Here is a 438327-nt window from a genome sequence, read left to right on the forward strand (position 1 = left end):
CGACCCTTCCTTCCTCCCTTTCCTCCTTCCTTCCTTCTTTCTTTCTCTTTCTTCTCTCTCTCTCTTTTGTTCTTTCTTTTAAAGGCTGAATATCATTTCATTGGGTGTATATACCATGTACACTTGAATCGACCACACATTTTGGTTATTGTGAATAATGCTGCTCTGAAAATGGATATACAGTTATGTCTTCGAGACCCTGCTTTCAATTCTTTTGGGTGTATCCCCAGAAGTGAAATTTCTGGTGTTACTGTTGTTTTTAAATGAATAAATGATTTAAAAACTTTCCTGAAGTTTTAGTTTCAAACAAAATAATCAGTAACACAATTATATTATACTGATATAACACACTTATGGTGTTTTTTTTTTTCCTTAGGGGAGTCCTCAATAGTTTTTTCTTTTTTTTTTTTTTAGGGCCGCACCCGAAGCATATGGAGGTTCCCAGGCTAGGGGTCTAATCAGAGCTGTAGCCGCTGGCCTACACCACAGCCACAGCAATGTGGGATCCAAGCTGCGTCTGCAACCTACACCACAGCTCACGGCAATGCCGGATTCTTAACCCACTGAGTGAGGCCAGGGATTGAACCCACAACCTCATGGTTCCTAGTCGGATTTGTTAGCCACTGAGCCACGACAGGAACTCCATGGGGAGTCCTCAGTAGTTTTTAAGAGTATGGAGAGGTTCCTGAGGTCCCTGAATGTTCGGTATCCACTTTGCAAATAGAGGACTAGAGCCTTTTGTTCACATACAGTGATCAGCCGAGATGGCTAGGGGCTACATTGCCCCTGTAGTGAAGAGAGCACCTGTTCCTACCAAATCTGTATTTTCCAGCATGGAGCACACGTTTTCAGTGTGTGGGCATCTAGTTGAGCCCACTGCCAGAACCTCGCGCACATAGACCATGTGGCAGCTAATCGCCTCTATAACCCCAGTTGTATGTGAGAGCTGCTCACCCAGGGTGGCGGCGGAGGCTATGAGAGCTGTGGCCTGGCTGGGAAGATAATTAGGAGGTGAACATTGACTGGATCAGGTCACCCTTTGAGGTGGGTGTCGAGGGTGACCTCCGGGTTTCTGGCTTGCACAACTGGGTGGGGGTGCTGAGGAGGCCCAGGTGTGGTGGGGAAGTTGATGAGGCCAGTTTGGTCCAGTGGTGTGACGCATGCAGGTGGAGACAGCCTCCAGGGAGTTGGTTACAAGGAGCCTGGAGGGAGGTGTGAGCTGGAGTTAGAAACCCGAGGGTTATTTGCTGATGTTTCCTCTTCAGCTAGGTCGCAGCGTTAGGAGGTCAGGAGCAAGGGTGGATGCTGGCTCCTGAGGCATGCATGCCCTGGCACTCGGTAAATGCTTGGAGGCCAGGTGGGTCTCAATCCTCCTGAGACAACAACAACCCACCTCTCCAGACACTCCTTCCCCAGCAGCCAGCGAGGTCTCAGGCAGGGCTGCTACTAGGAAGGATACCATCAGCCTCAGACACAGGGTGACAGCAAAGGGCTGGTGAGGGGGCAGCCAGATGCCAAGAGGCCATGTCACCTGCCATCGTGAAACCCACTTACACCAAAGGATGCTGGTGGACCAGGTGTAATCTTTCTCCAATGTCCTGGCCTTTAAAAAGCTCCTTCGTGGAGCTGGGGCCCAGAGACAACCTCCCAAACCAAGCAACCAAACACAAACCAGCGGAGAAGGTAACCAAGGTCCCGGCCCCTCCCCTCAAATGAGGTCCTAGCCTGGAGCAATGCTATTTCCTTTCTCAAACTAGAGCTGCCATCCTACACTTCAGTGGGAAAAGGGGCCTGATGCCTCGCTGAACTGCCCTGGAGGGAACCTGGGGCAAAAGGAAAAATCAGTAATACTGGTCCCGCCTTTATGAAAAATTGGATATTTTGTCCTTAATGGATTTTTTTTTCATTTTTTTCTTTTTAGGAAGCTCCAAGGCTATGGCTTGAATTGGAGCGGCAGCTGCCGGCCTACACCACAGCCACAGCAACACAGGATCCGAGCCTCATCTGCCACCAACACCACAGCTCAGGGCAACGCCTGATCCTTAACCCACTGAGTGGGGCCAGGGATAGAACCTGCGTCCCTATGGATATCAATTGGGTTCATAACCTACTGAGCCACAGTGGGAACTCCCTGTTCTTCATGGATTTTCACATTAATTTTTTTTGTGACTTTACTTATCTCTCTTTTTTCTTGGCTGTGCTCATGGCATATGGAACCCATGCCACAACAATGACCAGAGCCACAGCAGTGACTGTGTTGGATCCTTAACATACTAGGCCACCAGGGAACTCTGATTTTTCATGTTAATTTTGACATTTAAAAAATATTGCATTAGAGTGTTACCTGTATTATTAGTTTTGGGGGGCAGCTCCTTATATTTCACACCTGAGGGGGGTATTTCTCTTGTCTCACCCTAATCCTGGCCCTGAAAAAGCCTCAGAGAAATGCCCAGTGCCTCACACCGACCCAGACCATGAGCCGCTGTACACAGGTGAGTGCTGACATCACGGCCTCTTGAACACGGCATCCAGATTGCAGGTCAGATGTCCCAGCCTTGGGCAGCCTTAGCACTGCCCTGCTTGATTGTGCTTGTGGTCCTTGTCACCCTGCCCTGGCTATTTAAAAAAAATTGTCCACTGCCTACTGCCCACCAGAATGGAAGTCTCATGAGGGCAGGGACCTCGACTTACTTGTTTATTACGAAGTTGGCAGTGCCCAAGATGATCTGAAATAAAGAAAGAGCTCTACACATAGTTCATGAAGGAACGAACAGCTAATGGCTATCAAGCACTGGCCACGGGCGAATCACCTCACGTGTAGCAGCTTGTAGCTGCTCACAGGTGTCAGCAAACTTCATTGCTGTTCGGTGTCTGAAGCAAACAGAAAAGCAGTTACAGAGGCTGCTGGCTGCAGGTCCCAGGAAGTTCTGCAACTGGGTCTCATTTCCCAGCAGGGCCTCATGCTTGTGAGTGAGGGGTGGGTCCTGGGCTCCCCCACTGATGGGTGATTGTGAGGAGGCGTCTGGGGTGGACCCAAGGCGCCTTCTCTGGGGGCAATGCTCAGACTCTTCCTCCTCCGTGCACATCTGCTCATCTTCCTCTGTCCTCCCCCGAGGCTTGGGGTGGTGGCCTTGCCTGGCTCTGGCCCTGGGGCTGCCCTCCTCTTTGGGAATCCTTTCCCCACCCCCCAGCTTCCTCTGGCTTACTTTTCTCCATCGTCCCTCCACTGCTTTGCCCAACAAGACGCATGCTTTTTCCTGAGCCAGCATATCCATTCACGCTTCTGGGCTTCTGCTGGTTCCCCTGCCCAGCCTGGCAAATCATCCTTCCTTATCTTGCAGCCTCTCATATCTCAGTGGAGCTTTTTTCAAACCCCTCCCCTCCGCCACTATAGTGTCCTTTTCTCCTTGGTGTCCCCAAGGCACTTCCTGCACATCCTGTGACAGTGCAGCTCCAGTGGTCTGTGGCTCTAGAAACTTAAAGATGGCTGCACAGTCTTGGCACCTCTTCCCATCGAGAGGAGGAACTGGATCGCCTTCCGCTGGAGACCAGGCTGGCCTTGGTGATGTGCTTGACCAAGAGAATGCTGTGGGTGGGAATTCTGGGGCTAGGGCAGAAGAAGCCTTGCAGCTTCTGCCTGAGTCTCTTGGAAGGCTGCTTTTTGGAAACAGCTGCCACACTGCGAGAAGCTCAAGCCACGTGGAGAGGCCATGCAGGGATGCTCCAGTCGACAGCCCCAGCCCAGCTCCCAGCTGACATCAGCTTCCAGCCACATGAGAGCACCGTCTTGGAGCCTTACAAATGACTCCATCCCAGGTTGCTTTATGACTGCCACCTCACAAGGGACCCCGAGTAAGAACCATCCGCTGAGCCCAGTCAACACACTGTGAAAGATTCGTTTGAGCCGTTAAGTTGTGGAGTGATTTGTTTCTGCTGCAATAGAAAACAGCCACAGTCTTCCTCATCGGACTCTGAGTTCCCCCAAAGCGGGGACGGTGCCCTTATCACTCCAAATCTTTGGTCTGAGCCCAGGGGCTGATGAGGCTCATCAAACATCCTTTGAATGCATAAATGAAACCCAGCAAAATGCCACTGTTCACCCTGAGATAGAATAGATTTATTAGCAAGAGGTAATCAGGAAACATATATTTTTACAAAAATGGAAATCTCTTTTTTTTTTTTCCAAACAAGCTGTAAGTTGAAATATTGTAGGACTTGAAAGAGAATTCTCATACCACTAGGTATTGCTTACAGCAAAAGTTGTCTGTTTGTCGGAGTGGAGCATGCCTGCCACTTCAGAGTTAACCTGTGTTTTCTATCCTGTACAATGTAAAAAATAGATGGTAATATTCACAGAATAAGCACTACAGTACTATATTCCTGCTAGAAGGCATTTAGACAGGACTACAGTATATGCAATAAAAACACTTGGTTATTGATTTCCTAATTCTACAGTGTGGGACTACTGTCACAAGGCATACAGACTTGGAGCATCTCAACGTAAGCTTGTAGGGACCGTTAGGCGGATCAAAGAGGAAAAGTGACATCTTTTGTGTGTTCCCGACTTGCAGTGAATGCTGGGCGGCGGTCGGCAGAAGTAGACGTGACTTTGTGTGTGAGTCTCTTTTTTTTCCTCAGGAGGGGTCCGGGGCCTCGTCCAGTGTTATTGAGACTGCTAGTCATGCTACCTGGTATTATTCCTAGAGCGAGGAGGAGCGACGTGGTGCCCGAACGAGGTGGCGGCGTTGGTGTCGCGGGGCGTGGTTCTCAGCGGTCAGGGCTCCCTTCCCTCCGGGTCACTGGGAGACGCGGAGTTTTGAGACCTGTGATTTCGGCTGAAAAAGCTGCTTTGGAAATTGGCATCACCATCAGCGGGAAGATTGGTCGGTGACTGGACTTCAGGGTATGGTCCCCTCCCACCCCCACCCCCTGCCTCCCTCCCACCCCCCACCCAGTTAGAACAACTACATGGAACATGCCGGAGGATGGTGAGTGGCCAACTCAACCCAGCGCCCTGGGCTGGGGACGGACAGAAGCAGGACTGGTGCCTAAGGTTCGTCAATGCACGGGTTCTGTTGTCCCTTCCGAGAAGAGGGAGGGGCTGGGAAGGACAGACCTAGAGTAGAGTCTGTTGAAAAGAAACCAGGCACTGCGGGAGACCAGGGGTGGGAGGTGGGGGTGGGGGTGGGCCAAGTCTTAAACGCTGCAGAAATTCATATTCTGGTTCTACAGGAATCTAAGAACGAGAACGGATTCGTATTCTTGGAGAAGCACATACTAAAGAAGAAAATCCAGAGAAACCAAACGAATATATACAATATCATAGAGCACGTGTCCGTGGGAGCGGCTGGGGCTGGGCTGGGTACAGCTTCAGGTGGGGAGTTTTGGTTCTATTCGGAGAGAAGACTCGTAGAGGCTTTCTTCATCCATTACAAAAGACTGGTCCAGTAAATACTGGGTTACCTGAGAAAAGGAAAGGAAAAGATGAAAAGGAATGGCAGGGCTATGGGACCTCCATAATACTATGCGGATGGCGGGTATCCCCCGGGAACCTGGTGCTGTCGTGGAGGTGAGTGGCATCAGGCTCGCAGATGAGGGAAACATGCATCAAGCAGTGTTGTGTCTTTTATTATTTTTCTTAATATTTTAATATTATCCTTTTTTTTTTCTTTTTCTTTTTGGGGCCACACCTGCAATTCATCTTCCTGGGCTAGGGGGTTGAATCAGAGTTATAGCTAAAGAACTACGCCACAGTTACAGCAACGCCAGATCCGAGCTGTGTCTGTGACCTACACCAGCAGCTCCTGGCAACACCAGATACTTAACCCACTGAACGAGGCCAGGGATCCAAGCCTCATCCTCACGGATACTAATTGAGTTCTTAACCAGATGAGCCATAATGCAACTCCGGTATTATCTTAGTATTTGTCTTCACAGGAATATGAAATCACATCTGATCAAAATTACTCTTGACCACCATTGCTTTGGTTGTATGTTAAATGAAATATTTTGGGCTCATATTAAGAAATCATCTCTATCTATAAACCTAAAATGTCAGTTGTAAGGAGCTCCCTGGTAGCCTAGCAGTTAAGGATCCAGTGTTGTCACTGCTGCAGCTTGGGTCATTGCTGTTGGGCAAGTTCAGTCCCTGGCCTGAGAATGCCCACATGCCGTGGGCAAGGCTAAAAAAAAAAAATGTCAACTGTAGAATCTGGGTGGTGGATGTATAGGGGTTCACAATTGCAATATTTCTGTATGTTGGAAAAATGTACTTAAACATCAGGATTACACAGCACTGAGAGATACTCACCCAAGAGAAGCGAGTGGAAACTGAGGCCATGTAAGTAAAGAGCCTCCTTTTTTTAAAAAAAAATATAATGATTTTTATTTTTTTTTCATTATAGCTGGTTTACAGTGTTCTGTCAATTTTCTACTGTACAGCAAGGTGACCCAGTTACACATACATGTGTAGATTCTTTGAGGCTCACTCCAGGGCAGAGTCTTAGGAAAATTAGAAGATTCACTGTGTGGATTACACTATTCTTGTTCCTCCTCCCTCCCCACTTCACTTTGCATTGCTCCCAAGAGTGTTGCTGGGTTCCTGCACATTAAATATGCCATGAAAGATCAGAGCCCAAAGCTCACAGGCAGACCCCAGGCCCCATGCCACCCCTTCATTCTTCCCACCCCTGCTTCAGAAAGAATCTTTCCAGGAGTTCTTGCTATGGCACAGTGGGTTAAGAATGCAACTATAAGAGCTCCCATTGTGGCGCAACAGGATCAGCAGCATCTTGGAAGCACTGGGACGTGGGTTCAACCCCTGGCCTAGCACAGTGGGTAAAGGATCTGGCATTGCCATACCTGTGGCTTAGTTCAAGGCTGCGGCTCTGATCTGATCTCTGAGTGAAAGCTCTATACGCCGGGGTGGGGGGTGGAGGAAGAAGAATCCAACTACAGTGGCTCTGGTGGCTGCAGAGGCTCAGGTTGAATCCCTGGCCTGGCGCAGTGGGTTAAAGGATCCAGTGTTGCCGCAGCTGTGGCTCAGATTCTACCCCTGGCCCAGGAACTTCCATATGCTGTGGGTATGGCCAAAAAAAACCCCCAAAACTTTCCGAGGCTCATTGACGTGTCAGTTGTTTGGAACCAAAGGTTCCCCCCCCCACCCCCCAGCCCTGCACACCACCTCCAATAGAAACCCAGTGCAGAGAAGGAAAAAAAAATTTCTTACTACATATTTAGCTGACGGCTGCTTGAGAAAAATCAGTCTTGGTTGCGTGATAATTACCCCTCCGCTACAGCGAAGGACAGAACTGCCTGTCTAGGGTGCTGATCATGAGTCACAGATGAAATGATTACAATCTCTGATTAGTGGCTCCCATGCAGCACCTCTAGGGAGACAGCCTCAGATATCACAGTCAAGATTCATTCACATCCACTGAGAAAGATGTGGTGATCTCACAGACGTGTGAGACAGACGAGGCCTTTTTCTCTAGCTAGTAGCTTTCGGTGAGCAGCCCTTTCTCGACTATAACATTTCCACCCTCCCAGACACTCCGGGATATGGCAGACTGGTTAGTTAGTTTCCTCTGAGATAAGTATGCTCTAGACCAATTTCCATAGAAAGTTGTTCTGCTTCAGTAGGAGATTGGCAGCAAATACCACCACAGCAAAGCTATTAAGGAAGGAGTCTGAAGCGCAGTAACATTTACTTGTATTGTGCCTTGGAGCTGAAGGGCAAGTTTAAGAAGGGACCCAAGGCCTAATACAGCGCCTGGCATGCAGTAGGTGCTCAATAAATACTCATTGAATGAGAGAATGAATGAACCACAAGGAAAAAGTGGCACGATAGGTTAGGACCCTGATTTTTCTTCACTATTGTGTTGTCAGCTATAAAAGAGATTGTGAGCTCACAGAACATGGCTGGGGAACAGATTCTTAAAGGGAACATCTATCATTAAGGAAAGTAGGAGGGAAAACTCATAAGAGTCCGGCTTCCTGGTGTGTTCGGGGATCTGTCTGGAGCTGGATATTTTTTGTGAACTGCAAACGAGAAGGTTAAAAGCCTGGATGGAATGTCAGTGCATCTCTGGGCAGAGAAAACAGTCACAGGATTCAGAGTAATCGGAGTCTGGATTAGCAAATGTCAGTTATTTTATCTGTAAAATGGGGCTTGGAGTTCCCGTCGTGGCTCAGTGGAAACGAATGTGACTAGGAACCATGAGGTTGCAGGTTCGATCCCTGGCCTCACTCAGTGGGTTAAGGATCCAGCATTGCTGTGAGCTGTGGTGTAGGTTGCAGACGCAGCTCGGATCTGGCGATGCCGTAGCTGTGGTGCAGACTGGCAGCTGTAGCTCCAATTAGACTGCTAGCCTGGGAACCTCCATATGCCATGGGTGCGGCCCTAAAAAGACAAAAAAAAAAAAAAAAATGTGGCTAACGGCACAGGGTTTGAAGAGTGAAATGAGACTAACATGCCAACCACCCTCCATACACCCCCAGCATCTTTTAAAAATGCAAATTGATCCAGTTCTGTAAGCTCCTTTCAGGGCTTCTCACTGCCCTTAGGACAAGCTTCTAGATCCTTCTAGAAGCCCATAGTCCCATTTGGTTCAGGCTGGTCTGATGCTACTCACAGCCGCCACTTGGGGTCTCTGCACTTCTCAGAGGGGCCCTCCCACCTCACGAACGCCTGCCCCCAACTACCTGACCAGGATACCTCCTCCTAAGGTCTTTGCCCAGCCGAGGCTCTCCGGGCCCCAACAGACGCAGGCCCCTAGACCCATGCTCTCAGCCCTCTCTGATTCCTGGATGTGTAAGGCGTTTTTTCCCAGCCTTGTCGGTAGCAGCAAAAGACTGAAACAACCTAACTGTCCATCGATACAGAGGACTGAATAAATACATGAATTTTTCTACAGCCGCAAGTAAGAATGAGGGTGATTCTGCATCAATCAGAATGACCTCCGAGGTATGTCATTAAGGGAAAAAGAAGGATGCTGAGCGCCGTATAGTATGCTATATTATGATTAAAAAAGAGTTTTGCTGTGTTTGCATACACACAAAAAAATGGGTGATGTGGTGGCTTTGGGAGGGGAAGTTGGTGGCCCAGGGACTTTACGCTGTGTGCCCTATCTGTGAATTTTTCTTTCTTTCTTTCTTTTTTTTTTTTTTTTTTTTTTTGCTTTTTAAGGCCACACCTGCAGCCTATGGAGGTTCCCAAGCTAGGGGTCAAATCAGAGCTGCAGCTGCCGGCCTATGCCACAGTACAGCAATGCTGAATCCGAGCTATGTCTGTGACCTACATCCCAGCTCACGGCAACACCAGATCCTGAACCCACTGAGTGAGGCCACAGATCAAACCTGCGTCATCATGGATACTAGTCAGGCTCATTTCCGTTAAGCTGCAAGGGGAACTCCTCTATCTGTGAATTTTGAAACTAGCAAGTGTTTCAAAAAGGGGTGATAAACACTGCCTCTCTTGCCTCGGGGGAGACCAGACATGACCATAAACCATTCCACGGCGGGTCAGTCAGACAGGAACTGTAAGATGAGCACAAGTCCAGTTTTAAAGAGGGAGAACTCCTGGCTGGTCAGGAGACAGGGGGTGGGAGAGCAGGGCCCAGGGAGTTCAGGGAGGTGGCGTGGCTGGGTGCAGAGGGAAAAAGGAAGGAAGAAAGGCCGAGTAACCAGAGCACTGGGGAAACAGCAGAAGGGACTGCGAATGCTGCTGGCTTACCTTTGCTTGGTGCTCTATTTTGTAGGCTGTTTGTTGAAACTGGCGAATCTCTCTGATAATATGGGATATCTGTGGGAAAGAAGGAGGGTTTATATATTTATTTTTAATTTTAAAAATTATTATTATTATTTTTTTGGCTGTGCCTGTGGCATGGGGAAGTTCCTGGGCCAGGGATTGAATCTGCTGCATAGCAGTGACACAGGCTAGTGCAGTGATGATGCTGGATCCTTAACCCACTGAGCCACAGGGAATAAAAAGGAGAGTTTTAGAAGACAGCTTGCTCTCTTAGTATGAGCGTCCCCCACCCCGGGGGGGAACAGAAGGGGCCACGAGGGCTGTCAGTCTCTCTGCCTCCTGGGAGATTCCACTGAGGAGGTGTGGTTTTCTTTAAACAAGCAATATACTTCCAAGGTTGATACTTGTCAAGAATCTATAGGTTACAAGTGATAAAATAGAGTATCTGTCCTTTTCTGACTTGCTTTACTAAGCACAATACTCTCTAGGTCCATCCACATTATTGCAAATGGTAGAATTTCATTTTTTTATTTATTTACTGAAGTATAGTTGACACACAATATTACTAAGTTACAGGCATACAATATACTGATTCATAATTTTTAAAGGTTATACTCCATCTATAGTTATTATAAAATATTCGCTCTAGTCTCTGTGTTTGTACAACATATGCTTGTAGCTTATTTTATACATAATAGTTTGTGCCTCTTAGAATTTCATTCTATTTTATGGCTGAATAATATTCCAGTGTGTGGAATATATATATATATATATATATATATATTTCACAATTTTTTTTTAAGCCCACAGCTGTGGCACATGGAAGTTCCCAGGCTAGGGGCTGAATTGGAGCTTCAGCTGCTGGCCTAAGCCACAGCCATAGCAACACCAGATCTGAGCCATGTCTGCGACCTACACCACAGCTCACAGCAACGCTGGGTCCTTAACCCACTAAGTGAGGCCAGGGATCGAACCAGCATCCTCATGGATACTAGTTGGGTTCTTAACCCACTGAGCCACAAAGGGAACTCCCTATCACATCTTCCTTATCCTTTCATAGAATCTATTAAAATACTGAATCACTATGCCATAAACTGCCTGTTAGACAAAACCTTAGGAGGAAGCCCATGACACAGAGCTGATCCAGGTAAAGGTTCTCTGGTTGGAAGGAGAGGGGAGGAGGATGCCCAGTAACCAGGCTCCCTGCTTGAAGGGATCCTCCTCTTCCCTCCCAAGTCCTAGATATCTCTGGGGAAATCAGAAACCAATTTGCCTAGGAGGCGCTGCAGAAATGCTTCTGCTTCAGCCACATGAAGCAAGTGCTTACACGAACACCAACAGTCAGGATGCGAATCAAGAGCGGGCTTTGGAGTCAGACAGACTTGGGCCCCAGACCCAGCTCTGTCCTTTACTTAGGAGCGACCTTGGCTGAGTGACTCCAAGTTTCAGCCTGCTCTCTGTAAGGCGGAGAGATAACAGGAGCACCCACCCCTCAGACTGCAGGCAAATGCAGGTAAAGCTGGCGCAGGGCCCGCCGAATGCTAACTGCTCCTTAAAGGGAGTGACCCTCCTTAAGGAGAAGCCGGGTTCAGGCCCCCATGCACACGCCCTATTGGTCAGGCTGGGACTAGCTGGCAGAGCTCTGTTGGGTCTGGGGCTTGGGTCTGGGTTTTGATGCCTGAGGGCAACGCACCATTCTCATCTTGGAGAAGTTGACCAGGCCGTCCTCCGTGTAGTTGGGCGTCCCCTCTTCGATGAAGGCCAGGTCGGTGAGGTACATCCCCAGGTAAGGGACACACGGTGGGTCACAACTTCGAAGCAAATGGCATTAACAGACATTTTTCACTTAAAAACTTGAGCCTCTACCAAGAAAGAACACCCCACATGCAGCTCCTGCTTTGCTGGAGGAAAAGGGATTTCTTCTTCTTTTTTCAATTTTTTGTCTTTTTAGGGTTGCACCCACGGCATATGGAAGTTCCCAGGCGAGGGGTCGAATTGGAGCTCCTCCACAGCCACACCAGATCCGAGCCACGTCTGTGACCTACACCACAGCTCACGGCAACACCGGATCCTTAACCTATTGAGCAAGGCCAGGGATCGAACCTGCATCCTCATGGATCCTAGTGGGGTTTGTTAACTGCTGAGCCATGAAGGGAACTCTAAAAAGGGATTTTTAATCACCAAGACTAGTAGCAGCTCTTGGGCCTCTGATTGCCAGCTGGGTGTGAGGGTCAGTTCCCTGGGGTGCTGGGGGTGACATGGTGGTGGCTGGGGCCTGGGGCTTCCCCATCAATCACCCCCTCCACCCCTAGCCAGAAGGCCCTCCCCTACCTGTCTGCTTCCCTCCCAGATGGGGTCCCGGGGCTCAGCGGCTGGCCCCTCACAGCCCACCTTTCCAGTATGTGTCTCCACTGAAACTATCCCAATCCCACCCTAGAATCACCTCCCTGGGGGTGGGGTTCAGCCCCCACACCCATTCTTGCCACTCACCACCAGCCACCCCACCCAGCCCTCCCATCTCTTTCTCTCCCCGAGCCCTCTCTGCCTTGACTTGGTGCCCACAGGGATCTCCGCCCACTCAAGCTCTGGGCTGCCGGCGCAGGAAATCCTTGCCCTCTGAGATTTCTGTCCCGGGTGTGGCTTCTGGGCGGGGGGTTGGGTGACAGCTCCCACGACCGATGACTCTTGGGGACGGCCTTTTTGGGAGATAGGATCTGAGGCGATGGGCCAGGCCTCTCTGATCTGTGGCTCAGAAGCAGGGGCTCTTGTTAATTTCTTCATGACTTGTTCTGGTTCTTCTGGGTGGGAGAGCTGGGAAAGGGGGGGAGCAATTCTGGGATGGAGCGGCCACTGTACCCTGGCAGAGCTCCATAGAGTGCCTTCAGGAAACGCCTTGCACAGTGCTCCGCAGCCGCCTCTCAGCTCAGCACACGGATGCACGCATTACAGATGACTTTCATTTCTAGCCATCTCACCTCTGGCTCCTTGTGGCCATCCTGCCACTCCAGAGGCAGGTGAGCAGGAAGATGGGAGAGCACGAATAAAAACCTGGCCTCTGTTCCTCGCCTGCTTGCTGTGTGACCCTGGGCCAGTTCTTTCCCTCTCTGATCCTCAGGTTCCTCTCCTTCAAAAGAACCAGTGCTAGCTAAGATGACTCTAGGTGATCTGGGAGTTGATTTTAGGTGCTGCCCAGACACCTTAAATAAACTGACTTATGTGATAAGAAACATTAGACTTTCACTTTCCTCTCTAGTGCTCAAGGAGAGAGCTCATTTGGTGATAGCATGGCTTTGACACTTTCTAACACTTGCTACTCTCCTCCCCCACTTTTTTTGTTTCTTTTGCTTTTTCAGGGCCACACCCACGGCATATGGAGGTTCCCAGGCTAGGGGTCTAATCGGAGCTGTAGCCACCAGCCTACACCACAGCCACAGCAACGCCAGATCCGAGCCATGTCTGCGACCTACACCACAGCTCACAGCAACATTGGATCTTAACCCGCTGAGTGAGGCTAGGGATTGAACCTGCAACCTCAAGGTTTCCAGTCGGATTCGTTTCCGCTGTACCATGACGGAACTCCTCTTTTTCCTTTTTGAACAAATAGTAACAGGTCTCACTCAGGATCAGAGTGTTGGTAAACATCAAGATCTGGACATAATTCAATAACATCTTTTTGTTTTCACTGTATTTATTTTTTATGGTGACTTTGTGTATTTATGGCACATAAGCTTGTCTCCCACTTGCTGTTGTCATAAAGAGTGTTCCTCATTTGAATTTATTTTGGGGATATAGTGAATTAATTTAAAGGAGGCTGTTAGGTAAATGCAAATACAGCTGACACATGTGTATGGCAAAATCTTGAAGGAGGTGGATCCTTGGAGTTTGGGAAAGAGTGGACAGGAGAAATGTTTTCTGAATGTAGGCCTTGACTCTTTCGTGAGTATTGAAATCAATTTAGTGGGTGTCGACCAGATTTTTAAAAATTAAAAAAAGAATAGAATAGAAAATATGAGTTCACTGAATGGACTAAAATTGCTTTGTGATATTTTTGTTCCTGTTATGCAGAGATGCATTTGTATACAAGGTCATACTGTCAAATATAATTTTTTTTTTTACTGTGATTTCTGAAAAAAACAAAAGCAAGAATCACGTTGGTCACTGGCAGAGCTCTCCTGGCCATTATAATCCATGATTATTCCATGCCTGGCTTTTCATTCCTTTCCGTCCAACTCCAAGTCTGAAGCACAGGCTTGTGGGTCTGATGGACAAAGAGTTCAAAGTTCTGAGAGCTCGCTCTGCAGCTGGAAGGCTAAGGCAGGGCACCCTGTTCTCCCCGCCCTTGATGGTAACCAGATAGCCTGGCGAGCTCAAAGGACCTCTTATCTCGGGGTGGAAGGGTAAGCGGGGGCCAAGTGACTGCATCTTGACTGAGTAATTAAAGGGTGCAGGATGTTTCTGAACACCTCACAGGATCTCTGACCACCTAGAGCAGTGAAAAAAACCAGGGGGTCCTCCAGTCACTGAGCTGGATTTCCCTGAGGGATTTAATGGGGCTCATGACCCAGTTGCGAAAAGGTGATGGACACTAATTTAAAGTCACTTGTAAGTGGCACCATCAGCTCCAGTACCAAACTCTGTCCCTGTTTACCACCTTCATGGCAAGGGGCCCTGAAGGAGGAGCCCAGGGAACAGCCTTCCTAATTCAGTCGTGTACACATGCACACGCACACACCCATCTAAAATCCAGAGCCATGTAGGTAAATGTATGGGGTTGTCAGAGTGGCCAGCATGGGGGTGGTGGGGGTGGGTATGGGGTAGGGAGGGCTGGTGGAGGGCCCCCAAAGGGCAGCAGTGGGTGGGGACAGACTCACACTGGGCATCTTAGTGAAAAGGGAGGCATGGCAGGGGGTTTCGTGCAGGCAAACACCCAACATCTGGCCGGCTCTGAATTTCCCATGCAAGCGTTTGGCCCCTGACAGGTGGGGTCCAGCCTTGCCCTGGATCGGGGCTTAGCCAACAAAACTGATATGGGGGTGGCTTCCTCTTTTGGCAGAGCCCTCACATGCCGGATCTGACATTTTAGGGAGCAAAGTCCCTGTCCCCACTCTAAAAGCTGCTTCTGGTTTTCTGGGCAGTGCCTAGACATGACATGCCAATGTCTGGTGACACCTGGCATCTGGAGCTTGTCTGTGGTTGTTTGGGGCCCCCAAACTTGATGTTTCTCTCTACCAAGAAATTCCTGATGATGACAAGGGGGTTATAGCAGAAGTCCAGATGCAGCTGCCTGATGGGCTCTCTGCCAAACCCCCAGGAAACGGGCAGTCACCGTTCTCTGGCCTGCCCCTGCTCTGGGATGGGCTGCTCCCTCTCACATGCCTCCGCTGTGTGGGCTGGCGTCCCTGGGGTCAAGATCTGCAGTTCTAGCACGTGGTGCAGGGACATTTTTTTTTTTTTGCCATGGGTCAGGAGTGGGGTGGGGCTCAGAGTCCATCCTTGCTTTTTGCCACCTGGACACTAACTGCTCTGTTGGCTCCCTAGCAGAAGACTGGGCTTTGCTCTGTGGTCACAGGCAGAAAATAAAGATGCAAACAGGTATTTAGTCTTGCTGGAGCCCCTGAAACTCTGGAACCCCAGGACTTTGGATCCATCATATCCATGCAGATAGATGGAGGTCCCCGTCCTTTGGAGGGTGCACGGGGACGGCCTGCTGGTCAGTTGGCAGACCCGCTTCCATCCTCAACTTAGGGGAGCAGAGGGGAAGGGCTTTTACGGCAGTGCCTGGTTCCTGCGTTCCTCCCGCGGGCTTCCTGTTCAAGCTGAGGACAAAGGTATCGATAAGCAAGTGGGTGTTGGGTTAAGATTAGACTGGCAGGCAAAACCGGAACTGACCCCACAACAGCTGGTGACAAATTGTACTGCCAAATGTAGCTCTCAGCCAAGTGTTGCTGCGTGGAGCTGTGGGAAGGTTCTGGTCAGTGGGCGGCTGACAGGAAGGACAGTCTCGTGGGCTTCAGCAGCAGGGTGTGGTTTGGGGAATGGGACGAGGAAGGGGTGCACACAGCAACTGTTGTAGGTGGGCCAGGGGATATTTAAGAGAGTGGCTGGGGACTAGGATTTTGGGGTGCAGTGGCTGGTAAAGGTAATCAGACCATTTGCCATCCTGTGTGCTGGCCCAAGGCTGAATTTTTTTATTTCTTTGGTCTTTTTAGGGCCACACCAGTGGCATATGGAGGTCCCTGGGCTAGGGGTCGCGAGGCCGTAGCCGCTGGCCTACGCCACAGCCACTGTAACACCAGATCCGAGCCACATCTGCGACCTACACCACAGCTCACGGCAATGCTGGATCCTCAACCCACTAAGCAAGGCCACAGATCGAACCTGTGTCCTCATGGATCCTAGTCAGGTTCTTAACCTGCTGAGCCACAGGGGGTACTCCCAAGGCTGAATGTTTTGATGACAGGCTAAAAAGGATGCCCAGAACATCTGAGCAGGTCTGAGGACCCACATGGTGAGGCCTATCATGGGCTCCTAGTCTGGACGGGTCATCAGCTGTGCCCACAGACCCCTACCTCTCTCCCTCGGACCCCTGTGCCCTGTCTGGTGAGACGACCCCCAGGCTTTAACCAACACTGCCCTATGCGTAAACCTTAGTGCCTCCAGAGAAAGGGTACAGCTTGTCCTTCCTCTGCCTGGCCTGGCCTGCCTCCCCGTAAGGCAGGAACCTGCTTTGCATAAAGATCTTAGTGCCCAGGACGCCCGAAGGCCACCTCCGCCCCATGAGCAGGGTGCAGAGGCATCTGGGAGAGGCACTTACACAGGCCCACGGGTAACCCGAAAGAGGGAAGACAGTCAGGATGGGGACTCAGACAGAATGGGGGACCACGGAGGCAGAGGAGGCGGCGGCGGCGGTGGACGAGGAAGCCATGTGAAGGAGGCAGATGGAGCAGCGCCCTGGGGGCGGACGGACAGGCTGGTGAATGCATGGGGGCAGCACCCCGCAAGCACAGTCCACAGGGGCTCTGGGGAGCCCAGGCGGAGGACAGACGGCCGGACAGCACAGATGGGTGGAACAACTGTCTGAGGACACAAATAAAGTGGAGATGGTCAAGGCAATGGCACACGGAGCTGGGACAAGGGACAGACCAAGTACAGCAGGAAGAACACGAGAAAGGCAGACGAGGCTGGCAGGGCAGGTGTGTGGGGTGTCAGAGCCACTGTGAAGGCTGAAGGTGCTGATGGGGCCCATCCCCAGGTACTGGGGTGTGTGTGGCATATATGGGCAGTGACCGTGTGGTCCCTTGAGAAATGGAGGGGAGTCTCTCAGGGGTCTCTGCAAGGCCCAGCAAGTAGCCAGTTAGGCAGACAGAGAGAGAGGGCCAGCCCAATGGGGCACGGGTTCAGGTGCCCAAGGGGAACACAGCGGCAGAGATTCGTGCAGAAACCCCAAGAGCACGTGTGATGAGAGTGACAGTAGACCCATGTTTCATGTAAGTGTGTGGCCACAGTGTGTCCCAGCGGGCTGAGTCACTGCGGCCCTGGGAGAGCTGGCCTGGACCCTCCATGGAAGGCAGCCTCAGGCAAACCCCGAGCACTGGCCTTGGAGGCCAGCCTGGGCCGAGGCCCGGCTCTGTCACCACGGCCACAAGTCCTCGGGCCAGTCACTAGCTCCTTGGTTTCCTGGTCTGGAGAACTATTATGGGAGAATCTGTTTTACAAGGGTGATTCTCACCTGGGGGTGATTTTGCCTCCCAGAGGACATCTGGCAACATATGAAGACGTTCTTGGTTGTCATAAGGTGGGGTGGGGACACGGCTGTCTCGTGGATAGAGGCCAGGGATGCTACTAAACATCCTACTGTGCACAGGACAGCCCTCCCAACAAAGAAGGGTCCTGGTCTAAATGACAAGAAGGCGGCAGTGGATAAAGCCCACCTCACAGGCCATGGTGATGGGGCTGCTTGCCCTGTGGCTAGGCAAGCCACTGGCTTGGCAAATTGTAAGGTACAAATTATCAGTGAAACTGTATTTCTTTTTTTCTTCTTCTTCTTCTTTTTTTTTTTTTTTTTTTTGTCTTTTTGCCATTTCTTGGGCTGCTCCCACGGCATATGGAGGTTCCCAAGCTAGGGATCGAATCCGAGCTACAGCTGCCTGCCTACACCGGAGCCACAGCAACGTGGGATGCAAGTTGCGTCTGCAACCTACACCACAGCTCACGGCAATGCTGGCTTCTTAACCCACGGAGCAAGGCCAGGGATCGAACTTGCAACGTCATGGTTCCTGCTCGGATTCGTTAACCACTGAACCACGACGGGAACTCTGAAACTGTATTTCTTTGATGCCAAGAGGCCATTGTCTGTAAAATGCACTCCTGATGACGAATTATCCAGTATGAAAAGGAAGCACAGTCACATGAAATAAACCTAGGGGCTTTAAAACTTATTCTGATGTCAGAGATATTAAAATGTAAAAAAAAAGTACATTTTAGAATCAAGGAACCTGGTACCACTATTATCATCCTCACTACCTCTCTCAAGGCTATTCCCGTGCCTCTGCTAGGAAATACACCCCAACACCTTCTGGGAGACAATGGAGGAGGAAGCTGAAGCACCCTGGGGGCCTGGGATGTGTAGGGGTTGGCCTTGTGCGCAGACAGGTGGACAGACAGACAGACCTCCTGCTCCAGCCAGATGTGGCACATGAATGCCCTTGCCAAGCGGTTCTACAATTTAAAAAATAACAGTGACAAAATGACATACACTTACTTTTTCAGAGCTTCTCTCAGATTCTTAAATCTGCCCTCTGATGACACAAGCTTTTGGAGCTTATCAATCAAAGCTTTTGTCTAGAAGGAATGAGAAGCATTTACTAGCATACAGCACACGTCAAGGCCTGCGGCTCTGGCCCACACTCCGGCACTTTGCTCGGCCACAAGAGGGGGCAGGTGGATTCAGGGACATCTTGGGTCTGGGGACTTGATCCTAAACTCCCGAGGACTTAGACACGTATCTGTGTTCTGAGGGCCTGAGCGCACATACACATCTTTCAGAAACACGGGAGTGGGGCCAGGAAGGTGCATGTGTTAGGATCCTGAGACCTGGGTGGTTGGAAAGGACTGGGTGGGTTAACTCCGAGGAGCCAGACCCTGAACAGGGCATGGCCGAAGTTTCATGAGCATGATCTTGCTCATAAACTGTACCCAAGGGATGTGACCGGATTCTCATACCTTCATTTTCACAGGTCAGGAGCACCACCCACATTTAAGAATCAAGGAAAAAAAAAAAAAAAAGATGGCAAAGGAGCTGATCATCAGAAAAGAGGCTTTGATGGAGAAGAGGAAACCCGGTAGCACAGGGTCCCAGCTGCTAAATGACCAAGCCAGGCCCTGCCCACACCCTAAGCCAGAGCAACTCTGGTGGCTCTGGGGGACCAAGTGTGTGCCCTGGAGCATGTCTGGGGTTGGGCCTGGCTTTGTGCTGCTTCTGCATGAACTGGGGAAACTCCTTCACCTCTGAGGTCCTTGGTGCCCTCATGTCTAAAAACATGAGATGCCTAGTGACCGCCTTTCTGGCTCTGGTCCTCAAAATCCAGAACGTGGTGGAGGGGCTGGGCCGGAAACCAGACATATGCTATATGACCAGACGGGCTAGGCAGCCTGGAGGGGACCCTGGCCCAGAACACCCCTCATCTTTGGGTCTGATTTTTATCTGAGAAACCTGCCCACGGAAAAATGACAATCTAAGTCTTCATTCTGAGGGAAGAATAGATCAGCGTGTGCCCTTCAAGGAGAAAGGATGGCAGAGCAGACCGTTCAGACTGGTCCCTCGCAATCAGGAGAAGTGCAGTCGCTTGGTTTGGACTGACCATGCTCAGAGCAAAAGTGTCTTCCAGATCTGCTGAAAGAGGCACCTGCCAGTATGGAACAAGCCACCCAGAGCCAGTTGATTCTGCTTTCACTTGAAATGCCTGTTCTCAGACTCCTGGCAAAGCCTAGATGCCCAGGACACCCTCTACTGCATGCTCTCAGCTTCCCTCCTGCAGTTAACCTCTTCCCAGAGCTGTATACCCTTGCTTCCTCTTCTTTCCCACCCTCCTGGAGGGAAAGCAGACACAGCCTGAGGCCAGATGAGGGGGCTAAGCATCCACAGCCCACAGGCAAGTTACCACTCCATTCACTTTGCTAGGCCTCAGCTTTCACATCTGGAAAATGGGAGGGTAGGTCCAAGCGTTTCTTAAGGGCAATGCAGATACTGCAGAATTGTGGGTGACATCAAAGCTAGACAGCCCCATAGTTCTAGGTGAGGTAGCACCACACTTAGAAGCCATGAAAATGTACAGAGGATATTCTGATGTGTGGGGTTTTTGCATACACCTGGGGCTGCTTTGCGGCCCCTGGGCACCCTTGGCGCTCCCTTGAGGCATGTGTCTGCTCCTCTTTGGGCTGTGCTCTGTCCAAGAAGGAGAGCTTTGTGTCTCAGAAGGCCACTGGATGTCCCCTGCTGCTGTTTAGAAAGTGTGTTCCGACCTGAAGCAGATCAAGCATCTTCTGAAGGAGCTTCCAGCCTTGAGGTTCAGGGGGATTCCAGGCCCCTGGGACCTTGAGCATTTTGGGTGGAGTATGGACTCCAGTGGGCAGAAATCCAGGGGCATTTGAAATATGTCTCTGAACCCAGAGATCAAGCAAGGAACCTGCCTTGGAGGTAGTGTCAGGAACAAAGATGGTTACATAAGGCCTCTTAAATACAACCCCTTCCTGTTCACCAAACCGAAGACTTCTGGGTAGCCAAGGCTGTTCCTTCCAAAGAGGCTAAAAAGTATTGTGAGTCAAAGAGAGGCTTAAGTCTCTACTAAAATGCAACCATCCAGGGAGAGTAAACAGATGAAACCACATGAGTCATCTGCACCGACTGATGGAGGAGCAGCGTCTGATCCTTTCTGAGGGCAAGTTTTATTTTCAAAGACGATGGCAAGAGAGGCTGGAAGAAGAAAGGGGAGAGACCAGAAGACCCACGCTAATCCTGACTCCTTGACTCTTGCCAAGGCCACAGTGGACTTGGACACAGGATTTCTGCTTTGGGCCAGCACGTTTAAGGGAAGGATAAAACAAAACAAAAAACTAGCTGTGGAGGCTACCTTTTAGGTCCTCAAAGAAGTTAGGCCATTCTGACTCATGGGATACTTGCCAAGAGAGAATGAACCAGCCATGGCTGGTGCTGCCCAGACGATGGCCATGGCCACCTGGAAGCTCCCAGAGCCAGGCACTATGCAGACGTACAATCACAGCACAAAGTGAAGGGCTGGGAGAAGGCGGCAGGTCCAGTCTGCCAGAGAGGGCACTGGCCTAGATGTGTTTTCAGAGGCATCTTTGATATTTGGACCAGGCTGGCTGGCCGTAGGTGTTGAAGGCAGACCAGATCATACATACACATTGACCTCTACCTGCCCTCATTCTGCCCTCTCCTAAGAGAACAGAAGACTTCAGGATGGTCAATGCCGTCCCCTTCCAACTCCACGACCAGGGTGACGCAGGAGAATGAAGTCAAGAAATGCCTGAACCCTCAGTGGGGTGAGAAAATAGAGCCTGGTCCAAGAGCCTCTGGAAAAGATGACATCACTCCAACAGAATGAGGCAGGAGGAAAAAGATGTTCACTTGGAATGGGTCCCTTTGCCTTTGCCAACAGCCGCGACTGAAGGCCTCAGAAGGCCAATTGGCCTAGATGACACAGAGGTTCTGCAGCAGCCTTGCTCAAGCCCTGACTTCAGGAGTTCATGATATCATGTGCCACATGTGGCCAGATATGCCTGCTGCCCTGAGCTCTTGCACGTCCAGCCTCTGTTCTTTCCAGGAGCCCCCTAACAAGAGAGGCATCTTCCAGTTTTTATCCTGACCCTGGCGTCTCTGTGTGCTAAGAAGCAAGAGGCTCAGCATCATTAGATGGGAGGGGCACTCTGCAGTCCTGATGTAATCTGGAGCTGAGGCGACTGGATGAAGAAGGAAGGGTAGCAGAGAGGTCGAAGGGCCATCCTGCGTTTGGCTGCTTATCTAAGTAGGAGGGATTTCCGGACCTGCCACCTGCCTGGGGGTAGAATCATGACCTCATCGATATGAGGACAGTGGTGAAGAGCAGGTGACACAGAGAACTATGAGTGGGACAGAGTACGCACATCCAGAGTGGTCCAGATGAGATAGGCCCCTGGGAGATCTTGGGCCCCACAGAGCCCCCCAGCTCTAGGACCACAGACACTATGACCAACTTATTGGCGCTTTTGGAGGCTCACTCTGTCCCTTGGTGGTGCCTGTCCAGCTTCCTGCACACATGCAGGCCACGGTTGGGGCATTCAGTGCCCCCAAGAAGTGTCCCAAGTGTCCCACTGTGCCCTCCTTTCAGGATAGCTGCCCCCTCAAGACCGCAAGGCAAGGAGCTTTATTCCTGAGGAAAAATCCACCTTAGGGTTTTTCCGAATCATGTTCTGAATGAATAAAGATCAACCCATATTTAAGATCACCAACCATCCAATGGGTCACAGTGACAAGTTAATTCTTTGGGGGCCAGAAGGGCTCGTGAACTGAGCCCTGGGAAGGGACTTGCAAGATCATCTGGCCATCATCTCAGTAACCTGCAGAGCTGGACTAAGCTCCCCAAGAAGCCACCACTCTTTTGTCCCAACTCAAGGAGAGTAGTGATAGGACCAACAATTACTGTCACACATCCCATTTGGGGGTACTGACTATTCAAGTGGGAATTACAGTCCTCCAAGGTCCTAGTAACATCACATCTGAGGGCCTGATCTACCTGGTCCCAGGTGAAAGAGAAGTGGTTCTCTGTTCTACCTGGGAGTGTTGGTCCTCACCCTGTCCCTCATCCACCTATGGATAGTGGTCCTCTGGGCTCCCTGCCCCAGCCCCAGCTCAACCCGTCCGGCAATGGTGCCAGCTTCCTGCCCGCACCTGCTTAGATACTTTGAGCCACGTCTTTTTCAGTCGGAAGATTGCACTCCGGTTCATGGACGAGGTGATCTCCAGAACAGCATTGTAGTTGTGTAAGCAGCGGCATATGTCCGCCACAGCCACCCACTTCTCAATGGCGCTCACCCTCGCGTTGATGTCCTCATTGCGGATGATTTCGGAAGCAATCAGGTTGCTGATCTATAAGCCCACGCCATAAGACAAGAAAAAGTAAAAAGAATAAGTATCATAAAGATAATAATTGCAGATGAGAGGATTTCCTGTTTGAAAATTCCTAAAAGAATGAATTGGAAAAATACTGGAATAACCAACAGAGCTCATAAGGGTAGCTGGTTAAAGACTCAATATACAAAACGTTTCTAAAATATATGTTAGCAATTCCAATTAGAAAATAAAGTGAAAAAGATATGATCTTCAAAATGCCAGTGGGATTTTGAAGGTAATATCTGTAAATTACCTGGTGACTTTAAACAGAACTATGCAGGATACTACATGAAAAATCATGTTATCAAAGGTTATGAAAGAACTGATTAATGAAGAAAAAGATTAGACTCACATATGGGAATGTAAATATGTCATTTTTCAAAACTAATACAAAAATTTAATGCAATCACATAAAACAAACCATGAGAGCTATCTTGAGAACCTGACAAAATGATTCCAAAGTTTATCTGGGAGAATAGAGAGTTAAGAAGAGCCAAGCTCTGAGGGACTCTCCCATTATACACCTAAAGCTTTGTACAGGACACACACTTTGGGGCATCTCTGGCCTCACATAAAGTAGAAGAGGTCAGAGCTCCTGCTGTGGTGCCACAGGCGGGATCGGCAGCATCTTGGGAGCGTGCTGGGACTTGGGTTTGATTCCCTGCCCAGCACAGTGGGTTAAGGATTCAACACTGCTGCAGCTACGGCTTAGTTTGAGGTTGTGGCTTGGGAGTCCATATGTTGCGGAGTGGTCAAAAAAAAAAAAAAAAAAAAAAGAAAAAATGTAGACGAGGTCTCCAAGGGCTTCTCTACTCCTGCCTCCACAGCAAACAATCACATACACACAAACTAAACGTGGACTGGACCTGCAGCAGCCAGAGAGTGGGAAGCCGGGGCTAAAACATCAGGGAACAGGAACTGCAAGGCAGTGGGGAGGCAGGAAACAGTGGACCTCCCTGTACATTTCTTTGCAATTTCCTGTGAATCTATAATTACTTCAAAATAAAAAGTACAAGAAAGATGACTTGTTATTTAAAAAATAAAGGTGATAAAAGGACATTTAGGAGTTCCTGTTGTGGCTCAGCAGTAATGAAGTCGACTAGTGTCCATGAGGATGTGGGTTTGATCCCTGGCCTCGATCAGTGGGTTAAGGATCCAGTGTTGCCATGAGCTGTGGTGTAGGTCACAGATGTAGCTTGGATCTGGTGTTGCTGTGGCTGTAGTGTAGGCCGGCAGCTGCAGTTCTGATTTGACCCCTAGCCCGGGAACTTCCATATGCCATGGGTGGGGCCCTAAAAAGAAACAAAACAAAACAAAACAAAAACTATTTAAGAATGGAAAACTACAGAAGAAAATCAAGAAGGAATGATGACACAAAATAGCACACATAGTACAACCCTTAACTAAACTGAAGTAGCATTTTTTCCATAAAGAAATCACTGAATTCAAAACAGGTTTACATACATTATACAATTTTTTAAAAAGGCACAGATTGGTCAAATCATCCAGAGAACAGAGAAAAAAGGAATACCTGCCAATTTATTCTACGAAGCCAGTATAATCTTGATACTCAAACCAGACATAGACAATACAAGAAGGAAAAATGACACATCCATTTGTTTAACATGACATGAACGTATTAGGTTTGTCCCTAGAATGCAAGGATGATTGAATATTAGAGAAAATCTATAACTGTCACTCATCACAACAGATTTAAAGGATAAAAACCATATGACCATCTCAATAGACGCAGAAAAAATTTGATAAAATGCAATACGCATTTATGGTAAAAAGCCATTATTAATAAACAAGGAATAAGAAAAAGAACTTTTCCTTGATAAAGAACCAAACATTATCCTAAGGGGAAATATTAGAAGCATTCTATTTAAAACCAGGAACAAGACTGACCAACACCATTTCTGTTAAACTCTGTCCTAGAGGGTCCGGTCTAGAGGCATCCAGGGTGCAAGGACATGTACCTGAGGGTGAGTGGTACCCCAACTATGTCCCCTGAGCACCTTACTCACCTCACCCTAGTTCTAGACCTGACATTGGAGATCTTAGCCCGTACCATTCAATAAGACAAAGGCAACATACCTAGGAAATAGCAAAAAACAAACCAAAACAAACACCCCCCCAAAAAAAATACCCCAAAGACAGAAAAACTACAACACTGTATCAAGGAAAGATTAAGAATCACAGTTTCAGGCCATGATTATCATCATCACAGAGGCACACAGTCTGTGTACCTGGTCAAAAAGAGGTAGATTTGAACAGAGATTGCCGAATGCCAGGCAGTGATGTGGGCAGCCCTCCGGAGGCAGATTGCGTGGGTTCAAAGCAAGGCTCTCCTGCTGATTATTGCAGAGGAAACTGAGCCTCCATTTCTTCATTCATAACAGAAAATAAAATAAAAATGAGAATAACAGGATTAAATGAGATGCTGCTTATGAAATCCTTAGAGTAGTGCCTGGCACGTGGTCAACATTCAATAAATGCTTAAATGCTCCCTTCACATTCTTGCCTTTTACTTTCTTGAGCCCTGGGCACACAAGGAGGCAGCGGGAGGGAGAGGGATGGTTTTTTGCTGCCTGGGGCTGTGATTGGATTTGTGGGTAAGGTGTGGTCAGATTCAGGTCTCACCGTTTCCTGGGGTCTCGCCTGCCTCCATCACTTCCTCTCCTGCTACACCTGCTGCTCTGTGCTCACTAGGGGGCTCTTCCCCTGAGCTGCAATACCTGGCTCCTTCCTGTTTCCTCCAGGCTGCTGAGGACCCTCCCAGGATGGGGGGGGGGGTTGCTGGGGAGCCTGCTCCTGCCTGTGGTTGATGTGATGTGATCTTGACCAGGCAGTCAGGACAAGTGGAATCACGTGCTCCCATTCCAGCCATCAAAGGCTCTTGTGTTCATGATTAAACCCAGAGGAATGAAGACGCTGAGTGTAAATGCCCTCAAGGCTATCACGAGGCTGGAAGTGGGCGGGATCCTGTGGTTGCAGGGGTTGGAGCTCAGGCAAAAGTGGGGAAGTTGCAAGGAGAGATATTTTTCCTTGGGTGGCAGAGGAAGGCCACGAGCCACCAGACACGGTCAGGAGATCTTAGGCCTCTGCCCTTAAGAGTATAAGTTTCTTTCTTTCTTTTTCTTGTCTTTTTAGGGCCGCACCTAAAAAGGCATATGGAGGTTCCTAGGCTAGGGCATATGGAGGTTCCTAGGCTAGGGCATATGGAGGTTCCTAGGCTAGGGCATATGGAGGTTCCCAGGTTAGTGGTCGAATTGGACCTGCAGCTGCTGGCCTACACCACAGCCACAGCAACACAGGATCTGAGCCAAATCTTCAACCTACACCACAGCTTACTGCAGCATCAGATCCCAACCCACTGAGTGAGGAAAGGGACTGAACCTGAGCCCTCTTGGATACTAGTTGGGTTTGTCACCGCTGAGCCACGACAGGAATTCCTATCAGTTTCTTTATACCTAAAGTATGATGGAGTTCCTGTCTTGACTCAGTAGAGTATGCAGGTTCGATTCCCGGCCTTGCTCAGTGGTTAAGAATCCAGCATTGCCCTGAGCTGGGATGTAGGTCGCAAATGTGGCTTATATCCTGTGTTGCTGTAGCTGTGGTGTAGGCCGGCAGCTGCAGCTCCTGTTTGATTCCTAGCCTGGGAACCTCCATATGCCATGGGTGTGGCCCTAAAAAAGCAAATAAATAAATAAATAAATAAAAAGTGTGATAACAGCTTGCAACTTTTACCGTCAGGGTGAGATTTCAATGAAATCATGCATAGAGATTACAGGGCTAAAAAAGGGCTCAGGCGAACAGTCCTTTCTGGGAGTCCTGCCCAAGAGAAACCCGCAAAGAAAGGCACTGCCCCTCCCCCTCCCCCACCCCCATACTCACATCGTTGAAATGCTTGGTGGTTTTCATGATGTAAGGGGTCCTTTCGTTCTTTTCCAGTTTCATCCAGCCTTGTCCAAAGAACTCCCTGCAGGAAGTAAGGGAGAAACCCAGGGTAGCTGAGGTTAGGTTTGCCTTGCTGATTTCTTTGAGTTCTTTGCTTTGCTTTTCTTTTTTTTGGCTGTGTCCGCAGCATGCAAAAGTTCCTGGGCCAAGGACTGAACCCACACCACAGTAGGGACAGCACTGGATCCTTAACTGCTAGGCCATAAGGGAACTCTGAGTTCTTTGCTTTTGGAAGTTGTCGTTTCTGAGCGAGTGACTTTCTGCAGAGCCCTGAAGAGGACAGGACCCTGGATCAAGTCTAGTCCTGCTCTGCAGCGGATGAGTGGCTTCAGGTAAAGCCCCTGACAGCTCATGGCCTCCGTTTCCTCATTTGTGAAACAGGAATCACGAGAGTACTTTCCTCACAGGGTTCTGCGAGAGGCTGAACTAAGGTACGGTACGGTGGGCACATCAGGTCTTGTTCTGGATCTTGTGTCTGATGGGGAGAACTTACCTTTCCCAGTCACCTTGCATAAGCTGGTCTGTGGAAGCGGGAGGACAGAAGGCCACAAAAAAGGGCCAGAAAGGAGGATAAAGGAGCCTGCCAGCCAAGCCAGCAGTGGGTTCTGGTAATGGTGAGTTCATGGGAAACCAGACCATCCAGGCCTCCAGGAGAGGCTCCCTATTTGACCTTGACTGTGAGGGTGACCTTTGCAGAGGTCCTTGGGCAGGAGGGAGCTGATGAAGAATAACTACTGTCGGAGTTCCTGTAGTGTCTCAGCAGGTTAAGAACCCAACATGGTATCCGTGAGGATGCAGGTTCAATCCCTGGTCTCGCTCAGTGTGTTAAGGATCTGGCGTTGCTATGAGCTGCGGTGTAGGCCGGCAGCCACAGCTCTGATTTGACCCCTAGCCTGGGAACCTCCATATACTGGGGATGTGGCCCCCAAAAGAAACACAAACAAACAAACAAAAAAATAGAATACTGTTGGAGTTCCCTTGTGGTGCAATAGGTTAAGGATATGACTTTGTCACTGCGGCAGTTTGGGTGGCTGCTGTGGCGCTGGTTTGATCCCTGGCCCGGGAACTTTCACATACTGCAGACGTGGCTAAAACAAAACAAACAAACAAAAAACTAACAAAAAACCCCAAACTAGAATAACTACTGTCTCTGCATCCGGGAGATGTGGCAGGTTTCTAAGATGCCAACACTCTCCGTCTAGGTGGGGTGGCCCCTGTGTTGGTGAGGGCCTCTGTGCTGCCGGGTGGCTCTGTCTTTCTGGAAAGCAGAGATCAAAAACCCTACAATGATTCTTGACCTCAGACCCAGTGATTCCCACTTTGGGAAATTATTCTAGGACAACTGTCAGGAGTCCAGACACATATTTAGTTATAAGGAGACTTACCCCAGCTTTATTATTATTATTATTATTATTATTGTCTTTTTGCCTTTTCTTGGGCCGCACCCATGGCATATGGAGGTTCCCAGGCTAGGGGTCCAATCGGAGCTGTAGCCACCGGCCTATGCCAGAGCCACAGCAATGCCAGATCCAAGCTGTGTCTGCAACCTACACCACAGCTCACGCAATGCTGGATCCTTAACCAGCTGAGCAAGGCCAGGGATCAAACCCGCAACCTCATGGTTCCTAGTCGGATTCGTTAACCACTGAGCCACGACGGAAACTCCCACCTTGGCTTTAAATATAAAAGTAAAAACTGGAAACAACCCCATGGCTTAGGGCGCTGCCAGGGAATACTGTGCGGTTATTAAAATGGGGTTTACAGATACGATTTGGTATATGATTAAATGAATAAAAGGTGGCACAAAATTATGTAAGAAGTATAGGTACAACGAACACCTGGGGGTGACTGACTATAGGCCAGAGCTGATAACAACCAGGCCATGGGGCTTTTTCAAAGCCCAGAGCTGCCCCCAAGTCTGCCCCTGCACAGACACCAACACACTCATGTGTGTGTACATTTGCTCACAGGCACACGAGTACACCTGCATGAACACATAACTCCTTTTCCAGAACTGCAGAAAAGGAGTGCCAAGTTAGAGATGCTTCTGAAAAAGTGTGTGTGTGTGTGTGTGTGTGTGTGTGTGCATGCAGCTGGTGGTAAGGAAGGAACGTGGGGACGGGAAGGGACAGGAATCCTCCCTCCTCCCTGCCGGCACATGCATTTTTGTTTCAAGCTGTGGAGAGTCAATCCCTGTGGCTCTAGAAATCTACTGCGCATGCTTCAGGGACAAAGATGCAGCCTAAGACGGTGCTTGAGGAGGAGGTGGGGGAGGTCTGGCGCCCGCACCCACTCACTCATAAGGGATCTTCTTGAAGACGAGGTGGTCCAGCAGGGTCAGCTGCTCCGCGATCTCCAGGGCAGAGTGGTTTTCAAAGGGCTCGGCCTTCACGCCTTCAGCCTGAAGGGAGCAAGGTCCCGGTTAGGCCCAGGAGGGACACCTCCTGGCTTTTTGGCCACTTCTCAGAGGGAACCTCCATCCCGATTCCGGTAAGTGGTTGGGTGGGACGTGACGGGGAGGCTCTCCTGGAGGCCTGACAACCGGAGGGGAGGACGGGCAGAAGGGGCTGGGTGCCACTGTTTGTTGTGCTCCGTGTGTGTGCGGGTCTGTGCTGTACCTCAGGATGGCCCGTTGGGCCCTTGCTCACCCCCAACACATGAAGAGACATTCAGAGGTTCGCGATGCTCCCCAGGCACCCTGCTAGAAACTGGCCGATGGGATGGACGCCCAGGCCGTCTGACTCCAGGCTGTGACGTCTCTCCCTTCGGGTTCTGTCTGGGTCCATGGCTGTCTGCATAAAGTTTCCTTTTTTTTGGGTCTTTTTGCCATTTCTGGGCCGCTCCCGTGGCACAAGGAGGTTCCCAGGCTAGGGGTCTAATCGGAGCTGTAGCTGCCGGCAACTACATGGTTCCTAGTTGGATTCATTAGCCACTGAGCCATGATAGGAACTCCTATAAAGTTTCCTTTTAAACTTCCTTAGCAGATAGGGGCCCACAGGTGTGATTACCTCCCGGGACAGGGCTCCTGTCCCATGCCCACAGGACAGCTGCCTGGCTGAGCCCCTGGAAGCTGCACTGATCTTGAGGAAAGCGGGGGCCGCCCCATGTCAGGAACCAGCTGTCCTTCCTCCACGGGGACTCTCTCTCCTACTTCCTCAGCCTGCACTGCCAGGTCCTCGAGGGACACCGCAGACAGAAAGGCCAGGAAACAGTCCCTCACTTCAGATGAGTTCCAGACCCGGGACTCAGACAAGGACAGAGGGTAGCAGAATGGAGGGAAGAGCTCCTACTGAAGCCTCTGTGAGATGTGTGTGTGTGTGTGTGTGGGGTGTTTATACTGTGTATGTGTGTGCTCTGTATATGTGTGTGTGTGGTGTACCTGCGTGAGTGGTATGTGTATACATGTGACGTGTATGTGTGTGATGTGTATGTGCGTGCGGTGTGTATGTGTGGTATGTCTATATGTGTGATGTGTGGTGTCCGTGTGTGTGGTGTGTGTGGCATCTGTGTACACGTGTGGTGTGTGTGTGGTGTGTGTGATGTGCGTGCGTGTGTGTGATGCATATGTGTGTGTGAGTGTGTGTGTGTGTATGGTGTGTGTATGTGTGTGGCATCTGTGTACGTGTGTGGTGTATGCGATGTGTGCCTGGCATGTGTATGTGTGTGTAAGGTATGTGTATGTGTGTGACATCTGTGTGTGTGGGTGGTGTGTGTATGTGTGTGGCACGTGTGTGTGTGTATGTGTGGTATGTGATGTGTGTATGTGTGTGGTGTGCATGTGTGGTGTGTGTGTGTGGTGCGTGTGCATGGTGTGATGTGTATGTGTGTGGCATCCATGTGTGTGGTGTGTGTGTGTGGTGAGGGTCCATGCCTTCCCCCTGACAGAGTTGCCCTGGGCAGGAATGGTCTGCACAGGAGCCTGATGCAGGGGCGCAGTGCGGGGGACACAATGTGATCAGGAAATGACAAACCGTCAGGGAGGCAGTGGGGACGTGGGGATGAAAGAAGCAGGTGCCACCTGGGATGCCATGTTACAGGGTAAGGACCCTCGTGGAGAGGAGCCCCCAGACTCTGAAGCAGGTGCGGCAGGTGGGCAGCTCAACCCCCTCCTGAAGGCCCAGGACGGCTGAACTGTCAGGACCCAAGGCCCTGGCCCGGCCTGGCGAGAGGATGGCTGAGTGGGCACCGAGCGGCCGAGAGGCCTGCGGGAGGAGCAGGGCTGTGCAAGCAGTGGGCCATTCCCATGCTCCCTTTTGGGGTGGCCTCAGAAAGGGGCTGACTGTGAAAGCAGAGGCCAGACAGACCAATTTCTCCACGTTTCACAGGGCCTGCGAAAGAAGAAGCCCTCCTGCTCTCTGTTGAGGCCCCAGGACCTCCTCCAAACTGGCTGTGCCCTGCATTGGCTCTCTGGGCTCTGGGAGGCAGGTCAGCGCCAGGGCAGCTCGACAGCCCTTTGTTCTGGGAGCGCCTCAGGCTGCTCTTGAAGGGTAAACATTTCAGTCGGACTCTTCCAGGGAAACAAGGGCAGAGGGCAGCTACTCCCCTGAACTTCCCTGCCTGGGGGGCACTTGGGGGTCCCCAGACCAGCCTTGCAGAGCTGTTCTTAGGGGCGAGGGCACAGGCAGGGTGCCAGTTGCCCCACGGTGGCCCCACCCATCCCCAGGGCCAGGAGAAGCAGCCAGCAGCCAGGAGGGGAGACGGGAGGGAAGCGTGGGCTCAGAGCCCAGTGTCCTAAGGCCACACACTGGCTACTCTGAACAGACTGGAGGCCACTCAGCCAGTCTGAGAAGGGAGCCAGTATGCCCCCACCCCGCTGCATAATCTCCACTTCTGGGGAGCTCAAAGCTGGCCTGGCACTTCCTTGGCTGCAGTGATGGATGGCAGGGGCCCAGGGCTCTGGGGCTGACTTGTGGTGGTGGCAGCATGTTGCCAACCTGGAAAATAGTGGGCTCAGCCAGGCCCTGGAAGCACACAGACCATCGTCCCCTTCCACTGAATGGAACGCCACCAGGAGTTCTGCCTGGGGACCCTCATGTCTGGGCAAGTGACTGACTGCATCCTGGCTGTCAGGTGAGGCGCGTGCTGTGCAGAACGAGCTCTTGCTTTGCGGTCAGCCAGACCTTACTCCAACACACCAGCCCCCCGACTCACATGACCTTAGGTGGGGTCCTTGACCTTCTCCTGCCTCAGAGGCCCCATCTGGAAGATGGGATCATGATATAAACTTGCAGCACTTTCTTTTTAGGGATACACCTGCGGCATATGGAAGTTCCCAGGCCAGGGGTCGAATAGGAGCTATAGCTGACTGCCCACACCATAAACTTGCAGCACCTTTTTTTTTTTTTTTTTTTTTTTGGTCTTTCTAGGGCTGCACCCGTGGCATATGGAGGTTCCCAGGCTAGGGGTCCAATTGGAGCTGAGCTACACCACAGCCACAGCAACGCCAGATCTATGCTGAGTCTGTGACCTACACCAGAGCTCACAGCAATGTGGGATCCTTAATCCACTGAGCAAAGCCAGGGATCGAAACTGTGTCCTCATGGATCCTAGTCAGATTAGCTTCCACTGGGCCAGAATGGGAACTCCAGCACTCATATAAGAGTACCTCGCGTCTTTAAGAGCTTTGCACAGCACCAGTGCACAGGGGCGGCCCATCCACCACAGGCCTGACTTCTCACCCTCCTCCTTCCAGGGACCGTGTGATCAGAGGGAGGGGTGGGGCCAAGGAGGGATGGGAGGCAGAGGCTGAAGAAAAGGGAGGTGGTGGCGGCAAGGGTTGACTCTTCCCCCCCACCCCCCCGCCCCGCCACCCCAAACAAGGTGTGTTGAAGTCCTGCCCCCGTTTCCTGTGACTGCGACCTTATTTGGAAATAAGCTCTTTACAGCCATCCTCAGGTAAGAGGAGGCCGTGAGTGTGGGCCCTAATCCAGTAACTGGTGTCTTTACAGGAAGTCTGGACACAGGGACAGACACGCACAGAGGGAAGAGGACGCAGAGAAGAAGATGGTCCTGTGATGAGGGAGGCAGGGGCTGGAGAGTCACTGCCACAAGCCCCGGACCCTCAGGGCTACCAGACCCTGGAAGAGGCATGGAGGGCTCCTCCCCCAAAGCCTTGGATGGAGTGTGGCCCCTTCGACCCCTTAATTCAGACATCTGGCCTCCAGAACTATGAGACAATAAACTTCTATGGTTTTAAGTCACCCAGCCTGGGGAACTTTGTCAGGGCAGCCCTAAGAAACCGCTGGACTGGGTTCCATGAAGGGTTAGGGGTGGGGGGTCCTGGGAGCCAGGAGGCCAGGGCAGGACAGGCTTGGCCAGCGAGCCAGACGGCAGGCCCAGCTCACCAGCTGTGTGATCTCCTCCAGCGTGATCTGGTTGTCGCCTGGGTCATCCTGGGTCAGAGTCCTAGGGGATGAGAAGGCGTGATGAGCCCAGTGCAGTCTGTACCCCCACCTCACCTCTGGAGCAGCCCCTGCCCTTGAGTGCAAGCCCCCCCCAGCTCTCAGTGCTCTCTGCCTCTCTGTCTGTGCTCTGCCATTTGCTTAGCCAGGGGTCGCCTTTCTTGTCACCAACTTCTTTTTTTTTTTGTCTTTTGTCTCTTCAGGGCCGTACCTGCGGCATATGGAGGTTCCCAGGCTAGGGGTCAAATCAGAGTTACAGTTGCTGGCCTACGCCACAGCCACAGCCACACCAAATGCGAGCCAATTCTGTGACCTACACCACAGCTCATGGCAATGATGGATCCTGAACCCACTGAGCAAAGCCACGGATCGAACTGGCAACCTCATGGTTGTTAGTGGGATTCGTTTCTGCTGAACCATGACAGGAACTCCTCTTGTCACTGACTTCTTGATGGGCTGTCTGTAGGGATTCAGCTCCCTGACCCTCCTGGCTGGGTGAGGTCTCCTCCGGGGCCTCCCTCAGCCCCCCTCTCCCTGTGTTGGCCCCACCTCTGCTAGATCCGCTGGGAGCCCCTGAGGGCATGGGGACATTCAGCTTGTCCCTGGAGCTCTGGTCCCTAGAGCTCTTGCATGTCTGTGGGATGATGGGATGAATGAGGGAAGGAGCTTCGGGCCTGGGGGGCCAGAGAGGGCAGGATGTGCTGGGGGGCCTTCCAGATGGGAGGGACAGGAGGCAGTGGAGGGTAGCCGTGTGGTGGCCAAAGGCCCAGAGGTGGCTGGGAGGAGTAGAGTGGGCCCTGAGTAGTGATGGGGAATGAGGCTGGACTCTCGGAGTCAGGTTTAGGGGCTGTGCCCTCATTGTGACAGCTATCGTGAATCCTGGGGATGAGCCTGAGAGCCAAGTGGGGCTGGGCGGGGGGCAGTCAGGAGCCTGTGGGACCTCCCTCTGGGGAAGCAGTGGCTCAGCGGGATCTCACCTGCAGTGCCATGGCTGGAGCTCGGTGGGTCTGCCATCTGCACCAGGGCTGCCCAACTGCGCAGCCTGCTCTCTCCTCTGCCCCCAGCAGCATTCAGAACTAGCGCCCTGACCGGGGGTGACTTTGGTCAATGGTCTCAGGGACCTGGCACGCCCCTACAGGCCTCCGGGGAAGAGGAGGGGGGACTGGAGGACCTGGTAGCTGACTGCACGAGTGTGTATGTGTGCATGTGTGTGTGCGTGTGCGTGTGCGCGCGCATGCTCGTGCTCCTGCACATATGTATGCACGAGGGGGGTACTGAAGGGAGGGAGGCCTGGAAGAGATTCTAGAACATGAGCCTGTGGGACAATGAGGCCTGCAGCACGGGCCTCGGAAAGCAAAGCGGATGGTCTGGTTGGAGGAAAGCTGAGACCGGGTTGTAGGCAGGAAGTGGCCAAAAGTCTGGATCGGAGACCATGACCCTGGGGGCAGCGAGGGACAACTAGAGCCGGGCAAGAAGCAGGGCCTGACCTTGAGCCTGTACACCCAGGCAGGGCTGGGAGGGCAGCCTGAGTCAGCTGGGTGAGTGTGGTGGTGGACGGGGGGCCTGCATCCCACATTCCCCGAGAGATTTTGAGAAGTGCCAGCGTGATCTCATGGCAGCCTCATCACAGCCCTTGAAGTGGGTATTATTCACCCATTCTACAGAGGAGGAAAACGAGGCTCAGAGAAGGACCTCGCCCAAGGGCACACAGCGAGTCATGGCTGAGCCAGCAGGGCCTGGACAAGGGGCCACCTGACCCCTGACCTCCGCCAGGAGAGGCAGTCAGGGTAGGATGAAAAAGGAAAGGTTTGGGGACAATTTAATTCAATTCAGAGACATTCTCTGAGCACCCAGAAACAAGGGCCAGTCCATGCTGCTCAACAGAACCCTCTACAAGGATGGGAATGCCCTTTACCTGTGTGGCCCAATAGGAAGCCACTAGCTACCTGTGGCTCATGTGACTGAGGAACTGAATTTTTTTTGTTTTTTTTCAAGAGAGGATTTTTTTAAAAGTTTAAATTGACTTACAATGACTTACAATGTTTTGCCAATTTCTGCTGTACAGCAAAGTGACACACACACACACACACACACACACACACACACATTCCTTGCTTACTTTACCTTGCATCCTGGTCTATCCTAAGATACTGGTTACCGTTCCCTGTGCTATACAGTGACAGTTCCTTGCTTATCCATTTAAAATGTAATAGTTGGCATCTACTAACCCCAAACTCCTAGTCCATCCCACTCCCTCCTGAATTTTAAATTTTACCTAATTTTAATTAATTACAATTTAACACCCATATGTTACTAGTGGCTACCATATGGGATGGTGTGGGCTAGATACGTGCTGTCTGTGGGCAAGGATGGGGAGGCAGGCACCCTTCTTGCCTCAAGGAGCTCAAGGTCTGAGGGGGCAGGGAGATGGAGACATATGGACAGCCCACTCCGAGGTGGCTGTAGAGGGGTGTCTGGCCCCCCTGAAGCCCGGGGCTCTGAGATTCTCTGTACACCTGCCTGGGGTGGTCCTTCAGCCTGGGAAGGGCCCTTCTCACCTCCCTGGCTCTGGCCAGCCGTCTGCAGGCAGGGTAAGGTCCCTGTCCCAGCGGGCCGCCCTCAGCCCTTACCTGATGATGTTGGCCGCAGCCTTCCGCTCCTGGGTCAGTAGCTCTGGGTCGTGCATGACCTCCTCCAGGAAGCTGATCACCTTGCATTTGAGCTCGTCGTTGGTCTCAAAGTCCTGCAGGGAAGAGGGGAGGGTGGCTCTGGCTACTAGGTTCGAGCTGCCCTGTGGTAGTCCCGGCCCGGCCAGAGGAGGAGGCTGCAGGTTTGACTTCCGCCCCTGTCGGGCTGCCTGCCTCATTTCCCTCTTCACTGGCTGTGTGGCAGGGTGCCAGGGCAGCCCGCAGACCCCAAGGTAAAAGGCATTGGGCAAGATCAAGGACCAGCCCTTGACAGCTGCCCCCTGGGCCAGGCCCTGGGAGGTAGCTCTGCTGCACTCAGAGGTGAGAGCCAGAGGCCCCCTGTCCCCTCGAATGTCCTAGGTCATCTTGCCGGGGATCTGAGCAGGTCCTCCTGACCTGCCGGTTCCCGGGGTGCAGGGCCTCGGGTCCCCAGCAGCCCGCTCGGGGAGGCTCCCACCCACCTGAGAATGCTTGGAGACCCAGTGGCGGAGCACGTTCAGGACGCGATTGGTGGCCGCTCTGCGGATCACAAACTCCTTGTCTCCGTTCCTCTGGTCGGGTGGAAACCCTGGCGGCACACATGGCAGAGGAGAGAGAGGGTACGTGAGAATAAGAAACAGCGCTGGCCTCTAGAGGGGATTCCACTCCAGATGTGGGCAAGCTGGGCTGCCCCACACAGCTGCTGGTAGGAGGGCTCTGGACAGGGCATGAGGGCATATGTGACCCCAGCCCAGGTCCTGACAAGTAAGACTGGATGTCACGGCTTCTTTATGGGCACAGTCCATACTTGCCCACCGCCACCAGGAGCTGCATCCTTCAGGGGCTGCTGGGGAACCCTGGCAGCCTCTCCAGACAGGGCCACGCTGGACCAGAGCTCTCTGGGGCCCCTGCTGTGCAGGACCAATGCTGTGGAAGTGGGGGCTGGGGGTGGGCGGCCTTCCACGGGCCATGGACTTGACTCTGAGCAGGTCTGCCAAGTAGCAGAGAGGGGTAGATGGGGAGGAAGAGGCCTCCAGACAGGAGGCTCAGCGCTGGCCAAGGCCTGGGGCAACAGACACTTAACACCCGAAGGGGAACAAGTTCCAGAGGCCATGCCATTGCTGCTGTGCTGAGGGGCTGACCTCAGTGGGCCATGTATCTGCGCTGTACCAGAGCCCCGTACCTGCACTGGCTAAGGACATCCTCCGATACTTCTCCTTGTTTGGGGTGCCCTCGTTGGCGCCCGCAGTCGCTATGGCAAAGGCGGACGCTGCTGACAGGGCACTGCGGTTATTGTCCAGCTCGCGACAGGAGGTCATGACGACTCCATTATTGTAGGAAAAGAGCGGGAACTCTGTGGGGAGCACAGAACCACTCCTTAGCCTTTTCTGGTCCAGCCCTGGGCTGTCAGGAAACCAGGGGTCTGAGGCTAGAGTGGTCTCAAGCGGGGCAGGCTGTGTTTGCTGCACCCGGGGCTTGCCGGGTAGCGGCGGCGGTGGGGCCTGTTCCCCTGCTGAAGTCCCCTGGGAGGAGGAGGAGTCCCCAGGGTGCCTCGGAGTGGGGAAAGGTCATGTCTCCCTCTGCTTCTCCTGCTGGGATGGGACAGTCCCGCCACCCTCCTGCTTCCAGAGAGGTCTCCAACCGCCCTTTGCATCACTCTGCAGTTCCAAACCCTTTACATGAGAGGTAAAGCATAGACTGCTTGAGGACAGCATCTCGAGTTTTCTCATCTTTTTCTATTTGTTTGGAATGAACACATAGCCTGCCCAATGTCTGGCATCGGTAACTCATACTGACGGGCTCCCTGGCATGGTGAGGTGGAGAAGAGAGTCCTCCCCCGCCCTTTATTAGCTGTGTGACCTTGGGTAAGTTACCTAACCTCTCTGAGTAATCTTTGGATAATAGGGATAGTAATACCTACTTCAAAAGGTGCATAAAAAGATTAAAAGAGTTAACATGGATGAAAGTATTTAGTATTGTGTAAAAGCTATATGCCATAGAATATCAATGCTATTAATGATAATTAATTACTTTTCAGCAGTAATGATAGTAGACTCTCAGTCCAGAAACATTTAGCTTCATCTTGTAAATCTCTGGACAGCAATCTATTCTCAGGACAAAGTAACAGTACTTAAGCTGTGAGGAGCACATAATTTATTTTGAAAACACATGGAGTTTCCGTCGTGGCACAGTGGTTAACGAATCCGACTAGGAACCATGATGTTGCAGGTTCGGTCCCTGCCCTTGCTCAGTGGGTTTAGGATCTGGCATTGCCATGAGTTGTGGTGTAGGTCACAGACACAGCTTTGATCTGGCGTTGCTGTGGTTGTGGTGTAGGTAGGCAGGCAGCTGTAGCTCTGATTAGAGCCCTAGCCTGGGAACCTCCATATGCCGGGGGAAGCGGCCCTAGAAAAGGCAAAAAGACAAAAAAAAAAAACAAAAAAGAAAACACAAAGCTCATTTCTGTGATCTGACTCTCTGTGAGCTCTGCGTCTGCGCATCTGAGACGCTGTAGCAGGCCTGCAGGGTGTCTGGGCAGTTTCCCTCTGCAGGGGGGTGACCCTGTGACTCACTGGGTCTCCTTGGAGGGCCTGGGTAATTGGGGAGTTTGGGGTTCAGGCTGCACCTGGTAGGCAGGAGCAGAGGCTGGAGGGGCTCCTGTGAGCTCCTGCCTCACCCTTGGGTAAGTCAGAACCCCCCGTGTGAAGGGAGGTGCTTTATGGGAACCAGAGACCCACAGCTCCCCGAGGACACTCCAGGGTCATGAGTCTGAGACCTGGATGGGCATTGCCACAACCTCGCAGAGCTCTTCCCTTAGATGAAAAACGGGGCGTTCCCGTCGTGGTGCAGTGGTAACAAACCCAACTAGTAGCTGTAAGGACACGGGTTTGATCCCTGGCCTTGCTCAGTGGGTTAAGGATCTGGCGTTGCTGTGGCTGTGGTGTAGGCCGGCAACTACAGCTCCGATTCGACTCCTAGCCTGGGAACTTCCATCTGCCACGGGTGCGGCCCTCAAAAGCCAAAAAAAAAAAAAGAAAAAGAAAAAGAAATAAAGAAAAACGGGACTGATCTGGCCCCTCCCCAAGGTGTCAGATGATTTGAGGGCCCAGCACAGAGCCTGACGGGCAGCAGCATCAGCTCAGGAAACACCTTCTGATTTCAGATCATCCCTGAATGGGACCGGGTGCTGGGCCTTCCAGCTCACCTGCAGTGGGCGGGTTATGCAGTCTTGTCTGAGGTCAGGGGAGTGATTGTGCTGGGCCGAAGAGCAGGATTTACCCAGTGGCGCTGCAGCCCCGAGTCGCCCCCAGGTGATGAAGCGCAGTTAAGTTTCTGCACTCAGGAGTCACTCAAAAAAAGAAGGCATGACACCCATTGGCCTTGCCTCAGCCTGACCTGCCACCCAGTCACTGCCTGGCTCTCACACACCCTTGGTTTGTAGTTTCAGGCTGGAGAATGGTACGTACCTGAGGAGTTTTTGCTTTTGACCGATTTTGGTGTGGTCGGAGACTTGGTTGGTGAAGTCTCGGCGTCACCATCGTCACTCTGGTTTTGGTCGTTATCTGACTCTTCCCTCATGGAGATTTCTGAGCCTGGGAGAAAAGACGAAGATCATTTTCTGCTTCTCAAATAGTTACTGATTTTTCAATTCAGGTCGAGAATTGAACGGAGCAACACAGAGTAAGTGTGGGATATACCTGCAGAAGGAAGTTGAACAGATTTAATTTGCCATGGGCCCCATCAGACCCTCCAAATGCTAATGGGCTTTAGGAAACGACAGCCTGCATTGCTGTGGCTGTGGTGCAGGCTGGCAGCTGTAGCTCTGATGTGACCCCCAGCCTGGGAACTTCCAAGACGGCTTTTGCTCTACCAGGACTCCTCAAACGCTAATGGACACACGTGGGGATCTTGCTGGAAGGCAGATTCTGATTTAGAGGTCTAGGGCGGGGCCTGAAAGTCTGCATTTCTTTAAATTTTTTTTTTTTTTCTTTTTTAGGGCCACATGTGCAGCAGATAGAAGTTCCCAGGCTAGGGGTCACATCGGAGCTGCAGCTGCTGGCCTACACCACAGCCACAGCAACGCCAGATCCGAGCTGTCTCTGCGATCTACATGATAGCTCACGGCAGCACCAGATCCCTAACACACTAAGCGAGGCCGGGGGTTGAACTGGCAACCTCATGGATACTAGTCGGGTTCTTAACCTGCTGAGCCACAATAGGAACTCTGGAATCTGCATTTCTAACAAGCTTCCACGTGATGAACCTGTGGCTGGGCCCATGGGCCATACTTTGAGTAGCAAGGTACCAATCCACTCCCCACTTTTTTGGTGTGTGTGCGTTTGTCTGCGTGTGAAACATCTTGGTCGGGGGTGACCATCTGCCCTGGTCTGCCCAAGAAAGTCCCATATTATACCTGTTGCCCCATGCTCCTGGTCACTATTAACACTGTCTTTGCTTTCAGCAAGTGCCCCTAATCTTGGGAGACTCATAGTTTACATACTTTGGGGAAAGCTGGTAAATTATATTAAAAGTCCAGCTCAGGAGATTCTGTTGTGGCGCAGTGGAAACAAATCCGACTAGGAACCATGAGGTTGTGGGTTCGATCCCTGGCCTCGTTCAGTGGGTTAAGGATCCGGCATTGCTGTGAGCTGTGGTGTGGGATGCAGACATGGCTTGGATTCCACATTGCATGGCTGTGGCGTAGGTCAGCAGCTGTAGCTCCGATTCGACCCCTAGCCTGGGAACCTCCATATGCTGTGGGTGGGACCCTAAAAAGCAAAAAATAAAAAATAACAAAAAATAAATAAAAGTCCAGCTCTGGCATGGTGAGGTCTTGGTTGAAAACGCTTTGCTTCTCGGGTCCTTAGTTTCCCCATAGAGAAGAAGTAGAGTTACACTTGACCTTTTGGAGACCTCCAAAGAAATGTATAGGTCTCCTCTTTAGAAAAGAATGTGCGCACTTGTGCACACACACCCACACTCTTTCTCACAATTTGGTGCACAATTACACGGGTTCAGGCCCCCCGGATCACGAAGCTCGGTATGAGATGACTTCCCAGAAAGGTCTTGCATCACTTTTTACTGCGCTCCACGCTTGGATTCACCGTAGGCTGCATCAAGTGGAAATACGTGCCCCTCACTGCTGCCCCTCCAGGGATTCTGTCCTTTGCTTCTGTGGGATGGCCTTGGGGCTCTCTGGCTGGCTGTTACCTGGGTTACTGATCTTCAGGTGTATGTGTCACCTGTTTATTGACTGTGCCACAGTAAACGGCACTTTGGTACTGGAGGGTCCTGGGGCTCTACCCCTCCTCGACTGTGCCCTCCTGGAAGGGCCCCTGCCCTCCCTCTCCTCAACTCAGAGCAGAGAAATCCTGACCGTCTTCAAAATTCTTTCAAAGCCTCCTCCTCAAAACCTGGGGATTCCAACCAGCCCAGGGCTGCCTGTGTGTGTGTGTGTGTGTGTGTATGTGCACATGCACACGTGTGCTAACCAAGACAGGGCTTGTGGCACCTGGGATGTAGGCTGACCTAAATGAGGACAGAACCAGACACCCTTCCACACAAACGCTGCTCAAGAACAGTCAGGGCTCCGAGAGAGGGAGGGCCCAGCCTGCCAGGCATCACCTCCAGCCATTGCCCCCATCCAACATCCTCAACACCTGCATCCTCAAAGGCGTGTGAGCATCCAGCTGTTCCCTGAACACACAATGCTTTTCCTTGCCCCCGTCCCTCCCTCGTCTTGCCCACTCCATTCTCTTTGTCTAGAGTGTCCTCTCGTTCTCCTGGTGAAAATCTAGATCTAATGGGTTCTCGAGGAAGCCTTCTCTGACTCTCCCGATGGTGTCCCCACACCTCCCTGGAGCATCCCTCTAGCACAGCAGGTGTCAGGTGCCTGGTCCTGCTCTTCAGGGGTGCTGGGAATCCCTGGGGGGCAAGAACTAGGTCTGAGGCCCTCTTCTCTCCCAAGCCCTGACCAGGGCTGGGCCCAGGACATGCCCACCTCCTTGGACAAATACAAGGAGGCAGGAGGCAGCTGTCGTCAGGGGATTGCGGAGCTGGATGATGGGAGAGACACTTATCCCACTTCTCTGGAATCTTTGCTGTCATTCTGCAGCCTGGGCTCCCAAATTCAGCTGCTTCTCCCCGATCCAGGCTCTGCTCTTTCTCCCTGATCAGGCGGGGACCCTCAGCCCGCCCCTCCTGTCCCAGGGCAGCCTTGCAGGGCTGGGCCGGCCTCCGTGGGCCGGTGAGCCAAGGGGGCGGCTCGGCCCTGGCATCCACTCACTCTGCTTGCTGAGAGCTGAGGGTTCTTCAGGCTTCTCAGCGGTCGTATCGCCCTCATCTGGAATCTTGCTGGCAAAGCTGCTGGACACGTAGAGCTTGCTGGTGTCCAGGGTGGCCTTGCTGAAAGGCGACATGGCCGAGTACATGCTGGTGTAGCCATTGGAGTTGCAGCTGAGGGCGGCCAGGTCCAGGGCCTTGCCGCCTGTGATGATGGGGATATTCAGGGAGAGCTTCCGCCGGCGGCTGGGTGACGACGTCTTGGTGATGGACAGGGGTGGCGGCGAGGAGAACTTGCGGGTGGCTCGTGGGGACTTGGGGGGGTCCCCGTACAGGAGCTTGTTGTTCTGGCCGCTGGCGAACAAGAGCTCCAGTGACCTGTGGGAGGGCAGGGAGTGAAAACAAATGGTCAGCAGGGGCCTGACTGCCTGCCCAGGCCTGGCCCCCCACCCCCGGCCCTGGTGGGGCTCAGAGGGCCAGCGCGGCTCCCTCATTCTCATGATCCCTGACACCCAGGCCGACCCTCTGAGCAGGTGGGTTTGAGAGGAGGCCAGGCCAAAAGGCCCGTGTGGTTAAATGGCTGCAGCCAGGTGTCTATAGACCCAGGTGTCCCGCTTTGGGAGGGGACATGGGCTTTGGTGGCACAGTGCCTGACGCTCCCTCTTCGGCCTCCCTCTGGTCGGCAGCAGAGAAACCTGACCTGCGCGTGCCTCTGAGAAACCTCTCTAGGTGCCCCCAACAGGCCTGCTGTCACCCACACCCTCTGACCTCAGACTCACCCAGGTCCTGGGAGTTTATGGACAAGGGAGCTGAGCTCGGAGACAGGAAATGACTCATCTGGCACCTCCTGACTCTAAACCCATGTCCTTTCTATTTCACTCGGGTGCTTGATTGGCCTCGGTGGATACTTGGGGGCAGGAAGCTGAGGCGGGGGGGTCTCCCAGCAGTCCCAGCCATTCTTCTTTTCATCCTCAGACAGGGCCCACACCTCAGGGCCAGGGTGGAAAAAGGGGATGGTACATAATAGTACCAACAGTTGCCCACAGCATGGAATATGTTAATCCCGGGAGAGACTGTATCATTTTTTTTGTCTTTTCTAGGGCCGCACCCTTGGCATATGGAGGTTCCCAGGCTAGGGGTTGAATTGGAGCTGTAGCCACTAGCCTACACCACAGCCACATCAATGCCAGATCCAAGCCATGTCTGCGACCCACACCATAGCTCACGGCAATGCCGGATCCTTAACGCACTGAGCAAGGCCAGGGATCAAACCTGCCACCTCATGGTTCCTAGTCGGATTCGTTAACCACTGAGCCATGATGGGAACTCCAGACCGTATCATTTAATCCTCACCATTGCCCTGGGAGGAAGGTATTCTTATTTCCATGTCACAGATGGAACGCCGAAGCTCAGGGAGGTGAAGGGATTCGGCCCAGGTGACAGGGCTGCACTGGGATCAGAACCTGCGTCTTTCCACTGACAGGCTGTGCCTGCTGGGTGGAATCCTAGGAGGTTCCCAGGTTCCTAGGAATGTGAGGGTCCCTGGGGAACGGTCTCCAGTGGTTTTCAGGCTTGAATCCATCCTGGATAGGGTGGTTCGTCCTGCTGTCTCAGGGCCCCGGAAAGCTGGCTGCTGAGGTTAAGCAGGTGAACCTTGAGCACTGGGGGGTGGGGGTAGGGGTGGGGAGGAAGCAGGGAGGAACTGGGGGAGGGGACAGAGGAGACACAGGGGGCAGCTGGCCTGCTCTGGCAGCAGAGGTGTGGGGCCAGCGGAGGAACAGTTAGAGTTGCTAGGCTTCCTAACCCCTCCTTGTGTCCTGGGCTTGCACTCAGGACTGGCTTGGCCTCCCAGCGGCCCTGGGGAGTTGCTATAACTCTGAGGCTCTGCTCTAGGCAGCCCCAGAGGGGACGCCCTGGCCCCAGTCTTGCCGGGGCGGGTGTTGGGGGAGCACTCAGGGGTGCTCAGAGGCTTACTGCAGCACCCACAGCTGAGGTCCAGGCAGAAAAGGAAAGCACCTGTTGGCCCCCACATTTCCTGGCAGGTCCCTCCCAGAGCAGTGAGGTCCATGGGGATCCCTGAACTTGACCTACCCCTGGGGAGCCTTAGGTAGATCCTTCATGACTCTGTTGGGTGGGGGTTAATAACTACCTTTCTGATGCAGCTCAAGCTGCAGGCAGGGCCTTGCTGGGTCTAAGCCCGCTGCCCCGATGCCTTGTTGATGCTACTCTTGGCTGGGTAACCATTTGGTGACATGGGGGTAAAGGCTTTTGTTCACTAAGATTCTGGGTCCCCACGAGGACACACTGATGTTCTGAGGCTGACCCTGTCAGACTGTGCCTGCCATTAGAATCCTCACCTGCAGGGACCCTGGGTTCACAGGGACCCTACCAGGCCCCTCAAAGCCAGGCTGGGCTGAGGGTGGGCAGCTGCATATGCTGATTAAAGCAAGGTCGTGAGCAGGCCAGTGGGAAAGGAATGCAAAGCCCACTTCCACCCTGCCTGCCGCCCAGACGCAGACGGGGGTGGCTAAAAGTGGGCTTAACAAGATCCAGGCCCTGGGTTCAAGTCCCCGCTTAACTATAGACTTCCAGGGGGCCCTGGGGCAGGTCTCTTGGCCTTTTTGGGTCCCAGCTGACCCTCCGCAGGGCTGAGCTGTGAGAGGTAGATGGAAAAGAGAGCCTTGAAGCTAAGGCGAAGGTGGCCTGACCTCCATAGGCTGAACACCCTTCCACCTTGCAGAGAGCAGGCCTGATTCCTGGGTGCGCCCTCCCAGCCCCCACACCCCCGCCCCGAGCTCAGGTTCCAGCCTCTTCCCAACCACGCGTCCCTCCCAGGCCCGGGAGGAGGAGGCCTGCCCACCTGGCGGGGATGGCGCTGATGGGCTTCCTGTAGATGGTGATGAGCTTGTCCAGGACCACGACGGCCGTGGTGAAGACGCGGTAGGAGTGCAGGAAGGTGTTGAGGAAGTCGATGCTCAGGAAGCGCAGGTCCGTGAGCCTCTCCAGCAGCCGCTCCACGCTGGCGTACCGGATCTGCAGGACTTTGCAGGAGTTCATGGTTTTGCTGAAGCGAATGTCCACGTCATCACAATACAAGGAGGCGTCGGACCTGGGGAAGCAGGAAGGACCAAGAAGGGACTGGGTTCCTGAAGTTGTCAGAGTCCATGGCTGTGAGCTCCCTGAGGGCTGGACCACCACCCACCCATCACTGTCTCCCCAACACGCCCACAGCCACGGACCAATGCCCCGGATGGCTTATGATGGGAACCAGAGAAGCTTTGTAAGACCGACAGGGAGGAAGAATGGGCTGCGACTTCTTTTTCCCAATGATACTTGAAGACCTGACATTATAAGACTCCTAGAAATACTGGATAAAATAGAATGAACTTAAAAATGACGGGTTGCCAAGTTCATAACATACGTCATCTGTTCACACAAAAACACGGGCACAAATGTTCACAGCAGCATTATTCACTATCACCAAAAAGTGGAAACAACCCAAATGTCCATCAATTGACGAAAGGATAAACAAAATGTGGCACAGCCAGACAGCGGAATATCATCCAGTCATAAAAAAGGATGAAATACTGAGATATGCTACAGCATGAATGAGCTCTGAGGATAAGCTAAGGGAAAGAAACCAGTCACAAAAGTTCAAGTATTGTATGACTTCATTTTTTTTTTTTTGGCTGTGCCTGAAGCATATGAAAGTTCCTGGGCCAGGGATTGAACCTGCGCCAAAGCAGTGACCCAAACCACTGCTGTGACAATGTTGGATCCTCCTTAACCTACTGTACTACAGGGAACTCCTGTAAGATTTCATTTATATGAAATGTCCAGAACAGCTGAATCCATAGACATAGAAAGTAGACGGGAGGTTGCCAGCGGTGGGGAGAGGGGGGAGTTGGAACTGACTGTTAATATGTATGGAGTTTCTTTTTGGGGTGATGGAAATATTCTGGAATTAGTGGTGACAGTTGCACTACACAGTGAATACCCTAAAAATACACTGAAGTGTATACTCTACAATGGTGAGTTTTACGTTATGTGAATTGTACCTCAATAAAAGATAGCTAAAAGATAAAAGGAAAGTTCCCAGGAACCAAAAGTGAAGGGAAATTTGGAAACCAGCTGATGATTTAGCTGCTTTTAGGGCACGCTGCTGCTCTTGGGAACCAAGTGCTTTGGGTTTCAAAAGAGAATAATGGAGTTCCCATTGTGGCTCAGTGGAAACGAATGTGACCAGCATCCATGAGGACACAGGTTCGATTCCTGGCCTTGATCAGTGGGTCAGGGATCTGGTGTTGCCGTGACCTGTGGTGTATGTCGCAGATGCAACTCGGATCTGGCATTGCTGTGGCTGTGGCGTAGGCCGGCGGCTACAGCTCTGATTGGACCCCTAGCCCGAGAACTTCCATAGGCTGCAGGTGTGGCCCTAAAAAGCAAAACGAACAAACAAGAAAGAGAAGCCAAGGCCTGGGTCTGTGGGTGGAGGGAGTTGTCATGAGACCCCCATGCTGGTACCCTTGAAGGGCTCAGTGAAAGGAGGCCTAGAAAAATCTACCCACCAGGAAAAGGAGATTACGTTTTTTTCCCTGTCTTATCCCAGGCTGTACGTGTGACAGCGGGGGAGCAGGGAGAGTACAAAGCGCCCCCCCCCCCGAGAATGTATCATTTGCTTGTCCAGTGGTTTTGGAGACACACACATACGTATACCTTTGTGGCCTGTGAAGCCCAAAGAGTATAAAAGTGTGGTCATAGGATGTAACACTCCTAGGGTAACTGGTGGAAACAAAGGCAAAATCTTTCTGGAAAGGGCTTCTGTCAACCAGGCTCTACAAGACATTTTTAGATAAACCCCTACCCACTGGAAATGAACTTCCTAATCCAAAATGAAAAACTACAAGTGGAGTTCCCTTGTGGCTCAGTGGGTTAAGGACCTGGCATTGTCACTGCAGTGGCCCAGGTTGCTGCTGTGGTGCAGGTTCAGTCCATGGTCTGGTAACTTCCACATGCTGTAGACATAAAAAACAAACAAACAAACAAACAAAACAAAAATCCTGAAAAACCAAAACAAAAAGCCACAAGTGTTAACAGATGCAACAAATAGCTCAATTAAATCCCCAAGGGTCTAAATTTTTTTCTAATTCTAAAAATCCAGGGAGCTCCCATTGTGGCTCAGAAGTAATGTAGCTGACTATCATCTGTGAGGACAAAGTTTCGCTCCCTGGCCTCACTTAGTGGGTTAAAGATCTGGCGTTACTATGAGCTGTGATGTAGGGTGAAGATTCGGTTTGGATCCTGTGTTGCTGTGGCTGTGGTGTAGGCCAGCGGCTACAGCTCCGATTCAACCCCTAGCCTGGGAACCTCCGTAAGCTGCAAGTGTGGCCCTAAAAAGAAAAAAACCAAACCAAACCAAACCAAAGTTTTGTTCCTAGCTCCCTCTCCTGCCAGCAATCTGCTGATACCTGTCCTCCCTTAGTTAAAAAGAGCTACAAAGGATGAAACTGGTTGTGCAGTGGTCATGCGTTATGAACCTCCGGCCCCTGGGCCAAAAGGTGGGGTGGATTTCTCAGGGGTTTATTTAACCTTCTCAGCATCTGTAGGGGGAGGTCATCTGTCCTTGACCTCACCTTGGCTGCTTATTAAAGCATGAGGGTCAATCGTTAGCTAGCAGTACAAACTAGAAGTAAACTGCTGGCAGGTGTCCTGGCTTGCATCTATCAAAGTTCTGATTTTTGCACGGGGTAGGAATATGACCCAAGCCAGAGCAATTGGAGTCCTCTTCCAGGACCTTCCAAATTGGATCTGGTAGCAGCAAGTCTTGTTCCGCTCAGGCTGCCAACACATGAGGACAGGGCTGAGCTGTGTCTAAAGGCACACTCAGCACAGTGGGCTGAGGACCTGAGGCTAAGCTGGGTCTAAAGGCCCACAGATCTATTTTGTTTCGGCTACAGGGAGCTTGACCTCCATACCCTCTACTGGGTGTGATGGGAACCAGTGGCCCTGAAAGCTGCTGCAACCACTGGCGCCCTCTGGTGGTTAGACCACAGGACATGTGTTTTATTGTCTCACAGGGGAGGATTTTTAAAAAATGAATAATAGTTGATTTACAATGTTATGTTAGTTTCAGGGGTACAGCAAAGTAATTCAGTTATACATACAAATATATATGATTTTTCAGACTCTTCTCCATTACAGGTTATTACAAGATATTGAGTATAGTTCCCTGTGCAAAAGCAGGAAGGGCCGTGTTGATTACTTTATTAGTATACATATGTTAATCCCAAACTTCTAATTTATCCCTCCTCCTTCTCCCCTTTGGTAACTGTAAGTTTGTTTTCTATGTCTGGGAGTCTATTTCTGTTTTGTAAATAAGTTCATCTGTATCACTTTTTTTTATTTTGTCTTTTTAGGGCCGCATCCGAGGCACATGGAGGTTCCCAGGCTAGGAGTTGAATTAGAGCTGTAGCTGCCAGCCTACACCACAGCCACAGTGAAGAGGGATCTGAGCCGCGTCTGTGGCCTACACCACAGCTCAAGGCAATGCCGGATCCTTAACCCGTTGAGCAAGGCCAGGTATCGAACCCACTTCCTCATGGATACTTTTGTTTGTTAACCACTGAGGCATGACAGGAACTCCCACTTTTTTTTTTTTTAAAGATTCTACATATTCGTGATATCATATATTTGTCTTTCTCTGACTTATTTAGTATGATAATCTCTAGGTCCATCCATGTTGCTGCAAATGGCATTATTTCATTCTTCATGGCTGAGTAGTATTCCAGTGTGTGTGTGTGTGTGTGTGTGTGTGTGTGTGTGTGTGTGTGTGTGTGTGTGTGTGTACATATCATGTCGTTTTCTTTTTTTCTTTTTGGCTGCTCCTGCAGCATGTGGAAGTTCCCTGGGCCAGGGATCAAACCCTCGGCAGAGTAGCAACTCAAGTCATAGTAGTGGCAATGCCGGGTCCTTAACGTGCTGTGCCACAAAGGAACTCCGATACCAAATCTTCTTTATCCATTCCTCTGTCAACGGACATTTACGCTGCTTCCATCATAGGGGGATTCTAACACGACTCCCTTGAGCAACTGAGCTTTTCACTTTCTGAATGTTGTGAATCTTTTTTGTTGTTGTTTTTTAGGGCCACACTTGTAGCATATGGAGGTTCCAAGGCTAGGGGTCCAATCAGCTGCCAGCCTACACCACAGCCATAACAACTCGGGATCCAAGCCCAGTCTGTGACCTACACCACAGCTCATGGCAACATCGGATCCTTAACCCACTGAGCGGGGCCAGGGATTGAACTTGCAACCTCATGGTTCCTAGTTGGATTTGTTTCCGATGCACCACAAAGGGAACTCTGAATGTTGCGAATCTTTTTTTTTTTTTTTTTTTTTTTGTCTTTTGTCTTTTTGTTGTTGTTGTTGCTATTTCTTGGGCCGCTCCCGCGGCATATGGAGGTTCCCAGGCTAGGGGTTGAATCGGAGCTGTAGCAACTGGCCTACGCCAGAGCCACAGCAACGCGGGATCCGAGCCGCGTCTGCAACCTACACCACAGCTCACGGCAACGCCGGACCGTTAACCCACTGAGCAAGGGCAGGGACCGAACCTGCAACCTCATGGTTCCTAGTCGGATTCGTTAACCACTGTGCCACGATGGGAACTCCGGATGTTGCGAATCTTTTAAATCACATTTCCCTTTTTGTTTTGAGTGCTGGGAGGCTTGGAATCAAGTCTGTGCTCACTTTGAGCAAGTTTTCAGCAAGTGCAGTTAACCTCACTTGGGCCTCATTCTATTTTTCCTTTTTATTTGCCCTTATTCTTTTTTTTTTTCTTTTTTTTTTTTTTGGCTTTTTGCCTTTTCTAGGGCTGCTCCCAAGGCATATGGAGGTTCCTAGGCTAGGCGTCGAATTGGAGCTGTAGACGCTGGCCTACGCCAGAGCCACAGCAGCGTGGGATCCAAGCCGCACCTGCAACCTACACCGCAGCTAACGGCAACGCCGGATCCTTAACCCACTGAGCAAGGCCAGGGATGGAACCTGCAACCTCATGGTTCCGAGTCAGATTCGTTAACTACTGTGCCACGATGGGAACTCCCTATTTGCCCTTATTCTTGACACACTGATAACTGTGTTTTACCTAGTTGTTTTTACATGTATTTAGTAGGCAGCCTTAAATCTCTTTTTGTGTTCTGGTGGGATATGATTAGAAGAAATACATGAACAAAGAAATACATGCTATTACTAAAAGGATAAGCTTGGGAATCCTATGATCATGAGCTAACAGGAAAAAAATCTAAATAAATATGAATTCAGCCCATTATGTCTGTCATGGCAAGAGCAGGTTTAGCATCTGTGGGGTAGCAGGAAGAACACAAGGACTGGGATTGGAATATATGGGTTCAAAAGACACCTGCAATCCCGGACAAGGTACTTATCCTCCAGGACTCAGTTTCTTCATTGTAGGGTAGAAATAACAAGTCTTACCTCAAAAGACTTTTGCAGAATAAATGACCTGAGGGACCTAGAATACTGGCTGGCATTCAGCAGGCAGTAAATAAATGCAAGTTCTGAAGTGAATGGCTCTTTAGAGGGTGCCTCTCACCTCAGAGTACAGACAGGGCTCAGAGGAGGTGAGCAGACTGGATACGCCCTGTCTTTCACGCTGTCCTTAAAGGACTGACCTCAGACTCCTGCCATCTCTCTGGCCCCACCATTCCTTCTGTGGGTGGGTCGCCGTATTATTTTTAAAAATATAATTGTGCTATAAAGAATAAGAGAAACAATCAAGGAGGACAAAGGAGCAAAGAGATTGTGAGACACGGCGGGCATAGTTTTATAAACTAAGTAGAGTGCGCATGTGCTGAATGCAGGGAGGAGGGATGGAGGAACCAAGGCGGAACTAAGTATCCACAAGGCACCAAATATCCCAGCTATGCTTAATATTCATGAGGCACAGGGGACACTCAACATTCATGTCCACTGGCGACATCCATTCTGACCCTCTACTCTGTCCCAGAAATATAGATAAACCTGTACCTGTACCTGTAGCTCTCCTTTTTAAATTTACTTCCACTGTGGCATGGGGAGGATCCCAGGCGAAGAGTCGAATCAGAGCTGTAGCCGCTGGCCTATACCACAGCCACAGCCACAGCCATGCCAGATCCAAGCCGCAAATGGGACTTATACCACAGCTCACGGCAACGCCGGATCCTTAACCCACTGAGGGAGGTCAGGGATCAAACCCACATCCTCATGGATCCTAGTCAGGTTCTTAACCCACTGAGCCATGACGGGCACTCCCTAAACCTAGCTCTTCTTCAGTCTAACTGGTGAGCTGCTGCTGTGGCCAATGTACCTGCCCCATCTCAGACAGAGCCAGCATGTGGCCTGGATCTGCTTGATCAAGCGTTACCTCTGGTCCTGTAGCTGCTCCATCAGCAGGGAAGGCTGATGGGGCAGAGAGTGAGGCAGGAATGACCACTATGTAACCAGTCTGGGTAACTACATGTAACATGTGCTAATTCACTATCCCATCTCTTTCCCCTGGATTTTAAGTGTTTACAATTAATTCACTAGACTATGTAGTTAAGCATCTTAATTGGGTCTGTGAGCTTTCTGTCCCAAGACCTCTGGCATAGTCTGTCTGGTTGTGAACTTGGAGCCCACAATTGTAGCAGCGTTATTTCCCATAGGATACACCACTCTGCCAACCCCGCAGCTCCATGGAGCTTGTGGTTCCCCAAATGCACCATGTGCTTTCCTGCCTCTGTGCCTTTGCTCATGCTGTTCCCTCCTCCCAGAATCCCCTTCCCCCTCCACCATACTGCAACTCTGCTCGGAGGCCAGTTCTGATGTCCCCTTCTCTGGGATGTCTTCTCCAGCTCTGCCAGGTGAACGAGTCATTCCTTTTCTGAATCCTTGGCACATCATACGAATTTCCATTTTAGAGCACTCGCTAGCATTTTATGACTTCTTTCCGTGTCTCTTTCTCTCACTAAGCAGTGAACTCCCCGAGGACAGAGGCCACATCTGCTCATCTCTGCTCCCCAGTGCCCTCACAGGAGGACGCTGCCCATGGCTTCTGTCAGGAAGGCCAGGCTTAGTTGGGGGACCAGCAGGTCCTCAGAGTTGTCACTTTAATCTGGATATTCCATTCCCTTTGTCACCAACATAGTTTGAAATGTTTTCCTTTCTTCTTTCATGGGGGAGTTTATTTTGGTTTCCTCTGCTCTCTTTTACTTCCTAGATATCGCTCTGCAGAAAAGGAACAGGTACCCATTCTGCATTGAACTATAATTCTACGTGTGATTTTTTTACTGATCACGGAAAATACCATCTCCCACTTACTGGTGACAAACCCAAGCTCAGAAACATGAAGTGACTTGTCCATCTGACCACAGTCACACATAGATCAGCAGCTGGGGACCAGGGCTGGTGCCTTCTAGTCCAGATCCTCCTTAGGTTTTCTGTGGCTGTTGTTTGATTTTGGTGGCACCCATGGCATATGAAAGTTCCCAGGCCAGGGATTGGACCTGCATCACAGCAGCGACCAGAGCTGCTGCAGTGACAACGTCAGATCCTTAACCTTCTGTACCACAAGGGAACTCCCCAGAGTTCCTTTTGGACTCCCGCACCTTAGCTCTTCAATCATGTAGTCATGAGGTGGGGTGGGGATAATTTCTCACAAATGCACCCAGATGCTTCAAAGACCTGATGTACATGAAACTGCCTCGGCTAGCTCCTTGCTCCTGGCAGGCCGCAGTTTCACCAAACATTTGCTTCATCAGGCCTGCCATCCAAACAGGGTATGGGGGGACCCTTCACACCCTTGCTACACAGGGGTCTGCAGCTCCCCAGAGTGTGCACTTCAAGTAGCAGCGGGTTCCGGATGTTTGCTCTGGGCAGCACCACCCGCCTCGGTGGAGGAGCCGGGTCTTGGTGTGTGCCGGGTGTGCAGAGCAGGCTGGGAATTCAGAGATTCGGATGGAGGCCAGGGAACCAGCAGGCCACCCCGTGGGCACAGGGGGAGGAGGGTCAGGCAAGCAGATGCTGGGAAGAAGCATGCCTCGTGCAAGTCAGGAGGTCAGAGAGCTGCTCTCAGCAGGATGCCAGCCCCTTCTCCCCTTGTGTGTATCTCAGTCAAACAAGGTGGCCCTGGGGACACATTTTGGAAGTGTTCTTGTTTCGTAATTAGGAAAAGAAAAAGAGTTATTTTAAAAAATAGTGCATAAAATGCCACTCCTGATGTTCTTGTTTAAACAGCCTAATGCAAAAATCCACATTTTCAAGACAAACAGCAATGAAAACAAAGCCGTCTTCCAAATAGACATTAACTCAAAACATACAAGCACTCACAAAACACCCCTGAAGATGAAACTCAGCATCTTCTGAGCTCTCTGCTGTCACCATGTAGCCCAGAGCACTTACTTGATCATCTGCGGCACAGTGACCTTGGAATTTTCCTCAAACGCGTTCATCATGAGCCCGTTGCACCGGATGTTATCCACGCACTGGAATCAGAGAGAGGACCCCCGGTCAGAGGCCCAGTCTCCATCCTGGGACTGAGTGTGGCGGTCACGTGCCCCGGCCTGACCCAGAGTCCTCAACCTCAAGGGCGTCGTCCAGGCAACGGTGGGGTCAATGCAGAGCATATGCTAAAATGTAGGTTCCCAGGCCTCACACCAGAGACTTGGATACGGTAGGTCTTCCGGGGGCTCAGGGGAGCCCAGGAATCTGGAGTTTTAAGAATCACTTGTGGATATGTGCGTTTTCTCCATCAGAACCCTGCAGTAGCCCCCGGGCTCCCAACCACTTAGGCAAGAAGGGACCACGTGCTTTCAGGGACAGGTGATGTGGCTCACCTGGCTGATGTCACTGGTCCAGGCCGCCTTCTCCTGCCTGGATGAGGCCACGAGGATGACTGTGAAGGGCGGGGAGTCCTTGGGCTCCACCCCGATCTTAAAATCCAAGTGGTCAATGTCTTGGCCGGATCCTTTGGCTTCCAGTTGCAAAACACAGAGTGAGCAGAATCAGTGGGGGCCTTTCTTGGGTTGGAAAACAATTGAACAGCTACCCTGTCTTACCCACAAGTGAAGGCACAGCATTGGTAGGGCCCTGGGCCACTTGCTAGCTGCAGAATGTTTTCTTCCCCCTAAGGTGAGGAATCTCCACTTCAAAGATGGAGAAACTAAGACGTGGAATGCAGAGAACCTTACAACCATACAGGGACAGCTCTGATTCTGAGTCGGAAGAGCTTTTAGGGAACTGAGACCCCCCCATCATGCCAGTGGGGGGCTGAGGTTTCCCCAGGGAGGACTTTCGTAAGGACCCCCCCCCGCCCGCCTGACCCTAGCAATGCACCTGCTAAGCAAGGTCTAGAACTGGCTTCCCAGCTGGGCCCCCCTGCTGCTCCAAGGTAATACAGGGGTCAGAAGGGCTGGGCTGGACATTGAGCTCAGTTGAGAGCTCCCTGAAGCCAAAGTCAATTCTAGGTAGTTTTATTACTGCTCTTAACCTGAAGAGTTCCTTGAGCTCTATTTATTTGTTTTGTTTTGTTTTGTTTTTTAGGCCTGCACCCATGACATATGGAGGTTCCCAGGCTAGGGGTCCAGTGGGAGCTGTAGCCGCTGGCCTACACCACAGCCATAGCAACTCCAGATCTGAGCCGTGTCTTCGACTGACACCACAGCTCACCGCAACACTGGATCCTTAACACACTGAGCAGGGTCAGGGATCGAACTCGCATCCTCATGGATACTAGCCAGGTTTGTGAACCACTGAGCCACAACGGGAACTCTGAACTCTATCATTTGAAACAACTAAGATCACAGTTCAGGGATCTCTTCCAATGCAGCCGTGACACTGGGGGTGCACTGGATGGGGTGAAATGCTGTGGAGTGTCTGCTTCAGCTCTGGTCTCTGCTTGCTGGCTGTGTAACCTTGGGGTGGTGCCCTTCCCTCTCTGGGCTTCAGATGTCCTCCTATAGAAGTTCAGTGGGTTGTAGTGGCTGAGATTCCCCCACCTTTCCGGTGCTGACACCTGAGAATTTCAGGATTCCTTGCTGGGCACAGGAGCTCTGGGTGGTGACTTAGGGATGGGATGGTGATGGCTCCTCAGAAATGGGGTGTCTGTGTGCTCAGTGGGGGACATGTGGAGGCACCTTCCTTGACCTTGGAGGGAAAAGGGCTTTGGGGCCTGACAATGCCACTTGAGTCCTGACCAGCTGTAGCCAAGATTGAAGAAGGTGGGCTGGTAAGAGCTGTAGATAAATTGCTGCAGTTTTATTTCTGCCTTGGGGAGTCGCTTAGCTTGGCCGTCGGTGGAGGGGCCTGAAGGGTGCAGGGCTGACCAGAGGGCATGTGTGTGTGGACTAGGCCCCTAGACCCCAGCAAATCCCAAGCCCAAGCCTAAGCGATGCCATCACAAAGATCTGCGGCCTTTCAGCTACAGCTCACCCTGCCTGGGGAAGGGCAAAGATGGGGTCCAAGCTGGCATACCCCCAGAGTAGGGCATCCAGAGCCTTGGCTGGGGAACCAGTGAATGGGGGAGACGAGGGCCAACTTTGGTCCAGTCAAGAGACAGTAGTGGCCCCATCCATTAACCTGAAATAAAGACCCCAATTCTCCAATGCTGTGCCCCCCCCCAGGGAGAGGAATCTCATGGACCCCCCCACCCCTCGCCACACACCCAGGCTTGCCAGCATCTGGGGGCTGCCCTCCCCCCACCTCCCCATCCAACCCCCTCTGGTTTGTGGAGGCCCCACTCCCATGCCCCCCTCTCCTGAAGTCTTGCCTCCCATCCCGGCCACTACAACCCCACTGCAGGGTGGTGGCACATGTGTTCCTGCACACCCCACCCTTTTCCAGGAGGACAGGATGGTCCCAGCACCTCCCTGGCTTCCTCCTTGCACCCAGTGAGCCGCTGGCCACGTGGAGCACAGATGCATGAACTAGGGGTGATCACTGAGATGCTGTGACCCCTGAACCCAGTGGTGCCAATACATCCAGGGACCCGAGGAGCTTGGAAGGAACCAGGAAGGCGAGTGCAGGCCATCACCTGTGGGGCCAGGGAGCTCCTGCTCTAAAGACCCAAGCCCAGGAGTTCCCGTGGTGGCTCAGTGGAAATGAATCTGAGCAGCATCCATGAGAATGCAGGTTCGATCCTTGGCTTCTCCGCTCAGTGGTTAAGGATCCGGCGTTGCCGTGGGCTGTGGTGTCGGTCACAGACGTGACTTGGATCCCACATTGCTGTGGCTGTGGCACAGGCTGGCAGCTGTAGCTCCAATTCGACCCCTAGCCTGGGAACCTCCAAATGCTGCAGCTGTGGCCCTAAAAAGCAAAAGAAAAAAGAAAAAAAAAAAAAAAAAAAAGAGACCCAAGCCCAGCCTCTCCCAGTCCAGGACTATGGCCACTGAATTTCAGCGTTCTCCCTTTGGGGTGAGTGTGCATATATGTGCGAGCACACACAGGCTCGAGTGTGACCATCACACCTACCTTCTTCCTCCGTGCTTTCTGGGTCCTCCAACAAGGTGCAGTCAATGAGGGATATGACTCCATTCTGCAAAAGAGCAGAGGTCACCTTGACTCAAGGCGGGAGAGGTGCTAGCTTCAGAGTTCCAGAATACCGGGGTGGGGAGGGACTTTAGAAGTGAGCACCCAGGAGTTCCCGTGGTGGTGCAGCAGAAATGACTCCAACTAGGAACCACGAGGTTGCAGGTTTGATCTCTGGCCTCGCTCAGTGGGTTAAGGATCCGGCGTTGCCGTGAGCTGTGGTGTAGTTCACAGACATGGCTCAGGTCTGGTGTTGCTGTGACTCTGGTGTAGACCAGCAGCTACAGCTCTGATTTGACCCCTAGCCTGGGAACCTCCATATGCTGCGCATGTGGCCCCCAAATGACAAAAAGACAAAAAAAAGAAGTGAGCACCCATGTAACCCACACGTTTGTGTACATTACATGCCAAGTGCGCATCTTGGTATTTAAGCTGAAGAACTTTATCCTCACATAAGAAACCCAGTGAGGGAGTTCCCGTCGTGGTGCAGCAGAAACAAATCCGACTAGAAACCATGAGGTTGCCAGTTCCATCTCTGGCCTCGCTCAGTAGGTAAAGGATCTAGCATTGCTGTGAGCTGTCGTGTAGGTGGCAGACATGGCTCGGATCTGGCGTGGCTGTGGCTGTGGCGTGAGCTGGTGGCTACAGCTCCGATTGGACCCCAAGTCTGGGAATCTCCATATGCCGAAGGTGTGGCCCTAAAAAGGACAGAAAGACAAAAAGAAAAAAAAAAAAAGAAAAAAAAAGAAGAAGAAGCCCAGCGAAGTGCTTCAAATGGGATTGGCTTGGAGATGCCTTCTCCCAGTGAAGGTCAAGGTCAGGCTGGGGGCGGACAGGTCAGAACCTGGCTTGCATGGCCTCTTCTTGTCCTACGGCAACTCTGAGGCAGCCCCTAGTTTGCAGAGGTTTGAAATCCCTCATTCTAGGCTAAACCTCACGTTAGCAAGAGGAAAACAGGCCAACTTTATGGACCCATCTCAAGTATCGTTATTCTGATTTGATAGGTTTAGAAATGAAATCAGAGTTAAGTGTCCCGCCCAAGGTCACCCGGTGGGTTAGCAGTGGAATCTGGAGAGAGCTCAAGGTCAGTTGCTGGCTTTTAATTGTTAGGAAAATCTGGAGAGCCTCCTTGCCTGCCTGCTTGCATCTCTCACAAGTGTCCTACCTTAATAAATCTATTTCTTGCCTATCAAAAAAAAAAGGAAAATCTGGAAAAATGCCCGCTATCCTTGAGCATGTGAGCATCACTTGGGTGTGAGACCCCTTGATATTACTGTGAGAAATAAAAGTAGCCACAACTGTGCTGATTGTAAAGTACACCCACAAATTCTTGGACACCCCGCCCTTCAAAAAGTGAAGGCACTACTTCTGCCTCTTGCGCGTGGGCTGAACTTAGCGACTTGCTTCTCATTAAGAAATTAAAGCAGAAGTGACGGGGTGCAGCTTGGGGGCTGCAGCCTCCTACTTGCTCTCTTATTGTCTCTTGGACCACTTGTGCTGGGGCAAGCTGACTTCCATGTCAGAGGAGAGGGCTACAGATGAGGGGCTGAAGCCTCCAGCCAACAGCCATGCGAGGGAGCCAAGTTGGAAAAGGTGTTCCTGCCCCGTCGAGCCCTCGGACGACTGCAGCCCCAGCCGCCCTTGACCACAACGTCTTAAGAGACCCTGGCCACGCAGGTCCACGCAGCTAAGCTGTCCCGACTTCCTGACCTAGAGAAACTGTGAGACAACAAATGTTTATTTTAAGCCACTGCCTTTGGGGGTAATTTGTTACACAGCAACAGATAAATAATATAAAAACTGACAATAACAGAAACCTGGCCAGGTGGCTACTCTATCTGTGAAAATATCTACAGGGCTGGCTGCCACCTGGGAGGAAGAGGGTGACAGGGGAAAGCATCAGAGTGGGTCCCCGAGGGAAGGTTACTTCCTTTCCTCTTGTGTGTGGGCTGATGAGTCCAGAAGGCTGTGGTCAAGGAGGCGGCTGGGGCTGCAGGGATCTGAGTTCTGCTTCTGGTTTGGCTCTTTGGAGGGCTTGGGTGAGCATCCCTCACCCGACCCCTCCTCACCCCTGCCCCAGGTCTTGCTGGGCCTTAACCTGCACGGTGATGTCACTTGGGTTTGATAATCTCAAAAGCCCCATCTAGCACTCTTATTTTACATCCAAAAAACTTCCCATGGTAGTTTCAGACCTTGTGGGTTTGCGGCATGCCCTTCTCAGGAGGCTGTCAGGCATTCTATTTCCAATTGCGAATGGGAAGTGGCTTGAATTTTAGCTTTGGTTTAAGGACACAGACTCTGCGGCCAGGCTGCCTGGCATCAAATCCCCTCTCTGCCACTTGCTGGCTCTTTCTAGAAATCTCAGTTCCCCTTATTGCTACAAAAGGGAAAGTCACAGGATCCACCTCAGTGGCTTGTCCTAGGTCCAGAGTGCTCATCAAGCAAAGGCTTGCGATCATTAGCACAAGTTCACACTACATCATTCAGAGTGTTAACGACAGTTACTTACTGAGCATTTACTATGTACCTGGCATGGGCTCGTGTGCTTTGCAACCACTTCCTCACTTAATCCTTACCGCACTCTTGTCAGGTAGATATTTTCACTCCCATTTTGCAGACTAGTAAACTGAGGCTTGAGGAGGTCACTACCACGTGGCAGGGCTAGAACTTGAGTAGCTCTTGGATTCCATGTTCTTCCCCAGGATCTAAGAGACTTTTAAAACTCAAACAAATAGGAGTTTCCGTCGTGGCTCAGTGGTTAACGAATCTGACTAGGAACCATGAGGTTGCGGGTTCCATCCCTGGCTTTGCTCAGTGGGTTAAGGACCCAGCGTTGCCGGCTGTGGTGTAGGTCGCAGACACAGCTTGGATCCCACGTTGCTGTGGCTGTGGTGTAGGCTGGCAGCTACAGCTCCGATTCGACCCCTAGCCTGGGAACCTCCATATGCCGCGGGAGTGTCCCTAGAAAAGGCAAAAAAAAACAAAAACCAAAAACCCCTCAAACAAATAAACCCACCAGCCTCCAAAACAAAATAAGATAAAACTAAGAAACATAAATCATGGGATATGTGCTTTCAGACTAAAAAGCTGACTGAAAGTCTCCAGTTCGACCCGCCCCTATTGACTCCTCCCAACCCCTGCACCTGCTGGGGGAACCAGGCCCCCTACATCCAAGCCTGGACAGAGATCTTCCCAGCAAAAACTCCAGACCTAATAAATAATGAAGGCATTCCTTGATAGATAATTTGGTTGAAATGGGAGTATTCAACATTTGTAAATTAATTTCCCCTTGTGCAGCCAACCAACTAATTTGTCGACATGTTAACATAAGCAGTATATTCCCCGAAGCCAGGGCTTGATCTATTAGCTCTGCAGGATATGACAGGCCAGGCTTCCAGGGTCTGGAAGAATGGTTTCCCTGATGCTTCAGCTTAATTAAGGGCACCTTCTGGACCCTTCCAGGCCACGGCGAGTTGGGATTTGAGATCTGCCTAAGCGAGCATCCATGGGGATGGACATACTGCTGGGGAGACCGGAGCTTGCAGAAGCAAGAACTCCCAATTATCCAGAGCAGACTAACAGCCATCCGCCTGCCTCCGCACCGCCTCTGGTGAGGACGCTCAACCCTGCTTCGCAGATGAGGAAGTGCAGTGTAGACGGGGTGGGAGGTTTCTAGGGTCATACAAGGTAGGAGACAGAGGCTAGACCAGATCCTGAGCTCAGAGCAGCACCATAAGCCATGCGCCCTGGTGGGGAGCAGCAGATATAGCCTGGGGTCCCTTGGGCTGGGGGAGTGAGCACCTGAAGGTGTCAAGAGGGGGCCTGTCTGAGCTTTTTTGGGCAGGAAATGAGATACAGGCTCTGGGTGCTGCTCTGCCTGCAGCCAGGGGCGACCATCCTTCATCAGCCCGTCATACACACACACATGGGCCTTTTCCGGGCTTGTCTGGACCCCCTGGCTCCTCCACCCCGAGACCCAGTTGTGTGGGTGCCTTTAGGCGTCTTCATACCCATTTCCCATGATTTCACTAGGAGAAAGTCAATGGCCTCATTCCAAGCCTCCAGCCAGACCAGGGGGTGCACATGTACACTCATGTCTCTGACACCCCTGCCCACCATCTGGGCCCACGGTCAGGGTCAGCCAGGACCCCTGTGGTCAAGGGCAGTGTCTACCATGATCCCCTGGGCCTCCAGCCTCAATAGCTCCACCCCTGCTATCCTTACCTTGGTCAGGTGAAGCTTCCCGCCAGAGCCTCTGGTACAGATGATCAGATGCTTAGAAAACAGGAAGCACTGCCGCTCACCCTCTTTCTTTAGGGACAGAGAACCCAGGCGACCCCGGGTGATCTTGCCCTTTTCGGACATGGGCACCTGGATGAGGGAACCTGTGGACAGAGGATAGAGACCCTGGGTGCGTCTCCCAGAATGACCCTCCACTCTGACCCGGCTCTGAGGTTGCACATGGGCTTGCGATGCCAGCGGCTGTGGCAGTGGGACAAGCCCATCCTAGCTCTTGGTACAAACACACACCTTGGACACTCCCTCCAGGCCCTCCTTGGAGCTGGATGGTGGGGGTCGGGGGGTGGAGGATGAACAGAGAAGCTCCAAGCAGGACCCCTGGACCTCCCAGCTGGGGTCAGGGCCTTGGACATCAAAGGAATCCTAAAGGACACAGTCTGTAGAGTGAGAATGCAGGACCGGGTTGGGGTCCGGGTGTGGCAGGAGGCCGAACAAGTGGGGAGCCGGCTCTGATCCATGGAGATTAACAAGATACCCTGGACGCCTGCTGCCTGAGCCACTGCAGGCATGACCAATCAATCTCAGCATGCTTCGCTGTAGAGCCCAGAGAGAGTTGCCCAATCCCCAACACAGTGCCCTAGGAAGCTACTACTTGGCAGGGCAGGTGCCTAGGATGACCTCATCTGCTGTCCTTACTCTGGACCCCCATCCCCAAAACATGCACTCTAGGCCTCCTTCCCCCACTGACTCCAGGAGCTTCTCACTGTCCCCAGGACTCAGGCATCCAAGGCCCTCAGTGGTTCAGCTTCAGCACATCTCCTCTCTTGACCTGTCTCCCCCCTTCTCTGCCCCAAACCTAGGTCAAGGTCAGTTTACCTCTGGCTCCCCGAATGCTGCTCACTCCTTGGCCTGGAAAGCCCTCGCTTCAACCCATCACCCTGCAACCCTGCAAAACTGCTACTTCTCCTTCAAGACTCGACTCCGGTGCTGCCTCTTCGGGAAGTCCTCCCTGACTTTCCCCAGGAGGCTCTGGGCCACCACTCTGCCTCCTGGCCATGTCCATCGCTGCCTGGAATCCTTGCCTGTATCCTGACTCCTTCTTCCCTGCACAGTCAGCTTCTGGCAGGCAGGCCAGGGTCTATTCCCTGGGCATCCCTGGAGCCACGAGTTGACCGGGCATGAATGGGGCGGGATGCACAGTCGACTAAGTGATAAAGGGCCTGATGGGTCCCCCTGTCTGGTCCTCAGGTCCAGCCCACTCCCTGGGAAGGGAGGAACTGCTTTGACTCAGGATGATGGAGCAGATTCCTGGTCTGGGTGGGGGGGACACTGCCCACCCTAGGAGAGGTCGTTCTTGGGGCCACCTCCAGCTTGGGCACAGCACAGCTCAAGGGGAGCTGGGAGACAGTCTAAGCTGGCTCCAGGCTCAGCAGGTCCCAGGGTGGGCCTGGGGGAAGGACACAGGGCCACAGGCAGGGGCTCAGAGCAAACTCCAAGCTGAGGATCCTCAGGCTAAGGGCAGCAGAGCCCAGAGGCAGCTGCACAGGGCAGCAGGAGGTGTGGTAAGTTTCACCTTGTCAGAGACTCCCAGGACTAGAGAGAAGGCAGGCAGGAGATCCATCCTGCAGTGGAGTCACCGCTGGGGCACATGACCAGAAAGAAGCTGAGTTTCCCACAGGAGGTAGGATCTGAATGAGGTGACCTTAAAGGCATCGCAGCTCTAACATCCCTGAGTTGGAAGTCAGTTCTCTGGGCCACAGGGAACCTCTACAAGGCCCTCTCAACAAGGCTGTGCCTCTCAACATGGTCCCTGAGGCCCAAAGGTGAGGGAGATCCACTCACAAGAACCACTGCGATCACGGCCTCCCCCACGAGGCCAAGGATGCCGAGCAAAGGACAGAGAGGTGCACCCACGCAAGTCACTCTCGGATGCTGAAAATGCTGGTGATTCGTGGGCCGGTCGCAATCTGTCTCCATCCTCCGCCCCCTACTCTCTCCCCCCAAGTGAGGGAGAGGGAGGCAGTCCGTGTTTACTAGGACGTACAGTAGACAAACCAAGGCCATCTGGGAGGAATCATGTTTGCATCTGGAAACAGGGAAACTGTGAAAACCAATAATATCTGCATTTACATGTATAGATGCTGACACCTACATATAGCTGTCACACCCCCCCGGCGGTCCCGGAATACTCTGCCATCGCGCTGGCAGGTTTGGGCATGAGGCAGCCAAACCAAAGGGGGGGTGTCCCCAAGGCCCACCTGGCGGGGGGTCGGGGGTGGGGGTGGGGCGCAGAGGCCATACCTTGTCTGACGAAGGTCTGGCTGGTGTCCAGGAGGATCTCACATCCTTCGATGATCATGCGCTCAATGGCCAGGTTTTTTCGGATGTTCTCTGTTTCGCTTACTTCATCATGCATTATCCTGTGGGGACAGGAAAGGACAGTCAGAGACGGGCTGCCTCCATCCCCCAGACTAGACCTAGGAAGAAAGCCTGGCACCCAGGATTCCCAGATGGAGCTTGTGGCCATGAAGCGGGAGAGCGCGGACACCTAGGGAGTGCCCGCTGTGGGTGTGCACGTTACAGGCATGATCTGTTTATCCTCTGACAGTCCAAGGAGGCAGAGAAAGGAAATGGAGGCTGACAGCTGGGAAGCACGTCTGTCTGGTGTAGAAGTCTGAATCGGAGTTCCCTGCTGATGCAGGGGTTTAGGGATCTGGCATTGTCGCTGCTGTGGCTTGGGCTGCAGCTGTGGTGCAGGTTCGATCCCTGGCCTGGGAACTTCTACATGCCCCACAGACATGGCCAAAAAAAAAAAAGAAAAAAAAGTCTGAACATGCATGCACCCACATGTTCACTACAGCACTATTCACAATAGCCAAGACATGGAAACAACCCAAATGTCCATTGACAGATGACTGGATTAGGAAGATGTGGTATATATACACAATGGAATATTACTCAGCCATTAAAAAGAACAAACTAATGCCATTTGCAGCAACATGGATGGAACCAGTGACTCTCAAATTCAGTGAAGTAAGTCAGAAAGAGAAGGACAAATACAGTATACTATCACTTATATCTGGACTCTAATACACAGCACAAATGAACCTTTCCACAGAAAAGAAAATCATGGACATGGAGAATAGACTTGTGGTTGCCAAGGGGGAGAGGGAGGGAGTGGGATGGATTGGGAGCTTGGGGCTAATAGATGCAAACTATTGCCTTTGCAATGGATTAGCAATGAGATCCTGCTGTATAGCACTGAGAATTATGTCTAGTCACTTATGACAGAGCATGATAATGGGAGAAAACAGAATGTATACATGTATGTGTAACTGGGTTGCCATGCTGTACAGTAGAAAAAAAAGTTGTATTGGGGACATAACAATAAAAAAATTTTTTTAAAAGTCTGAACAACATGGAAGAGGGAGAACAGGATTCGGAGGAGACATCCTTTGTTCATTATCTTGCCCCTCATCCCACTACTGGCCTTATTTCCATCCACAGAATAAGCACGTTCATTCCAGCCTCAGGGAAATTTCTCCTAGCTGTTTCTTCCCTCTGAACACTCTTTATATGGTTGTTTCCTTAATATTTGGGTTCTGGAATAGTTTGTTTATTTATTTTTAGTTTTGATTTTTATTTTTAAAGTAAGTTCTGCATGTTAAAAGCTTATTTTTAATTAACAAGTTTACAAGGCTTGTTTTTATTGAAATAGTTTATTTTTGAAGTGCCTGACAATCCGGCTGGCTCAGGGAAAGAGTGACTTCGCTTTTCTTCCATAGGCTCTGGCACAACTGGCAGAGAAGCAGAACACAGCTTGCCCCTTCATCTGAGAACACAGACAACTCCTTCTGGTCCCTGTTCGGGCTGCTGTAACACCCGTTCTCTCCAGCAGGTGGCACTATTTAACTGCTTTGAAAAAACAGCGTTGCTGCAGAAAAGGTAGGTGCAAGGTGCCAACTTTGCTATGACCCTTGATGGGTTTCTAGGAGTCTTAGAAGAGTAGCAATTTTGGGAGGGAGGGGGTCAAGAAAAAGTACCTCACCTACTCGAAGGAAAGCACAAAGCCTCTTTATTTGCTGATGCTTGAAATTCCACAGTTAAGACCACTAGAAGGGCTGATTTATATGCATGCGGCTTACAAAGTTCTCCCACAGACATTATCCAATTTAAACCCTACAACAATGAGAGATGACACTTGGTGGAGCTGGGGCTGTGATGCGTGGAGTCAGCATGATGTTGAACAAATTACTCAACCCCTCTAATCCTCAGTTTCTGCATCTGCAGACTGCTGGGGTGTGGATGGAAAATAATGTATTTCAAGGGCTGTCCTCATGCCTCACATGGGGCAGGTGCTTGAATAAAGGATAGTGGTCACTGTTGCATAATCACGGCTGCAAAAGCGTTATGGCAAAAAAGCGGGTACATTGTAATCCTTTTTTTCCTGGTTACCAGATGAGGTCTTGGCCTTAGGAGCCTTGGCCCCCACCGCCCTCCCCCAGTAGTGCTCTTCTCAGAAGCCCAGGCTTTAGACTCTTCTAGAAAAGACACAGGACAGGGAGGCACCTTTCTGGCATATGTCGTTCTGTGGAAAGGGATTCCTGTTTGGAAGTGGCCAAAGACAACCAGAAGCCATCTCTCATCATGAGGGGGGGGATTTTGCTCAAGAGGCTAGATTTGCTAGAAAATAAAGGAGTGGTTCTAAGATCGCAAAAGTAGTTTTGCCGTGAGACATGTGTAAACCTCAGCTGCTCAGGGTAAGTGGCAGCCCCAGGCTGAGGTTTGAGGGGACCTATGTGGCACATGCAGAGCAGGGAGCTGGGGGATTCTGGGGAGGCAGCATGGGTTTCCAGGGACCACAGCTCCTGGGGTAACCAGAAGTGAGGACCTGGGTTATTAGGGAGCCCAGGAATTAGGGGTTCAGGGGACAAAGTGGGGAAAAGGCCGGGGTTAAGAGAAAGTCAGCCCCAAGTGGCACAGCGTTTCTGAGCAAAGCCAGAAAGGGGATGCTTATCTGCCTGCTTCCTGTCCAGCTGGAGCTTTGCTCAGACCCCAGGGGAGGGCGCAGGAGGAGGAAAGGCCACTGTCACACGATGAGAAAAAGCTCTTCTGTGCTGTTAGGGCTGGATTTGGGGCCAGGTGCAGGTGACCAGGTGGGACAAAGGAAGAGCCCTGATTCTGTCCGGTCCTTCCTCTGCCCCGCTGGGAGCCGTGGCCTCACTGGCTGCCCCTCATTGCCTTGGAAAGCTGTTTCGGGCTCTGAGTAGCCAGCAGGGCCCCGGGCAGGGCTGGATCCCATACCCTGCAGACCAGTCCTCCTTTGCAGCTCCTGGCAGCCCATCTCTGAGCACAAGGACCCTCCTCATCAACTGGCCTCCACGATGGAGACCCCAGGGCTTGGCCCTTGGTTCGTATCTCATTCCTGCCTAAACTTACTCCCTTGGTGATCTCCCTAGTCTGGTGACTTGAAATACCATCTCTGAGCTGACAGTCAGTCTCGCCTCTCTAAACTCTGGACTCAAACACCAACTCCCTTCTTGTCATCTCCACTGCCATTGTCCCTCTCAGGTTCAACATGTCCCCAGTAAAGTTCCAGCGAAGGGAGCAAGGCTTCCCCTCCACATCTGCCTGTCCTGCAGGTTCTCCATCCTGCTTAAAGGCAATGCTATCCTTCTGGCTGCTCAGCCAAAATCTCCAGAATCACCCTTGACCCAATCCTCTCTCTCTCTCCCCGTATCTCATCCATCAGAAATTCCTGCAGGTACCGTCTTCAGAACACACCAGAGTCTGTACCTCCTCGTGACCAGGGCCACACCTGGTGTAGCCAAGTCACCTGATGCCTGGGGCGTTGGCAGTGCCTCCTGCCCGGTCCCTCTGCTCCTGCCCGTGAGGAAGAAGTTCCCTGGGTTTGGGGGACTGAAGTGTGGCGGGGGAGGCTGTGGCCTCTGACATTGGACCAGCCATGGCCTGTGCACCGACTGACACTGCCTGCTGGACCCCCTGGGGCTCCTAAAGCCACAGGTTTTGACATAGCAACACTGGAAAACCAAGGAAATGGGCAGAGAGTGCCTGGGCAGATCTATCCTGGGAGATGGGCCCATTGAGTGTCCAGTGCCCTTCCCTGGACCCCATCTGTGCCAGGGACAGCACAGCACCCAAGGCATCTCACCCGGTACCCACTTGGGCTTGAGCTGTAAGCCCCTCAGGCTGCTCCTGGGGACCGTGATTCCAGGTGAAACGGGCTGTGGGACCCCATCCCTCAGAATCCCAACCAGAACACAAGCCTTTACCGTAATTTGAGGCTGAGCAAACTCCGGCGTGGGAGGGGGGACACACCCTTATCCTGGGCCTGGCGTGGGGCACCCAAAGCCAGCTCACCTGGACAGTTCCTCCAGTTTGGACTTGGCGTAGTCCAGGCTGTTGCGCTCCACATGCTCATGAGGGGTGTGGGCCAGGAGCTCGTGCAGCGTCAGGATGTACCTGGGGATCTGCAGCGGGGAGAGACAGGGGCCACGGACAGAGGCAGGAGTGAAGGACAGAGAGAGAGACAGGCAGAGAGAGACAGTGATGAAGCAAGAAAGAGGCCCAGAGACAGAGCAGGGGGTGTGTGGGGAGAGAGAGAGGGGTGGGGAGGGCAGAAAATGAGGCTCTCAGCTCCGGGCTTCCGGAAGGACACCCACTGCTCATCTGAACAGACTCTTGCAGGTTCTCAGTTCCTGGGTCTTGTCTAGAATGAGCGCTTAGAGCTTGAGGTTCTGCCCAGCAAGAGGCAGAGCTGGGATTTGGACTCCGGATCCACCAGCCAGAGTTGAGGGCTAGCTTTAACCCCATTTTCCAGGCAGGGCCATGGTCCTCATCATCGTGGCACCCCTGGGTCTTGTGTGCCTAGCACCTGCTCACCCACAGCGCCCCCGCCCCGTCCCCGCCCCGGGCATGCGCCCTGGCAGTCGGAGCCCGGCGCCACCTGGAACATGGGGTAGGTGAGGAAGGTCTCCAGCGTCCTCTCCTCGCAGTCGGGCTTGGCCTCGTAGTGCTTCAGCAGCTTGTCAAAGTCGCGGTTCTGTTTGCAGTGGGCAAGGATCTGCAGGCTGTACTGGTGGTTGCGGACAAACTCCTGGTAGATGTTGAGCATGGGCAGCAGGATGTCGAACAGGTCGGCTGGAAGGAGGCGGGGCTCAGCAGACGGCGGGGGCGGGGCCAGCCTCAAAGCCCCGCCCCAGAGAGATCCCTGCCTTTGGAACCCAGTCTGACATTACTGCCGTCTCTTGGGGCAGATGAGGTGGCCCCAAGCACTGGGACCACATCAGGATCACAAATCACTGAGATGGGGACCCTGTCTAGTCTGACGCCTGTATACTGGAGGGTCAGAGAGAGGAGGTGAAGAGGATACTGCGGGGTGCCCCCTGGACCTCCTCCAGGACCCAGGCCCTTGTCCCACAGCTGCCATCAGTGCTGGTGACTCCAGCTGGGTCCTCCCAGGCCAGGAACTGCTCTCAGCTGGAGGAAGCTGCCTTGCACAAGCTGGGCCCAATGATGGGTCCAGGTGGGGGTGTAAGGGCCAGCCCCTGCCTCAATGGGGGACATCCCAGAAGGGTCACCTCAGGCCCAGGGCTTCCAGCCAAATGGCTGAGGCCTCCGTGGTAACTGCATTGCAGTCCACTCCCCCGCAACCCCGGTGCCCTGGTTCTGCCACGCTGTCTTGCTGAGGGCTCCCCCAGAGGCCTCCCTCCCAGTGTCCCATCTGTGACTGTGATCCCCTGAGGTCACAAGGTGAGTCAGTGGCTGGCCTGGAACCGGGTTTCCCGACTCCCCCATTCCAGGGCTTTCTGCCACGTGTCATGCCCTCCTGTGTCTCTGTCCCTTCACCTGTTCATCCTTTTGTCCATCTGTTCCCGTCTTTCTAGACCTCTCAGGATCTGCAGCCCTGGCTCAGTGAAGTGGATTCTCTGCTGGCCTATGTCTCAGCCTCCTGGACATCTAATATCCTGCCTTTCCAGCTCCCGAGAGCCCGAACCTGCCCTTCAGTACTTGCAGGGATGGGATGGACCCATTGAAGCCTCTGCTTACAAACCCCAGGAAAGAAGAAAGACAGGTTTTCCTTGCGAACTCTAAGTGGGAGCTCTCATATAGGGGATCTAATTGCCCAATGGACAGCACTGTCAACAGAGTGACTATTTTTCCAGGGCTGCTTCTTGATTTTATCCTGGAGAAAATGGGGGTTTCTGACTTGAGAAAAATCAAAATAGCCCTGCTCCCCCTGGAAGCCTCCTGGCCCATGGGCAGGGAGTCCCCGCAGCCTCAGCTGTCCCTTCACCTCCCTGAGCCTGATCCCTCAACTCCATAGAAGAAGTGACACCAATACTCACCTTGCCCTATGGAATTAAGTGAAAAGAAGATGATACCTAGTGTGGGAGGTACCCTGGACATCATTCATGGAGGTGAGGGCTTGGAGAGCGACAAGGCAAGGTGTCTGGAGCTGGAGTTTATGCCCATTGTTTCAGTAGTTCTACTTTTGGACACCTATCTCAGGGAAACGCTCTCCAATTTGGAGACCACTCCATGTGCAGAGGTGGTTATTTCTAATAGCAAAAAAGTGGAATAAGTTTAAGAGCCAACAAAGGGCAATGGTGGCAGGATCATGGGGCACTGGAGCATTATGCAGCCATCAAAAAGCACGCTTTCAGTTTGAGAAAACACTTAGGCAATAATGTTAAGCAAAAAAAAAAAAAAACACAGCAAGATTCAGATTCTATATTCAGCATGTTTGCAATTATGTAAAATGGGAAAAAAAAAACCCTGAGATCTACGCATAGAAAAAAAAATTGGAAGGAAACAAATCTGAGTGTTTACAGTAGTTATCTTTGGGAAGCAGAACGATGGTTGGTATTTTTAAACCTCTCCTACTTTTCTGGATTCTCGAAATTTCTCAAATGGGTACATATATACATTATTTTTAAAAGGGAAAAGCAGATAAGCAACTAAAAATACATCGCTTCCTCCTAGAAACATAGCTTTTGCCAACTTCTCTTTCCTCTTCTGCTCCCTCCGAGGGGTCCTGTGAGTTTTTAAGGGGCCACGCTGTCACACTCTGGAAGGACAAATGGGCTGCCAGCCAGGAGGGGTGGCCCCTGCAGAGGGACTTCTCAAGTGGGGCTGGGGACCTCTGCCAGGACTGCTACTCACCCAGGACCAGAGTGGGCCAGCTGGAGATGCGGGCCTTCAGACCTTGGTAAAAGATCTGGTGCAAAAACATGATGGTCTCACTGAAAGAGAAAGCACAGCCTAAGCTCTGGCTGAGGGAGGTCCTGTCCCTCCAGGTGTCCCTTCCCCCAGGTCCAGGGGAGCTGAGGGCCCCATGGGAGGACTAGAGCAGCAAGCCTTCTCAGGTGAGACCAGGCATGCAGATCTCATCAGTGGGATGGACTATAAAATTTGTGGGGCCCAATGCAAAAGGAATCCACGGACCCCTTGCTAACAAATGATTAAAAATTTCAGGATGGTGAAGTTCCCATCATGGCTCAGTGGTGGAGTTCCCATCATGGCTCAGTGGTTAATGAACCTGACTGGTGTGCATGAGGATGCAAGTTCGATCCCTGGCCTCGCTCAGTGGGTTAAGGACCCGGCGTTGCTGTGGCTGTGGTGTAGGCCGGCGGCTACAGCTCCGATTTGACCGCTGGCCTGGGAGCCTCCATATGCCCTGGGTGTGGCCCTAAAAAGACAAAAAAGAAAAAGAAAGAAAAAAGAAAGAATTGCAGGATGGTGACAGCACAGGCTCTGCTAAGCATGCAGTCAAAGGCCGGTGGCAGAGGCGGGCTGCCAGCCTCCCTTGCCCCCTCAAGTCCTCACCAGCGGGGGAGTGCCTTGAGGTGTCCTGGAGGAACTCAGGACTCTGGAGAACATTCCAGAGGAAAAACCACTGATGATGTGAGAAGAGGTAGGGTTTGAGACCCACACAGAATGGGGCCCCACTCTGCCTCTTCTCCCTGCCCAGCTCTGTGACCTTGAGCAAGATGCTTGACATCTCTGAACCACAGGTCCTTCTGTGTAAGACATGGAGGTGAAATGAGGTATCTGCTGAAAGTATTATGTGTCCACTGGTGTATAGTAGATACTCGGCAAATGCTAGCTCTCCATCATCCCTTTTTTGGGGGAAAGGGTAGAAAAACAAGATAAGGAATTCCTGTTGTGACTCAGCAGGTTCAGGACCAATGTTGTCTCTGTGAGGATGTGGCTTCAATCCCTGGCCTGGATCAGGGGGCTAAGGATCCGGTGTTGCCATGGCTGTGGCTGTGGCCTCAGCTGCAGCTCTGCCATCTGTTGGGGCAGGGGGTGGTGGGGGAAGGAAACTCAGAGTCTCTGGAGTGCTGCTTTGGCGCATACCTTCTCACTGGGTCCTGCTGCACCCGGCCTCACTGCTCCCCAAGCAACTGGCCCCAGACCAGGTGTGAACAGAGAGAGAGAGAGAGGCCAGCTTCTGCTGCTTCCTACAGCAGGCCCTTCTCCCTGCCCTCCCAGCAGTTTCTGCCCCACTCCTGTGCCCCTGCCCATCACCTGGGCTCCTATACCTTGGAGACCCCTAGCCTGGGAACCTCCATATGCTGCAGGTACAGCTCTAAAAAAAAGCAAAGAAAAAAAAAAGTACTATAAACTGGGCAAATTTCACTTGTAATCTTATTACTCAGAAACTACCACTGTTACCCATCTAGTAAGAAAAAATGATCTCATTTTGACTTGATTTGCTTAAAAAAATTATTGTTTGTGGGTTGGTTGAACATTTTTCCTTTGTACTGGCTGCCTGAATTTCTTCTTTGGGGAACTGTCAACTCATGTCCACTTACTATTTTCTCTTTTATTAGTTTTATTTATTTTAATTTTTAAAATGTTTTGATTTATTTATATGATCTAGTGAATTTCTTATTCTGCAAAATTCTTTTTTTCATTGAGTTTTATAATTTTGGACCTGTCCACATTAATTCATTTAGCTATGCATTGTTCCTTAATTTTGTTGGTGCTAAAGACCTATGTGAATTTGAATACATTGTGTCTGATCCCCAAACCACAGACTGGGATTTGATCGCTGCCAATGAATAAGTCTAAGTACAGAGGCGGCATTCTCTGAACTGGAGGCAGGTACCAATGATTCCACACAAAGTGGCATGAGATCATTTGAGCTTCTTTTATTAATTTCAAACGACACTCTACATTAGGCATACCATCTAACATATACACTGCAGACAGTTTTCTCAGCTATTTGCCCGCCAATTTTGTGTCTGGTGTTTTTTGAAGCTTTTCCATCACACCCTATGAAATGGCACTGTTTTCATTCTGTCCCCCCCGCCCCACCCTGGACATCATGCCTTTTCCCACTCTTAGACTGCCTATATATATTTTTTATTATCTCATTTTTACTTATAAATACTTAACGAGTTTACTTTGGAGTAGAATTGAATAAAGAATATAAATGAAATCCTTCCTTCAGTTTGGTTAGCCAATTGCCCAATTTTATTTATCAACTACTCCAGCTATCTATGTTGTTAATACATACAAATAGATAACTAACAAGGACCTACTGCATAGTGCAGGGCGGTCTACTCAATGTTCTGTAATAACCTATATAGGAAAAAAGAATGGATCTGTGTCTCTGTATGGCTGATTCACTGTGCTGTCCACCTGAAAGGAACACAGCATTGTAAATCAACTATACTCCAACAAAATAAAAAAAAAATACTCCAGCTATTTTTACTGCTTTGCTAGGCTGCCTTTTATTGTTACTAAAATTTTTTTTTTTTTTTTTGGTCTTTTTGTCTTTTCTAGGGCTGCATTCGCGGCATATGGAGGTTCCCAGCCTAGGGGTCTAATCAGAGCTGTAGCCACCAGCCTACACCACAGCCACAGCAACTCGGGATCTGAGCCACATCTGCGACCCACACCACAGCCCTCGACAACACCGGATCCTTAACCCACTGAACGAGGCCAGGGATCAAACCTGCAACCTCATGGTTCCTAGTCGGATTTGTTTCTGGGAACTCCCTATTGTTACTAAATTCGCATACACACCCAACTCTGCTTCTGGACTTTATATTTTACTTTAATTATCTATTGGCTTATTCTGGCAATGGTCTTCATTACTTTTAATAGATTTATAAACATTTATAATATATGTTAATTAGTGTAGGAAACATCTCTTTCATTGTCCTTTTTTTCAGAACATTATTATCTATTTACATGTATTTATTCCTTCAGTGGAACTTTAAAATCACTTTGCTAGGCTGCACTTTGATTGGAATTATATTAAATTTATAGCATGTTCTGGGTGAAAATGACATGGAATCTTGCCATACAGAATACTGGCCCACTTTCTTTTTTTGTACAGCCTGCAAACTTAGAAGGATTTTTATATTTTAAATGGTTGAAAAAAATGAGAATATTTTATGGTATGTAAACATTATATGAGATTCCCATTTTAGTGTCCATAAATAAAGGTTTATGGGAACCTAGCCACACCCATTCATTTATATTTTAGTTTTGACAGAGACCCTCTGGCCCACAAGGTCTAAAGTATTTACTATCTGGGAGTTCCCATTGTGGCTCAGCGGTAACAAACCTGACTAGTATCCATGAGGATGTGGGTTTGATCCTTGGCCTCACTCAGTGGGTTAGGGATCCAGTGTTGCTGTGGTTTAGGTCCCAGACACAGCTCAGATCTGGTGCTGCTGTGGCTGTGGCATAGGCCAGCAGCTGTAGCTCCAATTCGACCCCTAGCCTGGGAATCTCCATGTGCTGAGGGTGCAGCCCTAAAAAGATTAAATAAATAAAAAAATAAATAAAATATTTATTATTTGGCCCTTGACAGAAGTTTGCTGATCCCTACTATATGTGGATGTTGTCCCTGAATTTTGCAGTGCACAGCCGGTGCAACTGTATTTTTTTTTTTTTTTTTTTTTTTTTTTTGTCTTTTTGCTATTTCTTTGGGCCGCTTCCGTGGCATATGGAGGTTCCCAGGCTAGGGGTCTAATCAGAGCTGTAGCCGCTGGCCTACACCAGAGCCACAGCAATGCGGGATCCGAGCCGCGTCTGCAACCTACACCACAGCTCACGGCAACGCCGGATCCTTAACCCACTGAGCATGGGCAGGGATTGAACCCGCAACCTCATGGTTCCTGGTCGGATTCGTTAACCACTGAGCCATGACGGGAACTCCGGTGCAACTGTATTCTATGGCCCTGTTCCTCCCCACAACACATTTATAGTCCAGCAGGGGACCTAGACCCCAAAGAAATCATTGTTTCTGTATGATGAAGGCTACAAAAAGGGACAGCATGGGGGCCCTGGGAACATGTAATCAGAAACATAAGCCAGCTCTGACAAGGGGTGTGTGGGAGGAGGTCAGGGACATGTCATCCAAGGAAAGACATGAAGAAAAAGAAGGAGATGGCTGTCAGAAGGAAAGTAGAAAGGACAGCTGGGTGGGAAGAATGTTCTAGGGAGAAGTGACCTGTCTGCTTAGGAAATGCTCATGTTGCCTGGTTCCCTCCATGAGCCCAAAAAGGAGTGTGACTTGCCCAAAGCCAAGACAGGTAGACAGGGCTCAGCCAGCAAAGGGCAGAACCAGAACCTCGTCAGTCCTGCCTCACCCTCTGCCTGTCTCTCCTCACTCCCCAGCCCATGCAGACATGACGAACTGATGGCAGCATGCTTCCCAACTGAGGAGCCTCCTCATCCTTCTCAACCCAGGACTCCAGGCAGCCACTGCCAATCAATCAGAGCCGGCATCAAGATGTGAACCATCTGCCACCTGGGCGGGATGCCTCTCATCACAGCGCGATGCCTGTGGTTCCCAGCACATGTCGTGGGCATGGCTTTTATTCAAGGGAAATAGTCCACGTCTACACACTCCTTATCTTGGATAAACAAAACCTGCTGCAGATGTTTCGTTCAAAGATCTTTCTTCTCGCTCTATTTGAGAAGCACACAATCCACCCCCTCCCCAGCTCTGCAACATCCTCTGAGAATCTGCCAACCTGGAGAGAGGCCTCCCTCTTCTTAAGGATTTCTTTTAATGAGCTCCAGCAAATGAAATCACCAGATTAGCCTCAGGTTTCTGATGTGGCTGTGTATTTCAGCCTCAAAGCAAATCTAAGGGAAAGCGACGTGCAGAAATGCCTTCTAACGAGGGGGCTGGCAGTCTCTGGCCTTGGCTTGTGATACACAGACCTCTGCACTGCGGGAGGAGCGGGGAGACCCAGGAGGTTCATGTCCTGGGTCCTGCCTCCACAGCACTTACACTGTAAGAGGGAAGGCTGGGCTCACATACAATGGAAAGTTCTCTAATGGTGCAGGAGTGGGAGGGAGCACCTGCCAAGAGCTGTGCCGTAATGGCCCACACTCTGGAAGCCAGGATGGGGGGACAGTGGAGAATGGCCCATTACCTGGGTTAAAATCACAATCCACCTGAACCCTGAGCACATTCTGTCACCTCTCTAAGCTCCAAGCTCTGCTGCCAGCTTCATGGAGCATCTCTGAGGATTGGAAATCACACAGGCCAAGTGCTTAGAGAGAGTCTGGCACAAAGCAGGCCCCACAAGGCACTATCCTAACATGGCGAGTGTACTCCAAAACATTCAGCCATGCAAAGCGCTGTGTGGGGTTGCTATAAGGTTAATGAGGAAGAACTTCAGCTGTTCTTTGTGCTCACAAAAAACAGAGCAGTGAAGACGGCGAAGCTTATACTGTCTTACATACCTAGTGGATCATATAGTGAAGTGTGAATGACTATAACACAATCATTTTCTAGTTTTTTCCTACCCTACCATGCACCACAGGGAAAGGTAAGAATTCCAGCTCACTTCCAAAGGAGAACAGGGGCTAGGGTGGAGGAGAAAAGCCAGTCACATCAGATCTGCATCCATTGATATGATCACTGGTTTTTTTAATACAGTAAGAAGATATAGTAAAACATATTTGATGAGTTTCCGATATTGAACCAACCTTGCATTCCTAGGGTAAGTTCTACTTGGTCATGATGTATTATCCTTTTTATATATTTCTAGATTCAATTTGATAATATTTTGCATCTATGGTCATGAGTGATATTGGTCTGTAGTTTCCTTTTCTCACAATGATTTTTTCTGGTTTTGGTATTAGAGTAAGGCTGGTCTCATAGAATGAATTGGGAAGTGTTTCCTCCACATTAGATTTGAATTCAGTTTCTCACAGGATGCATCACAGTGGAGCTTTACTGTGGTGATAACGTCTAACTCTTATGAGCCCTGGGAGCTATGCTGGGCTCTGTGCTAGATGCTTTACATGGACTTTCATTTGCTCCTCCAACACCTAGAAGAGGCGGGTCCCAATCCTAGGTCAGTGTTTCCAATGACGGCTGGATTCCATCTTCTGGAGGCCTTAAGGATTGATCAGGATTGCTATCTTGACCAGGATCAATGGACTGCTAAGTTGGGCAATGGCCAACGTTAGGTCCAACATAGAAAAGGAGAAATAAGACTCACAGAGGCCTGGAGGGCCAACCAGTATAGGAGGGGACTTTCCTCCTGTTTATTCTTAGTTAAAGGCATCTAACCTGATCCAGGCAGTTGTTAAAAGATAAAAATATAAAATCATGTTGTGATTTTTTTTTCAAACAACTTTTGAACACAGTCTATGAGTTTGTGTGAATACTCTTTTTTTTTTTTTTTGGCTCCACCCATGGCATGTGGAAGTTCCTGGCCCAGAGACAGAACCTGAGCAACAGTGGTATCCTGATCTTCAGCAATGCTAGATCTTTAACCCACTGCACCACAGGGGAACTTCTTGTTGTGAATACTCTTAACTAAAGATTCCAGGCTAAAACAATTCCATTAAAGATCAATGCATTATAACAAAATTATGCAGAGATTAAACAAATATAAAAAGATACCTTTATCTCTTAGTGGTTATGATAAATGGTCACTAAAAGTTTGCAATTGTGGCCTAAATGTAAGAAAAGCACAAGCAACACAGAGTTATAACAATGCTTCTGGAAGTGTCTTTCAAGTAAGGGGCCACGACCAATATAGGCAGTCCCCTGCAGTCATCTAAAGCTTCCCCTTTCGTTGTGGTCTGGGAGTTGCTGTAGCAGCAGCAGCACCTACAAACTTGTTGGAAACACAATCCCTGTGCTCTACCCAGATCTACAGATTGAGAAACTCGGGTGGGGCCCAGCACTCATGTTTGAGGATCTGTGACTCTAGCTGAACTGACCAGGGTTTATTCAGGAAGAAATAAGTTCTTCACGTTTTGCAGTCAAATTCCAGGTCACTGAGTTTCAAAGACCCAATTGTAGTTTCTGGAGGAAATCTTATTTGATTTCACAAGACAATGATACCTATTTTCTTTATTTTAGTAAATAAAAAGCACTTATTTAATGTTTAAAAATTCTGTCCAACATGTATACTAAAAAGCAACTCTGGAGTTCCCATTGTGGCTCAGTGGAAATGAATCTGACTAGTAACCATGAGGATGCAGGTCTGACCCTGGCCTCACTAAGTGGGTTGGGGAATCCGGTGTTGCTGTAAGCTGTGGTGTAGGTCAAAGATGTGGCTTGGATCCCCAGTTGCTGTGGCTGTGGTGTAGGCTGGCGGCTGTAGCTATGATTCCACCCCTAGCCCCTAGCCTGGGAACTTCCATATGCTGCAAGTACAGCTCTAAAAAGAAAGAAAAAAAAAAAAAAAAAGCAACTCTGGTCCCTGCTGTGGAACAGGTTTGATCCTATGCTGAGGGCATAGCCCCCCACACTCTCCAAAAAACCAACCTTGTAAGGTCCAGTGACTCCACTTCTAGAAGGTCTTATGAGGCCAAAAGCAACTCCCCTCCTCCTGCCTACACCCTCAACGCCTTGTCCTGCCACCATGTCCCCATGTTCTGATGCCTCATCCACATCCATGGTGTCAGCTTGGTCCTTCTCCCAGTGACTTTCAGCCTCTCCAGCTGAAGCTCTTAGCATCAGACCCAGGTCTGACCCATTCTACTGCCTCTCCCATCTCCTCCCAGGCATCCCGCAGGCCCCTAAACTCGCCTCAGCACGCTGGCGGGCAAAGAAGGAGAGCAGGCACAGGGAAGGTGACCCTGGGTCCCGAACACCCCTGCAGAGGGCCTAGATGAGGGCTGGCTGGAATCAGTAACAGGACTGAATGATGAACTTTTTTTTTTTTTTTTTTTTTTTTTTTTTTTTTTTTTAATGCAGTAGAATGAACAAGTTGGGCACAGAGTGATTGACTTTAATTCCTAGAGGTGAATCGTTTGTAAACGGCACTCGGTTGACAGGTTCCCACATTTGTTGCTTTTATCTAGTTTACTCAATTTCATTGCCTACCCAAAAGCGCATTAAACCATTTCCTAAGAATATCGTTTTAAAAAGAGGTTGACAGCAGAAGGGCAGCCATCAGCCCAGCCTTCTGAGGTTTGCAAACTCCATACTAAGGCCCAGAGTCACCATGTGGGAAAAGTAACTGCTTTCATAAAGTACGTGGGTAGCCTAGTATGTGGGTACAGAGCAGAGCTTTAAGGAGCCTAAGAGTTCTAAACATTTGGACCTGGCCTCTAGATGGTTAAGACCGTATCAAGGTAGAAGAATGGAGCACTTTGGTTTTTTGTAGCTTGATTTCTTTCTTTCATTTTAGGGCTTCACCCATGGCATGTGGAGGTTCCCAGGCTAGGGATCTAATCAGAGGGCCTACACCACAGCCACAGCAATGCCAGATCCAAGCCGCATCTGTGACCTATACCACAGCTCACAGCAATGCCAGATCCTTAACCCACGGAGCAAGGCCAGGGATCGAACCCTCAACCTCTTGGTTCCTAGTCAGATTCCTTAACCACTGAGCCATGACGGGAACTCCTGATTTCTAACCCTTAAACATTTAAACCGCAGTTGCTCAACCTTGTGACTATTGCTATTTTTGGTGGAATAATTCTTTGCTGTGGAGGACTGCTTTGTGCACTGCAGGAAGTTTAGCAGCATCCCTGACTACTAACTACCTTCCACCCCAAGTTTTGACCATCAAAATTGTCTCCCAACATTGCCCTAGTTGAGCCACTAGGTTATTTTTTACTTTTTGGCCATTGTGTGCAGCGGCTTGATGTGGGATCTTAGTTCCCAGACCAGGAATTGAACCGGGGTCGCATAGGTGCAAGTGCCAAATTCTAACCATTGGACCACCAGGGAACCCCTTTGGAACCACTAGTTCTGACATATACCATGTGGGTCTCTATTTGTATTCCTCTTGTAATTGTCAGGGCCCTGGCTTCTAGCCATGGGACCTTGGGCAACTTCCTTCCTCTCTGGGCCTCGGTTTCCTCATCTGTGCTTGGTGGGAACGAGATGAGGGCTCGTGTCCAAGTTTGGCTCAGGGCTGGCTCGTCTCCCTCTCCCACCTTGGCCAACAGCCCCGAGGTTCTACCTGTTCAGGAAGATGCTGCTGACATCGTCGTGCGTGATGGGCGGCTTCTTGGAGCTGGCAGCCATGCGCAGCGGGCGCAGGAAGTTGTTGACCAGGATGTGCAGCTGCTGCACGTACTCGGCCTCGGCCTCCAGCATGCTGAACACCACCTGGTTCCTTTTCCGCATGCTGTCGGCGTGCGGCGACCGGATGTAGTCCTGGATGATGGTCTTCCACTTGCGCCGGCACAGCCAGCCCCGCAGGAAGCTCTGCACCTGGGCGCCAAGAACAGCGGGGGAGTCCCTGTTAGTCTGGGCCTCTCCTGTCCTTCCAGGCTGTGAGTGCAGGGATCGAGGCTTTGCCATCCCTCATGCTGGGCGTGTAGGGAAAAGAGCTTAAGGATCAGGCCCGGCGTTGCTGCCTGCAAGATGCAGGGTGAGTCCTTTGGTCCCTCAGCCAGTTTTCCATCTGTGCTGGGGGGTTAGTGAAATGATGGCTGGACTCAGAGTGTGGTCCACGGACCGGCAGCATCAGCATCTCCCGAGTGCTTGCTGGAAATGCAAATCCCCAGGCCCCTCCCCAGACCTTGGCATTTAAACGCCGTCCCCCAGGTTGCTCTGGAAGCACCCTCTGAAGAAGGAAAAGTGTGGCCTGAGTTTGCAATACAGGAGGTGGCTTGAGGATAGAGGGTTGCCAGGCTCAAAATGCTTCTTGTCTAATGACTGGCCCGAAAGCCCAGAAGTTTCAATTAAAGCTCATCTGGATAGAGGGCGATTATCAAATTGAACAGAACATGGAAAATTAGTTAATCTCATGCTTGGGCCTCATCAGCGCCTGCCTGGAGCCTCTCCTCTGCCTCCGTGGGGAAATGAATGCAGATACTTGACTCGCTATCTTGGAGTCAGGCTGCTTGGCATGGCCTCGCTTTGGCAAGAACTTGGGAAGAGCTTTGATTCACAGACACAGAGAACTGTGTTAAGACATGCACGCTTCCAACTGAGATGCCACCCAGCTCCTTGCCATCCCGGCCCCTGAGCTGTGTGTAAGCTCAGGGAGGGGCACAGGGCACCAGGAACAAGGGTGCTGGCTGGTGCTGGGGTGGGCACACCCTGGGGCCAACTGCCAAGGTGCTCATCAAAATATTTTCAGCTGTAAAGGGCACTGGCCATGAACAGCAGGTGCAGACCTGCAGCCGGGGGAGAGCTCGCCTCAGCCCCCAGAACTCTCTTTGAAGACAGGAAGCTTTTCTGGATGAAGGAGGGACTTGCTCTGAGGCCCCAGGAGGGTGAAAATAGAAGAAGGGAAATGGATTTCAGCTGGGGCTTCACAAAATGTCCCGTAAGCCCAGTAAGAAGGAGGGCCAGCTCATCCCTGCCTGGGTGGGACTGGGTCAGGACCTGTGTGGCACTGCTGGCAAATCCTAATGCCAGTGGGGGCCTGGCAGGTCCTATAGGTCATGAAGCCGGCTGGATGGGCCCTAAGGGGGCAGCACCTTGCCTGGGGCCAACAGTCACTATATGTGGGAGGTTGGCCTGGGGCTGCGAGATGTTCTGCTTTTCCAGGAGATGGTGTTCTCAGTGACAGAGGATGTGCATCCTGGAGCTTGGTGGCCAGGGACTGACTATCACTCTGCAAATACTCAGCTGTGTGACCTCGGCAAGTCACTTGGCCTTTCTGTGCCTCAGCTCCCCCGGAAGTGAAATGCAGATAATAATAAAACCTCACAGGGCATTTCGCTAGGGATGGATTCATCTGCATAAAGCTCCTAGAATAGTGTCTGGCACATAGAAAGTGTGTAATGAATGTTAGCTATTTCTATTTTTGAGAAACCAGAAATACAGATTTTTTATGTGAAATGTTTAGCTTTTAAAGCAGTGGCAACAAATTAAAACGGGAAGAAAAAAAAAAAAAACCACTGAGTGGGCTAAAAGCCCCAAACATGCTGGTAGGCTGAACTTGGCCTGTGGGATGCCAGTTTGCAGCTTCTGGTTTGGATGGCAGTAGGGTCCTTTTATACTCTCAGCAAGTAGGATGTTTCCGGTTTCGCTTGTTTTTCTTAGGGTCAGTCAGGTTCCTCTGCTTCAAGTCTGGCAAAAGCTGCAAACAAAGACCCTACTCTCCCCTTCCACATCCCCTCCCACAGTGCTGGGCAGGATCCTGGTCACTGGGCAGCTTTCTGGTACCTTCTAAGATGTCCATCCCTTTTGGACTCTAATAGAGTAAAACCAGGAGGGCAACTATGAGGTCTGGCAGTGGCCAGTTCCCATGCTGTGATCTGCTGGGGACTGAAGGGGGCAGTCATGAGATGAAATGTTGGTACCACAGTGGCTTGGGGGAGGTGGGCATTCGAGGTTGTGACAGTGGAGAAATGGCCTGGGGACTCCCCGAGACTGCCCGGGGTTGTGAGGACAGCTGTGAGCTGCAGGTGCACAGCCTGGGTTCGAGCCTTGACTCTATCCACTCCTTCCTCTCTTGGAGCCTTAGTTTACCCCTCTGTCAAATGGGGATGAACCACCCCACCGCACAGAGACAACCAGGAGAGACAGCTGGATGGGATACCGGTCAAGGGTAAGGGACTGTTGGTTCTGCCTTTGGAGCAGAGGTGGGAATGGCATGCTCGGGGGTGGTGGGATAGCCGGTGGACACTGCAGACCCTGGGGGATGCCAGGAGGTGCTCTAAAGAGGACTGGGGCAGCTTTGCCAGCCCCAAGGGACGTACAGACCTTCTTAATTTTCTTGATGTCACTGTCTTCATCATTGGGGGTGACAGGCTGGGTGGACTGGATGCGCTCATTGTCCTTGAGCAGGGACGCGATCTGCAACAGAAAACAGTCAGCTGCTGAGAGGGGCCCGGCTGGATGGGGAGGCCCCTCTCGCTTTGGCCGCCGGCAGGCTCAGGGTGGTGACCAAGCGCCCTGCTACGCCCTCCCTGAAGGCCAGAGGTACTGCAGTTTGGGGCCCTTGCTGTGTGTGGGGTCATGAGCCAGATGTCTGGACCGGGAGCCTGTACTCCTGGGTCCAGGGCAGCTGGGCTTTGACTCTGAGGACCCCGGGGGAGGCCCTCTCTGGGCTCCAGGCTACTCTTGTAATCTGGGAGATATGGGCCACATCTGTGAGTCTCTTGCTACTCCCTAATCCATCGGTTTCTTTGTTTTCCAATTTTTATTGTGGTAAAATCCACATAACAGAAAATTTATGATTTTAACTAGCTTTTTTTCACAGTCACACCTGTGGCGTAGGGAGGTTCCCAGGCTCGGGGTTGAACTAGAGATGCAGCTGCTGGTCTACACCATAGCTACAGCCACAGCAACGCCAGATGCAAGGTGCATCTGTGACCCACGCCACAGCTTGCAGAATCGCAGGATCCTTAACCTCCTGAGGGAGGCCAGGGATCAAACCCGCATCCTCAGAGAGACAACGCTGGGTGCTTACCCTGCTGAGCCTCCCGTTTTAACCAGTTTTAAGTGTACAGTTTAGTGGCAACAAGTACACTCACAGTGCTATGCAACCATCACCATCTTCCATCTCTAGAACTTTCTCATCTTCCCAAACAGAAACTCCGTATCCATTAAATAAGAACGCCCCATGTCCCCCTCCTCTCAGCCCCCGACACCCGTCATTCTCCTTTCTGTCTCTATGAATCTAACTCCTCTAAAGCACCTCATCTAAGTGGAATCAGACAGTATCTGTCTTTCTGCAGCTGGCCTTCTTCACCAGCACAATGTCCTCAAGCTTCATCCCTGTCATAGCAGATGTCAGGTGTCAGAATTTCCTTCTTCTTCTTCTTTTTTTTTTTTTTTTTGTCTTTTCAGGGCGGCACCCATGGCATATGGAGGTTCCCAGGCTGGGGGTTGAATCAGGAGCTGTAGCTGCCAGCCTAAGCCACAACCACAGCCACGCCAGATCTGAGCCACGTCTGCGACGTACACCACAGCTCACGGCAATGCTAGATCCTTCACCCACTCAGTGAGGCCAGGGATTGAATCTGCATCCTCATGGATCCTAGTCAGATTCGTTTCTGCTGCGCCACAATAGGAACTCCCAGAATTTCCTTCCTTTTGAAGTCTGAGTAGTATCCATTGTGTGTACAGACCCTTGTTTGCTATCCATTCGTCTGTTGATGGACACTTGCGTAGTCCCTTTATTTTTTTTCCAACAAATCTGGGACCTTACCCCAGTAGGACTTTGGATGAAAGCACTGCTGGCCTGGCTGTCTCCCTCCCCCACCCCGGGGCATCCCTAAAACACATCCCTGACTTGAAGCCCTCTTTGGAGCCCAACCTGGAAACTGCTGGCCTAGGAAAATGCATCAGCCCTTGAAACGAAGGTTAGAGCTGATCTAACCTTCCATTTGCCAGATTTGGGACTCAGAGGTTGGTTCTGCTGCAAGAACTAAACCAACGGGGTGGCAGCCAGGAGAAGGCTCAGGACCAGTGGCACATCCTCCTGGGCGGGGACTGCTTCCCCCTGAGGGAGCCTCTGCTGGGTGCCCTCCAGCAGGGCTCCACTGTGCTGTAGGCTTTCCCGCCAAAATGCTGGCTGGCCTCTTTACTCTCCTATCTTGGCTCTGAGCTCTGTGGGCAAAGGATCTAGATGTTCCATTGATTCCCACGCTCCCAGTGCCTAGCGCAGGGCTGGGCACGCAACGTATATTTCTTGGCTACATATAAGTACATCAAAAAAAGAATCAGAGCAACAGCAGCAACAAAACTCTCAACCACAGGAAAACACTGCAGTCACCAAGCCCCACACGTCTAAAGATAGCAGCTCAGGGGACTCCACAAACACTGCCACAAAGCCCCGGCTCCTCTTTAGAGCACGTGGCTTTGTCCCCTCAAGGCCACTTGCTGAACCGCAGAATGAATGGGCTCTCACAATGGAGCGAATTGAGCACTTTGAAAGCAAAATGGAACAGTTACCGGCTCTCCACTCCCTGGTTGCTAAAATTACCCTGGCCTATGCTTGAAGAGCAGCTGAAAATATCTTACTGAGAAATATTCGGCGCCGACTTGGGCTTTTCTTTTTTCTCTCCTCCACTGTCCCCCCCAACACACTTTTCTTTCCATTCTCTGAGAACATCTGCACATTGAAATAAAAGCTGAGTCTTTGATCTGTACTCTAAAGGGCTAAGGGACACACACACGCATAGACGCACACGCACACATGCACACACACGCACAGGCGGGCTCCTGCAGAGCTCAGAGATGCAGGAATGCCCAGTCAATGTCCATCTTTGGCCTGTTATTATCACCTCCTTGCCAGCCTGCTTTCTTTGCCAGTTTGGGGTTTTGCACATGGAACCTCTTATTTTCTTTAGGATGGCAATGTGTGTGTGTAGTCTGTATTTAAAACTGATGGCGTGAAGTTCCAGTTGTGGCTTTGTGGTAACGAACCTGGCTAGTATCCTTGAGGATGAGGGTTTGATCCCTGGCCTCGATCAGTGGGTTAAGGATCTGGCATTGCTGTGAGCTTTGGTGTAGGTCCCAGATGAGGCTCAGATCTGGTGTTGCTGTGGCTGTGTTGTCAGCCCGCAGCAACAGCTCCGATTAGACCCCTAGCCTGGGAATGTCCCTATGCTGTGGGTTCGGCCCTAAAAAGAAAAAGGGAAAAAACAAAACCTGATGGTGCTTGAGAGAGAGGCATTCCAGGACATCTACTCAGCAGGGACCAGTACAAAAAATAGATGCAATTAGGTCAGGCGCTATGCTGCACACACAGACAACACCGGCAGTCTTGGAGTCTTTGTTTAAGGATCAGGCTGAGAGGCAAAGCTCTGGAGGGCTGTGAGCCTGGGGACCCTGCAGGAGTCTGGGCTATGGCCCATCCCTGCCAGGAGCTAGTGTCCAGTGAGTCATGGATGCAGCCTTTCTTTTACCCTGGCCGATCTCTTTTGGAGATAGATTTACTTTGGACCCTGGTTTGCTTGGTTGATGTCCAGGGCCTATTTGGTTGACTCTTGTCAACGAAGGCCATGGATGGTGGGGACTTTGGCTCGTGCCTGAACTCCCAGGCTAGAGTCCAGCTCTGGCTGTCTGACCTGGCCCAATGCCAGGTGTCTCCACCAGCTTCCGCCCACTCACCACCCATGGTCTGGCCTCCTTGACCCATCTGAAGACCCCGCCTGCCACACCCTTTGAGACACTGTGCATCAGCTTCTGCCCCATCCCTCTCCTTTCGCTGGAGACAGTTTTTTTAATCCAGGATGCATTTAGTCAGTGCAGTAATTGGAGTTAATTTTTTTTCTTTTTGTCAGCCTCCAAGGTTTTACTAAAGATCTCTGTAGCTCTTCTTTCAAACAACTATCACACAACTGAGTTCTTTCTTCTTTCTTCCCAATTCCTTCTGGCCTCTTCCAGGCCCAGCAGGTGCCCATCTCTGTCTCCCTTTGTGCCAATACTACCAGCATGTCTCAATGGGGTCTCCGGACACTGGTGAGACACAGGTGGAGGGAAATCAGATCCCTTGGCCGGGAGGAGCTTCTAGCCTAGGAAGGGAGTCGGACACCCATGTAGGTAACTTAAAATCTGACAAGACAAGGCCAGAAGAGAAGTGTGCACCTACTACAACAGGAGGGTCTCACCATGAAAGTGGGCAAGGGCTGCCCAGAAGAGGTTTTGTAGGATGAATAGGAGCCCAACAGGTGGGCTATGGGATAGAGGGAATTCAAGCAGGTGGATGGGGTGAACAAAGCACAGGTATGACAGGGTATTATGTGCTAGGGCGGCAGGGGTGGGGATGGCAGGAGGAGAGAGGGTGAGTCCTGGGGCGGGGAGCCGGGGCAGGGCTGCACGGGGAAGAAGTCACGCTGCCCTTCCTACTTCTTCCAGAGCAGTCCCCTCACTGTCCTATTTTATGCAGTGGGTATTGTGTCAATTTGTCTGCAAAACTGATTCCATGCCTAAATTTTTATTTTAAGCCCTGAACTAAAGATCTCTTCTGTTTCTTCCAGAATCAGCCTTCCAGGATTCTGAGTGCTTCCATGCCAATAAAATATTACGACTATCTCTAAACTCCTCACCTGCCCTTAGGGCCTGTCTTTGCTCTCCGAATTTACTTTCAGTCATAAAGGGGACAAAAGTAGCTCTTGATACAATGAAATAGTGCCGAACTGAGCATTCTAGAAGTGGGCAGGGGGCTTCTTATAGGCAGACATCCCCTTTGTTTTAGATGGTCCTTAGAGCTTTTTAGTTATGAGAGACAAAGGCAGATAGGGTTGTTTTGCTGGGAGAGAAGAGACTAAGGCATAAGTGGATAGTGATGCTTAGTAAAGTTTGCTGCAGACTTTTTTTGCCCCTTTCTTGGCCGACCCAAGGTGTATGGAGCTCTCGGGCCAAGGATCAGATCTAAGCCTCAGTTTCGATCTAAGCCACAGCTGCAGCAATGCTGGATCCCTAATCCACTCTGCCGGGCCAGCGACTGAACCTGTGTCCCAGCAATCCCAAGACACCGCCGATCCTGTTGTGCCACAGCAGGAACTCTTGCAGACTTGTGTTTGAACATGATCTCCTGTAACCTCCAGGAAGAGATGGCTATAGGTGGGGGCTACAGGGTTTGTATTAGAAGCAGGATGTGTGGCTCGTGCAGACTCAGAAGGGATCAGGGCTTGGTTTAAGGCTCCGTTGCTGCTGCTTTGAGATCTTTAAGGACACTGCATGTTCATTTTGCATCAGGCCCTGCTAATTAGATAGCTGGTCCTGAAAACAGATGTGGATGATGGTATATTCCTAAATACTTAATGACCAGCTCTCCGAAAGAAAAATTTTGACTGCTAGCACTTGCCAATTTCCATGGTGTAAACATTCCTACCTCCGCCCATTTTAAGCTACCAAAGGTTGAATAATCAGCTTGCAAAATTCTTGCCAACTTAAGGCCTGGCTCCTGCATGGGATTATGAGCCCACTCCAGCACATCATGGATGCAGGGTGAAGGTCTTGGTAGATAAAGAGATCATGAATGTTGGAGTTTCCATCGTGGCTCAGTGGTAACAAACCTGACTAGGATCCATGAGGAACAGGTTCGATCCCTGGCCTCGCCCAGTGGGTTAAGGATCTGGCATTGCCATGAGCTGTGATGTAGAGCTCCTAGGCCAGGGCTCAGATCCCACATTGCTGTAGCTGTGGTGAAGGCCAGCGGCTATAGCTCCAATTCAACCTCTAGCCTGGGAACCTCCATTCACTGCAAGTGCGGCCCTCAAAAGATCAAAAAAAAAAAAAAAAAAAAAAAGGAATCCTGCTGCATAGCACAGTGAACTATATCTAGTCACTTGTGATAGAATATGATGGAGGATAATGTGAGGAAAAGAATATGTCTATATATGTATGACTGGGTCATTTTTGCTATACAGTAGAAATTGACAGAACACTGTAAATGAACTATAACAGAAAAAGAAAAAATCATTTAAAAAAGAAAAAAGGAGAGAGACCACGAATGACACCACCGCCACCAAAATGGCAAGTGGGAGTGTGAGGAGAGAAGGTCAGCGGGAAACCCTTGTAGCAGGAAAGGCTGAGTGACCTGAGGGCAGAGGCGTTTCTATTCATTTTTAAGCTCTTCTCTGTTTTAGTCGTGGAACCCTCTCTCTATTATACACAACCTTTTTGGAAAACTCTGTTACATACGATAGCCTCTGTCATGGGACTTGAGAACCGAAGGAAGAGCCACAGTTGGTAGTCACGAGGATTTCTGTGGATACTCTGGTTCTCCTTCTCCTACATGGCATGATGGTATTTCCCCGTGCTTGAAGACAGGCATGGTCACGTGACTTGCTTTGCCCAATGAAAGATGAGTAGAGGCGCCATGTCATTTGTCTCCTTCCTTTCCTCTGCAACTGGTGAATCTCCTGAGAGTGGGGGCCCCGTCAATCTGTGTCCCTGACTCTTGAGTGGGAAAGCAATCTGTGGTTTCCAGCCACTAAGATTTTGGGGTTGTTTGTTATTGCAGCATCATGTAGCACATCCTGACAGATATATGTAGTGACTGCCAAGGAGCAAAGAGCAGTAATGACTAAGTAAAGACAGCTGCTATAGGAGTTCCCATCGTGGCTCAAAGGTAATGAACCCGACCAGGATCCATGAGGATGTGGGTTTGATCCCTGGCCTCGCTCAGTGGGTTAAGGATCCGGCATTGCCGTGAGCTGTGGTGTAGATTGCAAACACAGCTTGGATCCCATGTTGCTGTAGCTGTGGTGTAGGCTGGCAGCTATAGCTCTGATTCAATCCCTAACCTGGGAACTTCCATGTGCTGCAGGTGTGGCCCTAAAAAGCAAAGCAAAACAAAACAAAACAAAAAACAAAAAACCTGCTGTGGGTAGTGAGGCAGTAAATCCGGAGAGTAGAATGTAAAAGCAAGAGGTGGCCAGGAAAAGGTAAGACCCCTGGGAATCCTCAGGAACAATGGAGATGAGGGCTTGAGGATTTTATTTGGTGATTGGAGGAAAGGTGGACCATGAAAGCCTTGGGCTGCAGTTATTCCCTGACACACACCCTTTGTAAGGCCTGTCTCTCAGCAGGGAAGGAGTAAGCTGTGGGGCACCCCCAGGCCAAGGATCTGGAGCCTGGAGATCCAAGCTTGAGCCTGGATCAGTGCTAGAAGTGACCTTGGAGCGACCTTGGATAAGTCCCTTCTTCTTCTAGGGACTGCAGATCCCTCCCAGCTCAGACATTCTGAGCCCTTCTGTCTTTGTCACTGGGATCACTCATCACTTACTTGGCTTTTCAGTGCCTCCTGCCTACCTGGCAGCCTGCTTTCTGGGAAACAGGCTCTGTTTCCACCTTCCTGGAGTCCATCCACAGCAAACAGGTGCCCTCTGCCCCGCAGGGTGTGAATGTGTGTGTGTTGGGGGGTGGTGCGTGTAGAGCCAGAAAGCTTTACCAATTTGGCCTTTCTTTCAAAGTCTTTTAAAAAAATCTTTTGCCCTGGAGGGCAATGCACTCAGTTGGAAGCATTGCTCCAAATTTGCACCAAATGGGTCGCTCCTGCCACTCACACACACACACACACACACACACACACACACGTGGGAGCACAAACATGTGCAGAGCAGTCAATCACAAGTGATCTGCTTTCTGCTCCCTAGCACCAAAGGGAGTTCCACCTTTTGCACCCACCCTTTCTACAGCCTGCAAACCCTTGAAACTCTTTAAGGCTGTATGCACCATGAGTCCACACCTGTGGCTAAAAAATAACTTACTTCCTGTTGGGGTTCACACTGCAAGCTCTATTACAGCGCCAGCCACACTCTACCACAATCAGACGCCACGGACAGAAGTGTCCGTATCCCTAGCGTCTACCACAGAGCCAGTGTCTGTTCATTCGTCAAGCCCTTATCGCTTACCTACCATATGCCAGGCAAAGGGAGTGACAAAGGGCTCACCCTGCTCTCAGGGAGTTCCCACCAAGCCGGTGGGGGACAGTCGTGCTCTGCTGTTCCACACTCAGTGTGGGCAGGTGGTGGGAGCCAGGGGCAGGCAGCACCATTCAGGGTGGGCCCAGGAGTCCCCAGGAAGAGGCATTTGAGCCTTGGTTTCACTAGGCCAGGATGGAAGGGTGGGGTGACAGAGCATTCCAAACAGGAGACCAGCATGTGCAAAGGCCAAGGGGTGCACAGCTCACTGCTCTGGAGCGCTAGCTGGAGCCCCAAGTGACTGGAGGGGAGGAAGCTGGCGAAGAGGATGAGGCGGTGGTCAGATGATGAAGGTGTTTAGTGCACGAGTATGTGATTGAATGAGCAACTCCTGGACACCTCTGATCATGAAGCTAGTAACCTAGTCCTGGGGCCAGAGCGCTTCCCTGGCCCCTGACAGGGGCTCTGCCTGCATTCAGGGATAGATCCCAGAATGAACCAGGTGCTTCAGAGATGGGACGAGCCCCCAGCCCAGGAGCATGTGGGGAGAGCAGAGTGGGGCAACTGTCAAGCCCACAGGCAGACCTGCATTCCATCCCAGCTCTGACAACCTCCCAGGTGAGCAAGCTTGGGCAAGTGACCTGAGCTCTCTGAGCCTGGTCCCTCGTTCGAACCTATCAGGGTGGTTGTGGGAAGCAGGTGCAAGATGCCTGGTGCGGGGCTAGGGGAAGTGTGCTGAATCTGCAACGAAGTTCTGAGCTGACATGACCATGACTTCAGAACTCGCAGCGGTGTGACAAGGTGGAAGGGCTGACTGGATCTTCGAGCATTCCAGGCAGAGCTGGCTTCGCGGGTGTGTGATGAGGTCCTATGTTCAGAGGGTCAGGTGCTTGAGGCTTCAAGCCCAGCAGTTACCATTTTGAAATTCTCCAGAATCTTCTCTCTGAATTTGTGTTTGGTAAGTGACATCTGATGGGACCACGGGGTGCACCCCAGCGGCTTAGAGACTGGGTTCCTGTGTGTTCCTGTCTCCCTGCCTCCCTGGGATGGGTTCCCAGCTGCCTACTCCCCATACCTTGGGACCCTGGGTCCCAGACCTCTGCGATTCTCTGTCTGGGAGGCAATGGGTCAAGTCAGCCCCACAGACTCGCCTCTCCCCCTTCCCCTCTGCCCTCTGCAGGGCCTTGTGAAGGGACAGAGAGGGTGGCTCTCACATGCACCCCTAGTGTCTCAGGGCAGGGCAAGGAGTCGGAGGTCCCGCCCCGGGCTGGCAGTGCATTAGGTGGGTGACTCGGCAGGCCCCTTGCCCACCTGAGTCTAGGTATGGAGTGTATCATGGAGCAGAGTCTAGGGGAACTGGAGGTTGAAGTTGGGGGTTCCTGTGCCCTATGTGTGGGGGTGGGGGTGTGTGGGAAGGGGAAACTGACTTCCCCCACCTTGGCTGGGACCTTGATTTTCACCCTGCATTGAGCCCTGCAAATTAAGTAGCTGACTCTGATGGCAGCAATCTGTGTTGTCATCTTCCCCTCCTCAGCTCAGAGTCACAGTCCTTGTGTGATGTGGCCAGATGGTTCTGAGCAGCCTGGTGACATGAGGGGGGTGAGAGGAGATCAGATCATTGTGCGGTGGTGTGGACAATGCGTGAGGTGCATCTAAGAGCTGAGAGTCAGCGCTTCCTGAACTTTAATGTAAATGAGAATCGCCTGGGATGTTGCTAAAGGGCAGGTGCTGATTGTGGAGATCTGGGTGGGGCCCTTGATTCTGCATTTCTAACAGGCTGCTGTTTCATGGACCGCACTTTGAATAGTGAAGTTCTAGAAGGCTTAACATAGCAACAGCTCAGCATCCAGAAGGCCACGACAGGCAGAGTGAAGGGACCATCACACAGAGAGAAAACTGCCTTGGACCTGACCAAGCCCACACTCTAAAGACCCCTCTGCCACCCTCTGGACTTGCCCCCACCTCCTCAGTCCATGTGGTTGTCAGCAGAGTAACTAGGAACTTGCTCATAATAATTTCACTTTGATCCTCACAACTAGGTAGAGAAAGCCTGTTTGTTTTTTTTTTTTTTGAGGGGGGTCACACCTGTGGCATGTAGAAGTTCCCAGGCTAGGGGGTCTAATCGGAGCTACAGCTGCTAGCCTACACCGCAGCCACAGCCACACAGGATCAGAGCCACATCTGTGACCTACACCACAGCTCACAGCAACACTGATCCTTAAACCACTGAGCGAGGCCAGGGATTGAACCCACATCCTCATGGATTTGTTTCCGCTGAGCCACAATGGGAGCTCCCAGTAAGCCTGTTTTACAGATGGAGGTGCAGAGAGGCTGGGGGCACTTGCTCTGGCTTGCAGCAGTTAAGTAGCAGAGGTAGGTTTTGAACTCAGATCTAACCAGAGGACCTTCCTGCTCTGCCAGCATCACTGATTTTAAGTCTGGAGGCTGGCAAAGCTGTGGCTGGGAGCTGGTCCCTCCTGCCCATCATATGGCTCCCCGATCATGTGGAAACCCAGGTCTGAGGCCTGGGCCCCCGGCCAGCCTCCTCCATGCCCCTGACCAGCTGTCACCTCTGCCTTCAGCCGCTCAATCTCGATCTCCCCATCCTCGATCTGCTGTCGTAGCTGCTTGGCCACCGTCTTCTCGGTCTCCACGATCTGCAGCAGGTGCAGGTACTTCTGCATCAGTGCCTCATGCTCTGTGGCCAGGGTCCGGTAGCTGTGGACAGATGGACACAGCAGGTAAGAGGCTGCCTCCTTGACTCCTAGAGATCCAACCAGAAGTGGGGCTCTCTAGCAGCTGCCCTCAGGAGAAGATCTTGACTTCCAGGCATGTGCCCAAAGCCTTGACCTGGCTGCTGTGTTGCTACTGATCCCTCTGGCCCCTTCCCCAGCTCCTATCTCACACTCTGACCTCTGCTTCCTGGAACTGGTCCTGTTCTAATCCTGCCTCACCCTCTCAGCTCTCTGGGCTTTTGTGCAGAGAGATCTTCTGTCTGAAAAATGCCTCCTCCCTCCTGCTCTAGCTGGGCTTGCTCCATCCTCTTTCCCAGGCTAGCTCTGGGTCCAGCTGAAAGGCCGTCTCTAAGCAGCTTTCCCTGACCCTCCCCGAAGACTGTGTGGGGTGTTCCTGTAGGACCTAGGGTGCTACTGCCATAGCACTGGCCAGAGTGACAGCAGGTGTCCAGTTACTTGCTTCCCCAGGGAATCCTGCCTTCTCTGAGGGCAGGGGCCACGCCTGTGCTTCCTCCTGTCTCCCCAGGGCCTGGCACAGTGAACATCTGTTTTGTCTTTGTTTTTTGTCTTTTTAGGGCCGTAACTGTAGCTTATGGAGGTTCCCAGGCTGGGGTCGAATTGAAGCTATAGCTGCTGGCATAGCAACAGCAATGCCATAGCACAGCCATAGCAACACCAGATCTGAGCCGCGTCTGCGACCCACACCACAGCTCATGGCAATGCCGGATCCTTAACCCACCGAGTGAGGCCAGGGATAGAACCTGCATCCTCATGAATACTAGTGGGGTTTGTTACTGCTGAGCCACAACAGGAACTCCATGAACACTTGTTGTGTAGATGCAACCGAGTGGATGGATGACACAGAGGAGGGTCAGGCACATACGTTTCACTGCCTGGGGGACATCTGAAGAATCTTTCCAGGATACCTGGGGGCCAAATCGTGCGCCTCAGACAATTACCATTGTAGGGTTCAGAAGAGGGGCCAGCAACAAGGACCTGTAATCAGGGAAGACTTCCTGGAAGAAGAACCTCAAATCTCTATCCCTAGAATTGGAACCGAGGTCTTCTGACTTCAAAGTCAGTGCTCTAAGCACCTGCCCATCCAAGAGCAGCCTTGGATGGAAGGCCTGTGTTGGGGGTAATTAGCAGTGGGGCTGGATGGTTAGATGGGGCCAGATCAGAGAGCACCCCAGAAGATAAGCAGAAGGTAGAAATGAACATGCCTCACATTTGCATTTGTGTGGAAGGACGTGTCTCAGGTTTGCAGAGCATCACAACTAGGTGGAGGGCAGGAAGGGGGGCTTGGAGGATTAGCCAGGCCAAGGGTTCGAATGACTAGCCCAAGGTCACAGACCCTGAAGGTGGAGCTGGGTTCCCTACTTTCCAGGCCACGTGTCTCCCTGACATCCACAGTACCAGCAGGACCATCTGAAGGTGTCAGAGCTGGGGAGAAATCTGTTTCTATAAAGGGGGTCCAGTTGCAGAGGGCAGAGAGGCTCTGCAAGGGGACCTCTGGAATTGCTGCCATGGTGCAGTGGGTTAAGAATCAGACTGCAGCGTCTCGGGATGCTGCAGAGGCATGTTTGATCCCTGGTCTGGTGCAGTGGGTTAAAGGATCTAGTTTTGCTGCAGTTTCGGCTGAGAGGCAGTCCTTGGTCCTGGAATTTCCTTATGACATGGGAGTGGCCATAAAAAAGGGAACCCCAGCATTCCAGGGGGAGGTGCCCACCTGAGCAGGGTGGGTGGGGAGCAGAGGTGAAGGGCAGGCACAGATTTGGAGGGAAGGTTTATGGGGCTCTGGGAACGTCTGCAAAGAAGTCTGGGGACTGAAGTCTGCCGTCCTCCTTCTTCCTGGGCCCATTTTCCTCCTCCCCTTTTGTTTCAGTCCAGGACCACCTCATAAGCCCAGGACCACCTCATAAGCCCAGGACCACCTCATAAGCGTCCCTTCGACCCCTCTCTGCCGGAATCCTCAGCTTCCTCCTCGCCCCTGCCCCTGTCTTCCTCTGCACCCCCCTCTCAGCCGTGGACAGCTCCCTGTTTCCCATCCTCCAACCCAGTGAGGCCCTGAAACATTGCGTGTGTCCCTGCCAGCTGCCCGCCTGCCCCAGAGCTTTGCCCTCTCCAGCCTCATTCCTCACCACCCATCTCATCCTCCGCAGGTCATCGTGTTCCTCCTTTGCAGCCTGTATATATGCACGATGCTGTCCCGTCACTTCCTGCCCATCCGCCCTCATCCCACTTCACGGGCAGCGACCCTGCTGGGACCCCATCTGCCTGGCTCAGCCCCAGCTCCCAACCCACCAGCGGAGGGACCTTGGATAGGTCACTGCGCTTCTCTGTGCCTCAGTTTGCTCATCCACACAATGGGGACAAGGACAGTCCCCACCCAGAGAGTTGCCACGAGGATTACATTTGTGGGCATGCATGCTGTGTACCAAGCAGCTGTGGTGACTATCCCCCTTCCTTCTCAGAGGGCAGAGGCCTCCTCATTCCTAGTTGCTGACCCTTCCTCAGGATTTCTGTGTGTCAGACTCAGCCTTTCTCTCTGGATTAGCAATGGCCCCACTGGCTCTTTCTCCCCGGTATATAAAAAGCCTCAGGCCACTTCCCACTTAGGATGAGGCCAAGCCCTCCCTCTGCCGTGCCCTCCCTCGAGCTCCACCTTCAAACAGGTTTGTTGGAAGAGCAACCGCACACATCGTGCCCAGCCCTTGGCAGCCTGGCGTTTGACCCCAGCATCCACGGGAACTGGGGGGCTCTCTGAGGTCACCAGCTATCTCCCACTGGCCACATTGAGGGGACACGTTTCAGTCTGGAATATATGTATTTTTTTTCTTTTTTTTTAAATTGTATTTAATTTAATTAATTAATTAATTAATTAATTTTGGTCCTTTTTAGGGCTGCACCTGCGGCAATGGAGGTTCCCAGGCCAGGGGTCCAATCAGAGCTGTTGCTGCCAGTCTGCACCAGAGCCACAGCAACACCAGATCCAAGCCGCATCTGCGAGCTACACCACAGCCCACAGCAACGCCGGACTGTTAACCCACTGAGCAAGGCCAGGGATCGAACCCGAAACCTCATGGTTCCTAGTGGGATTCGTTTCTGCTGCTCCATGATGGGAACTCCTCAGTCTGGAATCTACTGACATTGACCTTCCAGGTACCCTGGCTGTAGCTAGTCAGTGGGCTGCCAGGTTAGGGACGTGGGCTTTCGTTACGGACTCAGGAACCGTGTCACACAAATTTTTTAAGTCTCTGTGATCCTCATGGCAAAATGGGACAATGGGACAATGGGACATGGAACATGGCAAAATGGGACAATGGGACAATGGGACATGGAACATGGCAAAATGGGACAATGACAGCTTCTCTTCACACCCCCAGGAGCCGAGGGTGGGAAACAGCTTTTCTGTATGGAAGAGGCTGGGTAGCACGGAGGTTGGCAGTGGAGACAGCCTGGTCCCCTGACGGTGTTACAGACGGAGGCTCGCCCCAGCTGTGCCCGGAAGGTGGAAGGGGAGGTGGGGCTGAGCTGGGGGCAGCCCAGCAGGGGGACAGCAGGAGCAAAGGGTTGGCTGGGGACCTGGAGCTTGTGCCTGGGGAAGAAATCTGATCCAGAAATGGAATAAAAGCTGCATGGAATAAAAGTCATGCTGTCCTTTGTGTGCTTCTGTCCTCTGATTTTTGCTACATTCTTGCTCGCCTACCCTCTTCTCAAGATAAATTACTGGCTCTGAGACAGAATTCTTCCATTTGCACTACTACCTGAGTAAAACTAGGTTTTTGTGCTTTTCAACGATAATAAACTAGAACATCATTTCTTAAAGTTTTCCCAACTTACCGAGAGGCTTAATTGTCTTTAGTTGGCAAAGGAAGTTCAGCTGAGAGCCTGAAGGTTCTCATACCACCACACCTCTCCCTGCTCCAGGGGTGTGACAATTGAGAGTCTTCATTAGTTTGTTCTGGGGGACGGCACTCGCCTTGGTGCTTCAGAATGGGGAGCCAGTTTTTTTTGTTTGTTTGTTTGTTTTTTGTTTTTGTTTTTTTTTTTTTTTGCTTTTTAGGGCCACACCTGTGGCATATGGAGGTTCCCAGGCTAGGGGTCCAATCGGAGCTACAGCCACTGGCCTACACCACAGCCATAGCAACAGGAGATTTGAAGCTGCATCTGTGACCTACACCACAGCTCATGGCAACGCCGGATCCCTTAACCCTCTGAGTGGGGCCAGGGATCGAACCCGTGTCCTCATGGATACTAGTCAAGTTCATTAACCACTGAGCCACGATGGGAACTCTGGGAGCCAGTTTTATCTGCAGGACGATTGGGTCTGTTTGTGACTTCCTTTCTTCCCCTCACCCACTACTTGCCCCCCCCTTCCCCCACTTCTCCTCTCTCCTTCCAATAAAGATTTCTTGGGCATCTCTTCATGCAGCACCGTCTTTACAGACTCACAGATCCTCAGAGCTGCAAGGAACTCAGGAGTCATGAAAGGCCAACTGTCTCATTTTATAAAGGAAGAAGCTGAGGCCCAGAGAGGGAAATAACTTGCTTCCAAACAACAGTCAATGAGCATCAGAGCTGGAGCTGAAACTGGGCTCCAGTCCCTGATGAGGCAGGAGGCAGGTCTACTTCTCCCAATGTGGCCATGGCCATCTAGTTGGGCATAGAGTTAGTCCTGGATGAGATGCAGACCATAAGCCACACTGGGTGCTACTTTTATTTATTTATTTTTTGTCTTTTTAGGGCCGCACCAGAGGTGGCACATGGAGATTCCCAGGCTAGGGGTTGAATTGGAGTTGTAGCCACTGGCCCACACCAGAGCCACAGCAACACGGGAACCGAGCCTCGTCTTTGGCCTTGGGTGTTACGTTTTGTACACTGTCTACACATACAGAGACATCCCTTAATGGTAGACTATTATGCATGCACTGGGAGAGAACACTGTGTCTCTTATTCATACACTATAGTGCTTATTTTTGTATACAGACTGTATCTACTATGTATATGTAAATAAAAACTAAATTAGGTACATGCAGAAATACCTACCACTCAACAGAGCTGTGGAAGAGGGCCAGTCTCCCCCTCGACACACAGGCAAATAGATTCACGACGTCCGTGATCTGGTTAAACAATTGTTTCTAGCCTATCCCTGTCCTTTGGCCATGCAGCAGCTCCCAGGGAAGAATCTGTGGTGTGTGTTGGCCCAGGAGCTGCCTAAACAAGCTCAGACTGGCTGGTGACGGACTATTCTAGGGAAGGTGACTCTGATTCCCTGATTAGTGACGTTTGCTTTGATCCCCATCCCAGCCCTTGGCCAAAAGGAGGACATCTCTCTGAAGCCAGTGCGTTGACTCAGCTCCCTGGGCTTCACCAGGGAAGTCAAACCATCCCCCTGGCTTCCTAAAGGATCGTGAGCATGGAATTTTTGTTCAAAGTCAGGTGCTGTCACTTTACCCAACGGCTCCTCTTTTGGGAAGGGCAGGTTTCTGGTGTGAGCTGCATCTACCTTACCTGGAAGTCACCGAGCCCTCAACTGGAAGTCAGGTTCTAGGGCACCCCGACTTCCACGCAGGAGCCCCCCACCCCCCACCCTGTGTGCCATTGTGTCTCACTGGCTACAACTGTCAAATGGGGCTGAAGGGACCCGCCCACTGGGTTGTCATTAAGAGCAAATGGCACACTGTGTCAAAAAGGGTCACAGACTCCAGAGGATTGTGTGGTGGACAGAGGGACACTCAGGTGTGGACATCCGCTGTCAGGCTGCTGGAGGCCTGGGCAGGCTTGGCAGCATTTACGTCAACCAGATAGTTCGTATTTGAGAGGCTACTTGGAACCAATCTCCAAGTCAGTGAGCTGCTTAAAGAGTGACTGTGCTGTGTCCATGGCAGAGAGAATTCTAAGACAGCCCCAAGATGCCCTGCCCTGGTTTGGAAGCCCTGCGTAGTTTGGGATGATGAATACAATGGGTTTTTACTCCTAGGTGATGTTATAAGGCATCTTTGGCTTTAGACAGGGAGCTTCTCTAGGTGGGCCTGACCTAATCACATGAGGCATTTATTTATTTATTTATTCATTCATTCATTCATTCATTTTTAGGGCAGCACTCACAGCATATGGAAGTTCCCAGGCTAGGGATCAAATTGGAGTTAGAGCCGCCGGCCTACGCCACAGCCACAGCAACACCAAATCCAAGCCATGTCTGTGACCTACACCACAGCTCATGGCAACACTGGATCCTTAACCCACTGAGTGAGGCCAGGGATCGAACCTGCAACCTCTTGGACACTGTGTCAGGTTCTTAACCCACTGAGTCACAACGAGAATCCCCGCGTGAAGCTTTTAAGATGGGGAGTCTCCCCTGGCTGGTCACAGAAGGGGAGGTCAAAGATCTGGGGCTGGAGAAGGAACTGGTGAGCCATGTTGGCTTCAGGATGGAGGGGGCCACGTGGTAGGGGATGCAGGCAACCTCAAGGAGCTGAGGGCCATCCCTGGATGACAGCCATCAGGGACACAGGCACATCAGTCCTACACGGAGCAGAATCTGCCAACAACCAGGAGTGAGCCTGGAGGCAGGAACTTCTCCAGAACCTCAAGGTAAGAGCCTAGCTTGACTGACTCTTTGCTTTTGTAAGCAGGGCCCTGTGAGACTCCTGGGCACACAAGCCTTTCTGTGTCCCCCATTTCTTGTTTTTAGGGAACAAGCTTCAGCCTCCATGACCTTCCCTGAGTTCCCAAGGGCAGGTGTTAATCAGGGAAGGGAGAGGGAGTGGATGCAGAGACCAGAGGCAGCCTTGGGGCAGGGCCTGGTTCCTCCTCCGGGAACATATATAACAATATCTCTGAGCCTTTCTGCAGAACTAAAACCCCCAAGGAAGGAAGAACTACTTGACAAAGAAGGAGGACCACCAGAACCAGTCCTGGGGCTACTAAAGGCCAGCTCTGAGAAACAATGCAAGCTTGCCTCTACCCTGATCCTTATCTTACGGCCCTATTTTCCTACTCCCCAAACTATAACACCACCTCTTAATCTCTCCCAAGGGGGGGATACAGTCTCTAAGGCAAAGCAATAAAACTATCTTTTTCTCCTTCACCCAAAACTCTGTCTCTGCATCTCTATTCGGCATCTGTGCTGAGTTTTGGCAACAATTTCAGCCCACAGCTGTGCCCAGACTTCTGGCCTTCAAAGCTGCGAGACCTCAAGGAGTGTGGCTTTATTTTTATTTCTGTCTTTTTAGGGCTGTACCCATGGCAAATGGAAGGTCCCAGACCAGGGGTCGAATTGGAGCTGTAGCTGCTGGCCTACGCCACAGCCACAGCAATGGAGGATCCTTAACCCACTGAGCTAAGCCAGGGATTGAACCTGCGTCCTCATGGATACTAGTCGGATTCGTTACTGCTAAGCCACAATGGGAACTCCCCAAGGGGTGAGGTTTTAAGCTACTGAGTCTGTGATCATTTGTCCTGAAGCAATAGAGATCTAAAACATTCTCTCTAAAGAGACACTATTCATTTTTACAGTTTGAGATTTAACGCCCATATAATGGAAAGCACATTAAGTGTAAGGTTTGATGGAGTTTTGATAAATGCACACACTCTAATCGAGATAAAGTAAAATTCCCATCACCCCAGGAGTTCCCTTGTGCCCCTCCCTTCAATCCCCACCCCAGCAGCAACCACAGTTTGAGTCTCTATCACTACAGTTGAGTTTTGCCTGTTTTAGGATTTCATATAACAGGAATCAGACAGCATGTACTATTTTGTGTCTGGCTCTTTTCACTCAGCATATTGACTTTGAAATTCATCTGTTTTGTTACATGTGCTTGTAGTGGGTTCCTTTTTATTGCTGAGGGGTACTCCATCGCATGGTTGTATCAAGGTTCCTTTCTGCATCTGCCTGTTGATGGACACCTAAAGCTATTTCTAGTCTCTGGACTATTGTGCATAAGGCTGCTCAGGACATCTGCATACAAGATTTTTTTGTGGATGTTTTCATTTCTCTTAGATAAATACTAAGTGGACCTGCTGGGTGATAGAGTAGGTGTATGTTTCACTTTTTAAGGAGCTGCCTACCAATTTTCCTAAGTGGTTACACCTCTTTATGCTCCCACCAGCATTGTGTGAGTTACTCCATCCCCTCCCCAATATTTGATACAGCCAGTCTTATTCTTTTTTTTCTTTTCTTATTTTCTTTTTTTTTTTTTTTTGCTTTTTAGGGCTGCATCTGCAGCATATGGACGTTCCCAGGCTAGTGGTTGAATCAAAGCTGTAGCTGCCACAGCTCACAGCAACACGGGATCTGAGCTGCGTCTGCGACCTACACTACAGCTCACGGAAAAGACGGATCCTTAACCCACTGAGCAAAGCCAGGGTTCGAACCCACATCCTCATGGATTCTAGTCAGGTTCATTAACTGCTGACCACGAAGGGAACTCTATAGCCAGTCTTGTTCAATTCAGCCTTTCTACAGGTAGGGGTATCTCATGGTCTCTAGAAACTTTTGGTATGAATTGCTTTTTCTTTTCTTTTTCTTTCTCTTTTTTTTTTTTTTTTTTTAAGGCCACACCCTTGGCATATGGAGGTTCCCAGGCTAGAGGTTGAATCAGAGCTGCAGCTGCCGGCCTACAATGTGGGATCCGAGCTGTGTCTGCGACCTACACCACAGCTCACGGCAACACCGGATCTTTAACCCACTGAGTGAGGCCAGGGATGGAACCTGCATTGGGTGCTAGTCAGATTTGTTTCCATTGAGTCATGATGGGCACTCCCTGAATTGATTTTTCTAAGTCATGTAGTCCTGGTTATCGAAAGTGTATATATACCAGATTAGAATTCTATAATGCTTCAAAGCCCCATCGCATAAATAATTTCATGTGGTTCTCAAGACAACCTTGCTACTGGTTCTAGTTTAGTGCTGGAAGGTGCTAAGGTTCAAATGCTCTCCCTGAATCCAGGCTCCTTTTGCTTGATTCCATGTTCCACAATGCCAGCAATTTCCACTCCAAATTGGAGCTCTGATCATGACATTCCCCTAGTGTAAAATCTTCAGTGGCTCCCCCCCATTCACAGAGGAGAGGTCCACCACCTCAGCTGGGTATTCAAGACCGTTCTGATCTGGTTCCAGTCCAATATCCAACCTCATCTATCTTCTCATGTCCAAACTTTGTCTCCTCATTTTTCTTGGAATTCCCTTTCCTTTAGCACTGCCTCTAGGTAAGGCTTTTGGGGCTGGAGTAGGGGCTGAAGGGCTCATATCTAAGCTCAAATGTTACCCTATCTCCAGCTTCCCCAGAGTCCCCCAGTTCCCTGAGGATGGACGTATGTCTCTCTCCTCTGGTGCCTTGTATTTGGCATAGCCTTCATGCACCAGAGCCATTTGTACATCTGTCTAAGGTCTTCCTGACCAGGCTGGGGTAGCCCTTGGGGAACACCTGGTTGCATCAGCCCAGCACTGCACTCGGAGGCTGACTCTATTAGTTCAACGGTGAGAACCTGGTCTCCATAGCTGGACAGGACACTCCTGAGGACAGGGATGGAGATGGCCTGACCTCATGGCCACAGGACCTCAGGTCAGTGTTACAGCCATAATAAAGGGTTTCTGGTCAGCTAGCTTGATCCAAGGCTCCAGGAAGGGCGCTGGTATCTATCCATTCATCTGTCTGTCCATCCATCCTTCACATATATTTTCAACACTCATCCATTAATCACTCATTTGCCCTCTATACATCCGTCATTCACCTTCCACATATAACCTCAACATCTAACCTTGCATCCATCCTCTCTTCACTCATTCATCCTTGCATTCTTCCAGTCCACCTTGGCTGAGTACTTGTCTGTACCTTGATCAGGCCCTGGGGGATGCAAAGGTTTGCACTTAGTCCCTGCCCCCAGGAGCTTACATTTGATAGGAAGGCAGGCACAGAAACACACCATTATCCACTCAGCAATGAAGAGCCACTGCTCAAACGGGGTGAGGCTGGGCGCCCCTGCCCCCTGACAGTCCTAAGCTCTGTTGGGGACACTGTTAGCTCTGGGGCCATGCCCCAGCCCACAAGCCATTTCCCTGAGACCCAGAAAGACTCAAGCCAGCTTGGGGCCCCATATGCTCTCCAGCATCTACTCCCCGTTGGCTTTTCAGAGACCTTCCAGAGAGGAGCACACTCTGCTGGGAGCGAGGGGAGGAGTGGGTCTAGAATCACATCCAAGATCAGAGAGCTTGAGAGAATTTAGATAAGAAAACCAGTTCATGTCCTGCAGCAAATTAGTGGCTGCATGTGGGTTAGAACCCTGGTCGTCTTAGACTTCGGCGGCCATAAAGTCTTGTAACCTGACCAAATCACACTCGGTTTCCCTAGTATGGAAAAAGGAGCTCATCTGGTTGAAGCAGATGGGAGGCTGCAGCCCGGCTCCTTAGGGCACTGGATTCTCTATGTACCCAGGAGGCATGTTCCAAAGCTCCAGAGCTGTCAGTGGACCTGTCCAGTTTTTTTTTTTTGTTTGTTTTTTAGGTCCATGCCTGCAGCATATGGAAGTTTTCAGGCTGGAGATCAAATTGGAGCTATAGCTGCTGGCCTACACCACAGCCACAGCAATGCCAGATCTGAGCCGCAGCCATGATCTACACTGTGCTCTATGTGCAATGCCAGATCCTTAACCCACTGAGCAAGACCAGGGATCAAAGCCACATCCTCATGGATGCTAGTTGGGTTTTTAACCTGTTGAGCCACAACAGGAGCTCTTCTCACAGCTTCCATTCTCCCCTCCTCTCCTCCTTCTCCACTCCCACCCACTGGGGTTTGTTGAGGATGGGGCCTTGGGTTCAGTCTCTCCTGACTGGACTGAGGGGTGGGGAAGACCTACCTGGCGTGAGCAATGGCCGCCACCCATTCGTCGCAATCCTTGGCGTCCTCTGTCCTCAGCTCCAAGGCTTTCTGGTTCTCATGGCTGAAGTTCACGGTGAAGTAATGCTGCACCAAGAAGAAGACATCTCCGATTACCAGGGTATCCACGGAACTGGCAGCATCTCCTGCTGTCAATCTGGCTGTTTTGCAAAGCGCTCATTGCCCCATCAGCTAGGCATGGATTCTTTATTTGTGATCATTGGAATGCCATTCTATTTAGCTGTTTGAAACTCTCGATTAAGGCAGGCTTTGTACGATGGAACAGAACCTGTGCTTAGGCTATTGTAAGAGGGATGCAAAACCCACAACAAATTTGCCAACAATTGCAAAAAAAAAAAAAAAAAAAAAAAGCCAGTTTTAAACCATCAGGTATGCTTGGAGGAAGGCAGTGAAAACACACAAGAGAATGTCCCCCTTGGGGGCTGGGTACCAGTTCGGTGCAGTGTGCATTTAATTCACAAAATGAATTAAATTCTCAAAATAATTTAATTCGCAGAACTCCACCAAAAGGTGCTACGTACTCATCTAGGTCCTGCTTTATTGCAATGAACAGACAGACCCTAGCAGAGCCTGCTGGAAGCCAGCTCTGTGTTGGGTGCAGGTGACCGACTCAGAGCTAGGTCCAACACGGGGCCTGCTCCCCAAGCTCCCAGAGCAGCCAGGGAGGCAACGACAGACACGTGTCCATGTATCATTCTATGGATTAATACATGCGAAGCTCTTAGAACAATGCCTGAAATCTAGTAAGCACAGATATTTGCTATAACTAGTGCGGTGCAATGATCATTACTGCTGTGGAAGTAAGAAAAAGGGCCCAGAGAAAGCCACCCACTGATTTAGCGCAGGGAAGGCAGGAGGCCCTCCTGGAGTATGGGGCATTGGCTGGTCCTGGTTTTATGTCAGTTGACAGAAGGTGGCAGGGAGCATCATGGGCATCTACAGAGTGGGTGAAGTATTCAGGGTGCAGTGGAAAGAGGGATGCCAGAGTCGAGGCTGGGAACAGGGGTAGAGCCTGGGTGATGGAGCTGAGTGGAGGGGTGGGGTGGTGGGAGAGCCAGAAGGACAACGCGCAGGTTTCTGGCTTGAGCGACTAGGTAGATAGGAATGCCAGAGGCAGGGGGGTGGTGGTGGTGGTGGTGGGTTGAGGATGGGGGCGTCGGTTGGATAAAGAGCGGATGTTAGGGGGTCAGGGTAGGGGGTGGACATGCAGACTGTGTGTGCCGGGAGGTCAACGTCTCTCCACGCTGCAGACAGGGGTCTGAGTGCCAACCTCATGGTGGAGAGAGAAGTTAGGAGAGGGCTCAGTCAGAGACAGGGTGCACAAGCAAGTGCTGGGGGCCCACCTTTGGACCCTCCCGGGCTGGTCCTGCTGAAGCCAGAAGGAGAGAAGCAGGAGGTGAGGTGCAGAGAGGGACCCTCAAGCTGGCCCATTCAGAAGATGCATTTCGGGCTACGCTGTGGTCCTGCATCCGAAAGGGTGTGCAGGACCCTCTGTCCCTCAGTGCCCAGGCAGCAGGGAGCAGCAGCACAAGGCATGTAAACTTATTTTTAGCTTCTGCTGACATTACTGTCTTTCTGTTAATTGTTCTTGGTGGCAGCTAGGGTGTGTGTGTATGTGTGCACGCGTGCGCTCGCATGTGTGTTGCAGAGTCAATGTCTCTCACTTGTTTCCTAGGAAACAGATAACTGGGGCTGGAGAATGAAATGGCATCTGCAGCCTCAAATAAATGAATTGAAAAGGCACCAGTGGCCATGTCCCCTTGAGCAGGTGATAACGGAGCTGCAGGTGGCTACCTAGCACTTTCCTCATCTCTTGAGAGATTGTGAACACATAGAGGCTTGTCTCCTGTGATCTCATTTATTCCACAGTCACCAAGTGGAACAGGTATTATTATCTGTTTGTGGCAGATGAACCTGAAGTGCAGAAAAGTCAAGCCACTTGCCCAAGGCCACATGTCCGGAAAGCAGAGGAGCCAGGATAATACACCTTCCCTGGGCACCTACTGTCCACTCAGATCTTGGGCTTGCTACTGGGATGTACAAGATGGAAAAGGCAAGATCCTTACCTGAAGGAGCCTTTGGGCAGGTGGGACTCGGGGTCCTAACTCAGAAACAAGGCACTCTCAGCTACACCAGGCTCAGCAGGGTTGCCAGGTCCCTTGAGAGCCCCAAGGGGGAAGTTTCAGAGTTGGAGGGACCCACTGGTGGCACCAGGCTGAATTCTGAGAGCGAGAGTGGTTTCCATTCCCACTGGGCGCAGGGGGACACACAGTGGGTCACTCTGGCGAGGAGCTGGTTGGTGGAGGGCCCTGAGCCTGGCCTCTCAGAGCTGCAGGGAGTGCTGGGCTTGGCTGAGGCCCCCCACAGAAGCTTCTTCCTAAACAGCCCTGCTTCACAGAGGCACATGGCTGCTTGCCATCCTTGTGTCCTTCTTGCAAACTCAGTCTAATCTTTCAGCAACCTCTGCCCAGCTGGAAAGCTAACCCTGAGCAAGGAAGACAGGGAGGCGTCTCCCCCTCCCCAGCCGGGGCCTGAACCTGGCCTTCAGAGACCTCAGCCCGCTGCCCCTCAGACCAGACACAGGGCTCCTTCCCCACCCCCTCCCATCACCTCCACAGCCAGTTGCCAGTCCATCCATCAGTCCATTCCGCTGCTGTGGGGCCTGGTCTCTGTCCCATCACTGCTATTCTAGGTCATGCCCTGGGATCTTTCTCCTGGGCTCTTGCCAGAGTGTCCTACAAGCGTCTTGGTACTCTTGTCTTTGGAGATGGCACCTCAACCCTGAATAACTGGCGGGCGGGAGGTTCAGGTGAAGTGGCCCCCTGGTTGGAGGGATGGCCATAGGGCTTCAGGGGCAGGCATGGCCCAGAAGAGTCACTGCGCTTTTTTTTTTTTTTTTTTTTGCTTTTTAAGGCTGCACTTGCAGCATATGGAAGTTCTGAGGCTAGCGGTCAAATCGGAGCTATGGCTGCCAGCCACAGCCACAGCAACGCAGGATCCAAGCTGAGTCTGCAACCTACACCATAGCTCACAACAACGCTTAACCTACTGAGTGAGGCCAGGGATCGAACCTGAAACCTCATGCTTCCTAGTCAGATTCGTTTCCATTGTGCCATAGTGGGAACTCCTCACTGCATCTTCTAATAAGCAGGCTATGGGTGCCAGGAGAGCTGGGGAACATGCAAACCATCTTCGGGGTGGGAGCCACAGGGCCTGCAGTGCTGGCATCTGGAGGAGCCGTAGCCACAGGTGAATGGGAACCTGGGGAACCCAGACATGGTCCTCAGGACACATTATCACCTCGTTGGAAACACCCCCATCCAGGGAGTTAAGCGTATAACCCCCATTTAACGGGGGAAGCAGAGGTAAGCGCCAAGGTTGCCCAAGGTCACCAGCCAGGAAATGCAGCTGAGCCAGGACTTAGGGCTGCTCTTGGCCCAAGGGCGCTTCTGCTGCCCCAGGCGGCTCAGGCTGGAACAGAAGGGTCTGTAATGACTTCAAAGCAGTGTGTTCCCTTTGCGCTTGTAAACCTTCCCCCTGACATCTGGTTTATACAACCAATGTTGCCCGACTGACTAGTAGAAAGTGTTCGCTAAGGGAAAGTAAACTTCCACCCAGCAATTCTGAGTCATCACAAACCCTGACTTCGGGCAGCTGAATGAATGAGACTTTGCTCTACGTGGGAATCGGGGGGTGGGATGGGGGAGGGCGGGATGCAGAGAGAGACAGAGGAGGGAGGGCCAGAGAAATAGAGAGACAGAAGACAGAGACACAGAGACAGGAGGACGTATAATCCACGGGGCAAGATCAAAACCTCACACATATGGAGAGAAAGGGTGAGCTCCAGGAAGAAGTTAAGAAAAAGGGAAGTTGGAGAATTGAAGGAGACTGGATAAAAATGTCAGGTGCAGAGCTCCCATCGTGGCACAGCGGAAACGAATCCGACTAGGGACCATGAGGTTGCGGGTTCCATCCCTGGCCTTGCCCAGTGGGTTAAGGATCCAGCGTTGCCATGAGCTGTGGTGTAGGTCAAAGATGTGGCTCAGATCTGGTGTTGCTGTGGCTGTAGTGTAGGCTGGCAGCAGCAGCTCTGATTAGACCCCTCGCCTGGGAATCTCCATGTGACGCGGGTGCGGCCCTAAACGGACAAAAAGACAAAAAAAAAAAAAAAAAAAAAAAAAAAAAAGTCAGATCCTCCAACCCACATGAAGAAAAACCTAACAACTAACCAGCGACATGGGAAAGGGAAGGTTCCTGTGATCTTGGGAGGCTCTACTAAGTGCCTGGCACTGCGCAGCCACTGTCCTGTGCTCCCTTGGGAGCCTAGCCACCTGCAAGGTCAGTGCCTTGACCCCCGCTTGACAGAGGGAGCTGAGGTTGGAGGTGTGGGGCGGCTCATCCCTGGGCCAAGCTGAGACTGGAGTCCAGGGTGGACAGTGGTTTGGCTTCTTCATCATCCAGGGCTTTTCTAATGCTCCTTACTGTTCTCTTCACCATGACGGACAAGTGTGCACCCAGAGTGAAGTGGGGGGCAAGTGGCTTCCTGGGTAGAGAAGCCGCTCTGGAAACGGGGTCTGATCTGGTGTCAGTTCTGCAGCTGACCCAGAGTGTGGCTTGAGGCAAGTAAGTCTCATTAGCTTTGTCATCCTCAGCTTCCTCATCTGTGAAATGGGTAGTTAGATAGACAAGCTGGGCTTTAAGGTCTTGAGTTCCATGAAATATCTCTTTTTTTTTTTTTCCCGGTCTGTTTAGGGGCCTCACCCATGGCATATGGAGGTTCCCAGGCTACGGGTCAAATCAGAGCTACAGCTGCTGGCCTACACAACAGCTACAGCAACATGGGATCTGAGCCATGTCTTCGACCTATACCACAGCTCATGGTAACGCTGGATCCTTAACCCACTAAGCAAGGCCAGGGATCGAACCTGCGTCCTCATGGATCCGAGTCAGATTTGTTTCCACTGAGTCACAACAGGAACTCCCTATTTTTTACATAGCCTTCCACAGTATCTATCAACTTAGCTGCCTACTTACCTATTGAGAGGGAGGAGGGGAGAGAGGAACCGAGACAGCATGAATGAGAAAGAGTGACTTGCCTTGGAGCTCCAGATAGGCCTTGGGTGGTTCCCCATCTCTCCCCACCGCCCTCAGGAGTCTCCAGGTGTGGTTCTGGCCTGGCCCTCTTCTGTCAGGTTCATGTGTGCAGCCCTGGCATAGCCTGAAGGTCCAGGTGTGGTATTGCATGCTGGGATCAGCCAGGGACACACAGGCTGGATCTCGGGCGGTGCCAGTCTGGGGAGAGGGTGTCTGTGGGCACCCCCTCCCTTCCTCCCTTACAGGACTGCCTTCTCCCCAAGGCCCCTCATTCCATGGAGGCTCACAGACCTGGCTGCTGTGTGGGCCTTGGACTGCTCAAGGCCAGGGCTGGGTCAGTTTCACTGGGGGCATCTAGAGCCCACGCAGAGCCTGGTATTGAGTGTGGGCCAACAAATGGCTGGAGGAGGAAAGAATGAACAGACATATGAATCCTACATCCCACGCTGAGGCTCAGATGACATCTCCATAAGGTGCCCAGGAATCTGCAGTCCTCACTCCCTGGCTCCTGTGAATATTAATGGTAACGCTGCACGGACCCTCTGCAGCACCTGCTAGGTGTGGGCTACACACCTGGTGTGGCTGCTCCTGGGGCACAGGCCTGAGTGGGGCAGGTGCTCTGTTCATGGGGAGGGGGTCTGAGACTGCTCTATTTTTCAGCACCAACATAAGCTCACCCCCAAAAGGCAGAGCCTGGTGGGGGGAGCATTGTGGGTGATGGGGTTTTCTCTGTGCCACCCTATTTTCCCCCTTTATCCTGCTTCCCGGTTGGCGTGGAGAGATTGGGAAAACTTCTCTGGAGAAGGAGGTTCTGCTGCAGCAGTAAGATGGGGAGAAAAGGAGGGGTTTTTGGTATGCCTGGTGGTGTGAGAACAGCAAAGGTTATGCACGCTCAGAGGTTTTAAAAGGGAGGGAAGGCCAGGATTGGAGGTGGGACAGGAGACAGAGAAGGGACTTCTTATTGCCTCCTATTAGGTCCTTGAGGTTCCCTGAACTGAGAAAAGTCTTGGCCTTCTGCCCCTAGTCCCCTGATAACATGATGAAAACTTCACACATTCACAAATGTTACAAGATTTTTGTAGCAATGGAGTTTCTGTCATGACTCAGCGGTAACAAATCAGACAAGTATCCATGAGGACTCGGGTTTGATTCCTGACCTCGCTCAGTGAGTTAAGGATCCTGTGTTGCCATGAGCTGTGGTGTAGGTCATCACAGACACAGCTTGGATCTGGTGTTGCTGTGGCTGTGGTGTAGGCCGACAGCTGCAGTTTAAATTCGACCCCAAGCCTGGGAACTTCCACATGCCACAGGTGCAGCCCTAAATAGAACCCCCCCCCCCAAAAAAAAGTAAATTTAAGAAAAATATTATCACAGCAAAACCCCACATACTACTACCTAGATTCCACCATTCACACTTTATGGCACTTGCAGAAAATCACAGCCTTTTATGAGAGGCTCTCAGCGCACATTTAATCCAGCTGGGAGGTTCCCCACAGCGAGATAGGACTGAAAGACACCCCGAAAAGACAGTGGAGGCCTGTGGGTGGTGACAGCGGGGAGGCCTGGGAATAATACCTTGGGGGCCTTACTTTTGCTTGGGAAATGCTTGGGTAGTAACTTCTGCTGAGATTGGTTCTGGCTTCTCTTGTGTTTCCTTAACTTCCATGGATGCGAGGCTGGGGCTGTGATATTATGTGCCCTGTGGATCTTCTGGGACTTTGGAGAAAACACAAGGAATAATCCAACAGGGAGTCCACCCTCTACCCAGGCCTGACCTGGGTGGCCCCCTGGCTGGGGCAGAGCATAATGAGGGAAAAAGCCTTACTTTTTGTGTGAGGTTAAAGAAAAGGGGGAGGATCCATTTGGAGGAATTAATAATTGAGTGGGGAGGGAATAGGGTGGTGGTTCATATTCCTACATGGCTCTTTTGTTTGTTTGTTTTGCTTTTTAGGGCCACACCCGCAGGATATGGAGGTTCCCAGACTAGGGGTCAAATCGGAGCGGAAGCTGCAGGCCTGCACCACAGCCACAGCAGGGCTGTATCGGAGCCATGTCTGGAACCTACACCACAGCTCATGGCAACGCTGGATCCCCGACCCACTGAGTGAGGCCAGGGGTCGAACCCACATCCTCATGGATACTAGTCAGATTCGTTGCTGCTGTGCTACGAGGGGAGCTCCCCTACGAGTTTCAGATGATAGTAAGTGAAAGGAGTAGGTGGTACCGTGTGATCTAGGGAATGCTGTTGTTGGTACTACTCCCCAGCTGTGGAACCTCGGGCAAGTTGCTTGGTTGCTCTAACCTCAGGTTCTCCATCTGCAAAGTGGCATGATTGGTGTTCCCTTCGTGACTCAGCAGAAGCGAATCTGACTAGGATCCATGAGGACGCAGGTTTGAAACTTGGCCTCGCTCAGTGGGTTAAGGATCTGGTATTGCCGTGAGCTGTGGTGTTGGTCACCGACACAGCTCAGATCCCACGTTGCTGTGGCTGTGGCGCAGGCCAGCAGCTGCAGCTCTGATTGGCGCCCCCTAGCTTGGGAACCTCCATATGCCTCGGGTGTGGCCCTAAAAAGACAGAAAAAAAAAAAAAAGGCATGATTGTTTGGAGAGTCAAATGAGATAATGCTGGTGCCTGACAGCAAGCAGACATCCAACACGTGTTTGCTATATGTTTTATTTTATTAATATCTTTAAAATCATTTCCCTTGGAAAGCCTGGTTGAATGGTACAGCTAAACCTAATTCAAAACAGGTGGCTTCTTGGCGTGTCTGTGCTGCTGTGGGGTTGGAGTAAAAATGTGATTATTATTCAGGCCCTGACCCATTTCAGAAGCTCAGGGCAATGTCAAAGAAACCACTAGCCCCAATCGTGGATGACTGGAGGTTGCACAGGAACATATCAAGGAACAGGGTAGTGCCTCCTTAGGACGCTCCTCCCAGTCTTTTTTTTTGTCTTTTTGTCATTTCTTGGGCTGCTTTGGCGGCATATGGAGGTTCCCAGGCTAGGGGTCCAATTGGAGCTGTAGCCGCAGGCCTACACCACAGCCAGAGCAACGAGGGATCCGAGCCGCCTCTGCAACCTACACCACAGCTCATGGCAATGCTGGATCCTTAACCCACTGAGTGAGGCCAGGGATTGAACCCGCAATCTCACGGTTCCTAGTCGGATTCATTTCCACCGAGCCACAACGGGAACGCGTCTCCTCCCATTCTTTACTGGCTGCCACCACCCTACCCACTCCTACCCCTGGGTGCCAACCCTCAACCTGGACTGCCCACGCATGCACTGTGTGCACAAGGAGAAAGGATGCAGGGCAGAGGAATGTTGCCCTAGAGATGCTTTAGACTGAAGCTCTGCCTCAGCGATGCCCTCAGGACCTGGGGCAAGGCTGTGTCTCATCGCTGTGCCTCTGGCTTGGATGCTCTAATAAGAGCCCCCCCCCCCCCCCCCCCGGTTCTTGGAGCAGGGAAGATACGAGCTCCCCTTCTCTCTGGTTCTTTGATCTTGTTCTCTCCATTGCTGTCTCCTTTTGGATCCCTGCGCCTCCCTGTCCCTTTCTCCCTGGGTCTCTGATTCTGCCTCTCTCCTCTCCCCCCTTTTCCTAGCTTCCCCCTTCTGCACAGCATGTGAGGTCATCGGGCCCGGGCTCATGCACCAGTCACAGAAGCAGCACCACCCCTACTGGGACCCTAGCTTTCCCTTTTCTTTCTTTCTTTTTCTACTTTCTTTTTGGCCACACCTGCAGAAGGTCCTAGGCCAGGGATAGAACCTGCACCACAGCAGTGACAGTGGAATCTCAACCACTAGGCCACCAGGGCTCCATAGCTTTCCCTTCCTCCTGCTCGGGCTGGTGGCTGGCTGCACCCAGGGTCAGGGGCTCCTCTTTTCCTTGCTCCCTGCCCAGAAGCCTGGACCCATGTCCCCTGTCCATGACACTCTCTATCCCCTCCCTAAGCTCTTTTCTGGCTGGTTCGGGTGTGTTTGAGGACAGTCTTTCCTGATGCTGGAGAAGTGTGATCTGCAACTGGGGCCTGGGTTTAGGAAGGCAGCAGAGGTCCCTGGCCTGCTTTGGTTCCAGGCCCTGGGCTCCGTTCACTGGAGCTCTGTGATAGCCACAGAGACCCAGAGTGCTCCACCACCAGCAACTGCCTGAGGACCCCATGTGGTTGGTGGTCTAGGAGGTGACTGGGGTATTTATGGGGGTTCTGGATACTGTCAGTATCAATCCTTTCTCGGGAGGAACAGTGGCCCTGGGTACGAACTCCAGCCCTTGAGACGGCCCCATAACATCAGCTAGTGTTGGATCAGAGCTCCGACAGATGCCAGGTCACCCTTGAAAGCTGGACCTCCCCTGAGTTTCCCCAGAGGTACAAGGACATGTTGAGGCCAGAGGTGGCCCCCTACACAGTGGCAGAGTGGACACATGGCTCCAAGAGGGGCTGCTAGAGCCACTGTGATGAGACCAGGACCACACCTTGGGCATAACCAGAATGATGCCAACCAACCAGAATTGCCCCAGAGCTTCTCCATATCTGGAGAACTCACTCAGAACAATAGGTGGGCCTCAGCAGGACCCCGGGACCTGAGCTGCACCTGCCTCAACACTGTGACCGTGTGGGTTCCTGGGGATCTGGTTGGACCCCTCTTCAGAAGAGCAGCACTGTTCTGGAATCTGCCCTGGGGACACTCTCCCCTGCTGTCTGATGTGCCACATGTTCCCCCAGCCCCATCCTTCCCTGTCCAAGCCGTCATCAACTTGTAATGACTTTTGTCTTCCCTGCTCCAGCAGAGTCCCCACCTGGGCTGCCCATTGGAGGTTCCTGGGACCTTAAGACAACATGGGTGCTCAAAGCCCCTCCTCCAACCCCGTAAAGCAAACGTGGGAGCAGGGGAACAGGGGGAGGGGAGGTTTCAGGCACTGGTATTTTTCAAAATCCCCCAGCTGGTTCTACTGTTCAGCCAGTGCCTGGAGGCCCTTGAGATGGAGTAATGTCTGCAGCAGAGGCACCTCTTTGCCCCCTGCCCACCCTCCCAGGTTCTCCTAGAGACCCATGGCCCTGGCAGCTGCCTGGAGCAGCTGAATACAAGGGCCCCAGGAGTCACCCATCCAGGAGTTCCCAGTTATCTGGAACGATGACAGGGAGAGACCAAATCAATGAGCTGTGTGTGTTCTCTAAGAAAGCACAACTATCTCAGAAGGACATGGGGAGGGGAGACCACGTGACTAGAGTGGGGCAGGGGGAAGTGGGGCAGAGGGATGGTTCCTGGTCCAGGCCTTGGAGACAGGACACATGTCCCTCCTTGGGTTCCATTAATTAACACTGTAACTCTTCCAAGAGTCCTCCTTTTTTTTTTTTTTTTTTTTTTTTTTTTTTGCTTAAGCTGCTTTGAATGGGCTCCTGTGCCTCCCAAATAAATGATTCCTGACCAAGAATATCCCCAGAGCCTGGCACTATGCCTCAGCCTGGGCATGGAACAGCCTTCATTTGCTGAATGGGTGACTGAGTGCATTTGTCACCATGGCACAGGAGCCCAGCTTATTAATTAATTGATTAATAGCAAAAGCCACAAAGCAGGTGGCACTGAATTTGCTTCTCAGGCACAGGCGGGTGAGCTGGCTGGAAGGGTATGGGCACGGGCTTTTCATGAACAGGGCTCTCTTCAGGGAGAACGGGAGGCCCACTCCCCTCATAAAGGCACTGAGTAGTCCTGCAAAGAAGGAACCTCTTCCAGAACTTACACTACCATCTTGTTTTTTTTTTTCAGAAGATCTATCAACATTAAAAAATAAAGAAACAAACCATGTTCTGGGGACCTGGAGACCCTGGAGTTGTGGCATATGTCAGGCTTGGAAGTCTCCAGACCTGGGTTTAGATGGTTTAGATTTATTATTTATTATTCAGCCTTGGCATCTTCAACGTGTCCCTTCCCCTTCTGAGGACCCGTTTTCTCTTTCACAACAAGGGTTGTTTAGAACAGATAATGTGGAAAGCTCCTGGTTCATAAAAGTGCTCAATAATGCATTTTTTTTTCTTTGCTTTTTGGGGCCACACCCATGCATATGGAAGTTCCCAGGCTAGGGGTCGAATCAGAGCTGTAGCTGCTGGCCTATGCTACAGCCACAGCAACTGGGGATCCAAGCCATGTCTGAGACCTACATCACAACTCATGGCAACGCCAGATGGATCCTTAACCCGCTGAGTGAGGTGAGGGATTGAACCCGCATCTTCATGGATACTAGTTGAATTAGTTTCCTCTGTGCCACGATAGGAACACCTCAATAATGGCTTTTAAACCAATCAAATTATTTGAGATGGGTCTAATCAACCTATCAGTGGCCAATTACTAGAAACACACACACACACACACACACACACACACACACACACACACACACACCTGTGCATTTACAAGCTGTGCACAAATTGCCCCTAACATTCATGCCCATTGGAACCTGAGAATAAGACCTTACTTGAAAATAGGGTCTTGGCAGGTGTACTCAAGGTAAGATAAAGCCATTCTGGATCAGTAAGAAGAGGCCTTATTCCAAAGAGGGAAATATGAACAGAGACATGTAGGGAAGCCTTGGGGAGAGGAAGGCAGAGATCGGAGAGACGCAGCTCCAAGTCAAGGAATGCCAAGGGCTGCCAGCAGCCAGCAGAAGCTAGAGGCAAGCAAAGATTCTTCTCTGCAGACTTCAGAGGGACCATGGCTCTTCGGGCATCTTGGTTGCAGACCCCTAGCCTCCAGAGCTGCGAAAGGATAAACTTCTGTCGTTTTAAACCAGCTCCCCTCAATGACAACAAGACAACCCACCTACATGTAGGTTTACACACACGCAGAAGAGGCACAGGAGAGGCTCAGAAACTCAAGCCTCATAGCTGTGTGAAGCTCAAAGGATTATTACAATTCAGCAATTTAGGGCATTCTTTGCATCACTCTCAGCTCCTGTTTCTTTCTCATTCCTGATATTCAGCAGGTCACCAAGTTCTCTGCTCTGGATGTCTCTGCAATCCTGCATCCTCCCTGCTGTGTCTGCTTCCAGGCTTCATTATCTGCTCCCTCAGGCCTCCCTGCCCCTGGTCCTGCCCCTGCCAATTCATCCTGCTTGACCAGAATCAAGGCCCACTCTCTCGTCTGGGCCTCTGCTCACTGCCTCCTCGGAGAGTCAGGTGGGCTGGGGTCAGCTGCAGGATGGATGGCATCACTCTTGGTCCACCCCACCCCTTCCCCTTACTAGGTCTACTCTGGTGTCCTGGGCAGGCAGAGTCAGCTTCTCCCCCGGTTCAGTCCTGGCTCCTCCGTCCTGGTCCATCTTTGGGACCATGGTGTCAGCTGGCTCTGTTGCTCATTCAGTTGTCTCTGCCAGAGGCTGGCGAGGTCCCAGGGCAGAGGAGGCTATGCTAGAGGGAACCGTGTGTGTGTGTGTGTGTGTGTGTGTGTGGTCTGGCTGGAGTCTATTTCTCCCTCAGTAAGGGGCCATCCATCCAGGCTCCCCATCACCGAGGTCCCTTTCCCACTTCTCACCACTGAGATCCCAGGGGAAGCCCCTCTCTTCTCTGACTCTTGTGGGAGAGAGGTCTGGTTCTGACCCAGGCCAGGCCACCCCAAGAGTGTGCTTGGCTTCCTCTCACCAATTCTGCAGCACAGTGCATGTCCTGGCTGCACCCACCTCGTGCCTGGTACACAGAGGGGCTTCACTAGGTATAGCACGGCCCAGATGGCCCTGCTCAACGGAAGCGCTGGTCTCTGCTGGCCCCACAGGTGCCCCCACACCATTCCAGAAAGGACCTACCTACCCCACCCCATTCACATCCTCCACCTCACCTGATGTGGCTCCACGAAGGGTCTGGACCCTATTTTATGACCTCTTTCCCGGCTCTGAGTCGCCTCACTTTGTCCTCTGACCCTGAGTTCTCACGTCTCAGGCTTCCAGGGGCCTGGGGACTGCACCACGACTTCTGCTGGGCCCCTGGGCTGAGGCCTGTCTCACCCCCGGTCTCCTGTGGGCTGCTAGGAGTCCCAGGGCTGAGTGTTCTTGCCAGGGACTGACCTCCTGGATGCCTGACCGCTCGCTCATCTGTACTCCCGGCTGGCCCTCTAGGGATGGGGATGAAGGAGGTGGGACAAGTAATAGCAATGTCAGAACTTAGGAGCCCTCCCTCTCAGAGTCAACCTTGAACTAGGCCTGGCTTGACCCACAGCCTGGGGGCCTGTAGCAGGGAAGCCCTCCACGCTTCCTCTGCTGAATGGTCTGTGTTTTAATGTACCTTACTCCAGACTTTAGGAGCCATAGCCACAGGGGCTTGGCTGGTTTTGCATGAACATCTTTCAATCTGTCATCACAGCTCAATAAGCCTACCCTTCCCCCTTCCATCCACAACCTCTCTAGACACTGGTTGAAAAAAGGAATAAACTCCAGTCTGGACATGTCAGCCTTTCAGCTTCTGTCAAAAATCCAGTTAGGTTGGGATTAGTTGATGCAAACCACTACATTTAGAATGGATAAGCAATGAGGTCTTGCTGTATAGCACAGGGAACTATATCCAATCACTTGTGATAGAACAAAATAGAAGATAATATGAGAAAAAGAATGTATAAATATGTATGACTGGATCCCTTTGCTGTACAGCAGAAATTGACAGGACATTGCAATCAACTATAATAAAAAAACCCCAAAAATCCAGTTAGAAATCACCAGTGCACAAAAGTATTTATTAATTGCAGCTCTGTTTGTAATGGAAAAAGTCTACAAATTACCCAAAAAGTCCCTCCAGAGGAGACCAGCTAAATAGACTACATTCAACACAGCACATTCAACACAGTGAAATACTATGCAGCTGTAAAAAAGGATGGGAAAAAAAAGATATAGAAAACCACCTCCACAATACAGTGAGAAAAACAGGTGTAGAACAGAGTTTGTAGTATGTTACCATTTGCATAACTATACATGCATGCCTATATCTACATATATTTGCATATTTTGCACGTGTAATATTTCTAGAAGAATGTATAAGCAGCTGGTAAGATCAAAATCTTTCGGGCAAGTGAATTGGATTGCTGGGGTCATCAGTGGAAAAGAACAACATCATTGTACACTTTTTGGTAACTTGAATGATCACCATGGGAATATATTACCAATTCTAATGCTTTAAAATAAAAAGCAGTGGCTAGGAGTTTCCTGGTGGCTCAGTAGGTTAAGGATCCAGCATCGTTACTGCTGTGGCTGAAGTCGCTGCTTGGGTTCAATGCCTGGACTGAGAACTTCCACATGAGTGGGCATGGCCAAAAAAAAAAAAAAAAAAAAAAAAGCAGCAGTGCCTTTTTGAGAGAGCCCAACTGACCATCCACTCCCCAGGTTCTCCAAGTTGTACCCTGCACTATCTGCTCACACTCCTCTTTTCGACACCAGCATTGCAGCTTTCTGGACAGTGAGCTTCACTGAGCATGCTCAGCTTGCCATGGGAGCCAATGAGAGCTGCTGATGGGTTGGGCCCCTGTTTTCACAGTGATTCTGCCCTTGAGGTCATCATCACTTCCCCACCGTCCCCCTTATGCAAGCCCCTAGGACACAAAAGCTCTCGCTTGCTGAAAGGCACCATGTCTTTCCAGGAGGCCATGTGTGTCCCATAACTAGCTTGTTTCCCTTTTTGCTCAGGCTACCAGGAAGCTCTCAGATGTAATTACTTGCCGCTCCTCATCTGTGCCCACATGGTATGGGCTCTCTGTATGAAACACCAGCCCCTTTCTGTTTCCCATAGCCTGCAGTTCTGACCAGAGGTGAGAGGATCCCAGGTGACAACAAGTGGGGCCAGAAAGCAGGGAAGGCTCCCTGCTGGAGAAAGAAGGGAAGGGCAGCAGCAGGCCCAGAGCAAGGGGAATAGGCATGCGCGAATGCTGCTTGCCTGATGAGGCTCTGCCCAACTATTTCACTAATCTCTTAAGAGGCAACTAAACAAAGTTGGTTATATTTCACTCATATAATCTGACAGAGGAAAAGTCAATCTAGACCACGTTAGTCCCAGGAGTTCTCGTCATGGTTCAGCAGAAATGAATCCGACTAATACCCATGAGGATGTGTGTTCGATCCCTGGCCTTGCTCCGTGGATTAAGGCTGGAGCGTTGCCGTGAGCTGTGGTGTAGGTCAGTAGCTACAGCTCTGATTCAACTCCTAGGCTGGGAACTTCCATATGCCTCAGTGTGGCCCCAAAAAAAGCAAAAAAAAAAAAAAAAAAAAAAAAAAAGATCATGTTTGTCTGAATTTCTAGATGGGTTTTTGGAATACTGGCTAAGGTTGCTAAGAATTCATCCATTCGCTCTTCTAAAATTAATCTTTTTCTGTCTTATTTATTTATTTATTTTAAGGCCACATCTGTGACATATGGAAGTTCCCAGGCTAGGGGTCGAATTAGAGCTTCAGCTGCCACCCTGCACCACAGCCATAGCAACACCAGATCTGAGCGGCGTCTTTGACCTACACCACAGCTCACAGCAACGCTGACTCCTCAACCCACTGAGTGAGACCAGGTATCGAACCCACATCCTCATGGACACTAGTCAGGTTCATTACCACTGAGCCACAACGGGAACTCCCTAAAATTAAGTTAAAGGTTTGAGTAGCATTTCCCAATCTGAAAACAAATCAAAATTCAACTAGGAATTATCTTCTTGAAAACGATTCTTTTTCTTTCAGGGGAAAGAAGTTACACTAGCCTTGCTGGATTAGTAAGCTCTGGTCTTTAAGTATGAATTGTTGAACTTGACCATTGGCCTGGACATCCACTGACCTTCACAACCTAGAGCTACGAGGCCTGACATTTATTAGCAGTGAGCACTCGGGGTCTGGCACAGAACAGATACTCAGGTATTTGCTGAGAGATGAGCTCCATCTATCTGAGATTTATCTGCCAAATAAGGATTATCTCTTCCCTGTGCAGAGCTGCCACAACAGCAGGGTCACTTTGGTGGTTACAGGAAATGCTAAGCATGAAAAGGATCTGTAATCCGTAAGCTGCAAAGGTGCTCGATCTGAGTAGTGGCTGGATGAGAAGGTATGGGGTCAGCACGAGGGGCTTTCAGGGAATAAGAACTTGACACTCCTTGCCATTGCCCACCCAGCCCAAGAAATGGGATGCCCCAGAAGCTGTGGTGTGCAGTCCTTGGCATGCAGGTGCTGGGAATGGTTTTTGTGGCTCAGGGCAAGCGTAGGCTTCAGTGATGTGGTGACATGGCCGGGATGGGGGTGGTGAGGGGAACTTCGGTGCTCTTGGAACTCTCCAAATTCAGGCCTTTGTTGCACTGTTGTTCTACAGCCTCCTCGGACCTGGCCTCCTGCCTCCAATGGGTCTTGCTCCTGTCTGTTCTCACCCCGCCATCATCTGCTAACACAGAGATCACAGCAGAGCCGTGCGCTGCCTTGCCACCGTGCTCAGTAACACACACACACACACGCTTTAGGGGTCAGCTCTGCCTCTCCTGCAACCTACATTTCCTGTCCTACTTGTCCCTTTCTTGTGGAGCCTCCCTGATGCCCCAGGCTGAGGGGAGATGACCCGGTAAGTGTGGCACAGCTTGTTCGGCATGGCTGCTGCCTCCTGTCATTTAACCCACTGTGATGGGCCTTTGCCTGTCTCCTAAGCTACTCTGTGTGTTGTGTGTTTGCATGTGCACACACACAATGATCAGACTTGCATTTCGGAAAGGGGCCTGGCTGCAGAAAGGCACGTGGATGGGGGAACACAGTGGATGCAGGGAGACAGCCGATGGCATCAGTCAGGTTTTCCCAGCATTTCTGGAGCCCTGCTTTCAGGCACGTGGTCGGTCTGCACTTCCCCACTGCCTCTGGCCAGGAGCCATGTGACTTGCCCTGGAGTCACAGTGAACTGTGATCAGGGTGGGACAGTTCTAGGGGGAGAAGCTTTATGAGCCAGGGAGAGCTCTGCCACACTCCCTCCCTCAGCTGCGGTGGCCATGGAGGCCGGTGTCAGGTGAATCTCTATCAGGCTGGACCCCTGAGCCATCACAAGGGTGCCCTCTTGCCACCCGCATGGGACATCAAGCCTGAGCAAGAAATAAACCTCTGGTGTGTTAATGGAGATCTGGGGTGGTTGTTACTGCAGCATGATGCAGGCCATCCGGACCAGTACACCCGTTCGGAGGCCCCCACCTAAGTCCTGATGAGAGATGACGGTGGACGGGCTAGAGCAGTGGAGGAAGAGGGGGATCTGGGTGGATGGTCTGAGAGAGATTTAAGAGGTGAAACTGACAGGACTGGGTGATAGCCATTTTTCCTCTTTTAGGGGCAAGTATGCTCGGGCGTTTTCAGAAACCCATAGGCTCTGTGACTTAAGATTCTATCTTTACATCCTATCTTTACCTCCAGGGTCAGCACTCTGCGTTGACTCACTTCAGACCTGCCAGAGACACAGGTGATCTGGGGTATTACTTTGTCGAGGAAGAGCCTTGTCATAAAGGTGAAAGCTGAAGCCATAACAGTTACGTCGTATTGATTAGTCTTGTGCTGGGTCTATTGATCAGTGCCGTGCTGGGGCTTTACAGAGAGCACCCAGTATAACAGTCAGAACAGAGCTGCAAGGTAGCTTATGCTATGGTCCCCATCTCACAGATGGGGAAACTGAGGCTCAGAGACCTTCCCAAGCTAGGAGGTGGTGGCAGAGCCAGGATCCAAAGCCAGTCTGTTTGGCTTGAAACCCATGGCTCTTACCTCATGCTGCCTCATTGCCAGAGGCAGAGTAACACCTCAGTGAATGAGCTTGGGAGTCGAGGTTGCGAGTTTGCAGGGTTGAGCCCTCCTCTCTGAGCAGGGTTTGGGAAGTGGGGGTGTCCCAAGGCTCGCAGCTGCTCCCTGCATGACAGTTGCCCTCACAGAGGAGTCTGGGTGTTGGCAGTGTTCTGGGCCCTTGTCAACTGCACGCGTCACCAACGCTCCTGCATAAACATCAGGGGGTTGAGTCCTGTTCTTGGCTCCAGGCTCCTTGTGCAGGCACGTGCTCCAGGCTCCCACAGATTCCAGGGAAACTGGACCGTGGGGTGTGGATGCCTGCCCTGGGGAGTTTATTCTTGACTCCTGGGATTCCAGGTGCAGGGTTCCCACCCAAGCAGAAACAAAAGCCGTTTCACAGAAGTCACCGGCACGGCAGTGGCATCATTTTGCTTGCTGTTAATTCTCTCTCTTTTTTTCCCCATTCATCTTGGCAGAGGATGGTACATTCAAACAGTCCCTCAGCCCAAGTTTTTATGCTGTGCTTGTGGAAGGAGGGCTCAGGTTTTAGAGTCAGGTAGACCTGGGTCCACAGGCCAGCTTTGCCATGCATGTACTCTGGAACCTCGAACCTTACCGTCTCTGAGCCTCAGTTTTGTCATCTCAAAAATGGGTTACCAGTGATCACCTCACAGGGCTGTTGGGAGGATTAATGGAGGTACTGTACGCAAAACATGCACTCTGGTGCCTGGTACGGAGTTAAGAGCTCGATAAATTGTATTTATTGTTACTCAGTATTTTTGGTCGAGGGTTTTGATGTTCTGCTATAAGATTTTCCACATCTAAATTTGCGCTCATAACATGGTAGAGCTGAAGGGCATTTTGCAATGACTTTTGGCCAAGGTCAAACTTTTTTAAAGCATCAATAAAGAACAAATCTTTCCTTAAGCTAAAACAATTATTTTGGCTGCATTCACGACATGCAGAAGTTCCAGTACTAGGGACTGAACCTGCATCACAGCAGAGCCACAGCAGTGACAATGCTGGATTCTTAACCCACTGAACCAGCAGGGAACTCCTAAAGATGAAAGCTAACATGGAACTCTGATATATAAAGCAGTTAAAAGTGAGACTGCTTGGACTGATGTGTGTGTGTGGGGGTTGTCTCTGATGGTAGCCCCTAAAGGCCCCCACAGAAATCTCAGGGTGCCTCAGAATGGGAGGAAAACTGCAGATTAGGGGAGCTGTCTGACTTGTTCACAGGCTCCGGGAGGGAGAAGGCTCAAACCCGACTTGTGCTATGCAGCCTTGATGAACCCCCCCAGGTCCTGTCCTCCCTGTGACGGGGAAGTGACAATACCTGCTTGGCAGTGTTAGGAAATAGCCTGGAGTGTGGACACACCAACAAGTTCATCTTCACACCGCTGGCTGCACTTGGAGAAGAGAAAGCACAGGCTGACAAGCCAAGCCAGGTTGCGAAAGCATTTAATGAAGGCAGATCCCAGAGGGACCCCATGAGGCTCTGCCTGGCTGGCATAGTCCTCAGCTTGCTGGACACCTGGAGGCGGCACCACTTCATTGCAGGGCTCCCGGCCACAAGGTGGCCACCCGCAGAACGTCCCAACACGCCCTCAGCACTTACCCCCACTTGCCTTTGGGGCTTCATTCAGCTCTGTGATCAGTATCCTCACCATGCTTGGGGGGCAGCCAGGGCCCTTTTCTTCCCTCAGGCATCTCAAACTTGACTTTCCCCAAGATGAGACAGATAAGACTCATCATCCCCCACTGCCCTCAAGCCTGCTCCTCCTCCACTTTTCGCTTAGCTGGTGGCATTGCATTCACCCAGGACTAAAGCAGAAACCCAGCTGTCAGGTTCTATCCCATCCAACTGAATGGCACGTCCCGCCAGTTCTCCACCTGAGCATCTCTCAATAAAGTCTTTACCGTAAAGACCCTGTAAAGCTTTTCAGGGCTTCCACATCTCTCACCAGGCCATTAGTGACAACAACTCCAAGTCGTCCCCCATCTCTGCCGGCCTCCTGTGCTTGAACAAGTTACCACTTCTGAGCCTCGGTTTTGCCATCTCGAAAATGGGCTTCCAGTGATAAGCTCATAGGGCTGCTGGGCTGAGTAAAGGAGGACTGGATATAAAACATGCACTTTGGAGTTCACGTTCTAGAGGGAAGGAAGACCCTTCACAAACCACCAGCCAAATACATCAAGGAATCCCAGCCTGATGGGTGATATGGAGGAAGGTGAGCATGCAGACCGTGCCTGCAACGGGGGACTCGGGGCTACTCTAGCTCCCAAAGTGGGGGCGGGGCAGGCCTGGGGAGGTGACTTTCAGGCTAAGATCTACAAGGAGGCCTTAGGAGGAGAAGTTGGTGGCTAAAGGCTGGGGGGAGTCGGGGATCACTCCAGGCACAAGGAGCAGCTGCTGCAGAGGCCTTGAGGTAGGAGACTGGAGGCAGGTGTAGGGTGAGGAAGGAGGGGGATGGGAGAGTGGGGCAGGGTTAGGGGGGCAGGGCAGGTGGAGGCTGGAGCCCACTGGCTCCTCCAGGGCATGCTGGAGAATTTTCACTTTTTCCTAAAGGCAATGGGAACCGGTTACACTTTCAGGGGCTTAGAACAGGATTGGATTTGCCCTTTAGAAGCTCCGTGCTGAGGGGGCACTGGGGTGGGGTGAGGCTGACACTGTGAGTACCTGGACTAAAGCAGGGGCAGGGGAGACAGTTCGGACTCCTTCGGACTGAGAATTCCTGGCATTTAGTGATCACGGCAGTGGGACGCTAAGGAGAGCTCCCCGCTCCACTGTGTGCACTTTGAAAACAAAAATTAAGTTTCCTTTTTCTCTGGATCCACAGGACCTAGCAGGGGCCTGGCCCCGAGAGCCAAGATGTTTACTGCACGACAAATGGCAGTTGAGATCTCAGTGCAGGCCTAAGTATGGAGAGTCTGCTCCCGACCTTTGATCCACTGTCTCCAAGCAGAGGGGCAGCAATCTGGTACTCCCTTGTCCCAGCTAAGGTGCAATGACTGAGCCTCTTCAACCTCATTTCAGTGCTAGAAATATCTGGGGAGCCGGGTGGGGAGATGGGTAACTCACACAGTTAACCCTGGGGCCTCATGCCTGACAGGCTGGCCCTGCTCTGGAATTAGGGGAGCCCTGCTGGTCCTTCCACGGGTGGAAGCATCAACAATCTGCGTCGCTGGTACCCTGTGTATGCGGACAAGGTCCCAGGGCTCTCTGTTGCTTTAAACTTATTCCTCTACATTCAGGTTGGTTTTTCTGATTGGCTGAGAGACTAAATGTGCTACAGCAACAGGAGGATGTGTTCTGCGGTGAAGAGAGTGCAGCTGCAGAGAAAGCCAGGGAACATGTTAGCCACAGCCTTGCTGGTTGGTGCTGATGAGACTGCGTCCTCCTCTGTAAACCAGACACCCTAAGCCGTGCCCTTAGGGCTGTTAGTAACACGTAGCTACCAGGCCAACCAGAAACGTGTCCTGTGAATGAGGCTCAGGACAAGGGCTGCGTCTTGTCTCTAGGGAAAGGCACCCATTGGGTGGTCAAAGGTACTCCAGGGACCCCCCAGAACCTGAAGCCTCTGTGCACATCGGGGCTGAGGTTCCGGCTGAAGGGATCTGTTGGTGTCCCTTCTATTCTAGGGGAATCAGGAGGGGCCTGGGGGGGGGGGTCTACATATTTCCCCCCTGCTTGGGGGTGAGGGTTGTGCTGGGGTTGGTTTGGTCAAGTCTCCCACTGAGAAGCTGGAACCAGAAGCTTTATTTCAGAAGGCTGGCAATGAGAATATGAAAGGCCAGTCTGGGGTGACTCCATGCCAAAGCAGGGCAAGAACACTAAAGGTCACTCTCTAAGGAAGCTGAACCCAAATTCTAAGTCCAGGGTCCCTGGGCCTTCAGTGTATGTGCTGAAGGGTCAGAGAAGAGGAGGTCAGGACTGAGCAAGCAGGGCCCAGGCCAGGGTGCATGGGGTGTGTGCAACGCCAGGGGGCGCGGGAGTGTGGTTGTGGCCCTCTGCCTTCAAGAGGCTTTGGGATCCCAGGCCAGAGCCCCAGGAAACTGGGGCTGCAGCAGATGCGGTCAGACCAGTGCACAAACAGCCAGAGGAGAGCACATCATGTTAGGATGGGTCTGGGCTTCCGGAGCGCCTTGAATATCCCGAATGAGAGCTTCTTCACAGCTCGAGGTGCCATCTTTATCTGTGTTAATCTTCCCTGGGGGGCGGGGAGTGTGACGTCCAGCTGCTCAGGCTTATAATACAGCACAGGGCCTGGACTGGTGCACAGTCAGTCCTTAGGATGTCAAATGCAGAAATAACAAGGATACACCAATAAGTTCAGCTCAGTAGGTATCTCTTGTGCACCTACTATGTGCTTCCTCCATCATTCCTGTCACTGGGGTGGTTCCAGCCAAGACTTACTTCTTATTCCTTTAGGAACCATCCCTGGTCCTTCCAGGTGGAAGGTGCCCTGCTTTGACCTGGCTAAAATTGACATCCTGCTAAAACCAAGTCTCCGCTAGCTCCGCCAGTCAACCCGACAACCACTTTGAGGCCTCCTAACATGGGCTCTCTGTCCCATGCCCAGTTGGTGTTGTGTCAAGACTTCCCGGGGTTTGCAAGACGAGTCCAGTCTCAAAATGGCCTGGGGTTGGGCCTCTCGTGCTGTTGCCCTGTGGGTGCCATGGGGGCCCCAATTCTAGGAGAAACATGGAGCACCTACTGGGGCCAGTCATTTTATTCAAAGATTTAAAAAAGGAAAAGGGAGCGCCCTTCGTGGCTCCGCGGTTAACAAACCTGACGAGGATGCATGAGGATGCAGATTTGATCCCTGGCCTCACTCAGTGGGTTGAGGATTCGGCATTGCTGTGAGCTGTGTGTAGGTTACAGAGGCGGTTCAGATCCCATGTGGCTGTGGCTGTGGTGTAGGCTGGCAGCTGTAGCTCTGCTGCAACCCCTAGCCTGGGAACTTCCGTATGCCGCAAGTGTGGCCCTAAAAAGCAAAATAAATAAATAAATAAATAAATAAATAAAGCTATACATTCTTATAGACACATGCAGGCCAAAGCAGCAGGATTGACTTTTCCATATGAGCCAAACTCTCACTCTGGAGTCAAACGGAACGTTTACATAAGTGTGTGAAACAAAGCGCAGGTCTGTAATACAGGTCACAGGTCTCTGACTGTTGGTGTTCTGGGGAAACGGCTCAGGCCACACGTGTACACTATCAACTGGTTTTGCACCCTTGTCCCTCCTATAACCTGCTTTGAGCACGACTCAATATCTGAGTCAAGAGCTGAATGATTTAGAATCAAGGTACGATCACATTTTCAGGACACCTTAGACATGGAATGAAAGCTAGGTCCGATTTTGCAACTGACTTACTCTGTGATGTAGGCAGCTCTTGTCCCAACCTGATTTTCAGTTTTCCCATCTGTAAAATGGGAGGGACGGGCTGCACAAGCTCTCTGAGGTTCCCTTTAGCATTAACACATTGTGTCAGGCCTTTATTTTCTGCCAGGTGAGTATAATTCAAACTCAACTAAGACTTATCATATCGAACTAAAATGGATGATGGGCATACTTCTGTGTTTTATTTTGTTTTTATTTTTTGCTTTTTAGGGCTGCACCCACAGCATATGGAGGTCTCCAGGCCAGGGGTCGCATCGGAGCTATAGATGCCAGCCTGTGCCACAGTCACAGCGACACCAGATCTGGGCTGTGTCAACATGGGATCCTGAACTCACTGAGTGAGGCCAGGGGTCAAACCTGCAACCTCATGGTTCCTAGTCGGATTCATTTCCACTGCACCATGACAGGAACTCCCTGTGTTTGTTTGTTTTTTTGGCTATGACTGCAGCACATGGAAGTTCTCAGGCCAGCCATCAAACCCACACCACAGCAGTGACCTGTGCCACTGCAGTGACGATGCTGAACCCCTAACCTACTGTGCCACAAAGGAATTCTTGTGAGCATACTTCTGTATACACTATTGGTGTTCTCAAAACCCCAGAAAGATAGATGTTATTATCTCCATTTTGTAGATTACAAAATAAAGAATCAGAGAAGTTTAGTGTGTTAACTGAGGTCACACAGACAGAAAGTTGCACAGCTGTGATTCGGTCTCAGGCCTGTCTCTGGCTTTGTGTTTAAGGGGCTGACAGCAAACCCTATGAGCCCAATAGCAGCTCTGCTTCCTCCACCCTTCTCTCCCTGCCTGCCTGGGAGCTCAGTTCTGCACTCTGGTGTAGGTAACCAAAGATGGGCTCCCACTGGGGCAGTACAGGTGGACTTTGGTGGGCAAGTGTCGGTAATGTTCTGGAAGGCTAGTGAAGGAAGTTATCAAGGGTTAAGGGAGCATCTCTGGCCCAGCCTGAGTCTGGCACCCTTTCCATGCCTGAGCGCGGGGAATTACGCCAGGTGAGTCTTCCAGGCCCCTAAGGAGCTCTCTCTCTCTCTCACTTTGCTCTGCTCTGTGATTTGGGAGCCCCTACCTGCCATGAGGCTTTAAACCCCCACCCTCAAATGTCCCCCCCCCTCCCACTCCCGATCCACCTTTTCCAGCCCCAGAAATCATCTCCCAATCCCTGTGAGCTGAGGGCAGGGAAGGAAGGCATGAGCTGCAGGGACTGAGCTCTGATCTCTCGCTTGACTATTATGAGGGTGACTTCAAGGATGTTTTTATTTCAGCCAATTCAATCACCACCAGTCTACATGCAATAACGGCTTTCATCTTCTCAGAACCTTAAGGGGGCCTCAACTCCTGGCATGTCCCTGGGCAAGTAAATTTCTCTCTATCGGCCTCAATGTCCTCAGCGAGGCAACAACCAGCTGGCTGGGTCCCCGTGTGCACCACAGGTTACATTTTAGCATCCACTATCTTTACCTTCCCAGAGGCAAAGGGACGGACCAGAAGCCTTTGGAGAGTGCCTCAAGCTTAAAAATTGCTCTCTCCCTGTCTGGTGTTCCCACTTCGCAGCCGCAGGTGCTAGCCCTCCCCCTACGCCAAAGGCGCACCCCCGCCTCGCCCAGGCCCCTGGCAGATGCAGGCCTGGCCCTTTAGCCTCGAGGCTCCGGAAACGCTAGGGCAGCGCTAGAGCGGCGACTGCGGCGGCGGAGGCGCAGGGGGCGGGGGAGGAGAGAAGCGCCCACTTGTCCCGCGGCCTCCGCAGCAGCTCTGGCCTCAGCCCCGGCGCGTCAGAAGGGTCCCTGGCAGCCCTCGCTTTGTTGCTGGGGCCTGTGGCCGGTTGGGAGTTCACTATCAGTCGATGGCACCGCACGGACCCCTGAATCCCCGCAGCCCCCCAACTTGGCAGAGCTAGCGCAGGCTCCTCTTCGCTTCCAGCCGCGGTGAGGTAGGGGGCCTCGCGGGCGCTCGGACGCCTCCGTCTCGCCCTTTCCGTGCCTGAGCGCGGGGAATTACGCCTCCCAGGTTCAGGGCTCTCCCCGACTGAGCGGTGGGAGTGCAGGTGGGCAGCACCATTTTTGACTCCAGGCGGGTCTACCTGCATTGTTTCTGTCTGGTCCGCCGGACCCCATGCCTCGCCGCACCTCATCTCCCTCCGCATCTCCGCGTCTTAGCCACTCTGCGCCCGCCTCCCACCGAGCTCGCGGGGTGAAGGGCAGCCGCAGCCCACTCCCGCTCCCTGCCCGCAGTCCCTGCACCCTCTGGCTACTGCGGGATCACCGCCGGCTTGGGCTAAGCCACCCCTCTCGCCGGTGGCGCGGAAGGTGCCGAGAGTAGAGGGACTAAAGTTCGGGCGGGCTGAAGGCCCCGAGCCCCGAGGGCCGCGGCCCGGGCGCTAGGAGGTCAGACGCGGCGCTGGCCTCACCTGTTTCTCCAGTGGCTCCTTGGCTGAGAGCGTAGGCTTGGGGGAGGGCGCCCGGTCGCAGACGCAGCCCTCCAGCAGGTAGAGCCCCGATGGCCGCGAGCTCGAGTCGCTCTCGAAGTAGAAGAGCAGGTTCTGCAGCAGCGCGAACCACTTGGTTTGCCATTTTGTGTTGTCCGAACTCCGCTTGCTTAGGTAGCCTTTGCGCGTGCCGTCCTTGCGTGCCAGCAGTCCCAGGGACGCGACGTGGCCATCGTTCAGCCGGATCCCCTTCTGCATGGTGCTCGGAGGCCAGTTAGACTCCACGCGCTTACATCTTCTCCGCGCGGCACCCGGCAGCCCCCGTCCGTGCGCGCTGCGCGCTGCCCGCTGCCTCTCTCTGGCGCTCGCTGGCTCGCTCCTTCTCACGCTCCCCTCCCCCCGCAAATCTCTACACTCCGGGATCTGGCGCCGAGCCGCGGCTTCTGGAATCCAGATGTACCATTCCCCGCCAGAACGTCTTCTCCGTTCCGCAGAGCCCCCTGGCCCGGGAGATACCACCCGACCCTCCCCCGGCGCCGGGCAAACTGAGGGACTGGCGAGCTGCGCGCTGGCGAGGGGCAGGCGGAGTCATGTGACGCCGAACCCTCGAAGAGCCCGTTTCAGCAGCGCGGACAGGGACACACGCACGCAGCCCGCCGAGGCGCAGAGCTGCGCGCAGGCTGCACCTTGGCGCCTCCTCCCCCTCCCCGGACACACACGCGCGCACGCACAAACACAAATCCTGCCTCCCTTCCCCGATCTCGGCTTCTCCCCTTTGGGTGTTAAAAGGCAAATCAGATCAATTTTCGTTTAACCCAATAGAACCCCGGAGGCTGGCCATTCCGGGAGTTTGCGTCTTTGCGCCCCGCCGCAGCGCAGTGTAGACCTGGGGTTAAGTCCCATTTGTCATTTTCTACTCCAGAGGCTTCTTCCTGGTACTTTATTTTTCTAATCCGAAGTGGATGGAAGAAGGTGGGTGGTGAAATGGATCTGAAAGAGCTTTCAGTCCTAATATTTGCGCAGTCGGCCGGGTCACATTCATTTCAGCATTCAGCCCCACTTCTGGTGGCTTCCCTAGCGACCTGAGGACTGTACAGGCGGAGATGTGGAGGGGGGAGGTGAGCGTTTATTTTATTTTATTTTGAGTGTTGCCATAATTACGGGCGCCACCCCCTGCGTCCTGAGGTCTGGCTGGCGAGCCGCTGCTGGGAGTTTTCTGCAAATACCCCCCAAAGCCTGAAGGCGGGCTTCAAACGCAGGCGCCGGGGACCATGGGAGCCTTCAAATAGCTGCGCTGGCGCAATGATACCTTAATGATAGATTTTCCGTTCTTATTTTTAGCTCCCATTCGCCTACACAGCTACACGGCATTTATCCGAGAACGTCACAGCGCCCGCCTGCTGCACCGGGAGGGCGCGCGGGCCGCGGGGCGAGCCGGGGCGCTGGAGCGGGGAGCGCGCACCACCGTCTGCCGCAGAGGGCAGCGGCATCGCTCCGGCCAGGAGCGGCGCGCAGCCCCGCCTGGTCTGCTTGTAGCTGGGATGGGAGGCCATGCAGCCTTGGAGAGGAGGGAAGGAAGGAAGGGCACCATATTTCAGAACAGAACCTGCCGGTTTTCCCTACCCGCTACCCTCCCCGGTCTGAAGCCAGGGACGGGCCTGGGAAGCAGGTAGCCCTGGGTAGGCCAAGGGCAATCCACGGAGAGACACCTGGCTGTGGAGGAATTGGAGCTGCCCCCGTCCTGGGCACAGTGGCGCAGGCCGGCTTTTCCTGATGGGGACCCTCCTGAGGGAGGGGCTGACAGTGTTAACCTTACTCTTCCTTCTTAGTTCCCACGCTTCGGGCATGGGAACTCCAAGGACCAGGGATGCTGGATTTTTCTTCACCAATAATGAAACCACAGAAGGGAGCTGGCTAAGCCTCTTCATTTAGTCTCCATTTTTGACTTTCCGGAGGGTCCGTGCACTGTGGCCACCTTTAGTGCTCCTCTGCCTTCTTTATGGAAGCAGAGTTTCTGGAAGTGAGGTTCTTAAGTCAGGCTCTGTTCATCGAAACTCTTCTATTAGGAAGCCTGATAGAGAGACCAAGAAAATTTCAGAGAACCGGGCACTGTTCTAAGCGCTTCAGATCAACGAAATCCTCGTTCAGTTCTACGAGGGTCCTCGTACAATTCTATGCAACAGTGTCTATCCCCCCGCCCCCGCCCCAGCTCAATGGTACAGAAGGATGAAACAGGCGTGGAGGAGTTGAGTGACTTGCTCAGAGTCGCTCAGCTGGAAAGGGGCAGAGGCGGGATTTGAACTAGGTAGACTGTCCCTGCTGGCTATGTAGATCAGTACATAGGACCTTGTGTTGCAAAGGGTTGACATTAATCCTAAAAGGGGGCAGGAGGAAAACCATCTTTCCTTTGGGTCTGGGGAAGAGGTTCTGATGACAGGGGTCAATCAGGAAAAGAACTGAAACCACTTCAGTGGGCCTCAACCCTGGTGCACTTAAAACCACTGGAAAGATTTTTTAAAAATCTCTGTGCTTGGGCTGCACCCCAGACTGGTTAAACCAGAACCTCTGAGGGTGGGACTCTGGCATCAGGACTTTGAAGGCTCCCCGGCTGATTCCAATGGGCAGCCAAGGCTGAGAACCACTGACCCCAAGCTTGGGTGAACAAAATCCCCACTCCACCTCTCCTCCCCCCAACACTGGCTGAATCCCCCCCCCCACCCCGCTGGTTTTGAAGTTCCTGGTGGGAAATCCAGGAACTCCAGGAACATCAGGCTACATGGAAGGTTGGGCTTGGCTCAGGGTATCCACCTCGAAGAAAGGCTGTGGCAGCAGCCCAGGCACTTTGATTATGTCCATCTGAGCTGTGTACTTATTGCTTTCTCGCCAATCTCTGTCAGCAGAAACCTGAGCAGAGCCTGTGAGTGGGTTCTCTGGTCACCCTCCTGGTTTCCAGCCAGAGTTCAGGGCCCTTGGAAGGCACTCCAGGGAGTTGGCTAAGGAGACCTCATTTACCAGGCTGGCTCCAGCTTAGGCTGGGTTCCAGGGAGCAAGTAGGCATGTCTTGCCATAGCTGTCATGTGTACTGTCTACCAGGCCGGAGATGGACTGTTCCCCAAAGGCAAAGAAGAGGTCGGGAGGAGCATTGCAGCTACATCTGAGCTTTGCCTTGTTGCATTCCATCCTCCCAAAAGGGCTTTTGGACAAGGGTTAAACACCCCATTTTTCACAGATGGAGCAACTGAGGCTGGAGAGTGGCAGCAACGTGATTCTTCTAGGGAGGAGCTGTGGTAGGGTGTCCTGACCGCTCATCCACAGGACCTTGCTGTCTGAGTCTCCCACTGTCTGGCTGTCTGGGCTGAGGTCTCTGCAGATAAGGAGACAAGAAGGACCATTTAGAAATGGCTAGCTAGGAGTTCCTATCGTGGCGCAGTGGTTAATGACTCCGACTAGGAACCGTGAGGTTGCGGGTTCCGTCCCTGCCCTTCCTCAGTGGGTTAACAGTCCGGCATTGCCGTGAGCTGTGGTGTAGGTTGCAGATGTGGCTCGGATCCTGCGTTGCTGTGGCTCTGGTGTAGGCCAGTGGCTACAGCTCCAATTTGACCCCTAGCCTGGGAACCTCCATGTGCTGCGAGAGTGGCCCGAGAAATGGCAAAAAGACAAAAAAAAAAAAAAAAAAAATGGCTGGCTAATGACAAAGACATAGATCGATCGGTCCAAAGTCCTGTTGTCTTCCTGGGGAGATATCTGCTGGGCTTTGGACTAGAGCTTAGCTTGGGCATTTGTTGTTGCGTCGGACCTGCCTTTAGGCCCTGGTGTGTGTGTGCGTGCGCACGCATGTGTGGTGTGTCTGTTGTATGAGTTTTTGTCTGAGTGGTGTGTGCACGTGAGAGGCATATGTGTCATGTGTGTGTAACATGTAGAGGACTTTTGGTGTTTAGGCAACATGCTCCAAAAGAAAAATGTAGCTTTCACATCACTTAAAAAATGAAGAATTAAGTAGGTGGAGTCAGAGAAGTTTTGGAAATGGCAGCTTTGCTGGTGGGAGTTCACTGCTCCAACTTTGGGCCCAGGTGGTTGGCTTTGTCTTGGGACCAACATGCAGGCATCAGGGTTTATAACTTTACTTTCTAGCCTGTGAAAATAGTCATGTTATACCATCGGGTTATAAAGCAGGCTTTTTACAAACTATTAAGACAACAACAACAACAACAACAAAATAAAGGCTACATGATAGAGGATGTTCCCCCCAAAAATAATAAAATAAAATATTAAGACAATATAGAAAATAGTTAACACCACCATTTATTTATTTATTATTTATTTGCTATTTTAAGGTTCTCATTTTTTCTCTTTGCCAATATATTGACCAAAACGGGCTTCTGTAGCACATGCTAGTCTATAATCTGTCTCCCTCTTACTCTCTCTTTACTAACATACTTGTGAGGGCATCTTTTCCTATTACTACAAATTTAATTAACAGATTTTTTAATGATTGGGCACCTAGGTTGTTTTCAGGTCATAGTTTTTGGAATAATGCAAATAATATCTTTGTGTATCCATTTCCCCTCCTTAGGCTAAATTCCTAAAAGTGGCATTTCTAGGTTAAAAGAATGTATATTTGGGGAGTTCTCTTGTGGCTCAGAGGGTTAAGAATCTGGTGTTGTCTCTATTGCTGCCTGGGTCACTACTGTGGCTGGGTTCTATCCCTGGCCAGGGAATTTCTATATGCCCCTGATGCAACCAAAAAAATAAATAAATTTAAAAAAAAAGAATGTACATTTGAAACATTGGTACCTATTAATAGATTTCCAAAGAGATCTTTTATACTTTACCTGGCTATCCATAGGGATGAAACTGTTCATTCCTCCATCAACTTGTCAATCCTGAATATTGATATTATCAATCTTTTTTTTTTTTAACTTTTTTTTCATCTTTTTGGGGCTGCACCAGTGACATATGGACGTTTCCAGGCTAGGGGTTGAATCAGAGCTATAGCGCCAGCCTAGGTCACAGCCACAGCAACGCCAGATCCGAGCCATGTCTGTGACCTACACCACAGCTCACAGCAACGCCAGATCCTTAAACCACTGAGCGAGGCCAGGGATTGAACCTGCAACCTCATGGTTCCCAGTCAGATTCGTTAATCACTGAGCCACGACGGGAACTCTGATGTTATCAATCTTTTATATATTTACCTTTTTTGAAAGAACAGAAATTGTATTCCTTACTTGCATTAATTTTCATTTCTTTTGTTGCTTACGAGGTTAGACGTTTTGAATGTTTATAATTATTCACATTCCTTCTTTTGTGAATTTCTTATTAATAGATACATTTTTCAGACACAATTACATTTTTTGTGTAGGTCTATCACGGTGCTTTATATATGAGGGATATTAACCATCAACTGTCCTGTGTGTTGCAAATAATTTCCACAGTTTGTTGCTTGTCTTTAATCCTACATGTCTGTATATATTTATTGCATATGTCTTGATGTGCATTGTAAGAACTTTTGAAATTTGAGTGTAAACAAATGCATCTTTTTCTTTATGGTTTCTGATTTTATTTTTTAAATTTTTTGTATTTTTGGGGGCCATGCCCATAGCAGACATAAGTTCTTGGGCCATGGATCGAACCTGAGCCACAGCATGACAACACTGGATTCTTAACCGACAGACCCCCAGAGAATTCCTATGGTTTCTTATTTTTAGATCCCCTGCCGCCTTGTGCCAGTTCCTTCAAGATTGAAACATTTGCCCATATTTTCTTCTTCATTTTTATAATTTCATTTTTTCCATGTATAATTTTAACTCATTTGGAGTTTACTTTTAAGAGTGAGGTTGAGATCTGGAGTATTATTAATTTCTCCCAAATGGCTGGCAAGTTGTCCCAATACCACTTGATTGAATAATCTGAGCTCTACCGCTGATAGGAAGTAGCATCTTTACCATGTACCCGGTTCTTTTCTCTGCCTGGAACTATTTCCAGAGGCAATTTTGGTCCCATTGTTCTGTCTGTCCTTATACCAGTGACACGTGATTTTGTTTCTTACTGCTGTGACATTCAGTTTGAAATCTGGCCATAGAAAAACACCTTCATCACTTGTCTTTTTTACAGGGTCCCTGAATACTCCTTTGTGTTCCTTCTTCAAGATTAATTCACTACTCGTTTTGTCAAGTTCCAGAAAAGTCTCTTCGAGATTTTGACTGGAATGACATTGAAAATATTTATTCATATAGGAAAGAGAAATACTTTTACAATGTTTTGTTTTCTTGTTCAAGTAAAAAGTACATCAGTCCAATTATTTGTACTTTTAAATTTTCTGATAGAATTTTATACGTGTCTTTGTATGCCTACGTCTTGCACATTTCTTGTTTAATTTATTTGTGGGTATTTTACATATTTTGTGCTTGCTAATGAAAATATGATTTTTTTTCTGTCTTTTAAAAACTAGAGTTTGTTGCTACATAAGAAAGCTAGCGCTATTTATGTATTTATTTTTTAAGCTGCTACTGTCTCAAATTCTTGTTTCTAAAAATTTAATTTATCTTTTTGGGTTTGCCAATTAGACAGTTGGAATGCATTTCCCAATATATGGGCATTCTTGCATTTTTTAAATAATTAGTCATGGTGGGTTTTTGCATTATCACTGGTTTATTTTGTTTATCTCTTCTGAGTCAATCTTGATAATTTAAATTTCCAAGATCATTTATTCATATTTTCCAATTTATTGCTTAGATCGGAACCAAGCATTTTCTTACAATTTTTCTGATTTTCTCCATCTGTGTTACTTCTCCTTTGCAGGTGCGGGTTTTGTGTTTTTATATTATTTGTTTTTTCTTGCAAATGTTTTAACTGTATTAAGACTTTAAATTTATTTTTTAATTCTACTCTTTTCCTAGCTCATTAATATACACATATATCTTTGTTAAATACCTTCTCCCATTTCTTTAGTTTTTTTTTGTTATTTTCCCCCAACTTCTTGAATGCTTAATCTATTTTAATTATTTCTTGTTAAGTAGGTATTTAAGAGTGCACCTTTTAAGTGCAGACTTTTCCCAGATCCACTAGGATTACTGTATAAATTTCTGATTATTTCTATATTAAAATATTCTGAAGTTAATTATTTTTTTTAGGCAAATAGTTGTCCAAGTTTAATTGAATCCTTTCTGAATTTCCAAGTAGATTTTTTCCTTGCTCTGGCTTATTTCCAGTTCTATTACATCATGCTTAGAGAATGTAGTCAGTATTATTTCTACATTTTGAAATTTCTCACTGTTTTGGTTGTGCCTGGTATGTGGTCAATTTAGCAATTTTTCCATGGCTTGTGGGAAAGAAGACACCTACTATCTTCAAGAGGTATGGAGTCTGACAAATATCTATCAGCTTAATTTAGTTAATTGCATTTTGCAGGAACAAATCTCTAATTTTTTTTTTTTTTCCATGCTCGTGGCATGTAGAAGTTCCCAGAACAGGGCTGGAACCTGAGCCACAGCAGTGACAATGCCAAATCCTTAACCTGCTAGGCACTGGAACACTCTGACAGTTCTCTAATTCTGATATCTGTTCATGGAAGCTGGCAGCTATGCACAAAAGCTACAGACATTCATATGGTTGTGAGCACCTGGGCTGGGAAAAGCCATTATTCCCTTCCACCGTGGTCCAGCATCCCAGAGGCTCAGGAACTTGCTAATAGCCAGAGCTCAGTAGCAGATAAGGAAGCAAACATAAAGGGCTTCTGAGTAGTCAAAGGAAAACCACAGTGATTTTACCTGAGCCAAGCCCCCTGGGCCCTCGACCATCACCCCTGCACTGTATACTTCTTCTAGTGAACTTGGCTCTTAGGTGTCCTAGCCCACAGACAATTAGGAGCAAACATTCACTGTAATTGGCTTGTGCTGGGCATCTCTCATATGCCAGTTCCCACCTGCTCTTCACTCTTCTCTGGCAGTTCTGTGCCCCAGGAGGTTGGTATGTCTCTGGTATCAACCTCACCAAAGGCTTCTGGTTGGGTTTGGCTGGAGAGGAAGATTTTTCTGGAGGGAGGAAGGGAGGTTGGTGCAGCATCGTTGCTGTCAGAGGTTCTCTCCACACAGCCCTGCCTCTGGGTACCGGTGGCTACTCCCTTCCCTTGCTCCTCAGGGCTTAGGATGATACTTACTCTGGGATGCAGGAGCATTATTTCTGTTGGTTTCCCTCCTCCCAGCCCAGACATTTGGAAATAGTCCCTTTATTACACTCCTCTCTCAAATTCCCCAATTTGAATATTCTCTCTGTTTCCTGCTGGTCCCTAACTGATTCAGAGATGATGGGAAACTTTGGAATAATTCAGTTCAATCTCCTTATCTTCTAATTGGGAAAGTGACATGCTCAAGGTCACACAGAAGGTCCATGGCTGGCTAGAACCAGAATCCAGGTCTCTGGGATCTTAATTTGCCATTCTTGTCTTTCAAGTATTCTTTCGGAGTTCCCGTCGTGGCGCAGTGGTTAACGAATCCGACTAGGAACCATGAGGTTGCGGGTTTGGTCCCTGCCCTTGCTCAGTGGGTTAACAATCCGGCGTTGCCTTGAGCTGTGGTGTAGGTTGCAGACTCGGCTCGGATCCCGCGTTGCTGTGGCTCTGGTGTAGGCCGGCGGCTACAGCTCCGATTCAACCCCTAGCCTGGGAACCTCCATATGCCACGAGAGCGGCCCAAGAAATAGCAACAACAACAACAACAACAAAAAGACAAAAAGTCAAGTATTCTTTCTTTGGATCAAATTTTGTGACATATAGAGGGCTAGGATTGACTTACAAACATGGAGGAAAATGAACAATAAGTCAAAGATTTACCACCTCCTTCATTGGAATCAAGCCCAGCTAATCTGATCTTTTGAATCATTTTAGGGGAGTGGGAGGGGAGAAGGCATATGTGCTCTGCTTCTCATTTTGGTTCAGTTTTCTTTCAATATTCTTTTTAAAAAATCTGTATTTTTTACTTTTTGTAATAAATAAGTTACTATGGTAAAGAAATCAGATAGGGACATGCAAAGACATTTGAGAAATGCCTTTGGTCAAAAACTTCTGCCTTTTAAAAGAGTAGGCAAATCTTCAGCTATTTAGAGTTTATCTTTCCTATTACAGTTCTAGAGAGTTCCAGAGTGTTCTGGAGGAGAGATTTTTACTGAGTTATTATTTTAAAAATATTTTTATATTTTCTGTTATAGTTGATTTACAATGTTCTGTCATTTTCTGCTGTACAGCAAAGTGACCCATTCATACATACATACATATATATTCTTTTTCTCACATTATCCTCCATTATGTTCCGTCACAAGTGACTAGATGCAGTTCCCTGTGCTATACAGCAGGATCTCATTGCTTATCTACTCCAAATGCAATAGCTTGTAATACTGAGTTATTAAATGAGGAATAGTTGCTTCAAGGTCCTGTATTGATTCTTTGGGGTAGCTTTATGTAGAGTCCAAATTCAGAGGGAATTTTAAGGAATGGAATTCTGAGGGATTTGAAAATCAATCTGCTGTCATCGGGCTCTTTCCAGTATTTTAAGCAAAAAAAGAAAAACCAATGAGGGATTTCTGGTTATAACTAAGGTGACCAAAGTGGACAACAAGCACTTAATAACTTTTCGGGATGTCCTCACCCTTCCAAATCTTATACGTTGTAACAATTCCTAGAAGGAGGAGGAGCCTTTACTCATGGCCCAAAGGCACTGAAAACGAGTCCCCAGGTCAGCTTCAGGGTCTGAGTTGGTATAGGCTGAATTCTATCACAAGTGAATCCAAAAGATTTCAGCTCAAAGACAGTAGACATTGGTTTCTTGCTCATCCAATAGCCCATAGTCATCTTAGTACCAGGGATGTGAACAGAATGGCTTTGCCTTCTGTATTTGCTGTGTGTGGCTCAAATTGGAGCCATCCTTGTGGAAGTTGCCAGCTTTCTTGGAGATCCTTCTTCCTACCAACCACGCATGGCAGTTAAAGAAATGGAGGCTCAGGAAGGTGAAGTGACTGGTTGGAACAGCCCTTATGCCTGAGTGTGGCAGGTCGTGTCCAAACACAGCAACTTCTGTGTCAGGCACTGATGGCTGCCCTGCTGAGCTCCTTCTCCACATTCAGTGGGTGTGACATGTTGTGGGGAAAAATGCTCTTGATCCCTGGGATGGGCTTTCGGACCTCACAGGGGGATGCTTTGTCTGTTCTTGGATGACAGATAGGACAGAGGTATGTGAAGGGCCATGTCATACAAGACCTGAGGGCAGAACCCAGAGATGTGTCACAACAAAGTCTGAGCTTTGAGCACATTCATCTTTTTTCTGGGTCACTGGTGGCCATCTGCTGCCTGTCAGGGAAGAAGGCTGGATCTGCTAGGAGAGTTTTCTTAGGCTATTTGCCTGAGACTCAGGACCTTTCCATCTTTAACCAGCTACTTAATCAGTCACAGGTCTGGGCAGGAGATAAGAGGCTTTAGCTTCAGACTGTGCAAACCCTTCAAATCCTATTGATGTTTCCTGGTACGAACTCTGGTGCCTGGCCTCTTAATTAAAAGCATGGACTTGCTCTTGCAGGGGACTGGATTCCAGCAGTTCTGAGCACTGAGTTAGGAAAGACTAGGCAGAGGGGAGATTTGTGCTCCCAGGAACCAACACCTTCCTCCAAGCATTATGGACCCCTAAGACTCAACTCCAGAATGGCACTGGGCTCTTGCTGTGTCCAAAATGTAAGGATCTCCCTGCCATCATATCTTGCCTTTAGGCAGTGCTTACCCCTCCTTCCTCCTTTTACCCATCCCCAGGGACACTGAGGTGGTCAAAGTCTTCTAACATCTCAAAATCAAGCTCTCTAGGTTTCTTTATTGATCATTCTACAGTAGCTTGGCAAGTGATAAAGGCAAACAGGCATTCAAATAAATGCTTTTCTTATATCAGCTGATATTAAGATGTGATTTTTCTCCTTAACCGGTTAATATGATGGATTATGGATATGATAGATCATTAAGATGATTGATTGACTTTCAAATATTGAACCTACCTCGAATCACTGGACAAAACCCTTTTGGTCCTGGTATGTAATTCTTTTTATATATTGCTGGATTTTAGTTGTTAATATTTTATTAAGAATTTTTTGCATCTATGTTCATGAAGGAGGTCTGTAGTTTTCATCTTTTTGAGTTGTATTTGTCTAATTTTGGTAATTTTGGTCATATAACATGAATTGGGAAGTATTCTGTCTTCTGTATTCTGGAAGAGATTGTATAGAACTGGCTTTAATTCTTATTCGAACAATTCAACATAGAACCGGAAGTCCTAGATAGCTCAAAGGCAAGAAGAAGAGATAAAAGGCATTTAGATCAGAAAGGGAAAAAAAATAAAACTATACCTATTTACAGGCGACATGATAGTCTACACAAACTATCCCAAGAAATTTACAAAAAACAACAACTAAAAACCCAACTTTGAATGAGTAAGTGTGTTCATCAAGGACATAGGTTACAAGAGCAACTATGAAAATCATCAGTATTTCTTTTTTTTTTTTTTCTTTTGTCTTTTGTCCTTTTAGGGTCTCACCCACGGCATATGGAGGTTCCCAGGCTAGGGGTCTAATCAGAGCTGTTGCTGCTGGCCTATGCCAGAGCCACAGCAACGCCAGATCCATACCGCATCTGTGATCTACACCACAGCTCATGGCAACTCCAGATCCTTATTCCACTGAGCAAGGCCAGGGATCGAACCTGCAACTTCATGGTTCCTAGTCAGATTCATTTCCACTGCGCCAAGATGGGAACTCCTGTATTTCTATAAAATAGCAATTAATACAGGAACACTAAAATTAAAAATACAGTGTTATTTACAATTGCCCAGAGAAAGAGAAATGCTTAGTGTATTAGTTTGGAGAACCAGGGAAGCCAGTGGTATAATTCTGTCCCAATTCAAAAGCCTGAGAACCAGGGAGCCGATGGTACAAGTTTGAATCTGAAGGCCCGAGAACCAGGAGCATCAGTGTCCAACGGCGGAAGGAGAGGGACATCCAGGGTCAGGCAGAGAGCCCGTCCCCTACCTTTTTGATCTATTCAGACCCTCAGCAGATTGGATGACGCTCACTAGCACGGGGTGGGGGTGATCTCTGCTCAATCCCCCGATTCAAATGCTCACCTCTTCCAGAGCCACACTCACGGACACACCTGGAAACAATATTTTCTCCGCTATCTGGGCATCCTTTGGGCCAGTCAAATCCACATATAAAATTACGTTTAAGTCGAACACAATATATATAGAACTTGTATACTGAAAATTGCAGAAGCTGATAAAAGAAATCAAAGAATATCTAAATAAATGGAGTCAGGCTATATTCCCATGTTGAAAGTTCTAGCCTCATTAAGATGTCAGTTTTCCCTGAACTGATATACAGGTTTAATACAATTCCTATCAAAGTTCCAGCAAAAAAATTTTTTTTGTAGTAGACACAAGGTCATTCTAAAATTTATGTAGAAATGGAGATCCCGTCTTGGTGCAGCAGAAACGATCCAAGTAGGAACCATGAGGTTGCGGGTTTGATTCCCTGGCCTGGCTCAGTGGGTTAAGGATCCGGTGTTGCTGTGAGCTGCGGTGTAGGTCACAGACGTGGCTCAGATCTGGCATTGCTGTGGCTCTGGCATAGGCCAGCAGCAACAGCTCCGATGCAACCCCTAGCCTGGGAAACTCCACATGCTATGGGTATGGCTCTAAAAAGACATACACACAAAAAAATTATCTAGAAAGACTAAGGGCCTAGAATAGCTAAAACAATTTTAAAAAAGAAGATAAAGAAAGTGGAAGGAATCAATTTACCCAATTTCAAGACATTATATAGCTATGTGATATTGGTGGTTGGACAGTCACATAGACTAGTGGAACAGAAGAATCCAGAAATAGACCCAAACGAGTACAATCAAATGATTTTTAAGAAAGATGGCAAAGCGATTCAATAGAAGAAGAATAGTCCTTTCAGCAAAGGTGCTGGGGCAACTTGATATCCAGAGGCAAAAATATACACCTCAACTTAAACCTATATACAAAAGTTTAACTCAAACTGGATCATAGATAATTGTAAAATATAAACATATGAAACTTTAAAAAGAAGACATAGAATAAAATAGTCAGGGCATAGGGCTTGGTGAAGAGTTTTTAGATATGATAACAAAAGAGTGCTCTATTAAAGAAAAAATCAATAGGAGTTCCCGTCGTGGCACAGTGGTTAACGAATCTGACTAGGAACCATGAGGTTTCGGGTTCGATCCCTGGCCTTGCTCAGTGGGTTAAGGATCTGGTGTTGCCGTGAGCTGTGGCGTGGGTCGCAGATGTGGCTCGGATCTGGCGTTGCTGTGGCTCTGGCATAGGCTGGTGGCTACGGCTCCGATTCGACCCCTAGCCTGGGAACCTCCATATGCCACGGGAGCAGCCTCCAAGAAATGGCAAAAAGACAAAAAAAAAAAAAAAAAAAAAGAAAAAGAAAGAAAGAAAAAAGAAAAAATCAATAAATTGCACTGCATCAAAAATTAAAAATGGCTCTGTCAAAAAAAATAAAAGGACAAGCTCCAGATGGGGTGAAAATGTTTGTATACATTTGTGTGTGTGTACATATACATATATACACACACATATATAAACATATGTATATATATTCAAGATATGAATCATTTGTCAGATATGTGGTTTACAATATATATGTTTATATGTGTGTATATATATTATATATATATATATCTTAGAGATATATGTATACATATGTATATATACACCTCTAAAATTCAATAGTAAAGCAACAAACACTACAATTAGAAAATTGACAAAAACCATGAGGAGATAGTTCCCTGAAGAAGGTATATATGGCAAATAAGAACATGAAAAGATATTTAAAGTCGCTAGTCATTAGGGAATTTCAAACTAAAACCTTGAGCTCTCGCTACACATCTATCAGAACAGCTGAAATTAAAGAGTAATAGCGAGTTCCCACTGTGGCTCGGGAGTAATGAACCCGCCTAGTATCCATGAGGATGAGGGTTCAATCTCCATCCTTGCTCAGTGGGTTAAGGGTCTGGCATTGATGTGAGCTGCAGTGTAGGTTGCAGGCATGGCTCAGGTCTGGTGTTTCTATGGTTGTGCTGTAGACTGGCAGCTACACAGCTCGGATATGACCCCTAGCCTGGGAACCTCCATATGCTGTGGGTGTGGCCATAAAACAAACAAACAAAACAAAACAAAACAAAACGAGTAATAATACCAAATGCTGGCAAGGATGTGGAGAAGCTGGATCTTTCATAAATTGCTGGTTGGAAAGTAAAATGTTACAGCTACTCTGGAAGAGAGTTTGGTGGTATCTTACAAAACTTTACATGTACTTACCATGCAACCTAGAAAACACACTTCTGGACACTTATCCCAGAGAAATGAAAACTTATGTCTATGTAAGATTTATACAGAAGTGCTTATAGCAGTTTTATTGCAATAGCCAACACCAGGAAACCACCAGAATGGCGTTTAATAGGTGAATGACTAACTGTGATACATTCATACCATGGACTCTGCCACTCAGGCTGAAAAGCAGTAAACCACACAACCAATGATCTGGATGAACTTCAAGGGCACTGTGCTGAATGAAGAAAAGCCAGTCTCAAAAGTCACACCTTATGATTTCATTATGTTAACACACTCAAAGTAACAAAACCATAGGGATAGAATACATTAGTGTTTGCCAGATTTTATGAATAAGCGGTAGCAGAGGAGAGATCTTCATGGTGGTGAAATAGTTCTGTATCTTGAATACAGTGGTGCTTACACAAATCTACACAATCTACACATGTGATAAAATGGCATAGAACTGTACATACACTGTCCCAGTGTCAGTTTCCTGGTTTTGATACTGTAAGACAGAGATGCCAGATGCAACCATTGGGGAAAACTGGGTGGTATATAATATAATATACATATTATTTTTTTTTGTCTTTTTTAGGGCCACACCCATGGCATATGGAGGTTCCCAAGCTAGGGGTTGAATCGGATTGCAGCTGCTGGCCTACACCACAGCCACAGCTATGCCAGATCTGAGCTGTGTCTGTGACCTATACCACAGCTCATGGCAATGCTGGATCCTTAACCCACTGAGTGAGGCCAGGGATCAAACCTGCATCCTCATGGATGATAGTCAGATTTGTTTCCGCTGAGCCACAGGGGGAATGCCTATAATATTTTTGCAACTTCATGTAAGTCTGTATTTTGAAATAAAAAATTTAAAATATTTATATACAAGAAAAAACGGTCTCTGACCAATCATAAATGTTCCTAAATCTATTGTTCATGCCTTTAGGGCCTTGGCTTTAAAAAATTGATTATAGTTTTATTTTACAAATTCAAATTTATAACACATTCCTATTATGGATTACAGATACAGAGAGATTAAATTGCTGCTCTCCAGTGTGTTCAAATTCGTTGCAGAACATATTAAAATTCCATGATGCTTTTTAAAACTGATTTTTATTTTTTCCACTGTAGCTGGTTTACAGTATTCTATCAATTTTCTACTGTATAGCAAAGTGACCCAATCACACATAAACATATACATTCTTTTTCTCACATTATTCTCCATCATGCTACAAGATGCTTTTTTTTTATTATAGGCTTTTCAAAGCTGTTGTTTATAGTTAGTGAATGTACTAGAGGATCCCACCTCTCCCCATGTCCTTAATTCCATTCCCCAGAGGCAACTACCCCCAATGCCTCTGACTTCTTTCCCCTTCATTTACCATGACTCTAAATAATATGTTTATATAGATATTATATTATTTATCAGTTACACGTATTGGTTCATGTTTTGTTGTGGTCTGTGTGTACTTAACTCTCCCACAACCCTCCCATTGTTTGTCCTGGCATTAATAATTGCTTTGTTGTTCATTTGCCTGCTTTTCTCTCTACCAATGGCTGCAGGTTTCTTCATATGCTCTCTCTCCTGGTTACTCTTTAGGAAAACTGTATATGTTTACCTGGGACTTCTCTTTATTGTTCTTCTGGATTGAATCTCCTGCTTCCCGAATGCAGTCTGGATTGAATCTCCTGCTTCCTGAATGCAGTGTGTTTCTCTTGTTTTACATTTGCTACCTAAATCAAGGGTGTGTAGGAGATACAACATGTGAGGTTTTGGATGTCTCAAAGGGTCTTTCATCTGCTACCCTTCAACTGATAACTTGGTTGGGGATAGACTTTTTTTTTTTTGGCTTTTGTCTTTTTAGGGCTCCACCCGTGGCACTTGGAGGTTCCCAGGCTAGGGGTCCAATTGGAGCTGTAGCCGCCGGCCTACACCACAGCCACAGCCACGCCAGATCCGAGCCATATCTGTGACCTACACCACAGCTCAGGGCAACACCGGGTCCTTAACCCACTGAGTGAGGCCAGGGATCGAACCCGAAACCTCATGGTTCCTAGTCGGATTCATTTTCACTGTGCCAAGACGGGAACTCCTGGGGATAGACTTTGAAATCGAAAATCATTTTCTCACAAAGTTTTGAAGGCATTGCTCCACTGTTTTCTAGCTGTATGGTGTTGAGAACTCAGAAGCCATTCTGGTTCTTCCTTTGTCATCTGGTTTTTGTAAAAATTGTCTTCTTTTGTCACTGGTATCTGAAATTCTGCAGTAATGGATAGGGCACAGGCTTTTGAAATTCAAATAGTCTTCTTCAAACTAACATCTTTGCAATGAGTTCCAGAAGTCAGTTTTGTAACTCAGGAGTTCCCGTGGTAGCTCACTGGTAACGGACCTAACCAGTATCCATGAGGATGTGGGTTGGATCCCTGGCTTCATTCAGTAGATTAAGGATCCAGCCTTGCCATGAGCTGTGGTGTAGGTCACAGATGCGGCTCAGATCCTATGTTGCTGTGAGTGTGGTGTAGGCTGGCAGCTGTAGCTCAGATTCAACCCCTACCCTGTGAATGTCCATATACTTCAGTATGACCCTAAAAAGACAAAAAAAAAAAAAAATTTTTTTTTTGTTTGTAACTCAAAAGCCAACAATTTACTCTTTTGTTTTCTGATTTTTTTTTTCCGCCTGCACACTCATTCCCTGAGGTCATTAATGTCTTAACTGAATGGCTAGGAGAGTACTAAGTACTAAGGGAGAACAAAAGAAGGGATCCTGGGTCTTAGGTCTCCATTATGAACTATTTTGAGTTGTCAGTGAAAGGCTCAACAGTGAGAGCAGGGGAAGAGATCTTAGAGAATTAAAATCCAAAGAATCCTAGAGAAGCCCTTGAGGAGTCACCAGACAATTTTAAAAGCTGTGTGCATGCTTGCCTCAGTGCCTTCGCTTGAGCTATTTCCTGACTAGAACAATATTTGGCTGCTAGCAATAGAGAATTCATGCCAGTGATCTAACTACATATGCATTTATCTTCTTATGGAAAGGAAGTCTGGAAGTAGGTGGTTCAGGGTGTTTTTGATGGTTTGTGGTAATGAGGGACTCAGTGCTTTCTTTCTGCACCAACTTTATTAGCACGTTGTTTTCATCCTCAAGATCACAAAGTGGCTGCTGGTACCCTGGTCATCATATTCAAGTTCCAAGCAAGAAATAAAATAGGTAAAAGCAAATGGTTACTCCTTGAATGTCCAATCCCTTTTAAGGGGCCTGGAAATATACCTAAGCAACCTCCTCTTACATCTTCCTGACCATCATGCCAGGGGCTGGAAATATATTCTTTTAGCTGGAGATATTGCTGTCAAAAGCAGGTTTCCATTACCAAGGAAGAAGGTGAGAACTGAGTCTGGCGAGAGGACTCACAGTCTCTGGGACCGGGTTCTTCCCTCTTAAACCCCTCTCTAGCTACTGAGCTTCTCCTGAAAGCACCTCCATTTCCTTCACGTCCCAGGCAGAACTACACCTGTCCAACTCCATAATTTGCTCAGAGATGCCCTCTGTGTTTACATCATTTTTATTTTTGCCTGAAAGATGCTCATCTCCTCATCCCTAACTGCCTTGTAGGTTCTCCCACCTTCCTACATGTTCAAATTCAGCCTCAGAGGCCCAGCCAGTGGAAACATTCTCCAGAAATCCTGCCTGGATTTCAGCTGCTCTCACCAAAACACCTCTTCTCCTCTGAGTTCCAGAGCACTTTGTGCAGCCATAGTAGGACAAAGATTAAGGAGACCAAGTGTTCCTGTTTACCCAAGGCTGGGGTGCACAGGACTTTCAGTTTTAAACCAGTCCTGGATGTACTGTGCTGGTTAGGGATTCTCACGATGCAGGACTTTTAGTGCTAAAATTGAGAAAGTTCTGGGCAAACCTGAGTGAGTCTGTTCCCTTGTGGGGGATAGAACACTGAGTGTGGCAGACGGGAGACAGGATGGAGAGTGCTGGTTCTGAACTGGTGGACCATGTGATCTTGGGCCTCTCTGATCCTCAAAGTCCAAATCTGTGAAATGGGGCCATAATCAGCTGGTGAAGGTCCTCAGGAGGTGAAAGGAGACCTTATGAGTGAAAGCTCTTTGCAAATACAGTCATATACACAGAAATGTGTGGCAGTCTTCTTCACTAGATTGGTATCCTTCTTGTGGTCCATAACACATTTTGCTGCATGTATTTGAATACTTGCTTCATTTTCCCTCATAGATTGAGAAACAGGAAGGTATAAGCCTCTGGACATCAGAAGGATTCAGCCATCTCTTGTTGCAATATGAATTTGCATCCCCATGGTCATGTGCAAGAACCATCTCAGTGTTTTATTTTTGTAAAATCAAATTAAATATGACTCTGAGCTCCCAGTTACCATGGTTGAGTCATTGCCTGGAGCACCCCCTCCTTAGGGAGAGCAATGATGGTTTATACAGGCCGGAAACTTCAGCAAAACTAGTGTTCTTCAGTCCCATATGGCCACTGCTGGAGCCTCAAGTTCAAGTCCAAATGGTTCATTCCAAGGGAGGGTAGCGCCTCTTCCTCTATCCACACCAGACTCTGAGATCTTTTGCAATAGTTCACCAGGTCTCAGAGGCCAGGTTTCAGTCCCTGGCACCCATGGGTCACTCTGTAAAGGGTCTCGCCCCCTCCTGAGGTGCTGCATGGTGGTGGGTGCAATTGCCATGTCATTGGTGTGCTGTAGCTGGCTTGCACTGGCCTGTGAGACCTGACTGTTTGCACCTGTCTTTCCAACTTCCTATTCAGTGACGTAAAGTTGTAGCCTGAAATCATTCACAGTGGGAGTATTTACACCATGGAAATTGGTAAACACTACAAATCAGGACCCATCCCTGCTGCGCTAAAGGCAGGTTGTTTGCTTCACCAGCACACCACCACCCCTGCCACCACCCCTTCGCTCTCAGTCTCAGGGAAACCTGGGCCTCTGTGTGGGTGGTGGGTTGAGCCTCTTCCTGCCTGTCCTGGACTCCCTGCCCATGCAAGACATGCCCAGAGCCTAGGCTTTAGAAATTAAAAGCCTCTCTTCACTCCCCCTGGGCAGACCCCAGGAAAACTCTGCTGGCTCTCTTGAGAGGAGAAAGGGGAAGATGCCTCTAATTTTGTTTTCTGCAACTTTCAACCAGTTCCAACCAGTTTACTCAATTTGAAATCCTGCCACATTAAAAGTCCTCCCCACGGTGCCTGGCCCTGTGCTCTAATTTCAGCAGAGTGAATGGATAGTGGATGGAGAGAAGTTCAATATTTGGCACTCACAGTCACCTGGGCAATGCTCTCCACACCTCCCTGCTCCCCCGCAATGCACACTCCCCCAGTGGGGCCACCCCCCGACACACGCACTGCTTGCTGCAGCACCGCCCTGACCTCTTGGCTCCTGTAGCTCTTTATGTAACCAAGGACTAAATGTTCTGTCTGAGAGGCTGGCTCCAAGGAATTTCTCATTTTCAGATATTTATGCTTTAAACTAAAGACCAAATACTGCTGGTTCCTGTCTCCTGTCTCTTCACAGCATCATTAGTAGTTTTCAGGAGCCTCATTGTGTAAGTGAATCTGCCAGCTTGTCACTGGCGAGTTCTAAGTTACCAATGACACTTGAAGAAATGCCCAGAATAACTTCAGCCAGCCAGCAATGCATAACCAGGGAGACAGAACCTCAGACACATGAATTTATGGAGAACAGTGGGGAGCTCATCTATAAAACCCCATAATAGCTTGTATCCCTCTCCAAGGAGATAAGAAAACTACTGTTTCTTTTGAGCACCTTCTCAGCATTCCTGTGACGATAACAGACAGAAGCTGGTGCTTTCATGCTGCCAATGGGTACCCTGATGTGGAGAACATTGTTAAAACTTAAAGAAAATTAAGTCATACAAAGGCAAGAGTCTCTTAAGTGAATGTTGACAAAGGGAAGTAGTGAAGTTGGGGACAGTGAATCATTTATTCATCCATTCATTTATTCAACAAGCTTCCACGAGCCCCTGGGTGCCAGGCTTTTTGCCAAGATGGAGACTGAGACAAAGATGAATGAAATGGGACACCCACCTTCCAAGAGCAGAGTAGAAGAAGCAGACACTTAAGCAAATAATTTCAGTGTTATATGTGTGGGGCTACCATGTACAGTTGTTCAGGTGCCTCACTGCACAAAGGTGCTCAGCTGAAGAGGCAAGCAGGGAGTCTAATCCTTGGTGTGCTTGTTGGGCCTTTGCCCTGGTGAGGGGCTGGGCCTGCCTCAAGAAAGAGTACTTTTTTTTTTCCTAGTGGTGAAAAACCAATGTAGGGAGCCCTGGTCTGGCTGCAAGATCCCAGCCCCACATTTTCATAGTATTATCTTATCTTCTGTAAACCATTCCAGATGCTCATCACAAGTGGATGTCCGGATAATCAACAGTAACCCCCTGATCTCAGTTCAAAAATTCACTCTGTCAGTGAGACCCTGTGCTTCTTCCCCTCTCTGGACTGGTCTCCCCTCTGCAGTGTAAGAATGGGCAAGAGGGAGTTCCTGTTATGACGCAGTGGGTTAATGAATCCAACTAGGAACCATGAGGTTGCGGGTTCGATCCATGGCCTTGCTCAGTGGGTTAAGGATCTGGAGTTGCCGTGAGCTGTGGTGTAGGTCACAGACGTGGCTTGGATCCCACGTTGCTGTGGCTGTGGTATAGGCTGGTGGCTACAGCTCCGATTAGACCCCTAGCCTGGGAACCTTCATATGCTACAGGAGTGGCCCTAGAAAAGGCAAAAAGACAAAAAAAAAAAAAAAAAAAAAAAAAAAAGAATGGGCAAGATGCGTGTAAAGACCCTTCTCATATCAACAGTCTGGTGAGCACCATTTCTTGCAGAGCATCTGATAGGCAATAGTTCCTGCCTTTACACTTAAGGGCTGGATAGAAGCAGAAATAAATGTCAGAAAAGGCAGGATATTCTAAAGAGGGACCTCTGGTGACAGGAGCCTGGGACTTTTTAAAAAAAATTTTTTTTATTATAGTTGATTTACAATGTTATGTCAATTTCTGCTGTACAGCAAAGTGACCCAGTTATACACACATATACACATTCTTTTTCTCATAATATCTTCCATCATGTTCCATCACAAGTGATTGGGTATAGTTCCTTGTGCTATACAGCAGGATCTCATTGCTTATCCATTCCAAAAGAATCTGGGACTTTAAACAGGACAGAAGGGCTGCCTGAGCTCCAGTGCCCAAGGGGTGGAGTAGTTTCTGCTCCAGTGCTGGAGGCCATCCTGGTGGTGGAGTAAGTGGAAGTACAGGCCGGTTAGAAGGCTTGAAGGATGGTGATTGGCATATAGAGATTAACAGATGATCTGGGGCTGACGCCAGCTTGTGGGTTCCAGACTCTGATTTTTTTCAGCAAGGCAAAGACCAAACTTAGACATCAAAGCAGGGACCAAGACAGCAGGGACACAGGGCCTCTGGGGACTAAGCACAGTGTTCCCTGGGTCTGTTTGACAACAATGGGTCTCAAAGGGGTCGGGTACCAGCTGTACCTGCCAGGTACCCAAGGATGCCAAGGACAAGAGGCAGGGATGGGAAGTGCCCATGACTGAGGTGGAAAGAGTGTGGTGTTTTGGGTAGAGCTTGGGGCGGGGGGCAGCCAGACACCCGAGGTCAAACCCCAGCCCCATCCCTCTGGAGTTGGGTGACTTTGGACAAATGATTAACCCTCTCTGAAACCTCAGTTTCCTCATCCATGGAATGGGCACAGCAATCTCGGCTTTGCAAAGTGGTCACGGGCATTAGCAGTGTTGGATATGACTTCCTAGCAAGGGGAGAGGCTCCAAGATTTTTCTTAAATGACAGCTTCTATTAATCTGAGCAAATACGCGCTGGCATGCAATTCAGACATGACATGTGAACAGCTTTCTGCATGGTGAGAGGGGCCGTTCCACCTGTCCCCCAGTTTATTAAAATGCCTCCTTCTGCTGCACATCTGGATGAAAAGACGTGAGGTCTAGCTTCTGTGCCTCCTCCTTTACTAGAAAGAATTCTAAGCGAGCCCATCACCAAGTTTGTCTTCTACAGACAGTGACAAGCTGTATCCAGGGGAGCTGGAGATGAGATTTCTATTTTGGTTGGCAACAGTATCAAATAGATGCTTGCAGCGTGCTGTCAAACCGGAAAGGGACGGGGAGGACAGGAGACTCGAGCTTAGGCTGCAATCTCATACTTTTGTGAAGGGCACATTCAAAACACCGGTGCACACCCGCATGTCCATGGGGTGATGAAAGGACAAGCTCTGGGACTTTGAGAAAGAGAGTGACTTTAATGAAAAGAGAGAGCCCTTAGCTGTCACAGTGATAGGAACTGGGAGAGGGATGAAGCACAGGCCATGCACCCTGTACCATGTAAAAAGCCTCTCTGATTTGATTCTCCTACCCACCCCGTGGGGGAAGAGGTTGCCCCCACTCTATAGACAGGGAAACTGAGGCTCAGAGAGGATGGTGATAGATGAGCCGTGGCAGTACAGTGAGGAAGGGGTGACACCAGGACCAGACCCAGCAACTTGCTGCCAATGGCGGGGTCATTTCTGCAGAGACACTCAGTGAGGACTTAGGTCTGTGTTGTGCCAGTTGTAGGCTGTGGGGGAAGAAAGCTAACGACACAGGTCTGGGTTTTCCCCCTCTTTTTTGTTTCTATTTGTTATATTTTTTATTTATCCACCCAGTATGGGAACATTAAACCTGCATATGCTGGCTAAATCCACGTGTGCTGGCTCCTATTGAGGACTCTGAACAGCCTTCTGTGCCCCATCCAGTTCATTATACTCTCAGAGGCCCTTGTGCGTGCGCGTGCACCGTCCACACCACAGGTGGAATGAATCTTTTGTGGAGTGGTGAGTTTAGTGCCTGCCTCACTGGACCTTAAGCTCCCTGAAGGCAGATCATGTCCCTCTGATTCACCCCAGTGCTTGGAACAGTGTCTGGCACTTAGTAGTTGCTGAGCAGATGATGATATGTTCCCTTTGGGGGAAGAGAAGAATTTGGCCCAGAGGACACGGGAGTCAGCCACTCTAGATGGAGAGGCAAGCCTGGGTGGGAGAAGGGTCCAGGTGGAACATATCCTTCAGTATGGAAGGCATAGAGCCTTACACATAGTAGGTATCATATAATGATGAGGGAAGGAGGAAAGGAGGGAAGGAGGGAATGAGGAAAGAAGGGAAGGAAGGAAGGGAGAAAAATCACAAGCAAATTCTGTTCGGGTTTCTCTATTCCAATTAATTTATTTGCATGGCTGGTTTGGCTCAAGCATACATGGGTTGAGGGGCAAGAATGCAGAGAATTTACTGGGGGCCCCTGGGTTTCGTGTGTTATTTTATTTTATTTTGTCTTTTCTAAGGCCACACCTATGGCATAGGGAAGTTCCCAGGCTAGGAGTCAAATCAGAACTGTAGCTGCCGGCCTACACTACAGCCACAGCAACAAGCGATCCAAGCTACATCTGTGACCTATACCACAGCTCACTGCAACGCTGGATCCCTAACCCACTGAGCAAGGCCAGGGATCGAACCCACAACCTCATGGTTCCTAGTTGGATTCGTTAACCACTGAGCCATGACGGGAACTCCATGTGTTATTCATAGATGTTCCAGTATCCTAATGAGGAGAACTGCAGAACTCTGGGCCTATAATAGTGGGTCACTTGGGATCCTGAGTTAAAGACTGGACATTGGCTCTAACTGTTGGGAATGATGAGTGCATATCTAACCTCACCCTGTGGGGATCTGAGCTGTTTGAGACTCCCTTGCCTCCGATCTGAATTGGTCTGGGGCAAGGATTGCCTGAATCTGCAGATGGAGGAGATTAGACCAATGCGAGGCCTCTTGTATATATCCTGTTAGGGCAGGATGTTTTAAGGGTGTGAAGCAGAGGAATCAGACTCTTACTGATGGCAAGGAGAATGATGAGGTGGATCAGTGCTATCAAACGTATAGCATAGAGCAAATGGTAGGCTTTTATCCACCTCCTTTCCTGTCACAGGACCTTTGCACATGCTATTCCCACCCTTAGCTTCCCTTTTCTTTGATGATTAGCTCCTTTTTGACCAATTAGCCTTAGCTTATTTTTCTTTCCTTAGAGGGCCCTCTCGGACTACTCTGTTATAAATAGATTTCCTCATATCCTTTACTCTCTTTCTCAGGCCCTTTATTTGTTGCCTTCATTATATGGTTCGAGTTTGTAATTATTTTACTTACTTCTCTGTCTGCATGTATTTTTGAGAATCTATTTTGCCCAGTATAATGTAAGATCCATGAGGACAAAAGTCATGCTTGTCTTGTCATCATTGCCTTCCCCCTCCGCATGAAGCCTAGCACAGTGCCTGGCAGAGAGGAGAGAGCCATCAATGTCAGTAGGATGTTTGGTTGACTGAATGAAAAATTATGTAATGCATCAAGATTGCCCTTGAACTTTGGCTGCCTGTAAATTCAGAGCTAAATTTGTAATGCAGCTTTAGTAACTGCCTAGGTCCTTAGATGAGCATTTCTGTGGGCCAATTTCTTATCTGACTTGACCCTGCTCAGTGGATCTTTTTGTATTGATCCGTGTAACTGATGCTTATAATTTATGATAGGAATCACACTTTCCATCGTGAAAATTGGTGCTTTTAATTTATGATAGGAATCACACTTTCTGTCATGATTTGAAGCAAACATGATGTACACTGCAGGCTAGTCATATTACCTTTGTGCAATTTCCAGGAGACAGATGGTGTAAACAACAGCAGTAGAGCTATGGCAAATGATGTTTTCTCTCCATCATAACTGTCCTTCAGCAAGAAATATCAGATTAGGCCAATACCCTTGGAGCTTGGGGCTGCCAGGGGAGCCCTGTGACAGGTGAGGGTTCTGCCACGTGTGGACAAGGGCTATGGCTAGTCGGTATAGGACTTTTGTGCAAATTAATAAATGGTGCCTGTATGGGTGGATGCAACACTGTGCAAGGGCAAAACGTTTGGCGAACGGAGAATTGGGTGTATTTTAGTCCTCCCTTAGCCCCTTGGTTCCATGTCTTTGAACAGTGGACGATCTGAACCACTCCACTGTACATGGTGGCCCTGAATGGAAAGGTCTTGAAGGCTGGGGACTGTCTCACTTGCTTTGGCAGTTGGACACCTTCCTTTACAGGACTTCCTGTAGTCTGTCATTGCTTCTCTCAACCACATTAGAGCCTGATTACCCTTTGGAAAACATGGCTGGGGGAGGACAAGGAGGGTGGGGAGAAAGCAACTGTCTTTCAGATGTCTAAGAAGTGCCAGCCACTGGGCCAGGCGCAAGGTATGTAAAGGTGAGTAAGACAGTTCCTTCCTCAAAGTGAATAGGAACAGACAATCAAATAAGCAGAAACAAATTCTTGCAAGGAAATGAGTGCAAAGATGTGGAGCAGCGAGGGAAGCACATGACCTTCCCTCGGGATTACGAATGGTTTCTCAGAGAACGTATTCTATGACTTCCAGGCCAACAAAGCAAGGGAAAGACATTCCAGTTAGGGGAATAGCCAGCACAAAGGCACAGTGCTCTGAGACTATTGATTGGATTGAGGCACGGAGGCTGTCAAGGAGGCACTAGTGTCCTTCTCCCAACCACCCAACCCATCTATCTCTACAGGTCCAAAGTCACCTTTTCTGTGACACCTTCCTTTGCTTCCCCAAGAACCTTCCCTTACGTTCCTCATGTGCACATACTCATGTTTAGCATTTGGCACCTCATAGTTCAGTCATGTACACCCTGGTCTCTCAGCAGAGCCTGAGCTCCCTGGGGCTGCCTTCCCTGCTCCCTCCTCACCTTCGTGTCCTCTTCTCTCACATGGTGCCAGGAATGGGGTTGAAGAAAGGTTTATTAAGTGAATGAATGAATGAACAGTGTGCCTGAAGCAGAGAAAGTACTGTGAAGAGAGTTTGAAAGTGTGGCTGGACAGAATTTCTGGGTCCTGTAATGCCATGCAAGGGAATCTGGAGTACAAGCAAGAGCAGCCATCACCCATATTGGGTGGAGGGTAGCCTCAGGTTCAAAGTCATACCTGTTCTGCCGATGGTATACAATCTGGCAGGCAGATCTGGCTGTATCTGACCCAGGGGCCCTCCGACTCTCTGGATCTATGCAGGTGTCTGAGAGCACAGAGGAAGGTCCCTGGGAAGGGGCCCGTGGAGGTGGGAGAAGCCCAGGGCTGCCTTACTGGGGTATCTTTGACTATAGATAACAAACAATAATGCCTGTATTATCTCGCTTGATAACACGTCCAGAAGTAGGAGAGCTTTCAGATTAATACGACTCAATAATACCATATTTTATATATATGTATATATATATATTTTTTTTTTTGGCCTTTTTGTCTTTTCTAGGGTCACTCCCGCAGCATATGGAGGTTCCCAGGCTAGGGGTCGAATAGGAGCTGTAGCCACAGGCCTACACCACAACCACAGCAACGTGGGATCCGAGCCGCGTCTGCAGCCTACACCACAGCTCACAGCAACGGTGGATCCTTAACCCACTGAGCAAGGCCAGGGACTGAACCCACAACCTCATGGTTTCTAGTTGGATTCGTTAACCACTGCGCCACAACGGGAACTCCAATACCATATAACATTATCTACATTCCCCTCATCTCTCTACCTCAGCATCATCTGATCATTGCTGACTCCGAGATTGCAAGATTCTCACGATACTTCCAGGTATCGTCTGAGTATCCAATCATCCCATCACTGCTCTTTGGTGGAAAAGAGCCACTCCTTCCGATGTCTCGTTCCCAGGAGCCAGGAATCCTTTCCCAGAACTCCCTCCCTTCATCCCATTGGCCAAAATTAGGTCACATGCGAACAGCTACACCAATCACTAGCAAGATACTGGGAGCCTCGCAATTGAGTTAGACTGACCACAGGTTACCTGCGCTGCAGCGGGTGGTGTAGCGGAGGGAGGGCGGTGACCCGGCTTTCACACCTTGAGGTGAGGGATGTGCATGTGTGTGTGTGCGCGAGGCGCGTGCAGAGGTTCTGGAAAGGGCGTCCGTGAGAGCAATAGAGGACAGGCTAGAACTCTAGGATGGTCCCAAAGGGCGCAAGAGGAAAGGCTTCTCCCGCTGCTGGCCTCAAGTGTTACATTAGCTGCTGGCAGAGTGAGGTCCTGGCTGTGCTAGAGGCTTGATGCCTAGCAGTCTGGGCATCGAGGGGGCAGATGTGGCTGAGGCCTGCTCTGTAGGAGGGAGGCTGTGAGGGCGCGGGAAATTGCACAGCCTGTTTCAAACATTCAGCCCACACACCACACACGCGCGTACCCATACACGCACACAGCCTTGCCGTTTACAATCGTAAATGCCTCAGATGGCATAACGGAGCTCTTTGCCCAAGCAACGAAGGAAAGACCCTGGTTCTTATTCAGAGAAATACAGAGGAGTTAACTGTATATTACTGCCGTTTTGACATCTTCACCCGGATATCTCAAAAACCCCCAGTCCCATCCGAAGGAATAGCTGTGGATTGGCTGGGCTGCTCTTTCTCCAGGCTGGTCTTTTCAGCAGGGTGGCAGGGCTTTTTACATGGCGGCCGGCTTCCAAGAGGGCAAAAGAGTCAAAGCTACAAGCTTGTAAAAGTCTGGCTCAGAAGTCCTAGAATATCACTTTTTACCCCTCCCAGTCAAAACAAGGCATAAGGCAAACCCACAATCAGGGACAGGAGAAATTAATTCCATCTCTCTTTATACATTTTTAAAAAATTGAAATATTGTTGATTTGCCACGTTGTGTTAGTTTCTAGACTCCATCTCTTTTTTTAATGATTTTATGTCTTTAAATATATTCCTTGAAAATAACACACTTTTTTAAAATTAAAGTATAATTGATTCATAGTGTTGTGCCAGTTTCTGCTGTACTGGTAAATGACCCAGTCACTCATACATGTATATTCCCTTTCTTATATTATTGTCCATCATGGTCTATCCCAAGAGACTAGGTATAGTTCCCCGTGTTATACAGCAGGACCACATTGCTTATCCATTCTAAGTGTAATAGTTTGTATCTACTAGCCTCCCACTCCATCACCCCTTCCCCTTTGGCAGACACAAGTCTGTTCTCTATGTCTGTGAGGCTTCATTTCTTGATGGGGGGGGGGGGGATGGTGTGTCCTCGAAGGGCTGAGAAGGATTGTTGGTTACCCTCTTGTAAAACAAAAGCTATGTACAGAATTGGTGAGCAGGAGGGCGGGGGCTCAAACCCATGCCTGTCTAATGCCACGTCCACACCCCCACATCACTGATGGGATCATGGACTTTTCCAGCTGCCAGTGACCCTAGAAATCATGCAGTTGCCTGCACCCCTCAGGGTCCTGGGGTACAATTTGCGTATAAGTGGCTCATTTGGGAGGAAGCCATGATAGAGGAGTGGGGAAGTAAGACAGGAAAGTGATGGGAACCATCAATGAGCAGATTACATTGTGGCAGCTAGAGCTCAATCCTGGGGGACTTCTGAGAGGTGATGTGAAACACCACTAAAGGACTACGAAGCTGGGCTAATCACCTTTGCATTTCCTCTCTGGGGCCTAGATTCCATCCCAGACACGTGGAACTGTTGCTTGAGTTCCTTTGGGGGCTTGTTGAGGACATCTTCATTCACTCCCAGTTCTGAAGGCTTCTTACTGTTCTGGCACCTGGGCTGGGGAGGCCCTAACTGCTGATTACCCTGGAGCCACAAACCCCAACCTGGCTGGGCTCTTTAGCAGCTGATAAAAGTCCAGACTTTTCCAGGGCAACCAGAGGTTCTCTCTGCTTGGATCCCTGGGATATCCCTCTCTCCAACTCAGCAGTGTCTTCTGCCTATAAGAGTTTTAACAGAACTCACAGTAGACCAGTACTTCCATGGCTGCCAAAGAGCCAGGCCTCCCAGGATTCACATCCTGGTGTGGTCCCCTCCCATGTTGATTCCGAACTTGATTATGTCCCTGGCTTTAGCCAGTGGGACATCAGCAGATGTGATGCAAAACAGAGGCTTGATAAGTAAGTGCTTTTCCCCTTGCAACCCAGCTGCAGTACTGTAAGGAAGCCCAAGCCATCCTACTGGAGAGAGAGATCATGTGAAGAAAACCACACAGAGAGAGAGATAAGCCACCTGGAGGAGCAGTGGGCCATTGGACAGGTGAGTGAGGCCTCTTTGGACCTTCTGACTCAGCCCAGTCACCAGCTGAATTCAGGGACACTCCCTGAGCAGAACCACCCATCAATGCTCTGACGCTCAGAATTTCGACCAAACAAAAATGGTTCCTGTTTTAAATTTGGGGTAGTTATACAGCAGTCGATAACTGAACTAGCACTCCAGGCCTTGCACATGAGCATCTTTGTGGATTTCCTGGTCCTATACCCCCTACCTCTGTAAGTCTAGGTGGCACTTACACTCAACATCCAATTCCAGGAAATTGGGGAATTATAGCCTCTCTGTTTCTGGGCAGAAAGGTAAGTGCCTCTCCTCTGGAAGGGCATCCCGTTGCTCAAAGTGCCCACAGACCTTCTAGCAGCATGCCTGATGGTGCTGCCCTGCAGCACTGCCCACAGATGCCACCAAATGTCTCAGCAGGGAGTGTAGGGAGTTGCCTGCCTTGCCCCGAGTACTGACTTCTTGCCTAAGAGAGAGAAGGATGCCCAACTCTGTGGGCCTGGCCTCTGCTGGCCATAGGAAGCGTGGAATCAAGATCCCTCCCCTAGCCTGTTTGAGCAGGAGGCCCTACCTCAGCAGGGGGCTCAGCTGGCCCCAGGTGCTGCTACAGTCTTGTCCAGGCTGCTTAGATAGAACCAGCTCAGTAAAGATCCAGATGCTGCTGAACTCCCAGGGCTGCATGACAGCAGCAGCAGAAAACAGTATTAGAGACTAATCATCCTGTAGGATTTCTCAGTGAGTTGCATTGCTATCCGGGTGCAGAAGTCATCACCACATGGAAATGTCACGTCTGCGCGACAGGTTTTGCATCAGGTGGTGGAGGCATACCCAAACTATGGGGGGGGGATAATCTTAATTCCCATAAAAATGAGCCAATTCGATAATGAAAATCCCTCCCCCTTCAAATTAAGATCCTCAGCTAAATACATCCCTCAAGCTGAGGAATGTACTGGGTTCAAAATTTATTAATAAAACCTAATTTGTTTTCCCACTTTTATGGATTAAATTCCTCAGCTATGTTATTTATTCCCACCACCTTTTCTTCTTGAATCACCAAATAAATGTCAATTTCAAAAGTTATGTGGTGAATATTCATCTCTTTCCCTAGAATATTGTGGGCGGGAAGTTTTTTTTCCTGATTTAGAAGGGGAAAAAAAACCCCACAATTTAAATACGAAGTACACATGAAAGAAAAAGAAATGGAAAAATTATTATAAAATAATCTCTTTTTTCTTTTAGTCCCTTTGTGTCCCCATTCCCCACTCTCATTACCTTCTTCCCCACAGCAGACCATTCTAATATATTTAATGTGTATTGCTTTATATGTTTGCATTCTTGTAAATGTATGCTGTTGTTTTGTAGGTATGTGTTTTTAATTGCTGTTATTGGTGTTACATTACAAATCCCATTGTTTCCTGCTTATTGTCACTCAGATCTATCTCTACAGCTGTATGAACAACTAATCTTTTGACTGTAACTGCTGTAGAACATTCCATGGTGAACGTCTTTCATGTTTCACCTATTAATTCTGCCGGGGATGGACACCTTGATGGCCTCCAACCCCTGGTCACTTTAAATAACCTTATAATAAACCTTCTTGCGAGTTCCCATCGTGGTGCAGCGGAAACAAATCCGACTAGGAACCATGAGGTTGCAGGTTCGATCCCTGGCCTTGCTCAGTGGGTTAAGGATCTGGTGTTGCCATGAGCTGTGGTGTAGGTCGCAGACTCAGCTCAGATCTGGCATTGCTGTGGCTGTGATGTAGGCCAGTGGCTACAGCTCAGATTAGACCCCTAGCCTGGAAACCTCCATATGCCCGGGGTGCGGCCCTTAAAAAAAAAAAAATTAAAATAAATAAATAAACCTTCTTATTCATATCTCCCTACATGGCTGATAAAACAAATCTTCTTGCATTTTATTCACAAATCACAGTGTGTCCACATGCCTTTATATTAGGTGCAAAAAGAATCCAGTAAACACACAGATTTATAAATCCCAATTTTGATTTCTTGAGTTCTTGATTTTCATAAAGAAAATGTTCAAAAAGCTGTTAACATTGTGACTTTGAAAAGACAAAAGATCACTTTGGGAAGAAATTATTTCCCAATCAGTGATACCCTGTGAAGAAAAAGTTCACATTAAAAAATAAATCAAATCGGTTGTAGTCATAAAACCAACATAGTCCCAGTAAAATCTCCCAGGGTCTGTACAGTGAGTCCATTTTTTCCCAGTGGAGCAGTGTGATGATTTGGTGGAGGGGCTGCTAAATCACTGAGCAAATGGGTGAGACAGGCCCTTGTTTGCCAGCAGAGCGCATGGTCTCTGTTCCCACAGAGCCTGCTTCCGCGACAACAGCGTTCTTGTTCTCTTTTCCATTTTAACTCCTACGTGAAAGAATAAAAGGCAGACATAGCTCTAGAAGCAGTGTGGCTCCCAACCTGCCCTCTTTCCCTCTAGGAAGTTACAGTTCCTGTGCTGTGAATACCTCTTACCTGTCAAAATGTCCAGCCGGTTCAAAAGATGGCGTTTTTCAAGGTACTCTTCCATTCTTGTGCCAGGCCAGACATTCTTGATCCATATTTACATTCAGATCTGGGAGCTCCCCATTGAGGGGCAGTTCACAGCCCAAACTGGAGACCCACTTCCTTGTGAGGTGGTCGCCATTCTCTGGTCGCCTCTGTAGGTGGGCAGTTTTTCCCTTAAATGTAATGGGTCTCTGTTTCTTCTGGGCCCCAGCGCCAGCTCTCTCAAAGGAATCCAGTGGGGCAATAGACTTGCGTATCTTGAGTTCTCTCTGAATCCTTCTCCAGCTCCCATTTTGACATGGCGCCTTTGTGAACGCCTGCAGTTACAGACTCAGGCAAAAATAGCTTTTTGAGGTTCCTGAACCCCCCCCCCCATAATCGCTGGGAGAGCGGATAATCTGAGCGGGGGTTTAGTCACCCCTCCTGCCTCTCAACTTGCATGTGAAGACCCTTCTCTCTATCAGAGGCAGGTCATCTGAGAGCTGGCTGAGTCCCCACCACACCAAGACTATCTCCTATTTTGATGGGGGCAAGCTGTATGTGGCTTAGACCAGAGTGTCCTCATGCCTTAACCCTCTTATCCTTCCCACAAATCCTGGCACCTTGAAACCTCTCTTTCTTTCCTCCATCTCTGATGCTTCAGAATAGTCCCATCCAATTCCTGTCAAAGCCTCTTTTTACACAGATGTGCAAAAATAGCCAGGAAAATTTTAGGGACGGTTCATAAAGAAGGAAGCTTTCCCAACCAGATACTAAAGCACATTAAGCAATGATAGCTGAAACAGTTTAGTACTGGCACACGAGGGGGTAGATGAATGGAGTGGAACAGCAAATCTCAACACAGTCCAAGAACCTGGGAGAATTTAGCATATGGAGACAACAGCATCTGCAGCCAATGATGAAAGAGTGGGTGATACAACACTGAGTGTTAGGAGTATTGGCTAACCATTTTTGGGAAGAAAAAAAAGTTAGATCCCTACCTCACACCGGAAGATGAAACATCTAAAAGTTAAAAAAAAGGAAGAGAGTAGGAGAAAGAAGTCATTAGTATCTTAGAGAGTATTGTGACTATTTGTACAACCTCAGAATAAGGAAAGCTTTATGAGCACAGTAACAAAGGCAAAAGCCATAAAGGAAATATTGGTAGATTTCATCAAAACCCCAAATCAGACACTTCTTTCTTGATAAGCCCATCAAAACCAAAACTTAAAGGCAAAATAAAACTGGAGAAAATATTGATAGTATGTATGCCAATTTATTAATATCAGTATATGAAGAATTGTTACAGACTGATAGGAATAAAGGTGAGACTGATGTTGAGCCCCAGAGAAGGCATCATTTCTTTAGGACAGTTGCCAGCTGCCTGGGAATAGATTGCTCACATCAAACCCCTTCCTCTGCTAAAGGAGCAGAAATTTGTGCTTTTTAGATCTTTACCTGCTGCAGACAAGTGTCTGCCTTCCCTGTCTATAGTGTGTCTGCCAGCTCTCCCATTGTGGACAGACACAATGGGCATGATGTTCTGAATAATGTGGCCTCAGCATGATGGACCCATTTTTTTGGAGAAAAGGAGAGCTGACGGTGGCACACACAATGGGTGCCCCCACCCATCAGCCAGAAGAAGCCAGCCTAAGTGGTCTGTCCAAGTCTTAGCTGAAGCACCGCCAGCTCTGGGACCATACCCTGCAGGGCTGGCACGCTCCAGGATGCATGCTGTACACCAACCCGATGAGCAGTTTGTGGAGCTGTGTTGCCAGTAGCTCGAATGCATGGGGTTGGGAAGAAAAGGAGGTGGGGAGGTAGGAGTGGTCTGTCCCATTGTCACTCTCAGAGACCCACTGAAGAAAGCTGTGCCTCTTGCCCTGAAAACTCAGATTCTTTTGGATTGGAGGTCCTGTTTCCCAAGTGTGGGATGCTGCCATTAGGGGCTCAGAAAGAGTTTCCCTGGAGCTATGACCAGGAGGCAAAGAAAAGTATGACACTGGTATCTTAGAGTGGATTTTCCCAGACACCAGCCCTGACACCAGGATTTGAATGGCCGCCACCCTGAAGGGGCTCTCTGTGAGGGACTGACCTTGCTGGAGGACCTTTGCAGATCTGAATGGTCCAAGGGGCAGCCTGAGTGCAATGCCTATTGTGCATCACTTCATATCCCCTTAGCCTCGCCTCCTGCTCCACCCTCCCTGCAGAGGGCAGTTCTACACCCATGACCAGGTTCATGAAGATACAACCTGAAGGCCCCTTTCTTGTGGCCTGTGCCAAATGCTTCTTGCTTCCAGCCTCAGGCATAGGAAACCCAAGGATCCTGCTCAGAACTCATACGTGTGCAACCTGGATGACCGAGGCAAGTTGACTCTCATGACCAGTGGGGGGACAGAGCCAGTGGATATGTGCATCTTCCTTTATCTCTGAGGAAGATGGTTTTGGATGCATTTTGTTGGCTCCTCAGCAGGTTCTGTGAAATTGAGCACTGTTGCCCACAAAGCTGGCCAACTTGATAACACATCCTCGGATCAGCTCTCCCTTCTTCCTGTTTTACTTCTGCTGTCCCTCACACCTGCTTCTTGGGATTCATTCCCAAATAGACTATCTTCATGCAAGCTTTGGGTGGGATCCAGGCTGAGATACTTAAGGCCCCATGCATTTATGGAATTTGGCTTCCATTATAAGTCACTGCTGTGTTCTTTCCTTTCATTCATATGAATCTGATGACCTGCACCACAGCTCAAGGCAATGCCGGATCCTTAACCCACTGAGTGAGGCCAGGGATCGAACCTGCATCCTCATGGGTATTAGTTGGGTTTCTTACCACTGAGCCACGACAGGAACTCTTCTCTTTGTTTGGTCCATCCCCGTCCCCCTTCCCCCCATAACCTGAACCTAAATTCAGCAATGGTACTGATTCTCTTCTCTTCTCTCACTTTGAGACCAACCACTCCTTCCTCCAGTGAAACAGGTTCTTCCCTGAATTTCCTCTCGCATCAGTGTGCCAGCTCCTCCCGTTTTGAGTGAGACCAAGAGCCTAGATTCTGTTTCTCATTCAGCCACCAACTCTGTGACCTTGGACATGTCACTTTTGCTTTCGTGAGGCTTCACTTCCTCAGGGAAAAAGGACACAGGGATGTGTCTCTTGCTGAGTCATTGGAGGGATCGGAGAAGACCCTGTGTGTAAAACCCCTGAATTTCTGTGCAGCATATAGTGACCCCTCTCCCCATTCACACCTCTAGTCCAGTCGTCACTAAGGACTGGTTGGAGAGAGGGAACCCAAGCGCTTCTAATTTTCAAGGTTTCTCTGATTTCTGACTCACGGCTGCTCAGACCTCATGTTGTGCCTGCCCTACTTTTACACCCTGATTTCCACATAGTCCGCTCAGCCTGTTCCTGCCCATAATATGGTGCAAAAACTAACAACTCCACACAGAACATGGCTTCCTGCACCGAGCATCAGCTCCAAACAATTCATCACCAAGTAGATTAGAATAACACCAACTTTTGCTGCTATAGCAACTGCTGTTGGTTGCGCAATGGCTGACTTTTGAAGCTACTTAAAAATGCGCAAACCGTTTTGCCTAAAGTGGCTTTATATCAACAAGAGTAGTGACTTTACTTTCCCCTGGAAATCCTTCTTTAAGAAATTAAAAATTTCCCCCTTAAGAGCATTTCATAATTTAGTTTTTAAAGGGATCATTTTATTTTTTATTTGTTGTATTCAACTAGAGTTGATTTACAGTGTTGTGCCAATTTCTGCTGCACAGCAAAGTGACTCAGTCATATATATGTATATATATATATACATATTCTTTTTAAAATATTATTTTCTATCATGGTCTATACCAGGAGATTGGATTTAGTTCCCTGTGCTATACACTAGGACCTTACTGTCTATCCTTTCTAAATGTAGTAGTTTGCATCTATTAATCCCAGACTCCCAATCCATCCCCCTCCCTTCCCACTCCCCCTTGGCAGCCACAAGTCTGTTCTCCATGTCTGTCAATCTTAGATAAAGTTTTGCAGATAGGTTTGTGCTGTATTTTAGATTCCACATATAAATGATATCATACGGTATCTGTCTTTCTCTTTCTGACTTACTTCATTTAGTATGAGAATCTCTATTTGCATCCGTGTTGCTGCAAATGGCATTATTTCATTCTTTTTTATGCCTGAGTAGTATTCCATTGTATATATGTATCACATCTTAATCTCTTCATTTGTTGATGGACATTTAGGTTGCTTCCATGTCTTGGCTATTGTGAATAGTGCTGCTCTGAACATTGGGGTGCATGTATCTTTTTGAATTATAGTTTTGTCTGGATATATGCCCAGGAGTGGGATTGCTGGGTCATATGGTAGTTCTATATTTAGTTTTGTGAGATACCTCCATACTGCTTTCCATAGTGGTTGTACCAATTTACATTCCCACCAACAGTGTAGGAGGGTTCCCTTTTCTCCACACCTTCTCCAGTATTTGTTATTTGTAGACTTAATAATGATGGCCATTCTGACCAGTGTGAGCTGGTATCTCACTGTAGTTTTGATTTGCATTTCTCTAATAATTAGCGATGCTGAGCATAAAAGAACCCTTTTAAACCAAAGTTTTGCCAATAGTTTCTTCATCCCCCAGCAAAGGCAAATACAAATTAAAAGAGGCTTGGTCCTCCTTGTTGAAAAAGAGGAGGCTCCCCCTTCCCTTTTCTTAGAGCATTTACTTTAGAAACCTTGTAATTGTAACTTGTTCCTCTGTCTCTTTGAAACAGATGCACGTCTTCTTTAGAAGCTAAATAAGCCTCTTTCCAGCTTTGTGGTCCAGGAGTGTCTTTCTCAAGGACATGGGAACCATCTCTTTGAAATGTCATCCTTGAGGAAGATGGTGGCCCATCTCCTTTTTCTCTGGGAGGACAGAAGCCTCCAAATTGCAAAACTGTCTCCTGTCCTAAGGTGATGAGGAGTTTATTTTTCCTTTGTACAAAGCCAGTGAGCTATCATAGTCATTACCCCAACTATCAAGCGAATTTAAGATGAATTATGTGTGACCAGTGATGCTGTCCAAGTCTATTTACTTGAGAGCTAGTTATTGTTTGTCTTATCTTGAGATCATGTATGTAATTGATTGTATCTGCTCAGCCATATAAAAGAATAAGATTCTTGGGAGTTTCTGATGAGGCTCAGGGGTGAACAAACCTGACTAGTATCCATGAGGATGAGGGTTTGATCCTTGGTCCTGTTCAGTGTTGCCATGAGCTGTGGTGTAGGTCGCAGAGGCGGCTTGGATCCTGAGTCGCTGTGGCTGTGGCATAGGCTGGCAGCTGCAGCTCTGATTCAACCCCTAGCCTGTGAATCTCCATGTGTCACAGGTGCAGCCCTAAATAGCAAAATAAATAAATAAATAAATAAATAAATAAATAAATAAATAAAAATAAAAAATAAAAATAAAATAAAAAAAGAATGAGATTCCTTTTTGTCTTTGCCATCTCTAAGCAGATTGCCTGAGATGTGTGTCACATTCTGGTTTAATGCATATTCAGTAATAAAATTGTTTTCTGTCTCCTCTACCTGTGTGAAGAGGGAGATTTGTTTTTAATTATATTGCCCCAATGCACCAGAACCAAACATTTTAAAAACAGCACTCATGGAGGATATCATTATGAGGTTTTGTTAAAAGCTCCTGAGGAAGGTACTGGGGAGTTATAGAAGGAGAAGGAAACTAAGTCCAGCTTTCTCTCCATTTACTCCACCTAAACAGAAGGTGAGGCTTCTGTTTAGAATCAGCACTGGAAGTGCTCCTCCTCCATCAGACTAGGAAATGCTGGAGTTCCGGACCAGAGAATATGGAGGGTCTTTTCCTTTGTCTTTCAAAATAACCAAAGAATCAACTGGTATGTCAGGCTCAACCTAGACCTAAGATGCTAATTCTGCAACACATCGCACAAGTTAGGGAGCATCTAGGCACCTGTCACAGCTCCAGGGGGCACATTCACACTGTTGCCTGTGTGGATGACACCCTTGGAGTATGTGCCGTGCCAGCCTGCATCTCTGCAAATTGTGGCCCTTCAAGAGTTTATTTCAGAAAACCTGTGTTCAGTTTACCTATAACCACCTGCTGTCACCGCCTAGGAAAGAGTGAGCGTTAAGTCCAGGCAGAAAACTCTTTTATCAGCAGCTGACATTTTTCTTCTCTTCTTTCATTTTCTTAACCTCTCCCTATTAGAATACAAAATCTTTAAGAGCAATGACCTCATCTGCCTGTTTATTCCTGAACCCTCAGCCTGCAAAGAGCTTGGCACATAGTAGGCCCTCAGCAAGGGAGGCTAGCACACGGGTCTGTTTATTTCTGTGGTTACCATTTAGCACCATCCTCTCAAAGCTTTGAAAGAGACTTTTGTATTTCTGAGCTTGACTTACTGCCTGGCTTCCTAGACCCTCAGATGTTTTAGGTGGAGTCTTTTTACATTGAGCTCTTGGTCTATTCTGACTTTTCCAAGCACTGAATAGAACTACCTTAAATTCTGGGGAAAAAAATCTAGCCTAATGTAGTCTCGTGTTTCAGTTTTCCTAAGTTTCCCACTTTTCAAGTATCTCCTGGTGGGAACATCTTTTCTCAAGCTTTGGGAAACATGATGACTTGTGACATTATGGAACCAGGAACTCAAGCCAATGAGGCTTTTACCCAACAGTCGAATTGAGAACTGAGCTGCCCCGAGCTGTTGGCATTTAGACAAAAGGCAGAGAAGGGGTGACAAGAAGATTCCTGAAGCAGGGCTATGTGCCTCAGGCTGATGTCAGAGCCTGGCCTAGACCCAAAGTTCAGGCCTGCCCAAAGACTGGGGGGAGTGGGGTTGAGATGTTTTGAACAGAAAGAATTGCATTCCAAATGCATCCTCAAGCAGGAGAAGTTGCCAGAAGCTTGTATTAGGAAGCAAAAGAACTTCAAAAAGCTATAATGCTGTGGGGGAATTTTAAACATTCACATTTCCTAAAGTAGTCTTTCTTCTGAGAAATGACTTGTCTTTCAAAACCATATGGCAGGAGCACACTCAATGTATAATAAAATCCTTGGTTTTGGTAATTATGATGAAGCTGTTGCAGTGTGAAAAGATGCCACCTGATGGATTGTGAACACGCAAGTGCCACGATCAGCAATAGCTGGGAGTTTATTATTTTTAACAATCTCTGAAGGCCTGAGAAGGAATGAAGCAAGTGCCAGCGGCTGCTCTTGGCCAGCTTATAGGCTGGAGCAGAAAGAAGAATGAGGAGGAGGGCGAGGAGGAGGAGGTACAGGATAAAGAGAAGAAAATAATATGGAGAGGGGGCAGAATAGAATCTTTTTGATAAGAGTCATTATACTGTCAACAGAAGCTACTTTAAGTAGAGACTTTGCTTTTTTTTTTTTTTTAGGGCCACACCTGCGTCATACGGAAGTTCCCAGGCTAGGGGTCCAATGCTGCTAGCCTACACCACAGCCACTGCAACACGGGATTGAAGCTGTGTCTGCGACTTACACCACACTTCATGGCAATCCTGCTTCCTTAACCCACTGAGCAAGGCCAGGAATCAAACCCACATCCTCATGGAAACTAGTTAAGTTCTTAACCCATTGAGCTACAGTGGGAACTCTGAGATTTTGGGTTTGTTTTTTTTTTTAATTTTTTTTTTCTGCTAGTGATTGAAGATTTTTTTTTTTGTCTTTTTGTTGTTGTTGTTGTTGCTGCTATTTCTTGGGCTGCTCCCGCGGCATATGGAGGTTCCCAGGCTAGGGGTTGAATCGGAGCTGTAGCCACCGGCCTACGCCAGAGCCACAGCAACGCGGGATCCGAGCTGCGTCTGCAACCTACACCACAGCTCATGGCAATGCCAGATCGTTAACCCACTGAGCAAGGGCAGGGACCGAACCCGCAACCTCATGGTTCCTAGTCGGATTCGTTAACCACTGCGCCACGACGGGAACTCCTGAAGATTTTTTTTTTTTTTTTTTTTTTCCCCGCTGTACAGATGGGGAGTATACATTTTTCCCCCACCCTTTGTTCTATAACAATATGAGTATCTAGACATAGTTCTTAATGCTACTCTGCAGGATCTCCTTGTAAATCTATTCTAAGTTGTATCTGATAACCCCAAGCTCCCGATCCCTTTTTTTTTTTTTTTTTTTGAGAGTTACGTTTTATTTGGGGTGAAAGTAGGACTTACGCCCGGGAGACAGCATCTCAAGAAGCTCCGAGGAACTGCTCTGAGGAGGCGAGGGGTAAGCTGGGATATTTGAGTTTTTGCAACAGAGGGAAAGCAGTAGGAACCCCCTCTGGTTTTTAATGGAGCAGAGACAATCTGTATGAAGAAGACAGTCATCTGTTAAGAGCGCCACCTCCTGGAATAATGTCCTTTTAGAGCTGTAGGCGCTAACCCCAAGCTCATGGGGAGCATTGGAGGGCTTGGGGGTGGGGTGGGAGCTGTGACAGGAGGCTAGGCTTCAGTGAGTGAACATCTTTACTTGTAGGAAGTGATCTCCCATTTCCTGTTCCTCCAGATTGCATGCACTCATCCAGGAGACTGTTCTTCAGGGGAAAAGAAATACTGCAGAGGGCTCTCTGTAAAGAAATTGAGTGGCACTGAGCCAAGAACATCCCATCTGGTATGTAGGAGTCACCCTTGTAGATCACCAACTGGTTCTCTGCTTGTTACCCTAAGCTAACAAGGCCAGAAGAAGGCATAGAACTCTCTCTTTCTCTCAGCTTTCTTATTGTTTCATTTTTGTATATGAAGGAAAAACTAGAACCATCAAGCATTTGAAGAGATCTTGATGCATGAAAGACAGAAACCAAATAATTGGAGAAAATGACCCTGCACAAATGGCTTAACTTGGGGGAACACAAGGGAACTTAAAAAAACCATACCTTGAATTCATCTCCCCAGAGACTCTAGAAGATGTATTCATTAACCAAGAACAGGATGCCATGAAAAAGTAATGGCTAGGGAAAAATAAAGCCCTTAGAGATTAAGAATGCTGTCACCAAAAGAAAGTTCAAAAGAAGAGATGGAAGATAAACATGAAGTTGAATAAAAAGACAAAGAGGAGGAAAAGAGAATCAGTCGAGGAGGGTCAACATCTGATTAAGGAATTCTAGGAAGCTAGAACAGGGAAAACAAAGGGAAGAAAATAATAAAAAATAACAGGATTATTTTCCTGAGCTGATGACACAGATATTTTGTTTAGGAGGCCACACCAAGTGAGCAAGACCAAGGAAAGATGGACCACTACTACCTCACCATACTGTTGTGTCATGTCAGGCCACTAAGAAGAGCTTAAAAGTCTCCAGAAATAACACCCATTATCTCAAGAGGACAAGAGTTGGGTTAGCAGGGCTTTCTCACCTGCAGCACTGGATTCCGGACAAATAGGACAATGTCTTCCAAGTTTTGAAGAAAAATTATTATTCAAAAAGGGAGGTTTTTTTGCCACACCCATGGCATATGGAAATTCCTGGGCCAGGGATTGAAACCGCATCACAGCAGTGACCCAAGCTGCTGCAGCGACAATGCCGTATCCTTAAATTTCTGAGCCACCAGAGAACTCCTAAAAAGTTTTTTTTTAAAGCATTGATCCATTTAAAAGTAATAAACCCATTATATGTTAACATAAATAACATTTTAATGAAAAATAACATTTTTGGAAGTCTTTTTAATGTCTGGCTTAGTAGAAGACAGCTGGAGTCTCACATCTCTGCAGTCAGCCTGTGTGATTTCCTGTTTTGGTTGGAGGAAGACATTTTAACCTAAAATTCTATACCCAGCCAAACTGAGATTAGAGGGTATGATTAAGAGCTTTTCAGACAATCAGGGGCCCTGAGATGTTAGCTTCTACATCCACTTTTTTGGGGGGAAGACTATTTTAGAATGTGCTGCACCAAAGCCAAAGAGTTAACCAAAGATAGCAAAGAACTGGGATCCAGGAAAGTGAGAAATCAATCCAGAAAATCAGTGAAGAAAAAGCCAGAGGATTGTTGGGCAGAGTGCTCTGAGAGAGAGAGAGGTCTTTGGAGAAAAGGGGGACCTGATTGCCTAGGTGATATTATTGAGTGTGTGGAAAAAATGGAAAAATTGGTAATAGAACATAGAGCAGAATGTAAACATATAAACTTTAGGAGAAGCAAATACCTGTGAAAGAGTGGGTAGAATCCTCACTCCATAGTGAATGACTGTCCCAGAACCCTAAGCATATAAACACTGCTTATTGAACTTAAGCATTTAGTTGCAGCCTATGGACAAGGCAAAGACAACTTACTTTTTGTTACAGAACAGAATGTGCATGCTATTAGTGTTAAAATGCAAAGGTAAAAGCACCGCTGGAAAAAATAGAAATACAGAGGAAAAGGAAAACAGCAAAAGGGAACCAAGGATTACTGAGCTTCTCTTCTTGAAAAGGGGAAGAACTTGATGGAACAGGAAATACAGTGTTAGTTTATTGCTCATATTGACAAAAGTATCCAAAAGAAGAACTGTAACTAGTGCTATGACTATGTTAGGACCTTGGAGAATGGCAGAGAGAAGGCAGAGGTTTTAGACAGCTACACTGTCATCTAATAGAGCAAAACCTCAACCATGCTGTGAATTGATAAATTGAGTAGTGGAAGCCTATTATATCATGATATGGAAGTAAGGGCCAGATCAGCTAAAAATATGGAAATGGCAAGAAGAAAAAGGCAGGAGATGGCTGCTTTTATTGTCTGTGTGTTTAAACATTAATTTCAGGACAAAAGAAAAATAAATGAATAGATTTGTGTGGTTCAGGCCACCAATATACATGATCAAATCGACTTAGTTCATTCTCGTCCTATGCTGGTGATGTTGAGGTAGGGGGAGGTAGAAATTAGAATCTGGTCTGTTCTGTTTCAACCTACATATCAAATTTGGATAGGGATGCTCCAGAAGAGCCTTTAGGGATCATGGTATGCAAATGAAGACCCACTCTTTTTCAAATAACATCGTTCTTTCATATTGAATCCTATCTCTGTAGGAGGATTGACAAATGTTCTTTATTATCCACCACAACTTAATCTACTTTCCACGGAGGTGCTGCTAGTCAGGAGTGGAATGGGATAGAAGACGATGTTCCCTCTTAGAGCAGCTTCCATGGTGATCGTGACTCCCAAGGAGGGACTCTAAGAAAAGTCTTGATCTGTCACCTGTCACCGTCTTGGTGAATGCATTGAAAGATTTGTCCAGATGCTAAAGAAAAGGCAGCCCTGGAATCAACACTGAGATGTAACTGCAGCTCCTGATATTCAGAAGGGGGAAAAAGGCAAAAAGGCGCAGCCTTTAAGGGACCCCATCTAACCAAAACAGGGCAATCTGAAATCAGGTGACCAGTCTCATTAAGAATAACCAATCTGGTATACTAGGCATAAACAGGAGGCCTGAATGCCAAGAAAGTCTCAAATTCTCTGCCTGAAAGAGATATCTCGTTACTGTCTTCTAAACCAAGCTTGTTCATCATGGCGTTCATTCAACAGTGGTTTATTTAGAGCCAACTTAATAAGATTTGGGGGAGGAAGGAAGAGAGATTTCTCAGTCTCAGTTGCATTTATCCATGGGATAGTCTGTAGTCTAAAAATATGGAATTTTGGCAGTTATATGATTAGATTTCCAGATGCGGATTTCTTGGCTAAAAATGTAGTTTGAGGATCATAGTGGTCATTGACCACATTCCATGGGTGCTTACAGCCTTTTGAGCCATGTTGCTACATTCAGAGAATGTCCAGCCTTATAAGTCCCATCTTCTTTCCTAAAGAAGAACCTTGAAAACTTATTTCCCTGGCTTGCTTGGTGTTCAACACAGACGCATGACCTTATATCTACTCATCAGACTCACTGGCTTGAGGCTTTCATTTGAAAAGGAGAAAGGTGAAGGAGAGACTCTTGGGTAAGAATCCGTTTTGCAGGCATCTGACTTTCAGAGGTGGGGTGACTGTGAGGTGGAGTGTCCACAGTGGGGCAGTGGAGGTGGCAGCAGTGGGGGTATGTTCATCCACAGGACAGTTTTGTGGTGTGGTTTTTGTCATTGATCTAGGAATCTTAGACTCCAGGCTAAGATTTCCCAGCAATTCAGAGAGCAAAGCCCTCGCCTTTAATGAAGTCCTTTGCTGTTTAATCAGCTACGCAGGTCTCTGTTGCTTGCATCTAGGAACCCTGATCAATACAGTTGTCTGTGCTGATCAAAAGAATCAGATAGTGGCCAGACTGCCCGGTCAGAGGAGAGTATATCCATCCAACAGAAGCATGGTTAATGTATGTACTTAGGAACTTATTTGTTTTGTACAAACACTCAGATATGACGAAGGGGCCTGGGAAACTGGTCTCCTACAGACAGGAATGCAGTTAGAAGTCCAGTGTTAGAGACTGTGCCCCAAAGTTTAGTATGTTGACATTTTATGGTTTTCAAACAGAGTGCTAGCTAACTTTGAATTATTATGGCAGAAATGGCTGACAATATACTTAAGACTGTGCCTCTCAGTCATCTTCTATGGTACAAAAAGAAGATCTTTATTCTTCATTGAACTCCTGGACAGTGGGTGGGTTTTTCTGCTTCCATGTGATTCTGAGGGGAACTAAGGTTTGGTTATCTTAGAAAAATGTTTTCATTGTGTTATTTTCAAGTATGCTTAAATCAGGTTGTTCTGTAAACATTTCAGAAGAAATTCAGATTCAACATAAGAATCCACCAAAAGTCTGTTTACCAAAAGTCGGTTCAGTCCAAATTTTCTGGAAGGATTTTTTTTTTTTTTAAGTGAGAGAAATGACACTAGAGGGGTTCAGATTCAAAGACCTTAACTTGGCAGGATTTCTCTTGTGGAAAGTCCAGCTCAAAGGAGACATCAGAAAACAATTTTTTTTTTTCTGGCAGAAGATTACATTTTTAAAGATGTTTGTGTGATGTAATAGCCCCAAACTGGCAAAGTGGGTCTGTGATTGCTCAAACCCAAAGAAAACTCCCAGGACCCCATAGTTATCAACAGGAAATAGGCTTTTAGAGTAGTATAGAAGGAAAGTCCTTTCCCATCCCCTGGTGTCATGGAGAATAATGGACAAGGGAAATTTTCTCAATAGGCAAAATTTGGGGCATCTGTAGTGACACCAAGAAATTTGCCCCATGGCTAGACAATGGAACATCTGTAATCCTTGTGTAGAGGATGTGGCTTTACACTATTGATTAGAGACTCTGCTTCTTGTTTTCCTCTTTTCCCTGTTCTCAACAGGTAGGAGTGTGTGTGTGTGTGTGTGTGCGCGCATGCATGCGCATGCTATTCTTCCTCCACCATTGTATACTGAGTGTATTTAGGGGTGGTTAAATGTATCATTTAATCATAGGTGTGTGACCGTCAGGAGTCACATCCAGATCTGACTGAGAGAAATGCACATGTGTTTGTATATATTTGATGTATGTAGGAGGGTTGAATAGTGTTAGGCGAACATTTAAAATTTATATTCATGGGAAGAAATGTGTGCATATGTGTACATGTGTGTGAGCACACATATTAGGCATTTAAGGGGTGAGTTGTAGGAGACTCTGCTTGAGTTTCTGACTACACAGCATAGTTTTCCACATCCTTTCTCTGATAAAAATAACCCGCTTTTTCTTTGGAAAACTGTCTCTGCCTCAAACTATTATTTTGGTGTGATTAATTATGGTAACTAATATGATTTTGGCTGCAGAACGGGGTGGGGGGTGCACATGACCTAGGTCTGTAACAATCGAGAGCAGCCATTGCTCTGGGCCATAGCGATTGTTTTAAAGATGAGCACTTGACCCAAATTGGGCTACCATAGTCCTAGCTGAGGTTTTTCAGCTAGTGGAGAAAAGACTCTTTTCTTTTTTTGCTTTTTAGGGCAGCACATGCAGCATATGGAAGTTCCCAGGCTAGGGGTCGAATTGGAGCTATAGCTGCTGACCTACACTACAGCCACAGCAATGCAGGATCTGAGCCACGACTGCAGCCTACACCACAGCTTATGGCAAAGCTGGATCCTTAACCCACTGAGCGAGGCCAGGGACCGAACCTGCATCCTTGGATACTAGTCAGGTTCATTACTGCTGAGCCACGACAGGAACTCCGACTGTCTTTTCTGCAAGGCTTGGATAACTTGAGCCTGCAGCTGCCAGTGGCCAAATAGCCTGCCACATGGAGAGAACATGAGTCATTTGTATAACAGCTACTATTTCTTGAGTACTTACTGTGTACCAGGTGCTGTTCTAAGTGCTGTAAATGCTTTCTCATTTACTCTATGCAACAACTCTGTGAGTTAGGTTTTATTATGTCCTCATTTTAGAAATGAGGAAATTGAGCCATAGAGAGATAACGTCGTGGATCCCTTATATTTATGGTAGGACAAGGGTTCACATTTAGGAAGTCTGACTTTGTAGCTTGAGGCTGTAACTGTTACACTACATCGGTTGCTACCTGGTTAATAAGATGAGCAGACAAAAGCCAAACAGAGGGAAAGAGAGCTGGAAGAAGGAGAGGGCAAAAGAACCCTGATAATATGATCTGAGAAAGCCAGGACAAGGAGGATCAAAAATGGGGAGAAACAAAGCAGTAAATCCAGCTCTGTTGAAGCCACCTGTACTCCAGGGCATCACAGGTACCAAGCTCATGTTTTCTCTTTAGGGCTTTAAATGAGTTTGAGTTGGGTTTTTATTACTTGTAACTGGAGGCATTTGAACCTGTATAACTATTATGTACACTATTCTCTAGCGTCGGTGTCCAATGGAAAGAAATGTTCTACATCTGGGATGTCCGATACAGTAGCCACTGGCCATGTGTGGCTATTCAATCTCTTTTTCCTTTTCTTTTTCTTTTTCTTTTTTTTTTTTCTTTTTAGTGCTGCACCCACGGCATATGGAGGTTCCCAGGCTAGGGGTCTAATCAGAGCTACCGCTACCGGCCTACGCCACAGCCACAGCAACGCAGGATCCGAGCCGTGTCTGAGACCTACAGACCTACACCACAGCTCATGACAACACCAGATTCTTCTTCTTCTTCTTGTTCTTTTTTTTTTTGTCTTTTTGCCACTTCTTGGGCCACTCCTGCGGCATATGGAGGTTCCCAGGCATATGGAGGTTCCCAGGCTAGGGGTCGAATTGGAGCTGTAGCCACCGGCCTACACCAGAGCCACAGCAATGAGGGATCCGAGCCGCGTCTGCGACCTAAACCACAGCTCACGGCAACGCTGGATCCTTAACCCACTGAGCAAGGGCAGGGATCGAACCCACAACCTCATGGTTCCTAGTCGGATTCGTTAACCACTGCGCCACGACAGGAACTCCGACAACACCAGATTCTTAACCCACTAAGCGAGGCCAGGGATTGAACCTGCAACCTCATGGTTCCTAGTCGAATGTGTTTCTGATGCACCACAGTAGGAACACCGCTATTGAATCATTAAAATGTCCCTAATGCTCTGGGGGACTGAATTTTCAGTTTTATTTCATTTTAATGAATTCAGATTTAAATAGCCGATACATGCTATAGTGGACAACAACTTAAGCTGTTTTCAGAGTCCTACATTACTAAGCATGAAGGGGTGAAAATTAGCTAATTATTACAACCCAAGAAGTTGGAAAAATAATCAAAAATGCAAGGAAAAGAAATGAAAGATTTATAAAAGTGAAAAAAATAACTGGATCAAAAAATAGGACACTAGAACATAAATCCAAGAGCTAGGTAAGTTGATAAAAACATACACAGGATGAAATAGATTAAGTTACTAAAAGGGAGAAAGACAAAAAGGGAGAAAGCACAAATACACAAAATTAGAAATGAGAATGGAAAAATAATCATAGGTACAGAGGAAATTGGGTAAGTTTTTTAAAAATGCTTTTCTTGTCTTTATGTAAATAAATATGAAAAAAGCCGGATTACCTTTTAGGAAAGTGTACATTTCCAAAATTGATTGTATTATAGATAGAACTGAAGTCAACCAATGGATTGGCGAGGAATGAAGCGTGAAACTTGCCAGAGAGCTATTCGGTCCCCAGTCTGCCCAGCTGAGACAGTTAAACAGCCTCATAACATTCCAGGCAAAGACATTTAATCGTCCCCCATTGCTGGGCATTTACGACTTCACAGGTCTTTTTCTCTTTTTTAAAATGTTTTCTTTGTTGTATATACACAGAAGGTTTTATTTTTATTTTTTATTTATTTTATTTTGTTATTTTATTATTATTAAAGTATAGTAGATTTACAATGTTTTAGTAGAATTACAAGTTCTGTTGTACAACAAAGTGACCCAATCACACACAGTTCCCTGTGCTGTGCAGTAGGATCCCATTGCCCATCCATTCCAAATGTAACAGTTTGTATCCTTCAAACCCCCGAAATGCCCATCCATCCTACTCCCTCCCCTCCCTGCACCCCCCGGCCCTGGGAATCCCAAGCCTGCTCTTCTTGGCCATGATCTGTTTCTGCTTTTTGTTTGTTTGTTGTTTTTAGATAGGATCATCTGTTCCATATTTTAATTAATTGATTGATTGATTAATTAATTAATTTTGCTTTTTAAGGCTGCATCCATGGCATATGGAAGTTCCCAGGCTAGGGGTGGAATTGGAGCTACAGCTGCTGGCCTGCCCTACAGCCACAGCCACGCTGGATCCGAGCCACATCTGTGACCTACACCACAGCTCACGGCAATGCGAGATCCCCCACCCACTCCCTGAGCAAAGCCAGGAATTGAACCTGCATCCTCATGGCTACTAGTTGGATTCATTTCCATTATGCCACAACGGGAACTCCTGTTCCAAATTTTAGATACAAGGTCTTTTAAACAAGTTTTGAGGACCACAAAAGAAGCATTACAGATTTTGCTTTAAACCAGCATGGTATAGATTTCAAATCCGAAGAAGCATAAAAAAAGAGTAATAGAGATGAACTTCACTTATGAAGAGCCATATGAAATCCTAATAGCATAATAGTAAATGGAAACAATGAAAAGAAAGACATTTCCTTTAATAGCACATTAAAAGAAAGACAGAAGCATGAACAAGTGGTTTACTCTAGGAGTTAAAAATGTTTCAATACTAGGTAATGTTTTTCTTGTACTTCATTTATTATCATTCTTGATATTTAAAAGAGGTTTAATGAAATAGGAATTGAGGAAACTCTTAACAATACAGATATTTCCTTGATACAACAAAACTACATCTCAAGCCAAAAGTCAGCATTGTTCTTGAGGATGGAAACCCATTAACATGATTAAACGTCAGGAGTAAGATAAGGATCTCTGCTTTCACCAGTGTTTTCTAATAGTTTTTCTAGAGTCCTAGTCAATAAGAAAAGAAGTGAGTATAAAAATTGCATAGGAAGAGACAAAATTATTATTTCCAAGTGCTACGATCATGTACTGGGAAAGCCCAAGGAATCAACTGAAAAAAGCCATTAGAAACAGTAAGAGAATTCAGTGAGCCTGCTGGTTCCCAAATCAATATACAAAAATCGATAACTTCCCTAAATAAAATAACACTTTACTAGTTAATATAATGGCATAGAAATGTGAAAAGGCGGACAATCTCATTCAAATTTAGTGAAAATGTGATGAGATCGGGTGTGTTCATGGTGGTATGGCTGTAGACTTTTTTTTTTTTTTTTTCCCACTGTACAGCAAGGGGGTCAGGTTATCCTTACATGTATACATTACAACTACAGTTTTTCCCCCACCCTTTCTTCTGTTGCAACATGAGTATCTAGACATAGTTCTCAATGCTATTCAGCAGGATCTCCTTGTAAATCTATTCTAAGTTGTGTCTGATAAGCCCAAGCTCCCGATCCCTCCCACTCCCTCCCCCTCCCATCAGGCAACCACAAGTCTCTTCTCCAAGTCCATGATTTTCTTTTCTGAGGAGATGTTCATTTGTGCTGGATATTAGATTCCAGTTATAAGTGATATCATATGGTATTTGTCTTTGTCTTTCTGGCTCATTTCACTCAGGATGAGATTCTCTAGTTCCATCCATGTTGCTGCAAATGGCATTATGTCATTCTTTTTTATGGCTGAGTAGTATTCCATTGTGTATATATACCACATCTTCCGAATCCAATCATCTGTCGATGGACATTTAGGTTGTTTCCATGTCCTGGCTATTGTGAATAGTGCTGCAATGAACATGCGGGTGCATGTGTCTCTTTTTTTTTTTTTTTTTTTTTTTTTTTTTGTCTTTTTGCTATGTCTTGGGCCGCTCCCGCGGCATATGGAGGTTCCCAGGCCAGGGGTCGAATCGGAGCTGTAGCCACCGGCCCACACCAGAGCCACAGCAACGCGGGATCCGAGCCGAGTCTGCAACCTACACCACAGCTCACGGCAACGCCGGATGGTTAACCCACTGAGCAAGGGCAGGGACCGAACCCGCAACCTCATGGTTCCTAGTTGGATTCATTAACCACTGCGCCACGATGGGAACTCCGCATGTGTCTCTTTTAAGTAGAGTTTTGTCCAGATAGATGCCCAAGAGTGGGATTGCAGGGTCATATGGAAGTTCTATGTATAGATTTCTAAGACTTTTTTTTTTCATTTAGATTGATAAGGTTAAATAGTGGATAATATTTCAAAGTGTAGAGAATTAGACATTGTTATAAAATATTGGTGAGAGTGCAAAATTTGTGTGGGCAATTAAATATTGTCTAACATCATAAAAAATACACCCCCTTTGACATCACTATTCCACATCCAGGAATTTATCCAACAGATAAATTTCATGTACACATATGCACAAAAGTGCATATGTACAAAAGTGTTTATTGGAGTTCCCTTTGTGGCTCAGAGGTTAACGAACCCGACTAGTATCCATCAGGACATGGGTTTGATTCCTGGCCTCGCTCAGTGGGTTAAGGAGCCAGTGTTGCTGTGAGCTGTGATATAGGTCGCAGCCATGGCTCAGATCCAGCATTGCTGTGGCTGTGGTGCAGGCTAGCAGCTGCAGCTCTGATTTGACCCCTAGCCTGGGAACTTCTATATGCTGCAGGTGCAGCCATAAAAAGTGTTTTATTGTAGCATAGTTTGAGATGGCATAAGGCTTGTAAAGTCAGAAATAGACAGCATAGGGGCAGAGACTAAATATATTTTGAATAGAATACTCCATGGCTGTTTAAAAGAATAAAGTAGATACACATGTGCAGACAAGGAACAATCTCAGTATATACTTTAAAAGAAAAAACCCACAAGGGATTGAGCAGTTCCCAGAGTATGCTCCCATTTGTGCCAAGAAGATATATATATTTGTATGTGTGTGTGTATACACAAGATATATCTTTATCTTTATACACACACGCACACACACACATATATACACTGTATTTTCTGGAAGGATAAAATAAATAAGTAAAACCCTATTAATAGGTGACCGGAAGCTCAGACATGAAGGAAGCTTTGCTCTTTCATAATGTTTTAACATTTTACTATGGGTATGGAATACTTTTTTATTAAGATGGCCAGTATAAACATGTGAATGAATCCAGTATTCACCTACTCGTCCATCTATTCATTCAGATAACAGGCATTGAGCCTCTTGCTCCTTCCCCTCCCCACCTCTGTACCAGGTACCATGCTAGACCCAGAGGAGACAGCAGGGGACAGGACATGCATGTTCCAGTTTCTTCCTTTACAAGGATTTAAGGGTCTAGGCCGGGGCGGATACTACTCAAAGTGTGGTCCGTGGACAGGCAGTTTCGGCATCATCTGGGAGCTTGATAGAAATGCAACATCTTGGACCTCATCCCAGACCTGCCTTTGAATCAGACTCGGCATTTTAACAAAGTCCCCGGGGGGGTTTTAACACGGTTGGAAAGCGCAGATCTAGGGATCATCCCCAAATACTGTATTCTCATTCGGTCAGATACTTTCTGGACAGAGAGAGAGAGGAGGGCATAGTTTCAGAGGGCTGGAAACATGCTGAGTGTCCTCTTAGGAGTGTGAGGGGAAGGAGGTTAAATACCCACAATCCAAATTGTACTATAACTTTACATTAATTTCTGTCCTACCTTTTCTCTCAGGAGTTAACAGCAAAATCGCTTTGCTGTGCTGTCGCTATGGCAACAGGGTCTAATAGCGCTTTTGCTTTTTCCCATTGCAGTAGCCTCCCGACTGGTCTCTCTGCCTCCAACCAAGCCTGTTTTCTGTTAATCAAAGTTGAAATCAAGCACGTGGCAACAGGGACAATCACAGGCCCTACGTGATACAGCAGGTGCACTAACTGCCTAACTTTGAGTTAATTTAGGACTGTTCAGGATTCTGCTCGGCTGATTCCTGAATTCAGAGCACAGTCACTCCTTCAAGAAAAATAGCTTCTTTGCCAATCATACATTTTCCACTTTTAAATTTCTATAGTATTTTTGCTGGATATGGTAAAAAATGAGAAAATGCCTATGTGTAAAGAAGTACACAATCTTTCCCAGTTCCTACATGCATCTCACTTTTCATGATTGTGCATTATCTCACTGTTGGGTAAAAGGAGATGGTGCCTGTGAAGTACTTTGTGCTCAGCCCAGCACATAGTGAGTCTACAAATCATGGGCCTTTTCATCCTTTCTTCTCCCAGGTGATAAGGCCAGTCCTGGGCATGCACCTTCCCTCGCAGTTCTAATTCCTTCTGCTCATCTCTAGCATTATAGCCTTTCTGAAATGTTTTCATAGGTATTTCTGGCAGAGACACAAACCGGCAGTTGCCCTTGTCCTAAGGACAGCGCCTGGAAAGGCAAGCATCTGGCACCCATAAAGGGAGCACCGGCCCTTTCAACCAGACCTCAATTCCTAGCAAGCCTCCTCTGTAGCTGCCTCTTTTTTTGCTTGCTGGTCTTGAAACAATGATCTAGAGAATGGAGGCAAGGCTGCCATGTACACCAGGTCCCTGACCTGTAGCAAGGCCTGCCCATTCCATGGATGTGGTAACTGTGGTCCAAAGAAGTTACATGAGGTCATGCACTAAACTGATGGCAGAGGGGCCTTAGATAGCTCTTGTGGTTCTTCCATCGCAGTTGAAAAAATGTCAATTTTTATCTGATCAGAACACACTGCGGTAAAGTGTACACGTCCCCTGTGCACAGCTCACTGAAGCTTCTCCCATGTGACCATCACCTCCATCAAAACATGGACCATAGTACCCCAGGAGGCTCCCTCACGCCGCCTCCCAGTCAACACCCCCACCAAAGATAACCACCATCACTCCGGTTTCATTTTACCAACAACTTGTGATTCTGAGGATCAGAGGAGCCGGTATTGCCACCACCATCTTACACACCAGCAGTTTGTGACCCCTGTTAAATAAGAGAGGGCGTTCCCATCATGGCTCAGTGGTTAACAAACCCAACTAGCATCCATGAGAACGCGGGTTCAATCCCTGGCCTCACTCAGTGAGTTAAGGATCCAGCGTTGCCATGAGCTGCAGTGTAGGTTGCAGATACGGCTTGGATCCTGTGTTGCTGTGGCTGTGGCGTCAGCCAGTGGCTACTGCTTCAATTTGATCCCTAGCCTGGGAACCTCCATATGCTGTGGGTGTGGCCCTAAACACACACACACACACACACACACACACACACACACACACACACACACAAAATTGACGACAGCATCTACTATGTATTGACTGAGTCCTCTGTGCCAGGCCCTGGGCCTATGAATATCTCCTTTTATGCTCACAGCTCTAGGAGGCAAACAGTTACCACCTGTCATCTGTCTGTCTGTCTATCTATCTATCTGTCTGTCTGTCTGTCTATCTATCTATTTATCTACCTATCAAATTATAGGGGTTTGACCTTTGCTGTATGGAGGCTGATTAGTCAGTCTCTGTAAGGCTGTTTATTTGTATCTGATGCTGGACCAGCCGGATCCCATAGGCACAAAATGAAACAAGGTAGTTCCCAAGCTGTGAGATTTTTATTTTTTAAAATTGGAAAAGTCCCAGGCAAGCCAGGAGGAGGGGGGTGACGCTAGCTAGAAACAACAGGACGGGCTGAAAGCTATGTCTGTTCTTGCTGCCTTCAGCCTTGATGGGATGGCTGTCCTAGAGAGGATGCCCGCCAGCTCTTCTGCTGCTGGACACGTAGACCTGGCCTAGAAGTTGAAGAAGCTGAAGGGGGCACCAGGGGAAGATGGAAGAGTTTCAGGCCTCGCGCCAAAGAGGTAAGCCGGCAGATGAGCAAACAACAACCTCTACATGCTACATACCACGGCTGCCAGCTTCACGTTTGCCTCCAGAGCTCTCACTGGCGTGTCTCCTGTGGCCCATCCTAACCAGAAACACACAGGGAGGAGAATTCTGGGAAATGTAGTTCAGCCCAGCCGCGGCGGTGACACATTACAAAGCCACCCCTCTTTTACAGCTGGGGAAAGTGAGCCTCAGAGAAGCTAGTTAACATGCCAGGCCCACATGGGCACTCTGACAGTTGGCTCTCCAGCCTCATCTTAACCCAGGTTCTAGCTTGCAGGCTATGGGAGGTCAGTGGTAGTGACAGCTGAGTAGAGTTCCAGCTTCAGATCCAGTGGCTGGGGTTCAGGGGAGGCCCTAGTGCACAGAGGTGTGCGGTGTAGTGTGGAGCCCTTAAGAGTGAGGGTCTGGTATTGTGCTGACCCACCTGTATAATGTCCAGCAGGTGAATGAACCTCTGCAAGCCTCAGGTTTCCAACCTGCAAAATGGGTTCATCAAAGTATCTCCCTGACAGGGTTTTTGTGTGTGTGTGAGAATTAAGGGAGATGATCCGAGGACTTGGGGTTACAGTCTGTGGTTCAAGAGCTGTGCACACATGCAATGCTCTCCCTTGGAGGAGAAGCTTTTAGGGCTTGATGTTGGGGGAGGAGTCCTCATTGCTTAGCCCCTGGACCTCCCCTCAGTCCAAGAGGACTGAGATGGGGTGGGGTGAAGGCCCCACCCTACTTAGGGCCAATGGGGACCAGGCTTAGCTCAGGGCCTGGGGTAGGGGCACTAGGGAAGCTGAAGGGTCAGGGCAGTGATGGGGCTAACGGGGGAGGGCACCTGTCAGCCCTTGAAAACATGAAGGATTTTGCCTGCCCCCATCTCCTTCCACCAGCAGAACAGCAGCCTTTTAGAGGAGGATCTAGAAGGCACTGTCTCTGGCCAACCCCCTCCACCACCACCACTGTGCGTGCCCCCAGCAGCCCTGGGTGGGTCAGCAGTGGAATCCTGGGCACTAGAACAGCCCAGGTGGAGGGGATAAATGCAGCTGCATCCTCATAGTTCCCCGTACCATACGGGTGGTGGGGGCCGGTTCACCCGTTTCTGAGTTTGGTGCTAAATTTAGAATCCAGCTTCTTAGCTCAGTCTTTGTTTAGTCAGAGGCAAAATTCAGGGCTGATGAAACTCACCTGTCTGTCACTGCCTGACTGGTAAGTGCCACCACCCATGGGGGAGGCACAGGACGCCAATGGTGTTTGGGTCTAGGCCACTCATCCCTGACCACTCCCTGGCCACTTCCTCTCTGTCCCCAGGCCTGGGCTGTTCAACTACCACACCAGGTCCCTGATTTTGGCCAGGGGGCCATGGAGCCTTGCACAGTACTGCTGCCTGGCACCTACTGACTGACAGTGCGTTCCAGGGCGGGGGCAACTTCCAGCTTTTCATCCAGGAGCTTCTGCTGTCTTCCACTGGGAGGACTGGATCCACCGTAGGGGCTGATGGGCCCCTGGGCCCTCGTCTACTGGCTTCACGGATCAGTTTTTTCCTGAGGCCAGCTCAGAGCACTGACTCAGTGGAACTCAGGCTGGGAATTGATTGAACGCCTAGATTATGTGCTAGGCTCTGTGCGAGGTCTGTGAATGCAGGAGCTGCCAACTCAGAGCAGTGTTTAAAATCTAGGATTAAGAAATCCATTTAGTGGATTCTGACTAGTATTTAAGAAAATGAAATAAAACAGAAAAGATCAGAGACCACTGAAAGTAGAAAGGGGATATACATTGTTTCCCCAAACCTTCATATTTGTAGGTGAGTACTAGATTGTACTATAAATGTGTTTCTTACAAAGGACCAATGTCTAGAAGCGATTAGGAAAAACTGGGCTATATGGGGAGGAATTCCTATATAATGTACTTAAGTCGTGGGAAGAGAAGAGTCCTCGATTTGAGTCCAGATCTATCCCCAGCTGTGGAAGCCTGGTCCAGAAAGGGTCTCTAAGTCTTTATTTCTTGTTTGAAAAGTGAATAGTATGTTTTCTAGCAGGAATTTTAATGAAAGCTAGAGCTGATGCATGCTTAGGGCTTAGCCCAGTGCCTGGCACCATATCAGGTACCCAGAAAATGGTGAAAACTACGTTGTTACAAGTGCTGGGAGAGATCTGGAGGGGAGGGTGGGACTAACTCCTTGGGGGCTGATAGAGGCTTCACAGAAGAGCTGACAACTGAACTGAACTGAGAAGGTGAGCCAGAGGATGTGGAGGACAGTGGAGGAGGACAGCTTGGGAGGGGAGCCATCATCTCTCAAGACAGGGACACCAAAGAATCTTCTCTGGGAGCAGCAAGTATTGTTGGACTGGCTGGAGTGTAGACTCTGAGCTGGATGAGTCTGTATTGGTGATGTGAGGTCTTTTGAGGGTAGCGGTCCTGGAATCATGTTCTGAGGAGGTTGAGCACCTTCCTGGGGGCACAGGGACCCATCCTGGGGAGCGATGTGAGCAGATTTGCTTTGAGGTTTAGCTCCTCGTTCTGTGATGCTTTTCTCCATGATTAGTTTTTAAAAATCTCTCTTCTAGAATCTTGGCCTCAAGACCAGAGCCAGCAAAAAGCTGGGGCACCCAGTCATACAGCTGTGAAGAAGTGAATTCTGCCAACAACCAGAATGAACTTGGAATTGGATTCTTCCCCAGTCAGGCCTCCAGGTGAGAATGCAGTCCACTTAACACCTTGATTGCAGCCTCGTGAGACCATGAGCAGAAGACCCGCCTAAGCCCTGCCTGGACTCCTGATCCATGGGGCTATAAGGTAATAAATGTGTGCTGTTTTAAGCTGCTAAATTGGTGATCATTTGTGATGCAGTGTAGAAAACCAGCAGAATACCCATTCTCAACCCTCTAAACTGGTATGTGCTAATTAAACTTTTCATCCTTTCAGTGTCCTTTTTGATTCCAATTTTATTTTATACCCATTGTATTAATAGATAATACACGGATATGGTAAATTTTAAAACCGTAAGAGCTTAAAGTAAAAAGTCTTCCCTTGCTTTCCTGTCCCCAGTTACTCTGTTTCCTTTCCCAGAGACAACCTATGTTACCAGTTTCTTGTTTATCCTTCAAGGGAAGTTCTGCATAACTATGTGCAAATACCACTGCATATGGATTTTTATTTTGGATTAATGGTACTTTACTACATATGCGGTTTTTGCACCTTGTTTTTCAATTAATGGGTCTTGGAGATTATTCCGGATCTCTGCAATCAAAGTTCTTCCTTTTTTAGGTGGATGTGTCACTCATAACCAGCCTCCAAGGGATGGACCTCTAGGATGGGTTCCATCTTTTGTTCTTACAAACAATATTATAACACGACTTTGTACATTTGTAATGTGGACAAATTAAGTATTTCTTCAGGAGAAATTTCTAGAAGTGAAATGTTAGGGTGAAAGGGTATATTTCTTTATACTGGAGATAAGCAGTGCCTCTTTTCCAGAGCCTTCACACCATTTCGTTCTTCTTTCAACAATCTAGGGGAGTCCCTGTTTCTCTTACCTTCCCCAAGACAGTATTAGTCCTTTTGCTTCTTGACAAACCATCTGTCTGATAAAAAGAGAAAAATTTTATCATGTGCCTTTAATTTGAGGTTAAGTATATTTTCACAGGCTCAAGAAACATTTGTGTTTCAGAGTTCCCATTGGGGCTCAGTGATAAAATCCTGACTAGTATCCATGCGGATGCAAGTTCAATCCCCGGCCTCGCTCAGTGGGTTAAGGACCCAGTGTTGCTGTGAGCTGCAGTGTAGGTCAAAGACGTGGCTTGGATCCCATGTTGCTGTGGCTATGGCTGTGACCAGCAGCTGCAGCTCTGATTCGACCCCTAGTCTGAGAATTTCCATATGCTGCAGATGCAGCCCTAAAAAGACAAAAAAAAAAAAAAAAAAAAGACAGAAATATTTGTGTTTCTTTTCTGAAATCTGTTTATATTCTTTGTCCACTTTTTTATTTGTTTGCTGGTCTCTTTTATTCCAGATTGATATGTAGCGCTCTTTATCCATTAGGATAATTAGCCCTTTGTGATATGGAAATACTCTATTTTTCCTAGATTGCATTTAGATTTTGTTTATGGTGATTTTTGCAACGTTTACATCTACAGAGTTCAATTTATTAGACTTTCTTTCCCTGCTCTCACCTCCCTACCTCCCTTCCTCCTTCCCTCTGCCTCTCCCTCCTTCCTTCTCAGCTTCTGGGTTTGTTATACTTAGAAAGTCCTTCCCCACTCTGAGATTAGAACAAAATTTCCCCATTATTATGCTTTAGAAATGTCAAGTCAATATGGCACCAGGAAGTCATTTTCTTTGAAACTGACCAATAAAAGGACCTCAGGTATCAATGACAGAGAAAAGAGAAATTTCAACTTTTGAAGCCAGAATATGGAGGCAGGTGCCATCTGGGCGAAGACTGAATACAGCAATCCAGATATCTTCCAAATCAGCCTGACTCCCCCAGTACAGGTGCCCATATTTTGTCCCAGTTCCTAATTCTGTCACTCTGGGGACCTGAGGCCCATGATGCCAACAAGTGTATCTATAAAATAGAAATCCATAACCTGTCCCACTTTGTCTGCCTTGCTGGGTGGCTGTGAGGAACATGTGAGACCAGTGAGCATGAAAAGTCCTTGAAAACTGTCAAGTCCTATATGTATGCACATTGCCTTTCTCAGTTACAAAGGGATAAATATGTCCATCCAGATCAACACCAATGGCTCCACCATCCTCAAAGCATCCAAGTCGTCTCTCACTCCCTTTCCCCACATCCTCCGCATCCCAGGAGTTGCCGAGACTCATTGATTCTAATGCTAAAATTTCTCTTGCATGCGTCTTTTCTGCTTTGGCCATCATTTCATCATTCCGCACTCATCATTTCTTGGTTCAGCCATTGCAATAATGTCCTGCTTGTCACTGGTCCTTTTCTCCCCCACCCCATCTTCTGTTCCCAGACCTGGACCCTGGCCTGTCCTTGGAGAGGGACTGGCCACACCTGGTTGGAGCCAAGTAAATAGGAATACAGAGGCAGACCAGACGATTGCAGCCCCACAGCCACCCCCTTTACCCCCTGCTTACAGACCCCAGTTTAGTGCAGTAGTAGGTGAACAGGGCCTTGCTATTCCCTGTAGGCACGACTTTTCTATTTTAAGACAATCACAGTGATGGTGATTCCATACCCCTTGTCAGTGATTGGCGTGGGACACAGTTCTGGCCAATGAGATGTGAGGGGAAGACTGCCAGGGGAATTCTGGGTAAGATTTGTTTGTTTGTTTGTTTGTTTGTTTTGCTCTGAAAAGGCCAGAGATAAGAAGTCCTGTCCTGATGCTACTAGTTGTTGGTCTGCATGTAAGGCCTGGCATGGGAGGAGGGAGCTGAGCCATTTCAAGCTGCCGATGGCAGAAAGGAAGAAGGGAAAGCACCTGGTACATCATAATGTTGAACTGAATAGTCCTACTTGGAATTGCCCTGCCTCTGGGCTTCTTCTGTGAGACAGCAAATGTGTGGAATGTTCTGTATTGGATTTCTGTGACTTGTAGCCATAAGTAGTCTCACTGCTAAAAATGCCATAATGCCACCTACTGAGATAACAGTAGATTGGCCAGCTGGGGCAGAGCTGCCATGTGGTTACCACTGGCATTGGGTTTACCTTGTTCTCCAAGGATTTGTTTGCTGGTGTTAATATGTGTGGGGTTTGTTGGCTTAGAGGAGGAGGGAGGGTAAGCAGTGATGGAAGAGATGGGAAAATGAGGAGAATGGGGCATGATGGTTAGCCTCTTTCTTCCCTCCCCCGACCCCTCCCCTTGATCTGCTCTAGGGAACCAGCCATGAGCCTTGTTGGAGAGATTTGGGGGCCAGGGGCTGGAAGTCATGTTTGTGAGAGATGTTGGGAGACCCTGAGGCTGAGCTGCTTCAGGGCCCAGCAGGCAGGGAAAAGTGGCAGCAGGGGGATGGGTTAAGAGGCTCTGCAAGAGTCCAGATGGAGCAGAAGGAGGCCTGGCCCAGGACAGTGGCCTGGGGATGCGGTGAGGGAGCTGGCTCACTCTCCCTATGGGAAGGGAGCAGGAGAAGGACCACCGAGGATCTCAGTGGGGAGTGACAGTGGAGCCCAGAGCCCGCATCTGGTAAGCTGGGAGTGATGCATCCTGATATGGCTTTTGGCTTGTTGGAGATGTCACATTGCTGGGGCCAGAGTGGGTCCTGGGGTTTGTCACATGGACCAGCAGACAGGGGAGATGGACAGAGCCCTGACTCCCTCCCTCGGTTTGGAGGCAGACATGGGAACAGGTAACAGATCTGGGAGATGGGCCTCAGGTCTAAGGCAAGTCATGAGAGTCTGGTGGAAGCAGGGGTGATGGTGGCAGTGGTGGGCGAGTCTGCAGGAAGTGTCTTGCTAGGATTTTTTTTTTCTTTTTACTGCCACACCCATGACATAGGGAGGTTCCCAGGCTAGGGCTTGAATCAGAGCCGCAGCTGCCAGCCTATGCCACAGCCACAGCACTACCAAATCCAAGCTGTGTCTGTGACCTACGCTGCAGCTCATGGCAACAATGGGTCCTTAACCCACTGAGTGAGGTCTCATGGATCCTAGTCGGGTTCTTCAGCCACTGAGCCACAACGGGAATGCCCTTGTTTGGATTTTGAACAAACCAGTGCCTGCCGGTAGGGAAGTCATGGTACCTCTTGCATTCACAGCCATCCCTGCCACCAGGAGAGGGCAGCATTGTGGTTTGTGCATGTACCCAGGGCGTCCAGCAGGGATGGCCCACAGATCTGCAGCCTGGCTTTGCTTCCTAACCACCACCTGGAGTTTCCTGAGGCCACATAAGGCCTTTCCATGTTTGCTTCCTCCTTCCCTGCTCTGATGGGCGTGTGCAGATGCAGCGGGAGTCTGGCCCTGGTGTTGGTGACAGGTGGGCACCTGTAGCTGGATTCCGTTGCCATAGCAACAAAATAGGGAAAACTGCCCCAGGAGCTCAGGGGCTGATGAGACCACAGAGCCAGCCCACTTTCCTCTCTCATCATGTCTTCCAGGGCGCTGTTGCATGAACGTGTCCAGGATGAGACAGGAATTTTTCTGAGAGGAAATTTATGTGGATGGGATATAAGAGGTTTGACCCGAAAATATTTTCCCCCTTCCCTTCCTTATAAATACCTGCCATGACCAGCCACAATATGCACGTTCCCGTCTCCTCGTCAACTAGCAGCGGCCACTGGCGAGGCAACCCTATTTCCTGTGGACACACAGCGTTACGGAGACCAAAGCATGTTTGTTTCAGAGCATGATTCAGAGTGGTCTGAGAAGTTTACTGGTGCTCCACCACGTGACCAAACATTGGGCTTGAGGTGCCTTAGTCATCTTGGGCTGCCGTAACAAGATACCAGAGACTGGGTGGCTGTGATCCAGATCCAAGATCAAGGTGCTAGAGGATTCAGCTTCTCATGAGGACTCTGTTTCTGGCTGGCAGAGGACCACCTCCTTGCTGTGTGTGCACATGGCCTTTCCTTGGTGTATGTGTGTGTGTGTGTGTGTGTGTGTGTGTGTGGTGAGAATGAGCAAGCTCCCTGGCATCTCTTCTTATCAGGGCCCTAGTCCCATCCCGAGGGACCTTCCTTCAGGACCTCATCGAACCCTGATTACCTCCCAATGACCACACCTTCAGATACTCTTCAGCTTTGGAGCTTTAGTATATCAGTTTTGGGTGGATACAAACACTCAGTCCATAACATGGGGTTACACAAACTGAAAGTGGCCCTTCAGTAGGTCCCATTGTGGCTCAGTGGAAATGAATCTGACCAGCATCCATGAGAACGCAGGTTCGATTCCTGGCCTCGTATAGTGGGTTAAGGATCCACCGTTGCCAGAAGCTGTGGTATACGTCACAGATGTGGCTCGGATCCTGTGTGTCTGTGGCTGTGGCCTAAGCTGGCAGCTGCAGCTCTGATTCCACCCCTAGCCTGGGAACTTCCATATGCCGCAGGGTGCGACCCTAAAAAGACAAAAAGGGGGGGGGCTTTTCAGTGTCTATCAGGAAACGTTCATTTTTTTCATTCATTCATTCATCTCTTAATTCATTTAATAATTTTTTTTGAGTGCCAGACCCTATTCAATGGCCTGGGGATATAGCAGTGAACAAAATAGAAATTCCTGTGCTGTGAAGCTTATCTTTTAGCAGCAAGATTACTTTTTACAATAAGCAAGTAGTTATATAATTAGTGAGTGTCAAGTGCAATCAAAAAAGCATCACGTGGGGACAATGACAGGGATGGTAGAAGGAGATTTGCTCTTTTTTCTGGAGTGAGCAGGGAAGGGGCATATTGGAGCAGAGGTTTAACAAGGGCTGTAGAATAAGTCTGGCAGATTTCCTGCTACAGAAAGCATAATTGACTGTGGGCCACCCTTAGGAAGCTCTGAAACCCGCTGCTGCATTTGTGTGAAGGTTACATCTCCCACCGCTGCTTCCTGCCAATGACTGACTTCTCCTGGTCAGCAAACTTTGGCTCAGGGATTTCACCGAAACTTCCTGAGACTATGCGGAACTCTAGGACCTTTTTCAATTCTATCTTCTTTCTTTTCTCCTTCCCTTGGGGTCAGACTTGTGTCATTGTCAGAGCACAACCCCAGTCTTTCTCTGCTCCATCCTTATGTCCCGTCATAAAGACATTTCCTGGGAGTTCCCGTCATGGCTCAGTGGTTAACGAATCTGACTGGGAACCATGATGTTTCGGGTTCGATCCCTGGCCCCGCTCCATGGGTTGGGGATCCTGCATTGCCGTGAGCTGTGGTGTAGGTCACAGACACAGCTTGGATCTGGCATTGCTGTGGCTCTGACGTAGGCCAGCAGCAACAGCTTGAATTGGACCCCTAGCCTGGGAACCTCCATATGCTGCGGGCGCGGCCCCTAGAAAAGGCAAAAAGACACACACACACACACACACACACACACACACACACACGACATTTCCCTTAGTAAGAGGCTCATGTGATTAACTCCATCTCAGCATCTGCTTCCTAGAAGACCAGAGGGTTTTTTGTTTTGTTTTGTTTTTGTCTTTTTAGGGCTGCGCCTGTGGCATATGGAAGTTCCCAGACTAGGGGTCAAATCAGAGCTGCAAGCTGCCAGCCTACACCACAGCCACAGCAATGGGGGATCTGAGCCGAATCTGTGACCTACACCACAGCTCAGGGCAACACTGGATCCTTAACCCACTGAGCGAGGCCAGGGATGGAACCTGCATCCTTATGGATACTAGTTGGATTCTTAACCCACTTTACCACAACGGGAACTCCAGGACCAGAGGTTTGAAGGAAGCTAAAGAACACTCAGAAAAGTGTTCTCAGCTGAAGGAACAGAGGCCGCAGTGGCCCTGAGGCAAGAGCATGCCTGGTTTGTGTTAGCTCTGGGATTTGATTTTACACTATGTACGTGTTAATAAGTTAGTCTGTTACCATTTCATGGATGAAGGCAGAAGACATGAGACTCGTGGGTCAGAGACAAAGGGCTTTAGGACTCATGAACCAGTGACACATTCCATTGGTCGAAACCAGTTAACGGTCCAGGTTGAAGGGGAGGGAGGAGCTGCAAATTCAATTGCAAGGAAGTCTGGGTCCTGGGAGGAGAATGACTGCAGCCAGTTTTGCAAACATCTGCCACAGTAAAGGCAGGAATCAGGGGACTCAGGAGCTTGGGGACCCAGGGGAAATTCCCCAGCTTCAACCCAAATCCACCCAGGTCTCCTGGGAGTCTTAAGTCTTAACCTTTCCTACCTCTTGCTCAGACCTGACCACCCACCCTGCCAAGGGCCAGCTGCTGCCACCTTGAGGAAAACACAGCCACCACCTTCCTTGCTGGCCTGGGAAGCTGGGCTGAGATCATGTGAGCCTTCTGTTTGGGTGCTGGAGGGAGAGGGGAGGGGAGGGGGCAGTGTGGACCACATGCCATGCCTGCTCTCACCTCCACCGTAATGACTCTCCGGCTCACTGCCAACACTTGCCCTGCACCGGGGTCCAGCTCGCCACTGAATCAGGAAAGCAATTTGTTCATGCAGAATGTGCCACTGTGAGAAGTTTCTCTCTCATCATTAACTAATTTGCTGTGCTTTGCAGTCGCACTTGTTATCTATAACCATGGTAACAATGCAAAGAGCTGTACATGCATTTATTTTGGACTCTCGAAGCCCAAGCATAGTCTATTTCTGGCTCTTGGCTTCCGGGAGGCTGGGTGGGTCTGGAGGCAGGGGGCTGGCCTTGGGGATCCCGCCCTTCTTCATCCTGCGCCTGTGGCTGTGTGACCTCAAGCACGAAACACCTCCTCTGGGCCTTAGTTTCCCTAACCTGTGAGATGGGGGTGGGGGCGGGGGGGTAGGGTGGTCAGTGGTCTCTGAGGACTCTCCCAGCAGTGTCCTGTGTGTATTTAGGATGTGGAGGGAACACTCCCTGGCCCACCGGGAGGCTGCGAGCTGACTGTGAACGTGGGGATGTAGGCAGTGGTGTGGCTGCTGCTGCTGACAGTCCCCTCTTTCTGCTAATTTGGTGTCCTCACTATATAATTATACTGTGAAATTCCCTGACTGAAGACAATTTTTTTTTTTTTAAATATCCTTCTCTGACTCCCACCACTCATTGCCCAGATTCGTGAATGGGGAAAGTGGGTGTTTGTAGCTTTTGGCGGAAAACGAGGGATGTTATGCAACCTGCCCTTCTCTGGATTTCCCCAGCGGCACCCCCCCACCCCCCGCCGCCCACACCCCACGCTGGGATTCAGGAGGGAGGAACAGGGCTTTTCAGAACAGGAGGGTGTGGACTTTGACCTCTCTGGGCCTCAGTTTCCCCCTTTGTCAAGTTGGGGGAGAAGCATCTGCCTTACAGGGTGATGGGAACAAGACAGGGCGCTGTGCCGTCTGAACACAGGGAGTGTGGTGGGAATGTGGGCTTTCTTTCCCACACTCGTGATCCCTGGCTGATGCCCCCCCCCACCCCCGAGCCTCAGTTTTCCTGCCTCTAAATAGGGTCAATCATAGGGATCTTACAGGGAAATTGTGGGGGTTCAAAGAAACACTCCCCCCCAAAAAAACGCCTGGCGTGAAGCCGGCACTCTGCAATGGGTGTTTATTATGACTGTCAGCAAAGGTATGATGCCTTGTCATACCTACACCCTGCAGGATCCTTGGAGAGCTGGGGTGTCTTCCAGCTGGCTGCGGGGTGGGTTGCCAGTCCCACAAGATGTGGCCGGAGCTGGCAACTAATGGACCTGTCAGCTCAATTCAGAGCACATCCTGGAGCTCCCCAGAGGCAGGTGCCGGTGCCACATCGATGAGCCACGTTCCCTTGATGTGCTCCTGACATTTCCTGCCTGTCTTCCCGGCCTGCCTGGGTCAGCGGTCAGACTGAGTCACAGCCGCCCCCTTCAGGCCCTGGCTGCTCACTGCCCGGGGGTGGGGTGGGGGAGGGGATGGGTGGAGGGGTGCGGGGCGATGGAGCTGCAGAGTCCATCTGCTGCTAGGCGGCTCTTCCTCTCTATTTATGTTCTGGAGCTTTATCATTCGTTTTCTCTTTTCCACGTGTATTTGTTACTATGTGTAAGGAAAAGCAGGTACTTCGAATGCTTTGACCGTTACTGATCTACTGCACATGTCAATGTGGGTTTATTTCAACCCAGAGGAAGGTCTGGAAAGAATTACCTGGAATTTAAGAGTTGTTACCTCTGGGGCAGTGGCGGGGGCTGGGCTGACCATTCCCCTTCTTCACAGACTGAAGGCGGTGGTGGAATTAGCAAAGAAGTTCACTAATATGGTTCAGCGAGTGCTCTTCTGTGGATATTTTTTAATGTTTAAACATTAAAAAAAAAAAAAAAACCCGAGATGGATTGCTTTGGGATTGGAAATCAATTTTTTCACAATGTAAAAAGAGATGTTGAAAACCCATTTCAGGAGGAGGTATACTTCCGTTAACTTTGCTTCGATTGGGCTCATCTTCAGGCTCCCTCCCCCACCCCCCCAACCCCACCCCCAGCGCTGAATGTTTGCCTTGACTCCTCTCATTTCACTAAAGAGATGGTGCAGCCTCTGTCCCAGGTCCCTTGTGCAGCATCCAGGATGTGCCTGTTTCAGTGCTGCAAGGTGGGTCTTTGTTTTGCCCTCTCACTTGCAGGGATGGAAGGTTCAAACTGAGGCTCTCTGCAGCCCTCCTTCCCTGCGAAGGCCGGGCTGAACACAGGCTTCGTGAAGCCTTAAGCATCTGCCATATCCGCAGCCTCTTTGGGGAAATACATTCTGCTGTCAGACCCCTACATTCTGCTGTCAGACCTCTGGGCTGGCCACCCCTGTCCCCAGTTCAGAGAAAATTCAAGGAGTGGTTTGGTGGAAGGTGATGCTTCCTGTTTCAGGGGACGATCGCCCCTTGAACCCGAGGAAGAACTAGCCAGTGTTAATTTGTTTTGGGGGGGCTTCCAGAGCCAGGGAGCCATGCCGCTCCCCGATCCCCCGGATTTTCAGAGTTCATGCAGGTCAGCATCAGATTTTTATTTCTTTTTTTTTTTTTTTTTTTGTCTTTTTGCTATTTTTTTGGGCCATTCCCGCGGCATATGGAGGTTCCCAGGCTAGGGGTCAAATTGGAGCTGTAACAGCAACTCAGGATCTGAGCCGCGTCTGCAACCTACACCACAGCTCACGGCAACGCCGGATCGTTAACCCACTGAGCAAGGCCAGGGATCGAACTCACAACCTCATGGTTCCTAGTCGGATTCGTTAACCACTGCACCACGATGGGAACTCCCAGATTTTTATTTCTTAATTTTTAATTTTTTTTTCTTTTGCTTTTTAGGGCCGCACCCATGGCATATGGAGGTTCCCAGGCTAGGAGTCCAATCAGAGCTGTAGCTGCTGGCCTACGCCAGAGTCACAGCAACGTGGGATCTGAGCCACGTCTGCAACCTACACCACAGCTCACAGCAACGCCGGATCCTTAACCCACTGAGGCCAGGGATAGAACCTGTGTCCTCATGGATGCTAGTAGATTCATTAACCCCTCAGCCATGATGGGAACTCCGAGGTCAGCATTTTTAAAAGCAGAGATGGAAACCCTTGCGTTTTGGTTGTCTGCACTGCCAGGACGCGACCACAGAAGGACAGTCACAGGCTTGCCTCTGTGGGGAAAGTTGTGTGGATGCACTGACTTGCAAAGAGTTTGAATGCTGGCTGTGCCACTAATTGGCTCTGTGACCTTGAGTAAGTTACCATATGCATCTGAGCTTCAATGTCCTTATCTATGAAAGAGGGATTCAAAATACCTCACAAAATTGAAGGAGGACCCCATTACATGAGATAGATTGAGGATGTAGAGTGTCCCAAGCAATGATTATTAATAGTAATGGTCAGAAGACAAATCCCGAGCAGTATGATGGGGAATGGTTCCGTGCAAGGCAGTGAGGGTAAGACACAGGGGTTTAGAAACAGCGCTGCCTATGTGTGAGAGAAAGAGCAACGTTCCCCATTCTCTTATTCCTGGGAAGGGGGCCAGGTGTCGTGGGATCTCACTCTTAACTTTGCCACTCACTCTGCCACTTACCTGCTGGGTGACCTTGGATGGGTTCCTTGCCCTCTCTGGGCCCCAGAGCTGAGCATCTCCGTGGAAGACCTATCTCCACAGTATTTCAAGGTGTTTCTCTCCAGACCCATCCCTGCTGACCCTTCTCTCTTTGTGCAGACGGGCCATTGTGTTGGGGGGGCAGGAGGGGCAGCCCCTACCCCTCTCTCCCCAGCTCCTGGAAGAAGCTGCCTGTGCTCCCCAGCCTGCTGCCTTTCCCAGCCCACCTGGCACACACACACAGGAGACCCCCCAGCCTGCTGCTCTGCCTGTGGCTGCCCCAGATTTGAGTCGTTCCAGGGGTCACACTGACCTCAGAGCCCGGGGCCCCAGGCCCCACGTGGATCTGTTCACAGGCCTGAAGTTGGGCTCTCAGATGCCCCATTTCAGTTTGGGTCTGTCGCTCTGCATGGCTCTTCTGGGATTACATCCTGCTCTGGATCCCCCACGCCCCACCCCCTCTGCCAGCCAGCTGCCCCGCGGGCTCCTGAGGATGTCCTAATAGTCTCTTCTGGAGTTAGGCAGACATGGCTGCACTTCCCTGACACTGGGCTGGGCTGGCAGGTGACCCCTCTCTCCTGGGACCGCCTCGGAGGGGGTCACTGCTCCTTTTCCAAAGGTCATTCTCTGCTGCCCCATGTTTCCCATGCTTGGCCTCTGGCTGTGGTCACTGTGGGCCTTGCTTGCCTTTCCCCCGAGCCCACAGTGATCCGCAGGGCAGGCGTGGGGGTGCGGGAGCCGCCAGCCCCTCTCCTAGCAGCTGTCTTTGGTTTTGGGTTTTCCCTTCACCCCAGGCAGCCTGTGCCCCTTCATGCTCGGAGGATTGGGGGCCACCAGCCAAGCCCAGCTCCTGTCCCAGGAACGCACTTCCGACCGCCAGCCCCATTGGCACCTGCAACACTGGCTCACCCAGCCACACCAGGAAGTTGGCAGGAAGGTGGGGGTGGCACGGAGGCCACATTTCCTCCTGGGTTCTGCTGTGCCAAGAGGGGCCGCTGAACCCAGAGGGCAACACCTGGCCTGGAGGCTGGGCAAGGCTGGTCTCAAGGGAGCCTCCCTGCCCTGTGAAAAGCGTGTGCAAATGCTCACTCTCCTCCTTCCCCCAAAGCTGCGTGAGCAGGTGCCAAGTCCTGAGGTGGGGCAGCTTAGGGCTGGGGCAGCTGCCAAGTCTCAGGGAGTCAGCACTGAGAACACAATCTCATCTCATCAGCAGTAGGGACAGACCAAGGTCTCCTGACCGCCTGCCCAGGGTGCTCCCCCACTGGACGACACTGAGTGTTTTGAAGGGGCCGATAGCTGGCTCTACCTGGCGAATCTTCATCCTGTCCATCCCAGCTGTGGCTGCTGGGAGATTTAAATCCTCTGAGCTGTCCCAGGGCCCACGATGGGGCTGTTTCCTCTGACCCTGTGCTGGGCTGGCAGGCGACTGTGCTGGGAGGTACCTCTGCGATGGGTCAGCTGCCCCTTCTCTAAGCTACAGCCCAGCTCCAGGGCCAGCAGTAGACCAAAAAGAAGCAACCCAATGAGCTGGGTAATAGGGGTAAATAATAGTGGTAATGAATTGCTAGGAGCATAGCCGAGACCACAGCAACGATGGTTGGATGACAGAGGCACAAACCTGATTTCCTTGCGTGAGCTGTGCTCCAAAAGGCACCATTTTTTTGTAAGCAACCTGCACGAGCTTTGTGAAGATGCCAAGCGCCCCAGGTGTGAGGCCGCACCTTGAGTTCAAAAAATACCAGCTTTAGACTCAGCCCTTATACTGAGCCCATCTCTCCTTTTGCTGTGTCATCTCAGGCAATTCATTGTACTTCTTGGAGCCTGTTTTCCCATCTATAAAATGAGGAGAACCAATCCCGACAGACATAGCTTTTGAAGAGTTGACAGGTGATGTAGGTGAGAGGGCCGATGGGCTTTGGAGACAGTGTGCCTGGGTTCAATTCCTGACACCCTCACCTATTCGCTCTGTGACCTTGGGGCAAATCATCAACCCCTCTGAGCCTCTGTGGTCTCATCTGTAAAATGGAGATGATAATAATAGTACCTATATCAAAGGAAACGGGGATATTGGAGTGCAATGAACTTTGGGGTCCAAAGCAGCTTCCTGTAGCTGGAGAACCATTTATGGCAGATTGAGCTTTGGTGTAGCTTTTGATTCTGGCTAATACTAAACCATAATACTGTTTTATGATAATTAACATGAATTGGGTACTTATTCACTCGCTTTATAGGTATCTCATTCCGTCTTTCCCATACTCTGTGATTTTTTCCCAATTTACTGATGATGAAACTGAGGGCCCTTGAGGCTTCTCAGCTTGTAAGAGGCAAAATCCTGATACATCTCAGAGGCATCCGAATGCTGGGTTTTGACCACTGTATACATTGCCTTTAGAGTGATGATGTTTGTGGGGCCACCTCTCCCGCTGGAGGACCGTGGCCATCTTCGGGACCCTCCAGGTTACCGGGTTCTGATCGTGCGGCTACTAGGGGAGCTAGAGAAATGGAAGAACAACTGCTGATTGAATGCCTCCAGGGGATGCTGTCAAGGTCAAACTATTTCAGGGGACCACGAGCCACTTTTGAATCCTGAGTTAGGAAGCTCTCTAAAGAGCATCCGCTGTATCCGCTGCTGTCCGAGACGCACATCTGTCCCTCCTGCCCGGCTCCCCTGCCTGCTCAGCCTTGGAAGGAAACCTGAAGGAGGACTAAGGGCGATACTGAGGGTCGAGACCCAGGGTGTGGTCTTTGGACCAGAATAGGGTCAGCAGTGCCGGTTAGATGATGCCCTTGGGAGCTGGTTAGAAAAATGCAGAACCTCAGGCTGCCCCAGAACTACTGAATCAGAATCCGTTTAACAAGATTCCAGGGGGTTTATGTGGACCTTACAGTTTGAGAAGCCTTCTACTGGGGGTGAATTCTACACGCTTCTGATTCAGATGGGTTAGAAATCATGAAAAAAAAAAAAAAAAAAAGGAGTTCCCGTTGTGGCGCAGTGGTTAACGAATCCGACTAGGAACCATGAGGTTGCGGGTTCAGTCCCTGCCCTTGCTCGGTGGGTTAACGATCCAGCGTTGCCGTGAGCTGTGGTGTAGGTTGCAGACGCGGCTCGGATCCCGCGTTGCTGTGGCTCTGGCGTAGGCTGGCAGCTACAGCTCCGATTCGACCCCTAGCCTGGGAACCTCCATATGCCGCGGGAGCGGCCCAAGAAATAGCAAAAAGAAAAAAAAAAAAGAAAAAAGAAATCATGGCACCTGGGACTCTATACAGGGACCCAGATCAGGTGGCCTCATTCAAGGCCATCCCTTTTTTTTTTTAATTAAAGTATAGTTGATTTACAATGTTATGCCAATTTCTGCTGTGCAGCAAAGTGACCCAGCCATTTATACGTACACACACACACACGCACGCATATATATGTATGTATATATGTATTATACACATATTCTTTTTCTCATATCATCCCCATCATGTTCTAGCTCAAGAGATTGGACACATTTCCCTGTGCTGTACCACAGGACCTCACTGCGCATTCAAGGCCATCATTAACCCCATCTTCCCTATGATCCCAGCCCCTCAGTTCTGCACCCCAGACCCCCAGCTGGAGACAGCCCTCCTGGCTGAACCCCAAATGGTGACTCTCTCTCTACCCTCGCCGGAGAAATTAATCGTCAATGATCAGGAAATCCGTCATCAGTAACCCTCTTCCTCCATGAGAATAGGACGGGGATAGAAGCTTCTGGGATGAGATCCCTGGATAGCTGGACCTGTCTGATTTCATGGCTCACAGAGCCTGAGATGCTTGCTTCCTGAAGGACATGCTGGCCCTCTCCCCTCCTCTCTGCCAGCCCAGCACTGTGTGAGGGAGTGGCCTCCCCGCTGGGAGATGTTGGAGGAGGTCCCGCTGGAGTGAATTATGCCGCTCTGTCCCCGAGCTTCAAGTAATTCTCAATACATGGGCCGAATGGTCTCAGTGTACATGATTGAAGTGTTTTATCACTGTCCATTTTCTTTTCTTTTTTTTTAATTATAGCTGATTTACAATGTTCTGTCAATTTATGTTGTACAGCAAAGTGACCTAGTTATACATATATATACATTCTTTTTCTCATATTATCCTCCATCATGTTCCATCACAAGTGATTAGATATAGTTCCCTGTGCTCTACAGCAGGACCTCATCACTCATCCACTCCAAATGCAATAGTTTGCATCTACTAACCCCAAACTCCCAGTCATTTTCTTTAATGCTGATAACTTATTGTGGGACCACAATGGAGTCTAGTATGTGCTGTCCTCTTTGGTTTAGCAGAGAATTAGAAGTCAAGATATTTTTGTAGATCAATAGTGCACAGTGCTCGAAAACAGCCCTGTGGCCTGAAGGTGGCGAGTGCTGGTGGGGTGGAGAGGGAAGGACAGCAGCCCCGTGGTTGGTGGTGGCCCTCCCAGGACAGGTGGTGCCATCCCTTCTGACACCAGTCCCAAGGTCAGGGTCCCATGACAACTGATAGGATGGTCTAGATGGCGCTAGCCCTGGCTATGCTTGGTCCTGGAGTATGACTTATGGTATCTGGGTCTTGTCAACCTGTTTATGTGAGTCCTCGGAGCCCCTACGGGCCCTGGTTCCCACACCTGTAAACTAGGAATGATATTCACCGCCCCCAGCTGCCTCTTGAGATGTGAGAACTGCATCCAAAAGCTAAGGTAGTCAAGGAGTCTGGTGGACCACAGAGCACCCAGCGCAGGTAACGTGCTGTTGGCCAAGACTTCACCCTCGAGAATGGCACTGCCCAAGTGGCAGACAGTGGAAATCACTTGAGATGGTGTTGGACTCGGAACCCTTCGGAAATTCTGGTACCAAAGAGCAGTTGTCTTCAAGTCCTCGTGTCTACAGCATTGGTAGAGCCACCTGACAATTCCCACTGCATTGCATCATCTGGCCCGGCACCCTGGGTCAGGACACTGAGGACGCTGGCACAGCGGTGAGGGGGGTGTTCCTGGAAGCCCCCCGCCCACCGAGACAGCTCGCAATGAATTAACTCTACATTAACCTGACAGTGAACCTTACTAGCACAAATTAAATGTAGCCCCAACTCAAGTTCTTGCCTCAAACCCCCAAACCCGCCCTTCAGTCCTTGCAAGGTGGGCTTATGGTGGTTTAAAGAATCTAAACACATTTTTTAAGATTTGGAAGAGGAGCTCAAACACTGATACAAGATGCAAAAGTTTATTTAAAAAGTTAATAAAATTCAAACAGGAGTTCCCTTCATGGCTCAATGGTTAACAAACCCAACTAAGATCCATGAAGATGCGGGTTCAATCCCTGACCCTGCTTAGTGGGTTGGGGATCCCCTGTTACTGTGAGCTGTGGTGTAGGTTGCAGATGTGGCTCGGATCCTGCATTGCTGTAGCTGTGGTGTAGGCTGGCAGCTATAGCTCTGATTTGACCCCTAGCCTGAGAACCTCCATATGCTGCGGGTGTGGCCCTAAAAAGCAAAAAAAACCCTCATACAGATGGCTAAAAAACACATGAAAAGATGTTCAACATCACTAATTATTAGAGAAATGCAAATCAAACCCACTATGAGTTATCACCTTACACTGGCCAGAATGGCCATCATCAGCATTTATTGTCTACAAACAATAAATTCTGGAGAGGGTGTGGAGAAAAGAGAACCCTATTACACTCTTGGTGGGCATGTAAATTTGTGTGACCACTGTGGAAAACATTATGGAGATTCCTCAGAAAACTAAAAATAGAATTACCATTTGATCCAGCAATCCTACTCCTGGGCGTCTATCCAGAGAAAACCATGACTGGAAAAGATATATGTACTCCAATGTTCGTTGCAGCACTATATACAATAACCAAGATATGGAAACAACCTAAATGTCTATCCACAGAGGAGTGGATAAAGAAGATGTGGTACATATACACAATGGAATATTACTCAGCCCTGAAAAGGAAAGACATAATGGCATTTGCAGCAACATGGATGGACCTAGAAATCATCATGCTAAGTGAAGTCAGTCAGACAGTGAGACACCAACATCATTCCACTTACATGTGGAATCTAAAAAAAGGACGAAATGAACTTTGCAGAACAGATGCTGACTCACAGACTTTGAAAAACTATGGTTTCCAAAGGAGACAGGTTGCGGGGTGGGGAGATACACTGGGGTTCAGAATGGAAATGCTATAAAGTTGGGTTGTGATGACTGTTGTACAACTATAAATGTAAAAAAATTCATTGAGTAATAAAAAAGTTAATAAAGCTGAAATATACTATTTTAAGTACTTTGAAAAGACATTTTGGAATGTTTCCATAAAACAAATGAGAAATTACAGACTCCTGATTTGGGCATGTATGAAAGTATCCTTCTTTTGACATCATTCAATGAATTAAAGAATTGAGAGGCTATTCAAATAAAAATAAATGGAATGGGGAACAAAAGCTTTAAAGATGAGCAATACAGTGAACAGAAATTATTCTGGCATTGAGGAGTGAATTATAACATATAATTCATTAAGAGGAAGAGATGAATTTTCAATACAGACAATGAATTAGTTCCTGGATGGTTTGATCATTCAATTAACAAAGAAGAGCAATCATATGAAGCCTGTAATATGCTGTTACCATGAATATATCAGTAACAAAGGGCTAATGGGAGGCATCAACTTAAAGAAAATTTAAGGTAAATCTTTGCAAAGGAAAACTTGAAATGCCTTGAAATTTACAGTTTATATGTGAAAGATCCTTGACTGAAGTTTTCCCCTGGGGGTAACCATCCCAAATATTTACTTAACTTTGCAAATGGTAAGTTGTGATATTATCAAAGCAATAAAATTTTTTGTTGTTCACCATGCTGGAGGAAAGACTGATTTATCTTTATATTCTCTCCACCAAAAAAAAAAAAAAAAATTTGATCTCACCAATTATTGTCATATGCAGAGGCTATCAAAGATAATGCAGACAAAATATTTTAGAGCTCTAAGTGAAACATTATATTGATAAAAATATTACGTTCTGATTTTTTGTGAAGGTGGTAATATTTTCCAGTTTTAAAAAATCATAATTTGTTGTGGTTTCTTTTCTAATTCTAAATCAACTGTAGATTTTTATTTTATTTTATTTTGTTTTACTGGTTTTTAGGGCCATACCTGTGGCATATGGAAATGCCCAGGCTAGGGGTGGAATCACTCCTACACCACAGCCACAGCAACTTGGGATTTACCCTGTCTGTGACCTACACCCCGGCTCACGGCAACGCTGGATCCTAACCCACTGAGTGAGGCCAGGGATCCAATCTGCATCCTCATGGTTACTAGTTGGATTTCTAGTTGGGTTTCTTACTGCTGAGCCACAACAGGAACTGCTCAATATTAGATTCGGTACTCAAATTGGGTTTTGTATTCTTCTACTTAAGAGGCTTTCCTCTTCCCTCTGCCAGGAACACACACACACACACACACACACATTCGGTACTCAAATTGGGTTTTGTATTCTTCTACTTAAGAGGCTTTCCTCTTCCCTCTGCCAGGAACACACACACACACACACACACACACACACACACACACACACACACACACACACACACGTCTGATCTTCGGGTTCCAAGGAAACTGGAACTGCCTAAACTTATCCTTCCTGACTCTAGGCCAGTCTCTAGACCTTCCCTGAGTCCCCGGGAGAGGATCCGGGTTCCCACAGGACCACAGAGGCCCCTCTGTTATTGCCCCATTATAATCACATTGTATTAATGAGTATACAGTGTGGTATTTATGTGCTGCCTTCTCCCGGGGCAAGAACTGCATCTTAGAGATGTTTCTAGCTGCACTCAGCACAGGGCTTGGCCCTGAACAGACACTTTAAATGTGAGAGTTGGGGGTGAGGGTGCCCCGTGAGTTAACGAGGATAGGGTGCTCAGCACATCTGCAGTGCGTCCACTTCCCCCTTCAGCAAGGACCCCTCTGGCTTTCTAGGAACTTTCGTTTTTCTCTTCTGTCCTTGCTCTCCGGAAAAGACCGCCTACTCATTCACTCTGGGATTCAAATGTCTGATGAGTGACTTGATTAAAGTATGTACCTTTCCAGACACTTTAGCCCCCAGTTTTGACGCTCTCAGGGCCGGACTTGTAGGCGAATTGGGGAGTGGGGTGGGGCTTGGGAAGCTTTCTGCCTGGTTCAGGCCTTGAGCTTCCGGGAGTCCACATTTGTGGGTGATTGACTGATCCCCGAGGCTGGGGATGGCCAGATGGAGGTGGGGAGGAAGAACCGAGCACAGGTGGAGGGGTGGAGAGATACCCCAGGGAGCAGGGCAGAGACTGAACCACAGGAGGAAGCCTGGGGGTGGAGGAATACTTTGGGATCCCCTGCTCTTCTCCTGCCTTCCATTTCTCAAGTTCCTTTGGAGAGACTGGGAGTCCAAAATTTCCTCCCAGAGAATATCTGGCTTACGTTTCTCTCTTAAACAGATCATTTGAGCCTCCTTTCCTCAGTTTTACAGTTTCCTCATCTGTAAAATGGGGAGATAATCCTTACACCAGGCGCTGAATGTTGGGAGAAGCAGATTCAATTACAGATGTGACTATGCTGGGCAGGCACCGTGACAATCTCTGGGGCAAAGCAGGCACTCCGTTAATGTGCATTCCTGATGCTGTTGAATGAGCACTGGCCTGAGGTCAGGAGACCTAACTGGTTTGCATGCCAGCTCTAGCTCTGCCTCTGCTGGCCGGGTGCCTCTCCAGAATTTTTCCAGGTTATCAGGGGCAGGGGAGGGTGCACATACCTTTCCCAGTTTCTTAGAGTGCAGTTGTGGAATTCCTGGGCCATAGGCACCCTCAGCATCCACAGAGGCCAGGGGTTTGCAAACTGCCTTTCGCCATGGAACCCTTTGTTCCAATGAAATTTTATGTGGAAGCCGAGTATATAAAACAGGTAAAATGGAGCTGCTCTGGGGGAAGCATGAGGTGAGGGGCTCAGTGGTCTATGCTCTGCTCGTTTAGTGTGGAGGTCTGGGGACAGCTTTGTTCCCAATCCTGTTCCCGGTGGAACTTCCATGAAACCCAAGATTCCATTGTGGGAACTGATTCTAGTCTATATGCCTTTTGGGATTGGAAGGGGGACTGTGTGTCATGAAGGGGAAGATAATTGGTCAGGATGACTCAAGGAGTCCTTTGCTTTCTCTTGGCCTCGGTTGACCTGTCTGGGGTAGATAGTTTGGACCACCTCTTAATTTTCCAGGGTGTTTTTAGGCTGTAGCTCTAGTCTAACACATGGCACAAGCGCCACCTAGTGGTGAAAATGGGGAATGGCAGCTGGAGTGCTGCCCAGCTATTCCCCTCCAGCCGGTGTAGGAGGCAAGCAGTAGGCTGCCTGCAGGTGACCCCATCTTCTGGCTTGGGTGACAGCTCTCTAGAAACAGGTATTAAGAGACATGGTGGGAAATATGCCTCCTGGCTCTGCCACTACACCCGTGTGACCTTGGCCCAGTCCCTTCTCTATGAAACTCAGTTTCCCCATCTGCAACCTGAGGGAGTTGAAGGAAGTTCTTAATGTTGGAGCTATAGGTCCGTTATGGGGGACTTTGCCAAATCCTTGAAATTTTAAGAAAATTTTATGTGTGTAAGCATTTATGTGTGGGTGAGGGTCTAGGTTTTTTTTTTTTTTTTTTTTTTTGTCCACACCCATGGAATGTGAAAATTCCCGGGCCAGGGATGGAACCCTCGCCATAGCAGCGACCCAGGCAACTGCAGTGACAGTGTTGGATCCTTAACCTGTTGCACCACAAGAGAGCTCCCAAGGGTCTAGCTCTTTAACTGCTTTCATAAGGAGCCTCTTAGGAGCCCCTGGTCTAGATGAACTTCCAGGACACCCCAGGCACGGGAATTCCGGGCGCTTCCCCTTTGGAATGTGCACCCATTCAAAAACTTAGATGATTCACAGTTGGCGAAGGCATCCAGTTTACCAGTTTCTGCGGAGAAATGCTAAGGAAGCCAAAGACAAATGGAAAGTAAAAGCCACACACACCCCCCTCCCCAGGGTAAATGCCAGCAATCAAGGAAATGCAGCTCTGTGTCCACTGGCCTGAGTTTGGGAGCTGAGCTTTGGAGCTCTGCAAACCTCTGCTAGCTCAGCGCACTGTCTGGGCTCTCCTGCCCCTGATGGGATTGCTGTAGTCCTTGGGCACCTTCAGAGGTGGGGATTGACACCTGGCAGAACGGGAGGCCTCTGGTTCTCATGGTCCAGCCCCTTCTCAGTCATGGTGATGGGCTCAGTTGTGGTCGCAGGCTTCACTTGACTCCCCTCACCCCCAAAGCCCCACCACTGTCAGAACTCCTCCTCGGTAAGTGTTCTGCCCCAGCTCCTTCTGCAAGATATGAAGCGAAGTGGGAGATGGAGGAAGGCCTTAACCGTCAAGTGTCTGCTCTGTGGCAGGCAGCGTGCCAAGTATTTGACTATAATTAGTCCGTGTGTTCCGCACAATAGCCCTGGGAAGTAGGTTAGTACCATTATATAGTTGCAGATTGTGAGGTCCAGACATACTAAGTGACTTGTCCCAAATCATAAAACTAGGGCTGGGGTCTTTTTTTTTTTTTTTTTTTTTTTTTTTGTATTTTCAGGGCCGCACCCGTAGCATATGGAAGTTCCTAGGTTAGAGGTCGAATCAGAGCTGTAGCTGCCGGCCTATACCACAGCCACAGGAATGCAGGATCCAAGCCATGTCTGTGACCTATACCACAGCTCACAGCAATGCAGGATCCATAACCCTCTGAGTACGGCCAGGGATCAAACCCACATACTCACGGATGCTAGTCAGGTTCATTACCACTGAGCCACGGGAACTCCCTAGGGCTGGGGTCTTAGTCACGTCTTGTGCAGTCAGCACACCCAGGCTTTTAGGGCTGACGGGCGGGAGTGCCTCTGGGCCGCTCATGCCTCGCTCAGAGCTGCCGAGCAGTGAGATTTAGACCCTGGCCCAGCTCCCAGGCCAGCCTACGTGCCAACCCATCAGACTAAAATTGCCCACTGACTCTGCCTGGATCTCTCATTTCCTGGGTGTCGGTGATGACCGTGGAGCTGACCTGGACACTCCCTAGACCACACCCTGCTCTGCTCCATTGCTGGGTTTGGAATCTACCCATGTGGAAGCCCACGCCTCCCTGCTCCCTCCAGGGCCTTCAGGCCATCCCTCCCTGCAACAGGCCACACCTGCCCGAGAGCGGCCAGTGGCCCATCCCAGACGCCTGCCCTCTCTGTGCCCCCAGCCCCTGGGCCATGACAGCCACCTCCATTCACCCAGCCTCAGTCTCCCAAGCCAGCCTCTGCTCCTGAAGGTGTCCTGGATAATATGGGGACCATCGGACTTTCTGATGTCAGGCTTCTCTCTATAGACGAAGCCTGAGGGACCCAGAGCCGCACATGGAGTCCCTGATTTCTGCCTGGAACAGGGCCTCTCTATCAGCTTGATGTCACCTGTCCTTACCCCCCACTTCCTCCTCCCGCCCATTGATTTAATGAGGCAGACACTCATTTAGCGATGGTTGAGCCCTAGCATTTTGCCAAAGATGACTAGCTGGTAAGTGGTGGAGCTGGGAGTTGATTCTAGGGAGACTCGGTTCAGAGCCTCTGCAGTTAATCATGCTGCTTTCCAGGTCAGGGTCTCACGAGTCCCAACTTCATCGTCCAGCTTGTTCAGGACTGTGCTCCACTTTGTGGTGTCTGCAAATCAGGTCAACTTGCCTTCTGCATCTTCATCTGAGCCACAGTTGAAGTCGACGTAGTGGCTCTGATGGCCTTGCAGGTGACAAGCTGTGTCATCAATAGCCTTTGGTTAGAGTAGTTGAATTGGTTTCCAGCCCGCCTAGAAGGATAATTATACCTCACCCCAGCCTGTTCTTAAGGTTGTCACATTATGTGCCTCCCTGACATCTGCACAAAAAGTATCTCCAGCAAATTCCTGACTAATCTATTAAGGCTGTTAAATAAGGGAAAAGAATCGAGTCTGTAACATCTCTTTTCAGGAAGATCCTTTTCTATCTTGGAGTTTTCTCTTGGCTTCGATTCACTTCCTACACTCACACCCCTCAGTGAATGACCCTTTCGGCTGTCACAATTTTAGCATTTTGGTTTTCGAGGGGTTTATTTTTATTTTTTGGCTGTGCCCACAGCTTACAGAAGTTGTGTAGCCAGGGATCGAACCTGTGCCACAGCAGTGACTAGAGCCACAGCAGTGACAACACCAGATACTTAACTCACTGAGCCACCAGGGACCTCTGGGCTGTCGCAGCTTTAGAATCTTGTACCCTTGGTGTTTGCGTTGTGGCTCAGCAGGTTAACGAGCCTGACTAGCATCCATGAGGATGCGGGTTTGATCCCTGGCCTTGCTTAGTGGGTTAAGGATCCAGTGTTGCCGTGAGCTGTGGTGTAGGCCAGCGGCTACAGCTCTGACTGGACCCTAGCCTGGGAATCTCCATATGTTGTGGGTGCAACCCTAAAAAGACCAAAAAAAAAAAAAAAAGAAAAGAAAAAGAAAAAGAAAGAAAATCTTGGTCCCCACTTGCTCTAACCATATTAATTTGAGTGGGGTATGGTGAAGCCATGCAAAGCAAAAGAAACGGGAAAGAGGTTTACAGCTTTTTTATTTCATACTTACAATTCAAGTAGGGCCACTCGGGAAGAAGAGGGTTGGTCACAAAGCAGAGGAAGAGACAGGAGCTGTGGGCAAGGGCCTTTATCATGGTTCCCTTGGGAAGGAGCCAACGGGGGCCTGGCAGGGTGCGTGAGCTTGGGATCGGCTCTGTTGGAAGGTTCACCGTGACTGTTAGAGCACGGGGTTTGGGGCTATCCAAAGTCTCCAGATGTTTGGGGGTGAGCCAGGGGTTTGCTTGGGGACAGTTCATGGCCATTTTGTGGATGTTCAAGATCAGTTTACAGAAATTAAAAGTCCAGTGAACACATCCTTCTACCCCAGGAACCAGCCAAGATAAAGCCCCAATGTCTTGTTTTCAAGACATTTGGGGTCTGGTCCCACCCAGTGATGGGCGAGGAATGATCATCAGCTCGGATGAGGAATTCAAAGAAACCCGTGTGAATTCTCTGGGGCTGGCGGTGAGGGCCTCTTCCTTCGAGGTGTGGCCTCTCCTTCCCACAGCGAGGCTTTGAGCTCCTTGTCTGAGGAGAAGACGGGGACCAGCCACTATCTCCTCACCGTTCAGAGCAACACGCATGTCTGTGAACCAGAAAGGGAGATGGAACCCTGATTCCTAGGCTGGTGTCTCGTCACACCGGTGAGGGCTAATATTTACCAAGCGCATCAGAGTGCCTGGGTGGGTGACTGTCAAAGCAGGCAGCTCAGATCACTGTCTAAAAACATGCTTCCGGCGCATAATGTGTACTGAAGGGAGAGGCAGCTTTGAAGCTGCAGCCGAGAATGAGCAGTGATTATGGAAAGCAGCGGTGGGCTAAAGCAATGCTTTTGATGTTAATTAGCTCTTCGTTAGGACAGGGGGCCAGGAGCTGAGGGGACTGTGTCTCCCCGGCAACCACATCCTAACTGGAAGGCTGGAGTCATGGGTGTGTGGGCAGCTGGAGAGTCTTCTCCCTCCGTCTTCCCCACCCTGAGCCCAGGGACGGAAGCCTGGGAAGGGACATCACGTCACAGCCCAGCTGGAAGGGTTCCTAGCCACCCCCTGTGCTGGCATCCTTGTGCTATTTGGCCGGCGCAGGGTAAGCCTGTAGCCTGGGAGACTGGGTGCCAGAGAAACAGCCTGAGAAAGCTCTGGCTCTAGGAAGAGAGTTAAAGCAGTTTTCCAACTGAGGTTGTGTTCACTAGGTATAGTAACCCCTGAAGTTAGTCCCATTGGATTCCCACAATAACTAGGTATGTCCACTCCTTTTTTTTTTTTTTTTCTTTGCTTTTTAGGGCCGCGCTCGTGGCATATGGAAGTTCCCAGGCTAGGGGTCGAATCGGAGTTATAGCTGCCAGCCTACACCACAGCCATGCAACACGGGATCCAAGCCACGTCTGCAAATTGCATCATAGTTCACAGTTCTCTCAGTGAATGGGATCCCCGATTCACTGAGCGAGGCCAGGGATCGAACCTGCAACCTCATGGATACTAGTTGGATCCGTTTCCACTGCGCCACAATGGGAACTCCCTCCATTCCCTATTTTTTGTTTCAGATAATGACTCTCTATTTACATTTTTTTTGTGTGCGTGAATAGAAATACAGGCTCTATGTATAAGTTTAATGACAATTTTACTATTCTGGAAGAAAAAACACATTTGAGCATGCTTTGCCTCTACCTGGGATCGGCATACTTTTTCTGCAAAGGGCCAGATGGTAAATATTTTAGGCTTTGTGGGCCGTAGATTATCTGCTGCAACTGTGAACTCCACCTTCGCAGTGTGAAAGTGGCCCTAGACGATGCCTACCCGAGAGGGCCGGCTGTGTCTAGCTGGCACCACCATGTCCTTGGAATAAAAGCACATGTTTGGTGTCCAATACCAACACTGGCCAGCAGGCAGCAGCTGCCTGGATTGCTGCGATAAGGAGCCCATGGCCTCGGACAGGCTTGGTGGCAAAGGCCACTGGGAATTTTTAGTGATGTCAGCCACTGGCCCAGGAAGGGAGGGTAACAGGTGCAGCCTGGGTGTATGCAGATCTGTGGGGCAACCCTGCGTCAGGAAGAGTAAGAGGGATTATGAAGATCACAGGCTTTGGGGCTATGGAATGTGGGGAGCAGAAGAGGAGACGTATTTATTATGACAAAGCCCCCTGACTTCCCACGTGGTGTAGAAACCAGTCTGTACAGACTTTACAAAACCTCTGGGACAAACTTACACTTCCAGAGAGTCCTGATTTTATAGAACAGTCTCCCAGCCCATCTCTCAGCCTGCCTTATGCAGTGGGGCCCGCTTATGCCACTATAAGAGGGACATGAACCCGCGTGCGCTCCCTGGAATCCAGCCCCGGGCCCGAGACCTGCTCCCAGGCTGATGAGAGCAGAGATGTTCGCACCCTGCCTTGGAAACCCTACTCACAGTCTCAGCTTCTCTCCTGACCCCAATAGGCAGATGCCATCAGAACACAGGAGCTCAGCAGAACCAACTCGCCTCCAAATGCCGTGGGGGTCCTAGCTCTGAACAGTTTCTGTGCAGAAAACTTGGCTGAACCCTCCAGGTTGGATTTCCCCCCAACAGCCTTACTTGTCTATTTACAGAGATGCCTCTAACAGGGGCTGTCTCTGAGTCTGAGATGCAAAGGAAAACATGCTGCTTCCCTCTGCATCTCAGACACAGCATGCCTGGTACCAAACCCTCCCAGAAGCTCACGCAAGCTTCTAAAGAATCAGCAACTAGGAGTTCCCGTCGTGGCTCAGTGGTTAACGAATCCGACTAGGAACCAGGAGGTTGCCGGTTCGATCCCTGGCCCTGCTCCGGCATTGCAGTGGCTGTGGCATAGGCCCGTGGCTACAGCTCCGATTCGACCCCTAGCCTGGGAACCTCCATATGCCGCAGGAGTGGCCCAAGAAAATGGCAAAAAGACAAAAAGACAAAAAAAAAAAAAAAAAAAAAAAAAGAATCAGCAACTGTATGTAAGCTCGGGGCAGTACAAATTCATAGTGAATAACAAGCTCGGGGACAGACTCAAGTCTGCAGAGCAGACGCTGACCTAATCGTGAACCACATGCTATCTTACCCTACAGAATGCTCAGCTTTACTGAAAGCAGTGGTTTTCAACTAGGGCTTCTCAGTACACTCTCCCGGGGAACTCTGAAAACTGTTGTTGCCTGAGCCACCCTCCAAGCAATTAATTCAGAAGCTCTCTGATGCAGCCTGGGAACTAGCATTTTCGCCAGGGTTCCCAAGTGGTTCTGATGTGCAGCCTGGGTCAAGAACCACTGAAGTGTTGACATCGAGGAGAGGCTGGTTTATCTACAGTAACTAGTGAATCCCAGTATCTTGGCAGCTTATCACTAAGACAGAGGGGGTGTTTTTTCAAGCACATGGTATGTCCAGTAAAAGTTAGTGGGAGACTCCACCCCATGCAGGGAGCAAGCTGACTGAGGCATCCTTATTTTGTGAGGGCTCCATCTTCAGTAGTTTTCTTGTTTGCTCTGGCAGGAAACACTAGGCTCCTCTCTGTTTTGTGCTGGAAGTAGCATATGTCACTTCCTCTTGAAGCCTGTTGGCCAGAGCAGGTCACATGACCCAGCAGCAAGGCACCTCTGGGAGGGGCTGGAGGTCTGGGGATTTTTTTTTTTTTTTTTAATGAGTTATAAAACTCTCATTGTTTCTTCTTCTCCTCCTCTTCCGATTCCTTCTCCCCCTCCCCCCTCCTCTCCTCCTATTCCTCCATGTGCATGATGTTTTTAAAATGTGTAGAGGATTTTTTCCCATCATAATTTTTTTTTTGTCTTTTTTTTAGGGCCACACCCGAGGCATATGGAGGTACCCAGGCTTTAATCGGAGCTGTAGCTACTGGCCTACACCACAGCCACACCCACGCCAGATCTGAGCCACGTCTGCGACCTACACCATGGCTCACGGGCAATGCTGGGCAATCCTTAACCCACTGAGCAAGGCCAGGGAACAAACCCAAAACCTCATGGTTCCTAGTCGGATTCATTTCCACTGCGCCACAACAGGAACTCCCCATCATAATTTTTAACTGCAGTGTTTCTTAAGGTTAATATTGATAGGTGTTTGGGAATAGATATTTTATTAAGAAAGTATTTTAAGTTCACAAAGTTTTTTTGTTAATAGTAGATATTGGATATTATAAAACACCTTTTTTCAACCATCTGTTGACACAATGTATTTTTTGTCCTTTTATATCCTATTAATGTGATAATAATCATTTTTTTGGAGCATTACACTTAATCCCTAAGGAGTAACAGAGGAGCTGGCTTTGCATCTGAGAGCCTTTAAAAACGGACCTAGAGTCAGTTCCTGTTGTGGCTCAGCAGAAATGAATCTGACTCGTATCCATGGGGAAACAGGTTCGATCCCTGGCACCACTCAGTGGTTAAGGATCTGGTATTGCCGTGAGCTGTGGTGTAGGTCAAAGACATTGCCTGGATCTGGCATTGCTGTTGCTGTGGCTGTGGTGTAGGCTGGCACTTGTAGCTCTGATTCGACCCATAGCCTGGGAACTTCCATATGCTGCAGTTGCAGCTCTAAAAATACACACACACACACACACACACACACACACACACTGACTTTAAAAGGAATTTTTCAGTCTTACGTTCTGTTGTCTCTCCAACCTCACTTCAGGACACCCGAGGATGAGCATCCACAATCAAACACAAAATTTTTGTAACCCCTCACGTTGTTCACTTTGTCTGATGCACAGTACCCTTATCTTCCAAATGGGGGCCCCCTAAACAATCCTCAGAGCTAGGGTGACCAGGTGTCCTTGTTTGCCCGGGATGGTTCTGGTTCGTACCTACTGCCCGAGGGGATTTTCCACTCTCAGCTATGTCCTGGGTTGGATAGTGAGTTATAGGGTCACCTTCTCCTTAGATAAATTGTCCCAACACCCCCTACCCCCATAAGGGTTGACTTTCTCCTTTCCTGTGCAGAATTTCACTGTGGCATTTATTACAATGCATTAGCCATGATTGTTGGTTGAGCGAATGAGTGAACGTCACGACCTCGTTTTTTCCTTTTTCATAAGGGAAGCTCTCCTTGCCGAGCACCTCCCTTCTCACGGCATTTCTGATGGGCACAGGCCGTGCTGCTTGGCCAGCTGGCACCAGCAGCCACACACCCTCAGAGCAGTGGAGACAGGACCCTGGAAGGGATGTGTGCTGAAAGCCTGCTTCTTCAGGGCTGCTGTGAAATGCAAACGGTGGGGCTTGGGGCCTGCCAAGGACAGAGGAGGGCGTGGAAGGCTGGAGGAGGGACAAGAGGAGAACGGGAGAGACGAAAGGGAAGAACGGGGAAGGAGAGAGAAGGAGGAAAGTGGCAGATTGGAGAGAAAGGGAGGGATGGCGGAGAAGCCGAGGAGGAGGAAAAGGAGTCGAGGCCGCCCCAGAACAAGCCTTGCCCCCTCGTTGCTCTTATGCAGCTATTTCGGGGGCGCTAATTTCTTAGCTATTTGGGGAAACTTTACAGGCATATTCACCTCTCTTGAATGTCTAGGGCCTCAGCAGCCTGTGATTGCAGAATAAGGTCACATTCCTCCTAAGTACTCAAATGATAATAGGACAAACCTGACTGCCTTTGGTGTTAGGACAAAACCCCCCGAAGGATTCCCCCAGCCCCATTTCTGGGGCGTCTCAGTGCAGTCTCATGGGTGTGCAGAGGATGGAGTTGGTCAAGCCCTGGCACTCTGGGCCCCTCTTTCCTCTGCTCCTTGCTGCCTCTGGTGTCCGTGACCCTGGGTGGGCCCCATCCCTCAGGGTTCAGCCATTCCAGTGATTCTCCTGCTCCCACCACCCTGGTCTCAGGGGAGATGGACTCAGGTTCCCCTTTGCTCCTTAGGTCCTTTGCTCAATTTCCTACTACACAGCAGACCCTGGACCTTAAGATTTAATGAAGTTTTATTGAGAGTTAAAAGAGAATGGAGAAGAAACACAGAACACAGGTCAGGGGGAAGCTTGCAAAGATACCTCTCTTTAGGATCTCTTGTTGTTGTCTTTTTAGCGCCACACCCACGGCATATGGAGGTTCCCAGGCTAGGGGTCCAATCAGAGCTATAGCTTCGGCCTATACCACAGCCACAGCAACGCAGAACCCGAGCTGCAACTTCGACCTACACCACAGCTCAGGGCAACGCCGGATCCTTAATCCACTGAGCGAGGCAGGGACCGAACCCTTGTCCTCATGGATGCTAGTTAGATTCGTTTCCACTGAGCCACGATGGGAACTCCCTCTTTAGGGTCCTTTTGAGGGACCTCCCAGCTTGGTCTTCATCCTGCAGGCTTTCTACATGGTGCCCTCACTGCCCTACCCCCTTCCCCATGGCCATGTGGCCCCTGAGATGAACCATCCCTCTTCATTAGTTATGTGACCTTGTGTAAGATTCCACAGCCCATCGCCCAAACAGTGTCTTCAACCAATAGCAACAGTTTATTTTGCTCAGCCAGGGGCAGTTCCCATTCAGGGTCAATGGGGGGTTGGGGCGGGGTCCTCTCAAAGCCTTCTTTGCTTTCATATCTGGCACCTGGGCCAGGGAGATGCACAGAGCAGGTGCTCCTAGTGCAGCAGCCTCAGGGCAGCTGGCTCCTTAGAGTGATATACATGGATCTATAAGGTTCAAGGGATCTGGAGCAAGTGTCCCAAGTGAAACCAGAAGAAGCTCTGTGGCCATTTCCCACCAAGCCTGGAAGCCACACAGCAGCCCTTCCATCTCATATCCTTCATTGAGGCAGCCACAATCCACCATGCCCACAACCCAGGCTCAAAGGGCGGGCCACGGGCCCCACCTCTGGATGGGGTGAGTGTCAAAGACTTTGAGGACATGTTTTAGACCCATGACACCATCCAGTCAAATGGGCTGGTAATACCAGTTCACAGAGAGTCGATGCACCCAGTTTATTTACCCCAACTTTTCCTAGTGCCCATCTTGGTTAGTCTGGTTTTTCAGCCACGGTCCCCAGTGTCAGAGAAAACTCTCCATGTGTAGCCACCCTTTCTATTTTCTGCTACTTCCTGGGGAAGGGGTGCCCGGAAGGGCGCTCAGAGGATCAACAGGTACGGACATTTTAACCCTACCCTGCTCTTTCCAGGTTAAAATATCTTGTTGAGAGAAAACATGTAATCAAATATAATAGCCTCGAATATATTCAAAGATATCCTGAGAAGACAGCAAGGAAAACAAAAATATATTGTTTTAACAGAATATGTTGTTGTTAAAGCTATTTGAAGACATGAGAAGCTTTCTGAGCTGGATTGAACTTTCCGCACCTGGGTTGTGTGTGTACATGGGCCGGGGGGCGGGGGTGTTCGGTGCGGGGGTGGAGGGCTGGCTTACATTCCACCTTCACGATGCATAATAACAACACTTTTGCTGAAATGCAGATAGGTTCACAGCTCTAAAAACAGCTCCTGCGCTCTGCAGGAGAAGGCTACCCCTTTTGAAAGTCTGATGTGTCCTCACTAGTTGGGGCCAGGACAAAGCAGAGAGGACATGACAGGACCCAGCTATGCAGAGAATTGCCCCAATTACAGGCCCACACTCACTCAAAGTAGTGTTTCACTGCCTTTTAGAAACGTCAGCCCAGGTCCCCATCCCAGTCTTTCTTACTTGATTTTCTGGCTGTCCCAGCAGCCACATGATTTTGTGCAGTGTACTGTGGAGAATATACAAGCATTTGAATAAGATTGTTTTGAGCTCCATATTTCCTTTTTTTTTTACAGCTGTACCTGTGGCATATGGAAGTTCCCAGGCTAGGGGTTGAATCAGAGCTGCAGCTGCAATCATGCCACAACCACAGCAACACAGGATCCAAGCTGCATCTGCAACCTACACCACAGCTTGCAGCAATGCCGGATCCTTAATCCACTGAGCAAGGCCAGGGATTGAACCAATATCCTCATGGAGATTACGTCAGGTGCTTAACCCAATGAGTCATAGTGGGAGCTCCCATCTTTCCCTTCTTAAGGATAGGACTGTTTAACCGAAGGTTGAGAATCTCTCTTGTTTGCTAATAAGCTCTGGGTCTCCTTGACCAAGACCAAGAAGAGATCTGGAGATGTGGCTATTGTTTGAACGGTTGTCTTGAGAGCAAACCTCCCCAGGCTTAAATTGTCAGATGATTGTCTCTAGAATTGACTTCTCTTTGCCATATAGACACATAGGCTTTGGAAGGGGCTACTTTTTTTTTTTTTTTTTTTGGTCTATTTTTTGCCATTTCTTGGGGTGCTCCCGCGGCATATGGAGATTCCCAGGCTAGGGGTCTAATCGGAGCTGTAGCTGCCAGCCTACGCCAGAGCCACAGCAACGCAGGATCCGAGCCGTGTCTGCGACCTACACCACAGCTCACGGCAACGCCGGAACCTTGACCCACTGAGCAAGGGCAGGGATCGAACTCTCAACCTCATGGTTCCTAGTCGGATTCGTTAACCACTGCGCCACAACAGGAACTCCTGGAAGGGGCTACTTACTTTTAAGTTTTTGCAAGGTTCATGGAATATTAGAACTTGAATTTCTTTGGCTGTGAACTTAGCCAGTGACCTTGGGAGGGACATGGTACTTGGTTAAACCCTTTCACAGCAAGTTGGCCTAGAGGATTCGGCCCTCTTGAGAATCAAGAGACTAGAGTCTTAGTTCCAGCTCTGTCCTTAACCTGGTGGGTGACTTTGGGCAAACTGCTTCTCCTTTGGTGTCTTTAAATGCCCCACTTGAGAAGGATGGAGCTGAACTTGTTCAATCCCTAGAGACATCACAGTTCTAAAACTGGGTGATGTGTGACTGAGTAAGACCTCCCCTGAGGGTCTTACTTTGTTTTAGAATTTCTTCCATCTTTCTCCTGATGGTTCCATATAGAAAAGAGGGCTTGGGCATGGAGGAGAAGCACTTAGCATATTCTTGGAAAAAGGCATTTAAAAGGGCAGGGAGATGGTCTTAGGTGGGGATTTTCCAAAGCACACTCTTAGACAAAGACTTGAGTACCAGTGGTTCATTTAGGAGGCTGAGTGGAGAAATGAGACAGGAAAGAGACGGAGTCTAACACAGGGTGTGTGAGCAGGGTAGTGCTGTGGGCAGCTGGGGTGCCATCCTGCTGGAGACCTCTGGGACAACAGAGTTGCCCACCAGAGGGTGAGACTGCTGGGATGGTTTCCCCCCAGAGGTGTTAACTCCCCAGCATGTGCAGCTTGCCCTTGGCAGAAGCCAAGAAAAGTCTCTGGGATGCAGCTGTAGATGTTTGTAGCCATGGGCGTGCACGGGATGCCGAAGCCAAGAGGATATGGGTGTGGTGTTGACAACATCTGCTCCCGCTCATGCTGCGTGGAACATTTTTCCGATTTTCTTGGCTGTTCATTGTACTCTGCATACGAGATATACCTTCCGAGAAATTCCATAGTTACTTATGCAAGTTTTGGAATCTTTTGATGTTCCATTTTGTTTGGGGGACAGAGATTGTACTGAATGGGAAGGAAATGTCTCATTGGGCAAGAGGCTGGAGACATGGGATGGATAGGGGTGGGTGTGATTATGTTGAGATCACAGGATGTTGGATGAACTTAGGGAATGTGGGAGGAGCTTGTGGACAGAAAAATGACTGAGACCCTGGGAAGGAGAAGTTCAAGTGTGGAAATAAGGATACACATGGAACTTAGATGCCCCAGAGGACTGTGTACATGAGGCAGGCCTGGCATCTTTCTCCCCAAGGTGCTCCCAGCTAGTGCAAAGTTGCCAAAGGTTCATTAGTTTACCCTTTTCCCCTTATTCGACATGTACTGTTGTTGTGGGGAAGGAACTCTTAAAAAGTGCCACACAGCCACTTGGATAAGTTTTTGAGGGCATCCACCATGGCAGACAGAACACTCAACATTCAGGGCATCTCAAGAGACCATGTAGTGAAAATGAACTACAGCGGGAATGGGAGGCAGGGCAGTAAGGACTAGGAGGGTGATGCAAATGCACAACTGGGCCAGAACAGAGCAGGTGACCTTCCTTCCGACCACCAGGATCAGGGCAGGCATCTCAGAGGCATCTGAGCTGGGCTTGGGTTTGGAAGAACAGGCAGCGGGAGTGAAGAAAACCACGATGGACAAAGGGATGGAAAAGGGAGAACATTTTTTGAGAGCAGTTGAGAACATTTTTGCATTTTGCTGGCTGGTCTGAAGTGGCCGAGACGTAGGCTTCACACAAGAATATTTTGGACAACATGCGGTCAGGTTGTTCAGAGCCCTGAATGTCGAGCTGAGGTGACAGGAGCGGGCTCTGAGGGTGGTGGCAGCCCCTGAAGCTGCCAGAGCAAGGTGGGGTGAGTCTGTGGGGTCTTTCTAGAACAAATTTGAGTGTGACTCATGACTCAGAGGCCCCCAGTTGAGAAAGAAGTGGATAGGAGCTTGGTGAGGGCAGCTGGTGTGCTCGCACTGAGACAGCGTCTTGAGCATGGCGGTTTCTGAAAAGCCGCATCTAGTTTTGGTTTTCTTTCTCCTGGACAGCAAGGCACAGATCTGGGGCTTGAACCCTGGTCTTCTGGCCCCTCAACAATTGCTTCCCTCCAACAAATCTGAATTTTTTAAAACAGGTCTTGGCACTGGAGCCAGTATTGACACAAACTTAAATTCCTGAAGAGCTGCTTTCCCAAGAAATCAGTTCCCTGCTCATTCATTCATTCATTCATTCACCAAATATTTATAGACTGTCTACTCTCTGCTAGTCCCTGTTCTAGGGACGTTGGAAGCAGCAAGGAACAAAACAGGCGTTCCTCTTGTGGCTCAGCAGAAATTAATCCGGCTAGGATCCATGAGGATGCATGTTTGATCCCTGTCTTTGCTCAGTGGGTCGGAGATCCAGTGTTGCTGTGAACTGTGGTGCAGGTTGCAAATGAGGATGGGATCCCGCTATTGCTATGACTGTGGTGTAGGCCGGCAGCTGTAGCTCTGATTCATCTCCTAGCTTGGGAACCTCCATATGCTGAGGGTGTGGTCCTAAAAAAGCAAAAAAAAAAAGGAACCAAACAGAGAAATGTCTTGTCCTCCCAGGGTTTATATTGGAGTGGGGGAGACAGAGACGAAATGAAGGACAAACAGGTGGGTGAGATGTTATTTCACATCCTTGCCCAGCTCCTCACACCTTCCAGGTGAGAGGCCCCTCTCCCCTGCCTGGCCTTCCAGACACCCCTCAGCCTGGGCCCGGCCACCTCCCCAGCCTCTTCTGCGACCCCTCCCCCACCTCACCCGGAGATCCAGCCCAAAGGCTCCTTGGATTTGCTCCACTTGCACCCAGTTTTCTTCCCTGGCTCTGAGTTGGGCTGCACTAGAAACTTAGAACCCAAGTCTTCCGGGACCATTCCAAAATCAATTTATTGATTGTTTTCTTGTCTTTCTTATGTAAAGTCCCAAGATAGGACAAAATTGTACCCTGATCTCAAGTTTGATTGGGAAATTCTGGCCCCATTTCCATACCCCTATTTATCTCTTCTTCAAAAAATTTTGTTTTTGTTTTTTTTGTTTTTTTGCTTTTTAGGGCCGCACCAGTGGCCTATGGAGCTACAGCTTCTGGCCTACACCACAGCTATAGCGACTGGGGATCCGACCTGCATCTGTGATCCACACCACAGCTCAGGGCAACGCCGGACCCTTAACCCACTGAGTGAGGCCAGGGATTGAACCCACATCCTCATGGATACCACTCAGATTTATTTCTGCTGAACCGTGACAGGAACTCCCCCCATTTTTTTTTTTTTATTATAGTTGATTTACACTGTTCTGTCAATTTCTGCTGTACAGCAAAGCGACCCAGTTATACATTTATATACATTCTTTTTTTTCTCATTATCCTCCCTCATGTTCCATCACAAGTGATTAGATATAGTTCCCCACGCTATACAGCAGGACCTCATTGCTTAGCCACTCCAAAGGCAATAGTTTGCATCTGTTAACCCCAAACTTGTGCATCCCACTCCTCCTCCTCCCCCTCAGCAACCCTAGAGCCCAGCTCATAGCTGGTGCTCAGAGAGCGCTTCCTGGGCCAAGCCAGCGTGCAGACTGCCACGTGGGGTTCAGAGGGAGCAGATGCTGCCAGTGGCCCTCAGGATCGGTATTCAAGGGGGAAGTAGCTGGTTTTTGACCTGCAGCCTCTGGCTCTGAGGCAGGCTGACAGCTGAGCTGGAACCAACTTCAAAGCCATGTGGCTTCCCTGGCTCTCAGGACGGGGTCTGCGCCGTCTCTGCAGGCCAGGCCTGGTACATGTTTATTACGCTTCCTAACATATTAACTGCAGGTGCAGAGCCCTGTCCTGGGCGTAGGTCACCTGTTACCCCTGGATGTTCTCTGAGGACTGATTTGAGCAAGCCTGCATGCGGATGAGCAGAGCCCGGGGCGCGCTGCAGCTCAAAGGGGCCAAAGCAAACACTGGGTGTCTCAGCGGAGCACATTCCTGAGCTCATTAAACTGGGGGAAGTGAGCCCAGCCGGATGGAGACGGGGGAGGAGACAAGTTGCAGCCCCTGAATGCAGCCAGGCAGAGCAGTCTGCTGGAAGGGGCTCGGCACCCAGCATTTTCCTTCCCCCCACCTGTCCTGACCCCATCCCTGCCACAGCCTCTTACACCCCCCAAACCACAGGGCAAGTACTTTCGTCCAGCTTTAGGGGGAGGGGGTTGGCTGGTTGCCGGTCACCATCAGCCCCACCCGTAAGGACTTACGAACAGGCGGGCAGACAGGCTGTGGTGGAACCAGTCAGCCGGCAGGAAAGGATTATGTGAGATGGAAAGCGAATGTGACAGGCCACGCCGCTGGAGACCTGGGAGGGTGGGGATTTCATAACCCATGAGACTCAACCAAGGCCAAAGGAGTTATCGAAAGCACCAGGTGGGATCCGCAGGGGAACTTCTTGGATGAGGTGCCCATGAAAGATGAGCAGGGTGTGGTTCAGCTTCTCAGCAGTCACTCTGCTTCACCTTCAAGCCTGCCTTCTTGACCATGACCGTCCTTTGGGTTCCGGGCTAATGAATGGTAAATTGTCTTGAGGCATGCGTGACTTGGGGTGTTTGTGAGAGGCATTGAAGGTGACATCCACTCCCTTGTTTGTCCCTTAGAAAGGGAGGGTGACGCAGGAGAAATCGGGTGGACAGAGAAATATCTGGGATTTAATTCTGACAAGCTGTGAAGCCTTGGACCAGTTGCTTAACCTCTCTGAGCCTGTTTTTTTATTCTACACAAAGAAGATGGTGATGCTTTGAGTAGAACTAGTCCCCCCCCCCAAATTTATTGTCGCGGAAGTGGGAAAACTCAAGTCAAATATGTACATAAAAGTATATTTTAGAGCATACATATTGAGAGCGTCATAAGTGGTTTTAGAATGTGTTTTGTAAAAATCCAGGAAGACACAACAAAAGGAAGAGAGGGAGGCTGGACAGTGTTTCATTTCTGGGGCCACAGAGTGAGTGAGCCACGGGGGCAGCCTGTGTTTGATCATGTGGGACAGAGGATCCAGTTGTCATGACCCTGTGCAGGCAGCCCCTCCAGACTCCCTGGCTAGGGGGCCCCCTCCTTGTGTTGATGCGTTTTAGTAACTAAATCCATGTGTTTTTGAAGTCAGCTTTTTTTTTTTTTTTTTTTTTTTTTCCGGCCACACCTGCCACATAAGGAAGCTCCCAAGCCAGGGACTGAATCCTAGCCATAGCAGTGGCAACACCAGATCCTTAACTGCTAGGTCACCAGGGACCTCCCAAAGTAAGTCTTAATTGAGCAGAGCCATACATTGTCTTAGGACTTAGCCAGAGAAGATGGGCTGGAGTGAGTTTAGGAGCGGAAGAAGCCTTGGGTAGAAAATCAAATGTCTGCATTGAATGTGCACAGCTCATGTGTGTCTGACGCATGGGGCACTGCTTGGGGTTTCTCCTTCTGGCATGGCAGTGATTATTGTAAATAATCCAGGGTTGCCGTTTCCTGGTGGTGCAGCAGGTGAAGGATCCAGCCTTGTCACTGCTGTGGCTTTGGTGAAAGCTATGGCACAGGTTCGATCCCTGGCCCCAGAACTTCCACATGCTGCAGCTGCAGCCAAAAAAAGAAAAAAATCCAACAGGTGCCATGGGATTATCCTCCTTTTCCATTGGACAGTCTTGCTCTCTGGACAGGACCTTGGAAGGGAGCTCATTCTCCTGGGAGAGTTTTATGAGTTTGACATTCTGTTGTCTCCATAGCTTCTCAGGATCTTTGCTGCCCCCATCCCGCCCCAAATACACACTGCTCAGGGCTGCTGAGAGGATGAAATGAAGTACTATATAAAGATGAGCTGAGCCCAGCAGCATCTACCTACTGTAGATGTTATGCAAATATAAGTATCATTACTTGTCTCCTTTAGTTATTTAAAGAATGCGTTAAGTTTAAAATTAACTAAGGGCACCATTCCGAGTGACTGCCGCTGCATTAATTCAGACATTTACCACCTCTCAGCTGCACTGAACAACAGCTGCCTGGCTGGTTCCTGTGCTGCCCTCCTCTTCCAAATCTTTGGCCCTTTTTACCTTGAATCGGATGTGACTTTCCTCAGAACTCCGGAGCTTCCCGTTGCCTGCCAGGTAGGACCCAAACTCATTCACCCGATGTTCAAGGTGGGGTGATTAGGCCCCTCTTACACCTCCAGCCTCATCTGACACCAGCACCCACATCAGGCTCTTTGCTCTTCCCTAACTGAGCTGCTCCCTTCACCTTTCAATCCCTTCCGTCTCCTCTGCTCCGAGGCAGAGGTCCAGTGTCACCTTCTCCCAGCTGCCCCCAGGCAGAGTGAACGGCCCCCTTCAGACATAGGTCAGTACCAGCCCTGAGCTCTCATTTCCTTGAACACAGAGACTGAACTCACACCTCCCTCCCATGGCTCAAGCCATCCTTGGCAATGAAGGGTCTCAGCCGTTGGATGAATTATAATGAAAAAGCCCCATGCAAATGAATCCAACAGAAAGGTTAGAAGGAATATACATGTTAAGCAATCTGTCTTATTTAAACACCCACATGAATATCACATGGACTAGGGAATCCAGGCAAGACGAGAGGGGCCTTTGACATTTCTCTCTTTCTGGAGTTCCCGTCGTGGTGCAGCGGAAACGCATCCAACGAGGAACCATGAGGTTGCAGGATCGATGCCTGGCCTCGCTCAGTGGGTTGAGGATCTGGCATTGCCGTGAGCTGTGGTGTAGGTCGCAGATGCGGCTCGGATCTGGCGTGGCTGTGGTGTAGGCTGATGGCTACAGCTCCTATTGGACCCCTAGTCTGGGAACCTCTGTATGCCGCGGGTGCGGCCCTAAAAAGACAACAAATGAGTAGATAAATAAAAAAATAAATAAAAATAAAAAGAAAAAGAAATTTAGCTCTTTCTACCTGCCAAAGTGTTAGCTTGTAGACTGGGCGTGGAGGAGAGCATGGAATTACATTTTCAGACACTCTCTAGGACGGAACAGTCCAGAGTACCTTTCTAGTTTCCAAGCTCATGTTAGTGTTTACAGAGACCAAGGCGCGTATCGTGAAGACAAGGATTATGGGATCCCTGAGATGTGGGGCCGTTGCTTTCATGGAAAAAGAAAGGAACCATTGCGTTTCCTCCTGTCACAGATTGGGTCTTTGAGGCGTGTTGCCTGGGCCCTGCAACTCCAGCGGCTGGTCAGTTACCAGTTTCCCCTCCCCTCCTTGCTCAGGAGCCCAGGTCCTCTCTGCCAACACCTGCTTTCTGATCAGCACCATGTACAGGCTCTGATCTAGGGTCAAAGACAAGAGAGCAGCAGCCTTGGGATTGTGGCTGAGTTTCAACCTGGGCTCTGGTTTCCCATGTATAAAACGAGGGGGTTGGACCAAAGAGGAACACATGTACTGTCACCCCACAGTCCTAGCCTCCCCAAGAAGCCGACCTTAGAGACGCTCCAGTGAGCTGAGACCAGTTCAGGTCAGGGCCTGCCTTCCACACACCTGGCCTCCTTGAACAAGCAAGCGCACACCTACCTCCTCCAGTCCTGAAAACTGGCTTGATTGTTCCATTGCCCAGAGTCCCTGATTCCATTTGTTTTTCTGAGCCCTGGACTATTTATTTATTTATTTATCTTTTTAGGGCCGCCCCTGTGGCATATGGAAGTTCCCGGACTAGGGGTGGAATCAGAGCTGCAGCTATAGGCCTCACCACAGCCACAGCAATGCCAGATCCTTAAACCCACTGAGCAAGGCCAGGGATCAAACTCGCATCCTCATGGATACTAGTCAGATTCGTTACTGCTGCTGAGCCACCACGCCAACTCCCTGAGCCCTGGCCTCTATGTAATTTACTCTCAAGAGTTTGAAGGCTGGGGCCATATAATCGCTTGGCCCTGAATAAAGGGCTGGTTTCCAAAGCCCTGTGGGTCATGACCCCGCGCCTTCTCTACAGGACACAGATGGAGCAGAAGCTTATCCACAGGACTTGACTGGTCTGGCCCCAGAGAGCCCGTCCAAGGGGCCCAAGCAACGCACCTTCCAGAACATCAGCTGAAATAGCTGCCACCTGGAGGGCGGGTCCTAGGCCAAGATCACTGTCAGTGATGGTATTATCTTATTAATGATAATAGCTATTCAACTTCTGTTGAATTGTCTGTGCCTAGGGCTTTTTCTTCTCTCTCTTTTTCAGCTTAGGGCTTTTTACAGCTCACCTCACCTAACCTTTACTACAACCCTATGAAGTAACACCGTCAGGACAGTCTCGGCCATTCTGTAGACGTGCAAAGTGAGGCTCTGAGTGACGTACCCAGTGCCAGTAACCGACAAAGCCAGGATTTAAATCCAGCCTAATTAACCACAATGTCCATGCTTTCAACCTTATACCATATATCTATTTTAATCCTTAGAACAACCCATTTGAGGTAGCTATTAGAACCCCCTTTTGCAGAAGAAGCTAAGATTTAGAGAGTGTAAGACACCTGCTGAAGGCTAGGTAACCAAAAAGCAGCTTATGTGAATTTGAACCTAAGTATAAGAATAAATGCTTCCTGTAATTCCCTTTGTGGCTCAGTGGTTAACGAACCCGACTAGGATCCATGAGGATGTGGGTTTGATCCCTGGCCTTGATCAGTGGGTTAAGGATCTGGCGTTGCTGTGAGCTGTGGTGTAGGTCACAGATGTGGCTCAGATCCTGAGTTGCTGTGGCTGTGGCGTAGGCAGGCAGCTGTAGCTCCAATTCAACCCCTAGCCCGGAAACTTCCATATGCCACGGGTGAGGCCCTAAAAAGCAAAAAACAACAACAAAAAGAATAAGCACTTCCCATCCCTTTTTTCATTTAATTCTCACAAAAATCCTGGGAGTTGGGTGACACCGTTTTTTCATTTGTTTGGTTGTTTTTTTGCCATACCCATGGCATATGGAAGTTCCTGGGCCAGAGCTTGAATCTGAGTCTTAGCTGCAACCTACACCACAGCTGCATCAACACAGAATCCTTAACACATGGGCTGGGCCAGGGATTGAACCTGCACCTCTGCAGTGACCTAAGCTTTTGCAATCACATCCTTAACTCACTGCACCAGAGCGGGAACCCCATGGTACCATGTGTTTTATAGATCAAGTACCAAGGCTCAGAGATGCGGTCACTTGCTCTAGGTCACACAACCAGAAAGTGAGTGGCAGGCAGCTGGGACCCAACACTGACAGTCCGCACACAACGTGATGCACTAATCTATAGAGCTCCCTGGTGGCTCAGCGGGTTAAGGACCTGGCATTGTCACTGCTGTGGCTCTGGTCACAACTGTGGCACAGGTTCACTCCCTGTGAACTGCATGTCATGGGTGTGGCCAAAAAATGGATTACTATAGAGAAACCCATTCCTGAAAATTGGTGCCATCCTGACACAGAAGCATCTTAAAGTCTCCACAATTGAAGCCGAGTCAGTAGTGTTTGGTTTCCAAAGACTCTGTGTGTGGAACGGTGTGGAAGGCCAACCACCAAGAGGGAAGGATCCAGCATGATGGGGTGGTGAGCTCCGACACTATTAGACCCAAGCTCCACCCCAGCCTGATCCCATCAAGGCCCCACAGCACAGTAGACACAACCAGCCCCAGCAGATTTGCAGCTGATGGGTCCTGGCCTGGGGCCAGCACCTCTGGAGGACCAATCCTGGCAGGAGGAGGAGACTCAGAGTAGGGACTTTATGAATGGCCTGTGGGTGTGGGTTTAGACGCAGAGCCAGGGAGGAGGAGAACAAGCCGAGGGCCCCCTGCCTCAGACCTGCAGGAGCTGCTGGGTAAAGACTTTGCTAACTTTGGTTTATTTACTAATTTAAAATTTTCAATTAACTTAAAAAATCAGTTTTTAAAAAAAAACATGCAAAAAATCCACTGTTTGCGATAGTTATCCAGGGCTGCATGTCTCTATGACCGTGTGCAGAGGCAGAAAAGCCTGGCCAAAGGTCAACAGGAGTGACTCCAGGAGAGCCCGGAGCAAAGCAGAAGGGCTCGGAGAGGCTTTGGGGGCGGGGGAGGAGTCGCAGGGAGGGTCAAGGGTGCATGTTTTCACCTGGAAATCACATGTCGGTTTTCCTCACAAAGCTTCATCAAAACGTCGCTGCTGCCACCACAGGCCAGTCACATCCCCTTATCACTTTTCCAGCCAGCTTTGTGACTCTAAATGTTGGACGGAGAACTGATAAGGGTAGGTGATTGACACTCACAGCCTCTGGAAGCCCCGAGGGTCACCTGTAGGTGTGTGTGGGGGGGTGGGTACCCAGTGCTCCTGCTCGGATGCCCCGGCACAGCAGGGCAGGGAGCCCGAGGAGAAGGACCTCGCAGGCCTCCGGGAGCCTGGGCTCTGCTCCCTGCGGAGGATGCTGGCAGCTCTGGGGTTTTGTGTGCAGGAAGGTCTTCACTTGGTTTATTCAAAATGTGCTTTCTGTGACTGGGTAAGGGCCCCTGTGAGAATTGCAGTGGAGTGGTTGGCATGCTTGCTTATTCCTAAGGCTTCCTCACAATAGTCGGGGGTAAAAAAGAGGCTAAAGGGCTTTGGAGTTTTAGGCAATCTTAACTAAAAAAAAAAAAAAAAAAAAAAAAAAAATGAGAGCAGGAATTTCCATCTGATTGGAGTGAAAGTCCCATCCCAGATGTTTTCCTCAGCCAACGACAGAGAGTCACTCAACTCAATGTGTAAGAACTGTATGTTACGACAGAACGTTTCAAGGCACTGGCTAAACTTATATTCTTTCTATTTCTATTAAAGGTAATTATTTATAATGTTGTTGATTCAGAATGATCCTTTAAACTTTGCTTCTACGAAGGCACACTCAAAACTTTTCTGTCGAATGGGCCAGTGATGGTAATCGCTCGACACAAGCAAGTCTAACGACACCTACGTGTAAAGGCAAAATCATGGATTCATGTTCCCACAACTACAGGTGCTTCTGTGTCTTGGAACGTGCATACAGATTAACAGGCAGTGGAGTGCACCCCAACTTGAACAGGTACATTTTTTTTTTTTTGGCTCAATTAAATCTTATCATTTTCCCTCAAGAGTACGCGGTGTTTTCACATTAAATTAAGAGGCCACACTGAACACTGTGGCTCTCAAATTCAGCTGCACATTGGAACCATCTGGGAATTGTGAATGATCCTGAAGCACAGCTAATTACATCAGAAGTTCCTGCATACGGCTTGGGTGCCGGAAGACTGTGAACCCAGGCCTTTGTGTTCACATGGGGGCTCCTCGCTATAATGCCGTGGCACATAGCCTTGGGTACCAGCTATCGATGCCTGGGTCCCACCCCTATTGATTCAGATTTAATCGGTCCAGGCATGGCACTGTAGCTGTGCCCAGGTGACCGGAGTGTACAGCTGTAATCTGGGCGTCCAGTGGATGTCTTTAACTTTTATTAAGCCTGGGTTTCCTTTATCCTTCAACAGAACCATGCTGGGCCTGAATGTCCCCTCCCAGCCCTTCCTGCTCCAAGAGGTGGCTGAGGTCCCCTCTTCTTTCACAGGAAGTGATTCAGCACCTGGAGGTCTCCGCTTTGGGTCCAAGAGCACAGAGCACGGCTTCAGGGGGGTGGACGGACAGAGGCTGCGGCGAGCGGCAGAGAGCACAGCCCAGAGACTCAGCACCTCCTTCAGACAGAAAGAGGCCAGTTAGGGGCTGGCCGGTCAGCAAGGGAACCATGTACAAGAGGGGCTGAGAACTCCCCATCCTCCTGTGGGGCCTGTGAGGCTGGAAGTACCTGGCAGTCACCTGGCAAGATTCTGTTGAGTGCAGAACGACAAACAGAGCACCTCTCTTTGCAGTCAACTCTCCAAAGGTTTTGGGTTATGTCCACAGTTGATCACTCTATCTTTGTGCAGTGTGAGTGCTCTCCTATTTTTTTTTTTTTTCGTCCAGTCCAAAGACTTCTATGTAGAAAGAGAAAAATACCTTAGATTAGCCTTTGGATTTTAAGAATATTAGTGATTAAAAGTAGAGCTCACATTTCTTTAGGGCTAACTGGGAACATCTCTGTGCAAAGCCCTTTACTTTGAAACTGTCATAACTTTTATTTTTAAATTACATCATTTAAGTATCACACCCACAGTCTGAGCTAGGTACTACTCTTGCCATCTCCAGTTTACTGCTGGGAATTTGAGGGCCCAAAGAAGCTCTGTACCACGCACCAGGCCACGCAGTACGTGGCAGAGTTGGATTTTGAATCCAGGATGGTCAGACCCTGAAGGCAATGTGTGCAACCACTGTGCAATCGGAGCGACCTTGGATATGTGGCAGAGTCGGACCTCAATTTACAGATGCGGTGATAGGCGAGAGGAGGCAGGGCAATTTTTAACCTATGTAATGTCCATTCATCCCTCCAAAGTGCCCCGAGAGGCAGGTTTTAGCGTCACACACATGTTGCAGATGGGGAAACTGCGATGCAGAACAGATCGCCTGCCCAAGGACACAGGGCAGATAAGCAGAAGTGTGGGGACTGAGTCACCTCCTCTGGATCCATTGCCCACGCTCCTTCTACCACTCACGCTGCGGGGATTGGCAGGGCACGACAGGCTTGGTCTACCCTATCCCCCTGTCCCCCACCTCCGAATCCCAAGCACCTGGCATGCATGATACCCTGTACATGGTGGGCTCACAATGAATGTTTGCTGAAGAAAAGCCCCTCAGACCTGCCATGCACAGCGGCAGCATCAACCCTCCCAGCCCCCACACTCCACCAAATGCAGCCTTTAGAAATTCAAGCTCTCGTGCCATCTCCCCAAGAAGGACCTTTGGTGGACGTGTCTCACCCACGGACCCGCTCCTCTGAGTATAGTTACCTTCTACACCCAGATTCCAAGTCAGGGATGGCACAATATTAGCTCCTGGCAAGGACCAAAGGCCACCCCAGCCAAAAGGTAGCGGGGGGCTCTGGGTGGTGATTCAGGAAATCTGTCTGGGTTAAATTCACCTATTGACACAAGTAGATCTGGTGTCATCCCCAGCCTTAGTTTCCCCATTTCCAGATGGCAGACGTTGTCCTTTGGGTTCTCCTGAGGCCTGCATGCTGCCCCCAGGACCCAATGCCTGGGGTCAGGGAGAGGGGAGGCCCCTGAGTTGCACTGTCTATAGAGACCCATGGTGCAGGTTGTGTGTGTGGGGGGGCAGCCCCCCCCTTCCCTCACTGCTCCAGGCTGCTGCCTGATTGCCCCTGAAAAGAAGGCTTACTTCTGCCTGGAAAGCCCTGAGGCAGCGGATTTCAGTGTGAGTAAGCGATTCCAGGGGCATTCAGGGGAATGCGGTCTGGTCTGGAGTGCACAAAGCCGCCCCCAGTTAGATTCAAAAGGAGGAGGAAGCCTGGGCTTTCTCAGAGGCCAGGCATGCAGCCCCAAAATTAAATCCCTGCAAAGGAATGTCTTCATCTTTATGGATGCAGGAAGAGTCCAGTGTTTCATAAAAGGAATGAGGGACAGCAAAGCCAGCTTCAGGAAATTCCCTTCATCCTGGATGGAGATCTAAACCGCTCAGATCCCAGGCCCCTCCTGCCTCCAGCCCTCACCCCAGGGCAACCTCTAGGTGAACTTGCTTGATTTGAAGGCGGGTGCACAAGCCCCTCCCATTTCTGCCACTGTGGATACTCCAGGCTGGGACAGAACAGAGTAGGGCGCTGCGTTGGGGCTTTACCGCTCCTACAGTGCTTGCACAGTACTTTGCTTAATTCAGTCTTTACGGATGAGGAAACCAAAGCTCACAGAGGTCTCTGTCCTTGGCCCAGATCACACAGCCAGGCCTCTGGTGAGAGAGGCCTCTGCAAGGCAGTCTCCCTTGCCGCCAGGGCCATGCCCACCCCTAGACTGGGCACAGCATCTATTGCCACACACGCCTCCCTCCAACATAAGCTGGGTGTTTGTCTGCCATAAATAGGAGAAAGTGTGCTTCTGGAGGGCAATGCCTCCAACTTTCATGTATTAGCTCTTAGCTCAAGGCCAGCCATGGGGAAGGCTAAGCGTTAATATCACTGAATGAATCCTGTGCTTTCCCCGCCTCACAAGGCCAGGGATCCTGATAACCAGAAAAAGAATCACAATGACAGCAGACAATGTTTGCATCTTGCTTATCAGCATTTTGGAGCCAGAGGCACGTTTGATTCCTGCAACAACCCCAAGCCCCAGTCAGTATATCTATTAAGTGGCCAGAAGACCAGAGCTCACATAAACCACAGGGCTTGCTTGGGCTCCTGGGTGAAAAAGGTGGAGCAAAACTGCTATCCAGCTCCTCCAGTTCCAAATCCTGAATGATCATATACAATTATTATTTTTTTTGAATGCCCTCACTCACAACATATAGAAGTACCCTGGCCAGGGACTGAATCTGAGCTGCAGCTGCAACATATGCCACAGCTATGGCAACACCAGATCCTTTTAATCCACTGTGCCGGGCTGGGGATTGAACCCTTACCCTCCTAGAGACAATGCTGGGTCCTTAACCTGCTGCGCCACAGTGGTAACTCCTATAATTATTTTATCTAATCAGTAAATACCTGGAGTTCCCTGGTGGCCTAGTGGTTAAAGATGTGGTGTTGCTGTGGCTCAGGTGTGATCCATGGGAACTTTTGCATGTCATGGGCACAGCCAAAAAATATAAAATAAAATAAAATTAAAAAAATAAAATAAAAGCAAGCACTCATATATTTTTGCTATATGCCAGGCAGTACTCTAACCTGAATGGCAAACATTAACTTATTTAATCATCTAGAAATGACACAATGAGGAATGTATTATTATTTATTATCATCTACTTGACTTCTGAGGAAACTGAGGCAGAGAGGCATTTGGGAACCGGATAGGCCACACAGCTGGGAAGGGCCAAGCTGGGATTTTCCTCAGGAAGTCCGAGCTCTCACCACTTGGCTACACTACCTCTCATTCAGAGTGACTATTCATAAGCCTCTGCTCTGTGCCAGGCACTGGTCTCACTTCATTTAATTCTCACAGGAGCTCCTGGAGCAGATCTGGGCACCCCAGCTGAGACTCAGAGTGATGTTGGTGGTGAGTGATGGAGATGCATTAGGAGCAGGTCTGTTTGATTCCAGAGCCTGGGATCTGTGCTTCCTGTGGCCCTGAGCTGGCTTCTTGCTCATTTTTCAGTGGTCCAAGAGGCTGTGTCCACACCCTTAGCTGTGACTCAGAAGTGCTATGGTGCAGGTGGGGTTGGGAGCTGGGGTCTTGGTAAAGCTGAAGTTTCTAAATTAGCAGAATTAAAGCAGAACCCCTAATTTGGGGGCATAGTCTGGGGCTTTGAGAGTGGCTTGGGAGGGGCGCCACCAACCCTTGAAGTCGGGGCTCTGGGCACTGGTGCCAGGAGAATGAAAACGCCCTAATGTAAGATTAAATTCTCCAAACCGAAATGCTGGATTGAGCGGCACACACATTTTTGAAAAAATTTTTAATAAATATTGCTAATTTGTCCTCCTCTGATCTATTTTAGCAGATTGTTTCTTCATTGTGCCAACAACTATTTCTGTGTAACTGACTGCTGTAAAATTTGGTGGCTTAAATGACAATACTTCTTTTGGACACAAGGCTGCCACTGAGGCAGGGCTGGGTGGCTCTGACTTGTTTCTCCTTCATGCAGTGTCAGCTGGGGCTGTTCCATCTGGGTTCAGAGAGTCCACTTTCTTTTTGCCTTTTCTAGGGCTGCTCCCATGGCATATGGAGGTTCCCAGGCTAGGGGTCTAATCGGAGCTGTAGCTGCCAGCCTATGCCAGAGCCACAGCAACGTGGGATCCGAGCCACGTCTGCGACCTACACCACAGTCATGGCAATGCCAGATCCTTAACCCACTGAGCAAGGCCAGGGATCGAACCTGAAACCTCATGGTTCCTAGTCGGATTCGATAACGCACTGCACCACGATGGGAACTCCAGAGTCCACTTTCAAGACGTCTCATTCATATGCTGGCAAGTTGGTGCTGGTTATCAGCTGTGAGCTTACCATGAACACATGCACGTGACTTCCTTGTGGGGGCTGCCTGGGTTTCCTCACCACGTGGAGGCTGAGCTGCAAGAACAGGGAACTGGGAAGTATCGGGAAGACAATGTGTCACTTTCCATGGCTAGCTTTGCAAGCCATACCTCATGGATTCCACTGGGGTCCCAAATCCAGATTTAAAAGGAGGAAACCCAGACCCCATTTCATGACTGGAGGAATGTCAAAGTCATAGAGTAAAAAGATCATGTGGGAGGGAAGATACTATTGCAGTCGTCCTTGGCAAACAGAATCTGCCACATATTAATCTGGGCAGCCAAGTTTTACAACTTTTCTAGAGCCTGACCTCTGATATTATTTTTCTAGTTAAAAGAGTTCTGAGTTGTTCAAAGGCAGGCCTAGGCCAGCATCTCATACTTTGAACAAGGATTTTAAGAATGTTAGCACTTCTGAGTTGGAAGAGGCAGCCCTCTATCAGAGTGTGTTCCAACAGTCTTTCATGGAATGGTGCCCTTGTTAACGCTGACCTTGCATGTGGGGTTAACTGGGGGGACTTGGGGGCATCTATGCGGCTACGTGAAAAATGTCATTACTCTTTTTTAAGGGCATATAATTAAGATGAGTAAAATAACACTATAGCAGGGAAAATACTAAATCCTGAATTTGTATGAAACTTACACATAATATATTTTCAAGTTTTTTTAATGAGAAATGAGTTTGCATTTATTTATTTTTTAATAGTCAAGTTTTATATTGAAATGGCCACATGAAACTTCTGATCAAGTTTTTTTTTTTTTTTTGCTTTTTAGGGGCGCACCTGCGTCATATAGAAGTTCCCAGACTAGGGGTTGAATTGGAGCAATAGCCGCTGGCCTACACCACAGCCACAGTAACATGGGATCCAAGCTGAGTCTGTGACCTACGTGACCTACACCACAGCTCATGGCGACGCCAGATCCCCAACCCACTGAGGGAGGCCAGGGATCGAACTTGCATCCTCATGGATCCTAGTCAGGTTGGTTAACTGCTGAGCCACGAAGGGAACCCCCAAGATTTTTTTGTTGTTGTTGCACTGTGGCCAGGGATCAAAACTGAGCCATAGCTGCAAATTATACCACAGCTGCGGCGACACTGGATCCTTAACCTACTGTGCTTGAGTGGGGATTGAACCTGTGCCTCAGGAGCAACCTGAGCCACTGCAGAGACAATGCCTGATTCTTAACCTGCTGTGCCACAGTGGGAACTCCAAGACTTTTAAACTCAAAACACTGACTAGGGGAGTTCCCGCTGTGGCATAGTGGGTTAAGGATCTCAGTGTAGCAGTTCAGGTCGCTGTGGAAGCATGGGTTTGATCCTGGGTATGGAGCAGTGGGGTAAAGGATCTGGTGTTGCACGTGTAAGTTGCAGCTGTGGCTCAGATTCCATCCCTAACCTGGGAACTTCCATATGCTGAAACTGTGGCAAAAACAACAACAACAACAAAACACCTTACTAGAAATTTTCCCACCCAAGTACATGATAAATTCAGAACAACAGCAACAGAATTAAGAGCAACTGTCATCTTATGAAATCGTTTAAATAATCTAACAGTCCTTTCTTTTATTTCTTTGATCCTTGTGATGCTGAATTTTTTTGTTTTTTGTTTTTGGCTAAAATGGATTTTGAGTCATACTTTTCTCTATCAAAATTTTGAAAATCATCCATGAAGCTCTATTTTGCAAAAGTGTACACACGGAGCAGTCACCTGCAAATACTGGGCAGGTCACAGATGTCAGCAGAGATTCAGGATAGCTGCCTGCTCTCCACACCCAGCTTTCAGCCATATCTTATCTGTGAAAGGCAGGCCATGCTCAGCAGCAACATTACAGTAGATGCCAGGGCAGAGGGTACCTCTTGGCAGCACGCAGGGCTTGTAGCCTGGGGAGACTGCTCTGGGACTCCAGCCCTCCACTTCTGCCTTTCCAACATCTTGCAGCCTGCAAAGGCCCCAGTGCACTGGCTGGGAAACCCTGCCTCTATTCAATGCACAAATTATCTCCCCAAATCCTCAACACACAATTGTAGGAAGTGGAGTTGAGTCCCGGCAAGAAGCTTCCTGCTGGGACACATAGGATGTGCAAGGCCAAGACTTTCCCTCCAAGAGTAGAAAAGCAGAATGACTCTGAATCGAACCCCTTATGTGCCTAAATCAGAAAGCCCTGACCAATCCATTCTTGCAAACAGCAAAAGTTAAGCAGCAGTGCAATCTAGCAATTGGACACTAGAGGGTGGACATCTGAAGCTGTTTTGGTGATTAGGGAGGGCACAGTTTGTCATATGAAGGTCACAGACATTTCAAAGTAGAGACATCTCCAATTACCTGAGGCCTCAGTCTGGGGCCTGGGTGCCTTTGAATAGTGGGAACATGATGGGGAAAAATGATGCTTATTTTCCAACGTCTTCATTCCTGCATCCATCCATCCATCCATCCACCCATCCATCCAACCACCCACCCAATCATTCCACTGCTCATCCAGCCATTCATTCGAGAAGCACCAATTGCTCACCTACTATGCCTGGGTTTCTGCTGGGTGCTGGGGAGAGATGAGTCAGAGCCCACCCTGCCTAAGACTTCCTCAGTCTTCGGGGAGAGAGGGTGTCATAAGCAGCCAGTGACCATGTAGCCTTGGGACAGTGTGAGCTCAGAGGAGGGCACAGGCCACAGACTGTGGCTGGACCAAGGGCACCATGATGTATGAAGTCCCCCTACTTCCAGGTCTTTCCCCACCGGTTCTACATAGCAGGGACTGGTCACTGGGGGGCACAGAAAGTGACCAGCAGCCTTTCCAGAATGAACTGCTACATCACTCTGCAGGCACCCAGCCCCTCTTCCTCTCTCCCTCCCCATTGGGAACCAACTCAAATCCAGCTCCAGCTTGGCATTCCTGTCCTTTCCCAGTGTGACTTCGGCTGGCCCTGGAGCGGGACCTCTCCTGGCTCTGCCACACAGCCTCATCCCCGGTCACGTCTGTGGTCCCTGAGTGGGGTCCTCACTCTCCTGCATCTCATCAGGTTGTGAATGTGAAATGGGTTGTTCAGTTTTTCTGGTCACTGCCCTGGGTGTGTTACAGTGAAGGCCTTTCCCTCTGGGTAGCAGCTCCGATAGTGATGGCTCAGCCTACTTCCAGAAAGTTCAGTTGCTTGCAATGAGGAAGAACTCAGGTCTGTTCATTTTAAAATGTTGATCTCACATCTATTTAAAGCCCTTCTTTTTTTTCCCCAGAGCAGGTGAGACTGGGAGCGCTAAGGTTCAGGATGTGGGCTGGAGGCTGGGCTGGGGTGAGGGGCAGGGCCAGATCTGCTGTCACCGGCCCCTGCCCTCACCCTCCTGGCATGTCTCCTAAGAGGGGGTGCAGGAGGAGAAAGGGGAAGACAGGTTTTCTTCACATCCCCATGGCAGCTGTCCCTCTGCCTGGCCAGCCACCAGCCACACTAGGCAGGATCCCTTTTCCACCCTCTTGGTGGTCAGTGGGGATGACCCTGATCTGTCTTCCTGGCTGTGGCCCGTTACACCCCCTCCCTCCAGAGAGCCCCTCCCAGCCCTGGTCACACAGGTAGGAGGATGTCTGGAGACCAAATCTAGTCTTTTCATTTTGGAAACAGCCGCTAAATTGGGATGTTCTCTTGGCACTGCCCCCCTTTCCCTTGGGGAGAAACACCCCGTTTCCCCTCCCGCAGGAAAGCGGAGGACAGAGTTCTTTTTCTTCCCAAAGGCAGCATTTCTTCAACAGCTCCTTTCCCATTTCCTGCCCTCCCTTCTGTCCCAGGGGCTGGGCGTGGTCAGAGTTCCAGTTGGTCTCCAAACTGACACCTCTAAGTGGCCCCCGCTGCCAGGTGACTGACCCAATGCTGTGGGGGTCTCTGGACTCCAGATGTGCAGGAGTTACCGCCTCCTCTTCTCAGCTGTAGGCTTGAGTGGCCTTTTCAGAGCAGTAAGAAAAATCTGGCTAGGCACCGTATAACATGGGGACACCGGCCTGGGTCATTTATAAAGGGGTGAGGAAGCCATCCCGGCCTTCTGAGTCCAGCCACAGTGCTGTTTCTCCAAGCCACCCATCTCTCTGGGGCTCCGATCCGTAGCTCACCTACTGTAGCGACACAGGGCAGCAGGAATAGGGTGTGTGAACAGGGCTGGCCTGGGCATGTGGGTATCACTGGATGCTAGAACCTGGGCCCTGTATTTAGTTATTTATTTTTACTTTTTAGGGCTGCAACCTCAGCACATGGAGGTTCCCAGGCTAGGGGTCGAATCGGAGCTGTAGCCGCCAGCCTTCGCCACAGCCACAAGGGATCGGAGCTGCATCTGTGACCTACACCACAGCTCATGGCAACGCTGGATCCTGTTGAATCAGCCAGGTCTATGAAGTATTTTCTCAACTCCTGCAAACATAAGGGATCCCAGAGAGTTCCATGCTTTGCAGTGAGGGTGCTGTGTCTGTCAGTCACTTCCAGTCTGTTTCCTGGAAGGAGGACTGGGCACTCTGACAGCTTCTGCCTTTCTGACTGGTCTTCTGTCTGCCCTCCTTTCACCTCCTCCATGGCCTGTGGTTCCTGCCAGCCCTGAGTGCTTCTCTTTAATGACCTGCAGGATTGCCATGGCAATGAGAGATGACTGGAACCCGTAAAGTGGTGTCTTCATTAAGCTCCTCTTAAAAACTGCTGGAGCTGGAGTCTGCAAGATGCATCTTCAGGCAAGTCCTGTACCATCAAAGCACCCCTCTGGGTGAGATTCCAAACAGAAATCTATCTTCAGAGCCTCTGAGGACAGGTGTCCAGAAGAGAGCCTGGACATTTTTCCTGTGAAGGAGGAAATCTGAAACATTTCTGTTCTCTCAGCAGCCACTCTAAGTGACTCATGACTCTGCACAGAGCAGGTGCTCTATGGATGCTGGTTGACTTGAGTAGGCTGGCCTTAAACACCAGACTGCATACTGATTTCCCATAAGTGGCTGGCTCTCCCCTCCTGCACTGGAGTGGGTCCTCACCCTTATTAGTCAGCTAGCCAGGTGCTAGCAACGAGGTCAGGACCTGAATCAGGGGCCTCTATGATGCAGGCAGGGATCCCACTCTCAGAGGGTTCAGGGTGATGGAAGATCCCTTTGAGGAGGGCACACAGGTGTGAGGTGATATCTCCACATGGTTTTGAGTTGCACTTTCCTGACAATTAGTGATGCTGGGCATCTTTCCAACATAAGTGCTGGGCATCTGAATGCCTTCTTTGGAGAAAGGTCTAGTTGAGTCTTTGTCCATTTTTGTTTTGCTGTTTAGGGCTACACTTGCGGCATAGGGAGGTTCCCAGGCTAGAGGTCAAATCAGAGCTACAGCTGCCGGCCTATGCCACAGTTCATGGCAATGCTGGATCCTTAACCCACTGAGCAAGGCCAGGGATGGAACCCAAAAGCTCACGGTTCCTAGTCGGATTTGTTTCCGCTGAGCCAAGATGGGAATTCCAGTCTTTGCTCATTTTTCATTAGCATGTCTATTTATTTTGCTATTGAGTTAGTTGTAGGAGTTTTGTATATTCATGTTTGTACTTTATTGCTGCCTCCCAGATGCATCCTTTCAGTTCAGGAAGGAAGCGAGAGAAGGAGGTGACGGCTAAACCACAGGACCACCAGCAAGGGATGGGGCTCCAGCTCCTTCTCACCAAAGTCCAGGATGGTGTAAGCAAACCCATCCATCTTGAGGAACAAGAAGGGCGGTTATGAGGTGAGCCACGTGGGGCGAGGCTGTTTGGTCCTGGGGTTCCAGTTGACATTGCCGTGCCTATGCTCAGAGACAGCAGGTTTTGTATTTCCAGGGGCAGGTGCATTCACCCCCTGCGAGATGCTGGAAGCTCTGTAGAAGGAGGGCAGCAGCTGTGGAGGAGGGATGGCAGAGAAACTGTGATGACACCTTCAATTCCTTGAAAATAAATGCCTACGTAAGAGAGCTGTGTGAAATTCTCAAAGGAGCATATGGCTGGAGGTTAGGCAACAGGGTTGGGGGCACAAGGCTGGAATCAGTATACATGGCTGTTGGTGCAGTGTGTTTTCAGGGATATAGGGACTGTTCCATCCAGCCTGGTGGTGCTGTTCACCTGAAATATCATCGAGAAAGCCTTTTGACACAAGGCTAACATCTTAGAATGGGTAAAACCTGAATACCAGCCAGGACTTCTTCTGTGCCATGGACTTGTTGAGAACTTTTTCTGAGGACAAGTTTTGGGAAAAGGAGCAAGGAAAAGACAGCCTCTGAAGAGGGCCGATGGGGAGTGGAACAATTTGTTAAGGGAAGAGAATTATCATGCAGCTATTATTTCCCCATCATACACATTTTCTGATTATCAGAGTAAATGCGGATTCATTGGAAAAAATAAGAAAGTATAATGATGAAAATAAAAATAACCTATTTACTATATCCCAGGGATAACTGTCCTGGACATCCTGGTGTGTATCCTTTCAGATTCTGGTTCCATGTGTGAGCTCTGGAATCAGATAAACCTTCGTTGGAGTGTAGCATCAATACCCATGCTCTCCTCCCTCACAGAACTTTCCCGTAGGGCCCTCGGAAATCCTGTTTCCAGAGTGTAATGGTCATTAACACTGGTCTCTAGATGTTTTTGAGACTCTCATTTGTGAGCCTGCATTTCCTGGCTCCCTGGCGATTAAGTGGGACCACGTGATCAGGTCTGGCCAATGAACTGTGAATGGAAGTGACATGTGCCATTTTCAGGCAAGAACTGTAAGTTGCCCAGGCAAGACGCTCTGGAGTTCTCTTTGACCCCTCTTTTGACAAATTTTCTTCCTGTATAAAATGGGGATGATAACAATTCCTGCTTTATAGTGATTTTGGAAGGATTAAATCAGATAATACCTGTAAATCCCTTAGCAGTGTGCCGGGCTCAAAGGAGCCCCCCTCCCCACAGTGTTACCCGGCATCATTAGTGCTAATATCGGTGATCACTGGGAGCAGTTCAGCAACATCACTTGCAAAGCTTTTTTCAATTCCATTCAAAGGTTACTGAGCCTGTTCTCTTTGCCAGGGGCTGTGGTAGGCACTGTCGGCGTACCAAAGAGTACAGGAAATGCTTCTTGTTTTATGAGATCACAGACAAGAGCAGGGGCGACCACACATGCGAACACCTTGACTTCCAGGCAATGGGGGTAACTGTTCTGGAACAAAGGAATAAGCAGAGATCAAGGGTTTGGGGAAGACTCCCCAGCCCCATTCTGGGTGGGGCCAATAGAGAGAGTCTACCTGCCCACCTGTCTTATTTCTGTGTCTCTGCTGATTGAGCTGACATATAGCCAAGCTGCAGCTCACCAGTTTGGCTGGGTTATTTTTGGAATGATTCTGTAATAGTTTTGCCTCTCTGAGTGCAAGGAAAGCTTAACAAATGTCTTCCCTAACCCTACAGTATGCCTCCTGATGTACCCAGAGACACTAATTGGATGCCAAGCACTCGCTTTCCTGCTGAAGGAAATGTCAGGTACTAATAATATTCCATTATTAGGCCCACATAATTTCCTGCCTGGACAATTCCAACAGCCTCATCACTGGTCTTCCTGCTTTCAATACCTTCCTGTATGGCGGATCCTCAATACTGCTACTTTGGAATTGCCACTTCTCTTCTCAAGACCTCAGTGATTCCCTATTACGTGATATGGGTCTAGGAACTAAGGGATGGAGGAAGAGTGGCTCTGCTGCCATTACCTCTGCTGACTCCCTTGAAGAATGTCTGCATCCTACTCCCCAGACCTCAGACTCAGTGGTTGAGTGGTTTTGACCCACGGGCAGGGGGTTTGATGATTCCATCAAAGGCTTTAACATGAGTTCCATTAAATTTCAAATGATGGCTGCTGCCTGCTCCCTTGGGGCTCTTTGTGCCAACGGAGAAAAAAGGAGTCCCTGTCTTGGCAATGGTAATTGACTCGCATCCTCAGGTGAGAAGAGGGCGCCTGTCATATGGAGACTTCATATTCCAGTGAAGAATATAAGTGACCCAGGAGGGCCTCTCTTAGTCCTCCCCTGTCCAAATGCGATGGTGAATGGCATCAAAGGCATAATGACCAGGAGCTCAGGCCCCAGGGGAACTCATCGGAAGAGGTGCTTCCGGGGAGTGGAACGTGGAGGCAGGAAATGGTGAGCATCAGCTGTGACTGCGACACGGACTGCAGTGGCAAAGCTGTCCTTCACCTCAACCCCTCACCACTTTTTTTTTTTTCCTTTGAGGAAGAGAAAAAACACCTTTATTGCTTTGCCAGGCAAAGGAGGACACAGCAGGCGAGTGCCTCAGAACTACATCCTGATTTGAGAGGGGAGAGCAGGAGGTTTTACAGGTTTAGCTCAGAAGACAGGGTTATTGATCAAGGTGTCTATATTCTTCATTCATAGATCATGTGCGTCGTCAAGGCTGGTGTCAGGGGGTCCAGTGATGGTTTCTGGTGTCTTCGGGGTTATCGCTCCTTGACCTTCGCTCTGGAATGAAGACTGTGGTGTCTGGACTCACTGAGGTTCAGGTTCTTCATGCCTCCGTGCAGGACTTCAGCGAGAGACAAAGTGATAGGCAAGAAATAGATTTATTAAGATAGGACGCTTGTGAGAGATGCACTCAGGCAGGCAAGGAGGCTCTGCCTCATCCTTCTCTTTGTAAGTTTCTCCTGGGAACAGAGGCCCTCTGGAACCCTGAAGGCGCTCCTTTCAGACCTTATCCAAAGCAAGTGGATCTGAGTGGCACGAGAGGCACTGGGGTGGACTCTGTCATTTTCCACCCAGATTTCTCCCGCGTTCAGGACCGAAGCACAATTTATTCTCCCCGCTGCAAGGAATTGGGAGGGCTGACAGTTTTCAGCAGAGTCCCTCTTGTCAGAGATTGTCCTTGGTGAAAGACAGCCACTTCACCCAAAGTAAGGCCCTTTCCTGGTGCAGCCTGCATCTGGTGACTGGGTGAAGGGATTAAAAGACCTGGTTCCACCACCCAATTTGGGGAAACCTTTTTTTTTTTTTTTTGCTTTTTAGGGCCGCACCAGTGGCATATGGAGGTTCCCAGGCTGGGGGTCGAACTGGGGCTGCAGCTGCCAGTCTATGCCATAGTTGCAGCCATGCAGGATCCAAGCTGTGTCTGTGACCTACATCACAGCGCATAGCAACGCTGGATTCTTAACTCGCTGAGGGAAGCCAGGGATCGAATCCTTTGCAACCTCACGGTTCCTAGTCGGATTTGTTTCTGCTGCACCACAACGGGAACTCCTGGGGAAACTCTTGAGGGCCATCTGAGTGCAGAATTTGCTGAGGCCTTGTCTTGGTGAATCACTGTTCCACTTCTCCTTCCGCTCAATCCTACTTCTGTTCCTACCCCACGTGTTGACCTCAGATATACATCCCAATGGGCTTCCAGTCTCCAAGTCTGCCTCCTGGGGAACTTGACCTACAACAGCTCCTTCGGCACTCCTTCCTTTATCCTGCTGCCTGAAACCCTGTTATGATGGACGGGGCTCCATCCTGTGCCATGAAGATGAGAGCCACCCTCTGAGTTTTTGGAGTAAAAATCTAGTAAGGTCAGGGTCCCATATGACTGTGGAGCCACCATGGCTTATATCTGAGCTTCTGTCCTTTTAAAGTCACTGATATTTTGGGTCTTTGTGACATGCAACTGAACATTAATTCTGATACCCAAGTAGGGATGGAGAGTAAGTGACTGAATATATGCACCTGGATCTGGAGGTAGGAGTTGAAGCTAGTGATGTAAATTTGGGATTCGGATTTTCAGTTGTGGCGCCGCAGAAACAAATCCGACTGGGAACTATGAGGTTGCAGGCCTTGCTCAGTGGCTTAAGGATCTGGCGTTGCCGTGAGCTGTGATGTAGGTTGCAGACGTGGCTCGGATCTGGCATTGCTGTGGCTCTGGTGTAGGCCGGCAGCTGTAGCTCTGATTAGACCCCTAGCCTGGGAACCTCCATATGCTGAGGTAGGGTCCTAAAAAGAAAAAAAAAAAAAATTGGGATTCATCTGTAGAGAGATGGTATTGAAAGCCATAAGAATGTATACATACAGAGAAGAGGAACAGATTAAAGCCTGAGCCCTAGGGCACGCTAATATTTAGAAGATGGAAAAACAGAAGGGTTCAGAGAAGGAGACCACATTGGAGCAGCTACTGAGGAGGAAAACCAGGAGTGTCCAGCGCCTGAAGCCAAAGGCAGATGGTGATTCAGCAAAGATGGTCTGGTCAGTGAGTCCCCATCGCTAACCTGAAGAAACACCATGACTTGCAAGACAGCATCCAAGGCCCTTCATGGCTACTGATGCTCCCATGATACCAAACTGCTTTTGCCTCCAGCACTTACTATGCTGTTTCTTGCCTCAGTGCCTTTGCTCATGCGGCCTCCACCAGGAATGCCTTTGGCCCCTTCACTAGGGTAACTTCTACTCATCCATTCATGCTCAGCTCAGCTCGCTCTTAACTCCTCCAGGCAGCCTTCCTTGACTTCCTCCCCGCTCCTTCCTTTACAGTATCAAGTGCCTCTCCTCTGCACAGACCTCAGGTCTCCATCATGGGGCTGATAACACTGTATTTTAGACAGAACCTCACTTCCATCTCCCACAGTAGATTGCGAATCTCTTCAGGGCAGCGTGTGGCTCATTGTTACACCACAGCTAGCATGTGAAACCCAGGAAGTGCTCTACAAACGTCTATGGCATGAAGTAATAGTTCACTGCAACTTACATAGCTTATTCAGATCTCTCCATCTATTTTGGAATATCATAAATAAATCCCTTTATTAGGCTATCATGCATATGTATCTGTTTTATTTTAAACGCTAAATACACAAAAGCTCTTTGCAAGCCGTAAGCTACCAGAGGCATCGAAGGGATGGTGGCAGGGTCAGGATTAGGGGATGGCCCCTGAAGGTCATCTCTGGGCCGAGTGCCTCCTTCCGACTGGCTGTCCCCGGCTGTCGGGAGACCCACAGGCTCTTTCCTTGCTCTTGTCGCAAGAACATTTACGTTCCGTTGTTCTCACTCTCCCCACCTACACCTTTAAAACCTCTTCTTGGAACAGCAGACTTCGCCTCCTACTCCAGACAGGTTTCTGTGCTACTCTTAATTTGGGAATAATCACTACAAATTGGATTTCTATTCAGCACCTCCTACACCTCTCTATTAACTCCAGTACGTTAACAAATACCAAAATATTCATGTAAAAATATTTCTCCCTTTAGAGAACATTGTTCCTTGTTGCGAGTTCCTCTGTTTAATGCCATCTGATCTGCGTTGACTATAGATGTAATTATAATTTTACTGAAACCTGACATTGCTCTGTCAGATGTGCAGGGAAAAGAGCTCGGATCAGCGACCAGAGAGGAGACAGCTGTGAAGAGTGGTGAAAGTCCCGGTGAACATGAACCTCCTTCTCCGTGAACCTAACAGGAGACAGAAAGAGAAGACACACTGGCGAGAAAAGAGTGGTCATGTTTGCGTAAGTGGAGGACCACGATCTCTGACCGTGGATTTGAAAGGTGTCACCAGAGATGGAAGTTTCTAACATTCGGAGCAGGTGCTCTCTAAAACCGCTGCTGAGAAGCAGCACGTCTGCCACACTTCTCACTTGGAAATCTCTATTTGGAGGGAACAGATGGGGGTAGGTGGGTGGGAAGTCCAGAGAAAGATGTCCCTTCTTGATCAGAAGTTCTAAACGGGGGGAGACATTGTCCTGCAGCAGATGCTTGGCGGTGTCTGGAGACGTTCCTGGTGGTTACAGCTAAGGCTGGGATGGGGAAGGGCTGTTGGTATTTAGTGGGTAGAAGCCAGGAAAGCTCTTCGGTATCCTTCAATGCACAAGACAGCCCCCACGGCAGGGGACCATCCAACCGCGGATGTCAATAGAGCTGAGGCTGAGACCCTGCTAGCGATGGAGAAGCTCGTTTCCTCCTTCCATTGGTAAACTGTACTCACTAGGAGTGGAGGAACTCTTTTGTTTTTCTCTGACCACAGTCTCTGTGTTTAACTGGGTACTTGTTTTAGTGGTTAACGGTATATATCTGCTCAGTGAAAACCTAGTTATATGCCATTTACCCAAAAACTCCTCTAAAAAGGCAATTCATATGAGTCACATGCAAACAAAAGGAAAAAGGCATACAAATGCCTATCAGGAAAAGGCAAATAAGAGCAGAAATTATACATAACTATTAATAATTTAAGGCCAAAAAAAAAAAAAAGACAAAAGGGGGAATTTTATAAAGGTAAAATTTACAATTTCCAATGAAATCCTTAAACACTAAGTAAAATAACATCAACATAAATTTTTAAAAGGTTGCCAAAAAATGGAAATGAATAGAAACGAGATAATAAGAGCTGTAAGATGATGTTATTTTTAGGGTAGATAGAGTTATGCCATTTGGCTTATGGTAGATATCCCCCCCAAAATAGACATGAATAATTAAATGAAGTCCACACCCTAAAAACAGACAATTCATCTCTTTTGCAAGGAGCTATGGAACTTTTATTTGAAATTATATTTAAAAACCATGACTACTATTAATATGACAAACACCAACCACTTTCAAAAAATGGAAAAATACCACATTTTCACGTTCAAAATAGAATAGATCATATTTTCTGACCCCAATGCAATCAAATTATAAATTAAAGATGAAACAGCAACAAAGAGCTTAACTCGGATTCCATCTTCATCTCTTCTTTGAACAACCCTGTCAAAGAGGAAACCAAAACAAACTCTAAAGCAGTGCTGCCCAACATGGTAATGATTATAATGTCACATGGAGTGACTGAAACGTGGCACCTGAAAATGTGGCTAGTCTGAATTGCTGTGAGCGTGAACACACTGGATTTCCAAGACTTAACATGAAAAAAACAATGTAAAATAGATCATTAATATATTTATATTATGTTTAGATGATAATGTTTGAGATATATTGGATTAAATAAAATATATTGTTAAAGTAATTTCACCTGTTTCTTCTTTTCATTTTTTTTTGCCCCCCCCCCACACTTTTTTAAAGGCCTCACCCACAGCATATGGAGGCTCCCAAGCTTGGGGTCAAATCAGAGCTGTAGCTGCCGGCCTACACCACAGCCACAGCAACGAAGGATCAGAGATGCACCTGCAACCTACACCTCAGCGCATGGAAACCCTGGATCCTCAACCACTGAGGGGAGCTAGGGATTCAACCTGCGTCCTCATGGATACTAGTCGGGTTCATTAACCACTGAGCCATGATGGGAACTCCCTTTTTACTTTTTTAATATGGATATCATACACTTAAAAATGACAGATCATGCCATATTATATTTCTATTGGTAATGCTGCTCTAGAATATGCACAAAAATAAAATGTGATGACACAATAAACACTATACATCAAACACTGTAGAATGTGGCTAAAGCAGTGTTGGGGAAAAATTATTAGCTTACATATCTATAGTAATAAATAAGAAAGAATGAAATGACATAAAATTAATCAATTCATGTAAAAATTTAGAAAACATGTTAAAACAAACCTAAGGAAAGTGGAAGGAAGACACTAATGAAGAGAAAGGCAGAAAGAAATTCGAAGAAGAAGAAACATAAAAATGGACACAGAGATTTAAGAACATAAATTCAAGATTTGCTGAAAAAATTATAAAATATGGTAAACGACTGCCTTGCCTATTTTTTAAAATTTAAAGAAAAAATTTTATTTTGTTTATTTATTTTGGGCCACATCCCCTGAATATGGAAGTGCCCTGGCCAGGGACTGAACCTGCACCACAACTGCAGCCTGTGCCACAGCTGTGGCAAGAACACGCAAACAAAATTTTAATTAAAGAAAAAAAAGAAGAATTTAAGAGTTAAAGAATGATTATAGAGTGCTTTCACAACCTCTATGGTGAAACATTAGACAATCTAGATAAAATGCATAATTTTCTAAAAAAAATTATAGGTCATCAAAACTGAATAAAGAGGAATCAGGCTATAGAAAAAACTGAGAAAGATATCTAAGACCTACCCCTTTTCTTATCCCACCCCCCAAGAATGAGGCCAGTTTCGTAGATGAAATTCCATCTGTATGGAAAATACAAGGAGTTAGATGACCTTTGAAAGGTTCAAAAGTATAGAAATCAATTGAGAAAATCATAATAAAGCTACTCTCTAAAAGTACTAAGTCCCTAGGTTTCACAGGTTAATTTCTTCCAAACCTTTAAGGAACAGATAACCAACAGTTTCCAGAAACAAGAGAGCCTCACCTAACACTTTTCCAAAACCTGATACAAAAAGGAGAAAGAAAAAAGATCAATCAATTACGACAAGCAATGCAAAAATCCTCAGTAAAATATCAGTAGGGAGAATGCAGAAGACACCAAAAGAAAGACACATGAAGTGAAACAAATCTTAAGACTGTAAGGATGGTTCAGTATCAAAAAAACTTATGCAAAAGAATGCATTTGATTTTACTCCACCTTCATTTCAATTTTTTTAATTAACAAATAGATAATTTAATGTGAAAAGCCAGAAACATTCCCGTTAAAGTCAGAAACAAGCACTCCCACTCTTGTATATGGGAAAGACATTAAAAAGTACAAAACTTGGAAAGGAAGAGGCATCTGGTTATAAAATTTATGCCAAAAATCAAACCTTCGCTATCTTACAAATAATAATCAGCTATAAAATTTAAGGGAAGAAAAGATGTCCTTTACAATAGAAACATTAAAAATACTAAGGAACAAATGTTCTAATAAATGTTAATGCAATCATAACCCTATGCCAAATTCCTATTACAAACTATAAAAATTATTTCAGTAAGTGAAAAACCTCCCTTGTTTTCTCTGGAAAACTATTCAGTAGGATAGTTTTAATTCCTGAATTTACTCTCTAAATTCTGTACATTCCCAGTCTAATTATCAGTAGAATTTTGTTTGGAATTTGATAAATTAAAGCTAAATTTCATCTCTTAGAATAAACACATGATTGGAGGCAGAAGAAGATCTGAAAAAGAAGAAAAAAAAGGGAGTTCCCATCATGGTCCAGTGGTAACTAACTGATGAGAATCCCCGAGGACACAGGTTCCATCCTGGCCTTGCTTAGTGGGTTCAGGATCCGGTGTGTGGTGTAGTCACAGACACGGCTCGGATCCTGCATTGCTATGGTTGTGGCTGTGGCTGTGGTGTAGGCCGGCAGCTGCAGCTCCAATTGGACCCCTAGCCTGGGAACTACCATATGCCATGGGTGTGGCCCTAAAAAGCAAGAAGAATAAAGAATATGACTATGATACTATCAGGCATATTACAACATTGTCTAAAGTCACAGATATTTTCAGGTAGGAATAGACCAAGAGATCAATGTAGGAGACTAGAGGGTTGAAAAATAAATTCAAGCACATATGAGAATTGAATTTTTGATTAAAATGGCATTATTAAATCATCAGCAAGGATGAGGCATTCCAAAAACTGCATTGGGAAACCTGGTTAGTTGAAGAAAAAAAATGATTTATTACCGTATTCTTCACATGCAAATAAACTCCATGTGGATCCAAGAGTTACACACAAAAATGGAATCATAAAAGCTAAATTAAAAGAATGACAAAAAAATAAAAATAAAAATACGAAAATAAAATAATGATTACAGGAGTTCCTGTCATGGTGCAGCGGAAACGAATCTGACTAGGAACCATGAGGTTGCGGGTTTGATCCCTGGCCTTGCTCAGTGGGTTAAGGATCTGGCATTGCCATGAGCTGTGGTGTAGGTCAGCAGCTATAGCTCCGATTAGACCCCTAGCCTGGGAACCTCCATATTCTGCAGGTGTGGCCCTAAAGAGCAAAATTAAAAAAAGAGAATGATTACAGAGTTGTCTGTATAACTCTATGCAAATGAATTTTATTTTATTTTATTTTTTTTCAGAATATGAAATATTTAATATTTATAAAAGCAGGGCATTAAAATAGCAATGTGACTTACTACTATGATTTTTGTGACACATCAAATAAATAAATGCATACCTATAGGAAATTTCCACTCAGATTTACAGATCCTCCTTTATAACAAAAGAAGTTAAACTATAAATTTCACTCCAAGGTAATGCTCTAGGAGTTCCCCTCGTGGCTCAAAATGAATTTTAAACCTTGGATTAAAACAAAGATGACTGCTCCCCCCCAAACCCAAAGGTGATTTTTTTACAGTGTTAAAAAAGAGAAGCCCCTTTTAAGATTGTGGTGAGGTGCTCCAGGAGGTAGGTTGCCCCAGGGAACTGTGGGGTCAAAAGTTCTCCTACCTGGTGAATCCCAAAGGTTAGTTGAGGTCAGTTCGGTGGCCAGGTATCCGGGAAGTGTGTTCCAGGACAAGTCTGTCCCCCAAAAGGCCCTTGCTCCCTTCTTCCTTCCTCAAGTCTGCCTACTCCTCCAGTGGTCCCTGAAGCTGAAATGCAAATAGTCAACATTAGGCCCACATTAGGCAGTATTAGCATTCCAAAGATATCTTGAAAAAGACAATCAACCTAGCTGTTAAAAATGACTAGGAATAAAGAGGTCAGAAAAGTGAGCAGTTACTAATGAATGCTCAGAATACAGCTGAATACCAGGCATCTTGAGTTAGAAAAATCCACAGCTCTCATTCACAATAACAAAATACGCTAACTACTTTGGAATAAATGCAATGCGGGATGTCAGTGCCTGGGTAGAGAAGACCCTGATGCGAGAGCAGAGGAGAATCGCGTTTTCCTGGCAAGCAAGAGTAATATGGGGAAGATATTGATCCTCCTCACGTCAATGTCTAGGGCACGTGTGGTCCGATTACCATGAATCTGGTTTTGTCTCTGCTGTTCTACATTTGCAGCAACCTTCCAAGTTGCCTCTATGCAGCTGACCAGACTACCAGCCTGCCTAAGATTTCAGAGAGAGGTGGAGGTAGGCTTTGAGTAAATCTATGCTTCTTTAGTCTAGCATCTTGCAATTTTGAGCATTCACCACAATCACAGGGAGGCTTCTTAAAAAACAGATTTTTTTGAGGCCTCTACCCAGAGCTTCTGATTCAGCACACCTGGGATGAGGCCCAAGAACTGGCATTTCTATCAAGTTCCCAGGAGCCACTGATGCTGGTGGTAGGGAGGCTTCCACCTGGAGACCCACTGGATTAGTCAAATACCTTAGAGGCTGAAGTAAGGGGAAGCAGGTAAAGCAGTTCTAGACTCCAAAGCTCCTAGGATTTCCCTTGGACTTGTGCAACACTGGATTAATTTCTAGCCTCATCCTCATGACTTTCAAGGCGAGGCAGGCCTGGCAAGGTGTCCTAATTGGGCACCAAACGGCTGTCATTTTCTGCCTTCTTTGGTGGGGAAGTGTTGGAGCAGCAAGTAGGGAGGGAATAGGGTGTGTGTGTGTGTGTGTGTGTGTGTGTGTGTGTGTGTGTCTGAACACTTGAGATTTCAAGACTCATGGGCTCTAGACACAAGTTTCCTAAAGTAAGTGCATCCTCTGTGTAACCCAGCAAATCCTCATTTAAAGCTCCAAAATTTCTCTTGAAACCTGACAAAAGAATATGGCTGGAAGAATAAATGGCTGAGAAGAATAAATAATTCAGGTGGGGGCATGAGAGCAGGGATGGGGAAGACTTATCCGCCTGGTTACAAAAACCTATTTAAAGCAACAGTAATAAAAACAGCTGGAGTGCAGATATAAAGAGAAAACCGTATATAAATCATGCCGAAGAGGGCTAAGAATTAGATCAAATGATATGAGAGACTGTTTGATGCGTAAGCAGTATGGAAGGGGAAGGTTACTTAATAAATCATGTTGGAATACTGAAGATTGAATTTGAGAGAGGAATTAGATTCATCCCTTATCCTACTCGCCAAAATGAAAGTTAAATCTTTAAAAATAGGAAATCATAGAGGAAAAAGTAGCATAGACAGAATTTACCATTTACCACTCTTCTTCGGAAGTGGGGGTGGGGGTGACGGGAGCAGCTCGCTGTGCCTACTGTATGCCACAGGGGTCTTTATCCCATTATGATGCACAGCAACTCTGTGAGACCCGTATTACCCTCAACATTTAGATAAGGAAAATAAGGGGTAGAGAAACCCAGTTACTCTCTCAAAGTCAAAGGGGGAGCAATCAGAAGCCCCTCACTCTGTCCACATGCTGTATTGTCCAGCTACTGCCCACCAGTCCAAGGTGCTGGGAAGATGGGGCTGCCCAGTTTAGTGCCAGTCTAGTCCTATACGGGGCTGGGATGATAGAAACTGAAACAAGTTAGAACCAAGGTTGGGGACCAGGCAGCTTCCCAGTGGTACAGAATTAATGAGTCTGGCCAGGAGGAGAGGGGCAGTAAGTACACTCCAGGGGTCCATCTGCCAGGAGTTGAGAAGGAGGATGAGTAATTGGGTTCCTAGAAAGGTTGGGTTGGTTGATGGAGACACTGGGGCACACAAGAGCCATAATTTGTGGTCCAATCCTACTCCTTCCTTCTACCAGACATAATCTTAACTGCCCTTCCTAGGAGCCTTGAGAAGCCACATGGTATCATCAAAGAGTAGGTGGGTGGGGTGGGGGTGCCGCAAAAACTTGGGTTTAATTGTGCTTCTATAGCTTTCTAGAGGTATGGCTGTGATCCAGGAACTTAACCTATCTGAGCCTTAGTTTCCTAAACTGTATATCAAGATAACAACACCCACCTCACAGAATTCATGAGGGGATTACATGGTCCAATCAGGTAAAGCATCAAGCATAATAAACTGTGCATAATAGGCACTCTATCGATATTTATTAAATAAATGAGTTTACATATTTGCTCAAGATGTGTATTTATTCATTAGGTCTGAAGAAAAATTAAAGCCCAGAGAAAGGAGGTTAATCTAGCTCGTTCTGCTAGGAAGACAAGAATTGCACATTTTTCATCAGTTGTAGTTGAAACATTCTAATTTGGGAAACTGGGTCAAGCCATATTGCTGCGCGTTAATTATAAGTTGTGATTCTAGCAACCTGTGGAAAGATGAGAAAATGGTCCGGCGCCTGCATTTCCCACAGCAACAAACATGCCTCCGATGACACTTCCATAATCGTCACTTCTGCCAATTGCCTACATCGTGGCAGCTTACAAAGAACTGCTCACGCCCATGGTTACAGAAACCCGCCTTCAAGGAAGGTCATGGTATCCCATTTTGTGGATGAGGAAGTTAAGGTTCAATGAAGTGCAGAGCTGGAGCTGGAATTCCTGGGTGGGCATGAAGTTATCACTGTGGGACTTCAAGGCCTCTTTGAGGAGCTAGAACTCAAAGCCTCTGGCCAAGACCCTTATCATCGCCCCATCTATCTCATTGTAATGCCCTTCCCCCACTTTGAGCAACCTGGCCTACTCCTTCCTGACCCTTACTAGGAAAGCTGTGTGGCTCACTCCTCACCCCAACCCTATAGGGGCCTTATATGCCCCAACTTACCTACAAGCATATCCTTAGACCCCTCTTTGCCCAACCAATCAGCAGGTCAGCAGGTGTATCATAAGACCCCTCCTCTCTCCCTGGGCTATAAAAACAGGCAGGACCACATGCTCAGGGTCTGCTCTCCCTGATTATCAGGAAGTCATTGCACTGTGCTAGCAGCATCTCTTATCTCAATAAACCCTTCTTTCTCTTCATCTGACTATGCTGGAAAATTCTTTTCCTGACCTGCGTGCACTGACCATGACAGTCATCACTACGTTGTATGCTTGGTTACCTTGCTACAGCTTAAAGGATGGTGCCATAGAGGGTCCTGCCTGCTTCCAGCTGCCTCTGTCTCCCTGAGGCCCTCATGTGGAGGTTCAGAGGATCCCATCTGTACATGGCAGCCCATCCCCATTCCGCAGCCCATTTGGAAGGAGACAGAAGGAGTGCAGCAGCCTCAATCCTGTAGACTTATGAGGCCATAGGAACTATGCATCCCTTAGTCCATCATATCATTGCATCCCAGGATCTGGCAGCACAGCCCAGATGCTGGAATCCACTCTGGAACTGCAAAGATCTAGCCAGAGACCTTGGATCAAGCCCAGTCCAGGATTAAAGGTGATGGTATTTACCCAGAGTGATAGGATGTTACACAGGTGAGGTAGCTGCTGTTAGTCATCACCTACATATGACAGGTTCACACATTGTCAATAATTCCTACAGCATCTTGTGACCCTATTCCTATTATTCTCATACTGATGATGGAACAGTGCCTTGGAGAGTGACATCTCATGCAGCATCCCAAAGTTGGTAGTTGTCTAAGATTCAAACACAGCTCTGTTTACTGTGACGCCCTGCCTTTCGCATCAAGGCCCCTGTGATGAGTTGAACTCTGAGATCCTCTCTGCTTTCCGGAGAGAGAGGAGTCACAGTCCTTGATTACGACTGCCACTGGGAAGGTAGGGGTTAAGTGTAATGCTCTGTTTGGATCCATTAACAACCACTGGGTTCCCACAGGCAGCTTGTGCAGATGGAACAGAGCCTGCCTCCTGCACGTGCGTAGGAGGATAGGACCAACAGGCAGCACCATGCTGGAGTCTGGAGCACCTGTTGCCATAAAGAGCTCCCAAACTGAGTTTTCTTACTGAGTCTGCGATTAACCTCTCTTCTCAAAACTTTTTATTTATTGATTTATTTTTAAGTGAGAATTGCAATGATTTTTAAATTAATTGATTGATTGATTGATTTTGCTTTTTAGGGCCCCACCTGTGGCATATGGAGGTTCTCAGGCTAGGGGTCAAATCAGAGCTGCAGCTGCCGGCCTACACCACAGCCACAGCAATGCCAGATCCAAGCCCAGTCTGTGAGCTACACCACAACTCATGGCAACATCGGATCCTTAACCCACTGAGCGAGGCCAGGGATTGAACCTGCAACCTCATGGTTCCTAGTCGGATTCTTTTCTGCTGCGCCAAGACGGAAATTCCTCTCTCCAAAACCTGATTCCCTGCCTTGTTCCCTCTGACCTCAATCCTGTGCTAACTGAACACTAGTCAACCAGAGTCAGGTGACTAAAACTGTGGTTGTTGACATCATTAATGCACTAAAACTGCTGTCATAGATATGGCCATTAACATACACTCTCAGGGGGCTGCTCCAGGGCAGGATGAGTAACAGACCACAGACCCTCAGCCATGGGCCACTCGTCAGAGGATCATTAACCAGACATCTCGACTCCCGAAATGATGAGTAAGCCATGTTTTAAGATGATGTTAACTCTGGCCTCTTCATTCCTCTTTAAACCCATCTCTCCTTCCCTCCCCCTGACTCAAAGACCAAGTGGGAATGGACCTGAGGCCTGTCTTCCACTCTCTTGCTTGGCTCCCTGCAATAAATGCCGTATTAATTTTCTTCACCACAACCTGGTGTCGGCAAATTGACTTTGCTGCCCCTGGGGCCAGCAGGCCCCGATTGCGTTCAGCAACAATAGAGGATGTGAGCGAAAAGCAAGAGGCCCCAGCCCAGGATGTGAGCGGAGGGCTGATTCTCTACTTCCTAGAGGAACGGCTGATGGTTGACAAGCTTGACCGAGGCAGCAGCAGCAGCTTTGCTGGTGTCTTCAATGTGCAAGAGCACAATCGGATCCCTGGGAAGCATCTGGAAAGTCTGTCCTTTCTGGTGTGCCCCAGTTCTAGATGAGCTGACACTAATAATACCCATTCCCTTCCTGGGCTGTGAGGAGTCAGGAGCTAATGTATGCTCTGGGCTCATTATGCAAATAACCTGTCTTGGGGCACAGACGGGGCTTGCTGATCATTCACTCTTTCCTCTCCTCTCCCAGGATTCTGGAATGGTCTGTGGCTGCCAACACACAGCCCTGGTCTTCTTCCTCCAGGGAGAAACTGTATGTGAGCCGCTCTTGAAAACAATGAAATTAATTGTCAGAATTGTCTTAAAACAGTTCTGGCTATGAGGATGTGCAATTAAAGCCAGTTTCTACTTCTCCATAAGAAAAGCGAAAGAAGAGGAGTTTCCGCTGTGGTGCAGTGGAAATGAATCTAAGAACTATGAGGTTATGGGTTTGATCTCTGGCAGTGCTCAGTGAGTTTAGGATCTGGTGTTGCCGTGAGTCGTGGTGTAGCTCACAGACGTGGCTCGTATCTGGCGTTGCTGTGGCTGTGGTGTAGGCCGGCAGCTGTAGCTCCCATTAGACCCCTAGCCTGGGAACCTCCAAATGCCTCAGGTGTGGCCCTAAAAAGCAATAAAAAAAAAATAAAAAAATGAAAATAACAGAAAAGCTAAGGAAGAAAAAGTACTGCACTGGGGATCTCAGGAGATGGACCTGTCCAGCTAAGGGGGTCTTTCTCTGAATTTTGGTAAAATGTGGACGTTGAGCTGGATGAGCTGTCAAGACCCAGCCCAGACGTGCTGGGTATATGAATCTAGCCAACATACATGAATCAGGGCTTGCTAGTGCATGAGTCAGAAATATTAAAATATGGTTCAAAACAAGGAGTTAAAAATGGTCATTTTCAAGGTCTTAAGTATTTGTTCAACAAATAATTACGGAATACCCCCTAAAGGTCAGGGTTGCAGGTGAAGCACTGGGAGCCAACACAGGCCCTCTTAAGAGTCTAGCTGGGGGTAGTTCCCATTGTGGCTCAGTGGTAAGGAACCCGACTAGCATGAGGGTGAGGGTTCAATCCCTGGCCTCACTCACTGGGTTAAGGATCTAGAGTTGCCGTGAGCTGTGGTGTAGGTTGCAGATGCAGCTTGGATCCCAAATTGCTGTGGCTGTGGTGTAGGCCAGCAGCTGCAGCTCCAATTCAGACCCTAGCCTGGGAACTTCCATATGCTGCAGGTGCAGCCCTGAAAAGACCAAAAAAAAAAAAAAGTCTCTAGCAGGGATCAGTAGCTGCACAGTGGGGGCTGGGTGTGCAGAGGTCGGAAAGGAGGCTGTTCTAATAATCCCAGCCTCCCTCCCTGGCTGACAACTTTCCCACAGGATGTGCCTGGTCCACTCTACCTCCTAAAGAAAATCTGCTGAAGCGCGGAGAGGATGTGGTAAGGAGCACCCCGTCCTGGGAGGGAAGGTGCTCATCCCTGCAGACCGCCGCCGCCGCAGGGAGCCTTCCCAGTGTCAGCGCGCAGTGACACCTCAACTTGCGCCTGAACTATTTTTAACTGGCTGTCGCCATGGCAGCATGAAAACCGCTGGGAAAGATGTGGCCTTTCTGACAGCATTCAAGATGCTGGCTGCCCTCTCTGCTCACTTAATCCTCTGCGCGCCACAGCCCGGATAATCTATATTATATCCCCGCCTTCGCCTTGGCAGAGCTATAGCCCAGACGCCTCTCTGTGCTTCCTCACCTGCTAAGGAGGGAATTGAATAAAACAAAAAATGAAAACAAACAAAACATCTCCCCTCTGTGGGCCTGTGGTGGGAATCCAACGAGGCTGTTAAGGTATGAATGGCACTCTGCGTGGCCATGCTGGTTTCTGTTGCCCAGGAATGAGTGGCCACACCAAGCCCCCCTCTGCCTTTTACCCTCTCCTTTATGGTCTGAGGCCCCGCAGCCCTCTACAGGTGTCCATGGAGTCTGGAAATATATCATTTCCTTCTTGACAGACTGGCCATGTCCTTGACATTCTGCACCTTTGCCCACGTGTCCAGACTTTACAGACTCCCCTGCAGGACCAGGTCCAGGGCCTGCCTCCCCCAGGCCCAGGTGGGTGCTGATGCAGGCAGAGCTCTCTCTGCCTCTTCCTGCACTGCAGTTCATCCTTGTATCTCAGCCTTGTCTTTACTCCTTGAGAGCAGGGACTGCGTGTCTTTTTGCCTTTGTATCCTGGCACCCAGGACCAGGTCCTGAGGATAGCTGAAATATCAATGAGTATTTTTTTTTTTTAGGGCCACACCTGGGGCATATGGAGGTTCCAAGGCTAGGGGTCAAATCAGAGCTGTAGCTGCTGGCCTATGCCACAGCCACAGCAATGCTAGATCCAAGCTGCATCTGTGACCTACACCACAGCTCACAGCAATGCCGGATCCTTAACCAACTGAGCGAGGCCAGGGATCGAACCTGCGTCCTCATGGATGCTAGTCAGATTCATTTCTGCTGAGCCATGATGGGAACTCCTATCAGTGAGTATTTACTGAAGGAAGGAATACAAGTGCCAGTGGAAAGTGCAAGTGTGATGCTGTGATTTATAATAAGAAATATATATTTGGTTTGTTTCCCCATTTCTAGGAGAGCTTCTTGGAACTTCCTGAGTGCTGAGATTGAACAAGTTTTGTTACATAAATCAAGTGACTTTTGAAAGGCCCCTAGTTCGTCTCAGGTTGGGGACTGGTCACTGCAACTGACCCTGTGCTTAGAGGGTTAGAACTTTTAGTTCCACCCCTCTGATCTCTGGGGAGAAGGGAGGGGCTAGAATTGAGTTCAATCAGCAATGGCCAATGATGTAGTTAATCACGGCGGCATACAAAATCCTCCATAAAACCCTCAAGGACAGGGTTCCAAGAGCTTCCAGGCTGGAGAACAGGTGGAGGTACTGAGAGCTCTGTGCCCTTTCCCACATACCTCGCCCTCTGCACCTCTCCCACCTGGCTGTTCTTGAGTTATATATCCTTTTCTTATAAAGCAGTGATCTAGTAAGGAAAATGTTTCTTTGAGTTCTGTGAGCTATTGTAGCAAATTAATTGAACCCAAGGAGGGGGCCATTGGAACCTGCCAGCTATAGCTGGTAAGTCTATAATGGGACAACTTGGATTTGCCATTGGTGTCTGCAGCATGTGCGGGAGTGGGGAGGGGGGTGGAGGTGGGTCTTGTAGGACTGAGTCCTTAACCTGTGGGATCTGATGTTTTCTCCAGGTAGATAGTGTCAGAATTGAGTTGCACTGTGGGACTCCCAGCTGGTGTGGGAGAACACCTCAGGGTGGGGAACAACGCCCAGATGGCAGCAAGTCAATGAGGCCACCTCTGAGAAGGTGGCATGAGCAAGGCTTCAGGGGTCAGGACCCAAGCCGGGGTGTGGAGGATGGAAGGGAAGGAGGTAACCTGAGCACCTCTGACTTAATCCTCATATCGTGCCCACTTTACAGAAGAGGACACTGAGGCACAGAGGGGCTGACTGCCCTGCTAGGGAGAGGCTGAGATGAAATGCGAATTCTGTGGTTTGGCTCCTAAGCTCTGGTTCTTTCCTCTCAGCCCTCAGGGAGGGGAAAAGGAGTCTGGGGGTGCATTTCCCCCAAAAAGAAGTGACAAGGAGTCCAGCGTTAGATGGAGTGAGCACTGCCTGGAGGAGAGGTACTCTCTCTGCCCAGCACTGCCAATCGTCCGCGCTTTGGGCACAAGCTCACAGGTGTATGTGTAGGATGTGCATTTTGCTTTTTCTTTCTTTCTTGCTTGCTTGCTTGCTTGCTTGCTTTCTTTCTTTCTTTCTTTCTTTCTTTCTTTCTTTCTTTCTTTCTTTCTCTCTTTCTCTCTCTCTTTCTTTCTTTCTTTCTCCCCCCCCACCCCTTTTTAGGGCCACACCCGCAGCATATAGAGGTTCCCAGGCCAGGGGTCAAATCAGAGCTGCAGCTGCCGGCCTACGCCACAGCCACAGCAACGCAGGATCCGAGCCGAGTCTTCGACCTACACCACAGCTCAGGGCAATACTGGATCCTTAATCCACTGATCGAGGCTAGGGATCAAACCTGTGTCCTCATGGATACTAGTCGGATTCCTTTCTACTGCACCACGACGGGAACTCCAGGACCTGCATTTTTCAACGGGAAGGATGAACTTCACTAGATTCTTCTAAGAGTTCTGCGCCTAAAGAAGCCCCTCACTCTGAGCATCAGGGAAAAGCACAGAGGGGCCGGATAAGAACAGGGAGCAGAAAGAAGCGACCGAAAGTGTCCTGGCTCTTACGCCCATCTCCACAGCATACCTTGTGTCCAAGGTGCCTCGCCCCTGGAAGCCAATTGTGGCTTCTCTCCCTCTACCCTTCCTCCCACTGAAGCTTCTTCCCTTCAGACCTGGCCTGGAACGCAGTCTGCCCCCTTTGGGTCACTATATGTCCGGGGGCACAGGTCTGTGAGGATTTTCTAGTTCGACTCTCAAGGACAACCAGAAATTTCTCCCTCCATCCCCAATTTTTTTTTTTTTTTTGGCTCATGGACTTATCTTCAAAGGTGCTTTCATAAAAATATATCTGAGCAGCTGAAGACGCTTACAGAATCCAGTAACTATAAGTGGCTCACACTCCAAAATTCCCAGCTAAAAACAAAAACTGGCCACAAAGGCAATGGCTGGGAAGAGGAGGCAGTGTCTGAAGGAGGCCTCCCTCGCACACTCTTACAAATAGAACTGCGGCAGACAGAGCGTGTGGCTGGGCTGTGGCTCCCAGGGGGAGGCTGGTGTGGAGGAAAGGAGTGGTTCCTGGGAGCACAAGCCTGAGATGGAGAGCCAGCGGGCCTGGACACCTGACCTCAGGGCCCTGAGCCCTGCAGAGGCTTCTGATCTGGTCTTGATTTTGCAAGAAGCCCTAGAACCAGGCCCTTGATGGAGGGAAGGAGCACATCTGGGGGGAACGCAGCTTGATTCCTCCTCTGATGGGCCACGGGGAAAACTGGAGGGACCCTCTAACTGGAGAGGCGAAGACTCTGGGTCAGGGTCCTTTCAGGTCACAGCAATTTTGCTCCAGACAGGAGACAGCCCCAGGGAAAAATGCTCCGGGCTTTTGCAGCAGTTGGAACTTTCGGGAAAACCAAGGAGACATCCTATGTGTTCTGTCTGTACCGCTGAGTGACCGAGTCACCTCTTCAGCCTTTGCCCTCCCTCCCTCCCCCCTGCCAAGGTTATCCATGAAGGCTGGACTTGAACAATGGGGGTCTAATCTATGCCACGATCCCGGTCTCCTCCTCAGGCTAGTTTTTAAAAAATAACTTCTATTTTTTTTCTTATAACACAAGGAATCAACCCTTTGTAGGCGATTTAGAAAGGTAGCAGAGCGCAAAGAAAAGGAACCAGCTCTGATCCAATCGCTCAGAGATAATGACCCTTCATATTACAGCATCTAGTCTTTTCTGCAGGCATATGTATTACACACGCACAGACATATGTGTATGCACACTTATTTACATATATTTAGGGAAATACCCTTCTATCCAATGTGTCAATATTTTTAGAAAAAAGGTGTCATATTGCATTTGAGAGCTCAGACTCTGGAGCCAGGCTGCTTGGTTCTGATCGTGGCTGTTATGTGCTGCCTGTGTGGTCTGGATGGTAACCTTTCTGTGCCTCGGTTTCCTTATCTGTAGACAGGCAGATTGGTTGATGAAAAATAGTATCTCATTGTGGTCCAAAGTGGAATTCAGACATCATCTCTAGCATTTGTTATTTGTTGACTTGTTAATGATGGCCATTGTGACCAGTATGATGTGGCAGCTCATTGTAGTTTTGATTTGTATTTCTTTAATAATTAGTGATATTGAGCATTCTTCATGTGTCTGTTGGCCATCATATGTCTTCTTTGGAGAATTGCCTACTTAGGCCTTCTGCCCATTTTTCAATTGGGTTGGTTTTTTTGTTTTTGAGTTGTATGAGTTGTTTGTATATTTTAGATATTAGGCCCTTGTCTGTTGCATCATTTGCAAATATATTCTCTGTAGGTTGTCTTTTCATTTTTGCTGTGCAAAAGCTTTTAAGTTTAATTAGATACCATTGGTTTAGTTGTGTCTTTACTGTCATTATTCTAGGAGGTGGATCAAACAAGATGTTGTTGTGATTTATGTCAAAGAGCGTTCTGCATATGTTGTAGGAGTTTTATAGTATCTGGCCTTATATTTAGATCTTTAATCCGTTTCAAGTTTATTTTTGTGTATAGTATTAGGTAGCATTTTATTTTCATTCTTTTATATGTAGCTTTCCAGTTTTCCCAGCACCATTTATTGAAGAGACTATCTATCTTCCACTGTATGTTCCTGCTCTCTTGGTCATAGATTAGTTGACCATAGGTGCTTGGGTTTATTTCTGGGCTTTCTATTCTATTCCATTGATCTATATTTCTGTTTTTGTCCCAGTATCATATTATTTTGATAACTGTAGCTTTTTGTTTGTTTGTTTGTTTGCTTTTTTTGCTTTTTTAGGGTTGCACCTGTGGCATGTGGAAGTTCTGAGGCTAGGAGTTGATTAAAGCTGCAGCTGCTGGCCTACACCTCAGCCAGAGCAATGCCAGATTTGAGCCATGTCTGTGGTCTACACCACAGCTCATGGCAATGCTGGATCCTTAACTTACTAAGCGAGGCCAGGGGTCAAACCTACATCCTCATGGATGCTAGTTGGGTTCGTTACTGCCAAGCCACAATGGGAACTCCTAATAACTGGGGCTTTGTAGTATTACTGAAGTCAGGAAGACTTCAATGTTTGGTTCCTTCATTTTTGTTTTTCTTCTTCAATATTGCTTTGGCTATTGGGGGGTCTCTTGTGTTTCCATACAACTTTTAAGATATTCTGTTCTAGTTCTGTGAAGAATGTCATTGGAAATTTGATAGGGATTGCACTGAATGTGTATATTGCCTTGTGCATTGTAGTTATTTTGACAATATTGATTCTTCCAATCCAAGAGCATGGTATACCTTTCCATCTGTTAGTGTCATCTTAATATCATCTAATACTAGCCTGTGTCCAAATTTCCCCTAATGTCTAAAACATTTTTTTTTTTTTGGTTATAGCTGCTTTGTTCGAATCAAGATCCAAATCATGTCCACATATTGCAGTTTTTGATGCATCTTTAAAAAAAATCTATTTTTCTGTCCCTTCCTTCCTCCATTTTTATTACATTTTCGTTGTTGCTGTTGAAGTAATGGAATTATTTGTGCTGTAAAGTTTCCAGCATTCAGATTTGGCTGATAGAATCCTTGTGGCATCATTTACAATGATGTTTGGTTTCTCATGTTCCTGAAAACAGCTTAGATCTAGAGCAGGGTTTCTCAACCCTACACTGTTGATATGTTGGATCAGAAAGTTCTTTGGGAGTTCCCGTTGTGGCGCAGTGGTTAACGAATCCGAGTAGGAACCATGAGGTTGCGGGTTCGGTCCCTGCCCTTGCTCAGTGGGTTAACGATCCGGCGTTGCCGTGAGCTGTGGCGTAGGGTGCAGACGGGGCTCGGATCCCGAGTTGCTGTGGCTCTGGCGTAGGCCGGTGGCTACAGCTCCGATTCAACCCCTAGCCTGGGAGCCTCCATATGCCACGGGAGCGGCCCAAGAAATAGCAACAACAACAAAAAGACAAAAAAGACAAAAAAAAAAAAAAAAGAAAGTTCTTTGTTGTGGGGGCTGTTCTGTGCACAGTGGGGTGTTTAGCAGCATCCCTGACCTCTGCACATTAGATGTAATTAGCATCCACTCAACTCCATGCTGTGACAACCAAAAATGTCCCCAGACATTGTCTGATATTCCCTGGAGGGAAAATCAGCCCTAGTTGACAACCACTGACCTAGAGGCTCTAGAGCCTTGATTAGATTCTGGTTCAGTTTGGCAAGAATAATTCCTCGTGGTCCAGAGTATTATTACATCTTATCAGGAGGCACCTAAAGTCTGATTGCCCTACTTTTAATAATGTTAAGATTGATCTAGGAGGTCAGGGTTGTCAATCTAATCCATCAACTTTAAAGCCCCCCCAAAAAACCTTCTAAAAGTGTTGGCATTGGAGTTCCCAGTGAGGCACAGTGGAAACAAATCCAACTAGTATTCATGAGGAAGTGGGTTTGACCCCTGGCCTTGCTCAGTGGGTCGGGGATCTGGTATTGCTTTGAGCTCTGTTGCAGGTCACAGACATGGCTTAGATCCTGCATTTCTGTGGCTGTGGTGTAGGTCAGCAGCCATAGCTCCGATTCTATCCCTAGCCCGGGAACCTCTACATGCTGTGGGTGTGGCTCTAAAAAGCAAAAAAAAAAAAAAAACAAAAACCAAAAAACAAAAAACAAAAAAAACAAAAACCAAAAAACAAAAAAAGTGTTGGCATTTACTGATGATTGCAGCCTCTTCCATTGTTTCATTAGAGATTTCAAAGCAGTGAATTTTTTTCTAATTCAATCATTGGCTTCTGTCTTTATTAGCTGGAACACTTCTCTAAAGGATTTTCCTTGATTAACTACTTGGTTACCCTGAGATGCTGTCCATACAGAATAAAGCAAGATATGTGTCTGATTTTTTTTCTATTTGCTTATTTTCAGAAAAATAGGCTAATGCTTTGTGGTATAATTATTTTAAAAACTATTGGCCTTTGTTCTAGATTCCTTGATGACAGGAGTGTCTGTTGTTCATAATGATCTCTTCCCATCACACTGGAGTTTATACTAATGAGGTAACTTAGGGCAGGGCCCCTACATGGCCTCAGGATGGGGCTTGTCCCTTGAAAGACCAAGTGCTTAGATGGGTGATCTTTCTGCCCCGCCCCCCAACCTGGGGGGCTGAGAGGGAGCTCTATAAAAACTTTCCAACAAGAAGACTCAGAGAGCATCTGGGTTGAGGAACATGCGGAAGTGCTGGGAAGGCATGGAAGTGCCCGCCCTTTCCCCACACCTTGCCCGTCCATCTCTTCCATTTGGCTGTTCCTGAGTTGTGTCCTTTACAATTAATGTAAAGAAAGTGTGCTCCAGAGTTTGGTGAGTTATTCTAGCAAGTTACACACCTAAGGAGAGGGTTCTGTGAACCTCCCATTTTTGTTTTGTTTTGTTTTATTTTATTTATTTTATTTTATTCTGTTCTGTTCTATTCTAGTCTATTCTATATATATAATATATATTTATATATATATATTATATATATGTGTATATATATATATAAATATATTATATATATATATATATATTTAGGGCCACGTCTGTGGCATATGGAGCTTCTCAGGGTAGGAGCTGAATCAGAGCTGCAGCTGCCAGTCTATACCACAGCCACAGCAATGATAGATCTGAGCCACATCTGTGACCAACACCACAACTCACAGCAACACCAGATCCTTAACCCACTGAGAGAGGCCAGGGATCAAACCTGCATCCTCATGGATACTAGTCGGGTTCATAACCTGCTGAGCCATGATGGGAACTTCAGAACCTCCCATTTTTAGCTAATTGGTCATAAGTACCCCATGGATGTCTGGAGAATCACAGGATCCACTGTTAATACTGGAAACCACCTCGGAATATGCATCCATTTTTTTCATTCTTTTTTCTTTCTATTGAGAAGTAATTCCAAACTTTCAGAAAAGTTGCAAGAAGCTAGCTTACCCTCTTCCCAAATCATTTGCAGGTGGAGTTGCTGACACAGCAGCCCTTCATCCTCCCACACGGCTGTGTATATCTGCTACACATGAGGGCCATAACATAACCATCAACTGGTACCCCACGCTGGGGCGCTGCTACCGCCACTGCCACCTCCTGGAACCGCCACTGCCACCTCTGTGGAACACAGATGCCCCCTACCCTCAGCTTAGCCTCAGCATCCAGGTCAGCCTGTGCTTCTTCTCCCACCATGGACAGTCAAGATACCACTTATTAGAGTCACTTGAAAGAATTCTTCTCTTATAGTCATGCAACAAACTTGACATATATAATTTATTTGTTTTAGTTTGTTTCTAGTTTAGGGATTACATTTCTTATTGATTTATTCTATATATTTAATTATATGAGCCATTTTCATAGTTCCACACTTGAAACTATAAAACCAGAGAGGATCTAGCTTTTAGAACTCAAAAGAGTCTGACTTCTTTCCATGTCACCCTCATCCTGTTTTTTCCTCTCCCTATGATAAATATTCTATTTTTCTTTTGTACTTCCACTGTTCCTGTTTAACATCTATGTCTTTACAGAAAAGGGAGCTCCCTCTATATTTGGTTCTGCATCTTGCTCTTTTTTTATTTTATTTTTTTAATTTGTCACTAGATCCTGGAGACCACTCCATGGCAGAACACAGGAGTCTTCCTTAACCATTTTTGTTTAACAGCTGTATTGAGGTATACTTTACATAGTATAAAATTTACCCACTGTAAGTATATAATTCAATAATTTTAGTAAATTTATAGAGTTGTGCAACCGTAACCAAATGCATTTTAGAACATTTCCATCACTCCAGAAAGTTCCCATCAGTAGTCCATCCTCACAACCCCAGCCCTAGGAAACTATCAGTATGCTTTCTGTCTCTTTAAAATAGCTTTTTCTAAACATTTTATGTCATCGCATGGTCTTTTACATCTAACTTCTTTAACATAATGTTTTCGAGCTTCCTTCCCGCTGTGGAAGGTATCAGTACTTTGTTCCTTTAAAATGTCTAATTGTGTTCCACTGTATGACTATATCACATTTTGTTTATCCATTCACCAGTCAAAGGGCATCTGCAGCGCTTCCAGTTTGGGGCTATTATGAATACCACTGCTATGAACACTCACATATGTATCTTATGGACATACACTTTTATTTCTATTGGCTGGGTACTAGAAATGGAATTGCTGGTTGTCCTCATTCATTATTACAAGGGCAGAGTTATTCTGTAACTTATTCAGCCAGTTCCCTACTGATGAACATTTGTGTTGTCTCACTTCTCCTTTTTGCTATTGTGAAAACAGTGCTATGCTAAATAGCCTGTGCACATGTAATTTAGTCCCCTTCCAATGTATCTTTTTGATCGATTCTTAGACACAGGTTGGCTGGTCAAGTGGGAATCCCATATGCAGTCTGACTAGATACTGCCAAGTTCCCCTAACAGGGGCCATGTCATTTTGCATCCCTACCCACAGTCTATGAGAGTGGATTTCCACAGCCTTGACATCAGCATGGATTATTCAGCTTTTGTATTTCATCCATATAATATGTAAAAGATGTTATCGCAGCATAGTTTTAATTAGGAACACTCTTTTCCAATGTGTCACTTCATTCATTCATTTGCTCATTCGTCCATGCCATACCATAAGAAGCAACATTCCCACAGGTTGCTCTGATTGCTATCATTATCATCATAAATGTCAAGTATAGCCTGGAACGAAGCAGAAGTACTCCTGCCACCCTCAGGTACACATTCCAATAAGGAAAGGCAAATAATACAGTTACTAAATATGAACATGTACACCTGGTGGTCAGTACTCAGATGAAAACTCAAACAGGTCAGTGGATGACATCCATTCATTCAGTTGCTGAGTCACACCTATCATGCGCCAGGCTCCAGGTGAAGTGCTAGAGATTTCCTGGTCAAGGTAGAGCCAGAGTCTTTTGTGAAGATGATAGGGGTAAGTGTGTGGGCTCCCAGAGGTCCAACAGAGCAGGAGACACAAGCTGACACTCCTGTACTGGGCCCTGGGAACCCAGAGAGGGGCAGAGGTGGTGGCTGCTCACAGTCCAGTGGTGGAGAAAGATACAAAATCAAGCCAAAAGTTAGAAAAATGCCCTTATAGGTGCAATGGGAGCCTATGAGGAGATTCCAGGACATTTCTCAGGTTGCTCGAGGGCCTCAGAAGGTGAGTGAGGGGGTTCGGCAGCCTTGCAGGGAGAGCACATTGGGCTGCCCTGGGCAGAGCACCAAACCCCGTGATGGAACTGTGACATAGCAAAGGTCTCTGAAATGAAGGTTGGCTATCAATTAGGCAGCTTGAGGGGCAAGATAGCAGCCATCAGGTGCCCTCCCATTAGAGTTCTTCGTGCTTCCTCAGTACGAGGGGCTTGGGCTGGGTGCCACCTGCTTCACCCTGGCCCTTGGCCTTCCCTCTGCTTTACTAGGTCAGTGAGAGGTGGTCCTGGGTCCCAACGCTCCTGTTGCTGAGAGAGCTCTTCCAGCCCAGCCTCTGCCACCCACCCCCAGCCTACTGAGCCTGCTTCTAGAAAAAGGACCCCACTAGCCAAGCTCAGTACATCCACTGACACTGACCTCCTGTCTGACATGGTGCAGTTTCCCAGAGTGGGTGTTCCCTGCATCAGCTCTGCCTGGGATACTGCCGCGGGACACACAGCCAGAAAACGTGGGCACAGAGAGGGATGGACATTTTTCAATCAGCTGCCCAGGTTGTCCCTGTGTATACCGACATTTCGATGTCACTTTTCTAGGGTAGTGGTTCCCACCCAGGAACTTAGAAATGCAAGTTCTCAAGCCTCGTCCATGCCCCCCCACATCAAGAACTCTGGGGTGGGCTGGGCACTCTGTGTTTTGACAAGCCTCTGGGTGATTCTGAGGCACGTTCAAATGTGAGACCTGCTGGATTAAAGGCAAGATTCCTCCGCTGAGGATCATGTTTGGAGAACGCCCGAGGAAGTTTTGAAATTCTCACTGCTCAGGCTGCAGCTCCAGGGGGCCCGGATTTAGGTGATCTGGGGGATCTGAACCATGTAAGCTCCTCAGGTGCTTTCAGTGCAGACAGCGATGAGAGCTGCTGGTCCAGGACAGTGGTACTCCGGGGGGGATTCTGCATCCCAGGGGATGCTTGGCAAAATCTGGAGACATTACTGGTTGTTACAACTAGGGGGTTGCTACAGGGATCCAGTGGGGAGAGACTGAGGATGCTGCTAAACACCCAACGATGCACAGGACAGCCCCGCACAACATCTGGGGTAAAATGTTAATAGGGCCGAGGTTGAGACATCCTGTTCTAAGAAAACAGTCATATCCAAGAATCTCAGCTTCTAGACTTAGCCTACACACACATATATGTGTATATATATGTACATGTGTATAGATATGTACATGTGTACATATATATTTATATGTGCACTTAGAATTCTTTTTTTGGTCTTTCTAGGGTCACACCCATGGCATATGGAGGTTCCCAGGCTAGAGGTCCAATCGGAGCTGCAGCCACCGGCCTACACCACAGCTCAAGGCAATGCCAGATCCTTAACCCACTGAGTGAGGCCAGGGATCAAACTTGCGTCCTCATGGACACTAGTCAGATTCGTTTTCACTGAGCCACAATGGGAACTCCATGTATATGTGTATGTATTATGTACATATGTATATATATATACATATACAAGTGCATATGTGTACATATATAAATATATATATGCAGACAATCCTTTCATTCTCAGAAACAAAAGACACTCCCTACAGCTTAATTATCATACCTACATGACAACAAATACAAAGATGCTTATACATACTAATATTCATAAAAAGGCATCCCCAATACACACATAGACACAAGCAGAAAGATACATGTGCATGTGACCACATACACACTGATTCTCATATTTACCAAACCACACACCCAGCCTACAGTAACTCAGAGTCCTTAACGTGCACACACATACATGTTCACACACTCACAACCCCATTTGTTAAGTGCCAAGGGTCCTAAGGTCACCCAGAGTCTCATGTCCTCCTCCAGGCCCTTCCTTCCTTTCTTCCTCCCTTCCTTTTAATCCTTTTAGAGCCACACCCATGGCGTATGGAGGTTCCCAGGCTAGGGGTCCAATCGGAGCTGTAACCGCCGGCCTACACCACAGCCACAGCCATGCCAGATCCAAGCCGAGCCTACGACCTACACCACAGCTCACAGCGATGTCAGATCCTTAACCCACTGAGTGAGGCCAGAGATTGAATCTGAGTCTTCATGGATCCTAGTCAGGTTGGTTTACGCTGCACCTACTCCCCCCAGGGCCTTTCTTGCTTTGCCTTACCCAAATGGCCTGGGTGTTGACACATGCCTGTCTCTGGGGTGCTAGCCGTCAGGCAGGGTGAAAGCCTGTACTGGGCAGGTGCTCGGGTGCAGAACAAGGGAACAGTGAGAAGGGACTCGGGGTCCCAGGAGCTCCAGGAACGTGAGAAGGAAGAGGGCAGGGGAAGGAAAGGAGTCAGACTGATGCCCAGGAAGCTCTGGGAGGAGAGCGGGAGAAAGGGGGGACAAGGGAGGGGTGGGCCTGCGTCTGAGGAGCACACTGCATCACTGTCGGCTTCAGCTGTCTCCTCGGCGCCTACTCAGATGCAGGCAGAAATCATATATGCTGGACACTTTCGACACTTCCACACCTATCTTAAAAGTGCATGGGTGGTGGAAACCGTGTCGGTCTTAGGAAACAAGTGGACCAGGTGTGAATCCCAGGCCTGCCAACTGCTGGGCATGCAACCACAGGAAATCCTCCCAAACTCTGATCCTTGGGTCTCAGGTAAAAAGTGGGGATAATGATACCTACTCCAAATGGCTTTGTAATGATTAAATTTCACGACATGTATATACTTCTTATAAAGGGCCTGGCACGGGGCAAGCCCTTAGGCGTACTGCCTCCTTTCTCTCACCCTCCATCAACTCCAGCTACTTTGGACTCAGGTATGTCTGACTCCTCCCTAGAATAAAAGTCTCCTCATGCCTTACTGAATCGGAAAACATTTCCAGAAACATGATAACTGAGTTAAAGGATGTGACCATCTCAATGACCTTTTATTTTATTTTTAATTTTTATTAAAAAAAATTTTTTTTTTTTGTCTTTTTCCCATTTCTAGGGCTGCTGCTGCGGCATATGGAGATTCCCAGGTTAGGAGTCTAATCAGAGCTGTAGCCACCGGTCTACGCCAGAGCCACAGCAACGTGGGATCCGAGCTGTGTCTTCAACCTACACCACAGCTCACGGCAGCGCCAGATCCTCAACCCACGGAGCGAGACCAGGGATCGAACCAGCAACCTCATGGTTCCTAGTCGGATTCGTTAACCACTGCACCACAACGGGAACTCTTTGATGACCTTTTAGATTATTGTCAATTGCTTTTCAAATACTATTTCTGGATATTTTTCCCAAGGGATGTCTCTCAAAGACACGAAAAATCTCATGTATGAAGGTGTTCCTTTCAGTGCCATTTACAAACAACCTAATTATCCAGTAGCGGGATAGTGACTGAGTTAACCCTGTTAGGAATAAGGCAGCCCATAGTCAAACAAGCAATTCATGGTCCAACCACTTGTGAATGATATTACTTCTTGAGAGATTATTGATCGGCTATTGAGATAATAGAAAACAAATACAAAATAGTAAAATTTAAAACTCTGGTCAAATGAAAATGTGAAACTGATTCTCAACAATTATTACCATATTTTAGGACACATGCACTCAGACACAACTTAGAGAGCAATTTCAAGTGAAACTCGGCAAACCTGCTGTCAAGGGCCAGATAGTAAATATTTCAGGCTATGCAGGCCAGATGGTCTCTGACACAACGGCTCAATTCTGCCTCTGTACTGTGAAAGCAGCAGTCAACTGTATGTAAACGAATGAGCGCAGCTGTGTTCTAATAAAACTTTATTTACAAAAAAACAGGTCGCAGGCTGGATTTGGTCCATGGGCCAATTTGCCAGCCTCTGTTTTAAAGGGAAAAGAACTGTGTTGTGTCTATAGATGTGATTAAAAAAAAAAAAAAAAAAAAAAAAAAAGAACTGTGTTGTGAATACATGAGAAGGTTTTTTACTTTCTATTTTTTCTTTTATAACCTTACTATACCATCATCTTTTAAAAGTTTAAGGAAAAGGTGGGCCTATCATGTAAAAATGGGCAAAGTCCTGACTTGATGATTCACAGAAGGAATACCAGAGTACTATCAGCATACGAAAAATAAAATAATGAGGGCTGACTAATCCAACCAAGTATTAAAACAAAATAAGAGTAATAAAATCAATGTTCAGCATAGGAGACAGAACAATGGAAAAGGATAAACGGTTCAGAAATAAACTCTGGAGTTCCCGTCCTGGCTCAGCAGTAATGAACCCGACTAGTATCTACGAGGTTGTGGGTTCGATTCCTGGCCTCGTACAGTGGGTTAAGGATCTGGCATTGCTGTGAGCTGTGATGTAGCCCAGAGGCTGCAGCTCCAATTCAACCCTTAGCCTTGGAACCTCCTTATGCTTCAGATGTGGCCCTAAAAAGCTAAAAAAAAAAAAAAAAGAAAGAAATAAACTCCAAAGTATGTGGAAATTCATTCTATCTTATAGGTGGCATTTCTAACAAGGGAGAAAAAATGTATTTATTATTCAAGAAGCAGTGTCGAGACAACTGTATGGCCAGTTGGAAAGAAAAATTGGATTCCTACCTCACAACTTCCCAAATCAATTCTATATCAAAGATTTAAATGAAAAAACAAATTACAAATATACCTTTAAAAATTGGGAATTTTTTTAAAAAGAATAAACTTAGGGAGAGGAAGGCCTTTTGAAGTATGACACGGAAGCCATAAACAATATGAGTATGGTATAACATTTTCCTTAATTTTTTTCAGACTTACTGTATCAGAAAATTATTTTTAAAAAATCTGTTAACACACTGTGTTATGGAGGGTGTGGGAAACATGTTCTCTTACTGCTGTACTGAAAGCTGGAAATTTCTAGCTAAATGAAAATGCACATACCCTCTGATTGAGCAATAATTTCAGTCCTAAATATTTACTCATAATATAATTGCACATTTGGAGTTCCCATTGTGGCTCAGCGGGTTACAAGCCCAACTAGTACCCATGAGGATGTGGGTTTGACCCCTGGCTTCATTCAGTGATGGATGAATGAGGATCCAGCGTTACTGTGAAGTGTGGTGCAGGTCACAGACACGGCTTGGATCCTGAGTTGTTGTGGCTATGGTGTAGGCGGGCAGCTACAGACCACTGGCTTGGGAACTTTGATATGCTGCAGGTGTGGCCCTAAAAAGAAAAAAAAAATTTAAATGAACTATACAAAAGGTCACTATATATTTCAATACTGCCTGTAATAGCAAAAGCTTGGAAACAGAGACTTAAATGTCTATCAACAGGGGACTTGTTAAAAATAATATTGTATGTGTTATGCACAGTCATGCAAGGGAAAACTACAAAAACTATGCAACTGTATGAAGAATTGACAATGCTCTTTCTTTTTGATATGGAAATACTGCAAGATATCTGGTTAAGTGGCACGATGAAAACGTGTGTGCGTATCATGCTAAAATTTTATTCGGATGAAAAAGAAAATGTTTACTTATAAATGTGTAGACAGATGGTTTCTGGAAAGAGATCTGGATAACCTGTAAAAGGATGTGTCTGGGGGAGGAGGGGGGTTGGCTATGTGGAGGAGAGGGAGATAGGCTTAATTTTCATTACATACCCTTTTGTAATTTCTTTGACTTTATAATAAAGCACAACCTATTTAAAATTTAAAATTTCCAGTAATATTTAATGACACGAGGAGATATTTTTCTCAACAGCATCCCCTGTTTTTCCACTTGGACAGCTAAGAACAATCTAAAATTTGACGTGTCTAAATCGGCACTCCAGATGCTGCCCAGAATCGGCTCTGTCTGTCATTGGCCTCACATCAGTTGGTGGCAACTCTGTTCCCCTAGTTCTGCAGGCTGACAATCATGGAGTTAGAACTGGCTTCTTGGAGTTCCCGTCATGGTGCAGTGGTTAACGAATCCGACTAGGAACCATGAGGTTGTGGGTTCGATCCCTGGCCTTGCTCAGTGGGTTCAGGATCTGGTGCTGCCGTGAACTGTGGTGAAGGTCGCAGACGTGGCTTGGATCCCGTGTTGCTGTGGCTGTGGTGTAGGCTGGCGGCAACAGCTTCGATTAGACCCCTAGCCTGGGAATATGCCACAGGAGCGGCCCTAGAAAAGGCAAAAAGAGAGGGAAAAAAAAAAAAACTGGCTTCTCCTGCTCACTTTCCACTCTGGCCACACGTGATGTCTTGTTATTCCTAGAAAACCCCAAGCACCATCTAGTCGGTGGGCTGTCGTGCTAGCTGTGTTCTCCCCTTTGGAGGGCTCCTCCCTGCAAGCTGCATGCTTCACCTCCTCTTCCCGCCCAGGTCTGAGGCCATAAATCACTTCACTGAGAAGGAATCAGCCTTCTACCCAGCACTCCTGACCCACTTTCACTTTGCCAAAAATAAAAAAATAAAAAAATAAATACAAGGTATCCATGACTTCTTAGCATAATATACAATATACTTCCTTTTATATTTGTTGTCTATCTCTTAGCACTTGACTAAGCTTCATGAGGGTATTAATTTTTGCCTATTTTGTTCACAGATGTTTCCCCAGTCTCAATACCTAGCATATAATAAGCCCACAATTTGCTGAATGAATGAATAGAATAGAAAGTTTACAGAACACAATATGAAATCACAATACTGAGTTTTTCAAAAAATGTATTTAAAAGATTTAAAGGTTAGAAAAAAAGAAAGATGTGCATCATGGGCATTTGCATAGTTTCTAATATTTGTTTCCTTCTGTTGCCCATGAAAGAATATTCTGTCATTGATGGCTTGACTTCTTCTCCTCTCCCACCTTCTGTGGAAAGGAAGGCACCTGTTAGCTCAGGTTCTTCCTGATAGAACTGGGGAAATAGGCAGAAAGAAAAGATAAACTGCAAGAAGTGAAACGAGCTAAATTCACTTAATATTGGAGATGGAAGCAGAGTCTCTTAGAGGAAGAAGAGAAACTTGAAAAAGGTAAGGAAGGGGAAAAGGGAAGAGGAACACCTTGATGTTGGGCTTGATGACAGATTTTTGGTGGTAGTTGAGAGCGAGGGGCTAATGAGCTTTGGGGAAGCTGGAGGGTGAGGGAGGTGGCAAGAGAGTGGGCACGGGAAAGACAATTTTAGGAAGTGTTTCTGCCAATTATAAATTAGATTCCCTTTGATTTTCTTTGGGAATTTCTAGTGGAGATCTCAATTGCTTTGGATGACTCACTAGGACTGGACCACATGGATTCCGGGCTTTTTTAGTGGGAAAGAAATATGTGACCATTTTACAACCGGTTTGTTCAGGGGGGTGGCTTTCTGTGTTATTTTATTTTTCTTCTTTGTATCTGTCTGTACCTTTCGCATTTTCTCCGTGATAAATGTATTCCTTTTATAATAAAGAAGGACATGCTTTCACATTTTTCTTTACCCTTCATCCTTCAAAGAGTCTCTATGGTGCAGTCAGTAGCTGCCTCAGGCATCTGTCTTTTTGCTGCCTTTTTTTTTTTTTTTTTCTTTTTGTCTTTTTGTCTTTTTGCCATTTCTTGGGCCATTTCCGTGGCATATGGAGGTTCCCAGGCTAGGGGTCTAATTGGAACTGCAGCCGCTGGCCAACACCAGAGCCACAGCAACGCGGGATCCGAGCCGCGTCTGCAACCTACACCACAGCTCACAGCAACGCCAGATCCTTAACCCACTGAGCAAGGGCAGGGATCGAACCCTCAACCTCATGGTTCCTAATCAGATTCGTTAACCACTGCGCCACGACGGGAACTCCTTTGCTGCCTATTTTAAGCAGACTTCTGGGCCAGGAGAAGGAGCCTGCTGAGCTGCAGCCAGGGTCTTCTCTTGACCATTATTTGAGCCCTCTTCCCTCTGACTCTCTCTCTGGCTGGCTCTGTCCTGTGCTTGCTTCAGCGCCCTGGTACCCTCAGCAGTTGGCTGCTTTGGGTGGGGTCCCTTGTCTTCGGGCTGGCCCTTTGGACCGGAAACCGAAGCTGATCTATGTTTACCTCTCCCTAAAATGGAGCTTTGGTTAACAGCAATAGCCATCGGACTCGGGTACCCGAACTCTCTGTGTTTTCTTATATTTTACAAAATTCCATCATGATACTCAGCGGGGGCCACCACCCTTCCAGATCATTGGAGAGGCGGCTTTGGGCTGCCAGCTAAGGTCTCCAGTTGTTCTGGCTTGCTCAGGACTGTGAGGGGTCTCGGGACACGGGTCTTTTCACTGCTGAAACTGTGAAAGGAGATGAGCTGGTCACTGCTGTCATCACAGACTTGATCACCACTGTCTTAGTCAAATGTTGAGTTCAGCAGTGAGGACACCTTCCTCCCTCTGGTACAGGTAAGTGATCTCCACAACAGGGGAAAAACATGCCCATTTCTCTTCTCAATTATAGCAGGAATCAGGTTAAAACACAGGAACTCTCCTCCGCATCTGCTGCTCTAAAAGAAGTGACATGAGTATCACAGCAGGGCAAGGGGGCCTCATAAGTGTCCACACCCCCAGCAGAGAAACACAGCCTGAAGGAAACATGGCAGAAGGAAGGGCTCCAAAAGGCCTTCTGCTCAAATGCTGTTGCTGGTACAAACCTCACAGTGCTCCCCTGGGGGCCTGCAAATAAGAGCTGTATCTCCCCAAACAGGGTGGCTCGATGCTCCTAGTTCCTGGAAATTTGCATATTATGCATCTTCACTGGGAGATGAGGAAGGTTTTTAGACAAAATTATTTTAAAAACACAAGGCTCTCACAGGACCCAAAAGCACAAGCTCACAGCTTCTAACTAGGTTAGCTAAACAAGGACACTCCTTGGAGGGAACTGCTAGCACAGACTCTATTTTAGGCATTTCAGAGGAACACTGGTGATCATGACTTATACTGGATAGAGTGGCTATTTGGGGACATTTATTTTTGCTGAAATATTTGCTGAGCATTTTTATAAAGTACTCCACATCTGAAAAGATAAAAACAATTTCTGTAGGAGACTTTAGAAGAGGATGGGAAGGAAGATGGTGATCATAAAACACACTAGCATTTATATTGAGGGGATACTTTCTGGTGCCTTCAATACCATCTCTTTAGCATGAAGCGAAAAAGGACCAGAGCAGAGATGACAGCACACATTTGGCATGAAATGAATATCGTGAGCTTGTTGCCTCTGCTGGTTTTCTCCTAGCTCTCATTTTCCCCAAAGGACAGGACAATATTAAAGAAGTTCCAAGAAGGCAATGATGCCTTCTGCTGGGAGGAAATGGGTGACTGGGAATTGGGGATACATTCAGATCTCTTGGGGTTCGGTTTTCAGGCAGCTTGTCAGGGATGGGTTCCAGCCACCCAGACCACTGTCACTGTGGCACCTCTGGGTGCATTCCCTTTCGGCCTTGCTTCTAGAAAGCTACTCTGAGCAGCTTCGGGCATCTACAGGGATAGATGATTTTGGAAGTCTTAGAGGAAAATGTGGTACATCTGAGAGCCTGAGCCCTGCCTCCACATTCAAGTCTGGAGATCTTTTAAAACCATCTGTGCTTGGATTCTCCAAGTACACAACTGAGGATGGGACCCAGGTATGGATACTTTTTTTTTTTTTTTAATACCCCAGGTAATTCTACTAGACAACCTGTGTCAGAACCACCGCTGAAATTCAATGCTGTTCAAACTGTAATGTGCATGTGAATCACTGGAGATGTTATTTTCCTGATTCAGCAGGTTTGGGAGGAGGATAAGATCTAGCATTTCTAAAAAGCTCCCAGGTGAGGTTGCAGCTACTGGTGCCACACTTTGAGTAGCAAGATGTAGAATAGAGCACACTAGCCTAATTGCTGGGAACCGGAGGGTTTCTTTTCTTTTCTTTTTGCTTTTTAGGGCTGCACCCGCGGCATATGGAAGTTCCCAGGCTAGGGGTTGAATCTGAGCTGCAGCTGCCGGCCTACACCACAGCCACAGCAATGTGGGATCCGAGCTGCGTCTGCAACCTACACCACAGCTCATGGCAGTGCCAGATCCTTAACCCACTGAGTGAGGCCAGGGATCGAACCTGCAACCTAGTCAGATTCATTTCCCCTGAGCCACGATGGGAATTCCTCAGTCAAGCTAAAAATAAACTTCTATATATGTGTGTATATACATTCATCTATAAACACACACACACATGCATATAAACATATACATTACACTCTTCCCACCAGAGAACCAGTTGCATTTTCAGAATACCGCTAGATGTGAAGCTACCAGTTTTCCAGAGTATCTTCCCACGCTTCTTCCCAGGTGACAATGCCTCTGAACTCACAATTAGAGATGAGTTTTGAGAGGCAAAAATCTCTGAGAATCTAGTCCCGACTTCCCATGGAGGTGTTTAGGATTGCTGCCTGAGCCTTTGTGAGATAGGCATCTACATATACATATATTGATGTATATGCATACAAGTATATATACACACATGTGCATATATGTCTATACACAGGCATCTGTATGCATGTGTGTATACATACAAGTCCTTACTGAATACCACCTTACATCAATATTACTGCTTTACAGGCTGGTGCCCAAAGTTTGGAGGGGTTTCAGGAACGTCTCACTGCTTAGGAAGCCATGGGCTGTTGTGGTTCCCCATGACAGCTGCTTTGAAGGATAATGTCCCTTGGGTGACTTACTCCCTTTAATAATTAAATGAACCATAATGGGTAATCCAACCAATCTTGCTAAGTGTTTCCATGCTTAGAGCATAGAGTTGAAGAGACGAAAGAAACCAGGAGTTATTTGCAGAACATACTTCTTATACTCCTGGATATCTCATCCAAAGAAATAAGCTGTGAGCATCATGGGGAGAGAGTCATCAGCGATGTGACTCAGATGGATGGCTGAACTCAGAAACCTTATGGTCCAGTGTTCACAGGTTGTCTTACTCTGCCACTGACTGCCATAACAAAATACACTAGACTGAGTGCTTCAATGATAAATTTTTTGTTTTTTCTTACAGTAATGGAGTCTAGGAAACCCAAGATCAAGGTGCTAACTGATTTGGTTCCTGGTGAGGGGTAGGGCTCTCTTCCTGGCCTGCAGGTGGCCATCTTTTTCTTTTCTTTCTTTCTTTTTTTTTTTGTTTGTTTTTTTTTGTTTTGTTTTGGTCTTTTCAGAACTGCACCAGAGGCATAGGGAGGTTCCCAGGCTAGGGCTCAAATTGGAGCTATAGCTGCCAGCCTACACCACAGCTCACGGCAACGCTGGATCCTTAACCCATTGAGCAAGGCCAGGGATCAAACCCTCATCCTCATGGATACTAGTCAGGTTCGTTTCTGCTGCGCCACGATGGGAAGTCCACTCATGTCTCTTATAAGGGGCATTAAACCCGTCTTGAGAGCTCCATGCTCGTAACCTCATCTAACCCTAATTACTCCCATAGGCCCCACCTCCAATACCAATATAGTGGGGGTTATGACATCAACATGGGAATTTGCAGGGCTCCAAGATGGGGCTTATGGTCAAAGAAACAGTCTTCTCTGTGGAGGTCTGCAGGGATGTGGTCACTACACCTTAAAAAAGACTAGGATCACACCAGACTGGAGCAATGATTCTTAAACATGACATTTTTTTTTCCGTTGGAAAGACAGCACTCAAATTTATATTCTGCAATAAGAAGATTATTCAGTAGTGTTATAATGATTAGAAAAGAAATGCTATTTGATCAAAGATGTAATCTTTAGAATCTAAGATCATTTTAAAGTTAATCTGAAAGAATAAATTTCTGGTAAAATTCAGGAGGTTTAGGAAAGGGAGTTGAAGGAGAAATCTGTTTCATTACATTTAAAACTGTAATATAAACTTAATCAGAGTGAAGTGACATAAGTAGAAGGAAAGACAGAGCAACAGAAGAATGAGAAGCTCACAAGTTCAAGATTTTATGGAAGTTTTATACATGACAAAGGTGACATTTAAAAGCAGTGAGGAAAAGATGGATTCTTCAAGAAATTTGTTGAGGTAGTTAGTCTGTCATTCGGAATCCAATGAATCCCCAAGCACGTCTAGTTAACTGCACAAACTAAATACCTGATGGAGCAAAAACCTACAGGTAAAAGATCAAAACCTAAGAATGTTTAAAGAAGGCTGGGGTTTTTATCATCATCTTCAGGTCAGAAAATTTCTAAGCATGGTACCTTAAAGGCCAAAATGTTAACGGAAAATATAGATTTGTACAACTTAAAAATTAAAACAGATTTATGACAAAAGCAACATAGTAAAACTAAAATACAAATAAAATATTGGAGAAAGTTTGTAATATAAAGGATAAAGGGTATAAATATAAAATACAGAGAAAGCTTTAAAAAGTAATGAGACAAGTCAAATAGAAAGTGGGATAGAATATGAACAATCAAGTCACACACACACACAATATGAACAACTGATAAACATGAAAAGGGGATCAACATCATTAGTAACTGAAAACATCTTTTTTTCTTTTTCTTTCTTTCTTTCTTTCTTTTTTTTTTTTTTTGTATTTTTTCTTTTTAGGGCCGCACCTGCGGCATATGCAGGTTCCCAGGTTAGGGGTCTAATCGGAGCTGTAGCCGCCAGCCTACACCACAGCCATAGCAATGCCAGATCTGAGCTGTGTCTGTGACCTACACCACAGCTCACGGGCAACGCTGGATCCTTAACCCACTGAGCAAGGCCAGGGATCAAACCGGCAACCTCATGGTTCCTAGTCAGATTCATTTCTGCTGCGTCAAGATGGGAGCTCCGAAACACAGTGAATTAAAAATAGAAAAATGCTACCACTAGCAAATGTAAACAGTCTATGTTTAGAAGAAAAACAATATAGACAAGTCCTGATCAACTCTTTTTGTTGTTGTTAAGCATTTTATAATGACTTTTATTTTTGCCCATTATAGCTGATTTACTCAATCAACTCTTAAGAAAAAAGAGTAAAAAGGCCCCAAAGAGCCAACATTAGGGATAGCAAATGAGAATATGATCATAGACATAGAAGAAAACTTACAAATTTGCCTCTCAAGTTGGCAAATGTTTTTTTAAAACAGTATGACTGTAGGGTGTATCATGGAGTGATACCCTGCTATCATATTTCACAGAACAATTTGACAAATATTATTCAAAGCCTAAATATTCTTGACATCCATTGACTCAGCAATCTGACTTTTGGGTATTTATCAACAGGAAATTATCACAAGATAGATAGGTGGATAGACAGATTGAACAATAAATAGATGGATGGATGGGGCATGAGAAAGAGAAAGAGAGAAACAAATATATAACCCGTATGAATAACAGGTGAGTAAGAGTGATTATCTCTGGGTAGGAAAATTATGAATAATTTTACTTTATGTCTATTTTCTAATCAAGTGTGAATCACCAACAGCAACAGAAAAATTATTAGAAGATGTAAGTGAGCAATTTATGAATAGGCAATAAACATTAAAAAAAATTAACCTGACTAGTAACAACAACAACAACAAAAAAACCCAGATTAAAACAATAACCTGATGCATTGTAAAATTACCATTCTGGCACACTTCTCTCTCTTTTTTTTTTTTTCTTTTTCTTTTTATGGCAGCTCCTGCGGCATATGGAAGTTCCTGGGCTAGGGGTTGAACAGGAGCTACAGCTGAGGCCTATGCCACAGCGACAGCAACACTGGATCTGAGCCACATTTGTGACCTATGCTGCACCTTGCAGCAATGCCAGATCCTTAATCCACTGAGTGAGGCCAGGGATTGAACCTACATCCTCAAGGACATTCTGTCAGGTTCTTAACCTGCCGAGCCACAATGGGAACATTCCTGGTGCATTTCTTTAATAATGAGACACAGTGTGGTTGAGGATGCCTTTAAAATGAGCAAAGGGTAATGAAAATTGGCACAATCTTTCTGGAGAACACATTTGCAATCTGTACCCCAAAAATTAAAAATCTGCATACTTTTTGTCTAAAACCTCAAATACGTTGTTCTAAGGAAATAATTCTGAAATTAGAAAAGGATTAACTAAAGGATCTTCATTGCAATGCCATTGATAATAGAAACTACGTGAAGCCTTCATACCTTTAACAGAATTGGATAAAAAAAATTATTTTAGTACATCATGCATGTACTAAAATACAACATAGCCGCTAACAACAAAGTAAAAGAACAGCATGCAATGTTGTGGAAGTAAGTTCTCAGAGTAAAAATATATAATGTATTTATTTATATTTAGTTAAAAACGATTTATTCGTTCTAGAGCTTTTTTGTTGTTGTTGTTGTTGTTGTTTTTGTTTTTTGTTTTTGTTTTTTTAGGGCCACACCTGCAGCACATGGAAGTTCTCAGGCAAGGGATCGAATCTGAGCTGCGTCTGCGACTTACACCACAGCTTATGGCAACGCTGGATCCTTAACCCACTGAGCGAGGCCAGGGATCGAACCCACAACCTCATGGATACTGGTTGGGTTTGTTAACTGATGAGCCACGATGGGAACTCCTCTAGAGCTGTTTTAACATGATGCAAAATCCAATTTCATGTGAATGGTTGGATACTATCTAGACTAAAAAATATAATAGAGAGCTATTCAGTTGCTCGTGATGCGCTGGAAGAAATAAGTAAACTGTGAGTAGATATGGTTTGGTTTTGAAATTTTTAAAAAGTATGTAATTTATTATTTTTTAATTTTTAAATTTTTTGTCTTTTTGCTATTTCTTTGGGCCGCTCCCGCAGCATATGGAGGTTCCCAGGCTAGGGGTCGAATCGGAGCTATAGCTGCCAGCCTATGCCAGAGCCACAGCAACGCGGGATCCGAGCCGCGTCTGCAACCTACACCACAGCTCATGGCAACGCCGGATCCTTAACCCACTGAGCAGGGGCAGGGATCGAACCCGCAACCTCATGGTTCCTAGTCGGATTCGTTAACCGCTTCGCCACGACGGGAACTCCTAAAAAGTATGTAATTTAAATTGATAGTTTTATAGCTGATTTTTTTTTTTTTTTCGGCCATGCCTGGAGCCATGTGAAAGTTCCCAGGCCAGACAACTGAACATGCATCACAGCATTGACTTGAGCCACAGGAGTGACAACACTGGATCTTTAGGCCGCTGCACCACAAGGAAACTCCTATAGCTGATTTTTTTTTTAACTTTGTTTGTTTGTTTAGAACTACACCCATGGCTTATGGAAGTTCCCAGGCTAGGAGTCAAATTGGAGCTGTAGCTGCCGGCCTACACCACTTATGGCTGATTTTTTTAAGGAAGAAAAGAATGAAGGATGAATACAATACATTCTATTTAATTCTAGTTTTATAAAATTATACTTGTAAATACTATATATAGTCTCTCTCTTTTTTTTTTTTCTTGGTCATCTGAATTGTCCAAGTGTTAATGACAAGCACTGTGATGGTCACAGAATCCATTTCTTATTTATTCACTTATTTATTTGGTGGTACCCACTGCATTGACAATGCCAGACTCTTCACCCGCTGTGCCACAGGGAACGCCTCTATTTCCTATTCATTTTCTTGCTAACCGAGTTCTATTGTCATTGAGGTGGCATTAGACCAGATCAAGGAAAGGAGTCATTTCTTGGTCTAAGCCAGCCACAGCAATCTTGCTTTCTGTTTCCCCAACATCTCTGCATAGGACTGATCTCTATTAGACAGATTCAAAGAGGAGTCGGCTGTGAGATGCCTTCCTGGGGAAGCTGTGCTCCTCTGATAAAACAGACAGATGTGTTTGGCTCTATTCCTTTGCAGTTTTCCTGTCTGGATGGTGGATGTTATGCCTGGAGCTGTCAGCAGCCTTCTAGTACACTTAGGGGAAAGGCTACCAGCATCACTGCTGGTCCTGAAAGTTTAGAGCCTCTGAACCATGAGTAGCAACTGTCTACCTTCAGACACTCTGTTATGTTAAGAAAACAAGTCCTTCTGTGTAGATGGAATTTTCAGGTACTTGCAGCAAAAAGCATCTCTGATTTAAATGTGCCATAAAAACATTTGAGAGAAACGCTTTCTTTAATTAAAAGGTAGACTAAAAGGACTAGAAGAATCAGTCTGTATTGCATCTGTATTTTGAAGAATATATCTGTAACACATTCATAATGACAACCCAGAAAAAGTTATTTAAAAATGTATAATAGTCTGGAACACAGCCAACACCACAATGCTGATCTCCCAAGGCCTGGCAGTCCTGATATTGATTTGCTGAGTGATCTTGGGGAAGCATCTAATTCTAGAACTCAGCCTCCCAATCTGTGTGAAGACAATGAATCAACGGATCATAAGGCTCGGTAACAGCTTTAGCTAAAGAGCTCAGAACTCACCTATGAGTCTGTCATTCTCTTCCCTATGGACAAGGACTGACTAAAAAGATACTCTGTGCAGAGAAACTGCTCGAGAATGGGAAAGAAACACTATACTTCCTTTGCTTAAAACAGAGTGCATACTCATGGACCTGGAGACCAGACTGGAGGTTACCAGAGGTGGGGAGGGGATGGGGGCGGTGGGTGATATGGGAGAAGGGAGTTAAAAAGAATGAATTCTCTGCTATAAAATAAATAAGTCATGGCGACGCAATGTACACCTTGGGGACCATAGCTGATAACACTGTATTGTATATTTGAAGTTGCTAGAAGACTAAATCTTAAAAGTTCTCTTCACATACACAGAAAATTTTGTCACTATGTATAGTAAAGAGGTTAACTAGATGTATTGCGGCAGTTATATCATAAGATATACAAATATCCACTCATTATGTCATGCACCTGAAATGAATATAACACCCTATGTCAATTATATCTCAACAAAAAACAACAACAAACCCCAAAGTGCCCAGGGAACCAAGGCGCCAAGGATCGCTCTATAATTTTCTATGTGGTGTCAGGACACCATCAAATTGGGTTCTCTTCTGTTAAGAGCGGAGTGAGAGTTGGAGTGAGAGTTCCCGTCATGGCTCAGTGGTTAATGAATCTGACTAGGAACCATGAGGTGGTGGGTTCAATCCCTGGCCTCGCTTGGTGGGTTAAAGGATCCGGTGTTGCCGAGAGCTGTGGTGTAGGTTGCCGACGGGGCTCGGATGTGGCATTTCTGTGGCTGTGGTGTAGGCCAGCAGCTACAGCTCCGATTAGACCCCTAGCCTGGGAACCTCCACATGCCGTGGGTGCGGCCCTAAAAAGACAAAAAGACCAAAAAAAAAAAAAAAAAAGAGTGGAATGAATGCTCCCCAGATCTCTCAACCAAAGCCCAAATTCTATAACCCACTCTTTCTAATGCCTCACGGAGATGCCCCATGCCCCCCTGTGGTATGTGTTTTCCTTTGCTGCAACAAGTAATACGTCCAACTTGTTTAACTATGGATGTGTTCCCGAAGGTCTTTGCTAGAAGGCACTGGCAATAGTAAGCGTTGCAAAATGTTTATTGCTACTATTAGCAATCATTATTTTTAAAATTAATTATTACTGTTATTAATCAAGTGGGTCCAGCATATAGGATGTTATCTCTGAGGAAGTGGTTGAGATACCACCAGAAGGCAGACTTGAAAGAGGTTATAAAAGGCCTTTGCCTCACATCCTCTTGTATGAAATGGATGGCACAGAACAGAGCACAGCCCCCCCGCCCCGAGGAAAGGCTGATAAATCTCCATCTCCTCCATCTAGAAGGTTCCTCCACAAAGAGAGAAAACTTGCCTTTCTTGTTCACAGCTGAATCTCCAGCATGCAAAAGAAGGCAGATCACATCATTTAGTCCAAACTCAAGCATCCAGGGGGACTTTAACAGTTTCACTTAAACATTAATAGATCAGGTAGACAAACATAGCTAAGATGTACATAGTGCTTACGCACTTCCGGGCACTGCACTAAATATTTTACATGTATTAACTCAGATGCCTCCTGTCCTAGTCCTATGAAGTAGATACTATTATGAACTCAATTTTTTTTTTGGGGGGGGGCTGCACTCACGGCATATGGAGGTTCCCAGGCTAGGGGTAGAATGGGAGCTGTAGCTGCTGGCCTACGCCACAGCCACAGCAATGTGGGATTCAAGCTGCATCTGTGACCTTCACCACAGCTCAAAACTAGATTGGATCCTTAATCGACTGAGCAAGGCCAGGATGAAACGTTTGTCCTCATGGATGCTAGTCAGATTCATTTCCACTGAGCCACGATGGGAACTCCATTATGAACTCAATTTTAAGGAGGTGAGCACTGAGGCAGAGGGAGGGTGGTTTAATGGCTCACCAAAGATCCCATGGCTGGTAGGGGACTGAGTTAGGATTTAAATCCAGGTAGCCTGACCTCAGAGTCTGTGCTTGTAACTAATATACTTTACTGCCTTGCAGTATAAAATACAGACACAGAGGGTAATAACCCCCAATTAACTTTACAGGTGGATCTGTGCTGTTCATATCTAAAAAAACAGAAGGTACCTTTTTTCTTTATTAAGTATGAGTATTGAGTACATTCTTTGAGTATTTTTTTTTTTTTTTGTCTTCTTGCTAATTCTTGGGCTGCTCCTGTGGCATATGGAGGTTCCCAGGCTAGGGGTCTAATTGGAGCTGTAGCTGCCAGCCTATGCCAGAGCCACAGCAATGCGGGATCCCAGCCGCGTCCTCAACCTACACCACAGCTCACAGCAACACCGGATCGTTAACCCACTGAGCAGGGGCAGGGATCGAACCCGCAACCTCATGGTTCCTAGTCGGATTCGTTAACCACTGAGCCACGACGGGAACTCCAGAGTATTTTTAATAAGTCACTTAAAAAGGAAATGGAAATTACATTGATCATATAATTTGATCACAGCAAAATAACACTGGATATAAACACAAAAAATAACAAGGGGAAAGCACAATATCAGGAATGAAAAAGGGATATAAGAACAGATTCAGTGGGGATGAAAAATGATAAAGGAGTACTACTTATAACTTTATGCTGGTAAATTTGAAAATGTAAATGAGATGGACTTCTTTTCTAGGCAAATATAAATAGCCCAGAATTGACTCAAGAAGAATCAGAAAATGAATACTCCCTTACCAATAACTTTGCAAAGATAATTAAAGATCTAGCATTCTAAAATTCACCAAGCCCAGATTGTTTTACACATGCATTCTATTAAATTATCAAAAGCAGATAGCTATCTTGATAATTTAAAAACAACAGTGTGGAGGAAAAACCAGGATGCTTTCAAAATCATCCTAAAAAGTTAGCATAACCTTGTATCAAACCTGCATGAGACTCCTACCACCCCCTAAAAAGGAAAAAGAAAATAATTTTATTTATTAATACAGATGTCCTCAAAAGCCCTAAGATAAATAATTCAAATTCAGCAGTATACTTTTATAAAAGAACATACACCAACCAAAGAAAGTTCGTTGGGAGAATATCTATGTGATATGCGTTGCTGTGAGTTGTGGTATAGGTCACAAATGTGGTTCGGATCCCGCATTGCTGTGATTGTGGTGTAGGCCAGCAGCTACAGCTCCAATTTGACCCCTAGCCTGGGACCCTCCATATGCCGCAGAGTGGCATTTGGAATCAGCAAGAGAAGGATGGACTATTCAGTTTTGGTGTTGGGGCAGTTGGCTTTTCACCTTCAGCCAATCCTTACCCTACCCTGTGTATATATATAATTTCCAAGTGAAGTGATAATTGAAACATCATCACAACAACAATAACAATCAATTTATAAGTTACTAGAACATTTAAGCAACTATTCTTGTGATTCTGGGTGTTCCTAAGCAAGACAAGAAATCTAGAAGCCATGAAAAATAAGACTTACAGATTTGGATATACAAAACCTTAGAAATGCTTTCTAGAGAAAGATTCCCCCCCAAATATTATTCATCGCTTATAACTAATAGATGCTACTTGAAAAGGTAGGTAATACCATTGAAAACCGTGTGATAAAGGCAGATTATAGGATGATATTTATATTTTTAAGAGGTCAATAAAATTGATAGCCCTGCAGCAAGTTTGGTTTTAAACAATGAGCACTGGGGAGGGAGAACACACAAATATACAATATTAAGAGTGAAAAAGGGGTACAGTTTCAGAGAAGAGCAAACACCATGAGGTGATACTAGTTGTAACTTTGTGTCTGTGAATTTCACATTGTAAATGAGACAGCTGATAATCTAGGAAAACGTAAATGACTAAAACTAACTCAAGAAGAAATAGGACTTTTTTTTTGTTTTGCAAAAACAGAACTTTGTGTCTATATAAATCTAGATCATATAAACCAGGGGGTTTGTGGTTTGAAAATGCAGGTTACTTCTGGGTGATGGACTAACAGTAGAAAGACATGAAAAGCTGGGTGAGGGGGGCCACAAGCTTTCTAAATATAATGCCCTGTGCTTTGCATCCTATACAAGCTGTGAGTTACTTTTGTCACAAAGGAAACAAAAATTGTCGATGAGCAGCTCTGGGAACAAGTAGGAGGTAGGTTAAAGGATGGAGCTGGAATGGAATCCGACGGTTTGTGATCATCAGATTCTCCCCAGATCTTACCGTCACACTCGCCCACTCTTCTCTCCCTCTCCTTCCCACGCTGTGGACAGACATCCTGAGATTCGAGGGTGTTTCACGAAGGAAACTGGAGGAAGGCAGAGCTGCTGAAAGAGCAAAGGAGAAAGGAATTCACATGCCTACTCTGGTCTGGGATCTGCAGTGTCAGACTCTGGGAGTGTCCCCTCACTACTCCTGACCTGAGGGTCGCCATGCCCCATCTGCCCCCACCCCCTGGGGCTCCTAGAGGCTCAAGCTAAATTGCTAAGGGAGTCTAATCCCTCAAGAGCTGGGGATGAGGGGGCGGGGTGGCCGGCGCCTCTGCCCGCAGCTGCAGGTAGGCACTTCCCCACCCCCACTGCCCCCTCCTTCCTCCTTCCTCCTCAGCACACACACCCACACAACCCGCTCCAGCCTCGGCTGGAGAGATGCTCTCAGGCACCCGCGGGCAGCAGCACCTCATCAGCCAGTAGAGCCGGAGAAGGAGCTGGAGGGCTGGGGTGGCGCAGGAGATCTGCAAACCAGAACTGGGGACAATTCTTGTCTTTCTTTCACGCTTTCTTTCTCTTTAAAAAAGCTCCCTTGTTCCCACTGCAACTTGGAGGAGCAGGGAGTGATTCGAAGGAACTGACGCAGAAGCTTTATTTATAAACCTTAAAGAAGTTCTGGGCAAGTCACTCAACAGGACCCGCGAGGCCCGGGTTCCCCCAGCTCCCAGCGCTGGTTCAGCCTGGCAAGCCAACCCACAGCCTCAGGCAGGGTGCGGGGCGCCCCCTGACTTTGCTTTTGGAGTCATGACACTACCCGTGGCTTGGACCCAGGTGGTCTCGCTTGGTGAGCGTCCCCACCAGGTAAGCACACCCCCAGGGGTCTCCATTGGTCACCTGGGTGGGACCTTCAGCTCCCAAGAAGTAAGTCCACACAGTTTAGCCACAGGCATGAGTGGGAGGCTGGTAGGAGAGAGTGCTTTTATCACAGGAAATTGTGGGAGATGGGAGTGGAAGATGGATTTAGAATTTTTTATTTTTGCATTGATGCGTGGGGATGAGATGCGTAGGGGGCCGAATTTTTGTAGGAAATGATTGCGGATCAGGGCTAGGTGATAGGCGTCTGAATTCTGCAGGGACTGAAGGGGGAGCAAAGTCCACATTTTTGCAGAAACCTATAAGGAACAGGAGGTGAGAGGTTATGATGCCGAGAAGGTGCAAGAAATTGTAAAGAGTATGAATCTAAGCATTTTAGAGAAATGATGGGAGAAGGACTTACCGTCCTGGTTTCACCTGACCCCCATACTCGGCCTTCTCCACGAAGATGCTCACAGACACTGGCAACAATGGTCGCCCTGACACACTGCCCGCGCACCGCGATACCGCGGCGTTCAGCACCTCGGACAGAGCCCAAGGGCCGCGCGGCGCCCATTGAGCACTGGGCGGCATTGTCTCCTCCGCCCCAGACCTTCGCAGCTCTCTGCGGCAGGCGACTACCTAACGCCGCCCCTAGAGCCAGGAGATAGGATTCTCGAATCGCAAAAGCAAACGTGGACCTCAATTTCTGATCAGCTTCTAACTGCTTCCCGTGACTGCAGAAGGAAGAGGCGGAGAATAAAGATAGCCCCCAAGCTTCCACAAATAGTACAGCTGAACAGTGTGGCCTCCTGAATTTTGAAAGATGTACCCAAACTTCTTCAAAATTAACATTTATTGAGTATTTTCCATGTGCCAAGGCCCTGTGCTGAGCACTCTACATGAGTTATTTTATTGTTATTTACACCACAGTTGTCTGCTATGAACCCCATTTTACAGATGAGAAAACTGAAGCAAGAGGGATTGAGCAACTTGCCCCAGTTTCTAAAACCACCAAATGGTATAGCTGCATTTGTACACTCCACTTCAGGTGGCAGTGGTCGGAAGATGTGCCTGAGCAGAATTCTTACTGTGAAAGAGCTGTGAACATGGGATCAGAGGAACAAAGTTTGAATCAAAGCTGTATAACTTGCAAATGTGTGTTCTTGGGCAGAATTACTTAACGTGTCTGAACTTCAGGCTCCATGTCTATAAAATTAGGATAAGAATGCTTCCCTTGCAGAAGTGTGAGAGGAGGGTGACCAAAGGTATTGTATATGCGGAAAGACTCAGCAGAATCTGAATTGTGGTTGGGTGGTGGAGTTAAGAAAGGAAGGGAGGCAGGTGACTGGAAGAGAAAAAGGATTGGTAATGAGCCCTAGTGGCACTGTATAGGGTGCTGAGCACAACAAAAAACATGGCTTGGAGGTAGGTATCTGTGTAAGTTAAATTCAACATAATAACCCCTTGCATTTTTATAGGACTTTATAAAGAATGTTCACATATTGCCTGTATCTGCTCCTTTTAAAATCCGGTAAGGCGAATTGGAGCTCTTCTATTCATTTGGCAAAATGATGCTTGCCCCTAATTATTCAGCTTCCTAGTAGCAGAGCTGAGATTAGAATCCAGGTCTGCTACTTCTCTATCCTGTAATTCTCCCACCATGACTGGCACATCCTCAAGAACTTGGATTATGGAGCATGACAGCATTAAAATATATTTAGATAAGCACCATAAGTAACAGTTTGGATCATGTGAAACCGATGGTTTTTTGACCATTTTTACTTATAGAAACAGTAACTCCATATGAATCAACCTAATAAATGTTCATTGATTATATCCTACATTGTTCCACAAAGAATGTAAAGCAATTGATAAAGATCCACAAGACACCAGGTTTATAATATATATATTAGAAGTAGTCAAGAAAGATTTAAGCTATAGCCAGAAATAAGATGAATATGAAATAAGCATATTATAACTTGCTCTGGGTCAGAAAGTACAGTAAGGTGTATATCCAGCCCTTTGTATAAGGATATGAGGAACTTTGCAGACTTTTGCAGGAATCTGTTGCCCCTCCTCTTTAGCATACTTTTTCTACTAGGTCTAATGTGAGTAGTCTTGAAACCAATGCAATGCCTCAACCCTCTGAAAGATTTACCACTGTGACAAACAAGGGAAATTTAACTGGAAATCGGATGCAAATGTGACTCAAAAGAAGGGGTGATAAAGTAAATGGTATTTTATCTGCCCTGAAGTAATAAAGCGTTAGGTATTTTTAATGGTTCACACAGCACAACATACTTTATTTATTTATTTATTTATTTATGTCTTTTTGCCATTTTTTGGGCCGCTGCCGCGGCATATGGAGGTTCCCAGGCTAGGGGTCTAATCGGAGCTATAGCTGCCAGCCTACGCCAGAGCCACAGCAACACCAAATCCGAGCCGCGTCTGCGACCTACACCACAGCTCACGGCAACGCCGGATCGTTAACCCACTGAGCAAGGGCAGGGACTGAACCCGCAACCTCATGGTTCCTAGTCAGATTCGTTAACCACTGCGCCACGACGGGAACTCCAGCACAACATACTTTAAAGTTCATAAAAGGGCTTCTACATCATCAGCTCTTTTAAGCCTCCTAACAAACCTGTAGAGGTAAGAAGGTAGGATGTGATGGGAAGAACAAACACACAGCACTCTGACGCAGATTCCATGTATTTTACTTTTATGCCGAGTATCACAAACCCGCATACCTACAGAGGCTAGGTAAATAACTTGAATGTGTGAATTGGGCCAGTTGTTAAAGACTACAGAGAATGGCGGGGCCTCTGTCAAATTGGACAATGAAAAATCCATCTTAAAACATTCAAATGTTTAAAAATTAAAGCACAGTTCCAGACAAGCAAAACATAACTGTGCCCCGCATTTAGCCCTCAGCCTGTCATTCTGCAGTCTTGTTCCCCACGAATCAGGTCCGGAAAGCCATGGGCACAAAAGAGCCTGAATTTGGTGAGATTAAAGACTAAATCTCTGTTATTTAAAGTCCCCACTTATAAACTGGGAAAGACTGAACAAGACACCTCCTTTGAGCTTCAAAAGTCTAAGACTTTCATAATTTTGAGAATAATAAAATAATCCAAGGGTTTCTGGACAAAAAAGGCAAACCATTCTGCCCATTCAGCCCCTCCATCAAAGATTTTTGGTTTTTTTTTTGACTTGCATCCCACAAGGATGAGGGTTCAATCTCTGGCCTTGCTCAGTGGGTTAAGGATCTGACATTGCTGTGAGCTGTGGTGTAGAATGCAGATGCAGCTCAGATCCTGTGTTGCTGTGGCTGTGGCGTAGGCTGGCAGCTATAGCTCTGATTTGCCCCCTAGCCTGGGAACTTCTATATGCCACACGTGCAGCCCTAAAAAGGCAAAAAAAAAAAAAAGATTCAGGATTTTTTTTGTTTTTTGTTTTTTTTGGTGTTAGTGATGTTTTACTTTTCAGCATTTCTTGTCTACTCCCTGAACCTTCAGAAATTATGTTAGCCGTCATTATAGTGGAGTTGAGTTAAACAGAAAACAGCCCTGAGAAGCAAAGAGGACGAGGAGGAGAGGGAAAGGGAGCATGAGCAGGAAGGAACCAGGCAAACTTTGCTTATTTCTGTTTATGCTTCTTCTGAAATGCGTGATGGAAAAAGAACCCCACCACTTTAGGGCTGCTAATTTTTAAAGATACAAAGGTGGAGCTCAGAGCTGCCAAAGGGGATGGAATTTCCAAATTCTGAACATGTACCAGCTCTTCTCGATCAGGATTGCTTCCTTTTCTTCCAACAAACTTGGAAACCTTGAAGGACATCAAATGCTTCCAGCATTAGGTGTCCTTAACGTTTCTTCTCTGTGATGCACAGTAGGGGATAAATGCCCAGGTTAATGTAAATTAGGTCTTGGTTGACTCCCACATCCAATGGGTCACTATTCAATTCTACCTTTCAAGCATCTCTCCAGCTTGGTTCTTCCATAACCTTTTCACTTTGGTGGTTCGGATCCTCTTTATCGTGGAGAGGCTCCTTCGTGACCTCCAGCCTCTAGTCTCATCCTTCCAATCCTGAACTCTGTGGACTTCTTGGTCCTCAAAACCTAGCATGGTGCCAACACATTGAGTGGTGGGTAGTAAATGTATGAATGAATGAGTCAGCAAGTAATGAAGATTTACCTTATTATACGTAATAAAAATGCAAGTGAAAAAGAAACATGGCTTCTAGAATGCTCACAGACCCCAGAGGAAGCTGAACTTCTGAAGAGAGAGGGGGTTCTCATCTTAGCTTCTCAGTGTGTTTACTTCCATGAGCACATCAGCTTTTCTGCTTCTCTGTGCATGTGGCTACCCCACAAATGCAGCCTTGTCTCCAGAGTTCCTAACACTTCAGTTCCTACAAACAAGCCCAAGATAACTGGTGTTTCTTGATCTCAAATTCCATCCAAGGTCCAGTCAGTCAAGCACCTGGGGCATAACAAAGAGGACAATGTCACCTGCCAAAAGCTGAACACTGAGTGTGGCGGGGATCGATGTCAGAGAGAAAGAGTCACTGTGGGCTGGCAGAAAGTCTCAGAAGAGTCACCCACTGGTATGTGAATGACCACAGACAAGCCAGTGATTCTCTCTTGGCTTCAGTTTCTTCATGTTAAATGGGGGAGAGGGGATATGCATTTAATAGGGACATGTGATGCTTCAAGCAAGGCAGCTGCTGTCAGATTAGGGCAAACATACATATTAACACTTTATTGGGTTATAAAACACTGAGAAGTAGGAACAAGGGGAAATCAAACCTGAAGCAAAGAAAGAAGAAGAGCAAATACAAGGGTTATGGCTGGGTGACAAGCCACTAATTGCTCAGTCTTGTGGAAGTTGTATAATCCATCACCTCCCACCAAAGTCTTTTAAACCAAAACCAGGCTAGTAGGAGAAGAAAAGGAAGAGTTCAGCCGATATCTACTTCCCACTTGCCATCACCCATTGGTCAATTATTTGCTCCACAGAGAGTTAATTCCCAGGAAGTTCATCATGGCTCAGACTAGTATCTATGAGGATGTGGGTTCGATCCCTGGCCTCACTCAGTGGGTTAGGGGTCTGGCATTGCCATGAGCTGTGATGTAGGTCACAGACGTGGCTTGGATCTGGTGTTGCTGTGGCTGTGGTGTAGGCCAGCAGCTGTAGTTCCAATTCTGCCCCTAGCCTGGGAACTTCCATGTGCTGCAGGTGTGGCCTTAAAAGGCAAAAAAAAAAAAAAAAAAAAAAAAAAAGTGAATTCCACCACATTTCTGAGCTGAGTGATCTTGTCACACCTGGCAGCTATCAGAGAAAGTCAATAGTCAGTTTCTCCTGATTAGCTGAGATGAGGTGTGAGGTTTGGCCATCTATAGCAGTGATAGCAGCAGCAGTAACCTGACTCAAAGACCAAGGCATGGACTTGGCTAAAGGCACTCAGGCAAGAAAGCAAGGTGAGTGGCCAACCCCCAGAGAGAGGGAAGTAGACAGGGCTATGTAATCTGGGTGATGCATAACATCTGGTGACATTTACAAGGCTCTTGACAACTAGCCGTGTGAGATCTTTAAAACCCAATGTTCTTGACATGAAAAGTGTAAAATGACAAATGCAGCACACCAACAGTTAATGTCAGGGTGGCATATTTTATCTGGGCTGCAAGAATGAGGTAAGGATCTGATTCTCTCCTCACCCTCAGCTCCTGCGTTTTCATCATTTAAGGAATTTCAGGGGGAAGGCCCGCAGTGAAAAAACAGTTAGAGACAACCTGAAAAATAGCTCCCTGTGGACAGAGAACATTCTATCTATAGCGAGGCTGGACATTCCAGACCTCAGAGGTCAACTCAGATACCACACCTCTCTCCTGCTCTCTCCTGAGGGGCTGGGGAAGAGTTGATTGGGGTACAAGCCTGAGCTCAGGGGAGGAGATGGCCCCTGATTCCAACTGAAGGATCTCCCAGACATTTCACCCTCTTCGTTCCTCTCTTCTTTTTCTCCTTACCTGCCTCCTTCTCTCTCTTCCCGGGCTTTGAGCTAGTCCAGAACTATGTGATTTGTACCACATGCAACGTAGAAAGAGGACCCAATTATCCATCCACCTCTCCTCCACACCTTCCTTTTCTTTTTCTCTTCCTCCCTCCTTCCCTCCATCTTTTCCTTTATCTCCCTTTTGAGTGATCACACAGCTGATGAAGGAGAAAAGACTGTTTTCCTGCCTCAAGGGGCTCCGAGTTCTGGGGAGGAGGCTGAACCAGATGATTAACCAAATCCATACTCCAGTTGAGAAAGTTGAACGCAGGGGATGAGGTATTCATTTTTTTTTTTCTTTTGGTATGTTGTGTGTGTGTGTGCATGGTTGAGAGAGAGAAGAGATGGAATGCAAAGATGGTGTACAGTATCCTACCGTATGAATATGAATATACTATAATTTCTTTATTTTCTTCTTGATGGGTTGGTTCTAGTTTTTGTTTTTTATGAAGAGTGCTGCCAGGACCACCTTTGCATGTTCTGCTACACATATTTACCAGTCATCTATTGCTGTGAACAAACTATCCCTGAATAAGTGGCTTAAACCAGTAACTGTTTATTTGTTCACATTTCTGCAATTTGGACCAGCCTCTGGGAACTTCTGCTGGCCTCCACTGGGTTCCCTCATGCGGCTGTAATCATCTGGGACGTGGCTGGTCTGAGGTGGCCTCTCACACATGCTCATGTTTATCAGGGCTGTCAGCTGAAGTGCTGTGTCCTTTCTAGGAGGACACCCCAGACTTCTTTCCTTGGCATCTGGGTCACGGGAGAGCAAATCTTTTTTTCTTCCTTTCTTTTTAGGACTGCACCTTTAGCATATGAAAGTTCCCAGGTTAGGGGCTGAATTGGAGCTATAGCTGCCGGCCTATGCCATCGTCCAGGCAATGCTAAAAGCTTAACCCACTGAGGGAGGCCAGGTATCAAAGCCAAATCCTCAAAGACACTATGATGGATTCTTAACCCATTGAGCCACAATGGAAATGCCCAGGAGAGCACATCTTGAAGGTGCAAGGTTCATTGATGCCTTGCCTTGAAAGTCGAAGCGAGTTTGGCAGCATCTTATTGGCCAAAGCAAGTCTAGATCAACTTCTCCTTCTGAGGGGAGGAGAGGCAGTATCTTATCTCAAGTGGTGTGCATGCTGTGATGGGAGGATTCTGCAGTCATGCTTTTCAATCTACCACACATCTAAAGCCAGGCATGGAATTCCCGAGTCAGAATATAGGCCTTAGTTTAGTGGGACCAATTTATGCCCCCACCAACTTGTTCCTGATGCTTTCCATCTTCATCCATCCTTGGCACGTTGGTCTAATTTTAACCATGCTAGAGGGTGTAGTGGTATCTCATTGGGCTGTAATTTGATTTTCCTTGATTCCTAACAAGGCTGAGCACCTTTTTCTGTACTCAGTGGCCATTTGTGTATCCTCTTTTGGAGGAAGTGATTTGTAGGAGTTCTTTATATAGTCTGGATATGAGTCAGTGGTAATTTTATTCCACTCTCCCTCTTCGATCTTGAGTGCTTTTTCTCCTGATTAAAAAGGAAGTAACATTTGAGCTGAGATTTGAGGGATGATGAATAATTAAAGAAGAGCAGGAAGGTCTTAAAGTTAGAAACAGGAACAGTGCTAAAAGGAAGAAAAATAAAAAGTGGGGCATTTGAGAAACAACCAGACTTTAAGAGAGGTGGTTCTGCAGAGAGGACAGGCGTAGCAGGTGAGGGTGCTGAAGACATGGGGCCAGGAGATGGAGGGTCCCGAGGATGGAATGGAAAACAGGGTGTTGGAGTTCCCATCATGGCTCAGTGGTTAACGAATCTGACTAGGAACCATGAGGTTGCGGGTTCGATCCCTGGCCTTGCTCAGTGGGTTGAGGATCCGGCGTTGCCGTGAGCTGTGGTGTGGGTCACAGATGTGGCTCGGATCTGGCGTTACTGTGGCTGTGGCGTAGGCCGGCGGCAACAGCTCCAACTGGACCCCTGGCCTGGGAACCTCCACATGCCACAGGAGCGGCCCTAGAAAAGGCCAAAGAAAGAAAGAAAGAAAGAAAGAAAACAGTGTGTTTTCAGTGCCCATTCCCTTTTCTTTATTTAGCCCTTGAAAATTCTGCTTTAAATGTCCAGAGCGTGGGGACCAACAAGCTTATCAACAAGTAGAACTGTAATAAAATGATCGTATGCAGGACCATAGAAGAGTTCAAGTGCCAGGAACAGAAGAGAAAGGCCACGTCAGGGGAGAGAGAGAGAGGGAGAGGGAGGGAGAGAATATCGGCAGGCGACTGAAGAAAGAAGCATAGAGGTGAAGGGACAGAAGCAGAGACTTCTTGTGAATACACTGAATAACATTCAGTGTCTTTGGATGGTAGTGATTTTATAGAAAATCTCATAGGAACACATAAACACAACTGCAACAAGATCAAACCATCATACAGAGAATGGAACAACAAGGTCCTATTGTCTCGCACGGGAAACAGTATTCAACATCCTGGGATAAACCATAATGGAAAAGAATATGAAAAAGAATGCATATAGATGTATAACTGAGTCACTGCGCTGTATAGTAGAAATTAACACAGCACTGTAACTCAATGATACTTCAATAAAATAAATTAAAAACAAAATAAAACCACACAATACATTTTGGAAGAAGCAGAAAATGATCTGAAGCAGAAAGATATACCCTAGACTAGTAGCCACTGTTATTTCTGAAAAGAAGAGTGGCTTCAAGGAGGGCTGGGGTTGTGTAAAGGATACCTTTTTTTCCCCCCCTTAGGGCTGCACCTGCAGCATATGGAGGTTCCCAGGCTAAGGGGTGAATTGAAGCTACACCTTCTGACCCACGCCACAGCCACAGCAATGCAGAATCCGAGCCGCATCTGCCACCTATACCACAGCTTGCAGCCAAAGCCAGATCTTTAACCCACTGAACGAGGCCAGAGATCCATCATGGATACTAGTCAGATTCGTTTCCACTGTGCCACAACGGGAACTCCAGATACCTCTTCTTTAATACACACACACACACACACACACACACACACACACACACACACACATGCATATATATGCGTGTGTGTATGTGTGATTTGGGCTTTTTTAAAAAGTGTCTCTTCCTGTATTAAAAGTTTAAAAAGGATATATATTAATCTGTCAATTTCAGCCAAGAAAAGCTTTTGACTTCCTATTTAACAGAGGAATAGAACTTGATCAATAACTCTCCGGGTGGTGGGGTCAGAGGAAGGACGATGCGCCTCAGAGGAGACAGGAAACTCAGGCTTCTTGACCTCTGTACAGCGGAGCCTGAAGGACAAAGAGTCCACATGGAGGGACCAGGCTGGCAGAGAGGGACCAGGCTGGCAGAGCACGGCCAGTTGGGGACAAGGGGCTGGAGGGACACCGATTCTGGGAGACCATTTCTCTTTATTGTGGAAAACCTCTGGATCAACCCCCAGCTTGGAGGCTCTGAGTCCAGGAATTAGGTAACTGACACGAGGACAACCAAAGCAGAAAACTAGGGTTTCTCAAAGTCAGCGGGGGGAAGCACTGGTGTGAGCTTTAATTTCCTAGTATTTATGAGCAAAAATGCAATCCCCTGCCCATCCCTCTGTCTCAGATCTGTTCAACCAGAGGGGAGGGTGGAGCACTGCATTATGCCAGCTCTTCTGAGAGTCTGAATGAGGAGGATGAAAACTCTGACATCTGCTGGAAAAGTGGTGACTACAACCTGCCCAGGGGACAGTTGGATTGCTTTTGTTTTACAGTATTCCTCCCATGACAACTGTAATCCATGTTTATTTTAGGAAATACAGCAAAAAGAAGAAAATGAAAACTATCCATGATCCTATCACCATTTTGGTGCATTTCCTCTGGGTCTTTTTGATACATACCTAGAACAGCAATGTGGTAAACCATTATTTATGATGTAATCGATTAAGTGTGACTCATTGCTAAATGCTGGGGCTACAGTAATGAACGAAGATAGACACAGACCTTGCCTTACCGAGGACTTGGACGTTACAGGTCCTGGCAGACAGAAAATCAAGCTTCTTAAACTGCTTTGTGATAAGTATTGCACAGTCAACACAGCAAGAGCATGCGTGTTTCATTGGTTCCTCCATACTAGGCATTATGTCAACTGCTTTCCGTGCGGTTAAGTGTTTTATATCCACTATCTCATTTAATCCTCACAATGACTTTACGAAGTAGCTTGCTACTAGGACCACCCCCACCCCCACCATGTTACGGATGAAGAAACAGACTCAGAGAAGTTAAATAACCAAGCCAGGTGGCCTAACGGGATCAGGATGGGACATGACTGTATCCAGACTCTGTAACCGCCATGCTGCTCAGATCAGTAACAGAACACATGACACCTTTCTCTCTTCTTCCCTTGCTAGGTGTGATCACCACTGCGGCTCAGGGACGCTAAGCCGTGGCCAGTATGATGGATGACGACACGGAACTAAGAACGGATGGCAACTCACTTTTAAAGGCGGTGTGGCTGGGGAGGCTCAGGCTGACCCGACTCCTCCTGGAAGGTGGCGCCTATATCAACGAAAGCAATGACAAGGGTGAGACGGCTCTCATGGTGGCATGCATCACCAAGCATGTGGACCAGCAAAGCATCAGCAAGTCCAAGATGGTGAAGTACCTGCTGGACAACAGGGCTGACCCCAATATTCAGGATAAGTCCGGCAAGACTGCCCTCATCCATGCTTGCATCAGAAGAGCTGGGGGAGAAGTGGTCTCCTTACTTCTGGAGAATGGAGCGGATCCCAGCCTCGAGGATCGCACGGGGGCTTCAGCTCTGGTTTACGCAATAAATGCAGATGACAAGGATGCGTTGAAACATCTCTTGGATGCCTGCAGAGCCAAAGGCAAGGAGGTGATTATCATAACCACAGATAAATCCTCTTCAGGCACCAAAACCACCAAACAGTATCTTAATGTCCCTCCTTCACCCAAAGAGACAGACAGACAGTCGCCTCCACTGTGTGCATCCCCCTCGGACATTGAACTGAAGGCCCCAGGCCTGGGTTGTCCACCCAGTGAGAAGGAAGATGACTTCTTCAGCCTCCAGGCAGGGCATCCAAGTGGCTGCAACACCTCGAAGGCTCTGAATGACCCCGGGTCACCCACTAGGAAAGTTGGGAACCTCAAAAGGGCCCGTCTGCCCCAACTGAAGAGGCTCCAGTCCGAACCCTGGGGCCTGATTGCACCCTCCGTGTTGGCCGCCTCCACACGTCAGGACGAGAACCATGGTGTTGGCACAAACAACGAGGTCATCAAGAGCATTAGTGATGTGTCCTTCCCCAAAAGGGGACCTCTCTCCAGAACCAACAGTATCGATAGCAAAGACCCCAGCCTCTTCCACACGGTCACAGAGCAGGTTCTGAAGATTCCAGCCTCTTCAGCACCGGCATCGTGGAAAGCAGCCTATGAGAAAAGTCAGGCTTCCCACCCGCGTCTGGCCAGAAGGGGAACGCTCCCCATTGACCAAGAGAAGGGAGGTATCAGCCCCTCAGGTCCCTCTGCTCTCAAAGATGCAGTGTCCCTTAAGCGGCTGGAAAATGACCTCTATGACTTAGATTTACAGGCAGGGACGGAACTGCCCAACTCTATTTCCCTTGAACCAGGCAAAGGACCCTTAGATCGAATGAAGCTCAACAGTTCCCACCTGTCCCTTTTCCAGGGCTCGAGGGAGTCCCTGGATACTGTGCCCAGCACATCCCCCAGCTCAGCACGCCACAGACCACCCCATCTCCTAGAAAGACGGGGTTCTGGAACTCTGTTACTAGACCGAATTTCTCAGACCAGGCCTGGCTTCCTTCCGCCTTTAAATGTCAATCTGAACCCACCTATCCCCGATATTAGATCGAGCAGCAAGCCTTCCTCTCCACTTGCTAGTGGCTTAAAATCCATGGTTCCTGTAGCCCCAAGTTCACCAAAGAGAGTTGACTTGAGAAGTAAAAAGAAGCTCCTAAGAAGGCACTCCATGCAAGTTGAGCAGATGAAGCAGCTGTCTGACTTTGAAGAGATCATGACCTAGAAGCTTTCAGAGAGGGTTTTCTTTTTTTTTCTAAATCTCTATAGTTTATGAAAAGTACCATAATCTAGACCAACACAGGCACGCAGATTTTCTGCATCCCGAACACCCCTTAATGCTGGTCTGTGGCCGCTTCAGAAGATACAGGGAACAGGGTGCTGCTTCCCTTCTGAAATAATGTCTGGGTTTTGATAAGAGCTTGAAAAGAGCAGAGAGTATCTGGGTTTTGAAGAGGAAATTCCACCCTCCCCCCAAAAAAAATCTCCAATGGAAGAAAAACCTTTGGGGTTTGAAAGTCACAGAGAAGGTACAATGATCTAAGCTGCTGATACCAGTTATTGTCTATCAGACAGACAAGCATTTAAATTATGAGATGGTATTTGGGGTGTGTCATGTGTCATAAATCTATGAAGTGCCTACATAGAAAACGAGGCTTTAATATTTGGGAGACGGTGCCGAAGCTCAAAACCAATCCTGAGGCTATGAAATCTGGGTAGCTGGGTTACAGCTGGAGGAACAGAGGCAGAATTGTCCCATCAGAGAAATTCTAGCAGGTTGGTTCTGCCTCTTACTGTGTGTCATGGGGTTTAGTGGTATAGCACACTGAGGTTGAGATCTTACAGAACTCCAGTAACAGACTTTGTTCACGTACTAATTTGGCTGTGGTTTGAGTCCCCAAATATTCCATCTACACCCCTACCCCCAATTCTATTGTGTCACAGTAGTGGGTGCCTCAGAGATGAACCTTGCCCAGGAATGGCGTTGGTCTCCCACCCTGACACAGGTTCTGTGTTATAGTCATAGTTGGGGACTATTAGCTAATTTGGAGGTCAATGTTACACAGCTCATAAAATAGACCCACAGGAGGCATTTCCTGATTGTTCTAAAAACAAACAAACAAACAAACAAAAACTTGGTGAGATCTCCCCCAAACTAGAATGATTCACAATGATGGAATGTGCGAAGATGGAAAGGCAGAGCCGATGGTTCTCAGGCCAGAGGTGGTGGGGACCACCTGTAGCCTGAAAATGTTAAGGGAGGCAAACTGTCATTTTCCTGTCACTTATCTGGGTAATTCAAGAACATCTGGCTTCTTCTTTGCCTGAATTATCTACGTGATGGGAGATTTGTCGAAATAACCTGTAGAACCTTTTAAAGTCACTTTTCACAAACCCAAGAAGGGAAGCAGACATTTAGCGCATTTGGTGGAAGGTAGCCACATTCTCCACGAAGACATTTCTGGTTATTTCCTCACTTATTTTTCCTTTCATGCTGCTTAGATATATTTGCTCTAATGTTAAAAAAAAAAATCAGTAGTCCTTGGGGAGAGCATCACATAGAGGAAAGAAGAAAGGCCTTGAGATCTGGATTTGCATCTCTGTTTCATCATTTACCAGCTGGGGGACCTTGAGGAAGCAGCTTAACTTCAAGCCTCCCCTCCCTCTTCTGTAAAATGGGGTTAGTAATGCTTTGCCTTGCAAGGGTGTGGTGAGAATTAAATGAGATAATGTATGAAAGAGCTTGTAACTGTGCCTGGCGCAGTCAGAAGTAACTGGATAAGAGGTGACAAGCTGTAATATTTTTCAGACCTCTGAACCCTCAAAATCTCAAATAATACATAATACCTTACACAAAGTGAAGTAAAGTCTAGCCGGAAAAAGTCAAGTGTCCCTTTGAGATGCTCAGGGGTTCTATAAAGGCTGAGCCCTAGGCTCATTTGTAAAGGAAATTAAATTCTGCCACAGAAGCTCTGCATATCAGTCCGTTTCTACAATGACATTTGCTAGAAGTTTATCTGAATATCCCAATCGAAAGTGCTAATGATGGTTATGAATGCACCAAGTGTTTTGTTTTTAAGTAATTCCTTAGGGCAGGCACATACTCAACCTCGGCACTAGTGACATTTTGGGTGGGATAGTTCTTTGCTGTGGGAGGCTGTCCTGTGCCTTGTAAGTTGTTTAGCAGCATCCCTGGCCTCTACCCCCTTGATACCAGTTCCATCTTCTGCCCACATTGTGACGACCAAAAATATTTCCAGATATGGCCAGACATCTCCTGGAGGCAATATCCCCCCCCCGCCCCAGCTGTTTCTACTGCTCTAGGAGGACCACTGTGTAGATGGCAGTAACAGGTCAAGAGAAATGAAACTGCCTGTGCAGGCTGGCTAGGAGGGCTCTCACAATAACTTAACGGCAAGCCAAATTGTGATTTGGTAAGATGACTAATATGTAACATGGGCCTTCAGGATTCTTGGCATGAGTGCCCCTTGTACGTTGCAGGAAGGGTAGAAAAATGGGAAGAAGAGCACGTAAGCCAGTGACAATCTAGGGCTCCTGGACTTGGTTTAACGTGGACAACCCATAAGGACCACTTAGATGGTAATAGTACTCACCAAGTGGACAGGATTCCAGGCAAAGCAACGACTCTGCAATGCATTAAAGAGAGAACCAGACAGACAACAATTGTTCTCAGCAGCTCGTTAAACAGACACACACACACTATCTTAAATACTTTTCCTGTGGTCCTTAGTGTCAGTTAAAACTAACCTCGGCTAGCAGTATCTAACTGTGGGGATAGCCAGACACTGCATAAGAGAATTTTTCTTCATCTTCAGCTAAGATTTGAAAGCCTAATTCATCCTCAGTCGTGAACGTGGTACATTCGTAGCAATTAGCTTATAGGTGAAGCGCTGAACATGAGGAGCTGCCCACTAAGAATAGAGCCTGTCCCTCGCACCAACGTGCAAGAGGTACGCTCACGCCCGTCACTGCCTGCATCCGTCAGTCGTGACCTTTTCACTGATCTTTCCGTAGACAGTATCAGGATAGCACCTTGTTTTATCACACTCTGACGATGCGTTAGTTGAATTAGGCTATTCCAAACTAGAACAACTGCCGCAATACTCAATTATGGTTAATACATACGTGGGCAACTTTCTTCATGTGACCAAACCTTACAGGAATGCTTTTTAAAAGCATCTTTAGATTCAAACATGCTTTCTCGATTAGAGATGATGGGGAGCCTTAGCGTCACTACAGAAGTTAGCTGCAAACTGTAGTTTTAATAACCCATCTACTTAAGACTCTTTGGAATGTTTATCAAAATATACTATAGGATGTGAGTCTAAAGTGGAATGCCTGGAGTTGGGGTTTAATTCCTAGACATTCCAAAGCCTTTGTTTGTGTGCTTAAGTCCACTGTTGATTCTCCTAGAATTTCACCCAGTAGATGCAGGTTTCGTTTGACCATTCTCCTTTGTGTGTGTTGGTACTTCAGATGTACTGTGTGTTGCTTGAACTGGTTCTCTACCATGTTCTATCCTAGTCTCAAGCTGACGATGTGCTCAGGATGTATCAAAATCCATGTAATGGAACTATTTAGATATTTCTAATACATCAATAAAAGATATATTGCAATCCTTCAAGAGTATTTCCTATTTTTCTTAGTGAATTTTCAGTGATAAACAGTAATTTTTCCTGAAGATGCGGTTGACATGAGAGCCTGGTAACATCCCAAACTGAGCACACTCAGTAGTTTAAGAACATGTGATTTTTTTTCTTTCTTCTTTTTTTTTTTTTTTTTTTTTTTTTGCTTTTTAGGGCCACACCAGTGGCATATAGAAGTTTCCAGGCTAGGGGTTGAATCAGAGCTGCAGCTGCCAGCCTATGCCAGAGCCACAGCAACGTCAGATCTGATCCACATCTGCGACCTACACCTCAGCTCACAGCGAAGCCGGATCCTTAACCCACTGAGTGAGGCTGGGGATGGAACCCACATCCTCATGGACACCAGTCAGGTTTGTTATGACTGAGCCACAAAGGGGAACTCCTATGAAAAAGTGATTTAAAAATTTAGTTTTTAATTACACAAGTATAGTTTCTCCTCTGGTTAAAAAAAAAAAAAAGGCTAAGAATGAGAAGGTACACTTCCGCCATGGGGGGTTTTTCTTTCCTCTGCCTCTGCTGCTCAGGTCCCCCAGGGTTGCACCTGCCATCTGCTACTGGTAGGGACTAAAGGGTTCCTGGAGACCCTCCCGGGGCCCTATTTTTACTGTCGATGAGTGTTAAGATAAGCTGATTTCTCTTAGTTCTTACTCCAGAGCAGGGCAGTATGTATCAAATGAACCAGCTGCACAGCCTCTCTTACCACATAAACTCTAGAATTCTGTGATTCAGATTTCATCTAGACTTTCTGATTCCCTGGGGAGTTCCAAACCTTACCCTTAGTAACAGCTGAAATAAATTCTGTTGTTTTGTGCCCGCCTGAGTCTATGGATAACCAGTGTACGGACAGACTAGCTCTCATGGTTCTTACTGTGACTGCAAGAAGCCCTCAGCAAAAATCATCAGGAAATGCTGAAAAGAAAGTGTATTACTTACAGGTTCTGGAAAGTAGGGGGCACACCTGAGGCCACAAAGTGGGGTTGTGGGTGGACAGAGGAAACAGGTTTGAGGTTCTGCTTTTGTTGGGGTCCGAGACGACGAGGGCCTAGGGTTTCGTGGGCTTGATCTTAATTAGCGAATTTAAAACATAAGAGTGGGAATTGAAAGTGTAGGAAGCGAAGAAACAAGTGGCCCAAATGGTCAGGCATTGAAATCAGTCTAGATCTCTAAAACAAAGTGGGGGTGGTGGTGGTGGTGCTTTGCCTGGCTCTATTTAGTCCTCTCTGGCTGGTGACTTGTTTGTGAGAGAACCATCTTGGGGGTAGATGCCTCAGCCATCAAAACTTAAGTCAGGCACTTGCATGACAAAAAGAAAAAGCTGGCTGGTGGGACTTAAAGCACAGTTAATGAAAAGAAAAAAAAAGGTGGGGGGACTAGTTTCAGCAAGTCTTTTCCTTACTTCGGTCTGCAGGAGAGGGAGGCCAATATTGTTTCCAGGTCCTCTGAGGAGCGATTAAGAGGGACCCTTGACCTTGGAGGAAATTAAGAGGGACGCCCTTGGAGGAGTGTTGGGGGAGGGGAGAGGCGATGAGGGACAAGGCCCCTTTGGAGAGAGCGAGTGAGTTCCCAAGATTGACAGAAGGTTTGGGGGGGGGGGCTTGTTCCTTTTCAGAGCAAAACTTTAGAAGGGTGTGGCTAGATGGCGCACCCTGGAAGGCTGGGCACAGGTTGAGCTGGACAGGTGGGCATCTGTGGCATCTGACTTGAGGAACACTGGAGTTTGGACAATGATCACATCAGCGTGAAGATCCCAGGGCTCCCTGAACCTGAAAGCTTCGCACTGTCTAGGACCCTACGCCATGGCCGAGATGGATCTTCTTATCACCTTCGGGGAGGGAAGGAGGGTTGGGAACTAGAATCAAGTTGCTAAACTTGATTCAGCAAAGGAAAGAAATGTGACATTTCTTACATCCAATGGTTAAGCTAGTGAAATTTGTAGCAGTCCTTTTCCTATGGTCCGAGTTACCAAATGGCATGCACACAGTAGGAAGGAAAAAGCCTACTCATGCTGGAATCCAACCGGGGCAAGGTGTCAAGAATAAGGAGCAGATCTTGGAAAACGCAAGGCACTAAGTATTTCGCAACTGTAACACTATCTGATAAGGTGACATACAAATAAGTGTCTGGTAATTCTCACCAGGACGCCTTCGCTGAAGGTGATGCTGGGGTCCAACTCCAGCAGGCTGGTTGTGGAGTCAGAGAGTCAAAAATACAACGATGTGCACAGGAGAAAAAGGTAATCATTATGCATGAGGATTGGGGAGAAGGCAGAGGAAGAAAAGAGAAAGAGGTGAAAGGATAGAAGAGGTCAAGATTGATGGAATAAAAATTCACATTTTAAGGCAAGACGAGAAATACTGAAACGGAAAAACATTTTCTCTGCCTTCTGGTCTCCCCCCTTCCCTCTGGTGGTCACTGCGCATCTGCAATAGGTGTTAAGCAGACCACCTGGTGGCAGAAACCTGGGGAGATGGTGGCGCCACCTACTGGAAGTTCATAGCTTAAATATTTATGCCCTGGCATGTCACTAGCTATACTGTTTGTATTTTACCTATTTCACAAGATTATTGTTTCTTGCATTGCCAAATACGTGGCTGAGCCTCAGAAAAAATTAATGATCATTAGGTGATTTGCAACAATTGATCAAAATATAGTCCTGTAAGATCAATGATTGTAATCATGTAACTCTAGATATGGGAAGAAGCAACAAGAGGGAGCCATTTCCTGGATTATAACAGCCTAGTAAGGCAGGTGGTCCAGAGGCTTTTGGCTACTGTGAACAGAGCCTAATCCAGTAACAGCACATGCCATGGCCTATCAACAAATGCTCATTCTTAATGCCCTGGGACCAACTGGTCACAAATGTCCCCCAAACATTCCTTGGTTGAAATTAAGACAAAAGGAGGGGGGGAGTTCCCACTGTGGCTCAGCGGTAAGGAACCGGACTAATATCCATGTTGATGCAGGTTCGATCCCTGGCCTCACTCAGTGGGTTAAGGATCTGGCATTGCCGTGAGCTGTGGTGTAGGTCCAAGGTGTGGCTTGGATCCCCCGTTGCTTTGGCTGTGGTAGAGGCCGGCAGCTGCATCTCCAATTGAACCCCTAGCCTGGGAACCTCCATATGCCGAAGATGTGGCCCTAAAGAGAGAGAGAGGAAAAAAAAAAAGGAAGGGACTGTAAAATAAAGCATATTGCCCACAATCTAGTTCTACGAGAATCAAGTCATCAGCCACCACCAGTCACGGCCTACATACAAATACACCCCGAAAGGACTTGAGGGTGGGGATCAGGATGAGGTACTCCATGCTCTGGGACTGACAGAAAAGGCCCTCAGACAGTTAGATATCCTCAGGAAAAATTTAGATTTTTTGGCGGGGAGGGGCTATGGTATGCAGTGTCTTGATGTGGGAATCTTAGGAGAAATTTTTTAGGAACCTGGATTCTTGAATCTTCCCATTATTAGAAAAGCCCTAAGACCATTAACTAAGATGTCTGCTCCTTGTGACCAGCAGTAAACTTCTACTGAGATGTGTGCTTGGATGGGTGTTCCCCCTTTGCCAGAATCACATGTATGCTGGCTTCCTGGTTTCCTCCTCTACCTCTTCTTTTTTTTTTGGTCTTTTTAGGGCCTCACCCACGGCATAGGGAGGTTCCCAGGTTAGGGGCTGAATTGGAGCTTTAGCCACTGGCCTGCACCACAATCACAGCAATGCCAGATTCGAGCTGTGTCTGGGACCTACACCACAGCTCATAGCAACCCCAGATCCTTAACCCACTGAGTGAGGCCAGGAATTGAACTCACATCCTCATGGATACTAGTTGGGTTCATTACCGCTGAACCTTGACAGGAACTCCTCCTCTACCTCTTTGGAACAGTTCTCAGAACTCTGAGACTGTCTCCCGGGTTATAAATACTCAGACTGACTCAAATATAATTTTGTATTTCTTTTTTAGATTGAGTATGGATTAATATTTTTTCATTGACAAGGTCTTGCCAGCGTGAACCGGTCCAAATAACAGCCGGATGAAAGAAACCACCTGGATGTCTCTTCTGGAATCTTCTGCCTCCTCTAGAATGCTGGACCCCAAACCACTGACACACCTGATCTAGGGCAAAAATGATTTCTCATATGATGAGAGGGAAGGGCCTAAATAAAAATTTTAAGTATCCCACTACAACTTAATCAGTATTTAATCCTTTCTTTGCTGCAGTTGGATATTGCTGGTTGTTTACCCAGGTGGATTCTCCCTTCTCCTTCCCATTAAATCCTGTTTTGTTTATGAGGTTAGTCACCCTGTATCCCTGAAGCCCTTTTAACTTCATCTGGATCAATTTGGATTGATCCAGTTAATGATAATCCCATTCTCCTCATTAGTAATTGGCTGAAGGATCAAACCTAAGCCAATTAGCACTTGACTTTCCCCCTGTCAGTGTCTTAGATTCAGAAATGGGTACATGACCTAAGTTGGACCAGTCTGGAAAGGATATATATGTCTTAAGTGAGAGAAAGATTTCTTTTCCTCCCACTATATGTGACTGAATAAACATGTTATCTCAAGTTTGTTTGAGTGACAACCTTTGTGTGACAATGGAAAAACAGGAGTCTAAGAATAAAGCCAAGATGCAGAGGAGTGAGTAGTTGAGAGAAAAGCAGGGAAATGTACTATAGCCCTGATCACACTCTGCCTGAAGCCAACATCATCTCTGAACTTTCTGCTATATGAAATAATATATTCTTTGATATATGTGATATGAATAATATATTTCAAAATTCTAGTCTATTTAATATGGATTAAATATATAGATTAAACATAATCTCTATATATTATATAGACTATAATATTAAATACATATTATTTAATCTAGTTGGAATTATTTATTTAAAGTTAAAAGTATCCTGATATCATTCACTGATTTAAAATATCTTTATAATATGCTAAATTCTTGCTTTTAAAATTCTTGAGTCTATTTCTAAATTTCCTCATTCCATCTCATCTCATTCTGTTCCATTCTATTACATTCCATTGGTGTATTTGTTTTTTTTTACAGAAAGTGTTATATGCAGTACTCTAATTACTGTAGGGTTTAACTCATTTTCACAAATGGTGGATCAAGTTCATTCTCAATAATCTTCATTGGACACATTATTTATTTATTTATTTAGGGCTGTACCTGTGGCATATGTAAGTTCCCAGGCTAGGGTCTGAATCAGAGATGTAGCTGTGGGCCTATGCCACAGCCAGAGCAACACCAGATCCTTAACCCACTGAGCCAGACCAGGGACTGAACCTGCATCCTCATGGACACTAATCGGGTTCATAACATGCTAAGCCAAAACAGGAACTCCTGGACAAGTTATTTATTAAAATCACTTTGTTAGGTGTTAAAAATGTTCTGAGACTATGAATGGGATTCTTTGACATTTAGTTGTTTTGGTACAAATTAATATTTTAAAAGATTAAGTTTCCCAACCCAGAAACATGGATTGTTACTCTAAAAACCTAAGTCTTCATCTTTTTTATCCTTTGCTTCCTAAAGTGTTTAGTTTTAGTATCCATTTCCTTTTTATCCTATTTCTAGGCATCATATATATCCTTGTTGCTCCTATGATACTTCTTCCTACATAATTGGATATTGCTGGTATGCAGCAAAACTAGATTTTCCTTAATGTGATTACAATAAAAACACCCACAGGACTTTTTCATTAAAAATGACAAAACTATTCTATAATTCATATGGAAGAGCAAAGAACTAAAAATATCTAAGACAATTTAGAATAATAATAATAAGACTGGAAGGATTATGGTAGATGACAAGATTTAAAAAGTTATATATGGCACAGATGAACCTATTTACAGAACAGAAACAGACAGGCATAGACAGCAGACTTGTGGTGGCCAGGGGGGAGAGGGAGGGAGAGGGAGTGGGATGGACTAGAAATTTAGGGTTAGTAGATGCAAACTATTACATTTAGAATGTTTAAGCAATGAGGTCCTACTGTATAGCTACTGTCCTACTGAGGTCCTACAGGAAACTATATCCAGTTTCTTGTGATAGAACATGATAGAAAATAATATGAAAACAAGAATATATATATGTATGTATAATTAAGTCACTTTGCTGTACAGCAGAAATTGACAGAATATTATAAATCAACTATAATAAATTTTTTTAAAAAGTTATAATAATTAAAACAGTGCGATAGCATGCAGTAACAGACAAACACAGAATAGAGGACCTAGACACAGACTCTCCAATAGGTAGAAAATTTAGGTATGATAAAGATTAATTTATTGCATATTAATAAATGGTGCATGGACAATTTGTGTTCCACAGGAAACACAAATGAAATTGGATTCTTTTTAGTGCATAACCTATAAACTTAAATGAAGAGAGGAAGACAAATTTTGATTATGATGTTTCACATTTCTATTCATAAATTATATTTGCTTCCAGGTTTCCCCTTTCACAGTCTTTCTTAATTTGATGTCAAGTTTATACCAGTCTTATAAAATGAATCGTGGCATGTTCCCTCAATTTATTTTCTCTGGAAAAGCTTCTTCATTTGGATTAAATGCTTCTACGCAGGCTTTTCCCCTAAGCTGATCTTGCTGGTAAAACTACCTGGTCCAGGTGGGATTATGTACGTGTGTGGGCACTCCTGGGAGCACACATATATACGTAATTATCATCTCCACTTACAAATTATTATTTATATTATAGCATAAATTATTAATTATATTATAGCAAAATATTATGGCTAAACCTGCCATAATATTTTTGTTTTCCAAATTTCCTACTTTTGGAAACTTCTACCATGTATCATGGATCACAAAGACTGGAAAGAACCTTCAAGGTGATTACCCATTACACTCGTCACTCAGTTCATGAATAAATCATCTCTACAGCCTCCCAAGTGGCTGGCTGTTTATCCAGTCTCTGCTTGAATATTTTAAGGGATTAAAAAAAAAATCACTATCTCTGCTCATCAATTTTTAGAAAGCTCTAGCTGCCAGAAAGCCATTTCTTTTCTTTGTTTTTATTTTATAGTTTTTATTTTTTTCTATTATAGTTGGTTTACAGTGTTGCCAATTTCTACTGTACAGCAAAGTGATGCAGTCATACATATATATATAAATATATATAAAATATATATGAATATATATAAATATATTAAAATATATAAAAATATATGTAAATATATAATATAAATACATACATAAATATATAAAATATATAAATATATATAAATATATAAATATACACATATATAAATAAATATAAATAAATATATATATATATTCTTTTTCTCACATTATCCTCCATCCTGTTCCATCACAAGTGACTAGAACCCTGTGCCATACAGCAGGATCTCATTGCTCATCCACTCCAAATGCAAGAGTTTGCATCTCTTTCTTTTTTTAACATTTTTATTTTTTGCTTTTTAGGGTCACACCTGTGGCATATGGAAATTTCCGGGCTAGGGGTTGAATAGGAGCTGCAGCTGCTGGCCTATATCACAGCCATAGCAACACTGGATCTGAGCCCTCACCAGCAGCTACACCACAGCTCATGGCAATGCCAGATCCTTAACCCAGAGTGAGGACAGGGATCAAACCTGCATCCTCAAGGATACTAGTTGGGTTTGTTACCACTGAGCCACAATGGGAACTCCTGAAAAGCCATTTGTTTTGTTGAGTTAAAATGTATCTCAATATTAGAGTCATACTTCATCCCAGGTTAAGGCAGATGGAACAAGCAGGACAGACGTACCCTGAGGGATGAGTAGAGCTGTGTGTGTGGTGAAAAGCAGTTTAGACCTAGGTAGATCTGGGTTCAATTGCTAGCTTCGCCATGAAAAGGCTGAGTGAGTTTGGGCACTATGGGAGATTGTGCAATGACCACAGTTTCTTGCCATCCTAGTATGCTCCTCCTTTGAACGTGACTTTGCAGCTCCTCCAATCCAGAGAGGGGTGGAGTCTATTTCTTCTCCTTGAATCTGGGCTGGCCTTGGAACTTGCTTTGACCAAAAGAATGTGGTGAAAGTGACCCTGGGCAAATTCTGCAATGCAGTTCTGGGGGCAGGGCAGTGGGGAGGCCGTTTCTGCCTTGGCTCTCTTGGGACACTGCCCCAAGCCCACCATATAAGGAAATCATCTAGCCTACAGGAGGTGAGAGGATGCTTGGGGAAGGGAGGTGACCCCGCTTCATATGCATGAGCTGACTGCATCAGCTGCCAGATATGTGAGGGGGACCATCTTGGATTTCCCAGCCTGGAAGACCGTCCAGCTGAAGGCGGCAAAACCAGCTAAAGAACTGCCCAACCAACCCACAGAATCATGAGAAATCATGTCATTGTCTGTTTAAGGCACTGGTAGTGATACAGCAAAAGCTAACAGAAACAAATGCTATTCAGACCTCACATCTTGAGCTTCTGTTTCTTCACTGTCATAAGGGAAAAAAATAATACTTTTCACGGTTGTGAGTGAGGATTAATGAATGTCAAATAGGTAAAATGCATAAGTAGCCATCACTGTGCTGGTATGCTGTAAGTGCTGAATAATGGCAGCCTTTACACTGCTGTTATGCAAACTTTCAAAGGTAACACTCTTTTCTTAGTTCTACTCTTCCAGGTTAAATCCTTTGATTTCACCTTGTTTGAGAAGCCTTCCCGGCAATGTATTATACTGCTCCCCTCCTAATCACCTCCCTGTGACTACACCTCTTATTTTATTAATGTCCCTCTTAAAACAGAACAATAGATGTGATCTGCTCATTGCTTGTTACAGGGCAGACAGTTACTTTCAGTAATAGTGACTTCCACATAATAGGTGCTAAAACAATGCTGTTCTTTTATTAACCTAGCCCAAGTCAGGCTTCCTTTTTTTAGTTCATCTGTCTCCTTTGTCTTATACTCAGCGAACTGTTGATTATCAGTCTTTACATGCTCTGACTTGAGCTACTGCCAAGTCAAGTGTCTCGCAGGTGTTTTCTTGGAACTCATTGTAGGATTTGACATTAAATCTGGTGAAATTTCTTTTTGTTAGTCTTATCTGAGGACTCCAGATGTAATCTTGGTCTTACATCTGTCATGTGTTGCTCTAGTTGGTACATCTCGATTAGATGATTGCTACTGTTTTCTACCAGTTACTTAAAAAATCATGTTCACCAGGGCAGAGCCATGGAGAGGGCTCAAGGCATACTACACAACCTACACCTTGATCTGGTACAGGGTCAGTAAATATGAATATTTATATTATGTGTGCATGTTATTTCACAGCCAGCAGACTGCTTCCACATACATTAGCACCTGAATCCATGGCCAAATACGCCCAGTGGACAGTACCATGGTCAAGTCTGCCTCGTGATCGGCCTCACCCATGTGGAGACCTATATGGGCAGTAAAATTTTTTGCTAAAATCAAGATACACCTCATCTAATGAGGTTTTGAAAAAAATTCTTTACTGAGCTTCGAGACCACAATCAGTGTTTTTTTCTCTGATTAGAGTGACTATAAAACCTTACAGTAATGATTTCACAAAATACCTTCTTGGAGTTCCCACTGTGGCTCAGTGGTAACCAACCTGACTAGTATCCATGAGGAGGCTGGTTCATTCCCTGGTTTCGCTCAGTGGGTTAAGGATCTGGCACTGCCGTGAGCTGTGGTGTAGGCAGGCAGCTGCAGCTCCGATTGGACCCCTAGCCTGGGAACCTCCATATGCCATGGGTGTGGCCCTAAAAAGACCGAAAATATATATACCTCTTCTTAGGTCAATGTAACAGATGAGACTGTAAATTAATTTATCTGCTTTCAGTGCTTTTGAGAAGGCAAAGGGAAAAAAAAAAATGATTGTTTTGTCTCAGAAGAACCTTCAACTTATCCTCACAACCAAAACATACCTGAAATACCTGTGTGAGAGACTCGTATTTGCACCTTCATGAAGTTTTGTGTGTGAGCATGCTTGTTGTTTTTTCCCCAGAGCAGATGCAGTTATGGGGTTTTACTGACTCCCACCTCCCTCAGCACACTTTTTCACCTTAGGAGGGGGAGGGGAATAAAGAAAGGGGTCTTACTGGATTCTTTCGTCTAGCCGTCCTAACCACGTGTACATAGGTTTGGGTACACCCATTTCTAGACCAGGAGACTGATTCTCAAGAGAAATATAAGACAAGTTACAGAGCCAGTCAAAAGCAGAGCCTATACCTTGTGAAACCCCACGTGCTTCCTGCTGCTGCAGTCAGAGAGGCTGGACTGTGGATCCGGCCCAACTCCGGGGGATGCTCAACCGGGCAGTTCCCAGAAGGTGCAGAAAAACGTCTGTCAGATAGGCCGGGCGGCCGCCCTACCCGACAAGTGCGCGCTGGGGGAGGGGATGGCGCCTTTGTGCCACCGAGACGCCCTCAAATTACAGTAGGGGCAGGGAAAGGGGCGTGTCCCCTACCCCAGCCTAGCCAGTGCGCAGGCGCAGGGGGCAGATGTGGGCGGGGTGGGCGGCGGCGCTCTCGGGCCTAGTTCCCAGGCCCACCCTAGAGCGCGCGGCTGCGCACTGGGCCGCCCGCCCGCCCTCCCGGAAGCGCAGTGCCGGGCTCCCGCCACGTCTGCCGCTGCACTTTCTCCCAGGTCCCGCCAGAGCCGCGGTGCACGGGGACTGGGCAGGGAGCATCATGGGCAGCGTGACACCGCGCTCCGCCTCCACACTGCTTCTGCTGCTTTTGCTCCAGGTAGAGCGGCCACGGGGTGCGGAGCTCACCTTCGAGCTGCCTGACAACGCCAAGCAGTGTTTCCACGAGGATGTGGAGCAGGGCGTGAAGTTCTCCCTGGATTACCAGGTGAGGCCCTGGCGCCCGGCAGTGCCTCCCCTCTCTCTTGCTTCCAGGTCTCTGGTCATTGGTGCGCCCCAGGCTGGCCAGAATTAGCCAAAGAGGCTGCTCCATGGGGCGGGAATGACTGGGAGACCAGTTCACTTTCTCCTGAGGAGGAACGATTTGATCAGTCTGAGCCCCCTTTAGACGCCCAATTCTTTAGGGAGGTAGCGCCTTAGAGACAACCCTACTCTCTAGGGAGGTGGCGCAGCAGGTGCGTATCCAGGATGGGGATGCCTGGGTTCGGCATCCTGGGGAGTTGCCCAGAATGACCTTCTGCAGATCCCTTGACTCTAAGGAATGTCATCTCTGATTAGCTGGACACAGGCTCTCTGTCTCAAGTTTCTCGGACCGCTTTGTCCCTGTGCATACTGAAGAACGGCAGCGAGAGGAAATAGGCTCATGGTTTTATTTTTCCCCTCTTGCCAGCATTTGAAGTCATAATTGGGGTGAGCGCGGAAGTGATGAGAATGGGCCCTTTGGAAAGGAGCTCTCAGCTCAGCCTTTGAGCCCTGACAGTGTTTACAAGGAGTGATGTGGCTGCAAGACTTGGCTGCTGCCATATGGCTTAGAAACGTTCCCAGATCCTGCGCTCCTGGCTCCTTTGAGAAATCTTATGGCTCACAGTTCAGGAGAGCAGGTCTTGAGTGAGGGATCTGCTCCTAAGGTGTAGTAAGCAGATCTAAGTTTAGAGGGCAGAATGGGAATCATACCCAGACAGGCATTCACTCATGGACAAATACTGGCAGACATGACAGGGATGAGGATATGCCATCTGATGGGCCCTCTCTGACCAGAGCCACTACAAGAGGCGTGTGCTTGGGGGCCAGCATCATGTTCGATGGCCTCTGAGTCACTGATTTGGCCACTTTCACGTCTCTGTGGACAGAGCTAGATTAACAGGGATAACCAAGGTACAATCACCAAAAAAAAAAGTCATCGTGAGGCTGGAGGGGCCTGAGAAGTCATCTGGTCACCGCTATGGCAGGAATCCCTGTGAAGGTGTGAACGTTCAGCCTAAGTTTAAACACCTCCAGCATTAGGCTCACTAATCACAAAGCAAATGCTTCCATCTGGACAGAAGGAAGTTTTAAAGTTCAGAAGCAGATGGAAGCCATTAACTGTGTTCTTTGATGGACCTTGGTTATAGTCATTGACCACCTTTGTGGTTTTGCCCTTAGCAGGTGTTATCTTTTCTGTGTTTACAAAGGGAGTTGGAACTAATGATTGCCAAGGACTGTCCCACCTCTGGTAGTCACTGATTCTGTGAACGCTTCAATCTGTATTTGCCTTCTGCTGCATTTCATCAGCAAAAATATTAACATTTACCACGTGCATTCAGCAGTTTACTTAACCTCGGAGCCTCAGTCTCCTCTGTAAAGTGAAGCAGATTAGGCTCCTGGCACTCTGGCAGAGCAAAAGCTTTGGAACGAGGCAGACATGGATCCATGTCTTAGCCCTGTCACTTTCAAGCTGTGGCTGTGGCTAGTTTACTTTACCTCTCTTGGCCTCAGTTTCATCCTTTGCAGCAGGGGGAGTATCGTAGCACCTGCTATAGAAGGTTGTGAAGATTAAATAAGAAATGTTGGTGACATCTAAACACACACATGCCCTGGTGGGCATTTGGTAAGTGGTGGCTGCCTCTTGGTAACAGCGGACTGTGGCTCTCTTTTGTGATTGTCAGGTCATCACTGGAGGCCACTACGATGTGGACTGCTATGTGGAAGACCCCCTGGGGAACACCATCTACAGGGAAACCAAGAAGCAGTATGACAGCTTTACGCACCGGGCTGAGGTCAAGGGCGTCTATCAGTTTTGCTTCAGTAATGAGTTTTCCACCTTCTCTCATAAGACCGTCTACTTTGATTTTCAAGTGGGCGACGAGCCTCCTATTCTCCCAGACATGGGGAACAGGGTCACAGCTCTCACCCAGGTGAGTGGACATTAACAGTCACAGGCTGAGCTGAACCCCAGCCCCCCGTCCCCGTCCCCCGGCCTGCTTCTCCTCCTCTGTCCTCCCCGTCACTGTGAGGTCTCAGTGTTGGCTCTGCCCTCTTTTCACATCCAGTCCGTAAGGACACGGTGTTCTCTCTCTCTCCCATCATCCTCTCCATTCTTTACCTGGATCCCTGCAGTACTTTCTGGTATATGTCTGTGTTGCCAGTCAGTCTTTGACATAGCACCCCTTTCAAAGTACACGTACTGAGTTCCTCTCTTGGCTCAGTGGAAACGAATCCAACTAGCATCCATGAGGATGCAGGTTCAATTTCAGGCCTTGCTTAGTGGGTTAAGGATCTGGCATTGCCGTGCGCTGTGGTGTAGGTTGCAGACGCGGCTTGGATCTGGCATGGCTGTGGCTATGGCACAGCTGATTCGATCCCTAGCCTGGGAACTTCCATATGCCTCGGGTGCAGCCCTAAAAAGACAAAAAAAAAAAAAAAAGTACATGTAGTATTTTCCTCTCTGCTTATCTGATGTTATCTACATCAGAGAGACCACAGTCCTATTTTGGAAGGTGTATTAGTAAGGATAACATAAGTTGCTGTAACAAATAAACCCCCAATCCAATGGCTTAACACAATGGAAATTTTTTTTTCTCTCTCTCACTCAAATAATAATCTGAACAGCAGGGGTAGGGGTGGAGGGCTCTCCTCCATGGAGTGACTCAGGAAGCAGGCTCCTTTCCTGTCCTCTTTCTGCTGTCCCTTAGGGCTTCAGAGTCCCTTGCCTGTAGCCATGAAAAGAAGGAGAGAATGAAAAGCCCCACCTGCTTCTTCAAAGCCCTGGTGCCGAAGGCGCACCATCACCTCCACTCACATCTCATTGTTGAGAAATAGGCATGTGGACAGTCTGCTTGAAAGGAGGGCTGGCAAATACAGTCCTATTGGGCACTTGACTCCCAGCAACACCTCTGCACCCTGGAGGAGAAACAGTGATAGTTTTGGAGGACCAATAGTCATCTCTGTCACCCATGGCTCTCACAGTTAATGATAATCTGACCCCAGCCTCCTCTGTCAGTCTCCCCTCCTGCTCTTCATGGTCCCAGATGCAGGCCTTGCGGCTAGGGCTCTGTGTTATTTACCCCTGTATCCCCAGCGCCCCCATGCATGGGGTGTGGTGTAGAATAGGAGCTCAGCAGATATTTGTCAAGTGACTGGTGGCAGGACCCAGGGAAACCCGCAAGAACAGGAATGGCCATCTGTGGCAGCACCTGTTCCAAACCCAAAGCCAGAGCATCTGTGTCTCCAGCGAGGCCAGATTAGCTTCTGGGCTGCCTTCCAAGGTGACTGACCACAGGCTCCATGCCTCTGTGGCTTGGTGGCTTCCTTCTCTGAGCAGTTGGAGCTTAGTGTTGCGCTGTCCAGTCCATCACCACTATTACAAAAGGCTATTTACATTGAATTCAAATTAAATTAAAAATTCACTTCCTTGTTTGCTCTCTGCCAACATTTCTAGTGCTCAGTAGTCACAAGTGCCCATGCGTGGAGAGTTCTGTTGGACAGCACTAGGTATGAACTTGGCAACGTGACGGCTGAGGGAAGGTCCGGCCCAGAGTGTGTCTTATGGAGAAGCTCTTTCACAACCTGTCCGTCTGCTGGTCATTGATGAAATAGCCTCTGTTTTGGAGATTGTGTAAGTTTCCAGAAGCTGAGCTGAAGGACTTCCCTGTCTAAGCCATGGAAGAGAAATCGGTAGGAAAAGGCTTCATGGATTAGGATGATAGGGACATTCTTTCTTAGAGCCTTAGAATTAGTTTGGTTTTGTCTCAGGAAAGGGGGATTGTACCCCCCCACGACCTTCTGTATCTGGGAACCTCATCCTTGCTCCTGCCCAGCCTCACAAGAGCTGTTTCCTTCAGTTCCTGTCCCTCTGACCCCTCTGCCTGAGTGAGCGGTGTTCCACCTCTGCCTCTGAGAGCACAGGCTCGCCTCCAGCAGGCACGAGCTCAGTCTGCGTGCTATCCGAGGTGGGGTTTGAGGAGGTTGGAGGGCGCGTCCTGGCCGTCTGAAGCCCTACCTAGAACGTGACCCCCCTGTCATTCATGGAGCCACAGGACATGGATCAGAGCTGTGATTTGAGGATGAAGGTTCTCAGGGGAGGCACTGATCAGTTCTTCCAGGAGGGTCAGGACGTCTTCAGAGGGAGTGTTTTTGGCTGAAAAGTGACAATGTGTGTGATTGCCTGCCAGCATCAGGAGAGGAGAGAGGACGAAAGACCCGGGGTGGCGGTGGGGAGGGCGGGCAGCAGATGCAGATATTCAGAGCTTATCTTTTACTTTCCTCACCGCACTGGCCCTTATCTTAGTTTGCTTTCTGCCTGCAGCTGTCTTCTTTCTTGCCCTGAGGCTCCGTCTTGCCCAGAGCTGTGCCAGAGGCCATGTGTTCTGGCATCAGGATTAGTACCAGAGAGAAAAAACAGGACTCAGAGTGACCAAGGCCCAGGCCAGGGCTGCAGGCCAGAGGCACTGTCTTTGGCCTGAGTTCCAGCATGACCAGTCTCCTAGCAGAGGACACGGGCAAGGGGTGCTGCTTAGGGAAGCCAAGCTTGAGGTGCTCTGGGCTTCCTGAGAGGCTGGGCAGATGCTAGTGGAGGCGAAGGCTTCTGACAGAGGTCGAAGGCCCAGGGCTGCCCCAGTGGTGGTCAGAGGATGATTAAAGGTTTCCCTGACCCTGCTCTGAGGCCAGCTCATGTGACCCTGCTTTTGGGTTCTTGAAGAATATAAAGAACCAAGTACTTCTGTCAGTGTGGCCCTGATGAGGTGAGGCTCAAGGCATTTACCAGGGGTTACGGAATGAAGGCCTGGGCGACAGCAGGTGCTAGACGTGGGACAGGATGTTGGCATGAGATGGAGGAAAGGGGGCAGCTCAGGTGTCTCCAGAGACCAACCATCATGATGGAGCAGTGCCCAGAATCCTGTAAGGCTCCATGACACTGGAAACCAACCAGAGCTGGAGGTCTCTGCAGAGGTGAAGGTCGCACTCCAGGAGAACTGGGGACCGGTGGCCCAAGGGAAACAGGGCTGTCTGAAGCAGAAGGCCCTCTACTGGCTTTCTGCTAGGCAGGAAGCAGGCTGGCCGGGTTGCCTAACTGAAATTTTGTGGTAACAGGATGAAGAGGTGTCTCAGGCTAACGCCAGTGGCATGTCCTAGTGGATGGGGAAGTAGCATGTTTTAACAGTAAGGGGGTGCTTCCAGGTGTCTCTGACTCCTGCTGGGGGGCTGTGCTGGGGTCTTCTGTGGGGTTGCTCCCAGATTCTGAAGGAGTTTGCTGGTTTTAGATGCCAGGAAAGCTGTGGAGTACCACTCGCTGCTCTCGCCCTCTGGGACTGGCCTCCATCCCTGTCACTGATCTGATCTGAGCTTGTTCCTCTGAAGGCCCCAGCCCCTCTTCATGGAATTACAGTGCTGGTCTCTGGTCCATGACATCTGATCCTAGCCTTTGAGGTGATGCTTTATGGGGCATATCTGAGGTCTCCTCAGCCCGGGGCCTCGTACTTGTGATTTCTGTGTCCTCCTCTGTTTCTTTTCCTCTTCTCCCTGCTCCTTTTCCAGTGATTCTGGACCCTGGGAGAAGACTGGGGCTGCCAGCCTGCACTGAACACCAGGGCCAGGGCCCAGGGGTCCAAGAAGCATCTAGTTCTAGTGAGCGCAGTGTACACTCGGAGTTTCTGAATGAGCTTGGGATGGAGATAAACACGGGGCATGGAATTCGAGCTGGGAAAACCAATGGGCTCTTCCCTCATGTTTAAAAAGAAAGCTTGTGCATATTTATACACACTAAATGTGTGTATATAGGTATATATGTGTATGTGCACACGCATGTGTACACATATGTATGTGTGTATCTGTCTGTCCCACTCATTTCAAGAATGAGCTGCCTTGTCACAAGTCCTCCAAACCTCTCCTGGGTCCACTTTTCTCCCACTTAGTGACCTTTTTTTTTGTCTTTCTGAGGGCACACCCACAGCATTTGGAGGTTCCCAGGCTAGGGGTCCAATCCGAGCTGTAGCTGCTGGCCTACACCACAGCCCTAGCAACTTGGGATCCAAGCTGCATCTGCAACCTACACCACAGCTCAAGGATCCTTAACCCACTGAGCAAGGCCAGGGATCGAACCCGCTTCCTCATGAATGCTAGTCGGGTTTGCTAACCGCTAAGCCATGATGGGAACTCCTTGCTGACCTTCTTAATTGAGCCCCTCATCTTTTCTTGCCAGCAGAACTGCAGCAGCTAAAGCAGTTCCCCTGCCTGCGATCCCCGTCTGCATTGTGGCTTCTGTGGGGGGTGGGGGGTGGGTCTCCAAGTGGGATTCTGGACTTGCATTTCTTCTGCTCATAGACCTCATGCTAAAGTCTTGACTCTCAAGGCCTTTACTGTGAGCCTCCGTGTATCCACGGCTTCCTCCCCGTACAGCCCGATCCCAGGCAAGGCCCTGCCTGTGCTTTTTTTTTTTTTTTTTTTTTTTTTTTAGCAATAAAGTATTCTCTAATTAGGGTATATACATTGCTTTTTCTTTCTTTTCTTTTTTTTTTTTGGACATACTGCTATTACATACTTAATACACTATAGTGTAAACATAACTTTTATATGCACTGGGAAACTGAAAAACTCAGTGGGACTCACTTTATTGTGACATTTGCTTTATTGCAGATCAAACCCACAGTATCTCCAAGGTGTGCCTGTAAAACCTTCCTACCAAATGTGGGGAAGGTGACGAAGCCTCATGCTGACTAACTCTAGGCAGAAGAGAAGACTGGAATACAGCTCCAGTAACAGGGCACGCAGATGTTACTGAGAAAGCAGGATCAAGCTTCCCCTTGGGGGAAAAAATCGAAGCATAAATGAGCTTGTTCTTTATAGTGGATTCTGCCCTTTGAGCTGATGCCCAGTCGAGCTCTGCTAATTCCAGCGGGTATGCAGTGGCCTTGTCAGTTCTTCCTCCATGTGACATTTCTGCATCTGTTTCCCACAGGTCAGAATGAGGGGTCAGCCAAGATGGGCAGTGGAAACCCATGCCCCTAAGAGGTAGACCAGTTGTCAGACAGAGAGAGAAGCCACTGCTCTGTTGATGCAGAGGCGGAAGGAAAGCTTTCTTCTCTCTTCATGTAGTCTAGTGTAGCTCCCAGAACAGCCCGAAGAACATCTAATGAGGCAATAAGGGCAACACATTTTTTTAGTCAGAGCCTCCCATTTGCCTTCCAGAAACTGTTCAGTTTGGGAGAGAAATGAGGGGTTTGGGGGATCAGTCAAGGTGGCGACACAGGGTTCAGCCCTTCCTCATTTCTGATGCTCTACTTTTTATAAATAGTTCATCTTTGGAGTTTGGGAACAGAAGCAAATGTCTGTTGGATGCTTTATGAACCTCTCTAGCCTGAGGACTCATTGGTGGATAGCATCTTCTAGGTTTTGTATAAAATGTTTTAAAGGTTGCCTGTGAGTAAGAACTCATGTGCTTTCACAGGCATCATGTATTCGTTTTCTGTTCGTTTGTTTGTTTGTTTGTTTGTTTTGTCTTTTCTAGGGCTGTACCCGCGGCATATGGAGGTTCCTAGGCGAGGGGTCTAATCGGAGCTGTAGCCACTGGCCTACACCACAGCTCACGGCAACGCCAGATCCTTAACCCACTGAGCGAGGCCAGGGATCTAACCCGCAGCCTCATGGATCCTAGTCAGATTTGTTAACCACTGACCCACAATGGGAACTCCATATATTCGTTTTCTGTTGCTGAGTCAGTAATTACTACTAATGGCTGAAAACAAAACGCATGTATTATTTCACAGTTCTGCAGGTTCAAAGCCTGGACAGGCACAGCTGGGCTCTGTGCTCAGGGTCTCAAGGCTGAAATTAAGGTGCTGATTTGGTTGGCCTCTTACTTGGAGGCTTTCTTTGGGGAAGAATTAGCTCTGACTCTCATTCAGGTGGTTGGGGCAGAATTGAGTTCCTTGCAGCTGTAGGACTGAGGTTCCTCTGCCTTGGTGGCTGTGGTGCTCTCAGCTTCTAGAGGCCTTTCTCTGGTCCTTTGCATGTGACCTCCTCTGTCTTCAGAGCCAGAAATGGTGCACTGAACTCTTCTGTGCCCGGCTTCTCTGACTTCTCCGTCAGCCTCCCGCTGGAGAAGGCTCTGTGCCTCGAAGGCCTCCTGTGATTTGGTCAGACCTGCTGGACAGTCTCCCTGTCGTAGGGTCAGCTGTGCCATGTAACGTAATCACAGCTCGTCATATTCACAGGGTCCTGGGATTAGAGCAGGGGACCTTGGTGGTGCTGGTGATGGTGGTGGGACATGTTTAGGATCCTGTCTGCCACACATAGTATTTTAGCAGGTAAAGGAAGTCGAGCATTAGTATGTGTTCCACGTGAGCACATGTGTACCTGTGAGCACGTTCGTATGTACCCATCTGTCTTTACACATGTGTGTGTGCGTGGGTGTATGTACATGAGAAATGTATGTCTTCATGTGTTCGTATATATACATAAAAGTGTAGGCAACAAACTTGACTAGGATCCGTGAGGATGTGGATTCGATCCCTGGCCTTGCTCAGTGGGTTAAGGATCCAGCATTGCTGTGAGCTGTGGTGTGGGTCACAGATGTGGCTTGGGATCTGACGTGGCTGTGGCTGTGGTGTAGGCTGGCAGCTGTAGCTCTGATTCGACCCCCAGCCTGGGAACTTCCATATGCTGTGGAGCAGCCCTAAAAAGAAAAAAAAAAAAACTGCGCACCCTGCTGTTTGTTAGCTGTGTGACCTCGGGCAAGTTATGTCTCCTCTTTGAGCCTTCCTTTCCTCATCAGTATGTGCAGTAAGCGGTCAGCCAGTCTCCTTGGCACTGGGGGTGATGATCCTTGCCTGCCAGGGCCATGGAAAGTATGAAATAAGAAAACTCAGGGCAGTGTTGAAAAGCATAGGCCCAGGATTCAGACAGTTGAGTTTGAATCCTACCTCTGCCCTAACTGTGTGACTCTGGACAAGTTACTTAACTTCTCTGAGCCTCAGTTAGGCGTGTTATGAATAAAACTGTCAAACCCTTAGCGCAAACACACTGTTAGTATTCATTAGAAGTTACCCAGGATGGAGTTCCCATCGTGGCTTAGTGGTTAACAAACCCGACTTTGATCCATGTGGATGCGGGTTTGATCCCTGGCCTCACTCAGGGTTAAGAATCCGGTGTTGCCGTGAGCTGTGGTGTAAGTCACAGACATAGCTCGGATCTGGCATGGCTGTGTTTGTGGTGTAGGCCGGCAGCTGTAGCTCTGATTAGACCCCTAGCCTGGGAACCTCCACATGCTGTGGACCCTAAACACACACACAAAAAAAACAAAACAAAAAAACAAAAAGAAAAGAAATTACTCAGGATGTTGATGATGGCGTTTGCCATGTGCTGGATTCTGTTCTTTTCTTCGGGTTAGCAGTGACTGCTTTGCTTGTCCTGCCCAGATGGAGTCCGCCTGCGTGACCATCCACGAAGCTCTGAAGACCGTGATTGACTCCCAGACGCATTACCGGCTCCGGGAGGCCCAGGACCGGGCCCGGGCCGAAGACCTGCACAGCCGCGTCTCTTACTGGTCTGTTGGCGAGACGATCGCCCTGTTCGTGGTCAGCTTCGGCCAGGTGCTGCTGCTGAAGAGCTTCTTCACAGAAAAACGACCCATGGGCAGGGCGGTCCACTCCTAGTCGGGTGCTCTGCTCCTGGGCCCCTGCCATCCTGGCGTGGAGCAGCTCCCTCCATCACAGGCTCCTGTGGGCCGAGGGTGCACCCCTGGGTGGAGGCAGAGCTGCCTGGCAAAGAGCACGGGCTGATGTGCTCTCACCCCGTCCTCTGTTCGGATGCCTAGTCCTTGTTTGCCAGCCTCCACATCTCATGGATCCCAGTCATCGGAGGGCATTGAGCGGCCTTCCCTGTGTAACCGTGCACGAAGAAGGGGTGCAGTTAGGCTGGGATTGGTCACATGGGGGTGCAGGAAGGCAGCGTTCCAGTGGCCTGGCTGGTAGGAGGAACCCCAGGGCTGTCTGCTCTGTGACATGTGGCTTCTGTGGCTTGGGTGTGTGTCCTATCCTGTGTGGGGAAGACCAGGCCCTCGGTCTGGCCTTTCCTCCCACGGAGCTCTCTGCACCTGTGGAAACCAGGCCTGGAAGCAGCTTTGCAGCAATTCCCACCCTGAGTGGGCCATGAGGTCAGCCAGGCAGGCAGGAACAAAACGGTGGCTGGGTGTCTTGGTTGGCTGTGTATGTATCTCCCAGGAGGTGGGACACTGGCTAATAAAAACTGTGTGAGCACCACGAGACCCGTGCTCTTATTTCTTTGCCCTAAAGGTGGTCACAGCTTAATGGGGAGCATTGGCATGTACGTCAATACAGTGTAACAGAGCAAGTGGTGCCCCAGAGCGGTACGTGTCCACATTGGTGCAGGGTTGGTAAACTACACTCAGTTGAATAAAAGTAGTGAAATAGGAGTTCCTGTTGTGGCTCAGGGGTTAGGGACCTGACATCTCCATGAGGATATGGGTTCAATCCCTGGCCTCGCTCATTGCTGCAAGCGGTGGTGTGGGTTGCAGATGCAGCTTGGATCCTGCGTTGAGGTGACTGTGGCATAGGCCTCAGCAGCAGCTCTGATTCAAACCTTGGCCCGGAAACTTCCATATGCTATAGGTGCAGCTATAATAAACATAAAAAAGAAAACAGTGAAATAGGGCATTGGTTATTTTGTGGTCTCGGACTCCAGAGCTGACTGTCAATGACCGAGTGATTCATTTACTCCAAATTTAGGTGCTACGAACAGAAAACGAGAAGACTGAGTAAAGGTGAGTAGCTGTCTCAAGGCCATTTCCACAGCAGCCACCACAGTGTGTTTAAAACGTGTCAGACCTTCCCGGTTAGAACCCTCCTGAGGCTCCACGTGTCATCGGAGTTCATGGCGAAGTCGCCCTGAGGACCGCGACGTCCTGGGTCATCCAGTGAGTGGGAACCAGGCCCCAGCGCAGCTTTGCAGAGATCCCCAGCCTCCAGCCCTGTGAATCTTAGCCTGCGCCCCTCTCGCTCTCTCCACCGTGTCCTTCTGGTCTTGCTGTTCCCATCACAGGCCGTGCTTCTCCCCCAGAGCTTTGGCACAGCTTGTTTCCTCCGTTGGAACACCCTCTCCCTGCTCCGTCATTTCCTCCTGAGCAGTGTCACCGTGTCAGTGATGCCCCCCCAGCCACTTGATTTAAGGGGGCATCATCTCGCCTGCCCCTGGCCTTCCAGGGCTCTGTCTCTGTTTTAGTTCTCTCTCTGTCACTTATCACCATCGACAGATATGTCTACCTGTCTGTTATCTTGCCTACCTCATGAAGATGGAAATTCCACAAAGGGAGGATTTGGTTTACTGCTGTATTGCTAGTGTGTAGAATAATGCCTGTTAGATCCTCAGGTCTTAATCCATGTTATTAGGTGAACAGCCTTGTCCATGAGTAAGAAATCAATGTGTACTGATCAAGGGTCTGTGTAGCAGGTCTTGAGGGAAGACAGGAGGTCTGTTCTAAAAAGGAAAATCAAAACCAAAACCAAAAAAACAAAACAAAAAACCTAGCAAGAAATCTGAAATCCTGAGCTGTCTGGCAACTGTGAATAACGCATTTTAGGGAGCAGAATAAACAATCCTATTAGAAAGAAACTCCATAAGTTTTACCTGATTGAAAGGTAAATCTTGCTACTGGTTTGTATGGGTGTGTTGGTATTTCTTCTTATTTTAAAATTAAGTACCAGAGTTTCTGTTGTGGTGCAGCGGTTAACGAACCCGACGAGGATCCGTGAGGATGCGGGTTGGATCCCTGGCCTTGCCCAGTGGGTTAAGGATCCGGCGTTGCCATGAGCTGTGGTTTGGATCCCCAGTTTCTGTGTCTGTGGCTATGGCTGTGGCGTAGGTTGGCAGCTGTAGCTCCGATTTGACGCCCTAGCCTGGGAACTTCCATATGCCATGGGTGCGGCCCTAAAAAGACAAAAGACAAAATATAAAACAACAAAATTAAGTACCAAGTATATATAAAAGGTGGTTTATAAACTATGTTTGGAGCATAGCAAAAAATGGCACAACACTTCCCTACGTATCACCACCTGGATTAAGTGGGACAATGTGTCTCTTTCTTTTTTCCCCTGATTTCTCTTCACCCATCCCTTCCTCTCTGTATCCCTCTACCACCACCAACCTGGACTGAGTGTTTAGCAAGTGCCTAGAAGGAGTTCAAAGAATTGAGCGGCACTGCTCGCAGAAATGCCTCCCGTCATCTGCTTTGTAAGGGGAGCAGTGTTCTTCAGTGCTAACAATCTTTAAAAAAAAAAAAGAATTGCTGGTAACCTCTGTTTTGATTGATATACTCCTGTAATCATTCATCCATAAACACGTGGTCTGTTTGGGGGAAAAAAAAGCCTTGGCCCATTCATTGAACTAGGAGATAATGTTTATGTTAAAATTTACTCTTCATGTTTACTATTTATCAAATGTTTATGTTTTGATCAATTATGTACTACTAGCAATTATAATAATTATCTGGTGTAGAAGCAATGCTTTTTAAACACCCAACTTTACCGTTTTAGGACATGAAACAAGTTTTAAAATTTCAGTGTATAATCACATACATATTTTTTTTTGTATAGAGAAATACAATAGGGTACTCAGTGTAAGAATTTCAAACAGACAAATATATCATTCCATGGAGAGGGGAAGTGGAAGTAGGGAGGAACGGGAAAGATGGAAATTTTCTGATCATGTATTTAGGGACGATGTGCCAGGAAACCTCCTTCGTCTCTATTTAATTTTGTAATGAAAAATTTTAGCTGGCAGCTGAAAAGTATACGAACCTTTCATAGCTTCTCAAGCTCTCTTGCAGGATGCTCACGGAAAGAAATAGGAGACCCTCTTCACTTTGCACCCAGATTCCCTAAGGAGACTTTCTCTTCTTGGCACCGTGGTGGACAGGCTGGTCAGCATTGGCACTTGAGCAGGAAGAGCACTGAGAATGTATATGTATGTATGGCTGGGTCACTGTGCTGTGCAGCAGAAATTGATAGAACATTGTAAATCAACTATAATGAAAAATATTAAAAAAAAAAAAAGAGTCCTGGGTTGGGACTGATCCTTCTGGATTTGACTCCAAATCTGCCTCCTGGGCAAGATGCTGAACTTAGTTTCCTCACCTGTAAAATGGACATTAGGAATGTTTCATCTGGGCAAGGCCTTGGGGCTTGTGTGTCATTGGTGAGCAGAACTGAGACTCACTCGTCCCCAGTAAAAAATACATTTTTTCTTTTTCTTTTTAGGGCCACACCTGTGGCCTATGGAAGTTCCTGGGCTGGGGTCCAATTGGAGCTGCAGCTGCCGGCCTATGCCACAGCCACAGCATCTCTAGATCCTTAAGCCAATGAGCGAGGCCAGTAATGGAACCTGGCCCCTCATGGGTACTAGTCGGGTTCGCTGCTGTTGAGCCACAATGGGAACTCCTAATCCCCAGTAAAATTGATTTAAATTTGAGGCCTGGATGCTATTGAACCAACACATTTCTACAGAGTTGCAGTGCAGCGCAAAGATGCCTGGAGGGGTGTCTAGAAATGCAAAAAATTTTTCCGTGATTTCTAAAGGGGTGGCTGAACTGTCACACCACCTGGGATGTGGCAGCGATTTCCGGTTTAATGAACAAGACCAGCTGTTCCATCTTCTGATGCCGTAAAGGCTCTTCCCTTGGTCTCTGTGGGCCTGGAGTGGGAGCAGCTGTCAGCAGTTGCTGGTCTTGGGGGTGTCACCCTGAGCCCTTGCTTGTTGCTCCCCTTAACTCCGGCCAGCCTTTGTCCCCAGCCCCTCCACCAAACTCTCCCCAACTTAATATAGGAAAGAAGGAGGGAGGGAGGAAGGAAGAGTCACTCGTTGCAGATGCTAGAAATTGAGGAGGGTTAGAACAAAACCGTGGATACTTATAACTACCCCTAGGAGGTCGCGGTGGGAGAAGGCTGGGTGTTCTCCCAAAGTGGGTCCTTGGAGCATAGAGTTGTGTGCCCCCATGTATTTCTTCCAGCCGAGCTGTTTCATCACTTTTGTGAAATGTACCCTGTGCAACACCGGTCTGAAGCAAAATGCTAACTTCCTGCTCCTTGTACTCACACCAAGCAAAACACTAATAAATAAACCAGACATAACGGTACCTGGGCGGGTTTGAACCTTGAAGTTCATCCGTGAGAATTTATGTGCAGGCTTTCATGCTGTTCCTTGCCGGGACTGACAATTCAACAGCTTTTATTTGCTTCTCACTGGCGTTTGTGTGCTTGGGCTGTGCTCCTTGGAGGGATGGTCCATTTTGCATATCCTAAATAAGCCTTTCAGGATAGAAAAATAGCTGCTTTGGGGGCGGGGGGTTAGAGTGACAGCACCCAAGCAGTAGCCATACCTTTTTAAAGAAGATTCTGTGTATTGGGGGGCTTCTGTAAGCAACCTAAGAGTTGTGGAAATAAATACCGTAGTTATTCCCAAATGGTATTTGAACTGTTGGAGACCGTTCTGCTGTTGGTAGAAAATGAAGCTGATACTGCCCCAGCTCTCCAGTGAGTGCCAGAGTATGTAACTTCCTCTTTGAGGGTGATCCAATCTTAGTTTCAAAAAGTCACCTTTCTTGGTGATGGTGTCTGTGGCAAAACCAAAGAGGCACAGGTGATGTGCTACACCAAGAAAAGTCATGGCTTTGCCTCTAGGATCCACCCAGTTTTGAATTTATACATTTATGTCCAGCCAAATTGTATACACGAAAGCCCGCTGAAAATCTCAGGCACATTGGACCACAGCAGGGGAGAAGAGAACAAAAGCTTGGAAGCAGCTGTAAGACACAGGAGAACTGATGCTTTATTGTTGTCTAAAAATCTAGGGCCAGAGAAAAGGAGGAAAGAAAATACACACCTACCAACCAAGAATGACCGTTCTGATGAAGTCCACAAAGTTTACAGATGAGGAGTTCCCACTGTGGTTCAGTGGAAACAAACCTGACGAGCATCCAGGAGGTGGAGGGTTCGATCCCTCGCCTCGCTCAGTGGGTAAATGATCCCACTCTGCTGTGGTGGTGGCGTAGGCTGGCAGCTGCAGCTCCAATTTGACCCTTGACCTGGGAACTTCCATATGCCGCAGGTATGGCCCTAAAAAGACAAAAAAAAAAAAAAAGAAAAGGACATGAGAGTTCTTGTCTCATTTGGGAAAAGATACTGATATTGATGAATGTAAAAAATCAATAAAAGCTAAATAGATATGAGTTTAGTTTGGACCTTAAGTTAAAAGCAATCACCATAAAAACAAAATTAGAGAAAGTAATTTTGAAAACAGTGAAAGAAAACTTGGTCTATCCAAGGAAAAAGTGAAAGGAAGCAAAAAAACAACATAGTAGATGAAACTAGAGGGAAAAAAAATTCCCATGTTTATTTTTAATAAAAGAATGATTACACTAAATGTAATCAATTAAATGGGAAAAGCTCTTTGATTAGATAAAAATATAAGACCCAATAATATGTTTTCTTTAAGAGATATGTCTAAAAAGACACACAAATGTTGAAAGTAAAAAGATGAAGAAAACCTGCTAGGAAAACATCAACCAAATGAAAATCAAGGTAATCACTGCATTTAACAGCATGGAATTCAGGGAAATTACTGTAAAAATCATTATTATTATTATTATTATTATTTGTTTTTTAGGGCTGTACCTGAGGCATATGGAAGTTCCCAGCCTAGGGGTCGAATTGAAGCCACAGCTGCCAGCCTACGCCAGAGCCACAGCAACGCCAGATCCCAGCTGTGTCTGCGACCTACACCACAGCTCATGGCAACACCGGATCCTTAGCCCACTAAGCAAGGTCAGGGATTGAACCCGAATCCTCATGGATCCTAGTCGGGTTTGTTAACCGCTAAGCCACAAAAGGAATGCCTAAAAATTATTATTCTTGTAAGAATGCAGCTAAAACATTCTTAGCCAAACTCAGACAAAAGTGCAGTCTAACACAGTTGAATGACAGTTTCTGGAACAAGTTTGGGGAGAACCTGTTTTCCCAGCTCTGGTGACAGGCTGTAGTTAACCCTTCCCTACTCACCATGGAAATTGGGGTTGTATAAATTGGACTTTTGGGGGGTTATGCAGAAAGCAACCATCTCGAGCTCATGGTAACTCTAGACATAAGGCTTTTTACACCCTCGAAACTAGGGAGCTATTATAAAATTCTGGATTCTGATACAGTTTTACCCTGTTTTCTTTGGCCAGTTTGTTTGTATTTTTCAGTATTGGACCATAGGAGAAAATCAGCTCCACCATGGCTCGCTTTGTCAACAGCCACTGCTTGTACAATTTCTTCCACAATGTGGAGGGATCATTTAAGAACTTGATAGGACTGTGGTACATCATTTGGAGGTTATTTCTGGCTTTTGGTAACATGTAGGAAACAAGTTACAGCTCAGCTGACTTTGCTCCATATAGATTCCTTGTTATGGAGGCCCACATACCTCTGTGTTTAAAACTACTGTGAGGGAGTTCCCGTCGTGGCGCAGTGGTTAACGAATCCAACTAGGAACCATGAGGTTGAGGGTTCAATCCCTGCCCTTGCTCAGTGGGTTAAGGATCCGGCGTTTCCGTGAGCTGTGGTGTAGGTCGCAGACACGGCTCAGATCCCACGTTGCTGTGGCTGTGGTGTAGGCCGGTGGCTACAGCTCTGATGAGACCCCTAGTCTGGGAACCTTCATATGCCACGGGAGTGGCCTTAGAAAAGGCAAAATAAATAAATAAATAAATAAAAAATAAAATAAATAAATAAAACTACTGTGAGCATGAGAACTAGTGGGGAAGGGCCCCCGAAGTACAATAGAACATTTTCAAATGAAATAAAACAGGGTGGTTCTCAGGTAGCTTTTCCTTCAAATACGGTTGGAATTGACAGCAAGCTGCTTAATTCATAAGCACCCACCTAAGCTATAAGAAGTTAGAGAAAAGACATCCTTCTAAGCATTTGTAGCTCTTGGTGATTGTCACAAATCTGGAGCAGCCTCATAGTAAATTCTTAATAGAAATAATAGCTTAAAAGTAACTCTTCTAAAGTAATTACCTTGGGAGATCCCGTTGTGTGACTCAGTGGTAATGAACCTGACTAGTATCCATGAGGATGCGGGTTCGATCCCCGGACTTGCTCAGTGGGTTAAGGATCTGGCATTGCTGTGAGCTGTGGTGTAGGTTGCAGACATGGCTCAGATCTGGCCTTGCTGTGGCGATAGCGTAGGCTGGCAGCTGAAGCTCTGATTCAAGCCCTACCCTGGGAACTTCCATGTGCTGCAAGCGAGGCCCTAAAAAGCAAAAAAAAAAAAAATTGCCTTGGACTTCTGATGTAAGAAGGAAGACCCTTTCCCGTCTCCACCTCACCCCTGTTTCCCTGAGATTAACCCACGTAAATAAGAGTAAATAGAAAGAATTTAAATCACTGAAACCAGGGAAAGGGCATGATCCCAGATCATTAACTATGATGGGTGGCTGTCAAATGCGGTGATATTTGAAACAAAGGGAGAGAGATGCTTAGAGCAGATCCAGAGGGTTAAGACTTGTCTAAAAGGGGAGTTCCTGTCTTGGTGCGGAGGAGACAAATCCTAATGGGAACCCTGAGGTTGCGGGTTTGATCCCTGGCCTCGCTCAGTGCGTTAAGGATCTGGCGTTGCTGCAAGCCATGGTGTAGGCTGGCAGCAACAGCTCTGATTAGACCCCTAGTCTGGGAACCTCCATATGTTGTGGGTGCGGCCCCAAAAAGACAAAACAAAACAAAAAAAGTATTCAGGTATTATCCTGAATAGTTAAGCAGCAGAGCTTGGAGTGGTGGCATCTCAGGGCCACGTGTGAGTGGCAGGGAGATTCCTGTTCATCTCACAGTGGCAGGAGAGGTGGGGTGGAGGGGAAGCCTGTCGGTGGGCAGGCGATATGGTAGGTGGAAGGAAGGTGTGGGGGACAATCGACTTTGTGGTCCTGATTACACCACACCTTCCCCCCAAAGGCCTGTGGCTGGCAAGGCACCACTGAAAATCATTGAAATCTGACGCCTTGATCACCTTGAAGACTGCTGAGCAGAAGCCTATTCTCAGGGTGTGCCCAGGAGAGCTGATGGAAAGGCATCTGGAGATGCCTGGCTCTAAGCTCCCTGCTGCTCCAGTGCAATTCTTTAGCCAGTCAGTGACCTGGATGACAAGAGGAGGAGGGACAAACCAGGACCAGACATAGGAGTAAAGGAACAAATAGAAGCTGTGCAAAGGATACACATCAGGAGAATTACTCCATGAAGCAGAACAGTGCAAACATACTTTTTTCCCCATATTCTTTTTTTTTTTTTTTTTTTTTTTTTTTACTTTTTAGGGTTGTACCATGGCATATGAAAGTTCTTAGGCTAGGGGTCAAATCAGAGCTGCAGCTGCTGGCCTAGGCCACAGCCACAGCAATGCCAGATCCAAGCCATGTCTTCGACCTACACCACAACTCTTGGCAATGCCAGATCCTTAACCCACTGAGCAAGGCCAGATTGAACCTGCATACTCATGGATGCTAGTTGGATTCATTTCCACTGTATCACAATGGGGACTCTTTTTATGAGATATTGATCATACTTTATCCTCATCAGGAACATGCACAGAAGATGCCTGGAGTGCAGTACAGTTTGGTTGCAATCGAGCCCTGACTCTGCCATCTGGGAGTGGTGTGAGGGTGGGCACATCCCATGGTCTCTGTCCTTGGAGCCTCATTGTTCTCCTTTGTGATAAAATGTGATATTAAAGGACATGGATAATGATGTTCATTGCAGCACTGGATGTGGTGATAAAACACTGGCTATAAACCAAATGTCCATCAGCAGGAGAATAGATAAGCAAAATGTAGTCTATTTTTACATGTTAATCCTTTACAACAGATAGAAATAAATGGAATAGCTCCCTATACAGCAACAAGAAACGGTATTGAAAATACACTGCTGAGTGAAAAAAAAGTTGGAAAATGGTTTTAGTGTGATCACTAAAAACACACAGAAGAGTGTATTCTGAACAGTTTATGGAAACCCATGTATTTATGTATGTATTAAATATGCTACAAATGTATGCTATAAATGTATGTACTAACATTATGTACTGACATAGATGGATACACCCCAAACTGAAAAAAAATGTTTACCTCTGGGAATGGAGGATGGGAAAAGGGAATGGGGAGGGAGGGGGAACTTCTGTTTTATCTTGGGGGTACTCCTCTTTCCTTTTTTTAGAATAAAAAATATGAGCTATATATGATAAGATATTAGCATTTGTTAATTCTGGGTGGCACTTATGTGGGTATTTGTTGTGGGTATTACCTTTTGTATTTTTTTTTTCGTATTAAAAATTTCAAAAGCAAAGTCAATAAAAGGACGATAATAGCACTTCACCTCTTAAGGCTATTGCAAGGTTTTGCTGAGAGTATTTGTGAAAGTTCTTTGCAAAATTAAAAGCTCTGTACAAATATTAGGTATAGCTAATCTGCTTCATTTGCTGTTGATTCTGTTAACTTCCATTTCAAAAGTCCACATGGTCTGATAGCTTCAAACTTTGGGTGGTGTTTGTAGTAGGCAGCGGTCATTAATGGAGGTGACAGTGATGGTGGTGGTGACTGCGGTGACGGTGGTCGTGATGGTGCTGAGTGTGGTGTGTGTATGGAGTGAAGTCAGGTCTGTGATCCAGCTCTGCGCCTCGCCACGCATAACCACATGATACAACACGCTTCTGGGCTGAGGGGCTTCCTTCCACAAAACGACTGTGCTCTACAGAGGCAAACTGCATAAACGTCTGTCTCCTGCTGCTCCTAGCAAATGCTGCTCAAATGCTGTATTTAGCACTGTTATTCGTTTTTTTGGTAAATACCAAATGAATGTCGTCGTTTTCTTAGAGCTGCAGCAATATGGGGAATGACCACTAGAGGACAGTAGAGAAACATCCGTAAAGTGGACTTGCTTGGAAGGTTGGGCCGCCACAAACCACAGTCAATGCTTTGAGCAGAAATGTGCCTCTGTAGAGAGCCTCAGTTTACTGGAATTATTCAGGGATATTCAATGTCTCACAGAATGTCATGGAATGTAAAAGGTGTAGAGAACCACCTATTCCATCTCCTCAGCCCTAGCCAACATCTTGGCTACAACCATTTCCAAGGAGATGAGGAGCTGTAGGCAGAAGATGATGTTTTACAGCACTTTTGCTTTAAAGCTTTGCTGTGTTTGAACTGTAGCCAGGGGGATGTGGAGTAGGTTGATTTTAAAGAGGGTAGGTCGTGCACCTGATGGGAATCCTCAAGTAGAGAGAGAAAAAAAGGGGGAAATTAAAGACATACACATAGTGAGAGCTACAATCAAGACTTACCCACTGAATGGAAAAAATGGGTCAAAGATGCAGGAAAAAAAAATTAATTACTAGTGCTTCAAAATAGATTCCTTCTCCTCTCTTTCCCAGTAAAATAATTCATAACATTAAATGGGGAAATCGGGTTTAAAAAATCCTCTCTGACACACATTTGTGTGGCATAGACCATGGGTTCCATTTTTGGAGTATCAACACACAGTCCTTTGACCTGGTTTCACCCCCGTTACTGGACTCTCCAGAAGGTACAGATCACATTAAAATTAGCTCCGGTCCCTGGTGAACTTTCAAGCCTCTGCCCTCACCTGTCACAGGCCTATGGTCATTTTTCAGGAGACCGATGCTGTCCAGCCCCAGAACATGTGGGGCCTGTGGTCAACCCCACACAGGGCTGTCGATACGATTTCAGATACAGCAAAGCCAGGGAACGCTTGAGACATATGTGCCATGTTCCTTTTAAAATTGATCTTTTGGAGTTCCTGTCATGGTTCAGCAGAAATGAATCCGACTAGTATTCATGAGGATGCAGGTTCAATCCTCGGCCTTGCTCATTGGGTTCAGGATCCAGCTGTGCCGTGAGCTGTGGTGTAGGCTGGTGACTACAGTGGTGACTACAGCTCTGATTCGACCCTGAGCCTGGGAACCTCCATATGCCGAAAGTGTGGCCCTAAAAAGCAAAAAATAAATAAATAAATAAAAATAAAAACATTAAAAAAGGATAAGAAATAAAATTGATCTTTACATAGAAAAGGACAGAATACTGTAAACCAACTATAATGGAAAAAATAAAAATCATTAAAAAATAAAATTGATCTTTATTTCTGCACTTAAGACTTTGCGATAAGTCATAATTGAAAAATAATCTTTATTTGTAGCCCAGGCGATGTTTGATGTGGAAACCCCAAGGTAATTAATTAAAAATCTATTAGAACTAACAAGAGTACAGTAAGGAGAATGGTTTAAAATAAAGACCAAATCAATATTCTCTTGCAAACCAAGAGCTGGTTAGAAAATTTAATGGAAAAAAACTCCCATTTACTACTACAACAAAATTATATGTGTTTTACCACTAGAGGAAAGAGTGGTCTTAAAATATGTAGGAATTTTATGGAGGAAATAACTTCCTTGAATTACAAAACATTATATACAGCAACGGTCCCATTTGGTGTTAAAATACATATAAGCACAAACGCATACACACATCTTTGCCTAGATAAAAATCCAGATAGAATATCGCTGAAATTTCACCAAGTATTTTTTTTTTTCCTAGTGGCAGATCAAGTGTGACATGCAGATTTTGTTTTAGTTTTGCTTATCTATGTTTTCTATTTTTTTTAAGAAAAGGAGTTCTCTTGTGGCTTGGTAGGTTAAGGATCCAGCACTGTCACTGCAGCAGCCCAGGTTGCTGCTGTGGTGCTGTTTGATCCCTGGACTAGCAACTTCCACATGTCCAGGGCATGGCCAAAACAAACAAACAAACAACCATAACAAAAGCTGAACACATAACATTCTGCAATAAAACAAAATCTAAAAAAGAAAGAGGTCACACTACTTTCAGCAAAATGGTGTCACGCCTGCATTTTTGCCTGTCCCCAGATACGCAACACACACTGTCATTTGATTCTTCCCATTGTGCAGCTGTGGGCTTTGCTGGAGAACAGAGTGACCCCAGCTTTCTTATCTAAAGCAGGCCTCCAGTCCTGGGAGTGGCTGCCGTTGCAGACCAGACCTCCGCCACGGCCAGTTAGCAGATTCAGCTCGTCTGGCTTGGTGCGCACACTGTGACCCTCCCTGAAGGGACAGCCAGATTTGAGAATGGGAGAACAGGCGCCAGCCAGTCTTCCTCCCTCGGTTCAGGCCTGGCTCAGCATCTGGGGTGCACCTGTCGGCAGATGTGAGCTTGGGAGAAATCCAGCTTTGAGGAGCCAGCCTTGCCCTGGCTTGCCCAGCTTGTCCCTGCTTTCTCCAAGCCTGTCCTTTACCTTTTCCAGCTGTGGTTTTTCTGGGCGTCACCTGCTGCCCACATTACAGCTAGTTTTTAATGGATTCACTGAGGGGACGTTTGAGAAGATGCAGTTTTCTTTTAAAACGTTTTAATGAGAGGTTTAGTTTTCGCTGTTTGTGCCCAAGTGAACATCATTACTAGAAATGGAATGTCAGAGACATCAGCAAAATAACAGTCTTCTTATCCGTCTCTTCCTCATTGTTGGGAGATCTGGCCTTAGTGGACATGCGGATGATCCGTTTGCTCAAGCCCCCAGCACATATCCGGGATGCCAAGTACATGGAAGGAACCCCTTCTAGACCTAGAATTGACATGGGTCTGTGTGATGCTTTCCCACGGGGACGAGGCAATTCAACAGAGTCTTGTTAGACGGGGGAGGAAAAACGACGCCCTGCTTTGAAGATTTCCAAGTCTTCTCCAGCCCCAAATATTCCCCCTTCATTCCTTAACTAGCAGGGTGGGATTTTTATCCACACTCGTTAGTGACATAGTCCCCGTGCTTAGAACAGTGTTGCCATATAATAGGTGTTCAATACGGACTCAGTGAGTGAAAGAAGGAGAAAATGATGAAAAAAACACTTTATTGGACACCTGTTATGCGCTAGATACTGTCCAGGACCGGAATGGCACAGGTGAACAGCTGCAGCAGTGAAATGACAGCCAGAGCCCCTCTTGTCACGAGTTTCCAGAAGGAAGGATGAATGATACACAAATAAATACATACATACTGTCTTAGATGGTGATGAGGGCTGTGGAGACTGAAAGAGCAGCTTAACGTGATGGAGAGGCCCAGCAGACAGGGTTAGGGTAGCAAAGGAGGTCAGGAAAGGCCATTCTAAAAAAATACAATTTAAAGTGCTCATCTTCTTATTTTTTTTACTTTTTTTTAAGGGCTGAACCCGCAGCATATGGAGGTTCCCAGGCTAGGGAATGAATCGGAGCTATAGCTGCAGGCCTACACCACAGCCACAGCAATGCCAGATCTGAGCTGAGCCTGCACCGCAGCTCATGGCAACGCTGGATCCTTAACCCACTGAGTGAGTCCGGAGATTGAAACTGCGTCCTCATGGATGCCAGTCAGATTTGTTTCTGCTGACCCATGACAGGAATGCCTTCATCCTCTTTATGTTGCATTTCCACTTTTAGAAATTTATCCTACAGAATCTCAGCCGTGCCCAAAGGCCTATATGGAGATTTTCACGGAAGCATTATTTATAACTTCCTTAAACTGGGAATAGTGCAAGTATCCATCATAAATTAAGTTATGAGGTATCAACACTATGGATTACTATTCAGACATTAAACAAGAGGGGCATTTATATGCGATGACATAGACAAAATGTACCGAATACGGTAAATAAAACAGAAAAGCAAATCTCGGAGCAGAGTATTTAATACGAGCTCTCTTTAATGAAAAAATATATGTATATATTTGCGCATTTATAAATAAACATAGAAATATGTATCTATATATATATGTGTGTGTATATAAAAATGTTTGAAAGGATACAGTAGCTTGAGTGAGTGCCTCTGGGGAAGGGAGCTCTATTAATGAGCAGGTATTCGTTTTAGAGTTTAAAAAGGTTTTTCTAAAAAAACAAAAATCAGGAGTTCCCATTACGGCTCAGTGGATTAAGAACCGGACATAGTGTCTGCGAGGATACAGGTTCAATCCCTGGCCTCGCTCAGTGGGTTAAGGATCCAGTGTTGCCACAAACTACTGTGTAGGTCGAAGGCGTGGCTTGGATCCAGTGTTGCTGTGGCTGTGGTGTAGGCCGGCAGCTGCAGCTCTGATTCGACCCCTAGCTGGGAACCTCTATATGCCGGATGTGTAGCTGTAAAAAGAAAAAAAGAGCAAAGCATTAATTAAAATAGAACAAAACAAAGGCCACTCTCCTTGACCTAATGTTCCACTGTTATTCCTCGTTCTCCTTAGGGTCCTGCTGTCTGTGAAGGTATCTTCAATCCTTGCGGGGGGCTTAGTGCCAGGGCATTCAGAGCCCCCTCTGATATCAGTTGATTCTGAGGCAGGAGGAAGAACGCTGGCCTGGAAATCAGGAACCATGGGCTCTACTTCTTTGTAATGATACCAAAGCATTGAAACCTCACCTCCCCTTCTGAGCCTCAGTTTCCCCATCTGGGCAATGGGTGTGTTGGTCTAGAGACTGGCTGAAGTCCTTAGGAGTCATATCCTAGGAACTTTTGATTTTGTGACTCTGGGTCACAAAAGGATTTTTTAAGCACTTTTTTTTTTTTTAATGGCCACACCAGAGCATATGGAAGTTCCACGGCTAGGGATTGAGTCTGAGCCACGGTTGCAGCAACGCCAGATCGTTTAACCCACTGAGCAGGGCTGGGGATTGAACCTACAGCAACCTGAGCCACTGCAGTCAGATTCTTAACCCACCGCACCACGGTGGGAACTCATTGAGCACTGTCCGGGCCACTTTTCCTAGAGGTAAAGATCAGAGTGTAACATCTTCCAGTCAGCAACTACCAGGAACACACCTGAGGGTTGGGTTTGGTACCTACTGCAATGAAGGGGACTATAGACCAAAATATATTTCTAGGGTGAAGTGGATGTGCCATCCTAGGCATTCAAAATAGCAAACTCCAAAACAATTAAAGACTTAAATGTAAGACTTGAAACCACAAAACTCCTTTTTCCATAGGGAAAAAGCTCCTTGACTTCGGTCTAGGCAATGACGTTTTTGGCATGATACCAAAAGCACAGGCAATGAAAGCAAACTGCTTCTGGGTTCTGTGTCAAAAATGATATCCTTAACGGTCATCAAAGATTTTTTTTAATATTAATAATCATCTGATGACTTAAGTAGGTCCTCCTGTGAAGCTGTTGAAACCAAAGAATGGGAAACCACTTTTCTTGCAAATGGATGCTACCCACTCATTAAAGTTATTCTTTACTTACGTTTCTGCAAGAATAACCAAAACACTCTCTCAATTTGTATTATGGGATGACTAATTATACCTGTCAACCCTTCACTTTCCTCATTTAATCAGAGAGGGTTGGGAAAATTGACATTTTAATTCCATTATCATCTTGTCAACACAATATTAGTTTATAAAATGTCTTTATCATTTTACCCACTTTCTAAACATTTTCATTTTGGGTGGAAACCTTGGGACTGCAGATGTAGGGTATTAAGTTGATGGCAAATATCTGCCATGTAACCCAAGTGGCTAAGTCAGTCCTTGTTGGCAAACCAGTCCATCAAATCGAGCTTCCTTTATTTAATAACATTAGAAAGCACCAACGTTATTTTCCAGTGTTATTTTCTGAACAACATTATTTTAAAAGAACTATTAAGAAAATAACAAAGTTATTTTACTAAGAGGATATTTAAGTAATATATATTAGGAGATAGTACTAAAATCAATCAACAACAGTGATATATATCTAACATAATTATTACTCTTTAGTCTGTAATAGCCCATGTAAAGTGCCGCTCAAATATTGTTTTTTGAAGCAAGACATATGAAGCATGATATTTGGAAAGTGTGCATGCACTTGTATTTTGAACACTGATGTCAAGCTTTTTGAAATAATTAAATAAGAATCATGTATAAAAATCAGAAATGATTAATTACATTAGCTATCAGGATCAAACTTCTATATATTCAGTGAAAGTGTAAGCATGAATGGTCTGACAACTGGCACATAATTTCATTTTTTGTTAAAAGGAGATAGAGAAATATTAAACATTTTATGAAATGAAATAAGATAATGTCAGACTCTAACTGGAATAAATATGTCATGATATGCTGCGGTAAAATAGGCTTCCACTATCTTGAGTGAGATGCACCAAATCTGAGAGATCGCAAAAGGTTTTTATCTGCAGGGTTGAGTCAGTGTGTACTGAAAAATTCTGGTAGCTCAGAAAGCATTCTAGTCATGCTCAAAAGAGTCAGCATCAGCACCACTAAGCTGTACTTGTCCTTCAAACACAACCCCGTCTGAAAAGAATTTACCATTAAATACTGGGAGGGGACACATTTTTCTGGGGCTCTTTGTTCAGTTCTCAGGGGATTTGCCTTCAAGCGGGATCCTTTATTTGACAGTATTTGGGGGCTAGAAGAGGTGAAACCCTTCTCAACTGCCTTACTCTGCCATTTATCCAACTTCGGAGCATCCTAACCCAGGCCAACACACTTGGGTTCTAAAGCTCACTTCACCTGCACAGAACCACCTCCAAGACCTACAGATAGAGACAGGCCCAGGCCCTAGACAAGCCCATGGTGCTTTGGTTAAAGGAGTTGTCCCCAAGGCAGTATTTTATTTTTATTTATTTATTTTTGTCTTTTGTTGTTGTTGTTGCTATTTCTTGGGCCGCTCCCGTGGCATATGGAGGTTCCCAGGCTAGGGGTTGAATTGGAGCCATAGCCACTGGCCTACGCCAGAGCCACAGCAACGCGGGATCCGAGCCGCGTCTGCAACCTACACCACAGCTCACGGCAACGCCGGATCCTTAACCCACTGAGCAAGGGCAGGGACCGAACCCGCAACCTCATGGTTCCTAGTCGGATTCGTTAACCACTGCGCCACGACGGGAACTCCCCAAGGCAGTATTTTAAACAGCCTCTTTGGCATCTGCAGTTTTTTTACAGCTCAGCATGATGTACAGTGATAAGATTAAGGATGAGTGAGGGCATTCCTATCTTTTTTGTCAAAAAGGCCCCTGTGAAAGGGAAGCTGGTAAAGGAAAATCTACACGGTCATTCTAACCTGTTCTCAGGCAGATTTTATGACTGGCTGATGAGGCACCTAGAAATTGATTCTCTGTTTATTTATTTTTGGCCCCACCCAGGACATGTGGAAGTTCCAAGGCCAGGGAGGGAACCCTTGCCACAACTGTAACCAGAACCAGTGACAATGCCAGATCCTTAACCCACTGAGCCACCGGGGAGCTCCATAACCAATTTCCTTTAAACTCTCTATGTAAACGGGATCCTTGCCAAGTCACCTTTCCTTTTTCCCCCTCCCCCTTTTCCTCCAAAGATCCCTCCTTCTCCTCTTCCTCCCCCACTTCTTCCAAAACAAGAGAAAAATCTCATTTTATAATTTAAAGTTCAATGATATAGGCCAAAATCAAGTAAGGCATCCTCAAGGAGACTTAAGTCTTAGAAATCAGTTCTGAGGGATTTGAACACGGTTTTCTTACATATAAATTTGAACTCATTAACATACAATTGAAACTATTGAAAACAATTTCCAATAAGATACAACTTCTTGGCTCTTGGTCCCTGAGACCTTGAGTCCCCTGGTCCCCACCTTTACTGTCTTGTGTCTTGTTTGATGATAACTTTTTTCCTTAAGCTCCACAGCACCCGTTCTTCAGCTCCATCCTGCTGAGCTGGTCTCAGCACGTGACAACCAACTTGGGGCAGGCTAACAGGCTAACTAACAGGCATGCATGAAAAATGAAGGACTGTGACTACAGCAGAATTTGTATTCACTGGAAGTGCTCTGGAGCCCTGAGAAGAAGGGAGGAATTTTGTGTGGCCACGCTAAAAAAATCCTGCAGATACATTCCCTCTCTCAGGTCATGGATTACAACCTGTTTGAATTCCATCAAGAAGAACCAAACCATATCATGAGCAAGCCTGTGAAGCATCCTTCGACTCCAGACCCTAGAAGGAGGATGATGAGGGCTCATCTTCCCACTTGGGGTCAGATCAAACATCTAACCCGAGAAGTTGCAAATCTACCAAGAAGAGAAGGAACGCCTCTCACTCCAAATAATTTGGTCCTAGCTGTCTTTACTTTGGTTTCTATCGCAATCTTCAGCAGTAGATTTATGAGCTGTCCTATCCATCTCCAGCCTTTGGAGCTGCCCTGTGGAACCAGCTGACCTCCTCCTGGTGAAAATATTTCTTCACCATATTCATTGTGATCTTGTTCCTTTTATTATAATTAATTGTATTTCTTGCTTCATTACATCCTGATTAAAAGTTATCAATGTTCAAAAAAAATACAACTTCTTATTCCAGGATAACACAGACAGGGCATTAATTTTTAAAATGTATTTATATTTCACCCAATTGAGGATACATTAATGTTCAGATCTTAAAGCAGAGTATGTCCCTATAATTTCCTTTTAAACATGATTTATACATAATTTAAACGTGATCTTTTAATCTCCTTTTTAAATCAACCACCAATTTACCAAGGAAGAAGAGAAATCTATAATGTATATTAAATTTTTGTTCTCATTAGCCAAACGTACATCAAATGAATGTGTTTTCACCAAATCTTTCTAACTTGGAAGATACACTATTTTGCTCACTCCTGCTCTGGAAGTTTTATATTTTAAGTTTTTTCAAAGTCTTATTTTTTTATTAACTCTAATTTTATTTTATCTTTTTATTTTTAAAATTTTTTCCCCACTGTACAGCGATTTGATGCTCTGGTTCGAGGCCCAGGGGAGGCAGTTCCCACTATCACCACCAGGTGGCAGAATTCCCCAGTTGCTGGTGAGCTTTAAAATGGGGAAGAAACCTGGCAGGTTTGCAACCTCAAGAGCCCTGACGGGAGGGCCTGAGCTAAGGCAAAGTGCACACACACGCCCCGAACCAAAAGGAGAAAAAGCCACCACAGACAGAAGCGAAGGTGAAGGTCTCTGAGTCGCGTTTTCTGCTCACTTCAGCACGGACGGCTCAGGAGATGCACACTTAGCAGAACAGGATGAAGGTTAAAAGGTCTCTGGAGCGGTGAGGAGGTAGCAGGTGATCTGAAGGCACAGTCCTCATTGTTTCCCCGTGGGGAAGCTCTGTGCCATTAGCAGCTGACACTCTTGGGGAGCTTTTGTCTAGAACAGTTGCTGGATGGCAGAGAGGTCTGTTCCCCTGCACCGGGTGCACAGGCTGGGAGGTGGGATTTGGTGTCTCATCAGAACCTTCAGGAGAGGACAAGAGAAGACAAGTGATGCCATGGCTACTCTGACCTGGCCCCGCCTGGTTGGAGCTCTTTGCTGTCCCTGAGGGGTGGCGAACACGATCTTCTGTTTGATTCTTTCACTGCTTTAAAGGGCCCTGTGTTCTGTGTGATTGACAAGTCAGCCCAGCCTCTCTGCTCACCAGCATCACAGCTGCCTGTCCTGTGTCCCCAGGACCTACCCTTTCCTCCCCAAACTCACGGGACTGTCAATGCTGAAAGAGGCAGCGTGTAGAATTTGGACCATTGTGCCATGGCCCAAACCTGGCCCATTCTGCCACTAACCAGGGGGCGATTTATGGCTTCTGTGCCTCAGTTTCCTCCTCCGTGAAATTATTGCAAAGCAGCTGCTTGAGGGGACTTCTATCCCCAAGGCTTCCCCCGAGAAAGAGGTCTTGGATTTCTCTGGACTTTGCCTGAAGGAATCCCCTCCCTTCTGGGTTTTGTGCTCTGTGGCTGGTGATGCAAAGACCACTCAAACCGCCTGGCAGCCTTGGCCATGTAAGCGGCAAGCCTGCCCAGAGAGGCCGTGGAGATCCCAGTGCAGGCTCACGTGGAGGCCACGGGCTCACTGTACTGCTGGGTTCTGACTCTTTACTCAAGAGCCAGAATGAAATGATCAGCTTGCTGGGTGTTGCTCCTGGAAGGATCTTCTTTCTAGGAAGGTCCTGAGCTGGATGGACCCCCAACCTTTCCTCTCTGATCTGCCTTCCTGAAAAAAAAAAAAAAAAAAAAAAAAAAAGCCCTAGCTTCTCTTGGTGGACAGCAGGACCTGATTGGAGCTGCCATCTGCCGAGACCCACAGGAGAGACCACGCCAGAAGACAGCTAAGTGCTGGCGTGAGGGCATGGGCCAGGCTGCCAGTGGAAGCCTCGTCTGCACGGGCAGCACCTCGCTCCTGGGGATCATTGGCCTTCCCCAAACTGCCAGAGGCTGGTGTGGTTTGTCTTCGGCCTTTCACAGTTCCTCTTGGTACTTACATGTTTTGTTTTTTTTTTTTTCCTTTTTTTTTAAAGGGCCGTCCCCAAGGCATATGGAAGTTCCCAGGCTAGTGGTCAAATCGGAGCTGGAGCTGCCAGCCTACACCACAGCCACAGCAACGCGGGATCCAAGCCATGTCTGCAATTTACACCCCAGGTCATGGCAATGCTGGATTCTTAACCCACTGAGCGGGGCCAGGGATCGAACCCACGTCCCCATGGGTACCAGTCGGGTTCACTACCGCTGAGCCACAGCGGGAAGTCCAGTACTTAGCTGTTTTGATTTAGAAGGTGGTTTCCTCTGTCTGCGCCCCCCGCGACTGGAAATCCTAATCTTTACTTTTCCTTGGGTCTTCCACTTCACTCTGAACTCCTACTTTTTTCAGCCACCTATCCTGCCTGACCCTCAATTCCTGGCATTTTGGTCAGATCCTCTGCTTGTGGAGTAGGGTTTTTGGACAGAGGCAGAGAGCTTCCATTAGATTCTATTTTATGACTGTCTCCTGCCCTTGTTCTTGCCAAAAGAGTATGTCCTTTATTCCCATTGACCAAAGTAACTGCAAAGGCATCAGGGAGCTCTGTCTCTTCTCCAGGGTCCCAAGTGCTTCACCAGCACCAAGACCCCCACAAAGAGTTCTGGTGTGATCACCATCTGGCATGTATCTGTGCTGCTTGTTGATCGACTGCATGTGCTCAGGCAGAACTCCCCAGGGCGCTCAAGAGGAACAGGTGCAAATTATCAGTCTCATTGCTTTTGGTGTTTTGGGGCTTTTTTTTTTTTTTGGCCCACCTGTGGCATGAGGAAGTTCCCGGGCCAAGGATCAAACCCGTGCCACAGCAGCGATAACTGCCAGATCCTTAACTGCTAGGCCACCAGGGAACTCCATCCATCTCATTTACCAACAAACAGTGCTGACAAGCTGGCGCAAACCTTCCCCAAAGGTCTCAGACCCATGGTCACGATGCAACATGATTAATCAGATGTTTCACGCCCCTGATCAGGGGTCAGCGCAAGTCCTTCCGTGAAACAGCCCAGGCACAGTTCCAGGCCCAGAATAGTCCTCCCAGCACACACCAGCCTTTTCTCTTCCACGCCCCCCACCCAAAGCAAGTAGGTGCAGTTCAACATTATAAAGGAATAACCCATTGTATCCCCACACAGGTAAAGAAATAGAACACTGCCAGCACCCCAGAGGCCCTTCGTGTATCATTTCCCACCCTAACACCCTTCTTCCTCATCCTGACTTTTGTGGTCGTCACTGCTTGCTCTCATTTCCGTTTTTACCACCTGAGAATGCATCCTTACGCATCCTTACGCATTTGGCTCAGCAGAGCCTGTTTTCCACCTTTTCGGAAGTATAAGCAATAAACTTACTACCTTCTTTTGCTCATTGTTAGGCTTTAAAGATTCAACGGTGTGATCCCGACATAGTATTCCATTGTAAAAAGACTTTATTCAGCCACTTTACGGTGTGAGAGATTTTTGGGTTATTTCCAATCTGGAGCAATTATGAAAAATTCTGCCATGAACATGGGCACGTGTGCCTGCAGAGCCTAGGGAATGTGTGTGTTCAGTGTTTACCGGATAATGTGAAAGGCTTCTCTGGCGCCTCCAGGGTATGAATGTGCCTGCTAGATCGTAGGAGTTCTTTTTGGCATTGGGGTGTTATCCCTTGTGGGGTCTCTGCTTCTCTGTTGAAGATGTGTTCTTACATGCTGGGAGTTGGCCCCCCCCCCTTTTTGCTTTTTTAGGGCTGAACCTGTAGCATATGGAAAGTCCCAGACTAAGGGGTGAATCGGAGCTGTAGCTGCCGAACTACACCACCGCCACAGCAATACAGGATCCCAGGCACATCTGTGACCTACATCACAGCTCATGACAATGCTGGATCCTTAACCCACTGAGCGAGGCCAGGGATTGAACCTGGGTCCTCATGGGTACTAGTTGGGTTCATTACCGCTGACACGTAACGGGAACTCCTGGCCTTTTCCCTCTCCTACGGGTGTTGTCTAATGGACAGCAGTTCTTCATTTTAACGTAATCTGAGTTATCAAGGGTTTTCTTTATGATTATACTTGATGGATTATTTTTTAAAAAGCCAAACATTCTCTACCTCAAAGTCTGAAGAGATTCTCTTGTGTTTCCACTAAAAGGATTCTAATTTGGCCTTTAATATTTAAGTCCATAATCTGCCTTTGTTGCTTTTTGTTTATTTTTCCAAGGGTCCAGTTTTGTTTAGTTTTTCCATACGATGACCCTCTCGTCCCTGTTCCATTTATTGAAAAGACCGCCCTTTCCCCTCTGCTCTGCGGGGTCATCTTTTGACATAAACCAAACGTCTACATGTGTGCAGATCTGTTTCTTGTCTCTTCATTTTCATTCATTGGTCTCTTTGTCAATCCCTGGGCAAATACCACTGTGACTTGACAAATGGAGCTTTCTAAGTTTTGACGTTTGGTAGACTGGTCCTCCTATATTACTGTTTTGCACGGGTGTCCTGGCTGTTCGCGGTCGTTTGCATTTTCATGTAAATGTTAGAGATGACTAGTCAAATGGAAAACAAACACCTATAAACAATATAACCCTGTTGGGATTTTCACTGGGATTGGATCGCATCTATAGGTTGGTTGGGGAAAAAAATGACAGCTTTGCAATGTGGAGGTTTTCAGTCCATTTCCTTCCATTTGTTTGAATCTTTAAATTTCTCTCCATAAAAATTTGTATTTTTCTCCATTACAGGTTTTATTCATCTTTTATTCTCTGTATTCCTAGATACTTGATCTTTCTTGGTGTTACTATAGGTAATATTTTTTAAAAATATTCCTTTGCTGTTTGCTGTTGGCATATAGAAATAAAATTGATTTTATTTCTCTCACCTTTGCTTATCGTTCTTAGTAATCTTAATATCTTACCTGTAGTCCTTCTGGATAGTCTATAAGCACAATCATGATCCCTGCAAATATAGGAATTTTATTTTTTCATCCAATCTTTATTTCTTTTTCTTGCCTTTTTGGGCTGGCTAGGCCCCTGGTGGAATGTTGAGTAGAAGTGGGGATAGTGAGTATTCTTGCCTTTTTCCTACTTTTAGAAGGTAAAGCCTTCTGCTTTGATTTTTACTGTAGCTGTTTCTTTACCTTTTATAAATGTCTTTATCAAGCAAAGAGTGTCCCCTTCTGTTCCTAGCAAAAATTCAGAAGGGCATGTCAAGATTACCTGCTTGCCATTACCAGATATGGACCCTGCTCATATTGCTAAGCCTGGAGTCCAGGCAATGAAGCTGTGTAACGTATGTTGGCAGAGAATAGAGCCGAGTCTCGCCAAGAACGGGGTATTGCTGAGTAGCTTGGGTGCACGGGTACCTATGTTAAGTGCTGGTGGGGGACAAGTACAGAAAGGAATCAGAGCACCGGTCCTCAAGCTGCTCTGGCTTGGGTTTGGAAGACATCGTAGACACATGAGCACAACACCCCTTATAAAGTGAGATGCTGTAAGAGATTTATGCAGACAAAGTTCTGTGGAAGGTGGCTTCTGTCTGGGAACTTTTGGGAAGGCTTCAAGCAGAAGCGATTTTTAAACTGAATCTTCAAGGATAGAGATGATGGGGATATTCTAGAGGAGAAACAGAAAGAGCAACAGCCAGCAAGTGATGGGTGTCTGAAGGGGCAGAGGAGAGCCATTGGTCCAGGTAGGCACCTCATACTCTCCGGCCTCCTTTCTGCTCTGACTTATTAACAGTCATGAATGCAGGGCTGGTTTTGAGGGAGAACTCACTCCAAAGTATACTTGACTGTGTTCTTGAAATCCTGTGTGTCAGTAGAGGGGATACTTCAGAGTTCTCCAGAGAAACAGAACCAATAGGAGTCTGTCTGTCTGTCTATCTGTCTGTCTATCTATCTATCTATCTATCTATCTATCTATCTATCTATCTATCTATCTAATCTATCCATCTGCCTATTATCTATCATCTATGTATTTATCAATCTATCTATCCAGTATCTAGGTATCCATTTATACCCATCTATCCATCATCTATCCATCTACTTAGTATCTATTATCTATGTATCTATCAATTTACCTGTTATCTATGTATCTGCCTATTTATATCTACCTGTCGGCCTATCTGTCTATCTGTCAACAGCAGCATCATTATCATCTTCTATAGAGAGATTTATTGGTTTGTGCAATTTTGAAGGCTGATAAGTCCCACGATCTCCTCTTTGGCAAGCTGAAGCCCCAGGAGAGCCAGGGGGCGGGGTAGCTCCATCCAAGTCTGAGGGCCTGAGAACTGGTTGATCAATGCTGTGAGCTTCAGTCCAAGGGCACGAGAAGACGTGCCTCAGCACCCGCGGTCAGCAGAGAAGGACAATTTCTCCCTTCTTCTGCCTTTTGTTCTGCTGGGCCCTCAGCAGATAAGGAGATGCTTGCTGATAGGCTGAGTAAGCAGCAGGCTTACTCAGTCTACCAGTTCTAATGCCAAGGCAATCAAGCTGACATCGAACACTATCCAAGGGGGGTCTGCATGGGGGTGAGGGAAGAGGACCCGCATACTTTTAGGACCAAGTGACATTTTTGGACTGTATTCACAAGGCTGCCTCGAGTCTCTCAAAAGCTCGTTCAAAAAGGCATATGTTAAAAGGCATATGTTATTGTCCCCACAGACTGTCGTAACATCAGCTTTGTGGGTCTTTCTAGACTGTTAACTCCTGCAGAACGCCCACCATCCCCGTGACATGTGTCCCCCGGCTCTGGTCGTGTCTCTGGTGAGGAAGGTGCAGAGACCTACTCACCTGGCATCGGCGACTGGGAATTTCCTAAACAGTGCACAGGGGAGGGAAGCTTGCAAACAGATTTTGCGTTTTGAAGTCTGGCTGTGATGGAACAGCAGTTCTTAGACCCACAGGCTGGCGCTCAAGCCTGGCTTCTTCTTCTCCTCCTCCTCCTGATGAAATGCCCGTGGGAGGGCTTGCCCAGCCACTCACGGCCCCTGCAGATTCAGCCTCCCTCAGGCACAACAGCCAGGCTGCAAAGGGAGAAGGGGTTCCTGGATTTCTTCTCCCCCTACATTTATCTCATGGAGAATCCTTCCTTCCTTCCTTCCTTCCTTCCTTCCTTCCTTCCTTCCTTCCTTCCTTCCTTTCTTTCTTTCTTTCTTTCTTTCTTTCTTTCTTTCTTTCTTTCTTTCTAGGGCCACACCCACGGCACATGGAGGTTCCCAGTGTAGGGGTAGAATCAGAGCTGTAGCTGCCGGCCTACACCACAGCCACAGCAATGTGGGATCCGAGCCACATCTGCGAACTACACCACAGCTCATGGCAACACCGGATCCTTAACACACTAAGCAAAGCCAGGGATCGAATCTGCATCCTCATGGATGCTAGTCAGATTTATTTCCGCTGAGCCACAACGGGAACTCCTCCCTGGCTTTCTATTGGTTTGATAATGTAAAAAAACAAAAACAAAAACAAAACTCTTTGGATTTGTAAACTGTAGGTAATGTTCTGTTCTTTTCATGCCTACCTTTAATTAAAAAAAATGTTTAGGAGTTCCCATGTGGCTCAGTGGGTTAAGAACCTGACGGACATCCATGAGGATTTGAGTTGCATCCCTGGCTTTGCTCAGTGGGTTAAAGATCAAGCATTGCCCCCAGGTGCAGTGTAGGTCACATATGCAGCTCAGATCTGGCATTGCTGTGGCTGCGGTGAAGGCTAATTGCTGTAGCTCTGATTCGACCCCTAGCCCGGGAAGTTTCAAATGCTGCAGGTGCAGCCCTAAAAAGAAAAAAAAAAAAAAAAAAACTAAAATAATCAAAAATAGGTATTTACCTCTACTGGAAGAAATTATGGACCTGCTCTAGGAATTTTTTTTTTTTTTTGTCTTTTGTCTTTTGTCTTTTTGTTGTTGTTGTTGTTGTTGCTATTTCTTGGGCCGCTTCCGCGGCATATGGAGGTTCCCAGGCTAGGGGCTGAATCGGAGCCATAGCCACCGGCCTACACCAGAGCCACAGCAACTCGGGATCTGAGCCGCGTCTGCAACCTACACCACAGCTCACGGCAACGCCAGATCCTTAACCCACTGAGCAAGGGCAGGGACCGAACCCGCAACCTCATGGTTCCTAGTCGGATTCGTTAACCACTGCGCCACGACGGGAACTCCATGCTCTAGGAATTTAACTCTACTGGTAGAAATTATGGACCTGGACTTGGGGTCACAGCAGGCTGTATTGTCAGCCATTTGGGCAGAAAACTGAGGAAGGTACCAAATTGTGTGGATTTGGATGCTGTGGCTCGTTAGAGGAAAGGGGTCCTGGTAGGAAGAGAAGTTTAGAAAGTACTCCCTTGCTAGTGGGAACCCTGGGGTCACCTTTGCTGCACTGTTCCCTCAACATCCAAGACAGGAGAGTCACCAGGGATTCACAGAGCCTTGCCTTGGTTATGTTCTTGTGGATTCCACTGATGCAGGCAAGGGGACCACGGAAATAATGCACCACAGGGTGCTACACTAGCAGTAAACGGAGAGGAGGGAGACTTGGATGCAGAGGAGCCACCTGTGACTTGGGCTGGTGGGGTCACCGAGGGCTCCCTGAAGCAGGAAATGTTTGTATAAGAGTGACAATTAGCCAGGGTTCTCTAGAGAAATAGACCTGTAGGAAGTAGACTTATTCAGAGATGCATTATAAGGAATCGACTCATGTGGTTATGGAGGTGGGAAAGTCCCAAGATCTGTAAGAGGAGTCATCAAGCGGGAGACCCAAGAGAGCCTATGATGTAGTCCTAGTCCAAGGCTGGCAGGCTTGAGACCCAGGAAGAACTGATGTTTCAATTTGAGTCCAAAGGCAGGAGAAGGTTGGTGCCCCAGTTTGAAGGCAGTCAGGCAGGAGGGATTCGTCCAATTTTGTTATTCTAGCGGGGCCTTCAACTGATTAGATGAGGCCCACCCACCTTAGGAAGGGCAGTCTGCTTTATTCATTCCACTGACCTGAATGTTAATTTCATCCAAAAAAACATTCTCACAGACACACCAAAGAACTGGGCACCCGGTGGCCCAATCAAATTGACACGCAAAATCCATAGTCACACCCACTGCCCTGATGTGCCCGGGACTGGAAAAATCCAGGGTTACAATGGAAAACGTCCTGCCGTAAATTGCCTACTCCATGTTGCATGAGTCCAAAGAAGGCATGGAACTGGAGGAAAGAGAAAAGAAATCGAGGCATGGAAGACATATAATGTATTCAGGAGACTTAGGAGTTCAGGATTTGGAGGAGCGGGGTGAGAAGTGCTGGCAGATAAGAGCAGGAACGGCACACCAGGGCCGCATCTTGAAAGGCTTTGAATTTCATGCCAGGCACTGTGTCCTTTATCGACCACGTAAGGAAGGGTCTTATGCCAGGGAGAGACACAATCAGATTTGCATTTTAGAAAGGTCTCCGCCACACCTCCCTGTGTTGGGCAGAACACTCCTGGTATTCATTACTCAAATGCCAACCCAGATGGGCTCTGGAAAGGCTAAATAAAAATTGCATCTGTGAGAAGTGTCAAGTGTAATCCTGCTCTTATCTGCAGTGACAGCTGAAATTGGGGAGTGTGGATGTGAGCCTGCTCGGCTGGCACAGGCCTCAGTCCCCATAAGGGCAGGGCCTCCCCCACCCCTTGAGCTCCAGTTACAGCCAATGAGCCCTCTCTATCCAGCAACTCGAGAGATTTACAAGGTACATCGGGTCAGGAAACTGCCGGCACCATTGGCTTTCCATTGCACTAGGGGTGAAATCCAAACCCCTGACCCCACCTCAAAGCCCGGTGCGACTCCCGCCTTTCTCTCCAGCCTACCTCACTATGCTCTAGCCACAGGAGCCTCCTTTCTCTCTCCACGCCACACTCCAGCCCCAGGGCCTTTGCACCTGCTCTTCCTATTGTGGGAGCATTCTGCTCCAGCTCCTCATGGCACTGGTTCCTTTTCATTCTTTAGATCTCAGCTTTGATGCCACTTCCACAAAGAAGCCCTCCTTTGTCACCTCCTCTCAAGTAAGTCACTCTGTTACTTTTTTATTTATTTATTTTTTGGGGAGGGGTGCTTTTTAGGCCATCTCCCATGGCATAGGGAAGTTCCCAGGCTAGGGGTTGAATCTGAGCTGTAGCTGCCGGCCCACACCACAGCCACAGCAATGCCAGATCCAAAGCGAGTCTGCAGCTTACACCACAGCTCATGGCAATGCCAGATCCTTAACCCACTGAGAAAGGCCAGGGATCGAACTTTCGTCCTTATGGATACTAGTTGAGTTCGTTACCACTGAGCCACAGCGGCAACTCCCACTCTGTTATTCTTTATTGAAACATCTGTTTATTTTCTTCTTGGCTTCTTTAACAATCTATCATCATTTCACCTATTACTGTATTTAGCTATTGCTCGCCCAGCTCCCTTACTAAACTGTAGAGGAATTAACCGTGAGGGCAGGGACAGGTTCACCTTCGAGAATCCAATATTTACAACATTTCCTGGCATATAAAGGCATTTGGTAAGCATTTGCTGATTCAATGAGCAATGCAAAAATAACGTCCAGGGTCTAGAAGTGACTCGAACTATCTAATCACGAATACTGCTAACGTAAAATACTGTCTATTCCTAAGCACGCTCAAGAGACAGGCAAATGGAAGAGGCAGTGATCATTACAACACTTCACAATATTATCATTTCACTATAATTTTGCATGTATTATCTCATTTAATGGGATGAGAATAAGACATTGAGACCCATGTTCGTACTAGTTTGGCACTATTTTAGGTATAGGTATTTTCTTCTATTATATGATGGAGTTGGACCATTTGATGTCAAAAGACCTTTGCATTTCCTATCTTCTGTCACAATGTAACAGACTTCCATTACTAATAATAACACTTGGCCTGTGGCAAGCAGATTCTGTGTATAAGCCTATGGCGTACATTGCTTCTACGATTTAAGCCAACCTGCCAAGGTAAGCGTTATAGTACTGCATTTGCTCAACTAGTAAACTGAGGTTTAGAAAAGCTGAGTGATGGAGTTCCCTGGTGACCTAGTGTTTAAGGATTCCTTGCTGTCGTTGCAGTGACTCTGTTCACTTCGGTGGCGCAGGTTCGATCCCCGGCCCTGGGAACTTACACAGGCTGAGGGCATGGCCAAAAAAAAAAAAAAAAAAAAAAAAGTAGAAAAGCTGAGTGACTTCCTGCTTCCAAACAGCTTGAAGGTGATAAAGATGATATTTAAACATAGATCCGTGTTATCTCCAAACCCCAAACACTTCTTACTGTACCATGTGGAGTGACTAATACATGCTGTGAGATTTTCTTTTTTTTCCTCACTGGTGTTATATCCAGGGCAGAGAACACTTTCTGGAACGAAGCAGGCTCTCAATAAACATTAATTGAGTGAATGAATGAAATCAGACCCTTAAGTATCATGAAGTAGTTTTCTAATGGCATCGTGCCTAGTACATGCTCAGGCACACAGTGCTGTTGGACCAATGTTTGCTATTTGTATTTTTCATTTAGAAAAGAAGAAGAGAAGCACTTTCGTGGCGAGAGTACAGGGGAGGCGATGGAGGGCCGGTGGGAGGCCATTTGTCACCCCCTAGAAGTTCATGTATATTCTTCCTTCAGCCCCCTTCTCGGTCTAGGCAAAGCGGGCAGCCAGGTGTGCCATGCTCAGCTCTGCTCACTGGAAGGAATTCCCTTGACTGTGTCCCTCAGCAGCTCCCTGCCAAGAGGGGCTGTGGAGGTAGCATTCCTGCTTTGGGTTCCAGCCAGCAAAAGTGAGCCAGTCCCTTACATACTAAGCCCCAGTTCTTCTTCTCCCAGCAGTGAAGCAGTTACCTTCTGCTCACTGCCGTAGACCATGGGCATAAATTGAGGAGAAGGCATTGGTGCATCTAAGATAGGACACTTGAGGTTTGGGCTCCCCATTGAGGCCACCTCTGAACCTGTTTGGACTCAGTCCTGAGTATATGACTTTCATTATGACTCAGTGCAGCCAAAACTACCAGCTTGTGGTCACTCTAATCCCATAATCATTTGGAATCCCACAGTCAATACGCAGGCATGTCCAGCCACATGCCAGCAATGCTTTTCCAATTGCAAGAGGCTTCCTCCTGCAGGTAGTATGGCTTTGACCTGGAACTCTAGGGCTCTGAGTCTTATAAGACTTGCTAGAGAATCCTTGCTTACCATAGATCCTTCTAACCCAGCTAGATCTCCCAGCCTTATGGCTGGAATGATATGGAGCTTGATGCCAATTAGTGTCAGCACAAACTTGGACTTGGTAGAGACGCCTGTCTCTCATTCTTGCCCTGCTCAAAACTGGAAGCCTTCTAGCATGCCTGAAAAATGCTAGAAGGAGTAATATTCCCAAGGGCTGAAAATGCTGCTTTCAAAATCCAACAAAGGCTGCCAAACCTTATTCTTAGTGGCGGGGGGTGTAGGGGGCAGTCACTTACCTTAGGGGTGGATAACTCGGCCAGACTCAGACCATGATATGCCTAGAAACTTTGCCAGTGTGACCAGCCTCTGAATTTCCATGGATTTTTATCTCCCACATTTTGGCAGTTTTAAAATATACGCTACTTCCTGTCTGTGAGCATGCTGTCACCCACATAATGGACCACCGTGACGTTTTGTGAATGTCAGCACAGTCACGATTGCTGTGGGCTGTATTGCGACAGAAAGCAGGAGGGATACTGAAGCCTCAGAACGAGGCAGTGAATGTGCATTCTCGTCCTTCCCACAGAAAGGTGAGCTGTTTTTTATTCTCTTTACTGATGGGGTTTAGAAAGAACATATTTGCCAGATCAATAACCACATTCCTAGTGCCCAAGGCAGCATTTCTTGCTTCCAGTAAAGATACCACATCCAGCACAGTGGCTGCAGTTGGGGCTGTCATTTGGCTTGGTTGATAATCATCCCCCAGCATCTACTAAATCCTTTTAGTTTTTGAAGAAGACAAGAGGATGAATTCAAAACAGAGACATAATGAAGACCACTACCCTTGCACTGGAGAGTCTTTGAAAGTGGCACTAGTATTTGCGGTATGATTTCTAATTTATGATCTTGGTTGGGGTGAGGGGTTGTTTCGGGTGCTCCAGCTGGTCCTTCCTCCTTGATCTCTTCCTCCACAAGTCAGGGAATGAATGGGAGATTCTGCCAGCTACAAAGCGTCATAATAGCCTTGCAATAAGGAAAATAACAGGAGGTAGATCCATGGCTATGATGGACTCACTGTGGGACAACTTGGACTAGGGCTCCAGTTAATCTCCTAAGTGCTCCGTCTAACTGGGAAGCTGGGGACCCTTGATGGCATTTTGGGTTCCTTGGCGTCAGTGCTGGCCCAGGCATCACATGGAATGACCCTAGGACATAGGCACAAGCCCTTAAGAGAAGGACTGGGGGAAACAGCTATCTCACCCTTGACCACGTGGTCCTTGCTAATGTGGCAATTCTGTCATCTCCATTCACTATTTACTATAATTGTCACCTCTGATGCCTGGTTCTACAGCAGAATTTATGCTGTCAATTCACAACACAATTCACAATAGCCAAGCCTTGGAAACAACCTAAATGTCCATTGACAGATGAAAGGATTAAGAAGATATGGTACATATACACAATGGAATACTACTCAGCCATAAAAAAGCACAAAATAATGCCATTTGCAGCAGCATGAATGTAACTAGAGATTCTCATACTAAGTGAAGTGAATCAGAAAGATAAAGAAAAATACCATATGATATCACTTATATGTGGAACCTAATACATGGCACGGATGCACCTATTTACAGAACAGAAACAGACTCACAGACTTGGAGAACAGACTAGTGGTTGCCACAGGGGAAGGGGAGGGAGTGGGATGGACCAGGAGTTTGGGATTAGCAGATGCAAACTATTATATTTAGAATGGATAAGCAATGAGATCCTGCTGTATAGCACAGGGAACTATATCCAATCTCTTGGGATAGACCGTGATGGAAGATAATGTAAGAAAAAGAACACACACGCATATATATATATATGAATGACTGTGTCATTTTGCTATACAGCAGAGATTGATAGAACTTTGTAAATCAAATAGACTTTAATAAAAAATTTTTTAAAAACTGTCAATTCAGGTCAACAGAACACAGCACGCTGAGGTCTCAAAGACATTGATGTCTCTGCCATCAGTGGATTTTTACTGCCTTCTGTACCTTTCAGGGAAGTCATTGCATGATGGATTTTCTGGTCTCTCTGATCTAGTCCTTTCTCCCGACTCCCTGACCCTTCCAACCCCGCCTCAATGTGCCACCCTAACAGCATGTCTAACTGGTTCCATGTGACCCAAGCAGGGTACTGAACCCTGCATCATGGCACGGTGCCTTGATGCCAACAATGTCACCCCAGTGCAGCCTGATAGTCCCCTTCCTCCTTCCCCTGCCCAAGGTCCTGGGCCATTTGCTCCCCCAGGTCCTGCCAGCCCCTATTAGCCGGGTCTTAAAATGTCCTGAGTTTGTGTGCTGTTTCTCCCGGGAGGTGGGTCGGGGGGACCTGTTTCCCTGTTCTGGCCCTGCTGAGGCTTGGCCTTAGGCGTCAGTCTGGAGGCAACAAGGGAAGGTGGGGTCGACATTGTGGCTGATCTTAAAGATGCAAATATCGTCTTGCAGAGTTTTAGGCCAGAGGTTGATGCACTCCAGCTTGCAGGCCAAATGTGGCTCAGCCCTTGTTTTTTTAAATAAAGTTTTATTGGAACATCTCTCTGCTCACTTATGCATTGCCTATAGCTGCTCCCAGGCTGAAACAGAGTCGAATAGTCATGATAGACTCCTTGGTCTGCAAAACCTAAAATACCATCCAGTCCTCTACAGAAAAAGTTTGCTAACCTCTGCTTTTTTCTTGCAGCCGATGGGCAGGCCGTGAAGAATTTATAGTATTTGCCTAATGAAATGTAGCAAAGAGGAGAGGAATTAGGTGAGCAAGGAAGTGGGATGCACATGGAAAGAGCAGAAAACTGGATTTGTTCTGCCTTCTAACACTGCCCTTACCAACTCTGAGATCTGGGGCTAGTCGCTCAATGTCCTGAAGCCTTGTTTTCTCATGTGTAAACCAGAAAGTACTAGGTTCTATCTTTTCTACTTTACAAAGCCATCATAAAGACCAAATAAGACAATGGCTATAAAATCACCTGGAGGAGTTCCTGCTGTGGCTCAGCGGGTTAAGAACCTGACTCGTATCCATGAGGATGCGGTTCAATCCCTGGCCTCGCTCAGTGGGTTAAGGATCTAGCATTGCCTCAAACTGCAGTGTAGGTCACAGACGAGGCTCAGATCTGCTATTTCTGTGGCTGTGGTGTAGGCTGGCAGCTGCAGCTCTGTTTCAACCCCTAGCCTGGGAACTTCCATATGCCATGGGTGCAGCTGTTAAAAAAAAAAAAAAAAAATCACGTGGAAACCTGCAAAGTGCTATAAAAATGAGAGTTATGTTATTTGCTCCTCAAGGTCATGACCTTCAAAGCCACAGAGGGGAACAGGTCCTTTGTTGGCTGCTTTCCTGCAAGACTGCTTGTGTGTGGACTCCTCTGCCCACGTCACTGCACACAGGCCTCTCTTGTCCAGGTTCAGTCTGCGGCCCTAATGGCAGACCCGGAGCCTCAGGTCCTCTGCCAGGTTGGGTCTCACCTTCTGCTTCTGCAGGTCCCCTGCTGAAACATGACCCCCCAAGAATCTTTTCAGAGACCCACAGCATCTACAATATGGGTGCAGGGGAGGATTCTGAGTTTAAGACACTGACCTGGGCTGGGAGTGATGGGGCATCAACAAAGAGGAGCTGATTGAAAGTATAAGAGGGATCAAAAACAAAATCACTGGAGGAGAGAAAGGGAAAGGAGCCTAGGAAGCTTCAAGGATGCCTCCACTTCTGGGAGCTTAAGGAGGAAAGGACTGAACCAAGGAGCAAGAGAGGGAGCGAAGAGTGACATCGGGATGAGGTGACATTCAGAAAAAATGGCACCTGGAATCTAGAAACCAAGTGTTTAGTTCTAGGATTGTCATGTTTTTGGCTGTGTGATTTTGGATAAGTCGCTTGACCTCTCTGGGCGTTGGTTTTTCTCAGCTTTAAAATGGAAGTAGTAAGAATTCCTGCCTCCCAGGTTTGTTGTGAGATTCAAAAAAAGAAAGGGCAGTAGAAGTACAGCATGTAGGGGCATTTTTAAAAAAAGTTTAGCATCTTCTCCAGGGTAAGAAAGAAGGGTCAACAGCTTTACCGTATTTACATTTTCATCTTTCTCTCAATCTCCCTTCGGGTCTCTGTAATTACATTGTTCTAATATGAGCAAAATGAGAAAGAGATGAGAAAACCTGACATCACATAGATCCCCTCATTGGTATATAGCTTCCCTCCAAAGCTCGATTCTGTAATTGTTGTTGGTTTTTTTTCTTTTTCTTTTTTCCCCTGAAGCCTGTAACTTGCATTCCTGAGAAGGCAACAAGATGTCCCTAATGCCTAGCAACCCATTTCCAACTCCATGACACATCTTACAGTGAGAACAGGTCAAGGCGGGACAGTCTGCAGGTGCAGAAGAAGGCATTTCTGGAGGAACAAAGGTTTATTTGTTTATAATCGGGAGGCGGCGCTTTGGAACAGCCCTCCTCAGTTCAAGGTTCTCAGGTGCTCAATGCCAAGTCTTCTAGCCAAAAGAGGTCCTCACAAGTTTCTGTAGATAAAACCATTATAGGAAATCAATGCGTCCCTGCGTTTTCCAATATAGCTCAGCCCCAGATACAGCTGGGGGAACCCAGAGCTAATGACGGGGGAGGGGGGAGCTCAGACGGCATTTGCAGAACCCAAAGTACTGCTCAGAGTTCAAGAAAATAGGCCCACTCAACATGAATCTGTTGGACACTTATTTCCCTGAGTCTCAGTTTCCTCCTTTGTCAACTGAGGCCATCGGAATAGATTTCCTCCACTTCTCCTTCAGAATGAATATCTTCTGCCTTTTATTGAACATTCAGCCAAATAAAAAAACTTTGTCTGAATGTTTTCCTCCAGACTTTTGTTTTATTAAACGTTCTGGTTTGCCTTTTTTTTTTTTTTTTGGCCATGCCTGCAACATCAGCACGGGGAAGTTCCTGGGCCAGGGATCAAACTGGTGCCACAGCGGCGACCAGAGCCACAGCAGTGACAATGCCAGATCCTTAACCCACTGAGCCACCAGGGAACTCCTTTATGCCTTTTAGAAAAGAATGTCTTTAGTTTGCCTGGGGCTTGCTGACAGCTATGTATGGTGGGTGCAAATGTGTTCCAGAGGAGGAGAGGTCCAGCTGCAGCAAACAGCTCACTGGGTAACTTTAGATGAATCAGTTTGCTGTTTTGAACCCCACTTTCCTTAACTACAAAATAAGCCACAGGGAGGCAAACTAATTAGCTGGGGACCCGTTTTAGGAAATGGTGTCCTGAAGTTGGATGAGAGCTGTACTCAATTGGATTGGTCCTTTCCCCACACCTAAAGGTACCCCAAAGTACCTTTCAGACCCTATGAATTTCATACACACACTCAATACCACCTATTCATTAAACAAATACACGATGATATACTTCCTTCTAGAAGCAGAACACACTATTGCATTTCTTGCCCATGATGCTGTCTGCTGAGAACGGTTTGTCCTCTTCCTTTACCAGCTCACGATTTCATAAATAAGACATTAAACATTATAGCTCTTCAGCAAACCAAGCAAAATGACAAAGGACGCATCCTCTTCTAATTCAGGTCATTAATAAGCATGAAAAAAACCTCATTCTGTGTCAGAATGAAGCCTGCTTTCCTGCTGCTGGCAGCACTGTCATCAGATTTCATCTTCTTAGTTGGTGGGAACACTTGCAGGGGCCACTGTGATGTGATCAGAAAAGGACTGCCACCACCACCAAGACAGCCAGCACACCAGACAGAATTTTCACTGCAGCTGCCAGGAAATTGCTTAGTTAACGTAATAAATTCCGTCACCAACTTAATTTAACAGGACATGTCTGCTAGTTTGGGACCTATGAAGTGGTGCCCGGTGATTTCTCAAAGGCAGTTAAACTTCAGATTATGGGGAAAATATAAGATAAATGTGTGACATATATATATTCTCATGGATGTATATGTATGAACAAGTGTACCCGGGCTAAAGGAGAAATAAAATTATGAAAGTTGGCAGTAACATCTCAGAAGCAATAATTTGCAAGGGATTTAATCTAAATTATAATTTCCTGCGTCGCTCACAATAAATTTCTAGAAACATGTCCTGTCTTTTGAATGCAGAATGTGTTGACAGGATGATCGCATCTTTTCTGTAGGATGTTTGATGTGAGTCTTGTTGACCTCTGACCTCGAAGGATCGTCTGGGTATTTGTCTTTCAGATTTGAAATCTCAGCGCTGGAAACATGCAAGTTGTTCACACTTATTGCAAAAGCAAATGGGTTTGTAGGATCCAGGCCTAATAATTTTGTTTAATCACTTCATGTACCCAGGAAGAAACAGTTTCAGAGAGGTTGGGTGACTCACCTGGAGTCACACAGCCAACAGGTACAAAGCAAGAACTAGATCTTGTTCAACATACTTTATGGTCCCCAAGAGCTGCCAGCTGCTGATTGGTGAAGGTGTAACCTTCCTGGGTAGGGGAGATAATTTGGGTCACCATTCGAAGTAAAATGTTCTCCAAGGAGGCTGAGTAACCAATAGAGATACAGCATGCAAGTGGGGGAGGGGCTTTATCCTGGGTCACTCATGGTTCTGAATTTGGGCATTTGAATCCTTTTATCCTTTTTAACAACTGTTAGGTTCAGAGAAGGGCTGTAGTTGTAGACTCCGCTCCCCCAAACACAGTGGGGACACAACCACTTTGGGACATTGGCAGCTACTCTTAGAACATGGTGACTCATCACTTCGTTGACCCTTCGAGGGGTATGACACACACCAGAAGCCACTTAGACAGAAGGAACTGCTCTTTCCACAGAAACAACCAAGAAGTTTTGATGGAGTCTTTCAATGAATTTCTTGATTGGAGGAGTCATCTCCAAATAGACAGAGGATGAGTTTGAAGATGGGAAAATGCCAGCCAGGTAAAGAACCCTTGCTTTGTCCCAGCTCACTTGTGCTGAAGGCATGTAATTGAGCATAGATCATGTGCAGGACACTTGGGAGGACACAGGGATGGACCTCAGGTAGGTCCTGTTCTAGCAGGAAAGAGCTATTTACTTGGGATAAAGAGATGCAAGTCTTGGGCAGTGCCCATCACAACACCATGCTGGGGTGAGGCTGCCTTAACTCCAGCCTATTGTGACCATCATAAGTGGCAGAATGGACCCAATCACAGAACGGGACCTTTCAGGCTGTTTCAACTTCGATTTATTAAATTTTCAGAGCCTTTCACTGAGACGGACATGAATTGTTTAGGGCTGTCTAGCACCCATGACACCTTCTGTTGAAAATACCAGCCAGCTCTTACTTCTTTGCCCCTGGATACTGTTTTGGGGGTTTATTTGATTTGATGTTACCCTTCCCTCACTGAAAGAGAATGCATGCTGGGCTACTTGCCCACGCCCTCCCTGATTGCAAATTTTAAGGGGAGAAACAAAGACCTGAAAAAGCCAGGGTCCCTGCCTCTCTGATGTCAGACACCTGGATGGACCATGCTGGTTTTCCCGCCTTTATTTCCTTTAGGCAAACTCACATCCTTCCCAACAATTCTCTTTTCATTTAAGCTAACCCTATTCAGATCCTGTGATTGCCTGCAAAGAGCCCTAAGGTATATATTCAAATCCCTTTGTATGGAATCCCTGGCTACCAAGCAACCTTCTACCTACATGCATGCCTTTGACTTTTCTGTCTCTATTCATCTGGCACACAAGAAATGCTCGATAATTTTTACTGAACAAATGAATAAATCAACAGTAAGTGTACAGATGTGACTGTGTGTCAAGACATAGGATGCTGTCAGGACCCAAATTGTGAGAGTGGAGAGAAGCGGACAGAAGACTGTAGATGAGAGGCAAGCCAGGGCTGATGCTGAAGAGAAAGGGTCTGAGCTGAGTTTTGACGGGTAGATATGGTGTGAGGTAGGGTGGACAGGTAGAGTAAGGCTTGGGGATACGAACGAGGTTGGTGCAGCTGTAGAGGGGGAGGATCCTAGGATCATGTGGCCTCCTTGGACCAGTCACCTCGAGTTCATAAATATTTACTGAGGGCCTACTGTGTGCCCATGCGTGCCCCCGGAGGCACTGCAGAGATGAGTAAGACCAGGTCAGATGGGGGTGGGATGGGGGAGTTACCCGGCAGACACCCATTGTGCTAGTTCAATGCAGAATTCAGTGAGGGCTCCAGGGGGGCTTTGAGCCTGTGTGCTAGGGCTCCAAAGGGATTTAGAGCTTGAGCAGATTCAAGCCATGATAAAATGCAGAGCTTTCTAGCAAGAGTAAGAAAAGTAAGACATAAACTTCAGTAGTGGGTCTGTGTTCAGAGGCCATAGATTGAATCTTGGAGGTTGCTCATGTCAGGATGGGATCCACAGAGACAGCAGGCTGAGTTGCTCACACAGTCCTGGAAAATCCAATGAGGTTTCAGGATGGGTCCCACAGAGGAAGGGGTGACAAGGTCCAGCAGTCCGGAGACTGGAAAAGCACAGGATAGATGTGAGCAGCCAAGAGCTACCGTTAGGGACAGACAGACACCCACTGGGAGGTCCATGATGGGGGGTTGAGGGGTCTGAACAGGTCTGAGGCTTGATTAGACCCTGTGCTATTTTAAATAAAGCAGCAAATGTAACTTCTTGCACCAAAGGATGAAGGAACCGGTAGATGGCCCAGTTTAGGTCATTTGCCTTGTTATTTGCAATTTCCAAAGTCACATTTGTCATTATGATGTGGGGATGGGCTTAATGACTTATTATATTTCTACCCCCGGTGGCTGAATCCTTCTGAAGTCACGAGCTGAAATCAATAGCCGTTGTGGAAAAACCTTTGCACAGAAAGCCTGGTTTTAGGAAATTGTGCGGTGGATTTGGAGCAGGGCTGACCTTGGCTGCATGGCAAACAGAAGCAACTCAAGGCAGGCACTGCTGTCAGAACAGGTCACTTGGAGCGGCTGGATTCTTCCCTCTGCGTTGTTCCCTGGGTCTAATATCTGAGGATATCAAAGCCATGTGAAAAGCAGTGCTCCTGGCAAGGCCAAGGCATAGGAAACAAATTTCAATTACTGGCCTATATGCTGAGAACACAGAGACCAGGAGAGAGCTCAGGGGATTTAATAAACAAAGGTACCATAGTGTAGCAAGAAAACCTTTTTTTTTTTCTTTTTTTTTTTTTTTTTTGGTAGTAAGGTAATACCCTTGGTGAAAATTTTGTAGAAAAAACTAGCAACTCATATTTTCCTTTCTACCCTATACCTTCCAATCCTCGCCCTTAGGCAGAGGTATTTTCTTTGTTTTGATGGTATGATTCCTTTTGTAGTTTTTTTAAAAAATTTAAATTTATCGAAGTATAGCTGATGGACGATACTGTATTAATTTCTGTTGTATAAAAAAGTGATTCAGTTGTACATATAACAGACATTCATTTTCATACTCCTTCGTAGTTTTTATTTTTATATATTTATTTATTTTTCTTTTTAGGGCCACACCCGCAGCATATAGAAGTTCCCAGGCCAGGGGTCAAATCAGAGCTGCAGCTGTCAGCCTACACCGCGGCCACAGCAACACTGGATCCAAGCTGCGTCTGTGACTTACACCACAGTTGGTGGCAACACTGGATTGTTATCCCACTGAGCAAGGCCAGGGATCAAACCTGCATCTTCAAGGATAATAGTTGGGTTCTTAACCTGCTGAGCCACAACTGGAACTCCCTTTTTTTCTTTTGTAGTTTTTAAATACCGAATATCCTATTTATTTGATTTAGTGACTAAAGAACATGTCATCGAAGGGAGCATATACCACCTTTTTCAGAATCCCTCTCTTAACCCTGGAAACATTTTCCTATCACTGGTAAGGCCGTGGCAGACGTCATGGTGGACAGCTTTGGGGAAATGTCACTCTTGGCTTCCTCCCCTGCCTTTTTATAAATCAGACTTCCAATTCTCAGTTCTGCCTGGAATTGGGCAGCTGGTATTGAAATTTCAAGCATCTGGCAAGTTTCTTGCCTGACACCTCTGGGAAGGAGGGCCTGATTTGTGATAGGACAGACTTCTTGACCCAAAATCCTGGCCAGCCAGGATCAGCTGCCTATTATCAGAAATTCCCAGCTCGCCAGCTCTATGATCTCTTTCCAGGGTCCCTAAGTCTTATCTTCCCAGGAGAGAATGGCTACCCTGATGAGAGCAAAGTTCTCTGACTGACACATGTACTTCAGATGCACGGAACAGTAAAGACATCTCCAACCATCTTGCCAAGTTTGACCTTTAAGGCGACTATGAATTTGGGGAGAGGGGGTGAAATAATAATTCCAAAAAATTAATTCCAAATAATTATGGAAATAATTTGAGGCATGGAAGGAGGTTAGAGTAGAACATGGGAAAAGGGAGAATAAACCTCACCTGATTCAGAACCAGGAGGACTGACCCCATCGCTCACACTCCTGACTGCTATAAATTCCTAAGAGTGGGACAGACTGGGGACACGGTGGCTGGCTAATAGGGACATTGTGGGTTTACCTTCTCAGCTCACATGTTTCCCCTTTCTCTAAGGATGGCTACTGCCCCAAATTATACTGTAAGAAGCCAAATGTCCATGTGACCCTCCTCCCCAACTCAGCATCCTTATGTCACTATCCCATCTGGACATAGGGTGGCTTGTGACACTAGCCAACAATGGGTTCCTACCCCCAGAGAACTTGGAAATTCTCCATCTTCCCAAGGCACTGTAATGTTTCCCATTAGGTCAACAGCTGCCGGGAACCACATTTACAGTCCGGGTAACTTGAATTAGCTTCCTGGGCTTGTCCTCCTGCAGAGAGGGCTGACATGCCCCCAAAGGAACGGATGCTTTGTCCAAGTTCAGTTCCTGGCAGGGGGGCTGCTTTTATCTTTTCTGCCCACTCCAGATATAAGGATTTGGGTTGCAAATATTGTCAGGTCACACAGTTTGGCTCCATCTCTTTACCAAGAACAAGAATGTAAATTACCCAGTTTAGGAAACTGTTAACTTGAGCATCTATTAAATTCCAAATAAGTTCCAGGCATCACTGCAGGATGTACCTTGCTAGCTCCCAGTTAATAGTACTTTTTTAAGACTTTAAAATTTCTCAACTAGAGGTGGGCTTAGACATAACCTATGGCACTTGTAAAATATGCAGATCCTGCTGACAGGTTTTTCTCCAAAGCTGCAAGGCTTCCTGTTGAAATGGCTGGCTGGTGGTTGACTATGGGGGAGGGAGGTGGGGGGGAGGGTGATTGCTACCTGAAAGGGCTTCTCCCTCATGAGTCAGAGAGTCCCCCTCAGTCTGCTGCACCGGTTCCACTTGGCTGCAGCAGGTGCAGTGAGAAATTCTCTCCTCGCTGCTACAGGACCAGAGTTTCTCGGCTTGCCTCATTTCTGTTGCAATAGGGGTTACTCAGTCTTTCAAGTGGCATGCAATTTTTTCCATTTTCAAAAGCATGGAGCAAGCACACAGTAGGGCCAAGGGGAAAGAAGCCAGGCTTAGAGCAGACAGGAGTCCTGACTATCCAGTGATTTGGTTTGAGGCTCTGGGTCAAAAGCTGGTTCTGGTAGATGTAAATGCATATGTCGAAAATACTTGCAGGGGCGTTCCCGTCGTGGCTCAGAAGTTCACAAACCTGACTAGCATCCATGAGGATGCGGGTTTAATCCCTGGCCTCACTCAGTGGGTTAAGGATCTGGCTTTGCTGTGAGCTGTGCTGTAGGTTGCAAACACGGCTTGGATCTGGCAGTTGCTGTGGCTGTGGCATAGGCCGGTGGCTACAGGTCCGATTGGACCCCTAGCCTAGGAACCTCCATATGCCTCGGATGCGGCCCTAGAAAAGACAAAAAGACAAAAAAAAAAAAATGCTTGCAGGGACTTGAAGAATAGCTACATCCTAAGGAGTTTGAACACTGGGTTGACAGTACTGTTGATACGGTTTATCTGCACTTGCCATGAAGTCACGCTTTACTAAACAAAGATAAACTCTGGTCCAGTCGCAGAATTATCATATATTTTAAATTGGCGTCATCCAAGTTAAAGCCAAGTGCAAAAGCAGGAACTGGGAAGGGTAGAATTAATCGTGTGATTCTTCTTGGAGATAAGGATGGGAAGCTATGAATTGTTTATGGGAATCCGGGGCTAGGAAGCTTGACTGCATTGGTCACACGCAGCTGCCTTGAAAATATAAACATAGGAGTTTAGATAGAAAGACGCTGAAAGATCATTGCACCCACATCCTTCATTTTGCAGGTGAAAAATGGAATTGGAGAGGGTGCAATGATTTGTCCCAAGCGCACAGAAAAGCTGTTAAGGGTCCTAAACATTTAAATAAGAGATTTAGGGTTAATCTGGCTTTAACACCTCTGTGAAGACTGATTTTAGCGGCTTTAGTGGCAGTTCCTCTGCTCCAACCCTGCACCCTCCCCCCACCCCCGCCCACCCACAAATTCCACAGAAATGATAAAGATTTTTTAAAAAAGTCTTCGCCCTTGTAAACAACAGTGGATACGCTTAGCCTCGAATCTGTGAGGAATTCCTAAAAGAGCAACACGATCTGGAAGCCAGCAAGGAAAGCTTCTGATGGCAGAAGAGCTGGCTCAGGACACCAGGGAGGGGGTCAGTGAGCACAGGGCACAGAAAGGTGGGAAGAGCGCTGAAGCTGCTTTTTGTCCGGAGGTGGAGGTGGGAGAAGCTGGGGCAGTCGGGAGGGGGAGGGGGATTGACAGCCTGATTGGCTGGATGGATTCGGGGAGCGCAGCCAGGCGGCTGACCCCATACAAACATTGTCTCCTTTCCCCCGGCAGCAGGGATCATGTTTTCCTCCAGCGCGAAGAAGGATTGCAGGCACTTGGACTGGAAAGGACAGGCAGAGTCCTAGGAGAACTGGAACACGCACAGCCCGGTGACCGGCTGCCCTGGGAGCCCCGCCCCCTTGCACAGCTCCGCGGAGCAGCAAGCTCGCAGGCTGCAGGAAGGCTTCCTTCTCCTGCCCCCAGGATCAGCTACCTGGGAGTCTCAGCTAATGTGAAGAGAGTCAGCAAACATTTATGGAGAACCATGCAACTCACGCAAATGATGCCAAAAAAAAAAAAAAAAAAAGGAATTCAATCCTATGGTAATGTATGTGCTGTGAATTTCAGATGCAAAGTGACTGGCGCGGATTCACTTCTGTCACAGGGTATCATTTTTACCTTTGCGGCAATGGGGAGCAGTGATGTGGAGAGAGGGCAAGACTGGGTAGGGAAAAAAGGCTGCAGGCAAGCCGGAAGGCAGAGAGTCCTCATGCCCAGACAGAGCTGATTAAATGAGCCTAACTGGCTGGGAGAATTGCCAGAGATTCCCGGTGCCCTGGAATCATCAGAAGCCACCTGACTCAAAATAGTCTCCACTGATATTCACACCTAAGTGGACAACCACTGTCGGGTGGTGCCAAACTTCAGCTGGGACTTCGATGGATTTTACAGTTGCACCTTTGTGCCTCTCAGCTGGCCAGCTGTGCTGGTTTGGCTTTGGACTTCTAATCTTGCCATGCTGCAACCCTGCATTGAAAGGGCTTTCCTATATATGTAAAATAGCTCTGCAGAAATCTCCCCAACTAAAGAGCAGATATAGCTATGATACAGGAAAGAAATTTAGGAGTTCCCATTGGGATGCAGTGGGTTAAGGACCCATTGTAGTCTCCGTGAGGATGCGGGTTTGATCCCTGGCCTCGCTGAGTTGGGAATCAGGCATTGCCACAAACTGTAGTATAGGTTGAAGATGCGGCTCGGATCCACTGTTGCTGTGGCTGTGGTGTAGGCCTGCAGCTGCAGCTGCAAACCTACCCTAGCCTGAGAACTTCTGCATGCAGCAGGTGTGGCCATAAAAAAGAAAAAAAGCTATAGTAATGATCTTGGAAATAAAAACATAAATGCTACAATAAAACTTCCAATAAATGAGTTGAGTAGTTGAATGAATAGAATTGAAGAGTGAATCAATGAAATACAGGACTGAACTGAGGAATTCTCTCAGATCATAGATGGAGAAATTGATAAAATAAAGGAAATATTCAGAGACATGAAAGATAAATCCAAAATTAAAAACCCTTTAAGAAGAGTTTTAGAAGTAGAGAACAGACAAAAAGCGGGTGGAGGAATACAAGATCTGGGGGAAAATAGCTAAGAACTTTCTACAACTATAGAAAGACATTAATCCTTAGATTAAAAAGGCCTATTGTTTATAGAAGATGAATTAAAAATCAAACCCATAAAGAACAACTGGACAAATAGTAGTGAAATTTCAAAACTTCGCTGTCAAAACGTCAAGGATAAATTAAGAAAACTCTAAAAACTTCCCAAAAATAAAGATAGAATATTTATGCTTGAATGAATTACCTCAACCACACTGGATGAAAGGCAATGGAGGAAAATCTCTAAGATGCTGAAGGGGGTGAACCATTTTGGTGCTAGAATGTTGTATCCAATAGATTATCATTTTACAGGTAGAGTGAAAATAGACATTTTTTTTGGTCTCTCTTTTTTTTTTTTTGCCTTTTTAGGGCCACACCCACGGTGTATGGAGGTTCCCAGGCTAGGGGTCTAATCAGAGTTACAGTGGCCAGCCTACGCCATAGCCACAGCCACGCCAGATCCGAGCTGCGTCTATGACCTACACCACAGCTCACGGCAACACCGGATCCTTAACCCACTGAGCGAGGCCAGGGATTGAACCTGCAACCTCATGGTTCCTAGTCGGATTCATTTCTGCTATGTGGAAAAGGATGGGAATTCCCCCCCGCTTTTTTTCTTTTTTTTTTTTTTTTTTTTGGAAAATAGGCATTTTTCTAAGAACTCAGATAAACTTATCAGCCACAGACTCTTGAGAGAATATCTACTGGATATATTCCAGCAGGAATAAAGAGACTAGTATGAAAAAACAATCAATTATGTACAGAGAATATATTCATGTGTTATTTGTGCCATTAGAAATAATTCTTAGGGAGTTCCCATTGTGGCTCAGCCGAAGTGCATCCGACTAGTTAGCATCCATGAGGATGCTGGTTCGATCCTTGGCCCTGCTCAGTGGGTTGAGGATCTGGCATTGCTGTGAGCTATGGTGTAGGTCGCTGAGGAGGGTAGGATCCTGTGTTGCTGTGGCTGTGGCTTAGGCTGGCGGCTGTAGCTCCAGTTCAACCCCTAGCCTGGGAACTTCCATATGCCTCGGGTGCGGCCCTAAAAAGCAAAATAATAATAACAATTTTTAAAAGATAGTTTTAATTAAACTAAAATCCTAAAGATGTTCTAGTGGAAAAGGAAACAATACATTCAATGTTTAAAGACTAGACAATGTACTTACACTAGAGAATCATTTCAGAAAACTTCTAAAACAATTTTGAGGCTTTTATTATTATTATTATTTAGGGCTGCACCTTTGGCATGGCATTTGGAAGTTCTCAGGCTAGGGGTCACCTTGGAGCTGTAGCTGCTGGCCTACATCATAGCCACAGTAACACTGAGCTGCGTCTGCCAACCTACACCACACCTCATGGCAACAAAGCATTCTTAGCCCCCTGATCCAGGCCAGGGATTGAACCCACATCCTCATGGATACTAGTCGGGTTCACTTCTGCTGATCCAGTATAGGAACTCCCCAATTTTGAGGCATTTAGTTCCCCGTGAACTCAAAGATGATGTATTGACCATACAAGCTTATCACATCTCTTTTAGGAAATCCATGAAAATGATGGCCAGGGAATAAAAAGGGGGTACCAACTCCAAAGAACAAGATGAGTAAGAGGGGGAGATTAGCTGATAAATCAATTGTTTTGAAAAAGAAAGGAAATGGGGGAGCAATCCATACAGTCCAAGGAAGAAACTGCTCTGAGATGGGAGAGCCAGCTGACCCAACAAAACCTGGAGAGGCTGGCACTCGGAGGCACAAAAGAAAGTGGAGGGGGCTGGAAAGAGCTAGACGGGTGAGATTCAGACTAGAGACCAGATGCGCCTCCCCCACCCCTGCACAGGACCCGAGCAGCCAGGTCTCCCCCTGGAAGGGACCTAGGGAATGCTCACCAGAGAAATTAGATAAGGTACTTGAGACTCCTGAAAGGCTGCCCACAAAGCATCCTTGCTCCTCTCTCCCAGTAGTCTCATCTGCATTTCCACACCAGGGTGGATGGAGAAATTCATCCCCAATATGCACCATCAGGACAGGCTTAGATTCCCAGATGCTCAAGGGCGAGTGTCCTTCTACCCGAGATGCAGGCTAGGGCCCATTACTATGCACACTTCTAACCTGTGGGCTGTGCTTCTCCTCTCTTCACAGGTGGGACGGCCCCTGGGCTCCTGGCTCTATGCAGAGAGCTCAGGTACAGATTCCTGCTGGCTTCAAAGCCTTGGCCTTGACTGAGGCCACGCCCTTGAGGGCACTGATGTTGTAGGGCTGCCTCTGCAGACTTTTTCTGGAAGGGGCTAGATAGAAAATACTTCGCGGACCAAGAAGCAAAACCCAGGGTAGTATGGAGTACTTATATAACCATTTACATCATAACCATTAAAAATGTAAAAATTCTTACCTCCCAAACTATACACAAATAGATGGTGGGCCAAATTTGGATTGCCATCCCCTGTTCTAAGGCATACATTCAAGCCAGAATCTTTGGTGGACAATTAGCTTTACTGCAGCATATCAACCAGCTCTTAGAGTCCTTTTTATTTCTGGTGCCTGGTATTGCTTTTCTTTCTTGATTTGGAGCTTGGCTTTATATTTCAAAAAGAAATTGTTATATTTTCTGCAACATTTGTATGTTTTTGGAGTAAGCGTTGAGTCTTTCCAGATAAGCTTATTTTGCCATCCAGGCAGTCCTTGTCTTGCTTTCATAAGGAGAGCAAGACAGTGAAAGTTTTTAAAGAACTCCTTTTGAACCCACGAGCATGAAGAGGAACTAAACAGAATGTTCTAGTTGCTCTTCAATGGGCTACCTACACCCTCTTCCCCCCCCGCATCTATCCTGTGGGAGCATAATTGCTTCCTAGTACCTGTAGTAACTGAAAAAAAGAGAGAAGAGGTGAAATTCGAGTCAGAATGATCTCCAAACAACCTGGTCAACCCCATGGGTTTGATGTGTGGATCAAAGCAGGATGTGAATAGAGAAGCGCTTTGAAAACAGAAAGTCCTTGATGGGGTGTGGTCATTTACTAGCATAGGTCAGTTTTGTCACTGGAAAGGAGTTTTGGTAAAAAGATTCATTTACATTGTTTGCTCAACAGGTTTAAACAAAGGGGGAGTCTGTCTCCCAGCTGAAATATCTTTTATTCATTTTTCATGAAAGGTAGTTTCAAATCTGGTTACATAAGCAGGTGAACTAAAAGGAGTTCCTAAAGAAATGAACGATGTTACAGAAAATATTTCATCTTGGTAAATAAATGCTACTAGATGTGGCTGCAAGTCAAATATTTTAAATATTATACAAGCGAACCAGTAACTCTGAAAGCATTTTGTAAAGTGTAAAATACTATGTGAGTTGAAGTCTTATTACTAAGGCAAATGCTTTGAAAATATGCATTACTAATCCATGTACACATGTACATACATATATACACATATGAATACACTTGCATGTATGAGTGTATGTGTGTATATGTTTGTGTTTATGTTTAAATATTAGCAATAATAATGTGCATATATATCTACATATGGACCTATGCATGTGTGCATGTATTTGTGTCTATGTGTGGTTGCCAGGGGTTTGGGAGAAGGGTTGAATAGCTGAAGCACAGAGCAATTTTCTGCATGATGCTGTAATGGAAGATAACATGGCACTATGTATATTTACTTCCTCTGGCTGCTTTAACAAATTACCACGTGGTGGCTTAAAACAACTGAAATTTATTCTCTCACGGTTCTGTAGGTCAGAAGTCCAGACTCAGGACTACTTCTAGGCTGAAATCAAGGTAGTGGCATTGCCATGTTCCTTCTAGAGGCTCTAGGAGAGAATCCATCCCTTGCCTCTTCCAGCTGCTGGTGACGGTCAGAATTCCTTGACTTATGGCCACATCCCTCCATTTCTGCCTCCTTGGTCACATGTCCTTCTCTCTCTGTAGTCTTTTCCTCTGGCCCCATCTTATAAGGACACTTGTGAGTGCATTCAGGAGCTGATGGGAAAATCCAAGGTAATTTCCTATGTCAAGATCCATAATGTCATCTTTCTCCATATAAGGTGATATGTACCAGTTGCAGGGATTAGCACCTGCATATCTCGGGGCGGGGCATTATTTAGCCTACCAGACTCTGTGTTTGACAAAACCCATAACTTTCCAGCACAAAGAGTGAAACTTAATGTATGAAAATTTCAAAAAAACCTTTTAGAAGGTTGGGGAATCCTAGGATGGAAGGCAGAATGGGAAAAAAGAATCTAACTTTAGTGCCAATGTATAAAATAACCTTATTGAAGGGGGTGGGGAAGAAAGGCACTAATCTAAATAACTTTGGAAATGAGTGGAGAGGGTAAGATTAAAGGCACAGGGACCTGGACATCAACACTGTTCTCTGCTGGGTGAAGTTTCCTGGGGACTATGGGTAATGATTCTGTACAAACATGCTGAAATTGAACAGCTGAGTCCACAGATGGTGAGTAGTAGGGGCCACCATTCTCCCTGTTGAAGTAGGAGGGTACAGAAGCAAGGGAAGGATGCTGGAATGATCTATGGGTGATGGATTTGAGTTGGAGGCACCTGTGTGAACTCATGGTTCACTTACTATATAGAGATACTAACAATTATAGTAGAAGTATTTAGAGAAACATGGATATACACTGGTTAGTATACCTGCATGCATTTCCCTGCTCTGTCATCTTCTCTGGTTGGTAGTCTGGGTTTTTGGAGCCTGGGTTGGCCCTTCATATCTGAGGATGAGCCTGCAACTGGCCTTCTGCGGGCCAGCTGCCTGCAGGGCCAGGGGTGGATATAAATAGAAATAGGCATTTGCTTTTGAGGGCTTGGGGGTCCTGCCACTGAACTGGCAGTCACTTAGGCTCCTGGATTCACCAGGGACTTCCAGAGTGAAACAATACATTCATGAGCTTCCCGGAGTAGTGATGATGATAATAACCCTGAAAGAATACCTCACCTTTGTATTGTGCTGTATAATTTCCATATTTAATTTTCTCATTTGATCTTCCTAATCATCCTCTGATACAGGATGGGTTTGAAGTCGTCTTGCTTTAGGAGAGTTTCCAGGTGTCTCCTGGGGGAGTCAATGGCTGAATTTTGCATAGTAACCCAACCCTTAATAACTGAGTTTAAGATAATCATGGAGATAGATATGACATATGTTTTAGTTTAGATTCGGTTGTCATAGTTCATGTCATGCTCCCTATTATTACAGTTTCTTTCACTCTATGCTACATTTTCTTATCTGGGGGGAAGTGACACTTGGAAACGCCTAAAACAAGGTGACTTCAAAAGTTGTAAATTAAAGACAAAGGTAGACTGAGAAAGACAGAAATAAACAAAAGCAAAGGTTACCGTCTTAATTTTAAACAAGGTGGAATAATACCAAACTATCCAACCCATAGTGAAGATGTAAACATTGAATACATCTGCATCACATAATGTGGAAAAGTCATTCATAAAGCAAAAACTGTGAGAACTGAAGGGGGAAATAGATCAAAACATATTATTACCAACAAAGCTCACTTCAGTCACTGACAGAGCAAGGAAGCAAAGAGTGAGCCATTACAGAAGATCTAAATAACACATTTAAAATGTATAAATTGAGGGAGTTCCTGTTGTGGCGCAGTGGAAACGAATCCAGCGAGTATCCATGAGGATGCTGCTTCAACCCCTGGCCTCACTCAGTGGGTTGGGGATCCAGCATTGCTGTGAGCTGTGGTGTAGGTTGCAGACTCAGATGCATTTCCACTGAGCCACGATGGGAACACCTAGACATTCTAAGTGGGTATGTAGTGGAATTTGATTACGGTTTTAATCAACATGCCTCTGGGCATCAGTGTTTTACTAGCAGAAATTTGGAAACCACCTCTATCTCCATTCATGGAGTCTCATTAAATGAACTATGGTCATCTGTACAATGGAATATTATGCAACCGTGAAATAGAATAAAACAACTACATGTGCATATACATATATCACTAAATATTTAATTAAAAAAACAGCTTTATAGATAGTGATATGGAGTGATCCTCCAAATGTCTTGTGGATGGTGAAAAAAATAATGTATAAGATAATGTATATAGAATGTTGCCATTGTGTTTAAAAAAATGAGACTACTCTGATCTACTTTTCTTTTTTAAATTATTTTTTTAAATTTTAAATGATTTTTATTTTTTCCATTATAGCTGGTTTACAGTGTTCCGCCAAATTTCTACTGTACAGAAAGCTGCCCCAAATCACACATACATATATACATTCTTTACTTTTATTTTCATAGTCTATCTTTGAAGGGACGAGTGAGAAACTGATGAGACTGGTGTCTTCAGCCAGGGTAGCTGGCTGGTATCTTTGGAACACTGCGAAATTTTGTACTATTATGTATTTCTTGTTTAGAACAATAAATTAAGCCATTTCTTTCTTTCTTTTTTTATCTTTTTGCCTTTTCTAGGGCTGCTCCTGTGGCATATGGAGGTTCCCAGGCTAGGGGTCTAATCAGAGCTGCAGCTGCTGGCCCATGCTAGAGCCACAGCAACACGGGATCCGAGCTGCATCTGCAATCTACACCACAGCTCACAGCAATGCCGGATCCTTAACCCACTGAGCAAGGCCAGGGATCAATCCTGCAACCTCAGGGTTCCTAGTCAGATTCGTTAATCACTGAGCCACGACGGGAACTCCTAAGCCATTTCTTTAACAGTAAACAAAGTGCCACTCCCACGACCTCCTGGGTGGTCTGATGCCATTCTGCACTCCTGGGTCGCTCTGACTTATAAGGACTTCTTGGCATCCATTTCCCCGTGGACAGTGTGACTATGGGGGTCCTATGTCACTCATCCCAGTACAGGGTATAGATTCAAAACATAGGTTTTAGAGCCAGACTGTCTGGGTCTACCTCCAGCTCTGTGACCTTAGGGAGGTAACCAAACCTTTCTGCACCTCAATTTCCCATCTTTAAAGTGGGAATAGGAGTTCCCATTGTGGCTGGGGGGTAACGAACCCAATTAGCATCCATGAGGACGTAGGTTCCATCCCTGGCTTTGCTCAGTGGGTTAAGGATCTGGCATTGCCATGAGCTGTGGTGTAGCTGCAGATGCAGCTCGGCTCGGATCTGGCGTTGCTGTGGCTGTGGCCTGGGCTGGCAGCTACAGTTCCGATTGGACCCCTAGCCTGGGAACTTCCATCTGCTGTGGGTGCAGGCCCCCCCAAACAAATTAAAGTGGGGATAATAGCATTTACCCACCTTATAGGGTTCTCGTAAGGATTAAGTAAGGTAACTCTCAGAACTGACACCTGGCATAATAAGCTCTGAATGACTATCGGCTCATGGTAACGTTTGTTTTCAGGCACAGGTAATAATATAATAATAGAGGGCCTGGCCCATCTTGGCACTTGGTGTGCATCTATTTATTCCTTGGCATTTTCAAGGAATAAATAGATGCACACCTCCCTGGGTGCTAACAAAGCTGTCTTTCGTTTTGCTTAGCTGGCATATAATTCTGGATGATTCAAGTTGTCTGTTAATGTGACATTCCTGACATGATAAAGGAGCTGGTTATTTCAGTAGAAACCAGGAGGCATGCCCGTTTGTGCCAACCCTAAAAATATTTTTGTTTATCTCAGGGATCCAGATAGCTCCAGGGAAATAATGGGATCTCAGAACGAGGCTTAGTTACCAGACTTTCAGATGGAGAGGCCAGCCTTTATCTGATCACAAAATAGCACCTGAAATGCCAGCAACCCAAATGCAGCATAAATGGATTTTTCTTAAGTACCCTTCACCATGGAGTTTCCCTTCATTGAACTCCTCTTTGTCAGGAAATATTATTTTGGTATGCTGAATTGAAATCCAACTTCTTGCTGAAATCCAGTCTAGTGGAGAAAATGTTAGATCAGCATTAGAGAATTCCTACTTTCTGGGTGACCTTGGTGAAGTCATTTCATTCATAGTGCTGCGGTTTTGTTCTCCCCTCTGTCAAGTCATGAGAAAAACACAAACATATAAACCAAACCTGTACTCCCTGACATCACAAGGGTATTGTGAGGTTAAGTCAAGGTTGGGCTGGAAACTGCCCAGATAAAACCGCTGTGAGAGGAGTTCCCGCTGTGGTGCAGGGTTAAGGGCCTGGTGTTGTCTTGGCAGTTTGAGTCATTGCTGAGGCTTGGGTTTTATCCCTGGCCTGGGAACGTCCACATGCCACAAGTGTGGGAAAAAACAAAAGAAAACAACAACAACAACAAAACACTGTAGAAATGTAGAGCTAATTCTACGAACAGGCCAAGTACCTACTATGTGCCATGGCTTATACTTGCATCTGGGGACTTAAAAGTGAATGAGAATCATGTTAAATAATTTTTGCAAGAACATCTAAGTCATTTGACAAATATTGACAGAGCCCCCAGCTATGTTTCAGGCACTGTTTTAGGGCTTGGTTTATATCAATGATGAGACTCCACCAGTGTTCATTCTTTTGCTTTCCAGGTAACTTGGATGCTGGCGGATTCTTGGGGACTGTCAAAAAGAAACAGAAGAAAGGGAGTTCCCATTGTGGCACAGTGGAAATGAATCTGACTAGTATCCATGAGGTTGAGGGTTTGATCCCCGGCCTCATTCAGTGGGTCAGGGATCCGGCATTTGTCATGAGCTGTGGTGTAGGTCACAGCTGTAGCTTCGATCCCACATTGCTGTGTCTGTGGTGTAGTTCGGCAGCTGAAGCTTGGATTCAACCTCTAGCCTAGGAACTTCCATATGCCATGGGTGTGGACCTAAAAAGAAAGAAAAAAAAAGAAAAAGAAAAAAAAGAAATAGAAGAAAGCCTGAGTTCTTTCTCTCTGAGACTCAGGTTTCAAGTTTCTCATCTTCTAACATAGGCAATAACATCTATGCATTGTATCAACATTATTGTGTAATTCTGGAAAGAAAGAAGCAGGGTTTTTCTGTAACAATGTATGACTCTGATCTCATCTGGACCCTGCAAATCAATCAGCTATTGGGAGGCACTGTGTCCCTCAGACGGCAGTGCCCCAAAGTTAGTGATTTCCCCACTCACCCTTGTCCCAGAGCAGCTCATTTCACTCCCCTCCCACCTAACACAATGAAATGAAAACCCCCAAACTATGGACAAAACCCATTTTCCCTTCCCACCACCTTCCTCTCTCATCTCTCCATCCTAGCAACTCGTCCCGGAAGCCTCACCCATTGGGAGGTAAAAGCTAGCCGCTAGGATAGTATTCGTGCATCCTTGCAAGAATCTCGTGCACCATGTGAGGAAGCAGAGGCCCAGAGAGTAGAGTGCCTTGCCCAGGTGACACTGCCAGAGAGGAGAGAGGAGGGCCTGAACCCCATTGGCCTGCCTGACAGGTAGGTGCCACCCCCAGTAGCTCACATTTTGTCCACCATGGCCCCGTGTCCCTCCTGGAAAAGGGAGCTGCAGGAAGCACTTGTTGCCCGGTGAATTCAGCTCTACTGTGGCTGGGCACTCTGAGCTGGACCCCATCTGGGTCTCCTGTCTGGGATTTCCAGGGTAGGAGAATTTCGAAGAGTAGAAAGTGAGTTTCTCATTGCCAGTCAGGAGTCGGGGTTGCCAGCCTCAGACCCAGACTCTGGTCTACATGGGCAAGAAAGAATTTATCGGAAGGATCTCAGGAGCTGCCTGAATCAGTGGGAAGACCAGAGAATCAGGCTTGGAAAATGCACTGGGGGAAATGGGGGGTGGGATGAAACTGGAATCATGGTCAAGGCCCAGGCTGGTGAACCCTTGATGCACTACCACTAGGGGTGGTGCAATCTCCAGACTGTCACCAGATTCTTTTGCACCATAGCTGGCTTTGGATTCATAACATCAGGCAAGAGCCCGGCGTTGGCCAAACTTTGGCCACACGCCCTATCTGTCAGGGCTTGGGAGGAGAGGGAGGAAACGTCAGCTTCCTCCGAAATAAGAAAAGAATTCAGAATCTGGGCAGCTCCCCAAATGAACAAATATCCTTTGCCTCTGTTAAACATACCATCACGACAGATTCCACTTGGAAAAGGCGCATGCAAAGCGTAGAACCTAAGGTTTCATATTCAGCTGGGGTATGTCCAGCCTGGGGCTACTAATAGGCTCATCTTGGTCTGAAGAGGGCCCTGCTCTCCAGCCTGAGTCAGGGAAGCTCCCAGGCAGCATGGGGGTCCTTGAACCCCACCTCCCTGGCAGCATTTCAGAAAATCGGGGCAGCAGCCCACTGTGAGCATCGGGCTAGGACTCACAGGACCTTGGTCCTAGTTTCAGATCGGTTCCTAATTCACAACTTGGCTTTGACGTTTCATGGGCCTCATTTCATGATTGGCGATATGCCACCAGTCTCTATGCACAGAACTCACAGCTAAGTAACTGGGGTTGGGGAGCGGCTCTGGATGCCACTGCCACCTCCAGTTTGTCTCCTAAGTCTATGACTGTACCTGAAATCCCTGCCACTGCTGCAGTTGCCTGGGAACAGAGTCTATATCACAAAGGCTTTCCTTGAGGGGTAAAGTAGAGAGGAGAGGCTACTGTTTTCCTCCAGCTTGAAACCAGTGTCTGAAATGATCTCTGAGATTTATTTCTGCTTGATGCATACCTTTTAAGTCCTCAGATCTGATACAGGACAAGTGAGGTTTAATAGGATGGGGTGGAGGAAACCTCAGGTTCAGAGTGAGGTCTATTCAGTGCTGTACTGGCAGGGGACAAGCCTGGGATACATGGGAACAGCAGGGATATTGGATTCTCAGGCTGCTCAGAGGACAGCTAGAGAGTGAAGTGCAAACCTCTTGTTATGGGGTATCCATACCAGGTGCTTTTATTTATTTATTTATTTTTTGTCTTTTTGCCATTTCTTGGGCCACTCCCACGGCACATGGAGCTTCCCAGGCTAGGTTCAAATTGGAGCTGTAGCTGCTAGCCTATGCCAGAACCAGAGCAATGCAGGATCCGAGCCACGTCTGCGACCCACACCACAGCTCATGGCAACGCCGGATCGTTAACCCACTGAGCAAGGCCAGGGATTGAACCCGCAACCTCATGGTTCCTAGTCGGATTCGTTAACTACTGCGCCACTACGGGAACTCCTTTTTTTTTTTTTTTTTTTTTTAATTGTGCTGCTTACCATTTTGTCAGGGCAGCAAAGCAACATCTCCTCTTGGAATCTAGAAGCAGATTACGGCTCAGCTTTTCAGCCCAGAGGAAGGAACAGTTTCCCTCTGCTTCCATCTCTTGGTCACCAGTACCATCAAGCTTTTGCTGAGATGCCTGAGATGCAAGGCCTCCCCCCCTTCCCCTTCCTTCCTTCCTTCCTTCCTTCCTCTTTCTTTCTCTCTTTCCCTCTCTTTTTTTTTTTTAACTTGTCATCTCAAAAGCCACAAACATCTGCTGAGTGCCTACAGTAAGACATATGCTGTGTGTTTAATCTTGTATTCAATATTCCCAGCGACCCTATGAAGGTTCCTATTCCACGTATGGAAATGATGAAACAGAAGCTCAGAAAAGGTTAAGAGACTGTGTCAAGTCAGCAGGTGAGCTGGAGACAAAAATCTTTGTCTAACGACACCATATCCAGTACCCTTTTCTAATACTTCAATATTCTTAAAATGTACCTGCGGAAATCTAATTAAGATAGGCCAAAAGTATTAATGTGTGAATATTCACAGCCTTCTCCCCTACCTCTATCACTGAAGAGAATTCTTCTTTTGAACAGGGAAAGAAGCAGAAGGATGTGTGCCATGTATTTAGAGAGGTTTGGTGGCATATTGGCCAGAAAGAGACTGAAACAGCTGAGGTAAGAAGGAATCAAAGAAGACAATGCTAGTCCTAGAGAAATTCAAAAGATTTGATGACTGATTTTTTTTTTTTTTTTTTGGCTGCTGGACTATATGTCATTGCCTAGGACATTTTATTGAGACTGGATCACATGGATCCTCATAGATTTATTAAGCTTTCATAATTAAGATCAGATTCGGTCAGAGGAAAACCATGTTTCTCAGCCCAAATATTTAAGTAAAATCTGGAGTTCCGTCGTGGCTCAGTGGAAACTAATTTGACTAGCATCCACGAGGATGCAGGTTTGATCCCTGGCCTTTCTCAGTGGGTTGGGGATCCACTGTTGCCATGAGCTGTGGTGTAGGTTGCAGACAGGCTCAGGTCCCTTGTTGCTGTGGCTGTGGCCTAGGCCGGCAGCTGCAGCTCCGATTCGACCCTTAGCCTGGGAACCTCCATATGCCTTGAGTGCGGCCCTGAAAAGCAAGGGGAAAAAAAAAAGCAAGTAAAATCCAACATTTCAAGCATTAAGGGATTGAAGACCAACAACGTAATTTGTTCATGTAGGTAGTTTATGTCGTTTAACAGATGTCTACAATCAGATCTTCAGATTCCAAATTCAGTGCTGTTTCTCTTAGTCCATGATGGGTTTTCACATCTTTACCAATGATATTATGAAGTGAGATGTGGGGGTCTGGGAAGGACTCCACGAGAAATGGGGACAAAGTCGAGGGTGGATGATTTCTGGTGAGGATTCCATTTCTGTCTGGTCTGGTGCCCGGTCCCCATCTCACCCTCTGTCTCCTTCTGTTTCCCAGAGCAAAAAATCAAACACAACTACCCCCACCGCCTCCCCCACACTTTCCTTATCCTGGGAGAAGAATGCCCTGAACTGGTATCATTTTTCCCCAGCTTTATGCTTTGGGTCCACAGAAAGATGCTTTATGCCTTGGTATCATTCTGGCACAGTGAATGATGCAGAGAAAGGACCTTGCATCTTCCCCAGGAGCGCAAGATGGGGTGGGTACAACGATGGCCACTGTGTCTCCAGAAAAATCAAGTGGGTCATAGAATTCCAGCCTCTGCTGAAAGAGTAATGCCAAAATAGGTAGTCCACCAGAAAGTGAGAGGAGGACCTCCCAAGCCTTCTGGGACAAGCTTAGGGAAAGGGGGCTCCAGGAGGGGGAAGGGCAACCAGGTGAGTCCTTTGTAACTATGAGTGCAACTGGCCAACCTCTGGCTAGACTCCAGTGGTGTTAGGGTCGGAGATCTACACTCCGCCTGTTCATTTTATGCTGCTTTAAATTCAGAACGTTGGTTTCCAAACTTTTTTTTTAATTAAATAAATCTCTAGGCTGCCTCAGCTGACCTAAAGGAGAAAATCAGATTTTTGTCCATTCTGAGCATTATGAAGTTCTGGTTTTTCCTCCTGGTACTTAGTCTCTGGGGTGGTATTTTATGGAGAAATGGGAGAAAGAACAAGAAAAAAGCAGAACTTGGGGTGTGGGGGGGAAGGCAGGTATTGCCCAGCCTGCAGCCCCAAGTATTCCAAATGGTTTTCACCATGTCTCTCCCTCTCAATTGTTTAGGTCTCAAATAATTGTCTTCTGAACTCAAAGGGCAGTGAGGCCCCTGAGAGGCTCAGGATGGCTTTAGCTGTCACTAGTCTTCTTGCCATGACACCCCTATTCCTTGGGCTTATGCTTCTCTTTGCCAAAACCAATATTGGGACAAAAGACAGAGGCAATACTATTTACGATTTTTAAATTTCCAGGGGCAAGGTAGAATGAATCAAACAAACTCTGCTCCCATTTTACCCTTTTGAATCCTTTTACCCTCTTTGTAGAAGGGGTTTGAACTTGCCTCACGATAAGACTCTTAAAGGCAAATGGATTTTAAAACTCAGAGAAGAGCTCTGAGAAAGTCAAGTAGTCAACAGTTATCACCCTGATCAGACATTATTTAAAGTATCCATTTATTAGCAGGTTCACTTTTAGAGCGCTGTCGCAAGCCACATTCAGGTAGCGCGTGGAGGGGTGCTGAGACAGATCTGCGTTCCCCCTGGGGGCGGGCACTCAGACCACAGGTAGCAAACGCTGGAGCTGGTATCCTGGCTGAAGTGGGGAAAAGCCACGGATCGCGGCCCTGGGAGAGGGCTGCGATCTCCCAGCCGAGGTACGAGCCTCAGCAGTTAGGGTCTGCGACTCAGTTGGGGGTTGGGGGGTTGGGGGGTGGGGCTTGGCTTTCCTTTTGCAATGGGATTCCTGGGTTCGGTAACTACATGCTTTTTGCACAGTTCTTGACGAGGGGACCCAAAGTGCTGTTAATGGGAGCTTCCCCAGCCGCAGGGATAGGGTATGTATCAATGGTGGCACCCGGGGCAGTTGGTGCGTTTCAGACCCCCTGCAGCGCACCGGGCGACTCTTGAAAGGCCTCCAGTTCTGGTGATCGTATCCAATTTGATTTTTGGAAACCCACCACAGTTTCATTAGGCTTGGGGTGTGTGTGTGGTGTGTGTGTTTTCGTGCGTGTTTTGGGAGGGGTGGTCATGTGACTGTCAGTCGCTCCTATCTAGGTATCAATTAAACCCAGGCCAGCCAAGACGTAAAATCAATGAGCGAAGCGACCACGCTGCCCTGGCCTTGCAAAAGACTGCAGAGTCGGAGGCCAGGGAACTGTGAGCCCAGCGCACCAGGGAAAGAGAGGCGAGAACGCCTTTCGCCCCTGCTCGGCCACTGGGGGACGCAGTCACCTTCAGCGTAGGGGAGCGGGGAGACCAGAACCCCGCTAGCGGCTCTGGCCGCCTGGCTCCCTCCAGCGCGCAGCCTCCGCTCGTTCTCCCCGAGAGCTGCACCCGGACCCGGCACCTCGCCGAGGTCGCCCTTCCCGAGCTCTGGCGGCGCCCCCATCCCGCTCTCCCCGGCTGCAGCCTCCAGCTCGGCACCCCCTCTGCGCCTCTGCCGCGCCCCTCGCGGACCCGCCCCCTCCGTCCTCCTGGTGCGCGCAGTCGCTGCCCGTGCGCCCTGCCTCCTTGCGCGCCCCGGGCGAGCAACGATGGGGAAGCCGAACCCAATTCTCCGCCGCCGGCTTCCCGGCCCGCGTTGCTTACTGCCCGCCAGCCCGTGACGCCGCGGTGCTGGCCGAGACACAAAGACCGTGGCTGGGGCCGCCGGGGGGCCGAGGCCTCGTCCGGGGGCCGCTGCGAGTCTGAGCGCCATGCGAGCCAGTGCCAGCTGCCCGCTGCCCAGGAGGAGCCCGAGCGCCCGCCTCCTCCGGCTTGCGCTGGCCGGAGCTCTGGCTGCATCCTGGTGGGCGCCGCTCAAGTGAGGGCAGAGCCCGACCCGGAGCGGCCAAGGCCACAACCGCTCCAGCCCCCGGGGTGCAGCCGGGAGCTCGGACCCCGGGTTTCTCTGGAGGCGGGGACTGGCGGGCTCCTGAGCCTTCCCGAGGCGCGGCATTGGAGGCCGTGAGGACCACAGCCGGAACGGAGCGGGAACCGCGCGGAGCAGCGTGGACCCGGCGGCCGGGAAGCCTTGGAGGTAACTTCGGAGAGCCTGGGACAGGCGGGGGGAGGGGGGGCGGGAGCGCACGTGTGCCTGTGTGTGCCAGTGCGAGGTGTGTGCTCCGTGTGCCAGTGGCCCGCCGCACACGCGCGCAGGGTGTGAAGTCTAGGGCTGCGGGCGCGCCTCCCTGCTTCCCCTCGGCTCCGGAGCAGTGGGGGCCGCCCCGGCGCCGGGTGTCGGGGGGCGCCGTCCTCGGGGCTTTGATGGAGAAAGGTGTGTGTGTGGTGCTGGGCTGGACCAAAGCTAGTAGAGAGATCGGGGATTCTTGAAGCGAATCAAGGGGAAAGGACCATGCAGTTTGGGGCAAGTTTTCATGGCTGAAAATTCCCTTGTAGATCACAAAAACGGTCTTTGGAGGGTTAATTATGCGAACTCTGTGTGCCGAAAGCCTGACACACCAGAGGCGCAAAGTGAGCTGGAAAGCTGGACAAACCCCAGCTGGACCGCCCAGTGCATCCAATTCTTAAATTGAGATTTCCAGTCACATTGACGTGGAAGGGGATTGTTGTTCCTCCGAGGAGAAAAGGATTGTTCAACTCCACCTGCCAGGAAACACAGAAGCCAGGCCTGGCGGGCGCGGACATGCGCTCACACGCTGTCTAACTCCTGCATATGCAGCCTTCCCTACCTGTTCCGCCATCCCTCCTAAGCGAGTATTCCTCTGGGCTACCGCATCCAGCCAGAGTTAATCATTCGTCTGCTCTCCCGGAGGCGTCCCAAGCTTCCGGCGGCATTTGAGCTGCTTAACAGTAACGGAGACCAATCCAGCATTGTTTTGCAGCCTTGTTAAACAGTTGTGTACCCGGTGGGGAAGATGGTTGTATTCAGGCACTTCTTTCAATGGGAATGAAGTATCGTTTGCTGAAGACCTAAGGTGGGGGGTCCAGAGTCTCTGCGATAAACAATAGAGGTCTATCTCAGAGGCTTCGAACCCATTTCTCTTGTGAATGAGGCATTTCATTTGGGAGCAGAGACCATGCTGCTGCCCTCATGGCCTCCATCGGGGAGCTTCAGTGCCCCAGCCGGCTGTGATGTTATACACAGCAGGAAGAGTTGCCAGGAGGAGTTTGGGAGCAGTTTATGGGGTCAGCTGTGCACCCCTTTCTCCAGCGAACAAGCTGTCAACCACCACCTCTCCCAGATGGAGATGGTGGGTAAATGATCCTGCCTTCCCACCTCTGTGAACACCAGCATCACTGGAGTATGCTCTGCAGGTAGAAGCCAGCAGACTGCTGTGGCCATAGGATGTCTTTTGGAATGAGGCCCTGGCAGCAGTATTTTGAGGACAGTTGAAATAAGAGAAGGAGGTTGAAGAGCATGGGGTGCCTGATGCTGGAGGGAGAGTCGTAAGGCCCCCTTTTCTGGCCTTTCTTCCTGTATTTCAGAGGGAGGAGGAGCAGGAGAGGGAAGGCAGAGTCTGCAGAAAGAGCAAATGTAGAGATTTTCTTAGATTTGGAGCCTGGAAGGAAAACCTTGAATGCCTGGTAAATATAAGTCTGATGTTTGTATGTGTTTGTGCGTGTCTGAGAGGTTTGTATAAATCTGAGACTGTGTGCAAAGAAATGTCAAATTGCAGCGGAAATCATAGATCAGTTTATTTGCATTTCTGATGAGTTTGGTGAGGAAGTATTGTAGACCACCTAATATGTAGAAGACCGACAAAGGTTTCTTTGTTGGCGATGTGTTCGTTTTGAAGTTTACATATATAATGCCATTTTTTTCCTCCTGGCCAATGCTAGAGGCAAAATTGATGTGACTTTCCAGCTTCCAAAAGCCTTTGTAGCTATTATCTCTCTGATAGTCCCTCTGAAACAGTCAGTTGCTCCCAAGAGGTTAAGATGTCTGTCCTGCCTCTGTCTATCATACACAGATGGGTCTGGGGGGCTTCTCACTCAGGATTTCCAAAATCAGCCCTTTCTCAAATCCTGACAAATGCGAAGCAGAGACCAGTGTTGCAGCTCTGGCTCCGTGCCTGCTGGGCAGGGATCTGATGACCAGGAGAAGGAAGGGGAAGGCCCTGCTCTCTGTTCCTGCCAAGTGGTGATGTGTGTTCTCAAACTAGCTGGGAAAGGTTCCAGGTTCCTCTGTGGCTATGCTGCTAAAGCCCACTGATTAGCTTTCCCAGTGACATTTGGAGCTTACCTGCAGACTTGGTGTAAATTAGGATTTAAAAAAAGAGAGGGGCGTTCCCATTGTGGTTCAGCGGAAATGAACACGACTAGTATCCATGAGGACGAGGGTTCAATCCCTGGCCTCGCTCAGTGGGCTGCGGACGTAGCTCAGATCCGGTGTTGCTGTGGCTGTGGTGTAGGACCCCTAGCCTGGGAACTTCCATAGGTCTCGGGTGTGCCCTAAAAAGACAAAAAAGAAAAAGAAAAAAAAAAAAAAAGGGAGGGGTATGGAGTTTAGGGATAGGTAGAGGTTGTTGTTGGTTAGCCTCAGGCATCCTTCTAACTCATGATGTGACCTCACTAATTTACTTAACTTTCTGCATGTTTATATAAAATGAGAACATCGGGCTAGATCATTCATTCCCCCCCCACCCCATCTCTCTCCAAGAGTAGGACTCTTTAAGTTGAATCTTATATAAAAGTTAAGTATATGGCGTTCCCGTCGTGGATCAGTGGTTAACGAATCCGACTAGGAACCATGAGGTTGTGGGTTCGATCCCTGGCCTTGCTCAGTGGGTTAAGGATCTTGCGTTGCCGTGAGCTGTGATGTAGGTGGCAGATGCAGCTCAATTCTGGTGTTGCTGTGGCTGTGGCGTAGGCCGGTGGCTACAGCTCCGATTAGACCCTTAGCCTGGGAACCTCCTTATGCCACGGGATCGGCCCAAGAAATGGCAAAAAGACAAAAAAAAAAAAAAAAAAAGTTAAGTATATGAAGCAGACTAAAGGTAAGGGAGGAGCAAGGGCAGCCTGTTTCACTCCCAGGGCAACTTCTGAAGCCGCCTTTCAGCTGCCCAGAACATGGCGTGAGAAGCCCTGGAAAGCTCTTCTCTAGAATGTGTGTTTGAAATGAAATATTGGGGTTGCCTAGTTCTGTGTTAGACATGTGTCACACCCCTTTCACTGGCATCTGATCCCTCTTGATGGCTGGTTGACCTCCTCCAGTGAGGGCTCCAGGAGGACCATGACTTCTTCGGCCCCGAATCTCCTAAATCTGCCAGTGCCTGGCAGGTCGGTCGGTCCTTAGTAAATGCTTGCTGAACGAATGAGGAAATGAGGGAGTAAAGGTATTTTGACCAAACAGGGACTGATGGGGGGAAGCACGACAGTGTAAATCTTAGGAGGCCAGGGACTTGGATTTATCTGTTGTTATATCTCCACTGCCTAGAACACTGCATACAACTGGCAGATTCTGACTCACTTTGCAAGAAAACCCTCTGAACTCATTAAAGTTGTTAACCTGGAAGCCATTGCTCCAAGAAGTAATCAGCAACATGTCTATGGTGGCTATTAATCCTGTTCATGAAGATTCTGACTCTTTCTTTCTCCTTCGAACATAGAGAATTGCATTTCCCTGATCACTAGAGATTGGATGTGGCCTTGTGCCTTGTTGGGCTGGGAGCTTTCAGAGTTAGCAACAGCCTCACTTTTGTGTCCTCCCTTTTCCTCTGCTCCAAGGACAGTTAAGGCTCCAGAAGGACAAGTCACGGCTCCCCTCAGCCTGGGTCCTGGACGGAAGGTGCCGTGGAGCAGAGCCCCTGGCTGACACGTTTACGTGGATAAGAAATAAGCCATCGGTGTTTTAAGTGACTGGAATCTGGGGACTGTCTTGCTGCAGCATAACTGAGCCCATCCTGATAGATGCCACGTGGAAAGAGCTTAAAGTAGGGCTGATTTGGGATCAGAACACCCCAGGATAGCAGGAAAATCAGAAGTTCCTGAGATAGGGCTTCATGGGGATTGGGACCTGGGCGTGATCACCACAGTGAAGCGTGTGGTTGTCAGTGTTGCTGGTTGGAGGGTTCTCTTGGGAACTCCTTTAGAGAAGGACGCATGATAACCGAAGCCCTGATGCATGAGCCATAAAATGCTGGTTTAGTAGTTCACTGGGAAGAACGTGGATCTGATAAATGCACTCACGGATCAGGGAGTAATACCTATTAGAAGCCAGAGAATAAAAAGTTATTTTGTGAGCTTGGAATTCAACGTGGGCGCATTCGTGGAGTGAGCTGATGGCCAGCATCATCTGACTGTGCTGTGCTGAGGTTTCCTTCTTTATCCAAGTTCAGGACCTACCTGCTGAACGCACTCTATACAGACACATGCTTGCCTTTTAGGACCAAGCACTTGATTTGCTGGGCAGTGTTACTGTAGGATTTTTCTGCTGCTCTGTTAGCCCATGTTCTCAGCCAGTGGGGCCTTTCATGGCAGCCTTTTCTACTGGCTTGGCCTGTGAGAACAGGGTCCTGAAAATCTCTCAGCCAAGCTGCCCTTGACCACCCGCTGTGCCTTGAATGTTCCCCTGTGTGCCTTCTGTCTGCTCTGCCCATTCTTCCTGCCTTTCCCTTCGTGTCCTGGGGAGTGGTTTTGACTTCCAGGGGCTGCGTGCTGTGATTACTCCTCTTCTGCCTCTATAGCATCCCTGGGATTTCAAGAAAGGAAAATTTTATGTAGGATGCTAAACATGCAAGTTTTATGGTGACTTAAGGAGACTTCAAGTAAACAGCTGAGAAAACAAACCAAACAAGGTCAATAGGCCAGTAGGAATGGATGGGAGTCCTTTGAGTGTGAAGGGCTTTGGAACATCATGGAAGCCTGAGGACTGACAACAGTTGTGAGAAGGCCAACCAAGGGAGACAGGGACTGGGGGCCTGTCTCCTCCGGACTTGAAGAAAATGAAAAGCCATTGGGCTTTGTGGCACAGGATGGGAAGCAGGTAGTGAGTGGGTGAAGGTGGGGTGGGTAGTGGGTGGGGGTGGGGGTGGGGGAAGGTGAATAGTGAGGGGGTGGGGGGTGGGGGGTGGGTTGGGATGGGTAGTGAGTGGGTGGGGATGGGTGTGGGGGGTGAGTAGTGAGTAGGGGGGTGGGTGGAGGTGAATAGTGAGGGGGTGGGGGTGGGGTGGGGGTGGGGTGGGTGGTGGGTGGGGATGGGTAGTGAGTGGGTGGAGGTGAATAGTGAGGGGGTGGGGTGGGTGGTGAGTGGGGATGGGTAGAGATGAATAGTGGCGGGGGTGAGTGGGGATGGGTAGTGAGTGGGTGGGGGTGGGGTTGGGGGTGGGGTGGGATGAGTAATGACTGGGGATGGGTAGGGTGAGCAATGAGTGGGTGGGGTGGATGGGGTGCCCTCTTGTCACTCCATGGCCTGCAGACAAGCCTGTCTTCACTGGTTGCCTCCTATGCAATCTACAATGCCTGGCACAGTTTTTTTCTTAAATACAGGTGAATAGGAGCAGATACTCATCCACAGGTGATATTTTTTCATCACGTTTTATTTCTCACAGCTCCTCGTAGTTCCAGAAGGAAGGTCCACTTGGATGTCCCAGGCCACTTCAAATACACCATGTACAAAATCAGTATTACCTCCTTCCCAAAACAGTGCGGACGGGGTGGAGAGTGGGTGGTTGTGGGCAGTGGGTGAGGTGGGTAGCTGGCTATGGTCTCTCCTCTGTCCCACTGCCATGGGCTCACTTCCTGCACCGTGTTGTGACAGACCCCGTGCTGGTCTCCCTCTCCCACTGAGCTGTGAGCCCCTGGAGGACGGGGGCAGTGTTGTGTTCCCAATCTTGTTCCAGTGACTGGCACAGAGCTGGCACGGGCTGGGCAGGGCCATAAGGCTGCCGTGTGAAGGAGGGAACGAGTATAGCGTGGATGATTCAGAGGGCACCCATTCTGCAGGGACGGGATGGGGGTGGCCTGGCTCTGTAGCTGCTGCCTGATGAAAAAAATTTAATGATTCAGTCCCCCATAACCTCCATCTGAGTCAGCACTATGGCCACTGGAAGGATCCTTAGCTGAAAGACAGCGTCCGGAGCTAGGGAGGGACCTTCTGTTATTTCCTGTACTTCAGTATAGGAAGGCTTAACTTGAGAAGCCCGTGAGACTGTTGGATGTTACTTAAACTACCAGGGATCATCAATGCCAAGATACATCCATCTAGAATTCCCAAGCCCCTGTCAAGGCATTGACCCTACCAAAGCCTCTGGGCGATCTTTATAAATGCAGGTGTCCAGGCCCTGCCTCAGATCTGCTGAGTCAGAATGGCTGTGTCTGAGTCTGGAGCCCTCTTGTCCCTCGACGTTTGCAAGAAGGTGCTTGAGGAAGGGGAGATCCCTGGCAGAGACCACGCCCCCATCCACAGGAAGGATTCAGGTCCTGGAGTGAATGGTTGGAGGACCTAGGTCAGACCGGTCCCCAGGGGCAGGGCTAAGGCCAGTGGGAATGAGCAAGAGGCTGCCTTGGGAGCTGGTGACTGTTCCATGTCTTGGGGCTTTGGTGCCCTTGAAGGCATAGGTCAGGGCTGCTGTGAGCTCTGAGGATGAGGACATGACAGTGTGGGCTTCCATGTGTCCAGGATGTTAGAACATGTTTCAGGATTGCAGTACAGGAGAGTCATTATTCAGTCACCAGTTATCATTCTCAGATGGCTAGAGGGGTCTAGCTGATAGGCTGGGCAAAGCAGATCTTACTGTTATCAACAAGAGCAAAGCGTTTGCTTTCTGAGAAGGGCTGCAGCCTTTCCAGCTATGAAAAACCTTCCTTCCTTCCCTGCATGCACTGGTCGTCCGGGATCTGGACCCTTGATAAAGATGTAGCACCCCCTCCCCCCCCAAGATGTCCATGTCCTAATTCCCAGAACCCGTAAATATATTGCTTTACATGGCCAAAGAGACCTTGCAGGTGTAAGGTCAGATCTTGAGATGAGGGGGTTATGCTGGGGTTTCCAGGTTGACTCAAGTAATCACAAGAGTCTATAAATGGAGAAGAGGAGACAGAAGAGTTAGAGATTAAGATGTGACCACTGGAGCAGAGCTCAGAATGATGTAATTGCTGGCTTTAAAGATGGAGATTTCCTTTAAAGATTTCCTTGATGATGAGTCAAGGAAAGCAGGCAGCCTCCTGGAGCTGGAAAATGCAAAGAAACAGATTCGCCCCTAGAGCCTCTAGAAGGAAGGCAGCCTGGCTGATGCCCTGATTTTAAAAACCCATTTAGACTTCTGGCCTCTCGAACTCTAAGATGATAAAACTGTGTGCTTTTAAGCCACTGTGTTCACAGTGATTTGTTGTAGCAGCAATAAGAAGCTAATGCAGGACAATCTCTGAGATGATCCGTATTTGCCTCCGACGTGTCAGGAAGCAGCACAACTTTGAGGCACCAGAGGCATAACTGCCTGACTTCTTCTGGTGGCAGTGGACTTTCTGGGAAATTTGATCACATCTTCACCTTGGTTGGTGTTCCTTGAATTCTAAAACTCTACCCTCTCTAAAATGAACCCATGGAGCCCAAGTTCCCATCGACTGCAGTTTTGGAAACACAGTAATAAAAGTTCTAAACTGTCCGCAAAGGGCAAATAGTCACTGCGACCACATAGCCATAGCCAGTTATAAGGTGGTCACACAAAGGATCTAAACTATGCATTTACATCTATCGCTGAGATAAAAACAGTTAAAACAACACATAGAAAAATGGCATACCATTTCCCCAAATGGCATATATAGGAAGGCAAGGAGAGTTGGAAAAACTTTCCTAAATGAGAAAATGAATCGGCAGATTCTCCTTTTTCCCCTGCCTTGAACAAGAGGGTTCTTATACTCTGAGCAAACATTTCAGCTTCCCCAAAATGGTGTCTTTCTGTACCTTTCCATTCAAATGGTCATTGTCATCTGGTCCAGGGCCACACCTCTTCCTGGCAAGTCAAAGGACAGGAGGGGTGATTTTAGGTGGAAAGATGGGAAGTTGAGGGAACTCCCAGATCTCATTATTAGTTTACTCTAAAAATGGAACATGAGCAGTGCCTGAGCATTAGAGAGCTATTTTTTGGATATATTTTGATAAATAACAATCATTTTGGAGCCAAATATTGTATCAGAGATGGTACACTAATAAGAAGTGTTTATTTGCACATCATATTGTGTGCAGTGCCTTCCTGGCTGGCCAAACCTGTCAGTCATGCTTTAACCTCAGGCCTTTGCACTTGCTGTTCCTTCTGCCTGGGATGCTTGCCTTCTTCCTTAGGAAAGGCAAGTAGGCACATAATTTGCTCCATTACCTATCTAGGAACTTCATTCAAATGCAGTCTTTCCCCTGAAGGCTTCTTTGAACATCTTATTTAAAATTGCACCACCTGCCCCTGGCCCCATATTTTTCTACCCCCCCCCCATTTTTCTCCATAGCACTTTCCATCATCTACGGTACTATCCATTTTACTTGTTATTTTGCATATTATCTGTCTCCCCACTGGACTGTTAGCTCATGAGGGTAGGTTTTTTTGTTTGTTTGTTTGCTTTAATATCCTGCTGTTTCTCGTAAGTAAAACTATGGCTGACACATGCCAGTTACAAAATAAATGTTTTTTGAAGGAATAAATGGATGTCTCATTTGACCTCATTAGTAATCCCAGGAGGACTTGATCTATTCCTCTTCCAGATGAGAAAACCGAAGATCAGAGATGATAATTCACTTCCCCGAGTTTCCACCGCTGGGATTTGCCTGCGCATCCTTTCTCTTTTATTTTTTATTAGAAAATCACATATTCTAAACATTTAAGTAATACAGACCTAAAACAAAGGAATGGAAAAAGCACCGCAGGATAATTTTTATTAACATTTTGGTATATAAAGTATTTATATAGATAATTTTATATCATATTACAGTATGCCATTTAGTAGAATGCTTTTTCACTTAAAAACACATAATTAAAAATTGAACATGTCAATACGTGTATTTCTGCCACATGGCTTATTGATGGCTGCATGATATTTCATCGTGTTGCTGGACTACAGTTTTATGTAGCCAATTGTTAGCTACAATTTTTTTTGATAAGCAACATTAAAGAGAATGTATTCCTAGTGCTTTTTTTTTACACATGTGATTATTTCCTTTAGATAAATACATAGAAGTGTGCATATGTTTTATTTAAAGAATATGCATATTTTCAAGTTGTTATGCAAATTACTTCCTGTAAAGATCACACAAATTTCTCTCTCTCCAACAATGCCTGGGAAAACTTATTTTCCTACGTTCTCTCCAATGGTGCGTGAGTCTTCCTATGGGTTTTCAGTAGACAAAAAACCCATAGCATTTTAGTGTTTCTTTACCTCAGAAAGAAAATAGTATTTTTATTTTTTTTCCATGTGTTCATTATATAACAGTCAAACAAACTGCAGTTTGAATTTGCTTTCTTGGTTTTTCAGATGTTGCACTTTTTTTTTTCTTTGACTACTGCCCCTTTGTCTCTGGGGCTGTTTATTCTTTCTTACTAGCATTTAGAGATTTCTATAAGATGCAAAAAAGTTATGCATTTTTTTTCAATTTTTGTGATGTTTATTGACAAAGTTAAGTCATTTTCATTTATCCAAGTTAATCAATCTTTTTATTCACAATTTCAACATTTGGACTGTTGCATGGAAAATCTTTTTACAACCTCAGACTATCTTGCTCCTGGCTCAGATTTTCTTTTCATTTAATTTCTTATTTACTCCTGTATATGGCAAGGAATGAGAGCAAACTCAGTTTTTTACCAATCGGTTAACCAGTTATTCTAATGATACTTAACTACTGACACACTTAAGTTTTACTGAATAAACTATTATTTTCTCATCGACTTGAAATGCCACCTTCACCATAGAGTGAATCATTTCACCTCATATAGAGAAGCATTTGGGTATGCTTCTGGTCTTTTTATTCCGTTCCATTGATTTATCTGCCAAATTATAATTATAGGAACTTTGGAGTAAGCGTTAACATTTGTCTCTCCTGATAGATTGCCATTTTGATCCAGAACTTTTAACTAATTGACATAAAACAAATAACTATTTAGAGTGTCCCTCTAACACACAGACCTCTTACCATAGAAAGGCAAAAAGGACAAAACAAAATCAACAACAAAAATCTGTCTTTTCTGTTTTCTTTGTAGTTACTCACCTTTTAGGGTCTTAGTGATGCCGGAAAGATGTGACCGGAATCCAGGTGCTTCCAGTTCATGGCAGTCAAAGAATGACTCCTCGAACCCACGCAGGCAAAGTCTTTATTAAAGAAAAGCAGGAGTTCCCATCGTGGCGCAGTGGTTAACGAATCCGACTAGGAACCATGAGGTTGCGGGTTGGATCCCTGCCCTTGCTCAGTGGGTTAAGGATCTGGCGTTGCCGCGAGCTGTAGTGTAGGTTGCAGATGCAGCTTGGATCCTGCATTGCTGTGGCTCTGGTGTAGGCCTGTGGCTACAGCTCCGATTCGACCCCTACCCTGGGAACCTCCATATGACGCGGGAACAGCCCAAGAAATGACGAAAAGACAAAAAAAAAAAAAAAAATAATGATAATAAAGAAAAGCAAATAGCTCCCAGGGCTGCTGGGATCGGGGAGAAGAGCCCCCTTCTCTATTGTCCTATAGGGGTTTTTATTCCTTAAAGATGGAGGGGTACCAACATGGGGTCCAGAAAGATGTGGTTTTCTCCCATTGGCTTGGCTCATTACCTCTCTCGGTCTTTGTCCAATAGGGTTTTGGGGGTGGAACTGTCCCGTAAGTTTGATGATTTCTTTGTCCTTCTCTTCCTTTAGACTAAGTCACCATTCCTCTCATTCCTTTTCTATTAGTTGAGGAGTGGGTTAGAGATTAAGGTCTAGGGGGGAGGCACATTTTCTACAGTAAACAGGCCTGTGGGGAATTACTTTTTTTTTTTTTTTTGGCTTTTTGCCTTTTCTAGGGCCGCTTCCGCGGCATATGGAGGTTCCCAGACTAGGGGTCCAATCGGAGCTATAGCCCCCGGCCTACGCCAGAACCACAGCAATATGGGATTCGAGCCACATCTGAAACCTACACCACAGCTCAGGGCAACGCCAGATCCTTAACCCACTGAGCAAGGCCAGGGACCGAACCGGCAACCTCATGGTCCCTAGTCGGATTCGTTAACCACTGTGCCACGAACTCTGGGAATTACTTTTAATATAATAAAACAAGGCCTGTGGGGAATTATTCTCTGAAGCCCTTAAACCATAAATGCTAATCAATAGCCATATCAAAGGATGCATCGAAGCCTATGCTCCTACACTGACTACCTGAGTTAATATTCTGCCTCGTTATTTATAAAAATTTTCTTTTGACTCCATTTTTGACAGGTCTAAGTGGGAACTCATTTTTCTAGTTTTTAACTTTCACCTTCATTTTTAATTATTACATATTTTTAAAAATGCAGAAAATACAGAAAATAACTTGAGATGTCCATGTACCACTGAGATTAAATAAGTGTTAACATTTTGTCATTTGCACTTCAGCTTTTTTTTTTTTTAAAGAAAAGAATATTCTTTTAACAAAACAGGACTTTATGCCCATATCTTTCTCTATTTTTATTCTTTAAAAAAATATATTTTTAGTTTTACTCTTTTCCAGGTATTTCATTCACCTCCTTCCCATTTTAAAGCTTTCTTTTTGCTTCTGGTATTCTTCAGTTTCAATATGATATGTTTTGGTGACTATGGCTGAATTCGTTTTTCTGTGTCTTATTTGAGATTGATGTTGCTCTTTGAATTTGAGGGTTCATGTTTTTAATTCTGGAACATTCCTCAACATTATCCCTTTAATTATTGATTTTCCACCATTCTCTCTTATCTTTCCTTGAACTCCTATTAGATGTTTGTTAAAACTCCCTTGCTCTATGTCTCTTAACCTTGATCCCAATTTTTTCCTTTTCTTTCTTTCTGTTTTCTTTCTTTCTTTCCTTCTTTCTTCCTTCCTTCCTTCCTTCTTTCCTTCCTTCCTTCCTTCCTTCCTTCCCTCCTTCCTTCCTTCCTTCCTTTCTTTCTTTTTTTCTTTCTTTTTTCTGCCATGGAGTACAGTGGCTTGATGTGGGATCTCAGTTCCCAGACAGGGATTGAACCCAAGCCACAGCAGTGTAAGTGCTGATTTCTAACCACTAGACCACCAGAGAACTCCCCTAATCTCATACTTTTAAAATCTTTTCATTTTTCTGCAGTGCATCATGCTAAATTCCCTTAAATGTGTCTTCCAGTTCACCAGTGTTCTCTTCACTTGTGTCTAACGTATTATTTGATCTGTCTGTTGTGATTTTTTATTTCCATGGTAATGTTTAATTTCTAGACGCACTATTTGGTTCTTTACCATATGTGTGTTCATTTTTCAACAGTATTCTTTAAGTTGAATCTCCAACATTTTAAAATATCTTTACCGATTTAAAATGTACTTACAGCTTTTTGAAGATTGCTGTTTCATTTTGTGTTATTCCTGAAGTTCCAATCTCCCTGACTATTTTGGGTCACTGTTGAATATTTCTTCTTGTGTGTTGTCATTTTTTAAAAATAGCATTCAAGATTATTGTGGCTTCTTTCCTCTGTAGGGTACCCTTAATTGTCCAGAGCAGTTTTGCTCTTGTTTTGCTTGTATCCAGGGATGTCACCAACATGGAACCTATTTTCGCATTAATTTCTTTTTAAAAAATTTTTCATTAAGTTGATAAGTTGATTTCCTTAAATTTCTGCTGTACAGCAAAGTGACCTTGCCAGTCATACACACACATTCTTTTTCATTAATTTCTTAACTCTGGAGTTCTTGAACCATCTGGCAACATAAATTGAGCCCTCGCGTATTTCAGGCACTGGCCCTGTTTTGCATTCTAAGGGGGCAACTTTTTACTTCATTTAATCAAGAGCCCAGGCAGAGGCTAAGTCTCCTTGTTTCCTGTGCTCATGAGCAGATTTTTTTTCTCCATTTCCTACTTTCACTTAGAGAATAGTCCTGTAAAGCCCTCACCTTTATGTAGACATCCTTTCCACACCACCTCTTCTGTTCTAACTCAGTAGAAACTTCTTGCCCCAACTCCCCTGGAGCAGCTCCATGACCAGCTCTTCTGCTTACCTCTGTGATTCTCAATCCTTTCTCTGTTTCTGGCACCTGGACATTTACTTTGCTCTCTTGCAAGCTAAGCTGCACACATTATGGAAAAAAATAAGTCATATTTTATCCAGCATTTCTAGGTGTTCCTAATGGGCGTCTTGTCCCATTTTCTAAGCTTGCCTTCTTGCCAAGTCTGGGAAATGCTGCCTGTCTTGACTTCTTAATCAAGGGCTTTGCACTAGGGTTGAGCTCTGTGGGGGATACATCTTAGCAAACAGGAGCAAAGCCCCTTCCCACCTGCCCTCTTTAGCAGTTTTCTGGAGGAAAATTGCTGTTAAGAGAGAAAAGGGTCTCCTTTCGGTTCGAAATTTATTACAGGTGACACAAAGGATGTAGAAATTCCCAGCCATAAATGTTAGATTCATAGGAGAATGCCTTCTTTTTATAGTTTCATTGAATCCATAGTTTCACGGAATCACAGGAGCAGGCACCATCCTGGGGGAAAAAAAATCCAAAACACCAAGTCAGGCCAATACCCAGGCTGAAATTACACAAATGCTGCAGAGAAATGCTCTTCAGCCTGCTTTTCCTGAGCATGAAGTGGGAACATTGTGTCCGTACTCCGTCTCGGCACATTATTTCAGAGTTGGAAAGATCGCTCTATTATGGCATACGGGAAAGCTTTAATAGGAACACTTTATAACCGAGTTTTGCTAATCCAGTTCGAGGTTTGTTATCATTTGTTCTCATCAGATTTTGGAGTTGTTGGCGGAAGGGAAGATGAAACCTTGAAGGGGGTTGGTGGAAATGAAATTCATAGAGCTTGTCTTCTGTCCAGAGATGCATGCAGCAATCCTGGAAGTTAAACCCCTAAATCGTATCTTTTTTTTTTCTGCTCTGTTTTGATCAATATCAGATGGCCACACTTTGAGCAGTTAAAAATGCATAAGGTTATGAACATGTGGACATTCCCTTTGGCCTCATAGACTGGACAGCTACATTTGTCATGGCTGAGCATGGCATGAGAGGGACACAGAAGTGTCATGAGGTAGGGGGAAAAAACAATTCAGCATCCGGTTCCTGCCCTTCCCTAAGCTATAGACTCCTGTGCCGTGGAATCAGCCATGGCCCTGGAGCTAAAGGGGGCCAGGGTTCTCCTCCTGGCTGTGTGTATGCAGGACGTGTTGCAGAGGGAAGAGAGTGTGGATCCCAGGCTGTGCATCCTGTAGGCGAGATGCCCACCTGAGCCTCAGGCTTGGCTCCTTCGGCACCTGCTGTGTTGGTGCTCCCAGCTCCCACTTCCTGCAGAGCTGAGTCCAGATGCCCAGCCCAGATTCAGCGCCCTGCCTTCTCCAGATGCCCCCTGCTTGCCCAGCCCACCTCCCTCTCTTCATCTCCGCCCCGCTGCACCTTCACCCCTCCTGCCCTTCACTCTGGAATTGGCCTCTGCTTCCTTCCTCCAGACCATTAAACACCCTCCTGCTCTTTAGCCTTTGAGGCCATTGCAGATGATGCCTCCTTTGCAAAGCTGGCTTTTCCCATTCCCTGGGGCTCACAGTCATCTTTCTCTCCCCTGGGTTCCCATCTGCTTCTCTGGCACCTATCAGTCACTTTGCACAGACACTTGTAAAGACAGGTTAGGCGTCAGGAGCCCTGTGTCTGGGGCCGATTCTGCCACTAACTTTCCATGTGGCTTTGAAAAGTTATGGCACTCGACCTTGTTTTCCAGTTGGTTAAATCGAGGTGCTTGGCCTGGGTACTCCTTATGGTCTCATTGGCCCTGACCCTAATGAGTGTTTTCTTCTCCCAGACTGTGGGCTCTGCCAGGGCAGCACCCGCATCTTTTGCTGTGATACCTTGCATAATGTCCTGTGCACACCAGGGCTCAGATGACTTGTGTGGGGCTGAATCCCTGCAGAAGCGTCAGTGCCTGCAGAATGCCTGCAGAGACACGAGACACATGCACAGGATGGGTGTCAGGTAGGTGACAGGGAGGGGCCAGTCTGGGCTGAGAGGAATGTGTGATAAGGGACCTCAGAGGACACCCCCATTAAGTCTGAATGGACAATTCCAACCTCTGGCCTTCAGGGCGTCTTCATGGAATCAGTTTATGAACTTTCCTTTTATTTAAAAAAGAGATGAATAATGAACTCTGCAAACCACTTGCTATTTTCCTTCTGAGGCATAATCCAGGCAGAGGCAGGAACTCCTGGATTTAATGAAGACCCCTGAAAGCATGTGATTGAGGACAGAGTTTTCTACAGTGGGAAGCTAAGTCTTTGAGGAGATTGGAAATGTAAAAGTAGAGAGGCCAAAATGCTGCTTTAGGCACCACAGTGTCTTGTCCTGTAGAATGGAGTCATTTAAAAAAAAAAAAAAAAAGCTTTTGTAGTCCTCCCTCATCACCTCTAGGAGGCGCTGTGAGGAATCAACCGACAGACCACAGACTAACAGATTCCCACTGCCACAGCTGTTCTGAAAGTGACAGCTGTCATTTGGGAGACACTTCATTCAATGCTGTGCATGAGCTTGCTAGCGGACCCATTGTTACAGGTGAGGAAGGTGAGTTTGGGGGCTGTAGGTAACCTCCCGGAGGTCTCGGAGTTAGTGATGGGCGGGGCTGGAATCGGTGTGCCCCCATCACCCAGCTCAACCTCTCGCAAAACCCAGCCCCTTTGCTTTCTTTTTTACCCCTTTTTAAAAAAAATGTAAGTATAGTTGATTCACAGTGTTGTATTTCAGGTGTACAGCAAAGTGATTCAGTCATAGATACATATATGTATACATATATATTCATATCCATGCATGTGTGTATATATATTAGTTTCCAGATTCTTTTCTCTTATAGGTTATCACAAAATGTTGAGTAGATTTCCCTGTGCTATACAGTAGGCCCTTGATGGATATCTTTTATTTTTTTGTCTTTTTAGGGCCGTACCTGCAGCAGCAGATGGAAGTTCCCAGGCTAGGGGTCGAATCAGAGCTGTAGTCGCCAGCCTGTACCACAGCCATGGCAGCACAGGATACGAACCTCATCTTCCACCCACACCACAGCTCACGGCAATGCTGGATCCTTAACCCACTGAGTGAGGCCAGGGATCAAGCCCATGTCCTCATGGATACCAGTCAGGTTTGTTAACTGCTGAGCTAAGACGGGAACTCCTGGTTGTCTATTTTATACATAGCAGTGTGGATGTGTTAATCCCGAACTTGTAATGTAACCCTCGCCCCAATTCCCCCCTTGGTAACCACAAGTTTATTTTCTATGTCTGTGTGTCTATTTCTTTTTTGTACATAAGTCCATTTATATCATTCTTAAAAAAAATTCCACATATAAGCAATATCATAGGATATTTGTCTTTCTCTGTGCAGCTCACTTCACTTAGCATCATAATTTCTTGGTCCCTCCACGTTGCTGCAAATGCTGGCCCTTTACTTTCCAAAGCGGGCTTTTCAACCCCTCAGTCTGAAGGCCCACGTTTCAGAAATACCTGGGTGGTTTAAAAAAACCCTGAGATTTTAGGCTTGTTCCCAGGAATGCTGATTTAATTGATCTGGGATTGGGAGGCCAGATCTCAATATTTTTTAAACCATCCAAGGCAAGCCTCTCCTGTGTAAGAAATACTATAACCAAGGCACAGCCAGAGGCTTGCAGAGCACAGAAAAGGGAACAACTAATTCAAACTCTGGGATCCGTGGGAGGCTGGGGGGAAGAGGGCTGTTTGAGGAGGGCCCTGGAGGGGAACAGGATTTCCAGAGTGTGGGCAGTGAGAGGGCACAGGCCTCTCTGTGGGAAGCAGAAGGGACATAGGAGATGCAGGTAGGGGAGGCCTGGCCCAGGCCGTGGGGCTGAGCTGGGCGGTTGGCTGGGGACTGCTGGGATCCCAGTGAGGTCCTGAGGGGTCTGAATTCCACGTGCCCAGCTGCCCATGAGCTCCCTGGACGGTCTCCCTGGCCCTGGGGGCCGTGGCTATTACTCAGCAGGTAGCTCCCGGGTGAGTGGAGTGGGCCGCGCCGTCCACCTCCCCGAACTCTGTGGGGCTTTTCCTGCCCCCCGGAGGGGCTGCAGCCCTGTGTATGGTGCTGCCACCTCCAGGTAGATCCTGTGATTCAGGAGAAACCTGCTGCTTCCAGACGATGTGCTGGGGCTTGGCCTTCCAACACCAAGGCGGGTGGTTATGCTGGCACCTGGGGCTTTCGCCAAATATGTATCAGTTTGAGCGGGGAGCTTAAGGATATTCAGGGCTCTCACGGCTGAGAGCCCCATGGGAGAAGCGGTGTGGATGAGAGAGAGTGTGTATTTGCATGTGTCGGGGGGTGGGGAGTGGGAGCGAGGATGTGTGATGGAGAGTTGTGTGTGTGATTGTGGGTCTGCGGTGTGTCTGAGTGCCTTTGTGTAAGGATGTGTCTCTGTGTCCATGTGAATATGTCTGAGTGGATGAGTGTGTTGTGTGAGTGTGAGTCTGTGTGTGTCTCTACATACTTGCACCTACACGTTCCATGGCAGCTACACTCAGCCCCCAGACGTTTCGTGCTACTACTTCTTTCTTCTTCTCTTGTCACTGAGAAAAGAGCTTGGGCTTCGTCTCTCACCAGATTTGGCTTCAGATGGGGCATCTCTCTCGCTCTCAGTGTCATTCTTCCAGCCTCATTTTCCTCATGTCGCCTCTATAGGTTGAAGAGCCTCTCTGCAGGCTGCTGTGGGCCTTCTCTGGAAAGCCCCAGTGCACACAGTAGGTGGTCAGGCTGTAGTGCCCGCCCCACTCAGCCTCCCCTACCAATGCATTTCTCTCACTTGGCGGCGATGCTTTCCCTCCTCCTGGGAAACAGCCGGGTACTCCTTCCACAGCATCCTTAGCCTGGGCTGTCGTCTACTTGGGCTCCTCCCCCAAGATCAGACCCCAGGCAGTGGATGTCACCCTCTGGATTGTGCAGTTATGTCCCTTTTCCGTTCCCCAGTTTTTTTCATTTGTAAAACAGGAGTGCCCTTCCCACACCACAGCACTGTTTGTGTGGCCAAAAGAGCTGGCCCGCCAGGGGTCGTGTGCTAGGGGCTGGAGCCCATTACACGGCTAGAGGGCCTGGAGATCTGCTTTTCCATTGAACCTTCCCCTTTTGCTCCTTATTCCTCTCAGCCTTTTACTGGCAATTGTTGAAAATCTACGTGGAGTTTCGATACGGTGATTAATCGTCATATGCACACGTGCCAGGCATGTGTCGTGCATCCATTTGTCCCGGGGACATGGGGGAGGCACACGCCTACCCCCCAGCCATTCATAATCCCCTAAATTTTGGTCCTTATAAAAAAATGGCTCAGGTTTAGCACATCGCTTGTATTTCCTTATTCACTTCAGGAAATACGGGGCTTGGTTTTTCCAAGTCCTTTTTGGACCTGGGATTGATAAAATTTTAGCCATGCCACATAGTGTCGAAAGATGAGACAGGAAAGTGGTGTCTTGGTTTGGGGGAGGCGTGGGGGGCGGGGCACAGCGTGGGGTGGGGCTGCAAATCCAGTTCTGCTTCTCGTTGCTCCTGGTTGCTGCCTTCAGTTCTCCAAGGCTGTTTCCCCATCTGTTGGAGAGCAATAGTAAGACTGTTAATAAGAATTCCAGAAGAGTACCTCCGAAAGGGCTTTGTTTCACCACAACTGCAAAATAGGATGTGCATGAGTTGGAGTGGCTCTTCCCTTAATTACATTCATTTGTCCTCCACTCTGCTTTCTGTGCCTGTTTATTTCCTTGAAGATCAAGTGTGGCAGGTTGTCCCCACCTTCAATAAATCAGAACATCCTGACACACAGTGCTTCCATCCGCCGGATCGGGCGGCTGGGGCAGGGCAGGGAGAGCTGCGTGGGGAAATGTGGGCTTCCTGGTGACTTGTTCTGGGTGGGAACAGAGCCTCCTGGGGCTCCATTGCCCTTTCCACACAAGAACATCCAAACCACTGGTCTCTGCATGTCCCCGCCGCAGACATTTGCAGAGAGACCTCATTAGTGCGTTCAGATGCCCGTTGGGAGGGCTCCCCTCAGGATGGAGAGCGAACTCATGGTCCAGAGCCGCTGAAATTTAACCCAAAGAAAAGAGACTGTTTCCCTCGAAAACAGGCTGGCTGTATGCGGGCTGAGTCGGCTTTGAAATCAATAAGTCAGTCGTCAAAATGCCTTTTCTAAGCAGGCGTGACGGGGGAGGCTAACGTGTAATTGGAGGTTTCCTTATAAACCCCAGAACCTGGGTGCACGTTTATCCATGATGAGATTAACTTTCTCTTGTGAAACTGTTAAGCTTTTGGTTTGATGTTTTTAATTTTCCCATCCAGGGGTCATTAATGTAGGTTTTTCTTTCCATTTCAAAATAAGGTTAATTATTGTTTGGTGATGACAAAATAACATGTGCTCATGGTAGGAATTTTGGGAGAGAAGGGAAATTATAAAGAAAATATTAAAGTTGCCTATAAAAAATGAGAACTGTAGTTGAATAGGAAGGGGCAAGACGGAGTTTTCTGGGGCAGGGGAACATTCTAGATCTTCGTAGGAGTTTGGGGTGTAACACAGGCATATGCATTTGCCAGAACTTCAGCAAATGCACACTTAGGTTTTGTGCATTTCACTATATATAAATCTGATATTAAAAGAGAAACTCTAAGCAATTGTTGAACTTGAGTTATTTATATGCATGGTGAAATCTTTAGGGGAAAGTGTACAGATGTTTGCAGTTTAATTTGAAATGCATTAAAAATAAGATGGCTTGATGAAAGATAGATGGGTAGATATGAAATAAAGCAAATATAGTAAAATGTTAATGGTGAAATCCAGATGGTGGCTATGTGAGTGTTCACTATAAAACTCTTTGAACTTTGCTGTGTGTTTGAAAATTTGCACCATAAAATATTGAGAAACAAAGATTACTAATTCAGAAAGAAAAATCCCGATTTACACTCCAAACCTAACCACCATTAACATTTTGGTGGAGATCATTTTCTTTCCATTTCATTTCCAAAAAATATATACTTTTATATTAAGATCTTACTATGTATACAGATTTACTTTCATATTTTCTTCATGCAGTATTGTACCACTGTTTTCTTTTGTCACAGAGTCTTCAATGTGTCATTTTATACCCAAGGTACAATTTACATGGAGTAAACTTTACACATTTTAGCGCTCAGTTCTGTGAGTTTTGACAAATGCCTACACGCACGTAACCACCATTCCCATCAAGATGTGGATGAGTTCCGTCATCCAGAACAATTTCTCTGTGTCCTTTTGCCAACACCTTGCCTTCCATCCAGCCCCTGGCAGCTACAGGTCTGTTTTCCAGAATACCATAAAAGTGGAACCATAAAAGGTAGCCTTTTAAGTCTGGCTTCTTTCACTCAAGCGCAAACATTTGAGATTCATTCAGGTCATTGTATGTACTAGTCATTTGTTACTTTTTTTTTTGTCTTTTGTCTTTTTAGGGCCTCACCCATGGCATATGGTATATGGAGGTTCCCAGGCTAGGAGTCAAATGGGAGCTACAGCTGCCAACCTACACCACAGCTACAGCCACGCCAGATCTGAGCTGCATCTGTTACCTACACCACAGCTCACAGCAATGCCGGATCTTAAACCCACTGAGCAGGGCCAGGGATCGAACCCACAACCTCATGGTTCCTAGTCAGATTCATTTCCGCTGCGCCACAACAGGAACTCCTCATTTGTTCCTTTTTATTGATGAGCAGTATTCCATTGTAAAGACGTACGTTAACGTAACTTTAATGTGTGTATATCATAACCCATTTTATTTATTTATTCCCCTCTTATTTGTATATTTAAGATCCCCCCCCCGACTGTTATAAATGCCGTTGTAATGAACATCTTGATGCAAAACCATTGTCATTAATAATTTCTTATTGATTCCTGGGAAAGGAATGACAAAGTGGTGTAAGTATTTTTAAAGCCTTTACTATATTTTAAGCATTAAAAAGTTTTTCCTTGCATATCTTTACGTGGTTCATAAGCAGCCTGACTTCAAACTCCGGTGTGTTGATAATCGTCTTTTCTCCCTCTCTCTCTCTTTCAATCTCGTCACCCCATAGAACTGACTCGAAGGGTTAGTATCATCAGTGAGCCTTTGACACTCTAAATCATGGAGACCAGTCAGGACACTTCCCTCTTCTTGGTGAAGATCTTAGAGGAGCTGGACAGCAAACAAAATACAGTTTCCTACCAGGACCTGTGCAAATCCCTGTGCGCCCGCTTTGACCTGTCCCAGCTCGCCAAACTGAGAAGCGTGCTCTTCTACACGGCTTGCCTCGACCCCAATTTCCCAGCCACGTTGTTCAAAGACAAGATGAAATGCACCGTCAACAACCAGCAATCGAAGAAGATCATGGTGGCGGCAGATATCGTGACGATATTCAACCTGATCCAGATGAATGGGGGCGCCGCCAAGGAGAAGCTGCCCAGCGGCCGGCAGAAGGCGCGCAAGAAGGAGGCGTCCTTTGACTCGTGCCGCTCAGACACGGAGATCTGCGGCGCCGCCGAGTGTGAGGCCCTGGACTGCGAAATGAACGACAGGCCTTTCAGCCGGGGCTACCCGCCCCGCCAGTCGTCCAAGTGCCGGAAGATGGACTGCAAGGACTGCCCACAGTTCGTACCTGCCTCCGAGCCCAACTTCCTGCTGGGGGTGAGCAAAGAGGGGAAGCACCGGGCGGCTTCCCTGGACAGGCTGCAGGCTCTGGCCCCGTACTCAGTGGCCAGCCCTCAGCCGTGCGAGATGCAGAGAACGTACTTCCCCATGAACATCGAGAACGAATCCATGTCCGATCAGGACTCCCTGCCCCTCGCCCAGGGCATCAAGGAGACTTTCATTGCTAACGAGGAGCCCTTCGTGGTCCAGTCCTGTGTCCAGAAAAGGAACATCTTCAAAGAGGATTTTCACAACCTGATGGCAGTGTCCCCGGGGTTGGCCGGCCCCGCTACCAAGGCAGAGGGCGAGCACGGGGAACCCCAGGGCCGCAAGGAGGCCCACAAAACGCCCTTCCTTAATCACAGCTTCGAGATGCCCTACAACAGCCAGTACCTGAATCCTGTGTACTCCCCTGTTCCTGACAAGAGGCGGGCAAAGCACGAAAGCTTAGATGACCTTCAAGCCTCCACGTATTTTGGACCCACTCCAGTGATGGGGACCCAGGAGGCCAGGCGCTGTCCAGGAAGGCCCAGCAAGCAGACTCCCTGGCCGGCTAAAAGCTGGAGCCTAAACACGGAAGAAGTCCCTGACTTTGAACGGTCCTTCTTCAATAGGAATCCCTCCGAGGAGAAGCTCCGCTATCCAAATTCCAGCAGCCAGACCCCCAGTTTCCCAACCCCAGACAGGCGCCCAGCTTACCTCACACCACAGGACCAACAGCCAATTCTCCCTGTCGGCTATGCGGCCAAACCAAACGGACTCAAGTCTAAAGAGATCTCGTCCCCTGTTGACCTGGAGAAGCATGAACCGGTCAAAAAGTTTAAAGACAAGAGCATTAGCTGTACCAGCGGACAGCTCAGCTCAGACACCAGTAGCGTGGGCACCCAGACCGAGCAGCATGTGCTGGAGCCCAAGAAATGCAAGGACTTGTGCGCCTCCGGGCAGGGCAAGTTCAGCGACAGGCACACCATGAAGCAGTCAGATGACGACTCGGAAGTCGTCAGCGATGACATCAGCGACATTTTCCGGTTTCTCGATGACATGAGCATCAGTGGCTCGACGGGAGTGATACAGTCATCCTGCTACAACAGCACAGGGTCCTTGTCTCAGCTTCACAAGTCGGACTGTGACAGTTCACCAGAGCACAACCGAGCCAAAATCGCCAACGGGCTCCCCAGCAGCAAAGGAGAAAAGGGCAACCGGCCTGAAAATGGCCACCACTCAGAAGAGGAGTTGAAGACCAGTGTGTGCAAACTGGTGCTCAGGATTGGCGAAATTGAACGGAAGCTCGAATCGCTCTCTGGTGTCCGCGAGGAAATCTCCCAGGTCCTGGGCAAGCTCAATAAATTGGATCAGAAAATGCAGCAGCCTGAGAAGGTGAGTGTGCAGATAGATCTGAATTCCTTGACCAGTGAGGCTCCCTCTGATGAGAGCGCCTCTCCTCGGATGTTCCGGGCACACAATGGCCCCCACGGACCCAAACTGGAGAACAGTGCCGACTGGTGCTGCTCGGATGCCAGCGGAAGCAACAGTGAAAGCCTTCGTGTCCAGGCCTTAAAAAAAAGCCTCTTCACCAGGCCCTCCTCCAGGTCCCTGACGGAGGAGAACAGTGCCACGGAATCCAAAATCGCCAGCATCTCCAACTCGCCCAGGGACTGGCGCACCATCACGTACCCCAACCGTGTGGGCGTCGGCGAGGAGGAGATCAAGGACAGAGGCCCCGGAGACAGTACGGACTGGCATCGAAAATCTAAAGAGGTAATGATGTAAGCTGAGGCCGAAACCGTGCTGTAGCCCTGCTCTCTTCCAAGTGTTGAAGCAAGAGGCCTTCCCTCCATGGGCCCGCGTTGGCAGGCTTCTCACATTAGCGCAGAAAGGACAGCAGGTGCTGGTTGTTGGTTTCGCCCAGCTGTCAGTCAGCTGGGAGGAGCCTGTGCTCCTGGGTTGCCACAGACAGGGGAAAGTGTGGTTCAGATACTGGACAGGTGGTGGAGACCCAATTTTCCTAGAATCAGGAGAGGGTCAGAGCAGACAAGCATCACGATCAGCCTGTCTGAAAGAGCAGGATGCAGGCAAAAAGATGAGGGATGACTTGAAAGCAAGCTAGCTCCTATGTTCCTTTCACATGATTCGTGGCAAGGGGATGCTCCTTTTTAAAAGTTCAAGTCTTTTTTTTTTTTTTTCCTTTTAAGATCCAGAGATGATTAGTAAGAAAAGAAGATAAATCAGGAAATTGTTCACAGTTCCACCACCCCAAGATGGCAGCTCTTAATATGATGTCTTCCTTTGCTTTTGAGTTTTTTGGTACATAGTTGGGTGGGAGCTTGAGCGTTTTTGTATCTCTGTAGCCAGCATCTTTCTGTCACTGCCAGAGTGAGTGTACACACGTGTGCTCACGGTCTTATGTCCCCCTGCAGCAAGGAGGGCTGTTGCAGTGGTACTCGTGGCTTCTTTTCTTCACTCGAAGTAGGTTACAGTGAACCCTTTCTGGCCAAAGTGTTGCCATTTCAATTTGTTGCTCATCTCAATTCCCTTCTCTGACTCCAAAGGTCAGCAGACAGATTGAGGCCTCCTGAGGTCTCAGAGGACCAGTCATCAGAGGGCGTGAAGAGGGTGTGGCTGCAGACAAACACTCAGAGCCAGAGCAGGAGGCTGAGTCCCTTGAATGATGCCAAGGAGGAAAACCTTGGGAAACGGGGCCCTAAGAAAGTTGTCATGGTCCAAGCAGGGGAAAAGGGTAACTCAGACGTGATTTTTTTTTTTTTTTTCTGGTTCCCATGGAACTTCTGGTACCCAGGCCAGCCACCAGTCTCTTCTCTAGTCACTTACAACACACGGTGTTGGACAGAAACCCGGGTCAAATGTGTGCTGATGCTCAGACGAGATGCCTGGCTGTGGGCTCTCTGTTCTGGCTCCACTGTTACGTCTCTTAGCTGCCAGAGTCTCATCAGGTTTTTGGAACCAGGGTCTTAGGTAGTTTTGAAAAGTGGCTGTTTAGAGCACCCTGGTGGTTTTGGACTTCTATAGAAATATCACGTTTTAAGGCATTCCCACTGTCACACAGTGGGATTGGTGGTGTCTCTGTAGCACCAGGACGCAGATTTGATCCCTGGTCCTGCGCAGTGGGTTAAAGGATCCGGTGTGTTGCAGCTGAGGCAAAGTTTTGGATGTGATCCCTGGTCTGGGAACTTCCTTATGCCATGGGGTGGCCAAGGAAGAAAGAAAGAAAAAAGAAATATTGACTTAAACGGAACCAGCCATGCGTTCAATCTATAAAAGGTCAAAGCCTCTAGAAACCAACAGAAATAGCCAAAAGCTTGAGAAATATCCCTTGAGATGGGCAGCTCAAAGTTCCTGGTGTTTGGGGTGAGCCGTCTTCATTTCGTCTCCTTCTGGGACCCTGTTTCTCCTTCCCGGCGTCTGGCCCTCGCCCCCTCCCGGCCGATGTGCCCCATGGTGGTGACCAACCCTGGTCCCCTCCCGAGCTTCGCTCCCAGATGTCACACTGCCGAAGGTCAGCTCCCCCAGCTGTGGCCACGTGCTGAAATTGATAGACTTTCTGTTCCTTCAAAGCCAGTCTTCCCTCTCTTGACCCCATTCTGGGGTCACCATCCTGGCGATGCTCCAAACTGGGGCCCCTCTCATCTTTGAGTTCCCTCATTGGCCCTCACCTCTGGTGTGGTTCCTCGACCCCGCGGATGTATCTTTGGTGTATGTTTCTTTCCATTTAGATCCATCCTCCTGGTCCCCCCAGTCCATCCTCCTAACACCTCCTGCTTTGGATTTGGGGGCACACTGTAACCGCTTTCTTTCACTTACCCCCCCACCCCCCCCACCCCCAACCACTTCCATCTCATCTCCTCGACTGGACCGCTGCTACGTCCACTGTCCTAAAACTCCACCCTGGCGGTGCCCGGTACCTCCTGGCCCCAGTTCCTCCTGGGCTCTGGGGCTCAGCCCAAAGTTTCAAAAATTCCTCAGCCTGCCCCGTCAAGCCCTATGAACATCATGTGCTTGTCCCCAACAGGAGGGCTCAGTGCACCCAGACTGGGTCCTGCTCCATCCTGATATGTCTCCCCATTTATCCTAAAAACACCATCCTTGGCTCCTGGTCATGCATTCAGCAAACACTGATGGAGTGTCTGGGACGGCCAGGCCCCCTCCCTCCATCAAACCTTTCTTCACGGGATTTCTCCGTCATGAGTGCTTGTCCACCTCCTTTGTGCTGATCTAGGCCCTGTGTCTCCTTCCAAGGCCTCTTAACTCCTGAGCCTCCAAAAGCTTCCTGAGGAATTATTACTGGTCTCCCAGTCTTTAATCTTCTGTTCAGATACAAACTTTTATTTGAAAAATACCTTAGGAGTTCCTGCCGTGGCGCAGCGGAAATGAATCCGACAGGGAACCATGAGGTTGCAGGTTCAGTCCCTGGCCTCGCTCAGTGGGTTAAGGATCCGCCGTTGCCGTGAGCTGTGGTGTAGGTTGCAGACGTGGCTCGGATCTGGCGTGGCTGTGACTGCGGTATAAGCCGGCGGCTACAGCTCTGATTAGACCCCCTAGCCTGGGAACCTCTGTATGTCGAGGGTGCAGCCCCAGAAAAGACAAAGGACCAAAAAAATAAAATAAAAATAAAAATGAAAATAAAAATACCTTGGGTAAACATACCTACTGCCCTGCTACAACACGTACACCTCCATGGTAGGAACAGAGAGGCAGGCGTGCACAGCAGGTCCCTTTCCATCTCAGAAGCAAGAACAAGTTTAAATCCTGGCTCCACCACTTCCTGGCTGTGGGACATGGGGCTGGTCTCTTAACTTCTTGGACCTGAGTTTCCACATCTGCAGTGGGGATGATAATGTTACAACCTTGCAGTGTTCTTGAGAAGCTGAAATGAGATATCACGTGTTCAGCACTGAGCAGAGCAGTGGACACACAGTCTGCCCTCGATTAGTGGTAGTGATGCTGCCCTGTCGTTTCTATTGACGGTGCGGGCCCTGTGTGCTGCAGGAGACTCTGAGTGTTGGCAGAGGTGAGGAGCCGAATGAGTAAAATCGGTGATGCCTTTGAGAAGACACTTGGGTTTGATGGGCTAGAAAATAAGAGGGAGACTCACTTTCTCTCCTCCCCCTTTTTTTTCTTTTCTTTTTTTTTTTTTCTTTTGCTTTTAAGGGCTGCACCTGTGGCTTATGAAGGTTCCCAGGCTAGGAGTCGAATCAGAACTACAGCTGCCGGCCTACACCACAGCCGAAGCAACGCCAGATCCGAGCCACATCTGAGATCTACACCACAGCTCACGTCAACACCAGACCCTTTAACCCACGAAGCGAGGCCAGGGATCAAACCCACATCCTCATGGGTACTAGTTGGATTAGTTTCTGCTGTGCCATGATGGGAAGTCCTGAGCCTCACTTTCTTATTTGGGTTTGGCCAAGCTGACCGCACTTCCTCTGTGTCCGTATCTGCAGTCTTGATGGTTTGGAAGCGCTAAATGTTACCCTGTATCTGGGCAAGAGCTGACGGTGGGGTTTGCCAGTGGGCGAGCAGAGGGTGGTGCTTCTAGTCCTTAGGTCCACCCTTACCCTCACCCTCACGCAGGTTAGCTCACCAGGTGCTCTCACAGACACGCTGAGCTCACTCTCCTGACACCCGAACTCAGAACTCACTCTCCTCTTATCGATACTCACCTCCCCTCCTCGTGTGCCCTTTTCCTCTCTCTCTGGCTCACACCCATGACTCCTTCTGCCCTCTGCATCATGTACGTGATCATGGCCTTGGTGTCCATCCCTTTGACAAGTGTTGGAACGCCTCCTACTTGGCAGCATGACTTTTCTGGAGTGGGGGATCCAAAGGCGGTCGCCGCAGTCCGGACCTTTGAGGAACTCACTTTCCAGTGAAGGAGACAGACAGACGGATGGATAGGCAGTTACAGTTCGGTGGTACAGTGCTGGCTGTGGGCTTTGCACATGGTCTGAAGGGGTGCCCTAGCTGGGCGCTGACCCAGTCTTGGTGGGTGAAGGAGTGCTTCCTGGAGGAAGTGACACCTATGGGGAGATGTGAGGGCCTGGTTCGAAAAGATCAGGAGTTCCCAGTTGTATCTGGGTGCACGTCCCCAGAGAGCCTCCTGGTTCAGAACTCAAGGGCCGAGACTGTAAATCCTGGCCAGCTCTGCTGGGCACCTTCCCGCCTGGTGTCCAGACCGTTCCCTTGTCTTGAAGGCCATGCACATGTCTCTGAAAATCACCAGAGGCTCCCAATACATATTCTGGGGCTTGGCCTCCTCCCTCTTGGAAAGCAGCATGGCCTCAGTGCTTTCAGCCTCTCCTTGGGGAAAAGATTCATATCTTTCACTCCTCAGTATGAGGTACAAAGTGGCAAGAGTAAGAGAGGGCAGCAGCAGGCGGTGTTTAGGCAAAGACTCTCTGAAGCCAGATGATCCGGTTTAAATTCAAGCTCCACCGGGTAGCAGCTCTGCCCCCTGGGGTAAATGACAGTCTTTCCGGGCGCCGTTTCCTTACCTGAACACTGAGTGTTAATCATAGTAGTACTGGTGCGGGGATTAGATAAAATAATCTCTTCCTGGCACAGAAGTGGTGGGTCGCATTAGTGCTATTAAGAGCGCACGCTTTTCCTAGAGAATTTCCCCCAGTGCAGATAAACTTTCTCCATGCTCGTGAATAGCTGTATTTTGCTCCCTGGGCAGAGCCTAGCGGTAAAAAGCTGGTGTCTACCCCGTGGCGCTGTGACATCCTATGGCATCTGGGCTGCTTTCCGGACTTCTCTGTGCCCCTCTGCAGGCAGACAGGCAGTACGACCTCCCCCCACAGCACCGGCTGCCCAAGCAGCCCCAAGACGGCTTCCTGGTGGAGCAGGTGTTCAGCCCACACCCCTACCCCGCCTCCCTCAAGGCCCACATGAAGAACAACCCCCTGTACACGGACATGCGGCTGACGGAGCTGGCAGAGGTGAAGCGGGGCCAGCCTTCCTGGACCATCGAGGAGTACGCACGCAATGCCGGTGACAAGGGCAAGCTGACGGCCTTGGACCTGCAGGTGAGACTCACTGCCCTGGGCGCGGGGGTGCCGGGGGCGGGGTGGGGGGAGCCCAGCCACACCCTTGGCAGATGCAGGCCTGGATGGCAGATGCCTTAGACCAGCCCACCCCCTCACCCTTCAGCTCCCTGGGTCCCCACCATGGAATTCTGAACCTGAATACATCGTAGGGCAGAGATTTTTAACAAGGGGATGGCCCTTCAGCTTGCTGGTTCGTGAACACTGAGCAGTGGGAATGCTTCACTGATTGATCGCCTTTGGCCCCCTGATTTGCTAAGGATGCGTTTAAGACTCCGTAACAAGTACAGATTCTCGTATTTGCTCACAAGACCTGAGCCCAACTGTTTAATGAAATACAAGCTGATCTCTCCTTCCATATGTAGCACGTGGGATAAGCATATTTGTGGGAGCCAAGCTATGGATTATGTTTCCATATGGAGCAGTCCCAGGTAAGCGCCACCCCCGGAAGCCCTGTGAATTACAGTTGTGGCTGGAGGGTGTGTTTTCTGTTCGACCGCAGGCAGGGCTGGGTTTTGGCCGCACTTTCTTTTTGGTGGGCAGCGCCACCTGGTTCCATTCATACTGCATCCATCTGTGTCTGTATCACCTCTGGAGCATGGGGAGCAGCCTGTACCCCCACCTGCTGGTTAGCTTTGAGGGCAGTGAGGCCCTCATCCTAACACCGCCGGTTATGTACTGGTCCCAGAATGTCGGCACCACTTAGAGGGCAGGAAGAGAGATATCAGTGGGAGCTGGCATGGCTGTGGCCTCGCTCTAAAGTGGAGGGAGGTGCAAGGCAGTGGTGAGAAAAGAAATGTGTTTTCCTGCAGTGCAGGGTTCTACTCCAGGGCTCCTTTAGCTGTTCCTTGGCCTGGAACATTCACCTGTTTGAGCTTTGATTCCTTCATCTGTTAAATGGCCATCGTAATATCTAACTTGCAGTGTCATTGTGAGAGATGAAAATAATGAATTTAAAAGTCCCTGGCCTTAGACTTCCTGCTGTGGCTCAGCGTGTCACAAACCCGACGAGTATCCAGGAGGATGCGGGTTCGATCCCTGGCCTCTCTCAGTGGGTTAAAGATGTGGCTGTGGCGTGGGCCGGCAGCTGCAGGTCTGATTCAACCCCTAACCTGGGAACTTCCATATGTGGCAGGTGCAGGCTTAAAAAACAATAAATAAATAAATAAATAAAGTCCCTGACATTAATTACACACTGAAAAGGCATTTTGGGGCTGATGAAATGATGCTGGAAGCAGTCAACTCTGCACCATGATTTTGACAGCACTCTCTCCTGTGAGGCACTGTGGCCTGCCGGCAGGAGTTATGATGTTTATTTAAAGTTTACGAATGAGAAAAACCGAAGCTCCAAGAAGCCCAGTGACCTGCCCCGGGTCCAACAAGTCTAAATTCACATTGGTCTTTCCGGCAATAAGTCTTGTGTTCTTCCTCTTCTGTTGCCTTTCCACCGTTTCATTTTTCTGCTGATGAGAATATAGTGGAGCTTCTTGTCACAAAAAAGGATGGCAATGACATTTGCTTATGCTGGGCCCTCCATGCCAGCTGTTACGGGAAGGGCAGCTCTGGCCAGATCCTGAGTCAGCTTTCTAGGTGATATTGGCACCATCCCAGAGGTTCTCCTGGCCCCTGCCTGCCTTGTCCCCATGCCTACTCCATGCCCCTTCCTCTCCAGTCATCGTCCTGCTGGCAGGCAGGCTAGATGAGGATTTGCTTCTCCTGCGGGTGGGTCCCGTGCTTTGCCGTGGGTGCCCCACTGCGATCTGCGGGTATTAAGATGCTATGAGCTGCAGGCGGGTCAGAAAAGGCCTGGAGGTGTGAATGGCTCAACTGGTGAATAATCTGTACTTCACCAATATCATAGGATGACCTTGACAGGGTCAGATTAATTGAATAAGTCATAGATTGGGAAACTTTTTTTTTTTTTTAGGGCTGCACCTGCGGCATATGAAGGTTCCCAGGCTAGGGGTCCAATTGGAGCTGTAGCCGCTGGCCTACACCACAGCCACAGCAACACCAGATCCCAGCTGAGTCTGCGACCTACACCACAGCTCACAGCAACGCCAGATCCTTAACCCACTGAGTGAGGCCAGGGATCGAACCTGCAACGTCATGGATGCTAGTCAGATTTGTCTCCACTGAGCCACGACAGGAACCCCCCGGAGAAACATCTTTTTAAAGGAGTTCCTCCTGGGGTGCTGTGGTTTGAGGGTCCAGTGTTGCTGCAGCTGTGGCATGGTTTGCAGCTGAGTCGCAGATTTTGATCCCTGGCCCAGGAACTTCCATGTGCTGTGAGTATGGCCAAAAAAAGAAAAAAAAAAAGTTTGGGAGGCAGAGCCTGGGAGGTAACACGTGACTTCAAAGTGCCAGTGTTTATAAGCATAAAGGCTAAGTTGTTAAAAAATAAAAAAGTAGATCTTTGGATTAGAGAGCTTTAGGTGACGTCCCTTAAAAATGCAAAGGGAGTATAACTGTCACACACACAAATATAAGACAGCAGCGAGTTTGATAGTCTTGGGAGAGGGTTTGCAGCAAAGCAGAACAGGCATCAGGAGCTTGATAAAGGCAGAGAGGCCCCACCTATGTGTTGTCACTGCTTTGCAGAGAGCCAGGTAGAGCTTAGGGCAGCTTCAGACTCTGGACCATTTTCTTGGGGTCCCTTGGTGTCAAGATGTAAATTCACCATGACAGTCATGAGAGGCTACTGCAAAGGTGTTTTCATTGCCAATGTTCAGCAGGCGTAGTTAACAACCCAGGATGCTCTCTACGTCCCTTGAAACTTCGGTATCACCTCTCTGTTCCTGGGTGTCATTAGAGCTTGCAGTTATTGAAAAAAAACTAATTAAAAATAGTTTATTTCACAGGCTGAATCCAAGCCCATAAAGCATATATACTCATGAAAGGAAGCCAATTTCCTTCTGTCTGATGAGCTAGAGGGAATGAGACAAAATCTGATGTGTCTTTTACACAGTTTACCTGCTCACTGAGAAGAAGTGGCTGTTTCAGCCTCCCTGGTCAGAGCCTGTCTCCAAGGTACCTGGGCAGTGAAAGCTGCTCCTTCAGCCTTCCACCTCTGTGACAAGTCCCCCAGCTAAATATGCCCATCTTGGCTGCCTCCCCGCCCCCCTTCTTGAGTGCCCCTTAAATTGCTGAAGCGCTTTCAGGCCCAGGGGAGCAGACTTCTCCCATGTGCCCAGAGAGGGCAAAGCTCTGTTGGGGAGGAAGCTGCAGCCCCAGCATGGGGACACACGCCCTAATTACTGGAGCTGGGCAGCAGCGGAAGTGCTCTGGGCAGCTCAGGGAGAGTGTGGGCCCTGGGACTTAGCAGAGGTGCTGGAGGAGGAGTTTCTTGCAAAGGCTGAACAGAGCATTCATGGAGCATGTCCTGTTTCTCGAGACGGGAGGCCTAGGGGGCCAGCACTGCCTACTGCCCCTCCAGATGACATGAGCAATTTGTCAACAGTCTTTAAATATTATGCTTCATTGGGAGAATTGCAGGGATCCTTATGTCCCGTTCTCTTTTCATTCTGCAACATTGTGCAGAATACACTAGAACAGGGGTTGGCAAGCTCTCCTCTAAAGGGCCAGAGAGTAACTACCTTAGGCCGTGCAAGGCTTACAGTCTCCATCCCAGCTGCTCGACTCTGCCGATTACTGTCTTAAGCAGCCCTGGGCAAATTGTAAATGGCTGGACATGGCTGTGTTTTGATAAAACCTTATCGTGGGATGCTGAGATGTGAATGTCAGATGATTTTCACCTATCACTGACTATTGTTTTCCTTTGATTTTTTTTCCCATTTAAAAATGTGAGGACCATTCTTAACTTGTAGGCTGTACCAAGACAGGTGTTGGGCTGGATTTGGCCCCTGGGCTGAAGTCTGCCAACCCCGGTACTAGAAGACCATTAGCGATAGGAGAGCAATAAAGTCACCAGAGGTGTCCACCCGCTTGAGTCGTCAGCATCCCAGCAGGAAGCAGATGGCATACTCAGGGGGTGGTGGGAGAGTGGTGGTGGGGGGACTGGTGGTGGTGGTGGTGTAGGCGGGGTCTAGAGCCGTGAAACACCCAAGGATCAGGGCCAGTGAAAAGCTGTTGCTGCCCTTGGGTCTGAAGGCCAAGGGAAGGGGGCTGTTTCTGAAACCCGCCAAGACCCAGAGCAGGTGCCTGATAAAACTGCAGATGAACAGGGAGGAAGTGGTGGGGGGTGGGAGGGAGTGATACCCCACTGATTAAACCTACCTGGGATGCATCCATATGGGCCAGTTTCCTGGGGGCCCTGAGCCTGGCGGAAAAGAACAGAGGATGGATCTGGGGGAAGAGGTAGAGACTGACTAACGTGGGTTAGAATCCTCAATAGTCCAATAACATGGTACAACTGAGTGGGGAATTTTTTGGGTTTTTTTGTTTAAGTTTTGGAAGCATCTGTTTTGCATACTCTGTGTGTGTATATGTGATTTGTACCGTGCCCATCTTTATGAGCATTAAACAATCTGAGAAAATTTTCAAAAACAGGTATTTGGCTTGTGCTTCAGAGATTTAGGTGACCTCCTGCAGAATTGCATGGTGTCGTTGCTTTTATGTGACACTTACATTATTAAATGCTTGCTATAAAATGAGAACACTGCCTTTCTTTACGGAAATAGATTATAGCCATCCACGGGGAATGGGATTCATGGTCAATACAGGTTAAATATAACATTTTGCCTGCAAACAGTTTATTAATCTCAGAGAGACAACGGCCGGAGGGGGGCTCACCCCCTGGGGATGCTGCACGTGGCATGGGGCTGGTCTGCTAGGGGTCTGCAGACCTTACCTTTGAGCAGTGGTCTGACTTGCTCGGAGAGATGTTGGAAACTGAAATATTTTATGTTTTGTTTGAACTGCTTATCTGGGAGGTGCCTTTGATTTTTCTGTAGGGGCTTCTCTGAGGAACAGGGAACTGAATCAGTGTGATACTGTAGCCTTGCTTCAAACAGCTCTGCTCTTAGGGACTGTTGGTGGAGAACATATTTCAGTGACTTTCCCTGCTTCCCCTCCAGCAGGGCCAGCCTGTTCTCAGCTGTGTGCCCTTGATGCTTAAGAGTCTTGTTTGCCTCAGCCCTATTTTGCTTGCTCCTAGAAGACCCCTGGGTTTTCCTGGGCCAAAACCATCGTGATCTTTGTAGTGAGGGCAGGTGCAACCTGTGCTGTGGGGGAGCCCGAGTCTTTGGGGCTCCATCTCAGCAAGGGCTGGTGGGCAGTACTGGACACCTTGGTTGTCTCTCCCTGCCGGCGGCAGACAACTCTTAGATGCCTCAGGAATGGTGACTGTCTTTAACCTGTTGCAAGTGTCCGCCGTATTTCTAACTCTTCTCTTCACTTTTAGACGCAAGAATCTTTAAACCCAAACAACTTAGAATATTGGATGGAAGATATTTACACGCCAGGCTACGACTCATTACTAAAACGTAAAGAAGCCGAGTTCAGACGAGCCAAGGTCTGCAAGATAGCTGCTCTGATCGCTGCGGCCGCGTGTACGGTCATTCTTGTCATCGTTGTGCCCATCTGCACCATGAAATCGTGAGCCCAGGGACTCAATGTTGTGGACGGCTGGTGACGCCCGATGTCTCCCTCTGTAGTTTAAGACCATGCAGCGGTCTGGCCACAGGCTGGGGAGAGAGAGATGAAATCGTGGAGGCTTTTCTGCACCTGCTGACCATGGTCTTCAGAAAGTATATATTCGAGAGAGATCTACCTTACCTGTTAGCTTTGATTTAATCACACACGGATGAATTTTAAGAAGTGCAATATCTTTTCCTACCAGAAGAATGTAATGGACTACCAGTAGATACACACTGAATTCCAAGCAAAAAAGTAAAAATAGAGAGAGAGAGAGAAGAAAGATTAATTGGTTGGATTCTTTCCATTTTGATGAAATTTCATGGCAGGGGATATGGTATAGAGGAAATATTTAATACATGCCTCTTTGAGGGAAGCTAAGGGAGATAAGATCCCTTAAGGGATCTCATCTCCTTAATGTCGTTGACCATTGCAGGTGAAGTAACAGGGTGTGTATTCAGAAAGGGGGTTACTTCTCTGCTGACTTTTATCAAGGGCTACCGACTTTTCATTCTTGCCCTTCTGTCATCATTATGATCTTCGTGGCAGATCTTCATGGAGACATTCTGGACCTTCTTCCTTGGGCCCAGGGTAGGAAGGTGCCAATCAGGCTTGACATGAGGTGTGCTCTCTGCTTAATAGGCCAAGGTATTGAGGCCAGGAGACCTTCCTGTGCCCACTCCACAGGGTGGGAGAGCTGCTTGCTAGCCATGTCCAATCTATATCTGAAAATCATGGCATCCCAAAGCATCATCCAGTCTTGGTTTGGTGTGTGGTCCCACCCCCTAAGCTTTGCCTCCTGGTGGCACCAGATATGCGGCTTCTCACACTTGGGTTGAAGAATATGGAACTTGTCCTTGTGCCTTGAAGAGTAGAGACAATGGCTAAACTTTGACCTTCGAACTCTAAACCATGGTTTCCATGCACCACTGATACCAGCCATTTCAGTGGCTTTAAAGGGATTTTTGAAAGCTTGTCAATAATATGATAAAGGCACTGATGTGTACTCAACTACCCCAACACCTACTCCAGAGTTTTGAATACTTGTCAGCAGTGCAAAAAAACTATTATCTATTTAACCGTCTATCTATCTGTATGTCTATCTAAATACTTTGGGTTTATTGTCTTCTCTGTTGACCAACCTGAGAGCAAGGTTTCTCTAGTGTAAGGAAGCCATTGTAATTTCATTAGAATTTGATCTTAGTTTCCCCCTGTTGAATGGTGCTTTGACACGACTGGACAGACAGACTCCTTTTCAACATTTGATTCTAATGTCTTGTTGCAGATTAAAAAGAACCGATTGACAGCAACTAGCTACCTGAATTCTTCTGAGAATAAGGTGGGATAAAAATAAATGTTCGTAGTAAGAATAAGCACTCTGGATAATATAATAAATTTCAGAAAGAGAGGTTTGGGAAGCATCTCTGATTTTAAAGCAATAGGCGTTCAGCATCCATCCTAAAAATTTCCACTAATGCTTAGCTTGCTGTGTCTAATGCTACTGTTCCCCATAAAGGGTAATCAGAACATTTCATGTTGTTGACATGTAAGGGGTGGATGCTTTCATCTGTAGTGAACCTTCATTTGTACAGATCTTCATGTAATCTATTTCTAGTCTCATGTTTATGTCTGCATTTTCAACCAAGTGACTGCAACTTAAGCCTTAGTATGGAAAACTGAAAATTTATAATTGAAAATGAAAAAAAAAATATATATATAACCATCTATTGTCAGAATTTTAGTCTCTTGGTGCTCTGTTTGGGTTGGGCACATTAAATAAGATTATTTCTTTCACCCCAAAGGGGATTGACTGGTATGGCTCTGGAACACGTCCCAGTCCCCCCACTCTCCCCTTGATCACAGATTAAGCCACAAGAGCATCAGAGAGAGGTAGTTCCCAGCCTCTTGCTCTGTAATTTGCAGAGACCATGGAGATGCAGTTACCCAGCATAAGAAAAATTTGTCCAATCCCAATCTGACTGCTTTATTTGCCAGGTGGGATCATGGTGGATGGACCAAACCACTCTCACCACTGCCCTTGGGTAAATCTATTCCTAATGGGCCCTGCTTGGGCCACGTGCCTCTGCTACCTAGAGAGGGTGTGGCTGTCAGCCCCACCCCATGCAAAGAAGTGAAGGGACTCTGTAGGATTTTCTTCTACTCTTTTCATATCTGGAGAGGTAGGTGAAGAAATTTAGTCTTGCTCTGAGTCCAGTGTAGCTTCAGAATTCAGCTCCACATCATTGTCACATAATGGAAACATCCAAACCTGATAATACCCCTGGGCAACCAGACAGTGAAGACCCCAAGGCAAGGTGGCTTCCTCTGGAAAGGGGTTACCCTTAGCCTGGTCACTCTGAGTCTGGTGTCGGCTTGAAGGGAATGGATGCTTGGAGTCTTGGGATCGAGATAAGGTGAAGTTCACAATTGGGTCCTTTCTCTCTGTTGACCCCAAGCTTGTTACACTTTCTTTCCCTGGATCCTAGACTCCTCAGTTCTTCCATCCCTCTATTTGCAGAAGGTGGCAAGACCAGAGTCTGACTGGGAAGGAACTTCTACCATTCCCTCTAAAATTTGCCTCTCATCTCCTGATGCTGTGAGCTCCCAGCAGGTGACATAGGGACTGGCCTATTTTCTGTACTGGGTGCCAAGTTCTACCACACTCTCTGGCATTTCCACCCGAAGTATAATTTCTTGTGCCTAAACCTAAAATCACTCCACTATCAGAATTCACTTCATTTCTCTTGCATTTAAACAATGAACAAGCAGATGTTATTAAGGGATTATTTTGAGCTTAAGTATCTTTCGCCAATAATTAAAATTGGAATCATTTCATCCTCATTCTTAGTCTGAATTTGCTTTGAACACAGCCTTGCAGAAAAGCCAAACAAAAAAAAAATTCCCAGCTCACATTTTTCAGATTCTTTACACCAGTACTCTCTTCTTTAAACTGAAAATAACAGTAAAGCAAATCGTACTTATATTACCCATTTCTAGCCGATCATAAATTGTTAGTATTTTAGGGCATGCAGCTGTGTGATTGCTATCTGCAAGGCTAGCTTAATAGATGGGCTGAATTCACTGTTCTGAATGTGCCGTAAGTTCTGATACCCTTATTGGAATCAGGGCAGTGCTGGTTTTGTTTACAGTTTATTAATATAAGAGCAATGGCACCTCATTTTTCTTAATGAAAAAAGCTCTGCCAATAGCAAACGATCCTGTTAAGCGGTATGAAAATTTGTGAATGTTGAAATTCAACATGCTTCATATTATAACCAACCTGCAAGAATACTGTGGTCAGTTGTGTGAATACCAAATGAGTATAACTGTATATTGTACTATGGAAATTTGTATTTAAAGGCAAAGATATTAGTAATTGTTGATATACTTGGAGAAAAGGGTATTAGATATTTATTAAGTAACAATGAGAAATGCAACAAACTTCCTTATTTATGCCTTATGAATAAAGGGGTGTGAAATATTAAGGTGAAGTTTTAGGCGCAAGACTCTAAAGAAAGGAGTATCCTTGAGGGCAGGGACTTGTCTTTTCTATGTTTGTTCTGTAACGCTCTCAGCACACTCTTGGTGCTTGATCACTGTTATATAATACCAATAACTAAGCACATTTTTAGATCTTTTTCCAAATGGCTTGTGTAAAATGTATTTCATGTATAATGGTTGGTTTGAAGCTATCATGTAAAATCTGCCTCTTCAAATATAATCGAAAATAAACTGAAAAATTATAAGATATCCTACTGATGGATTTTATTCCATGCCTAAATTATAAATGGTCAGTTTCATGTACAAATCATAAGTGTCCAGCGTGATGCTTTCTCACAGATGGAACACAACCAGATCAAAAACAACATTCGAACACTCCAGAAGCCTCCCGTCTGCCTCCTTCCAGTGAAAACCCGTTAAAGAAAAACAACTGCGCTGACTTTTAAGGGTATATGTCAGTTTTGCATGTTTTTAAGCTTCATGTAAATGTGTTCATGCAGTATGTACTCTGGTATCACTCAACATGATGTTGTGGAAAATATCCATGCTGTTGTGTGTGGTTGTAGTTTTCTCATTCTCATTGCACTAATTGATTGTGACTACAGCACAATTTACTTATTCATTCCCATGTTGATGGCCATTTGGGTAGCTGCCTGTTTGGGGCTATGAAGATGCTTATATGTGTCTTTTGGTGAATAAATGTGTGCATTTCTATAAGGCACCAGGAGTAAAACTGCTGAATCATGAGATGTGCTTATGCTCTGCTTTAGCAACACTGCCAAAAAGTTTTCTTTTTTTTACTTTTAAATATATGTTTTTTTAATATTATGATTTTTATTCTTTTTTCATTATAGCTGGTTTACAGTGTTCTGTCAATTTTCTACTGTACAGCATGGTGACCCAGTTACACATACATGTATAGATTCTTTTTTCTCACATTATCATGCTCCATCATAAGTGACTAGACATGGTTCCCACTGCTATACAGCAGGATCTCATTGCTAATCCATTCCAAAGGCAATCCATCCTGCTCCCTCCTCCTCCCCCTTGGCAACCACGAGTCTATTCCACGAGAAAGTCCATGATTTTCTTTTCTGTGGAAAGGTTCATTTGTGCCATATATTAGATTCCAGATATAAGTGATATAATGTGGTACTTGTCTTTCTCTTTCTGACTTACTTCACTTAGTGTGAGAGTCTCTAGTTCCATCTATGTTGCTGCAAATGGCATTATTTTGTCCTTTTTTATGGCTGAGTGGTATTCCATTGTGTATATGTACCACATCTTCCTAATCCGATCATCTGTCGATGGACATTTAGGTTGTTTCCATGTCTTGGCTATTGTTAATAGTGTTGCAATGAACATGAGGGTGCATGTGTCTTTTTCAAGGAAAGTTTTGACCAGATATATGCTCAAGAGTGGGATAGCTGGGTCATATGGTAGTTCTATGTATAGTTTTCTAAGGTATCTCCATATTGTTTTCCATAGTGGTTGTACCAACTTACATTCCCACCAAAAAAGTTTTCTAATATGGTTCTACCAACTTACACTCCCATCAGCAATATTTATGGGAGTTCCAGTTGCTCTACATCTGACTCAACAATTGGCATCATCTGTCTTTCTTTTTTTTTTTTTTTCCTGCTTTTTAGGGCCATACCAACAGCATATGGAGGTTCCCAGGCTAGGGGTTGAATCAGAGCTATAGCCGCCAGGCTATGCCACAGCCACATCAATGCCAGATCCAAGCCGAGTCTGTGACCTACACCACAGCTCACAGCAATGCTGGATTCTTAAGCCACTGAGTGAGGCCAGGGATTGAACCCGCATCCTCATGGATCCTAGTCGGGTTCATTAACGACTGAGCCACAAGGGGACATTGGGCGTTGTCTGTCTTTCATTGGCGCCATTTTGTTTGGTGTATAGTAGTATCTCCTTGTGTGTTTAATTTGCATTTTTTCAGTCACTAATAAGATTTGCTACCTTTTTGTATGTTTACTGACCATCTTTCATCCTATTTCACGGTGTGCTTGTCCACATTTTTGCCAGTGTCTATTAGGTTTTTTCTCTTTCGTATTAGTTTGTAGACCTTCTTTACATATTCTGGAAGTGGGTCATTTATCGGATATACATTATGCCAATGATTTTCCATTCTGTGAGCTGCATTTTCTACTCTGTTAATGGTATCTGTTTGATCAATGGAAGTTCTTTATTTTAATGCAGAAATGAATCTATCATTTTCTTCTGTTATGCTTGGCAATTTGAGTCCAGTTTGAGAAATCTTTACAGACCTCAAGGTCTTAAAGATGCTGAATGTTTTTTTTAAAGAAGCTTCCTTGTTTTACTCTTCATGGTTATATCTGTACTCCTTTTGGAATTGATATTTATCGCTGGTATGAGGTAGGGGGTTAAGATAAATTTTTTGCCCATTCGTATATCTGTTGATCAGCACCATTCATTAGAAAGATCATCTTTCCCCATTTGATATGTCTGTTGAAAGTCTATAGGTTTTCTAGACTTTTTATTCTGCTCCATTTGTCTAGTCATAAGTTCTGGTGTAAGCACAACATTGACATAATTTTTCATCCTAGAGACATTAGGCATTCTTCACTATGAAGTAAATGAATAATAGCTGACTTGGCCAGAAGCCTTAGCACATTTCTTGCTTGTGAAATCATATTATGGAGGATGGTAAAGCGAGAATTCATCTAGCTTCTTTTATCTCATTCTGCCATTCATAAATGTCACTGAGATCCCTGCTTGAGTCATTAAAGAAAAGTGATTAAACACGAGTCACAGCACTTTGGAAAAAGCAATTAATATCATGACACCTAAGCACAGAAAGAAGTCTCTGACGAGATCTTGGAGAATGTGAGGGCAGCTATACAATGCTGAGTATAAGAATGCTTTTTGGTTTTATAATAAAATATTCATTCAGAGCCACGAATCCAAAGTTTGCATATAGATTGACCAGACTTGGATTGAATTTTGCCTAAGAGCTCTGAAAAAGTGAATGAAGAAAATAATATAAGTAATCTTGGCAGGAAAAAATGTTTATCCTCCCTAAGAGGACAAATCAATTGCAATATGCTATTGTAAGGCATTTTAATCTGTCATTAATTTAGATTTCTCTCCCAAGTACTAGCAAAAGTCAATACTTGGTTAACTTACTTTACATTATTGAATGTACCTTTGTAAAAAGCATACACCACTTCCTAGTGCTCTAGAATTCAGGCTTTGCAGTGGCTCCCGTTGGCTTTTTCTATGGTGAGCCTGAATTATGGAGATTTTGCTGTACCTGGATTTGGTTTATGTCTTTGTTTTTTCTTTTAACAGCCCAGCTTGAAGCAACGCCTGATTCTTAACCTGCTGAGCAAGGCCAGGGATCGAACCCACATCCCCAGGGACACTTTGTTGGCTTCTTAACTCACTGAGCCACAACAGGAACTCCAGATTTGGTTTATGTCTTGACTAGCCCTTGTGGTGGAAAGAGGGGGAGAAGGTACACATGATTTTACACCGACATAATATTGTGTTACGTGAAAAATATACCAGTGTCTGAAAACAGGAAAACATTGGCCTTTCTGGCTGGAACCAGGTACTGCATTTCAACCCATGCAAACTGTCTCTTTGCTGTTTCAGAATTGACTTCAACTTGCAGCAGGTTTTGAAATTCCTGAAAGATTCATTAAATGTTGGACATAAAATTATTGCTAGAAATCAGCTGTGTGAGAGTGGTTAATTACAAATACACTGTCCTTTCATTTGTCGAGAACACACTTAATAAATTATTCCTAATAAGTTGCTGCGTAGGTACCCTGCTAACAGAAGAAATGTACATGTGATTTTCATGCTGGTGACTCACAGGCATGTTCTACATTTTAATGATTCTTGTATAATTTCAGAAGTCCCAGGGAGGGAGACTTTCCTAGCTCATTTTCTCTGGGACCAATGCTGTTTGATCTGGATGCCTCAGCTAGTCTAAATTAGCATTTTGTTGCTTTATTATTAAAGTTCAGTTTTCTCATTAGCAATGTATATGTGGCCTATATACTTTTTTCTGATCCAATTATTTCCCTATCCTTCACTTTATTCATTATCTAGTCCACTGATATTTATTAAGCGACTTGAATGTGCAAGGTGGTGGCTCGCGGCTGAAATACTGTCCCCAGGAGCAACGATGTCTTATACAGACTACATGCTTGATAAATATTTGTTGAGTGAATGAGTAAACGAATGAACGGATCAGAGCCTTAGATCTGAAGACTTGGAATTTCCATTCTCATGATGTGCAGATAGCAATCAAATAAGCAAACAAATAAAATAATTTCAAAGAGCAATGGGGTAATGAAGAATGATTTTCAACTTGGAGAGAAGTGGAAGCACTGCTTGAGTTAGGGTAGCACCATGAAAGGCTTCCTGGAGGATGTAGTGTGTGGACAACTGAGGATGAGCGTTTCTGACAGAGGGGACTCGCAGTGCAAAGATTCTGAGGTAGGAATGAGGACTAGGAAGGCCAGGGTGGCTTGAACTTAGTGAACTAGACCAGGGAATTCACTATGAGGAGAGATCAGTGAAGTAGGCAGGGGCTAGATTATGTAGGGACTTATTGGCCATGGTGAGGAGGTTAGGTTTTATTTTCAATATAATGGGAAGACTTTGGAAGGCAGGGAGATGCCATCGTTCATAATCTGATTCATATTTTTAAGAGATCACTCTGGCTGCAGTGTAGAGAATAAACTAAAGGGAAGCGAGGCTGGAAGCAGGGAGATGGGTCAGTCGTTGCAGTGATTCCAGCGGGAGATGGTGGTGGCCAGGCCAGGGCGAGGCAGAGGAGGTGGAAAGGACTGAACCTGCATTTGTATGTGCAGCCAACTAGACTTGCTGCTGAGGGGAATGACAGAATAACACAAGCTGATGAGAGATGTTCAGATTTTTGGTTTGAGGAATGGGTAAGTGGGGTACTGTTTAATTTCTTGGAGAAGGGTTTAGAAAGAACAGTTTGGGGATAGGGAATGGTATCTAAGGTTCTGTTTTAGACATATTCCCTTTGAGTTTTTTTTGTTTGTTTGTTTTTGTTTGTTTGTTTGTTTGTTTGTTTTGATCTGGTCTCTACAAGATGAAATTTGACATGTGAGGGTCAATGGTTTGGCTCCTGCCTACCTCTCCCACCACTGTCTATACTAAAGTATTTTATGCCCTAGATACCCCACATAGCCTGCTGTCTCAAACCCCTTCCTCTTCTCTGCCTAAACGATGTGGCTTTAAGACTCTATTCCACATTATTTTCTTTAGGAAAGCTGTATCAGTCAGATTAGGCTATGATATGCTGCACTAAGAGCAATCCTCAAACCTCAGTTGCCCGTAACAACAAAGATTTGTTTATTTCCCCTGTTGTACATTCATCATGAATCAGTGCAGCTGGATTTCAAGTCTTCTTTATTCCAGGAACCAGGCTAAATGAGCAGCCCCATATCCAGGACATACTTGTCACCTGATAGAGGGGAAGAGAAAAATGGCAGGAGCACATAATGGCTCTTAGGGTTTCTGCTCCAAAGTGACACACAATCCCTGCATTTACATTTCATTGCCAAGTCACAGGCCCAGACTGATGCCAATGGGGTGGAAAACAGAGTTCTCACTCATGGAAAACCTGAGGAGGAAGGAGTTTGGTAGCAAAGGGCCGTGGTTATTTTTCTAAAAAATAACTAATAGGAGCTCCCATTGAGGCTCAGTGGAAACGAATCTGACTAGCATCCACAAGGATGCAGGTTAGATACCTGGCCTTGCCCAGTGGGTTAAGGGTCCCATATTGCTATGGCTGTGGCATAGGCTGGCAGCTATAGCTCTGATTTGACCCCTAGCCTAGGAACTTCCATATGCTGCAGGTGTGGCCCAAAAAACAAACAAAAACCCCCCAAAAACAAAAAACAAAAACTAACAAACACTAATTATCATAGGAGCAGGTTAGATATGCAAATTCTTAGGCCCCACCCTAGATCTATTGCATCAGAAAATTCAGAGATGGGAGGAAGATGGAAGCCCAGTAAACTATGACTCAACCAGGCCTCCAACGGATTCTAATTCATGCTCAAGTATGAGAATTGCTGACTTCACCCACCTTCTCTGACTCTTCTTCCACCCACTAGGTCAAGGGCTGTTCCCCAATGGACTTCTACTTCTTTCACTGTTGTTGCTGCATCATTTGGAAGATCAAGCCTTTTCAATATCAAGACTGACATATGGTGGGCATGCAAGAAATATTTGGAGAACTATAAAACTAAACTGTCACTTGACCCACAGGAACAATGCAGCATTTGCCATCCTAGCCCAGCTCTGGGGTCCAGTCCAAATGCTCTTGGGACCTGTGTTTTATACAGGGTCAAGGAATTCCTAGAAGTCACTGTCTACACCCACCACTTGTCTTAGTTCATCTAAGGAACTTATTGTTATGCAGACATAATTATTTATTTTTAATACCAGAACGGAGTCTCCATAAATGCTACATTTTCAACACCCAGAACAGTGCTAAGCCCAGAGAACTTCAGTGAATATTTGTAGAAAGAAGGAATGGAGTATTTCTTAATATTTGTATTAAAAGTGAAAAAGCATACAAGTTGCCGTTTTTTAAAAGAAATGTTGCCTACTGTAGAAAGCATGTTATTAATGTGGGGTTGGACTACTCAGTGAACTTACAAATTCCTGAGGCTAAACTTCTGTAAATTAGCTGGAACGTTCTCCATTTGTAATAAAAAGAGCGTGAGACAAGATTTTTAAAAGCGATACATGTAATGATGATAAAGTTCCTTTACATAAGCACAGCAAAGTCTGCAAGACACATTGTTGTTCCAACAGTTTTCTCTTTCAAGGCTAAGATTTTAGTTTCGAGGAGGTGTCGTTGGTTAGAATCTCCAGGAAAAAGATGATGCGGCAGAGATTTTTTTTACTAGAGTTTATGGGGAAGTGACCGCAGGATGAGCAGCCTGGAGGAAAGAAGAGGTAGGACTGACAGCGGGAGGAGCTGGACCACTGTGCAGCTGCAGCAGAGGCTTGGGCCCAGCTCACAGGAGCTCTGGAGCTATTGTCCAATGTGGGCTTTTTTGCTTTTGCAGTGTTCAGAGGCACTGCCTCTGGGGAGATGGTGTGGCTTTGGGAGGGCAGTCTTCCTTCAGCTGAAAGCAATTCCCAGAGAGCAGCTCATCTGAGGGTTATCAGCCACCACCTCTCCAGCAGCTGAGGGACTGGAGCCAGCGAGGATCTGGGCAGCACAGCCCAGCACCCTCTACAGGAGCAGCATCACTGGCAAATTTGTTAGAACTTCACAGCCCCCTCAGACGATGCCAATGCACCCTCAGGCTAGAAAACCACTAGGCTGGAGGGTCTGAAGAGGGTTTTGGCCCCTTCAGAGGACATTAAGACTCACTTGCTTCTCGTTCTATAGGATGCCACTTGAAAACGGATGATTTTCCCTTCAGGGACCCAAATGTAAGATTAGCTTTGCTCTCAAGTTCCTGGGCCACCCCTGGAGTTGATTTGTAATGGAAATTAAAATGTAGAAAAAGGAAATGAATCGATTTTTCCTGGTGTTCAACAGTTTTCAAAGAAAGAAAGCTAGGAAATCAAGGGAAGAGATATGAATGTGTATGTGTGTAGGAACTGGATTTCCTGAGGTGTAGATAAGCAAAGAATCAGTTGGGGAAGAAATAGTGGGGATGGCCTTCTGCTTCTAGGTGGCACTGTTAACACAAGACAGCTTTGTTGTCCAGCGTCACAGTGGAGTGGGAACGCGTTCCCTGTAGGTCAAGTGTGTTTACTAGGTAATTATTTATGACTCAGGGAGTAGTTAACACAAATTTAGAGAAATTTGCAATATGCAGCATATATGTTCCGTGCACTAATTTTTCATGAAAGCCTCCAAGCTGCACTATACTAAAATCTTTCCTCTTTTTTCCTACGTTCTAAGAAAAATTAAATTAATCTTTATAACTACCATAATTACCATTGTACATCGCATTTGTGCACCACTGGAAAGTTTTAACAATCATATTATGTGAAGAATGCCCAGTGCAGCAATTGTGTCTACTATGCTACTATTTGTATAAAAACAAAGGGGCCAAAAAGAATATATCATTGTGTTGTTATCTATATACAGGAAACATTGTTAGAAGGATAACTAACTAATGACAGTGATTACACTTTGTAGAGGGATGGGATTTGGAGGTTAGGGAATAGAAAGGGAGAAAGTTTTCACTACATATCTTTTGTACTTTTTTTTTTTTTTTGTCTTTTTAGGGCCATACCTGTGGCATATAGAGGTTACTGGGATAGGGGTCCAATTGGAGCTGTAGCTGCTGGCCTACACTCCAGCCACAACAACACCAGATCTGAGCCGCATCTGTGCCCTACACCACAGCTCACGGCAACACACCAGCTCCTTAACCCACCAATCGAGGCTAGGGATCGAACCTGGTCCTCATGGATACTAGTCATTTGTTTCTGCTGAATCATGATGGGAACACCTCCTTTGGTATTTTTTTGAAGTTCCAACTACATGAATGCATTACTATTTAAAAAATTTTTAAGAAAAAATTTAGAGTGTTTTCCTGTATCCTCAGGAACCATGAGAAATAAGTGTTAGCATTTTCATTTTACAAAGAGCCATGCACTTACAAAAGATGAGAACTTAACCTTAGGCTTCTCATTTCTGCCACATGCTTTTTCCATAAACAACTGTGCTTTGCTATTCACAATAGCCAAGACATGGAAACAACCCAAATGTCCATTGACAGATGATTGGATTAGGAAGATGTGGTATATATACACAATGGAATCCTACTCAGCCATAAAAAAGAATGACATAATGCCATTTGCAGCAACATGGATGGAACTAGAGACTCTCATACTGAGTGAAATGAGTCAGAAAGACAAAGACAAATACCATATGATATCACTTATAACTGGAATCTAATATACAGCACGAATGAACCTTTCCACAGAAAAGAAAATCATGGACTTGGAGAAAAGACTTGTGGCTGCCTGGGGGGAGAGGGAGGAAGTGGGAGGGATCAGGAGCTTGGGGTTATTGGATACAACTTGGAATGGATTTACGAGGAGATCCTGTTGAGTAGCATCGAGGCACTATGTCTAGATACCTATATTGTAACAGAACGAAGGGTGGGGGAAACATGTATACATGTAAGAGTAACTTGGTCCCCATGCTGTAAAGCAGAAAAAAATTAAAATAATAAAACAAGAAAAAAAAATAAAACAAACAAACAAACAAAAAAACAATTGTGCTTTGAATTTTACTTACATCTGAAAGTGCTGAGGTGCAGTATCATATCTCGGAAGACATTTGTACTTCTCAGAACTAAAACCCAAGCTCACTGAGGCAACGTGCGTTTTTTACATTATTTTTATGGAACTAAAAGTCTGTTTCTTCAGAGAAAGTCAAAGTAATATCCGATTCAGAGGCAAAGGACAAATTTCCTTGAAATTATCTTTTGTTATCTGAGGAAGATTGCAGTAAACCATGAAATTTACTAGGTTATGAAATACAGAGCTGCTTTTTTGGTTTGAAGAGTCCTTGTAGTCGCCTAAAGGAAATATGGTCTAAAAGTTTAGTTTTCTTTTCAAGGATGAGTGTTTTTTTTTTTTTTTTTAAAGACACCTGCATAAGCTTGCACTCTGGGGCATGGCTCCATCAGGTTTTCTTGTAGAGGCACTTATGGAAGAGTCTGTCTTATCTTCTGTTTCTAGAAATGGGGTCTCTTCAGAATTTAGTTACCATGTGTGCCTACCTAGTAAGCATGGCAGGTAAAGAGGAGAGGAGGGTGATGCAGGGGGGCAAGGAGGGAGCTTAGCTGTCAAATAAGGTCACTCTTTTCATCAGTTGAATTCAACTCAGGAATTCATCCGAGCGAATTTACCACCTTGAGAAAGTCATCGAAACTCCTTACAAATCTGTAAAATGGGAATCATTCCTACTTAGGGTCACTGGAACAATTAAAATGGGAAGGTAACCGGTATAGTGCCTGGAGAAAAGTATGTTTAAAGAGCTATGGTAGGAGTTCCCATTGTGTCACAGCAGAAATGAATCTGACTAGTAACTATGAGGTTATCGGTTCGATCCCTGGCCTCGCTCAGTGGGTTAAGGTTTTGGCATTGTCATGAGCTGTGGATCCTGCAGACACTGCTTTGCTGTGGCTGTGGCATAGGCTGGCAGCTGGAGCTCTGATTCGACCCCTAGCCTGGGAACCTCCATATGTGGCAGGCACGGCCCTAAAAAGCAATAAAATAAAATAAAATAAAATAAAATAAATAGCCATTGTTCCAGGTGTGAAGCTTCAGGGCTGGGGTTCGCTGCCTCTCCATTCCCCTCCCTCCACCCATCTGTGAGATGGGAGCAATGCCGGACTGCCATGAGAGCTGACAATGGTAATTCTTGGTAATGCTTCTGGAGGAAGGTCCCCCTTTCTCTTGCCCTAGCAGCAGCCGTCTCCTCAGCAGGTCTGCCATTTCCAGTCCTGTTCCTTCCAGAGACTCTTAGCAAGAAGAGCCTGATCATCGGCTCCCTGCTCAAAGACCAAAGACAGCAATCTAAACCCAGGCAGTGGGAGCCCCTTCTAGGTAGAGAGGTGCAAAAACAGCTGCCCAGACCTGGGACCTTGGAGGGGCCCTGAGGCCAGAGGCATGGAGGTGACGTCACCACCTGAGAGGCAAGGACGGTGGTGGCTGTGGAAGGGGTAAGGTTTTCCCACACACACCCTGAAGCCCGAAGATAGAGCCCTGCAGAGGATTCACATTGGGGACCGTGAAGGACGTCCTGAGGAGGACCAGGGAAGGTCGCAGGTTCGAGGTTCTGGGGAGGAGAAAATTTGAAGAGTCAAAGTAAGAGATAATGGCATGTCCCTTGTGGCGAGGCAGGTTAAGGATCTGGCTTTGTCACTGCAGTGGCACAGGTTTGCTCTCTGGCCCTGGAACTTGTACATGCCTCCAGTGAGGCTTTAAAAAAAACACAGAGATAATGATGGAGCACTGGTTACATGGGAAAACACCCAGCACGCATCACCACATAGCTCTCAAAACCATCACCCCGTCAGGTGGGTGATCCTTGAAGCCCCGCTTCATAGATGATGTAACTGAGGCTTGGAGAGGGAATGTGACTCACCCAGGGTGGCACAGCTAGGGAGGGGCTGATCTGGGCTTTGAGGTCAGGCCTCTGCTCTGGCCACCCCTCCACTCCTGCCCCTACTGAAGGGGCGGCACTGGCACCAGAACTGGGAGGCACTGAGGGGATGCAAGTGACCTGGGCATGGAGGACCCTGCCAAAGCCATGCTCGAGTGTCATTTAAAGAGGCCGGAGGTAGAGCAGGTTGAAAGTTCACTGTGAGGTGCAGGAGAGGAGGAAGTTGGAGATGAAGAGTAATACTATAAATATTGTATGAATATCATAAGTAAAGAGAAGGGGGTGGGCGATGGAGGGGCATTGTCAGTGGAGGCTTTCTTTTTTTTAATTGTTATTTCCCCAACACAATTTTTTTCCCCCACTGTACAGCATGGTGACCCAGTTACACACACAGGTGTACATTCTATTTTCTCCCAATATCATGCTCTGTCATAAGTGACTAGACATAGTGCCCAGTGCTACACAGCAGGATCTCATTGCTAATCCATTCCAAAAGCAATAGTTTGCATCCATTAACCCCAAGCTCCCAATCCATCCCACCCCCTCCCCCTCCCCCCAGGCAACCTATTCTCCAAGTCCATGATTTTTCTTTCTGTGGAAAGGTTCATTTGTGCTATATATTAGCTACCAGATATAAGTGATATCATATGGTATTTGTCTTTCTCTTTCTGACTTACTTCACTCAAGATGAGAGTCTCTAGTTCCATCTGTGTTGCTGCAAATGGCATTATGCCATTCTTTTTTATGGCTGAGTAGTATTCCATTGTGTATATATACCACATCTTCTTAATCCAATCGTCTGTCAATGGACATTTGGGTTGAGGCTTTCTTTAGGAAGCAGAAGGTTTTGCCCTCGTTACTGGTCAAGTGGCAGAAGCCCAAGCAGAGAGAAAGGTTGGTGTTTTGAAGGAGAGGGACCCAGGCCCAGATGGAGGGCATGGCTTGGGGAAGAACAAGCATAGAGAAGTGGACAGGTATGGAGCGCCCGCTGAGGCTCCCCCACTCCTTACCTCATTTATTTACTTATCCCAGACTCAAGGGATCGCGTGCTTTGGATGAGGAAATTCAAGATCGGAACAGACTGAGGGACCTGCCCACATTCCCAGACAGAAAGCGAGCAGGCTGGAACCAGACCCACGTCTGCGGACCCTGGAGCCTGTGTGTGCACTTCCTGCCTGCTGGCTGTGCTGCCGCTACCTCTGCGAGTTGAGGGAGGCGGAAGACATGAAGGGGACAGGGAAGCGAGGAGGCTTGTTGCTGGGAGAGACAAAGAAGAGCTGGGGAGGGCAGCTCGGGAGCGGCTGGTATGGGAGATTTTCCACCGGCAGGCGCCTGGGGAGCCTGGCCAAGGCACTCAAGGCCAGGCTGACCAGGAGCAGGGCTCAGAGCCCAGCCAGGAACAGGGGCCGCACATGTGGGGCTGGAGGTGAGAGGCCGGGGCACTGCCTGGTCTCTTCTCTCAGTCAGGTCAGGATGATGACGTGTGCGATTCTAAGGATGCACGTGACTATGTACCTAGAAGGTGTGTGGGTTTCTGTGTTGGGGGAGCGAGAGTGTGCGTGTGTGGGTGTATGTGTGAGCGGATGTGACTGTGTGTATGTGTGTGACTGAGCACACGGAAGGCGTGTGAATATGTGTGCGAGTGAGCCAGGGATGGCGAGTCCGTGGTGGGGCAGCGTGAGTGTGTGTAAGCTGTGTGGGGTGCATGCATGTGCTTGGTAAGTGGGGAGGAACAAGTCATCACCCCTTTGGCACATGCACGTAGGAGAGGAAGATGCCCTGGGATCTTGTAAGAAAAAGCTCTTAGTCCTGGGGTTGGGGGCAGTGATAAGGGCTTTCAAAGAAGCACTTCCTGGACGTGAGCATCACCTTTGTGCCCTCCTGGTGCCCACCTCAGTGTGGGACACTGTGCCTTTAAGGAGGCCTCACCCACAGGGAAGGACCCTCCCGTAGCCCTGCCCCAGGAGTGGAACTGCTGGGAGCCTCAGACCCAAGTTGGGGTACACAGGCCTGACACCAGTCCAGGCCCCAGGTCTCACCTTTTATAACTCCACTTGGCCATGACCTTCAATGCTCATTCAAACCCCCTGGGATTTGATGATTCCAGCTGTGCTATGCCCCTTCCTCACACTAGCTTACCCCATCTGGAGCCAGCTAATAACAGCGGACTCTTACAATGAGCCACACATAGTTCTAAGCATCACACTCACGTTCACCACCACTCTTAGGAGTGGGTACTACTGTTATTGCCAGCCCAGTTCTACAGTCGAGGAGACAGAGGCACAGAGGGGTCAAGTAATTTACCCAAGGTTAGATAGCGGGAGAGCTGGGATTTAAACCCATGCATTCCAGAATCGGAGTCCACGTTCTTATCTATATGCTATGTTGCCTTTCAAAGCAAAAATCTCACTTGGCTTCACAGATGTCAAGACAGATTCCTTCACCATTCACTGCATTTTTGAAAGCCACCATACTTTCAGAGCTTACTATAGATACACAGTAATATATATATATCTTATCTATATATAAGATGAATATATATTTATATGTACACACACACACACACATATACACACACACACACACACACTTACCTTTCATCTTTTTAGGGCTGCACCCTCAGCATATGGAAGTTCCCAGGCTAGGGGTCGAATCAGAGCTGTAGCTGCCGGTGCAGGATCCAAGCTGTGTCTTTGACCTACCCCCACAGCTCACGGCAACGCTGGATCCTTAACCCACAGAATGAGGCCAGGGATTGAACCTGCGTCCTCATGGATACTAGTTAGATTTGTCTCTGCTGAGCCACAATGGAACTCTTGAGATCTTGCTATATAATGACACTGTTAAAGCCTTTACTCATCAAACCAATTTTTATAAAGTGCCAACTATGGGCTAGAGAGGGTCCTAGGTGTTGAGAAGACAGTAGTGAACAAAATACACAATTTTTCTACCCTAGTTATAACTGAGTGGGGATGCACATGATATATAATGAAGCCAATAAATATACAATATAATATTAGATGGCGATAAATGCTATTTGTCTCACTTGATACTTACCCTATCTTTAAGTATTAGGTATTATTATGCCTATTATTTTTATAGATGCAGAAACAGAGGCTCAGAGAGATTAGTAAATATAGCTAAAGTCACAAAGTTAGCAAATTTGAACTTGGTTTTGGATTCAAATCCAGGTATCTTCAGCTCTGAAGCTAAAATTCTTAGCCATCATGTATTCAGGCCATTGTCAAAGAATGAAAAACTACTTTCATTTACCTTTATTTCCTCTCTCTTTTCTTCCGTCAACCCTGCTTTGACAAAAAAAGCAAGGGGGGGGGTCCTAGAATCTGAGGACTGGTGGGACAATACCCTGGGTCAGCTCCTGAGGTCACCTGGCCATTCTCCTATCCTGGGGAGGGGCTATCCTCCTACTTAGGTAGAAACTGTCTTGTCCCATTCTGAATGAGAAAGTCATGCAGGACCGCATCAATAAGAGGTCTCTCTGACATGAGAACTTCTTTTGTTTATTTTTCGTTCCTCCTCTTGGGCTGACAAATGCATTCATGTAAAGACAGAAAAGAGAGCTGAGCCATTTGTCACAGTAATATCTTCCCTTCTGGCCTTCATAATGAATTGTGGAAGTTAAGGTTAATCAATCATTTCCATAACAGTTTCTATGGAGGCTTCTTTTTCAAAGGCCCCAAACTGGATGCTTGGATGGACTGTTTCCAGGGACCACACGCGCACACATGCAAACCCCAGTGCTCCTCGGCTGTGGGAGAGAATGACATTGACTAAGCGTCCATGTCAGGCACCAAGCTGGCTGCTTTGGATATGTTCCCACATCCTGGGAGGTTGGGTTTCCTCCCCTTTACAGGTGACCCTGTGGGGATGTAACTGGATGAGGTCCATCGGGTGTGGGGACAGGACTTTGATGTGAACCTAAGATCTGCAGAACTTCCACATGAACCTTCTGAGTTCTAGTTAGTATGACAACCCCACTCCTAAAGATGCACTCCATGTCCTTCCCAGACAGATGTTTACAGGTTCTGTCTCCAGGGTATACACATACACGCTGTTCTCTGAATCGCCAGATCCTAATTTTTGGCATTTGGCTTTGTCTTTACGAATGGGAATCTAACAACTCTTCTTATTGTGCAAGGCATTCAAAGCACAGATTCCATCAGCTCCGAGGCCTCTCAAGAGCCTTCATACTGCA

At 47.6% G+C, this 438327-nt stretch overlaps 5 protein-coding genes, 2 long non-coding RNA genes and 1 other non-coding gene across 19 annotated transcripts; 6 read left to right on the forward strand and 2 right to left on the reverse strand.

Annotated features, from left to right (window-relative positions):
* Positions 1 to 4095: 4095 nt before the first annotated feature.
* RASGRF1 (Ras protein specific guanine nucleotide releasing factor 1) lies at positions 4096 to 129641 on the reverse strand. 4 transcript variants are annotated; one of them, XM_003128446.7, is made up of 27 exons: positions 129077 to 129641; positions 103370 to 103476; positions 92345 to 92492; positions 82156 to 82248; positions 79454 to 79707; positions 70203 to 70282; positions 67984 to 68177; positions 67398 to 67507; positions 63318 to 63436; positions 61002 to 61162; positions 56721 to 56784; positions 54089 to 54225; positions 53655 to 53737; positions 45086 to 45334; positions 42230 to 42603; positions 39411 to 39536; positions 37127 to 37297; positions 36426 to 36532; positions 35908 to 36020; positions 33221 to 33281; positions 29174 to 29277; positions 26814 to 26898; positions 22695 to 22892; positions 18510 to 18589; positions 11442 to 11559; positions 9734 to 9802; positions 4096 to 5463 (listed from the first exon to the last, which is right to left on the reverse strand). In XM_003128446.7, exons 1-27 carry the CDS (start codon positions 129350 to 129352, stop codon positions 5371 to 5373), a joined length of 3774 nt encoding a protein of 1257 aa, XP_003128494.4. In that variant the 5' UTR covers positions 129353 to 129641; the 3' UTR covers positions 4096 to 5370. The 4 variants fall into 4 exon arrangements, 3 of the variants coding, with proteins under 3 accessions (XP_003128494.4, XP_084824517.1, XP_013844440.2); XM_084968391.1 differs by lacking the exons at positions 4096 to 5463; positions 9734 to 9802; positions 11442 to 11559 and adding an exon at positions 13419 to 15564; XM_013988986.3 differs by lacking the exons at positions 4096 to 5463; positions 9734 to 9802; positions 11442 to 11559 and adding an exon at positions 13419 to 16825.
* Positions 128365 to 233534, forward strand: LOC106507693 (uncharacterized). Of its 2 annotated transcripts, XR_014810302.1 has the most exons (5): positions 128365 to 128599; positions 183207 to 183344; positions 185925 to 186050; positions 228819 to 229059; positions 229499 to 233534. It is a non-coding gene; the product is annotated as an uncharacterized LOC106507693 (long non-coding RNA). The 2 variants fall into 2 exon arrangements; XR_014810301.1 differs by lacking the exons at positions 128365 to 128599; positions 183207 to 183344; positions 185925 to 186050 and adding an exon at positions 227783 to 227850.
* On the forward strand, positions 228187 to 228269 carry MIR184 (microRNA mir-184). Its single transcript, NR_031535.1, has one exon. It is a non-coding gene; the product is annotated as a microRNA mir-184 (primary transcript).
* Positions 233535 to 246531: 12997 nt separating the features above from the next.
* Positions 246532 to 314670, reverse strand: LOC110261544 (uncharacterized). 2 transcript variants are annotated; one of them, XR_002345770.2, is made up of 5 exons: positions 314467 to 314670; positions 299528 to 299636; positions 299258 to 299318; positions 287884 to 287987; positions 250323 to 250462 (listed from the first exon to the last, which is right to left on the reverse strand). It is a non-coding gene; the product is annotated as an uncharacterized LOC110261544 (long non-coding RNA). The 2 variants fall into 2 exon arrangements; XR_002345769.2 differs by lacking the exons at positions 299258 to 299318; positions 299528 to 299636; positions 314467 to 314670 and adding exons at positions 246532 to 246762; positions 289147 to 289349 and having other exon boundaries at positions 250320 to 250462.
* Positions 287835 to 304242, forward strand: ANKRD34C (ankyrin repeat domain 34C). 2 transcript variants are annotated; one of them, XM_005656254.4, is made up of 2 exons: positions 287835 to 288731; positions 299171 to 304242. In XM_005656254.4, the coding sequence occupies exon 2, from the start codon at positions 299215 to 299217 to the stop codon at positions 300820 to 300822; it is 1608 nt and encodes a 535-aa protein (XP_005656311.2). In that variant the 5' UTR covers positions 287835 to 288731; positions 299171 to 299214; the 3' UTR covers positions 300823 to 304242. The 2 variants fall into 2 exon arrangements, with proteins under 2 accessions (XP_005656311.2, XP_084824518.1); XM_084968392.1 differs by lacking the exon at positions 287835 to 288731 and adding an exon at positions 294469 to 295059.
* A 170-nt stretch (positions 314671 to 314840) lies between the features above and the next one.
* On the forward strand, positions 314841 to 325401 carry TMED3 (transmembrane p24 trafficking protein 3). 3 transcript variants are annotated; one of them, NM_001204363.1, is given in 3 exon segments: positions 314841 to 315092; positions 316810 to 317058; positions 324556 to 325401. In NM_001204363.1, coding segments are annotated over 3 exon segments (651 nt in total). In that variant the 5' UTR covers positions 314841 to 314927; the 3' UTR covers positions 324793 to 325401.
* Positions 325402 to 383880: 58479 nt separating this feature from the next.
* On the forward strand, positions 383881 to 404177 carry LOC146401600 (uncharacterized). Its single transcript, XM_084970551.1, has 3 exons — positions 383881 to 383973; positions 384211 to 387325; positions 401194 to 404177. Exons 1-2 carry the CDS (start codon positions 383881 to 383883, stop codon positions 384991 to 384993), a joined length of 876 nt encoding a protein of 291 aa, XP_084826677.1. The 3' UTR covers positions 384994 to 387325; positions 401194 to 404177.
* MINAR1 (membrane integral NOTCH2 associated receptor 1) lies at positions 384119 to 423175 on the forward strand. 4 transcript variants are annotated; one of them, XR_014810303.1, is made up of 5 exons: positions 384119 to 385062; positions 406174 to 408524; positions 413558 to 413812; positions 413937 to 414261; positions 419193 to 423175. XR_014810303.1 is itself a non-coding variant. In XM_013988990.3 (4 exons), exons 2-4 carry the CDS (start codon positions 406224 to 406226, stop codon positions 419388 to 419390), a joined length of 2754 nt encoding a protein of 917 aa, XP_013844444.2. In that variant the 5' UTR covers positions 384119 to 385062; positions 406174 to 406223; the 3' UTR covers positions 419391 to 423175. The 4 variants fall into 4 exon arrangements, 1 of the variants encoding a protein (XP_013844444.2); XR_001303880.3 differs by having other exon boundaries at positions 414196 to 414261; XR_014810304.1 differs by lacking the exon at positions 413937 to 414261 and having other exon boundaries at positions 406174 to 411036; positions 412167 to 413812; positions 419193 to 419687.
* Positions 423176 to 438327: the final 15152 nt, after the last annotated feature.

Source organism: Sus scrofa, chromosome 7, assembly GCF_054392235.1.
Source record: "Sus scrofa isolate SSC_HxYL_T2T_F1_AM1 chromosome 7, Sscrofa_HxYL_maternal_Yorkshire_Landrace_v2.0, whole genome shotgun sequence".
Lineage (NCBI taxonomy): Eukaryota > Metazoa > Chordata > Mammalia > Artiodactyla > Suidae > Sus > Sus scrofa.

What these genes read in the sequence shown, in the direction of transcription:
- MINAR1 (XM_013988990.3), top strand. Translation starts at nt 406,224, where the DNA reads ATGGAGACCAGTCAGGACACTTCCCTCTTCTTGGTGAAGATCTTAGAG. An exon ending in GGCATCGAAAATCTAAAGAG is followed by an intron (nt 408,525 to 413,557) that starts GTAATGATGTAA and finishes GCCCCTCTGCAG; the next exon opens with GCAGACAGGCAGTACGACCT. An exon ending in TGACGGCCTTGGACCTGCAG is followed by an intron (nt 413,813 to 419,192) that starts GTGAGACTCACT and finishes CTTCACTTTTAG; the next exon opens with ACGCAAGAATCTTTAAACCC.
- ANKRD34C (XM_005656254.4), top strand. Translation starts at nt 299,215, where the DNA reads ATGATGGATGACGACACGGAACTAAGAACGGATGGCAACTCACTTTTA.
- LOC146401600 (XM_084970551.1), top strand. Translation starts at nt 383,881, where the DNA reads ATGTATCAATGGTGGCACCCGGGGCAGTTGGTGCGTTTCAGACCCCCT. An exon ending in GGCCTCCAGTTCTGGTGATC is followed by an intron (nt 383,974 to 384,210) that starts GTATCCAATTTG and finishes CTGTGAGCCCAG; the next exon opens with CGCACCAGGGAAAGAGAGGC.
- RASGRF1 (XM_013988986.3), bottom strand. Translation starts at nt 129,352, where the DNA reads ATGCAGAAGGGGATCCGGCTGAACGATGGCCACGTCGCGTCCCTGGGA. An exon ending in GGACCAGTGACATCAGCCAG is followed by an intron (nt 53,738 to 54,088) that starts GTGAGCCACATC and finishes CTCTGATTCCAG; the next exon opens with TGCGTGGATAACATCCGGTG. An exon ending in CAAAAGCAAAAACTCCTCAG is followed by an intron (nt 37,298 to 39,410) that starts GTACGTACCATT and finishes TGCTCCCCACAG; the next exon opens with AGTTCCCGCTCTTTTCCTAC.